This window comes from Phalacrocorax aristotelis, chromosome 18 (assembly GCF_949628215.1).
Source record: "Phalacrocorax aristotelis chromosome 18, bGulAri2.1, whole genome shotgun sequence".
Classification (NCBI taxonomy): domain Eukaryota; kingdom Metazoa; phylum Chordata; class Aves; order Suliformes; family Phalacrocoracidae; genus Phalacrocorax; species Phalacrocorax aristotelis.
Genome location: NC_134293.1, coordinates 9,397,983 through 9,972,048, shown reverse-complemented (window position 1 = coordinate 9,972,048; position 574,066 = coordinate 9,397,983). Strand labels below are relative to the sequence as shown.

At 46.6% G+C, this 574,066-nt stretch overlaps 10 protein-coding genes and 2 long non-coding RNA genes across 49 annotated transcripts; 3 read left to right on the top strand and 9 right to left on the bottom strand.

Moving 5' to 3' along the window:
* Positions 1-9,390: 9,390 nt before the first annotated feature.
* On the bottom strand, positions 9,391-26,451 carry RCC1L (RCC1 like). Of its 2 annotated transcripts, none has more exons than XM_075112923.1 (11): positions 26,106-26,451; positions 24,315-24,444; positions 21,604-21,732; positions 20,650-20,716; positions 19,472-19,523; positions 17,894-17,978; positions 16,094-16,275; positions 14,560-14,644; positions 13,323-13,496; positions 11,980-12,065; positions 9,391-10,337 (listed from the first exon to the last, which is right to left on the bottom strand). In XM_075112923.1, exons 1-11 carry the CDS (start codon positions 26,415-26,417, stop codon positions 10,260-10,262), a joined length of 1,380 nt encoding a protein of 459 aa, XP_074969024.1. In that variant the 5' UTR covers positions 26,418-26,451; the 3' UTR covers positions 9,391-10,259. The 2 variants fall into 2 exon arrangements, with proteins under 2 accessions (XP_074969024.1, XP_074969025.1); XM_075112924.1 differs by having other exon boundaries at positions 25,957-26,259.
* Positions 26,452-27,991: 1,540 nt separating this feature from the next.
* On the bottom strand, positions 27,992-36,651 carry NCF1 (neutrophil cytosolic factor 1). Its single transcript, XM_075113279.1, has 11 exons — positions 36,489-36,651; positions 35,928-36,008; positions 35,642-35,717; positions 34,010-34,175; positions 33,817-33,872; positions 33,406-33,528; positions 32,757-32,864; positions 31,826-31,943; positions 30,870-30,977; positions 29,123-29,265; positions 27,992-28,459 (listed from the first exon to the last, which is right to left on the bottom strand). Exons 1-11 carry the CDS (start codon positions 36,558-36,560, stop codon positions 28,341-28,343), a joined length of 1,170 nt encoding a protein of 389 aa, XP_074969380.1. The 5' UTR covers positions 36,561-36,651; the 3' UTR covers positions 27,992-28,340.
* Positions 36,652-40,754: 4,103 nt separating this feature from the next.
* On the bottom strand, positions 40,755-118,824 carry GTF2I (general transcription factor IIi). Of its 23 annotated transcripts, none has more exons than XM_075113259.1 (34): positions 118,507-118,824; positions 108,475-108,580; positions 106,976-107,114; positions 94,385-94,519; positions 93,783-93,966; positions 93,555-93,583; positions 92,336-92,384; positions 91,566-91,609; positions 90,051-90,128; positions 81,889-81,948; positions 78,211-78,273; positions 76,424-76,525; positions 71,374-71,439; positions 68,160-68,343; positions 66,303-66,361; positions 62,441-62,512; positions 61,562-61,745; positions 61,190-61,248; positions 59,055-59,126; positions 58,415-58,598; positions 57,859-57,917; positions 57,079-57,162; positions 56,519-56,614; positions 54,843-54,908; positions 53,804-53,987; positions 53,151-53,203; positions 52,128-52,238; positions 51,264-51,347; positions 50,298-50,481; positions 49,218-49,246; positions 47,640-47,741; positions 46,240-46,278; positions 43,591-43,665; positions 40,755-41,802 (listed from the first exon to the last, which is right to left on the bottom strand). In XM_075113259.1, the coding sequence occupies exons 2-33, from the start codon at positions 108,571-108,573 to the stop codon at positions 43,607-43,609; spliced, it is 3,012 nt and encodes a 1,003-aa protein (XP_074969360.1). In that variant the 5' UTR covers positions 108,574-108,580; positions 118,507-118,824; the 3' UTR covers positions 40,755-41,802; positions 43,591-43,606. The 23 variants fall into 23 exon arrangements, with proteins under 23 accessions (XP_074969360.1, XP_074969366.1, XP_074969362.1 ...); XM_075113265.1 differs by having other exon boundaries at positions 47,676-47,741; XM_075113261.1 differs by having other exon boundaries at positions 81,889-81,945.
* A 10,725-nt stretch (positions 118,825-129,549) lies between these two features.
* On the bottom strand, positions 129,550-197,717 carry GTF2IRD1 (GTF2I repeat domain containing 1). 6 transcript variants are annotated; one of them, XM_075113248.1, is made up of 28 exons: positions 197,479-197,717; positions 174,697-174,825; positions 172,511-172,652; positions 169,421-169,567; positions 165,416-165,599; positions 164,029-164,339; positions 163,487-163,576; positions 162,478-162,561; positions 161,361-161,544; positions 160,038-160,063; positions 157,355-157,475; positions 152,965-153,002; positions 151,806-151,886; positions 149,989-150,078; positions 149,369-149,431; positions 148,845-148,910; positions 147,486-147,669; positions 146,241-146,299; positions 145,992-146,057; positions 145,062-145,145; positions 143,873-144,056; positions 143,054-143,082; positions 137,495-137,542; positions 134,036-134,113; positions 132,277-132,469; positions 131,760-131,797; positions 130,705-130,841; positions 129,550-129,926 (listed from the first exon to the last, which is right to left on the bottom strand). In XM_075113248.1, the coding sequence occupies exons 2-28, from the start codon at positions 174,817-174,819 to the stop codon at positions 129,852-129,854; spliced, it is 2,925 nt and encodes a 974-aa protein (XP_074969349.1). In that variant the 5' UTR covers positions 174,820-174,825; positions 197,479-197,717; the 3' UTR covers positions 129,550-129,851. The 6 variants fall into 6 exon arrangements, with proteins under 6 accessions (XP_074969349.1, XP_074969354.1, XP_074969350.1 ...); XM_075113253.1 differs by having other exon boundaries at positions 130,786-130,841; XM_075113249.1 differs by having other exon boundaries at positions 149,369-149,428.
* Positions 197,718-210,845: 13,128 nt separating this feature from the next.
* Positions 210,846-292,518, bottom strand: CLIP2 (CAP-Gly domain containing linker protein 2). Of its 4 annotated transcripts, XM_075113403.1 has the most exons (17): positions 292,304-292,518; positions 275,989-276,203; positions 253,941-254,479; positions 243,362-243,486; positions 237,641-237,854; positions 236,447-236,644; positions 235,207-235,310; positions 232,800-232,860; positions 228,263-228,367; positions 225,716-226,660; positions 223,037-223,094; positions 221,174-221,257; positions 220,585-220,741; positions 219,917-220,076; positions 219,140-219,325; positions 215,694-215,756; positions 210,846-215,058 (listed from the first exon to the last, which is right to left on the bottom strand). In XM_075113403.1, exons 2-17 carry the CDS (start codon positions 276,098-276,100, stop codon positions 215,047-215,049), a joined length of 3,123 nt encoding a protein of 1,040 aa, XP_074969504.1. In that variant the 5' UTR covers positions 276,101-276,203; positions 292,304-292,518; the 3' UTR covers positions 210,846-215,046. The 4 variants fall into 4 exon arrangements, with proteins under 4 accessions (XP_074969504.1, XP_074969506.1, XP_074969503.1 ...); XM_075113405.1 differs by lacking the exon at positions 228,263-228,367 and having other exon boundaries at positions 292,304-292,444; XM_075113402.1 differs by lacking the exons at positions 275,989-276,203; positions 292,304-292,518 and adding an exon at positions 258,714-258,879.
* Positions 292,519-296,051: 3,533 nt separating this feature from the next.
* LOC142066214 (uncharacterized) lies at positions 296,052-313,820 on the bottom strand. 2 transcript variants are annotated; one of them, XR_012663640.1, is made up of 6 exons: positions 313,610-313,820; positions 309,646-309,804; positions 300,613-300,808; positions 300,307-300,372; positions 299,368-299,524; positions 296,052-298,130 (listed from the first exon to the last, which is right to left on the bottom strand). It is a non-coding gene; the product is annotated as an uncharacterized LOC142066214 (long non-coding RNA). The 2 variants fall into 2 exon arrangements; XR_012663639.1 differs by lacking the exons at positions 296,052-298,130; positions 309,646-309,804; positions 313,610-313,820 and adding an exon at positions 307,902-307,985 and having other exon boundaries at positions 299,442-299,524.
* RFC2 (replication factor C subunit 2) lies at positions 313,805-321,304 on the top strand. The gene is made up of 11 exons (XM_075113407.1): positions 313,805-313,966; positions 314,708-314,777; positions 315,427-315,468; positions 315,882-315,988; positions 317,156-317,257; positions 317,866-317,966; positions 318,692-318,849; positions 319,217-319,282; positions 319,773-319,853; positions 320,199-320,312; positions 320,996-321,304. Exons 1-11 carry the CDS (start codon positions 313,872-313,874, stop codon positions 321,104-321,106), a joined length of 1,047 nt encoding a protein of 348 aa, XP_074969508.1. The 5' UTR covers positions 313,805-313,871; the 3' UTR covers positions 321,107-321,304.
* Positions 321,305-324,727: 3,423 nt separating this feature from the next.
* On the bottom strand, positions 324,728-345,089 carry LAT2 (linker for activation of T cells family member 2). 3 transcript variants are annotated; one of them, XM_075113401.1, is made up of 13 exons: positions 345,011-345,089; positions 336,944-337,049; positions 336,138-336,177; positions 334,575-334,618; positions 333,662-333,716; positions 333,091-333,131; positions 332,456-332,494; positions 331,844-331,874; positions 331,648-331,703; positions 329,751-329,816; positions 328,875-328,943; positions 327,936-328,026; positions 324,728-325,566 (listed from the first exon to the last, which is right to left on the bottom strand). In XM_075113401.1, exons 2-13 carry the CDS (start codon positions 337,029-337,031, stop codon positions 325,548-325,550), a joined length of 639 nt encoding a protein of 212 aa, XP_074969502.1. In that variant the 5' UTR covers positions 337,032-337,049; positions 345,011-345,089; the 3' UTR covers positions 324,728-325,547. The 3 variants fall into 3 exon arrangements, with proteins under 3 accessions (XP_074969502.1, XP_074969501.1, XP_074969500.1); XM_075113400.1 differs by lacking the exon at positions 345,011-345,089 and adding an exon at positions 344,820-344,900; XM_075113399.1 differs by lacking the exon at positions 345,011-345,089 and adding an exon at positions 342,321-342,409.
* A 4,540-nt stretch (positions 345,090-349,629) lies between these two features.
* On the bottom strand, positions 349,630-361,575 carry EIF4H (eukaryotic translation initiation factor 4H). 2 transcript variants are annotated; one of them, XM_075113142.1, is made up of 7 exons: positions 361,439-361,575; positions 355,692-355,873; positions 354,632-354,696; positions 354,423-354,522; positions 353,681-353,746; positions 351,637-351,795; positions 349,630-351,516 (listed from the first exon to the last, which is right to left on the bottom strand). In XM_075113142.1, exons 1-7 carry the CDS (start codon positions 361,495-361,497, stop codon positions 351,380-351,382), a joined length of 768 nt encoding a protein of 255 aa, XP_074969243.1. In that variant the 5' UTR covers positions 361,498-361,575; the 3' UTR covers positions 349,630-351,379. The 2 variants fall into 2 exon arrangements, with proteins under 2 accessions (XP_074969243.1, XP_074969244.1); XM_075113143.1 differs by lacking the exon at positions 353,681-353,746.
* A 905-nt stretch (positions 361,576-362,480) lies between these two features.
* Positions 362,481-422,954, top strand: MYBBP1A (MYB binding protein 1a). Its single transcript, XM_075113139.1, has 27 exons — positions 362,481-362,750; positions 362,963-363,058; positions 363,739-363,822; positions 364,218-364,292; positions 364,718-364,825; positions 365,877-366,067; positions 366,358-366,525; positions 367,878-367,995; positions 370,330-370,619; positions 371,554-371,661; positions 372,274-372,399; positions 373,167-373,370; positions 373,969-374,077; positions 374,476-374,563; positions 375,666-375,817; positions 376,529-376,618; positions 377,295-377,435; positions 378,156-378,323; positions 379,376-379,533; positions 380,352-380,486; positions 381,732-381,843; positions 384,169-384,300; positions 386,177-386,245; positions 407,345-407,458; positions 418,922-419,023; positions 420,189-420,313; positions 422,294-422,954. The coding sequence occupies exons 1-27, from the start codon at positions 362,583-362,585 to the stop codon at positions 422,832-422,834; spliced, it is 3,972 nt and encodes a 1,323-aa protein (XP_074969240.1). The 5' UTR covers positions 362,481-362,582; the 3' UTR covers positions 422,835-422,954.
* Positions 422,955-428,338: 5,384 nt separating this feature from the next.
* Positions 428,339-433,777, top strand: LOC142066114 (uncharacterized). Its single transcript, XR_012663610.1, has 3 exons — positions 428,339-429,098; positions 430,408-431,145; positions 432,539-433,777. It is a non-coding gene; the product is annotated as an uncharacterized LOC142066114 (long non-coding RNA).
* On the bottom strand, positions 431,147-571,483 carry LOC142066112 (sphingosine-1-phosphate transporter SPNS2-like). Of its 3 annotated transcripts, XR_012663608.1 has the most exons (14): positions 571,032-571,483; positions 534,534-534,599; positions 507,208-507,344; positions 486,587-486,738; positions 484,318-484,384; positions 481,569-481,711; positions 480,221-480,373; positions 478,410-478,599; positions 471,031-471,096; positions 463,495-463,593; positions 452,266-452,429; positions 451,604-451,686; positions 437,775-437,821; positions 431,147-435,865 (listed from the first exon to the last, which is right to left on the bottom strand). XR_012663608.1 is itself a non-coding variant. In XM_075113141.1 (13 exons), exons 1-12 carry the CDS (start codon positions 571,324-571,326, stop codon positions 437,779-437,781), a joined length of 1,575 nt encoding a protein of 524 aa, XP_074969242.1. In that variant the 5' UTR covers positions 571,327-571,483; the 3' UTR covers positions 431,147-435,865; positions 437,775-437,778. The 3 variants fall into 3 exon arrangements, 1 of the variants encoding a protein (XP_074969242.1); XR_012663609.1 differs by lacking the exon at positions 471,031-471,096; XM_075113141.1 differs by lacking the exon at positions 451,604-451,686.
* Between the last annotated feature and the right edge of the window lie 2,583 nt (positions 571,484-574,066).

Below are 574,066 nucleotides of genomic sequence, written 5' to 3'. Positions count from 1 at the left end.
ACGTTGCGCCCCGGGGCCGTTACATGCCGGTGGTGGCAGCAGCTGAGGATCGTGCTCTGGGCACAAAGTGTGGAGCTGAGAAGTGGACGCTTTGCTTTCCCAGCGAGTGCACACGCTTCTTTTTTTTGCTGGTCTTATGCTGAAAAGCTGAGATTTATGTACTGTATGGGAAAAAAAAAATAAAAACACACAGAAAAAAAGAAGAAAACCCTAATGTTCCAAAATAAATGACAGTATATTTTGTACTTTGTAAAGTGTTAATTAAAATGAAAAAGAATAAAAAGTGAAACATATGCTGTCTGCTTTTGTACTGATCAAACTGATGAAAATAAAGCAGAGCTTGGCATTGTCTATAAGATGTAGCTCTGGTTTTTTGACCTACGGCCACGCTGGTGGGCCTTGCTCCCGCCAGTGCCCTTCGCCTACGTACATCCAGTTAGGAAGGTCAGCAGATGTCCCTGAGGTGCTCCGGGGTCCTGAACCTGTCACCAGGTGTATATTACCCCCTAGGGATGGTAGCTGCCACCATCTTCTCCATCCTGTTGCTGTTCTCTGGGAGCCACCAAACCTGCCCCAGCCTATTCCCTTAAGATATCAGTGAGATAGATACTGCGTAGGTGCAAGACACGACTTTTACCTGCTCACAGAAGGGTGTGAGATGCCCGGGTGCCCAGAGAGCCCCAGCAGAGACTGTGATGGGGCATGACCCAAGCCCTGCACCCCGAGGGGACGGGGAGAACTGCCATCCCCTCGCAGAACAGGGCAGTCGCAGCTGGGTGCTGGCGGAGCCTCGGTGCAGCTGCAGTGTCATTGCCACACCCTTCTTGGGACAGAGGAGCTGAAGAGCCTGGCTGAAGTGTGCAAGCGAAAACCAGTGAAATCAGATGTGTCATCACCCCATCACAGTTATAACAACGGTCAGCCTCACCTCTGTGCCTGGGAAGATCATGGAACGGCTCCTCCTAGAAGGTCTGCTAAGGCACATGGAGGACCGGGAGGTGATCCGAGGCCATCTGCATGGCTTCACCAAGGGCAAGTCCTGCCTGGCCAACCTAGTGACCTCCTATGATGGAGTGACTGCATCAGTGGGCAAGGGCAGAGCTATGGACATCACCTGGCTGGACATCTGTAAGGCCATCAGCACAGTTCCCAACAGCATCCTTCTCACTAAGCTGGGGAGATATGGAATTGATGGGTGGCCTGGTCAGTGAATGAGGAGCTGGCTGGCTGGGTAGTGGTCAATGGCTCGAGGTCCAGCTGGAGACCAGTGACCAGCGGTGTCCCTCATGGGTCCATACTGAGACTAGTACTAAGAGCTTTATCACTGACATAAACAGTGGGCTCAAGTGCACCCTCAGCAAATTTGTCGATGCGGTTGATACACCGGAAGGACGGGATGTCATCCAAGGAGACCTAGACAAGGTCTGTGAGACCCTCATGAGGTTCAGCAAGGCCAAGTGCAAGGTCCTGCCCCGGGTCGGGGCAACCCCAGTATCAGTACAGGCTGCAGGATGGAAAGCAGTGCTGTGGAGAAGGACTTGGGGTGCTGGTGAACAAAAAGCTGGAATGAGCCAACAATGTGGCCTGGCAGCCCAAAAGGCCAACTCTATCCTGGGCTGCATCCCCAGCAGCGCGGGCAGCAGGGCAAGGGAGGGGGTTCTGCCCTCTGCGCCGCTCTGGTGAGACCCCACCTGCAGCGCTGCCTCCAGCTCTGGGGCCCTCAGCTCAGGAAGGACATGGAGACGTTGGAGTGGGTCCAGAGGAGGCCACGAAAATGCTCCGAGGGCTGGAGCGCCTCTCCTACAAGGACAGGCTGCGAGAGCTGGGGTTGCTCAGCCTGGAGAAGAGAAGGCTGCGGGGAGACGTTATTGTGGCCTTTCAGTACTTCAAGGGGGCCTACAGGAAGGATGCCGGGGGGGGGGCAATCTCTTTAGCAAGACCTGTTGTGACAGGACAAGGGGTAATAGTTTAAACTAAAGGAGGGGAGATTTAGACTGGATATAAGGAAAAAGATTTTTGCAGTGAGGGTGGTGAAACACTGGCCCAGGTTGCCCAGAGAGGCTGTGGTGGCCCCGTCCGTAAAGACACCCAAGGTGAGGCTGGACGGGGCTCTGAGCAGCCTGATCGCGTTGAAGCTGTCCCTGCTCACTGGGGGGTGGGGTTGGGGGGCGTTGGACTAGATGACCTCTAAAGGTCCCTTCCAACCCAAAGCATGCTATGATTCTATGATAATGTCCATTTAAAGGGAAGCAGCTCACCTAGATAAACTGTGGTTAAGATAAGTATCTTCTGGCATAGTGTAACTCATTCTGGCTCATCTGGTCAAGTGTAAGAGCATTCACGTAAGAATTTAGCGTGGTAGTGCTAATGTGGAATGCAGCCTTAATGCAGAGCATTGCCCTGAGGGTTTACGCCAATTACCAAAAAAACCCCCAACGAAACCAAAAAACCCCAACACCCAGACTGTCACACAGGCTCAGCGCTACCTGTGGCAGCGAGTGGGGGCTTAGGGTAAATACACAGGACTTAGGCGGTTACACTGGAGCCCAGATGCCCCTAAGACACTGCACACACTGAGACGATGTCAGCATTAGTAATTTATTTTTTTAATATATTTTTTTAAAACTTTCCCTGACCAGTTTCATGCCCTCAGGCAGAGGGGGCTGGGGGCACCCCAGCCCCTTGCAGAAAACCCTGCAAAAATAGATCCTGATGAATCATGATGGAGTAACATTTTTCGGGGGGAGTATTTTGAATGCTTCAGGCTAATTATTAGTTCTTTGAGTCATTTGTTTTTGAAGGATCCTGTAGAGAAAAGAGTTTGCTGTAATGTAGCAGGTGCCTAAAATAGTCTTTGTTTTTGTGGGCTTTTGTGTTTTATTCCCAGCTCGGCAGCGCGCCGGCAGACGAGCCCAGCCTCGCTGTGCGGGAGGCTCACGGAGGGGCCATGGGAGCCCTGGCCGGCAGGGCATTGCCAGCAGCGCCTCGGCACGGCGGGCTGCGGCCAGGGACTGCGGGCATGGCACTCTCACCCCTTCCCTCCAGCAGCCCCCCAGCCCTGGGCCGCTAGTGTGTGTCGCAGCCCTGCGCCGACCTGCTCGGAACTGTACGTGTACAGGGCTCTGCACAGATGGCTCGTCCTGAAGCACTTTCAGGTTATTTTAAGCCAAACCAGAGAACACGGTGGTGTTTGGAGGGCAAATTACTCTCGCTAATCAATGTGAAATCAAGTAGGTTATTTTAGTTCTAATTTCAGCTGCTCCCCTTGTGCTTCTCTGGCCTCTACCTCCACCTCACTGCAGGTATATTTAGGGATGCAAATATATTTTGGGCTAGCTCATTTGCTACTTCAAAGGACAAAAGTGGTGCAAAGTAGCGGCCCTAACCCCGCCTGCTGTCAGCATTTTCCCTGCCGGCCGACTCTATTTCTCCCACCTGCCCCTGCCCAACGCCAGCGTTTCCCCACCGTTACACCACAGCCAGGCTCCTGCGCAGCCCTGGCCCAGCCGTCACGGGGGGAGCAGCACAAACCTCTCAGGCTTGACAAGTAAGTGGGCAGGGGGAAAGAGTGTATTTATTTTTTCTGTTTGCTGAGCCTTTCCTTCTTAAATACAACATTTGTCTTAGTTATTTCCTAGATACAAAGCAGTAAAAGGAAGAGCGCTGCCACAGGAATGTTGTGAATTAGGGCCCACACAGCTCTTTTTTCTTCTGCTTGCTCCAGTTTTCTTGTAGCCAACACCCCCACCCCCCATCTCCAAATAGATTTGGCCTCAGCTCTTCCACTGTTTCTGTGTTCCCCAGTTTGCAACCTGCTGTTGGAGACCATCCGGGCCTGGGATGGACCCACAGGGAGCAGCAGGTGCTGCCTGGTGGGGAGAGAAGGGTCTGCAGTGGTGGGGGTGGGGGGCGCACGTGACTCCATCACACGAGAATAATGCTGCTCTCAGCATCATACGAACCAGAGCAGCGCAGCCCCCAAGGAGAGGTCACATGGCCAAGGGATCTAGGATGAAAAGAGCTATTAAAAATAAACTCTGATCTTTTTTCAGTGTAGTGGGTTTTTCTTTTTTCCCTGGTGATCATCATGCAGACCAGCGCCTTTGGTTGAAGGCACATCTGGCTCCTCTTCAAGTTTGAGGGTGATGAACCTATTCTGTAGTTCAAAGACTTTAGATGAGGCAGGAACCATCCTCTTGGTGCCAGAACTCACCAGTGTCCATCCCTCACCTTCTCCAGAGGTTGCGCTCACCTGGTGGATGCTGGCCATGCCCTATTGCAGCTGGCAGCAATTCAACCTGCTGCATCCCAGAGACACTCTTGTCTATCTCCTGTTCATTGTCTCTGAAGCTCTGCAGCCTGCACCAACCTCGTGATCACGGCAATTGGCAGAAGCGCCCAAACACTGAACAAGTTTACCCATGACGGTCCCCTCCTTTAGCAAGAGACAAATCATAGAATCATTAAGGTTGGAAAAGATCTCCAAGATCATCAAGGACAACCGTCAACCCAACGCCTTCAGGCCTCATAAACCATATCCCCAAGTGCCACATCTACACCTTTTTTGAACACCTCCAGGGTTGGTGACTCCACCACCTCTTCCAATGCCTGACCACTCTTGCAGTGAAGACATTTCTCCTAATATCCAGCCTAAACCTCCCCGATGCGCCTTGAGGCCGTTTCCTCTCATCCTATCACTTGTTATTTGGGAGCAGAGACCAGCCCCCCCCTCACTCCAGCCCCTCTCAGGCAGCTGCAGAGAGCGAGAAGGGCTCCCCTCAGCCTCCCCTTCTCCAGGCCAAACCCCCCCAGCCCCCTCAGCCGCCCCCCAGCACACTTGTGCTCCAGACCCTGCCCCAGCCCCGCTGCCCTTCTCTGGACACGCTCCAGCCCCTCCAGGGCCTTCTTGTCCCGAGGGGCCCAAACCTGAGCCCAGCATTCGAGGTGGGGCCTCCTCAGGGCCGAGAACAGGGGCCCCATCCCTGCCCGGCTCCTGCTGGCCACCCCAGTGCTGACACAAGGCCGGGGGCTGGTGGCCTCCTTGGCCCCCTGGGCACTGCTGGCTCATGCCCAGCTGGCAAAAGCATTATATGAAAGACAAGCAAGTGGTGTTCAGCAGCCCAGCACCAGAGCAGCTCCCAGGGCCCCGGGAAGGAAGGCTCTGTCCTGCGGCCGCTCAGGCTCCTGCCCAGCCAGGCTCATGCCCCTCACAAGCTGTAACAAAAGGTTTCTTGGGGAAGCACCATTCCCAGAGCAGCACGGTGCTGGTGGGCACCAGAGCCAGCGGCTCCAGCAGCCTCACAGCCAGCGGGGTCGGGCAGGCTGGCAGCAGCCGTCTGCCAGCGCTTGCTTTGAAACTGGACCCACAGCCGAACGGGGAGGAGGGCAGCAGGTCAGCCGAGCAGGACGTTTGTCACCCAGGCTCACAAGAAAGACGTGAAAAATTGGGCAGGGCAAGTCTCCCATCTCTTGTTTGGCTGCTTGTCAAAGCAACGCATCGCTGGAAGGGCTCCCTTTAGTGGGGGTGCACTCCTTCTCTCCCCCCAACCCCCCCCAAAGGGAAACCTGTTTGTAAGATCAAGTTTTGTGGGCGCTCCTTCGCGCCGTCTGTCCTGGCAGCCGGAGCCGAGGAAGGTGCCGGCTGCCCCCGGCCTCAGCGTCCCCTCTGCAGCAGGGGCTGCCGTTCCCAGGCTTCCCGCGGGCTGAGCCGTGCACGCAGCGATGCCACACCAGTACCGGCTCCTTGCGGGTCCTGGCCGCCAGCGGAGCTCCGATGCCAAAACCGTGCCCTGGCCAGGCTGGTGCTGGGCTGAGGGGTGGCACAGCAGGGGCTGCTCTGCCCGCGGGGGGGTGCCCAACGCCTAAATCTTTATTTAACAAAAAACCCACAAATCTAAATTTGCTGTAATTAAATAGTGAACAACTTGAATATATTAAACATGATAACAATAAATGTAAGAATAATAATGCAAAAAAAGCCCTAAAAAAAACCCCCACAAACCGAAATCCCAGGAGACAACTGTGAATTCAGCTCACCTGTGCCGATACTTGGGAGACTGCTGCCAGCGCAGCAGCTCCCGGCACCGCTCTCCCTGGCAAAGGCACTTGTCGCCCAACTCTCATTTAGCAAACCTGCGGCTGCTGAGGGAAAGGCCTCCAAGGACGCCCCGTCCCTGACCGGCTGGGCAAGCTGAGGCAGGACGGTGCCACAGGGCCAGTGCGCCATGAAACGCCACGGCTTAAAGCTGGGCGCGCTCGTGCACCTTCCGCTTCTCCTCCACAGCCTCTCCCCGGCCGCGGGGCTGAGCAGCGTGGGCTGCGGAGCGTTGCACGGCCAGTCCCGCCAGCTGCAGCGGGAAGGGGTCACCCCACAACGCCCTGCCACGGCCCTCCTGCCCTCCCCGGGTCGCAGCCCTGGCTGCAGCTCCCCAGCTGCCCGCCGGCGCACAGGCAGGCGGCTCAGAGGAGCCCTTTCAGATGGCATGCCGGGCAGCCACGCCACACAGGGCTGGACGCATGGTTTCCATTCAGGCAAATATCAGTTTCTACAGGCAAATGCCAGGCTGGCAGCACCGTGAGGCTTCACAGCTCAGTGAGGTACAAAGACAGTGGCCAAACACCCTCCTCCTGCAGCCACCATTTGCAAGGGCTGCAATGGCTTTAGGTTTAATTAGTGTTTCACGGGGAAGGCTTGCAGGGAGCAGAGGATTTCTTTAGATGCATTTGTATTGTAGGGCTAAAGGGCAGGAGGACAGCCTAGCCCACCCAGCACCAAAGCCAGCATTCCCCCTATCCCTGCCGTTCGCCGCAGAGGGCAGCTGGGCTACCAGCTCTTCCCAACTGCATTTCAACATTCACAGCATGATGCTGGCAATTAGAAAACATGGCGTTGCAGACCATGTTCTCTGTTATCAGTCCAAGTAACGTTCTGCCACTTAAGACCTCTCCCCAGCAGCCAGAGGAAAGGGGGCCCAGCTTTAGCCCAGCACAGCTGCCCCTGCACTTCCAGAATCCTGCCGGTACAAGAGCAGAGTGTGATGAGCAACCTGGGAACAGCAGCTCCAGCCCAGGCAACCACAAACTCAGCACATCCCACCAGCACTTCAGCTGCACCAGAAGACTTGCTGGAGGCAGGGGAGCAATGAACCCCACCGCAGTTCAGATCGCTACTTCGGCCACAGACGATGGCTGCATGGAGCGCAGATAGGCCCCGCTCGCGGCCCAGGAGGATGACATGGTTGGTTTGGGATACAGTCCTGGTTTTGGCTGGGAGAGAGTTAATTTTCTTCCTAGTAGCTGGTATGCTGCTGTGTTTTGGATTTAGCATGAGAATAATGTTGATAACACACTGATGTTTTAGTTGTTGCTAAGCAGTGCTTACAATGATTCAAGGACTTTGCAGCTTCTCCTGTTCTACCAACCAGGAAGGCTGGAGATGCACGAGGAGCTGGGAGGGGGCACAGCCGGGACAGCTGACCCCAACTGGCCAGAGGGATATTCCATACCCTATAGCATCGTGCCCAGCATGTGAACTGGGGGGGAGCTGGCTGGGGGCAGCAATCGCTGCTTGGGGACAGGCTGGGCACTGTACTGCGACACTTGCCACCATCCTGGCAGCTCTTGCCATCCACTTGGCACGGTGACACCCCCCGGACAAAGCCGTTGAGAAACGCCAATACACTGGGCGTTAGTGTGGGCCTGGGGCTCTCGGGCATATCTAACTTACCAAGTAGTGCAAGACGCTCCGAATAATGAAACGACTTCTGCCAGGGCCTCTCTAACGGCTCTGGACAAGCTCTGGTCTGATCTTGCGGATCAAATCGCTTCAACAACACCCGCCTCTATTGGGCAGCAAGGTTTTGGTAACAGGACTGCAGGGGCGGCTTCTGTGAGAAGGCATCAGGAGCTGCCCCCACGCCGGGCAGAGACAGCTCCACCCAGCTCTGAGACGACCCACCACTGGCCAAGGCTGAGCCCATCAGTGACGGCAGTCATGCTTCTGTGATAACATTATTTAGGAAGGGGTAAAAACTGCTGCGCTGCGAGAGAGGAGCGAGAGTTGAGAGAAACAACCACGCAGTCACCAAGATGATCAGTGAACAAGGAAAGGGAGGATGTACAAAAGTCAGGAGTAAGCTTAAGCCTGAGAAGAAGCAAGGGGTAGGGAAAAGGTGGTTTTAGATTAGTTCTTATTCATTATCCTGCTCTGTTTCATTGGCAATAAATTAATTTCCCCATGTTGTCTGCTTTGCCCATCATGGTAACTGGTAAGTCATCTCCCTGTCCTCATCTCAACCCACAAGCTTTCTACCATATTTTCTCCCCCAGTCCTGTTGCTGGAGGGGGAGTGACAAAGCAGCTTGGTGAGCACCTGGCCAGGGTGAACCCCCGACACCACAATTAACCCAAACGAGGTTCAGCACTGGCACTCACCAGACCACAGGCTCTCTGCCACTAACCTTGGTCCCATCAAGCAGTGTGTTGGAGAATGCCCACAGCCACTGTAATGAAAGCGCAAACATTCCTGCTGCATTAAGCCGTATAACACTTCTATTTAGGGCTAAAGACCTCGCTGGCATCTAATTCACACACAGATTTTGCAATTTATTGCACAGCAAGACTGCAACACAGCCAGGTATGACAGCATTAATTCTCATCCCAGCTCTCCAAAAGGCCTGGCCCCACATGGCATCAGGGAACGCGAATCGGCAGCTAAAAGCCTGCAGCTCCCCGGCACTAAACAGCCATCCTGCACAGCCCTCCTCCAACAGCAACATCCACCACGAGGGAGTTAGAAACACCCTTCTTACCATTGTTTTTTACATTTGCTTCAATGCTTTAATAAGCTTCCTCGTGTTAAACGGGCATAGCTGCTCCCACGAGGCCAACAAGACATGTTTGGGCAGCTCGAGTTGCCAAAGTCGGATGGAGGGTATAAATTAAAGCTTAATGGGAATTCACAGCAGTGAAGGTCTGCCACAATTTAACAGCAGCTTTCTGCTTGTTCTGCCTCAACCCACCACAGCAACACCAGTTACACTGCAATGTTAACAACTCACATACCTCTCTCTACTTCTGTGTACTTTGTTTCACTTCTATATTTTATGCAAAGTCCTTCAAGACTTACTTCATCAAGGTAGAGTTTAGCCCCTAAGTTTTGGTAATTATGCAACATAGATTCAATATAGAATTACAGATAATGGAACCAAAATGGGAGTATGTGGTGTCCCCTGGGACACAGTGCCTGCCTACAGTAGATCAGTCCTGCAGGTGCAGAGGCGTTGCAGCTGACAAAAGAGGCCTCCCGTCACATCGCTGTGAACCGAAATGCTTAAGTTTAAAAGCCGAGTGCAAGACGGAGCAGCCCGCATATGAAGTCAAGCTCAAGAGTATTTCCATTACCACTTTATTAAAAACATATCAGCTTGGATTTTTGCCAAAATCATTTACACAGTAGAAGTATCCCCCACACAAAAAAAAATGATACAACTCTGCCTGATGTTTGGAGTATTTCACAGGAGACAGTTTCCCATACTTCAGTATAAGATTTGGGAAGTGCCTGCTACAGGTACACACAGCTGTTGCACCCCACCTCCAGCAGCCTACTGTGTCCTAAACGCACTCACCGCAACTTCTCTGCTAAGAAAGTACCAAGAAACAAGGCTCTGCCTCTTGCCCACTAACACTCCTTCCCCTGCTAGCGCACCACTACCTCCAAACCACTGGCCACCTCCAGCTTCCGCATGGAAGAGCAGCCCAAGCAGAGCGCAGCCGGTGGCGGACACTGCCAACAGCCAGCATGACTTCTCTTCCACATAAGAAATAGTTATTAAAAAACCCTTTCCCTTGAGAGGTAGTTTGGCTGACCCCAGAGCTGGTGCCCAGGAAAGCATCCAATGAATGTCCCTTGCTACAGCTTTCACCTTGTGCCAGTTTTCCCTGAGGAAGATGCTTTTCATCCTTACACACACGAGGGCCTCACCAGCTGTGGGCTGGGCCTCAGGCTACGTGGGAGCTCATCATGAACCAGCCAGCGCACTCCCTGCATGTCCACTCTCCTCAGGGAATGTACATCGCTCCTGCAGCCAGGCCAGAGTGTTTCAGTGGTGCAGAGATGGCAACACACCCAGGCACAGCTATGGATGTCTCTGCTCACGGTCGTTTCTTGCTTGGCTTCACGGAATAAGTCTTCCTTTCCAAGAAGCTTGTCGCCAAGTCCCCTCATCATCTTCACACAGTGCTGAGGCCCAGCAATATCACTAGGTGAAAGACTTAACCATGCTTACCATATGATCAACTCCACAGGCAACATCCACCACCTCACCGGGTACAGTCACCTGGGTCAGACACACAAGAGCGGATTATTTCTCAGGCTGGTACTTTGCACCTGGTATTTCCTATTTCTCATCCTCCTTCTGCTTAACTTGCCAGTTGGTTTCATCGGGACTTGTATGTATGGAAGTGCCATCTTGAAAACCCAGAGAAAGCAAGATTCAGCACCAGACATGCTTGTGCACTGAGCTGTGAAATATTCCCTCTCTCCCTTCACAGAAGCACGTAAGCCTTTGGAAGGACAGAAAGAGAGGTCTGACTAGCAGACAGTGAGGAGACTGACTGTAGCCTCAGCCCATCTGTTCAGCAGCAGAAACAGCACGACCGAACAGAGTAATCCCAGCAGCAGAAAGACGATCTGCCCAAGCACCACAAGGATTTGCCTCTTCTCTCATCAGCAAGGACTGGAACGAGGCAAAAGCTCAGCTCAGCCTAAGGCAGTTTTTGCTTTGATGCTAAGCAGATGCAGCTCACTCACTACTGTATTTATAGCTCTTTCACTTAAAGTTGACTTCAAATTCAAGGAAAGCAGAGGCTACAAGTAGAAGCTCTTCCTTAGAGCTAAGGGAGAGGAGAGATGGCCAGGTCTAGGGCAGCAGGTCACAGACAAGTACCCTGGTAACTGCCCTTGTTTTGGTGCACTGCTGTAGCAATGCCAGACAGGAGCTGGCTGTTCGAGAGAGAATAATCCTGTGTCCACACTTAGGGAAATGTGGACATGCCACGCTTGGTGAATTCAGAGACTCTGCTCAGCCACAGCAGTGTGATTTCAGGCAAATGCTCCAGAGTTGGTCTTTTTTGTTCATTTTTTTAAAAGGAGGAGAAAGCATGCCAAAGAAACACATCTACTGCAAGTTCAGACACATGGAAAAGGACTCCAGGGTGGTCCAACTGATTGCCTCCCTCCTCTCCTACTTGGCCTTCATGGAGACTGGGAACATCTGTTAGGCTGAGGGCTGAACTCCAGAGCCAAAGACTCTTCTACACCCAGAGTCTGGCTCTCAGAGCCATCTGAGAGAAGGGAGTGGAACTGGAAGCGTTGCAGAACAGCTATGAAAACAGTTTGGTGGCTAAGGATATTCTACTGTAACTACACAGACAGTCCAGTGACCCACCACCAGAGCTGCTTGACTTGGAAGAGGCGCAGGGGAAGGTAGCCCACTGCTGTGTGGACCTGCTGCCACTACAGTCTGACCACTGCAACAAAAATGTTCACCCAATTTAGACATGTAATGCAAGTCCTTTGGGTCACAGATGACCAATACTGGTGGTTTTCTTTGCAGCACATACAAAAGTGAAGTGTGGGTTAGAAGGGAAGAGGCAGTAAGGGGTAGCAGGTAGAAGACTGAACAGGAGGAAGGTAAGAACTGTTCAGAAGCGATGGCACAGCATCAGGGTTTACTTTGGGATCTGAAATCTCTACTGAAATAGCAGAACCAGAAGACTCAAAAGGTTTACTGAATACCTCCTTCCCTAAGCAGGCTAGGCAAGGATCTCTGGAAAACAAAGCAGTTCTACAGACATCTTAGGCTTCCGCTTCTTACAAAATTACTCAACAAAACTACGCAGCATATGATGTTTCCTGCCCTCGGAATAACAAAGACTAGCTAAAGAATATACTCTTGGCCTTAATACTACCATCCTTACCCTCCATGGGAAATACTGGTCTTCCATTCTTCCAATTCCCAGACACCCTCTTAGATTCTTGCCCCATACAAACAGTTCTCCTCTGTCTATACAGGAAAAAGAAAAAGAATTAAAAAATACGGCTTAGTTATTGAAAAGGAAGAATTCTATTTGTGATGCTGGCAAGTGTGGCTACAGTGCTTCTGGAAGTATAAAGGGTTATACATGCAGTATGAAAGCCATAGACTTTAGTTCCAAGTGTAATAAATGTACTTGTGCTTGGGGAAAATGATGCCCAACGAGCAGGACAAGCAGCAAGTTCTGGGCACAAGCCTTTGCGTCCCCCTCTTACACCTCTTGCTTTGGAATTTTATCTGAAGAAAGAGTGCAGCAGAAGAGATTCCAGGGAATCATTTGTGGTGGAAGTCAGACAATTACAGCTGACCCACATCAGCTATCAGCACTGCAAATGCCATCACCTGGGGACTGGTCATTCAGCCCCCTGACAGAAGTGACCTTCTAATCACAACTGGGGAAAAAGAAAAAAACTTTGTCCAACAGAGCTGAACAGTTTTAAGCCCCTCAGCAAAATATGTAGATTTTAGAAGTGTTTAGATCAGCCCCACAGCAGAGGCGACCAAAACATGATCTATAATGTAAGTACAATTTAATTGGAACACAGTTTCTAACGCTTCCTGAACACCAGGGGAGAAACCTGACTGATAGCATCACGCATACCACCGCCCCAGGAAGGATGGAGCACATTGGCACCTGACACTTTTCTTAGTAAGCTCTTAATTTTGCTACCAAGTATGTGGGTTTTCTGTGCTGCTGCCCTCTGCTGCCCATGTTTAAGTGACTTTCAAATTCAAAACTTCCTTTTAAAGGCTTGGTATCAAGTACAGGGTGTACATACCAGAGTATCATACCCTTTGCATGTTAAATGTGTAGGTCTTCCTACCTCAGATTGCTAACTGAATTCATTAGAAAGGCCAAGAAACCCTGACATCTAGCTCCAATTTAGACTCAGTTTGAGTTTATTCATTTATCACAAATTCCTGCTGCTTCTAAAGTGCAACTGACTGACTTATTCTGTACAAGGACATGAAAAAAAACCTTTCCCAGGTTTCCTGTTTGAGAGGATTTTTGTTTGCTTTAGGAGAATAACACTTTCTTAATTAAAGCCTAAGTTAGTGCAGTACTTATGTTAGAAACCGTGCTGATGCCTATAAATACGCTGTCCGCCCCTCCTGTTGCATTCCAGCATGCTTTAAGTTTAAAGAAAGATGGGCACTTTTTTGGTTTGGTTTTTTTTTCCTGACTGCCCACATGACTTCTCTGTGACAGTAGGACTAGAAACTTACTTGTAAGTGCCGCAAACTGGCTGAGTCCACAGCGAACATGAGCAACACGGACATCCGGATTGAAGACTGACCAGCCAAAAAGGCTGGGTGGGATCATCTCTGGCACTGCTGTCTCTATTATGCTTGGGCCTTTCCCAAGAATTCCATATCCCCAGACAAAAACATTTCCTTCTTCTGTAATACAATAAGAACACATTCTGTAAGAAAGCCTGTGCTTGTGAAATTCATGCCATGATCCCAAGTTAATCAGATCCCAAAGGATATTTGCCGTTCTCCCAGAGCAGTCTAGCACCTTTTGATTATTGAAAAGTAGCAAACAATGCATCCCCATTCAAATGCCTTGATTTTTTCCTAAGGTGTGCAAGCAGATCAATCTTCACAGGCAAAACCTTCACGGGGAAAACATGCCAGTGTGGGCTGGATAAACTACTTCAGCTTACATTCATCCTCTGCCCCAGTCAGTCAGTTTTATTACCACCGCTTTTTGCTTTGAGGCATGGCCAAACCAGTGGTAGGCTAGTTGCTCTGCCTGGCATTCTGCCTTAAGTTGGGTGCCTGGGAAAGGCAGCAGTTGGACAGCATAAGACAGAGTAAGTTGCTATGCCTGCTACCGCTGCTCCCTTCACGCTACAATCTCAAATGTCTCGTCATCACAGCAACTACAACCAGGTACACGAATGCCTTCCTTGAGACGATCCCTCATAAAACTAGCACAATCCTTCCCCTCACTCCTTTATTCCGTGACTTTCAAGCTGTGCTTCCCTGGCTGCTGGCAGTCCAAAGCAGCATTCGCTAAGAAGCCTGTTGCAGAGTTTCGCTGTTCTCAGAACTCTCTAATTTCCAGCCTAGTTTATCAAGATTTATTTGCATTGTCAGATTTATAATGAGTCTGAAGGGCTGCTCTTTCTCTCAAGTGTTCCTCCCTATATCCATCTTCATCATAGGCCACACATGGCCTGTGTCATCAACAAACAAGGGATCGGAACAGCAAGCAGAGGCCATGCCCTTGTTACAGTTAGCATAAGTGCTCTCAACAGCACACACTGGCAGCAATGCTCTGCAGCTAGTGCAAAGAACTCCCGTAGTACATTCTGAAATCACAGGCTTCTCAGTTTCCCAGCTCTCCTCCTAACAAACAGTACTTCCCTCTTTCCAGTGAACAAGATGCTCCATCATGTTACAAACCACCTACTGCACAGCCTTGCACTAAAGAGGATGATTGGAAAAGCAATCTCACCTGTTAGCACAACATTGCCAGTCCCTCCACATGCAGCCTCCTTTATCTTCCCAATCTTGAACGGCAAATGTCTGGGAACATTGACCTGTATGAGGTTGCAAGAGAGTCATTAGAGACAAAGTAATAAACTGGACACACATTTTTAACTTGTCCTCTATTTCTGGTTAGAGCTTACATACACTGAATTTCTGATACAGACAGCCTTTATTGCCTGAATAACGGAACGAATGCCAGTCCCAAGATTAAAAAAAGCTACATGAAATTCATTGAGGCTGAACGCGGAGACAAAGTGGGAAAAGTTACCCACTGAAAAGCTTACATGCATGGCAATAAAGCTGGGAATGCTTAATGTCTGCTTATATCCCTGGCTCTGTAAGTTAGACACAATGGGAAGGCCAGTAGGTGAGCACAACGGCAAGTTTTCACAATGGACAAGATCATTAAAATTTGGTCTGGGGTGGCTTTTTTGTACATACTAGGGAAAAAATCACTCAAAGAAAATCACTCTTATTTGGTACAGTTCAATACACCAGAAACCTACAGGGCTTGACACATGTAACCAGTGACCTCAGATTTCCAGATAATATCCAGCTCTGCCGTTCCACAGTTTGGACTTTATCTATCCTGTACCTAAAACTCCCGCTTTGGCAAACATGCCACTCGTCCATTTCAGACCCCTCCAGCCTCCATCGAGCACCCAGCCAGGAAACTACTACGCTACTTAACCTGGTCACTGTCTTCAGGCCTTACGGGTCTCTGTAATTAGCCCTACATTAAAAGGATACATCAGGAGAGGCATGGGAAACAAAAGGTACAGATTTCACTAAAGCCACACTAATGCAACTGTCTGCTCTTAGCCTCCTGCCAAGAATAGCCTGAGTATTAATTCCCTGACTCCATTTCCTACACTAACTGTAAGAGGAGGCCATCTGCCTAATTACCTCAGTACTACAGTGCTTAGTGGCAAGTCAGCACTGTATTTTTACCCCACATAAATTTGCTTCAAAAAACTTTTATCTGTGAGACACTGGGATTTGTTCAGGACTCAGCTATAAACCTACTAAGGTTGTTCATGAAAAATTCACCAACACAGGGGTCTTCCGAGGGTCATCTGGACCAGCACCATGCTCAAGGCAGGACCACTCGGAATACTAAATTAGCCAGCAAAGAGACTAATTCCTGTCCTGGAACCAGCACAGGCACTGAAGCTGGATCTCAGTTTAATGCAAAGTCCATGGGATGGGGAAAAGAGAGCATGGGGTGCACTCTTCCTTTACAACAGACTAACAAACTGGGGTGAGGTGACCAAAGCCTTTGCCTATCAATAGCTGGGAAATGTACTGCCCTAAAGCTATACAGCCATTTCAGACAGGCTGGTTTTGTAAGCATAGGTAAAACCAGCCTGCTAGTAGTGTTAGTTTATATTGACTTATACTGCTGTCAAAAGAACCCAGAGCAGACAGAAGTGTGTAATTTTTAATGCTATGTGCAGGTCAACAGAAACATGTGAAAACACGCCCCCAGGCCAACTGACCTGTGTTGTTTCTGTGACAGAGGCCAACTGCAAGTATTCTGAATTTCCCCAACCAAAGACGTCTCCTTCATCTGAAACAGCCAGACAACAGTCTCCATAGGAAGAGACCTGGATAATGTTTACTCCAGCAATGTCACCATGTAGCTTGGTAGGAACGCTGGTGATGTTGTAGTGTCCAAGACCTGAAAGGAAAAAAGTAGAGCGATGAGGAATTTTTTTCCAGACACACTTCTCATGCCTACATAGGACCATTTTGTCATGTTATAACTCAATCGCCCTCCTTCCAAAAGAAATCCTTCTGTCTATCTCTCAACTACCAGCTTCAATGGACATGCAGCCACAAATACCAGTTCTACTAGCCAAAGCTACCCCTCTAGAGCACCAAACAACTTTATACAATCACATCTGGAAAACAGTCTAGGTCCTCATCTCTCTTGTCTACATGGACTAAAGTGTTTGAGAGAGCAGTAACTCCAGGCAGCCATCCCAGAGGTGAAGTTTCACAAACCAGCTGCACCCTGCCTTCTGCAAGGAGAGCCAGGAGTGACAACACACTGCAATCAGTTTAGACAACAGCAAGTGAAGAGGCAAAAGAGGCTAGGAAGCACGCACGTTACATGAGAAAGAGCTGTCTGGACAAGAGGCCAGGATGTAGATGACAAACAAGAAGAGCTACAGTTCATCCACTCAGGAGAACCACAGGCAGAACCCAGCTTCAGGAATGGAAGAACTGAACAGTAGGAAGGACTGAAAGTCCTCTGACAGCAAAAGTCACCAGGACAAGGGCCTGGCCAAAGATCCCATGCTAAGACAGCAGTAGCTGCCAAAGGTCTCTGGCAGTTCAAAATGAGCAAGAAGCAAAACAGACCCTGAACTGAGAATCGGGAAGCAAAACCCGCACAGAACCTTCCCATGACACTTCCACATACCCTCACAAACTTCAAGCTGCAGACGTGTTCTCCTCAGACTGCATGCTTGGATTGCCCAGCATGGCACCTAAAGCACCTCTAAAAATGAACTGGTTTATCTTAGTTTGGTTGCACACAGAGAACATGATGACAACATCTGCACACAGCCAGAAATACACCGGCCCCTTTCTGTCCACACATGCAAGACAAACATACATCACAAGCTCTGAATTAGGACAGCTTGCTATAGTCATGCTGTGGTTTAGCCCCAGTCAGCAACTAAATACCACACAGCTGCTCACTCACTCCCTCCACCCATGGGATGGGGGAGAGAATCAGAAGGGCCAAAGTAAGAAAACTTGCAGTTGAGGTAAGAACAGTTTAATAACTAAAATAAAACAGTAATAATAATAATAATACAATGAAAAAGAAAATAATGAGAGAGAGGAAGAGAGAGATGAACACTTGGGAGGAAGAAAAAACAAAAATCCACACAAGTGATACAACCACTCACCACCCGCCAACTGACACTGTTGGTCTCCAAGCTGCAATTGCTCCCGCCACAGCCGGCTCCCCCCAGTTAATACACTGGGCATGACGTCACATGATATGGAATATCCCTTTGGCCAGTTTGAATCTGCTCTCTTAGCTGTGCCCTCTCCCCTCCCGGCCTCTTGTGCCCCCAGCAAAGCATGGGAAGCTAAAAATGTCCTTGACTAGTACAAGCGCTACCCAGCAACAACGAAAGCATCAGTGTGTTATCAACATTGGTTTCATACTAAGTCCAAAGCATAGCACTAGGCCAGCTGCAGTGAAGAAAATTAACTCTATCCCAGCTAATACCATGACAAGTCATCAATTCACTGAAGTGCAAGCTTAGCTGAGCTCCTACCTGTTTGCCCATCAGCTCCCCATCCGCACGCGTAGAGCGTACCCTTCTTGGTTCTAAACAGACTGTGGTCCTGCCCACACACAACCTGCAAGCAAACAGAAAGTCAGAGCCGGTCAGGAAAGGTCAAGTGTTCAGAACTGATTTAATGAAGCATTACTGGCAGACAAATTGAGCAATCAAACCCTACAATGCCCATCAGCTCAGATTTTGACCTTTCTCTCCAGATCAAATGGCTCTACAGACAGGAAAAAGCTAAGAACAGTGTGATACAGCACAGAAAACAGCAGAATTTTCTTTGTGGAAAGTGACGCTGCAGTGGATTTCTTCCGAGATCCAAACCAAGGCCTAGTTAACAGAGAGCTCAATTCAGCAGTGCAACACAATAAAACAGCAAACAGTAAATATGAGATCTCCCTTCCCAGAGTGCTACCACATGGCTCCACAAACTGCTATTGATTCCTTGCCATGTAAGTGCTCTAGGAACACATCTGTTCTCAAATTGACATTTATGTTGAACTAGCAATCATGTCTGCCACAGGCTTGGCATGAATTAAAGCCAAGATCTTCAAAAGCAGGCACTGAAGATTAGCCGAAGACTAAAGGGATTTGATCCACAAGTGAAGAGGTTGACTACCAAGAATATTAAGCACATAACTGCTGTCATCAAAGTACAAACAGATACCAATTATTCAACCCACTTGAAAAGCAAAATAACGAAAAATCCAAATAGAAGTTCACAAGCCTAATTCAAAACATCGTTCGGATGTACCACAGCGCATTCATCACATGGACCTAAGTAAGTGACCCTTGCTTTCTAGGATGCTGCATGGAACAAGAGCAATGTTTGGCCACACAGTACCACTACAGTGGCACAGACGTACTAGGGACTGCTCCTGTGCCTGGAAATACTGCAGCCATGTGCACACTCCGTGGCATTTATGCTGCCCTGTGATCCCTTGCTCTCCTAGAAACCTGCCCTAGGGAAATGCTGGCTAGTCTAAGAGGACAGTCTCACAGCTCACTATTGAAATGAGGAAGACAAAATTCAAAATAAAACAGTTCAATTGATATAAAAGTGCCAAAGGGAAACAAGAGCAAGAAATCCGAACAGGAAGAAATGAGGCATCAAAACAACTTCCCTGCCATGCAGGTGTTACCTAGAAGTGAACCAAGCAAACACTGCATTGTCGTTCCAATCAAATACTTCAGTAAGTTCAGACCCTGCACTGCCAGTTGCAACTGCTCTGCACAGGCATGGAGCAAAATGCCACCTTGTGCTTTTTATAAGCAACCATATAGTAGATCACCTCATCATTTTAAAGAGCTTCAACTGAATGATTTGCATAATGATTTTTTTATTTCATTACAGAATCACAGACTGGTTGAGGTTGGAAGGAACCTCAGAAAAACATCTGGTCGAACCCCTCCACTCACGCAGGGACACCTACAGGCAGTTGTCCAGGACGACATCCAGATGGCTTTTGAATATCTCCAAGGAGGGAGACGCCACCCTCTGAGCTCAGCTCTTCACCCAGTTTTCAATTCACCTTCAGAATTCGGTTCAGAAGATCCTCTTACCTGGACAACTCTGCTGTCAAACTCATTCAGCTGATGTATTAGATGACTGTCACTGGATACCACCAAAAAACAACCGAGAAGAGAAAAGGCAACACAAAAGATTTCAGAGGACTGCAACTGGAAAACGTGAAGGTAGACCTGCCTTTACTGAAAGCCACTTTGTTATTCCAAGAAAAGAGATTCTTTCACATGTTCTCTTATATATTCAAAGAGCATAGTTCCATCATAAAATTACTGCACAAAGAAGGAAGGTAATTTTGCTTCTTTTATTTGAGAAGTTAAGAACTATCACTTTTTAAATATAACCTCTCATGGGAATTGGGTGTGGGAGCAATCCTCAAATACGTTCCCTAGTCTGGAATGAGCACAGGCACTAGATAATACTGCAGCACCTACATAAACGCTACACTTCACTAGAGATTAACCAGATTGGAATCCCAGAGCAGTGTAGCATTCACACCCATTTCATTCTTTCACAAAAACAGAAATTCTGAACAATCAAATGACGAACTTCCAGTATCAAGGCCAAAAAAAGCTAGCTAAATTACCGCTATCATCTTAAACTCTACAGGCCAAGTGTTGTGGATCACAGAGAGCAATCAGCAAGATCTCTTCAAGGCCCTGCCAGGAAATTAGTAACTTTCAGCATATTCCCACTATCCACTTCCATTGCTACCATCTTAGAGAGCATTTTGAGAATATGCTTTGGTGTGGCCCACAAAAACCCCATAAAGGAAAAGCACTACAGATTCAATGGCAGTTACAGCAAATAGATTCAACAAAAGGACGCCTCTTTCATTATTAAATGGCATTTCTAACACCCTCAGAAATAGCACTTGCACTCTGAGAAGCTAAGGGGAGAAAGACCAACTACTAATGCCAATTACCTCAAGCACTTTACAAATGTTGGGTTTTCACACTATGCCCTGCAAACACCGTCACACGCTGACATCCTTCTGTCTTTTGTGAATGTGGTCAGAAGAGTGCTCGTGCCCAGCCTGGGTTTAAAGCCAGGCCATCTATATCATATCTGCAGCAAAAAAGCCTGTTCCCAGACTCCTTAGTCTTAAATGGCATCCTTGTACTACCAGATTTTGCCCACCTCCAGGCTTTTCTGTAGGGTTTTCATGAAATTATGTTTTTAACCTTAACGAAGTTCAGGATCTTTGGATTCTCACCTGTAGGTTTCATCTTCAACAACCTTCCGGCCACACTGTCCATAAGAATTGTTCCCCATGGTAAAAACTGAAAAGCAATGATAAAATGCACTAGTTTTATTATTGTCCATTCCCCTGAAAGCTTCTTTTCCGGTACAAAATATTTTCACGCGGTCCTCAGTACGAAAGGTGGAACACAGTACCATAAAAATTGACATAAGCTTTCTTCAAACCGAAGTTCACTTAAATTCAAGTGACTGAATCCATTTTAGTCAACAATATCCTGGCAATATTGTTGTAGGCACAGTAGCAGTACCTGGAGCCTGTTGGCTGTTTTTCAGTAATTGCCTAGTTCATCCTGCCGTTGCCAAGGAGACTCAAAGAGACCAGTGCTCCCACAGGAGCATTAAATCAACCGACCAGCCAACCAGCTCACCCACTGATAAGCAGCACTGGATCGCCCAGCGCAGCACTGAAGCCACTGCACCAGAGAATTCCCAGAGACGTGGAGAGCCAATTCACACTGAGGATCTTCTGTATAAAGGCCTATTAATTAATCACTTTTATGAATGTAGCACTCTAGGGCTTCAAGAGGAAAATAACAGAGGAGTATTGGCATAGCCATCTCAAACTGAATTCAAAAACACAGCTGACTGAACAAGACAAATAGGCTACACTTACGTGAGGCCTGGGGCTAGATTTAAAAAAAAAAAAATTGTATTTTGCAATATTTGTAGTGAAAAAGCTTCCAACTCATGTACAGCTTGAGCCAAGCAGAGCTCAACACATGATTATCAGCTCAGGGCTCTCCCTCCCAGTAGCAACCCCACACAGGCCAACCACCACCTGCATCACCTTTATAGTAAGAACAGCCTATTTGGGGGTCTAGTTCTAAAGGACAGAAGACAATCTTTTCTAGAGCTTTTAATGAAAGCATAGTCAGGCGTCCCATCACCAGCACAAGCGATACTATACCTCCCTCGTTGTCTGTCAGGATCAGGGAATGTGCTCTCCCACAGGACACCTGCAAGACTCGAGTTTGCTGCGGCTTCTCCAATGGTAATGGAATTGGAGATGGTTCCAAGACGTATTCATAGCCCTTAGCTTAAGGCAGAGAGAGAAATTTAAAAAGTCAGTAGCTTCCACAAAGCAAATTCATCACATATTTGCCAATCCTGTTGTACATACACACTCACTTCCATTTTGTTACAAAAGCAGATATATTTTAGAAAGCCATGACACTAACCCAAGTAAAAGGTTGACTGGGATTCATTGGAGGGGAAGTTAAAAAGCCATAGGAATGGTTGAGGCCAACAACCACTGCCTAATCAAAAACCCACCATACCTAGAAGCTGAACGTCATTAAGGCTTTAGGTGGCCAGAACTGCAAAATGGAGCCTTTCAGCCTTTTACTGAGCCACATGTTCAACCACTTTGGTGAATAAGGTTGGATTACCAGTGAGCTTAACGCTAAGCACAAACTAAGTACTCTGTGCAACCGGGTATACTGCAAACAAGGTACAATAGCAGCAATCACAAAAAGACAGCACAAAAGGTGAACAAAAATGTCTTTGGGCTTCATATTTAAAGAACAGTAGATTAAAGGTCTTTTCAGAAAAAAAGGAAGGCAAGAAACACTAGCTAGCATGGCTCCATAGGGGATATATGATCTAAGGTTTATGAAAAAAAATCACAAGCTTTACTAGAAAAAGAAGATTTAGTAACTTGAAAAATATGTGATCAGTTACAGTCAACTGGGAAAGACGGGGGAAAAAAAAAGAACAGAAAAACATAAATCAGTACTAGGGAAAAGGTTAAGGGAAGATAAAAAGCTTTGATATCAAAGAAAGCCACTGTAACAAGTGAAATCAAATCCCAAGGGACCCAAAGCAGTACTCTGCTCACGTGGAGCAGTGCTTTAACTAGTTCTCACTGCCTTCAATTGGAAAAAAAAAAAAACAACCCCAAAACCAAACAAACCCCAGAAAATCTACGCAGACCCTTTTAGACTAAGACACTACTTCATGGAACTTGAGGACAGGCATCACATTCCCGCTTGCAAATGGCTGGAGCCTGCCTTGCAATATAACAGGGACAGAAAGGCAGTGAGGTTGTATCCATCTAGGAGAGACATAGAAGTCACAAAGCATAAAACCTTTTCCTCTCTCCCTCTCCTTCCCTCCCCTCCGCCTCTTCCTTCCAGCAGAGTCACAAGCTCCTGGGATCTGTGGTAATGAACTCAATATCACCACTGATATCTGAGGGATTTTAGAGAAAAGACAAGATGGCTGAGGCAGGGGAGGGCAAGAGTGAGTTATTAGGAGTTTAGCTTAGAAACAGCTCAAGTTAGAGTATGAAAAACAACCATCTCAAAGTCAGAAGGTTGTAAATTCCCCTGGAAACAAACCATCTACAGGGACACAGTGTTAGAAGTAGCATGTACCAAAGTAAGTTTGTAAAACTGAGTAACAAGCAGCATGTCCAACAGGAAGCTTCTCTGTGGGAAGTTAGATGTGGAGCAGCAACAGACCCACTGATCTGCACACCACTTTCAACAGATCCTATTGAACACTGAATGCTCCCTTGCTTAGAAGGGCCTGAACTGCATAACCTACTTATGGATTCTCTGGCAAAAATAATCTGTGGGTCAGATGAAAAACAAGAAAATGACAGGACACTCCTGAGACATCAACAGTTACGGAACAGAGAGTAAGAGCTGAAACTTTTAAAAGCAGAAGCGAGTGGAAGCTTCCACGGTCCCTTGATTTTGTAGCTGCTGTTTAAGCACACATACTCACTGCGTACGCACACTCTTGGAAATCTACACAGTATGCTAGGAACTGTGCCCAACAGCAGCACCACTGTAAACTCCAGCATTCTGCGCAGTAGCAGCAATTTTCTTTTGCTTCTCCACAAAGTTTAATCTTTTGCCCACATCAGATGCACCATACCTTAATGGATTATGCTCTTATACACTATAAAGAGGAAAAGCTGCTTTTAACACGGAACAATGTTTCCAAACAGTTAAGAGACAGCCAGGGAAGTAAGTCTGTGTTTTTCATATCTGTTTTAGGTGGAAGGTGGCAATGTTCTGCACAGAAATCATAAATGCATTTGAGAGCCTGGTATAAAATAGAATGACCAAATACCATGTTTTTCTTTCAAATTGTAATTTGGTATTAAAATAAAACACTCTTACAGCCTCACACAAAATTCCACTGACTGTATAAAAAGATCTCTTGTGGGAAAGGAAATTAGTTTATAGATGCAAAGGCAACAGATGTGAGCAAATCACCTTGCCAAAATAATTTCATTAACTAGCCCACTACATCGTCTACTATCAAACCACAGAGATTGAAAGCAACACCTTAACCAACACACACACATTTATTAAGAATGAAGTTACTCAGTTTTTAATTACATCCAGGCAAGAACGTAAGCGCACTGCACAGAACAAATGCATACCTTGATCAGTTACAAACCATGCAAAAACATAGCCAAGTGCAAAAACATAGCCAAGTTCTTAAAAAAACCTATTTTTAAAAAGAAAGAAAAATTTTTAAAAAGGCATAGCCTCTGCATCAAAGCCTTCTGGACATTTTTTATGCCTTCTAACCTGAAGTTTCCCACATCACATGTATCCTGTAGTGCTGCCCTGTAAGCCCTTACACCACCTCAATCCTTACTTCGATCTCTTATGCTTCTCTGAAATCCAAGCTGGGAATCCTTGTTCAGCCCCATGCCCCACACTTTGGTGATGTCCGTGGTCTTAGAGGACAGCAGCGTGAATCCATAACCACAGGCAGCAGAGGATATCTTTGAAGAGAAACAAAGTTACAAACTATGGCACAGAAAAACAAGTTTTACCCCATGCTATTTGTTGATCAACATTCCTCCTTCATTATCCATATCCAAATTCACAGTACATGCAGTCTTCACAAAACTGCAGAAACGCTCTACAGTGATAAGCACAAGGGTATAAACGCAAGCCTAACATTACCACTCTAGAGTTTTGTTTTTGTTTGCATGCTACTACTTTTTTGTATTATTTTGGACTGATTCAAAGACAACCGGAAGACCTATATGCTGACCTGCATCAGGAGTACATGAAGAAAAAAAAAAACCACAAAGAAATATTAAGAGACTAACATTCTCCTGCTTTACTTCTTTTGCCAAAAAAAAAAAAAGCCCAGTAAAACAGCTCTGACCTTCTTTGAGCTGGACAGCAGAGCATGATGTTTGAAACACATAGAAAAGTAACATGACTTTCAATACAAGCTTCCAATTTAGCAGACTCACAAAATCATAGGGGTTGGAAGGGCCCTCTGGAGCTCATCCCATCCCACCTCCGCTTGAGCAGGCACACCCAGAGCAGGGGCACAGGGCCGCGTCCAGGCGGGGTGTGAATGTCTCCAGGGAAGGGACCCCACAGCCTCCCTGGGCAGCCTGTGCCCCTGCTCTGGCACCCGCACAGTAGAAAAGTTTTTGTCTCATGTTTAGGCGGAACTTCCTGTTTCATTTTTTCTTGATGAAGCTGAAAGTAGCCAGGAAAGGAACTGAAAACAAGGCCCTACCTCTCTGATAAATGTTTTTCACTCTCTTGGTCCCTTATGGCTCTGACAAAAGATTATAGATATACATTTTATGTAGAATATATACGCATTCTATATATACATACATATATACAGTATGCTACTGTAGTTATGCCAAAATTCATCCTGATGAATAACGCTATCAATTACAAAAACGGATCATAGAACTATTAAGGTTGGAAAAGACCTCCAAGGTCAAGTACAACCATCAAACCAACACCCCCCCAGCCTCCTAAACCATGCCCTGAAGTGCCATGTCTACACCTTTTTTGAACACCTCCAGGGTTGGTGACTCCACCACCTCTCTGGGCAGCCTCTTCCAATGCCTGACCACTCTTGCAGTAAAGACGTTTCTCCTAATATCCAGCCTAAACCTCCCGACACAGCTTGAGTCCGTTTCCTCTCATCCTATGCTTGTTATCTGGGAGCACAGACCGACCCCCCCCTCACTCCAGCCCCTCTCAGGCAGCTGCAGAGAGCGAGAAGGGCTCCCCTCAGCCCCCTCTTCTCCAGGCTAAACCCCCCCAGCCCCCTCAGCCGCCCCCCAGCACACTTGTGCTCCAGACCCTGCCCCAGCCCCGCTGCCCTTCTCTGGACACGCTCCAGCCCCTCCAGGGCCTTCTTGTCCCGAGGGGCCCAAACCTGAGCCCAGCATTCGAGGTGGGGCCTCCCCAGGGCCGAGCACAGGGGCCCCATCCCTGCCCGGCTCCTGCTGGCCACACTATTCCTCAATCACCTCAAAGTCTCTGAATCAGGTTAGTTAGCCTTTCAGAGCCGCTTTCAGAGGTGCGTGAGCAGGCGGAGGCGTGTGTGGGTAGGCGGAGGCGTTGGGGAAGGCAGGCTACCGCTGCCCCCAGCACGCACCGGCCGCCGACCCCGGCCCACCTTCTCCGCCGTCTCCAGCCGGTAGGGCGTGGGTTGGATCCGCCGCGGCTTCTTCCAGCCCGCGTCCGGCCTCACGAAGCTGGGGACGCCCAGGGCGCCCGAGTAGCAGAAGCCCCAGACGAAGACGCGGTCCTTCCGCCTGGCCGACTTCCCCGCGTACTGGAAGATGGGGGCGGCCTCCTCGGCCTCCCTCAGCTGGCGGACGCTCCGCGGGCCCGTCGGCGTGGCCAGGCCCCTGCGGAGGACGGGCGGCGGCGTCCCCAGCGGCCCCCTCAGCGCTCCCCGCCCGGCCCCGGCTGCTGCCGCCGCCATCTTGGCGGCCTCCCGCCTGCCGACCCCGTGCGCGTGCGCCAGGCCGCGGCACCGCCGTCACGTGCTGCGCGAAAGGCCGGCCGGTCGGCTGGAGCGCGTGACGGGATCGTCTTAAAGGGGTTACGCCGCCCAACGGCGGGAGTGGGTCCCACCTCTCGCGGACTCGGACCTAGGTCTAAATATAAACCAACACCGAGACCACGACACAAACCTACATTCAGGCCCAGACCCAAACCCAGGCCCAAGCCTAGTCCTTCACCCAAAAATAGACCCAGACCCTAACCCAAACCCATACTCAAAACTAGTCCCAGACCCAGAACTAGACCCAACCCAGACCTAGACCAAAACCTAGTCCCCTACCCAGAACTAGATCCAGAACTAGACACAAATGTAGACCCAAATCCAAACCCAGGCCCAAACCTAGACCCAGACCTACTTCCCAAACCTGAACCTGAACCCACGCAGCATGGTGGTGGTGGAGCTGCCTCACGGCTCCCACCCCACCCAGCAGACACCATATCACAAAATCACAGAATCCCAGAATGGCAGGGGTTGGAAGGGCCCTCTGGAGCTCATCCCGTCCCACCCCCTGCTTGAGCAGGCACACCCAGAGCAGGGGCACAGGGCCGCGTCCAGGCGGGGGGTGAATGTCTCCAGGGAAGGGACCCCACAGCCCTCTCTGGGCAGCCTGTGCCCCTGCTCTGGCACCCGCACAGGGAAGGGGTTTGTCCTCATGTTCAGGTGGAACTTCCCGTGTCCCAGCTTGTGCCCGTGGCCCCTTGGCCTGGCGTTGGGCACCACTGAGAAGAGTCCAGCCCCATCCTCCTGACACCCACCCTTTCAATATTTATAGGTTTGATGAGATTCCCCCCTCAGCCTTCTCTTCTCCAGACTGAACAAACCCAGGTCTCTCAGCCTTTCTCATAAGGGAGATGCTCCAGCCCACTGATCATCTTGGTAGCTCTCTGCTGGACTTGCTCGAGCAGTTCCCTGTCCTTTCTCCAGATTTTTTCTCTCTCCTCTGGGTCTGGGATGCCTGAGGGCCAGCCTTAGCAGTAAAGACATAAGCACGGGCATTCAGTAACTCCGCCTTCTCTGCACCCTGGTCGCCAGGGCACACACCTTGTTCAGCAGTGGGCCTGCTGTACCCCCAGTATTCCTTTTACTGCTGATGTATTTAAAGAAGCCCTTCTTGTTATCCTTGACATTCCTCGCCAGATTTCATCCCAAGTGGGCCTTCCTCGTCGCATCTTTGCATATGCTGTCAACATTCCTATATTCCTCCCAAGTGGCCGGTCCCTTTTTCCACACATTGTGAACCTCCCTCTTCTATTTGACTTTGACTATCCCCACAACCCAGCCCTTGCTTTCCACCAGAGGGAGCAAAGCAGCCACCTTCCAGGAGGAAGCTGCCATCATTTGTCCACCCAAGCGAATTTCCTCCCCACCAGTGTCTTTTGCAAGACCCTTGCCCAATCCCCCACCAGACATTGCAGGGAGAAACGCCTTTCCTGCCACCACACCACTGGCCACCACACTGACCAGCTGCCCAGGAAAACACTGAAATACATCTATAAAGTGTCTCTCCTTTAATGGTGAAAAACACAAAATCATTCAAAATACAAATAGGGCATAAAAGGGGGTCTAGTGGCAAGGGGCCTCCAGCGGCTGTGGAGGCCTCAGCCCCCCAGGAGCTAGGGAAGCAGGACTGGGTCCCTCCTCATGGTGGCATTAGGACACCTTGGGCTCACCGTGCGCGTGGATGAAGGCAGGCGCCAGGCTGCCCCGATCTGGCCAGCAGTCCCCCGGGGCCTGCAGTGGCTGCCAGAACCACCTGGATACCCCAAGTCTGGCTCTGAGCCCCCGCTGTGTGGGAGCTGGTGGAGATAAAGCATCAGCTGGCTGGCGTGGGGGGCTGAGGCTTCATAGGATCTTCCTCCGGGTGCTCTCGGTACAGCGGTTCAGGATGAGGTCTTTGCTGGGACGGGGAGGAACAGCAGGTTGAGCCTTGGACTTATTCTCTTCTTGCTCATTTTTCTCAGCTGCAGGTAAAGCAGATGTACAGATCTGTCAGAGCTCTCCACTGCCCACCACCTTCATGTGAACATTCAAAAGCTTCCTATATAATGGCCACCAAAGCTCCTGCCTCTCCTCCTGCCTCAGCCACATGTAATGGTCTTCTGTAATGGTCAAGGTGGTGGGGTGAGCTCACCAGTGCCCAGCTGGGAGCTCTGCTCAGGTGGAAGCCCAGCTCTAGGTCTGTGCGAGGAGCTGCTCTCCCTTGGCAAGGTCATGGGTCCCTGCGCTGGGATTACCAGATCTAAAGCATCTACCTCAATAGCAGCCTCCTTTGTCCTGCAACAATTCCCTCCAGGTGCTTTGCTGACAGCTCATGTACATGATAATGGTAATGGTAACAGCAGCATGGGTGAGGTTAGGTGCACAGAGGAAAGCACGGGTCCCAAATACGAGCTGATCTCCCATCAGGACCGTATTCTGCTCCTCTCTCAGACCTATCACCTGAGGTAAGAAACCTCATTGAAAACAAACCCCTCCCTGCACACACTTTCCCCACAGGAGAAGGGTGGACAGGCAAGGTGTGGGCTCCATGTGCCGTCCTACCCCAGCAACCAGCGTTGGAGGACACGGGCCATGCCTGTAGGACTTCAGCCCACATCCAGGGCAAAGGCCCCACTGAAACTTACTGATGACATTGGCCTTGTTCTGCAAGTTTTCCTTCATGTTCCTCTGGCTCTGGATGTACTTCTTGCTGTTCCTCCTGTAAGTCTCCTGGCTGATCTGCTTCCGGCTCTGCTTGTGGATGCTCTTCGCGTTTCGGATGGTGGATCTGCCGTGAGTTAGAAACAAAACTTTCAGTTTCTGTGTCGGCAGCTCTTACACCAGACACTTTTTTTGCTGAGGATTTCCACCCCACGCTTCCTCCTCTGCCTCGCCCAAACCCCAATATCAGCTTTCTGGTTTTGCCCAGTGGAAGGCAGCAGGTGGATGCCAGCCCTCGAAGGCAGCTGTAGGTGAGACGTGATGTATAGCGCATTAGGAGGCAGCCGGAGTGGTTCTTTGGAAGCGAATACTGAAGGGAGAAGCCTGAGCACAAGCCTGGAAAGTAATGATGGCAATGGCGAGGTAGATTGGGCGTAAGGCTGGAAGGATGAGATGGGCATGAGGTTTATCCCACAGAGTTCAAGAAAGCTCTGGAAGTGATCTATAGATCTTGGATGGATAGACATACAGCATCTATACTGACTGCAACACTGAGATCCCTGATGATGTGTTTGGCATGGCTCCCCAGCGCCCAAGGATCAGTCCCTGGGCCTGGGGACCAGAATGTGGGGTACATGTCAGCATGCACCTGGATGTGTGGTGTTGAACCCACAGCAGAGAAGCTGCTGAGAGAAGTGAAAGGCTGAGCAGCCTGGGCTGTGCGGCAGCATGCTGCCACAGGGGAATCCCCAGCATTGGGGACCGTCCCCAGGCAGGCAGAACGGAGGCCACCGCTTTGTCTTCACTACCAGGGCATGAGTGACGTGACTCCCGACATCCGTCCCGTGGCATTGTCTTCCTGCTCTGCTCAAGGCAATGCCCCTTGCTGCACCCATCTGCCTTCAGCCTCTCCCTGGTTTGAGCACACATCCATCTCAAAGCTAAGCTCTTGCCCACAACGGCAGGTGACCACCTTTGCAACAGGGCTCAGCCTAGGGGCAGCACTAACCATGGTAGGGCACGTCACTGTCCTTGAGACAGGCCATCTCACCTCCACCAAAGGTATCCAGTAGGCATCACTGCACTCAAATAGGTGGATTTGGGCCATTTTACACTGTCTCACACTCAATCCGTGCACCAGCAGAGCTGGATTTTGAGAGATTTTATAGAAAAGCTGCTGGTTTCCTTGTAGGGAAGAAAAGATAGCAGCAAGCTCTGCCCTTCCCAGCAGTTTTCTTTGCATCGGAATTAATGAGTTATTATTGCTTTTTATCTTTTTAATCAAAATGAAATCCCTTCCATTAGCTCAAATCCTCCCATCAGATTAGGCCGTTTGGCAGCTCTGATTAGTCAAATCTCTCCTCGCTTCTCAAAGATTCAGTGGATGCGCTTAGGAAATAAGAAAAAGGCCAATTCGAAAATTAAAGGAGATAAGCCCAGAAAAGAAACTTTCCAGAAGGACAAGGAGAAATACGCCTGGCTGGAGGACAGCCCTGCATCGGAAATGCTGGGGGGCCTCTCCACCTGTGGAAGCTGGGGAGCACAGAGCTATTTTTGCTGCAGCCTTGAAGGATCTGCCTCCTGGTCTGTCTTTGCCCTGCTCACATCTGTCCTGTGCAGCTCCTCATTGACAGGGTGAGTGAGGAACACCACACACCACTGTCTGGTTTCATTTCACTCCTCGTGAATAAAAGCTTTAGTTGTCCTCCCCCGACCCAGGGCTTCTCCTACCTTCGTGGAGGAGCACTCCGGTTCCTCAGCTCGCTCTTCACAGACGTGTCTGCCTCCCCAGCTTTCTTCAGGTACATGGAGGGGTAATATCCTGTGGTTTCATCCTTCCTGCAGTGCAACACAAAGCAACCTTGCTTGCATTCTTGGCTCTGCCACCACCACCTCCTCGCCCCTGTCCCCAGCAGGATTGCTGGCGCTAGGTGGGCTATTTCTTCTCATGTTGCTTGCAGGGATGGGGGCTTCCACTGTCCCCCCACCTCGTGTGCCTGTGGTTCTCCCTGAAAGTGTAGCTTGAGTCCCCAAAGCAAGCAGGTAGTGGACAGAGCAATGTCTCAGGGCTTTCAGGGTCTGACCAGCTCATATAATCTCCCTTGGGGGTTTCACTGGGCTCCTGAAGCATTGCTCAGGGCCTCCTGCCAGACACCCTGCCATGTGCTCAAGAAACACTCCCTGGTCCCCAGCCCATCTCCCCCTTCAGCCCAGCACACCTGCAAACACCAGGAGACCCTCCTGGACCACTTGCCTGGGCACATGCTGGCACAGGAGGATCCCCAGGGTTTGCAGCCATGTCGTGTCCTGCTGCAAATGTGCAATCTGCGACTCTCCAGACCACAAATGCATCTGGGGTTCCCCTTGGGAAAGCCTGAGTTTACAGGGCGGGCCAGGGCTGGGATGAAAGCTGAGGTTTTGCAAAGCAAAATGTGCCAGAGTACTTGGAGGCAAAACAGCGGATTTTTTTTTTTCCATCTGCCTCCTTCTTGGGTATTTCTGAAGCCCTCAGCAGAGGAAGTCCATCTGCAATGTTTAACATTTGGCAAAACCGCAGGCTACTAGGAGCAGCCCTGCAAAAGGAAGTGCTGGGCAGTGGCTCCAAACAGTCCGTGCGGAGAACTGCTTGTTCATCCCTTCCCTCTACCAGAGTCCCGCTTGCCTGCTTTGTTTGTGGCATCTCTCACCTGATGACCCACCAGCCATCGAGCAGCTTGTGGATAACTTCGATGGTATCACCTTCCTTGAGGGTCAGCTCATCCTCCTCCACAGCTGTGTAGCTTTTCTGGACGATGTACTGCTCACCTGCACACAAAATTGGGACGGCAGGTTGCATGCTACCATGCCAGGGATGGGGCTTGTCTTCTCCAGCTGCTGAGGAGAGGGGGCACCAGAGCATCTACCCTATGTTTTTTGAAAGACCCAGGGTGCTTCAGGTCTCCAGGTTTGGACTCAGATTTCCCCCAGCCTTGTCGGTGCCTGTGGCTCATCCCACATCTCCAGCAGCTTTCCAGGAGAAAGCTGGTGAATGCAAGCAGCAGAAGTAGACCTGTCGCTGCTGAAAAGCATGTTTATAATTTGGGTGATTGAATGAGGAAGAAGGAGGTGTTGTTCTAATAGACTCTGTTGCAGTGTTTTGAAAACCACAAAGCTGAAGCCTGGAGAGCAATCAGCATGAGTCTGCAGGGTCCTTCCTCTGCTCTGTGTGACGAGGCCCTGCTGCCATGGTGGGGCAATGCGGAGGGCTGATAAGGGCAGCGCAGAAGCCAAGTGCTAGGGAAAGCCTGCGCCTCAGTTCGGATGCTGCACTGTGCTCTTTTCCTAACCCAGCAACTCAGCATGGACCCAGCTAGCTCAGGATAGGCACTGGATGAAAATGTGCATCCGTGATCAGCCAAAACAAGCATCTAATGCTGAGTGGCAGGTCATGGGAAGCCCCTGATGTTGAGGGTAGGGCACCGAACAATTTCTTTTGGCAGCGTCTACAGCAAAAGCTCTGTGGCCAGCTGTCCTGCTGCAGTGTGGACTGCCCAGCGGGGGCCTTGCAATGAACCATCCCAGCAGGGAGCGGCGGCAGGCTGTGTTCTGGTGCATGCCCTGTTTACCCCAACATTTTACCTGCGTAGTTGGGCTCCTGCTCTTCAGACTCATCAGGACCATCTATCGGCTCCAGGTAGGCAGCTGGCACCCAGCCCCGTTTATTCTTCAACTGGCAAAACCACCAACCTGCAACAAAAGCAGCCATAGGCAAGAGCAGACGGTGCTGTGGGCAAGCGAAGAGGGTGTTGTGGGGGCACCAGCATCGGTTCTGGCCCCAGCTGGAATACACACAGGCATCCATGTGGCCTGGACGGAACGGACAGGGCTGGGGCCCGTCTCTGTTTACATGACACAACCAGGGAGCTTGGTCAGTTCATCCTGTTTCCTCCTGGGCAGGAAACCTCACAGGCTGAGGCATGCGAGATGATTTCAGGGTTTTCTAGGATTGCTCCACACCCTCCCCAGCCAAAACTGACTGTCATGTGGCGCCATGTGAATGTGAAACGTCCCAAGGGGGCAGGAAGTACCAAGAGGTTCAGTGCTGCTGGCTGCATTTGCTCCAAGCCTCTCTGCATCAGGAGACCCTGATACAACTGCCTACCCTTTAACACATGCACTGGCAAAACTAGCTTGCGTACTCCATTTGAACTTGAGATGCAAGGGCAGTCCCCATGCTGAAATGGAGGGAGCTGGCCCTTGGCAGCTCTCTGGGGGAATGGGCACATACCGCTTTCACCCTTCTCCACGACATCCACCATATCCCCAGCTTTTAGAGCCATCTCAGATGTGGAGCTCTTCTCGTAGTCAGCAACAGCCCGGTAGGTTTGCAGGACAATGGGGCCGGTGATGTCTGTGGGGGAGAAGCAAGAGATGTTCCCTCTCCTGGCACCCAGCACAGAAATCCCGTTTCAGGCAGGCCAAAAGCAGCCCCAGGACAGCCCAAAGTGCTCTCCCAGCCTCTTCTGGTCCCAAACCAGCTGGATCCCAGGATAGAGACTCATTCCCCTGATGCTGTGATTTCCTCCCAGCTGCAGCTCTAGCACAGAGACCATGATTTCCCTCAGGGCATCTGCCATGGGAAGGCTGCCCCTCTCCCAGCCACTGCAGCAGCTGCTTGCACCCTTCCGAGGCCTCTTACCAGTGGGGTTTTTCTTGGCATCTTTTGGCAGGAGGAAGACCTCAGGCTTCTTGATCCTAGATGGGTCGGAGCAAAGGCAGCTCAATGCTGACCACCCCTCACCGCCGGCAGCGATGCCCTCCCTGCGGGCTGCTGCCAGCGCCCGGGGCCGGGGACGCCGGTTTCCCCCAAAGCAGCAGGCGGCTGGACTCACTGGCTGTCCGTGACGGGGTTCGTGTCGTCGGGACGGACCTTGAAGAAGTTGACCACATGCAGGCACCGGGAGATCTTGTGGGGCAGGTTGATCAGGGCGTAGCAGTACTCGGCCAGTGTGCTCTGCCTGTTCTGCGTCGAGCGCTGCCCATCAAACCACTTTGGGGCTGGGGGAGAGGGGAAAAAGCAGGCAGAGTACCCTGTTTTTATGAATTTCCCAATGGGCTACTCTGAATCATTGATTTTGCCCTGAAAATGAGTGGATTTGGCCCCAGGGTGCTGCGTGGCTGCATGGTGCCCGTAAGGCAAAGCTCTGCGGGAAGGTGGCAAGGTCTCCTCCCTTGCCACTCTGTCCCCGGCTTGGCAGGTGCGTGGGGGCCACCCACAGTCCTGAAAAAGCTGGGAGAAGCTGACACAGGGCCACGGCTGTTCTACAGGGGTGCTGCAGCCACGGGTTCCTCATTTCAGCAGTGTGGCTGGGGAGGCGAGCACAGCACAGCACCCAACTGGGGTGCTGTGGGCAGTATGGAGGAGAGCTCTCTGCAGCCGGACTCGTCCCCTGCAGGCTGTGGACTCTTGCAGAGCCCAGAAAAGATGCTATCTGACCTCATTTCAGTTACGGGATAACTCCCACATCCATGCTCAGACTAAGCCCAGCTGCCGGGCCACAAATGCAGAGACTGCACCGGGGCACAAGGAGGGACTCGGGATCAGCCTGTGGCCGGCGGAGACATGCACATCCCTCTGTCCCACTGGTCACGGCGCAGATCCTGCAGCCGCCACTTGACCCCAGGGCTCCAAAATGCTGCTTGGCAGCCCAACCCACAGCAGTATTGAACCCAGCCTCGGGGCGCGTGTGTGCAGCTGGTGGCACCCCTGCGCTCCTCGCAGCAGTCTGATGTTTGCCTTGTCCCCAGCGCTTTCAGTTCCCCAAATGGGATGAGGACGCGCTGCACATGGTGGCAGCATGCATGTAGGAAGGGTCCCGGCACAGTGGTGTTACTCTGGCTCCGAGGGAGCCCCCCCCCAGACCTGACACCCACACTGCTGCATGATGCAGGTTTATTCCTACTCAAAAGGTGTCGACCACAACCCACAGCTATTTCTCATGCTCCTTCCTGTCTCCTTTAAAGCAGGAAATTAAATAACGGGGAATTTTGCTGACCTGCCCTGTGCTTGGGCACAAACAGCTCTTTGGATCAGAAGTTCACACCCTGCCATTGAAGACATACCGCATTTCTTCCTCTTACAAAATATCTGTGTTGCCATAACGGCTGTAAAAACTGATACCAGTGACGGTGTCACTGAAGGAGGGCTCAGCTCAGGCTCAGCTCAGGCTCAGCTCAGCTCCCCAAAGCCAGACCCTTTGCACCAGCCAGGGGTCACAGCCAATGCTCCAGGAACCACCCCGGGGAGCAAGGATAGGGTCTGCGGGGCTGGTGAGGCTGGGACAAACCACAGCTGCTGCTCAGACAGACCTTTCTCGTGTTTGGATTTCAAGCCCAATGTGCAGGAACAGAAATCACACCAAGCACCTGTGCGGGAGGCAGCCGGCAGAGCTCGGCCTGCTGGGGGATTTCCCAACCAGCTGCAATTTCTATTTCAGCCCCCAGCCCCGGTGCCTGCCCCTCACCTGGCAAGTGTGGGATGATCCGCTTCTCCACGTTGATGTCCCCGGATTCAATGGGGAACATCTCCTTCAGCGCTTTCTGTGGAGCAGAAGCAGGCATGGCTGTGAGGATGGCACTGGGGGACCCCCCCCACGGCACCTGCACCCCTGCCTGCATTTTGCCCCCCCTCCCAGCATTTGCCCCGCTGCCCACCGGCATGTGCTGGCTGGACCCTGCGCCTTGACACCAGGAGAAACCTGCCAGGGGAGCACAAAGCCGGTGGCCAGGGCCCACCCTGGGACAACTCACGTGGAACTCGTATATCTCAGTAAACCGGCGGTAGACGAGCTTTTCAGAGAGGTCATTCCACTTCACCAGGAACATATAGACCTGAGGGGGAAAGCAGAGGCGCTGCAGCTCTGCGGCCGAGCCGGACCCCCACACCACACTGCGGCCAAAGCCCCCGGGGAGCCTCATGGATGTTTCCATTTCAGATAAACGGTGTGTTTTTCTTCCACCACCCCAAAGTGAGTAGCTCTGCCCAGGCAGCGAGCGAGCTGAGCGTGAGGGAAGCTCCGCAGGGACAGAGGGGGGACAGGAACATGCAGACAGGTGGGAATCGGGGAAAAGCCCTTTCCAAGCCTGTGAAGTAACCAAAAGCTTGCAAAGGAGGTGCCCAGATCTTGCGTGCTCAGGATATTTTATCCTATAGCTGCCCCCAGCTCGTGCCAGCTGCCATGACACCCCCACCCCCCCGAGAAGGATGCTCTTAGGCCCTCAGTCACATTTATCTAAAGAAATATGCTGGCCATGCTTTTACCCTCGCCAGTCCTTGCTGCCTAGCTTGTCAGAAGGTTGCTGCGTACTCACATAGTGCTGACTGGGAAAAAACCTTTTCTCGTAGCCCAGCAGCTCGATGTGCCGGATGAACTCATCCCCCATAGCTGCTCCCAGCCGTGGCGTCCCACTCCGGCCCCTGCTCCTGCCTCCTCGGGTGTCTCAGCGTCCCCTCCTCCCCTCTGCCTCTGCCCAGCTCCGCTTCGTAGTTAAAGCCCCCGGGGAAGCGGAAGTCCCGCTGCAATTGCATCCGTTATTGTTTACCCGCTGTGGTTTGTATTGAGTCGGTGTTTCCCGTGGGGAGCCTCCAGCCCAGCCCCTCCAGCGGCTCCAGGACTGGGGAGGAGGCAGGCAGCTGGGAGACCTTGGGGATGACCTGGAGCCACCTCTGAAAGCAGAGGACAGTGAAGGTTCAGGGCCAGGTCAGCTGCCCCAATAGCCAAGCGGCCCCCCTGACTGCTGACGCTGCCCTGTGCTGGCACCGGGTGCTGTAAAGCCCGTTCAGCAGAGTGCCTTGGCAATAGCAACCAGAAGAGTCTTTACAATCTTGAGCAGAGCTGGATGGGCCGAATGAAGCACGTAACGTGCTCCCTGAGCCCAGGGACAGCAGCACCCTCCTCTGTATGGCTGGGAGACCATCCTGCACTCGCAGGGCTCCTCCCATTGCATCACTGTTTTCTTTCAGTCACCTGCAGCTTCCCCAAAATCTGCCAACAAAAGGCCCTCGAGGACCTGAGCCAGCTTCAGCGCCATGGCTCCATTCACTGCCATGCCTGGGCACACGGCTGCATGGGAGCACCAGCCACGGGGGAGCCCAGGCATGGGGAAACCCCAGGGTAGGCTGGACATGGACCCCTGCCTCCCACTGGGGGAGCACGAGGGTTCCCAGTAAAGCCCCTCTGAAATGGCAGTGCACCAGCATCCTCCCCCTCCAGCCTTGAGCAGGAAGGCACAAAGGGAAGCGAGGGCTGCACGCAGGCAAAGGGGCACCTGGGAGCACCTCTTTTGTCCCCAGCAAGGGCACCCTCAGTTACGACGAGTACCAGCACTGGGCTGTCCCGAGAGCGTACAGAGCCAGCACGGGATGCTCAGGAGCCCGGCTCCAGCTGGCTGCCTGGTCACAAGCCCTTAGCCCCATCCCTGAGCCCCTCTGCTGCATCCCCTCTGGGAGCCCGCGCTTGGCTGCAGCTGGTGTCCCCGGCAGGCCAACACCTTACCGTGAGCGCGGCCGTCAGAGCAAGCCCAGAGCCACGCTCAGCCGGGAGCGGAGATGTCTTGGTCAGTGAGGCAACGCCTGTGCCCCCATTCCTGGCAGGCAGCAGCCCCAGACCACCAGCAGGGCTAACACTGGCTCTCCCAGCTGCCCATCAACAGCAAGCTCTGGTGCAGGGACGGCCCCTCCATGGGCAAATACCCTTAGTAGCTGTAAAGACAAAAGTTTGCTCTGACCGCATTAAAAAAATCAAATACTAACCATAGTTTTCCCCTGAATCTCAAGTATGGTGCTTTGCACCTGTCAAGACCACAAACATGGTCATTTAAATTTGGTTTAGTATTTTAACACGGGGACTTCCCTGTATGCGAGGCAGAATTACACAACCAGTAATATTAAAAAAAAGGTATCTCCAGGGCTGTTTGGATTCTGCTCAGTTAACAGCCAGATCACTGCTTCTTAGGCAGAACCACCACAAACTTTGTCGTGAAAGCTCATTTAATAATTACAACTGTTTGTACTAAATTTAAAACTGCTTTACAGGCAGTGCATTACTGGAAACCACTTAATTCAGGTTTCTTCCTGTTTCCTTATTCCTCATTTTGTGATGTGAGAAATGAAACGGAGCTTATAGATCTCACTGCTGACAATGGGTTAGTGCAGTGAGTCGCAGCACGTAGCTTGGTATAATACATCGCTTAGTGTTTCCAACTGTCCCATAGTTACTAGGTATCAAGAAGCATAATTTTAGAAGAAAATTCTTGGAGGAATAATGACTCCTTCTGATGACCCTTCTGATAAACAAGCTGATTTTATGGAGTTCATGAGCTGATTCACGTTCTGGGAAACAAGGCTGGCATCTGAATGCAGGACCTGATTTTTGGGAGAGACGGAGAACTTCCACTGGCCTTTGCTGCAATGCACCACTGCTTTGGAGTGAGAACAGCAGATACGGGACTTAAACTGACAGATTAAAATCGAGATTATTGAAGACGAAGCGCTGGAGGTTTACTTTCTTAGGAGAATGGACTACCCTCTTTTCTGTAGAGCTCCACCCAAAACTAGTACCAAAACCTCCTAGAAATTAAAGGCTGAAGAAAGGAATGCCACCCTCATTTTGTTCAAAACATGATTTTTTGTTTTTTGGTAGTTTAAATTTAAGCTTAATTCAATCCAGAGCCAAGGGAGGCCTTGCTCGTGTCATTGACGGCAAATTGCTGTGTGTGAAGAGTACTACTACGTGCCCTAACAGCTGTTGCAAAATCACAAAAATAAAAGTCTGTCCTCTCTCTGCCCTATCAGCGGCAGACTACTAAGATACGAAAAGAAATGAAGGAGAAAGGGTTCAAGTTTTTTGTGGAACACTTCAAATCCCAAGGGAAAAACAGTGGCCAGCAGCTGCATGACAGAGGTGCCGGACCTCCTGTGACGCCTAGTGGTTACCGCTGTGAGAAAAGCCGGGGTGCCGTACCTGAGGAACACCAGGCTCCACCACGGACACCCTGATCCTGCGCTGCTTGGATCCAAACCTCATATTTAAGAGAAAGGAGCCAGCCTAAGGCACAGCACGGGCTTTTAAAGTTCAGTAGAACATGGGGAATAAATACTTGTCTGCTACTTCATCACCACAAAGCTGCTCTGCCGGAGAAAAAGAAATATTCAGAACTCAGAGTTGTTGCAATTTTATTTATTTACTTGTTTATTGGTACAGCCAAGGCTTTCAGGGCATTATCACTCAATACCCAAAGAGTGACACACCTCACGTATTACTAGTTTGGAAATGAGTGAGATTTTCATACATGGTCAACATCTTAAAAGTCTGCTACCTGTTAGGACTATATATAGAGACAGATAATTTTTTAATATAAAATTGGTATTTTGAAAGTATAAATATTGGTGCAATTATTTTGTCAGTCTAATTTCTCTCTACTGGATATAACTCAAAATGTCTGAGACCACAAAGAGACTTCAGTGTTGAACGCTTACGCACCTGTCAGCATTACTGCAAGCCTAACTCCCAGCACACATAAAGACTCCAGTCCTTCCACCAAAACCAAAACCACTGCATCAGTTTTCACTTCATTTTTTTTTCCCAGCTCCTGCATGTGCAGTTGCAGGCTGCCCACACTCTGCTGGTATGTGCAAGGCAGTAGCCTGGAATTACTTATTTTCACAGTTCTTTTGCTACGATGCTTTGCCCCCATTTTGAGCGAGCATTAACGCCTCCATCAGCAATGTACAGCCTTGCTGGGCAGGCAGCTGTGCAAAAAGTGCCTCCTGAAATAGCTGCGAGTGAAGAAGGGATGGACCATCCTTCCGCTTTTTCAAAAGGGGAAGTCGAGAACCAGCTGAAAACCCGGGGAAAGCTGCATTAACTCATTTCCCCATTCTAAACATTCCTAGCAGCAATCACGAAACTGGCCATCACCCTGATAACAACCTATCTATGGAGGTACGTTACTGAGCATGTCTATTAATCAGCAGTGAAATACATCAGTGGTTATACTTTGGGACAGTACCCAAACAGCTGAGAGTTACCAGGTTAAGTCAACGGGCTCGTTCCCATGGGACTGAGATAGGGGCTGTTTGCCGAGGCAGGAAGGCAGCTCTGAATCAGTCACCACCGGTTCCCATCTGGAGAGCTGCAAGGTACAACCGGGATGAGCGTTTTCAAATTGACTCAGCACAGAGCTAACCCTGCTCCTACTGACATCAACAGCACAATATTTAAGCACCTAGATCTGCATGGTGCGACTGTGAAAATGCAAGCATGTGTCCTACGGCTCTCCTGCGCCTTCAGAACGACAGAGCGCGTGCTGCTCTGAATTCGGCTGCTGACTTTCAGGGTGCTGCCGGGGAACGGACACTGTACCCAACTGAATTTAAGGCTTCAAAATTTTTTCTTGAAGATACAACCACGTCACCCACCTGGAGCAGGATTTCTGTCTGAAAGGCATGACTGGAACTTACTTCCTTCACTGGAATGAATAAATATGCTACATCATGTTCTACCTGCCTACAGAATTACTGCTAGAACTTGATTTGCTGTAAAATATGTAAACGTATACTGCACGGACAGTCATAAAAACCATCAGAAAGGTCTTTATTTCTTATTCAGGGAATCAGGTTTACCACTTGTGCATAATGCAATCATCCCAAACTCATGCCAATAAAAGAGTATCCTTTACAATAATCTGCATCTTCTCTATCGAGATTATCATATAGCCAGAACTTTACATCTCTTACGGTTTGTGAAACTTAAAAAAAATGCATACATGACGTGGGGCGTAACTGGGACTATAAGGGACTTAACTTTTGACATAGTAGGACTTACAGCAGCTTGTAGCATATGCTTCCATAACTAGATGAACAGAAGGGCATCTCCCACAGCCTTCAGGAGAAAAGCTCTCACACAGGTCCATGCGAGTTTTGCCTACATTAGGACTGCAAGACCAGACCCATCATATATAAACCATGTGATATTCTGATACAACATGCACTTACTACTTTGAGTTAATGGAACAAACCATAACAGGTTTAATTTAAATTGGTTCCTAATCCACACAACGAAATACTGTCCCTTTTCACAGTCCATCTCATTAATGCGTACTAACGGTCAAGTGAACCAGTTTATCTTTTATTTATGAAAAACATACGAATTGTGATAGATGTAATAGGAAAAATTAGTTCAAATATACAGACACTATTGTCCAATCAGCCATTAAAGGAGTAAGAATTAATGATTTTTTTTTCCAAAGTAAAACTAACAAACTGAACTACCTGCAGGAATTTTTCTGCATTACAAAAGCTGAGATGCATTCAGGCACAGTGAAATTCAGCTTTATTGGGAAATGTAGACAGCCTCTGTTAAGTCCCTGTTGATTTTAATCCCTGTCATCTCCCCAGCACTTCTGCATCAAATTTAGTCCTTATAATATATTCCAAAGTAAAACCAGCCATTCCAAATCTACAGTCATTCTTTGCTTTAAGTCAATTCACAGAACTGCTGAAAAAGTAGACATTTCTATCTAAAAGTACAAAAAGGGTTTGTATAGAAGGTACTTCTCTTATACAATTATATTACACAGCTCAAGATAGTCCCGGCAGGCTCTTCTCAGAACTGGATTCTTCTGACTAGGTAAGAAAAATTACAGAAGTGAGTTAGTTTCATTGCAGCTCTGTACCTTATTATAAATAAGAGTGGCTTGTACTGCCTTTTTGAGTTCTTTAGGTGTAGATTCAGAAAGCACGCAGAAGCGGAATATTGCTCGCAATAGACACAGAATCATAGAATCATTAAGGTCGGAAAAGACCTCTAAGATCATCAGTGTCATATGAGATTAAATGTGTGCTTGCGTGGTCTCTGTAAGAGTTTAGATCAAGTATTTGCTTTAGTATATTCAGTGGATGGCCTAAAGCATCCAAAAACCCGAACCGTTGCAGCACCAAGTTGTGCAGCCATTGCTCAGACAAAATTTCCACGACTTTTAATGGACAGGTGAAATGGCTTTTTATACCTCCACTGGGTGAAGTGTTTCCCAGGATTAATCAAAAGCTTTTCTTTAGTATATTTTCTCCTGCCATGTTCAGTTTTATGACAAACGCTTCCAAAGCAGACTTCTCCAATTCATTAGGAAGACTACTGCTGTCGTTACAATTCTCAGGGCACAGACAGTTGGTATGCTGGTACGGCGGCTCTGCCAGCTTCTACCAAATCATTTCTGGATCTGTCCCTTCAGTCCCTCATCCCGGTGCCGTCAGCAGCCCCCCATGTGCCAACGCTGTGTTTATGCTGCACAGGCAGAGGGCCGTGGCCAACCCTGTCCTTGTCTCCAAAAACCCAGGTGGTGCCAGGAGTGAAAACCACGGGCTCCAGGCTCCCTCAGCCACTGCTTCATGTGGGGGACAGACCGCACTATCACTCTCGGCTGCTCAGAGATGAAGAACCAGAGCTTGGTTTTGCTGATTGCCCGTCTGTGCCCTCAGAACTGGAATAGTATGCGGACGTTTTCTTCTCTGGGATGAATAAAATGTCTTTCTTACTAAAGCGAGACCGGTTACAGCTCGGGTACACCAAATAAATGCATCCAACTTTACACCAATCAAATCAGATCTCTAAAGTACCACACGCTACACAATGAGGAATATATTTGGTTTGGAGTATTATCAAAAAACTGAAATGGGAAAAAGAGCTGTGATAGCTCAAAATTGCCATTTTCTCTGAATGAAGCATAGAGACTCACAACCGTGCGGGTCAGCCTTTTACATTTGGTGACGCGATAACATCGCTAGCACTGTTCACCTCCACCCAAATGTCATTTTTAGGAAGGACTGAAGTTAAAAATAGTATAAGAGAAAGATTCAGACTTCTTTTCATTGTAAATTAAACTAAGCTTTTCATAAAAAGAAAAGAAAAGAAAAAAGAAAACTTTTAAAGGCAGTTAGTTTCTCATCACAGCTAAGCTTTACCAAGTGTCCCAAGCTTAGACAACATTGCAATCGTAGTGAAGAGCCTTCCTGCTCAATTACAGTTTGGAAATATGTAGGCTTTACCAAGAATAACAATGATCTCTCACACAACCACGTTAGAGCTCTTTGTTGTGAACTCTAATTCCCTAAGCTTTCATTTACCCTGCCTCTGAGGTAATTGCCATCACCCATTTTTGTTTATAGGCCACATTTTCCTAGGACTGACTGCGTCACAAGTTTGCAGAGAGCGTGCTTTACATTGTGTTTGGATAAGGGTCTGAAAACGTCCTGCATTTGACAGGTGAGAACCAAGACAAATAAAATAATTCGCAAGTGAAGGACTGGCACCTTCTGGCATTCAGTCCTGTGTATCAGCCCTTTTCTCCCCACCCCAAAACATGAAAATGTTACTCCTCGACAGGCAATGACTTCAAGAAACTCTAAATTTTTTACCCAGTGTTGATGAGGTCTACCACGTCGGGTCTGGTTCTTGCTTTATTTGAGAATTTTCTTCTGTTTCTGTAGTATCTGTTGAAAAAGAGTAATGAATGAAGAAAAAAGGAAACTTCTCGACCAATTTATTGTTATTGTTGTGCTTATTAAGTAAAAAAGTTATGAAAATATGAAAAGCATTCATTTATCATTTTAAACTATTAACAATAAATAAAAGCGTGTTCACAACGATCTGATTCTGCATAAATGAGCACATTCACTCCAATGCAAAGCAGCCCGGGATATGAGAGAACTCTAGTTTTTTAAAGAACAGAAATAAAATTGGTCTTAGAAGCATATGAAACTTTAAAATGCTTTTTATGTAGCTGAAATACTCACTGGGCAGGAAAGGAACTTAATCCAAAAAGGAAACAATATATAACCGGTGAAAAAATGCCAGATGTATCACTGTTTTGGTCTGCACCCTGCTCTTCAGTCCTTCTCCCTCCTCTTTGCCAGCCCCCAGCACCATTCCTTCCTCCACCCACCTCAACAGAGAGGCAACGTGAGGCGAAGCTTTTCCAACACTCACAGGTAAGTCTGTAGCCCATGACTTCAAATATTCCATGCATGGCCACTGCTTCACATTTTTTAAGATGCTGTCTTCCAAAGCTAGCTAACAACATCTGAACCTACGTGTGATCAAGTCATGCCTTCCGGGTTAGTTATTAAATTAACATTCATTGCACAAACTCTTGCTTTCACAGCACTATTTTTCAGGTATTTTTTCCATCTGTAGGACTGCTTCTCTCGTCAACCTGATACCGGCTTTTGCATTATTATATTTCAATCTGTCCAAAACAAATTTTGACCCTAGGTAATTTTTCTTCTTCAATGCACATTATCACATAGAAAGGCGTTATGAGATGCTTAAAAAAAAAAAGAGATCAAGAAATTTTATCTTCTTGGCTAAAGCATTCATTATCTTTTGATATGATTTTTTTTTTTTTCATTTCCAGGAGACTTCATTACAAAATCTTTGCTTTTTCTTGTTCGCAGGGACGCCTGGAGGTAAACCAAAGAAATCTCGTGCCTATATAGCACTGCCTATATGACCCGGAGCCTGATTCTGTTCTTTTCATAAACAGAGAATGATGTTGGAAGGAAATTGTTTTTTTCACTGAGGTTGTTTGGCAGGTTTGGGGCTAGGGTAATTCATCACTACAAAGCCAAGCCATTTCATTGCACGATCATTTGATACCTTCCGGTCTAGTTCTGAAGCGACTTTGAGTTCTCTAGCAATTGCATGCCTTTTCTCAAGATCATTCCTCTGGTAACTGGGTCTGAATCCGGTTTTGGATGACAAATTCAAAACCACGTTTGTCTGTTTCTTCAAAACAATCACTTTGCAGGCCCAGAGCTAGATCTCCTCTGCATGAGGCTATTCAGGAACAACTCATGCACTCCATCACCTAACAATTTCAGTGATCCCACATAGTTTTGGTATCATAAAGGCATTTGATGCTCCAGCTTTCAATAACTGTGAGCTTAAAACCTGCAGCTCAGCTCTTCTGTGACTCTAACGCTTTCTTTTCATCTTGAATGTTGCAACAGGATTGATCTATGTTCCGAAAAAGACCGACTCAACACTGAACCTGGAACTGAGTTTGTAACAGTAGTTCTGGTTGAGCATGTCGCCTTGTCTCTGAGTTCAGTGACATGCCAAGGAAACTGAAGCAATGGAGACTGGAAAGGGCATTCCATGGAAAAGGGTATAGAAGAACGGGAGTGCTGTGATTCACTGGCTCCTCTTTTGGGGAAATCTAAGCAGGGTTGAGGAATGAACTCAAGTGGAGAGTTTTAAGATGACAAGTACTGATGCACAGCAGCCTCAATCCCAGCTACTGACCCATCAGAGAGCCCCCTCTCAGGGCTACCTGGCACCTCATCAAACGGTCACAGCACCTCGGATCCCCTATGCCAGCCAGGCCAGAAGCAGCCACAGCGCTCCAGGGCCGGGCTGACAAGGTGGGGCTACAGCCGAGGCAGTATTTACAAGACCAGAGCACACAGCTGACACCAGCATCCCAGTTCTCAGGTCAATTCGGTGTTCCTAATGCTCCAAGACCACATGCAGAAGTACAGGGGGCGTAGAAGAGCTACAGCCTCCTTGGTCTCACACACATCAACATCTGAAAAAGATACAACTCAAGTAGATTCTTGGGCAATAGGAAAGTTGGATGTTTTTCAGAGCTTAAGTTCTGGAAGACCAGCATTACTCCCCCCTCCTCAGCACCATATATTCAGGCCGATATGGCATCCAAATTTCCTGATGATGGCAATCATTTGCTTGCATAAATTGTGGAAACTACTGCGCTGAATAACTAGATGCATCACTCAGGATACGAGCAATCACTCAAAGCCTATATGTAGTCATGACTCACCAACCAACAATTCATAAAACTCCTTTATAAAATTATTTGAATAATAACTTTTGCTGCAGAGTATTTTTCACATGAGCAGCATGATATTAATACAGATGAAAAAATGTCCTGGGGACCAATAAAAGCCCTTGTTTTGATTGACCTGTGTCCTTTAAAAAACAAGATGCAACTTTGTTCAAAATTACTTAAAAATATTTGTTGATAGTAACTGAAGACAAACACTTACCTCCTACAGATACTTGTATTTGGCTTGGTTCAGCTGGCTCTTAAATGAAAAAATATAGTCAAATGAATACAAATATAGTTTCAGCAATAGAAATCAGATAAGTATCTTAGAAAAATTAGGGAAATTAAGTTTTCCCTGAAAAAAAGCACCTGATTTCTTCCCTTATGATCAGACTCAAATATCTTTGTCTGAGATAACTATGTGTAACTTTCTATAGAGAGTCTGCAGCAAAGTATAAAAGATACCCAAACATTTATTGCACTACACTACCCTACACTTGCTCTTCCAAGTATGGTTCACTGCGGCAGACGTATCACCAAGGCCTAGCAGCACACAACGTGCACTTGCACAGAACATACCCCGTTTGGAACAGCTTTACTCAAATGGCTTAAATATAAAACCGTATTTAAAAAAATAAAAAAATCATCACTTCCAGTCAGTATTGTCCTCAATGGCAAATACGTGGTTTCTTGGGGAGAGTGGGAAGGTGCAGACTAGAGGGCAAAAAGTGTGTTTGAATTCCATAATGACTTTTCTATTACCTATGCTGATGGATTATAGATGGGCAGGTGTTAGAAAAGCCATTTAAACTTTTTAATGCTGCGGGTGAGTTAAAGACAGACGAGAGCAAGTTCGCTGACCATCAGCAGCTGCTTTCCTCCATTCCACCACCTCAAAATGTAAACAGAGGAGCCAGCAGTTGCCTTTAAAATGATTTCCACCATACAAGTGTCCCTCACTCTTAAAATGTTTATCGAACATTTTCTCTTAGCTCCCCAATGTATTTGAGTAACAGTTTATTCAGACAATTGCAAGTGTCTTCCCTGCGCTACACCAACGCATTTTAAAAAGGTCTGGGGACATTTAGAAACTATACTGGGTCAAAAGGAAGTTGCTTAATTACATTTACTTTACCTATTCATAGCATAACGCTAAATTCTCCACTAAGACTAAGACAGGGGATGAGTGTGCAGTCTAGACTCAGTCTAGCAGGGGTTACAGAGCCGTGCAGTAGGCAGAAGTTCTATCGAGACCCCGTTCTAGGTTCTTACATGTTACACAAACTTCACTTGGCTGAACATCTATCTGGCACAGACACACACATACTTTGAGTTAAGTAGACATCAATTAATGGATACTGAATTGGCTTTATATATTGCCCGTACTACTACTCCTTTTCAGCTCACTCATCATCTGCAAAAATCAAATCAAGGAACATGCCAATGACACAGCCTGAAGGAAGCAATGGCTCTTTCTATTAATTTATGAATATTTAATAGCTATAAAAGTCACCATCGCACACCATCTGTCACAATAAAATGGCTCATCACGAGCAATGCGCACCCAGGACATGACTACTATCATCGTCTGGCAATAAGATCGAGAACTCCATACCCTACCCCTTCTGCAGGGACACGTGTCACACTCTGCATCACCTGGCAGTACTGGTGCTGCTGCTGGTGCTGTTGGCGGTGCCTCTGCTTCAGCTTTTTCCATCAGCTCTAAGATTAGACATGATCACTGTTTAACTTCACAATGAAAATGGTCCCACATGTAACACAAGGGCAATCTTACTTCTTGAATCTGCAAATCCTGAAACTTGTCGCATGAACAGGTTACTAACGCTTGTGATTGAGCTGCAGTTCAGTATTTTTTATCACAGAAAAAACATTCCCTAACTTGTCTGCAAGCACCAAAAATTTCCTTGTAAGTTATCACACATCCTTCAGAACAAGAATAAAGCATCATACCTACATAAGCAGTAGACTCAGAGCCTTTCAATCATTCACCTCGGTATCTATCAATATCAGATAATTTTTATCTTCATTAGTGGACACAGATACTGCATTAAAATCACATGTTCAATGACCAATCTGCTCCTCCAGTGACAGAAGATGACTGGGTATCTATGTTGGTTTTATTCAGCGTATTAGCTAGCCTCAGCCCCACCACATGCTGGAAGTTATGCTGGCTGAACAACAGTTTAATACATTCTTTCATTTCTAATTCAAGTCTCTGGAAATGCTATTACACACTTATCTGCCTGGAAGGTTCCCTCTTACAAAGGGATCTCTCTCCCACCTAAGAAGGTGTGCCTAGGACTGGCGAGCAGGTCAACTAGAATACCTTCTTGAGAACACTTCGTACTTGCAATTCATAAACCTCAGCATGTTAGCTGGAATATAGAATCATTCACGTTGGAAAAGATCTTTAAGATCACTGAGTATACTGGTGATGGGATGCAGATGAATGCATGCTGGGTCGCCAAGGCTCAGGCTGGGTAAGGCCAAAGAAACAACAGGAGGTTATTTGTCCTCTGAATTTCTAATCTGACATTGGCTTAGAAAGAACATGACACAAGGGACGCTGTAATGACAGTGTTTTGCAGCTTGTTTTTTCTCTTAAATAAGATCTAAAAAAACAGGTCACAAATATTTTAGGCAATTGAAAATACAACAACTTTTTTTTCCCCTCTCAAATGATTTCATTAGTGTGTCCAACTTGGCCGTGGCACTTCGGGTAATTACACTCTGCCTCTCTAAACCGTTACGGTTTCAGGAGAAGGCAGAATTTTTCACTGCAACATGGTTGCACAGCTACTAGGAAGTCCTTGCTTACTAACTGCTACTGTGATGGATCCAAACCTAAACTGTAGACACTCCCATATAAGTCTGTGGCTCAGTCAGGGTCCTAAATCTCTTTGAGACTCTGCAGCTGAAAAATACAAAATCAGTATCTTGCATTTTCATATCAAAGTTAATGCTAATCTTATACTGTTCTGTAAATTTATCACACTGCTCTCAAGTTAATTGCACATGCATGTTTAGTCAGGAAATCTTAATGACACAGCCACGGACAAGAGGGTTATGCACAGAACTGAACCACTGTAGAGTCTCTGCCACTAAGCCAAAACATAGAAAATGAATCTTGGTAAGTTACAAAAACACATTTGCCATCAGTGTTTCATAAATACTTACGATTGTTAATCACAAGCCCTGGAAATGGTCTGTAAAAAAAAAAATAAAATTCAGAGGTCATGCTAAAAAATGAATAAAAAGTCCAACAAAACAGAAGGAACCATCATAGCAGCTCTCGGGCGCCATGGTTTGTTCCTAGCACTTTGAAAAGTCACATACACAGAAAGATCTAAATCCTTCCCTCAGTCACAGCTAATTAACAATGGAGTCGCCTCTTCTTCAGACCTCAATTAAATAAAACATAGCAAAAGTCCTTTCAGTCAGAACTCTTCATGATTAAGGGTTGAGAATTCAGACACCTCAGCAAAATATATTTAAGAAATTTATCCCTATCTAAAGACAGACTGAAGCTTTTAGACTCCTGTGAAGCAGCCTATGATTTGAGAAGTTGCATAAACTGATAAATTTATTTTCAATTCCTGAACTCCTCCTGAGTATGATTCCAAAGTTTCATCTGTTCTGCTTCATGCATAGCTATACTCTGTATATATGTAGGTGCGTGTACGTGTCCGTGCAAACATTCACGTACAAATAAAATTAACTTATATTGTAATTGGACAATATAGTATTTCTATATATTGTAGATAAAACTAGTTTTGTAGGAAAAAAATGTTTTTTCAAAGAGCTTAACTCAGGAATTTTAACACAACTGAAACACTTAAAAATAATAATATTAATTTAATACTACTACAAACATACTATCTACTGTCAAGAGCCAACAAGCTCTGGACCTGTCTCAGAGCTCGATCTGATATATGGGAGAGCTAGGCCCACAACACTTTACAACTGTGTTATAGAATATGAATAGATTTCAACTCAAACGCAGCTTGCTATAATATGCAGTATTAATAATACGCTCTTTGTCATACTAAATTGGACACGTCCTCCAGAGAGTTACCATCTTCATTCATGCTGTGAACATTTGGGCTTCATTTGACTTGACATATTGTTTCCAAAAAGCCAACATCCTCCACTATTTAAAGATGCACTGCAACTTCTAGTCTTTCGAATCTCAATTTATTCAAGCTACAGGGCTGTTCTCACAACATCTCTACGATCTGATCAATGGCAACCACATACCGAATGACAGTAAATTTGATAAACTCTGCTGATTCCAAAATCTTCCTCATCGAGCTGATTTCCAGATAACTGGGAGCTTTAAATGCCACACCAGGAGGCATCCCATCCACCACCACACAGCCAGGGTTGATAGTGATTTTTCTGTATGGGACTTTCACGGGAAAATTCATACCAATGGCTTCACCTAAGTGAGAGAGGTCACGTTTATTTCCAAGTCTACATATTTATGGTTAGACATTGAAGAAAATGTCCTCAGACGATTAAGAAACTAAATGCAAACTATGAAAATCCACTTGACAAACCATTACAGTGTTACATTTCGGATTACACTCATGAATGTTACTACGAAGATCGTTAGTTACAACTGCAACTCTAACAGCTCACCATGTAAAGGACCCAGACTCTGGTTTTACTAAAAAACTTATAGAACAGGGTATCTAGGGAAATAGCGACGCGAAGGAAGACAAAGCATTTCCTGCAACGTGCACAGAAAAACAATTCAACACGGCACTAGTGAAGGAATTTCAGGTAAAGCAGCTGAGGTCATTATTGCTGTATGATGCAATTACAAAATAGCAATAAAGAAAAACCTTACAAAGCAAAAAGGTTATGTGGCATTTTAAAAATTAGTCTAGTCTCAAGTAGTAAGAAGCCTCTGAAGCCCTAAGAATAATCATGGTTTGCCAGCAAAGTAAGTATTTCATCTGTGTTTACACAGAAATAAACCTGAAGGAGGGGAACATAAAGCAACCTACGCTCTTGGGACTTTTTGTTTAGAAAACCAAACAACCTACATCACTTATAAAAGACTTTTTGAAGTCAAATCACAACATTCATATACAATTCTTAAATTTGTTCATTTTAATGATCATATATATCATCCGCTGTGATGATTCAGTCACTTCAATATGAACATCGTTAACTGCATTCACACCCATGTAAAAATGGGGAGTAAGAAGCAATTACCAAATTTCCGGCTAAAAAGATCATTTACTTGCTCTCTCAATTGTCTGGCCTTCTCTACTTTTGACAGTCGCTCACTTTCATCATCTGGAAGAAATTGTTAGAATAGCATCAGAATTAAGCAGATTTTTTTCCCCTGAAGCTTGTTTATTGCTGCATGATTACTCAAAGCAGGTACGTCCAAATGCTTCTGAAACACCCCGTCTTTGTTCCTAGTTTTAGCAGTAACGCAGAATTGTAGAAATATGCAAAAATAGACGGTTGTTAAGAGATCTGTAAGAAGCTTCAAAGTATTTACATAACCAACATTAGATTTACTGTCTAGAGATGATTTTGTAAATTTAATCTAAAACCACAAATTGTATTTTATTTTCTTACAGTACATGTAACACTGGGGAAAGGTAAAAGTGAAGTGACATTCAGTACACTGCCATAGCATGCAACGTTCCTCATGGTTTCTGATAAATGCAATATATGCCTGAGAAAGTAGCAATCAGTGTAAAGAGAAAGCAGTTCAGACTGCATGGTTACTCCATTCAGTCTGAGCCCTGATCTCTTGAAGTTGCCAAGAAAATTGCAAGTCAGTTCTTAATTTATTGCATGAGAAGAAAAGGGAAAAAAGTGGATACTTCTTAACTAGGGGCTGGACCAAGAATATTCTAGAGATGTCACTGAATAGATATTCATGAGCGTTAGAAAATATTTAACATTTCAGCATACACAGAACGGTAAATTACGCTCTTTGTTGACTGTACTCATATGTCAGTGAACTAACTTGACTGTAGGAAAAAAATTCATCAGACTAAACAGATGTCATGGAGAATATAAGCACAAAAAGTATGACATGAAACCTGACAGTATACACACCTGGTATAGTTACTTGAATGATGTTAAGATCTTCAACACCTGCAGCTGTGTTCACCACTGTGTTTGTTGTGGTGCTTGCTGTGTTGGCCACATTAGATGAATTATTTTTTCCTAAAAGAATTAATTTTAAAAACAGTTATAAAAAGCCCAAAATCTTGACTGTCATGTATAAAGACAATATTGCAAAATAACAGGTATTTGCAAACTTTTCAAAGCAGACCCAGTCCCATTTGCGAAATGGGTTCAGCTTCCAGTGAGACATACTTATTGAAGGTGCACACTACTCTGACTTCCCCATCCAAGAGGAGAAAGGGCTAGACTGAAGACAATGTTAATCTTTACCTACCTGGCTTTCTAAAAGACTATTAAGAAAAGGGGGAAAAAAAAAAAGAGTATGTGGAACATCTATTTTCATATTTTTATTAACAGAAGAATCATAGTACTTGCCGTTAATTCAGTAACACCTACCGATCCACGCGTTCACTGCATGCATTCACAAAAGAAACCCCTTAGTTAGATTCGTAAGCCACGCTGTCCAGCGGCACAAACTAGCGTAGTTCAACTAACTCAGTGGAGTTTTGCCGACCCATAGTAACAGATAATAATATGACTCAAAGCATTTAATCCACGACCTGCCTGACAGAGTTTTCTACTGGCTACCTGCGCTGCTATCTGCGCAGCATTTCTCATTTAGATGACCTACGTATCAGCAGCAAATAATTTATCTCTAGACCTGAATTACTTCTGTGAATCACACATTGCTACTTACATTTTGATAAAAGGTAGTAAAGACTACATTAGAGGCATGATTGTTGTGAATAACTTAAATTTAATACTCCTTTGCTAAAGCTGTATTAAAACCGTAACGGGAAAGTGCTTTTGCCATCTTAGGAACAAACAAGCAAACCAACCACAGTGTAGAATAGATCTTTCAGGAACTCATTAACACCGTGCAGCACTCCTGATTTGTATTTAAACCTTGAAAGAGACTTATCTAGAACGTTAAGCAGTTGCAAAACTCACTTTGGGGGCTTCTAGCAGAACTTTCCTTAACAGCCGCCTCAAACATCTCAGGCCTGCAAACAGATTGAACATCTCATGTACAGCAATAAAATGGCATTCATCAACGTTAAAGGAAACAAGATTTTCTAATATTAATTTACTAAAGACAGGAACTAAATTCCATAAATGCTATATTACTCTCAGAAAAGCAGACAGCCAAGAATGCGATGGCTGAGAGGCTCCGCAGCTTCTCTTGCCACTGTTTCTACACTGGCACATGGGTACCTAAACCTATTCTAGACAAGAAAAATAAATTCTTGCAACACCCAATATATGAATCTCCACTTCTCGGCTCTTAGTACACTGCTGCCAAGTTTTATGAGTAACCCATGAGTGCTCCATGCAGTAGGAACTAAACCAGTGATGTAATAACTGAAATGGACTGAGAAATCTGAATTAGAATGAATAAGAGACTTGCTCTTCCTCCAAAAACAGGTAGTGAGTGTCTTTCAGAACAACCTCTACAAGAGCTTTCTGGCCATTTCCTCGTTTACTAAAAATATTCCATTGTGTATTTTATCGAGTAATCTAGCAACTTGGCAACACAATTTCACTTTTTGGTCTACATTTGAATTCTTATAGAATGGATTATCAAAGATGTATGGAAGTCTTACTTTTTAATAATGAATTTTATCTTCGATTTGTTTCTCAGGATCTTCTCTAGTCTTGGAATTCCAAAAGTGGAAGGTCGGCGGAATGGCACCCCCTCAGGTAGTCCTTCCACATAGAAAACCTCCGGGAAGGATTCAAACAGTGCAAATGGCACCTTCACTGGTTCAGTCAGCCCCAGTGCTTCCCCTGAAACGCAACAGAGCAAACAGGCTACCAGCTAGGCAACTGATGTGTCTATAAAAAGGAAAATCTCAGGTATAAATGGTCTATAATAGTTGGCACATACATACTAGATTAGCTGGAATCAGCAGGCTTTGGCGTTTTTTGGTAACAGCTATGAGTAGGCAGGAGGAAAGTAAACAGTCTCAGACAGAACTAACTCATCCTGTTGCAGTAAATCTGATCATAATTTGCAGTTGAAAATATTGGTATTTATAGACAGCTCAGGCCACTGGCTTGGTCTGCATATGGGACTATCCTGTTTGTACTCCACTTCATTACAGGCAGTGTGTTCTGTCTTTGTCTCTGTCAGAGAATAGCATCAAGGGCAGGTGACATTAGTGTTCTTGTTCCAAGAACTGCACTCAGAAGCGTAATGAGAAGTCATTACTTCCAAAGGTCGTTAGCTTCCAAACATCCTGCACTAGAATAAGCGCTGGGATACGATGGAGCACGTCTCTCCAGATACGATCCATAACGTATCAAGTCATGCAGAGGCTGAAGTCATACAAAGTCCCATTCATAAGCAGAGCGAAGGAAACTTAAAAGATGTGCCAGGATGTGGAGTCACTATGCCTCTGGGTGATTAAAGAAGCAGTAATCCAACCACAACTCCTCCATTTCCAAACCCAAATAAAGTAACTAGTGGAAATGGGGCAAAGAATTGCAAGCAACGTATATGAGAATGAACTCAAATGAGACACTGCCTAGAGCACACAAGGGTTGCAGGACCTTTGGAATAAACATGTGAACATATCTATCATGCATCAACTGCATGTCCTTAAGAAAGATACCTTGGTAAAAACGAATCAATAAACTTACCACATTTTTCATTAAAAAGATTTTCAACTTTCTGCTTTAAGTCAGTAATTTTGGCATTCCACGCCTCTGCCAGGAGGAAATCGGAAGAATTAAATCAACATGCGCACAATAAATGAGTCCTTGAAGAATATTTTAATAAATGTAGAATAAATTATTATGCTTGATAGCCTATTTACTATGACAGTAAAATGCACAAATAGCTCTCATTCTGCAAATGGCACTGAAACATTCTGCTGCCGTCTAAACCTACATCCACATGAATCCTCATTTTCCTAAAGCTTTGAAAAATACCAATAACTAAAACAAGGATGATTAAAATTGAAATTAATGCAAGAGTGATCCAAATTTACAATATCAGGCAACTTTAAAATTACTCATCCAAACCAGCACCCAAAATAGCGGCAGCAAGTTCTTCATATGTTCAGTGACACAGCCCTTAAATGCCCCTCTGAAGTTCTGTAAGCTCTATCATAATTTCAGCTACAGCGGGTAAGATTAAATGTCCACCTCGCTAGGCATTTTGTTTCTGACAGTGACCAGCAGCAACTCCTAAAGCGGTTCACTTGTGGCTGCAGCAAGTGGTCCATAGCTGGTCTACAAAACTAAAAACTCCATTGAAAGTTTAAAAAATTTGCAAACTAAAGCTTAAAAAAAGCCTAGGCCTAACCGTAACAAGCAAGTCAAAGAAAACTGTACACAACTGTGACTACAAATACTGCCCAGGCCAAAAGGAGCAGTCATACAGTCAGTATCTTATATTCAGTCTAAACTGGCTCAGTGGGAGGAAAGAATTCCTTTGTTTCACGTTTTATGACCATATGGTGAAAAAGGAAGCATGGGGGAAAACAAAGAAAACCAAAACCAAACTCCGATATAAATATAAGCAAATAATCTCAGAACAGAAGGATGCTGGGAAAAAAAGTTTCGTGAGACTTCGAAAACTGCTCACAGTTACTCTGAATACAGTCATTCATCTCTGTTGACCACAGAGGATTTATTCTGTGGCGCAGATTTGACCCTGCTTTCATCGCAAAGATTTCTGTGCTGTAGCACTGCACAGGCAGGCCTGGTCCTCCGCGGTTAAAAAGCTCCGGCCCAATGCTCATGAACACAACTGCATGTCTTCCAGTCCTGTCTGGCTTTTCCTTTACTGATCTTCCAGAACAGGAGAGGTCTATAATGGCGATCTTGCAAAATGGGCTGCAATAGATCATGCCTTACTGACATTAGGTCATTGCTCCCTAGTTCCTACGTACCACTTGGGTAGCTCTGCACAGTGAGGCTCAGTATTTCGTTTGTGCAGCGCTTATTAAGCTTATGCACAATATCAGATCTCAGCTGGGTTTATGCACTCTGGTGGTACTGCACACCTTCAAGGGTCTGCAGCACTGTGAAATAAGAGCAAAAGTCTAAAGGGACTGGTTCTGAAACCAAGTTAATAAGATCTAATGGACCCGTACTGCATTTGTACAGCATTCTCAATAGATCATCCGGGACTTCTCCGATGCAGGTTATTCTACAGGATGAAGAACTGAATGTACGTGAAAGGAGGAACTTCAGTCATTCACTAACTGGGAAATAAAACACGAATTCAAAATCTCTCTCATACATAATCACCAGAATTTTCAATACCAATCATAACAGAATCCACGTGTGCTAATTCCCAAGACATTTACCAAAAGAAAATTCTCTTCCTCGTGGCTTGAAACTCATATTGGACCCATTGGTTTGAGAATTAGTTCGAACATCTGTTGTTTGTGGTTTATTAGGACCTGTAAAAAGACATTACATATATACATGCAGAGAGCAGAAGCAAGCCATCAATCGAAAAAAACAACATATCAAACTCGATTACTAGAGAAAACTTAACTTCTGAATCAAGAGTAGAATAAAAAAACCCTTAAGAAGTCCTTCTAGGGTTGTATCCAGGCATTTGATACTACTGATCACATCTGTCATCCCTCTGCTCAGGTCTACATCAGTTCCCACATCTCTGCTTAGAATAAAAGGCCCAAGCAAGCTGTCAAACTCCAACATTTTACAAAATCATCATCTGCACCGAATCCAGCGTTATTCAGAAACAAAAAAAATAAAACCATTTCTATATTAAAGTGTATCTGGAACCCTGAAATGAAACTGAGTTTGCTACATGAGGTGCATGTATAAGTTAATTATGGGCGATGAAATCTGAGAACAGAAAACATTAGAAGAATATTTAACGATACTTTGCCCATACCTTCTTCAACAGTAACTTCAAGCTCTGGGACCTTTGAATTGCCTGCAGGACTTCGTGACCTTTTTGAACTCTTTGGACTCATTGCTGGAAGTCAATATAATACAAGGTGTAATGCACAAACCCTCTGTGATGCATATCCTGCACAGCTAATAAAAAACCAGCTGTATTCTGAAAATTCTGCAGACTGAAGAATGACTTGTGTCTGTATCAAGTGCAGTCTGCATTGTAAAATCTGAACAATACAGTGATGCTCACAGCCTTAAAAAGTAGGTTTAGTACTCTTGAAAAAGGCAGGTATCACATCTAAATTTCCATTCCACTAACTCAGAACGTAAGACTTTGTTGTTTCTAAGTGTGAGGGACAGCTTTGGTACTTCTTATTTTATCTAAATAAAACTACTAACTTTTGAATTTTTTGTACACAAACTTAAAAGATTTTCTTTTTTATTCTTTTCTTACAAAACTTAATTGTTATTTACTCCAGTTCACAACTGTAAGTTAAATAAGTCTTAGGCCATGAACAGCAAAATAAAAGTTGTCAAAATTGGGTAAATTCCATTTTCTGTATTGGAATAGTGTTAAGTTAAAAAAAGTAGATAAAGTTATGATTTGACTAACTTTTTCAAATAAAAGCAGGTTTAGAGGCTACTCTGCTAGATCTTCTTAATGCCTTTTGTCTGCAACACCCATGTTTTTCAACCACAAGGACCTCTGTCTTTTACAGAAGCAGAAAGTAAGTATTTATGAAATGATGGCAGCAAATAACATTTAATTGTTTACCTTTAGTGTTTATTTTACTCGCCAGTCCTGGAGGCAAATAGGAAGTGACAAGCTCAGGCCTAAAAGTTGAACAGAACAGAACCCAATCAATTACTTGTTCAAGAAAAATAATATAGCAAAATGTTCCAAATTTCTTGGAATTCAGTTAAGTTCCAATTTACATAACATCAGCTCTCTATAATAAAATTCTACTAGAAGCACCGGTGACTTTCCATCTACTATAACCACAAAAAGTTAGAAAACAAAGCTACATTTTCTACTCTGTGATTTTCTTATGGGTTTATTTAAAGCAAAAAATAAAGAAAAAGAAGGAAAAAAGCTTCCAGGTACGAGGTCGTTTCTCCCCTAGATCCTTGATGCACGAAACGTGCAATTTACACATCTATATAAATTCAGTAAGGAAGGTATATCCTTTTATAAGGTAAAACATACATGCAAAATGTTCTTTTTGTTTCAAGGAAAGAGAATTTAGGTAGCATTTAAAGTTTAAAGTTGCTGTGAAGAAAATCAACTAACTTCAAAATCAGGAGTAAAAATAACTGAATTAGAAACATACTTTTTAACAACAAATTTGATTTTGCCACTCCCACGGACAATTCTTTCAAGGCGTGGAATTCCAAACCATGTGGGACTCCGGAAGGGGATTCCTTCTGGCAAGCCTTCGACGTACAAGTACTCAGGGTTTGATTCAAATACAGGATAGGGAACTTTCACTGCCTCTGAAAGCCCCAGAGCTTGGGCTGAAAATAAAGATTTAATGATAGTTTACACACTCAAATGGGTGGTATATTATCTCAAGTGATTTTAAGAAGCTTGGCTTACAGAAGCTCTGCTACTCAAGAGATTATAAAAAACCCAAAAGAAATACTTAAATAGATCTTTCTATTATTTTCGGCAAAATAATTGCAGATGGCAACTTCATCCATCTTGTTACAGATAACATCCAAGTCTGCAGAACCTAGTATCTTCTTCTGAGAACTTTTTTCACCCAAAAGCTTGTTTTGCACATATCTCTGTCACACAACTGGAAAAACTATGGCCTAGGACATTGTTATAAAGTCATTTAGGTCAGTTATAGGGAAGAGCCAGTAAAAAGTAGGTGAGACATCTGACCTAGCACATCTCTGAGGTTTAAGCACAGACAAGTTTTAAAACACAGCAGCAATATAAAACAGTTCATTTAACATGTAACTTACCAAACTTCATATTAAATATCTCTTCTACTTGCTTTCTTAGCTTTGTGATCCTGACGTTCCAGTCTTCTTTGACTGAAAACCAGAAATGGATATGTCAGAGTGTTACCCAGTTCTAGATAAAAAGGTACATTCAAACACATTCTTTTCAAGAGAAGAACCTGTGAACAATCACATCTGGACAAGGACGTACAATGAGCAACGATTGTTAATGGCACCTTAAAGGATAAACGTAACTCCCTCTACATAATGGAAGATCTGTTTAAATGTAGTTAGAAATTTCAAACATTGCCCCAAGTGGGAGAACTTGCTCTTCAGAGCCTTTAAATGCAGGAAGGAATTATGCTAGTGGCTCTTGCGAACTTGGAATTAATTAATCGTAGTGCAACACTCTTCAGAACAGAGATGACGATATAAAGTGTGCTTTGCTAAACATCTTGATTAGCATAAAAAAAATCATCTTCAATCTTGTTCTCTGTTATAAATGAAAGTCAATTATAGGAGTGCTAACCAGAACGGACAATTTGTAGCTTAGGTGGAGAAGAAAGCAAATGACACTAGCAGCAATAAAAAGCTCTACTTTTCTGACAAACAGCATAATTGATTATTTTTCATCATAACCCACAACTAACAATTAACTGCCACTGAGCTAATACCATTCAGAGTTACGGAAAGCATGAAGGAAGGAAACTAGACGAAGTTTTTTGTTTCCAAGTAATATTTCTGACTAACAAATTACCTGACCTTCTTTATATCTAGCTTCTTATACTGTCAAGGCAAGACGCATTAATATTTTTTGCAATCTGGCTTACTTATTTGTTAGATTTCACAGGTATTTAACACCTGCACGTGTTTATACTTATGCACAGGTTGTAATCTCACTGGCAAAGGAATTAGACTAACTTGCTTAAAAAAATTAAAATGTTGTTTGCAGGCTATCTGTTGAGGGCACCAGATCGTTACTTTGCAACAGAATGATATTTTGCCTAAAGAAAGGTCTAATATAGCAACACAAAGTACTACATCTGCAGTAACAAGATCTTCAGCCTTTGCCTGGGAAAATGGTTTTCACTGGACTCCACGTCCAAGAGAACATTTGCTGTGTCCTACCTGTCTGACATTAAACCCTGGACCCTGCTAAGCATTGTGGGCAGTGGTTAGTGAAAAAAAATATAGCTAAGACAAAAAAAGAAATGTAATTCTGAAGATTCACACAGTCTGAGTTTTAGGAATCACGGCCACGGCATGTCAGTTTTGTCAGAAAGAGAATTTCATTAGCTGTTTTTTTACTGTTATCATTGGCACCTGCTGTTATTACTTTATGGTCAAATTGTCTGTTATATTGTCAAATTTGACAACAAACAGGATTTTGGCAACAAAACAAATGAATTAGTGCTGCCTCTTCCTCCTGTTCCACATTGAACGTAGTCTTTTCTACTGAGCTACCCTCTTGCTGAATATGAGCCTTTCCCTAAAATCCAAACAAAATCCATAATACATTGTGATGACATAAGACTATTGATTATATGATTAAATCTTCTTTTTTTTTTTTTTCCAGAAAGCTCAACACAATCATTTCCTGAAGCTGCAGTTTGTTTATTCAGTGAAATGTGTGGGGCAACAACCTAGCAAGCCCTGGGTCTTGGTCTGTGTTATTACTGCTAGCAGATTCATACTCTGGATTGCACACTTCTGTAGCAAGAAAGTATCAATACGCCAATTCAGAGTATTTGATTGCCTCAGGAAATAGAAAGCAATCTGGATTCTCTTCCTCTATTAAAGGCATTTCATGTTTACAAGAAGTCATTACAATTCCTTACCAACAGAGGCCTGAAAAAAGCCCAACAAAGTCAGCTGCGAAATGCTAAGGGGCTCCAAAGCTTCGATTCAGGCCAGGAGAGTAACCCCAGTTCTCCCGGGCTGTGAAGGTGATCCATTCTGTTACTCAGAGACAGCTGGACTGCACCGCAATCCACAAATCCATCCATGGTCATAACCGTCAACTTATTGTTTTCAAAACTCATGAAGAGCACGTCAGCGCACCCATCACAGAGGGTTACATCTCGAAAAATGTTGCATCGATGCAAATTTGTGTCCCCACAGATCCCTTCCATTCCCACTTGGAGCACCCGTCTTACCTGGGGTGTTCGACCTGGGCTGAATAACTTCGGTTGAAGTGAGAGTTAGCAGCTCCGGCCTGCAACCAGAAAGCAAATAATCTGCCCATGCATGACACAAATTAAATCCTAATACTTATTACAACATAATTGAAAAGTTTGGATTTTTCTATTATGTATTTCACACTAGTGAAAATGCTACAAAGATATTTTGGAAGACTTGTCTGGATTGCAAATACCCACTTTAAAATGCAGAATATTTAATAGGCCTATTTGGTAACTAGACACTAAATGCTTCATGACTGAATGAAACCAAGCGCTTGATTACACAAAGGGTGTTTGTCTGGCCTCTTTCTTAAAAAAAAATGTTTAGGCGTTAAAACAAACACTTACCTTTTGATCACAAATTTTATTCTGTTGCTCACTTGAATTATTTTTTCAAGGCGAGGGATTCCATACCACGAGGGACTCCTAAAGGGGATGTTCTCTGGCAGCCCTTCAACACAGAGGTCAGTAGGATGCGCCTCAAATTTCTGGTACGGAACAGCTTTAGGCTCAGTGCTCCCCAAGGCCTCGGCTGTTAGAGCAAAATACACCTAGTAACTGGACAGTCCAGCCATCAACCTTTATTAAAAGCTAGCTAACCTACCAAATCTTCAGGCTGTTGCAGTTGTGACCTTAGAACCTGGGAAAACACAGGATATCTAAACCCAACAGAGTCCAAGTCTCAGCACACCAAGAATATAAACATTTACCATATTATATCACATTGATATTGGCAGTCACAATGCTAGACTGAAGATTACTGGGTTCTTCGCTGCGGCATAATACAGTGGTTTTGTCCAAAGCTTTTCATCTATTATAGAGCATCATGCAACATTTTATTCTAGTCCCTATGAAGCTATTTTTATATACTAGAGAGAACATAAGAATTCACCCAGAACTGTTCTAATACTAATTTTAATGGCACAGCAATGGATATAAGTAAGTAAATGGTTGTTTTAGTCAACATGAAAGGAAAAGAAATCCAAGTAGGAAGGAACTGAGAGCAATTAGAAGAGCTGTACATATAAGATTTATTATTTTTTTTAAACTGTGAATTTACCTTGTTGTATAAGCTGAATAATACATTCTTTTTCACTCAACTGCCAGGATTTTAAATATTTGAAAAAAGTGATCAAAGGTCTCGTTCATGTAGATGTTCAAAGGAAATAATGAAAGCAATCGTCATAACAAAGCCATAAAAGAAAAAAATAATAATTCTGTACTCACCAAACTTTTTACAGAAGAGTTGATCTACCATCTTTCTCAGTTTGGTAATTCTAGCATACCACTCCTCTTTCACTGTATTTGAGAGTAAAACAGAACAAAGACAACATTCCCTAATTAATTTGGTTATATTTTCAGTCATTCAGTTTATAGCAGGCATAACCATCCGGCATTTTCAGGTAACCCAGGAAACACTACGCAGAAAAAGTATGGATTCAACTTGGAACTAGGAAAATTAATTATAAAAAAAGAGATATTAAACTGTACAAAAATCCATTGAACCAGTGACATCAATTTTCCTACAAAACACACACAGCGTATTGGCACGAATAACTGCAACGCTTTCATCATCTGCCTCCAATCTGTAGATGTCATTTGGAGATAGGATTAGGTTTTTGCTAGTTTGATTTTCTAAAAGATTATCTTGATATGCAGTGGAGAATTTGGTATGCATGTGGGATGAAAACTAGCTTTCAAGGAATTTTCAGCTAAGCACCGACAACCCCAAAGGAACCTTTTACAGCAGGCGCACGTATAAGTTTGCTCTTCACTGTATATTCACGTTGAACTTGCAGCATCCAGTTCTCCCTGCTGTTTGTCATCAATACTTTTTGAATGGTTGTTAATAGCTACATCAGATGACTCTAGGGATTTTGTCATTCTTCTTGAGATGACAAGCAGCTTAGTTCCAACTCTCCAAAATGTTTCCTTGACACTAAGACACAAGTTAAGTCATAATTTAGACACAGAACCCAACATGGGGCAGCTACATAGGTTAGCATATTCTGGTGAAGAAATCAAGTTTAAATACTGTTCTTCCATCATTTTATCACTTAGTATCTTTGCTTATTGGCTGGTACATGCGCATCTCTGGTAGTGTTCATGAGACACAGTTTTGCACCTGGAGACAGTCATAAGTGAGTTCTGCTCCTCCAGCAGAACAGCAGAGCACAACACTGACGTTAGCGCGCTCGTATTTGGTAGCAGGAATGGTAACAGCTTTTTCTTCTGTTTTGTCATGTGTGCTCATCATCTGGGACTGTGACCAGGACCCCCTGCTCCCAACCCCTGGTAATGTGGTTAGCATAACAAATGCAATTTTGTAAGGCAAGCAGCCATTCTCTGTGACCCAGTGGGCCACATGTTCCTTCCCTTTCCCTTCATTCTCAGGCCTTGAAAGTCCTGTGAACCTGAGAAGCAGACAAACCAAACAAATTTCCTCTTCCCCTCCCTCCCAGCCTCAAGGTTCCCGAGCACCAGGCTGATTACTGTCTTCCTTAATGGCCTTGAAGGTCTCAGACAGGCAGCCAGCCCTGTGGCGGCGATGTCCCCACCGGACAGGGAAGTGTAACAGCACACGGAGCACTGTCCATAAAATCAAGCAGTGACAAGTCCTAAGGGGGGAACTTGGACCAGAGCTGCTGCTGGACAGCGAGACCTGTGACCCACCATGGCCAGGGACGCCTCCACCATCTGCTTCCTCCGAAGATCGAGTGGCTTTTCTTTTATATCATTCTTGAGTCTAGATTATGACTTTTATATTGATATAGCAAGCCACGTATTAAGATCTGCAGAGGGTGTAGGTGATTAGAACCATAGGTTAAGCTGTACTATAAATTCTGTATTTACGCTACTTATAAATTGTGCTACATTGATCCTGCTCGTAGAAATCCCGTGCCATTCTAATAATAAAATCTATGCTATACTAATTATAATAACCTGTTAATAAAAATAAAGCTTTAATTGTAACTACGATTTAGTGCTGTCATCCTTCCGCCAAGTATCCCTAAAAGAACCTGCCTGTCCCCTCAGTATCAGGTGACAGGGATCAAAAGCCCGCATCATTCAGATCATGTTTTCCTTCTGAATATGTCTTTGTGACCAACAAGTAGAAGCTCATCAGCCTTGAACAAGACACGCTGTGGGTTTGGTCAGCAGGCGCTAGCAACAACTTGGGCTCCGTAACTGCACTGCACCAGGCTGGGCTACCTTCACAGGCACGTGCTCACACTCCTCCAGCCACTTCCTGAGCCAAACCATCACTGCCCGACTGCTTTGTCTTGGAGCCAGTACCAGTCTTCTCAGGGCTTCAGGGCTGAGGCCGTTTCATAAAACCTTCCTGACCAGCCTATTTCCCACAGGAATGCAAATGCAAATCACTTTTCTTCTGCCAGTCAGAATACAACTTCTGTACTCATCCAATTCCTCTCCTGCCGGGCATGCAAGCTAGCAGGGGCTATGGACAGAGCAGGATGTTGGACATAGGGGCTGGCACTACATAGCGCTCTCCCCTGAGACGGCAGCAGACTCATGGAGCAGCAGAGGAGATAATGAGCTTCTGGGAAAGAGGGAATGCAAACAGGGAGAAAAGAACTGGGGGAAAGGAGGCTCAGACAGCTGCTGTCTTCTGAGCTGTGTTCCCTGAGGTGTTATCAACAGCTTGCACAGATGTTCTCTTCTCTCAGAAATGATGCAGAGGTCACACGTGAATAGTGAAGACAAGTAACACAGAGTGACTGTTCATAACACTGTGCCATAAAAATGGTTACAGCTAGTCATCTTAGCTACAGGGCTTTTACGGGATCTGTAACGTACCTGCTTTGTCCTCATAATCAGTATAACCATATTAAATACAGCAAAAGCAACAGAGAAAAGGGCTAATTTAAAAGCCCACATAAGAGTACAGTTAAGTTTAAGACTCAGTCATTAGCCTACCTACTATTTTCATAGTCTAATTTGCTGCTCAAAGGAACAGTACGTTATTAAGACTCAAGACGCTAGGTTAACCTATACTGCAGGAAAAGTTTAATTCCTACATACATGCTAAAGTGACATCCTTATGACATAATTTCTTCGCTTAATTTAGATCTGTAATGTTCACTTTAAGTAGTCTTTGATATACTTTTTTACAACAGAATACTACGAGTATATAAAACAACGTAATGGTACTGCAGTAGTGCAAATACTACCAATTTAGATGCTTGCGTCCCTGTCTGAACTAAGAATTCCTCTGGTATTACTAAAATTTCACAGTTCAACCAGGCTGAGGTTGCCAGTTAGCATTTTGGGGTTGGGAGCAATTTGTTTGCTACCATTGGTTCAGGCATACAATCTTTCAACACTTGGCTTAATTGGACAGTTAAAAAAGTGCCCTGAGGCCCAAGAGACAATAGAATACAACTGAAGAGAAAAACAAGTTCAGGAAAGTAATTTACTGACTAGTGCCCATGCAAACGCACAATTAATTTTTTTCCATATTAAACATTTTCTCCCAACTTCAGTGAGTTCATGGGTGCAATTGTAACAAAAGTCTATTCTTGTAGTCTTGTTTTGACATGGTCATTTTTGTTACCTTTGGATGGGAGCATGCATCTGCTGAAAAGTATTCCTGATGGCAAAAGTGGTTAGAATGCATTGTCTTTGCACTACTGTGTCCCGTCATCCGAGCAAGTCACATTCTATAATAATAAATGTCACTAGAACCAGGATGTTTATTACTGCATTTCAGTTAATCTAATTTTGACAAATATCACATATCAGCAATTATTCCATGATACAGACAGTTCCTTACCCAGTAAATTATGAACTATGGAAATGACTGCCTTTTCTCTACATCTCAACAGACTAACACTGAGCTCATTGTTTTACCTTCTGGTCAGCTGCATCTCAGAATCAGTTGATAAGAGTGTTAGTAACACTGGCCTGGACAGCCAGTAGAAAATTGCTGTCACTTTGTAGCTAAAGAAAATTCAAAATGAGGAATTATTTGCAGTTGTTATTAGTAAAAGCAAACAGTAGCCACCACTAAGACTGACAAATACAAAATCACACTGTACTTGTACCACTCACACATTTGAAGACCTACCTCCTGCAACTGGTTTGTCCAATGGTACATCTTCTCGTGTCGAATTCAAAAGCTCATGCCTAAAAGATTTAATATACGTGCTTCAACGGTGACATACACTTTGATAAACTAAAAGTTACAGTCTACAGTTACAGCCTCAAGTTACCACTGAAGGATCAGGAAAAAAAAAAACCAACAGTGGACATCACAAACCCCAACACGAAATTCCAGTTAACACCAAAGTATTTTAAGGGCTGGCTGGAGCCCTACTGACAAAAACATTCTTCGTGCCTGACACCCATATCCACCTGAGCCATAACGTATCATGGTAACATACAGATTACGTTAAAATTATATCTGAGGTCTTAGATGTGCTTCATTGGAAACAATGATCCAAATTAAAAAGTTAACCTTTAAAAATGAAAAATCTCAAAGCAGGCATTTCTGTTTCCCAAATACATCTAGTTTTATCCATATTAGAACAACAAAATATTTAAAAATTCTGATATTTCTCACAGAGCAGAACTGGTTTTTGGGCTGCTGTGGTTACCACATATTACAAAACCAATCAACAGCATAAATTAATAACTGTTAACAACTAAGACAAATTTGACAGAAGCAGGTGCCAGCACTGCATAAATATTAAAATCTATTGAAAGTCAGTGTCTGATTTTAAGTGAGAGAAAAGGTAGATCTACACTTCTTCCTCTTTTCTGGTTATCTGCAAGCATCAGGATGACAGAGGCTGAACATACCTCTCAAACTTGAGAAACTAGCATCGGTGCTAAAGGCAGTACGCGCAGAGGCATGGGCTGCCACCACCACCAGCTCTGAGCCTGACCCCTGCAACTGGCAGGCTCCTATCCACTTTGAAACCTCTTCCATTAGGCCTTACACCACTGAACAACAGTAAAATGTCAGCTGTTACTCACAGAAGCTTCACTTAAACTGTAAATGCCCGTCTGTGGTGTGAAACCACACCTGGCTGAAGTGAAACACCAAACTGTAAAAGGTAAATATCCACCCACTACCAAAGCTGTGCATCGGCCTGCCACAGTTGTACCTGCAGCGCTGGACCTCAAGCGCTCTGTAGCTCTGAGATCCAGCACTCGGCATCCACAGATGCTGGCATATCTCCCTGCATATCCTGCATTCAGGCTTGGTCCAGGCTCCCTTCCAATCCCACCTGCCTTTGCAGAAAGTAATATCAGGGTTCTTTTAATAAAGACACCAAGGCAAGACAAGAGAAAGAAAGAAAGGAGCCCAGAACATCTCATGAGTCTCATGTCCTCACTTTAAAAGGAGACGATACCCTGCCAGGCTAGCTATGGCAGGCAACTGAGCCCTCAAGCACTTTCTATGTACATGTAAGGCCTCCCTTCATGTATACTACCTGAACTACCTCCAGACACACATCCAACTAAGTCACAGGAACCAATAGCTATTTTGGCCTCAGGCCTGCCCTGGGAGATGCTATATACAGATACAGCCATAGATACCTTGATATAGCATTCCAGCAAGAAAAAAATAAAAGCACAAGCTGAAATTCAGGCCAGGATCCTCAGCTAGCACAAAATATCCCCAACTCAATGGCTTTCAACATGTATTATAGATGCAGAGATTAAAATAGTACAAAAAGATCTGCCCATGACAAGAAGTCTGTAATATTGAAGAGATCTGTCCAGACGTCAGGCACCACTGTGGTGCTCTAGTAAGCTGAATTTATCAGAGTGAACATCAGTTAAAAATTATTCATCGGTACCGGAAAAGAATATGTCAGTAGAAATCAGATTGGAAATTCTTGAAGATAAAATGAAGCAGACAGGAGCCAGCAGAAAACAATGAGTAATATAGGGACATAAATGCAAAATTCCTTACTTTTTAATCACAAACCGGATCCGCTCCTTTGCTAGAAGTATCCTCTCAAGGCGGGGAATGCCGTACGTGGATGGCCGCCTGAAGGGAATTCCTTCTGGCAGCCCTTCCACATATAAGTCTTCCACGTGTGATTGGAAGAGCGGGTATGGGATGGACACTGGACCTTTTGCTTTTATAGCTTGAGCTTTAAGAAAAAAAAAGAATAAAAACATTAGACCAGCTTGTGGCTCTATTCACACGATCTGTTTGATATCATTAGGAAAAACATTAAAATCAGCAGACAGGCAATAACCCCCTCAGCACATTTAAACCTGCGAGCATTTGTATTTGGGGGGGGAGGGTTTGCTTTTCTTTTATAGCAAAATTACTCCAATTCACAGTAAACAAGCTGAAGACGTGCATACATATGCAGATTCTCCTCTTCCCTTTACTCTGTAAACATTTAATAACAGAGACTACAACCTGTTACAGTAAAGTTTCACAGTATTTTGGTTTTGTTTAATAGCACATTTTGAAAGATGAAATTATCTAGACTTAATTATAAACCAAGAATGTTTCGGTTCATAAGCTCTGATTACTATTATTTGTTACTACTGGGTTACAAGAGTCAACGCTTTGGAGGAGGGGAACACATCCCTTCTTTTGCGTGAATTCCTAAAGCTTCAGTGTATTTTAGAAATCCAAGGAGTGAATAATGAAATAAACAATACATTTCTAACACTACTGAAAAAAACACGGCCCTACTAATGAAATCTTTCCAGCAAATGAAAAGCAAATAACAGATTCACCCACAGCTGCAAAATGACCTCAGTGTATTCCTTTAAGTTATGAGGACCATAACCATATCAATACACCTATCAGGCTGGCAAACACTGGAGAATGGCATGACGGTTTGCAAATACCAAGAGGGCTAATTGCTGTATACACACAAGGGTACGTTAATTTTGTAGGCCATGCAACAAGAATTCTCTATTACCATCCGACTGGTCTGCAAATAGTTTGGTACATTCTCTTGTTTTGCTATGGAAATTAGATGCAAAAAATTATTTGAGGAGAGAAAGGCCAAGCTAAGGCCAAATTAGAGTACAGTGATGCTGCGGCAGGGTTTCCGAAAGCAAAACTTCTCAGGGCATCTTTTCAAGCAACTTAATGTAATGTGAACATGGCCAGTGGTTCAGACATCAGGGCATACAAAACGCTCACATTAACTCTTAAAAGCAATAAAACAATTTAGGTTTTAAAGGCAATTGGGTAACAGACTCTTTCAACCACTTGGAAGCAGAACAGTTCCAGGGAAGCTCTGAAAATACTGTCTGTATCTTAGTCTCATGTTCTGAGGAGAACCGAGTATCAAAATTTTAGAAAACTGAGAACTGCGTTTCAACCAGACTTGGTTTCAACTGCCAAATATAAGATGGCCAGAACTGGAGACAGAGAATAAGTATGTACAGAGAGGGACACAAACCTGAAGATGACTCTTGGCAAAGAGACTAAAGAAACCCTATTCAAACCTGTGTCAAAGGAGCTGCAAAGCAACCACAACAGAGCTGTTGTGTATCACATCAGTCCTTCATTAAAGTAGGTTTTTATTGCAGTCATATACCTCTTCCAAGAAATTAAAAAAAATTATTCTCAGCCCTGGAGGCTGTTGTGGCAAGTGGTGAAATGCATAACAAATCCAGCAGATGAGAGTTGGATGGAAATGAGCGTTTGTGAATCACAGTTCGCCGCAGGAAAAAAGATTTAAGACCTTCACTAAAATCTACATCACTACACAGCGTCAAGTAAGAACAGCTTCAGAATAACAAAAGTCCTATTTGTTTAAATAAGTAACTAACAACAGGTAAGTTTTTACAAGTGAGAGTATTTATTTCTCCTAAATCAGCAAATGTTTTAGCAAAGACTCTTCAGACAGCCAACGAACAGGATCAGCATCGCAGTCGGTAGTGAGGCTTCTTAGATTTGGAACCTTACACGTTTTTCCATAGAAATCCTACTGAATATAGGTTTCATTTCTATAAATGAGTCTGTATTTGTGAGCCACTGTCTTACATTTACACTATAAAAAGCAAATCCATTTAGTTTACATTTAAATACAAAAATTAGTCTCTTTTCAGACATGGCAGTTATAATGGATGACAATGACTGACACTGCTAAAGCACTTTGGAGTTCCAGAAGCCAACAAATCTAAGGAGTATTCTGGAAATTCTGACATCCATAACTCATTTCAGTAAGTGGGAAATTGCACGCCCATGCAGACAGAAAGAATTGGAATTTGATATGGAATTGGTTTGTGAATCAATGAAATGTCATCCAGAGGGAAAAAGAGGATAATTTAATACCATCTGCCCTGCTACGGTAAGTCAGGAATAGCTCTCTATTCAACAGACTCCACAGGAGATTTTTAGGCTGGCTATGTGCAAACACCAAAACCAAAATTAAAGCAATTCACCAAGAATGATGCTCCTTTCTAGAACAATTAAAATACTGTTAATCAGATTGTGAACTGTTTTTCCCCGGTGTCAGTTGCTTTCGGTGGGCTGTTTAAATGTCAGATGATAGTCAAACCCAAAACATGTAGTAAGTCCAACATCACAAGGCCCGTTCTGAAAGCACTTCCACTTTTCACAGCAGAGCAGCACCACCATTTATTTTGAAATTTCTGCTGATACTGTTTTAGTCTGTAATATGTAGACACAAAATATATCTGGGTACAACATCTGGAGACAAACTCCAAAGTCTAACATGTGTGCTGCTTTTTCTCTCCAGGAACAATTAACATACAATTGTTGCTTCACTGCAAGCCAGTCATAGTCAGAAAGAAACAATCAATCAGCGGTAAGCGCTCCCCAGAGCCATTTTAAAAGATCATTTCACTTAAGGACTCAGTATAATTACAGAAAAAAGGCCAGCTCTGTCAAATGTGGGTGGCCCCAGACATGAGCACACTGGAGCTCCAGGAAACTGAGCACAACTGAAAAATAAAATCAAGTTTCACACTTAGGTGCCAAATACAGGCAGCCAATTTTGAAATTACTCTGCTCATCAAAAAAGCTACTTTCTCCAGTTTTATGGCTTCTAACAATATTTAGCCCTTTGATGCTATCAGTATTGGTATGCTCCTGAGACAACAAGAAGACACATACCAAAGAGCTGTAATTTACGGCATCAAAGGACTAGAGGCGATTGTTTGGAAAGGAGTGTAACACATACCATATTTTTTTTCAAACAGCTCTTCAACTTGCTTTCTCAAGTCTGTAATTCGCGCATTCCATTTCTCTGCAAAGAAAAGAGGAGGATATGTCAGCTTACAAATGAAACGAAGAAGCTCTTGTAAAATCTATGTTACCACTAACTGAAATATGCAGTGTGCTTTTATTGCGCACTTGCATACAGGTGCCTGTGGAGTACAGTATAGGCTAGACCGTAAAACATATGGATACATTCAGAAAGAAAAAGGATAAAATCAAATGTTTAAGATCACCTCCAAAACTTGTGCAGATGTTAAATCAAGTTTAAAAAAAAAAATTAAAAGGACACAAACCAGGCTGAAGTAACTCCGAAAATGGTTTCTCTTTGACAGCTCGGTCAGCAGCTCTCACTGCCATCAGAGGCAACGTCAGTTTGCAGCGCTGTTGATAGTTACCTAAATCCAGGCGCTGAAAAGCTTAATTACTAAAGCTTCCAGCGAGTACATGAAGCTGTTTTGGCGCAAATCTGTACAGCGCTCTGGATCAGAAGGCATCGTGCCACTCTCTACCTTAATCCAGTATTTCTCCAAGTCCTGATGCTGCAAAACATCCCCATGAATCCTACTTCTGAAAGAATATGCAGGCTGCAAGAGAGAAGTTATCCAAATCCAATTGTGCTCCATGGAAAGCTGGATTAAACAGCAGATTTTTAACATCTAATTTTCTGCCTGTGACAGAATGCACATGTTTTCAGAGCTTTTTGTAACATCTCAACACCTTTAGGAAAATGCCACAACTCTTACGTAAATGGTACCAGATGCTCGCTGGCCTCTACGAATGAGTTAGGAAGCAAGTGCACCTACAGCTTCCTACACTAAAGACTTGAATCTAGTAACTGCAGAGGTCAAAAAAATCACAGAATCATAGAATGGTTTGGGTGGAAGCGACCTTAAAGATCATCTAGTTCCAACCCCGCTGCCATGGGCAGGGACACCTTCCACCAGAGCAGGTGGCTCAAAGCCCCATCCAACCTGGCCTTGGACACTGCCAGGGATGGGGCATCCACAACTTCTCTGGGCAGCCTGGGCCAGTGCGTCACCACCTCCATAATGAAGAATTTCTTCCTTATATCTCATCTCAATCTTCCCTCTTTCAGTTTAAAGCCATCACCCCTTGTCCTATCACTACATGCCCTTGTAAACAGTCCCTTCTCCAGCTTTCCTGTAGGCCCCCTTCAGGTACTGGAAGGCCGCAATAACGTGTCCCTGGAGCCTTCTTTTCTCCAGGCTGAACAACCCCAGCTCTCTCAGCCTGTCTTCATAGGAGACGTGCTCCAGCCCTCGGATCATCTTCATGGCCCTCCTCTGGACTTGCTCCAACATGTCCGTGTCCTTCTTATGTTGGGGACCCCAGAGCTGGATGCAGCACTCCAGGTGGGGTTTCACCAGAGCAGAGTAGAGGGGGAGAACCACCTCCCTTGATCTGCTGGCCACGCTTCTTTTGATGCAGCCCAGGGATAAGGATGGCTTTCAGGTCTGCAAGCACACACTGCTGGGTCACCTTGAGCTTCTCATCAGCCAACACCCCCAAGTGCCTCTCCTCAGGGCTGCTCTCAATCCATTCTCTGTCCAGCCTGTACTTGTGCCTGGGATTGCCCCGACCCACGTGCAGGACCTTGTGCTTGGCATTGTTGAACTTCATGAAGTTCACGTGGGCCCACCTCTCAAGGCTGTCAAGACCCCTCTGGGATGGCACCCCTTCCCTCCGGCACATCAACAGCACCACACAGCTTGGTGTTGTCAGCAAACTTGCCATGAGGCCGCTCAAGCTACTATGCTGCCAGTTGTCAAAAATTTCGTATATCAGACAAGATAGAGGATTGACTTTGAGTCCGTAACAAGCTCTGAGGCAGACTCAGCAAACAACCTCCTCTAAAATTCAGGCTGGTCTTCATCAGAGAGAGAACAGCCAGCAAGAATGTCACACCATATGACAAAGCGGCCATATAAAAGTATACAAAGAATACTGGTTTGAATAGGTTGTTGCTGCAATCTTAGAAGCTGCTCCCACCCAGCCTGGTCTCCCTCTGCTTGTCAGCATGCTCACAAGGGTGTTCCTACAGGGGCCAGTCATTTGTCAAGGGTTCATTTTTCCCAGTCACCAAACCCCACAATCACTGGCCAAATGTTCCCTGTGGGTATTTTCAAGGAACTATCTCCATGTCACTCTCCCTCCAAAGGAAACACTACGGGGACTAATAATGAAATACACCACAAAACAGGCATGTTTATTTGGAATGGCGGATACACAGAGAACAGGCAACTTAAAAAAAATCATGAACCGGCTCACATTTTGATCAGCACACTGCTTTTTTAGCTACTTTTGTATTTTATGAGTAAATTGTCAAGTTTGGCTACGGAGACAAAATTCAGAGGGTTTATCAAGTAACTGGCATTATTTTTAATCAGACTGCCAGCACTATTAACCCCTTGGGTTCAGACCAATTACTTTAAAAACACTCTTTTGCCACACACGCACTTTGTGCTTCTGTAGCAGAGCTGAAGATGTACCACAAAGCTAAGCTGATATTCTGATTTGGTAACCATTCTGCAAAGCAGTTTAGCCTTCCCATAGGCACCCAGATAGCGTTGGTTTCCTTCTATTCCTATATATACACCTTCTGATACATAAGAAACACCATCCCAATTAAATAACAATCTGGCAAAATTCCCCAGCCCGTCCAGAGTCTCTTCAACCGACCCCAGTCTCTGCTCCAGATAACAGCCACTGCAGTAGGGGCAACCTGCACCGTGAACACAAAATGATGCTCAGATACTAAGCACTCTCCTGTTCCCATCACCGTGCCAAGCAGTACTCCATGGGGAAATAAAATGGAAAACCCACAGCAAGTCTAAGCATGCTGCACGCTGGCAAAACCTGTGTTCGACAGCGCGTAAAAACGGAGAAAAACTATACACACTTTCCATCACCGTCCCAGTGAGACAACAGCTATGGGGACTTTTTTTTTCCACTAAAATGGTACGACACAACTGCAAGACACAACTTGAAGCTTTTCAGTTTTTGGTAGAATCTCTAAGAAAGCAAAACGTTGCAGGAAGAGATTTTTACTGACAATGTCAGTTTCTTTCACCAAAGATATTTTTAACCTTAAATAGTTGGTTCAGAAATATTTTTGAAATCCAACCTCCCTACCCAAGGACGATCAATTTCTATCAAATATTTTACCAGACACTTTTCACTCCCCCCCCCGGACGCAATTATTTTGTTCTTCCTGTTTCCATGAAACTGAGAGCACAGCACATTATTCACCCTGTTTCTCAGGCCACTTGGGGTACCTGATCTCTGACTCAGTCGAGATGTACAGGAAGTGTCTCCAACTCACAGCTATGAAACATCTGGATCTTATGTAAAATACTGAAAATCCTTATCAGATGAGACAGATTTCTCTCTCAGGCATCTACACCTCCTTTCTAGTCTTGAGTGCATGTGCCTTTGTCATTCTGCAGCTATTCAGCATAGAATTGAACACCTCCTTTCTCCTGTCCAATTATCTAATATTAGACTTCATTCAGCAAAGGTGCAAAGTCCTCTGAAATATCCAAACAGCAGCGCTGTAACTACCAACAGTTGCTGCTTTCATTACAGCAGGTAAACTCTATTTCTCCAAAGCTTCTCACACTCATTTTGTGTTTTAACCAGACCTTGCAACACTGCAGAGAAATACCACTTTCTATAGGTGAACCCAAAAAGTGAATACGAGGGGCAATAACCTCAGTACAATTTAGGAAGCCCGGGAATAAAGGCTTCTGAATAAGCTGTGAGCTGCAAAACACTGTAATCTAACTGCATGGCGGGTGGTTAAGAGCAAAGTTTTCTTTGAGAGATAATCTACCAAGTCACCTCAGAAGCAACAGCGAGCAGGTTAGCTCTGAGATGTTCTTTAACTGGTGTTTCAACATTGCAAGTTCAGCTCAAAATATTAGGATGATAAAAGTTTATTACCTTTGCTCTCCATGTCTGATCAACCTCACTGTTTATTTCTTTCAAACCCTGCTGGCCTATCAAGCTTAGATGCTGCTTTCTACCAAGGGAATATATTTTAGCAAAAGCTTCTGCAGTATTAACTGCTCAATCTTCTCCTCTACTAATATTGCCACTATGTGGTCCTGACCCAACCAAAACTAACTAATGCTACATGTGGAACTGCCTATTAGTATTAATGACCTTTTGAGAGTAGAGCTCTCAACAATGTTTTATGCATTTTCACTGAAATTAGCATGAAATAACATGTTTCACACAAAACAGATGTCAGAAGAGGTCCCATGGGGATTTCTCAATTGACCTCAAGCCCCAGCATTCCTAATAAACATCTCAAATACTGTGCCAAGCACAGAACCTTATAGAAGTACACAGATTCATGGGATATCTGCCCAGAAATCAAACCAGAACAAGAAATAAATAACAGGTATGGGGCTGCAACAAATCACACGGGAAATATCTGTAACCAGAATGACTACAGTGTGTGGACGCATTTCTGCAGTGAGAATTCTACATAACGTATCATGAAAGAACACTACCAAAAAGACCCCAACTTTTTGTGTGTCTACAGGGATTAAGGCAGGCTACTTGGCGTAACAGAGGCATTTGGTTACCTTCCCAAACATGGCTCCCCTCAGCAAATCTTCACTGTCCACAGCATGTTTCAAGAAAGACCAGCTGGACAGGCTCCTAACCTCCAGTTTGTCATAATTCAGTACATCAGTAAACTCAGTCTTATCTTCTCGTCCAAGAAATCCGCTGATAAAAATCTAGACTTATTTTTATGTAATTAAATTATGTGCAGTGCCTGTTTAGATGGTCACTTTCACTAATGAGAAATAACAGAGGTAGCCTATGATGATGACTCTATTGCTGCAATACATCTACAAAGAGCCCTGGGCTCTTAAATGATTGCTCGCACTGGTGCGGCTCATTCCTGCAGTGTGAAATCGTCTAATACCATTTTATAAAACAAAACAGAGACACAAAATAATCTTTAATTTTTATCTTACCAAAATTGAACTCTCGCACTTTTCTTCTCCCTGTATTGGCAGCTTCATTAGCTGACTCGGTGTTCTTTGGTCTCTTGTTAGGGGGCAAGTAGTCGTCATCATCTTAAAGAAACATAAAAATACCACTGCTTTAATGTCCAGAGAGCTCATGTGCAACATTGGAAATGCTTTCAATTTCAAACCTCTAATGCAAGCATTGAACTGTGCTTTATCAGGGCATCAAATTTTGCAACACAGTACTTATCTGAGTAACTTTAGAAAGCTACTGGCCTGTGTAGGAACAATTTGCGTAAGAGAACCAGCACAAGGCATAAGATAGCAAAAAGTAAAGCAACTACTGTACATCCGAAGGAAACAATCTCATGATCATAACACATCTCAGGATCATAAAATGGCCATGCAACAGCCAAAGAAATCAGGAAATAAATTATGCAGACATAGACTACATTTTTTATCTAATTGGAAGTATCCTTCCACCAATAAGTCTTGAAACACAGTACCTAACTTTTATCTCGAAGAGCTCAAAGGTGCTAAAACCAGTTTCAAACCAATGTAAAACTGATGGACATAACTGAAAGTCAGTTAGCAGGTCAGCCCTGCCTCAAACCCACGCAAACACACAGATGGGGAATATTGCAAACCCCAGGTATTTTTCAGTGAGCTGCTACTTAGCCAGGCACTTCTCAATCCAAAACACTATCTTCCCTACCAGTTAATGAGTTCTTAAAACTGTCCAATTACCAGTTCCCTACAACCTTAGAGAAAAGAAATTGTTAAAGCAGACAAAGAAAATTAATTTCACATACAGAACAGCATCCGCCCAGGTCACCAAGGGTATAGCCTACTTAGGAAGAATATTATTACCTATTGACATCTCTTGCACCTATGCAGTTGCATTATATTGTTAGAGAAAACCTTTCCAGAGCATTTTTAGTTTCAGTGGTAAAGGCCTTTACATATACACAGAATTTAATGACTAGTCTCTTATTACCTTTTATGTTGAGGTAATGTAAGAATTATTTTATTGCTGGATTATAAAAAGGTGAAAGTCATGCCAGAAATGCCAGCTTTGTCCTAAAATGCATTGCCTAATTTCTAAATTGTTAATTTGGTAGTCTTAATCTTACCCATTCCAGAAGCAAGGATTGCAAAAGCCAACCTCAGAAGTGTCTTAAAGTAGTTACAGGGCATGTAATTCATAAATACAATAAACACAGCTGACTTCCAACCAAAGTCTTAGCATGAAAACAACATGGAGACTAAAGCACTAAAGTGGCTTTAGCGCTGTTTCGATGAGAAAGGGCAGTGGTAAGTATAAAGGTTTTTATCCCATATTTATCGATATTCGACAAATAAATTGAAGCTTCACTTACACCACCTGTATCATTATTTCTGTTATGGTACAATTCTTCCCAGAAGCTAGTGTTAACTAGAAATTTTATATAACTACTCTGTGCTTATAAAACAACGAATGTTGTAAAATCTTTTAAAAATCTTTTTTAAATCTTAATTAAGGGCTGTTGAATAATGAGCATTCTTCGCGAAAGATGCAAATCTCTGTCACGCATCATTTCAAACCAGCCCAGAGAGTCCAATATGCTTCAGTGTATTGTGGTTTTATAAATCTTCTGGACTAGATATGTTTGTCAAGCAGTGCATGATCCAAACTGCAGTCAACACTCACACATAATCCTATTTATTCAGTGTCAAGTAATGCAGGCATTGCAAAGCATTTTTTGGCCATAAAAAATGCCCAACGGACTGAAATCAATGACTGGAGAACTAACCTTCGATGGTGACCTCGACCTCAGGATCCTCACTTGTTTCTGAAGGGGCATGCTGGGAGGAATCTGAAGGGGGAAGAAGAATACTGCTGAATGATGGACACCAAAAAGGTTTTTAACCAAACACTCCGTGATTTTGTATTTAAACTAACGCTTGCCAAAGAAGCCCCCGGCTCACTGAAACATTTTGCATTCACAGTGTGCAACAAAAACAGAAGCAAAGATATTTTACTATAAGCCTTTAAGCAATTCTAGAGAAGGGTAAGGAGGTGGGGATTATACTTGCTAAATTGTGTGTGCAGCAGTGCAGAGTTGGTGTTAATGACAGTAGGAAATTCCTTATTCTTGGCTTAATAGGATTAATACAATCATAAATATTTTTCCCTTTGTTATCAAGGATTACTGAAAATATAAACAAAGGCTGTGTGCCCCTACAGATGATTTATTTCTTTACCATTTATACAGACCCATAGTTGCTGCACAATAAAGACTTCTGTACCAGGCTGCCAGGCCAACAGCGAAAAATGATAGGGAACTGCATAATCACAACGCTTTCATTGGGGCAGTCTGCACCAACATAATAAAAAGGATCAGGCCTATCAATACTCAGTGGGAGAAAGAGCAACGTACATTTAACTGCAGAAAAGTTTAAAAAGTGAAGCTACTTATATTGGAAACTATTTCAAAACTAAGCAGCAGTGTATGAAGGCATATATTTTAATTACTCTGGCAGAGTAATGCTGCACTTAGGCATTTTGAAGAGTGTCTTCTTTCAGATCTCTGTAAGCTGGAAGTATAATGTCACTTTGGGAGCAAGTCTGACGGAATCTCAGTTTCAAAGGCTCTTCACATGATGTCGCATGTACTAGAGATTCAGCCGTATCTATGGCGACACCTTAACTGCAGTATATTCAAACTATGTCAAAAATCTCATCCAGTTCATGGAAAACGTAGTATGATGTTCTGATCTAATCCAGAGTGAGTGTTGGGTAGATAACTAGCAAATGCAAAGCACAACAAAATGAAGGAATTCGGAGATAATGGCCTTTCAGGAGATGTGATCGTAACTATCCCATCAACTGATCACTTAGAACCTTGTTCGAGAGCATCAGAAAAGTTTTTAAAAAAATACAAGTTTTGGCCATTTAAGAACAGCCACAAAGGCTGGCAAATGGTCCATCTAGCCCATTAGCAAGTCCCTGAGAAACAGTCATAATTAAGAAAAACATGCAAAAATGTCAAAGCAGAGGGTAACAAAGTTCTGGAAGAAAACTCCCAGATCGGACATTTCTTCTTAAGTCATATTAAACCGACTGGTTTAAACACTACCAAAGTATTACCATCACTAGGTATTTTTTTGATCTTGGGTAAATGCACAGCTCCTAAGCAGCACCATCTCCGGTTAGTCAAATGCAATTTCATTCAGTTGAAAACAATTTCTTTTGATGCCCAGAAGCACAAGTTTCTGACCGCTGAACTTCAGTCACACCACGCCGCCCGCTCAGCCGGTCTCACTAAAGACCCCAGACACCTTTATCAGCTACAGCTAATCTGGGGGATTCCAGGCACATGCTAATTTTGCCACTTCCTTTTCCACCACCTTGTCAACGTTACTGGAGGGGAAAAACAGCAAAACTCCCCAGCGATATACACCAAAAGGTACATTCGTACATCCCTCTGATGTTTTTCTTTGCAGAAAACAATCGTTTCTGCAAGTTTTCTGCATCGCGGGCTGTATTTCAGTCAAACTTTCAGAAGAACTTTAAATGCCTATTATATGTATTTCTTTGATAATATTTAGAAGGATATACACCAAAGACTTCATAACATCCGAACATTCTCATCAATTTTTCTTTTTTACTCTCCTTTGTGACGATCAGCAATAAGTAACTCTATTTTACAGAATCCAGACAAGGCTGCCTACGCTGTATGCTTATTTAAACAATAAATGAAATTTAAGTTAGACTGTTACCTGCAATTTTAATCACTGCCTATAGACCTTTTCATAAATACCAACCTTCACAAACAGGTTTATTCTATTCAGCAAAACCGAGGTGCAACTTTCAGCATATCTTTTACAGAAACTTGTAAAGGAGAACAGATTTGAGAAAAGGGTGTGCGACAAAACCATATTCTGACACAAAGGACCATGCTCGTCATCTGTAGCTATAAAATTCTACCTAGTCAAAAACAAAGCAAAGTCAGTCTCGATCATTTTGTATCCCACTTCCCTTTCCTCGGGCTCTCTCTTCACAGTCAGGCAAAAATCTCATGGCGTTATGCTTAGGAAAACAAAGTACCTAGATTGTTTCTTCTCAAGTAAGTAGAGTTATCTGTGCAGTCAGCGAGAGCAAAGAACTTTCTTCTCCTTTACCAAGAGAAATGCTTTTACATTTCATGTAATGGTACCCTTAACTATGGTGATATTTACCTTCAAAGCAGAACTAATGGGATTTGCAAGAATAAGTATTGCTGCAAGCATAACTTGGCCTTAACATCCAAAAAAGCCTCACAACTCCCATTTGACAGTCAGCTGCTTAGAATGAAACTAGCTGCAGAATATGTACTTTTAACATCATGTCAAAGCATTAAACGTCGGGTGACAAGCACCTTACAAATGCAATTTATGATTTAAAAGAATGACGACTCCCATCACAACTCGCTTATAGCAGAGTGGCAGGATTTGGGAGATTAAAAGCAAAGCAAAACAAAAAACCCAAAAGCCAACCTTGTGAAAATGTGGAAAGAGAATGGTTGGAGAAGATGTACAACTTTAATTAAGGTGCCATCTTTTCAAATATTTCTGTAAAAAAATATCCAATGATGTTAAAATATTCTCATGAAAAACATTTCATATCTCTAACCTTCTACCGGTATTTCCACATCTGTTCCTTCACTGCAATCGGAACCCTGGTGGCTTCCTTTAGACAGATATAAAGTGAAAAACATACCATAATAAAAATACAAAAGGAACGTTTAACATTGACTATTCAAAGTAAGGATTTTCGTAAGCGAAAAATCCAGAACTATAACGTTCACGCGAACAACATAGAAAAGGCTCGATTTCTGAATCTTTAATTCACGACAGCAGCAGCACTCTGACGTTACAGAGAGAGTCACAGGTTGAAATGCAGATTGGTATTTTCTAGTGTTTGCAAATGGGCAAACCAGTATTTTTAATACAGACTGGAAGAAGCCAAAAGAAATGTACAATTTTGGAATAAATTTATTTTAGACATTGTTCACATACAGTAAGGAACTCCTTCCCCTAAACACAGCCTTTCCACGTACTTTGTATATGCCCATTCACCTTACACACAGCTGAAAGGAATGATCACGTTGTACTCCTTATACATAAGCTGAAGTTTATTACACTTTATAACCAATAATGAAACAGACTAAGTTTCATGAGAAACATGTCGACTTGCACAAATTACTAGTGCTTTAGTGATCAACATGATGTTCCTTTTCAAATTTAGAAGAGAAAGAAAGGAGACTCCCTTCTATATGACCTTGGACACCTGAAAATTAAGGCAACTGAAATTTTTATTTCTGTTGAAGTTTAAGTTCCAACACCCTAAAACTCTTACTTTAAATCAAGGATGCAGAGCCTTGAAAAGTAAAACTCACACATTCAATTTCCAAAAACAGGTGTGAGAAAAATACAACTAAAAGATCTACCTGTATAACTTTTTGCAAGAGCAATTTTTTCATCCATCTCTGATGTTTCGGAAGGGCCTGCTTGGGAACAAAGAGAACAGCTTTTAAATTGTGTCTCACAACAAACATTTTCCCAGTCCACAGAGGAATTTGCCACGTAACTCTTAACTTCATATATCATACGCTCATTTCATACTTCCTGTAATGTCGAACTTCGGAAAGACCATATGAAATATTAAGAATGTATAAATCCATACTCATCCAGTTCAACAGAATAAAAATGGTGAGGGGCAAAAGGCAGGGGTGTGTATTTCTCGGACTACTGAACAGTCAGAGACTCATGCAGAACAGCAGCTTTTCCACTCTTTTGGTCTTAATAAACTAATTTTAAAACATGAAATGTTGATGGTTCTGCCTTTCTTCAATGAATATTTAATCAGCTAATTTTTTTTCCTGTTCGTTAAAATTTGTATTCCTAGGGAGTCCTTTTTGACTTGAAAATTTCTACCTACATTAAATAGACAAATTCAGAGAGATTAAAATCATTTACGACACTTCAAGGTTGTTTGCTTTTCATCACAACAGCTCTTTTGATGGCTATATACGGACTGCTTTAAAAAGGCTGTTGCAGAAAGCAGCACACAAATGACACTTAAAAGATTAAATTAACACCCCTAAAAACCTACTGCTTAGTGCTTTGGCACTCCTGCAGTTACACTCAAAAAGAGTGAATCGCTTGCAGCACAAACAGCTTCGCACTGATCATTCTATACCACAGAAATAGCACAGGTATATAAAACTAGCCACTATACGTGGCATATGGGGATGTATAGGACTAACTGGAACTGAAGAGTTTGGACTAACTGTTCTGTGTTAATCAAATCATTGCTGTGTTCATTTGCAAAAGCAACCTGCAGAAGATCATATACCTTCCCAGAAATTACGGCCCTTTAGAGGTAGGTTTAAAAGGGTATCAACAACGATTATTAATAGCTTCACAACAGAAAAAGCTACTGTTAACTAATAAGGCAAGTGAAATGTTTTCAACTATTCTTTCATACGCACAGAAAGCAAGAAAAGATAGAAAAGACTTGTCATAATCAGACTTAATGAGTATTTTAGTCAACTGAAAGTACATATACAGTATCAAATACTATGAGTTATTCAAGAAAATTAAGATTTATGGATTAAATTTTCCAAAGAAAAACATGATTGTTAGGTGGTTACAATAAGTTTGGGTGAGACAGTTCTACCTAATTTGTTTGCTCAGATTTTCAAAGGAATTTTAAATTAACAGGATTTCACGTCAGGATTCTACACAAGGCTCTTAGTTTTACATGCATTTCTTTCAGTAAGTGCTGCTTTACCCTGGTCCTGCCACTTTTCCTTTGCTGGGGGGGCCAGTTTTTTTCCTGTTTGTCTGTTTAACTCAAAGGAGCTCCCTGATTCACTTCAAAACACGGCTCCAGAAAGAATGGTACTGGCACAGCTGAGACCAAAGACAGAAAACAGCGGTAGGGAAGAAAAGGAGCAAAGCAGAAGGCAGAGACACTGGTGGTGCTCTGGGCCACAGAAGCAGAAATTCTCATCAAAACAGTGTGATTTGCAACTGTTACGGGCAAGTGGGAGTAGAACACAACCTCCCTGCGTATGCTGGAAAATGTCTCCATGGACTAAATTTGATTTTATTTAAATAAGCATATTCCACGTATGCAGGCAGACAGGAGAATTATTATAATTCATAACACACTGACTCACAGAAGCATCATAAGCAAATATCCTATTATAAGCACATTTTGATGTTCATTCCTTCACTCAGAAATCCTGACAAGATGGCTTTACCTACACGCTCTGCAATAGTCTCTAATATTGCATTATCTTCATGCCAAACGTATTCTGTCACACACACACACACACACACACACAAAAAAAAAAGAAAAATAAGAGTCTTTGACATGTTCCAACTTGAAGATAGATTTTTCCAGTTAAAAAGATACACTTACTAGGCTTTCAGCCCCTGGGATTAAGCACAGAGAATTCAATCCTCTCATCTCTAATGTCAATAAAACCTACAGTACGTGTAATAAATCTAGCATATCTTTTGAGTGACCTAAACAGATTATTTTATGAAACATGAAGCTTTTTTTTTCATATTATGAAGCTTTGACAGAGGAAAAAACAGTATGAAAAATGTTTCAGAAATTAAGAAGTGTGAAACAATATAGTCTTCTAGCATAATTCAGTAAAAACTAGAAAAAGAAATTTAAAAGAATTCTGAAAGGTCTAACACCCAGATATATTAAAAAAACCCAACCAGATATGTTTCCACTTTACTGCATTCGTAAAATCATAGAATCATTAAGGTTGGAAAAGACCTCAAAGATCATCAAGCGCAACTGTCAACCCAACACCCCCCAGCCTCCTAAACCGTGCCCTGATGTGCCGCATCTACACCTTTTTTGAACACCTCCAGGGTTGGTGACTCTACCACCTCTCTGGGCAGCCTCTTCTAATGCCTGACCACTCTTGCAGTAAAGACATTTCTCCTAATATCCAATCTAAACCAGTCTATTCGTGCACATTACAAGCAGACACATACACATCACATGACTAGCAAAAGCAAAAACCAAGCATTGTGGTAAAACCATTTACTTGAACTGAGTTCAAACCCCTCAGCCTCAGTTTCTAACAGATTATGTCCTAACACTACACAGCCAAACCTGTGCTACTTGGCAGAAGCAACGGATTTAGCATCTCATGGATTAGCATCGTCAGTGATGCTCATTTTTTTTTGTCTTTTTTTTTTTCCACTACACAGATGGCAGCAATGTGAACAAAATGTAATTACCAGGGTTTCCTGGTTTCAGCTGGGAGAGAGTTAATTTTCTTCCTAGTAGCTGGTACAATGCTGCGTCTTGGATTTAGCATGAGAATGATGTTGGTAACACACTGATGTTTTAGTTGTTGCTAAGAAGTGCTTACACTAAATCAAGGACTTTTCAGCTTCCCATGCTCTTCCGACAGGGAAGGCTGGAGATGCACGAGGAGCTGGGAGGGGGCACAGCCGGGACAGCTGACCCCAACTGGCCGAAGGGATGTTCCACACCATATGGCACCATGCCCAGCGTGTGAACTGGGGGGAGCCGGCCGGGAGCAGTGATCACTGCTCAGGGACTGGCTGGATATTGGTCAGTGAGCAATGGCATCATGCATCACTTGCTTTGTATATTCTTGTATTATTACTACTCTTAATTTTATTTCAATTATTAAAGTGTCATTTATCTCAACCCATGAGTTTTCTCACTTTTACTCTTTCCAGTTCTCTCCCCCATCCCGCTGCAGCGGGGAGTGAGCGAGCGGCCCTGTGGGGCTGAGTTGGGGGCTGGGGCTAAACCACAACACAGGGTAATATCCAAATGCCTTTAGGAAGCACAACATCATGCTTTCTTGTTTTCTTGATATATTGTCTGGAATTTCTTGGTTTAAGATAGTTTCTATATTCCAAGTGTTACGTTATGGGGGTTAGAGTACTGCCAGACTAGCTTTAGTTTTAGCCGCATTAAAATGGACATTTCTTCCAGTATTCTGGGAGATCTCCAAAGGACAAATATTTTGTTGTTAGAGACATACTAAAAGATGTTCATGACTTTCAACATTCCAGCGTGAGAATACAAGCACAGCTTGGTCTTTTTCCCCAGCAGAAGATAGTTTCAATCTCATTTGGTTTTGGATTGATGTCCTATATTTTAACTGCCTCACTCTAACATTTCCAGAAATTCCAAAACTGATAGCACTGTTCAACCACACAGTGCTTTAGAGGGAAAAGATGTTTGTTCAGCAGTTGTTTACACACTCTTAAGTTGTTTAGAAGCTAAACCAGACAGTTCATTAGACAGCGGTTTATAAGCTGAACCAGCCAATGCACAGGACACATTGTTTACAGCCTTCTGCTTCCAGTTCTTTGTTTTAACTTTGAAGCATCAGTGGTAACTGAAGACTTGCATCCACAAAATTCATGGAATAACATGCCTCTTTCAGGAAATGTTTGGTCCTTAGTCAGCAAGTTGCTCAGTTCTGCATGGGCTATGTCTCAAAAAACACTACTTCTACTCTGCTGATAAAGAGGATGGAAGATGGCACATATCCCTGAGGAGTTTTCTTAATGTATTCCTGCTTCTCTGTAAACTAGGGGGGGACGACGGGGACGACAAAGCATATCTCTTAATTCTATTCTCTTAATTGATTCAGAGTTGCTCTCATTCTGGCACTGATGGTATTTTGACCTCATTTTCTCCATGAAAAGTCTTCAAGACAGCCTGGGTCTTATAGACAGCCTTCTAGTAAGAAGCTAAGATTCGTGCCTGTTACTTTACAGTACATTTATATACCAGCTGAACAGTCCCCTGAATGCAAGGAAGCTGGTGTAGAAGCTAGGAGGATCTACAGGCACAGAGATGTACGTGCACAAACCCAGTACAGAGCACACTCCCTCCTACTTGGCTTTAGGGTCAGGCCTTGCACATACCCAGCTGATCGGGAGCTCAGGCAGAAATAGATACTGGTCCTACCGCAACAGCCATGGAAACAGACCTATTCCCACAGCACAGTAATATGCTTCATCTAAGAGTGCAAACCAACTTTCAAGGACTAAACCATATTTCAACCACTAAACTAAGGAACAGCATTTTAACTATCATTTCTTTTCATAAGAGCCATGATAACTGGTATTTATAAATAAGGTATATGCAGGAATATTGTCTTCGATAGGTAGAATGCTCCAGCACGTGCTATTTAGTCCTGCAGAGCTCTGCTCAGTCCTTTTCCTCACCTAGTCAACAGTCAAGATCTGGACCTTTCTTCCAGAACAGGTTGCCTTTAGTGTCACCCAAAGCATTTAACTCTCCAATGACCTTCACATTTGTCCTGGATACCGGGAAAAAACCACCCACTGCCATACGGCTTTTGCCCACTGATGGAAAATTGACACTAATACTGTGCCAGAACACCCACATGAAGTTTTTGATGGCTAAAGTCCCTGTTTCTCAGTCTGCTTACTGCGACTGCTAAAACTTAATTAATTTAATAATTCAGTATTAATTCATAGCGACATCCAAATGCTGCAACCTACTATTCGATAATAAGAGAGTAAAAGAACTTCCGCTACAGGTAGAATTTCCCCGTTTGATTAACGGGAGGATTTTGTGTGCCACTGAGGCAGACAGCGCTTCGTTCAGCATTACAGATTTGTGAGAGGAAACAAACACTCAGAAAAACAGTAACTGTGAAATTTCATGAGGAAATCATTTTGTCCAGGAAGCCCCAAGCAGATTGCTGTTCTCTAACAGTTAAGTCGTTTGTCCCCATACATCAATAGGCCCAGCTCTTGCTGTCGGGTATTTTCCGTAAGAACTACGACCCTAGCTATTTTCTTTATTTTGCAGCACAAAGGCAGCGCTTGGGCAGACTTGCGGCATCCCTCAGGAGCACACCTCGGGATAACTGTACTTTTCGAAGGTTCACTTCTCTGCACAGCACCATCATGCACACACAAACCCCTACAGGCCTCTTGAATTTATAGCGCTCTGCGCTTTGTACAACCCTTGGCTTGAATCTGAGCATCAGCAACACAAAGAAACGCAGGGGAAGCTGCTTTACTCTGGGGAAGGTGGTGCGACATGACACGGTAACACCTCTGTTCGCTCACAGCACCCCATCCCTTTGACCAGTATATTCAGTTTTGCCTTGTTTCAAATGCAAGTTTGGAGGACTAGACTGGAAGGGGGAAAGGGGGAGCTATTCATCAAGCACCATTTTATCTGAAAAAGATACAGAATCACACAGAATGGTAGGAATTTTCTGAAATATTTTTAATTCAATATTTAATTTTTTTTAAGATTTCCAGAAAACTGGAATTTTTAAAATAAATTTTTAATATTTCTAAATATTTTTTAACATTTCCAGAGAAGGAGACTCCACAACCTCTCTGGGCAGCCTGTTCCACTGCTCTGTCACCCCCAAAGTAAAGAAGTTTTTCCTCATGTTCAGGTGGAACTTCCCATGCTCCAACTTGTGCCCGTTGCCCCTTGGCCTGGCGTTGGGCACCACTGAAGAGAGTCTGGCCCATCCTCCTGACACCCGCCCTTCAGATACATATTGCTATTCACCACTCAGAAGACTGGAATTTTAGAGAAACCCCCCTTCCAAATCCACATTGCTCAGACTTTACTATGGAAGCATACTGTATAAACAGGATTTTTTAGCTCAAACACGCTGCAGCACAATGGGTTACTATTTTTTAAGGAAGCGATTTCAGTACAGACTCTCTTCAAACAGCACTGGATTACACTTTGGGCTCTTGGCCAAATTCTGACATTGTTTTTATGCATGAAATGGAAAGCCACGAGAGGCCAAGAAGCAAAAAGATGACAGGACTTGGCTTTGGAAGGAACAATGATTAGGTTGTCTCCAAAAAAGTATCTATTTTTACTACACTTTATCGTGCCTGTAACCCCCCCCCCATCCCCTGAGGCTCGGCAATGTGCAAATATGAAAAGATAATCCTAACACCAGAGAATTAATCTTTCAAATTCTGAACTTGAGTGGCGACATTTTGCTGTGTGTATGGTTAAGGTCTCTCTGAACAGTGCTTGTACATTGCTTGAGACGTGCCTGTAGGAGAATATTGATTCTACGGTCCTGTAGTTAGTTATTGAAGCACATTAGAAAACAATCTCAAGAATCTTTGTGTCTAAACACACACACAAAAGTTCTCAAAAATATAAAGTATTACAAAATGAAAGTGTTGTGGCCTAACCCCAGCCCCCAACTCAGCCCCACAGGGCCGCTCGCTCACTCCCCGCTGCAGCGGGATGGGGGAGAGAACTGGAAAGAGTAAAAGTGAGAAAACTCATGGGTTGAGATAAATGACACTTTAATAATTGAAATAAAATTAAGAGTAGTAATAATACAAGAATATACAAAGCAAGTGATGCATGATGCCATTGCTCACTGACCAATATCCAGCCAGTCCCTGAGCAGTGATCACTGCTCCCGGCCGGCTCCCCCCAGTTCACACGCTGGGCATGGTGCCATATGGTGTGGAACATCCCTTCGGCCAGTTGGGGTCAGCTGTCCCGGCTGTGCCCCCTCCCAGCTCCTCGTGCATCTCCAGCCTTCCCTGTCGGAGGAGCATGGGAAGCTGAAAAGTCCTTGATGTGTAGTAGTATAGTGTAATAATGTGTAGTAGATGTGTAAGCACTACTTAGCAACAACTAAAGCATCAGTGTGTTACCAACATCATTCTCATGCTAGATCCAAGACACAGCGCTGTACCAGCTACTAGGGAGAAAATTAACTCTCTCCCAGCTGAAACTAGGACAGAAAGGATGTGCTGTTTCACACTTCATTGTTGAAAATGCAGCTATTTTTCCCGAGATGCGTAGCAGCTTCCCTGAGCTCCTTTGTAATGCTCAATTAACCTAATGACAAATGCAAACAGGCTGAAATAATAAATTTAGGGTTCTAGTTATTTTATATTGCCGTTTATAAACAAGGCTTCTTTATTATTGTTCATTTCAACCTAAAGTAGTAATGATTTCTTTTTTTCACTCCTAGTTGATGTTAACCAGATACATATTGATGAGGAAAAGCAACCGAGAGATACCTTAAAACATACACGGAGCCCGAATCATGGACCCCACAACTGTTGTTATGCTTTGTCTGTATAAACCTTTCAACACAATTTTGACACATACTGGCCGTGCCATGCTAGAGAAGTGATGGATGCGCTATAAAAGTTACTGAAACTTTAAATGAAAGATCCAAGCTATGCTCTAGGCAGTATCGTTTTTATGGTTTATTTCCTGTTTAAAGAGATCACTGGAATTAAGTGTCTGTGTACTGGACCCTCAGAAATAAAACCCAAGCAATTCAAAAGACTCCTGAAATCTCTCCTTCAGCCCAAACACACACATATGGGTATGTTCAAGTTGTACTTTAGCTCTTTTGGCATTCTTCAGAATAATTTAACTGACAGTCAGCATGGAAATGTGGTATCTTAACAGAGGTAAGTAATTGCATGTTTAACAACCAAGAATAAGAAGAAAGAAAGGCACAGAGAGAGCAAACACTTACGCTATCAACCCTGTTATGAGATAAACACATGCAAAAGCTAGTATCGTTACCTGGAATATTATATTGATAGTAGTCAGGATCATCTGATTCCTCCTTCACTGCTACTGTTGCCATTTCCAAAGAAATTCCTGTAGAAGCAACAGAAAAATCAAATATGGAAACTAATAATAACCCAACCCCACCACCACCACCACCCCCCACCCCCCTCCAAAAAAAAAAATTGGGTTTAAAAAAAACCCAAACAAAACACTGACCAAGATCCTATTCAAAAAAAAGAAAAAAAAATATTTTCAGGTGCTGAGACACTAAACAATTGCTGAGCTAAAACAAGGGTAACGAAGTGACCTGCTGGTTTCTTCTGTTTCAGTTTGGTCACTGTCAGAAGGGATTCAGGATTAAATGCTTCCCTACAGACTAGGCGTCCTTGCAAATGCCATCTTGGATCTGAAGAATTAAAAAGAACGGTCTCCTTCCATTTTGCCCACTACCATAGCCAAAATAAAAATTTTAAAAATATTTAACACTCATTGTACTGCAAGTACTTGTAGACCTACTCCTGGTCACTCCTCTGTAGAGCCAAGCTCAGAGACAGTCCGCATCAAACTGTGCTGCTGACCGAGCAGCACCAAAGGTCCCCAACTGCTCCTGGCTTCCTTCAGGTGAACTATCCCCTCCACAAGCCTTCACAGCATTCCCTAAAATGTTTTCAAAATGTTCCAATGAAAGGAGAATTACTTAAAATGCCTCTAAAGCAGCCCTGGAAAGAGTCTGGGGCTGACTTGATGAAAAGCTCAACTCTTTGTGTATGTTAAGCTAAACGTTAACCACGAAGGGTTCCCAAACCACAAGTTTATAAAGTTGTGAAACACAAAGAAATAGAGCAAAAAACTGGACTAAATATAAAAACTTAATTCTTATACAAAATGCCGAGCAGTGTAGCCCAACTCAACAAAAGGGAAAGTCACAAGCTTATCTCTAGGCCCACCTGTTGTCTCGCTGGCTTTACCGGGATTACTTGTGCCTTTATCTCAAAGCATACATTTCAGTGCTCCGCCGCAGATCACTGTGCCTTGCAGGATCATGCCCTACCGGCAGGCGACTTTCAGAATGCTTGGTCATTTTTTTCCACAGTCTAACATATTTTGCTATTTATTTCCATTTGAGCTAGAAAATGGACATTCTATCATTTTCAGTATTTTAGGAATATTAACAAATAAACCAAGTTTTTCTCTCCCCATTAAGGATAAAGTCATCTTAAATTAGAACAAAATAAAAAAGTGGACGATTTTCTTCTTCTCCACTGAAAACCAAACTATTTACAAAGACAAATTATTTTAGTCTACAAAACTTTACAAATCTCCTCCTCCTAGAAGTAGCTAAAGTTAAATACTTGTTAAAAAAGCCAACTGAAAAGTGGGCGTTTTTAAGGAAACGAAAGTTTTTATTTCTCACAACGGATGTCTTTTTGCTGCTTCTTGGAGCTTCCTATCTTTGCTTAAAGCCAGCCTTCTGAACAGAACCGGATTTTTATAATTTTGTAAATAAGGGTAAAATTTTGTACATACCAGAATCCTCGTTTGGTTCAGTTTTCACTTGAACAGGAGGACAGCTACAAAAATAAACAAATCAAGCACATTGACGTGACAAAAAACAAATATCACATTTCTGAAAATTTCCTCAAGCTTTACAGGTTGTCAAGTAAAATCAATCTCCCAGTATATATTTTTTTCCAACTAGGAACATAAAAGCAAAAAACCTCGCACCTCAGCTTATCTCATTTAGCTCAAGGGAATTGCCAGGAATCCCCCATCCCTACATTTCTGGGACATACACAATATTCAAAGCATGTTTACCATTTAATGAGAAGCAACTCAGAAGCACAGAAATACTTGCTATTTTGCTCCCTGTTTTCACATTAACCAATTTTTTTTATTTATTCCAGATATAATCTCTTCATTTACTGACAAAAAACGTATTTTAATTTTTCAAATTTTTTTTTTTTTTTTGGGGGGGGGGGGGGAAGGAAGCAACATTACATCTGTTCCCCATCACTACCATATCATAAAACATGACAAACTTATCCCTGACTGACAGACTGTGAATTAAAACGCTCATTGGGCTAATTAAACCAAGGGGAAACTTTGCCATCTGTTTAATTTGTAACAGTTTCCCCACAAATAATGGTCAAAAAAGAGAGAAAATTCAACTTGATGCTTTTTATAATCCCAGGCAAGCAACAGTTATCCAAAGTCAGGGGGACAGAAAAAGCACATTAAGAGAAAGCTGAACTATAAGAAAATACATAGTTAATAAAAAACCATTATTTTAAATTCACCTTCCACCTGGAGGTATAACTGAATGTGAAGGATCCGTCATATGAACTCCTGAAAATTAAAAGACAGTCTTTGAATTTCCTGTACTCCATTTACCTTAAATACAAATTAAAAACGTAACACTGATTGCATTAAGCGAAAATCTGTTCCCATTTTACAAGCATATGTGCATATTTCCTGTATTCACAGATATGAAGCCAGGATCTCTCGTTAAATAGCTCTATTAATCTATAAAGCAACAAGAATATAAAATTGCTTCAAACGTGCATATCACCATGCTTTTCACTGCTGTCTCTCATGATGCTAAGCTAAAATCTTGGGAAACAAAGTTAAACAGATTTTCCAGCCTAAACTCTGCTAAAACAAAATGGATTGTTTTATAGATATTCCAGCTCAGTCCTAAATTACAGCTAGATACAAATAGATTATCTTTATAGAAAGTCATTTACCACACTGAAAACATGCCTTGCTTTTTCAACAGATATATATTATTACCAGAATCACTGGAATTTCCCAGCCCCTAGTCTTACTGGGTACATGCAACACACTTCTGTTTACTCATCCAGCATCAACTTCTGGCTGTTTCACCTCAGAAAGCAGAACTTTTCTTTTTTGATTACATTCCTATAAAAATTGCTTCATCCTCTTCATAAAAGAAATCCTCACTTATATGAATTTTGCAGGTAAAGCAACATGATCCCAGAAAGGAACAGGAGAAGGGATTTCTAGGCTAAAAGTGAACCTTTGTGGGGTTTTTAAAAAATCACTTTAGCACAGATTTTTTCATATATAAAGGCTTTCACAGGGACTGCAACACCTAACCCCTTCAGATGATTAGATCATGTTTTAAAATGAGATATAAATGCCAAAATCAGCTACGTACTAGCACATGGAGCACTGCAAAGTCTTGGCATCTTCCAAAAATGTAATGCACAGTCCTCCATCAGTTCACTTCTCCTTTCCCTAGGATACTATCCAATTCACATTAAATTTAAATTCAGTAAAAGGATGAAGACTGGAATAGAACAAGTTTTATCTCTAATTAGTTGCTCTCGGCAGAACACATAAAGGCAAAAGTTACAGTTCCATGAGCACGGCAACTCACAGGCCAGGAATTTCTGCACAGTTTACCACTTTATCCACATGACCAAATCTTCTACCTACATTGCTATCTGAAGTGGAATTCTGAACCGTTTCTGTTTAGTCTAAGTAGTAACTTACCTAGGTGTTTCTTTGGCTCTAGGAATGGCCTGTGTGGAAATAGGGAAAGAAAAACCCATAGCTTTAGTAAAGACATTACTACTTGCTTGGCAGCATAACATTAGAGAGAGCGCACTCCTGTTTAAGTGAAACAGGCTGCAATGTATTTGATTAAAAATTAAAATGAATTGGACTTAATTTAAGTACAAAACCAAAGCAGACAGACCAGTACTAGAGAGCGCAAATAACCTTTTGATAATAAATGAGATCCCTGACTTGTTTTCCAAAATCCATTTCAGGGTTGAAACATCGTAATTTGCTGGATGTTTAAATGCAAGTCCTTCGGGCAGGCCCTGCACTACCACAGCAGAGTGGTCCCTCTGAATCTTCTCATATGGCACAGGTACCACTGTTGACTTTCCTAAAGCTTTACCTAGATGGGGAGGGGGGGAAGAAAAAAAAAAAGAGATGGTTTTGAGCTCAAGAGCACTCGAGTTAGCAAAAGGATGAGTCCATCGTAAAACTTTTTACTTTGAAGAGGACTAGAGCAAAAGCAAGGTGCAGATGCGAATCTCTACAGGAAACCACATACTGCTCACATTAACATGCGCTGGAACCCACTGAGATACAGAGGCCTTCCTGAAAGACAACTGAACGGGCTGTGCTGCGCGATAATCTCACATCACATCGAAAACTACATGTGTATGTCTTAGAATCGGCTACTAGAAGTGAAACTTATCACCTTAACAACAGCATAGTTGGAAGGCTAAGAGCATGCAGTACCTTCCTCCCAATTGGAATAAAAGTCTAGAAATTTAGAACAGCTATTTAGAAGACTTTAAAGCACCCACCATAGCAAAAGCAGAAAAAGTCCTCCACAGATTTTCTGAGAGCTTCCTGTTCCACAATATCCACCGTCAGTCTGTTTACAGGTGGCACAGTCTTTGTTTTCTGCAGTTCTGCAGCCTTCTCGTCTTCTGTAACACCTGGCGTTTATTTATGAAAATAAGAATAAAATAATAAGTTATTAAAACTCCCGGTACCTAGTCCCTGCAGTTTAGACTATAGACACTTGGGAAGAATTCCTGCCAGAAAACTGTAAGAACTTATTTGCTTTAGAAGCAAAGGCCTTTATCTATGTACCTGAGCAATGAGTAAATTTAAATTTACACCAAAATTATTATATTCTCCTTAAAACCTTTGTGAATATCACCCTCTGAGGCGTAAGAATGATGAATTAAAGGACACATCCAAGCAGGCTTTTTTTTTTTTTTTTGGCATGAAGAGGTAGAAAACACTATTAATCTCAGGAGAGGATAATACTGTAGAAATAAAATGCAAAACTGCCAAGAAAAGAAGAACCAAGACAGTCACCAGGGAAACAGTAAAATGCCTGTGTGGAAGGTCCCACAGGTCTCTAGTGCTATGCAAGATGTCTTATGCAGCAGTTATGTTATATCCTGTTTTATTTACGCTCTATGTGCTTGGCTGAACTTTTTATAGACTTTTGCCGCAACAGCTCCTATATCTTTCAAAAGACATTTTAAGTTCATCTCTTATTGCTGAATAGCAGGAGTTGCAAACAAGCCACCATCACGCAGGACAGAGAATACTTCAGCCTTACACCTTGTCCTAGTCTCTGAGCAAAGTCGTTGCAAAAGGAGTGATGGAACAACAACTCTTTCAATATTAAAAAGCAAATGGAAGTGATCATTTCAGGTGGCAGACTTCCTTCCTTATTCAGTTCTTGCAAAGATTTACTGAGAATCACCCAGCAAAAATCGGGGAGAACAGCAAAGATATTCTGCACATGGAAGAAAAAGATCTATGTTCCTACGTGCAGGAGAACAATCAGTGCTGAAGCTGTATCATGACTTCACTGTGAGCAAGCACAGCGGTAAGTCTGAAACGCTGTGATTTGCATTACCAGTACTGCTGGCATCGTAATTCTAGGCCAATATGAGAAAACAAACATCAGTTTGAACAGACGATTACAAATCAGTTGTGAAATGAGCTGAAGCAGCAACGCTTTTAGTACAAATGCATTTATTTTAAAAACGTGCATCTTCATTTAAAAGAGAACCTGCTCCTTCCTCTATAGATCACACATCTGCTTTGTGCCCTGGAAACCCACCCCCATGCGACATTTAGCTCTCCAGCTCTTCAGGCCTGAAACTTTTGCCTTCTCTGCAATATCACAGTGCCTACCATAACACAGAAGTAATGCAAAAATGGATTATTATTTGCCCATAACACAGGGGTTTAGTTAATGACAGTTGATAAGGTTTCCTGGAGACTCAGGGATAAGAGACAGCAGTTCCCATTTATAGCTACGCACAACGTTGCTTTTTGGGTGGTTTTTTTTCCACATAAGAGACTGATTCACTGAAAACGGCTTTACTGCCAGTAGCTGCTCAAAAGTGTACCCACACTTTCTAAAAATAATAAGCAAAACAAAAATGACAACACTGCTTGCTTCTCATTAAAATGAAAAGCAGACAAGAAAATAGAAATTTTCCTTCTTAGCTAGAAGAAACCCCTTATCCTTGTTTTTCATTACATAATTTTCATCCATTTTCTCGAGCTCATATTACACATCTGCCTCCCTAATCTCTCCCTGGTTTGTTGGCCAACTTCTGACAAACAAAATCAAGCCTCAAAGACAGTAAGATTTAGAAGAGCTCTGCACAACTGATCAAAACTAGCAGCCATTCGTCTCCTCCGGGCAGCACTGACAGACACATCTCGGAGGCTACACAACTCTCAGGCTCTGCCGAAGCACTCGTCACATTTACCGGAGCACCCAGCAGGATTCAGGCTATGTCTGGGTGGGGAGACCTGGGACATGTGCAACAAGAGCTGGCAGGGAAGAGGGGCGAGGGGATGCGTTTACATGGTAAATGGCTGAGGAAGGGTGAGGAACGGTTGCATTCTACACAGCAGGATTGTCCTCGTCACTCTGCAGAAGTTACTCCAGATTCAGCAGGACTAAAATGAACCAACTCCTAACAATCCTCCTTTTGCACTGAGAGGCCATATATGGCTGAGTGTCTCTTAACTCCTTGCACTATCCAGCTGTTTTGGTTATTCTGAACCTTTCCTCTTACCTGTCCTGATCATCAGCAGACTGGGTTTGACAGTCCGGCCTACCGCTTGGCTAGAAAAGGGATCTCTCAGCTGCCATCATCCTTATAAAATAAGTAGACTATAAAATTAATAGACTGCTTTAAATTTAAAAAAAAAAGCTTACAAAATTTTTTGTGATGGAACAAAAAATGGAATACTTGGAACAATCAAATTTTAATTCAGCAATTTTCTTCTTGTTGCAGGGCAGCAATTAGATAGCTACACCCCGACCGCTGTATGGGCAGACTCTCCAGCTTCCTGCCTTAAATAGATGCTGTTATGCTTATGAATTGATGAAGAGAGTTACAGCTCAGCAGTGTTATACAACACCTATTCCGAAGATCCGCTAAAGCATGGCCTGAGCGCAGCAGACTAAATCAGGCCATAAAGAGTGCCTGTCTTCAAAGCACTTGACTCAGAAGTAAGGGGAAAGCTGCCTTTTGGAGGAGGCAGGCTGCATTTCTCCCGCGGAGCGCAGCCCGTCCCGCTGGGTCATGCTGCAGACAAGTGACAAAACCAGCACCGACCACATCTCGGCAAAGACACAAAAATCAAGCTTTAGCAGATAAACAGTTTACTTAATTGAGATTTCCTCAGAAATGTGACCTGAAGATGAGATGCTACAAAAACAACAGAGAAAAGATGATGAATTCACTATCTGAAGCTGATGGAGCTCAACACTCCTCTAGCAAAAGAGCTGTCAGTCCCATGGTACATAAGGCATCTTACAACAATAGAAGGTTTTTTAATCAGGTGGTTTTAATTCCCCCAGGTACAGAAAGCCAAGGAGTGGTTCTAAGAGTATGAACATCACCCCTGCACAGACACTCCGAGAAGCAACCTAAAGGCAACAATTATTTGGTGACAACACCCATGTACATACATTTTATCATTTGTGCTTAAGGAAAATTACTCTCTGAAAATAACTATGAGCAAGGAAAGAGGGAAAGGATGTGTGTGTGGCTAAGTGTTTTGCTTTGCTTTACAATGCATCACCCAGTTCACCTGTGAGCTTTTTAAGGCCATCCAGTTTTATAGTTCAGGAAATTGGACAATAACCTCAAATTAAAGAAAAATCATTTTATGATTATCAAAGGATCACTTAAACCACAAGAAAAGCAAATCACCTGAGGCAGCATTTAGGAGCTAATGAGTTTCAAAAAGATGGGCTATCTACAGTAATTTTCTGTTTGTTTGCGACTCTGAGGGAGCAGAGGGGCGGTCTCCACTGAAATGTGACTGAACTTGCTAAGAAAGTGTTTTAGCTGTTAGATTCCCCTTACCTGGCTAGGCAGAGACAGAACATGAAAAGTTTCTGACAATCACACCAAGCAACCCAGCTCTAGTAAGGCTGTAAAAGAGGCCAGTTACCCAAATCTGAAATACACCCAGAAAAACAGCATGGAGCTCGGAGGTAGGCAGGGCACGGATGAAGATCCGAATGGCACTCAACCTGCAAGAGCCTGTTCCTGGAGCCAGAGAGGCAGACGATGAAAGCAAAGGAAGCACCCCTGAGGAAGGGAGGTAGAAAGTGATCTTATAAAACTCTTTACAAGTAACTTGCGTCTAACTATGTAACGGAAGCTTTGAAAATGCATTTCTTCTTCATTTTGAGAACTTGTAAAAGAAGGGAAACTGCCAGTAACATAAAACTTAAGAAAAACAGATAATTCACCCTTAATACCATGAAAAGGGGCTGCAAAGGAGACCATAAAAAAAATGCATGGCTAGCCAGGGCCGGCCACCACCCACTTCCTGTAAAGCCCTTTTCCCAGCCTAGGAAGTTGGGGAAAAAAAAGAAGGAAATGAGAACAGTAGTAGAAGAGAAAAGGAAGAGTATAGCAGGCCACAAATATCACTAAAAGATAGGAGAATTAAATCCATGTCTTTCACAGTGATCTAGGCTATTAATGCAGGGTTCAGCTAATGAACACATATTAATGTGAGAAATATGCAGCATGGGACAGCTCAAAAATTACATTATTAGCATTTCAAAAGGGGAAAGCATAGCAGAAGGGGACTGTAAGCTGAGCCATTTACGTGAGCTCAGATGGCAACAGCTATGACAAAAAAAGCAGTTCTCAGTAAGACAGGGCTGATTGCTTTGGATTTTATTGTTATTACATGTAACTGCAACTGTTTGGCGAGTGCTAGGAATGTTATCTTTAAACTAATTCCTAAGCACATGATTTATTAGGAAGAAACTCACCAAGTCTTTAAGGGTAGATGCTTTAACTCGTAGCTACATTTTGCAAATAAAAAACAAAGTGATTGAAAGGAAATTAAAAAAAGCTATCGGGGACTCCCAGAATGAACACCAGGCAGTTAATTTATCAGGCAGTTACAACCGCAACAGAAAAACTCCCTCAAAACCTACGGGCGGGGCAGGAAAAAATGCAAAATATTAACTAGTGCTTCCGGTAAGAGCACAGAGGGCAATGTAAATACTTTAGAGACTGGGAAAGGAGAAGCCCCGAGTGCTGGAGGTAGTCACAATGTATGTAGCAAAGGGTCCTAGCTCTCCAGCCGGAACATCTGAAGCTTCATGCTTTTTGTGAAATAAATGAAGATACCCCATAAGCTTTAGCAATCAGGGCACTCCAGCCACCTTCGTAGCATCCTAGGGAGATGGGGACGCCCAGAACTAAATCACAGTGCTAAGGTTTCACAGTCACACAGAGGCCTGGGCACAAATGCAGAAGACCCGTCTTACGCAGAGAGCTGCAGAAGAACGGGAAAGGCGATAACACAAGAAGGCAGCAGTTACCGTGCCCACAACTCTCCCGAGCAAAAAGGATTATGAAACTGTTCCTCGCCAACCCCAGGCAGAGCGGCCAGGTTAGCATTACCACATCACTGAAGAGGCCCGACGCAACCTGGCTCGTGTAACATACAATGGGCAAGGGAACACTCACGCCATCCCTTCCACCAGCGGAGATGCAAGGTCTTAACTCCCAAGTGACAGACACGGGGGGAGTAAATACATCACGTTTGCCAGCGTGATTAGTGTGAGCAACAGTGACGGGCTGCAGCCAGCGTGGCCAGGCGCAGCCATCCACCGCTTCTGGTCTTACAAGGTGCAGAAGTACACATTAGTCCAAGTCACCTGCTGCAAAAACGCAAGTGAAAAACTCAGGAAGGCAGAGAGCCACAGCTGAGTAAGTTCCCATTAGAAGTGACAGGGAAGAGCCTGTTCCAACAGATACTCAAACAGAAAAAGCATTTACCAGAGGTTGCTTTAAAGAGGCCACACCCAAATAGCTGGAAGGAAATCTGGCATGAAAAAAAAGAGGTTGAGAGCTACAGACATGTAAAACAGCTCTGGCTTGGCAACAGGAAAGCATCCTGACAGTCACAGCTTTACAAAGCAACTATTCCTACATCCTTTTTTCCTGCTACACATTCTGTAAAGTGTACCCATTTTGAAGTGCACTGGAAGACCAAAGCTAAAGCAAGAATCAGATATAGCCCCCTATATTTGCATTTAAAATAGGTAACAGATTAGCAATGGCATGCATGCAACTCCAGGAGTGTTTTGTCAGGACTAATCCTCTCCTTGGCTCTGATTGTTTTTCTTTCATTTACTATTTATGTCTACGATTTAATGGCTCCTTTCTCATCCAAAATATTCTGTAGCTTCAGGAGCAGCAAAAGCCACAGAAGTCTCAGCTGGCCACAGAATCGTTTAGGGCCAAAGAAAATGACTGTAGGAAACCAGTTTCCACACTACCACATCGCCATCAAAAAGAACTGGTTTTTTTTCAACTAGCTGCATTAGTGCCAAGGGATTAGCCTCTGAGCAACATAAAAAGATGTCGGCTAGTTACAGAATGGTATTTTCACTATAATACCATAGCACATAACCAGAGACGAAGATGATGATGAAGATTGTCCTTTTGATATTATAACAAGGACTAATACACCCTATCAATAGCAGTTAGACCCGCTAATAACCTGTGTTGTTAGAGTAATACTGAAGAAGTATTAGGCTGCTTCCATCGAGGTCAGAGGATTCAGCCTGTACTGAATTTCAAGTCCAAGACCTTCCACCTTAGAGCCGAAAAGTTAAACACCCCATTTAGATACTGCTTCTGAATTACTACAGGCATGACAAGAAAGATATACAGAATATAATCAGAGGTAATCACAATAGTAAGGAAGAAGTCAGCCAACTGTATTAATGCTTTATTTACAGCACTACCAGAGCATCGAAATCAGGTACCATGAAAGGACTACCTCCAGACGGGTAGAACAGTACACGCACTAACTAGTAAGCTGCAGCATCAGGATCTATCTCAGCAGATTTAATCAAAGATATTTTTAAGCGCAAGTCTAAAATTAACACAGAGCTACTGAATTAATAAAATATTCACATCACTGTAGCTTGGCTTCCACCTATCTTCTAAACACAGGATCTGCGCACGATGCTCTCAGGCCTGCAATATCACACCCAGTTCTGCACTGCTGATAGTGAAAGTACAGAGACAATAGACAGACAGGATCGAACACGTGAATAGCTTCATCCCTTAGAAAAATGAAAGAAAGCAGGAAGACATGCCAATCAGAGCTTCAGCGTGTTACAATTTATATTTATACCAATATGCTATACACTTTACTGAGCTCTGGTTAAAAAATACTGAAGATAGGGATTCCTACACCATGCTTTTTTGATATCGTCACCTACAAAGAGAACACAGTTTAAGACAAAAATACTGATTTATGAGCTATTTAGATGCCTACAAGTAGATGTCATGGAGACTTTCAGAAGCTTTCCTCTAGATTTTCAGGTACCTAAGTTGCTTTGGAGATCTGGCCCTGTTGGTAGCATCGATTTTATTATTGCCAATATTGGAACTAATTGCACCTGTGGTGATGCAATGGAGAATATTAACATTTTTTTATACCTCAATTGCAAGTGAAGTATTGACTATTTTAATTCACAAAATACTTCTAGTTTGAAAAAAAACACTTTTAGTCGGGCAACTTGGAGTGCACGTACCTCTTGTCAGTAAGAAACAGCGTTAAGACAGGTTATGACAGGCAAACAAAGGAAGCTACTGCCTTCAAACAGCTGGACTGTAAGGCTCTAGTGTCCATATGCACTTTTCCATGGGGGACGAGTCCAACAAGTGCCACAGATTCCTCTGAAGGGAAGTCCTGGTGTAGACAGCAGCCACAGAGCTCGTGTTCACTGCTAGCGAGATCTCTTGAACTGAGCAAAGCCATCGCTTCTGATGAAAGCGTATCCGGAGCATTCAGACTGCCTTCCAGCTGCCCAGGATCCCAGCGCTGCGTACGTGATACCACTGAACAGCCCGAAGCTACATTCACTGACAGCCCTTTTGCTGTGCCGCTTGGAACATCTGAGTAGCTCTGTCCTGTGCAGTCATAGTCTAAACATTAACCTTTAATGTAAGAACAAACTAGTTCTGTCACCCAGAGAACAGCAAAAGTAAGATTCCCTGAGAAGAATCCCTAGAAACAGATCAGGAAAGCAAGCAAAGAGGGGAAAGCTGCGTCATGACAGTTTCCACCTCTGGCATCCAGCACAGACAGCACCCAGCCTAGCAGAACTCTGCCACTGAAAGCAAAGACAGGAGTGAGCTGTACTGCTTTGGCATAGCTGGGAAGACGCTGCCTGGGAAAGAAGGTCTAGGCAGTCAACAGGTTTGCTTTAATCCCACACAGGCACCCTCTAGCCTACGGGGATGAAATAGCTAGGGGTGAAGTAGACTGACGCTCCCCAGCGTAGGTGTGATCTACAGACTGACTACTCAGAATCCCATTTGCACATCCTTAAAGACCAAACCACTGCTCTACAGTCGTTTTGCGCATTTGAACCCTTCTTTGCTATTAAGCTAAAAAGCTCATTTTCTACAGAGAAAAGGAGGTGCACAGTGAACAGCTTCCGTGGAAGCCAAAACCTGAAGTGAGGACAGTCACTGCATAGTCGTAATTACAGCTATGGAGTAGGAAGCCAGCATCTACCATAGCAAGACCCTAGATATGGTATAACTTCAGCCAGAGATACTCTCTCTAGACTACAGGAACAAGTTACTACAAGCCCGTAAATGCCAATTTCAGCTATTCAGATGGAAACTAGAGCAGGCCAAAATAGTCCAACAGTTGCCAATCCAGTCAGAGACTTGCCAGTTTCAAGTTTGGTTTGTTTTGTTTTTTTAAAACAGTAAAGTCTAGCCTTCCAGGTTTCTGGTTTTGTTTCCTTTTTCCACCCCCCTCTAAACTGCCGAAGCATTACATTAGTTACAGAGTCAAAGAGATAAAGGAGCACAATGTCAGAAGAATAATTCCCCAGAAAACCTGATAATTCTATTTGCTCAGAGGCCAGAAGGATTCGATGAGACAGAAGCCTAGCCTCAGATCTTCAGGCAGATCCACAGTAGCCTAGTTTATGGGAAGCATCATTTTACTCGCCTGCAGTTGATGGAGGATATCCAAAAGGGAAGAATAACCCACATACCGAAGATATTGAGGACCAAACCTAAGCAATCTTTCCCATAAGGCCTTTGGAGTATCATGTGCCATTCATTCATCACAAGCAGGCGGAACAGCCGTGACCCTCAAAAACACTCGGATTCTGAGCATTCTTGAAGGTACAAGCAGTTCTTGCAACCTGTAGCTGGATGGACATGGAGGTACAGGTAAGAAGACTGAAAGATGCCGGGCCAAAGCCTCTAGCAGGACCTGAAGCCAAACTCTGGCCCTTACGAGAAGCATTGTTAAGATCAGCATGGATACCTGAGGCCACCAGAAGGAAAACGAAGGGTCCTAAAAATAAAGGACCTATCATCCAAGATGAACCATCCACAGGTGCAAGGCAGCCCCACCTCCGGCAAGTGAGCCCAGAGCCCTGGCACCAAAGAAGGAAAAAGCAGTGTGACTAGGAGAGCTGACAGAAAGTTGCACAACTAGCAGGATTACACTTCTGTGCAACCTACATACCGGTGGTGCAACAGCCAGTACCAGTGGAAATGCTAGCAGAGGCAACCAGGATTCTCGGAGAACAATCAGCTCCTTGGCAGATGGGATGGACCACACAGTGCTGGGTAAATCTCTTTCAAAGCCCAGATCAGACATCCGAAAAGGTGCTTCTGAGTCAGGAAGTTCTTCTGAAAGTTCACTTCTGACAGGCAAATACAACCGGGGAATGGCGATGCCTCTTCTGGGTTTTTTTTGTTTGTTGGTTTATAAACCACCTCCAGCTCCATTCAAATGGGAACGAATTCCACAGAGCTGATACCAAACCTTGACCAAACCTCAAGGGAAACTGCCAAGATGACAAAGATGAATACATCAAGGGAAGAGCATTCCTGAGACACCCCAGGAATAAATCTCCCGTTGAGGAGGGCTGATAACCCACAACTCCACAGCAATCCAGGACGCAAGGAGGCACATCATCTTGCCGAGGCCATCCAAGAGGAACTGAGGACCGCACCAGACACTTCTACAGGGAACAGCAACTAAAACAAAGAGGTACTGGTAGGGCAAGACCTGTATGATCTTGATTGCTTACAGTGCACAAGTATCCATGCTTGTCCATATTCTGAATGTGAGCAGGCACCTGAAGAATATATTCTTTTTATGTACAATGAAAACTTACACGGACTTAGTGTAACTGACACTGCAGGTTACCTAAGTTACATGTTATGCGTACAAACACACACGGTTCTACATTGATTAAAACATACCATTTCACTGTAACATTGGGCTTACAGTCATATTAATTAAGCACAGTTCCGAATAATATATTATCTGACCCAATTTTAAATAATTAATGCCTGCTGACTGGTTCTTCAACACTCGCTACACAACCCATACTAACATTAAAAAAAAGCATTGCTATAATTTGTTTCTAACGCATTTTCTTAAGGCACACGACATAGGCGCAGGGCTCCTCCTTCCCCTGCAGCTAGGCATTAGGGAACCCATGTGGGTGAAAGTCATGAATGAAAGTCACAAGAAACCAAACGCCAGTGCCGCTTACACTGAACCGCTGTTATTTTTAGCAGTCCTATACTGCTAGAAAGTGTACATGCTACTTCCTTCATAAACCTCTTATATACAAGCGGAGAGCTAGTTCTCAATACTGTCAGCACCACACGTTGCAGAGACCGACATTACAGCTGAATTTTTAACGGTTTAATTCTAACAGCAATGTAAGAATCTCCCAGAAGCCATTATTAATCATTAAGGAACAAAAAAAGCCCAACTGTAACTTATTAAAAACACACAGAACTGTGGCCTTCCTGGATTTTTTCAAAACATCTACTAAAATTGCAGGTAACACTGCCTATTGCTAGCTTTCATATTTAACTGAAGAAACAAGGTGTGAGGGGAAAGGAGCCGTTGCCTCCACCATTCTAAGTTTTAGATCAAAAGATATTACACTATAAACTTCATCAAGACTTCAACGTTGTCAAAGGCAGTGATGGAATCACCATCGTCAGGAATATGTAATGCTATTATTCCTAAAAATTAGAGTTTTGAAGTCAAGTTTTCTGGAACCTTCGTCAGTAACAGGAGAAAACTACCTCCAGTATCCGAACTCCCTAGAAAGTACGGGGGATACGCACTTAGTGAAACCATGAAAGCGATGACTGAGGTTAGTTGGCTTTATTCACACAGATCTACACCATGAAGTGCTGCAAGAAGCATAATGAAAACATTGTTTTCAAAGTGGGTATTGTTTAATGTCATTGGCCTGACAGTACAAAAACCCTGCCCAAGAACAAGCATCTTGTAACTGGAATAAAGCAAAGAATGAGGATTATCAGAACTAAAGTAACATTTAACCACGTGGAACCACATCTGATACAGTTAAACACAAGCATGGATGAGAACGCAGTACTTCCCACAGTACAGAACCAGAAATACAGATCTAGCCAGGGAGATTAAACATCAGATCCCAGTTATCTCAGACTCCCTGCCAATAGGTATGCCCAGTATACAAATTCTCCAGTATATCAGGGCACAGGATACTACCACATGGCAATAAAGCTAAGTAGCTAGGACCTCAGGGAAGCCCTTCAACGAACAGCAACAAAAAAAAAGAAATCAGGTGAAGAACTGAACTCCCCCCCATTATTCAGCTAAAAGTTTTCATAAATACCAGTATCAGAAGACTTCCCCTGTAAGAAATAAATTGATCCATCTTGCACTTGATTCTTCAGTGAGGTCGTAATTCTGCATTTTGGTATCAGTAACCTGTTACAACGCAACATGGTTTGTGGTGACTTTCCTTAGAGTAAATATACTTACACACATAGAAAGTCACCGTCCAAGCAAGGACAGAGACAAAAATCCAGAGCCCCACCATGGACAAATGCCCGTGAGACGAAACCCCCAGGAGAATTTTAGCTAGCAGCACAAGCATGTTTCTGTTACAGACTAAACATAGTTGCTTTCCAAGCAGTATTTAATTAGTCAAGCCAGAACATTTTACAGCTGTTGCTCTGAAACTCCCCCAGACTGATTCTTCTGTCATACTCTGCTTTTGACCTGCATCTTCTCCCCTTTCCTAGGTAGGTAAACATACATTCCGTTATTGATTAAAAGCGTCCATCAACAACACTTTCCTAAATGAGCACATCAATTCCCCCAAGAGTCACTGAATCTTTGAAACTTAACTTCTAAAAATACTGTCCTGTACCTGATAGACCATGTTTTATGAACATAGAAGTCTCACTGGTTTACTATAAAAACAAAACTAAACAGAAAACACACCCTAGATGTACTTAAAGGGGTACAAGAGTAATGCAGATGTAATTTTAAATCATTATCATGTAGACATATTTCTGTCTACTAAATAACAGTCATAAAAACAACACAAAAAAATATCTTGTCAACAATGTGCACCTGCTTTAATAACGCATGGAGTGATCTGAAGAACCAGGACCACCTGAGCTGGCAGAAGTAGTCCGCTACCTGTTCAATGTCCTGCCCAGCCTTCACAAGTAGAAAAAAAGACTTGATGGAGGGGATGCAAAGGAAAATTAACATGCACTAGGAAACGCAGGATGTGTTGTGAGGGTGGACAGTCTAATACTTCTTATTGTACTAGTCTGTCACATTATCTAAGAGAAAATGAACATTTCCTGCCACAGTTGAAATAACACTCCAAACAAGACGACTGTTACTGATCATTTTCATGTTCTTAAAGAGCTGGTTTTGTCATAGCCAATGTAATTATAGCATGTAGCCACGATATACAGAACTTTGCACCCCAAAGTTATTAGTATTATACAATACATATTGAGCAGCTTGTGAAATACAAGAATAAAAACCTTGAAACTTACAGTATTTAACAAAATCCTTCTGAAAATCTTTCCTGGAATTGACAAAGGCTCTTCCTCTCTCAGTTCCAACTACAAACACATCTGTTTCATATACAGCAATACAGGCAACTTCTGCCTTGGACTTGGCAAGTTCTTTACACTATAAAGAAAAAACAGCTTTTATTACCATAGTTAAGAGTACAGTTAATAGAAATTTATGTGGTATCATGTAAAAACAGTTATTACTTCTGCTGCCAGCATCCATCCTTCAGAAGGTACTGCGAGTAACGTAACATCGGCCATTAGCAAAGGATAATTTATACATCAGGAGTGCTTTTCATCAGGAATCTTAAAAGCACTGTGGATGCATTAGCGAAATTAAGGCCTTGTCTAGACTCAGAGATTGCACTGTTTTTAATTAAAATGATTTATGACATCAATCCATGTGTAATTATCACTTCCTTATTAGATAATCATATTGAATGCCTTACTCCAACTTTCAACAAAGCACTCGCAGCACACTTATCACACAACACGTCCTATTCAGAAGGTGTGGCTGCGAGCAGGAAGGCTGCCTGCAGCCTGCCTTGTCCTGCCTGCTGTGCGCAGGTGAATTCCTCCTGAGCAGGACTGCACCTCCCCTGCGAACACCTGCGCGTGCTCTGCTGGGAGAAGTTTCTGGCAAAGTAAGGCAGGAAGCCTTCGGCACAAGGAGAGAGCAAAGGTCCTAGGAAAATTAGTGAGATCGTCAAAAAGCGATCACAGAAAGTCTGTTTCTCCTAGGAACTCAGATCAGGGTTTGCTGCAGCCTATAAAGACACCAACAACTGCAGCACGAGAGGAAAAAGCGACACAAAGCTTTTAGGAACCAAATATACCCTTGTTAGGAAAAAAGGCTTGCAAGCAATTATCTTATAACCATCCCATTCAAAGTTTCACTGTTGAAAAGAATTTATGTTCTTTGTTATCATTTAAGAAAACAATTTTAAAGAACCAAATATTTGGCAGTGCCTCAACTTTAAGGAAACAGGACAGGCATTTCTACTCACAGCCCTGGCCAACCTTAAACCCCACCACACAATCAAATAACTTCTACAAAGCAGGTGATATGCCAACTTAAAGAAAATAATTTTCTGAACAAGTTTTGTGGAATTGCTACAGCAGCTGAGGACAAGGCATTAGCCTCGAGGCCACTTATTCACTCTATATTACAGATGACAAAGACTAGAACATACTCTTGCCTTTCAACCACACTCCACCCGAGCCATCAAGAAATACTTCCCATTTGTTTATTTGACAAAATAATTTTTAAAACAACAACACCACAACAAGAAACAAGATGCTGTTAGCACAATTTTCCACAAGCAAAGAGACAGAGTTACAGCTGGTTGGACAGCACACGATCAGGTAAAAATATAACATTAAACCTTTCCTTCTGCCCAGCAGGAGGCAATGTATTGGTGTAATCCTGCGCTTGCCAAGACAGAGCTATGACACAGCTGCTCAACTTCTCTACTAACCATTGACTCAAGTGCTGACATGAGGAATGTAACCACCATTCTGCTTTCAGAAGAGTCCTCATCATGGATGGACGCTGCTGGTGTGGTAGCTTGGGCCATTTTCCCCCTATAAAATGAAATAAAAAAACCCCTGTTCAGACCCACACAACAGTGCAAGAAAATGAAAACCTCTCTTATGCAAGCAAAGAAAAAAAAAATTCAAAAACCCAGAACGCGACCCATCAAACACACACAAGCAAGCAAATGTACGGGTAAATTAACAGGAGGAAGTGCTTACTTTTCTGTTCTTTCATGCATCCTGCTGTTTCATCCAAAGCTGGAGCTAAACATTCAGAAGTTCAAATGTTGTGCCATGACTAAACCACAAACCCTTTGCGCCTATAGATGCACAGTAACTGATTAGCTGAATTTACATCTATTTTTCTTTCTAAGCATATTTGCAACTCCAGCAGTCCAGAAAACATAGCAAAACACACTGGCATTAACATACAGAAAAGAAATGGCAAACTGTAGTTAAGATACAGGTATTAAAACAATCCTTCCGGTAATTATCATGGCCTAGCTCAAAAGCAACCACCACCACCCTGCCCCAGAATAACGGCCTCAGAGACTACAGTATCAGTAACCAGAATGTGACATTTTTATTTGCATATTCTTCAGCTGTAGGATTAACTCCAAAGCTAAGTAGTCCCAATTAAGGTGCTAAAATTAAAACCTGATTTTCAGCAGTGACACAAAAGAGATTTAAACCTACTTTCTGTATGTCATTCAGGAGACTTTCAACCTATTTAAGACATAGGTAATAGTCAGGACTTTTTTATGCTTCACCTGGCAGAATTGTCTATACAAGACTGAATATATTGAAAATGAAGTTTCAGCAGCTGCTAAGAGCACATTTTTCCTATTGGAGTGTTGCAACTTGTTATGCTTAAATGTACCTAAAGCAATAACCTGACATGCCTGGAGGAGGAGAGAACTGGTAAAGATTTAGCTGTTACAACGCCATCTGCAAGTCTTGAGAAAAATCACTTCAAAAGCCAAGATAGCTCAGATAAATGAGACATTTTGCAACAGCTCCAACGAGACAGCTTGCTGCTCCTGCAGAACCTGGACACACGATGTGGCTCAAGTTTTCAAAGGTGACGTGTATTAGATGTGCAGACAAGTCAAGGCAGCACAAATAACCACCACGTGTGATAATACAAGCTTACATTGGGGAAAAAAAAAAATGGGACTGTGTTGTTCGATAGGACTTTGAGCACTTCACACTACAAACTGGAGGGGGGGGAAGCTAGCAACACTGCAAGCTGACAACAGACATCCAGCAGCCTTCTGGCTCTTCAGACACAGGCACACAAGGTTTAAACAGCTTTAACACTGTGTTATGGATAAACTAGCAGTGGTATAGCCAGCAGCTGTTTGAGCACGCAGGTAACGAGAGGTTTGAACACCGGCCCCTGCTACATTGAAGAGTAGACAAATAGGTCCTCGTCGGGTCTGGAAAAGGAGCTAAACTTCAAGAGTGAAGATAAAGGAATAACAACTGTTGAATGATGTTGATTGCTTCAGTGACCTAAGAGAGGGGCAGCTGGGGACGGGGAGGCAGAGGCAGATGGGGTTATCTTATCCTCCAGAGGAAGAGGGGCATCTTACTTATTGCTTGTGGAGTTTCAGAGGGAAAAGGGAGATTATGATGCGACATGAATAAATCAATCTTCATTGAGCCATGATTTTTTTTTATACCTAATGGAGTTCTCAAGATCATCTCTGGAACTCCTTTAGGGTTGGGATGCTGACAGTGATTTTAAACATGATAGCTTTTAGACTTTTTGAAACGATATCTTAACAATCCGATATTAAACATGAAACAGAACATAACTGCATATTTCCCCTTTCTCCCACGTCTCTAGTCACTGTCTGATGCAGCTGTTCTGCATCAGTTCAACAACTCCCAAGCTAGCAGTGGCTCAAACATATGTACCTACCCCATTCTAGGTGAAAAATCAGGCTGCATAAAAACAAGAGTAACTGATTTACTATTTTGTAGAGGCATCTTGTTCAGAAAACAGGCCAAGGAAATTCTAGCAATCATTGGAAGGCTGTGGATGCACAAGCACATCCAAGAAGTGCCAGCTCAGGCTGCCTCCCCCATGCAGAATTGTTCCCATCCCTGGAGGGTGGTTTCTGATTCACAAGCGCACAGTGAATCAAGTCAGAGAGCTTGTCCAGGGAACAGAGAGATGCGCTGTGCTGGACCAGGTCCCAGACTGATCCGCTGCACAGCCCCACAAACAGCCATCCTGGCTCAACAGAGAGGACAGCACATCCTAAGCTACCTTGCTGCTGCACGTGAGGCCACAGCCTCAGTATCCCAGAATTGCATTTGGGAGTTGGATTAGGTTATCATTGGACTACTCTTCTAATAACATTTGGAAGAATCTTTCCAAAGTATATAGTCATAGCGCCTTGTACTTTTAGGGTACCCGTTCTTTAACCAGTCTGTGTGGTGCTGGATCAGTGTTTAATGTAGATTCAAGAGACATCCTGTTGCAGCATGGCAGCACAAGAATATTTTTCCTACCCACCTGACACCAAATCACACGTGAAAGACTCCACACACACACACCCCCACACCCACACCCCCCATCTCTCCAGTTTCTCCCTTTCAAACACGTTTTCTCCACTACCCTTACCTATACCACTGGGGCAGTGTTTATTATTAGAAAGAGTAGGCTATGCTTCAGTACATCTAATGAACCTGGCTGCCTTTCCAAGATCCAGCCCTTAGAAAGTGCGCGACAAACGCCATTGCTCAACATAAATCCTTAGTGCAAAGCCTTGAAAAAAGTGTAACACCCCCATTCCCAACATTCTGCACAAAATGGCCAATTTAAAAACCATCCTTTGAACAATTAGCAGCTGGCTGCCAGAGTAGCACTTATGATATATCTACTAATCTTAATCACGTACTGCTAAAAAAGAACTTCCAGATCAGTTATTATTAGTTATAATCACCTATAAATCCTTCAGTTTAACTGTGCCAAGACGAACCTTTGCCCAAGTAAAGGTTTGTAACAATGACCAAAGCCTTGCAATATATACCCGTAGAGTACCAAGGATGTGGCATTTAGCCATTCCTGCCTGGGGTTTAACCCCAGCCGGCAACTCAGCCCCACGCAGCCCCTCGCCCACTCCCTGCTGCGGTGGCACGGGGAGAGAATCGGAAGGGTAAAAGGGAGAAAACTCGTGGGTTGAGATAAAGACAGTTTGATAGGTAAAGCAAACACTGTGGACACAAGCAAAGCAAAACCAGGAATTCATGCACTCCTTCCCACGGGCAGGAGGTGCTCAGCCATCCCCAGGAGAAAAGGGCTCCATCACGCGTAACGGTGACTTGGGAAGACAAACGCCACCACTCCGAACGTCCCCCCTTCCTCCTCCTTCCCCCAGCTCTATGTTCTAAGCATGACGCCATATGGTGTGGGACATCCCTGGGGTCAGCTGGGGTCACTGTCCCAGCCACGTCCCCTCCCAACCCCTTGTGCCCCCCCAGCCCACTTGCTGGTCGGGTGGGGCGAGAGGCAGAGAAGGCCTTGACTCTGTGTAAGCCCTGCCCGCAGTAATTAAAACACCCCTGCGTTATCAACACTGTTTCCAGCACAAATCCAAAACAGAGCCTCATACAAGCTACTGTGAAGAAAGTTAACTCTATCCCAGCTGAAACCAGAACACTGCCTGATGAGAAGTTCACTACCAGAGCTAAAAGCCTCTGGGTTTTCCTTTACAAGGACAAGAATACTCTTAATCAGCAATACCAACATGTTTTTATTCTTTACCAGATGTAATACAAGAGGGTATTCCCAAAATGATACATCTATCCATTTTCTGATACTTTCCAGGAAAGCAGCTGTGGATGCCAAAGCATGCTCTTCTCCACTAACCCCTCACCAGGCATTACAGACAATAGGACAAATCCCGCTGCACTGATGGGGAAGAACGTAACTCCAGAGAACCCCAAAATACAGCTGGATGTGAGTTTGTGGGAGCTCATCCTTATACACCACTGAAGATTTGCTGTTCCCTAGGGCAAAGAGTCCAGCTCCCGCTAGATCTCCATGGGCTACTTTTGATATCTGGGGATAAAAAGTTATTCTAGCAGAGTACAAAAAGCACGCTGTTGTGATTTAACCCCAGCTGGGAACTCAGCTGCTCGCTCACCCACACCCCCCCAGCGGGATGGGGGAGAGAATCAGAAGAGTAAAAGTGAGAAAACTCATGGGTTGAGATAAATGACACTTTAATAAATGAAATATAATAATAATAATAAATTGTAATGAGAAAGAAAGCAAAAAGAGAGAGGAACAAAACCCAGGAAAAACAAGTGATACAGCCACTCACCAACTGCCGACCGATAGCCAGCCAGCCCCCGAGCAGTGATCACTGCTCCCGGCCGGCCCCCCCCCCCCCCCAGTTCACACGCTGGGCATGGGGCCATATGGTGTGGAACATCCCTTCGGCCAGTTGGGGTCAGCTGTCCCGGCTGTGCCCCCTCCCAGCCTCCTGTGCACCTCCTTGCTGGCAGAGCATGGGAAGCTGCAAAGTCCTTGACTTAGTATAAACACTGCTTAGCAACAACTAAAACACCAGTGTGTTATCAACATTATTCTCATGCTAAATCCAAAACACAGCACCATACCAGCTACGAGGAAGAAAATTAACTCTCTCCCAGACAAAACCAGGACACATACATTTCGTTACAAAGCTGGAACAAGAAGGAACATAAAATATACCATTAAAAAAAAAAAATCTAACGAAGCTAGACTGCTTCTTGGCTGTTGCAGCTTTCACCCCTTGGCTTCTTAGCCTTCTGGGCCAAGACACAATTTCAGCATATTTAACTCTGCCCAAATACTGGCCTTCTGACAAAGGGCAGAACTTGGTTCTTTCCAAACTGTACAGATTAATACTCGCGAGCTGTTAAGCGCAAATGAATCTTTTTAAACAGATCTTGGCTAAAAATCTGTGTTATTTTTCCTACAATTTGGTTCAGTGATCCCATGTTTCAGAGGTTCTCAGCTAACTTAGCACAGAAACTCTGTTGGGATGCAAACGTACCACCACCGTTTTTTCCTGATTTTCTATAACACGCCCACCCTAGCCCCAGTGCACACAGGTTTAGTAGATTCTCACCTTCACCCTCCAGCATCTGTTCACAGCTGACCTACGCAATCCTGTTAGGATGATCTATTTTCCTTGTTATGACATATCATTGATCATCTTAAAACAATACTCTATAAGCAGCAATTTTCAGCTCCTTCCAACCACTAGACTGCACACGCGTAACAGAAACACAACAGGCTTAACAGCAAGGGTGCTCAGACTGTGACACCCCCTCCTTCAGACGCAGGCTACTATTTTTTGACAGGAAATACCTTCACCAGCCATAGCCCTAGAGAAATAGAAGCAAAGGATCTGGGAGTTCACTCACAAAAACATTGCCAGTTCTTTATCATCTGCATCTGGTGTATGTGGGTTAGGAAATAATTCAGATGAGCAACGTCCATGTTACCTCTGTGGAGGACCAGCCTATTCTGAAACACAAACGCTGCTGAACCACACCATGCAAAAGCAGCTCCAGATGTTCAGAGCCAGCTCAATCCAAAGCAGAGGCAGAGGCAGGTCTGGCAGAGCTTAACTCTGCTTACAGCCTACACCCAAAGCAAGAGGGTGAAGCTTCCCAACACCACGAACAGGAAGGAGAGACAATATGGAGATACCAGAGGGCATTTAGTCACCTCAAACCCACCTGGGTTTCTCTTCTGGCTTACTGTCAGCTCGTCCAGACAGAAGTTGGGTCCCTCGGAGGTACAAACCTGCCACATCAGCTAGACAGCAGTGTCTCGTACATACGCACGGTCAGCTCTTCGCTAAGGCTGAATGCAGGCTATTAACCCCCCCTAAAAATGAATAAAAATAACTCAAGGCCAGCGGGTAGCCCTCAAGACTTAATGTACCAGGAAGGCTCTGCACCTCTCCCCTCCACACGTACTCCCTCGAGTATCTCTGTTGCCTTTTTTCCCAGCCTCTTATCTGGAGCAGCAGAGTGGCTGATTCAGGAAACACGCACATCATGGTTAAAGTCAACCTTCTTGCTCCTTTGCTCACTAAAAATCAAGCGTGTTTATCTACCCAACCTGAAGCTGTATCGCCTTCTAGTCCGAGACACCGGGAACAGAGGCACAGCACTCACCGGCTACGCCCGAGGAGCAGGTTCCGTGGTAAGCACGCTCTGGTCATTCACACCCGACACCGTTACAAGCGCAGCAACAGTGACCCGTTACACAGCAGCTGGGACATTTGCTGTCGCCATTTCAATCCGACTCCCACCACAGGGATTTAACTCGCAGCAGAATCAACAAGAGGCCGCGCCAAGTGTTTTACATTAGGGCTTACCCCAACGAAACACACCAGCAACGCTGCTCACAGCACCACGTCCCACTCCAATTAATGAAACGATTCGCAGAATCACGTCACTCAGAAATATGATCTCACTGTAAACCAACACACTGCCCCAAATCCCTACTGTAGTTAAGCTTTCTTTTTCTTTCCTCCAAGGGCAGCCGAGCAGAAGGTCAGCAACCAAAGGCAGCCGGGAAAGAGAACAAGGGCCCCTAACAAACAAAGCTCTGAGGGGAAACACCTGGTGCTCAGCACACCCGATAGCACCGAGACAGCACACAGCCCCACGAAACCAGCAGCACTTCGCTGGGGGTGGCGGGGGCACGGTTCATTACGCAGCTGCAATACCCCCCACTAAAACCAGTAATAATTCCCATTTTTCTAGGAACTTTTATGATACTCAGCAACATGCGATGACTTTTTAGCCAGCCTGGGTGGCAACGACCTCTGCTACTCTTAAGAAGCGTTAAAAAGTAAAACCTGATTCCAGCAACTGTTACTTGAAAAGCACCTCTGATTCCTCTCATTCGTAAGTCTGCATGTGTTTGCAAAGAGATACTTAAACCTGACCTGCCCTATTTCTAAAGATCCCAACATAGACCAACATATAATTATGACATGTTAGATAAAATGAAAATGCAGTATCTAACCACATACCTCGCCGGCAATTACACAGAAGCGCACATATTACCTGGTTCGGAGTAGTTCAGAAACTGCTACCATAAAACTCCATTTCTGTATTAAAGCCAGACTCGGGGGATAATTCACTTAGTTTTTAAGTACTACACTGTCCTGCTGCAGCACCTTGGCATTTGTGAATTACAGTGAAATCGTGTAAACAAAATGAGACGTTAATCACAGCAGTCCTGACCATGTGATAATTATATTTACTTAGTCAACATGACAATCATGTCAAATAAAAATTACTTTAGTTCTGTGTGTCCATCAACACTTACACACAATATTTGAGAAGTTAATTAGTCTAAACTCTATTGGTATTTACTTAATTGTAACAAAATTGGTGCTGGTACTTTTCCCAAAGCAAGATATTGTCCTCACTAGCGAGAACTAGTATTTTGGAACTGTCCTTGTTTCAGCTGGGATGGAGTTAATTTTCCTCCTAGTAGCTGGTATGGTGCTGTGTTTTGGATTTAGTAGGAGAATAATGTTGATAGCAACAATTAAAACACCAGTACGTTAAGTAGTGCTTACACTATGTCAAGGACTTTTCAGCTTCCCATGCTCTGCCGACAGGGAAGGCTGGAGATGCACAAGTGGCTGGGAGGGGGCACAGCCGGGACAGCTGACCCCAACTGGCCGAAGGGATGTTCCACACCATATGGCCCCATGCCCAGCGTGTGAACTGGGGGGAGCCGGCCGGGGGGCTGCCTTCTGGGACTAACTGGGCATCAGTCAGTGGGCGGTGAGAAATTACATCGTGCATCACCTGCTTTGTGTATTCTTTTATTACTATTTTATGTCAATTATTAAAATTGTCATTTATCTCAACCTATGAGTTTTCTCACTTTTACTCTTCAGTTCTCTCCCCCGTCACACCGGGGCAGGGAGTGAGCAAGCGGCTGCGTGGGGTCGGTCACCAGGCTGGGGTTAAACCAGGATTTGTATGTCATACTGCAATGGTCACAGGAAACAAAAGGCTCAAATCGATTTAAGGGCAAACAAAATCCCTTTAATTCCCTCCGGAGTTCCCACAAAAAGCTAAACTGACACTAAACATCCAGTAGCGTTTTAACGCCTTGAAAAAGATCATCCAATTTGTATCTGGCCAGCATCCGAAGGGCACAGCTTCGCAGAGTAGCTTCATGCAGTGAAGCACCCCGTCCCCGCACCGGCATGCTGCTGCTCACCGCCGGGTGCATCTGGGCACTCCGCGAAACTAATCGCCCCGTCGCTCTTCGGCAGTAATCAGTTCCCTCTATTTGGTCACTTAATTCCCTCTGCATCTCTCTCCCTCGTTCCTATTATTGCATTTAACAAAACGAACCAGAACACCGATTTCCATGAAATCAATTACACATGTTCTTCCTTGAATTAAAGCATTTATGTCAATCCTATTAGAAGCCTCTCTCTCCAGCCAGGATCCGAGACCAGAAATAGAAGTCAATTCCTTCCATAAGAAAGAGTTTGGGAATGGGTCAGTAACTTTGTCAGAAAAAAAAAAAATCACAACATTCAGAGTCTTTCCACAGAACTCAAGTTTCAACCAAACTTCTATGAAAAGGTTCTCATGTCCTGCTGGGTAAGACAGAGGGCTGCCAGTAGCCACTTACGAGGCCGCGGAGGGCAAACTTTTATGCCATCTAATTTACCCAAGAGATTTACAAGCCTTTCTTTTTGTTCTTTTTCCAAAATGTTTTACAGGGCTTTGTTATTTTAATTGCAGAGTTAAAGTTAGACAAGCTGAAACAAATATTGGGTGTATTAAAAAAAAAAAAGTCTAAAAGTTGCTCCTTATTGTGAGCCACGACCGCTGACAGCAACTCAGCCACGCGACCAGCTTACGTGGGGGCCGTTACTCAAACGGTCACGACGGGGATGTTTCTCTCGAGCAACTTAGGCACCAAACCTCTGGCAAAAGCAGCCTGCCGATACAGAACTGGGAACGCAACAGGTGATGCCCAAAACATCGTGATGATGAAAAACACCGTCCTGAATCCGACAGAGGCGGGTAACGCTACGCCCCCAGCCCGCCCCCCGCAACCCCCCGCGCTGCGGCGCGCGAACCCACCTCGGCCGAGCCCCCCCTCGAGCAGCCGCCCGTCTCTGCCCAGCTCTCCAGCCGCAGGGCTCGTCCCCGGGCAATCTGCTCCCCCCGCGGCTGCCTGGAGCGCGGATTTCCCACCGGAGGGTGACACTGAGGCGCCAGACCGAGGTCACAGCTAAGGTGCTTGGCACAGGGAGCGGAAGGAGAACCCAAACGCTTCTAGGCTTTAAGGGAAAATATAGCAATACAGATCATTCTGCTGACTGTATGTAAGTGTACGTCCTCCTCACCTGGGCTGCGCACGTCCCCGCCGGTGCCCGGGCACTGCCCGCACGGTGCGTGGGCTCCCGGGGGCGCCGAGCCTCCCCCCGACCCAGGGCCGCGCAGACCCCGCTCACGCCCTCGCCCTCGCCCTCCCGGGGGTGCCTGGCCCCGCCCCCGCCTCCTTTGCATACCACGCCCCTCCCCGCCCGCGCCCAATCGCCGCCGCCATCCGCAGCCCTCCGGCACGTGCGCACCGCCCCACCAGCCAATGGGAGGCGGCGGCAGGGTGGCGGCGGCGGCGCCCCCTCCTCCCCGCGGCCGGGGTCCCGCGGGAGGGGGCGGTGAAGGGCGCGGAGCCCCGCCCACCCTCGTAATCTGGGGGCGCTCCCCCCACCCCCCCAAGCGGCGCCGGGACCCCCCGGGGCGCGGCCCCCGCCGGGCCCGCTCCCAGGACCCCCCCGCCCCCGCGCTCCAGGCCGCCGGAGGGCTCGGGCTCTCCTCAGGGCGCCGCGGGATAGCGGTCCCGGCCCCGCCCCACCCCGCAGCGGCGAGGCCCGCTCCCGCCCGCCCGCCCGCTCACTCACCCGCCGCCGGGCGCGGACAGCCCGCTCCCGCTGGCCGGAGGCGAGGAGGCGCCGCGGGGTAAGGCAGGCCGGGCGCGACGCAGCCCCGCTGGCGGGGTGCGGTTTCCCCGCGGCCCCTCAGCGGCGGGCGGGGCGATGGGCCCAACCACCAGACGGCCCCGTCTTTGCCCCCTGACGGTGCGGGGCTGAGCCCAGCGCCGCTCCGGGGAGCGGAGCCGAGCCGAGCCGAGCCGAGCGGCGCGGGGAGGGTTTTTGTTCGCGGAGGCCCGGCCGCGCAGGCGCGGGCTGGCGGGGGCCGCCGGGAGCCGCAGTCCGCCGGCGGCCGGGCGGGGCGAGGGGAGGGGGCGGGTGGCGGCTCCCGCCGTGCCCCGCGCCGGGAGGGGCGGCCGGGGCCGGGACCGGGACCGGGACCGAGCGGCGGAGCCGGGGCGCGGGGCGGGGGTGGGGTGTCTTCCCTCTGCCCCGCTGCCTCGGGCGCCCCTGCCCCGGGAGGGCGCTGCCGCCAGGCCGCTCCCCCCCGCTGCCGCTCGCCCTGCGGCCTGGCCCGGCGGAGCGAGGGGAGCTCCCGGCTCCGAGAGTGCCCCCCGCCGCTGCCGCCCCGCGGTGCCGCCCGGCCGGCCCCGGCACAGGCCTTGGCTCGGCGGTCCCGGCGCCCCCGCTCCCGCTCTGTAAAACAACCAGCCGGGTTTAACAGCCGGAGCTGCTCCCGGGTTCCCCAGAACCGGCACCGGCGGCAGCAGCCTCCTGCAAGCAAAAGCCTGCTTTTGGGTTAATGAAGAACGTCACGGCAAAATAATTCCCCTGTTGCTGCAAGTCGGGTTATTACTTTTCCCTACAGGCACCCAGTGTAGTGGATACCATCTATGAGATCCCTTTGCCTGGGCGTAACCAAGCAAATGCTTCAGTCGGCATGACTGGTGTTTTCCTCTGAATTTTGGTTCAATAGAGTAAATGGGGTTTAAAAAAAGAAAAAAAATCCATTCAAAGGGAAAAGTCACATATCAAAATTTGTTCCAAATCAAAAAGCTGAGTACTGTTAAAAATAGCTAGTTTTTAAGTCAAACTACTGTTTTTATGAATATCAATATTTTGTTTATAGTGCATGTGGGACTATTGCACAGAATCACAGAATCCCAGGTTGGAAGGGTCGTCAGGGATCATCTAGTCCAACCTTTCTGGGAAGGGCACAGCCTAGACAAGACAGCCCAGCACCCTGTCCAGGCGACTCTTACAGGTGTCCCAGCATGGACGAGCCAACCCCTTCCCTGGGGAGATTATTCCAATGGTGACTGTCCTCACTGTGAAAAACTTCCCTCACGTGTCCAATCGGAATCTCCCCAAGAGCAACTTGTGTCCATCCCCCCTTGTCCTCTCCATGGGACTCCGTGTAAAAAGGGAGTCTCCATCTTCTTTGTAGCTGCCCCTTAAGTACTGGTACACCGTGATGAGATCCCCTCTGAGCCTCCTTTTCTCAAGGCTGACTATTACGATGTATATAAAACTCTTAAGGTATTTTTGAAATGTTAATTGAGTGTTGAGAGTTGGTCAAGAGGAAACACCAAACACCACAGCTGCAAGTAAATCTTATTCGTAAAGAAAACGGAAGTGTATGTTGTTGAAAGCATTCAGCTTCCTCCTAGGTGCAATAAATAGAGATAAATCAAACGAGGGAATGAAGCTGAAAAGCTGTCTGCTGGGAGAGGGCCCCCCAGGAGGCACTTTGGCTGTTCCTGTACCGTTGCTGTTGATGCTGTAGACTGTGCAAAACAAACGCCCATCTGCAGACGCTGACCAGCGTCCCCTGAGCAACCGGTCTGAGTGATTCAAGATGTTGCGGCTCTCGGCTCTCAGTGGTTCCTAGCCAGTGTTCAGCGGGACGTAACTGTTCTCATGATGTACGTTGTTGGAAAGGAGACCTAAGCGTTCTGCAGCAGCCTAGCGAAAACAACAACAACAAAAAGCCCACCAAAACACTCCAAAGAACCCAAAAGACAAAAAAAAAAAAAAAGCCATCACCAGCTTTGACGACCACCTTAACCTAAACCAGAAGATTTCACCCTGCAGCACTTGAGTGGTTCCTCTGCAGATCCTGTGCAGGGAAAGGCAAAACCTCTGGTGAAGGACTTCACCACAAGGGACACCCAATCTTTCTGAGCAGCCACAATTGTTTTCTATTTCCCTTTGCCATTTAGATGGCATTTTTAGTGGAAGGCATCACTCCACGATAACTCCATGCTGTCGTCTTCCAGCTGCACCTTACTGTACACCCAGCCCATACTGACCATTCCATACAGGTGTAGATGTCCTAAGTACACCCTGTCCAGAAGTTATTCAAGCAAATCCTCCTGGAAGACAGGAGGAGTTTTTCCTGCCTAAGAAATGGAAGTAATTGCCAGGACATCATTCAGGGGCTGCATCTGGACCCTTGTCCTGCAGGTATGGACTGCTCCAGGTCACAGAGAAGATGCCTTATGGTTACACAGCATCACGTCACTATTTATTTTGAGACCTGTGCATGGCAGCTGCTTCCCACTGGTAAGACCATCGTTACCATGGCTCATTTGCTACCATGCGGGTCCTTGGAAGAGTGGAAATCTGGTATTCATCCACTATAAGATTCTTCCCACTCTTCTGTATCCCTCTCTACCATCTGATCCAGCCACATGAGCTATGGAGCTGAACAAAGTTTAGGAGTTAACTGAAGGCAGAGAGTTAACTTAAGTCATGCTTTATGTGGAATAATGTTTACCCATTGTGGTTACAAGATGACTAACTGAAAAATTAGTTCCTTAAGGCTTCTAAATCCATCAGAGACATTCACTGGGTGTTGTAAATCAATGCTCAGACTAGAAATGACTTGTATGTTTTTAGTAGCTAGAGTAATTAACAACTGTAACATATTACCAGGGACCGCAAGAATTTCTCCATCAGTTCAGAGCCTGGAAGTTCAAGCGGCTTCCTTCTAGAAAAGACATCCAGCTTAATACACAGCCTCCATGGATTTTTACCAGCAGATTCCTGAACTGACTGTTATATATAACATCTGATCAGTTAATCTTGGTATTCTTTCTAGGTTTAAAATTCAAGGTCAAGTCTTCTGGCAGAAAATACTTTGATCTAAATTCCTTGGTTTAAAGTATTTTGTATCGCTTTTCTTTCCCCTCTGCTAGTTAACCAGCTGGGCTTCAAGTACAGTTTGAAAAAGATTTTCACACAACTACAAGGCAAGCAAAACATTTCTCTCCAACAAGGGAGCCAGACTGTGAAACCAAAAACATTGGAAGAGAGGAGTTGAATTCAGAGTTATTTTTATCATAATTAAAACAAAACCCACGGAATTCCTTTTCAAGCTCATAGTCTTCTGAAAAGAAATTGAGACCAATACGTACAATTTTTTTTTCACTTACTCATTAGTTTTGGGGAATTATCCTGTTTCATCCCCAGAAACTTGTATTATTCTCTTTAGCACTCTCAAGAGCTAGGATGTCTTTATCAGAAGGCTTTGTTTCGCTACATGCAAGAAGTTACAAATTTAACCTCAAGCTAAGTGTAGCATAGGGGATTTCAGTGAACTCACCCTTGAAGCTTCCATGGGTAAATCTAAATATCTTTGACAACTTCCATCTAACATCTGAGAGCCTGAAAACCTTAGGGTACGGCTTTTGAAACTACTGGAGCCCTTAAAAATTTGTGAAGGGGTGAGTAGAAACCAACTAGTCTTACACTGATCACCACAGACCTGCTTTTCCAGGCAGAAAAACTTCAAAACCCCTGCAAAACCTCACACATGGAGGATTCGGATCCAGTCTCAATTCCTCCACCCAGGACTGCCTTGTCCTTGTCCAGCGCAGGATATGTGCCGTAGTCTGCCAGCCTTTACCTGGTGTCTTGCCATCTCTCTGTGCTTTGGTTCCAGGATTCATGTACATGACCTTTGAATTGACGGGAAGTGCAGAGGGAAAGGAAGGAGGAAGACCCAACCTCTCAGAAAAAAAAAAACAAAACACAGAATTATATTGTCTTTCATGTTTTGCGCAGAAGTCAGACTGCAGCGTCTGGAAGCTATGTGCCCATCTGACAGACCCTCAGAGCACGGGGTCCATAGTTCCTCGCTGTGCACTGTTTCTCTTATATATAAATAGAATCTCTTTCCTTCTCCCAGTTTATTTTTTTAATTGCAATTCCGAAACCAGCAGAGCTCCACTACAGCCCAGGAGCAGCAACATGCTCTTTGTATCAGAGAACAGTAGTGATGACGGACCGGAACAAGACTATAGTGATCCACATTTTTCCAGCACACGGCTCCAGATAAGCTTATTTCATGCTCCTTTACCAATTCTCCTTTGCTCCAGTTGTCTAGATTCTGCGGCAGTTTTCTTTCGCTAGGCTTTTTCTCCATTAAATAGTAAATAAGGACATGCTGTATTTTTCCTTTGAACATGGTGGACCTGATAAGGCTGGTGAATACAGAGGTGGTACAAATATTTGTAAATATTTGTACCAGTAAATATTTGTAAATATTTACTGTGCTAGTAAAAGCACAGGCACTGTTTTCTCTTATCATTTACTCCTCTGCCCTCAGTTAAGGCTGTTCTGGGAAGTTCAGCAAGGAAGGATGTACTAAAACGTCTTGGCTCTCCCCTCCATGTCCTCCCAGAGCGATGTTCTTAAATCAAGATCCTTCTATTACCATCATTTTTAAAGACAATATGAAGTCTATAAAGCAGGCAGGAATTCTGCACCCATTTGCTTACTGTAATTCTTGAAAAGAAGAAGGAAGCATTTACAAGTAGTTCACCTTTTCTAACAGATTATTACAGGGACAGTAAATGTACATTGTTCCAAAGGTCAGGAATAAAAAACCCCAACTTGATGCACTACCCAAAATTGCAGGCGCCAGAATAGGTCATGGGAACCCCTAAACACATCTACTTGTAGCACAAAATAAGTTGCCACTTTGAAAATACCTGGCAGGTCGGTGCAGTGAGGTGCTTCGATGAGCACAGTGGTTAATGGGGACATTAATAGTATCTGCGGCTGCTGAGTAATTATTCACACTGCAAAATGGTCACTGCACTCGCAGGCTCATACAGACATTGCTGCATCAGTTTGTGCTTCCCAAATTTTCCTCCCAGCCATACCAGCCAGGGACCGAGCGTCTCTGAAATGAAAGCCGTGACGGTTGCGCACAAGATGGCAGAGTGGGAGACATGCCAGCATCCCGCCGGGCGCTCCCGGGGCCGCTCCAGCCCAGCGCCAGGCTTGGGCCGGCACTGCAAGGCGTCCCAGGCAGCAGGAAGGACAAAGTGAACAAACACGAACCGCGATAGCTCAGATCTAGTGTAGGCGCACTGAGAATTAATTCAGCTCTATTACAAAGCTCTCCAAGTAATGCAGAAGCCAGCGCTGCTTGTGCCTCAAATAAACCTAAATTGTTTTTTTGCTATCCAGAGGAAATTAGATTGGGAGTTTGCCAGCAATGCTATATCATCCAAGAGAGGGGTTTTGGGTTTTTTTTTTTGTTTTGGTTGGGGTTTTTCTTCCCCACCCCCCCCGCTCCTCACCAAGAAATCTGTGCCAGCGTCATGGAGCCTAGATCAAGCCGTTGACAAACAGACCAGCAATTTGGGCAGCTACATATTTGATGTGAACACCCACCACACTGAAGGCTCAAAAGGGATTCTTGTTTGCAATTAAAGAACACAGACCTTCCTACTCAGCCTACATTTTCTAGAAGAAAGGAGTTTGGGACCGTTTTCACTTTACCTTACAGAAGGATTTCATTGGCAGCTAAACTGTAAAAAATGTGTTTATAGAAAAGCCAAAAAAATTCCCAATAAAACCAACAATTTGGGGACTTGCCTGTGTTCAGTTTATGGTTCCAGTCTGATCTTCTAGACACTGTCCATCCCTTCCCCTTACATACTCCTCCTGTACAAGCTGTGCAGGGGGTGGCAGGGGACCGTGGCAGCGAGGAGGCAGCAGCAGGCTGGCTGTGATGGGGATCATCTTCCAGGGTTATGAGCTCTTCAAACCTGCTGCTCCAAACCCGCCTGTCACCTGGCTCTCCTTGCTTCCTTGGGGCACAGCACAACCTCTCCCAAGAGGCTGGAGGCCACCTGAAAGTGGTGGCGAAGGAGTTTAAAACTGAGCAGCAAGGAGCAGCCCAGCATTCCTAGCAGGGAGCCCGGGACATGGGAGCGCTCTGCCCTGATCATCTCAGTCTCAATAAGTCAAAACCAGATGCAGTTTTCCTCAGCTGCAGAGCTGGGTAATTTTTGTGCAAACTAACCGTTCAGCATTACTCACCGAGGGAGAGGGTGTTTGTCCCCATCCATCACCGTCCTTCCCAGAGAGGTGATGTGCCTCGGGAGGTGCCTGGCAGCGCCGGCGTGAGCAGCATGTCAGTGCTCCACACGGGAGCTTTCTCACACATCAGTGCCATCCTCCGCAGAAGCTTCCTGAGGCAAACACCGGGCCATCTTATTTATTTTTGGCAAACACAGTCAGCTGTCACTATCACTTACACGCCTGCAGCTCTATTAGCGCTTCTAAACATAATCAGCCTATTGCATCCTTATCTCCAATTGTTCTGCACTCAGGTCTATCGACATCTGGGCATGAAGAAGGTGGTCTTTTTTTGTCCCAGCTGCAACAGAAGACAGATTTACTGATGCAGACATCAGCAACATGAACAGTAGCTTAAAATGAGCCATTAGTATCAGCAGAGCAACTGCAAGGAAGCGCGTTCCTGTAGACAAGTCCCAAGGATTTTATAATCCTTTATAAGACCTTGGCCCTGCAGTCAGCTCTCCACAGCATAACCCAAGGAGCCCTCATTGCTTTCCCCAACCCAGGTCACCTGTGACCCTCCCAGCTCTCCCAAACCCTAGGAACAGAATTGCTGGGCAGATCTGTTTGTCCAGAGGACGAAGAAGAGCAGGAAGCCCCCATAGAACATGCCTCCCTACCCGGAGCGAGCCCCGGATTACGCAGGCACAGCCGTGCTTGCTCAGGCTGCGGGGCTGGGTTGCAGCGCAGGTGGACACTACAGTTGTTGGGCCTCGTTACCCTCCTGTGTCCACACAGCTGCTCCCAGAGATGTCCGTCAGTCTCCTCTGCCACCATCTGCCATTAGCAGAAGAGGGCGAAGCAGCAGAGCCGCCTCCTCCCTGAGGCTGCCGACAGTAGTGGACGTGCCGCAGCCCTGCACCGCCAAATCCTACAGGCAGCGATGAAATTCCAGCCCCTGCCATGAGGACTGTAAAGCCATTTTAGTAAGATGAATGAGCCTGCTGGGGATTTGGCCTGTCCCTTCTAGGAATGCCCATTTCATAATCTTATCAGGGAAAAAATTAATAAGTAACTTTAACGACAGCTCACAGAGATTCATTCCACTTAACCATCACCCCCCCAAAAAACCCCGCTCATGAAAAGACATTAAATCTTCACATGAGAATGGCCAGTTCAGTTCAGCTACATCAATTTGCCCTTATACCCCATGGACCTGTTAATCTGAGTCTGAGGCAGCTGTTTAACATTTAAACATTAGCATTTAAGTAGGCACTCCACTGGCAGTGTCCTCATGAATTACAGCACTGCAGCTCCATCCCCCCAGTTGACCCTGGTGCCTCCAGCATCACCCGCTGCCCACCAGCTCTCCCGTCCAGCGGCACAGGCCCATCAGCGGGGTTTCTTTCTCTGGATTAGGTAATCCTAATCAATAGGATTACCAGTTAAGATGACGGCCAGGCGTGCACATGGGGTTTGACCTGCAGGAAAGTGCTGAGCCCTGGCCAGAGCCACGCAGGAGCTCCTGAGGAGTCAAGCCTTGGCACCGCTGGGGCAGAGCCTCTCAAGACACCTCAGCCTCCATTTCATGAGCTTTAGCCTTTGATTAGCTACATGCTATATGCTGTATAGGCTTCAAAGGACTACATGTCATGTATATGCTAGCCATACTGCTCCATCCACTGCTGGAAGGGGCGAGTTACTGCGAGGAGAGGTAGGGTGTAACGACTGCCAGGGAACAGCCCGAAATTTGGGTGTATTTCAAATTGAGTCTTTCTTTGGCATCAGCTGAATGCTTCAAAAATTTTTTAAAAATTAAAATTGCCCAAAGAAGGAAGCAAGACCTTGCGCTTGGCTGCATTTTTAGTTTCCTAGCCTTGCCATAGAACGAGGGGAAGAAGATTTCTCATGCACCAGGCAGCCACGCTGGCCCATCGAGCTGCAGCCGACAACCCGTGATTGCTCTGAAAGGGTTTGCAGAGTGTTTCCTTACAAATGCATTTGGGCTTCTGAATAAAAGCCCAGATGCTGTTTATGCTGTTCTCTAGCATCTCGGTGCACTATATTTTTTAAAAATTATTTGAATCAAAGCTCTCATTCTTTAATTAAACTTCATTTAGCTGCCATCTGCCTGGGATCAAAATGCCTTCATGTTTTGCAACTCTTAATGAGGATTGTTATTGGATTTGTAAACACATAAACAACAAAAAAAACCCCACCAAAGTCTTTGAAAAGTAATAAATGAGGAACGTGGCTCAAGTGTTAAGATCTGCATCTTCACTTGTCTAATTGTAATGGAGCGGATCCCATTCAGCAGATAATCATGTTATACACAAAGACTGGATATAAAAATACCCTGCAACTGCAGGATCAAGATTAGGGAAGCTGCGAGAATTACAGCTCCAGGAAAACAGTAATAAAACGATATCTGTCATTTTTTCCAAAGTGGGAAAGGGTCACACGCAAATGCAGGGCAGGAGTTTCCCATCCCAGCCGCAGAAAATGAAAAGTGGATATCCTGGCCCTGAAACTCCCCAAATTACAGCGGGAATTATTGCTATTCACTCCCAAAAATATATCTGTTACCAGAACCCAGCAGCCTCAAAACCCAGCCTGGGGATACTGGAGGTGCCAGGCAGCCACGGAGCTTCCTGACCGAGCAGATGTGGCAGGGCCCTTTGGCGAGTGGGCTTGGGGGCACCTGGGGCTCCAATTAATGGATCAAGAAACTCAGGGGAAAACCTGAGCCCAGAGCCTTGGCTCGGCCCGTGCTGCAGCAGCACAGCCAGCCTTCCCCTGCCCCTCTTGCTAACCAGGCTCTGAGCCGGGGATGCCGGCTGGGGGAGAGGGAAGAGGCAGAGCGGGGAAACAGCCCTACGCTGCCTCCTTGCTCAGCTTCCATCCCCCCGCACATTTACAGGCTTTACGATTGCATTCAGCTTTCTGAACTAAATCATTAGTCCCCAGCATAGCTCTCATGCCCTAATTTAACTCCACTGCCTGCACTCACCCCTGCCTTTCGGCAGCAGCAATTAGGGCCCCGTGCAGGGTGCAGCGCTCCAGACCTGCACCCCGCGAGCGGCCTCCCCTCCGCTGCCGGTGCGCTCGTGGGATGCCGGGACCGGCAGCAGACCCGGGGCAGCCTCAAACATCTCCACTCATTACTGAACCGCGCCGCTGCCTTTGGTGCTGTGGCAGCAGACCTTTTTATTTTAACGGCAAAAAAAAGTCAAAATATAATGAGTGTGCCCTCTTAGGAGACACCTACTCAGTGGGGTTTGATCTGTGAATAAGCCCCTTTCAGACATTTTGGAAGAGAAAATTGTATTTTTACCTCTGAATCACATTTCTTTATTTCCTAATTGGAGATTCCACAGGTTTCAGCATCAGGCAGAAACATGAAAGACTTCAGATTTTGATGCAAACTGCTCAGATGTCAAATTGTCTTTCTAATTGGGGTCACTGATACAGATCTTTGCTCTTCTTTCGGCTACTGCCTTTGTGCCGTCTCCTACATTTGTTTGGGCTTTTATTATCTCGTGATCATTTGCATCTAACTGCACAGCAAATGCAAGTCCAGAGCCAGGAAATGAAAGCACAGCTGCCTTGAAACGCTTCTACCCACCATCAAAACCCTCCAGTGGCCTGAAAAGACCAGGATTCGAGCAGACCGAAATCCCATAAAACAAACAACGCAGCGCATTACAGTGGAAAAGCTGTCACGAGCAGCTTTGATCCTGCACCTACTGCCATCCACCTTTCAGCAGAGCCCGGCCGCTGCTTTCGGGGCCGGTTTGCTCTGTGACAGGGCTGTGACCTGTCCTGCAGCCTGGAGGGACGCCCAGCAGTGGTCGCCCCACAGTGACACCGCGCATCGCTGCGTGGGACAGCACCAAAGCCACAAGCCCCGGGGCATCTCGCTTCACTGGGGGTTCACGCTGGGCTGCATTTACCTACGCAGAATCTGGGATGTTTCTTCTCGTTGGCTTCTTACGCTGCTCTCATGCTGGCATTAGCTCCCGCCGCGTCGCGCCTGCGCACAGCTCTCGGCGGACAGAAAGCACAAGTTAAATACGTGTGCCGGTCGGCACCATTAGCTTCTGCTGCCAAACTCTACATGTGGAATGGAAGTAAAATTGCAGGAATTTCAAATATCGCCCCTCAATTTACTGGGTTTGCTTCTTATATGGGACAAAGGGGCCCAAGGGCACGAGGAGGAGCCCAGGGGCTCCCCTGGATCCTCTCAGCAATGACACTCGCAGCTCTTGGTCCAGCGTTATGGAACCAGTGGAGCATCGGCAGGATCAGCCCCTATTTAATGTGGGAGCTTCCCCCCAAATATGGCACCAAAGCCTCTCAGAAAATCATGAATAGTGAACAACTTAATTGGATGAAAATAATTTCCTGGTTCAGAAGCTGGTTAAACACACACAACTGAAAACGCTTCTGTGCCTTTCCAAGTCTGGGGCGGTGGGAGGTCAGACATGAGAGGGCTTGGGGGGATCTCGCTCCTTGAGGGGCCTGAAGCCTCCTTCCTGCTTAATCCAAACCTGCTTCTGCTCCAGCGCCAACAGGGCTCGCAGGCGCAGGTCTCTGACGCTTGTAAGGGCTGGTTCCCTCGTCCGTCACCGCTGCAGTTTGGTACTGCTCCTCCTGCAGCTCTGTAAGTAAATTTGTATGCCTTTGATCTAAATTGAAGACATCAGTGGCAAATGAAGCATTAAAACGTGTCAAACCTCTTGGTTTCAAGCATTGGTGACACTAAGGATTTTATTGAGCAGCGAAAGCACAACAAGGTCTGTCCGGGGGTGCCCTCCTGCGCTTTAGTCTTACCTAAATGCTATTTATCAATAATATACATAATAAAATAAGTACTTTTAAGAGCAAGGCAACACTTTTTATTTTTATTTAAAAAGGCCTTGATGGCAGGAATATAGTGTAAAAATCATTGGAAAAACTAAAAGGCATTGATACATATTGGAATATACACTTTTTACATAAATTACATTTATTTATTTATTCTTTCATTTGAGGTTCTTATTCGGTATTGAGGTCTAATAGTTAATAGGTCCTGGGATCTGGACGTTTAGACCACCATAGTCTAACATGTACATGTTCATGGGCCATTGCTGAAAGAGAGGGAGAGAAAAAGAAGGCAAAAGTCTCTGTTAGGACACAACAGAAAACCATGAATACATCAAATCTCTGACATGTTCCGACATGGGCTGTTGCTCCCATTTCCAAATACGATAAAAGAACCAACCCCAAACCAAAACACCACCAGCAAACCTGACAAAAAAGACCCTTCCATTTCTCTTGCTTTTTTTCTTTTATTATTTTTCAAAAAGCATTTGCTATCATCCACAACCAAAGCCAAGCCCTGAGGGAGAGCAGTTGGATGCAGCTCCCTGATTTTGTTTCCTGCTTTCACAGTGTGGATGTGCGCCGGAGCTCTGCATTGCTCCCAGGATGGAGCCGAAGCAGCACACCCGGTGCAGGCCAGACCACGGGGGAACCGCTGGGTCCTGCCAAGGGGTGCCACGAGGCCAAGGCGCTGCCACCAGCACCCATGTTTTAACCCAGTGGGGTCAGGGCATTTGCTCAGGCTGGTCCCTCATGTGGCTCCCGCTAACAGCACGTGCTGAGCATCCCCCCAGGGACTGATGTGGGAGAGCCCCAAGGGGCAGCGGGCGCTTTGCTCCGCTGCCCTAGACAAACCCGGCGGGAAAAGGCAGCCCCAAAGCTGCGTCCCCTCCTTCGCCAAACCTGCTTGTGCCATTTTACATCACACTTTATAGTGTTTGTCAGGCAGAGGGAGATGGTGACCATTCGAGGAGAGCAGAGAGCAGCATCCTGAAGCAGAAACATAGGTAGGCAGTAACCCCCCTAATATTTGGAAGGCTTTACCACAAGTGAGATCTGATTTGTTGATGATGTAGACTCCATATTGGAAGAGGAGGAAGAGGAAGATGAGGAAGAGGAAGATACCGAGTTCCCTTCGGAAATCCTCTTCCGCTTCCGTTTGGGAACGCTGGTATCTTTCTCTGCAGGGAGAGAGGGAAGGCATGAGGTGTCCGAGCTCTGTGAGCAGCCCCTAAATGGGGGGGACCCATCCCGCCACTCTGACCTTGCCTCCCACTGAGCGTCCCCCTGATCCACTGTGCTACCGTTGGTGACACAGGCTTGGCCTCCACGGCCTGGCACGGAGCTGCCAGCTTTCCTCAGGCACCAGTGAAGAAAATCCCCAAAATAAGCAAATGTCAAATTCCAGCACTTACAAAGCCCGATATCACACAGACTTGTGTCCGCGCTGGATGCTTCGGGGCTGTGAAAGTGCCAGCTCTGATGCCAATACGCCCAATTACACCTGCATATATAGTTTCTTGTGCATCTCTCTTTACACCACGTTGCAGCATGCTCTTGCTTGCCAGATTGCTTGCTTCTCTACCTAGCCACCTACTTCCATAAAACTAGTATAATCCTAATTATCTCTGGGGCTGCTAATTCTGACACATTTGATTAAAACTGGCTGAGAGTTATTGGGGAGGATGGGATGGGGAGAGAAATGCATTCCCAGCAATCACAGAAACCTTGTTTCCTTAGAAGCTCGACTGCTAAAGAATGGCTCAAATTAAGGGCTTTAGCCAGTGAATAAATTGCTCATGGTGAGTAAATTGCTAATGGAAAAGGGATAATCAAATCCTCCAGAATACACTGAAAGTTTCAGTCTAACAGCCCAGTCTCTCCCCAGCTCACAGGAGTGCCATTGCCTAAGTTGATGGTTTGCTCCTGAGCAGAAGCTGAGCCTGACTTTTCTTTTTCCAGCTAGGCTCTTCTCCCCAGCCTCTCCTGGGGATATGGGAGGTTCAAACGCCTCCCCAAAACCCCCATCCGTTTTGCCCATATATTCTCTCTGCCACAGGGCAGGGAAACCCGTGGTTGTTCCTTAGCCTTCCACTTACCTGTCTGTTTGGCCTCAGTGCAGATTTCGGCAAATGGCCTGCGTAAGAGACAAGCAGGGTCAGAGCAGGTGGACCCCGCTGTTTCTCCCTTACACGCCTGCCCGTGCTGGGACACAGCCCAGACCCCAACCCTGAGCTGCTTTCTCCGATACCCCCCTGCGCGGGTATGGGACACGGAGCCTCCCCACCGCTCCCCAGAAGGAAGCAACCCAAAATAACTCAGCTTGGTCTCTGAGCTGTCCTGCTACCTGCCCCCGTGCCGTGCCCCTTCCCAGCATCATCATCTCAAACTGCACAAGGAGGAGGGGATAAACCGGCCCAGCTGACGCTTTGCCGTGCCCACCCGTGGCTGAGCACCTCCCTACGGTGCAGGACAGTGGATGCTGGGGATGGAGCGGGTCCTCCATGGCCCTGCGCCGGTGGCCCCGTGGTGACTTACCCCACTCGCGGCTGGAGAAGCAAGGGCAACACTTAATGAACAGAAACCTTCCCTGGTCACAGAGCTGGGGAAACTTACTGGAGCTGGTTTATAATCACCATCCGGATGCTCTCCCGTGCCTTCAGGATCTTCTCCAGCCGATGGATGTCGTAGGTATTGGGGTTTCTGAAAGGGATATCATCTGGCAGCCCGGTAACCTCCACGGCATCAGGACTGTCCCTGATGAGTTTATAGGGCACCATGACGGGCCGGTTCAAGCCCAGAGCCTCTCCTGTAATGGCAGAGCAGAGGACAATGCACTGGCTTTACCCCACAGAGCTCCAGACCCAACCAACCGAGGGACCAAGAGCCCTGGGAGGACTTTGGGAAGCCACGGCTGCCACGATGCCCGACCTTTGCTGCCGCCACGTCCCACCCAGCTGTTTCATGTCTGCCTGCCCGGTTTGTTGCCTGCTCCATTAGTTTCCGTTTAGGATCCTGCCAGATCCTAAATCTGCTGCCCACCTTTCTGGGTACCCCTTTAGTTCCTGCATGGTGGAGAGCAGTGAACAATCCTCTCCTGTACTGGTCCTGATTATAAGAGGCTGCTCTGGCCTTGCGTGTCTGCATCCCCCAAACCCGGAGGTGTGAGCTGCCCCTCAGCCACATTCCTGGCTTTCCTTGCAGGGAGTTCATCCCTGGAGCCCACCTGGCATCTTGTGCTCCATAATCCATGCCTGGACCATGGGAACGCAGGGATCTGCTGTGGGCTCAGCCCCCACATGGGCCAAGTGCTGCTGAGCTGGGGAGGATGGGGATGCTCAAGAGCATGGGCACCAGCCTCCCCTGGGGCTGCGCCCACATGCTGGCACCTCCAAGGGGGCAAATCGGTCCCCGAAGTGGGACACAGCCCGTGCTGCGAGCAGCACCCCAAAACAAACAGGGTTTGTGGGAAGAGTGAGCTGCCTTGACAAGAGGAGACTTGAGAAAGGAGGGGAATGATGTTTCCCACTGCTTTGCTATAATTTTGGCTATTTTCCTTCTCCTTCAGGCAATTATTTTGAGCAGAGAGGTGAGGCACCGCACCAGAGGTGCATGGCCCAGCTGCGCAGCCCTGGGGTCTCATGGGTTGAGAAATAACTGCACAGCACTGACACAAGTCATGCCCAAACGGGGACAGCCATGGGCAGTGGCAGCCCGTGCCCGCAGGGCTGAGAGGGCGAAGCCGCTTGGGCCATGCGTCCTGCGGCTGGCTCCTGCGCTCCCCCCACCCGGCTGCCGTTCCTGCTGCGCCTTTTCCCAGCGTTGGGTGGAAGGAGGGGTTTGCTAGGCAGCACAAGGAGCATGCAAACAGTGTTTTCAAATCTTCTTCGATCTCCTGACCTCCTTTTCCACCGCAGCTCCAGTGAGCTTTTCCGCAGCCGTGCCTCATGTTGGGCTGCGGCTCCAGCCTTGCTCCCAGCCCGGCAGGCTGCTTGCCAGCAGGTTGGCGCAGGGCAGGCACGCTCAGCGCACACACCACGGCACATGCCGGCTCGGGACACGTTAAAAACACATCAAAGGCTGATGCCAGACTGAACAAATCCTGCTCCTCGGCTGTGGTTTTTTTCCCATCCTCCCTCCCCCCGCCAAGGAGGAGCTGTCAACAAGAAGGTCACAGTCCCACCTGCTGGGAGTGAGACACGGGAACATCCCCGGGGACGGGCTGTAACGTGAAGCAGTGGGACGAAACCTGTGCTGCAGCAGGCTGCCGTGCACTCGGCCTATAAATAGAGGCCTTCAATCAAATTAATTTTAACTATGGCTGCTGTCAGCAAAACCAAACCCTCTTGGCGATGCGTGCTGACGGGAGACTCACCGTATTTTTCATTGAAAAGCTCTTTCACTTGCTCTCGGAGAATCACCTTCTCTCCAAGCCTGTTGGCATCATCCTCATCTGCAAAGCAAAAAAGGACAGGGAATAAAATACCTTGTTTATTTCTGAGCCCCTGGAAACCCATCACACTGTTACCACACACGACCGTGTCTCTGTCCCTCTGCCCCAGTGCGGCGTGGGGACACCTCAGAGGCGGCTGCTCTGTGCTTGCACCTTGCATTGCCTTTCAGAGCCGTGCAAAGTAGCTATAAAATGCTGCCAAATTTGCATTTGCCATGCGCTGCCACAGCTGAGAGCATTTTACATCCACTTTGCGGTGCTGTAAATGACTGCAAAATACGCAAAGCAACGGGTACTCAGGCCCCCAGTGCCACGAATATTCCCACAAGTGATATCAAGGAATGAGATAGCACTTTTATAGCTGGGGTCCTAAGTACAGTATTGTTTTATAATATGCCATATAATCAGCTTGGCTTTACTAGCTTTTTTAATTATCCTCATCGTGCCAAACAGTTTCTCCTCCATTCTCTCATTTCAAACAATGTGCCTATGTCAGTAGATTTTTTCCCCCAGCTATTCTGCATCCTCAGGGGGGCTCCAGGAAAAACAACTGGGGTCAGTACTGGCCCCGTTTGATGCTTTTCACGCCGCAAGTATAAAGCACCAACTGAATGAACCCTCTCTGCCTCTCACCGGGGTCATTCCTCCAGCCCTGAGCCAGCCGGGGAGCGCAGTGCAGGGCCAGCTTGGTGGGGTCTCCTCCTGGAGGGGAGGCATTACCACCGTGAGCCTTGCTGCACTGCAGGCAGGCATTTTCACCCAGGCTGGCCCGCCGCGGGGTGGAAATCCAGGATGGTTATTTAAAACATCAAGATGAGTGCTGCAAACCTCAGCATGAGGGACCCGAGTACGCTCTGCCCTGGTCTGTAGCTATTTAATTTGAGTTTGAGCAATCACATGATTTTGATTCTGATTTTGTGCAATCACATGATTTTAGTTTTGTTTTTTAAGCAATCACGTGGCTTGCAATTTTGTTTTAAATGCAAACTGAAAACCTGATGCAAGTCCCTTCCTCCCTGCATGGGGCCCCAGAGCCCGGCACTCAGCACCCCCGGCAGAAATCACAAGCCTCGCCACCCTGCTGCTGAGGGTCCTGGAGAGAAGCTGGCACCCGTGAATCTCCACACCCTGCTGCTGCAGGGTACGGCCTCAAAAAAAGCCTCTTCTCCACCTAGAAAACAACAGTTGTGCCTGGATATAACTAGGGGGGAAAAAAAAAGAGGGAGAAGTTTCTGCGAAGGAACATTAGGGCCAACTTGTCCTTCACATCCAGAAATGGCAACAAAGCAGCTTGGAAGGGATGGAGCAAAAAATAAATAAAACCGAAGAAAATCAAACAAATGCTGCCAAGGAGCTCTGATTTCAAGAACCAAGACCTCGCCTTGTGGTGCTGTTCCCAAGGCCATGGCAGGCCAGTGGGGGCAAACCCCGCGGGCTCCCTCTGTGACTTCCTTGTCATTGATGCTCAGTTTCTGGGCTGTAAATACACACCCGTGTGGATGTGTAGATGGTAGCAGACAAAGAAACACCAAAATAAGTGTTTTCACTTGTTTAATTCTCTTGGACTGAAAAATGCAGCAGCTCTTTCCCTTCCACTTATGCCCCGAGCGACCCGAGTGCAAGAAACAAGATTCTAAGCAGGTTTTTTTGCATCTTGCGGTGGGCAGGACTCCCAAATTCCCATCCAAGGACACAAACAAACACCACTAAAAACCTGGAACTGAGCATGCATAACAGAGAAGCCAGAGAGGAGGCTCCGGCTGGCGGCACCGCTTCCTGGGGACCTGCGCCTCCATCCCCAGGTGGCTCCCGGGCAAGAGGGATCTCCAACTGCCTTTGGCTTTATCCATTTGGGTTTGGGAAATAATTGACCCAAGGAAGCCACTGGGATGTACTGAGTCCTTCCCATAAAGCAGGTTTATGCATGCTGCTGGCTTCACCTCTGTGTTATCAATATTTTCTTTTTTAATTTAAAAAAGTAGCCAGTTGATTGACTTATTTTTTCCCAACCCTGTTTGCCTAAGGCAAGGAGCCCTGCGCTCCATAGGCACTCATGTACAAGAGATCACATTTTTAAAGCGCCATTTGCTCTTTTCCAATAGGACTTGTCAGAGCTCGACATTTCTTTTAGAAACACGGAGTCATATTTACTAGTTATTTAAAACAGGGTTTAGGTGTCTGCTGTTGGACAACAGGATCCAAAACACCGCCTGTTCCTCTAGTGACTTTAAAAAATAAACCCAACAAAACCAAATCCAAGGTATCCCTCAGGTAAATAATGGCTTTGTCTGGGTTCGCCATGCCACGAGCAGAGCCCTGATCTCAGCGGTGAAGCCACGGCACAGCCGGGCAGGGTACCCAGCAGAGCCTCCCCCTCCCCTGTGCTGCCGCCAGCATCCCGGGGCGCAGCTCCAGGCGAAGCACGTCCTCCACCTGGCCACCGCGCGCGGAGTAACAGCCTCCCGTTATCCGAACCCCCGGTGTGAAGCCTGTTTCATCAGGGAAACAGCCACTGCCCAACACATCCCACCGGGAAAGCGACTCGGGTCCCTTCTTCAGGCAATCCCGGCCATGTCAAAGAAACACCCAGCTGGGTTAGGCTGCTCACAGCGGTCAGGATCGGGCCCTGAATCTCAAGAGGATAAATACATGCCTCTTCCCCCTCCTTCCAGCTTCAAGACCCCTGTGTAAATCTGGAATAAACCCACTGACTTTGCTGAGGCTATTCCTCAGTAAGTCAGGTTTAAGTACAGTTCAAATTAGCTCAACATGTGTGTGTTTTCAAAGCGGAGCTATAAACTTGCAGGAGCAGGCACTTAACATCTAGACATGCGGCCAAAATCCCAGCTGATGGGACTAAGGCTGGATCAGCCAGAGATACGCCATGCCCTGCTGCAGATGCAGGCAGGCAAGCTCTTCTTTACTCCTGTAAATCAGTATATATGTTAAATCCCTGGAGCTTACACGACTGCACAGCGGCTCTGGCCCAGAGTATGTGTTAAAGCAAAGAAAGAAACCCCAACCCAAATCTGTGCAAGAACTCCCTGTGAATGGCAAATGGATGTTTTCACAAATTAATTGCTCAGACACATGGATGAACCGAGGAAAACATAGCAGGTTGGTTTGTCTGGAGCAGAACAGGCACCGATGCCCGGGGACTGCAGCAACGGTGCTTAGAAATGCAGAGAGGATTAATGACAACGATAAAATACTGTTAAACACATCCTGCATCATTCAGTTCTTGGTATCACAGAGAAACAGAGCAGAGAGGAAAAAAAAATACCTGAAATTTGGGGTTTTAAGACATTTTCATTCTTAAATTAAAATGCAAGTGCATTTCTTGTCTGCTACCATCTACGATGCATCAACTGAGCTACGTACCATTCAAGGCAGCGTAGGCTTTTTCCAATGACGTTATCCGTCTAGGGGCTAGAGCGCAAGTTAAAAGAAGACAAAAAAAAAAAAAAAAAAAAAAGAGAGAGAGAAAGAAAAAGAGAGCCATGAGTGCTGCAGCTTGGTTTCTTGGTCACAAACAAAAGCAAAACCCAGGATGACACTATCCCTAGCAGCTTAAAGTTCTTCTGGTCCCAGGGCCCCTTGCACAGAGATGCTTTTGGTAGCTAAATAACTGCCCCGTGAGATGGGCGGGCGGGCTGGGCTCTCCACCACACACCAGGGACCTGTTTTGGGCTGTGCTTGAGCCCACGCGCATCCCCTGAGCTACTCCGTACTCCCGAGCAGCTGGAGGTCCACACATGCCCAGAGGCATGCGGCTGAATTGCAGCATTTATGGCACGTGCCGAAGCAGCAGCGGTCGTGCCGCGTGGCTGTGCCGAGGAGAAAAAAAATATCTGAGGTTAAAGCAGATGGAACCAAACAGGGAAACTGTGTCAGTTCTGCAGCAACGGCGGGGGGGAGAACAGGAGGAAAAGGGATCCCTAAGGAGAGGCTGGCGCTCGCCACTGACTCCAAAGTGACGAGCAATATCAAAAAGAAATTAATTTCCTGGGGAAAAGCAGCAGCGACAGGGATAGGTCCAGGATTTGCATGATGGGCAAAAGGAGGAATGGAGCAGCTCGTCATGCCAAAGCCGGCAGCTGTGGGAGACCCAGCAGGGGGGACAGGAGCTGCAGGTTGCAGCACCACAGAGGGCCTTGCTGCCAAACTGCAGCACGCGGGCGCCGGCAAACTGGAGGGGATGTGGGGAGAGAGCAGGGATGTGGGGAGAGAGCAGGGATGTGCGTCCGAATTTGCCGAGCAGAGGTCTGAGCAAGCTGAAGTAGCTCAAAATATGCACCACACATTTATTTCAAGCAGGCTCAGAAAGGCAGCCATTGCAGCACACAGGAGACAAGAGCTCTGCCGATGGGTCTGGCCCGACGGTCTGCGCAGGGAGAGCGCTTCGGTTCAGCGGCACAAAAGGAACAGAAATCGCAGGTTTTGCACAGGGCGACGGCAGGCACCAACATTTCAGTGCAGACCACGGTGACCTGGGGCGCTGAGACAGACCCTGCACTGCCTGGGCTGCAGGTGGATAAATCTGGCTGCAGCACTGCTGCTCGCTGCCACGCGGCAGGACCCAGCTGGAAAATAAGTGACGCTGCCCATAACCTGGTCCCCCGAATTGCTGGGTGACACCCTGCCTGCGTGGACAGCCTGTGGGCAGCACCCACCACAAAAAACATTTAGGCAAATACACAGTGCAAAGGGGGAGAGATGCAGATGGGTCATGCTGGCACTGGGAAAGCCAAGCGAGAGACCAAGCCAAGAAGGAACAAGCTCCTGGCATAGCTCCTGCCAGGGAGAAACGCAGGCAGGAGCATGGGCAGGGGCGCAGGCAGGCAGCAAGGAAGAGAAGCGTAGAGCAGCATCTTTCCAATATGAATCAGAAATGGTTTCGGAAGGGCAGCCTGGCGATTCATTTGGTTTGTGGCAACTCAAAGGCATTTTCAGTGTTTCAGGTGATGATTTCAAGGTGCCGTTATGAAATTACACTGATTAAGAAAGATAATTAAAATTTCTTGTCCTGGTAACCCACATGTGCTGCTCAGCCTTAACCACAGGAGGCATCCCACCAGGCCCACGGCTGCTGTGCCGCGTGGCGTGAAGCGCATCCCTAAGTGCCAGACCACAGCTGGGATGGAGCGGCACCCATCTCGATGAGCACCCTGAAAAAAGGGGGTTTTGGGGTCTCAGAAGAACACGTCAGGATATGAGGCTAGAGTGGGAGGGAGGCAAGTGCAAAGCCAACATGAGGGCCGGGACGAGCTGGGAAATGGCGCTGCCTTCCCGTTGGCATGAGGATGCTACACAAGCAGGCAAAAGGGAAAAGGAGACAAAAAACAGGCAAAGAAAAATGTGATTGGAATCATGGAGGTGCTTAAAAACAGGCTTTGAAGCTCCACAGCTACTCAAGACTACCTGCTTGATTTTCCACCTTCAGACTAAAGACACTAACCAGCTGAACACTAAAAACCGATTCACCCCGGATAACAGGAAGGTGGATCAGAAGGAAAAATAACCCGGCTGCTCCCGCAGGGACTAAATGTCAGGGCTGGGGGTGAAGGGAGAGGGGCATGGACCTCGAAAAGCAACCTGGTGATGGAGCAAGATGCGCTCCGCTCTCATCACTGCCCCATCAAGTGTTTTCCTCTTTTCTTTTTTTTCTTGCTAGGAGTTTCCAACGCGAGGCACATCTCATCAAAGTCTTGCGGAGGATTGTGCTCTTGTAATTAAAAAAAAATATATATAAAAAGGATGCCTGGATGTATGGTTTTTTTAATTAAAGAACACTGCCTGCCCTACTTTATTAATTGGAGTATGGGAAATAATGTATCAGGGTGGTAGAGAGTTTGGGGAATAGGACAGATGGAGCTGGTGTACATTTTCAATCAAAGCACATAAAAATTAACATACAGAAAGATTTTTGTGTGTGTGTGCTAGATTACTTATGCTTGATTTTTTTTTTTTTCAAAGGCTCAAATTAAGCCTGTTTTGTATCTCTGTGCCTCAGGAAAAGACAAAAAGAAAGGGTAAGTGCTGTGTTTACAGCGCTGGAGCTTCACCCCTGCTCTCCCAGTTCTGTTTTAATGCCAAGAGATGATTCTGCTTTGAAAAAGGGGTTTTGAAGGTCTTTTTTTGCAGAGCAGAAACTATCGGTGGGGAGAAAAAAATTTGGAAATCAAAAGGAAAATCTAAGACACCAGGAGGGTTGTGCGGTCGGGGAGCCAGGCAGGTAGAGCGCTGGCAGAGGCACCTGTGTCCTCAGGGCCATCGTCCCACCTTCAAAAGGCTGCAAATCCACACTGCAGAAGAGGGTTGCAGCCACTGACCTCCTCCAGGCACTGGGGAGCACGACCGGCTCCCCGGTTTTTTTTCCAAAAAATCAGCCTCATTCCCCTCCAAAAAACCTCCTTCTGCAAACAGCATCCCTGCAAGCATGCACCCCCCAGCCACCTCTGTGCCGGAAGCCTCACCCCCCCCACTGCGACCCATTAGGGGGGAGATAGCATCTCGACCGAGAAATTACAGATAATCTTGAGAAGAAGCATGCTTGGCACTCTGACTGTACTGAACTCCTTTTATCTGTTTCTGCTGCACTTAAAAAATGGGTGTCCCCAGAAGAAAGAGATAACTGCAGGACCGTGGACGACTGGCCTTCTTATCTGGGATGTTCTTTGCAATGCAGGAGGTGCACAACTTGTTTAGAGCAAATTAAACCCTGTAATTTAACCTAAAGGCAACTAAAATCACCCCAAAATAATTTAAAAATATGCTTATGTTAAATTTCGATTTTCCCTTCAAATGTCTATTTTTCATGTAATTTTTGGCCAAAAAGGTCCACAAAAAACATTACCTCCCTTACATTTATACAGTCATCTCGTGGGCTTTCCAGCTTTTAGATGCCTTTGCAATGCCATCCTGCTTGGGAGTGACTATTGCTTTCATTTTAACGCTCCTCTGCGAAATAAAAGTGATTTTCATTGATTTTGTTTTAACGCCAGGCATGAACTTCTGCTCCTGCTCTTCATTTTACATGGCAGAACTTTACCACACAAGATTGAGGTAAAAAGAACACTCTTAAATTTAAATTTTTAATGATCTAGGACTAGTTGGAAATCATTAATTTTGTTAAGGCAGATGAAAAGCGATCAAAGCCAAAGCAGTGAATGTACCGCTGTGTTGCCACCATCCGCTTCGGTGTAATGGGGTGGAAAAGCAGACGAGAGGTTAATTGCTGTCAGTGGGGACTTTTTGGGGGCAAAATAGAAATAGCCTTTTTCTCAAGGAGACATGTCGGTGGTAGTCTGACTACAAGAAAATAATTATAAGTCCTGGAATTGTCTCTGAAGATTTAGCAAATATATGAAATAGTCTGTAACAAATTGAGATGTCAAGTAAGAAAAAACCCTCACCTGCGACTGCTGTTATTTAAAACCCCCGTGGGAGGAGAGGGCGTGAAGCCCTGAGCCTGGCAGGGATGCTGCAACCTCCTCCCGAGCCCGCACGGCTACCACAATACACAGAATAAAACATGCCTTTGGGTTCGTGCTAGCATGTGCTAGCCCGTGGTGGGAGCATTCAGCTGGAGGAGGAGGAAAAAAAATGTTGTGCATTGAAAAGAAAATCAATTTCCTCTACATCTCTATCTATCAGGCTGCGTTTCCAAGCCAGCTGGCAGGTTGAAGTATTTGCCTTCTGATGTGCTCCTTTGTTAATGGTGTGATTTGTGTCAGATCAGCGTCTCTTAATGTAATTATACCGATTACGGCAGAGGAACGGGAAGATAAGATGTGGCTGGAAGAGCGGTTACATCCTCAGCTCACTCCAGCGTTATAGCCATGTAATTCTGGGGAAAACCAGAGTTCTGCAAAACTGGCATTTAACTGAGGGCTCGTTAAAGGTCCAGCCGATGTGAGCCGGCACCTTGCTGTTTAGGACCAAAAGATAGGAAGTCTAAACCCAAAGTCCGCAGAGGTCTCGGGGACCTGCCCATCGACTTGGTGGGGCCATACACAGGGATGCAGAAGGTCAACGCTCGGACCATGCCCTGGATTGAATTTCTCCGACAGCTCGCCTTTTGTTAGAGTCCCCCCGGGTGTCTAACGCCTCTTTGCTGTTCCCAATAAGGGCATATAAATGTTTTCCTCTCTGTCATATTTGTCTTCCCTAAATTGCGCCATCCCATGGAGGCTGGCCAAGGAAGCGGGAAGCCATCAATCAAGACAACATTTTTTGCACCCATCTGTGCTCTTCCAACAATTGTAAATACAGACATTGAAAACCGAGACAGGTTTTTACCCGCGTTTCTGACCGCGGCTCTCTTTTCTGGGCAGCCTAGAAGTGAGAGACAGAGCTACCGCAGCGATGCACGGGGAGGGGTGCGGCTCTGGGACAGCGATTTCTGCAGCTGGGTACGGAGCACGCCTGGGACACCCCATCCTCCCCTCTCACGTCTCCCCCCGTGTTTCCACACGTGGGATGCCCACAAGCCAGCAAGAACTTTCACTCCCGTGCTGCTGCAGCCCAGTGCGGACCCTGTGGTTCCTCACCCCCTCCCCAGGGCCCTCCCTCACCAGTGAACCTGCCAGCTCATCGCAACTCTTAGTTATTTTAAGAAAACGCTTAAGAAAGCGGGCGCTTTCCTAAATACAGGATGCAGATCCCTGCCCTAGATTAGCTCTTGAAAAATGCTGTCATTTCAAGGCAACAGCGGCAGTACCAATGGGTGCCGCTGACACCAGCTGCCTCGGTCAGGGGAGTGTCAGCAAATGCACCAAACAACAACAAAACCATAGCGGGAAGCCGGAAAGGGAAGTCAAGGGCAACCTTCCTCCAGCTGATAAAATTATTGCACACCATCCACATCTTACAGCTCCCTAAGCACCACTAAATGCTTCACCAATGCATTGCTTACGTAAAAAGGCATAATTCTCTTACCGGGTTTGGGGATGAGTCCTTGAAAAGGCCTGTAAAAAATAAGGAAAAAAGGAGATTTAAAATGAAATGCCACCGGGAAGCCATCACGCCTGGCCTGAGCACCCTCCTGCAGCCCAGGGAAGGTTGGGGGTCAGCCTGTCCTTCGTAGGCGGTGCCATGACCCAGGCAGGACCCGGAGGAGCTCTGCGGGGACGGGGTGCTTGCAGTCCCCGGGGACACGCGCCCTGCTTGGGGCGGCGCGCACCGTGCCAGGAAGCAGACGGGCAGCGTGGCCCAGCAAGAGGGTGACGGAGCCACACTTCAAGCCTCTGTTTTTCCCAGTCTCACCTTACAGTGATGCAGCGATAAGTGCCTTTGCCCTCCCCCTTGTGTCCCACCCCCTTTGGCTGCAAATCCCGCAGGACCCCCTCACAAACGGCCAGTGCCCGGCACCTCTCCAAGTGCTGTGGGAGCCTGAGCACTGCCTTTCACCAGCAATGAACCGAGCAACATTCCTCCTATCTCAAGACTCCTAGAAAAGGCGCTGGGATGTCTCTGCCCACATAACCATCGCACCGAGCACCGTTTTCTCCCGCCGGCACCTTTCCCACCACCTCTCCAGGCAGCAGACAGGAGGAAAGAGCAGGACACTATTTTACAGTGTCCCCGTTTCTGTTGAACCATTAGCTGTCAACTTAATAGCTGTCTCGGGGGCTGGAGACATTTCTAGTATTTACAGCCCTGGCCCAATGGGGCTGGCAGAGCTGGGGGTGTGTTTAGGTCGGCCTCCTCCTCTCCCCCTCCTGCTCGGCAGGGTGGCGGACACCTCTCGCCACGTACCTCGTCACGGTGAACTTGATTTTATCGGCGACGGCCAATATCCTCTCCAGATTCTGCGAGCCGAAGGTGCACGGCTTCCTGAAGGGGATCCCGGGGGGCAGCCCCTCTATAATCACTGACCCTGGATTGCTCTTGATCCGCTTGTATGGCACTTGCACAGGGTATTTAATCCCCAAGGCCTCACCTGGGAGAGAAGCGAGCGGTAAGTGAGCAGAACACCAGGGATGTGATTTCTACGGTGACTCTGGCTCCATCCCTGGCCCTGCCAAAGCACGGCACGGTGTGAGCAGGCTGCTCGAGGCACCACATCAAGCATTACATCAAGGACTAACATTTTCAGGCCAACTCCATGATGGGAGTGGCGGGGTCCCAAGGCAGCTGCGAGCATGCAGCAGCGCTGGTGGGGCTGAGGAGAAGCACCAGCCTGTACAACGATGCCCATGCAGTGCAGCAGGAGGGTTGGAAATCAGCAGCTTTGCTTCAAGACATTATTTGGAGATAACTCCATAGGCATGTTCCCTCTCTGAGGCCTGGCTGCAGGACTGAGGCTACACATTTCCTTGCAAATAATTGCTGTTGTGGGTACTTGGGAACTTGCACAAGTCTTACTGCTGCCTAGAAAATGGGGATAACGTCATTCCCCTGCCTTGCTTGATAAAGAACAGACGCGGGGGCAGGCAGGCCGTGGGAGTGCCCTGCAGAGCCCATGTAGGTGCCCTAGGGACAGGAGGAGCGGCATCTACTTGTCCCCCAGCGCGCCTGTGAGTGCTCGCTACGGCCCCTCCTTATTCCCTTCCCAACCTCCCACCACCCCCCACACTACCACAGCTCCACAGTTCTCCACTGATGAATTTACCACCATTGTTCTTCACACAGGCGAGGTTCAAAGGAAAAACCCACCGAAACGTGGCTGGAAAGGGCAGGCGGTGGGAAGGGCTGCGGCGCGCTCCCCACCGCGGGTTCCCCCCTGCTGTGTGGGAGCCGCTAGGCAGCAAGCGCCTGCGGCAAAGAGCACCGATTCCCAGACCCACCGTCCCCTCCCCAGCCCTCTGAGGTGCCGGCCACTCAAGGGCGAGGTGAGAGAAAGCACCTGGCAAGGAGGAATCAGGAGGAGAGGGGAGGGGTAGGGAGACAAAAATTAGGAGGGGATAAGGAGGCGATAAAACCAACTCCCACCCTGGTTTCTCACCATATTTCTTATTGAACAGGTCCTGGACTTGTTCCCGCAGCGTGTTAGCGATGTCTATTCTGGAGAGCCTGGCATCATAATTTTCTGTAAAATAAAGAAACAATTATGGACTTCTGCTGGTAAATTAAAAGGCACTCTGTGACTTTTAAGTAATGCCATTTTCTAATTATAGGAAAGTCCTTATCTTGCAATTAGCTAATCTCTGGAGTGGGCCATTCAAAGTCCTTAAAAATAATCTAAACAGAAATATGTTTCTTTTTCCCCCCGCCTGTTTGCTAAGAATAAAAGCCACATGAAATCGAAGATTCAGTTGCGATAACTACCAGCATTAAAATAAAACACACTCTCAAGCCTCTCTGAAAAGCCAAAGCCTTTGAAAAGCCTCCGTCCCTCTCTGGCCCCGGTGGCCTGAGGAAAGGGATGCTCAAGCAGGGCAGCATTTGCACCCCCCAGCCCACGGGCTTCTCACCACTGCTCCTTTCCCTGGTGGAGCTGCCCTGCCGGCTGCTGGTGCGCACCGGACGGGAGCAGCACTTACACAAACATCATCTGGGTTGAAAAAGCCCCAGAAAAGCCAAACTCCGACGCTTGCAAGACTTAATTATGCATCCTGCAAGGTCAGATGGTGAGATAAGCAAAGCCAGTTAATTAGGGCACCATGCAGAGCGCTTCAAGCCTCTTCCTTGGACCTACGGGACTGCCCGCCCCCGTTGCGTGTCTTGTCTTCTGGTAGTCTGTCCTTCCCATCCCCTCACCCCACCTCCTCCTCTCCTCCCCTCCCTCCCATCCTTGCCTTGCCTTGCTCCTCCGCCATCCCACCGAGCCCTGCCCCACAGCCGCTCCCTTCCCACATCTGTTTGCTCCACACAGCCCCCGCCACGGGCCAGGGACTCTGCCTCCAACCTCCCGCAGGCGCCTCCAGGCCCTCACCTTGAAAGCCCTGTCTCTTCACAGCATCCTCCAGCAGCACCTCGCTCGATTCCCTCTCGCTGGTGGCTGAGACAGGGGACATAAGAGGAATTAGGATTCGTGGTGCTGCTGGGGGAGACACACAGGAGGGGGTTTCCAGCCAAAAAACGAGGTGGGGAGGGAAGGCAAGAGATGCGCTGTACGAAAACGCTCTCACTCCTCTCCTACCTAGTCCTTAACGGCCCGGCTGCCGGGCGTCTCGCAGCCTACCTTTGGCTGCCGGGCTCTCCGACGACGGCTCCTTTATGCCCTCCGCCAGCAGCTCTGGTCTGGAAAACAGCAAGAAGCAGAGGGCACGTGAGTGAGCATCCCGGCCAGCAACACCCCGCTGCTCCAGCATCCCCTAGGACAACACTCCTCCAGCCACAAACCACTAACCGTGTCTGGCTAACACAATTTTAAAGCTCTTGCGATGCAGCGGGAGAACTTTGGAAGTCATTTTCATGCCAACAGACTCTTTAGTGAGCCAATGTGATGCTCCTCAGAATGAGATTAAGCTGGCGAAGGCTGAGCAGCTTAAATCGGCTGTTACAGACTTTTAGAAGGCACGGTCCTGCGTGCTTCTCGGGGATGGGAGAAGCCATGCACAGCTCCTTTCAACACACCGTTGGCCCCAAAAATTGTCACTTGGTATCTAATGCTAAAACCGCATGCTAAGGCGATAGCAGGGCTTGTTACAAGCTGCGTTGAAGCTGTGCTAGAGAGAGGGGTCTGGCATGGGGACAGGAGAACCCCCAAAACGCGGTCAGGCTGGCCTGGCAGCTGCTGGTCTGGTACCACAAAAATCTCTGCGCTTTCAACGTTTATTTTCTGTTTCAGCCAGCAGCACGTTGGTTGCATCAGCTCTCTCCCCTGCAAGGGAGGCCGAGTTAGCATTTGGGTGACAAACCCCTCAAAATACCTAAAGACATTTTTAAATCCATCTCTGCTGGATTCGTTCCCTCCTTCAGGGCAATGTCACTGTGTGACATCAGTCATGGCTTCTCACAGCCCCTCCAGCTCCCGTGACACCCCCTGCTCCCCACTGCAATGCAGCATCTTCCCTGATGCCCGCAGCATCCCGCTGAGGCACAGATTTACACATCTGGACCTCGGCCAGTGCCGCTTCACATAAGAAAGCCCTCCAGGGCTCCCAGCCCCATTCCTTGCTCCACACCTGAGCACCCTGAAGGTTAAAGGCTCTGGCTCCTCTCACCCACCCTTGGGAGCTCCCTGCTGCTGTGGCCAGACCTTTGCAAAAGTGGATTAAAACCCCAAAGGACATCAAGGGAGAGATGGCAACACCACCGCTGCCTCTTGGGGATGGCTCCAACAAGGCAACCACCCATGGCTGCTTCTAATCAAGCAAATTTATTGAAGGTGACCAAGTGATGGCTGTTTCCCAGCACACTGTACAGCAGCAGGAGCTCCAAGCAGGAACATCCTCCCAGGGCATGGCCGCTCCACCTGCCTTACCTTTTAATGACAAACTGGATGTTGTTGCTCGCTTGCAGGATCTTCTTCAGCTTTGCAATCCCGAAGCAGTTGGGGCGCCGCAGCAGGATGCCCTCCGGCAAGCCCACAACGAACAGGTCCTCAGGATACATCAGGAACTTGGAGTAGGGAACTTTGACCGGCTCAGATATTCCTATGGCTTTTGCTGCGTGGGGACCAAATCTCATTAGTTTGCTGGGCCTCCATGTCAGGTCAAAGCAGCAGTGACACAATATGTTGGTGGGGGGCTGGAAAGGTTTTTGGAGAGCTTATATTGTCACTCTGTGCCTGGTGGGGATGTCCCTGATGCTAGCAGACACAGCTGAGGAGTAGAGCCAGGCAGCCGCCGGGAGGTGGCTTTTGCATTTGCTGCATTAACGCAGCCTGCCTTTTGGTGGCACACATTGAAGGGGCTTCCTATAAAGGTTGCAAATATCTCTCCACGAGACAACGGGACCCCACGTCCAGACCTCCATAATGTCCCTCTGCCAGGTGAGGGGACAGAGAACGTGCCTGGGGCTGCCCTGCCAGCCGGTGCAACCCAGCATGGTGAAGGCTCCCTTTCCTCCGCTAAATATTGCCAATAAGCAACTGAACAGCTAGCATCAAGCAGCGCTGTTTGGCCAGAGGTGAAAAACCAGGCCAGAATTCCACAAGTGTGGGCGAGGACTCCCACTCCGTTACTAAAGCATGGAGCGCATCCAGGGCCATCGCCCACCAGCCGTTCCAGCTGCATCCCCAGCACCTAACCCTGCCCAAGAGCATCCCAGCCCTTCCCCTCTCCCCCAGTCACAATGGGCTCTGCCCCCGCCTTTTGGGGACCGCCAGGCGGAGCCACGTCTCCTGGTCCCGCCAGTGGCAAAAACTTACTGCCAGCTCTCAAAATGCACGCGTGGCCCCATTTGTGGGTTAAATTTCTGGGTTAAATAACCTTTCTAAAAAGGGGTGAGCAGAGCATGCCGAGTGCCAGCCTTCCTGGGCCACGCCATGACCACCTCAGGTGGAAAACTCCCTCTGATATTTCAAACAAGTGATGGCGGGGGGGGGAAACATTTTGGTCCTTCCCTCCACAGGAGGAAGGCTGAAGGTCACAGCAGCAATTCCTGGGCTGCAGCCAGCAAAATGGCATCGAGGAAACAAAGGGGAAGAGCTGCAATAACAAGGCCCTGGGAGATTTCAAATGCATTTGTAAGCCCAGCAGACAGCAAATGAACAAATTAGATTGCACCTTTACTCAGCCGCTGGTTTGGAAATGGTAGGTGACATTTCAGAGCAATTAGTAGCTCCCCACGGCAGAGGCCGGCACTTGGCATGATGAACATGTGTTAATGACCATCTTACCGTATCTTGTGTTGAACAAAATTTCAACTTGTTTCCTCAAATGACTTAAAACGTCCCCTATACCATCTGCAAAAAAAAAAAAGAAAAAAAAAAAGGAAAAGAAAGAAATGCTCTGAGAAATCAGCTGCCTCTGGGGCAAGCAGTGCACAGCGCAGGCAAGCAGCCCCTGACCTCCGGCAGAGCCGGCTGCGCACTCTTCACACCTCCCAGACTGGTGTTGGTCCTCCAGGAGCTGCCTCTGAGCTCGCCCCTAAGTGAGGAAGGGCAGGAACGCGCCTGCCACAGAGCTGTGCCAGCAGCAAGGAGGGAAAAAGGTAGGGAAAACAGTAAATCCAGCAAGAGAGGGGAGGACAGAGCCTGAGAACACAGGAGTGTCCTTTCCACGCAGAACTTTTTGGAAGCTGAATGCTTTGCTGATTAGGTAGGAAGCCCAGGAAACCCAACCCAAAAATACATCTGTGTTCATCCATTCTTCCAAAAACTTGCAGTGATCAGGCAGTGCCTGGGGCTCATCGCACGCTCACCTGATCCCTCCATCTGCTTTTCCTCGTGTCGCGACTCCTCGCTGGACCCCTTCTCTGTCCCTGCTGAGGAAGAGGAGGATTAGTGGTAGCCAAGTGTTAGCAAAACCAGTCCAGATATGAGCAGGAGGTCTCCAAGACCCCTGCGGTCACCCAACCGCTCCCTCCCGTCACTAAGCTCTGAGCACACAACCCCAGCGCAGGCTCAGGCTGACAGCATCGTGCCAGGAGCTGCATAAGCAGAATAAACCCATCACTTACATCCAAGGGGTCTGCCCGCCTTTTGGCATGGGCTTCCCGGAAGAGGTGAGACCCAGCACTTGGCAGGAGCGAGGGTAGCTGCATAAATTCCCCAGGGTAAACCCCAGTCATGAGCTGGGCAGAGGAGCCAGGGTTTGCAGTGAGCTGGGGCTGGAGAGAGACTGGGAAGGAGCACCAGTGCTGAAAAAGCCACCAGTTTGTCTATCAGAGCTCCTCGCTAGCCTGACTGAGGCCACAACTCAGGAAGCAGGTCCCAACTCCATCACCTTGGCTCATAAATGGTATTTACTCATTTCTCACACACACACACACACGAACTCCCGTGCTCCCGCACAGTCTCCTGGATGCTTCATTTCTGGTACCTGCTACCGTTTCTAGGATGTAGTTCGACTCCTCCGAGGCCATGTGCGTGGGCACCGGGTCGTGCACCTCATCCGAACCAGGTGATCGGTCTGCGGACAAAACCCTATGGGCAGCTTTTGTTTCAATGCTCGGGGGCACCATCCCCAAAACAGGGTTCAGAGGGTCCTGGCCCATCAGCAAGGGCTGAGCAAAGGGCCCCCCAGTCCCGAGACCCCATGCACCACAGCCCATCACCAGGAGCTGCTCTGGGGGTGCATCTGCCTTATTGCTCCCCAGGACCACCTGGAGCTCATCCCTGAAACACACCCAACCTCTCAGCCCAAGGGAAAAGAGCAAAAGTTTCTTCCTAACCTCCATGGAAGGTGAAGAGCAAAAATAGTTCAAAATTATTTACTTGGCTTAATTCCATCTAGACACTCAATTCTGGCTTAAAAAGTTAATGCTGCTTGACTTAGCTACTCCACTGCGGGAAAACCATTCCACTAATTCTTCCGTCCTCCACAAAATCACACCTCCTTGGGTTTCCCTTACATAATCTGTATGCCCTCTTCATTTAAACCTGTCTCCTGTAATGCTGGGCTCTCCAACACCCTCAAAGAGCTACCCAAATTTAGCTTTAAATAAACCTTCAGCTACTTTAAATACTTCAATCAGGTCACTTCTTAACATCACCTTGCAGGATAAAGAATCCACATTTCATCAATTTCTCCCTGTAGGTGAGGACCTCTTTCCTATTAATCCTCCTCCCTGCCTTCAGCTGTACTCCCTCTGACTGAACTCGATCTTCAAATAAGGTAAGAAAAGGTGGACTCTGGACTTGAAGTGTGATCTACCCAGCACTGGAGAAGTGGTAACACCTCCTCCTCCTCCTCGCACGCGCTGCCAGCTCGCCACGTATTAGCTTTCTTCTCTTCCATTAGCGGCCTAGTTGAAAATTAAAATGTTTGATCTACGACTATACCTTGTTCCTTCTGATTCCCATATATTAACCATGCCTTAAGTCCACCCTAAGGTAATCCTGGAGCGACTCCCGGGATATGACTATATTAAGGTGACTGCCGGGTGCAACAGAGATCACACCAGCATGGTGGGGCTGGGCATCACTGCTGTCCCCGGCATCGCTCGCCCTCGGGCACTGTTGCTGCCCGCCTTCTGGTGAAATTATTAATTGATGTTTGTAAAGCACACTGAAAATGCAAAGTGCTAACCATCCACTCACTAAACCCAGACGATCATCCTACCACTTGCTGCACTGTCCATGTCAGGAAACTGGAAAACAACTCTCCCAGCTGCCCCTCAAGCACCCAACTGCTCATCTCCATCGCCACCGAGCTCTCCGGGCAGAAATGTGGGGAAATGCATCAGTGCCACTGATTCCAACACATTTTCAGCACATGCTTAATATTAAACCTGTTCTTACGAACTCTTCATAACCAGGCTGTTCTTCTAAATTAAGGACCACATCAAAAGCATCCATGTTCAATACCTGGGATCCCCCAAGCCCACACATGAAGGAAAGCAGCAAAGCAGGCTCACTTTCTCCAGGGGATAGGCAACATGGAGAAGTGATGAAGGAGACAGAGAAACAAGAACAAGCCCTAGAACACCCTGCGCTACTCCCAGGAAACCCACTCATTCCCAATATGACCCTTAAAACGACCTTCAGTGAAGAAAGACCAGTGCACGGGCACATGGGACCTTCCGTGCTGGGAGATACCCCATGAACATCTCTTCTCAAAGGAACATGCCAAGACACCACAGGGCAGCCCTTGCCTGTGCAGAGGCCGCTGCATGCAGCCGGTACCCCAGCGCCTACCTGGCACGGTGATCTGGATGATGTCCAGCTCATCTGGCTCAATTTTGATCTGCCTGATCCCACCCAGCTCTCCTGAGGTACCTACCGGGGAAAGGCAACAAAAGGCAAATCACCAACAGGAACCAGCAATGCTGCATCTGCCCACCAACGTGGGCAGGGCAGCCACGGCCAGCCACTTCAGTGCCAGCCGAGCATCCTGCAGCAATGAGGCTTTGGCCAATGGGCCCAGCAGCATCAAGCCCGTGGCATGGAAGTACCCAAGGGACGTCTGCAGGCATGGCCTCTGCAGACAGCTCAGCTGGCAGGAGCTGCCGGTGCCACTGAACCAGCCACCCACCCTCATTACATGTTTGTTTCCTGGCTTTCTTCACTTGAAATGACGTGCGTCACCAACAGCGTTGGTGGGGATACTGGAGGAGCCATCTCCAGTGGGCACCCCTGGCATCTTTAGTGCTCCCAAACTCAAGTTTGGGACAGGCCCCTCTGCAGACCCGTGCTCTGGGAGGGCCAACCACAGCCGCATCACGCCAGGGCACAAACGGCTGAACCCTGGCAAAATTCAGCATGGTTTGAACCCCTGCCTGCGGGGAACCTGCGCCAGCCTGGCCATCCTGCAGAGGCTGCCCCAGGGGGATGCTGCATGCGGTGCTCAGCCCAGCTGCCCCTTATCTCCAGATAAATTTCCTCTTTTAGGGTGGGGCTGATTAACTGCAAGGGGTTGAGTCACAGCTTGCACTGGGCAGGCAGCTCAGGGGCCCTCAGCGTGGCTTCACCTGTTGGGTGGTGATTCAATGAGTCGAAGCACCTAAACATGGGGAAAAGCACCTCCTTCTCACTTGCGGTGCTCAGAGTACCGATGCCATTGACTGCCTGGTGACCCAGTCGTGGTGGCTTTTAGGGAAAAGGGAACTCTGAGATTGAAGACTTCCCTCAGCATTGCATTTAAGCATGTTCTCAAGTCCTGTTATTTCAATTTATGCACTTTTGGGACCCAGCTGGAGGGTCACAGGATAAGACCCTTCATCTCTGCGTCTATCAAATGGGGATGAAATCCTGAGAGAACTGCCCCATGGGGCAACCAGGTAACTCCCCAAGCAGCTTTCTCTAGTGTCAGCCCCCAATATCACTATTTTGCAAGAGAAAATGAATTATTCCTCACCTGGTTCACAGCTTTCAGAAACACTACACTTCTCAGACCTGGAAGGGAAAGGCAGACGAGAGAGGTGGTCATGGAGCAACCAGTGGTGTGTGTAGGACTGATCCTGGCAGGAGGGAGAAACACCACAGCCCCCCGCGATGCCAGGCAAGGGCTGCGGAGGTGTCCCCAGGGACAGTGCACCATGGTCCCAGCACCAGCACAACATCCGTGGCTGCAAGGGAAAGCCACGTTTCTGCGGGTTTCTCTGCAACCAAGCTCGGCTCCCAGACTCTCCCCTGGTATCAGCCCTGCCGCTACACACCGATGGATGTTGAAGCAGCTGAGAGCTCCTGAAAGCAAGAGGGGTTTTAAGCCTGAAACCTGGTCAACTCCATCCCTTTGTGGCAGAGCGCAGTGCATAAGGCATCATTACAATCTGGTTACTCATGGAGGTAATGCAAATAGGGAGAAAGGAAAAAAGTCAATTGATTTTGTAAATATTTATTCTGCCCAAAGCTTTTCTCCCCTGAAAACTGGGCGCTATCCCAAACTTGTGTCTACAGTTAACTTTGCATGCTCAGGAATTTACACAAGGTGTACAGCATCCAAATGAGATTACTTTGCATTCTTAGAACACATTTGCTTTCTGTCTCTCTCTTTCTTAAAAAAAGAACAACCACTGCACTTTGGCAGTAAATGACCTAAAGAACAGCACCAGAAAACACAATCCTCTACAACACTGGTCCTTCAGGAGGAAGGAAAACCCTTCTGAGCCAGCACCACATCCCTGTTGGCTCAGGGGGAATGTTCAAAAGCAATTCTCGCTCGCCTAAATCCACTCAGCAGCATCAGCAGAACAAACTACGAGCAATGTGAAGAAAGCCAGGAGTGCTCTTGAAACGTTCTTCCTAAATGTGGTATGGGTGAAAAGGATCTCTGGTCTAAAAAGTACTGTATATATTACCTAGGAGCCTTGGGAAGGGTTTTCAACTCTCCCACTTCAAGTCAAAGTCAACCTTTCCCTAGGGAAATCTGGGCGGGGGGAGCTTCCCTGGGGAGTGCGTTATCCCCCAGGTATGTGGCCCTTCTCCCTGGAGCATCCGGCACTGCCCTTTCCCTGGAACTGGACTCTGACCTGGAAGAATCACTGCTATGGAAATGCCCTGCTCCTACCAGGGAACAGAGGTTCCTCATTTGCCGGAAGAACAAAGTGGGATTTGAATATCCACCTATTTTTTCCTGCAGGTGGGTGTTACCAATGCATTGGGAGATTCCGGGAGATTTAAGTTTCCCCCTGCACAGGCAAGCTGTGCATCACCACTGCAGTGCATGATTCCTTTTGTAACCAGAGGTGCACATGAACCTCAGGGTCCGTGGCCCGAATCAATATGCACGCACACAGCGTAAATTAGGAACAAGGCATTTATATACACACAGCTAGGACAAATTTGAAAGGGACCCCAGGATGATCTTCAGGTTGTGCCAGATTCACACCACTGGAAGGCAGTCAGTCCAGCCCAGCATAGCCCAGCGTGGTCCACATGACAGCACCACCACGGGGAGGGTGATCCAAATCTGGCTGGGTACAAGGCACCCCTAAAAACCTCTTTTTTTTCCCCTGGCCCACAGCTGGAGCGCAGCAGGTGACGTGGGGATGGTGCAGCATCAGCGAGGGCTGTATGGGGACCACGAGCTTCCAGCTGCCTGCAGAGGTCTGCAGCAGCAAACCTCAGCTGCCACCCTGCTGGCATGCTCCTGCAGACATGCGGGGGCTGGTTTTTTACCTATTGCTTTGCAGAAACCAGCTCAACATCCGTAATATCCCAGCCTTCCACCTCCTTGTTTCCAGTCACACCAATTTAACTGCACAGTGGGATCTTCTGCAGCAAAAATTAAGTGTCCTAATTGCAAATGTTAATGAATGGGAAAACAAGAAGCCTCGGGCCAGGTTTCAGCCCCGCAGCATGCTTAGAGGCCAGTGGTATTTGAAGCATCACCGTTTGCCCTGGCATCCAACACGCAACGGATGCTCTGCCACTCCCCAAGTCTAAACGCCTCCAGACACAGAGCTGTTCAGCAAGGTGTGGAGAGCAATCGAGAGCTGGCTGAGAAATGGTTTTGTGGCTAAGCCCTAGCTGGGGATCCTGGAGATTCAGTTTAATTCCCCATAACACCAGTGAAGAACCTTAAGCCTGGACCCAGCCCAACCAAGTTCCCACCACAGACATCTCTGGCCAAGGCTCTCATCCAGAGTCCCTTCATCATTCAGGGGGAGAAAAAGGCACTCGTGGGGTGTGATTCCTCCAACCCGTTTTAAATGGTTGGAAAGGGCTGACTCAGTGGCGCACTGAGCTCACTGCTGATGAAAGGTGCTGGAGTGACTCACTCAGTCCTGCTCCAGCACAGATGCCCGAAGGCAGCCGCCGCCACCCTCCCTCCATCAGAGTGGCGAGCAGCCATGCTGCCATGGCCCAGCTTCACCAGCGCAGCATTCGGGGTTGCTGTCCTTTGGGGGTGACACCTGCGCGCTGAGCACTGACCATTTCAACCCATGTACAATACCAATGCCCAGAGCCAACCAACATCACCTGGTCCAGGAAAGCCAACCCAACCACCCACTCATCTTAACGCCCTTCCCATGCCCATGGTTGACTCTGCCTTGCATCACAGCTCCAGCGTGGCATGACTTGTATTGCACTCGCAGCCAACGGGACGAGGAGCGGGGCAAGCCTCTGCAAAGTACAGAAAACGTCACTGTGGCATAGCATGGGCCACAAGTGACACCCATCGGTGCTCCCAGCACCCTGCCCCTGGTGAAGGAGAGGATGAGAAGAATTTGGCATGTTCTATTTAGCAAAATGAAGCCTGGGAGGGGACGTGGGGGTGTCCCGCAGCAGTGGGGCAGCAAGGTTGTGCACGAGCCATCCCAACCCGTGGGGTAAAAACCACCCTCAAACCCTCCTTTGAAGCTGGAGAAGCCCAGAGGGCTGGGTGATGAATGCCAGCCCCATGGACTGGGCAGCTTGAGAGGTCTCTGCCCTCCAAAGCTGCGAGATTTCAGTGCTTGGTGCACTGCCGGGCTTGCTCGCTGCCTGCTCCAACGCTGCCAGCGTGGCAGGTTCCCCACCCAGGGCAAGCATGGCTTTAGAGGCACACAGTGGCCACATCCAAGGGGGCAAACCTGAAACAGCACTCAGGAGAACCAGAAGGAGACTCCAACCTGTCACAGGTTCATGTCAGCAAAGAGCCAAGGAGGGAGGGGAGCCCAACACATGCCATGGAGAAGATGGGGACAAGCCACCCCATCTCCCCATCCCAGCCTGCAGAAGTTGCTGACCCCACAGCACCGCCCGCAGCCCCAGCAGCCCGGAGAGACTTTGAGCCGGAGAGGCTGAGGAGCGCTCGCTCTTACACCCCTGCTCCTGAGCCTCCCTGCAGCCGGCAGCCTCCAGCATGGGTGTGCGGACAGACATGCCAGCAAAACTCATTTTGCTGCTTGCAAACCCACCCGTGACCGAGCCGGCTGTGCAGGGGCAAGGCTGGGAAAAGGCTCCTTTCCCTGAGGCACAGCCTTGCCTGCAAGCGTCAGTTATACTGCTATAAACTACTGCCCCACTTCTCTTTATTTAAAGCGATTTTAAAGGTAAATGTTGGGGCTAAATATTACCTTGCTTCTGACCAGCTGAAGCAAAAATGAAGGAAGCTGGAGCTACACAGAGAAAAATACCTTCTGGATCTCCCAGCATTTGTTGGAGAGCAATGCTATATGCTCCATAGGCGCTGCCAGCACATTACAGACCCACCTAGCTTGTGGCATGGCTGTACCAGAAACAGGTACTCTCATAAAAAGCCTCCTGCCCTGCTGAACTGTATAACCCCACCTTTATTAAAACATCCGCTAATCCGGTATTAGTCTCCCTTTGAGCTTTATAAACACGTAACGCTTAATTATCAGGATGTTGTGTTACAGTGCTGGCTTAGGGTGCATCTTTAGGCCATGCTTTAACACTGGAGATCGCTCCTGCAGATAATCCCAGCCTGCCTGGGTACGACCCCTATTTAATCAGTTTTGTATGAAATCAATGATTCCAAACTTTGCTATTTTGGCTCACAAAAGGATGGGGGTGCTCGGTCTCCTCCTATGCCAGCTAGCTGTACCATCGCAGTGGTGTTAGGGAGGCAGGAAAGCAATGCCCTTACAGCCACTTGCCTTCCCACCACGTTACCCACAACATCTCCCCAACGCTGCAGCTTACTGAATCACACCCGTTGTACCATCCCATGCCCATCCTTCCCAGCCAGCATGTGAGCCGGCAGCACAGCAATAACCTGCTGTGCACATTAACGTCCCCAAAATAATTCTCCGAAGGATGTCACTTGGCAGCGGCTGCGGGATGGGAGTGCCACTTACCTGCTGTTGGCCTGAGAGGTCCCCGCCAGGTCCAGCACGGCCCCGCGGTGCGGCTCGGGGGAGATCTCCCCGGGGGGGCTGGAGGGTTCCAGCTTGGTTGGATCTTTGGTAAATTTGCTTCCTGGTGCCAGGTGCACAGGGCAGGTTTGGAAGGAAAAGCAAAACCAGAATTAGCAACCAGAGAGGCCAAAAAATGATGCAGCTTTTCCACCTCCATTTCTTCTCCCTCTAGCCCCAGAGCTGAGGTCAGGGTCGGGGGCAGGTGTTCAAGAGTCACCAGATTGCAAAGAGAAGGGTGTAGATTTAATTGGGTTTACACATTAAAATACTAGCAAGAAGCTTGCTTAAACCTCTGCATAACTAAGTGGGTGCTGGGAAGCCCTGCCCGGGATGGAGCATCTCTGGAAAGGGCTGGCTGCTGGGACAGGGTGGGGACCAGGAGAGGTGGGGACCAGGCTCAGCAAATCCAGGTATAGCCAGGGCCATGGACCAGTGCTGCAGGAGCAAGCCCCAAAGCAAGAAGAACCCTGTCCCAAGGGAGGGGATGTGCTGCACTGGACAGGAGCTCAGCGAAGCCCAGAGCAGTGGTACCATGGGGAGCCCCGTCCCACAGCTCTGAGCCCTGCACACAACAGGGTAAATCTCTGCTAAAGCAATACGGAGGGGGACAAAAGCATCCTGTCACCATGAAAAACCTCCTCTCTTCCTTCCCTGTTCCTCAGCAACGTGAAAGGAGCTGAAACAAAGCCTCAGCAATGACCTTGGAGATGAAAAGAGTGATCTGAAGGGAGGGTAGGAAATGAAAATCAGGCAGGGAAGGTGAGCAAAGAGCTGAAGGATTAGTGCTGGGGGGAAGGAGGGAATGAAATTACACCGCGAGGCTGCAGAAACCACGTAGGTGTCTTCCTAAATAGCTGCTGCCAAAGGCCCTTCGCTGGTCCTGAAGTGCCATCGTGACATCCCCACCCTTCTAAAACACATCCCGTCCATGGGAACATGAAGCCTTTCTCCTTTCAGCTCCAGCCTGCAAGGAAGGGCAGGTCTCTGGCAGTGGGACCATCAGCAACATAGAGCCTTAAAGACACTATTTATGTATGGACAGTCCAAAAGGCTCCTTTTAATTTGTGCCTTCTATGGACCAAATCTTGTTCTTGCAGCAGTGAAGCCTGCCTGAAGCTGCTACCCAGGGGAGTAGCAAAAATAGGTTTCCTAGCAGTGGTGGGTATTTTAATTAAAGGGTGAGCAAAACTGCATGGGGAAGCTTTGGGATACTTTGCAGTCGGCAATTTAAAATACAGCTCCGCTCAGAAAATAGTGTCTTTGCAAAAATGGCACCTCCTGACTCAGCAGATGGTTTTTTTTTTTGCACAGTCAGATGTGCTGACGCAAATCACAAAAAGCCAGGTTTAATGTGTTTTGCTTCTGGTAGCCCTGCAGGGACCAGGCAGGGGAGGGGGAGCTGCCATCCACCCCAGTCCTGCTGGGTTTGCTTCCTCATCTCCTAATTTCCACTTGTACCTCCCTCCCATGTAACCCCTGAGCTTGTAGCACGGTGCTGATGTACATAAATATGTGACACCTCCCCCCAGATACTCCACAGCCACGATGGATTTGCAAGGAAAATCCAAGCATCCCAAGTCACAGTTCAGTGCTCCATCCTTTGGGGGTGGGTTAGATCTTAAAAAAAATCCTTTTCTTGAGAAAAAAAGTCGTTAATGGGGCTGGAGACAAAGAAACTCCCCCATTGAGGTGGGACCCCCTCAGGCTCTGCTGGAGGTCCCCTTTGGGTGGCTCTGGTGTTGTTGTCCCCAGAGAGCACCCTTGGGGCCAGGGCTGTCGCAGGGCCACAGGGGTTAATTTGGCTGGTGGAGGTGTCAGAGAAGAAGGTGGTGTCAGGAAAGCTGCCAGCATGCAGGGTTGGCAGCTTGGGAAAGAAAAAAAAAAAACAAACCCAAAAAAAACCAACCCCAGAAAACACGTCTTTACTTGCAAGCCAAGCCCAGGCAAACCAGGAGCAGGGCTAGGCGGTGATAAATTGGGGTGCAGTGCCAATACCAGGGCGGTGGGACGGGGGCAGCTGCTGGAGCGAGGGTCAAGGGTCAGGCTGGACTGCACCAGTGCCTATCTCCCTTTATTTGCCAAGAAGCACTTAGCCTGGCTTCGCCAGCTCAAATCAAAAGGAGTAGAAACACAAGACAAAAGAAAGCCGAAGAACCCCCTCTCAGGGTTTTGTCACTGAAAAGATGGATTTTTGTTGTTTTTCTTTTAAAAACAGTCAGGGGCTGGATGATGTTAGCACTTCCCAGCCAAAACCAGGAGAATAATTTACCAGTGAGGACCCCAGCAGTGATTTTTCTTCCTCCTGAAAGCACAGAAACATGCCGTGTGCTGCCTGTAGCTGCAGCTCAGCCCGGCGCAGGGAGCCAGCCCAGCCTCACGCACCAGGGATTTCTCGCTTAAACCTTCAAAACACTATTTAAGGGGCACACGGTGCTTGCACCGATCCCAGGCAAAGGCAATCTCAGCATGCCCGCACCTAGGGCACAGGCAAGGCTTCTCCTCACTAGCATGACTGCAAGTGTCCTGCACTTTTCCTGCTTACAGGTGACATTATTTCAACTCTGCCTCTCTGGATAATCTTTCTATTTTGTGGGCAATAAATCAAAGGACATGAAGAACATACCTGTAAAAATTCTCTCATCAAACATCCTAGGAGGAAAGGAAAAAAAGGGATTAGAAATAGGTGCTTCTAATGACTGAATTTTAGGTTTTATTAATGAACAGTATTAAACCAAGTCAAAATAGTAGTTTTAGTCATTCCCTAAAAAAGGGGGAATGAATTTTTCAGCTAAAAAAAAAAAAAGCCTTTTAGCCTGTTGTGCAACCAAGCAATCTTACAGCATATGCTTTTTAACTAAAGCACCTTTAAATCTGCTTATAAGTCATTATCTTCATTTAATTAACTTATTAAATGAGGCTGCTACAGGCTGGCTTTACCAAAAAAGATGATGGGCTCGAAGTATCTGCTGCTGGACATTCACTTCATGACACAGACCATCAACTAGATGCCACCAGCACAGAGCTGCAGTGTTTACTCTCTCCCGCTTTGGCGGCATATGTCACCTTTCTCCCAAATACTGTATTTTGGAGCCACCCACAACTTCTATGCAAAGGTACTCATGGGAGCAAAGCGTGTTCGGGGGCACGTCCCAGGGCCTGATCCAGCCCAGCACAGCCTGACCGTTGTGGAATAAAGCGGCTCCTCCACCAGCCAACATCTGGAAAGCTAATTCTGTCTAGGATGCCTAAGTCCTGTTGATGTCAGTGATTTTAGCCCCCTTGGGAGCCTTAGCTGGGTGGTTTCTGGGCCACAGATTCACACCTCTGGCAGGGGAACAACACAAGTGCTGCACAGGAAGGACCGAATAAATAAATATATTATAAAGCAGATTTTCCTGATGGAGAAGCAAAGAGGGGCTGCATGCCGGAGAGATAACCGGGAAAGCATCCACTCCTCCTACTCCAGTGCAAATGCAGACACCAAGGCGCAACGCCCTGCCCGTAGGCAATACATCCTCATCATAGCATATGCAGGACATCCATAAGTGATCACCACAAAACAAGGTGGAGGGGAATCCCCGTGCATCGTGAATATGGATGTTCCTCCCCCAAACCTGGGGCACCGCTCCCATCCACCAAACGCCATTGGAGAGAGTCAGAGAGTCGTGGCGAAGTGCTTCGGGTGGCACTGGCAATGCCTGCACAGACCTACAACGGGGTGACGGGCCTCGGGCGTGACCGTGGTATGGCCCTGCCGCATCCTCGCAAAAAGGGAAACAGAGATGGAAAATGGAGGTTTGGGGGAAAAAAGACTTGTTTGACTCTTTTCCATAAAAAAGGGTAAAATAAGTTTTGGGTGTCAAACCAACCCTCTCAGCATGGAGGGAACAGTTTAAATCCCCGAGCCCCCTCGAGACCATGCAGTCCCCCTTGCCCGCCTCGCCACCTTTTGATGACAAAATGGATGTTGTGCCTCTCCTCCAGTATCCGCTTGAGTTTGGGGACGCCGTAGGTGCAAGGTCTTTTGAAGGGTATTTTGTCTGGGATGCCGATGATTTCCACTGCCTCGGGGTCGCAGGCAATTTTCCGGTACGGGACAGGGACCATGTGGTCTAACCCCAAGGCTTCGGCTGAAAGGTGAATGCATGGTTTTGCACTTAAACACATGCTTTTCCTTTTACAGATGATAAAATGAAGGTGTAAAGGCTTGAACTCAAGCAGAGCGAGCGCCTCCTACCCTCTTCTCTTTTGCTTGTCCCAGAATGTGAGCCCTGGGAGCAGCTCACCCTTGGGGGATCGGACAACGGGGAGACAACGCAGCAGCAAACACAGCTAACGGCGTCCTCCAAAACCCCCAAATGTGCCCGGCATTGCTCAAACCAGGAGCGAGCTGGCCCATGTGCTGTCCCCAACCTCCCTTCAACCGCAGCAGGTCGCTGAGCTATGTAATTCACGAGTTGCATAGCACGTATACAGGCGTTAAGTTACAGAGCTCATCTATAGCCCATCTATAACTCATGAATTACACAGCCTGATGAGGATGGTACAGGTGACAACCTCCAGCCCATCAGCCCATTCCTGAGAGATTTTCTGAGCTGCCCAGAATGCCCAGGAATTAACCCAAAAGCACTGATCATGGCAAGGGAAGCACCAATGACACCCGTAAGCTATGCAGGTGGAAAAAAGCCATTGCAATAAGGACAACCTTCTTTTTATCCCTGCCACATTAATAAAAAACGGCCACACGCCACCACTCCCCATCACCCACAAGCGCCAGCAGTGCCTGGGCGCTCTGACCCGGCGTGCCACACGTCAAACCAGGGCTGTTTTACAGCCCAGTTGTAAATTCCTCGACGGTGGGGGGTGCTCCAAATGGAAATATTGACATAACCTTCAGCAGACACCCAGTGACTGGGAGCTGCTGGGCTAAATGTGTTAGGAAGAGAAGGGAACTCTAGCATATGGCTTCTGCTGCTGTGTTAGGGAACAAAAATGATTGCTATATAATGATATGCAAACCACAAGCGCTGCAGATGCATAATGGGATATTAACTCCTACTCACCATATCTGCTGTTAAACAGAATTTGCACGCACTCCCTAAGGGTGTTGATATCTTCAGTTTCTTTTATAAAACTGTCCCACTTATCTATCAAAACAAAAGATAAGAAATAAGGAACTTCCATATGGTTTGTACACAGCAGATGCACTTTTCTTGCACAAAGCATTGGGAAGCAGGAACGAGTTTATTGCTTTAAAAATAATTATTTCCCTCTTCCTGAGCAGATTCTGCCAGGCTGGCAGATAAGGTCTGGGCTTCCCCAGCCCCAAGCAACCTCCTCTGCAGCCGTGCATGTGCAAAGCAGATTCCTAAGAAATGACCCCATAAAACTTCTCAACCCTGAAATTAAAGACCCTCTGGGACAGAGCAAACTCAACCTGAAACAAACCTTCGAAAGGCACGGCCGTTTCACAGAGAAGCTCTTTCGTCTCTTTCTCTTTCCCAACTTTCCCACCCTTTTTTCTTTTTCTTCTTTTTTTTTTTTTAAACACAGGCAGGTGAGGGTTTTGATGTAAACAGGTCAGCAATTTTAGGCTGCATTTCCCTTGGGTGGGGTGGAGGTGGGGAAATGGCAAAGTCTCCTCCCCATCGCTGATCCCCCCGGGGCACTGCTGCAGAATCACACTGGGTTTAGTGGGTTTCAGTTATTTTGAAATAACGCCAAGCTTTCAGCAGGTATTTGCTGTTTGCAGCTTGGGAAAACGGCCTCACCCAAAGCCGTGCCTTGGTTCCCCGTGCACAAAGCAGGGATGGGATTTCCCAGCTGGCTGGCACTGCTCGAGGACCGAGTGTCATGGAGGTGGCAGGGACAGACCCGAGCAGAGATGAAGGTCTCAGCTGCAATGCTAAGATGTTGAAGCAAGTAATAGCGAAAAAATTTCCCACTGCAGCACCTCCCATGCCGCAGAGCATGGGGATGGCTGGGAGACCACTGAGGAGAGATGGGGTTGGAGGAAACCTTTTCCTAAGAGGTGGCTGCTGGCCACCTCCAATGCTGGAACGGGGCACGGACCTGTCTTGTCATGGACAATGGAGAAGAGGATGCGCTTGGACGAGTGCACGTTCTGGATGAGGGGACCTCCAGAGACTGACGATTTCTGTCCTGGACAAGAGGGGAGACAAGGAGAAAGGGCTGATGAGAGCCTGACTGATGCTCGGGGCACCCAAACAAGCCTCCGGGTGCTGTTCCCCACTGGCGATGCCGACCTGACCCCACTGGCTCTCTTTCATGCACCCTGGCCTGTGACAACCCTACAAGGGTCCTGGCCAGACCGAGTCCCCCCATCCCTGCCGGCTGCCCCTCCAGCCTCGTGGTGCAGCACCCAGCGTCTCAAGGCAAAAATGGAAGTGTGTCCCATCGACACCTCGGAGGCACCCGGGGAAGGGCCGGGGCGGCGTGGCGTGGCAGGGAGGTTTGCTTATCTCCGTACAGGCCAAGCTTTGCACTGATTTTCATCTGAGGACCGCCAAAACACCTGGGCCTGTCCCCTGTCAGCGCCGGGGGGGTGGGCTTCACAGCAGGCCCTCGTCTGAGAGCAAACTCCAGGCTATTACCACAGCAGTCGCTGTACTCCTGTGAGGAAGGCACCTTCAGCTCTCCCGCGGGCCTGGGCAGCAGCGCCTCGCCGGCCGCGTTCGGCCCGGGCAGGCCGGAGGACACCTCTTGCTTTAGGTCGACGGCGATCTGGGTCGGCAGTGAGACGCCGTATAAGAAATTGGTGACGGCGACGGTGGAGGGGGTGTCCTGGCCAGCGGGTTTGGCCATGGGGCCGTTGGCACCGGAGTCTCGGCTCCCCTTGGAGGCGAGAGATGTACAAGTCAACTCCACGCTGGGGTTCAGCTCTCGGCTGGGCTCGTCTGCTGGCCTGAAGGGAAGGAAGGGAGAAGAGGAGCTCAAAAACAGGTTCCTTTGGGTCCATGGCACTGCTAAGCTGGGACAAGCAAGGATGTGGAGGGGGAAGGAGAGCTGTGCCCGGGAGGGTGGGACACGCTGCACTGCCAGCTGCCGGGCTCTTTGTTTCAGAAATTACAGCCGTTGCCCAACCTCTTCCAGCTTCTTTGGGCACCTGCATCGTTTTGTCTTCTTTAAGCAGGTTGGTCTTACAGAAGTTCAAAGCATTTATATTAGCTAGGGCAAAGCCGCCTAGCTCAACAGCCCAGTGTGTTTAAGGACTAAAACAATTTGTGTGACTGTAACCGCTAGACTCCATCGCCTCTCCCAGCCCCCACGGCACATTCAAGGGGGACCTCAGTCAGCCCAAGGAGGAGCTTCAGACTGAGGAAGCCCGCGTGCTTCACATGAGATAGGCAGCCACAAGCTCACAGACGGCTTGAATTCTGTGTCCTACTTTTAGCTGTCTCAGCCTGATTTTCCAGAAGTGCCAAGCCTTCAGAGGAGGTATTCGGTAGTGCTCAGCATTTCTCTCAACGGATCTGAGGTGCCACCAGCCAGGCAAATGCAGAGGAAACGCACCCAAAACCACCGAACCCCTTGCGAAAACGTGGTCAAAATGGGCAGTGCATCCCACTGTGGTCCCCTGCCTCCCTTCTCATCTGGCATTAAAAACCCCATTTCAGCCTGGGAAGAAGCTTGCATCATTTACACTGGAAACCCCTCTGGAGACATAAAAGCACTTAGCTTACCACAGCGGAAATTTTGGTGGAGACACATAAAGCGATGCGGTTAATGCACACGTTTACATGCGCTTATTATAGGAATAAGTCCGAAACGGTCTTGAGCCACCGGACACTGATGAACCTCCATGCAAGGCTGGGTTTGGCATGGCTGGACCCAGGTTTCTGAGTCTGGGGGAGAAGCCGGGACGTGGGAGAGACCCGCCTGCCTGCTCTGCCCAAAATCTCTGCCATTCACTGGCATTAGAAGAGCCACCATCCTGAGGCCTCGCTGCCCTCCCACCCCTTCAGGGATCTCCAAAATTACCTTTTTAGCCGGAAGCGGATGCTGTGGCTGTGCTCTAAGATGGCCATCAGGGACTTCACATCATACTCCATGGGTTTCTTAAAGCTGATCCCCTCGGGCAAGCCAGCCACCGCCAGTAAGCCCGGCTCTTTCAGAAACCTCTCGTATGGCAAAGGGACCACGCTGCTCTTCCCCACGGCTTCACCTGAGGAGGGGGCAGAGTTACACACTGACGGACACCCCGCACTCCCAACTGTGGCCGAGCTGGGCTGGAGGAGCAAATGCAAGAGGCGAGAGATCCCGATGGAAAAATTATGAGAAGAAAACCTCCTCCTACCTCTGCACTTAGCATGCAAGGCCCTCTCAGCACTTTCTAAAAGCGCTAATTAATAAAAAGCTCATAAAAGCCAATAAGCAGATGTCTCACAGAATCCTAGAATCATTTAGGTTGGAAAAGACCTTTAAGATCATCAAGTCCAACCCAATAATCTTTCAGGTTGCACAGTAAAATCCTCAGTTGGGGTCACTTGGCACAAGCCCGCCCCCCGGGAGTGCCCAGACGTGTGCCAGCGAGGGATGTGGCTGCCAGCAAGCCGCGAGGGAGCCGAGAGCTGACAAAGGAGGCTGAAGGGCTTGCGCTGATTTTCATCTCATGTTTACTGAGATATTCTGGGAACCTAATTTTCAGTCGGTTGTCTTATTTTACCTCCTGGAAGAAAGGAAAGTACTTTGATTGCTGGTGCTGTCAGGCAGCCTCGACGCACTTTGAGAGACAAGAAAAAAAACCTCAACAGCCTCCCTCCATCCCACCATTCATTTGCAGGTAGCATGAATATCAATACATTTGACTGCATGATGGCCTCCAGCAGCCCAGAAACCTCACCCACTCCACTTGATGATGGGTACAGAGTCCTCCCGTGTCCCCAGCGTGTGGGGCTGGCTCTGCTGGACCTCTGACACCAGCAGCAAACTGCTTTCCCTTCCCTGGCAGCAGAAGACAACCAGCAAGCATCGCAGCTACGCAGAGATTTTATAAACTGGCTGAAAAGCCCACATGCCCAAACTGGGGATGCTTGAGGTGCCCTCCAGGCAAGACATCATTGGAAAGTCAGCCCCTTCTGAAGGCTTTCAAGGAATGACCAAACCCTTGAGCCGCTCTCTGATGAAAAATTACTTTGGAAATAAACCCAAGTTGCTGCGACCAATAAACCTGGTGCTGAAAGCACAAAGCAGAAGAAACAGTCACACAGGAATTCGACCTGTCTGGCAAAGCAGTGTCCAGATGCAGAACATCTGGTCGTATGGCAAGGTGTCTGCGCCTTTGTCTCCAGGCTGAGGGGCAGGCAGGGGAGATTATGGGACCTTTAAATAGCTGTGGGGTTTTATATTGTTGCTTTTCTTCAAAAATCTTTTCTTTTTTCTCTCTTCTTTATTGTGGCACTGTCAGCAAGTCCCTATTAAAAGTGATTTCTTCAACATGTTCTTTGAAGCAACACGTGACAACAAATGACGTGCAACTTGCACAAGCCATCAAGGTTCCTTATAGGCGGGATGGATGTTTTAATTAAGCCAATAACAGAGGTTTCAAAACAAACCTTTGAACCACAACACCACGAATACGTTTTCTGCAAGCCCGGAGGGTACCGATGGTTTCCCTGCCCCAACGCACCCGCTGTAGCAGCTTTCCACCTCCCTCCATCACCTCTCTTCATGATGGGGAGAAGCTCCCAATGCCCACGGCGGCTCCTTATCAACCCGACACTCAACAACTCCCAGAACATATTTTTATGGGGAATGCGTTACTGTCAAAGTGACCTTCACCAAGCCTCACGCTGCCGTGCAGAGACTCATGGTTTAGCTAAAGAGAGACAATAATCATCATTAATGCCTGTTTAATAGAAGCCGGCGGTAATCAGTCATCCTGTTGGTGCAGAGATTACCCGGCTCTGGAGGGAATACATGATCTTTTTGACTGAGCATTTTCTAAGAGTTTTTGTTTCCAATCCCTGTTGATGGGAAGATGTCCATGACTGAATAGACCATGTCCTGATGACTGAAAGAACTAAAAAAAACCCCCTAAAACCATCAGAAAGATAACTGTGAATTTCTGACAGTCCTTTCAGTGTCGGACACAGAACCACCCTGGGGCACCTACTATCTCCTGCGGTATTTCTCCCCACTCAACCAGGAGAGGCTCTTCCTGGTGGGCACACTGGGAGGGGAGCATCTGCCCAGCAGGTTTCCCCATCCAGCAGCTCAGGGATGGAAACAGCTGATTCTACTGAATCAGCAGCAAAAACAGAGTTACACTTAATGCCAGAATTACACCCAATTCCAGAACTACACACAAAGCCAGGCCAAAATCACCATCTCAGGGATGCCAAACTCCCTCCTGCCACTACCACTAGCCATGGTGACACCGGCCACCCTGGGTTGGGGACCTGGCCAGCTTGTCTACACACACACACGGTGAAGAGCATCACCAAACTCATCCCAGATGGGCCACATGGTCCATACACCCCCATGCAGATGCACCCTGGTCAAGTGTTTTTATGCAGTTATGTATTTATGGTATGTCATACATGAATAATTCCCATATTCCCCAGGGGCCTGTAAAGCCCAGTGCTCGCCCGGCAGCAGGACAAGGAGACCTGCAGCTCAGAGTGGGTATCCAACCACTGCCAAAACGCCCTCCCCACCCCATTCCCTTGGCTCTTCTGTGTTGCCCCTTCCTTCCCGCTTGGGCCCAGCCTTTTGGAGCCAGTGAGAGGATTTTATTACCCCTGCTAACGGGAACATTGTCTCCAAGTCCTTTAAGTGGTTTTGGAAAAATCTCAGCGATTCCCAGAGGATGTCCCTGGGGGAAGGGATGCCATCTCCCCCTTCTGTCTATGAAGCCAGAAAGGTGCTGGCAAGGCAAGTGCCAAACAACAGCCAGCAGCAGCACATCTTGCGCACAAGCCCAGGGGGGTTGGTGGGAGCACCCGTTATCCCCCTCCCGTCATGTGGGAGTGCCCATTCCCAAACCCAGCACACAAACAGGGGCAATGCCTGCGCTTCAGGCTCAGGGAGACCTGCGCAGTCCTGGCAGGGCTCAGTAGCTCACCCCAAATCCGAAACGGTGATGCTGAGCTGTACCCAAGGAAACCGAAACACCCAGTGCTGCAGCTGGTCCAGCCACATGGCCTGAACTCCCCAAAGCATCATGCTGGGCTAATGCAACCCACTCAGCAGCACAGGGGGATATTGGGGCTCACTGCCCCATTTTCCCAACCCAACCTTGCTTTTCCTACCTGGGCCAGCACGACCCTGTAGGCGCTGCTGGGGGATGAGCCAGGAGCATGGCCGCCACCTCCAGCCACTCCAGGGGGGCTCCAGCAGGGACTTCCCGAGTGAGAAGCAGGCATTGCTGCTGCTTGAGCCTCCACAGATTGGGCCCGGAGGGAGCTCTGCAACCCACTGGGTTACATATCAACAGCCATATGGTCATCTACATTTTAATTGCAGAAGCTTTATTGCTGGGGATGATGCATGTGCTGGAACAGCACCAGCTCGTCTCTTGGAGCTGGGGCTGTGGGGCCGCCTGCTAGAAAAATCATCTTTTTTCCTTTTAAATAGACTTGCCAGGGAAAGGGGTGAGAGAGTCTCTGCAGAGCCCTGACACAGTGCTTGTGAAAGAGGTGCTGTAGACACAGTGTCAGGGACAAAGGTGTGCTTGGAAATCACTCTCAGGGCATGGCAGAGGCTTCCCCTGGCTGAGGGGACAGAGGATGCTTCCCCCCGCGCTGGGATTTTTTTTGCCCAGGTTGGGGCACTGGAAAGTGAAGAGGCAGTGGCCGGATCCCATCTCAGCGCAACACTAACCCTACGCAGGAGCATGTCCCACCACGCTGCCCCTGCCAGGTGCCTGCTCCCTCACCGGGGAGCCGGGCTGGGGCCGAAAGCTGCATCCAGCGGCAGCGCCAGTCAGTTCTGCGAGCCCTGGGGGCAATCCAAATCCCCAAATGGAAGTGTGAAGGTTCTTACTATAAAGCACATCAAACACTTCCTCTACCATCTTCCTGAGGAGGTACACGTCTGATCCCTGGTCCGGGGAGACCCTGAGCACGCTTCGCCCGCACTCCTTTGCCTTCTTCTGCGCCTCCACGTCCTGCTCCTTCCTCTGCTGGACTCCTGTGGGGGGAAGAGGAGAAAACAGAAGGCGCTCTGGTGAGAAGAGGGCTCATGAGCAATGCTGCGCATGCTTTTGAGCGGCTGCAAAATGATTGAACCTGCTAGCCAGGTTACACCAACTCTAGCCAGGACCGAACACATCCCTGCCAAACCCCATCCCATCCCAAACCCAACCCAAACCCCACACAAGATGGGGGTCCCACGGGCTCTGGGCCCCTCACCACCTCCATGGCGTCAGCAAAGTCCTCTGGCCAGGCAGTTGGGTGGCCCAGGTCTCCCATCTACCCCAGCCCCCCGGCTCGGATGGGGCCACGGCCCCCAGCAGCCCGCAGCATGCGGGGGAAGGTGCTGGCCCTGGCAGTGGTACCAGCAGCGTCGCCGCGAGCAGGGTCGGTCATCCTGTGTGTGTCCCCCCTTCCCTGGTTTTACCCACTCAGCTGCACCAAAACTGTTGTGATTAATTGGGCAGCGCATTTCTTTTCCTTGGTTTCAATCTGCTTAGCCTTCAATCTCTCAGGAAAAGAAAATCCGCCTTTCTTGAAGGCTTTTTTACCCTTCAGTGTCACGTAGCTCTGTAATACCAGCTATTTCCTGCTAATTTCCCCCATTAAACCTCAAATAAAGCATATCTTCAGCAACGACTTCCTTGCATCTCTAAATGCACAGAAAATTAAACACTACAAGTGCATTATTGCCTTTCTATCCAAAGCGATTCACAAGGGATTTTCGGTGGCGAAGGACTAATTCCTTCATCATCCTCGACAGGCTCCTGCCAGTGATCAGCCCTGGATGCTGCCTGGGCACTCAAGGAGGAGCTCGTGGATCCCTCCCACGGAAACTGCCCGTGGCTGGGACATCACTGGGATGGGGTGAGAGCCACCTGGGGTACCTGCACAACCAGCCACCGGAAAGGGGACAGCCACCCAACACCACCCAGCCCCTGGCAAGCTCCACATCCCTCCCACTGCACAGGCAAACGGGCCCTGGAAAACTTTTTGGGGGTGTTTTACCAAGGTGGTGAAATACATCCTCATCCACAGCCTCCTACGACTGACTCTTCCTCCTGGCTGGGCGCAAACTCTCCTCCGTTGACATTAATCCTGATCACTGTCAAGTTCCCCCCGTGTGCCAGGAAAGGCTGAGCCAGAGGTTCAGATAAAGGAGCGCGTTCAAGCGAGGTCTGCGCACCCAGAGAGATAAGAGGCTTCTTACATCTCCCAGTGATGTCTGCTTTAGATTATTTCAGATCCTTTCTAAGGGGGCAGCTACACCATAAATCAGAGGCACTTCCAGGGATGCTTTCCACTGCATGCCAGTTGTAAGAGCTTTATGGAGCGGAGTTGAGCCTCGGCCATTTATAATTCAAGACAGAGTTATCACGTTTCATTCTGTCTCCAGCATCAGCTGCTTCACCCAAACCCCATTGTCAGGATTTTGTGCTTTCAACCAGACACGACCGTTTCATTTTTATAAAGGTGTAAATGAAACCAAAGGAGAGGGGAATCAGGATCTGATGCTGGGTGCCTTGCCCCAGCACAGTGGTAGGTCACCAGCTGGGATATATGTATATATGTTTCTAGGAATGAAATTTGCAGAAGGTCATCAGGTATTGTGAGCTCTAGGGAGACACAGTTGGCACTCAGCACACAAGATGGAGCTCCCTCCTGTTGGCCACCCTGCTGCCGTTCACTGCCCGGGTACCTCCCTGCCTCTCGTGGGTGGTGGGAAGGGGAGGCAGAGCCGCCTGCGAATGCAGGAAACATCCCCAAAATGCCTCCCATCCTGCAAAACACAACTCACCAAAGTGGAAGATAACAAATGGCGGATCTCCCGAGTGCCTGTGGCGTGGCGGAGGTGGCAGGCAGCTGCCCACAGCAGGCAGGACGGGGGGGCAGAGCGGAGCCTCACCGGGGAGCCACTCCTGCAAAGCCAAGCCAGTTCCTCCCGCACACGTGCAGCGAATAACCCGAGCAGGCAGCGACCCTGGCAGCTTTACAGCGCTAATGTTTTCACTAGAGCGAACCCTTCCTGAGCAATCTCTCCAATGGATTAAGCACCAATATGGTTTCCGTCAACACCATGTGCGTGCACACACAGCCGGTTCATTTCTCTCCACTGACATCCCACCGTGGGCAGCATGTGCAAGCAGATCTGGAGTCGAGCCCCCCTGGCTCTGGCATCCCCAGCACCACCAAAGCCAGATCCTGTCCTGGCTCCTGCATGGAGTGGGGAAAGCAGCAGTTGGCATGCCAGGGACGATGCCACCCAAGAAATGCAGATTCCCGTGCACAGCGTGGCTCCCACTTTCCTCTCAGCTCCCAGGCTGTTTTTGGAGAGCTGGCAGAGGGCTGGGTGCCAGCCTCACCACACACAGGGCTGCCACCACTCACACACATCCCTGTGATTCCTGGTGACCCCAGTCTGAGTCTGGGGGGACCACTTCTCTTGCTCAAGTCATCCTTTCACCACTGTTAGCCCCTCAAAATAATAAGCAGCTCCACAACCAACACTCCCAGCTCCCAAACCCATCCTTGTCTTTACAAAACTAGGAAAAAAACCTTGGCCCAAGAAAACCTCTGCTCCTGGGGTATCACTAGGACAAACTATTCCTGCAGAGTTGTCAGAAGTCACTCCAGCACACCAGCAGCGCGGCGGCAGGCCGACAGCGCCGGGGGAGCAGAGCAGCCATCCAGCCCTGTGCCACCCCAGGGACGCTTTCAGGCAGGAGAGCCGGGGTGCGCAATGCCCTGCCTGGGAGGGGAGAGGCTCCAGCCACGGTTCCCACCCACTTTCTCCATCACTTTAAACCCTACTCAGCCCTACAGACACACAGTGCCGCTGTGCCCCCCAGACCACAACCCCTCCGTGCGCAGCAGGGGTCCTGGCTGGCACAGCCGGAGCACCAACCTCAGCTGAGGAGACCATGCTGGCAGGGATACTCACTGCAAAACTTCTGGAAGTCGGCTTGCAGCTCCTTGCGGGCGCTGAGGAAGACCCGTCCCTTCTCGGTGCCCACCACGAAGGCGCTCTCCTCGTGGACGGCGATGCAGGCCACCTCCGCGTTCAGCTTGGAGAGCGCGGAGCACTGCGGGGAGGCACCGGCTCAGAGCGGCCGCAGGAGCATCCCCGCATAGCACCCCCTGCCATTTTCCAGTGGCGTTTTTTTTCTTCCCATCAAAAGATCCCCCCATCAAAAGCAATGTTCTGGTTTGGGTCAGAACTTCATGGGGTTTAGGACATCCCTTAAATACTTCAGCAACTTTACAGCTCCAGAAAGGTAGCCGGCTGAGCCACACTTTGCTGGAAAAACAGAACTATTTACCCATCATTTTACTTCACTTTTTCTTATCCTAAAAGTAAATATTTTATAGTATTTCTTTAGAACAAAATATTCCTGTAAAACAAACAAACAAACAAAAAACCCACAACAACAACTTGTATTTTTCCACCAGCTCTAATGAAATAAGGAGCACGGGAATCTTATTTCAGCTGCAGAACACTAATATGGTCAAAGTCTGGATTAGTCAAACGATTCTTCTTGTACACTTATGCAAAACATTAGAGATGGAAAAGACTTCCTCCATTAATCCATTTTATGTAACGTGTGCTTCCTGCTCTACATAATACACATGTATATGCATTTTTATTATTATTTTTTGTATTATAATAGTTACACAGTGCCGGCAGCCTGAGTCATATTCCCATAGCTACAGCACCAACGCTAGGAAGACATTATCCACAGGTCACGATTTAATGGGTAAAATGGGAGATTTTCCCATCGTCAGCCCTGGTTAGACACGTCGCCCACCTCCGGCACCGCAGAGGGGCCGGAGGATCTGGCAGCAGGGAGGGAGCAGGAAAGCAGCTGCCCATGGACCAAACCCCCCAGAGCTACCTTCAGCTCCCCACATTACAGCCAGTTTGATTTGCATGGGCTTAAATCAGTCTCTGTACTGGGTCATTTTACCTCCTGCTCATCTTCTTCGAGAAGAGGGTATTGAATCACACCCCCAAAAATAGATATTTTTAAGAAACCTCCTTTCAAGAACCCAGTAGCAAATGAAGGTATTTTGCTCAAAAAGCCCAACATTCAAAAAATAAACATAAAATCTAGGGGACGTGAGATGTGGAGACAGACCAAATCCAAAGCCTAAGCCCGCCTGGCAATGTGCATGTCGCCCCGTGGTTTATTTATCGCACACGCAGGCAGCCAGCCTTCAGTGGGTGCAGAGCCCAGACATGGCGAAGCGGTGGGATAAAGGCTGAATTTCAGGAGCAGCCTGGCCTCCTGGCCCTGGGGTCAGCTTGTAACAAGGACTGCGGAATAATGTATATTCATTAAGAAACCAAACTATGATAATATGATTTGCTGTACGGGACGGCACGTATATAAATCATCAAAGCTGCTTGGGGTACGTCAGCTCCGGGGAACCTGCTCCTTAGTGGGGCGGTGATGGTCAAAGAGAAGGAAATCGGAATTAGTGGGAAAAAAACCCCACACACTACCTGCATAAAGAAGAGGATGCATCCAACCTAAATACATTAAATACGACTTGGTTTTAAAAAGGGAGGGCTATTTAGCACGTCACATTGCATTAGACATTTGTTACTACACACACGCTTTCCATTCTTGATCACATTCACAGTTAAAAATAAGATTAGCTCTGGTCCACGAGACTTAATCCAGACAGTTATCTTGTTTATGTAAGCACGGCTGACTTAGGCAAGGTTTCCACCGGGAATTCTACGTCAAAAGATATGAAAGTTATTTTCTTTGTTCTCAGAGATAAAAGCCATTGTTCTCCTGTTGTGTAAAAGCTCATGGTAACATTGGTAAAACATCAAGAAAAAAACCAGCCAAGCACCCTACATTCAGTTGATACCAACATAAATATTAATGGGAAAACAATACACATTTGAGATTAACTTGGGCCGACTTTATGATGCTTACGGCTGTCAGGGCAGGAGAGGATTTTTATTTCCCAGCTCCAGCAGCTCCCTGGACTTTCCGGCAGCAGAGGGGAGAGGGACAAGCTCGACAGCCCTTCTGCTTCAGCCCTGCTCCCAGCCAGCCCCACTAACGGGAGGTGAAACGACGGAGGGGGACGGGGACGCCACCGGCCTCTTACCATGGAGTCTAAGGCAGACACTAAGCTGGTGATGATTTCGTCTTTCTGGGGAAAAACCATATTCCACTGGTTAGCTCTGGAGGTGCTGAGAGTCACGTCTAAAGGCTTCCCTGCCAGGGCCATATTCACCTGAAAATAGAAACAAAAAAATGGTATATGCATTGCTGTTACTAATGGGAGCTGGCACTGAGTAGCGCAGCACAGCCAAACATCAGCGTGTGCCACGGGCTACGGACACCGCTGGCATGGATACGCAGGGAAACTGAGGCACAGAGAGGGGCCGGGGCCAGCCTGAGCCACATGTTCCCCACGTCTCCTCTGCTAAAGGCAGATTAATTGTGGACGCTGCGAGCCATAACCAACCCCCAGGGCCAATGCTGCGTGTCCCAGCAGCGGCCAGGTCACCTCTGCCCTCGGCACTCATCCCCGGGGAGATGCCACCGCGGCGCAGGGCGCGCCGGAGCATGCAGGACACCCTGGATGAGCAGGCTGCGGCTGTGCCGAGCCAGAGGATGTAGCGCTGAAGCGGACGCAGAGCGCTCCAGTGCTCGCGCTCTGCGGGCAGCAGTGAGCAGGAGGTGACACACGTGTCCCTGCGAGGACACCATGCTGGCCATCCCCACGCCCCACTCCCTATACCCTGGGCAAGAGGAGAGCCGGGCACCCAAAGGTGCCTGAAGACAGAGGGACGCAGCAAGGACACCCTTCCTCTGCCTTCACCCTGAGGAAGAAAGGCAGCTCTGTCATCAAATCATCCCACCCTGCAGCTCCTGGAAGACCATGCTGGCAGGAGCAGGACTGGGTGGCATACCAGGACCCCATGGCCAAGAAGAGGCTCAGCCCCCGGAGCTCCATCCCACACTGCAAAACAGGCAAAAAAAGGGGTAAAAATGCAGGGGCCTGACCACACGTGCAGCAACTGCGCCAGGTCTCTGCACCCCAATGCACACACACCTCTCACGATGACCCGTGGCAATGCTGATGCTGCAGGGGAAGCTGAGGCAGGGGCTCCCCCTGCATAAATTGCCCCACTTGCACGCCAGAGCACTCGCACCCGGTACAGCATCCCCCTGCCCCAGCACCCAGCACGGTCCCTCCCAGCTATCGCCCCTCCATCCCCAGGGCAGCGTCGCGCTGCCCGGCTTTAATCCTGCAAATAAAGGGTGGCAAATTAGCCAGTAACGCTTAGGAGCCACTCAAACCAGATCGTAAATCATGTGCTCAAAGCCGCAAGCGGATAAAAGAGGCCAGAGAATTTCTAACAAGGCGAGACGGGCAGGAGCCGGGGAATATGAATGAAGCTGCCTGCGTGTTACTCAATTTGTGGCTCAGCTGATAACCGTGGCCGCTCAGCTCTGTGAAAAACAAGGGTTAAAAGTGAACAGCAAAACCCCAAATTTACCTTCCTGCCCTGGTTCACACCCGTGTCCAAGCAGAAGGAATCTGCACGCAAAGCAAGGCAGTGCTGCCCCGTGCAACTGGGGAAATACTGGATTTTGGCCCAAAATAACAAGTGCCCCCATGCAGGCATCTCTGCAGGTGCCTGAGCATGCACAGGGTAGGGGGCTGATGAACGTGCCCTCAGCCCTGCAAAACCTCGCTGTTATGTGGGTGTGCAACAAGCCAGCGAGGGTGGAGACAAATCCCTGTTAAACAGTAATAACTGAATTTCAGAAATTGCTCTTGATGAGACCTCCAGGCCGGCTTCCCTTGCATCGCTGGCCGGCGTGAGCAGGCAAGCAGTGCTGAGGCCTCACCGGCACTTCTGGATGGCCGAGCCACAGCCGTGCCAGCACTTCTGCTGCGCCACGCTGACAGCCGCCCGCCAAAATCCTCTTACACCCCGCTGGCACTTCCTAACAAAGCTGACAGGTGACTCTCCTCCGCCAGGACAATTTTGGGGTGGGGGGCGAACCCAAAACTAGGCATCATCTCGGAAAATAAAGCAGGAAACTGAACACACGGTCCTGCAGCCTGGGCGCTGCCGCCCTCCGGCACAGCCCCACGCTGGGGACAGGGCTCTGCCTGCACCTCCAGCTTTACCCTCACGAAGGGTTGCAGTAATGGGGGCAACGGTCCGTCTTGCTCCAGCCCTGCGGTTTGTGCATGGATGGATGGATGGACAGATGAGGGACCATTTCATGTACACGCTCCCGAGCAGCTCCCTGCACACAGCCCTGCGGGTGCAGGGAGCTCAAGATTTCTGCTTTTAATCAATGCTGTGTTAGTAAGAGGTGCCTCCTTGCAGCTGGCAGAGAGCGGCAAGGCGATGGCGGTGCTGATGCTGGCCCTGAGCCGCCCTCCTGGCCCGCAGGACACCGGGCAGCTGCAGTGCTGCACTGGGGACCAGCCATCGCCTGGGGCTGCCGTCGGGAAAGGAACCAGTCCAGGGAGCATCACATCCTTCTTAACTGCCCCCCAAGCACTCGCTTGGAAAACAGCCTTATTTTGATGGCCATACGTATTTCTGAGTGCCCTAATTATTATTAAATATCACTGCCATAACATGGATGTTCTTGCTGCCTTCTGGCAGCATTTTGGAGAGCCGGTGCCTGCCTTGGTGAGGCTGGTAGCAGCCCCTCACAGAGCTCAAGCCGCACCAACCTGCTCGGCCGCAGTTTCCCATGGGAAGTGGTGCTTACGGGGAAGATATACTCCTCCCTCGGCTGCAGAAGGCAAAGCCACCAGCTGGATCTGGCCCCAGAGAGGGAACTGAAGAGAAACCCCGGGATAACGCCAGAGGGAATCGGGCAGGGTCCCTGCACCCTCTCCCTACCCACTCCCTGCTCTGCAGAAGACTGGGACAAAAATAATCCCTTTCACCTGGCTGACCATTTAATAAGGAAAATGGAGAATCACTCAACAAGGAAAAAAAAATCATAACAAAAATATGACCCAAGTAATACAACAGGACATTAAGGGATGTGGGGGACAATATTCCTGTAAAGCTTTTAATCACTTACGGTCACGCAGAGCAGTGACAGCAGATTTATAAAAGGGGGGAATAAAAGGCAGGAAAAAACTTCACAGCAAGCACTAGGCTTATTCAAATCAAATTAATACGTACAGCTTGAAGTTGTTTGTCTAATCAAAGGGAAAGTAATCTTTAGGAAAACTGGGGTAAACCATTCTTATAGCAGTTAGGGCCAGTGGCAGGGAGCAAGGTGGATAAGATGGGTGCAGAGCATCCTACCCCCCTGCCTGGGGCACCACACACCCATCCTGCTGAAACCCCACTGGGGCACCCACCGAGGGGCTGATTTCCCCCTCCTTGCCCGCAGCAGGGGCTCAGCTCCAGCCTCAGCCCCATCCCACCTCTGTGCCCTGAGCCCCATCCCTGGGGGTGCAGGATGACGCAGGGACCGCCACGTCGCTGTCACGGGGCCAAAGCAAACATTTGCAGAATGGCTGTATTTTTCAATATTAAAAAAAAAAAAGTTATTATTTAATGTATTATTTTTTCAAATTCTTTTTCCTCCCCAAATTATTCTTGTGGGGATGGAACGAGCAGTTTGGGGACGGGGGTGCCATGCCACAGCCAGCATGGGGACACAGGCAGGGAGCCCGCACAGGCCATCACCCGCTCAGCTCTTACGACACCTCTTTCCTCACCTCTCTTTATAATCCTGGGAAAGATTATAAATTTGGTCCCAGCAGAGTTTTGCTTGTGAATCACCTGGGCTGCAGCAAAGGAAACCCAGGTGCGTGGGGTGGCAGAAATGGGGTCTGCCCCAGACGCTGCACCCACAGCAGGAGCATCCCTTCCCCATCCCCCCGACCGCTGCTGCGGGGCAGCATCTCTCCCCAGAATAAACATCCTCCAGTCCTGCGCGCTGCAGCACCATCTCTAAAGCATTCGGAGCAAACAAAACAGTAAAACAAAACAAAACAAACAACAACAACAAGCAAGCCAACGACAACCCCCTCAGAGGAAATTTCCAAGCAGAAAACTGTGTGGTTGTATCCCTCAAATTATAAACAGGTTCAATTAGGAGAAACCGAGGGGAGTTTCTAGGAGCTGGCAGCTGACACGGCATGGCCGTGGCGCCGCCTGCCAGGCTGCGGCTTGGTTCGTGGCAAAGATGGGTGCTGTAAGCTCCTACTGCTGACTGTTGTTCCCCTTCTTGCTCATCTTTTCAAGCCTTACAGCAATTTCCAGCTCTGTGCCACAACCAGAAGCAACAGTATCCTCTTTATTAAGCCAAGCTGGTGTTTCAACACTCCCATGGTGAGGCTGGAAGAAGGAGCTCCACCGCCGTCCTCCCCACCGCTTTCACCTTGCTGTGTGCGAAAGCCTTATGTAGCATAAACCCCCAAATCCAGTTTCCCAAAGGGAGCCACGCACTCGCCCGGGACTCACAAAACTGGGCTGAACTTGTCACCAGCTCCCCTCATGCCCACCACTCCTTTGGGCCACCCCTGCCATCAGAAAAAAAAAGGCAATAACCCCTTTTTTGGGAATTACCCAAGGCCAAACCCAATGCAGAGTGGAAGACGCTGTGAGATGGGAACAGTCAAATGCCCAGAATGGACGAAGGACTAAATCTGCTGCTTCTTACACTGCTTTCTACCACTATTGGTTTCAAACTAAATTGAGTAATTTATTTATTTTTTCCCCGCAGCTCTACCATATCTTAAAAATGTAACCCTGGTGATTTTCACCGCATGAAGCATATCCTGTAATGAGGACACGAGACCACTCAAAACCATTGCAAGGCAAAGCATCCGACAGCCAGTGCCCCAACCCAAACTCACGAGTGCTGGGTGGGTGCAACGCCTTCCAGCTCAGCCCTTAAACCACCTTAAACCACCAACTGCATCCAAGGGCACCCAGCTGGAGGACACCGGCTCAGCCACCGCACCAAGGAAATGCCACCGGCGCAGAGCATGCCGGGGTCCGACGGCAGCAAGGGAGAAGCGAAAAGCAGGGGAGCAGCATGGAGAGCCCCAAACAGACGCTACCACTGCTGATTTCTTGCCCTACGGACATCACAGCATCACCACGGAAATTCCCCCACGCACCCAGCTGGGATGTTTATAAAGCCTCCAACCGCACGGGCTGGCTCCCAATTCAGGGAGCCAAACAGGAATTTAAATTAATGAGAGCTTCGACCATTCAGCATGTTGGGGGAAAAAAAGAAAAAAAAAAAAAAAAAAAAGACCATCGTGCCGGTCCTGCTTGCAGCTCCACATGAGAGTGGCTGGAAATTATCTGCTTATTCATTTTTCCAGGAAAATTCTGCCTGTTGCTTCAGCACTGCCAGTGAGACTGCGGGAAGCCCAAGTGAGCCAGCCCCAATTCCAGCAAAACAGTAAAAAATAAATTATGTGTATCTATATATGGAATATAGATTATATATATATATAAAAATATATATACATATGTAAGTGGTTGGTCTTGAGATGGATTATGGGCCATTTACCCTCCCAGGGAGAGGAGGGACAGCTTGGGGGTACATTAGAGCAGGGGAAAGCACTGCTAGAGGTGGGGACTTCTGAAGGTGGTATTTGGCCTCCTTGGCCACCTGAAACGCTCAACGAGCCCCCCGGGCCCAAGGGAGCAGGACCGGCACCCCCAGCCCGTCTGGTGCGAGGGCACCCCCAGCACGTGAGCGTAGCGATGACCTGCACATAACAACAAGACGACAGTGATTTTATCTGTAATGGTCTTTTACTCTGGAAGGGCATATTTAAAGGGGATTTTTAAAAATTACACCGGCCCTGGAGGATGTTTAAGCAATTAGCCCTGGCTATCATTAAACACGCTTTAAAATCCATCAGGAGCCATCCTGATAGGAGCCAGAGGGACAAATAATATCCTTTGCTAGCGCTGGGACAGCATCCCCCCTCCAAGCGAGGGGACCGTTCCCCATGTCCCTGCCACGGACATCGCTCTGGGGCAGGACCCACACTAAGAGTTATCTCACCAATGAGGAAGGGGCCCTGACTCAGAAGGTATTTCTCTGCCCCGCTCCGTCTCAGGGACTTCTGAGGTCCTTTTTCGGCAGGCGCCCGTTAGCAGCGAGGTGCCCAGCGAGCTGGAGTCGCTTGAGCAAAAAGCCCTGGAAACCACATAAACCACAGAGGGGCGAAAGCCAGGGGTAGGGACCAAGCTTGAATTTCAATTTGTGGTTTTTTTTCCCAATTGCTTAAGCAAACGCCGGTATCAGCGGAGCCGGCAGATGCGACTGAAGCTATCTCGGGTGCAGGAGCACCACAGCATGGCCCCACACTCACCAAATAACGAGCCCGGGGGTTTTTGCCACAGCAATCTCTGCTCCGCACGGGCGACTTGCCCACAGCACAATGACTTTAACCCGCCCGTGCTGCCCAGCTAAACCCTAATCCCTTTATGCCTAATTCAGTGACAGCCTCTGGCCCCCGCGGCCGCATCCTCACCATCCCAAGCCGGCACGGGAAAAGCCACACAGCTCATGCCGGGGCGGTTTATCGCTCCACTAATGATGCTTCGTTAGCCGGCGGATCGGTGACTGCACAGTCGGCACAGATGCCAGCAGTACAGCAGATAACCGTGGCTCAGGGCATTTGCAAAATGCCCAGAAATACCTTCAAATGTCTAAACATCCCCAAGCCCCCCCCACATTCAGAATCTCTGCCCCATGTGTGGGGGCCCCTGCAGCGCAGCCCTCTGGGGTGGGCAGGGGACTCTGTGTTTTGGGGTACCCCGGGTGCCGCCCTGCCGATATACCTGCTGTGAAAAAGCACCCACTAACGCCGCATCTGCATCCCCCAAAGGTGGGTGCTGGTGCACCCCCAGCCTCATATCCTGGCCCGACTGCTGCCCTATAACCACTGCCACATCTCTCCCCGCATACCACAAATTCCCTTTATTTTGCTGCTTTTCAAGCAAATACCTTTTTGCAGAAGTCTGAAGCAGCAGAGCTGGGGGCAAACAGCCCCCAGTACGGTCCGGGGTACCCAACCACTTGTGCCTGCATCCCTGCCGTGCCAGCAGCCCTCACCCCACCGGGTCTGCCGGTTCTCCCAATCCCTATGTTTTTTCCCCTCCTTCCAGCCAGGTAGTACCAAGCAGAACAAGCCCCCACCACCAGACACCTCCTCCCCTGTTTTATTTTACCGACAAAACCCAGGGCACCTGCTGCAAAAGCTCCTCACGGACACACCAGCACCACAGCGACAACATGCACCGGCATCAGCGCCTCAGCTCCGCTTTCCTGGATAATCCGGTGCCTGCCGCAGTTTAGTCCCGCTTATAAAAGAAGCAAAGAGCAAACCAGGGGCTCCTGCGGGGGGATGTATCCACAGCAGGAATTTAGCTTTCCCCCTGCAACCAGGGCGTTGTATTCCGCCGCCGCCTTGATTTTCTTAAGCCTGGCCTAGGCATGCACACAAATGCAATACAGTAAAATCATAGTAAGCTTCTGTCTAGTGTGAAGAGAGACGGATCAGGATCAAGTGCCCTTCAGAAGCTGCGTCTCATCTCCCCCAGGATAAACACTTTCATGTCACGGCGGCTGCTGGGGGGGATCGCTCTGCCTGCGGAGCTCGAGCAGCACGGCTTTCAGCTCTAGACAAGTTTCCACACCGCAATCTCACGGCAGGCAGGCGCAGAAGCTCTTGCTTCGAGCAACTGCCTCTTCATTTATTAAAGAAAAGAGAAAAAAAGGGAAAAAAAATAAAAAATAAGTGTTAATCACAGCATTCCCACCATTGCAGGGGAGGGATGCTGTGAGCATTGTGCATGGAAAGCGGCTGCAGCTGAGCCAGATCCTGCCCCGGCGGCCCCGCATGGTGGCTGGGGGCGTCGAAGCTGGAGATGGGCTTCATGGTGCCTGGTGGGTGAGCAAAGGCACCCAGCCATGGGGACTCAGGTGCTTGATGGCTCCCAGGATTGAGCCTCCCTCCCCAAGGGGATACCCAGCCCCAAAACCCAGCCCACGGCAGGGAGCTCAGCACCCCTTCCTGTACAGCCTGGCGAAAAAACGGTGCTTTGCACTTCCTAGAAGGAGAGGCGGGCAGCAAGGGCACGGATCCGGTGTCCCACGTGCCAGGGCTCAGGTTGCACTTCCCAGAAGCGGGCAACTGGGGGAAGCCAAAATTAGCAGGTGACTAATTCTGCCCCTCAGTACATCCCCTGCCCCTGTACTGCGGTGACTGCCAGTTGTTGCAGGAAGATGTCGGCAACCTCTTGCCTAGAGAAAACGCGAGATGAAACGAGCCCAGAAGCCACAGGATGACCTGCAGGGAAGGTCTTGGGGTTGTACTGACCCCAGTCCCCAGCCCTGTATGCCCTCGCACCCCTCTATCGATACCCAGGTCCAACTCTGCACACCCAAACTGGTGCTGAGGCGGGGGGAAGGAGGGGAGATACAGTTTCCAGCCTCCGGTTCGGCGGCGCATAAGCTAATGCTGGGGTTATTTAAAGCCCGAGTTTTAGCAACGTTCAGCTACTGGTTGCGTGATCAGGATAAAAAATCGCAATCCTAATTCCTGGCCCCCCGGTGCCTATGGCAACTGGTATCCGTCTCCTTGGAAACTAATCTCGTGGTATTTGAACAATGTACCAAGGGCCTTTAATCTCCCAAACACTGTAAATCTTTATTCTAGCCTGCTCTCCTACTACTCCAAGAGCCAACATAAAAAGCCTGTTGTTTTCCGTGCAGTCACCGAGAGCCGAACTCAAATTTTATATTACACAGGCACAGGGGGTTCCCCCCACTCTTATTTTTTTCCCCTCTAATTTAAAGTCCCACGTGCATGATGCCCGCAGGTGCTGCAGCACTGACCCCACATCCCACTACACGGTTTGCTTTCTCCAAATGGTGCCTGATGCCCTGTCCCAGCTGTTGCCCCAGTTTGCGTGCCCACCTTGTGTCCATCAAACTGGGCGCTGCTCCAAATAATAACAATAATAACAACTATTATTATTAATTATCTAGCAAAAAAAATCCCCAAACTGCAAACATACAAAGACACAGTGCTCAGGCTGGCCACAATGAGTTTGCAAGGGCTCAGCAGAGGATGGTCCACCCCAGTCTTCGCCATGGGAGCGGATGCTGCTGGGCACATCATCTTGCTCCTCCACACTCAACCCCGATGCTTTTTTCTTTTGCAAAGCCGCTGTTGATGGCACTGAACCCCCCGCCAGCTCCCAGGCAGGGCTGGGGTGACCCTGACCCCCCAGCACCAACCCCAGCCCGCAGCCACCACTGCTCATCACCCGCTTTCTGCTCTGCCCAGGTAATTACCTCTGCGTAAGGAGGTCTCTGATAAGAGCTGCTGCCTAATCTCATTATGTTAAATTTTATCTCTAATACTTCTCTCTGGTTGCTGGTGTCTCAATATCAAGTATTCCCTGTGTTACAGGACAGGCTATTTGCTAATCCAAGGCCTGACTCTGCGCCACATAAATAAACTCAATAAAAAAATAAAATGTTTATCTAAGGGGAGGAGGGAAAGGCGGCAGCAGCAGGTCCCGGCTTGCCCCAGCGCTTGCCCTCTGCTCCAGCCCAGCGGTAGGGAGCACACGTGCCGAGAGCCGGTGCTGGCTGCACCTCATCACCTGCTGTCTCGTTGTCTGCCCAAAATCGGGCGTCCTGGGCAGGCGGGTGGATGTGGCACTGCCTAGGACTTGCCACCGGCAATGGAGGGGTCTTCGGCAAAGCCAAGCCTGCACCCGCCCTGGTGTGACCCGTCAAGGGAGCTGGGCAGCACGGCAGTGCCGCCGGGGAGGAGGGATGCTGCCGGCAGCTGGCCGCCCCAGCCGGCCGGGATCCCCATTTCCTTCCCGGGCGGCCTCTGGCCACGGCACCGGCCCTGAAACCTGCTGTTTCTCATGCAAACCCCGCCATTACCGCAGCGCTATCAGGGCTTGGCATCACCGCCGGCTGCCAGACACAAACAGCCGCAGGTGCTGCGTGGCCCCCACCCACCCCCGGCAGACATCACCCTCCGCGGTGAGCTGACATGCCAGGAGCCGACGGGTCCGGCCAAGGACAGCTCTGGCTTCCCTGGGCCCCGGCATTGCGACCGGGTCCACAGCGCCGGGTCCTGCCGTGCTGCTCGTGCATCCCCAGGAGCAGCAGCTCCATGGCTGGAGGGTCCCCAGGGGGCCCCAGCCCGTGGCTGTGCTCTCCAGTGGCTGGTAGAGCCATGCAACTCCAACCAAGGTGTCCCTGCTGGCGTGACTGTCCCTGCAACTCTCATGGGGAGATTCGCCAGCGTCTAATATAGCTTGGGTGCACATCACAAAATTTCCTCCCATTGTATTCCCAGGGGCCCACCTTTTTTTAACACTGTGTCCTAAGCACCACGAGCCCGGCCACGCTGGGTGGCAGCCAGTCAGCAGGCCAGGGACAGGCAGACAGATGGACAGGGACAAACCCACGCCCCAAAATGGTGATTACACACCAGTGGGTCCCAAAATGCTGACTCCCCAGCAATGCCTCTGCTCCTCAGGGCTGCAGGGAACAACCCACACGCGCTTCACCCAAGAAGTGCAGCGCAGCACCCCAGGGGTGTCCCCGATAGTACCAGGGTCCCACCTCGCCCCCGCAGCGGGGTCTGGGGTGCAGCAGGGCGGGGACGGTGGCAGGCGCAGGGTGGAGGCGGCAGGAGTGCCTCTGATAGCCGGCGATTTGAGCCATGACTCAAAGGCCACCCCAGCTGGCGTCAGAGCTGGCCCCAGGGAGCCCTGCGAGGGCTGCTCCAGGCTGGCCAGGATCCGGCCCTAAAATACAGCCGGGGCCTCTCCCGCATGCTTCTGCTTGGAGTCACTCCAGGACAAGGTGACCTGGCCACTGCCACCTCCTCCCTCCCAGGACGCACCGGTGCTCGGGCTCCAACGCGGCGGCCTGGGCCAGCAGTTCCCTTCCCCTGACGCCTTGACCCCCTTCTTTCCCAGAGGAAAACTGGCCCCGGATCAGCCCCAGTCCCTACAGCCTCGAGGGGACATCAGCCCCCGCTCCCAGCCTCATCGGTGAGCCAGTTCATCGCACCGATCCTGCAGCTGACCAGCCCTGCCCTCTTGTCTTGCTCGCCCCATTTCAGGGTGGTTTAGCACAGAAAAACAGGCAGCAGTGGTGTCCCCCAACACGAGTGAGGAGGAACCCCCCAAGGACACCGAGCCTCAGCCACTGCGGTGCCGGCACCACCATGACCACGACATGGCACACGGGCACGGGGATGGCGGAGCCTGAGGTCTCGCAGAAACACATGTTCCCCTCTGCTAAATTCCAGCTTAATTCTCATTTCCATTGTGTTATGAAACACATTATCTGTTGAAACTAAGTCAACAGTTGTTTGCATTTACGTGTAAACACAGTGAATATTAGGAACCGGGCCAGCATTATATTTGCATACGAAATGCTGCCTGCACTGCCCTCTCTCCCTGGCTCTTCTCCATCCCTGCAGTTAAAGATGCGGGGAGATGGCGAAACCCAAGACCAGAGCAGCCCGGGAAGCAAAAAAACCTTGTTTTTCCCCTTTCTATTTTCATTTTTGTGCAGCAGGAGAAAAAGCATCCCCTTAAATCCACATAACGCACCGACACACGCACCCCTTCATCTTGGGCCCAAACCGAAACCGCTTCAAATTCCCAATGATAAGCATATTTTATCAGGCCTGCTTTGCATAGCACATAAATATTTATTTGCTTCTAATCCTGCAAAGCAAACCTGCCTTGTGGCACATTTCCCTTAATCGGCAGCTCCTGAGCCTGACGAAGCGCCAAGAGAAGCGGCGTCCCAAATTCAGAGCCTGCTTTAGGTGCGAGGGCAGGGAAACAGGCACCCAATGTCCAGCACCCGATGCCTTTTGGGGTGCCTGGGGTGGGTTCGGGGGGTGCAGAGGCAGCTGTAAGGCACGCCGGTTCTTTGCCACTGGAGAAAGCAAGAGCCCAGCTCAGTGCCCCATAAAGAGCAGAAAATAAATACACGTGCATCATGGTTTGAGTGCTGGGAGGTGGCTCGATACTGATTTAGCTCTGGGATGGTGATGCTTCCAGGAGAGGTGATACCAGGGGTGGGGACCAGCCCCTCAAAAAAGGAGATTTTTGGGGCTGTGCAAAGGGAGAGCACCTTGTCATGGGAAAGGCAGAGGGCATGCAGTGTATTTTTTGGGCTCGCAGCTCATTTTTCGCACATGTGCTTGTCAGGTTGAAAAATGGAAACTCTCTGATGTCTTTCTCCACGAGATGGGAAACAAGGGGCTGCACCACCGGGGACTAGCTCGGGCTCTCCATCACCCCAATTCAGGATGCTGCCGAGCATGGATCTGTACCCCAAACCCCACCAAGACCCACACAACCTCATACGCTAGGAAATTTATAGAAACCCATTAAAAAACCGAGAATTTTCAAATACCAAATCTCACCCCAACACCAAAAGTCCTTAATTACCTCTTGCTTCAGCCAGAAGGATGGGAAACAGCGCAATCACCCGCATCCATCCTCGTCCTGCTGCGATCAAAGCATTCAGATCGGGACCCACAGAGCCTAAGTTTGTGAATTAATTTCTTAATCAGTTCCCCATAAATGGGTGGCACGCAATTAGGCAATGGGCGCCTGCCGCCGGGCAGCGCGGGTGCTGAGCCTGGGGGAGCCGGCGAGCTCTCGGCACTGCTCTTCGCACCACACGCAGCCACAGGGTGGGTAAACATGGAGCTGCTTTATAATGGGCAAGTAAATATTGAAATATGCGGGTTTATTTCAGCTGCTCTGCCACCGTGCCTTGTCCTCTGTGAAGTCACTGACCTGGGTGAAGCCCAAAAACCTGATTAAAAGCAAAATACTGTTTTTTTCCCAAGGTAGGAGGAAGCGCCTTAACCTCTCCCCAAGGCCAGGGATCTGGGACCAGGAGGAGAAACTGCTCCAGCCACCCTGCAAGAGGCTTTCCCTGGGTGCCAAGCATGATCCCGCATCTCTCGGCACCTTCAAGGCACACCCCGCGCAGTCTGAAACCGCAACCCCTGGGATATCAGCACCTCCAAGGAGAGGTATTGCTCCATCCCCATGAACGCCTCCCCCAGCCCCCCTGCCCATTGCCTCACTGCTGGGGACACAAAGCCCCCCAAAGAGGCAGCCCAGCTCTCCCCAGCATCCTTCTAGCTATTCAAAATACCAAGGGCAATAAAGAGAGACTCTAGCAGAAAGCAAAATCAATACCAAGAAGGAAGGTTCTGGGCTTAAATGCCTTTTGTAGCATCGCTGGTGAAAAGCAGGTTAGTGAAGGGGGGGGGGGAAGGACAGAAAAACCCTCGGTGTACCCACAGCGCATGGGTTTAAGAGGGACAGCGCTTGCTCTAAGGTTTTCCATACGCATCACTGATGGTTTCTAGGCAGGGAGCACGCAGCAGGGGTTCAGACCCAGCCTGGCACCCCACGAGCCCCATCCGACCACAAGTGAAGAATTATGGGGAGGAGGAAGAGCAGGGACACCCCAGCATCACGTCCTGGCTCCCACCCGGGTGATGCTTGCGTGCACCCCAGCTGCTGCCATTTTGCTTTTGGGGGGTGCAGAGCTGTGTGGAGGGGACACACGAGGGCAGCCGGCGGTCTGTCAGCCAGCGCCGGGGGGAGAACCAACCCACACTGCTCTCCTTGCCCGCGGCCCCGACAGGAGCCATCTCCCTTCCTGCTCTTCTGGTCATGCATCTCCCAAGTGCTGTCTCCAGCCGCTGACAGGCACCGGCTTCCCTGCCCCAACGGGGACAGCCATTGGGCGCACAAAGCCCACCCGCCCGTCCGGGTGCGGATGGGACCCCCTCGCCATGGGAAAGCCGGCATCTCGGAGCATCCTCAGCAGCAGCTACCCACAGCACAGACAACCTCCGCATTATTTTTAATTATCAGGTTTAAAATAATAAAGGATGCCTACGTGCTCCGGTGCATCGATGGCAACCCAGCACGAGCCCAGCTGTTAAAAATAACTCTTTCCAGGAGCACGGCTGCCAGCCACCCACAGGCACCCTTGGCCCCGCGGGACGGGTGCTCTCCGCTCCATCCATCGGCATCACCGCACCAGGTCCACGGTGTACCAGAAGGTCAGTGAGCGTGGAAATATGCATCTTACTTGCAGAAAAAAAAAAAGAAAATAAATCAACCAGGAGCCAAAAAAAATGTTCAACCATAACTACGCTGCTAGGGGAGAAAGAAAGAAATCAGGAAGAAGAAAATTTATCAGCAATGAAGCCACAACCCAAGCAGCCTGCTTTCAGAGAGCATTCAAAGATGAGGGGATTTGTGTGCTCCAAGGTACAGAGGGGAGGCAAGCATTGCCCTCGCCAGCAGCTGAAGTAGAGGAAACTTTTGCTTTGCTGTGGTGGCTCGGGAGCCGGCTTTTATCACGGAGAGCCTCGCAAGCAGGCAGCGATAGGGCTGGATTTGTGCAGGTGTAATTCCCACGGAGATAAAGACCTTGTTTTTCAACAAGCAGTGGCACCGTACATAAATTACAACAGCAAACACGGGGAAACAAAGAGGTTTTCAAGAGAGTGGGTAATCCTCAGAGGGGTGGCTCGGGGAAAGCTGGCAGGCGGCTGCGGGAAGACGATGTGGGAGAGACGTGGGGCTAATCTCGTGCTCTCCCACCACCCCATAAAGGAATAAACATTTGGCAGGTGGAGAAAAAAATTAACCCACCTGAACAACAAGTATTTGAGGGGCCCAGGATGGAGGTGAGGTTTTTCACGACAGATGCTGGGTGCCTGCTCTTCGCTGCGGCAGGATCCAGCAAGGAGCCATGGTAAGGGCCTGGGCAGATGCTGGATCCATCCTGGAGCCAGGTCTTTGCTCCAGGAGCTTGCACAGAGAGGGCTGGGGATGCACCGCACCAGATCAGTCATCTCATGGGACTCTCAGGTCACGCTTGCCTCTCCCGTGTCTTTTTTTTTCCCCCTCTCTCTTTTCAAATAAAATTTAAAAAATACAACCTGACACTAATTCTAACGGTTTAAATAAATGTTTAATGTCCTGTTAAAGGTCGCCCGCTGCCTGCTCCTGCCACAGATCTGTATTAAAAGCACACGGGCCGCTCGGTTTGAACCACGCTGTTTCACCCGGGTTCAAACGCCCGGCACGCTCCTCTCCCCAGCCGGGCGCCCCCCAGGAGGCTGTCGGGCGGCGGCGGCTGGGGGCCGCCGTGTGCCAGAAACCTGCAGCGAACCCCAACTAACCCCCCTGCTTTTGATGCAAGCCCCCAGCCAAGCTTCATCTCGGGACACGGAGGGCGGGTTTGCATTTCTGAGGGCAAAACCACCAAGCTCTAACGCAAGGTAAAATGCTGTAATTTCACTTAGGGGTTTCTAGGCATTCATTCCCAGAAAGATGAGATGAAATTACAGCCCGACGATGCCCCTGAAGGGTGCAGAGCGATTTATTTTCAGTGATCCTCCTCTAATGAAGCTAATTTATAACCTTGTCAGAAGGCATACGCAGACTTGGGGCACCGGCACGGCTCCCTTCCCCCCGCCTGCCTTTCCCAGGGTGAAAACCTCCAACCCAAACCCCAACCAGGATGTTTATTTAAGGCCCAAAACCCCAAAGGCACTTTAAACAAGCAGAGTTCCTCACATATTTCGCCGACCAAGCGCGATCTTTTCTGATGGCGACTGCAAAAGGGTTTCCAGCACCCAGGGGCGCAGGGGGGTCCCTGCTGCCACTGGGGCAGGGTTGTCCCACCGCCTGGATGGGAGCAGGATGATGCTATGGGACCCAGGGACCTGGTGGCATCTCAGGGCATCCCTCCAGACCAGAGCATCCCCACACATCAGGGTCTCCACAGCTCGGTAATGTGGTGACCCAGTTTTTGGGGAACTTGCTGATGACCCTACCACCATCCCAGCAGACCCACTGCGCTCCGACGGGCATCGGTCCTCACCAGCTGGAAGGGTTCAACAGCTCATCCCCCGGCTGGTTAAAAGGGAGGAAGCCATAAGAAAAAGCCCTTTCTCCATCCGTACCACCACTTCTGTTTCTCCTAGGACATGCAGGAGCCACGGCAGACACTGGCAAGAAGGAGCAGGGGAGAAGCGGCACGGCAGGCAGCTCCCACCGCTCCGCCAGTGCCGCGCAGCAGCACTTTAGCAGATGGTGGATTGTAACGTCGTTATATTTACCTAACGAGATTGCTTTATTGTAGCCCTCCAACAATAAAGCAAGAGCATCTAAAGGCGGCGGCCAGCTCCTGGGCTTTGACAACCCAGGTGCCAAGTATATATATATTTTAAATCTATACATAAATCACGATTTCTCAGGTTACGTTAATACACCAATTTTTTTCCCCGTATTAAAACACATGTGACTCGTACGCAACAAAAAAGACGCACAATTCAATGCTTTAAATCCTTCTGAGTGCCAGGGAGCAGAGCTGCGGTAGCAATTTAGCCAATACCACAGGCATGCAGGGCTCAAAACCCAACCTACCCGACCCAGGACACGCGACGGGTGTGCCAGAGACAGCATTCCTCCAGGCAAGGACTATCCTTCACTGCACAGCAAATGGGGTCCTAGCCTCCTAAATACTAATACAATACAAATAATAAAGATAATTCCCACATATTTAATCATTACCAGAGCTCTCAGTAGAAATGAAAATCAGGCCCGCGCTAATTAGGGAGATATAATCCTGCCTTTCCTACAGGTTTTTCCATTCCTGTCTCCTACCCTGCAATGAAACAAGCAGAAAACCAACCGGATGGGGAGGAGCGTGACTGCGATGGGAGACTCAAATAGGTCCCAAAGCTTGATCACTGTGGGCACAGCCCCATCCTACCAGCGCTGGGGAGATATGCCAAAATACCCATCCCGGGGGGCCCAGCGCCAGTCCAGCTCTAAATGCAAACCATCCTTCAGGGTCCCTTTGGGGAAGGTCTGAGCAGCAGCATCCATCCAGGGAAAACCCTACCACTGCAATGGGGTCTCTGCCCTGCATCAGGGTATGGACCAGCAGCCCAGCAGCTCATCTCAAGACTTGTCCTAAACCTGGCATCCCGGAGGCTCTCCCCGATGGCTGGCAGCAGGCGGGCAGGGGAGGGCAGCGCCTGCCTTACCGGCACTGCTCCCAGGTGCCGTCATCGATGTGATGTGCCACGCGTGCTCCCCGGTGCCGAGCCCTTATAAAGTGGCCGGGCTTAATTTCAGGCGCAAGGATTGCTGCTAATTAGAAGCAGGGCTGGGTTTGCCTCTTTCATCTGTGCGTGTCGGTGCAGGGGGCTCTGCCCACCTCCAGGGAGCCACCTCCATCCCCAGCGTGATGGCCAGAGCCGTCCCCACCGCCCAGGGCCAACCCGTCAGTGCCACCAGGCTGGAGCTCCAGCAGCAGATGAGCAAGCCGGTGGCCAGCGTCCCAAGGCAAGGTCACGTCATGCCAGCACTAAGGAGTGGGTGGTTTCCCAGGCAGGAGACAGGTCCACACAGACGCAGCCGGAGGTAAAGGCAAGACGGGAGCTTTGCTGAAACCAGGGCACGGAGACGCACTCATCCCTGCATGCCACCCTTTAAAAGTGGGCAAAGCATTTTCTCGCACAGCATCTGGATAAAACTGAGGAGGTCTCCTTCACCCACTGCAATCGTTTCATTTCCCCAGTGTTACCTTGTTCCAGAGGACTCCCTCTCCACTCACCACACGTTTTCCCTAAGCCAGACTGACCACCTCTATGTTCTTCTAACCAGCAGCTACCACAGGGAAAGCTTTGAGGGTTTTTCTGCTTTTTCTTTTTAGCATGAGAGAAAGAAGCCAAGGGCTCCTCGGTGGCCTTGCCACCAGCACAACCTGTGGCTGGGATCCCACGCATCCATCCCCTGCCTCAGCCAGGGACAGGGCTCAGCTCCAACCTGGCTACCAAACCTCTTTTCTCATGTAAACGGATTTCTCAGCTTCAAACTGCCCCACAAAGGTTATGAGGGCCCAGGCACCATACATTTCTCTCAGAAGCGTACAAATCCCTCCAACCTTCACCCACCCAAGACAAGGGGAGGTTTCTCCTCCAGGTACATCAAACCCCCCCAGCTAAGCAGGACACACAACCCCTGGCAGCAACCAGTACCTGCGTGCATCATCAAAAAGTGCAAGAAAGGCTCAAGAAGTTACAAACATCCTGCCCACCAGCTTCCCCGCTGCCACCTCCAGGGGCATCTGTGCCCCAAAGCACCCTCTGAGCTCCCAGGTTTCCCAGGAGTGGATCAGCAGCAGGACCATAGTGCCCACCAGGGCATTTGCACCCATCCACTTGCACCCACTGCTTGGATGGCTCAGGGGCGCAGCCGGATCCTGCAGACCCCAGAGGGGAGGTCACCTGTGGGCAGAGGACTTTCCGGTTTGTCCCCTTCATGCTGCTGGGCCAGGGGTCCCAGGCATGCAGGTGGGTGCTGCATGGCACGTTTCCAGGACCTCTCCTGGGTCCACACCAACATCCCCATCATCATTCGCTCCTTTTGATGCTGCATGTTTAAAGAAATGAAGACAGACACCTCATCTCTCATGTGAGCTGGAGCTCAGCGCCAAGGGGGGAAGCCCTGGTAAAGGACGGTGACATCGGTGCGGACGCGCAGCAGCAGAGCGATGCTCCTCGCTGGTCCCCTGCTCATCCCACTGAGGTTAATTCTCTTCTTAAACCAGCCAGACCAGCATGGAGCAGAGACAAGGCAACATCAAGCCAGAAAACTCAGAGAGAAGCTTTTTGCGTGCAGGAATGTAAACCCCACCTCGGTACAGCCTGCTCTCAAGGAGGGGATTCGTGTACAGAGTGCTTTTCTTCAGAGTGTCCTACCTACGGGAAAGCCTTGCTGTCGCTGTAGGCAAGACCCTCGGAAACCACCGCCAAAGTGTTTGTAAAGCTGCATTTGGCAGCGGCTCCCGAAGCGGGACGAGACACGGGGATATTCACACAGCAGCTGCTTTGGGGGATTTCTCCAGCAGCAATCCCCCTTCTCACTCCATCCCTCCACCGCCACACGGGCACCACGCAGCGGGGATGAGCTCCTGCCCAGACTCACTTGACATTTTTCTCTTGGGCTCAAAGCAAATTCAACCAACGGGGCCGCACTAAGAAAGCAAGCATCGAACCAGTGAGCAAAAAAAACCCCAAATCCCCAATCCATAAAGCTCACCTGAACCCCAGCCACAGCACAGCCCCGAGCCTCCCGCAGCTTCGGACAAGATCAAGGGCTCATGACCTGTTTTTAAAGATGATGCTTCAAGAGACTTAAATAAAACATGTCCCGTGAAGGGACAGGCTGCAACACGGCAGAGCAGGGTCCCAGGAAACCTTGCTCCAGTCTGCAAAGCCCTGCTGCCTCCCCAGCAAACCTCCAGCCAGGGCTGCTCGCTGCCCTCAGCCCCACTGCTCCGGCCAGCATCCAGATGGACACCAGGAGCCTTCCCTACGGCTCCCAGCTGGGCTCTTCCCAATAAATGAATCAATAGATACATTTTTAGCTCTTGGATGGATATCTCCAACCTCAGAGGGGCCTCCCAGTAGGTCCTTTCCTCTACTCCTCCCTGCCCTCGAGGAGAAGGCTTCTAGTGGCAGCAAACCCACGCCACGTGCCTTCAGCATCTGCCTCTGCTCCCCCCAGAAGCCCCAGAAGAGGTCTGTCCCTGCCAATGAGGCGCAACACACGCAGATGTGGCCGGAGGGCCGGGAGCAGAGCACAGGTACTGACGCAGCCCCTCGTCCATGCATCCCCTTCCCCAAACCATCACCCACCACCTACACCCAAGCCCAGCCACCCTGGGAGCAGCAGTCCCCATCCACACCTCTTCTTCCATGATGAGCCACCACCACGTCTACCCGCCGCAGGCATCTGCAAACGGATGCCGGTGGCACAAGGAGGAACCGCGCCCATCAGCTGACAGGCAGGGCAGGGTGCCGTTGCCCAAGCTGCGGACGGCCGGCGCCCAGCCCTGCGCCCACCCCAGGGGTGAGCCCCACAGCGGGCAACCGGCCGGGGACCAGCCTGGCCAGCGGCTGGAGTCCCTCCACATCCCTCCAGCCTGGCTGCCGGGGTGCAGCCGCCGAAATTCCCAAAGGAAGTACAGGGCATTGATAATTGCCGAAAAAAATCTGAGCTATTTCCTGCGGGAGCAGCAGATGGGAATCCCCCATTAGCTCCAACAGTGAGAGGTCACTCCTTTTGGTCTAGGATTTCTGGGTTTGGGGTTTTTTTCTCCTTCCTTTAAGCAGAGGATCGCTCAAGTCATATGTCATGCACATCATGTGGGAGAGCCAGACCTGTTCCCCTCCATGCTGGCCCCGAAGTCCACCCTCCTTGTGACCTCCTGCCCACACAAGGTCCCACTGGACGCCTGCCGACGCTGTGCCGGGCTCTCAGGACAGCGCCGAGCTGTGAGCAATGGCACCATGTCTCTCACCTGGGCTGGTAGGGCAGGTTGCTAAACACATCCCTGAGCAGGTTCCTTCCCTCCTCTCCTTGCTTCTCATTAGCAAACCTAAACGAGCAGCGACCTGCGGCAGCACGAGCAGCTTCTCCACCAAGACGCGAAAGCCCTCGTGGGAGGGAGAGAAGAGGGAGGCGGCAGTGGCCACCAGCACGTGTCCCCTTCGTCACCCCCTGGCTCCTGCAGGCACCCCACAAGGGCAGCTGCCCGACCCCTTCCCCTGCCCGCACCCGGCGGCGCTGCATCCCAGGCACGGTTCACCCCAAAAACATGGCCTGGCGAGGCAATGCCAGCTCGGGTAGCAGCGGTGCATGGGAAAACCAGCTGCACAGCCCCGAACCGGGGCACCCCGTCCCCCGGGCAGTTACCGCGACCCCAGCTCTGCGGGGCTGAACGGAGAGGAACAGGGTCCCACAGGAAGCTACAGAGCCATGCCGTGCTGCCACGGCTCAAAGGCGACCCTGACACCCAGCTGGCTGCTCGACATCGTCCCGACGGTGGCACACAGTGCTGTGCCAGGGCTCGCTGCTCCGGCGCTGGGGGCCAGTGGGATGCAGCAGAGGCACCGAGCCGCGGCCTTTAACATCCCAGCCCTTGGCTGCCGGCAGGGTCGGGTCTGATGCCAGCAGCTGCCACAACGCTTTCTCATTTCAGAGCAAGCGCTGCAGCGGTTTCCACAGGAGTAGGAAATTCCATGGGCTCGGACAGGTGATGGACAACGTAGCACATCTGGCCGCACTGGTGCGGACCAGAGACCTGGGATCCTGCAGACTTAAAGGTGCTCGTGTCCGCAGGATTACTCCCCAGTTGCAGCGCTTCCAGCGGCTCCTCTGGCAGGAGCAGCATGGGGAGCAGACACCCCGAAGCCAGGGGCTCCCTCCCGTCATGCGAGGCTCCATGCCAACACCCCAGGCAGTCCCTCTGTCCGGAGCTTGCACACCGGCAGGCGATGGATGTGGCAGGAGGCCAAGCGACCGACCTCGAAGCGCCCGCGACACCCGGCCCCGTAGCTCTGCAGCGATGCTCGGCGGCACCAACGCCTCCCAAAGCGCTCTCGCCCAGGCGCCCGCCACGAACAGCCGGGGATTACCCGTGCAGCGCCACCGGATCCGAGGCTCGCTCCGGCACAAGATGCATTAATAGGTTCGCTCCAATTTACATCTTATCCCAGATAAACCCACCACCAGCCCCGCATACTGGAACGACAAGGGCACCGGCTCCCTGGGGAACAACTTTCTCCCCATCACGGTCGTCCCCCAGCACCGAGAAACGTACGCATGTCCCCACCAGCACCGGGGAGCCGCAGAGGACGTCTGTCCCTCCGCCCCGCCAGCCGCGGTGCCGAGGCCAGGTTACCAGCCTAGCTGAAGCCCCGAGCGCTTCGTCAGCTCAACCCTGCGTTTCTATTTCCAGCCGTGCTGCCGCCTTTCCCCGCGCCGGCGGGGAGGGAGGCGAGCCCCAGCAAAGCCCTGCTCACAGCTTCCCTTCCTGCCCGGCACCGCCAGACGCAGCCGGGGCAGGTGGCAGCCCTGGAGCTGCCTTAGGGACGTGGGACACTGTTGCGGTGGTGGGCACCGAGGGCCAGCCCCACATCTCCTACCCAACTGCCCCAGCACTGCCACCCCCCACCCAGCCCTACTGCTCCCTGCATCTCCCTGCCTTACCACCCCAAGCACCCCTGCAGCACTATCACCCCCAACCCCTAATGCTCCCCCTCAGCCTCACTGCTTCCTTGCATCCCCCCGCAGCCCAGACAGACCCCACCACCCCAATCCCCATCATCACCCCCACGCGTTTCCCCCTGCCAGCCCTAACATCCCCGGCATCTCCCCCAAGCCCTGTAGCCCCAACATCCCTCCAAAGCCTAATCGCCCCCAGCGCCCCCCCAGCCCTACTGCCCTGCAGCATCTCCCAGCCCTATTGCCCCCTGCATCCCCAGCACCATCCTCTCCCAGTATCCCTATTGCGCCCCTGCGCTCTCCCAGCCGCGATGAGCCTAGCATTCCCGCCGGCATCCCCCAGCCCTATCACCCCCTCAGCGCCCCTCAAGCCCTAATGCACCCCCCGCACACCCCCTGCCCTAAAGAGCCCAGCATCCCCCCAGCCGTATTGCTCCCCAACATCCCCCGCGCCTCGATGCCCCCCTGCACCCCCGCAGCCCTTGCACCCGCCGGCAGCCCTATCGCCCCTCCTCCATCCCCCAGCCCTGCTGCCCCCCAGCATCCCCCCCAGCCCTGTCGCCCTCCTGCACTCCCCCCAAGCCCGAATACCCCCCTGTCCCCCCCCAGCCCCATCGCACCCAGCATCCCCCATCGCCCCCCCCCCCCCCAGGACTGGGACCGGGGTTGGGGGGGGTGGGTGTAAGGAGCCGGAGGGGGGGTGGGGGGGCAAAACTTTTCCTTACCGCGGGCGTCTCGGGCGCGGCGCTCCTGCCTCCCCCGGCGAGGCTGCGCGGGAGCGGCGGGGGCGGGCGCGGGGGCCGGGACGGAGCCGCCTCCCGCCGCTGCCCTCCTCCCCGGGCGGGGCCGCCCCTGCCCGCCGGGGCCGCACGGCAAAGGGGGGGCCGGGGGGGGGAGGAAAAACCCACCCCAAGCTGGGAAGGGAGAGCAGCTCTTTGTTCTGTAATCCCAGTAAAAGTGCCAGCCATTCGCCCCGCCGCTAATCCCAACCCCGCTCAACGGCACCATCCATTGGCTGCCGTTTACATACGGGATTAACCAGCCCGATAACCGGACGGGGGGGTCTGGGGGGGGGACGGGCCGCGCGAAGTCCCTTCGTGCCGCGGCGGGGCCCGGCTGGGCGCTGGGGGGGCGCTGGGGGGGCGCGGCGGGGACCTGCCGCCACCTGTTGGCGTTGGCGCGGCTGGGCTGGGCACGGGGGGGCGCGGGGGGGCGCGGGGGGGCGCGGGACAGGGTGGCCCTGGGACGGGTTAGCGCCGGTCGGTGTGGTTTGGCTCGGTATGGCTCGGCTTGGCTCGGCAGGGCTTGGCTCAGCACGGCACAGCTTGGCATGGCCTGCCCTTGGGTGGCTTGGCTTGGCACGGCACGGCACAGCTTGGCGTTGCCTGGCCTTGCATGGCTTGGCATGGCATGGCATGACATGACTTGGCACGGCACAGCTTGGCGTTGCCTGGCCTTGCATGGCTTGGCATGGCATGGCATGGCTCGGCATGTCTCAGCTTGGCGTTGCCTGGCCTTGCATGGCTTGGCATGGCATGGCATGACATGACTTGGCACGGCACAGCTTGGCGTTGCCTGGCCTTGCATGGCATGGCATGGCTTGGCAAGGCACGGCACAGCAGGGCTCGGCACGGCACAGCTCAGCGTTGCCTGGCCTTGCATGGCATGGCACAGCATGGCATGGCATGGCTCGGCATGGCACAGCTTGGCGTTGCCTGGCCTTGCATGGCATGGCATGGCTTGGCATGGCACAGCTTGGCATTGCCTGCCCTTGGGTGGCTTGGCTTGGCACGGCATGGCTTGGCACAGCACAGCTCAGTCTTGCCTGGCCTTGCATGGCATGGCATGGCTTGGCATGGCTTGGCACGGCACAGCTTGGTGTTGCCTGGCCTTGTATGGCTTGGCATAGCATGGCATGGCTCAGCATGTCTCAGCTTGGCATGACCTGGCCTTGCATGGCACAGCATGGCTTGGCACGGCTTGGCACGGCACAGCTTGGCATGGCCTGACATTGCGTGGCTTTGCTTGGTATGGCATGGCTCATCACAGCTTGGCTTGGCATGACACATCATGGCTCAGCACAGCACACACAGCTTGGCGTGGCCTGGCTTGGCAAGGCACAGCACGGCTTGGCTCGGCACAGCACAGTTTAGCATGACCTGGCCCTGCATAGCTCGGCACGGCACGGCACAGCTTGACACAGCCCTGCTCAGCGTGGCTTGACTCAGCATTGCACAGCAATGCACAGCTTGGCCTTGCACGGCACAGCTCACCAGCACACGTCCTGGCTCAGCCTGGCACCATAAAGCCTTGCTCACATGGCACAGCATGGCCTGGTTTGGCATGGCCTGCTGGGGCATGGCCCACCACGGCACAGCCCTCCGTGGCATTGCCCAGCTCGGCACGGCACAGCCCTCCGCGGCATTGCCCAGCTCGGCACGGCACAGCCCTCCATGGCATTGCCCAGCTCGGCATGGCACAGCCCTCCGTGGCATTGCCCAGCTCGGCACGGCACAGCCCTCCATGGCATTGCCCAGCTCGGCACGGCACAGCCCACCGTGGCATTGCCCAGCTCGGCACGGCACAGCCCTCCGTGGCATTGCCCAGCTCGGCACGGCACAGCCCACCGTGGCATTGCCCAGCTCAGCACGGCACAGCACACCGCGGCATTGCCCAGCTCGGCACGGCACAGCCCACCGTGGCATTGCCCAGCTCGGCACGGCACAGCCCACCGTGGCATTGCCCAGCTCAGCACGGCACAGCACACCGCGGCATTGCCAAGCTCGGCACGGCACAGCCCTCCATGGCATTGCCCAGCTCGGCACGGCACAGCCCACCGTGGCATTGCCCAGCTCGGCACGGCACAGCCCACCGTGGCATTGCCCAGCTCAGCACGGCACAGCACACCGCGGCATTGCCAAGCTCGGCACGGCACAGCCCTCCATGGCATTGCCCAGCTCAGCACGGCACAGCACACCGCGGCATTGCCCAGCTCGGCACGGCACAGCCCTCCGTGGCATTGCCCAGCTCGGCACGGCACAGCCCACCGCGGCATTGCCCAGCTCGGCACGGCACAGCCCTCCGTGGCATTGCCCAGCTCGGCACGGCACAGCACACCGCGGCATTGCCCAGCTCGGCACGGCACAGCACACCGCGGCATTGCCCAGCTCGGCACGGCACAGCACACCGCGGCATTGCCCAGCTCGGCACGGCACAGCCCTCCGTGGCATTGCCCAGCTCGGCACGGCACAGCCCACCGCGGCATTGCCCAGCTCGGCACGGCACGGCCCTCCGTGGCATTGCCCAGCTCGGCACGGCACAGCACACCGCGGCATTGCCCAGCTCGGCACGGCACAGCACACCGCGGCATTGCCCAGCTCAGCACGGCACAGCACACCGCGGCATTGCCCAGCTCGGCACGGCACAGCCCTCCGCGGCATTGCCCAGCTCGGCACGGCACAGCCCACCGCGGCATTGCCCAGCTCGGCACGGCACAGCCCACCGCGGCATTGCCCAGCTCGGCACGGCACAGCCCTCCGTGGCATTGCCCAGCTCGGCACGGCACAGCACACCGCGGCATTGCCCAGCTCGGCACGGCACAGCCCACCGCGGCATTGCCCAGCTCGGCACGGCACAGCCCTCCGTGGCATTGCCCAGCTCGGCACGGCACAGCACACCGCGGCATTGCCCAGCTCGGCACGGCACAGCCCACCGCGGCATTGCCCAGCTCGGTACAGCACAGCCCTCCATGGCATTGCCCAGCTCGGCACGGCACAGCAGTCCATGGCATTGCCCAGCTCGGCACGGCACATCCCTCCATGGCATTGCCCAGCTCGGCACGGCACAGCACACCGCGGCATTGCCCAGCTCGGCACGGCACAGCCCTCCGTGGCATTGCCCAGCTCGGCACGGCACAGCCCTCCGTGGCATTGCCCAGCTCGGCACGGCACAGCCCACCGTGGCATTGCCCAGCTCAGCACGGCACAGCACACCGCGGCATTGCCCAGCTCGGCACGGCACAGCCCACCGTGGCATTGCCCAGCTCGGCACGGCACAGCCCTCCATGGCATTGCCCAGCTCGGCACGGCACAGCCCTCCATGGCATTGCCCAGCTCGGCACGGCACAGCCCACCGTGGCATTGCCCAGCTCAGCTCGGCACAGCACACCGCGGCATTGCCCAGCTCGGCACGGCACAGCCCTCCATGGCATTGCCCAGCTCAGCACGGCACAGCACACCGCGGCATTGCCCAGCTCGGCACGGCACAGCCCTCCATGGCATTGCCCAGCTCGGCAAGGCACAGCCCTCCGCGGCATTGCCCAGCTCGGCACGGCACAGCCCTCCATGGCATTGCCCAGCTCGGCACGGCACAGCACACCGCGGCATTGCCCAGCTCGGCACGGCACAGCCCTCCGCGGCATTGCCCAGCTCGGCACGGCACAGCCCTCCATGGCATTGCCCAGCTCGGCACGGCACAGCCCTCCGCGGCATTGCCCAGCTCGGCACGGCACAGCACACCGCGGCATTGCCAAGCTCGGCACGGCACAGCCCTCCATGGCATTGCCCAGCTCGGCACGGCACAGCACACCGCGGCATTGCCCAGCTCGGCACGGCACAGCCCTCCGCGGCATTGCCCAGCTCGGCACGGCACAGCCCTCCGCGGCATTGCCCAGCTCGGCACGGCACAGCCCTCCATGGCATTGCCCAGCTCGGCACAGCACAGCACACCGCGGCATTGCCCAGCTCGGCACGGCACAGCCCTCCATGGCATTGCCCAGCTCAGCACGGCACAGCCCTCCATGGCATTGCCCAGCTCGGCACGGCACAGCCCTCCATGGCATTGCCCAGCTCGGCACGGCACAGCACACCGCGGCATTGCCAAGCTCGGCACGGCACAGCCCTCCATGGCATTGCCCAGCTCGGCACGGCACAGCCCACCGTGGCATTGCCCAGCTCGGCACGGCACAGCCCTCCGCGGCATTGCCCAGCTCGGCACGGCACAGCACACCGCGGCATTGCCCAGCTCGGCACGGCACAGCACACCGCGGCATTGCCCAGCTCGGCACGGCACAGTACACCGCGGCATTGCCCAGCTCGGCACAGCAGGGCTCAGCTCGGCCCAGCAAAGCTCAGCCTGGCATGCCCCTTCGGAGTACTCTGTTCACCAGAGCCAGGCGCAGCAGTGCCGGGACGTCCCGGCCACCCTGCCGGTGCTGCCGCCACCGTCCCCGGCCACCCCTGCCCAGCGGCACAGAGGCCAAGGCTGCGTTTGCCAGCCGGGAAGACGATCCGTGGGGAGGAAATTATTATTTTCCGAGTTCCTCGCTGAATATTAAGGAATGGCAAATTAAAACAAATGAAAAACTATTAAAAATAACTTGACAGCATTTTAACCTCGAAAGTTTGGAAACTGCTGACAGTTTTTTTCCCTTTGAAGCATACACATTATGCAGCTGCTCCATTAGCTGGATTTTGTTTTAAATAAGTGATGATTTATTACCGCTCCGGGGCCAGGGGAGAAGAAAACATTTTAAGAGAAAACACTTTCCCAGTTTCTAGAGGAGCAGGGAAGGGGGGTTTCAGCTCTGCCGAGCTCTGCGCGGGCACCCAGCACCCCTCACCTCCCTCCCTGTGGCATCAGGCCTGGCAAACTCATTGCAGAGGTAGCAGCAGGCTGGGGCTGCGCCGGGTCCAGCAAAATCCCAAGAGGGGTGAAGGGTTTGGTGGGCCGGGGCTCCTCGGGGTGGGATGCGTCACACTGGGGTGGCTGGAGCTGGTCCCTGATTTGCACCCAGCATCGGCTGTCCCTGGGAGAGTAAATGGTGAGTGAAAACATACTTGCTGAATAATTAGATGGATGATCTTACTCCGAAGAAAAGAAATCAGGGCATCGTTTGGCTAATTGTCTTTAAGCCAGACTTCCTCCCCCCCCAAAAAAAAACCACCCAAGCCACCAAAATTAATTTAATTAGGTCATCCGAGCACAGGAGCTGCCTGCGAAGCACGGGCAGGTTTCTGCGCAGGGCTCCGCTGCCCCATTCTTGCCGTGGGTCTTCAGCCCCTCTGCAGCACGCTGCCGGCCAAAACCCATGGCCCTTTGCTGGGGAAACCTGTGCAATAATAAAAATGGGGAATTTTTTTTTTTTTAATGTTTTGATGCAATATCCAGCTGCCACAGCTGTGCGCGCCCCCCTGCTCTGTGCCCCGGGAGGGCCGTGGCCCCACAGGGCCCATCGCAGCAGGCGGAGGTTTTGGGCAGCGCCGGGGTCCTGCCTTCGGCCGTGCTCGGGTCAGGCTTGTGCTCGTCTTGCTCCCAAAACCTGCCCTCCCCGGGGCCAGCCCCGCATCCCCCGGCCCCAGGGGCATCTGGGCAGTTGCAGCAGCCCCAAGGGACTGTCAACAGCCAAAGAGGCTTATGTTGGTATTTGGGGAGTTAGGCAACCCCCCACATGCACTCAGCTCCTCGCCGCTGCAAGTACTCTGCAGGGCAACACAACTCAGAGCCCTCTGAAGGGCGCGGGCCCTCGGAGGAGACCTTGGCCAAGAGGGTTTCCAAGGTCCTTTGGCCAAAGACCAACATCTGGCTGGCTCCAAACACGCAGGGAACCGTCCTGCCCTTTTGCCTTGCTCCAGGGGAGACCCCAAGAGCTGCTCACAAGGCTGGGACCCCAGCACTGAGCCCCAGGGCTGGCTCTGTGGTGGCTGGCTTTGGGGACTGGTTTTGCTCCTCACCATTGGGGACCATGAACTGAGATAAGGTTGGAGGCCCGTGGGTGCCACCTTCGGTCACTGGTGTGTGAAGGGAGAGCTCAGCCCCCGTGGCCAGCAGCAGCTCCCAATGGAGCCTCTGACTCGATCACCATCTCCAAGCAGGGCTGTAAGTGCTTGCGGGGGGGGAGAGGGCAAAACAATCCTGAAATTCGGAGGAGCCTGGGAAGATGGTGTGGAGGAGGGCAGGCTGCGGGCTGAACCGCATGAGTGCCTGGAGGGACGGGCTGAGTCCCAGCTCGGCCCCTTGGGGAGGGCTCCCGGGCCTGCTGCCACCTGGGGGCTGGGGACTTCAGGGGGAGGTGGAGCACCTGGAGAAACCCCAGATGTTCTCAAGATGTTCCGCTGGAGCCCCCATCCTCTAGGGATGCTCACAGTCATTGGAAGGACGCCTGGTCCAGCCGGGGGACAGATGCCATGGCTTAAACACTCTCTTGCAATTGTCACATCTGTGCATGTCTCTGAAGGAACCCACGACAATAGGATAAAAGTGGGGTCAAGGCGTTTTATTTGGGGGCCAAAACAATGAGCTGCACAAACCCATCCACCTAGGCAAATGGCGTGCGAGGGATGGTTTAATCTGCTCTATCTGGAGCAATAAAGAAGTTCCTTGTCACAGCGCCAGCAAAAGAAAAGGCAACATTGCCAGAAAACAATCCTATCTGCAGAAAGATTTTTCTTTTTCTTTTTCTTTTTTTTTTTAATTTGTTAATTAGTGACTGCTGGGCATCACAAGAATCGTTGTTTTCTCTGATATGCTGATTTCTCCTGTCTCTCGGTGGAATTGGAGATCACAAAAATAAAAAAAGAAAAGCTGCTTCTTTAGAAGAGGGAACAGGGAAAAAGTTTTAGTAAGGTCAGGAGAAATTTAATTGAAAGAATTAGTTTATTTCTTCTTTCCTAAAGGGGTATTGTGTTCCTTTGCTAGAGCAAATTGCTGGTAAAAACGACCGAGGCAAAACAAAATGGTTTTTAAATTATAGATCAAGAGCGGGACATTTCTGGAAGCCTCCCACAACTCGTTGCTGCCGGGCACATCTTGGGTGAGCCCTGCGGATGCGGGGAGCTGGAATCACCTGGAGCAGGGCTGGGAGATGCAAAAACCATGCAAGGAAAAACCTTGAGGAGAACGAAAGTACTGGGGTCTGTGGGTCTGGGTGGGAAGGTCTGAGGGTTGGGGTGAGGGGAAGAGCTTTTCCAGCCATCACTCACAACTGGAGCAACAAGGCTTTGCATGCAGCAGATTAACCGCTGGTTTTGGGGCTGTATTGGCAGCGAGTCCGTCCCGCATTGAAAACAGCTACTATGGGGAGAGCTGTGCACCAAAAGTATTATTCTTTTGCAAGATACATGCTATTGGGTAAAACCAGCAAGGATTCCCTGCAAAACTGAGCTGATATCTGTTGGTCTCAAACATATTTGCAGAAAGACCAAAAAAAACCTCACCCTCTCTCTCCATTCCCTGCCTGCTGGGGCATAGTGATGGCTTATAGTGCCTATTTACTCTGCCTATCTGCATTTAACATAGCTGGCTGCGGTGCCGGGTGCCTGCAGTTGTGCTGTCCTTTGAACGCTGTGCTGCAAAAGGAGTTTGCTCCGACACAACAGATAAAATGCTTTTCCAGCTCTCTTGTGTGCGTCCCTTGAATTATTTCCACGATAATGAGAGCCTGGCGAGGCGCTCCCGAACTGGAGCCTCTGGACAGCGTCCTGGGGAGCAGAGCAGGGAGATTTCTGTCTTCTGACCCCCCAGTCCTTTCCAGCTCCACGACACCTGGCAGGAGGAAAGGCCCTTTCCTAAGCTGATGTTGTCACCAGGGTTGGTTTTGGCTCATCAGGGACAGGGGATCCTTCACACACCCAGATGAGCAGGAGGGCTGCCACGGGTACTGGCAGCATCCCTGGGGGGGGTGTCCAATAGCCCAGTTCTTGGTCCCAGGGTCCCCTCTGCAGACTTCAAGCATCCAAATGGGACCAGGGAGGCCCCATCCATAGAAATCCCACTCCCTGGTGCAGAAGGCAAGCACTGGGGTTATCCCCGCACCACATTTTGGCCAAGAGCATCAGCTCCTCCAGCCAGCGGGGGTCAAGGGGCTGCTGGGCAGCGCCAGCCCTGAGCCCTGCCCAAGGTCAGGCTGGTACTCATATATTTTCAATCAAGCCTGCAGCTAAGTTTATAGCCCCAGCCTTTGAAATTGCCATGTAATTTCACAGTGAGGCTCCAGCTTTGCCCATCGGCACCTTCCCCATGGGGCTGCAGCCCCAGCAAATCTCCTCGCCCCTCCATCCCCTGCCCAGGCTGCTTTCAGCCCCCGACTGCAACCCCCGACTCACTGCCCAGCAAAGCCATCCCCACCGGAGCACCCACGCCCTCGCAGCCCACCTCTCCCACGCTGGAAGGAAGCGAAAGCATCGGTTCTTGGCAGGCGTGGAGCCTCGGTGCCGGTGCTCCCTCGGCACTGCCGGCCCGGCACAGCCCACCCAGCACCAGTCGGGCGGCCACTCGCTCGCGCCCTTGCAGCACCGACACCAAGGGCAGGAGGCATTGACATTCCTGTTGGGTCCGCACAATGCAAAAGTAAACTTAACGACGTTATCCACTGATCTGGTAATTAATACCCTGGATGCTTTTTATTGGAATGAGCAAGGGCCAGGACATGCTGGGGGTTTTAATGAAGGGCCATACCAGAGAGGCGCATCCTCCTGGTTTCCCCCGGAAGGAGCATTGCCAGGGCTTGAGGGCGGTTTGGGGTCCGGGGGAGCTGTGGTCTCCATGGGGTGGCTTGTGCTCCACATCAGGTGCCCCGGGCTGCTCCCAGCCCTGCACCCACCTCACCAGCCTGTGCGCCCCGCTCTCCCTCCCTATGCACCACAGCTAAGCACCACGCTGGCCCCCACTGGGTCTTTTTTTAAATGAGATACTTTCAAGATCTTTAAATATTAGGCAAGAAGTGTTTTCCCAAGCTCTCGCTGTGCCATGCTCCACAGCGCCCATTCGGGGCAGGGAGCAGGCAGAAACCCACGGCCCGACGGCAGCGGGGACATGGGGACCGTTTTGCTCCAAAACTGCTGTATCTTTCGTTGATCCCGCTGCTATTTTTAATACAGATGCCTTATTGAGATTCAAATGAATGTTTCAAATCCTCGCTCCTTTGCATAATTCTTTTTAATTAACACTTCAAAGGTTTGAACACAAGATCCGTGCTATTTCCCTAACGAAGTTGACTGAACCTCCTTTCCCCCAAAGCTTCCCCGCCACGTTTCCAAGGGCTAAAGCCGGGGACAGGCCTGTCCCCTGTGTCCCCCTGCACAGGGGGATGATGGTGTTTGGGCTCGGGCTCTGCAGAAATGGGAGCTAAGGGAAGGGATAGAGGCAATGGCTGCAGCGCTGGGCAGGGGCTGCTGTGCTGTCACCCACCGCCCTCGGCCAGCTCGGCACGTGCCATGTGGCAAAACAGCCTGAGCTTGGCACAGAATCGTGGTGTTTGAAGCGAATAGGGACAAGGCCACTGCTCTGCCAGCCCCTGCCCCAGCACCAGCTGCTGCTATAACACAGCCATGGCCCCCCAGGTCGAACAAAACCTCTCCAAAAAGGAGCACCCCATCTCCAGGGTGCATTTTGGTCATATTTTCAATCTTCTGGGCACCCAAAAGGCCTAGAGCTGCCTTTCTTCCTTTTGAAATTGTACGTTAAAAATAAAACCTGAAATTGTTGCACAATCCCATTCGCTAGTAAGAGCTGCAGCTTCTCCTCAGCTATCCCGAGAGCTGGGAAGGATGCAAAGCCCTGAGGCTATAACACAGACACAGGAGAGAAAGAGCAAACCCAGGTTCCCATCCCACCTTCCCTGTCTCTGTGCCCCCAGGCCCCCCTGTCTTGAGCGGGGGCAGCCTCACTTGCAGGATCCGTTCTCTGAAGAACAGCATGGTACAACATATGAGGAAATGAGCTTCAGTTTTAATTCCTGCAAGTGCAGAAATGATTAGACACAACAAAATTGTATAATTAGGATTTAATAAGAGACTGTCCCAGACATGCAAAAGAAGTAGGTTAGACAGTGGCCTTTGTTCATCTACAAAAGACATTAATTTGCAAATACTCTTAATATTCATTTTTTGTTATTTAGACTGATATTTTGAAAGTCTCCGATAAAATGAGAAATCTGGACTAAGCATTCCAGTTGCATTTCCAAGCGCAGGAATCCAGCTTTGATGTTCCCCTCGATAACATCTTTTTAGAGCCTTGACTGCATCAAATTAAATTCTGATTACCCTGATAGTGCAATACAGCTTCCAAATGTATTCAGGTGACTTTTTGTTCTGGAAGGAAATTAGCTATTTTGACAAGGATGCTTGTTAGGCAGCACAGAGATGAGGAGGAAACACCCTTACCAGGGAAGCAGCAGTCCTGGCCCCGATGCTGGCACTGGGGCTGCGGTGCCCCTTTGAGCTGGGCTTGCTGGTGGTGGGGTTGCAGTGGGGAGGGGACATGGGCAGCCCCTGCAAAAGCAGAATTGCACTTTTGGTGGCCCACAGGTCCCCCAGCACCAAGCAGAGACCCGGTACATCCACCCCCGCCAGAGGGGACAGCGCAAAGGGACGTGCCCTTGGGTGGCAGGTCCTGGGGGAGCACGGACCACGGGTGGCCGCAGGATGTGCTGTTAGAGCAGGGCGGCCACATCCGTACAGAGATGTCCTCTCTGCCTGTATCCCCATGCAGAGAGACCGCGTCATGTCTCACCCCTACCTCACCCCTGGCTTAAACCAATCCCTGAAGCACCCATCCAGCTGTGGGCAAGAGCACAGCATCCCAGGGGGCGGAGGTCCCTAACGTGGATGAGGAAGGGTGTCCCACCCATCACCTCTCCTGAGCCACCCACAGTGCCCAAGGAGAAGGTTGGCAACTCCATGCCATCCTCACCCCATCTGTTTTCATGCAGCAGTACCACTCCCTGGCCCAGGCTCCGCTCTTTGGCTGGATGTTAGGATGAAAATAAAGTGCAAATATTATTGTTGGCAGAGATTACCAGCTCCCCCACTGTGATTTAGGCATCTTTAAACTTCATGTTTTATTAATCCTCACCGTACGATTAGCAGCACCGGAATGTGATGTCTGCAAACAAAGGCATGCGCTACAGTGTTATCTCTATGAGATACCGGGGCTTGGGCACTTGATTGTAAATATGCACGTTAATGAATTATGTAGTGGAACTACATAAAAGGTGGAGCTGGAGTCACCTGTCCTGAGGAAGGACATGGTGCTCATGGCCTTTGCCTCCTGCCCCAGGCAGCCCAGGCCCTGCCCGGAGCCCAGGGAGGGGCTGGCTTGATGGAAAACTTGCTGTTTTCTGCCGGCTGTACCAGATAAGGGCTCCTGTTCCCAAAACCTGTCTTTTCCCAGGTACAACTCCCTCCAGGAGCGTCAGCTGTAAAAGGGGACTTGCTCGGTGACCGCGCAGCCAGCATGGGGACAGTTTGAGAGCCACCGCCGGAGCAGCCCTCCCCCTTGCTGGCAGCCTCGGCAGCGAAGATGGGACCGATGGAGCAGAGGGTCGCAAATCCTGAAGCAGCTATTGGGGGCCAGGGCCGAGCCGTGCCGGTGGGATCACACACGGGAGCCACCGCGCAGCTCCCCACGCCAGAGCTGCGTGGCTGGGAGAGGAGCCCACCCCTAGCGCTGCCCGGCTGCAGCACCTGAGGACCTGCTGTGAGCGAGCAGCGGCAGCCTTTGAAAGCAAAGGGCAGGGAAAATGACGACTTCATCAGCTCCCTGCCCAGCATGGATGCTGGGCTGAGCCCCGATGGACCTTCCTGAGTCCAGAGATTTCTCCCAGGCAAAGTTCAAATAAATTATTCTCCTTCCAGCCGCTGGAGGACAGTGAAGCACACGGCAGCGGCAGATGCCATCAGCACCTGCTCTAGAAATAAGCAACGCGGTGACCCAAGGACCTGCTGTTCTTGCCCAGCTCTTCCAGGAGATCCTGAGACCCTGCAATGCACAGGGAGCTGGTGAAGAAACAAAGTCTCAAGTTAATTGTTTGTGACGGCAACTCTTAACACACCTTGAAAAAATAAAATAGCAGGCTATCACGGACCACGCTGTGCAGACCATGTTACAGCTCTGTACTGGCCGCACCCCCAGTTTTCATGGTGTTACTGTCAGTCGCCTGTAATTTTCTTGGGGCCTCACTCTGGAGTCAACCCATCACCTGCAAACCTCACCAGCTATTTGGAAAGAGTTTGAAACCTTCAGGTAATCTGGTAGTGGAGAATTTTAAGTCCAGGAAAAGAAGCAGCCAGGAAGCAAGGGAAAAAGCATTCCAGTTTTTTCCTATATATTAAAACAGCTGGCAATACTGGGAAACCCCTCCCTTTCTGTAAAGGACCTTCAGCCCACAGGTGCAGGAAAACACAGCAGGAGATGGCTGTGCCGTTGCTGTATGGGGTGCTGCGGAGCTGGGGCACAGGCCGTGGGCAGTCAAGGAAATTCCCACCTAAGAGATGCTGTACCATGAAAAAAGCAGCAAGCCCTAAATTCCCCCAGTCCTGCCCCGTGGGAGGCAGCATAACCCCACGCTACTCAGAGCATCCACATGGCCATGTGGTGGGAACACGGGGGAAAAGGGGTGGGATGCTGGGCTGGGGAGCAGCGTGGCTTCCCCAGGACCTGCACTGACCCTGGCAGCAACCACAGCACCCTCGTGGGACCGATCCACAGCCCCTCTGTCTCCCCGTGCTCTAAAGGTCTGCAGGTAGTGAGCTGGAAGGGATGAGGGTGACCCAACTGCCATCTCTACCCCTGCAAAACCAAGGTGGCTCTGCTCAAATGGGTGGGTGCCAGATCGAGGTGAGGGGAGGTGGGTCTAGCACAGCACACTGACACCCCTTGCCTCGGGGTGTTGTGGATGCAGCAGGGAGGGACTGGAGGGAGAGGGAAAATTATCAATAATAGCACCAATAATTAAATAGCACCATCACCCCGTGGATCAGGAGATACCCGGCAGCAGCGGGCGAGGAGCCACCCGGGGCAGGAGCTGGTTGCCCTTGCCTCCAGCACAGGCGGCAGCAGCGCAACCGCCCCGTGCCAGCCCCCGGCGCATCTCATCCCTCGGGTCAGGGCTGCGGCCTCCTGGCTGTTTGCTACCCTGCTCTTGGCAGAGCCCACATGCTGATGGCTCCAGGTCACCGCTTGGGCTCAGGGCAAGAGGGACTTGCCAAAGCCCCACATTGGAGCTGCAATGGGAAAGCCCCCCCTTGCCCCCCAGCCTGGCTCATGCACTGCAAAACATCCTTAACACACCCCCAGCAGCCCAGGGGTGCCTGACTTCAGCCACAGATTTTATTGTTTAGTAATGAGCTCACCACACCAGCAAGCCAGGACAGGGGTGGATGGTACATGAATACAGATCTGTAGTAGTTACACAGACTGAGATTTGTACAGCTTTTGTACAGAGGAAGAAATAAAATGAATCAAATAACAAAATAGACATTAGCAGTCAAACTTTTTTTTGTCTTTTTTTTTTTTTATATCATACTAACAAAATCCAATAGCCAAAAAATGACTAAGCTACAAAATTGTAATACATACTGTACGGGTAAAAGGTTATCATCCATTTATACATCTAGTATCATCTTTATTCTGGTAACTTACATGAGGCCTATAGGAACTTAGTGTATTAATATCTCCCTACAAGATAGCGTTGAGCTGCGAAAGCTGCCGAACAACGGAGTACTGGAATTTTTGTTAAGACTTTTACCGTGTCATTTGCATTGTTTTGTTTTAACGAAACCCTCATGCATCTCTACTGCAAGCCAGAGGAACGGCTGGTGGCTGGGGGTAGGCAAGAGCTGTAAAGCCTCGGCTGGCAACTCGGCACCCATCGTGGTGCTGCCCCTCGCTCCAGCTCTCCGGCTGCTGTAGGAGGGATAAAGCTGAAATCACCAACCAAGACAGATTTGTTTTCCCTTTGGTCTAGAGGGTTAGAGAGGAAAAAAACCCACTAAATATGGAACAGTCTCCATTTCAAAGACACTTTTTGCTGGGTAACATCTCAGCCTTAGCAGAAAAGCATCACTAACTGTTGGGGTAACGCAGCTGGCTGTGAGGGATGGTCTCACAATCAGGGTGCTGGTCCTTCCCCTCGTGCTGAAGGCTTCGGCAGGGTGCTGAGCATGTGCATGGCTACCTCCTGCCCCCCACCCTGCAGCAGTGCTCTGAGGCATGCTCCGGACCCAGCTCCGGGTGCGGACCCAGCACGGCACGCGCGAGGCAGGAGAGCAGCTGGGGAGAACCGAGCCCCCTGTACCGGCTCTCAGAGATCAAAACAAGAGCAAGGCTGATGCCAAAGAGTGAAGGCACAAACAGGAACCAGTCCCTGACCGACAACAGGAGATGGGTGCATCACTGCTCCAACGCCCTTAAAAATCTCCCCCAAAGAACCAAGCCAGTAAGACCAAATATTGTGAAGTACTTTATACACCACCACATAGGCAAAAACAGCAATTAAACTTACAAATAAATAGAGGGGCTGGGGAATCTCTGCCTTCTCCTTTCCAAGTTTGTCCCTAGTTTAGTCTCTTACAACCGCAGAGGGGCAGCCAGAGGCAGGTGCCCTTGGGAAGCCTATGCCAATTTTGGAGAGGGAAGACACAGCTGATGTCTGAACCCGCTCCTGGCCACCTCACAGGGTTGAGCTGAAACTCAGGTGACATGTGTGATACCATTCCCTGCTGATGCTGCAGTCAGTCCTGCCTGGGAGCAGCTCCCATGGACCCGCACCCCAAGGGTGGTGGGGACACAGGGGACCTGGCATCGCTCCGCTGCCTGTCCTGGTACAGCCCTGTGACACAAAGCCTGCGCAGCCTCCACAGAAAGCCAAGAGGTGCCATCAGTTCCTGGCTGATCCTTAAGGACCAGCACAGCTATTAACAGCCAGAGACCATCAGCACTAACTTTAAACCTGCTCGGACCCATCTGCTGCTGTTCTGCATTCTCACCCAAGCTGACCAGGAAGAGCCACAGGTCTGAGCCTCTCACAGGGGATGGTCCTGGGAGGAGCCAGAGACTGCTCCAGCCTGAACCACTGCCACCCTGACAACTCTGGATCTGTTTAACAGAGCCAAATATGTGGCCCTCATAACCGCTCCTGGGGGATCCCGCCCTGTGCAGAGCCAGAGGTTCAGCAAGGGAGGTGGAAAATGCATGTGCCTTTCCTCTGTAGATGAACGCAGCTGCTCACAAGTCACTAGAAGACCTTCTGGGGAAAAGAAGCTACAAACCAGAATGGACTGTCCCACCTGCAGGTGCCCAGGAGGCCCTGGGCTTAGAGACAGGCAGCACTGCAAGAAGCACCTGTGTTAGCTCCACTCAAGCCAGCAGGAGCTGCAGCAGTGTCTTCAGAGACCATCCAGCCAACTGGAGCACTTTGGGAAAACACCAGCCCTAAATTCCTAGAACAGCAGCTCCCAGCAAGGTATTCACTGTTACAGGCTATAACAATGAACACTCTCTGGAGGACTTTCCTAAATCGCTTAGGAGATGAATGCACCAGCCAGGGGGATTTTTGGAGACCACCCCTATGATCCCTTGGAAAACTCCCAGAGCTAGGCCGATACGTGGCAATCTTCCTGGTCATTACTAAGAGCTAATGAAACACTTCTACTAGGCAGGATAGGATCCCATTCGAATTATTTCCAGCCAATTAAATCCCAAGCTCTGCCTCCCCCTGCCGTGCACCAGGTTTAAGCTGTGTTTTCTGACTTGCTTTACTCCCCCGAAGCCACCTTCCTCTCTCATCATCCCTTTGAATGGAGGGAGATCACCAGTTCTGCATCAGGTGAGCAGAGTCCAGTATTGTATCATAGCCCAGATTCAGCAACCTCCTCCTCATGGCAGAATCGCGGCCATGAAGCCCAAGTCTTTCCCAGGTTGCTTCTGGCTGCCCATCCTTCAAGGAAGGAGGAGTCCAGCAACCCACTAAGAAAAAGTAACACAACTTTGTAGGAAATTAGGGCAAAAAGCAATGAAGCTGACATGCCGTGATGTTCATCTGCCTGTGGTCTGGCTCAGGTCTTGTCCTCTTTCACTGATGCCCCATCATAACACAAGAGTTTCTGAAGACCAGAGCAGTCGGGCACTAACTAGGTAAGCCTGGTAAAAATATTGCTGTGACTCTTCCCTGTGGTATTGAGCAGTGAATCTGAACTGGAGTCTCTCATACTTTTAAGAGCATATTGCCCCCTTCCTCCACCCTAATGTCCCTTGGGAGCTGTGGTGCAAAATTAAAGAGGAGAGTAAAGCCTTCTGACGAAGGAACAAGACCCTTGCCTGGCCTGCACTGCTGCATATGGACACAAGAGCTGTGTGGGCTCCAGTCTTGGATTCCTTCCGCTCCAAATGCTCATACTCAGGTCATGCACAGAGGATTGCTGTACCCGTCAAATACAGACGGCCACTACTGCGTGAATGCTCACAGAGCACCGTAGCCTCCTCCATTCCCGGTAGTAGGGGATGGGCATCATACTGAAGAGCCAAGGACAGCACTGGAGAAAGCCCAGGCAATCCCTGATTAGCCATTAAACAGGCAAGGAGGGAACCATTTCCTCAAGGTATCTGTCCCACACTGACTGCAGCCAGCATGGAGCTCTCAGGCCGGTGATACTGAGATCCAGCCACCTGTGGAGTCCTGTGCTCAAAGAGGAACCACCCTGGCTGTGGCCCAGGGCATCGGCAGGCCTGCTCAGCAATCTCTCTGCAGGAAGAAAGGCCAACCACACCTGAGCAAGGTGTGCCTGTCCCCAAACTCAGAGCCACCACAGCTCCTTCCCCAAACTGCAACAACTGAGAAACAAAATAAATATCCCTTGGAAATCAGATTATTTCCCATGACATGCTATGATACAAGTACTAAGTGCAGCCTCCATGCTCCAGACCAGCAACATCATCTACAAGGCGAGGAGGGAAACACGTCCCCACACCCCATCTTCCTCAGCCTACGTGTGCCAGCGTGAACAGTCAGCCCAGCAGGTTCCACTCGCTTGTGCAGGTCTTCAAGACACTGGGGTGGGTGGAAGGGAAGGGACAGACCATGTGGGAAGTGCACAGCCTCTGGGCACACGCTTTGGAGTTGAACACCACAAGCAAATCCCTCTGCAGTTCCCGTGGGGTTACTGGGACTCGCTGACACTTCAGCCACCAGTCAGGGCAGCTGTCATCCAGACCACGTCAGCTGGTGGGAGAAGGACAGCTCAAGCAATACAAATTCCACAGTCGAAACCAATACAGGTAAGAAACCAAACCCAGAGAGATCTTTCTGCTCCCTCCTGGAACAATGTCTGTCTTGGAAAACTGGACTCTAGGATTGTCCTGATTACATCAGTTAGTATATTATAAACATTGTCCTGCTTTAAGGTGAAAATACTGTGTCTAGTCTTTTGGAGGTGCTAAAGCCAGATGGGGTATCGTTTTTCCTGACACTGCACAGGAGCTGATACTGGTGTGAAACGATCCTCTTCACCTCTTCTCTATCAGAGCTTCTCCTGGAAGGAAAGAGACCTTGTTAGGCAAAATGAGGGCAAGCACAGAGGTGTTTTTACAGAAGAGGAAACTGAGGCACGGAGCATGATGCCACCAGGCCTGACGTGTCCTGACCCGCTGCTCTGCTCAGTAAGTCACATTGCCTCTTCCTCAGGCTGACCATCCTGCCTGTGAGGAAATAACATCTGAGGCTGCAGGTCTTGCCCTACATCATGAAAGTCAGGGGACACCAGGACAGCAGGCCCCACAGGCACCACCCATGTAAAGGGGATGGCAGAGATCCGAGACCGAGCGGGTTCTCACTGGGGCTGCCAGGAGAAGCCACACAGGAACTGACCCAGGAGACTGAGGTAAAACTCCCTTCCCACTGCTTCTCCCAGAGCAAGCACCCATTGCACCTCAGTGTGCATCTCACTAGCACCTTCCTGATGGCTTCAAGTGGTTTTAATGGTAAGGTGAGGTTCCCACCATGCTTGGCAACTGGAGTTGTGCAAAGCCCCTTGCTTTTGCTGTGGGAATAGCACAGTCAAGCTTTGCTGGCAGAACTGCCTCTATCCAAGAGCTGTCCCCAGCACATCAGGCAAGAAATCACACGAAGCAGTCACCGTTTTTTAACAACGTTCTGCTTATAACTTACCTCTTGCTTGTGGGATTTATCCTGCTGGTGAATCCCGTTAGCAGACCCAGAATTTCCAACAGTCTGCAATGGAGAACGGACAGCACTTACTGAAGAGGGACACAGAGCCTAGTGGGTTTGCCCACAAGCACTGAGATCTGGCAAGACTGCCATCTCCTTCCTTAGCAGCTCACTCCACACAAGGAAAGGAGAATGCAAAAATCCCACCTCAATTTTAGCGAGAAGCTTCCTGCCCTCTGCACCCTGGCCCAATCCCCACATGCCAGATTGCATCCTTCCCATCTACAAAACATCCCCAGAGTTCCTCACAGACACAGACCCACTCTACTTCTGCCTCTTAAATTCTGATAAACAAACGCTCCGCCAAGGGCAGCGTTGACTGCAAAACACGGCACAGTGAACATCCCAGCAGTGAAAAGGACGTTTGCTGTTCCCCATTTCCCGTCTCTGGGGACAAGTCTGGCAGCCAGGACAGGCTGTTCTCTCTTTATAAAGCACAAGAACTTTTAAACATTTATAATGTTCCTTTAAGCAGGGATGATACGGAGCCCTTCAGCTTCAAAATGACAGTACAACCAGCACAAACAAGAGCAGAAAGCTGCAGCCTGAAGTCACAGCATGCCAGATGTCAGTTGCTTGGGTCTGGGTAATCAGATTCACAGTTGTTGGTGAATTGCTGATGGCAGCAAAACCAGACATTATAGGGAGACAAGACTGCAAGGTTGAAAACCCATCATTAGAGGAGTCCCAGCTACCCAGCTTCCATTCTTACCATGATGGTGAATAATCAACCCTAGAGGACAGAGGTTTAGTTTGGGCAGGAAAAACAGGCAGGAATTCAAACAGCTCTGCTTTGAGAGCCGGAGCTGTTTGCCAGGCAGTGAACCCACCTGGGTGGGTGGCCAGAATAGTGCCGCTGTAGTGGCTTGACTTTGGGTCTGCACCCACGACTCACAGGTGATTCAGACCTTACACAAGGCAATATATCCTACCTGCAGCACACCCAATCTGTGCACTAAGCAGCTATCAGATACCAGGAATTAGGTTTGAAATTTGGTCTCAGTACACAGTCACGATAATGAACAAAGTGGTGCAATTCGCTTTAAATTAAATAAAAAAGCTCCCAGAGCAGTCACTGCAAATTCTCCAAGAAAAGGCCCGAGTGCCAAACCCTTGTAATTTCCTGCAAAGCTGCGAGATCAGGGTCTCCCAAGACAAGGAGAAGACAAAGATCCTCTTCCTCTCTTACAGGACAAATACTTTGCAGCTGTAGGCAGGGAAACAGCAAGGCAGCGATTACTCGAGGGTGAGATGAAGGCATGCTGCCATTATGCTTCCCCAGCTCCTGCACCTCCTCATCTAACAGCAAGGCCAGCCATGCACAGCAAGGACTGCAGAGCGTGGTGGCTGACTAAGCCTGCGAAGGGAGAGCAGCAGCAGCCGCCTCTGGTAATTAAGAGATTTCCTTCTCGAGCATGCTGCAAAGTGAAGGCTTTGCAGACAAAGGGAGAGCGATGCCAAGGCAGATCCCTGGGCAATAGCTGCTGCTGTCAGAGAGGACATGGGAGGTCAGAAGGTAGCACAGAATGGGTTACAGTGGAAATGTGGAAGAACCATCAATTCCTTAACTATTGCACCAGGATCTCCCTAGGCCAGCAGTGTCCTCAGGCTCAGCATGAAAGCCCCTGGTTAACAACTCCCCTTCATAAGGGGAATGATGAACAGATATCATACTGAAACCAAGGAGCTTTGATCCAGATTTCCTTGTAACTAGACACTTTAAAAATCTGACATCAATAGAAGTTTGAAGCCTAGCTCCCCACAGTAATCCTCTGTCTGTCTCTTAGTACCGTGGTTTGTCGTTGAAGGCATAATACTATCTTGTCATATCTCTAAGATTTCTTAAGCATGAAAGTACCAGAGTAATACCAGGGATAGATTAGCTGACCTCCTAAGGTCTGTTCCAACTCACTTTATGTAAGATTCGTTATTTTCTCCAGTTGGGGAAGAAATAATTACCACCTGCATCACCTCTGGAGACAGGAATGCGAAAAGGAAGGTTCCCTTTTCTCAAGGGACTTAGCGTTAAAGCAAACAGAAAATAACTTTCCCCACCCCTCCCATAGCTTCCAACATATGAGGTTGTCATGATGCATCTTCATTTGACACATAGCAATTACAGCAGAAGCTAAAGTCACTCTGGAGGTACTGACAGGATTATAGTATGCCTTGGACTGCCACAAACTTGTCATCATGACTACAGCTGTCCTGTCTGGTGCTGGCAGACGGTTGCTGCCGCTGCACTGTGGGATATAAAGAGACTTGTCTGCAACACACAGATGCTCAGCTGAGCTGGCAGAGCTTTCAGGGCTACAATTTTTACTGTGCACCCTCCTCCTGACTGCCTCCCTACAAGTAGCACTGCAATGCAAACAGCCATTTGGTCTATCTGCAAACTGTGCAGAAAGCTGTCACGGGAGGAGGAGAAGACTTCATACCCCCTGGATTACCTACCACAACCTATCTGCACCTGCATCAGGGAAAACATGCTCTCTGCCCATTTTCCATGTCTAGTGGCTTGTTCTGTACTATCCTAAAACATTTTTCTGCTAAGAATTCAAGTTAGCAAGTTCAAGAGCAGCACTTGTGCATCTGAGCTCTGAAAGCCATGACCTGAATGCAGACACAAGAGAAAATACAGCTAGAAGAGTAAAAAAGGACATGAAAGACAAAGCTCGGCACTAGGGGCAGGTCACTTCACAGGAAGAATCAGTCAGGGCTTAGACACCATAGGTATGAGATGGAAAAAGTCAAATGTGGAGTCAAGTTATTTGCAGCCCTCAATTTCACAAAGAAGGATGCAAGACAAACAGGTGAAGCTGTTTTGCTTTTGTCACAAGAAACAAAGGGAGGCCAGAGGAAGTTGGGAAGAGAAGATAGCAATTGGAATGTGAACATTTATCGTCCGTCAGCAAACCCAGATCAGATAGACAGATGCCTCCAGGAACTAGTTAGTGAAATAGAAAACATTTTCCCAGTCACCTCCAAAGTTTGTTCTTATGGACTGCATGGAAATAACCCTCTCCAAGAACAGAGACGGCAGAAGTCTTCAACTCTCCCATTATAAAGTGCCTGTACTGCAAGGATATGCGGCCACACGTCACTGTACACAAAGAACAGTTACTCACACTGCAGCCTTCCCCAAAACACCACTTTTGGCAACCGTTCTTGCAGAGCACAAAAGGATCCATAATTACTAGCAAGGCTTTTCTTAGTTTTAAGCCACGCCTGACAAAACAAAGTCTTGCCAGACTGTTTCCAGCGGAGGGAAAGGGACCCAGCTGACTGCATCACCCCCACAGCACAGGGCAAGGTCCCAGGAGATTGCTTAAGAGAAATGACTGCTGAGGGCTGAGTGACGTGGGAAATGACTGCCAATGTTCTACCTGTGTTTTCTCAGAGGAGAGCCTCATCGCTTCCATGAGCTTCTCCACCTGGTGGCCCTGCTCCAGGGCATTGCGCAGCACGTCCTCTGTGCTGACGAGCCGGTGCTGCAGCCGGATCACTTCTGACTCTGATGAGGGGTCGATCAGGGAGTATCGCCGCTGATCTGTTACCGATCTTTCCTTGTCCTTATACAACAAAGAAAATAGAAGCATGTTCAATTAAACCAATAACTACAGAAACTAAGCAAAATAGAAATCCACAGTAACTCATAGAACCATGTTTTGATTTCAACAGTAGATGGGGTCAGAGCACAGCTCTGAAGGCAATTGTATCGAATCCAACCAGCAGCAGCTCCAATTTGTTCCCAGCAGAGTTCAAATAAATTATTCACATTTCAACCACTGGAGGACACTGAAGTACACAGGAATTAGAGGACGTTGCTTATTCTTAGATCAGAGAATGTGTAAAAATGTGAAGTAGCTGACCAACCTTCAGTTTCTCCCACAAATTTTAGCCCTATTTAGCAATAGATCTAAAACCAGTGGGAACAGGAAAACACTGGAGAAGGACAGATGGACATTTTTGCTGCTTAATGAGGTGCTGCTACGCCAGGCCACAGCTCACAGGCACTGTCAAGGAAGTTCCCATCAAATACTCAGTAGCACAAAAGAAAGCAGGAAGGCTTGGAGTAAAGGTGAAGGGCTAGAACCCCACACAAGCCACACAGAGCCCTTCAGCCCCCAAGTCAAGGCCAGGAAGGGGTTTGGTGCCCTTACCAGCACCACCAGTTTCTCTCGCAGCCCCTTGATGTCATCTTTGAGCTTCTGCTCCTTCAGCCGCCACTCGGCTTTGTGCACCTCCCGGCTCAGGTCTCGCTCTGGCCCAGGCGAATGCCGGTTCGCCTCCAGTAACAACACCCTCAGCTCGTTCAGGCTCCTGGAAGCAGCAGCACGAAAAAGGTGAAGACATCTCCCGAGCGTGCACACCACTGGAGTCCTGCCACGCTCCCTCCCACCTTTGTTACAGAGGCAAAGAAAGGCCAGCAAGCAAACCTGACCCAACTCCCACCCTTTTGGGGGCTTCAGACCTCCTGTCCTCCCCACCACACCAGCTGTAAAGATACTGGGACCTGCACAGGGCACTGTGTTTCAGAGCAGGGCAGCAGCCGGCTTAGCTGCTTTGTACACGAATTCATTCAGCATCTACATGGGCACTGAGCTGCCTTGCAGCTCCTGGTGAGCAGTGGAAGGGCTTTGATAATTCATAGCCCCTAATTTTAACCAAATCCCTACATGAGCATCTCTAAAGAACAGGAGAGCTGAGGGCTGGACTTCAACGACTCAGCCTTTAGATTTCTTTTAGTGGTAAATTACAGCACCCTGAATGAACAGGAGCACACACACAGCCCCGTCTCCAGCTCCGTCCTTCAGACCTGCAGACTGACCTTTCCTTCTTGAGTAGCTCCTGGCTAATCATGACCAGTTGCCCTGAAGCATCGTGTGTTTTCTTGGTCAAGGCTTCCAGTTCACCTTCCAGCCTCTTCTTTTCTTTTAAGACCAAATCGGCCTTCTTTTCTGCCGTTTTGCATTTATTTTCCAAAGCTATGAGAAGCAGAGGATACAGGGGGAAGAAAGGTCACTTAGTCCTTTACTTACATTCCTGTTTTTTGCCTTTTCCAATTCCCACTCCTAACAGCACAGTCTAATCAGCTCTGGATCTAGCCCTGTTTAAGGGGAGATCTTGGAAGCAACACACCCAACTCCATTTATTTCTGCCTCTTTCAGCTTTTGACATGCAATGAGTCCAAAAACCCCTTCTCACAGGATACAAATAACTTCTGCAGTGTTTGTGTTCACCTCCTGAAACGAGACCAGAACTCCTGAACATTTCTTACCAATAATATCCACTAACAGACAGGCAGTGTCATGTTTTATACCTGCCCCTTTCAGCACCTGGGCCCTAGTTTAACACCAGTAGAGAGGACGAGCAGGGGAACACCTAGTTCCCACCAGCACTGGATTAGGGAAACTTACCACTTACTTGGGCCCTTAGAGTTTCAGTCTGAGACACCAGTGATGACACCTCTTTGTCTCTTTTACTCAGCTTGTCTTGGAGGTCTGTGGGATAATGAAAAGACAAAGATTAGAAGCTTGGAAAATGCTCTGTGCAAATCAGGAACGTATTGAGTGTACGGCATGGGTTGGGGTGTGACAGGGCCATGGTGGCACTCTCCATCAGCAGAGAAGCAGCAGGAGACAGATAACGGGTGTTTCTCACTGCATCTCACCACCCCCCAGGTATTAGGAGGCAGGATACACAGCTGGGAAACCATATCAGACAGGTTTAAGAAAGCAACTGGGGGCAGGGGGGATAAAACCTTAATAAAAACCCCAGAAAGGCACTTTGAGCACATTTCTTTGTGTTACCTCTTACACTGGAAGGCAGAGACATTTTTAAAATACATGTTGTTGGGAACTGATGCACTTCCGCACTCGGAGTCATAGATTTGAAGTATGGTGCTTTTGTGGCTCAAGTCTGAACTAGTTGGTTTTAGCACCTTCTATATATGGCTTATTCAGTGTGGAAACAACACGCACATGGAATGAGTGGCCATTTTAAGAGCAGTGGCTGCTGGACCTAGTTAGGTTCTGCCCTCACTAGGCAGGAATTACCTGTCAATCAGCATACAATTTGGTATTGCATATACGTAATCCTGTACCTGCAAAGACGACTGACAGTGCCTAGCTAGCATTGAGGGCAGATGGAAATAGGACAAAACATCTCTGTCTGAATCCACAAACAGCTAGAGGGACACTCAAACTAAACAAAGTTTTATTAAGTGAAGTTTGATCCTGCAGAAGTCCCCAGTAACTTCTGCTTAGATTGCTACATCCTCAGCAAGGTTTTAACATGGGCTTTGCAGAGAATAGACTCCTTGGAGGTGAATAACTGAGAAAACGCTATGCTACCCTAAGCCAAATGCCATTTGAAAAGAGAATTGACAAGTTAGTTCTTTAGAGATCACCTTTGTGACCTACATTGATAACGTTTTCTGCTAAAAAAACCCCAAAATACCAAAAACAAACAAAAAACCCACAACCAACCAACCAAAACAACAACAAAAACACCCCACCCACCCAAACAAAACAACCCAACCCTAAGGAAGAATCAAGAAATATGAGTCTCTGGGGAACAAGCAAGGGATGATGTGATCTGGGAGCACCTTCCACGTCTTGGAACAGCCCAGAATCCTTCACAGACACCCAAAAACGTATGTCATGCACAGCAGTGTGGTAGGACATCGCTCCCAACAGAGACCATCTGGGCCATCCAGCTCTGATCTTGCCAGCCCTGCTGTTGCCCAGACTAGGGGTTACAGCTTACCCTCTTTGTGAGGGAGGCCAGGTGTAATTCAGTTTCAAAGCTACTTTATACAAATTGTCTGAGTGCATAAATTCTGCCTTTCATTAAAAGAATGGATTTGATTTATAGTAAGCTTAATAAAAAAGTAACCCCCATTATTTCAAGCCGGTCACATTAATATCTACCATCAGCAGTCCTCTCCAATGAACAAATTACATTTAATGGCTGGATTTTACCTGCTGTAAAGATCAATGATGGGATGGAAGCATGCCCATTTCCCCAGATCTGTCTCTAACCTGCACCATCCGCATGGTGTGTAACACAAGTAAAATCATCCACCCCTGCATATGCTCAGCCACATTAGAGGGGGGAAAAAAAAAGCCAAACAACAAATGACACCCAGCAAAATCTGAGAGATGAAATGGCTTCCTAAGGCCCTTTCACACAGCCATCCCTACAAGGGCAGAAAGTTAGAGGAAGGGAAGGCAAGTGAGTTACAAGAACAGGGTGTTTCATGAAAAAAAATTTCATACCTTCCATAGTCTGCTTCATCTTTATCTTTTCTTCTGAAATATCGTTAGTTTCAATCATCTGAAATAAATGTATAATATGAGATGTAAAACAGAACTTTTCCCAAAGATTCAAAGCAAAGTTAACAACCACAAACCCCCATCCAAAGCAGAAGTGTATCTGGTACCCAAGTTACCATGTTTTACATCCTTACTGAGAGGGAAACAAAGGCTTTTGAGGGGTCACTTCTACAGCTGGGCACTGTGAAGGTGAACTGGTGTCACCTGAGAGTGCCCCCACACAACAGGCAGCTGAGCACAACACTGAGATTCACCCAGGAGGGAAGAGACATCAGGCTTTCCCCATAAGCTCTGGTTCCAGCTTTCACACCCCAAGTTTGTGCAGGGCAATGGAAGAGCTGCTCTCCTTTGGCCCAGTCTCCTGTGGTTAATCATAGCAAATAGTCAGGTGCAAATACTCGTCAGCATTTAGCTTGGGACCTATCAGACAAGTTCCTCAAGTTCTGAAAAATTTAACTGTGCCCAAAGTTGTAAAAATACTAATAAAATCTTGATAGAATAATAATTATCAGAGAATGAATACATTAATAAAAATAATAAAAAGCAAATGCTGGCCCATACAAGGGATTCTGCCTTTTCCCCATCCTCTTTTGCCTATCCTGCAATGAAAAGCCAGAGACCAGGGAGCTCACGGCCAAGCTTTCTTGTGGCAGAGGCTACAATTCAGCCCTTCAAACCTCTTTGTGTCCAGCAGCCTTTGATGGGACCTCAGCACATGCCCCAGATCAAGCAGTTGCTCTGGCCATCACTGCTGAAAGCCCCGAGGTCAGTCCCCGAGAGCCCCAGTGAGGCTGCAGGATGTGTCTTGAGCAGACGCAGGAGCACACCCAAAGGGGGAATACGCAACCTGATGTACTTTTGGTACGGAAAAACTATTTAACTGCTCTTTGGAAGCACATTTGTGGTTCTCACTCGAAGGTCCAGGAAAGACGGTCACAAGACACATTTGTTCATTTAAAATATTTGGATAGTTAATACTACAGTCATATTAAATTAGCTAAGACGTTTAGACATTTAAAAATAGAATTTGCTCTGTGATACTCAAAAGGCTTTCACCCATGCATTTCTTTCCACATTTTCCTGATTTTGATAAATAGTTAAAGTAATTATTTAAAGACTCCCTGATGCTAATCCAATATCAGTATCCCCCAGAGCCTTCTCATTTATTTAAAAGGCTCTGGAACAAGCCTCCAGCTTCTTTCACACTCATCCCTGTTTGAATATTGGCTATAATACGTGACCTGTTGCAATAACAACCCACTTTTCCCAGGGCCCTGGCTGTACTTGTTGTTCACAACCGTCTTTACTTGGTGAAACATGTTGAGCAACCCTGGAATCACCATCAATCCTGTAGATTCCGCCTTGGGCTTTTGCCTCTCCTGTCCAGTTCAGTGTGTCCTTTTGCAGGCACGAAGCTCTAACTTGGCCAACAGTAATTCATGGGCTTGACTTTGCTGCCTAGAGATGCAACCAATTTCAGTAGGGCTGTTCATGCTGGCAAATAAAATGTAGGTATTGTATTCACGTCTTTGGCACCTCAGTCTGGAATAGCGACTACACTGCCAGTGATAGATTTCAAATGAGTATTCTTAAAACATGCACATTTCATGTTTTATTGGCTTATTTTCATTTTCTGCATCCCCACAGGGGCAAGTTGTAAGTCGAGTTTTTCTCATTTCTCATGCAAAATCCAAACACAAACAGTGATCCAGCCTAGAGCCACAAGTAGCAATCTCCTCCCTTCACTCTCGTGCAAAGCCAGCCATGTGTCCCTGTGCCATGCCACAAAAGCAGGATGGCATCCTATAGCAGTCAAAAACATGAGGATGACTTAAAAAGACAAGGGCCACAGAAAATTGACCACTTCATATTGTTCCTGCTCTTATTCTAGCCTTCCCTGGGAGGCTCAGGACCCTTATTCAACCAGGCATCTTATTTCCCCAGCCTGGTGCCATCCTGACCCTTGCCAGCAGCTCTTCCACTACAATCCTCAAAGTCAGCATTTCCCTGTGCCTCCTGTATCCGCTGTGAAGCCTCCCCACTGCCTCTGCCACATCGCTGGCATGCACGTCCCGCCCAATCCCATCAGCTCAGCCCCCTAGCTGGGGCTCTCAAACCATGCCCCGTGTGCTGAGTGAGCTACATGCTCTATCTCAGCATGGGCAATGGCTCTTCTTCCACCCTGTCCTCCATCCACCCCTAACGGTCCTTGCTCAATCATACACTAAGGCTGATGCAGCTCCTTGGAGGACAACCATATTGTAATTATACTTTTTCAGCTAGAAGTGCTGCTTGCTCAGGATGAGAGCCCACCCCTGACAAACCACGATAGCCCTATTCTGCCACCACAGCCCTCACATGCCTTCAGGCCCAGATGTGGCCCACTTGCTTCTCTTGACTCTTATTTCTAAAAGTGCCGCTGTACTGGCTTTCAAGAGCACAAAGACACCTTCATCATGGAGATGCAGTGCAGAAAAAGCACTATCAATGGAAGGTAAAAGCATCCAGATACTTTGAGGCACAGAAGCTTCAGAAAATTGCACAAGGCAGCAGTGGAGGGCTACTCCTAGGAAGGGTTACTAACAGTGATAACAAACAAGCAGAATGACCCAGGAGTCATACATTTGCATGCTGAGAAGGATGCAGGGCCTCCATGGACTGCAGCTTGTTCTCTAAGACAAGCACTTTTTCCTGCAATCTGTGGATCTCCTGTTTGCTCTGGGCTTCTGTTTTCTGCAGCGTCTCATAGTCCAACATCTTCTTCTCAGCCAAAGATATCTGCTCTTTTAAGAAAGCTATTGCTTGTGCCTGATCTTTATATTCACTGTGAAGTTTCTCCAGTTCATGCACCCTCAGCTCAGCATCTCGACACTTGTCCTTCACATCTTGGAGCTCAAGAAGGTGCTGATTGCTTTTGGTTTCCAGTTGCATTTTCCAGTTGCTGTTGCTTTTTTCTGCTTCATCCACAGCCTCCTGCAACTTCAGTTTGAGGCTCTCTTTTTCCTTTATATGAACAGCTGTCTCAATGTCATGCTTTGCTTTCAGGTTCTCCAACTCAAGCTGGTGCTCCATCTTTATACTCTCCACCACTGCCTTCAGTTCCACAATCTCCTTGTGCTGGGTGTCGGGGCCTGTGCTCAATGTGGCTTTGAGGTCCTCCAGAGACTTCTGGTGGTCAGAAGCTAACGTGTCCAACTTGGACTTCCAGTTGTCCATAAGCCCCATGTTCTCATTAGTGGCTTGCTGAACTTTATGCTTTAGGTCAACGATTTCCTGAGAATACTTCTCATTGACAGCTTTCAGCTTCTCCAGCTCCTGCTGGTACTTCTTTAATGTCTTCTCGTACTTCTCCTTTAGCTGGCTGCTCTCCTTCTGATGCTCCTTGTTGGCAGACAGCAATTGATCTCGTAGACGAAGAGCCTCTGACTGCAAGCCAAGGTTATGCTCAGGCATCTCTGCTTGGTGAGAGCTCCTGAGGCACTGCCGAAGCTCATCCACCTCGCTGCGTCTGAGGCTCAGCTCCTCCTCCAGCTGCAGGATTCTGGACTTCTCCGCTACTGTGGTTAACTGCAACACAATAGAGAAGACAAAAATCAGTCCTCACCTCTCATCGCTGCATCCTTCCTTTTAGTAAGTGTGCTCCAGTGGAAGTAAATCCAAAGTACATTAGTCAAAGTTCAAATAAACAGGAAAAGAACACCCAGCACCCTCCGGTCTGAGTACAGTTTTGCACCAGGGTAACTACCACCAATAACTAACAGTTACGTCTATGTGCCAATTGCAATTTGTTTTTTTCTAATATGAACCTCTCATTTACCACAGAGAAACACACATCTTTGAGGTAACCCTTGGAATTCGCTAGAGAGCAACCGTGGTTTATGAAAAATAATGTCCTGAAAGGGCATTATATTTCCAGACTAGGCATCTTGCCAGAGGATGCACAGAGGAAATGTAACTGTACATGCAGGAAGATCACAAGCATTGAAACCGGCAGTAAGCATATCAAGTTTCCTTTACTGCTCAGCAATCCTCAGCCTACAAACCTCTCTTCTGCATCTTAATTTGTTTACCCTGGTGTAAAAAGGAAAAGGGATTTTTACAGAAGTACTTGTTAGAGTTCATTAGCAAAGTAAAAATAACGTAGAAGGCTAGAGGATGCAAGACAATAAATCTGGCCATGGTTAACATTGAGCATAAGGGCTATGGATCAATGTCTTACTATCTGAATGCAACCTAACAGGGCAGAACCACCTGCTAGTCACAGGGAGTTCAGGGGGCTGCAGCTACGGGTGGATGAAGAGATTTGACTATATGAAATATTAGAAAAAGGCAGAAGAAACAAGGAAACCAAGCGGATCTTCCAGTGCCAAAACACAAGCAATCAATTCAATTTCATTTCAATTGCCATTTTCCCCACTAACCATCAGCCCAGGAGGCTGGGTATTTTTTAGTTTACACGGGGACAGGGACATTCAAACCATTTAGCCCTTTTGGACAACCTCACATTTGTGTTTTCAACAGCTCTAACAAATCCATTGGTGAGGAGCAAGCTCACTGTAGGCAAGTTCGCTGCTTCCACACCACACCAGCACGAAAAAGCCCTTTCCACATCTGGCTGCTTTTAGGATCAGGTGTGTTGTTCATCTGGGCAGCCTGTCCTGTTGCAGGCGTGGCCAAGGATCAGAGACTGTCCACCTGCACTCACCAGTATCTTCCATTTCAGGTGGCAGCTCCCACAGCTGGAGAGAGGACAAAGGGAATGCTGATCGCAATGTTATTTTCTGTTACAGCCTGGGGGAGCCTCGAGGCAGAATGAATTGTGCAGAGTGCAGATATTATTTGGGCATGTTAATTGAAAGATGAATTGTGAAGAGCTCATGTGTCAAATGGTGGCATGGGGCAGAGAAGCAAACTCAATCTGAGAAACGAGTCCCCACACAAGAAAGCAAAGCTAGAAATTATATCGTACTACCAGTTCCAGGAGAGAGAGCAATGAAAAAAAACCAAACAAAAAAATCAGGGAAGCCTAAATTCAAGCCAAAACCAATCAACCCACAAACCAAACAAAAAAAGAATAAAAAAAGAAGAAACCCAAAGCATGGCATCATGAGCATCAACGCAGGGGGCAAGCACGCTGTTCTGCAGGCAGGGCAAGTGGGGGTCGATTACCCTGGTGTCCTCTAATTCTCTGAGGAGTTTTTCAGCCTGTGCCTTCTCAAACAGCAGGCTCTGCTCGAGCTCCCGTATTCGGGCATGCTCCAACTGCGTCTGAGTCTGGTCACACATAAGGAAAAAAGAACAGTGGAGATGGGAAAAGGGGAAAGGGGGAGAGAGAGAAAGAGAGGGAAAGAGAAGGCTGCAACATCATCTTCAGTGTACAAGACAAGGAAAGGCAGTTCACAACAGGGGGAGAATAAAGATCCAAACAAGCAGGAAAAAACCCAACCAAACAGAAAACGGTCACTACAGGTTTTTGCATGGTACTCGTAGTGGCTATTCACGAGAAAATGGAATCTGTGATGGGAAAACAACCCTCTGCATTAGAAAGCTGCTTCCATGTTTTCCTGCGTCAAGACTATACTGAAGACACTTCCTGAAAGCAAAGCTCCCGCCGCTGCAGACCACCAGTACAAGACCCTTGCATCACATAAGAGAATGCAAAGACCTTGCAATGATTCTCTGCATCTCTCCTCAAGAAGAATCACAAGGCAGTCTGAAAAGAGTTGGAAGTTTCCATCCTCTTTTTGCTCTGGAGACAGCTTGAACCCTACACTAGGTGGGGGAAAAAGCCAGCAGTTCATACGGTACACGGCATATTGCTAAAACCAAAACCACACTGCACTGAAAGCAAATCAAAGCCATTTAGATACCAAACTTACATAAACCAGTGCTTTAGCTCTGAACAGGGCTGCTATGAATTTCAAAGTGATCTTTGCACACTAAGGCTTTAACAGCCTTGTACACAAAACTATTTTTGGGTTTTTACTTCGATTTTTTTGTGTGTTTTTCTTTTTTGTTTGTTTGTTGTTTTTTTTTTTTTAAACAGGTGAGTAAACTAAGCACAAGAAGTTTATGTAACCTGCCAAATCCAGGAGCATTGACTCCGGGCATTGCTTCAGTTCCCTTCACTTTTAAAGCAGAAGTACCATATAACTGCACTTGGTGGCAAACCTCATGACTCTGCAATGGCCACTGTAATATCATGTAAAATTTCCCATAAATAAAAGAGAGGAGAGGAGACATTGGAAAATGCATGCAGACTCTGGCCTTCACAATTTTTTAGCTTACAAAACCAACATTTTTCCTTGTATTAAACTGGACCTACTAAAACCCAAACCTGACCAGAACCATTTTTTTTAACCCCCATTTTCTGCCCTTTGTTTTCCATAAAATTACTTGCTTCCCCCTCTTTCTATTGGAAACAGTTTTAGGGGTTTTCTGCCCTTTCCTACAATAAAGCAAGTTTTGGTTAGTTTTGTACAAATGACGGCAACTGAAGTTTGTGAAAATCCATGTTTTCTCTTATGGCTTGTAATGTATCATTATACATGTATTCATAGATGGTCAAGATATGAAGTGCCAGATATATTCAGACTAGTCCATATTTTATGTGGTCTATCTGACCCCTGAAAGAGGGAAAAAAGATGTGGTCTCAAAACCCCAAACATTATCAAAACCCACAAATGATATCACTGAAGTGTAAAAGTTGGCTGAATGCATCCTCATAAAAGAAACTTAATTTTGTACTGAGTGGCTTCCCCAGCTCTCTGCAAAGCTCAAAGATCTACATCTCAGGATGGAGCTCCAGGCTTGATTTTATTTACAGGGAAAATTATTCCATTGATACTAATGATTTTTCCTTAATTTACACTAGCTCAAAATCCCCAAGTGGAATTTCAGCAACACAAACTTTTGAAATTACCTTAACTGGTGGCAGCACGTCAGATATTGGCTACCTGAAGATGCTGACCTATTACAAAACTAATCTCTGAATCTCCCACAGAAAACCTCTCAAGACTCCTGAGGTTGACACTCAAGGTCCCAGCCAAGCTTGTTCAGTATCTACCAATCCTGCTATTTTCAAAGTCTGGAAAAACACATGAAAGTAGAGGAGAAAAATAATCAGGGAAGAAAGTTAGATCAACTGTTTACAGTCCTTAAATATAGCTTCACTTAAGATTCACATCAAGTCCTGTGTTGTTTCTTATTTTTTGCAAATTGTTTTGCCTAGCCGGTATGACTCAAAGTTCTCAAATCCCAAGTTTTCCCGCACTTTGAGGAAGTTCAGATCTGAATTTTAGACTTACTTCTTGCTATTAGCCTTAAATTACTATTCACAGGTTACAAACTGACTTCCCACTGGTGTTCAAGGTATGAGGTAGGTTCCAGATCAGCATGAGGCAGTTCCTTGAAGAGGCTAATATTTCCTATAACAACACAGTCTTCCACCATAAAAAGCCCTTCTTAAAAGGTTTTGTTTTCCTGCAATTGCTTTTCACCTTCCAAAGCACTATAGCATCAGGATCCTGCCAAGCACGATCAAAAACGGGTTGAATTCACAACTACATTTCAAGGCTAAATCCACAGCTCCTCCTTCTTTATCAGAGGTCCAAAAACTGGACTCATATCTCCAAGCTGCAGACACATTGATTTCTTTGGTCAAAGAGCTTCTAGGAATGCTGCCTGCCACACTCAACACCCAGTTTTTGTTCAAAAACTAGATGATATTATGAGAAATACTGCGGGATTTAGCCTAGCCTTCAGCAGAAACCCTAGATCTAGGGACCACAGAGGAGATGATGTTTTCTTAGCGTCATGCCTGTTACTGGCTGTTAAGCACAAGATAAACATTCTCCTCTGAATTCTCAGAAGAGGGCTGCTGGTGTAAGAGGGCTACAAGACCAGAGAAGGGGAGACAACTGTCACTGGGTTTTGCTTTTGGTATTTGGCTGTCTAGTTGAGCTCTACCTAGGAATGCAAAGGGCTGTGCTAGCAGCCGCTGGTTGACTTCGTTGTAGTTTTACATGAAGAATATCAGGGTCAATCGTTTCCCAGCAAACTTACTGCAACATGAAGGAGCACTTATCCCCCTATTTCCAATCAGGGATTTTTTCTTTAAGTCAATTACTTGCTTCTGGAAATCCTGTCTGCACAGCAAAGCAGGAAGGTGAGAATTAACTCCAGGGGGTCAATCATTCAGCCTGAGCATCCAAATTAGAGAGGACAGGACGTAAAAACTGACTACAGCAAAGCCCTCTGACAGTGTCTGTGCTGTCACTGTGTTGGACCCACGGGGGAACATCCCAGTTCTCTGGATTGCAGGAAACCAAGCTGCTCTGTGAGTCTTCCATAAGAAGTTATATTTGTTCTTCTGTAGAGGACATGAAGGTGGGGACAGGACACTGGCAGCCTGCAAGAAGCTTGGCCACATCCTTATTGCAAAGCAACTCCTTCCCAGCCCAAATGAAAATCAGATCTATCCTCAGTTTGGGACATGCGGTTATAGCAGCATTTGTGTCACAGCAGCTCACCATCCTGCTAAAACACAGTGGCTTTTTTTTTTAAAAAAAATATATCTAAATATACCTGCTAGCTAACCCTGGTCCCGTTGCCATTACTCCACAGCCAGGCTTAAACACTTAAAGCTTACATAGGGACAAGTCACTGCTCTCAAAGGGAGTGCTGGATCAATCACACTTCTCTAAAGCGCTGGGGGAAACCTATCATCCAAGCTCAGGAATCAACAGAGACCCAATTTTGCACCCACACGCTAGGTGGAATATGCACTTGCTGTCCTTTAGCAAAGGTCTGCTAACAGCGCATTGCTGACTGACACCCTGTCAAACACATGACGCTGCTTCAGTTTCTGGATAAAGGGGAGAGGTTTACGCCAAGAGCATCAAAGCCATAGCAATGCACTCCATTGCCTAGCTTTCCCATGTTCCTGTTCTTTTATCAATACGACCAACAGTGAAGCACAGGAGCAGGTCCCTTGACATTTCTGGCTGTTACTAACGTAGCCCTCTAGCTGAAGGTCAGGGAAAGTCCTGATTTACACATGTAGAGCAGAGCCTTGCTTTCACAGAAATATTTGCTTTTCCTTTCCCCCCACACCCCCACAAAGGGCCTCCCACTCAAGGGCAAGCCCCCAACACCACTTCCAGTTTACACAATATTCACTGCAACAGCCCTTCCAAATGAAAGGGTATCCTAGTGTCAAACCCCACTCCCGTGGGCAGAGGACTCCACACAGAGCTACTGCAGGTCAAAAAATACGTGGCATTTCAGCTGGAATAGAACAGCATCTGACCAGGACACTGTGCGTGTCAGTGAGCTGCTACTAACAGGACACTGCAGGGACAGTGACTGAGCAGTCAAGTAATTTCTACAGTGAAAAAACATGTTGTAATGCATTCAGATACAGTCAGATTTTAACATGGGTTGGCAACTCATGTCAACATTTAAAGCCAGGCTGGCTGCACATGATTAATTCCAGGCAGCTCCTAGCGTTATTAGTCATGGGGCAACATACCAAAGAACAATATTCACAGTTTATACCATGGCGTTCACAGCAGGTCCAAAGCCATCAGTAAACATAATGTATTGTTCAGGAGTTGAGCAAAAGGTGGCAGAAATTATTCAGGTGAGGCCCCACATGCATTTTCAGGTTTTAAACCTACAGTTTGGTAAGGGTGTTAGGAATTACCTCCAGATCCCCCTTTGTGATGGATTCTTCCTCCACACGGAACTGCAAGTCCTCCACTTTCCTGGGGAGGGGAAAAGACACAAGTAGCAATCAGTAACATCCAGAATAGCTTCCCATTTCTCAGCAGCCATTGCACGTGGGCCTCCCCTGCACAACCAAAGTCTAAGAGGAGAGGTGTACAGGCAAACTTTGTATACAAACAGCTCAGCAAAAGCTATACAGCAAGACACACGGAGCAAGACATTTAATAAGCAAGGCTTCCACACAGCAAACATTTGCCTTCTTGCAAGGTGCACGCTCACAGACATGCTGTTTCTGCTGCACCACCTCTCAGCAAGCACAACTGCTGTTTGCTGACACTGGGATCCTGAAAACATGAAAGCCACAACCAGGTTTCACTTGTTTTCTTAGACCCTGTTATCCTGCCATCAAGCACTGGACAATTCCTATGCCAAATGCACAGGGTCCTTACAAAATATTTCAGGGGAATCAGAGCCACTGCCTTCTTGGCAGAGGGTGGGCCATGCTTAATGTTTCCACAATGTGGAAATGGTGAGCTGCCAGAGATTGTACAGGCCAGTCACACATAAATGCACATAAAAATCAGATGAGCAAATGCAGAAGTGCATAGGACTCTTTTGCAAAGTCTGAAGAGAAAAATCCAGTAACAATACAAAAGAATTCAACCTTCTGCTAAATTCAGTCCTCTTTGTTCTCTTTACCGATTTAAAAAAAGGCAATAATGAGGATGTTGAGCTGGTAGCCAGATGTAAGGACTCTGATTCCGCTACAGACAAAAATAGCTGTGAGTATACATATCTAACTTCATAAACAAGCTTCCTTGTCTAAATCGCCTCTAATTAGAAGAGTAATCTGTTAATATTTAGGAAAGAACTCAGCTGTCTTGTGTTAAAGGGCCTCCTGGAGCTGGGAAAGTGAGCTGCCTCCTAGGAGAACGGGGAGACTTGTGCACGAAAGAACAATTGGTCCTCAGGAGGGGCATCATTCAATTGAAATCAATGCTGGTTTCAATTACTTAATACACAGAAATGTCTTTCTATTCCCACTGAAGAGCTTAATTATATATATGGAGCAACTGGACTCCAAGAACGACAAACAGATTTTTCCTCGCTTTCCAGAGGAAATGTATGCATCATCATATATACATGGATGGTACCTCTGGGATGTGGGGAGGTGATGAATCGCACTACAGTAAGGCTGTACTCCAATTTGACTTCCCTTCCTCAGAAGGAATGTCCTTAAGGTCATCACACCACAAGTAGAGGGGAGAGAAATGGTCTTTAGCAAAGCCAGGTTGTACAGAAAGGTCAGGGCCCTGGGATGGCCCAACCTGCATGTTCTGTTTATTATCCAATATTGTTTTTATACCTTATCCTTAGCCAAGAATATCTGAAGGCAAGGCTCTGTCACACATAGCAACAGGGCTGAGTTGGGTCAGGGTATCAAATCCCAGAGCTACTGATACTACTGAAGCCCTTTGTTCCTTCAGGCTAATAATGCTGCTTCTCCCTGCTTTGTGTTGGGAACCAAACAACAGGGAAGATGGCTGGAAACCTTCAATAACTTCACTGCCAAGCAGGAGACTGAGACTATTTGGCCTTCTACAGGCAGTGGCAGATCAACTGTTGTCCACCATCGTACTGTTAGTGCAACACGTGCCAGGGTCAAATACTCTTGGACATGCAAGCAGCCTGTCAAATATTTATCAGGGTCAGCACAGAAGTGCCAGCACTTAGAGTCCTAATCAGGAATGGAAACTGATGGTCTCTTTTTTTCTTAACTGCTACATGTGTTTAGCAGGAAAGTGCATCCAACCATGAAACTCCTTTTCATGGCAAAACAGAGCTGCCCCTATCCCGAGTATGAGCTATCCTGGCTGGCTGTTTGTGCTCTGCCTTTCAGTTGCATTGCAATAAAGGGGCAGGTTCACCTGGGCATAGCCAAAAAACTGGAGATTGATTATGTCACAGAAATCAGCTCACTGCAACCCCACCAGATGATATAGCATTGAGTCTCCTCTGAAAGCCGTAAGACATAGGAATGTACAGGACTAACTGGAAATGACTGTTCAGTTGTGATTAGCAGCAGCACATGGGGGCAGTCACTGTACTGGATACCCAACCCTAGACAAGAGTCACATTAGCTGTGCAACTGCAGCAAAATTGTTCTAAACTTCCCGTTACCTCAAGCAGCACACCCCTCCCCTACATGGGGCAGACAATGGCCAGGAGAGGGGAACCCAGCCCATCTGAAGCACTGGAAGACATCGAAAGATGGCTTTCCCAGTCACTTTCTTCTCCTTACATCCCATGAACAACATTGTTGGGTAAGAGCCTCTTCTCCCCCATCACTTCACCTCCCCCACACCTATCCACTCCTGCTTCACCTCTTCTCCTCTTCCAGCTGGTTCAACAGTTCAATCTTCTCCTTCTGCATCCCATCCACCAGGGCTCGTGCTCGCTGGAGGTTTCCTTCTGCCTCTGTGACGTACTGCAGAGAGAGAAAAAAAAGAAAAAGAGCCCAAGCCACAGAGGTTAACTATGTCTGAAGTATGGAGTTGTTTAAAAAAAAGGATCAGAACAAGGGAACAGAAGGTTTTGATGATCTATTTCAGAGGCTGCTATAGTAAGAAGGCAGATTTTCCTAAAAGGCCAGGATGTAGGTATCAGAAAGAAAAAACCTGTTCAATCTCCAGCAGCTTATAAATTTGATCCATGTTTCAGTGCCTCTCTGACTTGAACTCTCTGGAGAATCCTAAGACTTAGGCACCTGAAGCCTGAACAGTTTTGAAAATCTGGTCTGAGGTTACCAGATGCAATTCAGCCCTGGTCATGAAGCAAGGAGTCATCGCAGACTTGCGTTAACCCATTTGTTATGGGTAATCACTGGAAAATATTATACATAAGGAAGATGTCAGCTTGCAGTTGACTTGCCAATTTCTCCTGCATTTCTGACAGGCAGGTGTGGCCCACCACATGAAGATACCCGGTGCGGTCAATGCTCCCTAGCAGCTGATTGGAGTTTATAAATGCAAGCAAGGAATTAAGGGCAATAGCAGTCGTTGCACAAACACAACCCCTTTCTTTTAGGATTCAAGTCCATAAAATATCGTTTGTACAAACGATTGTGCAAAAAACTATATATGATCAGTCTTTTTTTTTTTTTAACAGATCTCTTTATTAATGTGATAAAAACATCATCCCCTCTGGCAGGAAGTCAGTGAGCTGATGTTCTCAGCAGAGTCCGATAGTATCAAAAAACCACTGCAATGCAGTCACAGCCAAGGCCAGCTTCGGTGGCTAAGGGGAACAAGTTTGCCCTCCACTTGCATGTCAGCATTTGAATGCATTGATCCACCAGACACAAACTATCTACTGTCCTTTTTCTGGCACAGCTTTTTTTTTTCTGCTCCTGGCTTGGGGCAGAGAGAGCACATGTTCCACTGGCAGGAGTGGAGAAGGAACCTCAGCTTAACCACCGTGCAGTAAGCTGTCTCCACTTGAAAGGCAGAAATTCAGAGCCCAGGTTTCACATCAGAAAGCTACACACGGGTAACGTTATGATCTGAAACTTTCAGAAGATGCCAGATATTTGCGTGCTAGCGATAAAGCCACGTCACCGCCTACCTGCTCGTGCTGGGCCTTCATGATGGCAATCTCTTTCTCTACCTCACAGATGTGGCTGGTGGCTTTGGCAACCTCAGCCCGCTCCAGGTCACGCTCTGCCAGTAGTTGTTCGATGTGCTGCTGCTTCTCCTTCAGTGCCTCTTGGAGAGCTGTGGTGCCAGAGATTTTTCGGGCATATCGAGAAGAAGTCTCTGTCAGCTGTGGAAGAGAGTTCAAAAGAGACAGGGGTAAAGCTGTGTCCTTCCCACTCTGGAATAGCTTGAAGTCCCCTGTTAAATCTGGAATGCAGCTCACCTACTGATTATTTATTAAGCTGCACAGAGCTGCAGTTCCAGCTCTGGACCCTCCGGGCCCTACAGGCAGGGTTAACAAGTCTGCAAAACATCTGGATGCTGCTTACAAGCTCAATAGCTCTGCTACGCTGCAATGAAAGGACCATTTCCCAAAGGACAGGATGTGGGGTGGGAATTGGGTCAGGAAAGATTATAATGTAGTTTATCATTTGCCTTCTTAAATATATTGTATTGGTGACCTGCCCTGGTGCTGTCCCAAACAGTGAGCTCAGCTGGGAGGACTGATCTCAACCGGAGACTTGTACGGGCTAGTTGGATCCACTCCCAATAACGGGTACTGCACCCTCATCCCCAGCCAAGATGACTGCAGGTACTATGCAGCACACACTATGGCAGAGTTCAAGCTTTTAATAATATTGCTGCCTGCTCTGGTATCTGCCTTCTTGAGTACCTGCCAAATCACAAGGCATGTGATGCACGGCAGTGTACCCCTCTACAGTAAAACACAATCATTGCAGGAGCTTTCACAAAGCTGTTCAACACAGCAGCACACTGCTACACAACCATGAGGGACAAGAAGCACGGCATTTTTTGCCGGGATCCTGTACAAAACCTGCTTTTGACAGCGGAGCTGAGATTCATCCCACTGCAAAGAGCCCAAAGTGCTATCTAATGGTCACAATTGCTCAACATCTGTTACGCCTCTCACGTCCACGGAGGGAGTCCTATTTGTAAGGTGGGTAACAATATCACACTCTCCACTCCCCTCGTCTCATTGATGGCAAAAGGAGCAGCTGCCCCAGTGCAGCAACTGACACAAACTCCAAACCTCTGGCTTTGTAGAGCCAGGTCACAGAGGAAGCGAATCGAGGCTGCACAATCTCTGAAAAGAGCCACTTACCAGCCCACTGCGGCTGGGCCTGCCCCCAACAGACGATGCCACCGAGCTGACGGAGCTGATGGAGGAGCTGCTGGGGCTGTGGGTTAAGGCAGACACTCCCATGGCCATTCGTTTGCTCTTCTTTGCCTTGGCGGGGCTGGTTGAGGGGAACCCAATCCGGATCACCTTGTGGATGGGAGCAAAGAGGCCAAACTTGGGAGGGCACTGAAAATACCTGTAATACAGGAGATGCACCAAGTCAGAAGTGGGAGAGCATCCACCTCGCCCAAGCCTCACAGCATGGCATTGCTAAGCAATGTGCAACCCCGAACCTCAGCTCATCTCTCAGTGCTTTGCTGTGACGTTGCTTCCTGCGTGCAAGCAGCTGGATTATTCTCCTTTCCTGCCACTTAAGAGTAGTGGCAATCTCCATGTTTTCACCTGTGGTGCTTAAGCAGGGAAGCCCGAGATAATTGCCATGCACTAGTTGCTGCACACTTTGATAAGATGCCAGGAAAGACCCGTGTGGTAGCCTGGATAGTACAAAGGTCCCAGTACATAAACACAGCAGGAGCACACACACTCCTTCCTTACCACAACAAGCAAGCCTTCCCAAAACTTGCGTGTCTTCTCTTCCCTGCTTTGCAAGAAAGTCACATAGTAAAGTGCGTCGAATAAAAAGATCTGAATCACACAGCTCTGCATAAATGTTGTTTCCGAAACAGAAGGGGAAAATGGCAGCTCCTAACTCTGACGCTAAAAATACCATTACAGCAAACTCCAGTGTGTGCCATCTCCTCTGGGTGGCAGAGAAAGAGAAACTGGTTCCCATGCAAACAAACTTAGAAAGAAGCAATCATAAAAAAGAGAAGATCAGATAATTACAGTGCACGCTGTCTTCCACAATTGCAGTGAGCCTGATGATTATGCGTCTCTGGAGCCCTCTTTCAGAATACTAATGAGCCAAAACCCACAGCATCAGACCCTGGAAACCCCTTCAGAGCTTAGGCTAACTGGCTTAAGCCAGGGTTTATCTGTTGCCAGCCAGCTGCGCTGCAGCAAGTAAAACCAGATCATCTCCAGGCATCACATCCACTTGTTTCGAGGGAGTAGTCACCATAGAAAACTGTCTCCATTAAGAGTTCTTTCCCAAAGGCTTCATAGCAAGGCTAGGGAAACATGCTGGGCTATATAATAGCCTACCTCATGTTAACATAAAAAACAGGTCCTAATGAATAAATGACACAAATCCAACTTTGCTAGCACAAACCCTCTCTCCCCAGATGTGAGCAGCTGCTTCCCCCATTCCCTTTTATTTTTAAGTGCTTGGAGCCACGCAGCTGTATCACGGGCAGAATTCTGTGTGCTTGGGAGGCCAGAGAAAAGCCTGATCTTCAGCCAGATGAGAAAGTGATTAATTTTGAAACATCTGCTCAAGCCCAATTTTTTCCTATAACAATCTTTAAAAAAAACCAACCAAAGAACAAAAACACAAAACAAAACCAAAAAACACCCCATCCCACAAAAACAAACAAAACACCGAACAACCTCCCCCTCGGGGAGGGTGGGGTGGTGGGGGAACAAACAAAAAAAAGACCACCACCAAACTCCACAACCCTCTGCAACCCAAAATCACTTAGCCCCCTCTGCTTGTTGCCAATACAGGCTCTTGGGTTTGGAAAACCAGCCACACTGCAGGCTGACCTTGCTGCGGAACAGAGACCCAAGGAAGAAAATCAGTCTGGCCTCTTGCAAACCACCCAAAACCCAGCTCAGCATCATATTCTCAAATTGAACTAAGTAAGCACAGGTGGACCAGCAGCACGGCACATCTCCTTCCACCGGTCGAAGCACAGACTGGTACTTGTGGCTGTACAACAACGCCAAAGACTAAGTCACTCTAAAGCCCTTAGCAAGTCCAAACTTGCATCACTCTATGTCTGTTCATTTTCTTTTAGTTCAGACTGGAAGTGGTTGCAATTAACTTTTGTAGTTCAGAAGCAGGAACTGGGTCCAGAACACTTAGCAGAAAAAAAAAAATCTGCTTGAAAACCAAGAGCTGCTCTCACTGAGCGCTAAGGAGTTCTATACTCACATTACAGAAGATAAACAGGGAAGAGAAGTGCATTGTGATGGCAATGCAAACTGCAGGTGGGAAACAGCCCAGGAAATTTTGAAAAAGATAAAAAAAATCTTCAATGTCTAAGGCCTGTAGCTGACATGTTTCAATCTATGTGAAAGCAAAGGCATGAGCAGTTTAGTGGGCAAAGACAGGCAGAGAAGGAAGAACACTAAAATAAGCAAGTAAAAGTTAATATACTAGGGGTGAGTAAGTGGAACTTGCTTGGCTTTGTGGATAAGAAACCAAAAACCCCACACCAGCACCTCTCTAGTCCCCTACACAGACAGGAAAGCAGGTGCAGCAAAGCCCACAGTGTGTCCCAGCAGCATCCCTCTGATGTACGGAGAGGGGCTCACCACAGTGATATCCTTCTCCTCTTGGGCACTGCTACTGAACCACAGCCTGCAGGCAGCAGAGAAACAGAAGCTGCTCAGGAAACCCTGGCCCATCATCCTTCCCTTGATGCACACCCAGACCTGGATGCCCTTCCTGAACCTGCAGAAGAATCAGAGTGCCCCTCCTCAAGTTTCAGGTGATTCACCACTGACTCAACTGGAGAACCCACAGCAGCAAAGATGGTGCCAGAGTCCTTTGCTTGCTCATTTGCCCACGTGTCTGCTCTCCTGCTTCCACCAGCCTCCACTGTCTCGAGTCACTTCTTTGGACTGGCCTCTCCTGCTGCAGCAGACAGCTACTGCAGCAGCGAGCGCTGGTCTCGGGCAGCCAGGCCAAGGATGCTCACTAGATGGCATCAACCACCAAAACAGACTCCTAAGCCCTGGGCTGTCTCTGCCCAGACTGATTCTGGCAGGACAAGCTCAGGGTGGTATCAGGAACCCCATATGGCAGTGGTAGACACGGGGAAGACTGTGTGAGGGGTGCCTCCATGCACCAAGGGAGTCAGTTTTACTATACTGGCTTCTCCTCCAAAACCCGGCTGTTGAAATCGGCACATGCTATAAGAAAATCAAAAGGTTGGGTGAAGGATCAAAGGACAAACAGGGACAATGCTGCAAACCTGCAGCCAGATCCTTGGTGGACAGGGAGCCTGTCAGCTGGAGAGTCTGTGTGTACCACTGCTGTATTGGCTACTATCCATCATTGCTAGAATATCTGCAAAATCAGCCAGGATGCAAGGGGCAGGGATGCCTTACAGACTTCCCTCAGTCTTCCCTGTTTAATCCAAACCTCTTAATTCACTCCTGCTCCCCGTTCCCTGCTATGGAGCTCAATTTTTCCTGCTCTCGATAAAGTGTGAAACAAAAGAGAAGCCTTGCATCAGGGCACGTACCATAACAACCTCAGCCAAGGCGTAGCAGTTGCAGAAGACAGATGACTTCCAAAAGTTGGATTTTCAAAACACGGCAACAGAGGTGTGAGGACAAGAGGCAGGGAGAGCACCTTTACGCTCACATCTGCCTTCCACATCTTCCAGATGCACAGAGACAATAAACAATTTCTGAGCACCCTGAAGATTAAGCTTAGAGATAATTTGTGGTGTTTGATAAAGAAAGCAGGGACCTGGATTTACTCCATGACTCATTCTCTACCATCCCGGTTCTTTTCTTTTGAGAAAAGGCTGGAGCTCAGCTACCTGCTGCCAATCATTTTATGCTTTCTTGTCCTCACAGTGAACAAGGCAGTGTTACTCTATTTTAAATGAAAACACATGGCTGCTGGACAAAACAAGGCTGACCCAACACAAGAAACCTTTATTACAGAACCTGAGATCAAACAAGGGACGAACTCTCAGCTCCTCAGTTTCAAACCTAAATCTCACCTTTAATGCAAGATTACTGTAAGAAGCTCCAAAAGACCAACAGTATTTCCCACTAAAGGAATGTCTGAAGGACAAGGAATCAGTTCCACCTTTCTGTGAAGCAGGGTCAAAGTGCTGCTATATAACTCGGATTTGAACATACCCAAGATCAAGATCTGAGGCCATCCCCCTACCTAACTCCCACGTGAAAAGAAACAGCTTCCCAGCAAGCCTGTGAGATGTCCCTGCCTAGTTTTATAGATAGTAACAAGGGCTTTTTCTGAAGGGGGGGTGGGGGGGGGAAGAGAAGGAAAGAGTAGACGTGCCTATGGAGTCAGAGGTGGCAAGATCACATCAGCAGACAGCTTTCACACTACAGAATTAGTACAAGGACAGACAATGACCACTAATTGTTCTTTCAGATCTCTGGAAATTTGTCCCCAGAAAGAACAGAACAAATAACATTAAGCTGAAGAAAAAGATAGAGTAAAATCTTTATCTTCTATAGTTCTGACAGGGTGAGTTATAGATATAGCACAAGAAAGTTTATGAGGGGAAAGTAGAGCTAATACAATCACAGAATCAATTTCTAGCAAAAACTAAATCCCACCTTAAGTTGTCTTCTCTCCCTACTCCCTCCTGTTTCCTGAAGCCCCTCAGGTTACTTCTTCACAGGCGTTATCATAGAATCATTAAGGTTGGAAAAGATCATCAAGCACAACTGTCAACCCAACACCCCCAGGCCTCCTAAACCATGCCCTGAAGTGCCACGTCTACAGTTTTTGAACACCTGCAGGGTTGGTGACTCCCCCACCTCTCTGGGCAGCCTGTGCCAGTGCCTGGGCACTCTTGCAGTAACACATTTCCCCTAATCTCCAACCTAAACCTCCCCTGACGCAGCTTGAGGCCGTTCCCTCTCGTCCTGTCACTGGTGACCTGGGAGCAGAGACCAGCCGCCCCCTCACTCCAGCCCCTCTCAGGCAGCTGCAGAGAGCGAGAAGGGCTCCCCTCAGCCCCCTCTTCTCCAGGCTAAACCCCCCCAGCCCCCTCAGCCACCCCCCAGCACACTTGTGCTCCAGACCCTGCCCCAGCCCCGCTGCCCTTCTCTGGACACGCTCCAGCCCCTCCAGGGCCTTCTTGTCCCGAGGGGCCCAAACCTGAGCCCAGCATTCGAGGTGGGGCCTCCCCAGTGCCGAGCACAGGGGCCCCATCCCTGCCCGGCTCCTGCTGGCCACCCCAGTGCTGACACAAGCCCGGGGGCTGGTGGCCTCCTTGGCCAGCTGGGCACTGCTGGCTCATGCCCAGCCGGCTGTCAGCCAGCACCCCCAGGGCCTTCTCCGCCGGGCACTTCCCAGCCCCTCTGCCCCAGGCCTGGGGCGCTGCCTGGGGTTGGTGTGACCCAAGGGCAGGACCTGGCACTGGGCCTTGTTAAACCTCACACACCTGGCCTTGGCCCATGGATCCAGCCTGTCCAGGTCCCTCTGCAGAGCCTTCCTACCCTCGGGCAGATCAAACCTCCCACCCAATTTGGTGTCATCTGCAAACGTACTGAGTGTGCACTCGATCCCCTCATCCAGATCATTGATAAAGATATTAAACAAGACTGGCCCCAAAACTGAGCCCTGGGGAACACCACTTGTAACCGGCCGTTCCAGTGATGAGGTTTCTTGATCCCCCTGCAAAGCTATCCCAAAGCCCAGAAAGGTTCAAAACTGGACTTCTCCTGCCAACCCACAACATCCAACCAAACACAACTACCGAGATCCCTGAGTCCTCCCCGCAGGTCCATTTGGCCCCCAGCCACCCCAGGAGGTGCGTAGGACCCTACGTGCCTCAGGGTGGGTTTGAGAGTTCAGAGTACCTTGTACCAGCAACCGCCCCGTCGTTCTTCCCCAGGGGTTCATCCAGCTCCACACCACACCACTCTCCTTTGGCAAAATCCGTCTCTCCCACGTAGCGCACAACTCCTGTCTTTGTCCCACCAACCTGTTGGAGATAAGGTGCCAAGGGTTAGCGATGGCAGCACTGGCACTGCCACAAGGGGACTGAAGCTGGGACAGCTATGGTGGGGGGAGACATCAGTATTTTCTGTTTCAGATCTAATGAAACCAGAACAGATAGTTTTCATATCAAGTTCTCCTAGTACTAAAGATGTGTCTCCAATAATTACAAGCAAACTGACCAACTCCCACTTTTGGATCTGCCTGCCTGCCAGAACAAATATAATGAAAACATATTTCAAGGCATCAACTAATTACACAAAGTTACTTGTGAGGCCACAAAGGAGTTTAAGCCCTCTAAGTGCAGCTTATACCTGCCTTCTGTAACGAACCAAAACCTGCACTAAGGGGTTTTAATCCTGTACTCTTTCAGCTGGCAGTTCTGAGCAAAACTGGGACAGGACATCAAAGCGACAAGCTGAGCCAGGAAGGCACTCATCACTCTTCAGCTTGCCCCCATGGTTTGCTAGGACGTAGTGAACAGCCCTCCCAGCAAACCTCTCAAAATACAGGTGTTTTGTACGGGAAAAAACCCTCTGCTTTTACCTACACATCTCACTGCTAGGCTTCCACTAGCACAGATTTTTTTCTGTCCATGGAGAAATAAGAATAAATCACACCTTTTGCTCCCATATGTACACTTAAAGCTTTCAACGTGCTGAGTAGACTCTAGGAGAGCATAAGACAGGAATGTACGAAGCTGAGTTTTGGTCACTGCTATGTGAGCACATTTCACTGAGCAGCAGCTGCCTCTTCCTTTGCACTAGAAGCTCCTACGTAGATACTTGTGCTGAGAAAAGAAAGATGGAAAAGTAGGAGGGTGGTTCTAAAGGTTCATTCTTCAAGTAAATCAGCATATGATTAAAACTTTTTTAGCCTATCTCTGCCAAAGCCTACGTTCAAGGAAGAAAGCTTAAAAAATAAGACTAAAATTAAATTTGCGGCTTTATCTTGAATGACTTGCAGTTATAGATTTTCTTAATATTAAGTTTTACATAAACAGGTATCAACAGAGTAATATTCTCCTACAGAAGACAGTGAGAGTTGAATGCAGAAATCTCCTGTTTTGTGTGTTCTGGGGTGGGGATGTTACAGATGTACCGATTCTGAATCCCCCAAAATTCTGAAAATTGCTTATCCAAAAGGAGAGTTTTCCCAGCCTAAAAATAACTTCACGTGAATGGAGCAGAGAGCACAGCTCTGAAGTCTGGGTCCTACTGCAAGTCCTGGGAGGCTGCGCTGCAGCACGCAGCTTCAGTTAGTCTTCTGTAACTTCTCTCACTAAGGATTCAAAGTGCTGCTTATGGAAAAACCTTTGCTGATGTTATTCTCTTCGCTATAAGAAGGAGGAAAATCTTTCCCAGCAGGAAAAGTATTACAAGAAAGCTTTCTGGTCCCACACTGCGTCCAGGAGAAAAAAGATGATTCAATTTCAGTATTAGGTTCTTGGCAAGCTACAGATTTGAACAGTTGCAGTAAAATTCTTTAGCTATCATTCACAGTCAAATAGCAGTCCCCTTTTTGATTTATTTGAGTTTATACAGATCAGCCTCTTAATATTAATGCAATGACTTAATGCCATTCTAGTAAATTTCTTTAGCTGCAAGTTGAACTCAATATAGGTGTAATTCATCTTAACGTCATTTATAGGAACTTACCATTGCTGGTAAGCTCTCTCAATTTTATTTTTATTGAGTTTTAATTACAGATATTGAGCCACATTTCCTTTACCAAGCCACATGATCCTGACCCCACAGAGCCTCATGTAAACACCTTAAAAACCTGATGAGCTCCCTCCATCAGCGCGACTCTTACCACGCTGTTCTGGGGCATCTACTGGAAGGCCACACTCCTCCATCCACACAAACAATAGGACCACTCAGTTACGTCCCCACAGGTATTATTTATTTTGAGAAAGCTGTTTCCAAACAGGGGAGAAAACAACTACCCCCACTGACTTAATACACACATTATCTAATTATGCCAACACCAGAACTGTGCAGTAAGAGAGCCTGTCACGTTCCTACCCGAAAGCCGTGCATCAGCGAAGATGCTAAGTGTGGATCAGGTCTAACACTCCCCCAAACGACAATGCGATTCTCTGCTTCCAAAGCAACATATTTTATTTTCTCTTTCAAGCATTAATTATTCTGCCATCTTTTCTATAAAATACACCCTCGCCATACAGCATTATCTTCTCCCCCAAGCCAAAACAGACACATCTGCTCCCCAACGGCCTGCGCTCCCGGATCCCGGCAGGGCTGGCAGTACAGCCAGAAGCCAATATTGGGCTGTCACACTCACATGCCAGCACCCAACCCTCTCGTTGAGCTTCCCATCTTTTGGCAGGCACGCAAAAACTCTTATGGATGGAAAGCCTAGAAAATTCATCCGACTCAGACATGCAGATTTATACAGCCCTGATAATCTGCTAATGCTGCTAAAATAAATAATGCGTTTTGGAAAAAGCCAGCTGGCAGGTCGTATTGGCGCACAAAACAGCCTCATCAAAACAGAAGCTTTTGTTTCTATCAGACCCTTCAATAAATCGGAGGTATCACCTTGGAAGGAGGATAAACAGCAGCTTGTAAAAGCCAGGGAGGTTAGCAATTGCACAGCATAACTCCCGGTAACTCACAGCCCCTCCTTCTGCCCATGCCTAGCTTTGATACCGTGCTCCGTGACCCGGGTGTGAAAGACAGCCGAGCGTGGACGGCTCCTACTGCGCTAACACGGCTGCCACAACCACGCTAGAGACCAGAGGGTTTCCGTCCCACGGGCATCTCAGCCCGCCAGTAGCACCAGTGCCACACTGAGTCACAAGTTTCTTTATGGAAAAACTTGTCTGCATCTCAGCCTGGCGCGTTAATCGGAGCCACAACCACACCTTCAACCTGCCGAGTGTCTGGAGTTAAGCAAAGACAAACTGGACAGGGCAACCCATCTCTTGGCTCAAGCACGAGACAGCACAGAGTAAACAAGGCTGCCAGTGGGCTCAGCTACACCCCAGCAGTTCAGACATGCCACGGCTTGCAGAGTTGAGAATTTTTGTTCAAAAACTAACAAAACTCCCAAAGCTTTTCTGAGCAGCTTTTAGTAGTTACCTTACCAAAACTATGACTGAAATTATTCATTTCCAAGAGAATGAGATTTTACCAAATGTAAAGTATTCTTGAGTTTAGTTATAGTTGAGGGTTTTTTTTGGAAAAAAAATCCCAAACAAACAAAAAGGCCATCAAAAACCACAAAACAAAATAAAAAGCAGCTAAGAATAGCTCTTTCTTAAAGCTCCAAAAAACAGAAACAACACTGATACAGTGATATAGGATTTTTTGGTTTGGAGGGTATTTTGACCAGTATCAACATTCCAAATTTCTCTGCTTCAGGTGAAAACACTTATGACCAACTTTAAAGCAGCTCATGGTGGCCCACCCTCTCCAGCTGGATTCAAGCTGCCTCAGAGACACACACCTCTGACCTCTTGGAAAGTTCCAGCTCGATGCCTTTTTCATGCCTTTGACTAAAGACTATCTTCCTGGCCTGGCCTTTCCTCAACGAAAGATCTCCCAAGAGGCAGTCTTGGGTTTGACCTTCACAACAAAATGAAGGCAGGAATATTTAACAGGTCCGTGTCCTAACTGGTGAGTCAGGAAAGCAACGTGCACTCATAGTAAAACGACATCCACACGCCTTCCCTGCTAACTGTAGTATCACTGACATCATGTTGTACTACGGTTTTCTCAACAAAATGACAAAATTGGATCCAGACCAGTATCCCAGGGCTGAAAAGACAATGATGCTAATCCTTCCAGACACTGTCTTCAGCAGAGCTGCTAATATGTCATTTAAACAATTTACGAAATTAGCACCAGGCCAGATCTCAATCTGGCTGCTGCAAGTCAGACTCCCTCCAGCCTGCATTTGCTCTTTTCCCCTTACATCCTTCCTGCTCGCCCCAAAGCCGTTTCTTGCTCTCAGCAAAAAACTCAACAGCTGTCCTCAACCCAGGGCCTGCGGGCAATGCACTGCTTGCAATACACTCCAATACTGCTAAGGAAGAAAAATAAAATTTTAAGTGTCGTTCAGGCCAACAGGGACTGTTCCCCACCATTTCACGCATGGTTCAGGGGTCAGCAATTGCTGCAGATGCTTGCTTGAGCATATCCCCAGGCAGAAACCACGGAAAGGATGCAGTGCTGTCTGCTTAAAATTCTAATTTACCCATCTAAATTTATTTTCTCAGCTGCTATCCAAAGCATTTCCACAAGACAGTGCTGCTGACCAGAGGGTTGAGGTGGGAACAGAAAGTGCTCAAGTACAGCACACTGACACGCCTCCTCCTCCGCAGGGTTCCCATGTTTCATGCTGGGTCCTGGTGGAACCGCGGAACTCTCCCACTGCTCGCCTGTGGGAAGGGAAAGGAAGGGGACAGTGGGGAAAGGGCAGACATGGGGCACTCTCTTTACTCTGAGGACCTTCAACTACTCCTGATGTGCAGCACGTAAGCTTACTCTACATTGTCATTGGATGATACCAACAAGAAATTGGAGCTCGCCTTTATCGGACAGGTGTTGCTTGCTCCAGGTTGGAGCTGTAGCCGCAGGCTGTATCCAGCGTCCTTCCCCTCAGCGAAAAAGGGTTTCTCCCCCTACACTCATCCACCCAGACAAGCAGCCTATTTCCACCCAAGATGAGAGAGGTAGAAGCTGTGTTTTCCCACCACACATAATTTAGCTCTTCCAAGCATTGATGGTGGAAGATTATTGTACAAGACTTGATTTCAGAGGGCGCTTTTTGCAGCAGCATGGGGGTGTGGGTCCAGCCATCACAGATCACAGGAAATAATGATCTGTAAGTACAAGGGGGCAAAAGCACATACCTATGGGAAATGTGTGCCATCACTTACTGGGGCTGCGTCCCAGCTGACAGCTAGGGACAACGTTCAGCAAGCTAGTGGTAAGGTGGAGATCTGGCTTGTGGTCAGGTTTGTCTGTAAATACAACTTAATTCAGGTAGACCCGATCATCAGCAGTTTCATCTGACCAGATACTCTCTATATCATCTGTGACTGCCAGAACTGGGTTTTAGCCTGAGGGGAGAAAGAGACAGCCAGGAATTACAGGACACTCCTCCCTACGTGAAGGTACAGGAATTTTTATAGTTTCTTTTAATCCAGCCACTTATCTTTGTGCCTTCCGATCCCCACAGCACAAATCAGCATTGCACAGGAACGAGTCTGACAGCACTGCTGATGCAAGACATTTGTGCATGTTTATTTTTCAGGCACCAGTGAGAAAATAATGTCCTACGGATGTGGTGGTGTAAGAGGAAAGCCTTGAATTACAGCATCCCCTCCTGAGGTTGTGTCTGATACAAGTCCACCCACATTAATAATACAGTCTGCTCCACCACAGGCCACTTACAAACTCCTATTTAGTGACAGATATTGCACACAGAAGACAAGGACTGGCCAATGCGTCGGCCCAAATGAACTGTTAGGAGAGTGTGTGCGTCCACAAAAAGCCTCAAAGGGTTAATGTGGCAGCAAGGCAGGGCGGTTTCTTTGGGCTATTTATTTCCTCTTAGTTTCACCGCAGTGACAGGGAACACTTGCTCCTGTCACAACAGTAGAAACACTGTATTTCACACCACACCAGGGCAACAATCTTGGACCAGGAGAACTAGATGTTTTCCTGCCTCTTGAATCCTGCAAACAACCAGAAGACTGCACTTCCCGCTGCCCATCACAAACCTCCGTAGGGACGGAGATCCATCATTCCCACGCTCCCAGTGCAAGGTCTTGGGTTCTGCCGTACCGCTACGCTCTCCAGACATGACACAGCAATTGCTGGTCTCCTTATGGACCAAGCTGAAAGCAAGCTATGAAATACTAAAAACACCTTTCCCTGAAAATGCTGCCTTGGTAGAACTACAGACGGGTTGCTTCTTTCTTTCCTGCCTGGTTTGTAATAAGGAAATAAGTCTTGTGTTTGTCTGTAAAGCCCATACAGGAGCACTCCTGCACCTCTAAGACTCCAGCAAGCTGGGAGAGCTCTGACGGTTAACCAGGAAAATGAAGAGCATGAATCCTTCCTTTGTAACACCTCACGTGCCTTCGCAGCAGCGAGGCTTCAGTCTCAGGCACTGAAATAGCTCAAAGCAAACTAGCAGCAGCAAGCAAGTAGCTGTCTCTGCCCAAGGAGAAAAGCTTAGACTGCAATTCTCCTTGCCAGGGAACTTCTAATGGAAATGATTTTTCACTCAGATGGTTAAAGGCTTTCTACAACGTCAGGCTTGCAGAGCAGGGCTGGGGCGGGGGCGTACAGGGGGGATGCTAAAGAAAAGGACGCAATTAGTTTATTCATGAGACTTTTCTGTCATTTGCCAGTAGCCAGAGGTTACAACACACTGCAGGCAAAAACACTTTGCAGCATACAGAGGAGAAAATTACTAAAATCACATGCTCAGGGGTAAGTCCGGAGTCTGTTTCCACCAGCCTCACCAGCCCATGGCGGCAGCCCTGCCTGTCCGTCAGCCGAGGCATTGCTCCATCATCATGTCCCTGCTAGTTCTGCTTCCGCTATTCCAGCGTCTATTCTGGTCGAGGCCACCTACGAGTTCTAGCAAAATCACAAACCTAGAATCCATCCACAGGGTATCTGGGGCAGCACCCCACAGCAATAGTCAATCATCCACTGGGATAGAGCCTGGCCCTTAAATAGTCGTGTTTATTACTACATTTCAGTACCAAAGAGTACAATCCCAGTTAGCAGACAGAAGGACGGCTAAAGGGCCAAATACCTCCATGAAGAGGACTATAGATTTTTTAAAATTATTTTTTATTTAGACTGACATAGAGAACAGCCACCTCCTTCCCACCCTTAAGAAAGCAACTACATCTAGGGTGGAATGTGTTCAGGTGCTGAGAAAGCCCCCCTCCCCCAATCATATAAAATATATTTTCTTAGGCCAAAAACACAGCAGGGATTCCTCCCAAGCAGAAAATGCTCAACTGCTCCGTTTCTCTATTTCCATTCCTTCTTTCCCTGGAGGAAGGCAACAAGCCAGCCACACAGTAACAGCAGCACTCCAGCGATTACCGTACTTTGGGAAGCTCCACTGCTAAAGCAAAGGTTAATTGTTCCATATTTGTTTGCCAGACTTCAATAGATGAGTTCTACAACATTAGGGTAGGTTTTTTATCTCTTTAATGCAATTTTTGCATCTCTGGGAAAAACTCTGAGTTAGAAAGTGCCAAAGGCAAATATTATCCAATTCTTCTAACGGAGAGCTTCTAATGGAAAGCTAAAAGTCACTTTTCGCAACTGCTACAGAGTCAGAAAGGGTCTCAGAATGAAGTCATTGAAAAGCAAAAATGTCTTCAAGCTACAGTGGACTTTAATGAAGTTAAAGAAAACCACTACCAAGAAGCAAGCCGAATGCAGAGCAGCCAGGTGTCAGTCTTACAGACCTGGAAGGGACCCCTGCAACCTTGTGCTCCATCCACTAAGCAATTACAGAAAACACATGTCCTCCCTCACTTGAAAAGCCTTTGGTGGATCCCATCTGCCTAAAAGCCATTCTCAAATAAAAAGATAATCTTTCAGAAAAGCACAGACTAAGAGTAATAAAGAACTAAAACTGTACCAATCCGTAGAGGACAAGAGCAAAGATTTACTCAGGGAATTTGAGGCAACTCAGGTTAACCCAGAATTATTGTTTATGTATTCAAACACCAAACATGATTAGCTGACATCTCCATTACAAAAAAAAAAAGCCATCTGCCAAGGCAAGCACATGTTACTGAACCATAACAGCAAAATTATTTCTTCTTGTTGCCATTATCTGTTCTTTTCCCAGACCTCTACTACTACATGCAAACAATTCCTGGTGTTTCTGTAAGCTGAGCATTCCTGCTAGAGCCAGCGAGATGCTGAGCTCATTGCAGATTTGCTCTTTTGAAGCTATATATTACACTAACAAATCATAGCACAAACTTTATCTATACTAGCTGGGGTGGATAAATTAGCAGGCAGGGAGGGAGGACTTCTAAGGACGCACCTTCATTAAAAACAAACACAAAAACCCAAACAAAATCACCCTCAAAACCCCAAAAAGAACTCAACAGAAGCCAAGGAGAGGGATGCTAACAGTTTGCATTGCACGGGTATGCTGAAATCTCAGCCTGCGTGGGCCCCGCTGAGGTAAGTGGGGTATTAAGTGGACAGACCCTGCCTCAGTGAGTTTACGGTCAGGAGAAGACAGGAGTTAAACAATTCAGTCTGGAGAAGGCTATTCCACTGCCTAGCTGGTTTAGAGAGAACAGAACGCAGTTTAGCACAGATCTTATATTTTGCGGTTTACCTTCTATGACCGCTGCTCTTAAAATGGGACATTCTCACCTGAGCACCCTCCTCACTCCCTGCAATAGGTAAAGGAGAAAATGGGAGCAAATAAACTGATCAAAGGAGAACAGATTCCCCAGGTTCATTTTTCCCCATGTGTGGCTGCTTTAACATACCAACACGAAGCATCACCGCGTGTGTGTCTCTGCCACCTTTCCCTGCCCATCCCAGCCCCTGGGACCCGCAGGGACAGCAGCCGCTTTGCTAACAGCAGGGATGGGGAGGAAAGAAAGGCAGAGTCCGGTGAAGGCAGGAAGAAGACAGACAAGCCACAAACCCTTCATCAGCTGTCAGCTCGTGCTGTGCAATGCAATGCATATTTGGGGGAAAATCTGAGACTATAAAACTTCCTCACCTCTACAACTAGGTCTACAAGCCTACTTGTTCACACTAGATTTACTTAGTGTCATACCCAGTGGGCACAAGGAGAACCCATCTTTACTTTTCCTCCTCCAAAAAATGAACCAACTTTAAATTGTTTATATTTTATTCAAATAAAATGAAAACTACCGGACAACCCAACAGTGCTTTGGCGTGCAAGTGCGTTGCTAGCTTTGCAATTGTATTTGTAATGCCAGAGATGCCTGATGTTCAGCCACAACAGATCCTGAAACCCTCAGAGCAGACTGTGCCACGTGAAGTTTTGACTCAGAAGACGTGTGGCCTGCCACAGCCGTGCAGCGCTCCCCAGCCACCTAGAGCGGCCCAGGGCCTCCTTGGGGCTGCAGAGAGCAAAGGAATCAACTCCATCGGCTTGAGCTGCAGCCTGCCCAGGGTTGCTGCTATCGCCAGCAGACAAACCCACCTTCTGAGACCACAAATGACACCTGAGACTGCCTCTGCCACCCCCCTGCACCCTGATTCATATTGGCTGCAGAGCCAAGTACTACCACAGCCCTGCTATTAACCAGCTGGCAAGTCTGTCTACACTTCCCTACTACTATTGGTGTTGGAACCAGGTGCCCCAAAATGGAAACATTTCATAGCTAACTTTAAATGGGAGCCAGATTGCCCAGGATGTGCAAAGACTAACCCTCTGCAACCTGTCATTGCTATCGGTCAGAGTCGCCTTTATCTTTTAGATCCAGAGATATTACTGGGGATAAAGTCGCAACAGATCTGTGCTCAAATGCTTGGCTCTTCCAGTATTTGATATCACAGTATGTATCATACCCACTAAATGAAACTATACTCTCTACAGGGCTGCAGAACAAAACTCAGTCTTTTGGTGCTTTGATATCTTTCTTTTCCTTCTCCACCTCCAGTGAAAGCACTACGCATTTGCCAGGACACAAATGGTGACAAGCTTGACAGCAAACTTCGCGTAAGCCATTCTTAGCGCGAGTGTGGCATTTGGGCTTAAAGTCATCAGGTACTCTATTCTAGATAATAAAAACAACAACAGAAATCAGATGTGAAGAACCCATCCATGAGTACAGTGACCTCTGCCAAAGTCCTGCCCTTTTATAAAAATAACTGCAAGTTCCTTTCTGTACAGGAAAAGTTAGTCTCATATCCAATATATAACAACTAAAGCACCAAAAGGGGAGTGGCCAGCTAGGACAGATTCTTGCAAATACTTGCAGAGTACACACCACCACATGCAACAAGACAGCCTTCTGCAAATTCCTCAAAAGCCCCAAACACACCATTATGGAGAGTAGCATTGGATTAGAAAATAATAATCAGTGATTTTTCTTCTATCATGTTCCCTCTCATGTTTGAGTTGCTTTCTCTCTGACTTCATTCTACTGCTCAGGACTGGTCCAATACAAGAAATGCTCTGGAATATGTTGTCTTGCATCTGTGTGAGAGAGAGAGATGTCCAGAAGACACAGCATCCCACGTAACAGGGAATGCAGTAGTTCGATGCCTGCTTGGTCCAGGCATCCCCCTTCCAAGACCGTGCTCTGTCCCACACCTCACCACCAACTCTGTCCTCCTTTTGCCTCATCCTGAACCTGACCAGGAACACTTAGGGAGGGGACAAATTCTTGTCCTTTGCCTTTCAAGGGGTACCCCGCAATCAACTCACCAGCACACGATCTCCAAGCCGTAAGTCCTTCTCCCCTTTTTTCACAGACCCACTGTCCGAGAGGTTAGATCCAGACTCGTTGCCCGTCTTCATGGCGCTGTTCAGGACGCTCTCCCTCAGGGGGATGACACGAGTGGAAAGAGGTGGCGTGGCCGTCCCCGAGTGCAGTGACAAGTTCTGAGCTGTCAGGGAGTCCACGGAGGGGGCGTCGCTCCCCGAGCCCTCAGCCACCGGCTGCCGCGTCAGCTTGGATGGTCGTGTAAAAATCCCCTGCAGCGGCTGGCATTCAAAGTAACGTACTCCACCGACAGAGCCGTCATTCTTACCCACCGGGTCATCCAGAACGACCCCTGCCCACTGGCCTGGAGCAAACTGCGTCTCCCCAAGATACTGGATCACACCTGGCTTCACTCCATTTACCCAGACACGTTCGCCCACCACAAAGTCTCCCAGGAAATCATCGCCCACCTCGGCAACCTTTGAACCCGACTTCTCGGCGCTGGCGGTGGAGGTGGTACCCTGCTTGTGTAAAGGTGAGCCTGTGAATCAAGGGAAAAGAGGTTTTGGTATGAGGAGAAATCCTAAAAGGCAGCCAAAACACCAGGAAAGGGCATTTACAGAAAGGAAACATCTGGGACCACGACTTCAGCCGCAGGTTTATGCTAGGTGAAGGTTAAAACCTGAGCGACCCCCTTACTTACACATCTTCCTTGGCAGGAGAGCAATCTGCACAGAAATCCCCGGACGCTGCCCAGTTTCTGCAGGTCTTGCACACAACAAAGAACCAACCCCACGTCTTCATCCCCCTTTAAAACGCCCACTTAGCCCCAGTCCCATCACAGCACTGAGGGATATTTTGCATGGCAGCACTAATGTGAATAAGCTCAAAAAGACAGGAGTGGTGGTAAGTGCTTAAGGATCAAAAGGAGACCAGCGAACTGCTGCTTTGAAGAAAGATGCCAAAGTCACCCTTTCATCCAAAAATTAAAAAAAAAAAAAACAAAAACAACATGAAGTAATAAATGAATGAGGTACTGATGTTTTAGTACCTGAACTATCAGAACGCCATGTGTCTGTATGCAGGCAAACAGTTATTGCAAGCATTGAGAGTCCCACTAAGGGCATTAATAGCTCCTGTGGGACCACGCAGCTGCCTTTGCAAATTACTCATTTTTCCCAGCTTCTGCCATGCCCTTTGCTGGAGCAGAACCCAGCAGTGAGCAGCCACCTGGGGTATGTTCAATATAAACAGCATATCTATAAACAGGAAGCATCTACAAACCCCTGCATGCACAGCCTTCCCAGGGCCGACACACTGTGCGCCGAATTCAATAAAAACCGCAAAAAGCAATGCTCTTATTCCGGCATCAGCCCATCAAGCTGAAGCCAGACCTCCAGCAATACTTCGCTGCGCTGGGAGAAGGAAAACTGCAGGTGATGCTAGAAATTCACTGTCCTGCTTCTCACTCTCTCCAGCGTACCCGGGACTGGCCAGATGTGACTGGTGTCCGAAGGGGAACAGAGACAACCCAAGCATTTGAGTTAGCAGGGGCCCTACTCTTGCTGACCGCAGCATCAAATTCTCCTATCGCAAACTTCGGGCTTTCAGCCTAGGGCCCAGGGGAATGAAAGAAAAGGACATACGGACTTCATTAAAACACTCTGAAGGCTAAAGGGGGTGGTTAAGTAAAGTTCTAAAAGAAACCACACAAGAGAATGAGGAAAAAAGCTTGCAAAATAAGACGCAGCAACTCATATACTGTGGATTTTCAGTCACCCTCAGCTCTTGGTAGCACGGAGGTCCCAAGTGTGCTTCTCCCCTACCGCTGGTGTGTGCAGGGGGTGTGTGCATGACACTTGGTCCCACACACCCTGCGCTCAGTGAAAGCTACCTGGACTCTTCAGCCAAACTTTAAGCTGAAATTTCTGGGCGTCACCAACTAGAAAAAACTAAAGACTTCTTCCTGGGTGTGCTTTATTTGCTACCAGACAAGGCTGACAGAGAAAGTCCAAGCAGCTGCAAAGACAAGTCAAACGAGCGCTTATCTGAAATGAACTGTGGAACTTGTTCAGCCTCAGCCATCACTACTGCTCAGCCTGCGCCATTTCTACAGCTCTTTCACAAGTAATGGGCCTGACAGATCAGGCTCAGCTCCTAGAAAGCGTGAAGAATAAAAACTCTCAAACCAAGATACTTCAAAGCTTTGCTAAAGGTCTAATGTCAGGGGAAAGAAAAGAGCACCAGTGCTTCAGTGATAGTATAAAGAACCTACAGTTTCTGCTAAACCAGCTACATGAAGAGGGATTAATTTGACACTTCAGTTCTCATTAGACACCAGAGTCAACACTCCTGACAAATCTCTACGGCACAAACAGTTTGCTTGTGGCTCCTGGAAGACAGCAGTACTTCTGCCTGGTCTGAACTAGGACAGAGAGCAGCTAAGGCACAATCACACAAAGACCACGATCATACAAACTCCTCTCATGAACAGAACCACCTCCAACCTGCTTGTTAGGCTTGGTGGGCTGGAGCTGGAACAACTCTTGAGAAAGTTAGCTAAATGGGGCACGCACATGCCCCATGTGATGTGCTGTTCGAGAGGCCCATCCTGTGATGGGCATGGAAAGGGCGGTAACATAAATACTGTTCCTGACTGAAAAGGTCAGCAGCAAGTGAGTCCTCAGTGCTCCCAGCAAAACTCAGCCAGCTCTCTGGGAGAAAGGGACGTGCCATACTCCCTGAGCTGCCCTCTCCTGGCATTTGGGGCCTGCTCTGAAAGCTTCCTCAACCTCATGTCCTCTTCATTAACTAATTCCCGCCCCCCTCCAATGCCTGACTTTCAAGCTTGTGTTACTCTCAATCTTGTAAAAGATAGTCCTTCAAAAGGAGCTCTGTTAGGGGTAGTGCATTACATCCAAGAACCAATTTCACCTTAAAAACTGAAAAACGAAAGACTGTAAGGATGCTTAGAGCTTTTGATCTTTACAAAAGACTTTAAATAAAAGAGGGGGGGAGAAAGAGGGCTCCATCCATGTGAACTGTAAAGACAACCATAAGCAGAAAATAAGGTCACCATTTTCATTTCAGTGCTTAGTAGCACAAGAGAGTAAAGCAGTTAGATTAGGAACCAACAAGTTACATTTAAAAAAGAGTATTTTAGTTTAATAAGTAGAGATGGCTACAGGGGGTTATCACCAACATCTGTGATATATATGTCCCCTTTCATGGGTATGAGAAAAAATTAAATTAGAAACACAACTTACATTCTGGTTTCATGCTTGGCAGAGTGCTGTAACACACACATCTCGTGCCACTGACATGTTTGCAACAGACACATGCAATGTGCCAAGCAGAAGAGCCGAGTTCAACTCTAATGTACAGGGAACTACAAGCACAGAAATTTGGGGGGGGGGGCCCTGCATCTGTATTCACAAAAGATCAAAGCTGTTTTTCTAGTCCTACTGGAGCCTGAGTTTCAGCACACTGGCACTCTTTATTATGGCTGTTACTTAATGATCAAGATACAGGTTACATTAGCTCTCACAAACACCTCTGCAACGTGGCTGGGATAAGTAAACCCTACAGCAGCGAAACTCAAGCAAAGAAAGGCAGAAAGGCTCCCCAGGGCTGAACAAACAATGCAGCAGGATTTAAAACCATGTCTAGACTCACCGTATTTCCCTGCAAGAGTGAACACCTTCAAAAACAGACTTGGACTGGGGGAAAAATAAGAACAGTTCATTGGACTTTTGGTGTAACATTGTGCTCCCTGTAAAGCCAAAAATTAATGGAGTGTATGAAGTCCCACTAAAATTTAAGTGCCTGTCTGACAGGCAGGGCTGCTAAACTGCAGTAATTATACCATCTCAGGGAAACAGCCTAATTACAGGCTCCCGAGCAGAGCAGTCAGCAGCACCTTTATTCTTTAGCATGAGGTGAATGATTCAGAAAGATAGGATTTAAGTGAGGAACTGCCAGAAGGTTCACTTTCTTCATTATGGCCACACTGTAGAAACTTGGTATTTTACACAACCTTCATTACCCACATATAAAACAATAACTAAGCCAGAAGTTTTCCTACAGTGTAGCTAACAGGCTTTTTTGCACTAGCTTTTTCAGAGAAGCCATGAGTCACTATGATCAAGCTAAACCCATTCTTCTTGGCTTCAGGTCTGATGGACCCATTAACTAGATGGCCAGACAACATCTGGAGTAGTTTGAATAGACTAAGCTCTGATCCTGCCTGGTACGTATCTAGTCACCAGCCCTTCAGAAGGCAAGAGGTAGTTAGTGATAAGCAACTTGTCTTCGATCCCATGAGTATTTTAGGATAGCCCAAACCAGACATTAGCTGACAGCCCTACGCTCCAAGACCTGACATCTGGAGTTACCTGCTCTCCAAGCAGCTCTTGCAGCTTAGGGGAAAGGCCCGAGTCCCCAGAATTCCTGAGCTTTCTCCAGCCTACAGGCACCTAAAGAATCAGTCTATTCCTGGGTCATTTGGATTTGTTTTTTCTCGAGATGAAAAATCTTTTTGTTTAGTCAGACTCCCAAGTTAAACACCAGTAAGTTCCAAGAAACTCACTAACAGCAAAGCGAGGGTACAGATCTCAGGTACAAAGTTGAGAACAGAGTTACACAAGAGAAACAAATCCAACAAAATGTAAACTCAGTATTTCCTACTCCAATCGTGCCATTATCTGGTGATGCCGATCAACAAGCCACAGGAACTCTCTGAATGTCACTATTATGCATCTAACTCAGAGGCTCACCTGGAAGCCAGCGATGGGGAAAGCTCTTTCCTCCTTGGTCCAGGAGAATCTCCCTCTGCTGCTCTGTCCAACACAAACCTCGCTTGCTAGACAGGACTGCGACAGCAGCTCCTCCCTCCCTCGCTCTTGCTGGGACCAGGCTCCAAGACATAACAAGCAGTAACGCAGGATCTCTTCCACTTGGGCTTTCCAACTGTACAACCCTATTGTGTTCATTACCCGGCTCATTCTTTTCAGTTTAAATGGTCTTCCTGTAGGTCACAGCTTTCAGGGCTGAACAACAACTTATAAATCAAAGTCATACACAGCATCCACTAAATGCACGTCATATCCAACTCTAAGTCTCTATTTTCCCTTTAGCTTTTGTAAAGCCCATGCATGACGCACTAATAATAACCACGGCAGACCCGGTGCTTAGGGCTCCTCTTGCAAACCCACCCCATCGGTTTTAGGGCCCCACAGTGACAGGGCACCCACACTGACAGGGCACCAGTATTTCAGGAGCCAAACAAATCCCTACCAGCCAAGAACTGGAGAGGTTAAAGGTTTTAACTGAAGCTTCAGCCTGTTCACATGGTTCTCTTTACCATGTCAATGAAAGCCATGTGTCCAAAATCCTTGGAAGCACATGGACTTCTGCAAACAGGGGACAGTCTTCTAGCTCTTGGAAACATCTGCTGTAGGAAGGGGTGAAGAGACAGCTTTGTACGTTACAGGAGCGAGAAACCCCCCTTCAAGTGAGCTCTGAAAGTTGAAGCAGGAGGAACAGAGCACGCACTCTGCAGCATCAGCAGGAATAACCACCTTTGCAGGATCCCCGATGAGATGCTCAGCCTCATGCTATGTTTAAGTGCCATCCACATGCAGCAGAAACTTGCATCCCCTCACTCCCTCCACATCTTTCGACCTCCCACAGCACTTCAGTTGCTCATTTCTTATCACTAGGCAATTAGAAACAAGTTTCCTTTTCCCTTTGTTTCAAAGGGGTGGAGGGAGAGGAAGAGAATAATAGTTTAGCATGAGAAGCAGTGCATAGTGAGTGTTGCCCATGTATTTCCTACCCCCTGCAGAACCCTTTTGTAATCTTACTGCTCCTGAGACACATGCCAGGCACCCCAACTGCCAAAGGCATCAGAAATGCAACAGCCTGTTGTGTTGCCATGGGAATCAGGAGACAGGCAGTTAATTGATAAAATGGAGGCACGTTAGATTTAAAAGAAAGGAGAGAGAAAAAAAAAAAAAGAGAAGAAAGATATATCAGAGTAGCATCTAACTCCAGGAAGGGAGGGAGAAATGAGAAAAGACATGATATTTACAAAAGAGCTTTATGGTGCTCCTGGGAGGGGTCTTTTTCCTTCTTCATTTTAATTTTCAGAGGTTTTTTCCCTCAAATCCCACATCATGAGACAGCCTGACATACAGCACAAAATTATCTGTCCACTCCAAGGCCACATTCCCTCTCGACAGCAATCAATAAGCTTCTCATCCACTAGCCAGCAAGAAAAGCTGTACCAGAAGTGCCACTGTCACACACGCCGAAGACACTCCATGCTCATCTCACTGGCCCATGCTACAGACGTCACTAACCTGTGACAGGGCAGCGCGCCTTGTAGCTCGTGAGCATCTCTCAACATGCAGCCCTGTGACCAAACTAGCTAGTCAAAAACCTTTGGTACCAGCTCTGCTCACTCCCAGCCTGGGCAGGGCTTCAAGGACAGTCCCATGACCAGGGGACTGTAATGACCGTTTGAAGACAAGGCAGTTTTTGTCAACTGGAAAACTCCACAGCTGGCCGAAGGTGTGCCAGCTAAAAGGAATAATGTATGTTTTTATTGCCACAAAGATTAGATAAGAGCCTAAGAGGCATTAGAGCAGCCTGGCTCTCTGCGTGGTTGAACACTCAGGTGATGACGTGGGGATGTGGTCTCAGCTGGGACGTCAGACACTGCCCCTGTTCAAGCTGCAGCCTGTACTCAGGGCACCAGGCATTTGTGGTGAATGGTACTTTCCCATTCAACCGACCAGCACCCTCCACTATGAGCTGGAGGTGTAGAATAGCAGTACACTGTCTGTACAACCAAGTTTTTACCCACTGCTTTTACATGGCAATTACTGTAGGCCTCTCTGGGTCTACAATACCACTTCATCTCCAGGCATAACACCATAGAAATTCACTAGCCGACAGAGGGAAGAGCTGATTAGAGCTTCCCCTACAGAGAAGGGAATGAAGAATGACAGTCCAGAGCATCTGTTGTCAAAGACTCAAGCCTCAGTCCCTATCAGCTACAGTAGCTGGTCTAGCAGGCAAGAGACAAGGAGGTACAACCTGCTGCACCTCCACGAGCTGCCACCTGCGCGGGCAGGGAGACTTGGCAGCAGAGGAAGCCGCCACGCAGGCTCACAGGGTCTCCCACGGGAGACGGGCTGGCTGCCTGCTGCCTTCCCAGCACTTGGTGATGGAGAGGCCTCGCCACATGTAATTTCTAGGTTCCCACACAGGGATTGGACTTTCTCAAAGCAGCTTGAATTAAATAAACGTGACGTTGTTAGCCATCAGGTGAAAGCCAGCTCACTCTGCCATACCCAAATTCAAATTATCAAGCACAGTAACGAAGCAGCTGTTTTCTGCAAGATTTAACACGGCCCTTTCAAGCTGCAAGATAAGGCAGAAATAGAGAGGGAAGGGGTGACTGCGAGAGAAAGCAATGCTTTGCAGGCGATAGCTGAATGCCTGGCAGCACGCTGTGGGAGGAAGAAGCCCGCGAGATTTATGGCTGACTTGGAAACAACAACTGAAAGCTCCGCAAGTTCAAAGCTGAAAAGTTGGGGCTGTAATCTGGCATGGAGACAAGCTCTGCATCTGGCACCCTGGAAATCTGTTGCCCCTGCTATTCCCTGGAATAACCCCCATGGCGTGGATATTAATATCCGATAAAACTTCAGCGCCGCTGGCTCCAGCTCCTCTGAAGAGAGGAGACACACCTAGAAAGAAACCTGTGACGAGGAAGACGGAAAAGAGGACAATAAGAAAGTGAAGGAGGACTATGAATGAGCAAGCAAAATTGAACAAGAACCACTGCAAAGTTGCTTTGCACTGCATGCAAGGAGATGCCCATTGAGGCAGATATTTGTCTTCACAAGGGCAGCTGGGAAGGGCAATGAACCTCAAACAGACGTACTGAACAAAGGCTTTCTTATAAAGGTCTCATTCAAGAGGCTGACTGGTACGAAATCTGCTCTGCCACAGGCGAGACGCGCATTCTTGGTGCCTGCTGGAGACGGGAGGGATGGAGGACCCTGGGGTTTACCAGCTATGCTAGATCAGGTCCAGTATAATTCTTAAAAGAAACAAACAGCAAAGGTATATATTTGTCGTGCGTGAGGATTTTAAGTTTTTCAAATAAACAATGGTATTCAACAAAATATGCAAAGCAGATGGGTTTTGGCAGCACAGGGCACTAGGGAGGCAAGGACTAGTAGAAAATGCACAAGGTTTCTTTCACTGAGGGATAATTAACTTGCAGCATATGGATGGATCTATTCATCTCAAGATTACAGGCTTAATTTCTACATAATTATTATTTTTAATCATAAGTATATTCTTTCAACACTCGTATTTCAATACGCTATTCAACGTTTTCCAGTCTGAAAATAGGGCCCCATCTATCACACCTCGGAAGCAGCACCCTGTTTTCCCAGAAAAGAATGAAAACAAAAATCCCACAATTTTAAGGGTGTTTCAGGTTTGACAAAAAGAACGGAGCACCCATGCCTTCCTCCCCAGCTTGTGCCACCCCTACCTCTAGAAATAAGTCACAGACATATTTGAAAAACTAGGACTATGCTAAAGTAACTCCTGGTGTATTACGGAATAATAGAGGCATCATTTTTCTGTAAATAAATAAGAAAATTACTTCAGCTAGAGAATATTCCACCTGGAAGTATTATTCACCATCGCTTATTAGCGTATTCTAACTAGAGGATATAGCTTTCCATTTAAACAAGCCCTCAGCTGTAAAGATTCACTAAGTCCTGTCCCCCCAGCTCCACATCCAAACTGGGTTACCTTGCCCAGACCATTGCAACTACTGAAAGACAGCAAGGAGCGTTAGAAAGCAGCCCGGGGGAGCCCGGCACAGTGGTAACCCATGAGACAGCCCCGAGAGCATGAATGCCAACTGGGGGAGATACACTTACAGGGATGGCTCCTACCCGGCACGGTGAGCTTCCTTCCAGCAGCCCAAGCGATGCACTGTGTAACACAACGTCCCCTTGAATCACCAGCATGCACTCACACGCGTCTCTGGCTCTCCCGTTGCATAGCTGTAGTCACACCATATGTTCAGTTTCTTTATAAATCTAGCACAAAGCTAACTTCTCAGAGTGTGGAAAAGCTTGGGAACGAGCTCGGTCTAAACCCACCATGTCTGCAAACCCCGGCACGTACATACGTGCACAGTTGTCCGTGGTTTCTTAGGCTGTGGGAATTTGTAAGGCACAAGCGTGGTTTCGGGGCTGCTATTACGGAAGTGAAGACAGCTGCTCTCAGTGAGCTGATCCGATGACAAAAAGAAAGAAAAGGAGGCAGACAGAGGTCTTTAATGAGACATTTATAAACGATTTCCCAGGCAGAGCACTGGCACTAGCACAGAGAGAGGAGCAGTCTCAGGACACCTTCTGAACTGGTGAAATTTATCTTGAGTACCAAACACTGTAAAGAGCAGCCAAGCAAAGCATAGTGCTTTCTCTCCACTAGAAAAGCAATCAAGCAGCAGGGTTTTGAAATTTCACAGCCTTTTTAAGTGCAGGATTTTTGCTCAGGCATCATTCCCACATAAAACCCACTCGGATGGATGCTGGTGCCATTCCTAACCAGCTATGGCACTAACTGAAAGAGCTGAGCAGCCAAGCAGTACATTGCTCAGGCAGGTGCACACTGGAAGGCCATTTAATTATTCACTCAGAAATGATGGAATTAGCTCACTACCAATAAAATCTAGAAGAGAAGGTACCAAAAAATAGCCTGGCTCGGTCCGTCAAGAGAGTAATTATTACTTGACCAGAGCCAGAGCAGGGGATCAGCAGCTCCAAGAACAACAGCCTGTGCAGGGAACGTGATGCAGGAGAAGTTGCCGTGCACGTGTAACTCAGGATATTTACTCACAGGACACAAGCTGAGCGGCCATGCATAACCAGAGTAGCCGAACCTCTAACAATCCGGGGAAAAGAAGATTAAATGACAAGGAGAGCACCTAGTTCAACTCTGACTTTGCAACAGCCTGCCTTTGGGCATAGTACTTCAGCTACACAACAAGCACTACAGCCCTCTCGTACATCCTCACAGCACTCAGATGATCTGGTTACCCCATTCAAGTCAGATCAGTACTGTAGGACAGCATTTTGCCTGGCCGATGAGCCATACCGCTCATACCTATGTTCCTGCTGCACTACTGGAGGCCCATGTGCCCCCAGCTCAAGCTTAAATTCAATTCAAGCCAGAGGTGCATTTGGGCAGCTGGAAGTTGCAAGCTCAGGCAGCAAGTGCTCTGCTGGCACCTGGGAGGTCTTCCCATGTGAAGGGCTAGACATGCAGCAATAGACCACATCGGTAAGATCTTCCCTGCTCCTTCTCTCTTGACTGATAACAACTTCTCATTTCTACCTGCTGAACGTCAGAAACGTTTCCTAGGTACAAGCACAAGCTTTTCTCTGAGTTTCTGATATTACTTTGCCCTGCTTCCCCTGGCAGGAGTTGGGCTAATCCTCGCAGTGATCGCTCTTTGCAAGATCTCGCAGCCTGCAGCCGTGCAAGGTACTTCCTCATGACCTGCCTGCAGCTAGTCTTGAGGGAAAAGTACAAAACTATAACACCTGACATGTAATATTGAAGGAGGATATGTAGTTAGCTCATCATCAGCATGCTGAGAGGCTTTTTTTTCAGCATCACCAGCTATCCTGGAAGACAGCAGAGAGTTAAGCCACTGTTAATTGAACCACAGGCATGGTACCAGCAGAAAGGCAAGCACCAGCCTTTCTGTCTTTCATGTAGTTTTTTTTCCCCTTCTTAATAGAAACATGAAAGCAATACAATTTTACCATCCCTCTGAATCATCCATCTGACTTGCCTGAAAGAGGGACACTTTAGGGGCCATCTGCAGCACCCCCAGGATCCCAGGGGAACTGTAGGAGAGGTAAAGACCAGCATCTCTTAATTGCCAAACAAACTTGCACACAACCCTAGGGCTGCACTGTGCTGAAACACAGCTTTGATTCATTACTTCATCAGCCATTTATTTTTGCAGCCATACATCCATGTGCAGATTGCACAGACTATACATCTCCTGCGAAGGTCACACAATACACTGATTGTACACAGATCCACGCTCAGCAGAATGCAGAGTTTGTTGGGCTGTTTTTGTTTTGCCCAATCTAATAAAAAAAAGATATTTGAGAGCAGATTAACACCGAGTCATCTACTTTATTCCAAATATCTGGCTTAAACATTTAAGTATCCAATTCAAAAGGCAACGAGCTGTACATGAACAGGCACTATGTGCAGAAAATCCAAATCACCTACTTGCAGCAGATATTTTTTGAGAAAAAACACGACCATGATCCAGATCTGATCCTAAAAACTCTGAGCTATGATATGAACTTACTTGCTGTGGGTTTGTATCTCAAACCCAACAGCTATACATCTCAGCAATCACCAGAAATGATACATTATACCCTTCCAGGGGTGATGGTGAGTAAAGTGAGAAGCGGGGAGGGGGGGCAAATGCATAATGTGAAGTGAGAGATCATGGGCAAAGCTGTGGGAGCCGTACACAATCTCAGTACACGGCCCCACCAGGCATACTGACTAGTCTTGAGCACACAGCATGCTCCCAATCCCCGTACATCCCACTGGTTAGAGATATTCATACGTGAACTGACCTCTCTTATGCCACTTTTTCAGAACTTCATCAGCTGATCAGTTTTATGCTTTTATTCACTGAACACACCTGGCCAGGGCAGCAGTCAGTCAGTGAGGATGAAGTATCCAAGCCCTTTTTTGGGGTCAGGATTTTCTCAACATACCATCCTTAACTGAAATTTTGTGTTCAAGGTCTGCATCGAGCCCTTCTAATTTCTTGCAGGTTTTTTCTGAGCAAATAACTCCAAATATAGTATGAGCAATATAAATGAGCGATTCTGTGAAATAAATTATACAGCAATACATAAGGCTCCTGTCATCTTCAAGGATGTGAATCCTAAACAACTGTACAGGTTTAAGCGTGAAATAAGACAAGCACACCCCAGTGCGGGACTGAGACACTTGCCCTATATGCTCAATGACTGCGCCAAATTACACATGCACTAATGTTTACAGACACAGCACTTTTGTCAATGAAAAGGACTATGGGAAGCAGTGTCGGAGGGGGAAGCTGCTGCTCCTGGTGCCAGGACCAGGAGGGCAAAAGGCCAGAAAAACCTGCTGGCGAGGATAACTGCTCCCCTTTCACCTCTGAATCACAGGATGACATGGGGCAAGACCTAGTTCCGTAAGTTGTTGTGTGTGTAAAGCACAGATAATACCGACCTACCCCACAGCCCCAGGATTCACAGGTGGTGAAGCAGTCCGAGTGCCTACGCAGAGAGGGTTCATATGTGCATAGCAGGCTTATAATTACAGAAAGTGAGAATGACTTACAGCTCGCGCTTGGGAGGAATGCGTAAAGCAGCTTGGGAATACTCCCGCAGCAGCAGCGGCAAACTCCTGTGTAATGCTGCCCTGCAAATTAGAGCACTGGCAGCGCGCTAGATCACATAACCCCGTTTCTGAATTCTTGGTGTAGGTTTGGTTTTTAAGAGGCACTCGTGGCAAAGTTCATCACTGCCTTCCTCTGCAATTATTTAAAATCCCTATTTCCTTTCTCACAAAGAATTCTGCAAACAAGACCATGCAAATAAAGCACTCTGCTGCATCCTCCAGGCCACTCACAACCCAGACGTAGCACAAGAGGACACACGTTTACTGTGTTGGAAAACAGCATTGCTGAAACAGTCACATTTTGTAGCGGAGAGACCATCACCTGTGTTCAGAATGGAGTTGCTTAAGCCACAGACAGGCCAGCTTTGACAGGTCTTATTATTTTATAGCTAGTATTGTGACACATGGGAGTTTTCCTACAGACCTCACTATTGCATAAAAGAGAATGGCATAAAAAATAAATTAAGGGGATATTACTTTCTAGCACCTTTATAAAAAGTAAACATCCTATCAGACCCAAAATAAAAAGAGCAAAATCTCTGTATTCTAAATATTTTAAGGCTTTTGTGGAGACCAATTCGCCCATTTAACTACCTGAAGGAGGATGCTTACAGCAAGGTCAGTGTGTGATGGTTAAATCAGACCAATAGCCAATACCATGTAGCAGCAATCTGATGCCACTGTAATCCTACGGATTCTCATCCCAAATCCATCTATGCCAAAGGGAATCTTTCTTTTGATTTCAATGAATATTGGCTCAGGCCTCTAATGATTAATCTGCTCTTGCAGGATTAGTTCAATTGTTTGAGGCAGAACAAGCAGGAGCAGATTCTGCCCTGAAGCTGCACCGTTACTCCAATGGGCATAACTGCAAGCGTACTGATGTTACTACAGACTTACACCAGCATGGCTGAATAGGATTTGGTTCATTATATTTGAACCACCATAAGCTGAACATCTGTGGGAAGCAGATTTTCTTTCCCTGCTGTTCTGCGAGGAGCTACAGACAGAGAGAGCAGGAGGGCGTCTGACCTCCATATGCCTTCGGTGTGTGCTTGCATCTCATTCTACATTGAGTGCACTGAATATTAAGGATTAACTATATCAAATCCTTCTAAGAGCATCTAATGATTAAGACAATTAAAATCAGACTCTCAGTTGTCTCTAGATGTCACCTGTAAAGCTGATTAAATCAAGATTGATTCAATGCCCTTTTACATTGCTTGGAATGCATCAAACCACTTCTCTGTGGGAGAGGAATGCTGCCAAGGGTCCTTCCCTCTTCAAGACAGGAATCAGAATGGGTGGGAGAACCACCACCTCCAAACACCCCACAGGAACCCCAGCACAAAACACATTTCAGACTGCAGGACGGCAGACAGTGGCTCATGAAAGGGACGTGTGAGCTGAATACAAGCCCTATGCAAATAGTCAAACGGTTGATCCACAACCATGCCAGAAAACATTCGGCTTCTGGATACACAGTAGGGATTAGAAGCAAATATGCAGGGTCTCACGAGAGCATCAGTGTCCACGAGCGAGTGGACTTCTAGCGAGTGATGTGATCTACACGCAAGGCACTCTGGTCACCCCACAGTAACAATGAATGAACGTGCTCAAGCTCTAATGATCACTCAGCAAAGCTTCTCTGGTGGTTGTCGCAGTCCCTACACCTCTGCCGCACTGACCATCAGCCACCACAGTTCCCCTCCCAGCCTCACTTCTCTGTTTGAGCTGTACATCAATCCTAAATCAGCAAACCAGCAACAATTTTCCCTGTGTAGCCCTTGAAAACACACTCTTGTTTTCTTTCAGGTATCTGATAACCTCTTCAACAGATGACTGCCTGTGTGTACACGGGTATTGTAGCTCTTACTACTAATTGATAATCTGCTGATACTGTAGTAGTCAGAGGCATTTGATCTCAAAACATGCTCTTTGGCACCTCATCTTCCCAATTCCCCTAGGAACTGAAGACGCTGTGTACACAGACCCATTAAGATAAAGCAAGACCTAATCAAACTTCAGACACCAATGATGCATTTCCAGCAAGGATCACTAATCTGACTCAGGGAACATCCATTCACGCTTGCAGCATGGATTTCATTGAGGACAGCACTCAGATGAGAGCTGACAATGCCGATCACTCCATGAGGCCTGAAGCAAAACAGCAAAAACAAAGGTTTGCTAAAAGTAATAGCAGCCTCTGGCCCCACGATGTGGGGTCTTTTCTCTCACTTTGCCAGTGCCCAACACCCTGAATTAATATTAATCAAGAGCCACAAAACCTTTGAATAGCCAAGAAGTAGCTCCCTACATCTGTGCCAGTCAATCAGCTGCTCCAGACACTAAAATTCCATTTCTTTTGTTTCAGACAAAACAGTAGTTTAGTGTCTTTAATATTTATTTGGAAATGAGAATTAATAGATTGATACAAAACCAGACAGCCTCAGCACTCTTTATTGCAGCTTTATAGAAAAGCCTGTGTTAAGACACTGCCAAACCATCAATGATTACCTGAGAATAACTTGCCCAAGCCTTCCCTTATTACCGAGGCATGAATTCCTCACTAAGGACCACCTTTCCTCACTCTGTTTTACTGCAACATAATCCTAGCGGCAACAGGGTTGTCTCAAGTCAGGTACTTTTTGCACATGGCAAAATTACTCAAAGTACTTCTGACAAGGTATGTCAAAAAAGATGCATTATTGATATGCATTCAGCCAATTTACTCCAACAAAATCCTGAGAAACTTAAGGGGCAACAACTGACTTTCAGGTTAATTTACCAAGATGCTGCTGTTCTGTTGCAGATAAATAAAAAGGAATGAAGATTTCCCACCGAGGAAGGTAAGAGCAAGGCACTAATCCTAGAGTGGAGGTAAGGCAGTGGTGAGATTTAGGCTCCTCCAGCAGAATTCATGCAGGTATAGCTCATTAATGACGGGGCCTGGGTGTATGCAAAGAGACTGATCCATATAGAATTGCTGAGTCTCTGAAACTAGAAGCAGCCCTCAGAAGGTAACTGTATTTCTAAAAAACAAACCAGAAAACAAAGTTAAAGTTAACCCACCCCACCAACCCCACCACGAGACTCAAAACCAAATTCAACCCTGATAAAAAGATTATGCCACACAATTTTCAAAGGAAACCACCTTTAATTGCGAAGAGGGACTTGGGATGTAACCCATGGAGTCCAGTCTGTCCAACCCTCTGTTGGCCTCCTCCTCTTACTCTCCGATGCTAGGAGTGATTGGTCACATGCAGGTTGGAGTGGCAGCTCTGATCACACACCCCACCTAATGCAAACTCAGCACTGCACCCAGCAAACCCGTCCCAGCTGCTGCTGAAGAACGAGAAGCTCATCCCCTCAGCGCAGCAGTAGCTATCTCCCCCAGGATGCAACCAGCCGATTAGCAACCAGAAACCAAGTACAACTAACTACCCCAATAACTAGCACGGCTCAGGCTTATAAAACCCTCATTACTGCATATTTAGTTTAATTACCCTACGGAGCCAGTCATCTAGTGCTCTTTAATGGCCCTGTGAGCGCTCCAGTCAGCTTCCCTTTTATTTTTAGTGAACAAAAGCATCATACAGTGTTTGCAAAGGCAGACATTATGCCAGCAAATATTAATAGTTCTGTGCATTTATTTTTCATCAAAAATAACGTATGTACACTTATATGGAAATGAGAGGGCGTTCCCAGGCTAGTTTAGCTATCAAAGTATAGTTTTTGGAAATGAAACTGGGCACCCACTGAAACACAGTTTTGATACTCACAGCCATGCCTAAATATGATATTCAGGTCACAGATACTTGCACCTGCCCATTCAGAAAGACAGGATCCATCTGTAAAATTCAAGATCTAGGCTGGATGCAGACTGGATGCGTTTAAGTCTCATGGGAAATCTAACAGGTTTGGGCGTTTTTGCCTCCAGCGCGGACATCCCAGTGTTGCCCAGCTCCATCTGCAAGTACTAATTTTCTGTTTTTTCCTCCCCCTTTTGCCAGAATTCTTTAATTGAAGAGATTTAAGAACCATAAAAAGCACTATAAATGAATGCCAGAGCCAGCTGACAGCAAAATGCAGTAGGAAAGGCAAGACTTTCCTGTCTAACCAAGTTACTCTAATGCTGCTCTGAGCAGACAAAAAACACTCTGAAATGTGAACGCTTCCCTTCCCAGCAGCTTTCACCTGTTCCACCAGCTGGAAGGGCTGTGTGGACCCATTCATCACAGCTTCCATTCTCTCTCCATCTTGCAACTCCAGGCAAAAGCAGGCTCTTCCAGGAGGAGGGTGGGAAAGAAACCAAGACATATGAGCTTTGTAAGTAACAACAAATCTAAGCACTATATTGAGCCCTTTACCAGTGACCCATGCCCTTTGCACAGAAACCTCTCTTGCACATGGGGCCGAGAGCAGTAACTTTCTTTACTTGAAGCATGGGAAATAAGCCAATGCATTTGTGGGAAATCCTCTCCTGAGACAGCTAGAGATGAATTTTCAGTCTGGTTTTAAGGAAAATAGTTACCACAAAGCAGCAGAACTTACTTTTTCCATTGTTCCAGCTTTATGGGAGAAAAGGGAGGGAGAATGTTAGCATTGACACCACTCATTGAGGCTCACGTTTTTCCAAGAATCCACGTCAGGTACCAGTCCCCACTGACTTTCAGTGAAAATGACTTCTTCACAAAAAAAAGTGCTCCCACCCACAACAAGCCTATGCACCTGACCCAGAATACCACTGCAAAAAGCCCTTATACCTCATGGATCTTTGAAAGGGCCAGCTCACACAGGAGAGGGTAATTCTCCACTCTAGGAAAGTTCAAAGAGGACACTCCACCATCTAGTAGGAAACAGGGGCTTCGAATAAGTTTTCAGGAAAAATAGCTCTGACATACTGAGCCAGCTTGTCACACACTACGACTACATGATATTTGGTCTCCACAGAAACCTACAGCCATGAATTGTGAAGTTATATATACATGCACACAGAGCATCTTACATCTGCATCAATCCTCTGTTCTGTTACAGAAGATGTGAGTTGTCAAGGGTACATGGAAATGTTTAACAGGGTACATCTCCACTGCCTGCAAAAGGAAAAGAGACAAGAGATGGATGAGAGACACTTTTTACAAAAGAACGTGAAGAGTGTGCTGGGGAAAAGAGGAAGAAGAAACCGAAGCAGCTTTGTGTATTCCAGACTAAGAATAAAAGAAAGTACCTCTCCTCACACTTTTGCAGACAAGACTGATCAGCTTATGGGAAGATAGGAGGAAGAAAGTGTGAAGCTTTTCAAAATTCGTTTGCATCTAATGGCTCTCTGACAACTCTCAGGTACAACTGGAGAATGAGTACCTTCTTTTGACACCCAGTATGGAAGATATAACCTCGATGTGGGATCTTTCTGGGCCAGCCCAGGCTACCAGAGCCAAGAGACAGCTCGGAGCCAACAGACTGTACATCGGTGCGGTTTAATTCTGCACTTTACTAGATTTATGGTTTTATTTTGCAACTATATTTCAAGCTCTTTAGATTTCTGTCTTCCCTCAAGGTAGCAAATTCATAAAGATCAATGTTGCAGCTCTGTATTTTGTAATCCAAACCACCCTGGTTTTCTTCCATCAAGCTGCAGGGCTCAGGTGGTTCACCAAATGCCTAAGAAAATGGAGAGGTCTCTTTTGGCATTTCTGGCAAGAGGCAGGTAAGCATGGAGGCAACACAGGAGTTCAGAAAAATCCAGTGCACTCAGATCCCCCTGGAGCCAGGCAAACCCTGACAGTCTCCCAGGAAGCACTCTCAGTGCACAGACAGTTCACAGAGCTCGTGCAAATGCTCAAAGGCAGCACAGAGCAGAGCTCACTGTTTCTGCAGGGCTTCTCAAACGCCTCTCATACAGCCTCCTTCATGGAACTTTTTAAGACCTGATGTAAAGCCTGGTATCTTTAGAGAATCCTTCCATCCCAGCAGACACCCAATATACCACATGAAGGCACTTTCCTGGACAGTGACAGAAAAGGGAAGAAAACTAGAAAAGCCCTTTGCTGTATTCACATTAAACACACAAAAGACAACTGTTTTCAGCCCCTCCATCTCTGCCGTTGTCCCCCTGTGCATTAGAAAGGCTGCGATGCCGCGACACTGGGGAAAGCACTTAGTGCTGACTGCACATTACTAGACCTAACGTGACCGCCCTTGGGCTGGCATATAGTTACCTCCTCTTGACAAAGTTGGGTTATCAGTACTGCTGTGAATGTGAATTAACAGCAGCGATGTGCTTACAGGCCAGAGGTCAAGTGACGCAGGTTAGCAAGACAGAAAAGTGAGGATGGGGCAAAGCTCCATTACCCTCCTGTGGCCCAGACCTGATTAATCTCAGGAAAGGTAATGAAATCTAGTCTCCATGGCCATCTACCACCAGATCCTTTGGCTGCAGGCATCCTCAAAGTTTACGTCAGTGCCTGCTGTGGTTAGGCTTTTAGTGATGTGGACACTTGGCTCTGAAATAGAATTAAACCACTTTGACAGAAAAAAGAATATTTTCTTTTGGAGTTCTTCCCTGCCAAAGGCTGAATCTCATGATTGTGCTGCGGCTGGGCCCCAGAGCCAGCACAGATGCTGCTGCTCTCAGAGAAGGGCACGCAGGCAAGTCAACAGGATTTTGGGATGAGCATTTTGCTCACTGCTTCAAATTATCATTGGAAAAGAGAGGCGCAGAAGGCAGCGAGGGGCCAGAGATCTGCAGGAGGAAGAGCAGGTACCGGCCATGCATAGATACATCAGTAGTTCTTGTGCAGAACACAGAGCAAGATGACAATGCTAGGGGTGACATCAAAGATGATGCTACAAGCCCTACTGCAGCTACCCACCTAGCACCCGCTGGGTGAACAGCCCCATGTGCTCTGTTCTCACCTTCCAGGTAGGAACAGCTCAGTGCTGTGATTGCTCCGGCAGCTCTGCGACTCCTGAAAGCCCCCTGCACCACCCCGAGAGGCAGAGGAGCAGCAGCACAGCTCACAGCACAGTGGTTGCGCAGTACCAACCCACCCTCCCGAGACTTCTCCCCTTCTCCATACACATATTTTTCCAGGAATAAAACTCATTCTAGAACTTCCCAGGCGAAGGTCAAACTCAGCTTGGTGCAGATTCTGCCCACACTCGGGCGGCTTTGCTGCACATCTATCACAGTGACAGATGGCTGCGATAGCTGAACAAGGCACAAAGAAGCTCCAGCAAACAAGCGCTGCATTCAACTGAAAGGCTGCATCGGACCCCGGTGCTGACTATCCATGCTGACTAACTCTTTCATACCGCAACACACGCGCCGACTGCGTTTGCCGAGAAGCCTTTGTGCAAAGCCTCTGAGGAGAAGACAGGACTCGGATCTTGTGTCCCGTCCCCCGCCCCTATTTTTTCTGTAAGCAACAAAAATCAGCTGAAAGTAACTCCACGCCACACTGCAATTATAAATCCAGCATGAAGCACCTTGAGAGATTCACAACTGGTAGCTAAACAGTCACTTCACTGGGGTCCTTCAAGTTCATTTCGCTATCCAGGCTAGGTGCTAGGAGAAACAAGGGAGAAATACAGACATGGGTCTGGGGAATAAGTTAAAAATAAATAGCCAAACCTATAAACCTTATCCCAAGAATTTCCTTTGTCGATTTGCACTCCCCTCTAGCAAACAAATATAAGACGACTTCGGTATCTTCAATTTAGATACTAAATTAAGAAATTAGCCTTTCCGATATCAAAACCCAGTCAAACACAAAAAAGTGCAATTCACATGTTTACCTCTACATTTAGGGCCAAGTCCTCAGCCAAGGAAGAGCAGTGCCGCCCACTCCCTACAAGGCTGTCTTACACCAAAGAATCTGGAACTACGCCCATGATCTCACGCAGTGACTGGCCCCTCAAACAAGATGTTGCACATGTGCAAAAAACTATGGCTTTTACAATACTGTTCAAGGAAAGAATTTACTGAGTGGGAGAGGTGATATATACACTATTAATCACTGGAAGAAGAGAACACTCAGCTGAAGAAATCCATGAGCAAAGCAGAGGCCCTGACATGTACCAACAGAGCAGAGCCAGGGTCGCTCAGCAGCAAGCAGGGTCTTTGCTTGGAAGTCCTGTGCAGAGGTCGTGCCTGAACCACCCTCTCAATGGAGGGTACTCATGGGACAAGGACACGTGCCCCAGCACAACAGAAACAGGGTTTTTTTTGTTTTGTTTAAATACCTAACACTTCAGCATTACTGTGACAGAAGATAGCACTTCCTGGTGACCCTCATTTTTGCACTATCATTATCACAGACTAAGTTGTCATAGCGTGCTAAAGCAAATTGTGACCAGTATTAGCCCCTATACTAAAAATGTTCCGTGACAGGTACAACGCTTTCCTGCTTCTGCCAAACACTGTATACTTTCAGGACTGAAACATACAGCAAAGTAACTAAGCATGTGGGCAGTGGCCTAAATTATTATGGGACAAGAGGTTGACAGATCTCAGGGAGCAACCAGCGACTTTCTCAAATGAAAGTGTAATATATTGAATGTATAAGTGATTAATAGGATATACATCACCCTGGAGCTTTTCCCCAAAACCAAGAGGAAAGCCTTTTTTAACAATGTGAAACAAAAAAAAACCCAAAACAAAACAACCATTACATACAAAACTTGAATATTTGCTATATTTTCCTCAGGGAAGGGGTTGACTCAGCCACATTGGACGCTTTAAAGAGTCGTCTGGACAGGGTGCTGGGCCATCTTGTCTAGGCTGTGCTCTTCCTAGAAAGGTTGGACTAGATGATCCCTGAGGTCCCTTCCAACCTGGGATTCTGTGTAAATTATATTTAATAAAAAAAACAACCCTGCAGTCAAAGCAGCCAGAAAAATTACTCCTAGGCAAAACGCTTTTGAAGCGTTAATTATACTGCATAATGGCAGTCTGTATAGCTTATGTATACACTGGATATAGATCAACGGTCAATAAAGCGTGTATATGTATGTCTAGGTAAGTCATTATTCAAATCCCCATGCTTCAAATTATTCTGTTCAAACAAAGGCACTAATCTGAGGTAATCAGCAGAGGACAAATCACCTTAAGTGCCTGGTTCTTACTCTTGCATTATCTCAGGCCAGAAGCAATGGCTACAGGACAGTGTTTAAGAAGGCCACGGGTGACGTTCCCATCTGCCCAATTACTACCAGCTCTTTAAATGTTAGTGTCTGTACAGGTATACACACACACACACACACGAGACAGGAGGCAGCACCTAAATACCAGAGGATCCATCTGCCTCCCACCCACTCCACAACCTGCCTGGTTTCTGCATTAGTTGGGAGAGGGAAAACATTTACTCACCCCATTACACTTGTTTTGATCCATGCTTACGATCAATCTACGCACAGATGGGGAATTTCACGCCCTACTGAACGCTGGCACCACTAGGCCTTTGCCTTTAATCCAGGTAATCACCTGGGCCAGCTCATGCCCCTACCAAATCAAGTCCTTACCTTCTTTTGAACCAGTGGTGACGGCAGCTGCAGTGGTCCCTGATGCCCGTCCCACTGGGCTGGAGTGCTTCCCAGCCCTGCCGGGGATTTTAAGTCCACTTGGCTTCAGCATGTTTGCTGTCTCCTGTCAGACTCGTATTGCCAGTGTCTCAAAGACCTGTCGTGGTATCACCATTCAGGCTTCTCGATGATGGACCTCTTCCATTATCACAGACCTGGGAGAGAAGAGCACAAAGAAATCAGACGGAGAATGGGTGGGAGAGCACCAAACAGGCTCCCAGAAAGCAGGGCCCAGCTCCCTCCTCAGATCCCTTGGAGAGCCAGGATCTTTCTTCTCTTACAAAACAAGGGTGATTATTTCCTTCATCTCCCACCTTGAATGTAACATTCTTTTCCTCAATCTCACAGTCTCACTTTAACCCTGGAGTCCTGGACCAAAGCTGAAACCTCCTAGAACCACCAAACAAGAATTTAAATTCAGTTTGGGAATTGAGTGACTGAAATTGTTGACTGGTTTTAAGTTCTAAAATCTCAGTTCACGCACCGGCCCAGACTCAGTTCTGATGTCGGAGCCCTTACCAAGAGCACACTAATGACCCTCAGCACTAGACCTTTGGTGCACGGCCCCCATTTTCACTAGACTTCAGGGCAGCCTCTCCAAATTGAGAGGAAAAGGAAGAAAGAGGCCAGTGTCCGAGGTGGGGCTTTCAGCTCCTTTCCTTAAGAACAAATCCAAAACCTTGTTACAGAAAAAGGGCATCTGACCCCATGGGTGAGCAGTAAGACTGGGGGGGTGGGGGGGGGGAACCGAGGAACCGAAACCTTTCTGAAACATAAGCATGACTCTAACGACGACTCATTAGTGAAGTCACATAACCCTCCCCTATGCCATTCCCTTCCCGGTAGACAAATGGAATAAAACCGCCAAACCCCTTGAAAGGATGTTGCACTAACAAGCACATAACTCCTCCAGCAAAAAGTTTTATGACAAGAAAAGAAACAGAAAGAAAATTGCTAAGTTGCTTTAAAAAATGCAAAAACATTCCTAATGGATAAAGAAAAACAATGAAAAAATTGAGACTATCAGCCAAAAGGAAGCTAAGGCTGGCTGCACGAGCAGGCTAGGACGTGGAGGGAAGAAGGTGGCAGCAGAGCGAGGCAGGGACGACACCAACATAATGGCAAAGGGAATTGCAAGAAGAGCAAACCAAGGACTGGCCAGAAGCCGGGGGACACCCAGACCTGCTTCCTGGGCCAAGGAAGGAGGCAGCCTGCTGCAGGCAGCACTCCAGAGAATTAACGTAGCAAAGATTTACAGATGCTGCGAGGGGGGGGTTGCAATAGCAGGGACAGGAACTGATTAAAGCATGAGTAAGGATTTCAACACAGGCTGGGTCAGAGAGAGGAGCCGGCAGGGCTCCAGGGAAAGCTGCAAGCAGACACAGAGGAGGAAAAACCACAAGGAGAATTCCAAAACTGTATTCCTGAGGGCTCACAAATATCTGACACACCAGAGTGTTTCAGCCGTAAGAGTCAGTTGTCCCACACTGGCTTAGAGAGACAAAGAAAGGAGGGATCAGCAGAGACAGCCCAGGGAGGGACTCTGAGTGAAAACCCAAGGGATCAAGCCCCATCTCTTCCCCGAGTCCCACAAAATGGGTGTTCAACACCTGGGGTGGCTTCAGACACCTGCAGGCTGCACCTACTGGGCAGTATTTGGCTCGTACAGAAGTCAGGGCTGTTTATGAGAAGCAGGATGCTCAGGTCACATCACCAGCAGCAGGAACAACAGACAAGAGCAAGCAGTTCTTGTTAAAGAAGAGAGAAAACAGCCTTCCTGCAACAGAGCCAGCGAGGACCAAATGCTGTCACAGAGCTGGACAGGAGAGGCTGCAGTTTTCAGCTCTATTTAGCATAAAACAGGAGACGAGTAACAGACTCTGGAGGTGAGAAACATTGATCAGCCCGGTCCCTCCTATCTGTCAAGCCATCAACATCTCCCTCCCACCCACTCCCCATCTCATATGACACATTTTGCCCAGGGCTAGCTTTGATTTTACAGAGCAAGTTAATATCTTGCACTTCTGCTGGCAGGTGATGTGCTCTACCAAGATATCTCACCTCATCTCCATCACCTTCAACCTGAAGGTTTGCTCTCTTCACAATACGCCCTTATTCCTAGATTTACACATCTCATCACTCTGTTCTACCTTTTGGTTACAAGTTTTGATGTTGTACTTGTGATTAAGCAAGCTGGGGATGCTGGTCCTTCCAGATAAAACTTGATGGCCAGCTGAATCCACAACCAGGAACGTGGACAGGGGAAGGATAAAAGGACACAGGGGAAGGCTAAAACAGTAGCAGAGAAGAATTTAAGCAGGAAAGGGTGCCTGAATAATAACAAAAATATTTTTCAGGCCTCTGTTAAAGTCAGTCTCTGGATCCCTAACTTTTCAGCCAGAACCACATAAACTTTAGGGAGACAGTAAATTTAGTCTGTTCCTCTATTTTGCTGCTCATCTGTGAAGAAACAGGGAACTTTGGTTCATTTTCCCTCCACTACTCATTATCCCTGAAGATCATCTGGCCACACAAGTCACAGGATATTGTGATATTCTGCTCCTTCTCAGGATGACTGGATTTTATTTTTATGCAGGGGGAGAGAAATAAGAGGAAGTGCATTCCCACTGCATAAAGATTTCTGCCAGAAGCCTTTACGCAGACATATTTGCTTTCAACACACTAATGCTGAAAAACAAATGAACTCCACAGGCTGCTAATTAAGCTACCCTCCGAACAGATAGCTTCTTTTATCCTGAAATACAATCACCACAGCTAGTTCACAGCCACACTCACCAGGGTCTCCACGCCACACACCAGATTCAAAAAACTTCTGGCCTCACTGCCAGATACCCCCTGCCCAGCCACACTCACTGCGTGTCAGTCCACAGGGGAGTCTGATGGGGGCTAACTCACGTATCTTAAGTGTCCTTCTCACCTCCTCGAGCTGCAGGCTGACCAAAGCCAGGAAACAGGGACAACTGCCTTAGTGTATACCTGCACACTCGTTATCGCATGGGAAATGGGAATGAACTTCACTAAATTTTACTATAAATGCAGCCTGAAAGAAATACATTGATAAAAATAAATGTCTGGGACATTTTTAAAGAAGTCTATGCCTGCTGCTAGGGGCAGATAGTCCTTCTCTGTCACTAGTTTCTCCCCCATTTCAACACAAAAATATATGAGCAGATTTTTAGGAAGCCCCGAAGGCTGAGCATGGAGCTCTTCTGAATGACACCATTAGGTCATCTTCACCACCCAGAGCAACGCTGCCCTGAGCCATCCAAGTCCCATGTTAGCTCCCAACCGAGCGATGCAGCTTTTGTGCTGCAGAAATATCCTCAGCCTGGGACATCGGCCAGTATCTCCACAGGGCACTACCCTGCTCCATTAGAGAGAACAACTTGCCCTGAGCTCCTGTATTGCACCCTCAGCACCCCAACAGGCCCTATTAACAGAGCCCTTCTGAAAAATCTGTTTCCAGCAGTACATGCTGAACACGGGCAAATATGATGCTGCGTGTGATATAAGAAACACACGAACCATTTTCTCTTTCCCACTCCCTATATTACCTGCACAAGCTGTAAGCTTTGCCTTCCTGTGTAACTTCATGGAAATGTTACTTTCTCCAGACACACTGTAGAAAAACCTATCTGTCCCCGTGGATACTCTAGGGCCACCAGCTCTGCTTATTTTGTTTTTCTTCCTTTTCCAAGATGACACAAATTACACAGATTTTCTAGATCTCCGCTAGAGTCTTCCTGCAATCTTTTCATACTGGGATGAATGGTTCTGTCTGTTCCCACAACCAAGAAAAGCATCCCAGGAATGCACAATATGAAAGCCTGCTTCAAATGACCAAAACATTCTGTCCTCCATCTTTCCATCAGAAGAAGGGACAGCTGGATCTGAGTCACCTAGGCTCAGATTCAAAAAGAACAGTTCTCAACTAAGTACAGATGTACATCCAAAAAATACCTTTCACCAGAAGCAACATATCTGGATACGCAACTATCTACAATGCTGGCCAGGCATCAGAACAGAGCGCATTAAAAACAGAAGAACAACTGGAGGTGTTTAGACTTCAATTATTTCTCAAATGTGGTAGAAGAAAAAACAAGGGTTGGAAGCAAAAGCCTTTGTCAGTCTTGGCAACACAGCTTATCTGCAAGTTTCTCTGCTTCAACCATCCCTCCTACCCTCAACAAGGCACATGAGTACTTGCTTGCCATGCAGAATACCATCCCATTCAAGATGGACATAAGCAACAAAGCACGCTCCCAGATTCAGCACATTCCCCAGAAGAAAGCCCTCACGGGTGCCAATCCAAGGATCTGTTCACCTCAACATAGAGTGAAACAACTGCAAGACACAAGAACAGGTTTCCAGACACCAGATTGAGTTGGCCTGAATCCCATCCTGTGCCTGGTGCTTCCTTCTGGATGGATCTAGATGTGAGAAGTGTTTACCCAACATGAAACCCTAGGCAAGGCACAGGGATTTTGTTCTGAATGCAGACCCAAGTGGAATTTAGACCAGCTGTATCTGAACACTGCTGTAACAGTTGGGTAAATACAATATTTTGTGGGGAAATAACTCCTTATTTCTTAAAATTAAATATATAGCCAAAAAAAGGGAGTACCAGATTTTACTTTTCTAATTTTCTAAATTTGGAAATCCACAGGTAAGACATTAAATTTGAAGTTTGCAGTCAGTCATGTGTACACCTTTTCAGTCCAAGGGCCCACAAAAAAAGGTACAGAACAGTATCTAGTTATCAGACTGAAGGAAGACAAGGTCATGTTGTATGGAAGGTTAATGATAAACAAAGACAATGCAGAGAAGCAGTAAACCACTTTTTTTTCCCTAAATAATCTTGACTCATGCAAATAATCAGTGACTTCAAAGACAACTGTTTGGATAGGAAAAGGTTTGCACAATAAAGTCTTTCTGTTTTTACCTACTCCCATCTAAGATAATCATTTGAGAAGCAATTTTTTGTGCCACTATGCCAGCTTTGCTCATGTTTGCACTAAGGATGAGGAACACTAGGGCTTGGGATGCAGCCCTATGGCAGCACGGCTGCAAGCGGAGTTTCAGCCATTTTCAGGGTTATCATAGGATGGGGTGGTGTGGCTGAATCTGCACAGAGACTTGCATTAGTAATAAAGACAGAGCTTGGAAAGACCACGAATTCTGTCTGCAGCTGCTCTGACAATGTAATAACAGCAACTCCATATGGAGTAATGGAAAGTGCATTTTACACCTGCAAGGTGAAACCCCATCCTCTACAGGAAAGGGAAAGAATCCCGCATGCTGCCACACAATGTGTAGGTGGGGAAGGTCCAACAGCCTTTCGGTTTCAACACATCCTTTGCATGCATGTTCAGGAGAGTTAAACATAAAAGCAGGAACTTTATTTTCTACCCATGTTTCAGCATTGTATTTCAGAAAGAGTACAGAGCTTTCAAGAGGTTTCTGGGTTTGGTCCCCTGGCCTCTGCCATTCAAGAACCTCTGGGACTCTGGAAAAAGGGTGAAGCTACCTTAGCACAGCCTGAGAACAACCCCTGCTCCCCGCAAGACCCACAACTGCCAGTTTCAGCAATTTATTCTCACACATGCTGTGCTCCCCATGCAGAACATCCCACTGAAAACAGCATTACTGCTTGCAGAAACCTTCAATATCGGGCACTGTAAATGTTGAAAACGATACCTGAAGCCCAGCAGCTCCCTGAAAACAAATAGTTCGAGAAAAATTTGGTCCACTGATTGCTGGAGGAACTCTTCACTCACTTCAACAATAGGCATACACAATAAAGGCAAAAAGCTTTCAGTGCCAACTCTATTATTCCTTTATTAGGCCTTATACAAAACCTTTACTGGCCTAAAAATATTATTTTTAAAAAAAAAAAAGTTATGTAAAGTTATTTCTTTTCTTGCTTCTGAGCATTTAGTTGCACCCACTTCATCATTCTAAGCTTTTCTGCACCTTCCCCACTGCCAGGAACATGGGATTTTTTCAGGCAATAAAGCTCCATCTCCTAGAATCATTACTCTAGGATACGTTACTGCCCAACCGACCACATGCCACAGGCAAGGACAGGGAAAGATTTGGTGCCCCAGGCTCACAACCCCATAACACCAGCCATGCTTCAAAGATGGGCTAGGGAATTTAAGAACAGGATTTTGCCTTGAAATCAAAATCCGATGGGCAGACTCAAACTGCTCAGTCTTCTGCAAAAGGGACAGGAAATGAATCTGATCAACACAGAGACAGGATCTGATAAAGCCAAACTGCAGTTTTGCTAACAGAGACAGAGATTATGCTGAGAAGAAAGGGTAATTTTATCTTTTAATTCCTTTAGATGCTCCATCTAATCCAAGGTAACCATACCATTGCCTTCTCACCTCTTTGATTAGTTACTCCTTCCAACAAGCAATCACAAACCCATTTCTGAAGCACATGGCAGATTAGGATTAAATAATTTCCTCTATACCTCAATTAAGTGAAAGAAGAGACGCTCATTCTTAATTAAGGTCAGACTCCTCTCCCAAGAAAACCTTTCCTCCTCCCATAGAGGGAATGGAGGTAGAGTACTATAGGAATGAAAGGAAGGAGCATATTGCCTTCAGTTACACACAGGCAAAACCAGGGAATCCCAGTATCCTCTGGCAGCCGCGAGGGTTTTTTCTCCCTTGCAGCTGAAGAATTCACATAGGTTCTTCAGCCATAAAGCTCCGTTGTTACTACGTAGTCTGCCTTACAAGTCTGAAAGGTTGTTAACCTCTAAAAAAGCCTGTGTTTAGTTTCTTCCTCACTCAAGTTTTGTAATAATTAGCCGAGAATGCGAACAGAAAGCCTAGAGGCCTTTTATTTACAAACTTTTTTACACTAGTTCTAAACTAGTCACCCTGTGATTTAGTTATAAAACAGTGATTATTGAAGGAAGAATGTGCAAAAACATCCCATTGCACTCTAAAAACCACAATGCAAAACCTGAGGCAAAGTCGGGGAAAAAAAGACAAAGGACATTCAAGGAAGTCATCATATACAAACTGGGGAGTAATTATGGGCTTGCTGATGAGCTCACACTCCCCATGCTGGCAAAACGCCTACTGAAGACTGACACAGTATGATAGCGACAATTCTGCACTAACTGCAGAGCAAAACAGTCTCTAATTTGTGGGAAAAATCCTAGGGGTGGTCTTGGACCTACATGAGTTTCTGCTCCCTGGAGTTAAGCCCTGGGGGCAGGGGACAGTGTCCCCACAGAAATACTTAGGGGCATGACACCAAAATCGCACGGCTCACACAGGAAGGGAACAGAACATACACAGAGATTTCGGGACTGCTGTCCTCCAGGTCATTTCAGACTTGACCCAACGGCTACTCAATTCCATGAAAGGTTTTGCTACAATTTAATGCATTCTAAGTTTCCTGTTCACAGAAAGCATTGTCTTAAGGAGTATCTGGAAAAGAAACATGAGGAGAGCAGGCAGAGCGCAGGAAAGACAATGATATGCAATGAACATATTCCATTATAACGGCTTGGTATTTTACTATTAGAGAAACAATTTCTTTAATTAAATATGAGCTATACAATAACTCAGCCATGCTACGCACCCCGTGCAGAGCTGCAGAAGGATCTGAACTTTTGGAATTTCCTGGCTTTTGACTGTTTGATTTAGTATAGCATTAAAGCTCACCCTGGCACTTAACCTGTTATTCACTGGAGCTCAGGTTAACATATAGATTTTGATTTATGTACTTCTGTAATCTAACCTCTGCCCTGGACTTTGATTATGAAACAGAAACAGCACCCAGGTCCCTCTCACCCTTCCTCCCCCTCCCCCCTTTTTACAACCTGCACCTGCAACAAAGACTTCTTTGCAGACCAGCCTTGGTTTGTAGACTAACTGAAAAGCTGGAGCAACAAAGAGCTGAAAATAGGAAACAACTGGTCTTGCAAGTTTTTCTTTCTCTTTGCACATGTAAGTTTCTTGAAATGAGGAATTTTGTTTTCATTTTCAGGGTAGTGTTATGACAGCCTGTCTGATGGTAGTGCACTTGTACCAGTTTAAACATGCAGACAATCTAGTTAAAAGCAAGGAAAACAGGAGCGGAATGCAACATGTTTCTGGTGTAATAGAAAATACCCTGGGACACATCGGGCTTGCCACTGAAGCCCCCAGTGTGCTCCACTAATCCTGCCCAATATCTACACACCCCCTCAAGTGCACTCGGAAAAGACACCAAGTTAAAGCAATCACACGTTTAATGCGATTCGGTATGCAGTGGAGACCCGGACGCTACAGCAGGAACAAGAGCAAAGCCTTGCCCTGAGCCATCGGTGCTGGAGCTGTGATGGCCAGTACAGAAGCCCCCTCAGAAGAAGGTCACATTAAGGGACCCGGCCTCTCCACAAGCTACTGAACTTCAGACAGGGATGCAGGATGGGTAAGGCCTACCCTGCACCTGATGGAACCCCTTTCGTTGAGTTATAAAAAACACCTTACAAGACTCTTCATTCCTGCAGTTCAGCAGTGTTAGTTTCTCCACTGGCTGGGAACCCCCTCCATGAGTTGCCAGCACAGACTTATTCAAGCCAACCTTCTGCCCACGTAACTACTCTGCCCTTTGCACAACTCTGACGCTCTCCCATCATTCCCAACCCCCATGAGACAGCTTTGCCCATCCTCTGCCTTCACTGTGTCATTTTGAACAAGCAATGCTCTCCTCTGAGAGGTCCTCAGATGCGAAACTCGCAATTTCCTGGCTCATCTTAGGAGACCCTCTCTAAACCTCCATCACTTCAATTCAGTCTTTTTAGACACGGGCAACCCAAAACGCATGCTGCATCCCAGGCGACATCTCCACAGGCCTTGGACAAACTCTGTGCCAATTGTTACAAGCTAACATCATCTCATTCCTTCAAACACAGCAACTGTTCCCAAAAGCTGAAAGAATAGATAACCCACCCTCACACCCTGACTCAGCTTAAGAGTAAGCTCAGATACAACAGGAGGTGAGCTGAAAAGGAAAAGGAGGTAAGCTGAAAAGACGAAAAGGACCATCATCTCACAGCTGAAATGCAGCACTGACAGCCAGGACTGCTTTCTTCTTCCACAGTGGTCAGTAATCTCCTTGCCACATAAAGAGGGATGATGATGGTACCAAGGTCGCAAACAGAAGGGTGGTAGAGCAGGAGGGTTACGCCACTGGCACCTATTGAAAGACCTGAGATCATCAGACCGACAACGCTAGGGAGGAGCCAACTGACTCTCTCTCCAGAGCATCAATGCACTGTGTTAAGCCCCATCCCCGCTATCCACCCTCAGCATCCTCCTCCCCATCACCATGCTGGCAGCAGCAGAGCAATGCTGGACACAGTTGCCCCCTGGAGCACCCTCCTCCTCCTCCCGGCTGATTCACCAGCCTGCACTCAGCCTCCCGCTTAAGAAGCTGACCTCTGGGCTATATGCATTAATTGCTGCTTTCTCCTGAGCCTCTCTACAAATACGGCGATTTCCCCAGACCTCAGCTGACACCAACCTATCTACACAGCTCCCACCATAATCAGCAGTGGAGACAGCGAGTACAGTAATCTAGAAAGTTTGCTTTTGGCCAGTATGTGTTAATCATGGAGTTTCCTATTTACCACCTGCAACCCCAGTACAAAGGTGCTTAGAGAAGCCAGTTTAGATAGCTCATAAGCCTTATAGTACAAGAAGGAACACGCCTCTTACCCAAATTACATTGCTATCAATGAGCAAAACAATAATAATTTTGGCAAGTTTTATCAAATTGGATGTTATCTGTCAACACTGTTACGTTATCCCCTCCTGCCTTGTGGTTCCTTTCACCCACACCTCACAATGTGCCTCGCAGAGGCTGTCATTTACTTTGGGTTGCACCACATGTAGAGAAACAGAGCTCCTAGCTCAAAGCCTCTAGGCACTAAGCCACACACTAAGCCACAAAAGCTTACATAGGATGCCAACCTAGTGTGTTACACCAGAAGAGGTGAGAGATTAGTTTCTAAGGGGTGAAGAAAGAAAATACTGTCCTACACCGTCAGATTGCAAAGCAGGTGTGGAGACTGAACATGCTCAGTGTGCTGCCCCTGCTCCAGCAGGACTTGTTGGGCTGGCAAGGACAAGACAGGCTGTCACAGCACGGGCTGCACACATCTGGGAAAGGCTGTCAGTCCCAGCCTCCTCCAGCAGGAACAGAGACCTTGCAAGAGCTGTACTGCTCCACAGCCTGGTTTTAATCAGCAGTTCTATCTGCATGCCACCATGCCATTGGGAAGCACACATACAGCAGTGCTTGATGTATAGATGCTGGTAGCCAAAAGGAGCAGGTCTGGCTAGTGCTAAAGATGGGATTTAGCATTTCATATCTCTGGAGATAAGCGATGCTGGCAGGGTGGACCCAGCCTGCATGCAGGTAGGCAGGACAGATGGATCAACCCACCATGCTCCTGCAGTACCGCAGCACTACATGCCCTAGCCAAAGCTTTACAGAGCCACCATGTGTCCCTAGCTGCTCCTTCACTTCTTACAGAAACGGGTTGTTTCTATACTGCAAGTGTCATTAATTCTCCTCTAATTTAGGCAAGACCACAATCATGATTTTCTACAATCATGATTTTCTACAGAGATCAAGATATAATCTCATCTAGCCAAGCAAGTATAAGCGCGGTTACAGGCAGCAGCCTGAGCACATCACAATGCCAAGTGCTGGCACGTCGTCTCTAACACAGACGGATCCTGTTTCAACCAAAAAGGAAGAGCAAAAAGGAATTGTCACTTCTTTTAACACGGACAATCAGTGTTTCTGGTACCCTAAGGCAGAATACATCACAGCGTTCCATGAACGTGAACCATATGATCACCCAAAAGCACCCATTTGACTTTGACGTTTCCACATCAGCGTGTCAGGTGCTCCCCCACCTTCCTACTGTCTACACAAAGTGCTAGGAGGGGGGTTCAGAGATAAAACGGGAAAAAGTTCTTGCAGATGCTTTGGAGACAAAGATCAAGCTCACAGGGGGCATTGCTATTGCCAGTATCATTTACTAGAGATATGTATGTATGAATATGCACACACATATAAACATAAATTTTTCCTATGGAAGCCATTTAGCAAGTCCAAAAAGCTACTGCACAGACCTCAGTAAGTGTCTACGTAAATGGACACACAAAAGATGACCTGGATAAGGCAAAACATCATCTTCCTCTGCCTCAGCTGCGTATTCCACACAAACTTGCCTTTCTGTGCCATAGTGTCCCTCATTAAACCGCCATTAGGAATGGCTGGCAGGTTGGTCATCAGCTAGAACCACCAAACTTACCAGCTGGGAAACAGAAGTCCAGAGAAAAAAAAAAAAAGCACATATTCAAGGATGCAGACTGACCTACTCCAGTTTGCATAGTAAGGATCTCAGTTATAAAACAAATAGCTATACGCTAAGTATAGCTAAGGAGCAGACTTTAATCACCAGGAGCCACTGAGGTAGTATAGCACACAGTATATGACAGCCAAATATGAGGGTAAAAAAGCCCATTACACACAGCTCTTTAGTGCTTCTCCTCCTTCCAGGAGAGGCCTCTTTTTCTAGGTAGGTTTGTCCCCCAGCCTGGACAGCCTCTGCACCCAGGGGATGCGCTTGCAGGTCGTGAATGGGAGAATTTGCGAGGGATGAGAAAGTGCTGCTTGTTTCAACAGGCAGCTGCTTTTAGCGCCTGTCAGGATTACTGAAAAGTTTCCAGCACTAATTGGCAGACACAGAATTTTTCAGAGCATGATGCAACAGATAAATGGGGGAGGAATATGTCAAATGCAGAAAAAGAACAGACCAGCCAGAAAAAGCCTTTGTTAGTGACTATGCCAGAGGTTGGTGCCTCCGTTTGGAAGCCTTCCTCTGCCCCTCCAGAAGATGTGCTGCAAAAGAAACTGTGCTGGTTTTGTCAGTGAAACACCTTTGTACTTGTCCTTTGTACAGTAACAGGCAGCATCACAAAGTGACAATGACAACAAACAAAACAAAGGGGAAGACACACACAACACAGTTCTAACTACAACACTAGTTCAAACCGAGCTAGACTGTCCAGCCAGGCTGTAGAAACTTCACTGCCCACATTATTCTTAAAGAAAAAAAATAATCTTCAAACCTCTGTCTTGAACGACAGAGATGAAGATGGACCTAACTTGGGACAGAGGGATCAGATGATCTCTTGAAGTTTCTGCCACTCAATTTTTGTGATGCCCTTCCAGTGTAACCAATATCCAGAGTCTTTACTACACTATGCTAGTTTTTTGCTAAAATAAAATAGGATTCATTTTGACCAAAAGCTCTACCACAAGCAATACCTTTGCGTTACCTTTTTAAAGGAACCATGTCAGGGTGCACATGAGAGGGATTAAAAAGCACCAAAAAGTGATTAAAAAGCTCCAAGGTCCACATATCCAACATCCACAGAGCATTTAATTCACAGACCTCAAAGGAGGTCAGAACTGCAACACTCATTTTGTACCTGGGAGAAATAGGTACAGAGAAGAAAAATCTTCTTCCCAAGATTACCCAAAAACCAGTGGCAGAGATGAACAGTTGCCTGACTCCATTAGGCACCACTACCTCTCTGAATATCCAGCCCATCAAGGGGCTTGGGAAGTCTTTCGGAAGTGTTTACTTTACAGACACAGAGTATAAATACTTTTCAAAAATAATCACTTGGCTTTCCCAGGCACAAATGCAGTCACCAAGGGAGTCAGCATCAGAGTTCAGAATATTAACTCTCAAAAAACCCTAACAAAATTCAGATTCCCTTTGTGTTTCAGCACAGACGGGGATGGGGAGATGGGGATCCCCCCGGCTGGCTCAGAATCCGCAGCAGGGCATTCCACTAGTCTGGGCCATGTTTTTCTACAACTATCCAGGTGGATAAGCACTAGCATAATAAAAATAAATCACTGAAAGGGAAGTCTCACCTAATTTCAGTGCCAAGTCAAGTCAGCATCATATTTTATTCCATCATACCGAAATTAAAAAAAAAAATTAAACTGTGACAAAAAAAATATGACCATGCTTGCTTTTATTTCTTTACACACCTTTTTTTGCATATGCTACATCTGAAACAGCCACAGCTATTTTACAGACACAGTTTCACTCCGTTAGAAGGAGGTAACGGACATGGTGCTGCCACATGGGAATGATTTCCAAAAACTCTGATGCAGAAATATTGTGGGTTTGGTGGGGTTTTTTAATGGGGTTTCTTTGGGGTTTTTTCCAGGAATAGCAGTAAGTATCAGTTTAAGGTGCCAGGCTCAGAGTCACACGCAATGAAGTCATTCTTCCAACGGGTAGCTACAGCAAGAGTTACTGCACGATCGTATAAGAGCAAGGAATTAAATCCAACTACAAGGAAAGTGAATTTCCTTTGTCCTGTTTAGCCTTGCAATTCAACAAAGTACAACAGACAAACACAGCACACAGGGTCCTCTCAGCAGAGCAGGGGAAATGCTCTGAGAGCACGGTGGTACTGCAGAAGGAGACTTTGTACATCGACGAATTGACAGACTTCTGCACTTCTCTGTAGTATCAGCCACAGAGACGAGGGCTTTCACGCAGGACGGGAAGAATGGCTGCACAGAGAAGGCAGGATTAGAGCAGGACTGAGGAAGACCAAGTCCAATTCCTTTCTCTAACCTGGGCTCCTGGAGTGACCTTGGACAGTTTGTCTTCTTTGTTCAGCAACTTACCTAATCTGATGGTGTTAGAAAAACTGACCAGTAAAACAAAGCCCTGGTCTTGCTGGAGCCCGACATTACGAGCGCTATCAGCCAAGGTACTCTCCCAGGCAAACGAGACCTGAAATTCTACTGTAAATATCACAAGAACAACAATAAAAGAACAGCCAGAGATTGTTGGCTGTCTTTAACTCGGCAATAGAGAGGCAGAAAACATGCTTTCTCACCCCATGACAGCAACTTCCTTGGTCATTCTTGTGCTCAGACCCCTTAAGAGATGGAGGTGGAAATGGGTCACGAGGTACTTATGAAAGATATTTATGAAAAAAATAGATCTCTCTAAATAAGTGCATACCAGTGTCTCACACAGGTTAGCAACAAGTTGCGTTCAGTTCTAGCTACCTGTACCTGGGCTTTCCCAGAGCTTTAGAAGTATATAAACCTTGCCATGCACTGTATAGACTCTGCAAAGTGGTACCAACATCACGTATCTGGGGGATGGAATTTGCTTTATATATTTTCTCTTGTCTTCACCAGAATTATGACACCCCACCCTCCCCCAAAAAAATATTAATTTTCCTGAGTTTCCTGGAGAGAGGAGACATTTTGATAAATAAAGCCAGCAACCTCAATCAGGAGGTGGAATCCGTACACTTACATAGCCGCATCCCTTGACACTGGAAAATGCCCTTTTGGGTTCTTCTTTGCCAGAGCAAAAGCACAAGTGGGGAGAAAGAGGAAATGCACCAGGAACTGCTACTTGCTGGAGTAAATTATGGCAGCCTCCAAGGCTAGAGGTGGCAGGAAGCCAAGCAGAAGAGGAGCACATACCAGCCCTTGGCCTCAGTAGATAATCCAGTCCATCCTTTCCTAAGAGCATCTCCTGAAACACACAGGTTTTCCCTTAATTGAAGGCAGGCCCCACACGAGTGCTCCTGAGATGATAAGATTAGTTCCAGCACAGCTTTTCTCTGACATGCCTGTAATGGCTGTAATGCTAGCGTTTTAACTTGTGGCTTGTCTCAGAGCTGAGTCTTTGAAGTCCTACCCTCTCAGTGATTTCTGGCAGGCACAGTGACACCTTTTTGTGAGAACACGGCTGTTTGATGCAGACTCTCGCCTTCCCAGCCCTAGCAGGCTATAATAGCGGGTAGGTAATTTCTTAAAATGCCAAATCCCAGACCCAAGTTTAAGAACAGGCAGCTGCACCGTGTCTAAAGCATCACCTCCCCAGAAACACTGGGGCAGGGCTGACCCGTGCTGATTAAAGGGGCTCTCTTGGAGCAGGTAAAGGAAAGCTGCCTAGCAGGTGGCAGGGTAGAGGTTAAGGCCAACAAGGCTGGCTAGGCACCCGAATATATCTCTGTCCACACACAGAACAGTTCTTCTCAAATTGCAATTCACGCTAAAGGAAATGCTTCTAGCCAACAGTAACGGGTGGGCTGGTGAAACTCGACATCCATTCCAGCAGGATGAGTTTCAGAGACAAGGTTTGCAGGCCTGCAAGACTGACACTCAACAGAGCAGCAACTAACAGTGCTGACACAGTGCTTTGTCTCCCGGTACTTCCCAAACACCGTTGCAGCCTGCCCAGATACCCCTGGAGATAACAACGCGCGCCTCTGCCTCCATCCCTGGATGCTTCCCCAAACAGACCATTTGCTGCGTTGTATCAGGAGGTGGAAGGGGCAGAGACCTGCTCGATCTGCCGTGCCATTCACAACCCGAGCAGCACATGAACGCCAGCAGCCCAACCCAGCCGGGCCTTCCTCAGAAGCACATCTCCTTGCCACAGACCCAAAAAAACCCTCATCAAATCCTGCAGTATGTGGTTAATGTCAATATCTGGATCATCAGGGAACAAAAATCCAGAGAGCAGACTGAGCCCAGCAAGCAGTCCAGCTTCCCAGAGACAAAAGAAAAATTTCCTCCTGTGTCAAACCCAAAACCCGCCCGGCACGGAGCGATCGCTACTGACGCCCGCTCTTACCTCCATCCTCCCAGCATCAGCCCCTGCCTCCCCAGCCAGAGCCATTCGCTGTGACCCAGCGGGGGCGTTCGCCCCCGGGCCACCCCCGCGCTGCGGAGGTGTGCGGGTCCGGGCCGCAGCCCGCGGGGAGCGGGTGCGCCAGGCGGCCGTGCAGCAGGCCGGGCTGCAGCGCAGCGGAACCCCCCCGAGCTCCCTCCCCAGCCGCCCGCGGGTGCCGCGCTCCTGCCCAGCCTTGCGGGCTGCAAAGGCAGCGGCGGGAGCACCAGCCCTCCTCGCACGGACCGCAGCCCGCGGTAAGGACGGTGCCTTTCCTCCCCGACCAAGGACAAAGCTTCCCCGTGGCCGAGCCTCCTGCAAGGAGACCGAGCGGCGGATCGCGGCGCTGACAGCGCCACAGACCCGCCGGCTCCGGGCTCTCCCCCCCGCACCAGCTTCATTCATCCCCTCCTTTGTTGCCGGCGCGGCGTGGGCTGGCCGAGGCGCTGCCCCTCCCGCGGCCCCCCTTACCCTCTGCAGCCCGCCGGGGCGCGGAGCGGGAGCTGCCGCAGGCTGCGCGCGGGCGGGCGGCCGCCGAGCCACTCCCTGCGCGGCCGCGGCGGAGCCGAGCTGAGCCGGGAAGGGAAGGAGGGAGCTGGGCGGGCGGCCCGATTGGCGCAGGCGGAGGAGGAGGAGGAGGAGGAGGATGATGCCGGGGCCGGCGGCACGGCCGCCTCCCTCCCTCCTCCCGGGCGCCGCCGCCTGCGGGCGCACGGCCGGGCCCCGCAGCCCGCGCGAACAAAGGGGCCGGCCCGGGGCCGCCCCGCGCCGAAATCCTCCTGGTTGCCGGACCCCGGTGCCGCCGGAAGGCGGGTGGGAGGGCGGAAAGGCGGCGGGGAGGCTCGTTCTGGCTGCCTGCAGCCCTGAGCACTCATTCCTTGGGAGAAAGGGAAAAAAAAAAAAAAAAAAAAAGAGAAATAATCATAACGTTCACCTTTTGCTCGGCAGAGATGCGGCCTCCCTTCCTCGCGGCTGTGGGTCTGGCCTCTGGAAAAGACGAGGTCTCTAAGCACACCTGAATTTACATGGTAGCAAATTCGATTCATTCAAGAAGGGCAGGAGGAGTTGGAGGTGCTTCCTGGAAAAAAGGAGGAAGCCCTAATTGCTAGGGATTTTCTGGGGAATGCAGCAAAGAGAAAGCACCTTGATTCAAAGCCAGGAAGGGTAGGCTGAGCTGATCATCATCACCGGTCCTCACCACCTCTCTGCTGGTAACTCCAGAGCTGTACCTGGGCTGACATTAGCTAGAGACACAATGATGCAGGGTCATATCTAGCGCCTATCCCCTGAGATGGCATCTTTAATTCAGGCAGGAGTGGAACCGCTTTGTACAAGGGCCACGCCTCTATCCAGCATACTTTACGAGCCCCACAGACACCCCAGATCACGCAGCAGGCAGCGATTTCCCACATCAGACGCTATGGTGGGATAACGGAGGAGGGTCCCAACTGGCAGCAGTCCTGAAATCTGGTGCTGTGACTCTGCGTGGGCCCAGGAAAGCACAAGGGAGACGCAAGTCGCAAAGCAGAGAAGAACAAGGCTGACGTCAACTGAGCATCATCCAGAATATAAGATTTGACAGCCCTGGCCTCGGGCAAGACAATCCAGCCCCACGAGGCAGCTGCAGGTATCCTCATTTTCCATCTCGCAGAGGGGAAGCCAAAGTGAAGATAAGTGAAATGGCTGGTCCAAGTCAAAAATAGAATTCGAAGCACCTGACCCTGACGCCTTTGCTTCAACTGTTCACTGTCTTTCCCTGATGTTTTCCCTACATCCAAGCTCAAGTCGTTGCTCTGCGGTCCCAGATACAAGATTTTTGGTCTCCTCTCCAATCTGTAGTTGCCTAGGGAGACTGTGTGTCACCAGGAGAAGGGCTAGACGAGAAGGTGCCTATTGAATCAGGCTCTGGACTCCAACAGGAGGTCTCACTTCTTCGTTCAGCTTCGCCCCTGCTTTGCCAGCTCTGCCAGTTCATATCCTTAGGGCTGAGTTTCTTTCCTTATTAAAATGGTGATGGAGCGATGATAGTGACTTCCCCTTGCGAGTTCCAGTGAGACTAATGAGAAGTGTTACGTGCAGGCATGCATTTTGTAAGAAGGAGGAGTGTAAATTTAAAGCTGTTTTGAAAAAAACTTCCTCTTTACTGTTTCCAGGTGCCTCAGGGTAGGATTAAAATCTGTTATTGCTCAGAAGTTAAACCTTCTCTTTTTCGATCAATTGCACAATTTTATGCTGTATCTTATATATGTTCATTTGTTCTCATTACAAAAACTTCCATATACATGTTTAACTTACAGCCCTATGTCTACATTACGACAAAGAAGGTCAGCAAGTCTGGGGCTGTATTTTGCCTGCCAATAGCCTGTGGTACACACAGCAGCTCAACGCTGTTTCTCCTCTTCGGTCTCGAACTGTTGCAGGACGGGGGGCCCAAGATGGACACACTACGTTGCAAGCTGGCACGTATCTCATTGCTTCTCCATTTCAGCAGCAGAAGTCTCGAATTTTACAAGCGCTTTTGATTTCTTCTTTAGAACTCCGTCGTCCCAAGGGTTCAGTGTGCAAGCAGTCGTATATTGCAGTGACTACCGTGTTTTCTATAGTAGCGACTCGGGGTGCCCTGCGATGCGAGGCCGTTGTGCCAGGCACCGTGCGCTCCCTGAAGAAGGGGCAGATCCGCACACCACAGTCGGGTTTCCTGCGCGCTCTGCAACGCTGATGCAAAACCGAGAGGGGAATTGAGCCCACTGGCTTCAATAAGATGAAGCTGGAAAGATTTCACAGCCCTTAAGTAATTTCCTTGAATCATTCTGACAAATCTGCCTCTCTGACTAAACTTGCTCAGGGCAATTTCCAGGGACAGAAGGAAAGATCACCCGGGGCCAGAGCACTCACGGTGATGCAGCTGAAGTACCTGTAGACTTGAATTTGTGTCTTTGGCATCAAGTGCTCTCCCACAAAGCTATCCCTCAGCTTTTGTTGTACCTGCTTTTCACAAACAGAGCTTCAGGATGAAAATAAATGTTGAAATCCTGTCATTCTGCAGAATGGCACTACTACTTCCCAGTAACCACTTATTTATTCACGGGGGCTGCACGCAGGCAAACAACCCTGCACTGGTGATGCCAGACATGGAGAAGCACAGGAGACACTTAAGCTTCAGCCTACGAATATATGAGGACTTGTTAATTTTACACAGGTGAGCAGAGCCATGATTTTCAATTAAACCATTACTTGGAGAAAGCTAGTATGAAATCTCTGACACTTCTGGGCTATCACGGTTGCCTGATAAACCTCTTGCTATATACTACCCTCCTATTCTATGGATTTGATACATATTTTGTTTTGAAAAGTGGCTTCTCACAAATAGTCAAAACTGTCTCCACTTGACTGATCCATTATTCTGATTTGGTAAGTATTTGCATTAGCTGTTGGGATCACTGAAAAGCTTCACAGCTGTTTTCTTTTAAATTATCCTGACAAACTGAAGCGTTACACAAACAAAGTAATGTAAAAACCAAGGGAATACTCACGCATGCATCTAGGGAAATAAGAAGAGCGAACATTTTGTGTTTTGCTGTTATTTATGTTGTTTGAATAAGGACAGCAGATAAGGAATGGCCAAAGTGCTCAAGTATCTTCCTATTTATTAGCCAGCAGCAGGAGATGAAGCACCTCTCCACAAGGAGCTGATGAGACACTTGATTTGTCACATACCAATAGGTTACACTTCCTAAAGCCCTGATCCTGCAGTTGTTCCCCAAAGGCAGCTGCATTGGAAGGCTACAGAGAGCATATATATGCCATATGAAGTGGTGACATCAGGACCCCAGAAGTCAACAAAAGCCTCAGAGTTGAATCCTTTCAGTCTTTCCATACCACATGCCTAGAAACCCCTGCCACATATATCCCTTTGCCCTGCCAATGTACTGTGCTGAGTGGTGTCAGAAACAACTGCGTTTGAAAATATTGTGCAACTTCATTACTGTCAACTTCCAGTTGTGTGATCTCCATCATCTCAAAGATGCAGCCGCAACAAGAGTGTAAGTTCTTACCATTCATTCAAGCTGACGCTATAAATAGCCTGTTGTGTTTGGTGGCAGAGCACAGAATTCCAGCATTGGTGGAGAAACAAGATTAAAGCAGTGATTTAAAGAAAAGCTGTTTTTTTCCTTTGATTACAGAGCTGCTGAAAGAACTTCTTATCTTGGGGATCAGTGCCTGCTTTAGGCCTTACCCATTCTAGGCCAAAACTACAGTTCAGAAACTTGTTGTAAACACCTTTTAAATTTTAAGATCTTGCACAGTTGCAACAATTCATCCAAGTGGCACCATGTTTTCAGGCATTTGTTATCCAACCAAGAGCCACTGCAAAGCCTCTAACATCCAGCAGATTCTGTCGTACCTCCTTAGGTGAAAGAAACCTCTCATCTATCTTCAGACATCTATATCCGAGCCAACTGTCTAGACTTCCTATATAATGAGTACAGAGGAACAGGCACTGGGGCGCAATTCCCCTCATCATATTGCAGACATCTAAAATGGATTAAGTGCTCTCTAACAATGCCCGCTTCCATCCATGAATTACAGGGGTAGTCGAGAATTAGGCCAAATGAGATGTTTGAAGTTCACTGCTATGAATTCCACTCATCTTCCTTCCAGAAATGCTCAGCACTGCTGACGATGCTTATTTGGGTGCACGTAGATCAGACATGAGTGTTAGGTACATTCTTGTCTGAAGGCTTGACTTTGTTCTGTTTCACTGAAAGAAATTAAACTGTCGGCCAGGATTCAACAGGGGCAGGACCTGGCTCCAGGACCCTTCAGGGGAGCACATGTGGCTTGTACAGTGTGGCGGAAAGTGCTCAGAAAGGTGGCTTTCTACTAGGCTGATTGCCGCATGTTCCTACACACTTGTTAACATAAAAGAAAGTGTGGGTGTAAATACCTTGCAGGATCATGGCAGTTCGCATTACTTATGAAGATCAAGAGGAGCTCTTACTGCTTTTCTAGCATATTTCCTATACTGAAATTAGTGCATGAACTGTTACTTAAACTTCAACCATCAGTATAATTTATTCATTAGCACAGACTGGTTCCTGTTGTTCTACATTTTTAAAGTAAACCTCCTTGCTGCACCAGCAATGACTCTGAGGAACGCGGGACAGCACTCCACACAAATGCAACATATTAAAATGGTCCACACTGCATGATCGAAGAAATAGCGTAATTTTCATCACAAAGACAGTTTCCTATTCATGAACCTGAAGGCAAGTGGATTTTCAGAGAAATTCAGCCTTCTGAAATTCTGTCCTCTAATACCATGTTTGGCCAAATGACCTACACAAAATCACACTGGCAGTGGAGAACTTGCAATAGCTCTTTTTTTAAAGTCAGTAAATTATGGCCAATCTTTCATCTGAAGGTGAAGCTCCTCTTTACAGATTAAGTAAATGAGTCATGGAGAGAAAAAAGAAACATATCTGTGATCATCCAGCTGAAACAGAAATATGTTGGTCAGCATCTACATTTCAGCGTTGAACATCTACAACTAAGCATGACCAAAAGAAAATAATACAGTAGGATAACAGCATGGGGAGACTGAAGGGAGATTTGGCACCAGTGAGTATGACATCTTATTCTTGGCAGGGCGGGGAACAACACAGCAAAGCATCAGACGTTAAGCAGTGGATAAGCCGTTCTAAGCAGCCCTCCCATCCCAGCATAGAACCACGTATTTATTTTCATTTCCTTTGTTATTGCCGTAAAGCTTGTTGCTTGTCTGAATTGAGACTAAAGATCAGGCAGTCCTTTGCTTAGTCCATTTTTTAAAGATTGACAGTTGCGCTTAGCCAGGCTTGCACAAATAAAGGGGACTTTTATGCCTACTGACCTCAAAGGTAAGCAAACATCACCTATATTTTGTAAACTCAGGAATCAATATTTTCCCAAGGCCAACTCTAATGCAGCAGCACAGCTGGGTGCAGAACCTAGGTGGCCAGACTCTGGGCATTATCACGTTATACTTCACTCATAATGGGATATTATGGGACAACTCTGCGTTTTTCCAGTTGTCAAAGCATCCGGTGTACCAGGCCCAGCCATTTGCAAACCATCCAAGCTCTGTCTCTTTGCATTGCCAATCAAAATCACTTCTGACTTGCTTACCATTTTTCATTGTATGTCAAAAAATGACTCCCCTCTTCTGCTGCTGCTCCAAGTGCGTGCCACCAGACTTTCCTCATTGTTGTCAGGGGTGTGAAGATTTATGGGTTTTTCTGTCCTGGTTGAACAGGGTCTGTAATAAATTGAAGCCAGCCTGTACTTTATGTAAAAAAGCAGTCTATTTCCCTGTTCTTTGGGCCCTGACACAAGTACTATTTCAGACCAAACAGAAGCACCAGATGTTTTCTACCAGAGCTACAGAATGCACAGTGCCTGTGAGAAGCAAGAGAGTCCCGTTTCCTTTGCACAAACTGGAGTGTGTTAGAAGATCAAAGATAAGGGATGGGAGCCAGGATGAAAAAGCTTCCTCTCTGTGCCTAGAACTTGAAAAAAGATTTCAGCACCTACAACCAAAGCTGTGTTTATTGGGGAAGAGGGGGGAAACAAACTCCAATTTTGAAAATTTAGAGAGAAGCCAGACTTTTCAAATGTCTCTGGCAGGCAATGCACAGAGCTGGTGTGGTCAGCTGGCCTGACTGTGGGCACTGACCACTGAAACATCCAGTCCTGCCACTTTGGGTTCCTAGCCTTTCATTCTCCAGCAAAGCAGGGCTGTCCCCAAAAAGGCACTGACACTGTAATTTAACATAGGGCACACTTTCCCAAAAGATCCCAAAGCACACATGAAACAATCTTCGTAACAAGCTGCAGATGAGAAAATTGAAGCATAAAGTAATTTACATGACTGAGTCCCGTGCAGGATCACCTTCAGTCCACTAATTTCCAGCCATTAAAGCAGCCAATGAGCTAGTTGTTCCCAGCCAGCTTTGCCTGCTGGGTGAGACATAGGCCTACATTAATGAGATCTGCTAGAGGTCTGCTTCCATACTGAGGTGTGGAATATTAGCAGCTCTCTTGTGTAAGGCCAAAAGAATACACAAAAGGTAGGAGACCATCCACAGTACAACTAGCTGCCCTCTACTTCCCGCAAACTTATGTACATTTTTAATTAAGGAGAAGTTTCAACCAAAGACCCTGGCTGACCTATATTTAAACACCACAGTAATGAGCATAACATAAATACGTCACTCAAAACCCACAGCACATCTTGTTTCAGCATCGATGGACGGGAATGGGCTGCTAACCTGTCTCTGGGAAAGCGCCGGATGATAGTTAAACTGCCTTTTGTTCTCTTTCCACAGAAATGTCCATGCAACAGAAGCATGCTATTCTGGTAGAGGGGAACTATCTACCATATGTTAGAATTTCAGTTTTCCCACAATAGTACGTTTCCACCATCAACCCATTCAACCATCCCAGCTGTCATTTTTCAGTATGACATTAAAAAGTTTAAAGAATCAGTGTGATACCTTTCTATAAAGGAGATTATTTCTTTACGCAGAAATAACATGTCATGTGACAGCAGAGTAGCAAGATGCCCCAGATGTCCTCAGCCACCAAATGGATACTGCTGGAGTGACTGCCAGGCAGAAAGGGCAGTCATGACTCCTGAAGATCCCAGTCTTCCTAAAACACACATAGAAAGGTTGAGAAAGCCTGATCCTTTGCCAGGTGTTCATTTTCATTTTAGAATATTTATTACAGAAAATCCTTTGTAATGTGGATTCTGTCTGCCAAATGTCATGATATAACCCAGATCCAGGAACTTGCATACACTTCTTCAATTTCCTGCCAATTTAGTTTTATTAATTGCACTACCTAAATTATATGATATGTTTCAATAAGGAATAATCACCGTGAGAATGCTGCCAGTGTGGCTTTCTATAGAGCACTGTGCATGGACACATGACAATTGGACTCTAATCTAGTTTCTGGTTTTACTGCTGGTGTAAAACAGAAACTCCCTCCATCTCAACAACTGTTTTTACTAACAGTGAAAGAGGAACAATGATACTGATCTGATCTGTGAAGTGCTTTGAGTTGACCAGACTAAATGTGGAAGGTACACATTAAAATAGCTTATACTGCCTACTCTAATATTTGTCTCAGTCCTAAATACACACAGACAAGCTCAATGAATGATGCAAATGCTTAGTCCTTCTCAGTCCTGTCAAAACTGACAACTAGCCCTGATCTTCAGGGTGCACTACAGCCACTAACCCGACAGTCCACACAGCGCCCGTAAAGAACACGCTCCATTACATAATAAAAGCATGCAGACACACAAGAACCACGTTTAGAAACAGGGGATGCAGTAATTATGCCCAATATTCCTGACAAGACTGCTCTACCTGCCCCTCGCTGCAAATATCGGGGCTCAGTCACACCAGTGTGCATGGCAGTCCTACCTTCAGACAATGCAAATGCACTCTACATGTCTTGTGTTTGGCTGGTGGAAAATGCCAACTTCTCAGCTGTGAAGATACAAAAGAAAAAAAGTAAAGGAGGTAAACTGTGTTTTCTCTTACCCCCTTTAGAAGAAACAGAATCTGAGGAGGGTGGCAACAAAAATAAAGTTAACAAGTAGAAAAATACAATTAACATAAATTAACCTGTGGAACTCAGTGCCAGAATATAGTAAAGGTAATTAAGGTAATTATATTGCAGTGGTAGCTAGGTTAATTCCAATTAGAGTAAAAAACTAGGAGACAAACCTTAACTCTTGATGAAAAATAAACTTCTCTGGACAGATTCTGTAATTGGTTGGTATCATGCTTAAGGTTTGCCTTTCTCTCCTTGGAGCCTGTGATAAGCCAGCTTCTCAGAGGGGATATGCACTTCAACAGGCGTCTGGTCTGCTCCAGTAGATAATTCGCCTGTACCTTTCACTTTATAGTCTCTGCAATATGTCTAAGATTGCATGTGGCAAAAGAACAGAAATAGCAGATTACTATCTATTTATTGAAGAAAGGAAATAAGAAATTAATAGGGGGTTTTTTGTGAAAAACATTTAAAAATATGAATTAAGCCATGTCACACCCATCTAACATGCAAATTGTATGTATAGCTAAAGAAAAGAGATGAAGATATTTGCAGATTGGGCTTAAAATGTCTTGGAAACAGCTGCCCTCCCAACAGACTGAAAATTCATTTCCTTTTGTATACTGGCAAGTATGGCAGAGAAACCCACCCACTCACATCCGTACCTATGTATCGCACCAAAAGCTATGATTTTTAAGCAGACTATAAATACTGACCAAAAAACCTAACAAATGATCAAATCTCATCAGGGTGTTTTTTGTTCGTTTTTTTTTTTTTTTTTTGCAAGTAGGCTTGTTTTAAGAGATTATTAATAATTTGTGACATCAAGGCCATAAAACAAAGCCATGACCATATTGCAGTTCCAGAGAAAATTGCCTTGAGAATGACATACTGCAGTGACCTTCAGGTCCCAACAGCCAAGGAGCTGAAGTTGGACAATTTCCCCACTTGTGGTCCCCAGCTCATGCTGATCCGCCTTCACAGGGCTGACATGACTGATCCGGGGAAGAACAGCTGAGTAGATTTGTAATGCAGATATTTCCACAGAAAATAAAGAGGATATTAGATGTTAACACCTGTAAACGGCACTTCAAACTTGCAGGGCAGTTTCACTCCCCCTATCCCTACATTGCAAAAAACCCATATTGCGATATTTAAGGATCAGTTTGTCTACCTGGTATATCTAGAAGTACATAAGCAGGTCAATCTAGGCAGCAGATGAAAAGAAACTAGAACATTGTTGGATTAATTCCATCATTGCTGCATTGAGACCGTATCGTTCTGAGAGGTGTGGAGCGCATAAAAATTATTGTAAGCCTGTACCACAGAAGCAGACAGAAGGGGGAAATACTTCTTTTGTACCAGCACAGGCCTGAAGGAGACGGGTGTCATCCCCAACACAAAACAAGACCTGCCCCACAATAATTTTGGCATTTGTTTTCACGGGAACTGTGTCTGCAGACTGCCAAAGCCACGGACTTAGCCAGGATGTGCTGCCACCCAGCTCTGCGGGAAGCCAGTCTCTGATCTCTGAAGCAGATGATTATTTGCAATCATTTTCCACCTCCACAACCCCCTGGCCTACAGCAGGCTGTACGATTATATCAGCGAGAAAGATGTTTTTGTCACCCATTGCAATGAAATGGCATCCAAGCACCCGGTGCTGGGAAGCACGTCATGCTCCCAGTCTGCTGATTCCAGTAGGGAACCCAGGCCCCAGTTCAGCAAAAATTGTAAGTGCAGGTTTAACTTCATGTGTAGGAGCAACCCCCATGAAATTAATTAGATTATACACATCCTGAAAGTCAACTCCATACCAAGTGTGCACTGTTGTTTTGTGGCTTGCAGGTGCAGAGCCCCCTATCGGGATCAGGCCTTTCCCTGCGCTATATTGGTTTGAGGCAGCAGAACACAGGTGCGATGGGATGCCATTAGATACAGTACTAAGCTTTTAGTTTGTAAACCCTTTATTTCTTCAAGAAAGATCCACTTTGTTGCAGCATTTGATTTTCCAATTATATTCATGCCTTTTACCCTGTTTTCCAGCTGCATAAGGAAGTCAAATGACTTGCTCAAGGTTACTCTGATGATTGTACTGGGGAAATAAAGACTGTTTCTGGCAGCTGAGATGTCTTTTCAATCATTCGTTTCCATAAAATCCCAGTTCTAATAAAGTGCTTTACAACCTACAGTCCTGCCAGATGAGGTGTGTCTAGTTCATCTGTACAGCTTTCACTCCATGTGTGTCATGGTTTAACGACAGGTTATTTTCAATAAGTAATAATAATATTTCCATTCTGTCGTGTATATTACAATGCGCTAAAACAAGGGGTGTTCATAAAGGGCATTTTGCTGTATTCTGGTTTTATTGTGTCAAACCTTCACATCCACTAACAGCTAAGCCCAGTGAAGCGGCTGACTGATAAACCGTACAGTCAGACCTGTTCATAAGCTGCTCCATTCATATATCCACTTTATAACAAAGATTGTGTGTGCAGCTCTGTCTTTCTCTATCCGGCTCCAAGACACCTCCTAAGCCGAAGTAATTCGGTGCAGGTGGCATTTGTATTACCGTATCATCTATCTACAGGAGATGAACTCCTGACAGGCAGAGAAAGCCAACAGCTCAAGCCCAGCTCACATTCACCCTAATGACAGTATGTAAGATTTTCTGGCCTTTCAGCACCTCTGTCACCTGATGTCAGCATGCATTTCAGAAGGTTGTTAACTAGGAATTCGCTGATCAGACAAAGAATGTTGTCTCTGAAGAACAGTACAGTCACAGAGGACTTAGGCACACTCAGCTTATGTAGCCCTATCTGCTTGGGAAGCAACTTACCCAATTAAGAATCCTCCTATAGTGCAGCAGTAAACAGTATCTTACATTAACAACAACTGAAAGACTGAACAAATCCCTAAAACAACTGCATCTATTTCATTTTAGTACTCAGAGAACTGGATGAAATAACTAAGTAATCACCAAATAACCATTGTAGAGGTGGGGGAATCTATGTTTCATGTTTAGGGGTTAAAAGTAGTATTTTTCAACATCTAAGACCTTTTCCTAAGCTACCGGTCAATTTGTATTTAACCAAGTAAACCTATATAGTGTGATACACAAATGTCCTGCACGTACAAACATGTAAATACTCGTGTTTAGAGTCATAGAATCATATACATGTTTATTAACATGCATAAAACCTGCACAAATGTAATTGTGTAAGTACTTAAAGGAAGAGTCAATTGTACTCAACATAGTGGACAAAGGCCACATTCTAGGCCAAAACTCTCTCTTCTTCGGCAAGACATTTCAAACTTTCCTATTTCAGTTCCCCCACCTGTACATCGGCAGCACCTTTTTTCCAGCAGGTGAGCTGCCCAGATGAATGAAGTTTTTAGCCATTCAGTTAAAGATTCTATCAAAATATTACTAGCAAGATACATGCAGAATTGGAAAGCTAAATCCCAGAGTAGGCTTGGAAACTATTATAAAAATATACTGATATCTAGCAAACTGGCCTGTTCTCAGCTGATAGAAGTACTGAATTCAGGAACTATGTCAAGAGAACTATCAAGAGAGGGAAACAGGAGTGGTGTAGGAATCAGTCTCTGTTCTCAACTCTGGTACCAGTCTAATAGTCAAAAGCAATACCTGCATGAAAAGCTTTGCTTAGCAGTCTGGAAGTCTCCAGGACAAATAATGTTTAGGGAGATAATAGTTCCCAAAGCCCAGGAAGAACATACTAAATACTTCTGTGGGTAAGACGACACATTGCTGTTTACTCATACGGGTAAGAGAGTGGCATTCGACACCCTTTCAACTCATCCATGAAGTTCTGACTTCAAAGTATGGGAGCACAAGTACAGTCACCAAAAGGGTAAATGCTATTATTTAACATTATTATTTGCATATCATGTCTATTAAATCTGAACAAGATGCCAAGACAAGAGGAGCTGCAAGAAAAGCAGAAAAGCAAAGCTAATGAAAAATAATCTTAAAAAACTGGAAAAAGATGGAAAAATCACCATGCAATTCAGCTGGGGCAAGTGATTGTACAACTCTACATTCACCTGGGCAAATATAAAAAAAGGGGTGGGGGGAACACCAGGGAAATATCCACTGGTTACAACAGACTGAAAACTGAACATTAGCCAGTGATGCGCTCTGAGCAAAACATAAATAATGGAAAATTTCAGTTCAAACTGAAACATTTAACTTCCTCAGTTACAAACTGCTTGAAACAAGGTATCACAAAGCGAGCTGCTCCTCAGGATTGGCTCCAGACAGCACAGTTCACACTGGAAACAGTCACTAGACTAAACCCTGGAGCTGTTTCCTCTCTTCTCTGGTCTCCCGGCCTGCAAGGGCGGAGGGATCAGCAACCACAGCAATAAAAAGCAGTGGCCACACCAGCTGGCAGTGGTTTCCTCCCTTCATGGCTCCAGGAGAACAGCTCATATTTTATTCATGAAAAACGAGGCCTCTGGAGGTCTAAGCAAAAAAACAGGAAGTAAATATTTCTTGGGGGTACTCGGTCGCAAGCTGGCAAGCGTCCAGGACATCAAGAAGGAGAGGCGGGGGTGGAGGATGGAAGCTCCCTTCACAGCCTTCCCGCGATGGTAGGAAGGAGATCACAAAGGGCAAACTGCACCCTGAATCTCCTGTGTGGTGACCCGGTGAGGCAGGGAACAAACTGGGCTGGTGTCCTGTAGTGGGGATCCTGCAGGGAGTCACTGCATCGCAGGGGGAACACATGCTGCACGGTCAGTGTGGATACATACCAGGATGGGATCCCTCCAAGCTCTGGTTTGGAGAGGCTGATAGTTACCCCCGCCATATGCATAAGCTGTTGCTTTGAGTTCTCCAGGTAACCTCTCTCCCCACCTTGCCACACTCCTCTCATGTCCTAAAACCACATCACTCTGAAAGCTGTTTTGCATGTGCCTTCAGAATCAGAGCACACCTGAGCTCAGAATAAGCACCTTCCTGAGAAGAGAGATCTTCTCTCCCCACACAGCCAGACAGCCCTCTTCCATTTCCTTGTGCCCCCACATACAAAGACCACCCTTAATATCAGTAAAGAAAGCAATCTTCTGCAGTCCTTCGCTTTCCTGAGAAGACAAGCATGAAGCTGCAGATGTCATTTGTCAGCCACTAACTGGAGGCACAGGAGTGTCCCGTAAGCTCTAATTGCGTGCAGAGGAGCAACCATCGGTCCCCTTGCAGCTCAAACCTAACACACAGCACTGGCTGGTCCTATTTGACAAGCCTTACCAGCAGGGCTGACTGTTTCTGAACTCTAGTTACTTTGCACAGGACACTATAAAAAGACCTTTCTGAGAAGCCTAATTTCTGGAATCTGCAGGGAAGGAAAGAAGCTACCTATTACTTTCTGGCAGATTCCTAAAAGAGGATACATGCAGGGGAAGATTTATTTCTTGAAAATTAAAACAGAAATGTAGCATTTTACATTAACATCCATCCTTCATTGTTTTAATTACCGTCTAATGAATATTAGCCCTCAGAATAACTCCCCTGCAGGGCTGAGCAAATAAGAAAGAAGTCATAGCAGGGCAATCAGAATGAAAGGAAGGGAAAAAATGAGACAATAAAAAACCCCACACATCAGGAAAGGCAGAAAAATGCTCCCTGGGATGCAGCAGCCAACATTCATTTAATAATGTCAACATTTTATATGCAAAGCTTTCCTGGGTGGCAGTAAAACATATGGATTAATAATGGCATGTGGTGGGATTAGATAAAAAAATAAATTAATATTTAAGGTGCTTTTATGGTATGGGGGGTGAGGGGAGGGAGAAATAATTCTCTAACAGTGCAAGCATCACCTAAGATTACTGTTGTAGAAAGAAATTTTAAAAACAACAAAACCCCCTAAAGACCACCCCTAAATTAAATCCTGGTTTTACTCAAGTCTGTGGGAGTTTTCTCCTGCGCTGCCAGAGGACTAAGACTACACTCATTTCTCATTAGTTAGCTTATTTTGAAAATCCCACAAATGCATCCAGCTGCCTCCAGCATGCAAATGCACAAAGGCCACTGGAAACTGAAGTTCAGGCAGGCAAATTCTGAGCTGGTATCAGAAACCTAAGCCTTCAGAGCCAGGACACTGCTCTTCAGTTACTGACAGTTTCTCCCTTACCAATGTGTCACCCCAGTTCCCCCTCAATAAATCTTAGCCACAAATACCTACAACAGAGATTACAAAAATAAAAACCGACCCACTTTAAAAGCTCTCAGAATAAATAGTTGAAGTGCTCTAACCAGAAGCCAATTTAAACAGACATTTTAAAATTCAAAGCTCTTTAAAAGCTTTACTGAAAATCAAGCTATTAAGAAAAACATTTAAATAAAAGGTGAGCAAAATCCTCACATCACAAATGTGTATGCTAGGTGTACTGTATGGTGGCATCTATCTGGCCTCTGTAAGACTGATAGCAATTATCGTTGTCTTACACTTATCCAGAGTGAGCCCAAAACCATCTTATAAAACCTGACACTGAACCTGCAAATGTATAAGCGTATCTTTAAGTATCTGCATATATCCTAAAAACAACCTGTCCATTTACCAAACAAAAATATAATGAACAAACCATAAGTACGAAGTGGTTTCAGGCTTCTCCAAGCCAATTTTGACAGAAACTGTTTATCCTGTGACTTTCAGTGTGAAAGCTATACAAACAACCAAGGAAGCACAGCTTCCACGCAACCGAAGGGCTCTTGGATGCATGAAACAAAGGAGACTGATAGAAGAATTTTCCCTTCCTGCTACAGTTAAAGCTGCTTTGAGGAAATGCAGGTAAAAAGACTACAAAAGAAGGGATATATAAGCTAATGTTTAATTTTAATGGATTAGATTAACTCTGTTACTTCAACACACCATTAAAGCAAGATTTACTGGATACTAGACAAGAGAGGCAAACTGCCTCATTTTGTTTAAAATGCCCTGTTCTTACATAGTGCTTAAATGCAGTATCAATGAAGCGACAAATTACTCTGCTGCTTAAACAGAGCTCTCTCAACATTGGAACTTGCTGCCCATTCCTGTTGCGTTCGCGTTTTGGAGGACCACCACCTTACAACGGGTCAGTAGAAAAAGAGCGGCCTGGCTGCAGGGAAATCAGGTATTTTCAAGGAAGTCACTAGGAGATATTCCAACCTGACTTAGTAAGGCACGCTCCGATAGGATTTGTTCACTTGGAAAGGGCAAAACCCAGGTGACTAATGCAGGAAAGAGAAACTTTTTTTTTCCTCACCCCCGTTTCTCAGACTTCTGTGTTAACTTCAATACTGTAACACTACAATGAACAAAAGATGTCTTTAATTGGAGGATGTACTGAGCATAATTAAGGCAAGAGAAATTTAGGGAGGCAGCCCTACATTTAGGGAGTTAGCCTAGGTGGAATGGGGCCTGGATTGCAGGGTTAATATCCCAAGGTTTACCTCTGCAGAAGTGTCCTGTCACATCTCACTTGAAAGATGCTGCCTGGAGCTCTAGGGCTGACCTGGCACCATGCTGGTCTGTGGCCAACTCTAACTGTACAGTGCCAGCTAGTGCAGTGCCTGGGTTTCACTAGACTTTAACCCCACAAAACAGAATACACCTTCACCCAGTAATGCAGGACTGGTTCCTTTCATGTTCTCCCAGACTAAGGAAAGGTTCACAAGCCATTTTCTCTTGGGACAATTGAAGTCTGAGTGCATATTTTGGCGTTATACTCTAGACTTAATATAATATACCAAATCATAATTTAAATCCAAACTGATATGCAGCCACTAAAACAAATCTTAAGAGTACAAGTCCTAATTGTCCTTGCATATCTAGCCACGACCACAACAAATATTTGGAGTAAAATTCACCCATACACACAAAGGTCTGAAGATAACGACCACATTTTTATTTTTGTCAGATTTTTTTCACTTCCTCTATCATAAGAACTCTACAGCCAAGCCAGACTTAACCCTTACCTTAACTGTTTGCTAAATTCCTCTTTTATGCTTTAGAAACTTCCTGGCTTGGAATACTGGAGCTCTTGCTTCTGATATTTCTAAATCCATGCTCTGCAGCCTTGAAGGAATCCAGAGTGCTACAGCCTGGTAATTCCTGGGCTCCTGATAAACAACATTATTGCATTTTCATCTTTTACATATGGGAAATGAGTGCAAATGAATGTTACTCTAAGATTTATTTTGTTACATTCAATCAAACAAGGCCTCTGATCAAGTTTTGGCCAGCATTTAAGAGACTAGATACAGCTGAAATGGATTGCATAAAGTCATGCAGTCCCAGTTAGGGGCAGTCAGTGGAGAATATTACCACACTGCTGACATATGGAACAAACACCAGAAAGTACACATGCTGATGGCACTAAACAGAAGTATCGTGCTGTATCGTGGCTGCACTGCGTCTGACCAAAAGTCAAGTAATACTGCAACTATCAAAAATATAAAATCCACTTTGCATCAACTTCATTGCAAATTTCTTTTGAAGTTTCTGATGAACATCAATCAAGTCAGTCCACATTCCCATTATCATGGGAAATGGAGGCCACAGAGACCAAGAGTTATGTTTGAAAACACAAACTAAGTGGCACACTGGTAAAAGAATGGATGAACCCCAACTGCCTACCTCCATTTCAAACTATTGGATGGTGCCATTCACCAGAGCTTAGCTGACACAGCCCTCAAATCACTCCTCTGGTTTTGCACCAGCTCAGGGCTGAGTCTTCAAGCAGAAGGCTCACAGAGCCATAAGGCTCTTTCTTCTTCATCAAGATCCTTCCTCTTATACAAGGGAGTCCCAGCAAGGCACTCACTGCTGCAGGATGCTCTTTGCAACATCTACATTTGGCAACAGAATTCACGCACACAACCGCTTTCTCAGCTTCCTTGGGGACAAGGGGGAGGCTGTGCCCTCCCCAGAGGCAGTGGTTTGTGCAGACAGAACCTGGCTACTGTCAGTAATGGTGACACGAGAACCTGACATGGAGGAGAAAAGATACTGCTCCAGCCAGCCCCGAGCTGCAGATGCCAGCGGCCGAGTGCTCATGGGGTGACTGCGCAAGGAGAGAAGCACAGCAAGCACAAAAGCTCATTCCCCTCTCCCACACTTTCAGCTTTGTTAACAGTGTTAGTAGCCAACAGCTGCATTTTGGCATCTAGGAAAATGTATTCTTAAATAATTTACCTTTTTTTTGCAGACAAAAGAGGAATTCTAGGAGAAAGTATTTTCATTTGGCTGTCACAGGTGACCCTTTTAATACAGGTGTCCGTACTCCCTCTACTGACTAAAGCTGTAACCACATGCCTGGTCTTGTACTGGACACTCGTCGTTCTCTATTATTGACTGAAAAAAAAAAAAAGGAAAGGAAATTTCAATTACATTGTTAGTCTTAAGCATCCAAAGAGCAGGAGAGTAGGACTAGCAGGTCCCTGCTCCTGAATCCTTTTCTTGTAACCTAGTGTAAAGCACTGGACATTATAATTTGTTCCTCAACACATGCATAAAAATTATAATAAAGCTTCTATGGCTTAAAATTGCAGTGATCTAAATCCACTCTTCTAAGTGTTTTCAGGTGCTTGTAGAAAAGAATTGTAAATATATACAACATTAGACTCTCTGGGTAGCAATAAGCTGATATTGATTGTTCCCGCTACTCCATATCACCATGGTCTGTGACTTGCCTCACTTCTAGAAGTATGAATTTCCTAACTGCAGCCTAAGACAGCATACTGCTTGTAATTTTGTGTGACAGCATTAAAAAAACCCCAAACATTTAAAAGTACTTAATGAAAATGTAAAAAGCAATGAGGTGCCATAGAGAAAAGCGCTCAGGTAACAGGGTGGGCAGATATCGTGCTGTATTTTCCTGGACTGTTCTGGTGAGCTGCCATTGCTCTGCGGCTACTAGAGATGTTAATGAGAGGGGAAGGATGAGGCGGTGGATGGGGAAATGAACTAGGAGACAGCAGCGTGCTGGTGGAGAGTGAATGTGTGACCTCAGCCATTATATTTAAGAAGAAATTTTAAATGGCAGACATAACGTTAACATGAGCTCAGATCAGCACAATTGTACCTCCCAGGGACAGTCTGTAGATAAAGACAGGAGGAATGGAGGGCGCTGTGATGCTAGAAAAACAAATTAATACACTGCATATACTGACAACATCATCCCTGGTTTTGCTTTCAAAGCTCAAGCACGGCAGCTCTACAGGAATCAGGGCCCCTGTCAGTGTGGGTGCAGACATGTCAAGCCCATGAAACTCTCTAGTACAGTGATGCCCAATTTCATAAAGCACCGTGCAGTCTCCCTTCTAACCACCCCGTCATTACTTTCACTCCTGGTATTTGTACCAGCTTCGCTTTATGCTTTCAGCCTCAGGGAACACAAGATAAAACGGCTGGTAGCATCAGAATTCATTCCACTGTCTCCAACCTAACTGTGTGAAAGGGAGAGCGAGTGAATAGCCTCAAAGGGGACTGCAGACTCCGCACTTCCCTGGCAGCAAGGCCATCTGTGCTACGTGACCTACTTGTGGCTGCTGAACAACAGCACACTGCAATAGGAGGTGACAGTTTAACAGCGACTGCAGGGCTGGTGGGGACGGGGAACGCACAGCCGAAGGAACTCTGCGCTTCTTTTAACACTGTAATTTAAGGTCTCAGCCCCTGGCCTGTCAGACCTGCTGGATGATGTATATTAGTGTTAGCCCTAACAATAACGGTACGGTGAACTCAGATTTAACCCAAAAGCAAAACAACCTTGAACACTAAGCAGTTCTCCCCTCACTCCTGCAACCACCATATATAAGAAATTTTCAATTCCTTATGTGTACTGAATATGCAGTACAGATACATACTTCTCACTAATGAATGCCTAAAGTTATTTTCCTCTCTTATGCTTTATTTCTATTGCCTTCTGGATTTTATACCTCACCTCGCCCATCATAATTTCACCACTGTTGCTCTTTGCTGGCTTCAACTACTGCTTTACTTTTAATGTCTCCACTAATTTCACTTTCTTGGTCAAACTCAAAACAAGCTATCCTTGGTTTCACTAACCATAGCATGCAAAACAGCAATCCTTTCGCCACAACTTCTGCATTTACCCAACCCTCTGATGAAACCCATTGCATTGGGCTTTAGTTTCCCTATAGGGGCTAAGCATAAGCCCTTGACTGGAGCCGGTCTGAGAAGAGCCTCCATATGGTCTTTAAAGGACCTGTTCCCTACATCAACAACCTGCAGCTGGGACATCCTTGCTCCTGGGATGGCCACAAGATTGCTATTGATTTCTCCGATGGTGATCTCCATTACTAGTAGTAGATACCATTTGAATACACCCAAGAGGAGCATTCCCCTTGCTAATTAAATCATTAGCAAAAAGCCTTTATCTGTACTCAATACTAATTACAAATACTGAGTAAGCTTTTTTTAAATATCTTTTGGGGTGGGAGGGAGACAGGTCAGAAAGAATAATCTTAAATTCAGGGTTATTCTCCTTTCAGGATAATACAGTACATCTACTGCATGCATGTGTATTGGGGCACTGTTGATGACACATCAAAAGAGTTCTGTCATTTCAGCACTGAATTTGGAATTTATTTTATCCTGGATGTATCCTGTGATCTCAACAGACAGATGACAATAAAAACAGTTCACATTTTGGGACCATGGGTTTTAAAACTCATTCAGGCTCAGGTCTGCCTATCCACCTGCCACACATCCCTATCAATATTTTTGCACCTTCAACAAATACTTGTTCTGTGCTTGATAAACTACAGAACCACTGTGGATATGCAAGGGGTTACTGCCTATGCAGCGGCTGCAGCACTTTAGAAGACGATGCTCCAGGGAAATATGCATTGCCACTGGTTCGCTGAAATGTAACACAAAATCTGTCATCAGGCTCTCTGCAACAAGTCTTATGAATAGCCTTTCTTACTGTCCTTTGGGTGCTTATCAGCAGCAATCCTACACATACAGTGGGAGAATTAATGCTGGCCAGAAAAATTGTATCTTATCTAGAGGCGGGTACTTCCTAAGAGCGTAACAACTGTTTAATTTGGCAAGAAACCAAAGCATGCCCAGTGTGCTGTAGTGACAGGCTTTTATGACCAGCAGTGCTGCATGCAGCTGCAGTCTTTCACTGGCTCGTGCTGGGCTCTTCTGAGCGCCACAGCAAGTTAAATCCAAAGACAAGAGTAACAGTGAGTCTGAGGTATTACAGGACCAATGTATTAATCTGGTATGTGTGCTACAAACAGCCTGGGTACTGAAAAAAATGCCAACTGTCTACGCCACATAACTGTTTAATTTTCTACTTTACCTCCGATGGAGGCAAAGTTAATCCACGGTTCATTCAGCCAGCTGTGTAAAGGCTGCAGACCACTTACAATTTAATCCTTACATTACACTTATCTTAAAACCACTAGGAACTATGTACAGCTATTAATAAAAAAAAACTATGCAAAACAAGATTACAGCACTGACCACCTTGCCTACATTAAAACTCAGATATGAAACTTTGCATAACGGAAGCTTCACCCTCTGGAGTTTCAGAAGAAACTCGGCAAACTCCATCACCGTCAGGTCACCAGCTAAACCAGTTCCACAGGCTGAAGGCAACGCTCTCACCTGCAAACATTTGTGTGCCAACCTCAAAACACCAAGTGACAGGCACTGACAGTAACACTGGAACGCAAATGTTGTGGCAAGTGATAGGAAGTTACTCCCTTAGAAGAGCATCACTGCTCACACAGGGCTTCAAGTACAATCAGTTCCAAGTTCCTGCCTCACGCCGATCTCAAATTAGAAACGCTTCCCAACGAATCAGAGCCCAAAGTGAAGGGCATATCCTCTGCTCACTGAGCAAGCACAAATGTCACGACGCGGAGCGTAAGCAAAGCTTAAAGATGTATCAAGGCCCAAGGTTTAAAGCTGAGGTTTAAAGCTAGCGCTAACACCCAAATTCTAACGGTAGCACCAGAACCGCACTCCTCTACCGTAACATAACTTACAGTATTTTGCAATATATCTTTTATTGTTTTCATTTTATAGGGGGATAAAGCTAGCTAGAAGAAGAAACAAAGGTTTAGATTCCTGAAGTGAAAACCTATTACTGTTTTTATTAATTATCTTAACACTTAACCTGTCAGTAGGGCAGGAAAAGCCGCCAGGTTCCAGGACAACGCAGCAGAAGCCCAGCCAGCCGGGCTGTGAGCGACCCCCAGGCCCAGCGCCCCCACACGGCCGTGGGAGCCGCCAGGGCCGGCTGCGGAGCGCCCACCCGCGGGGAGGCCGCCCCGGGAGCGTGGGGAAGGTCCGCCCCGCGGGGCGGGCCCGGGATCGCGGCCCTCCCCTCACGGAGGCGGTGGGGCGGCAGGGGCCGGGCCGTGCCAGCCGCCGCCGGGATGGAGATGGAGGTGGAGGCCGTGGAGGACGAGAAGGCCGGTCCCTCGGCGGGCGAGAAGCGCGGACTCGCCGGCGGCCATTACGAGCTGCCCTGGTGAGCGGCGGAGGCGGCGCAGGCGGGGGGGCGCGGGCCGGGAGCGGAGAGGAGCGGGCGCGAGTGACGGCCGGACGGCCGCCGGAGGGAGCCAGGGGCGGGAGACAGGGCCGAGGGCGCGCGGTCATTGGTGCAGAGCGGGGGGGGGGCGGGGCCTGGCGGGGCACAGCCTATGGAGCGGGAGGAGGGCGGGGCGTGCCTGTGGCGGGAAGGCGGGGGCCCGCGCAGCGGCGTTGGGCCTGTATCGGCGCGGAGCCTCCGTTGAGGTGGCGGCAGCGGCGGTGGGGGCCGGCCTCGGGCTCCCGCCTTCCCTCCGCTTCGGGCCCTCTGGGGTGGGGGTGGAGATGGAGAGAGGGCACCGGCAGCCTGGGGTGGAGGGCAAGAAGTCCCCACCGAGTCCAGAGAAAGCCACTCCTGCCGTGTGTTAGCCGTGAGAGAGCGCACAGGGCGGCATCTCCTCTTAGCCCTGATCCCAGTCTGAGGCACCAAAATCGTGTCCGAGCTGAGCACGTTTTTCTCCCTTTTCCTTTTTTGTACTAACCGAAGTGAAACAGCCAGCAAGGAATGGCTGTTGTGGAATGCTGTGCTCGGCGGGCGGGCGGGCCCCTGTAGCATTTGCCCTAGAGACACCTCAAGTCATCTTTGTGCCGCGTTATCTTAACCTAATCCTTTTCTGCCGGTGTAAAGCACTATTAAAGTTTTATTAGATGTGCTGAAGCGTGTGCGGTGTCACTTTTACAGGGTGGAAAAATACAGACCCGTGAAATTATGTGAAATAGTTGGAAATGAAGATACTGTGAGCAGGTTGGAGGTGTGTAGCTGTCCCTTTTATCATTTCACAGGTTAGCGTAAAAACCATAGTTCTGCATAGATCCACTGACCAGTAAAAGTACTTTTGTATTTTTACATCCATACTCGAGTATGTGGAAAAACCTTTCTGATTCACTTAAGAAAGCACATGTTTTAAGACATGCTTGAGTGGTGTTCTCACCTTCTTGAAGTGGGATATTGTTTCAGTTGGCTGTGTTTTGATACAACTTAGAAAATTTGTAGCTGTTATAATAATATTGTTTCAATGAATAAATATAATATCATAGGAAAAACCATAAATATAATGCTTTTCTGGAAGAAAAATATTTTCCTTGACAAATTGGTTTGTAAACACAGTATTTGTTAACAGGAAGCATTTACTAACAAACATGTAACGATGCAAAGGAGAGGCAAGAGTACTAAAGACCTGTGGGATTAAGTGCTTACAAGTTTTTCCATACTACTCTAAGGACTGACTTCTAATGGTTGAATTAAAAAAAAAATGAAAGCAGCAAGGCCCAAAAAAATGAAAGTAGGAGGGAAGAAAAGAATGGGTTAGCTCTATTTCTTAACATGCTTAACATGGAACACAAGTGAAAGCTATTTGTTCCCACTGTTTTCTTATATAATTTTTTATTATTCTTTCTTAGGTCTTTGCAAAAGAGGGGAATGTACCAAATATTATAATTGCTGTAAGTATTGCTGTGTTGTACTGATTTTTACTCTGGTGGTCCTGGCTTCTGAAATCTATCAGCAATAGCTTCCCCGTATAGATTTGCACTGTGCCTGAATGTATTAGTAAGAGGGATGTTGACTGCATGGTCATGGAGCAGTGCTCTTGGCAGAATACACACGTAGTGAACAACCTTCTGTTAAAAACTAACTTGGCCCTCAGGTGCCTATTGAAGCACGTCTTGTGCTTCTCCCTGCAGTGTTCCTCTCCTCTGTTGGAGGCAGGATCCTGACCTCGGGCAGCCTGCAGTCCGATGTTCTCTCTGCAGTTCCTCTGCGCAGCTGTTTTTCGTGACAGAGGAGTTTTGCAGAGAGTACAGCTGAGAAAATGACATTAACTTTACCAGCAACTGCTGCATTTTTGCATTCCTAGGGTCCCCCAGGAACAGGTAAAACCACCAGTATCCTCTGCTTGGCTCGTGCTCTGCTTGGTCCTGCATTAAAGGATGCTGTTTTGGAGCTGAATGCCTCAAATGACAGGTGAGAATGAACAAACCTTATTAAACTTTTAATGAAGAAGCAAGTATCCCGTTTGATTTTTAGTTCAACTCAGGCTGGCTTGATAGACTTAATGCTATATTAAGGCTTCTAGTACTTATTTTAATGCAGTTTTTCCAACTAAAAGGTAGGCAATCTTTAATACCCAACTATCAACATACATATTATTACTGGATGGTTTATAAACTTGATAGATACTTTCATGCACAAAAATAGAAACCGATGGAGTGCAGAATCCGTAATGGTACTGTTTTCTTGAATTTACTTTAAAAAGTTAAGCTTCCAACATTCTTGAAGATCCTCCTAAGAATGAAAAGTGAGCAAGTTGTTTGTAATGAAACTCTCCAGTGCTTAGGAAAAAAAGTGAAGTGGTAGAAATTAGGGCTATAAGGGCAGCTGGGGATTAAAATGTAGGATAAGGATGTTAGGTATGCAGAGGATACTGGCTCTGCCCCAAGGATCAGGCACTAAGGGCTGATTATACTTCCCAAATTCTGTAGCAGACCTGTCGTGATGTGTTCTGAGGACATTTCCTAGAGGGTTGTTTATGAGTACAACATATTTTACCGGCCTTTGTTAATATCAGTTATAGAAGAGCTAGACCACAACATTTGTTTTCTAAACCGAACAAAAAAGTAAAATCCTTTATTCTTAAAAGTAAGTCTTTGTTGGGACTCTGTCTAGGAAAGCACCCATGCTGTGTTAAAATGGTGCAGTCCGTCCAGCTGTTTTTCTTAAACTCTTCTGAGTTATACCTAGTTCTGTGGATGTAGCTGTGTGAAGTACTGGTGAAGTAGCAAAGCAGTATTAAACGCTTCTGCCCGTGTTCATTTACCACCCCTACCTTTTGCCAAACACAAGTAATTTTGTGGCAGTACTGTAAGGTTACTGATATATATATATATACTGACACCATTAAATTATTTTTTCAAGGCCTCCAAAAATGAGGATTATTGGTGTTTAAATCTGAATCAAGGCAGTGTGGCTTATGGCGTGGTTTCACCACAGTTACACTGGCACGGCTGAAGTAGGAACAAACAGCGGGAGAGCAGGGAGCTCGGGAGCGCTTCAGCCGCTGTGGCTCCTGAATAAAATTCTGTTACGTAATTTCACCCAACTGATTATTAATCACTTGAATTACTGTTCCAGAGGCATTGATGTTGTGAGAAACAAAATCAAAATGTTTGCCCAGCAAAAGGTCACACTTCCAAAAGGTCGGCATAAAATAATCATCCTTGATGAAGCAGACAGGTACGTTGTTTTTTTTCTTGACCTCAGCCGCTATGTGAAATGTGTTGCATCTATGCTGTGTGCAGCGTTGCTGTCTTGGGCAGTCGTAGATGTTTCTATCAGGCTATCAAAAATAATTTGTTAGGAAATAAATATGCATTGAACAGTGTTCTCATGAGATTACTCATATCAAGCGGAGGTCATTGCTTTGAAGGAGATACCGAATATTGGGGTGAAACACTTTGTGATTTAGCTGTGTATGAAACAGCATCTTCCAGCTTACTGGCTTTTTGTCTTGGAAAAGAGTCTGGCTTATGTAGACAGTTTCACTGTGTGAAAATGGGACGTTCTCCATCTGCATTTAAATAGTAGTAGTATTAGCAGTATTCTTCAGAGTATTAATTATTTATTTTTGTGTGTTACTTTTATGGAGGTCCCGGGTTCTACCGGCACTGCGGGGTGATTTGTTCACATGGCTAGAAAAAGCTGCTTACTTTACCAAGCCAGAATATCAAGTAATTTACAAAGCATTATTTAATATCTGTAAACTCTGAAGCTTGTATAAAAATAGTTATTAGGCTCACCTATAAGTCAGTGAAGGGCAAAATCTGTCCTCTTTTCTCCCCCAGCATGACAGATGGAGCACAGCAAGCATTGAGAAGAACAATGGAAATTTATTCCAAAACAACACGCTTCGCACTTGCGTGCAATGCCTCTGACAAAATCATAGGTAAAGTGCTGCTGCTCCCTGGGTGGTTTTGCGTCATGGTCTCCATACTGTTGGCTAACTTCCAAGGCAGTTTTCAGAAATACCTTGGACCTGCCTATTGCAAGAAACCACAGTACTTCTGCAAAATCAAACCACCCGTACATCCAGCTAATAAAAGAAGAGTATATTTGTGTAGCTGGAGATCCCTGTGAAGAGCTGTGTTTGATGGATGGCGCTGTGCATGACTGCAGAAGCAGATTTCTCATACTTTGGGCTTAATCTCCATCCAACTCTGCTACAGTTTAATGTGTTTGATGTGTTGTTTACTGGCTATTGAACCTCTTTTGTTGTCCTTTCTGAAACATAATCTTTAAGTTTGCCTATAGGCTAACACACTGTAGATGTTTAGACTTTTCTTGTTTAGCCATTAAAATGGCATGATAAACGTACACGTTCAGAAAACCAGCTGAGCAGAAGCTGAGCTTCATATATATATTCGCAAATATCTGGGGGAACGCAAGCAGCACATTTGGGCTCAAGTAAAGGACCATAACAATTGTATATGCTTAAGGAGATGCTATATTCTGTTTGGAGCTGACATGTTCTTTTTTCTTAAAAGAAGACAAAAGAAGAGTAAGAAGCTGCGATAGCTTCTCCAAGATGAAAACAAATGGGGTTTGGGTTGGGTGGTTTTTTGGTTTTGTTGAGAAAAGAGGGAAATGCTAATTACACATCTCTGTCCTCAGAACCTATTCAATCCCGGTGTGCAGTGCTGCGTTACACCAAGCTGACAGATTCACAAATCCTTGCAAGGTTACTGAAGATTGTTGAGAAAGAGAATGTACCATATACAGATGATGGACTAGAAGCCATTATCTTCACAGCCCAAGGAGATATGAGACAGGTAAAAGAAGAAAGGCAACGAAACAAAGGCTTCTGTTTAAAGCAAAAAAAACTTTGAATTGTGGCTCTCCAGGATTTATATTTGGAGAGGTGAAGCAAAGGGGACGAGACCAGTGGCACAAGAGTAACTGAACTATTTGGTTTTGTGAGGTTTTAAAGTGGATCTGATCCTTAAAAATGAATTGGTGGGAGCAGGGTACAGAATTTGTGGGAGGAAACAAAGTCTGCATACATTTGTGGTTTACTCCGTTGCTTAATTGAGAACTGCTTATTTGGCATCATTTTCTGAAAAGCATCTCATCCTGAGGGGGGGAGTGAGAAGTAGAGCATTTCAGAAAATAAACAAAGTCTTATTTTTTCTTTCACAGGCATTAAACAACTTGCAGTCCACATATTCTGGATTTGGCTTTATAAACAGTGAAAATGTCTTTAAGGTTAGTAATAACATAAAACAGTGATGCTAGAAGTTGAGCGCTACAGCTGTGTGAGAACTTCCCTCAGATATATAAGCCTTGAAAGCACTTTGCTGGTTTGCAGACAGCACTACGTATGTAGCAATTACAGCATTAGGCTGTAAAAAAAGCACACGTGCCTTTTGAAAAAGAGAGTGTTCGCAGTCCCTAATGGCACGTCTGAGACCCTGTGGCTTTCCAGCTCTCTCTAAGCACATGAATCACATAACTGCTGGGAAATTTCACAGTGATAACAATTTAATCTATTACTTGGGGGTTCTCATTTCATGCAGTTGAGCCTGCCATGCAGGATAGCTCTGTTACCAGAAGAGTCATATTACTTAAAATTTAATCTGTATTATAGAATGTGTCTGATTCAGTACTTCAACTATATAGAAGCTTGGTTAAAATACCAGGGATTTAATGCAGAGTCTTCTAATATTTTGAAGTGTAATATTTCCCTTTGATATAGGTATGTGATGAGCCTCATCCTCTGCTTGTGAAAGAAATGATACAACACTGCATAAATGCAAATATTGATGAAGCGTACAAGGTTGGTTTTCATGTGTTGTGTCTGCGTAGACAGACACATTTTCTCTCAGGATTCTTGTTTGTTTTGAAGAATTCACAGTGTGTGTTGTTTTTTAAGATAAAGGCAATACCATGCAGATGAGTTGATGAATTAAATCCTTCTTATGTCGGGGTCTGTTCAGATGAATCAGCCAGAAAGCAAAAAATACCCAAGTTGTACTGAAATTACTTGCTAAACAATTGAGGTTAAATCATATAAATAATACATACAGTTCCAGTAATTACATACAGCTGTTCTAAAAGTGAATATACTCGACTTACCTGGTAAGTTTTGCAGATAAATGAGGGGTTATTCTTGCCTGCACAGATTCTTGCCCACCTGTGGCGACTTGGATACTCTCCAGAAGATGTGATTGGCAACATCTTCCGGGTGTGTAAAACCTTTCAAATGCCAGAATATCTGAAACTGGAATTTATCAAGGTTAGTACTGACCTCGTTCCTGGTGGGGTCTTTTGGGCCTTTTTAAGAAGAAGCTGTGATCCCTAATACAGGAGCAGCCTCAGGGTTTTCTCTTTGAGATTTGCTATATATTAGTGTGCAAAAAGTATTTCTTAACTTCTTATTGCTGCTCCCCTTCCCGCTCTGCATCGTCAGTTTGTCAGTAAGAATGGTCACTTGAAGTTTAAAGCCTAACCTCCAATGGAAGTGCCAAAGGTCACTTTAGTGATCAACGAGAATGAATAACAGACGTAGTGCTGCCTGAATTTATTATTTACACCAAAGCCACAATAACTCCCTGAGAACTTCCTTCAAGTGCATTCTTGACTGTAGTCCAACAGATAGTAAAATATCAAATTATATTAACAGCCCGTTGACAAATGGTAAACTGGTATAATGGAATCAATCTTCGTATTTAAAACCTGTCCTCAAATGTACACACCTTGCTTCTTATAAAGGAAGTGGGGAAATACAGGCTTTGATTTTAAAGGAAAAAAAAAAAAAGGCATTCTCGTTGGTTTGCCTGAGAAGATAGACTTCTCTGAAGTTTGAGTGACTCAAAGTTGGCCTCTTAGCAGTCAGGGATATGTTCTATATAGTCATTAGTCGTACTGTACATAGACTGAGGAACAAAACGGAAGATTTTACAATGTCTTTATCACCAGGAAATCGGGTACACTCATATGAAGATAGCAGAAGGTGTGAACTCGCTTTTACAAATGGCTGGACTGCTGGCCAGGCTGTGTCAGAAGACCGCAGCCCCCGCAGCAAGTTAAGTATTGCAGGGAGCTGAAGCCGGCATTCTGGAAGGTGACAGCCTGGTGCGCCAGGTCAGCAGCTCTGTGTGTGTCCTGAATTCGGCATGCAATGAGCCTCTTCCCTTGGTTTCGCTAAATCGCAGAAGAATAACCAGGTTCTATTCTAAAAATGTTTTGTAATTTTTTTTATTTAGACCAATAAAGATTTAAAATTTACTTTGACCCAAGAACTCTTACCTGTATAACTGAGGTAGAGGAGAGGAATGTGACAGTCCAGAGCAGTAAGGTCTGTCTAGTGCAGTCAACAAAACTGCCTGTGTCAGTGCCACCATGTCCTAACAGCAGGAGAAACAGAAACTGAATCCTGGTGTTAGTGATTGCACTCCAAGACTGGTCGTGAGTGGTGGTTTCACTGAGACCAGGAAGGAAAAACCTTTGCACAAAATAAGGCATTTAATGAAGTTACAGTTGAAGTACGCTGAGCAGGTGCCTCTACTGGGTGCTGTTGATGTCCTACATGTAAGGAAGACATTTTCACCAAACAGGAGAAATATTACACATTTCTTAATGGGGCCAGCTATTTATTTTTTATATTTCTTTAAAAAATTTACCAAATGCTGTGACGCTCTGCATTTGAGTTCCCTTTTCTGTTCTCGCTCTCCAGCTTAGGTAATGTCATTTCAGTGTACCAAAAAGCTACAGCATCATGCTTTCCTGTCTCTTTGGTGTTGGAAAGCACCTTGCCAGTGCAGATGACCGACAAAGTGTGAAATGCAGAGTGAAAGCAAATATAAATTGAATTTTACCACCTCCATATCAGACATGAGATACGTGTCTCCAGGCAGAGCTATCTTAATATAATTAAGTACATTCTGATTATTGCAGTCAAACAGAGCACGGTAGAGGTGCAAGTTACTGGTGCCTGCACTTCACCCTCCCTGTTCTGTTGATGTTTTCCACCCCAAGTATTCAGCTGCCCACGCCACAGCTGTCCCAGTGCCAAACTGATCTTCACTGGCAGCGTAAGTCGGCTTTGGTCTAAAGGCTGGCCCCTGCGCTGGAGCAGTGGCTGGTTACACCCTCTGCTTCTCTGACTCAGGCACAGGGGTAACGAGTTTCAGCAGCAAGACCTGGTAGTGTCTTAAGTTGCCCCGCTGAGACTTTCTGCAGCTGCTCTGCCAGAGCCTGAAAACAACCCTTTGTAATCGGCAGTGCTGGAGAGCAAGTTAATTGACAGCTAAAGCGCAGACATATTTGAGCTTTCGCCCAAATGGAATAAAGCAAACAGCTCTTGGAATAATAGATGCTGTTCTCAAAGTACATTCTTCCTTCACTAGAAATTTCTTGAACTTACCTTTTGATTCCCAGCCACCGAATTGTCACTACTGGCACAAATGCTGTTTAATAATTTATATTAAGGGGCTTAAGATGCTGAGTCCTCTACAGACACAGCGTCACAGCTTTTGTCCCTGAAAGCTTAAATAAGGCACATTTAAAGAGCAGGTTAATTTTGCTTTGGCTGTACATCACAGCCAGCCTACTCTTTCTTTGCTTTCTAGTTAAATATAGTCACTGCTGAACGGGGAAGGAAGAGGTGTTACAGTGGAGATTTCATAAAATAGCACACGCCGTACCAGGAGTCATAGGGCTGGTCCTTACCCCGCTGGATGTACCTACCTGCACGTCGTCTGGTTTGCTGCATGGTGCCAGTCGGAGGCTGAGAAACATGGAGGGTCACAGTGCCTGTTCCTCCCTGCTTTAGGTGGTTTTCTTCCTGACTCTATTCAGTAGCTGCTTTTCAGCTCCAGTTCGGAACTGATTCTTTGCTGGGCTAACCCTCTAGAGCACTGAGGGGACATAATCATACTCACTTTTCCTGAGAAGAGGAACAGTATGGATCCCAGGGGCCACCAGTGCAGCCTGTTCTACCCAAGGTGGTTGCTCACCCTCTCGGTGTGCAGAGCTCTGCTTTCCGGCAGCTAGCTAAGGCTCCCCAGCTCCACTCAAGAGCCACACCAGCAGTGCCAAAACTACTTTTCTAATGCATCTTAAATTGAAAACAGGAAGTGAATTGCTCACTTGGCTGCCTACCTAATGTGAGGAAAGAGATACATGGACCCAGGGGAGCTGTCATTTCTCCTTGCCGTTGTGTTCAGGCAACACAGGATCTGGCGATTTTGGTTGAGCACCAGAAATCCTTGCCCACCTGAAAACGAGTTCTGACAGGACAGTGCGTCAGTGAACACAATCGCACGTACGTACTCACTCGTTGCAAAGAAAAAACGTAAGGTGGTTCAGAACAAGACTGATAACATTGATGAAAGTTCCCGTAACAGTCCCTGGATATCTTCCAGCATAATGAGATCACTGGCTGAAATCACTTCAGGAGCTTCAGAAAGCTGAGAAAGGATTCATGCCTCTCTACAGCTGGCTCTTCTGGAGAGCTGCAAGGGGGCGATTTGCTCAGACTCCCAGTAAGAGGAGGGAAGATGCTCCATATCCAGCTCCCGCCTTGTCTGCTTTGGCTCCACGACTTTCAGACTTGGATTTTGGCAGCAGAGGAGCCTCATCCCAAATGTAATTGGTCTGATCCGCCTCCCTGCTTAGCGAGGAGAACAGCAAATCTTATTTTAATGTTTTGGCCGTGCGCTCACCTAACGGCTAGAACTTTCTGGGAGTTCTCTAGCTGGATCTATTACTGTGTGCCAAGGATCTTTTACTGCTGCTAATCTTCTCCTAATCATTTAATGACTCCCTCCGGTTATGAGATGACTCACCGGTAGGTATAACATCACTGGATGACACTGAGAACGGCGCTCACCCTTTCCCTCCAGCAAAAAATGCATGGTCTGCAGTGCTTCATGGAAAGTGGGAGCTTCTTCAGGTGCTGAGTTAGTCGCCAGGTGACAGCTTCATGGCCCTGCGAGGGCTGGTAACAAAGGCATCTCCTCGTTGCCTTGCCTGTCTGTGAGACTGTCCAGAGCAAGGCCAGGCTGTGGCTGTCACCATGTCTGCTCCGGGCTCACTAGGACACTGACATCCCCTGCCCATGCAAACTTTTTGCAGAGTATTTAAACATCAGGAAACCAGAGGGTGTGAGTAGAAGCTAGGCGGGGGTAAGCAGAAAACCAGGCTGTAGCTGACCGTGTGTGTGTACATCCTTGAAGCACACTAGATTTTCTCCATTGTAAAAGTCCTGTGGAAGCAGGAACAAATGCATTTGTAGGAGCTAAAGCAAATCTTCTCCTAAGCCTCACCCCAAACCACCCACTGTTTCAGCTACACGATCAGTGGCCACCCATGGTCTCAGCGATTCTGCTAAAAATACAGCCGAGTCATTTGCAGGAGGAAGCACCTGACATCCCCCTCTCCCGCTCCAGGGCTCGCTCGCCCTTAGCTCTACTTCTCTGCTCAATGTCAGCAGTCCTGCAGACATGAGTATGGGCTGCATCTCTTCTTGACACAGTCTTCTGAACCGATTTTGAGGAAGAAGGCTTTAGGGAGCTACATTTTCTCCCCATCAGATCCCGCGCACCATTCCCTGTCATCTCACCTGCTCCCATCTCGGTCTGTCTCACCCGACCACGCAAAGACAATGTCTGCATCATAGTAAACCATAATAAAACACCAGTTTTCTTTGGAGGCTTTTCAATTTTAATAAATAACTGGTACAACAGTGCCAAATCTGTGCATCAGGGCCCAAGAGACGAGGGTTACGTTTCAGGGTTGATGTGTCCTATAGCACTACTGACAGACCGATCCGGTTTCTGAGGCTGGCAGCTGTGCCTTGGACCTTCTCAGTTGTGGCAGGGTCTTTGTATCGTTATAAAAGGCACACCGAAACTCAAGGAAAACTGCCACAGACAGATACTGTGAACTACAAGCTCTGGATAAGGTGGGGATTTAATCCTCTTTAGTCTTTACCTTTTGTGAACAGATTGGTATCTCATTTAGTTCCAGAGAACCACTGCTGTTGTAAAAGCAACATCTGCCTTGCCAGTTCCTCTCTTGTAGGAAACCACTTCTGCAGGAGAGCACAGGAACTAAATCGGAATGTAATCCCTATGTCTTAATACCATCATGCATGAGTCACTCTGACAAATTAAGTAGCTGGCTGCATTACTGCTCAGCAATTTAAAGATTCATTTCAGGCTTGACAAGAGAAAGCATTGCACGGACTGGCCATCCTCCCTCAAGTAGACGTGCAGGGGACTGAGACGGGAGAAGGAGCTCTTGGCTTGCTCGTGGTCACTGCTGGGCAGAGTGCTTTCTCCAGTTGCAGGTTTGCAGTTGGACTTCTGTGGGACTTCAAGCAAAGCATTTCTTCCTTTCAGTGGAAGCCCTTCTACGTCATCTTGGGCACAATTTGGAGAAGAGGTTTCACTGAGGGATTGAAATTTCCCCTCTCCCTGTGTGCATGCTCGCTGGGTGCGCTCTCGCAGCTCAGCACAGGACTTCTTCAGACTTTATGTAGAATACTTGAAATAAGAGGAGAAAAAACAGTGAGTCCACTGACTGCTTTCAAGTTCTTAACTCTGCTGCCTGTTACATTTTTTCTCCAGGGACAAGGGGTGAGGTACACTACAAAATGTCCACATCTAAGCAGAAGCCCCAGTTGCGCTCCGGATGATAACCAGAACAGAGGACACAGCAGTGCCAGGAGCCCAAATTCTCTCACCCTCAGTGGAGAGCTTGTGCTGGCATTTGATGGTTAGACATGGGGATTTTATAGCATTACTCTGCTAGCAAAGGCTATAACAGAGGTAGCATTATAATGGCAAAAATTGCATTGGCCATTTTAGTTTACTTACGGAGCTACCAGAAGCTATTCACACATACAGCCATGATAGCGTTTTGCTAGGGCTAACAACTAGCATTTTTCCCAGGACAGCTATTCCTCCCTCTTCTACCTCCCCAGCATCATTTATCACTTTGGGGGGTGGATTTATGGTAGCCCCTGTGCTGCTTTGGTCGTTGCTCTCCACTAAATCAGGTGTGCTCATTACAGCAGCTTTGCTAAACGTTTTGGGCACCTGTTGGCCCTGACTGTTCCTCTCACAGCCCTGAAGGCTGGGGGCACCCTCCCCGTTACAAACAGCAAACAGAGCAGTCCGGTGTGCCCGGGAAAAGCAGGGCCATGCTGTGACCAATGCAGAAATGTAATCCTCCTCCTCCTCCTTAAAACTTTCCTGTGGAAAAGGAATACAGGCAGAATTGCTTGTAAGAGCTATCATTATAGCACTTTTCATTTTTTCATGGATAATCTGACTTCCTTCCTCCAGATGCTTAGCCAACATGATGCCTGGCTACTCCATAAACACCTTCCAAAAAGAAATTCCTCTGTAAGAAAGCACGTTTCTCTGCAACGCATCTGAAATAGTCCATTTTTATGATATTCTCTTGCTTTGCTCCAGCTCAAACAGAGATGCCTGGCAGCGAGGTACTGCTGCGGCAGGTTTTTCGGGCCGGGGTTCCCGTGCTCAGCCGCATTCCGGCAAAGGCTGGTGTTGCCCTGTGGGGAGCAGTGGGTGTCTGCGGGCAGGGGAAGACGTGCTCACCAGGCTGAGCTGTATTTGCTGTCGGTCAGACCACGTGCACGTGCTGTTGGGAAACGATGTGCGTGCTATGAGTGACACATGCTGAATCCTTGACCAAAAAGCACAGCCTGCCTTTGGTGCAGCTTCCCCTCCGGCACAGTCTTTGTGAGTAAGAGCTAACGCTGCTGGGACGGGCTGCTGAAGTTCAAAGCAAATGCTATAACGTGGAGAATAGGGTGACGGTGCTTTGCATGGCAGGGGCAAATCATAAATACTTTGCACGGCTTCAGAAAGATCCGCTTTTGGGGGCTGCCCACTGCTGGTGCCAGCAGTTTGGGGATTGTAAAACCCTGTAACTGGAGCTGCCAGCACGTGGCATAAAGATGATCCTGCTGGGTCTCTGCAGGTGCTCAGAGAGTAAAACCCGACAAGGAGAGCAATACTGGTCCCAGTCCCTCCCCCAGCTGGATTCCTAATCTAGTCTGGAAGCTGGGTGACCAGCACTACATGCTCTAACCAGCATATAAAGACACCACAGATCTATACATTAGCACAGCAGTGGTTTATTTTCCTCCTTCCCTTTCTCAGCAATCCACCTACACTCGTCTGCCAAGAACTCAGCCAGTGCTTGCTGTGAGCTCTCTGCAAAGCCTCCGAGAGCCCATTTTGAGCCGGAACACCTAATGCAGAACCTGTCCCTGTGTTTGGTATATCTGGGGCTACTTTTCCTCCACACATTACCGTGAATTTACTGAGACTCTGTTATATCACCCACTCATTCAGTGCAATGCCATTTTCCTGCAGCTCTCCGCAGACAGTTGTTACTTTAATTGCCTTGAGTAATTCTTTATCATCAGCATCAGGTTGCTGCTGATAATGGGGCAGGATATGCGGTCGTAGCAGAGCAGGCAGGGCTCAGCTGAGCCCAGGGAATCCCTTATGCTGCTCAGCCTCCGAGCTGCACAGACCAGACGGGTTTTGGGGGTTCCTGCCTGCGGCACGTGGCAGCGCTGCATGAAGCTGCTGTGAAACGGTTTTGAGTTCCTGTTGGAGGAGGGCAGTGCTGGGGCTGGGACACAGACCTCGACAAATTTGTCTCCCTGGTCGGAGTTAAGTCAGCTTGGCATCAGCCAGAGACACGGTACGGCACAGAGCAGGCTGCCCCTGCTCCCTGCACTGCCCGCGTGGGCTGCTGGGCACCGGCTGGCCCCACCAGCAAGGGGCAAAGCTCCAGCTGAGTTCTCTTTGGCATAAACACAATAAACCTCCCATCTCTAAATAAATGCCTCAACCATTTGCTCTCTTTTTACCTTTTATTTGACAGAGGGGCAGGGCCTGATGCAGGGGCCGTGTTGACATAGTCTGGCTCATCATCCGGGCTTTCCATCTGCAGAGCCGCAACTGAGGATGGGAAACCCTGATCAGTAAGCGCGTTGATCTAAAACCACATAGACACGCTGTGTGTCCTGTCAGTATTTAGCCTCCGGTACCAACAGGTTTTTGTGCCTGGGCCAAGAAACCTCAGATCACAGTGTCAAGATCTCCTTGAAGGGGGTTCAGAATGGTCACAGGAAATTTGCAAATGCTCTGCAAACAGTGAGCATGGACAGTTTTTCAGAGGCGAAAGAGAATGGCTTAGATTTAATCTAGAGAGTGCACAAACAGGATAACAAGAATCAGTTTGCTTAGGCAGCTTCCACACCAGAGACAGAAAGCTCTTAAATATATATGTATACATGCACCACTATCTCCCAGGCCAGACTACCCCCAACACTGCACAGGAAGCCACACGTTAGGTTAAGCTAACTTTTAAAGAGCAGTTTAAGAAATGTGCACCCCCGACTGCTGCAGGAAAGTCATGGGCCGACCCGCTGGATGCGCGTTTCTTTGTCAGAGGGGATTACAAGGCTGAGCTTGCACCAGGGCAACTTGAAAACAAAAGAGGATAGAAGACACGAAGAGTGACATTCTTCTGCAGCATCCTGTGGTCAGGGTTTAGGGACGGCCACCTGCACCGTGGCCTTTTGTGGACAAGAAACACGTGTCCCATCACAGCAACATGAAATTACAAGCGGGCGTAGCAATTTGGACATTGCCTTAGACATTTATCATGGACGATTGCGGAAAAAATAACTCGAGATGGGGGTGATGGCTGCGTTGCCCTGAGCACGGTCTGCACCGGTTTAGTGCGACAGGCACCCCGCCCATGAGCCCCATCCCTAAATAGTAAACAGTTACAGAGAACATACCTTCTGCTTGCTGGAGGTTCCATATGTGTATCGCCGCGCTGTTCTCATAGTCTACAGCATCATCTGTGACTAAGAAGAGTTTGGACGGGATGACGATGAACAGCAAGTGGACTAAAACTGGATGTTTGTGAAACAGCCCCCCCTTACCATGGCTCCCCGACTGCCCCTTGCATGTGAGTGAGTTTCCAGTCGGGTGGCTGCCATCCTGCCGCAGGTCGGCTGATGCTGCCTCATTGCTTTTCCAGCCCTGACCACGCGCCTGGATAGCTGCGGGCGCAGACGGGGATCAGGCTGGTCCCTGCTGCTCCCGCCTCCTCTAATCGCCCCGTGCAAAGCCAGGAGCAGAGCAGGCTCTAGCAGTGCGGAAAGCATTGTGCTAATTTCCTGAAGGAAACCAGCTTGACTTCCTATTTTGATTGCAACATCCCAGGACAGAAGCTGGAAGCCCTTAAGCAGACTCTGGTGCAGTGCCATCCTCCAGCGGCTCTCTGGCTGCAGCCTTCTTGGGCCGGATGTGGTAAGAAACCTGAGCTGGGGGCTAGAACCATGGTCAGTCTTGGCTGAGACGACACTGAAAGACCTAGAGAAGCATTGAAGAACCCAAGGCTCCTGAATTGCTGCAGAGATCTCCTAAACAAAGGGATCAGCTCGGAGGTGAGCTCTTGGCCGGTAACGTATCACCGTGTGCATTTTCCTGCAGAAAGGGGGAACGTTCCAGGTCTGCTCTGTGCCTCAGCTCTGCCAGCACTGAGCTGATAGGAAGAGCTGAGCCTGCGAACGAGGGGGTTTTCCCTCGGCTGAGTGGGTCGCCCTCCCTCTCTGTGCTTCCAGATACCCTTGTACAGCACACAAAAACCACGACAGCAACACACCTACCTGGATTGGAGCCGTGAGATGTTCCAATGATGACGTTTTGATAGGAATGGGAATCCTCCTCTTTCTCTGGCAGAGAGAAGAGAGAGGGGGGAAAAGGGCTTAAGGAAGCACAGGTGACCTGGGAAGATCCCTCAGCACCTGTAGGAGAGGGCTGTTTCCCACAACAAAATGCACATTAGCTAAAAAATTGTTAGTCTTCCTGACAGCCTGCACCAACCCGGGGCCAGGGCATCCCCAGCACAGCTGCAGCGGGCGATTGCTGCCCCGTGGGAGCACCATCACCACCGAAGCTGTCTACCACATCCCTTCCAAGCCACCCGAGGGCGAGCAGCCAAAGCCAGCCCTGAGGCACTGTGACTTTCCTTAGGATAGCGATAAAACCCAATAAGCATAATCCCCATCAGCAGCCGCTAAGGTGAACAGGGAGAGGGCCAGCTCCAGCGAGGGGTGAATCCCCAGGCACCCTGCCCAGGGTAGCAGTCAGGAGGGGGTATTCCTTCCCAGTGAGCATTAAGCTTGTGACTGCGGTGTCTTCTTGGGCTTATTCTCAGTTTCTGGGAAGGAACTGAGCCCCATTCCAAGCACACCATCTGTCTGAGCCCAGTATGCAAACCTATTAATATCTAGAACCAAAACCTGCTTAAAAGAATTTTTAACCCCCCCCGCAAGCTCTTTGTTCCGTTGCTGGTTATTTCAGCTCTCTGGACAGGCCTGTGAGTGGCTGAAGCATGTGAGTCCCTACGCTGCTAATCTCAAAACCTGCATCCACTGGTACTGAAAGCACCGCTGACACCCAACAGTTGGTGTGGTCACAGCACCTAAGCTGGAAATGTTTGCAGGCAGCGTAAGCACCGCTGCTGCCCACGCCACGACCCTCTGTGCTTCTCCAAAGCTGAAGGGGAGAAGCACCGAGCCCAGCGGGTCGACGGTCTCAGCCAGGACAGGCAGTCCCGGCACCGGCAAGGGCTTTGCTGCCCACACCCACGGCGGGCAGGAGCGGGGAGCGCTAGCCAAGCGAGGTGCTCCGCAACAGCTGCACACTGACACTACCTCTAGGTCATCCTCAGCCGCTGAAAAAGTATTAAAACTAGTAGGGGATACAAAAACATTAATGCTAATACATTCAGGTTTCTCTTTCTCCCTTTTTTTAATAACTTAAAATTTGTTGGTAAACAAGATATTTTTTCTTTTTTTTTTTTATATTTTTTTCTCCCTCCATTCTTTTAAAATAAAAAGTAGGATTCATGTTTTGAAATTAATTTTAGAGAAAAAGAGATTGATGCCTGAGTCAGCGCATAAAAATGCCAAGTACCCAGGGAGGTAAAAACATTTCCTAGATGCAATATTTGCCTTGAAAAGACACATTTGAATGGAGCAGTGCGTTTCATCCCACCTTCATTCATTAGCCTCATAAACCAAGCATACAAAATATTTGATAGCCTCCCTTTGGCAAAAAACTTCTGGATGAGGACATGCCTTTTCCTGCGTGTCTGGGCAGGACCCTGTGGAGCTGCAACCTCTGCTCACCCAAACCAGACCAAGCTACAACCAGGAAAACGGCCTCGTTACCCCAAACGCTCCTGCAGCGATGGATAATTTGCTGCTGCCAAGAGACAAATCAGGGTGAGAAGCGTTTTGTGCAATCGGAGCCACGGATGCATTTGGGCCATCCTGTTTACAACCAACGGATGGGCTGATCGGGTCTTGAGCATCCCTCGTGCCCCATGGCTTGACTACACCCCTTAACGGAAGTGTCTCCTGGACCCACGCTTGCTTCAGGCCTTACTGCAGTAACGCACAGACCTAGGTGAGAAAAGTCTCACGGGCTCCCTGGAGCCACGGGGCAGCGGGCTGGTGGCTGGAGAAGCAACCTATCTTGCTCACGTGGAGACCTTACCGTTGGGTGGTGTGAAGAACCGAGCACAGTTGTAGTAATCCAGAGACATGGGCTCCCTGTAAGGAGAGGCACCGTTAGCTCCTCCTGCCCGGGGCAGCCCACGGCCCCCCCAGCCAGAGCTACAAGAGCCAGGAGTGAGCGACCACGCTGGGACCCGTGCGGCGCCGCTCGGTTGCGCCGGTGGGCAGCTACTTACACGTAGGCAGCGTCCCCTTGCAGGCAGTCCTCTGCAGGCACAAAGGGTTTGCTGTCACCACACCACACCGTTGCATAAACGCAAACCGCCGTCCCAAAGCACAGCTGGACAAATTCCTCAAGCGCAGCTATGGCAGATGTCCCCAGCAGCCAGAAAGCCCCGGCACGGCCCCAAAGCCCATCCACAAGCAGAGCTGGGAGGCTGGAGCAGGGGGAGGCAGCCCCAATCCACCCCAGGCCCTGAGAAAACCAGGGCTCACCACTTCTCATGGGCAGATCCTGCCAGCTGGTAGGGAGATCGGGAATATCCTCCCGCATTTGGGAGAAGAAAGCACAGCTCGATGCGCCAATAATCCTCTCAGGGCAAGCACCAGCTCACACTGCTCTGGGAGGGAGTGGGGGGCTCATGAGCATCCTGTCCCCCTCTGCTCTGACCGTTAATCAGATCAGTGCGTGACTTATAAAGCAATCACTAAATTAACCAAGCCAGAGCTCTGCCAGCTGCCGCGCCGGCTGCCTGCATGCTCCCTGACGGCTCTCATCCCTCATAACCACTCATCGCCTCGGCAGCCTTCCCTCCCCACGCTTCCAGACATGCGGCTGCAGCATTTACCTGTCAGGAAATTTTGATACCTGAAGCTGGTCCTGCTTCCTGGAGAAAAACAGAGGGGCACATTACGTTCGGGCTCAGGTTGAGCGATGGGAACCATTCAATGATGGAGCCACCGAGCGTTGCGGCACCAGCAGCTCTGACGCCGCTCAGCTCCTTGCTCCGGGCTGGGGGACACAGCTGCAAGGTTGGACACCCCAGGGTGGAGGTTTTGGGACAGCCAGGGGTGATATTTTAAATAGTCTGACCCTGGGGCTCTAACCAGGACTGGTCAGCCGTAGCAGGATGAGGACTGGATTTTAAACTCAGACCCAGGCTAGTTCTTATTAAGTGTCACAGTGCAGACCAGCCACAAGCATCACGGGCAGGTGCTAATAACAGCAGTTAATTTTATAATCACCCAGCTTGTTTCCAGGATAAACCGCCCCTCCATGCCCTGCCTGGGGTCCAGCAGTGAGTAACCAGCCTCTTGGAGGCTTTGTCTTCCCAAAACTGGTGGGAGCTCCCAGCCGGTACCTACACAAATGAGCTGATATTTGCAAGACCCCCATTTATGAATTTTGCAGTAGGTGCTTCCCCCGCAGCCGCGCCGATGGGGAGAGCATCGAACCGGTGCCCGTCCTGGGGGAGATGCTCACCGTATCCGCAGTGGGAGGCGCCAAGCTCCTTGGTGGTTTTCCTGAAAGAGAGAAAAGGAAGCTAAAATCCCAGGTCCGAGCAAACCACTCCAGGGGTTACAAACCACAGCAATGACTAAGCCAGAAGGGCCATCTGTGAAACCTCCTTGCGAGGTTTAACAGGGCACACAAGAAGAGTTTGGGGTCAAATCCCACTATGCCTGAATATTGCAGCAGAGATATCGCGGCCATGTAGTTTTTGGGGTTTTGGTGGTGGGGAGAATGGGATTTCTTGTGTCAAACTGCTTATAAGCAGAGAATGGTGGGGTTTTTTTCATGATGTACGTATTATGTACAGCCACAGCTCATTTGCTTGGGTTCAATTTAAGCGGTTGCCAGTAGAATGTAGTCAGACTGAAGAAAAACCAGAAAAGGTCTAAACCCGCTGCTGACCATCAATAGATCAAGTATAGCCCAAGCCACATGTATAGGGTCCAGGACCCAATCCCAAATCCTGAACCTTCACTATGTTGGGTGAAGTTCACCCAGCCTTGGCTCTATAGTTATGTTTAGGTTTGGTTTCTTTACCTACCTTACTCCTGAGAAGTTTTCATGTTCCTTAATTTGTTCCAGCCGTCGGGTTGTAGCTAGCACCAAGAACAAAATGAGATGTTAATTATTATGGCAGCAGCAGATATTTCAATGAGCACAAAGCATCCAACAGAGAGGATTCCCCAGTACTGGCAAGCATTTTTCTAATGCATCCCAAAACAGCTTCCAAATCGTTCCTTGAAAGTACATAGTGGCCAAAATGGAAAACAAACAGAAAAAGCTGGTGTCTGTGCAGACCGCAGAGCTACCAAACACACATCGGAGGAAGCTACAATGACGACCACTGCCTTGTTGCCCATTCACCCCAGACCCTCTTGATTTCGGGGTCTTTTCCACGCTCAGCACCAGTAGGTCATAAGTTTTTGTCAGGCTGGGCTTGTAGCAAAGTCTCGTAGCGGGTTTGTGGGGCTCAGACTCAGCAAGGCCGCAGGGAAAGGAGCAGCCCCACAGAGCCGTCTGCAGGCAGTGACATTTAATACAGACCCTGTCAGCAGCTCGTTTCAGGATAAAAATCAAAAGGTCAGCACCTAACCCAGCTTGCTGCAGGAAGCAGTAAGGGGGTGATGATAAATGAGTCACTCCTATCAATTTGGGTTCACCCACACTGTTGTTTTCACAGGGCAAACAGGGCAGTTTGAAGAGCCCAAGTTAATAAGGGGTTGCATTTCGATGACATTGCTTTGGTGATTTATTTTCAATGTGAAGGGAGATTTTTTCCTAGAGCTCAGAATTTGCATCACTAGAGCCATTTAAGGTGGCTTTGACAATGTCAGTCTAATATAATTTCACCGCCTGGCTTCAAAGTGACCCTTTTCTTTTTACTTTCCTCCTGTTCTGTGCATGCAGGACCCCCACCCCGCAACGCAGCAGCCCTGGGCAACATTCATACTCACTGGAATGGGATCGGATCACCTCAAATGTCTGCTGGCTTTCAAGCCTGGAAAAAACGGAGGTACAGCCTCAGCTGAATTTTGGGGTCTATGACAAGGAAAATAGATGCGAGAGACCTCCCTGTTTGCTGAGCAGAGGGAAGGGCAGGACCCACACGAGCTGGGAGCAGCTTCCCAGAACCCTTTTTGACCTTTTAAAGTCAAGATGTGCTTATGGGCCATTGGCAGAGCAGCCAACATCAGCTAAGGGAAGGACCCGGGGGTGAGGAAAACATCATTTAGGATAATTCCTACTGTGACACTTTTTGCACCAGTTAAGGCCAGAAGAGCATTTTCGCCCACAAAAACTGGGTGTTCACTTGTGAAATGGCTTCAAACCTCACTGCTTCACCTCCACTGCTGTCCCTGCCCCTCCCAACATCCCTTAACATCAACCTGAAAAAAATAGCATACATGACCAATAATAAAAGTAACATACATGCCCAATAACCTCCCTACTTTTTAGTTAACAGAAGATGTGCTCTTCAGAGCACAAGAGGCTTCAGTGGCTCTTCAACCGCGCGTGCATACAGGCACCTATTAACTCTGATTTTGGGACCCTGAAAGTGTCCCTTTCCCCCCCTCCTTTCACTTGCGTCACCCCACCATCCCAAGGTGGCATTCACAGCACAGGGCTGGCGGGCAGACGAGGTGTCAGGCAAAGGGCCTCACTGCAAACCCTGCAAGTATACAGAGTTAAACAACTTTGCTTGCAAAAAGCCCTAACTAACCCAGAAAAAGATCTCTCAAAAGAGCACACGTCTTTAAATAGAGCACACAATACCACGAGTCTGAAGTCAAACCACCTAATCCAAGTATAAATTTCAAGAACTCAGACGATTCAGTACGAGCCCGCAGGGGACAGTGCCTGCACTGGCTTTTCCATCGGCCTCCGATGGACCACACCGAAGCCCTTCCCCTGGTCCTGGGCAAGCGGGGCAGAAGCAAACACCCCAACCCCACGGAGGCCTTCGCAGAGCCCCTTTGCACCACATTTACTCCTATATCAAAGGTTACAAGCCAGCTTTTTTTTTTCTTTATATCATTTAGCTGTGGTTTGTCTGTTGCTGAAGGAAATAAGGGGGTGTGCGTGTGTGTACAATGCATTTCCTTCATTGCTTATGCTGTAGGTCGGTGGTTGCTCTGGCACAGGGTCCCGCCAGCACCAGCCAAGGGCAGGGTCTTGTTTATGAAGTGACCAACCTCTCTGTCTCATCTCAGGGTGCAACGGGACAGGATAAGGACTTGACCTTCCAATTCTCCCAGACCTTTTTCCAACTAGGTAATGACTCACAGGCATCACGGTCAGAGCTTCAGTTTCATTTCGGATTTTTCTTTGTAAAGGCATAACCCCTTCAGCAGCACCCGGGCTGGGGCACACCGCCCTGCACGCCCCATTCTGGGATTATTTTATTTTATATAAATCCAGATTTCAGCTGTGAGGCATGGAGCGGATCTGGCTCCGGCCAGGGTCTCACCCCAGGTGAGCTGTTTGGGGGAGAAGCGCGACTGTGAAAGGCAACTTACTGGCTCCTTCGCTTGTTCGGCTGCTTCTCTCGCTTGGTAGCTGGAAGACAGGGGAAATAAAAAAGCTCTTAGGAAAGGATGATTTGGGAGCTAAAGATCAGAAAAATAATAAAACACATTCACAAAACTTCTTCAGTCGGGAGCACGAGAGAACAGCGGAGGCAACGAGCAGCAGTTGCAATAGGGTTTTGATTTAGTTTTTTAAACCATGTCTAAAGCGTAGTATTTATCTCAGGCGCCACAAAGCAAGCAAGCAAGCAATTCCCATCCCCAAAACCCTACCTTGCGGCCTCTCCCAGTAAAACCCACCCAGCACTGAGAGGTGGGCTCAAACCCCCTGCCCGGGTGGGTGCTCACCTCTGCCTTTGTATTTAATGTATATACGAATACATCCCCCAGCCTGCCCTTTCGTGCCTGCCCTCCTCCTGCCCGTCTGCCCCCGCAGGATTTGTGCACCTGGATACGGTCCTCCCATGTGGGGTGTCCCAAAGCCACCAATGACAGTGCCCGTGGAGAAGGGTCTGCAGCCCACAGTGTTGCACCCACCCACCCAGGGAAGGGGTGCTGCCGGGTCAGGGGGTCCGTCCTTCCCCTCCAGCTGCTCTCTGGCCACCAGCAGAGACCCTTCCCAGCTCAAGCTGCTGGGAGCATCCCTGCGGGGGCAAAGCGCCCTGAGCCAGGACGTGGCTGAGCAGGACCAAACCCACCCAGAGGGGACAACCCAAAAGGAAAGGGTCTGCCCGGCGTGACCCCCAGCCCAACCCGGGGCCACAGGCAGGACCCTGAAGCACATGACAGCGCCTTACCGGAGTGCTGGCACTTGACGCAGAGGCTGATGGCGGCCCCGAGCAGCATCAGCACAGCAGCCGCCCACAGCAGCTCCAGCTGCGCCATGGCCCGGCCACATCCAGCCTGAAACGGCAGTGAGAGGAACCCTGTGAGCACCAGGGGCACGCGAGGCTGCGCGGCCGCCGCTCGGAAAGCTCTCACCCCCTCAGAGCGCCCCAAGGACACCCTCAAAGAGCTGGGTGTTTCTGAGGCTGCAGAAGAGACTTCAGGGTGATATTCCCATGGGGTGACAGAGGCAATGCCCTTCCCCGTGCTGCTCCAGTCCGACCTGAGCTCACCCCAGAGCCATTTCACCACAAGGAAGGAGAAGTTGTTCACGGGGTTTCCCTTGGGACGCTGGCATGAAGAGGAAAAACCCGCTTGGATTTACTCATTCCCAATCCCATAACCCACGTTGGCATCATAAAAGATTGTCAGCAGATACTACTTTTTACTATCTAGAAAAGAGGGCGAAAAGGGAGGCACTTGGAAATATTCAGAGCTGCCAAGACCTTTGTACAAGGCACCCTAGCTATTTCCCTGCAGCACAGAATTACTTTAAATGTGAATTTCCCCACACTTTTTCCTGCATTGAGCTGGCTCAGACACCAGCTCTTCCCCTCCTTTCCATGACAGGCTCTTCCACAAACACCAGCTAACATTTTGTAATAATCAGCATGATTTGGCTTCAATTTCTTCCTTTAAAATACAAAACATCCTATAAATATCACAGAAAACAGCCTGCTGGGACTGGGACAGATCGTTTAGCCCATTCCTATTCCCCGGGGCCAGATTTTCTTTACTTACAGATTATTTTAATTTATTTTTGGTTTTAATAAACAACTTCTTTGGCCCCTAGGGGTGGAGACACTTCAACTTGCCAAAGGCCAGTCCATCATTGCTCTGCCTGGTAGGAAGCTTTCGTACTGCCTAACTTGAATCTCCTTATTACAAATGAAGCCCACATTGTATTGGTATAGACACTGTGGACGAGGGGAGGAAAAGATATATATAGGGGGAAATAACTAAGTATAAAAACAATAAATAATTAAATAAATTTTAAAGTACCAATAACAGACAATAGAAAACAGCAGCTCGATTCTCCCCTGCTCAGCACCTTCTGCTTCTGCTTGTGTAAAGCAGAATAAATAACATTTCTCTGCCCAGACTGCAAGCCGCACCGACAGCCCATGCATGCAGGAGAGAACCCAGAGAGCTCCTTGCAGCAGGCGAGCCGCTCGGTGCTGAGCAATCATCCTCCTGCCCGTGCGGCCGAGGATGCTGGCGGTAGGTTGGTGGTTCGGTTCGGCATTGGAGTCCCAGTCCTGCGCCAGCATCCTAATTACCAGGGCACGATGTAAATGATTGTGGGGCAGGGGAAGGGAAGGAAAGACACAGCCCCCCATTTTTGCTCCAGCAGCCCCTCAGGCACAGCGCTGCCCCGCCAGGACGCAGCGATCGCTGCCGGACGGGATGGGCTCCCTGGGGTTTGGTGCCAGCATCCGCGCAGCGGTGCCCGAGCACGGTCTGACTGCCCAGAGGCCCCTACATCAAGCAGAATGGTGACCTGGCTTTGAGACCATCCTCCCTGCTTGTGAGGAAACTGGGTTTAGTTCCACGCTCTTCAAGGTCGTGTAGACTCGCAAGGCCATGGCAGCTCCCAGCGCTCGCTCCACCGTGGCTTTGCTCTTTATAGACCCCCCAGGGGCCTTTTCGGGCAAAGTTTCTCGCAGCACTTTCTGAAGAAGCTGGAGTGAGTCGTTTTAAACTAATGGTGTGCCCAGCTGCCACCCTGAAGGTGCAGGACCGGCAGCCAGGATGTCAGGGACTGAGCCTGGTCAGGACCGTGTGGTTTCTCACATCATTTTCTCATGGCTCAACATCTCCCCTGGAAACCATGAGCTGTGGGCCATCTCTAAAGCATCTGCAAGGGGCAGCTAAGGGAAGTTGGCCCAGTGCTGGTGACCAAAACTCATCACACAAAGGGCTGTAACATTGCTGATTTGTTTGTGGGGTTTTTTTGGTTATTGGGGTTTTTTCTTTTTCTCTCTCTTTTTTTTTTTTTTAAGCAAAGCCCAGGCAGAGCTGAAGGCGCCCGACAGCACTGACCTAGTTTAAACCATTGCAAAGCCAGCCGCCATCTCCCTTCTTGAGCCAGTTTAATTTCTGCAGTGGGGCAGTAACACCGCAAACCCAGGCTGCTGCCGAGCCCCTCACTCGACAGCAACACAAAAGGTGGTTATTCGCAGGGGCTGCTGAACAGGGCGCTGCGTGTCTGACCCCACCACGGCATCCCCCACGGCTACCAAGTCACAAGCACAACACCGGCCTGGAGGTTATTATTTATGTTCACTGAACACCCAAGTCCCTGGAAATCCTTTCTTTTGGTACAAAACCTCCTCTCGTAAGGAGCTGACGGGAGGAGGTGATGAACAGATTTATGACAAGCAGAAGGCTGGAGGCACTTACTCATGGCTGGCAGGATATAAATAAAATATTTGGAAGGCTGAACGTGCTTCCCTGCTCTGTGCCTTGGGGAGACGGCAAGGAGAATAAATAGGCTCAAGCCACAGAGGGCTGCGATGAGATCCAGATATATCAGAAGGATGCACAGAGTAAATAACTTGCTGATCAGCCTTGCTTTCAAGATGCTGCATTCAAATGTGGGGAGAAAGGTTCCCATCTAGTTTCAGCTCTTCAGGAGTAAAATTCAGAGCAGCAAAATGCCCTGCTCTTTTTATGCACTTCTCTGTTCCTTTATATGTTTTTCCACAGACAGAAGTTTCTGCTCGCACGAGGAAGCCAGCATGGCCACGGCCGCGCCTCCGGCAGCAAGCGCAGCCCGAGCACCACGGCCCGCGAAATCCCCCGGGAGCAGCTGCTCCGAATAAATCAATCCAGGGAGAGTAACCCGCTGGAGCCTGGGTTAAGTCATGGCCTCTGCAGCCGGCACCTCTCCCGCGAAGGGGAAGCACGCCTTCCTGAACAGGGGCTGCTCTTTTCATGGCCTCGGATATTTTTAGCAATCCAAGAGACAAACTTTTTTTTTTTTTTTTTAAAAAAGGGAAGAATTAATGAACTTGCAAAAGATCGTCCAGTCTGTACGTGCCAGGTCTTGTCAGCCTGGTTGCTGGTGTGAAAGGTTTCTAGTCCTAAGTTATAGTGAGTCTCCAGTAACGGGGCTCACTATGAACAGCCAAGGGAAGGGGAGGTTTTTTTATCAGGGAAGCCTGAAACGTCTCTCACTTTTAAGTCTACTAAAGAGGAGAGACAGTCCGCGGACAGTCATTGTCAATCTGTCCGAGGGAGAAACACCAAAGTGAGAAAAGCTGTTTAAATTTAAATAAGACGACACTGGCTTATAAAAGGAGTAGGTATAAGCTGGATACGCACAGGCTGGAAATAAAATTCCTAATGGATGGAAAGTCTGGAAGAACTTTCCAACTGTCGCAGAAGAGGCAAAAATCTAACTTAAAAACCCTTTACGAGTATAAAAACATACTTAAACTTTTTGCTGAAAATCCAGGAGAGTGAGGAATGTGTTGATGTGGCATTGGCAAAAATGGCTGGTTTTCTGTAAGATCATTTCCGACGAAGTAATTTTAGCCCACTGCAGATGTCAAGTCCACCCCCCAAGTTCACACTGCAAGATAAAGACTGAAATTGCAGGTTTCTATCACGTGTTCATCCTATTTGTAAAAAAAATGCCCAAAAGGTAAAATACAAAACAGTTTTCTCCTCTTCCCTCCAGAAAGTTTTGTGGTCTGCTCTAGTTTGCAATAAATTAAAACTAATCCCGACCGATTGGATGAGTCACCGGCATGAAATATAAAGCGGAGAGTTTATTTAAAACCTCGCCATATGAAATTTAGCACACGGACTTGTTACACAGATGCAATATTCAGCTTGACTCAATGTCTCTAACATTTCTAAGAAAAGAAACACTACTTTCTGTTTGTCTACATTGCACAGATTGCCGCAGAAAGTCACGGCAATTTAGAAAATAAAAAGTCTCAGGCCAAGGAAGCTCCTGTGGTTGGAAGCACTTCAATGATCAGCACTGAGTCTCCAGAAAAAGCCCCTTGCCAGAGGTCTGCGCATCCCGTTTCCTACCAGAAACGGGTACATTTTCTTAGGAAAGCTGCTGCAGTATAGATAAAGTCTGGCTTTGCACAGCTATTCAAGTAGACCACGCTTTATATTATGCCAGGGGAGCAGTAGATGCATTTTAGTAGAACATGGGACAAGAGGGAAAATTGGAATTGATAAATCAACTTGAAGTTAGATTATCACTTTGTAAAATGCTTTAAAAAGACCACAGGTGGAAAATACAGTGCAAAATCCTAATCACAAGCAGCATGCCAGTGTAAGGAGCTAATTCACAGAAATATCCTGTATTCGTCCTTAACTTCCCCTGTTTCAGGCAGCGTCAAAGCCATGCAGCACCCTTTGCCACAGCTGCGGAGTCCAGGGGGACGCCACATTAGGAACTGCAGATATAGGCAACCCGTTTGTATCTAAGTACTCCTATTAAGTCCACAGCAATGAAAATGAGCCAATATCACACAAGATTATCCCACAATTATCCTGTTTTGCTAGAGTGCCTACCTCGCGGCCCATATTACACTGAACATTGATCGCAAGAGAAAACTGATGCCAAGACAAAGCTCTTTCCATCTAGGATTAGCAATTTCAAGCACTTATAAGTAGTAAAAGAAATACATTCATATACATGATGCCATTCAGCCTTGAAACCGATGGAAAACCCAGAAAGTGTAGTTCAAGTCAGCTATTCCGTAGGATTGGGCTTTGGAGGGGCAAACCTCGTGGGCTGCAGCGGTCCCAGAAGCTGTAGGCAGGAGCCAGAAGCAGGGCTCAGTAGATACGGGACGAGGGCAGCTCAGCTCAGCCTGAACCTTCCAGAACATTTTAGTAGATGCGAATGCAGAAATAATGTAATTTGTAAAAGCCCTGCTGCCATCAGCAGAGGGAGTGGGGAGATGTAAAGAATAGCATCGTAAAACAGGCTGTCCAGGCTGTATGGGATTCAACTCCCGTCTCGGGTCCAGAGGGGTGTAAGCGCTGCTAGAAGAGATATTTGGTAATTTTCATACCGTGGAGCTTGTCAGGTGATGGCCATGAGCAGCAGCACGGGGTAACATCCAGCACCTTGCTTCTCAGAGGGGTTTTACAGGGATGACCTTGAACCCTCTTTAAAAGGGTCACCGAGGTTGAGCCCAAGATCTCTGATCTCACCGAAATCAGTGGGACACCCCACCTGCCCCAAAGCCTTTGCACAAACCCCACGCAGCCCCAGGCACCCGTCTCTCCCCGTCCCTCCCTCTCCCACCTTACCCGCAGCCTCAGCCGCTCTCTCCCATCTGTCCCATCTCCTCCTGCAACTCACGGCCGCAGCCACCAATGCTGGAGCCGGTTCCGCCAGGGCTCGTTAGCCAGTTTCTGGTTTCCTGTCATCATCTGAATCACTAACCCCAACATCCGCCGCTCGGCCGGTCAGCCCCTCGCCAGCTCGCAAGAGGGACCCGCGGGCGGCGCTTGCACAAACTCACCCGGGGCAGCCTCTCGCAGGAGCGTTTCGGTTTGTCTGCTGCAGGGAGAGGAAGAGACGTGGACAGTGAGGAACCACACGCGCCACCGAGGTCCCTTCCCAAGCAGCCCAAGAGTTTCAGATGGGGCTGGTGTCCCCCCAAAAAGTTCAAGACTCCTTTTAGCAAAGAGCCTTTGCAGGATTTCACAGCGCACCCTGGAAGCGGCAGATGCTGCCTGGAAAACTCGGAGCAGATAAAGCAAATAGCGAGTCCTCTCTTAGTTTTTACAGCAAAGATGACATCAGGTCTCAAAGGCAGCAAACCACCTGAGGTCACCATTGCTAACGGCCAAACCTGGAGCACCTGACCGGAGCTGTAAGAATAAAACTATTTCTTATACTTCAGCGTTGGCAGTTTGCAGACATCAGACACAACTTCACTGTGCTCTTTAAAAAAAAGACTAGTAATTCCTTAAATTTTTTTTGTGCTTGAATAGAATAAGGAGGGTTTATGTGTAATGGGGAATTCACGTACTGGCTTAGAGCCCTGTTACAGTAAATGAAATATGTATCCTGCTCCAGGAATAGGGAAGTCTGCACGTGTACGTAGCAGCCCCGTATAGTTGGAGCTACCAGAGAGTGCAACAGGCAGCCGGGCACATGCTTTACAACTGCAAACAGAACGACATTTCATGCTGCCTCTCATTAAGACTCTATAACATCTCTCTTACATACAGCCATGTACGTTATCCAGTAAAGGGAAATTTTGTTATATTTAAATTAGGGCACTCTCAAGCTACCACAACCAGTCATCTACATCCATCTCTCCCCGAGAGAAGGTGGCTCTTCTACCATAAAAATGACAAAATAGCCAACTGTTTACAACCTTCGCAACCCTGGGATGGGAACTTTGCCATCAGTCTTTCAGAGGAAATGTTGCTTTGATAAGATAGTTAACAACTGTACGTGCAGACACATTTAGAATTTCTCTCTTCCAATTCTAACCTGAGGTGCAAAAGTCATTGCTTGCACGCACCTTTCCGAGCCGTTCCCACACGAAATCCGGGTGCAGAAGCCTATCTAAATCTGTGCGTATAATCTGAACCAAAGACTAGAAGAGAGACCCAGCTTTGAATTGGTTATACAGTTTCTGGCTGGCCCCTGTATAAGGAATACTATATAATGTGAAATGTATGTCTGACTGCTAAAACAGTTGCTACAAAATTGGCATTTCTAGCAGAGGTCTTAGCTATGGAGTAGTTTATTAGGGGTTTTCTGGCAGGTTTTTTTACATATTTAAACCTAAACTGATAACAGAAGTTTTGCAGAGGAGTTCTTTATAACAGAACTGATGTTCTGAATATGCTGGAGACCATTACAGTTTGTCTTTCGTATCAGAAATCTGTTTCATTAGGAACAGCCGCTGCTAAAAAGGTACCTTGCATTTGCTTACAGGTTCTCTGATGGGTCCCACAGCTTCAGAGATGACTCACTGCCACGGTACGGACGTTAGCACAGTTGGCACGGGATGTAGCAAAGGCACCTCGTGTTAGTCCCCCAGCTGCCTCCTGGACTGACAGAGGCGACTGCTCAGCCTCTCTAGAACAGGTAGAAGCTGCTGCCATGCCCGTGGTGCAAAGCAGCCGGGTCAGCCCCAGTGCGTTACAACATGCCCTTTGAAGACATCAGTCCTTCTGAGAGGCCAACCACCTTGGTGTCGAACTTTGATTAGAAGGTAATTACTGCAGTAACACACCCCGTTGTATAGCTATTACCTCCCTTCTGCGTATTTCTCCCGAGAAGGGCTGGATGTAGGGGTTTAGGATGAGAGCCCTCACTCCGAGCCCCTACTAACGCAACCGTGACCAAGCCCCCCGCCCCGACACACACGCAATAACCCCTCAGACACCAAACCCAGCATGGGGTACCAGGCTCTGCCCTGTGCCTGCCCTCTCCCTCCTGCAACTCCCGTGCCTCGTCTAGACCTGCTGCTAGAAACCATTTCTGGTCTGACAAAAAGTCAAAGAGAGAGAAGCATCGTGCTTCTAGCTACCGCAATAAATCATGTAAAAAGTCACATTACAACTCCACCTTCCCATATCCTTTTCAAAGATTACCCATTTCAGCTTGGTTTTGTTTTCCCCGCACAACAAACACGCATCACCTACTCCTTCAGTCAGTTTTAACAGCAAACCAAACCGTCTTTTTTTTTCTTTTCCTTTTAAAACATAGCTAACCAGCTGTAGAAATAGCTTTTTGGGCCCAGAGAGATCATGAGACTCCATCTTCCACCCTCTCCAGCTCACCTGTTGAGGCTGGGAGACTGAATGCCCTGGGGACCGGTTTACATCCTTTCAGGTAAAGGTGGGGTCTGCTCAAAGACCGGCTGGTTTTGCCTGAACCGGGGGCTATGACTAATGCTGATCAGAAACTCTCAGCAGACCAACGATTAGAAATCAATGCATCACGTAAACCCGACCTTTCTGCGGAAACACACCCAATGCTGAAAGTTTTGAGGAAAGGTTTCTGAGCTCCTACAGGCTTTCCCCCAGAGCTCATAAGCTTTGCAAGTCCAGCGTCGCCCGCTTTGCAGGAGACTAGCATTCAGATCCCTTCGCTTTGCGACCACAATAAGCACGTCTCATCCCAACCGTCAAGTATTTGTTCCGCCAAATTTTCACAGCAGCTTTAACGAAAGCCAGACCTTGGAGGAGAGTTTCTGCCACGCCAGCGCGGCGCACCCCCGCTTCCGCCCGGACCGAGAGCGGGCTTCCCCCGCGGCCGGAGCTGCGGGAGCGTTTCCCCAGCTGAAGGGGAAGTGCCGCCCCCTCCCCGGCCCCGGCTGCACGCCCCGCTGCAAATCCGAGCGCACCAGCCTGAAACCGAAAGCAGCTCCGTTACAGCTGAAGGTACGTGCTGCTACCACCCAGTGGAAAGACAGCTCACAGCCAGGATTTCTGGGTGCTTTACGAGAATTCGGCCAAGCAAGGTTTGCCAAGGCTAATCCTACTAAAGCTTCCTCCCATTCTTATCCGCCTCACTTCATCCTTGTAGACACCGTAATTCTTAAATTTGAACACAGAACCCGAGAAGGTTTGAATGCTTTTATTTGGGTTTTTTATACAGCAATACAAATGATACAGATTCATTACAGTACAGGTTTTGCAGGGGTTTATAGAGGTACTTAGTGATTTTTGGTTTATTTAAAAGAAAGAGGCAGATTTGGGAGCACGGTGACACGAACAAAACAATCTCGTAGTAGGAAGTAAATCCCCCCCTGCGCTGAACGCTAACCTGGGTGAAACCTACTGGGCGGAAAGGGGGTGGCAGCATTCCCAGCAATAACATACCCAAAACATCAACCCTGGGATACTCTAGAGCCTTTCACAAGAATTTCTGAGCTTACAGGTAAGCAGGTCGTTCCTGTAACAGCACTGAAGGCCCTTAAAAGCCCTTGGATGCACTTTGCTGCAAAGGGAACAGAAATGAGGGAAGCTGATGTTAAAATTAGCCTGCCGTTGAGCAGGCACTGACACGTAACGCAGTCGCTGCAGCTATGGAAGAGGAAACCATAAAACGCTTTAGATTTAGTCACCCAAACAGCTACAGCACAACGAGGAACATGATCGTAGACCTAATAACAGCGACACCGCACGCGCACCGTGACACCGTGTGAGCACCCAGACCCCCTCTCCCGTTTCTTGTGCCGTTGGGGTTTCAGTGAGCGGACAGGGGCAGGAGCCAGCAAAGCTCCCCTGCCATCCCTAACGCGCAGGATCGGTGCAAGCCGCGCACCTGTAGCTTTGGTAGCACGTTTGTCCAGTTAGTCCAGGACATACAGCGTCATCAGGATATTGCTGTTAGTGGTGAGCATCAGGCTTGAGAGTCAAGTGTCTGGCACTGAAGGGTTAAATCCTTTCAGAAAGCAAGGTCAAATAGTATGATTACACAACTTTAAATACTTCTAATTGGTTGGTTTGATACCGCTATAGTGAGGGGTATCACAAATAACAGAATAAATTGCAGAGTATACAGACACAATGTATGCACGCAATGAAAGATGGCCCTCTGCCCCTTCAAATATACTCGATTCCTTACAATCCTGCAGTGGGGAAGTGGCGTTTGAGAGGAGGGATTCAACTACCAGATTAGAAATTCCAATCTCAGCTGGAAATTGAATTCCTCGTCAGCCACAGAAACTCCCCTTTCTAAAAAATTTAAGACAAGCGTCACTTATAAAATTGCACCCCAAATCCGGTCCAGAGAAGTGCCCTTGAGAACGACAAAGGTAACTGATTCTGCGCTGGAATATGCCAGGATATGTGAACAGCCCCGTTCCTTCAGAGCCTTCGCTCTCATCTGGTAGCGAAACACAGAAACCATCAGAGTGTAAACCACAAACTTAACACAAACGTACAGACGCTCACAGTTAACAGCTTATGGCCCGTGCTCTTGCTGTAAGCCGGTGTGATCAGTCACGAGACACGCTTCCACATGCTGAGGAGTGAGGTGGGTGTAGAAAAGCAGCGATCTGTGCTTGGCTCCGAACTGCTGTGCTTGGAGCAAACTTGGCACGCGTGGCCTTTGGCCAAAACACCCTCTAGGTGACCAGGGGGATTCCTGGAAAACAGCCACTCCAAGCAGCTCTGCTCAGAGCAGTCAGTGGGACAAGGGCTGCTCTGACAGCTGCTACGCGCGAGCGCTCTGATGAAGGGGGTCGCACATGCGTTTCCAAATTTGCTGGCTTTATTATTATTAGATCTTTTCTACAAAAAGGAGGGCTTGCAATATCACAGGATTTGCTCTAAAATTCTCAAGATATTATCTTTTCCGAAGACAAGTCAGCAGCTAGTACTACAGGTAGCAAATGCACCTACTATACTACGTGCTAAAGTCAGGACTGAAACGATAATGGAATTCATTAAGACAAGTTGAAAAGTATCAACATCATCCAAAACCGCCCTGGGGCGGCGAGTCTTGGCCACACTCACTCTCTGTCACAACCGGCTCTGGGACACCTAGCAAAACTTCAGGAAGTCACGGTCACCACTGGAGCCTCTTAGCAGTGCCAACGCATCTCAGTAGTATGTTAAGATCTTGTTGCTACTCTAGGAAGGGAAGTAAGCCACCCTCGAGGGCATAAATTTAACTTGACTCTATCACCGGCCCACCAGGTAAATATATGAACACTCCTCCACCTTTCTTCAGCCATCAGAACAACATTCATGACCACCATGGCCATGTGCTCATGACCATTCATGAGCACAAAGACCCCTCGGACACTGTTGGACTTGCACAGTCCCGTGAGTTGGCGACACACCCGTGCCAGCACGGGGCGGCTGCCCTTAGAGGACTGGGATTAGCTCTCCCAGGACCACTCCTGGGCTTGGAGGGTTTATTTTTTGGTGGTTGATGGAGTCGCAGCAAGTTAGACACCTGCTGCTTACTCCTGCGGTGTCCCACAGCTCTTCCAGAGACACCACACCAGCTTTCCCCACCTGCAACCCAACTGGAGAAACAGGGCAAAGCACCTTCTGCAGTAGCAAAGCAGCGCCGTGCCTGAACTCGATTTTAGCTCCAAACACTGTCTGCTGCATTCCTGACTTGTGAACTTGGTGAAGTTCAAGCTTGAAGAAAGCTCTGCACAGCTACTAGAAACAACTTGGTGAGAATATGAAGAGCCACAAAGTGAATTATCCATTTGCTACCACTGCTGGTAACCTCCTCGGTCCAGGCTTCGCCATGCCAGGCTTAGCTTTAATCTGCTTGTAAAATTAAGCATTACAGATTAAACCTTAACTGCTTTTTGCTGGTGGGAAGGAGAAAGTTCCTCCTATGAAACTTAAATGCCACATCCATAAATTAAATATAGTTTTGTCAACTTGTTGACACAAGCTGGTTTGATATGATTCTATATACGTTAATCAACTAAACTTTTGAAGGGGGAAAAGAAAAAGGACTGGAGGAGTCTGACCCTAAGCCATGTGGGAAGCATAATGCAGAATGCTCCAAAGAAACCAGGCGGTGCATTAATGTTTGCATACAAAGAGCTACTGGACAAAAAAAAAGTATTAAATGATATTGGGGTTAGGCTGTATTCGCTAGCGGGAAACCCTTGAGCAAACAAATATTAGCAGATACAGAAAAATACTTATAGGACTAAGATGAGCCATCTTCCATCTCTACCTTTCCCACCCATCAGCATTACTTCCCTCCATGCAGTGACGACAGAAGGCCTGAGAAACCAGCTGCGAGCAAGCCTTGCGGCAGCCGCTGAAGAACACCCTCTCCACCAGCTGGCCCTACTCTTGCATGTAAACCTCAGGCTACTATTCATGCCGGTCAGTCAGGTGCTAGAACCCACGCTGCTTCAGCAAGTGGCTCCAGAGCAGGGTTTTGATTCTCTGCTTAAGCTGTCCTAAGTGCAGCTCTAGAGAGAGAGTGGACCGAGTAGCCAGCAGGCAGGAATGCTTTCCTTTCTTCCATGCCATGGAAAGCAGTAAAACCAGCAGGAAGGCCAGGGCTCATTTCCTCAATAAAAACACAGCTCTCCCTCTTTTAACTTACCCTGCAGCATGCACATACTTCAAAGACACACAGAGCAACAGTTATGTCTAGAGGGAAACAGGACAGCTGAAAACGTTGGGAGAACCTGGGCAAGACAGCAGCAAGCGGCTCTATTTACCTCGTACCACAAAGACTCCACGTTAAACCACTCCTCACACTGGAAGGACCCACAGGGCAGAGGGTAGCAGAACCCAGCCCGTGGGAAACGGCGCCAAGAGCTATACGACCCGCACGCTCGAGTGCTTCCAAGTCCTGCCCGGCAGCCATAGCGGTACCACTGAGCTTGTACTGAGGCCACAGGACAAAGACCTTGAGACACTTGTACACCATTTTTACTTCGCTGTGTCCTGCACGTTCCAGAACTTGTTTAGATTAGATTCCTCCCCTTTGTCTTTTCCTCTCCCCCCTTATTTGTATAAGAATGGGTCTGGTACTGCTTCCCCATTAATATTAAGGTTGCAAATTCCAAATTAACACATTTGAAAAAATGGGGGGAGGGTGTGTGTGGGGATCATGCTGTAGTGGACTCAAATAAAGACCAATGTTAAATATTACTTAATGTTTTCTTTTATTTAAAAGATCATTCACAAAATACCATATCCATAAATTTATTTTGTTATGAAGCAGAATGTGTTAAGTGTTTGAAATTCTTTTCCTGTTTTTGTTTTTACATTTAAAAGTCAACTGTCTTGACTAGAGGTGAGATTTTATATGGGAATTTGTTCTTAAAATCTTTTCCACATTGAAGATGTAAAGAGGTCAATTATTGGTTTGGAATACAACCACACAAATGCATGTCTGTCTTAAATTAAGTATTAGTGTTAGACAAATGGTTCTTATCTCAGAAGCAGATTAAGTGACAGGCAGAAGGAAGGAAAGAGTAGTTCTGTAAGTTGCTGGGACTCTGACATTACAAAGGTAACTTCAGGGAAGACATTCGCTACTAGCAGCGATGCTGCCGGTAGTGAAGCAGCCACGCTTCCAAACTCCTCTCGCCAGCGCTCTGCTGTGCCGGCTGTTTTATCCGAAAGCTGTCAGCACTAGCATTAGGGGCCCAGGTTTCTGTCATGCATTGGACACATCCACACTTCAGTGTTGTGGATCCAGGCTTTGTTTTGAAACATTAATGACCTCTCTCTCCTTTCGCTCCAGCCTCCCCTCCCTCCTCCCACACAACACCGGCAAGAAACATTTCAAGTGGAGAGAGATGCAGCAATTAGAGATGCTTTTTACCCAAACTTCTACAGGAAGAGAATCTATAGCAGAGCGATTTCTAATCTGCCCATTTTCAAGGTATTCTGAAAGCAGAGATCTTAAAACTGTACAGCACTGGGCAAAGAAATACAGGGGATAATGGTGATTACATACTGCATGGCAAAGTATACACTCAAACAAAAATAAAAAAGTCAATTTTATTTGTAGAAACTTCATTTAAAAATTTACCCAACATGTAAAACCCAAAAAAAAAAAAGAGTAAGCAGAAAGAGCCAGTGAGCAGTTGTGCTCAAAGAGGCACATTTTTTGCAGCGCTAACCTTGAGCTCAGAGGTGTAGTATCATACCATTTTAAAGTCAACAGCCAACCACCAGCAAGAGTCTGCTGGCAGGTGCTTTATCCACACTGATTCCACCACCTATTCACCAGGCTTCTTGTCTTCCAATTTGATTTAAATCTATTAAATTGATACCTCTGGTGTGAAAGGGCAGCTGTCCCCGAGTTTGATACGGGGCTTTGCCATATACAGGAACTCTATCACCAAATGCCATAAATGGTATTGCACTACTTGGTTAGAACTGTAGATTTCTCTGTTCAACTCATCTGGACTCTCCAGTTTTCCTCTTCAGAGCCACAGCAATACAGAACAAGACATGCAGGTCAGAAGAGGAGCACTGAGGAAGTAAAAGGAAACAATACAGGGCAATAACTAAGTCTAACCTGTGCTTCTAAAGTAAAACAAACCCAGAAAGGAAGAAGTTGAAGCAGCACCTTTGTCCAGAGACCTCCACACTCGTGGAAGGAGCAACACTGCCTTATCTACTGGCAACTGTGCTGTTTGGAAGGAAACAGAAGAGGGAAACTCAGCACAAAGCAGGCACTAGATACAGCAAAGCCAAGAACGTACTAAAAACCACTTGTTAACAGCTGACATGCATTCACAAGCTCTGTGTTTTCGGTTTCAAAGAGGACAAATGCCAGATGGCAGGAATGGTAAACTGCAGGGTTGACATTCCAGCAGAGCTAGTCACTCTGTACTGTCTTGTTTTTCCTCCCGCCTCCCCATTCCCTCTCAACCCCAAACTCAGTCGTGCTCTTTTACTACTTCCTCTCGGGGCTTGGCTCCACCGAAGATAGCAGAGTTTGGGTTGGCTACTTGATTGAGGGGAGTAGCAACTGTTCGAGGCTTGAGCTGAAGCCGGGGCCGCTGTGCTCTTTCCTCTGAAAGAAGAAACACTGAGTTTTTAAGATCTGTCTGTCAAGGGTAGTAGCTTTAACCTGACATAAAGCAGGAGTCTCCTCCATGAAGGAAGGCTGACTTACAGAAGGTAAAGCGTTTACCTTCTGTTGGCTCTCTGAAGTCCATGGAAGATCCACGAAGGGGAGGCCCATCTCGGAAGCGACCAGTGCCACCACTTCCCATTGAGGCACCTGGTGGTCGCCGGTCTCCAGGGCGGGTTCCTCTACCCCGGCCTCCCAAGAAGTCATCATCTTTGAATCCTGAAGGCGGAAGACAGTGAATTTAAAGAGCACATTCTGCAATGCTTTTAGTCTACATTTTTATTTGGGTGACTGGAAAACCTTGCAAGTCACTGCTGTCAGTCCAAGATGATGCACTGAGAGCCTTTGTCTGTAGACAGGTCACTTCACAGATCTCTAACACGTTCTAGAAGAGTCACACAGATTCCGTCTGAAACCCAGCATACTGTGCCAAGTTCAGAAACTGCTTTATCCACCTAGAGGCTTACTGGAGTGTTGGAGAGCGGGTCATCAAGTGAGCTTAAAAATATGAGCTTCAGCTGCAACTTCAGATTGTTAACACCATTAGCTGAATTCAGAGACAAAGCTGGAAGTACCCAGAGTACTTCTGTAGCCAGATCACACTGGCTACAGCCTTAGCATGACATCTGCAGGAGCAGAGTAAATGGGAAAATAGCGAGGGCATAGTGAAATACACACTCCTTGGAAAACAGAGCCTTTGAAAAGCAGAGCAAAACCCCAAGGCTTTTTAGTTGTACTATAAACTGACCAGGCATTTACTAGATTAATGAAAGAACTGGAAAAAAAAAGCAGTACAGACTTTAAATGTGAAATTGACTGCATTTCTTCAGCTTATGTATCAAAAAAATTAAGCACTGTCTGTCATTGGCCAGAATTCCAGTCCACGCCAATCCTAGAGCATCTCTCAGCCCCCATCATCATTCAATGGGAGGAGGATACTTCAGACTAACAGCACACCCAAGGGGAATATACTCAGTTTTTCAGAAGCTGCCTAGAAGCGAAAGTTGTTTTGCTCCCATTTCAGATTTTCCTTTCCACTGCACAGTTTTTGGCAGAGTTGCAGAACTGTCGCTTACTTCAGTGCCAAACAACCATCTTTAAAGGCTTGATCTAGAGCAACGCTGTACAACCTGAGAAAAGCTGTAGCAACTAAGACTTAAAAGCTAAATTTTTGGCTCACAAATCACTCATCCAGCACCTAACAAGCTGAAATGCATCTGCATTTGAAGAAGCTGCCAAAAAAGGAATAAAGCTGTAATGCCAGAACGTTTAGCTACGACGGCAGATTAAGTGCAGCGCTGTAGCAAGCATCCTCTCTCCAGCATCCGGCTTCAGTTTCATGCTAGTGCCAAGGGCATGCTTCGATATTGCTCCTTCTACTTTGTCCATTCCACTCACGCAGAGACCAGACATTGCAAAGTTGCACTTGCCAACATCTCCCCATCAGAAAATGGACCAAACCCGTGATTTCAGAGGACAAAAGAAATTGTGTTAATGTCACCCTGTATTCTAGTAGCTTGCAGCTGACTGGAAGTCAAGAGCAAACCCGGTGGCTCCACTGCTACCTTCCACTCAGCAAGCTCAGTCATTTGCTGCAACTTGCATTACTGTAACAGGTCTAAAAGTTTAGGTACATTTTTGCATTTAAGAGTGCTCTGGAACACTAACACATCTTTGGAAAAGTCAGTTGCTTCAGCGGTACACATATAATGATGTCACTTCTCCTTCAGAAGGTGAAAGGCTCTGCTCTGAAAGAATACAATATCAGCTTTTCCACACGATCCGTCTGTTTCTGCTACTATTCAGCAATGTACTTCGCATCATGTTTGAGAAATGCTTAAAATCTAGATACGATAGGCTACATTTGAACAAGTATTCTGCCAATCAGGACTGTTTCATAAAATGTGCAATCAAGACTCCTTCCTCTGTTATAAGGCAACAGAAGTTTCCCCCTGAAGGATCCCACCGCAGCTGTAGGTTGTCCAAAGTTGGCATACACTAGACTCAACCAAAACAGTAATGGGGACAAATGTAGCTGACATGAAAATGAGAACAATTTTGTGCCTTTTAGGCTGCCTATCCGTATAAGTGTTAATACTGATACCAGAATTGAAGTCATCTCTGGAATCCCATCCACCTCCTCTGGATTCTCGGGAACCTCCTCCCATTCCTAGGAAAAAAGCCACAATTCTGTTCAGATCTGAAGCTGTGGGAAAGACTGATCAAGGGGATACCACACCAAAGTTTCAGTCCTTCAATATCCAAAGTCATGCTGCTGGAAAAGCCTTTTGTTTCAGTACTACCAAGTTCCATTGCATAGGAACAAAAGTTCAGTTTAAGTTAACCAAGAATACGTGGTCAGAAAAGTTCCTCTAATACATATTCAATGGAAACCTTTCGCATGCCTAGGTCGATCAAGCTTCAACGACAACAAAGCCTGTTTTTACACTGGAACGGGAGACTAGATAGTCCAAAGTAAGTATTTGTCTACTTGTGCTTGCTTAGCTTACTCACTTTTCTTACATCATGATAAAATAGTAGCAGATCAGACTGTTGGGCTTATGATTGTCCTCTGCAAGACACCGTACATCACTAGGGGTATTGGTCTCACTTCCTGGCCTAGGAGTGACAACATATTTAGCTTTTGGACAAAGCGCATCTATTCCAGACATTTCAAGAGCAGCAGCAGCTAGGTTAGAAACATGTATATATACATATATATAAAATTTCCCCTTCCCACATAATCTTCATGTTTACCTGCATGCCTTGTCTTAGCATTAGTTAGCACCACAAGTCATAACTACAGCCATCATATTTAAGAAGCTACTCAGAAAAATGGAAGTCACCTCTGTCATCAGGCCCGCCACCTTTTCTGAAGCCAAAGCCACCTTTATCCTGTTTTCTGCCTTCTGCTATGTCCACTCGGAGTGATCGATCACCTAAAAGCTGTTAAATAAAGGGGAGAATCTTTTCAGAATGTACCATATGGGCTGCCAAGGAGTTTGAGACTCGTGCTTATCTTTTTACTTCACAAATTAGTTGCAAGTATACTTACTGCACCATCATATGTAAGAGCTTCCTTGAGTGACTCCACCTCATCGAACTCTACGTAACAAAATCCTGTAAGGAGAACCTCACAAGTTAATACCAGCACTTTAAAAGGCCTTCGTAAGAAGCTGCTCTTTCTACATATCTGCTAATAGCCTCCCTTCCCTTTCAAACATAAGCTACAATAAGTGCAAGTTGCACACAACTCAAACCAAATGCGATTAATGAAGAATGCATTTACCTATGCCTATTAGTGACAGGGACAAATCCTGAAACAGAACTCTGAATGGGCACTATGCAAAAGCTAAGAGCCTGATTAATTCCCTTTACCATAGGGTTCTCATTACAGATTAGATTTGGTCTATGCCTTTGGACAGTTATTTAGCTGAATATTGATATTTAATTACCAGTATTTTTCAACAAGAAGCTGAAGTGCCTACTTGGCCAGCAGACTGATTTTGTGTCATCACATCATCTTGTGAATTTATTCCTTTTTCTAAGACCCTCCATTACCTGAGCCAAGCCTTTCCCCCCACCAAGAGTAACTTAAATACACTCCCTTTCCACTGGCCAATTCCAATGCAAACTGGTTCTGTGTCCTCCAAAACAACTATCTGAATGGCTTGTTACTTGCTTTTTCTCCCCATCTACTAAAAAAAGACAGAGCTGAAGCAATGGGAGTCTTATCAACTAAAGAAGGATTGTGTAAGTACTCAATGCTTAAGGTCATGGATCTTAAGTGGGTCAGACACTTCAGCTTTGTACAATTCATACAAGACAAACAAGGTTTGAGAAAGTCCTCTTATGGCAGGGCAAATATTGACTCATCACTCAGGTTAGTCTGTATCTTAAGATGATGGAAGTAACAGTGAATCTCATTCAGATGACATGTTTATTTGTTAGTGAATGAGAAACCTGCATAAGTCAACATAAAGAACAAATGCAGATCAACAAGCTAACTGTGCTTCAGAGTAGGGACTGAAACTCGCCATTAAAGTGACTTCAGAAATGCCTTGTTTTCTCCTGCCAGTTAGCCATCTATAACTAAAACAACTCTGAACACTCACCTTTAAATTTGTCTGTTTCCTTGTCTCTGACTAGTCGTACACTCCTTACACTGAGATCCTTGAAGATGGCATCTATGTCTCCTTGAACAGTGTTGAAGGGTAGATTTCCCACATATGCTGTGAAAGGGGGTTCTGTTGGCAGCTCTTTCTGTTTGCGAGAACCAAGGCCACCGCCACGAGACCTGTTGAAAGAAAGTACAGTGTCTCTGGAATTTGACTCCCAAACACAGCCAGTAATATACTGCATAGCGCTAATCAGGTGCTGTTTGACTTCCTGGCAGTGGATTTTTCCACAACTTTGCTTAGTTTTTCCTACCCCTTTACCTCTACCTGCCACCTCCACTATCAGCCAACTCCTTTCTAGTATTAGCTGATGCAGTACTTGAGTGGGAAAACAAATGAACAATATCTTTAAATACATTACAGGTGAACTCAGTAACAAAGTGATGAATGAACTTCTTTCTCCTCCCACAGTCCATTAAGAAAAGCAATATAAGGTTATTTCTACTGTCCCCTACTCAAAAACAGGGAAGAAATACTTGCATGGCACAGGCTCATCAGCTTACCCTGAAATTAAGCTGAATCCAATGCTTTTAACTAAACAGCGTATTATCAACAACCACTCCACAATCATCTAAATTATTTCAACAGCTTTTTGCTTAACAGAAACATCTTCTCCAAACTCTCAAGTTATGGCCATAACTGTCAGATAACTGGACTGGAATGCTTTGAATTGAACAGATAAAAAACTTGGTTGAGCAAGGTGTTCTAAGGCAGAGGAACCACTTCCAGTGCTATTTGGGTGTTTACTTCTTCATTTGCATCTCATGAATTAGACTGATATAAACTAGGTTGTCTTTTCCCTCATTCTCAGTTAAGGCCATTGGCATTGCTTGCTGAGGAACTAGCCTATACTATATTCTTTAGTGTATTAATGTGACACCTCTGTGTGTTAATTTCCTGCAGAGCCCAATCTTCTAAAGCTAACTTTGATCTCCTTTACAGAAAGCAAGATTTGTAGCATGGGCACAAGGCAACCATAAATTACAGCTCCTGGACTTCTAGGCTAGAGGATGCCACTATCACTGATTCTAATGCCTCTTGCCTCACCTGAGCAATCTTTGACTTTTACCTGAGACGCCTACCTACTACTCTGTCCATGTTCTTAATAAAGCACAGTAAAAGTCAGGCATTGAAAATCTCAGCTCACTTTCCCAGAGGCTCACTGCGCATTTAGAAGCAGAGTGGACTCAAACTGTACCAAACCAGGATTTGCTAGTGTGACATGGAGTAATTAGATTTCTGCAGAGTCCTACCTCAAATACAGAAGGTCAAATCATTTTATTATTTCCCTTTATCCTGGCTGGTTCCATGCAGCTAGAAAATCCACTGGGCAATGTACTTGTCTGCCTTTTTTTTTAATTCCAGAATAAATATTTTATTACTAATGAATCAAATAATGCAGACATCTTGAGTAAGATTCCTTAACTCTTTCTAGGTAAGCCTGTCATTTATGCCTTTTTATGGTAGCAGCTCCACACAGGAGTCATTTGTCACCAACACTATCAGCATGCTGCCAAGTGTACTTAAATCACAACCTACATATCTTTAATTAGTGTCCACCCAGGTTCATATTTTAGCATTTTTTACAATATTCTTCATCTGCCTTTGTCTCATTAACAAGTCAGAGTCAAAAACATACTTCAGAACTAAAGCTGCTATAGTTGGGTGCTGTGTATGTACAGCAGAATTAACTTTAGTTACAAGACTTAAGTTTTAAGGAGGAACTCCAAGAAACTTGAGTTGCTCTTCTTTAGAAGTCCATAATGCTTAGAATCCATTCCATGTCTTTGTTCTTAATTCTCATCTATGGCCTTACAAACCGTCATTAAAATACTATACATCTAACTTGCAGCCAAAAATCTTAATTTTTTGCTTACGTTGAGTTTAAAAGGAGCATAACATCCTTCTACATATTCTCACCATGTTCCTTGGACTGCCAGTCATCTGGTTCAGTGCGCTGATTCACCTGGAAATTCACCCTGAAGCTGAATTCTCAGCCAGATCAACAAGATGCAAAGGGCACTTGTGCCAAGACGGGAAGGAGCACCAGAGCAAGGGCTCAGACTACAGCTTTCAACACCAACCTCCCCTCAGATCATTTTGAGCTGCTTCTGAAACCACACCCACAAGCTAGCAATCCCCAAAAGAATTTGTGCTACAAACCTTGTTTCTACCATAGCATACCAGAACTTCATGGGGTGCGTGTATGGAACACCATGCCCTATTGTGCAATCCCTACTGACACTAAGTCAGAAAATGAAGTCTTCTTTTTGAATTTGATGCATTAAGGCCTCAGTCATCGAATATATATCTATATCTTCGGTATTTTAGTCTCCATTTGAAGAAGAAAAATGGTCAATAACTAGGTTCCAATCTCAGTTTTCTACAGAATCCACGTATAGAAACACAAAAAGAAACTGTTTACTTCCCTACATTTTTTCAACACTGAAACAAAAAAAAAGGCTGACTTCAATAACCAAACAATGAAATTGAAAGATGCTGCTCTCATTTGTTAACAAAATAGGACAAAAGTTAACTATAATTAAAAACATCTCTGAACTAAGTGAACTGGGTCACACTAAAGTTTTAAATGAATATCTGCATTTCCCACTCAGTGTAACTTCTGCTCAGGCATAAATAGGTAATAATGATGTCATCTTAATGTGAGAATCTGAAAGACTACTATTTGATTTCTTTTTCAGAAAACCAAAGCAGAAAGCTGAAGTGGAAAGCTTGCTTCTAGCAAATGCAGAAGCACACATCCTTATAATTAGACTTACTTTTTGGTGGATTGAGTTAAATGACATCATAAGGCCATATTGGCGTGAAACAACCACCAAACTCTCACTTTGAAGCTACTCTTTCAGAAAGTTTAGTTATCCTCTCCAGAAAATAAGATCTGTCAAAAGTTCAAAACAAATAATATTTTGAAAGCTAGTATTTAATAGCCTTTCACTAACAATCAAAACAATAGTTCAGTATGTATCTTTCTGCACAGCGGAGACAACCACCTAACTGGATTCCAGTGTTAGTGCTTTACCAGAGGCAGCATAAGGCTCAGCAGGATGCAGGCTTTGTTGAAAATCTCCAAGACCACAACTCCAAATAGATATCAAATTTATTCAAGCAATCCAGTACATCTTTAGAGCAAGCATTAGATGTCTTCAACAAAAAACTTACCCAAGTCTAAAAATTAGGAGACATTTATTAACACTAAATGGGTAAGACACAGGATCCAAAATACCATAAGGATTAGCTCTCCATTTTCACTTACTTTTACTTACTTCAGCAGATGAATCTTAACGCTTGAGTAAGGTGCCCACCATTATTAATCCCAGCACTTCACGCCTACCAGCAAGTCAGGAGGGTTAAATAGTTTCCTTCAACTTTGAGAAGTTCTACACATGTTCAGAGACTTTCAGCTAGGCCTAGGTATGCTTAAGTACAGATTTGTGTGTCAAATTTTGGGCTCCAAAGCACCAAAAAGCTTTTATAGTAAACCATCTGTTATTAAAATTAGCAGCATGTTCCTCACCTGGAATGAAGTGACTTTTGCATACCATAGTAAGTATTATGCTTTAGCTCTTAATCAGTGCACTACCAGGGCACTAGCAAAATCCCATCTCATCATGCCAGTCATATTCTGTTGCTCTTCCACCATAATTTTAAAGAGTATGAGAAAGAGACAGATAACTTACGGATGTTAGAACTTGTTGGGAATGACTGTTTTCTATCCGTCACGCTTAAATCCTACGCTCACTCTCTATACAGACCAAATGTTACACAAAATACAACTTCCATAAAAGTTACTATATCTCAACTGAGTTTACACTATTCTTTCAATCCTAAAAATGAGTAGGACTCACTTTAAGTTAACATGGGATTCTTTAATCAGAATGCCCAAGAAGAACAATGATGTTTTCATTATGCTACACATATTATGGGACTTTACACAAAGCAGAGACCCATTAAGGTCTGAAATCATGAATTAGCTATTACCTTCCTAGTCTTCCTAGTGATAAATTAGATGCAAGTACAAGTAGAACTCTAATATTAGTAGCATCTGAGGCTTAAAACTACAGCTAATTCAGAGTAAGTACATTTTCTCTTCTGCAAAGGCATCTGCTAATCAGCAGGACACCTTCAGTTCACCAAAACAAGTATCCACATCTTGCCTGAGAGGAAGTTTAAGTACTCTATTAAAGAAATCTGAATATGAAAGTAACATTTAAACTTTAATTTTATTACTTGATAGAACATGCCTATATTGACTAGGGCAAACTGAATAGTAACATCTGAATTTATTATGAGCATCAAGTGCCACTTTAGGCTGCTGTCAAGGTTATTTGTTACAGAAGTTAAGGAATAACAATCCTAAGTGGCTACACCATCTGTTTGCTCTGGGACATCTCTTCTTTAGACACTACGCATAAAAACAAGCTTACAAGGCTTAAGTGTACAAAGTGTCAGAGCGCTTCCAAAGACAAGAAAACTTACTCCTGTTATAACCTCAGCAGCAGCTCCTCCCTGCTGCCTAGAGAGTCTGAAACGAAACCAGTTTATTCCTCTAAGAGCAGGAAAGGACAAGAACATTTTTGACCAGGAAACATACGGAAGATTAGATTATAAAATAGCATACTGGTTAAAATTTGTTTGCAAGGACAGTTTATTTCATAGTTCTATGCCTACTGCTCTATTTTAGTGTGCACAGAAACTTATATGGCACCAACCTTCAAAACAGTAAATTACTAATTGCATCTTCCTAACCTGATATAAGACAAACTTCGTAATTGCTGGTTATTGTTTCTGTAGCTCCTCCCCTACACGCACTCTCCAGCACAGAAACAAGAGATGAGACAAGCCTTATTCCTAAGGGTCAGAGATTTGGGGTCGGCACCCGGAGCCCGGATGAGGCAGGACGGCGGCTCACAGCCCTCCCCGGCCGGAGGCACCACAAAGCCCTCCCATTTCCTCCCCGCCGCAGGCATCGCAATGCTGCCCGCTCCCGGGGGCGCCGCAGCGGCTCCCCCCGCCGCCGGGCACCTCGCCCTACGGAGCACGGCCGGCCACAACAGGGGCCCCTCGCCCCGCCGCAGTCCTTCGCGGGAAGCTCTCTCCTCCCATCTCCCGGTCCGTCCCCGAGCTCCTCACGGTCTGCCCTGGCTCGGGCCCAGCACCTCCCTAAATCCCCCTCTCCACCGGGCCGGCGGGAACACAGCGACACCTTCCTCCTCCTCCTCCTCCCGCCCCTTCCCGGCACTCCCAAGCCGCCAGGCCCTAAACCTTGCGGCACTCGCCCCTCGGAGCGAGGGGGCCGCCACCCGTTCCCAGAACACCACAGCCTCCTCCTCGCCTCACAAAGCGGGCCCGCCACGGCCGGGTGAAACGCGCCCCGCCGGGCTCAGCCCCATCCCCCGGAGAAGGGAAGGCGGCGGGGCGAGACGGGCCCGAAAGGCTCCCCCGGAGGCAGCGCGCCCCCGCCCGTCCCTGTCCGCAGCCGCCCCCCCGCCGCGCCCGCCCGCCATCTCCAGAGGGAAAGGGGCAGGCTCGGCCCGGCCGCGCCCCCTCCTCGCCCGGCCGGGGGGGCCGCGGAGCGCCACTCCCTCCCTCCCTCGCGCTCCGGGGAAGCCCGCGGCGCTCCCCGGCGGGCCGGGCTCCAGCGCCGCCCGCAGCGCCGCGCTCACCCCCGGCCGCCGCCGAAGCTGCTGTAGGCCCGATCGTCGTAAGGATCAAAATCCGCCATCGCCACCTCAGCCTCCTCCCCGTGCGAGCGTGACAGGACCGCGCCCGCAGGACCCCGCGCCGCTTATATACGGCGGGGCCCGGGCCAGGGCTGCCCCTCGCGGTGCCTGTCTCCAGCTCCCCGCCCCGCCGGGACTGTCCGCGCTACTGCCTGTCGGGCCGTCTCCGGGCGGTCTGCCGCCGCCCTCACGTCTCTCACCGGCCGTTGCGGCCCAGCCGAGCCCCGGCTCCACCCGCGCTCCGTCGCCGGGAGCTCGCGGCATAGCCCCGGTACGGGCTGCGGGGTCGGGGCCGGGCGTTCATTGGTGACACAAGCTAGGCCTTTGGCTCCGGAGAGTGCTTTCGCCGCCCCAGTACTAGAGCCGCCGGCCTCCCGTGTGTCCCCAAACCGCGTCGGGGTCATTGCTGATCAGATCCCAGGGGGTGGCTCATGCTCCAGGCGTGACACTTAGTCTCTGCACTCCTGCCATTGGCATGAGATGAGAGAGCCTGGAAGCAGCAAACGTGCACAATTTCTGCAGAATAGAGCTGTATTTTATTGTAAAGATAATGGGCTGCACCCAAAAGTTTCTTGGTGTTTAAAAACATGCCCTGTGCATTGACCGATCCGTTTCCTTTTCCTGGGCCGTTATTTCAGGTGTTATAGTAACACCACAAGACATAGAGGCTCTCGTGCAATGGCCGATACGCCCGGTGTCCTCTGCCCCTGCGACTCTGGACCGCTGTGTTTTGGAAGAGTGGAGAGAGTGATCCGTGCCCCACGGGAGAGGGTTCAAACCTCCCTCAAAAGCTGCTAACCGCGGCACGGGGGAGCGAAGGAAGCCCTTGGGGCAGGGGAGGGACGGGGGAGGCCTGAGGGGGTGATGGGGACGGGAACATAGTGCTGAGGGGCGGCCCTGAGGGGAGCGTGGGGCGCTGTGGGGAACACGAGGCGCGGGGGTGAAGCCCCGGCGCTGAGGTGAGGGGGAAACCGCGGACCGACGGCGCTGAGGCCGCCGACGGCCCCGTCCGCGCTCGGGCCCCGCTGCCCCGGAAGAGGCGGGGCGGGCGGAGGACGGCGGCGGCCCCACGTGCGGCAGCGGCGGCATGGCGGAGCTGGAGGGCCGGGCCGGCGGGGCGGTCGCCGACCCCCGCGGGGTGCTGCGGCAGGGCCGCGCTTTCCTCGACTTCTTCTGGGACATCGCCAAGCCGGAGCAGGAGGTGCGGCTGGCGGCCACCGAGAACCTCCTGCGGCACCTGCGGGAGGGCAGGAAGGTGAGGTGGGGGCCGGGGCCGGGGCCGGGGCCGCGGTCGCGGCGGGCTGGCCGGAGGGGCCATGGGCGCGGGCAGGCGCCGGGTCGGCGCGGCTCTTCGCTCCGCTCCCGCTTGGAAACGCGTGTGCCGGAAGAGAGGCGCGGCGCGGGGCCCGGCAGCCCCGCCGGGTCCGCAGGAGCGTGGGCACCGCCGGAGCTGGCTGTCTCTTGCAGGACGATGAGCTGAAGTACACGCTCCAGCGGCTGGTGGAAGGACTGGGAGCCACTCGGGAGGCCGCCCGCCCAGGCTTCAGCTTGGCCCTGGCGCAGGTCAGTGTTTCCCAGAGCGGAGCCCTGCGCTCTGTGGCCCCTCGCCAACCCCGGCCAATTCCCGGGGTCCCGCTTTGCAGTTTGAAAGGAGGCTTGAGGGCAACCTCAGCATGCAGGTGGCAGAGGAGGCTCTTGCAGCGAGCATAGAAAAACTGTGCAGTTTTAAATGGTGCTAGCCTGTTGTAGGAGCACTTATAACGGTATAAGCTATATCAGTACCACAGTCATGCTACAGAATTCTGTCCTGCTTCAAGAACCACCCTTAATTTGCAAACTTTGAGCCTGTAACATAGCTAAGAGTCCCAGCAACTGGGATCACCAGTGGGATCCGACCGCATCTCAGCTAACAAGTTGATGATGCAGAAGAGCCTTGCCCATGTTGAAAAGTTTTGTTGCTTCTGTTACAGGGTCATGCAGTTGCAGCAAAATGTTCTCATTATTAATCCTGCTAAGTAATGTACAGGGGAGGAAAAAAAGGAATATCAGTAGGTATATTTCTGTCTACATGAGTTCCTATTTGGACACATCATCTACTGATCTAGTTGTCTCTGTGCTGGCCTAATAAGGCAGCGCAACTGCTGCTATGCTGAACAGCTCTTCAGCTCTATTTTGGCTGAACTTGATAAAACTTAATAAAATGAAAGAACTGCAGACTGAGCTGTTCCCATCCATCTCCTCAGGTTTTACAGGCTTTTGAGGAAATACCAATGTGCAGTGTCCTGGAACAGATAAAAGAAAAACACAATCTGGAAAAAGTGAAAAAGGTGAGTTGGCTCATAGCAGCGTTGCCTAACAGCTAGTTTAAATTAACCATTCTCTATTCTTTGAAGGCTTGGTGCCTGGATACTGTAGTTTTGGGGTTCTTGCTAAGGCAAATGACCATAATGAAATAACAGAAATATTTATAAAAACTGGAGGTTGATGACATTGTCGTCTGGCCCTGTTTTAGTTGAGGTTTGCTCGTGTGGCAGAAAGACAATCTAGGACACTTCTTAAACACAGTGCAGGAGGTTGCTTTTCAGCATGTTATCTTCATGTGGCAGGGTGTTCAAGGCTAGATCTTCCAGCCATCTAGTTCCACTGATCAGAGCTGTAGCTGAACATGAAACCTAAGTGAAGTGGGTTAACTCCACCACCCTTTTTTTTTTCCCCTTTCCAGAAACTTGTGAGAAATGCTGCTTTTGGAAACTTTTTTGGTGTTATGGCTCTGTTTCAATCCGGCCGGCTTGTTAAGGTAACGTTACTGTTGTTACTTGTTTGTCAGTACCGATCCTGGGGCTGTCTGAAGTGGAGAGAGGGTCTAGAGAGAAAGGCTGGGTCATTGGCTGGTCGATGAGATGGGACTTGAAGCATCAAGTTCAGTTCATTTATTTTGTTTTATCCATGGACTTTTTGTGCTTTTTAAATGTCTGTTCGTGACTAGAATGTAGGAACCGTGTCAGATAGCGCAGGAGGTTCCTCCCTCTCCTGGAAGGAAGGGATCTGTTATACACCATCAGAAAACACCATGTGGGCAAAAGCTGAGTGGCCTATCAGGAAGCAATTGCGTAGGTTTCTTGTTACAAGCCTTGTAAGGGTCTCAAGAGTGGATTGTTACCTGAGCCTTCAGCTTAATCTCTGATATATGTCCTTTGGTTTTGGCTTATCTTTCCTTTCTAGGACCGGAAAGCTCTGCTGGAGAGCATCCAGCTTCTCCAGCAGCTGGCACATCACCAAGCACACCTCAGAGACCTCCCTCGCAAAGCTCTCATTGACATCGTGTCTGAGGTATAGCCACAGCATCTGGTGGGTGGGAGGAGAGAGGACTTTGCTTCGGGGACTGCTTTTTCCTTAGTTTGTTCATAGTTGAAAGTTAAAGGGAGGGTGCGGAAGAGTGAGTTTAAACTGTAGGAGCTGTTTCCTGTGTTGTCTGTGGGCAGATGCTTTTATTCTGGGAGGGATGCTCTGGTTTAGCTTAGTCTGATTTCATCATGGGCAAACTGTAGTCTGTTTTTTCCCAGTTGGCTTGCTTGGGTGGTACATTAGACCGCCTGCTCTTTTGAATAGAAGTATGTTGAGAACTCTGGACAGCAAACCTTCTTTTTTATGAAGCCAGCCTGAGCCTAAGGCTGAATTTTGGGCTGCTGAGAGTGAAAGGATGTAGGGACATGGAGTAAAGGAACTCTGAGTATGTAAGAAAAGGAGAGAGTTTGTTTATTTCCTTCTTTTATGTGGATATTGTTCGTAGGTGTGAAGACTAACAGTGTTAAATCAAAATTAAATAAGGTTTTGTACAGAAGTGTTCAGGTCCTTTAGTCTTGGTGTGAGGTTTAAATGTAAGTTGAATACAATCTTTAAAAAATACAAATTAAAGGAGTTTTTGTGCATTTTTTATTTTACTGATGAAAACATTGGATCCACTTTTCTCTAAAATCATTGAACACAGTTGTTTACCAGCAAATCTTATTGAAACAAGTAACTTTGGGAAATATAATTAAAAGCTAATACAAGAGCGTTTCCTCCTCCCTGGGCTGCACGGCTGTATGGACAGGAGCAGTCGGACAGCAAGAGGACGGTTGCAGCTGGAGTCAGTTGACCAGAATTGCGATCTGATGACAATATATTGGCCTACTCCACATGGTTAAGCACCTGGGACTGTATGGCAGTACTGAATACATCCATTATTTAGTTTTGGATAAAGACTATTTCTGTAGTTTCCAGAACACTGTATACTTTTAGTAGAATGCCCTACAATGCAGGTATTTTAATATATTATGCAGCAAGTTAGTAAAATGCACTCAGATGTTTCTCATGTGCTCTCACCTTCATTCCTGTCTAGGTTCCTGAAACTGTGTTTGAGGAGGTCCTGTTTGGCATCTTGCAAAGTGACCTCGCTTCAGCCTTCACATCTCCAGAGAACCTGCACCTTTTGCTTGTGGGCATGCAGAAATTCCCTGGTGTTCTGAAACCTAAGAATCTGAAGAAGCTGTTTGGCTCGCCTACTGTTGTAAATGAGGAAAATATTCCCAGGTAAGTAAGTAAGTAAGGAGCATTAAATGCAACATTCTTGGTCTCTTGACTAGCAGTGAGAGAAACGTGGCTTTCGTTCCGATATCTGCCTGCATTTGCCACTGCAGGTGCTGTTAAGGGTCAGGTGCTAACTGTTACGCGGGTTCCTAAATTATAGCTCTGTCATTTCTCCCAAGAGGCACAGCCCGCAGTGCTCAGGAAATGTTCTGTGTCCTTCAGCAGGATGAATTTGGCCTTCAGCAATCCCCTTCCAGGCCAGATGTCTCACATTATTTTCTTTCTTCTTCTAGACTTGTAGAGCTTCTGCAAAGTGCTGCCAAATCTGAGAAGAAGGACAAGAAATTGCCCAGTGTAGTGTTTGATTTGCTACAAGTTTCACTGAAGGAAGATGCCTTTGAACTGTTCTGGAAAGAAGGTGTGGAGAATGGGCTACTGAAGGAGAAATCGGGACCTGTGAGGTTTGTTTTAACATGTTGTTTGCTGTTTTCCATATTATCCTTCTGTTTCTTGCCACAGTCTTTCTGCTGCCCTGTGGTAGGGTAGGTCATATGATTTCTTATGAACAATGTGAGAACACTTGCTTTTGGTTATTTAGGTATTCAGGAGAAAGTTTCTGGGGAGACTAAATCCAGGAGTTAGTAAGGTTTCCCTTAGAATTGTGACATATAACAAATTTGAGGTTAACTTTACCTAGGACAGCACATAAAGGTGATGCACCTCATCGGGCATAAAGGTGTCTTAAATATATAGCTTGCTCCTACAAGACTTGTCAGAGGCGCTGTTTTGTAAGTGCTTGAGAGGGAGAGTCATTTGGCTTTGTTTGCTTGGTTTAAGGAGGACAGCTTCTGTCTAGATAAACCCTAGTTCTGAAATTTGTGTCTAATACTGCTGGACTTGTGCTTTGTGGGATGGACTGAATTAAAGTGCCTGGATACGTTTTGATTCTGACATGGTCCATGTTTTTAAGTAGGCTATGGCTGTGGCTGACATCGTAACAGTAGCAATTTGAGCCTCTTTTCCAAGTCTAATGCTAGATCTTTGTAGGATTATTTAAGTTGTTGGTTGAGACTCACGCTGTATAAAAATAATGCCAAATCGGGAATAGAAATCTGTGAGCATTTTGGGGGAGCATAGTTTCATCTGGACCATAGCAAGGCAGTCTGTGGCCAGGTTTAAATCCCTCTTAACTCAAGAGTTTAAAAGTTGTAGAGGTGCACCTACAAGTTTTTTTTAAACTTATTACATGACTATCACAGTGAAAGAAAGCCATTTTCCAAGCCTGGGCAGTTTAAGTCTTGTTTTACTTCTTGGGTAAGTCTGAAAATACCCTTTGTATGCTCAAAATGTAGCTTTTTTTAGCCTGATCTCCTGCAGAAATAAGGCTAGTGCTGTCTATTCCATAACTCCTGAGCCTACTGGGCAATTTTGAACAAATTTGACAGCAAGTTGCTGTCAAAACTAAGTAAATTTGTGAAGTCAAGAACTAAGTAAGTTTTTATTAGGCCTGTGGAAACAAAATGTCTGGGGAGAAGAGATCCAGAAAGTGGACTGAGGAAGGAACAGCTAGTGAGGACAAATCTATTTCTAGACAGCGGAGGACCTGCTACGCGGAGAGATGTTAGCAGCTATGCTAGTCAGAAGAAAAGCTTTGGGCAGTAGGAGCTTTGAACACAGGATCCATGAATTTTTGACTTCTGCCTTCCCGCATGCTCCATGTAGCCTGCCCCACCACTACTGCTCTGTCTTACCCTTGTGTGTGGCTTTAGTGCTCCACCTCTTACCTGAGGGAATCTTCTTTGTTTCCCCTCAGTTACATGTGCTACCGGTTGCTGGGCAGTGCTCTCCCCTTGTTGTCTCTGGATCAGCTACAGATGGTTCTAAAAGGGAAGGTGATGCAGCACTATGGAGAGCACGTGGTAACGACTCAGGTAGGTCTTCTGAAAGTACTGGTGCTCGGGGCTAAAGGCTCAGTCCTGAGCAGAAGTCCTCTCCGCCCCCCTTTCTAGTTTCATGTTGTATTGTATAAAAAGTTTATGTAATTTTAGAACTTGGACTCTTACTAAAAACTGGTTGCAGTGGGCTGAGTATAGGCTGTGTTTAATTGTCATTGCCTATTTCTGTATTTTTCGTTCAGGCTTATTTTAAGGGTTTTGAAATTGTTCAGCACTGACCCCATCTGCTTTCATTGATGTTGCTGAGAAAGCTCTAACGATACAAGCAGAGGAAGGGCAGCCCTCAGCATATTGACAATGTCATATGTCATCCTTTAACAGTCCTTTTGATTTTGCGTGTCCAGAAGCTCCTTTTTGTCTGTCATTGTGCTGGGTGTTGCATGAACATTTGAAGTCAGAGACAAAAAGGGACAACTCATGCTTTTGTTTATGTTAGTGCTTGTTAAAAAAAGTTAAAATAAAGCACATATGAGGTTTAAGCCCTAATTTTATTTGGGAATCGGATTTTGGAACTCCTCTTCTTCTTTCCCTCCTGGGAAGCCAGCAAACAACACAGCCCTGCAATAAAGGGAGGAAGAATAAAAGGGGAATACTGATAAAAAGAGGCTTTGGTTTGGCTTTTTGTGGTAACGTAATTGTAAGCTTCCTCAAGTGGGCCAAGAATTGTTGCCCTCTCTTGGGAGGGACAGGACTTTGCAGTCTTCCTGTTCTGGTATCAAAGCAGCAACAGATGTGTGGGTTTGCTCTGAAAAGAATGCTTACCATGGTGCCTCCCTGTATGGACCAACTTTCTCCAGGGTTTATCCACTGACTTAGTTGTTTTCCTGTTTCTTGCTTTTTATGCTTGTTGCACGGTGAATTAGGCTGTGTTCTTCCATGTGCGTCAAAAAATGTGTTAATTCCTGCCCAAAATGTACAAATTCACTGAAGACAACTATTGACTAAATGGAAGGATAAACCCCTAATATTGTTGATGACGAGGAAGTAAAAAACATGTTAGTTTGAATTTGTTGTTGTTTTGTTCCTTGAGATGGGTTGTTTGTTTTGGAAAGCAAATACTGTTATCTTGTACTTTCTAATGGGATTCTGGTTGTTGCTGGAGATGGAACTATACAAAGCTTGAGTCTGATATTTACTGACAGTAACATTCCTGAGTCTACTTTGTTTCAACAGGGGAGCAAATGTACTTGATTTGCTTTGGTTGAGAGATGATTGATGAAACCCCTGTTGTGAGTTATTAGCCTGTTTACAGCAGTGCCTCCTGGAGTTTTCCTCCCAGTTTTCGTACTGATGCACAAGTATCGAGTTCTCCAACAGTGGAAGCAGGAGCTTGCTATGTTGTGTGAGATTTCTTGCAGGGGTGTTTGTGATATTGTATGGATTTGTAGATAATTAGGAATTTATAGCTCCTTTATTTAAAAGAACAATGTTCCCTAGACTTTCATTACTGTTTCTGCTCTTGCCAGGTCACTATTGATCGTGACATCATACCAAACAAGTTGTTTTACTAATTTATGAAACTCGCATTGCATTATTGGATGAAGCCACAGCTTGCCCTCTTCAAGGTTTCTCCAATTATGCTTCCCCCCCCCCGAATAAAAGAGTGGGATTGAACACTGTGGGCTATGAAAGAACATAAGGAAATGGGATGTGTGGTGAGATGGGACATGTCCTGGGGGTCTGCATGCTGCTGGAGAGTGTTCCAGGGCCAGCAGCCTGCCAGCTGTGTGCCTTGCAGATCAGTGGCAGGACTGAGGATAGGACTTAGCACAAACCAGCAACACCTCAGGATATGGTTTTTAGGTTAAACATGTCAACTGCCCCTCCAACCAGAATTCCTCAACACTTCTGATATACCATGGAGAGGAGGTGGGGTTTGTTCTACCCACTGTATGTCAGCAGGCTCCAGGGCTGCTAGATGACACCGGAATTGATGTGGGGGAGTTTCCAAATAAAGGGAAAGTCTAAGGTAGATGATGTGAGAAACACCCTGGACTTTTACCCAAAATAAGAGCCGATTGGCCTAGGAGCTTAGCTGCACTGGCCAGCATGTGGTCCAGCCCGCTGAAGCCTGACTTGGAAGGTGCAAATAAAAGGGTCGAAGTTGGTACATGGCAGGATTCTGTGGTTGCTCCTGTGTGAGGAAGACCATGAGGTGAAATTGATGACCTGCTGTATGCCTTATGACAAATGTTCAAGCACGTGACTTCAATTTACTTACTGCAGTCAAATCTGTGAAGTGATTTGTACTTACAGAGACACTCAGACTCAGTGTGAGGTTCCTAACCTGCTTGTTTGACTGTTTTTCAGCTTCCAGACCGATTTAAGTTTGCTCCAGAGATGGAAGGATATATAGATGAATTTCTGAGCAGCTGTGATGACCTGGAGAGGCAGCTGGCGGTGATGATCGGCTTCTCTACTCTCACCAATCAAGGCTATCCAGTGTTGTCCAGTTCTTCCAGGGTAGTCAGACACCTGCAGCCAGTGGCACTGCAAAAATACATTGACTGGCTCAAAGACATGTTCCTCAGGCCAGACCTTGACTCTTGTTCAGACTTCTCAAGTAACCGGCAGAAACAGAACCCGGAAAATGCAAACATGTGAGTGTATAGATGATGCACCTTCCTCTTTCTGTTTTGTGGTTAGAATAGCTACCTGCGTGACGTCTGGTTTGGACAGCCAACGTTTGCTGGTTCCCTTGCCATGAGTTGACAGTTGTCCCCCATTCTATTTCCTCTGTCCCAGAAGGTTTAGCCCCAGCATCTCCCTCTTTTGCTGGGACAACGTTCAGTTCTGCAAGTAGGAGCAGACATGGTGAGAACTAGCCAGCCTGGCCAAAGCAGGCTGGATCACCAAAGGAGCCTTTTCTCTAGCTTTTCTAGCCCTGACGGCTGCTTTAGCAAAAATGTCCAGTGGCTTCCTTTTTTACTACAGACTCTCAGGTCTTTGTAGGAATTGTGCATCCCTTTTATCTGACTATTAAACTGGCCTGAGTGCTCTTGTCTCCTTGGCCCAGAGCAAAGCGCCCACTTCCGTGTCTCAGGAGTAGCCTGTAAATACTGACATCCTTGATAGGCATTTGTAGCGATTTCCAGCTAGGAAAACTTCCCAAGAGAAAGTTCTATCCTCCTTGGCACTGCTGCTCGCTGAACACACGTGACTTGGTGCTGTGGGTACTGGGTTACTTGCAGGGATTTCTTCCAAAGATGTAAGCTGTTAAAACAGCGTGTCTATGTGTCGCTTGTCAGTAGACAAGTCGTTAAATGCACTACTGCAATTCTTGGAAGTGCTTTTTGGTAGGCTGCAGTACCTCAGAGGGGGAAAATAGACTCCTTTGCATAGTAAAAAGCAAACTTGGGAAGATTGTATCTCTTCTTAGGTACCTCTTGCTTTCTTGCTACATAACTTTGCCATCTTTAATGTAAAGGCTCTGAATATCTGAAAGTCACCTCTTGCTGCAGTGGGTCGTGTGGTTTGTGTTCGTTTTGGGGTAGTGTTCAAACTATTGATTTGTGTCCACTTCCTTACTGAAAGAGCACAACATAAGATTGGTCGACTAAGAAAATGGATCATCCACCGACTTGCTAACATTGTTGAAAGCCCAGCGGAAAAGGAAGAGAGCCTCGTGATGGACATTTCCAGGTGAGAATGATTTAAAGACTTAATGTCACATGTGCTTAGAATAATTCTGTTTAGCTCGATAGAAATATTCCACGTAAGCTGTCCCCGTAACACTAGGCAAATTCATTAGTGGAAATATTCCATAACATAAATAGTTTAGGAGACTAGGTTCTGTTTTCAAAATACCTTCTGCAAACTTCGACAAGCTCTTTCCATAAGTAGTTCAGGCACTTAAAATCATGTCAGTCCCATTTGTTTTCAGTAAATTTTAGGTTCCTGGTTACCTAGACTGCTTGAAGATATTCTAATTTTGCATCAGATCTTACTAAGTATTTGTCAATTTAAAAGTCTTGGAGAATATAACCCAAATCTGACAGTCTGAGTATTGTATTGTGTGGCCTCAAGTGTTGGCTCTTCAGTTTTGTGAAGTCCTGAATATCCTTCTCTCTTCTTTACCCCGTATACCTTGAGGAAAGTGTCTTATTTTAAATAGTGATCTTTTTTTCAGTGCTTGGACGTCCTTTAATAAAAATGTTGTGAATATGTGGTGCTATTTGGTTTGCACATGAGCTGGTTTTGCTTTGTTAGGACCAAGCTGGCTGTTAATTTTGGTTTTGCTTCTGTCGATCCTAGATTTTGCTTCTTCCATGCTTTCTTTGAGGCTAAGAAAAAGACTTCCCAAATACGTGAGGCGAATGTCCTTCCATCAGAGCCGCTAGATCAACAGGCTCATTCAGTGACAGAAAACTACTTCTTTGGGTATGGATTTTGCTTGCATGTTTAAAGCTTGGAAGTTTCACATATTCCTGAGGATAAGATCAGCCTGCGAATGGCAGGGCAAGAGGTTTGGGGTTGTGAGTTGCTATTGGAGCATTTGTGTGGCTCCAGGACCAGGGGGTGGCTTTTTTAAGGAGATCCTGGATGGATTTCCCACAGATCCTCATGTTTTATCCCTGATTTGCATGGCAAACCGGCTGAGTATGTGTGTGCTGATCAGGTAGGTGTAGAGTTCAGCTCAGACTGCTTTTTCTCATAAGATTTCTGTTGCCTTTGTTGCAAGCTAGAGGTGGAAGGACCCAAGAGAGAGGTGGTGTGGTTGTGCAGGTTGCTGTTGGCTTTCTGTCCGCTGTGCATGCAAACTGCTGATGGCTCTGCAGTCCTCCCTGTACTAAGGGAGATGGAGCTGGTAATAACAGATGCTTTTAGGTGATTGGCAAAGCTGGTGCTCCAACCTCAGTAAAGGGAAAGCAGAGGACACGGTGGGACACAGAATGGGAAACAACTGAGGATAATAGTGTCCTTGGGGGCACGAGGTATGCTTGGGGACACCGAGACAATAGCTGTACATTACTCTGCTTGGATATGTGCATGGGTTGAAACTTAGGCCCTGTGCGTCCAGGTTGCAACGAGTGAGCACAGCTCTGGGATGAAAGTGCTCTGCTGGTGGCCCTTTTCTTTTTTTTGGAAAGTGTGAGAAGGCCATCTGGTTCCTCTGACAGTAGCATGCTGGCTGTTTTTCTTTGCAGGTTGCTTCAGACTTTAAACTCCTTGCCTGTTTTGGGGGATACAGCAAAGGCTGCAGCCTTGAGGGAGAAGCACATCCATGGTGTGACTGCAGATGGGAAGCTGTGGATCTCTCTCCTTGTTGAGTATGCCAACAAGCTGCTCTCAAGTGAACATGTCAAAGCTGTGAAGCCTTTTACCAAGGGACAGAGGGATGCCTGGGAGAGGTGAGGTTGGGCCAGTAAAAGAGAAACTGTATTCTCTCATCCTTGTCCTGTTGTTCTGGCCACTGTAGCAGAGCCATTTCGTAGCAGTGGCAGTTCTGTTTCTTCCCTTTGAGTATCCTGCACCTGCGCCTGGGTTTCGGGATGCCTCTCTCTCTTATCGCCCCGTTCCTTTCTTCCTGTTCCTTCTGCTTGTTAACTATGTGTAGGTGACCATGCCCTTTTCTATTTTTCCTTCTAATCCCTCTCCCAAACATGATTTTAACTCTGCTGATCTTTTCCCCTAATAATGCCTGAACCAACTTTTCAGTGAGTTTTTTCTGGTGCTCTTTTCTGAGCTTGAACTTCTCGAAAGGTCTATGCCTTGGCTGCTGTAGTATTAGGAATCTAGCCTGTGCCCAGGTGCACAGGTTTTTATGAGCCATGCAAAGTGAGATGCTGTTGCTGGGGTAAGATTGTATACTATATGAATGTCTAAGTTCAATAAATTGAATGTTAAGTATGGAAAATGATACTATAGATTTGGTCATGTTTTAGTCTGATCATAAGAGAGGATTTACTATTGTAATTGTGAAGGACTCAAAAGGGTTTCTTTTTTCAGAGCGCTTCAGTCTGTGAAGAATCTGCAGAAGAAGGAAAATAAATCAGACAGTGCCAAAGTTGTTGCTTTCCAGCAACTTCTGCTTTTAATGGCCATTCACCTTTTCAAGGTAAGACCTCTAAAGCCTGTTTGAGTGGTGTAAAATGAGTTCATAGCTGGGCTTTCTGAACACGGAGCTGGAGAGTTTCTTTGTGATCAGAGATCCAATCTCTCACAGCCTCTGGCTTCTAGAAGTGGGCAATTGGCAGCTAATAAACTGTGATTCTTACGCTGACTGTAGACAACTTAAAGGGGCAAAGCTTGGCCTGAGCATTAGTTTTGCCCTTGATTTGCTGTTGAGTGGAACAATTTTACTTAGATTCGTATTTTTTTCTGCAAAGGGGTTGTAGTGTAGCTGATTTTAATATCTGTACCTATTTAGAGAGGTCCTTAGATTTGGGGTATATTCCTTCTGGTGGTAGTGGGGAATTCAGAGAGTGTGTTTACTGTCTACTTGTGATCAAACAGAATCCATCTGAAACAATGGATGTTCTGAGTGACCTTCTGAACTGCACGGAGAGGGCATTCAGCAAAGAACCTAAGAAGAAAAAGGCTGGTGAGTCCTTCCTACAGAAAGAAATGGAGTGGGATTGTTAATGGTCTGTCAAAAGACAGAAGATGGCCTTTCTGCATTAGTGAAGCGCTCTGACTGCACCAGTTCTAGCCTGATGCACTTATCCCCAGGAGATTCACCTGTCCTTCATCCTCTTTCCTTGTCTTTCTAAGTCTCATGTCTCTTGTTCCCGCTTTCTGTCCACATCTTCAGTCGGTTGTGTTCCTGTGTGCCTCTTAAAGGATAGGTGGGCTTCAGAGCTGGCCGTTGTTCAGATGAGCAGTGTCCAAGGGAGTTCACTCGTTTTGAGTCCTTGTTCTGTGCTGGCCAAGAGCTTGATTGCAGTGGTGGTATCTGCCTGGGCAAAGCCGCGGGCTCTCCTAACAGCCAGCAGGCCTGAAACGTGGTAGATTCAGAGCTCAAGTTCTGAGCAAACTAAATGTGTCCTGTGTGTAGACAAAGCTTGTAGCTTATTTTAGGCTAGTCCTCACTTAGGGCCTGCAGAGCTAGGTTGGGACTTGACCAGGAAAGAACCTGGCTCAGTCTTTTGACTTCCTCTCTAACTCCGGTCTTCTTGTTGTCCTTAAATCTGTGAGTAAATTTGAGCTGCAGTTCTGTGGTGGCTGGGTTGATGCAGATCAGGATTCCCAAATGTTTGGACTAATAGAGCAGTTTCAAGTGTCAGCACTTTTCTTGGGCTGCTGTGACTCCTGATTTCGCAAGAAACACTATAAATATATATACCTTTGCTGACTAGCTGCTGATTGCTTTAATGTGGCCAGGTAGATGTTGCATGATTTGCAGAACTGATAATCTAATGAATAAGTTAATTAATATTAGGTTTTGTGAAGCGGTAAGGCTTTGCAGTGGCCTAAAGACAATTTCGGGCCTGTTTCTCCCTACAGTTAGTAGCCTTCCAATACAGCTACAATCTCTAGCTTCACACTGGATTATTTCTGATCTGTGTTGCTGAATGAGTACTTCTAATGGTCAGCTAGAAGCGCCATCTGTTTTTTTCCTTGGTGAATTTTTCTGCAGTCCGTTATCGATGTGGCAGTGCAGTGATTTTGCCCCTTCCTGTCACTGTTTGTTTCTTCCTGTGCAGACAACGCAGAGCCAGGATGGGTTGAGGTGATGGTGGAAATTCTGCTCTCCCTCCTTGCCCAGCCCAGCCTACTCATACGTCGGATTTCCAAGAGCACGTTTGTACGAATATGTCCTAACCTGACCAAGAGGGGCTTGCAGCTGATCCTGGATGTAAGTGAGGCACTAGTAGGGCATTGTACTGTTTGCCTGTCTTGTCCCCAACAGATACACAAGCATGTCTCTATTTTGGGATTAAATAAAAGCCTTCTTAATTTAGAAAATGTCTGACAATGTGTGCTACTGAATTCTAGATGTAGCTCACAGAGAGTTGGCTTTTGAGTTTGTTTTTTGTTTTTTTTTTTTGTTATGGGAGAGTGAGATCTGCTAACTTTAACCTGTACTCTTTGGTAGTTTTAGGCTGAAGAAATTCCTGGGTCAGTTTATATAGCTGGTAGATTTTATATGTGAGTGTAAATGCTAACAACTTCTTTTTTCTAGAAAGGCTAAGCACAGAGGCGCTCAAAATAAGTGACACTGGAGATCTGAATTGGTTGTAACACTGAATAAGGTGCTGTCTTCTGAGAGAGTAGTATGTGGATTGCAAAGATGTGCCATCAGGAACGTTATATGATGAACCTAATATGTCATTTGTATCAAATGTGTGATGTCACCAACCTCTTCAGTTTTCACCACCTTCTTTGTTACTTATAGAAAGAACTTAGCATATTAGCAAACATGGTATTGCAAACCAGAAAGGTGAATGCCCTTACTTACTGTTTCGTTATCCAGCTGGCTTACTGTGCTGAATTCCTGTACATTCCTGTACACAAGAAATGCGTCAAAACAAAACACTGAAAAAACACAAGTCCCTCTTTCCTACAGGTTCTTGACCCATACCAAGAGCAAAATGAAGAAAGTGCTGTTGTTGTGATGGAAGAATCGGACAAAAAGATCAAATCTGCGCAGGATGCGGTAATTGATGTGCCTTTGCCTGTGACAATTACTCTTCATACCTTCACTGCTCAAAAATAATGTTTCTCCTGATCTGTGATAATATATGTAATTGCATTTCTCTGTCTTGAGTAAAGTGGCTGTTGCTCTAGGAAGATTTATTTTAAAAGTGCAACGCACAAATGTCTTGTTGGAAGTGCATGTTCATTAGTCCCTTGGCCTTGAAGGAAAATGCTGTTGTAGGTTTGGCTGTTTGAATAGAAGACTTCCTGAGAACAAATGACTGCATCCTGAAATTAGCACAGGCCTCTTTTTTGCAGCCACAGACTGAATCGTTGCTGCGATGCACAGCTGTCTGAATTCAAGATCTCCGGGTTTTCAGAACTGCAGAGATTCAAGTCACAAAGTATTACAAGCATTAGCAGAAAGGAGAGTCAGATGGGGGCTGTTACTTCAGATGTTCCTTGGAAGCTTCTTTTTGATACTCATTTAATATGACAGAGACGTCTGTATTGTGTTCTGCTTTTAGCTCTTGCGAATATCTGGTATCTTGTTATCTGAGGTGTCTTTACTTGAATCTGAAGGCTGGAAGCAAGGCAGTGGGGTGAGGGGAGGCTTGAGTTTTTATTTCTGAACATCTGAGTATTGAGTAGGGCTTAAGAACGGTGGGGTCAGGAGATGAACTTTTCTTCCTCAGGACGAGGAAGGAAGTGAGGACTCCTCAGATGAAAGCGACACTGAGGAAGAGAATGAGAGTGGAGATGAGGAAAAGAATGAAGAAGTTGATGATGATTTTCGCAGTCAGCTGATGAACGTTCTCCAAGCAGGGAATGCATTGGTATGTTTTTGCTGCCTCCCTTGATACAGTTACCAGGAGGTTTGGGGTGGTGAAAAATTATCTAATACCCACATCCTATCTGAGCCCATGCAGTGATAACCCTGGCAGTCATCTTTGTATGGCATTTGAAGCAGGAGGTCAGGATCTTCAAAGCAAGCTGTGGCAATAAGTCACTTGTTCTTTTATTTATTGTTAGTGTCTTGAGTGCTTGTCCAGTCTAGCCTGATACAGCGTGTATTTCTGCCTGTAATAAACGAGATTGATGTGAACAAAAGCAGAGATGCTGTTACATGGTGCCTGTGTTGGCTGGCCTGTGTGGAGGAGGTGGAGGAGTGTGATCCCTGTAGGCCACTGTAGAGACTTCTTGTAGCAGCTTTGGAGTGGGATTTAATGATTCCTATAAAGGCTACAGACGTAGCAACATATTAACCTCTTCACTGAAGGAGCAACAGCGCTGGGAGTCAGTGTCAAAACCTCAGTTTCCTCCCTCTCCCGATCCTCTAGCTCTGTGTGTTAGTTCTGTGCAGCCAGGATTACCTGAGAGGAAATATGAGCCAGATTTCTCATGGGTCTGAGCATCTGTTTTCCATCCCCATGTTGTTATTCTGGGTCTAGAGGGAGTTACATCCCTACTGAGAGTCTGGTCTTGGCTGTGGTTCTCTCCCCACTGTCTTTTTGAAGTATGTGAGATGACATGTCGTTTTTGCATCCTAAAAACAGAAGGGAGGAGACGAGAGTGATGAAGAGCTGGATGATGAGGCTATGATGGCTCTCGACAAGAACATCTCAGCCCTTTTTGCGGAGCAGCAGAAACGTATCCAGGCAAAGAAGAATGAGAAAGACAGGATGAGGAAAGAGAAGATCCTACGGAGGGATTTCAAGATTAAGGTGGGAGATGAGCATTTGGTGTGAAGACCTCTGGCGTACTAGCATGTTAGTTGTAGCCTACTGCATGCCATGAGCTACTTAAGGCTGAACAGCTTGGACATTCATGTGTGTCATAAGCTCCTGGAGGTTGGGGCTGGATTGTTCTGGCTTTGTACAGCACCTGGCACAGCAATGTTGTCATCAGTGACTGGGGCTTCACAGGCCTATTTCAAAACAAAAAAACAGGACTGTGTTTTCAAAAAGTAAATTGTGGTTTTCATTTGGTGATCTAAAATGCTTCAATTTATTAGATCCTTCCCCACACCTACCCAAAGGTAGGTGCCTGTCAGTTTTTGTCAGCTGGACAAGCTTGGTGTGCCTTAGTGTGACATGCATAAAGTTCCTCTGGTAATTTTGCAGTGTAAGCTTTTCTGGGGGGTTATTGTGCTAGTAAAATTGGGAGGATTATGATTAACGCTCCCTGGTTATTTGTGACTTGTAATACTGACTTCAGGCCACCTGGTGTCAGCATGGACCGTCCAGGGACAGCTCCAGCTGCTCACATATAGAAATGTCTGGTGTCAGATTAGCCAAGATGAAGGCTGAACAATGTAGTGAGCCATTGGCTTTATTGCATTTTCATTCTGATGCTGTGCCATAAGAGGCTGATTTTATGCTAATGCACTGTCTGGAAGTCAAGGTGGGCTGGCAGGGATGAGAACTATCAGTCAATGGTGCTAACAGAGGTCTGTGCTAAGTTATCGTGACTGCAGGTCTGGCCAGGTGGCAGTGATTCCCATAACTGCTGTTTCTAAATGGTGTCATTGCACAAAATAAAGCTGAAGTCAACAGACAGCCTTTAATCTTCAGTTTCAATTTTTTAATTTTCAGTTTCTCATGCCCTAACAGTACAAATAATAGCAGAAGGTGTACAGATCTCAGCTGCAAATAGTTTCCTTCAGCCCCCTCCAGCTGCTGTGTAGCCTGTTCCAGTCTGAGGGAGCTGCTCTGGCTAGATCCATCATGCTTCCCTGTCTGCATTAGTTCTCACGTCAGTAACGCTGTGTTGGCAGGTGCTGGATCTGGTTGAAGTGTTCCTGACTAAGCAATCAGATAACCCCTTGGTGTTTGACATCATTGAGCCACTGCTTCGGGTGATCGAACAGTGCATGAGCTCAGACTCTGACAAGCAGGAGGTTGACTTCCTCCAGAAAACAGCCAATATCTTCAAGTAAGTGTCCTTAGTCCTCCTGATAGTAGGCAATGGCTTTTGATGGACACCGTGGTGTTTGCTGAACCCCTGAAGTTGGTCTTTCTAAGACTGAAGGTGATTGCTATGTGTAGAATTAGATTACCAGCACCACACATGCCCACAATGCTTAGTCATAACTGGCAGGAAAGAAATTAGGATCTAGGTTTTCTAGTCTAAGGGACTTCAAGTGTCAAACCTGTTTGCAGGTGGAAGCCTTAAGAACAAACATTGGTATTGCAGGCACGGTGCCATGTCACTGAATATCTCCACAGGCCTCTGACCTCCGAGTCAGACCGTACAACAGCTCCCTAGGCTTATGGAGTCGCTGTGGCTGCCAACACGTTATTACTGAGACAGGCAGAGTGCAAATTCTCTCTGTTCATGGCCAGAAGTGAGGCATGGTACAAGCTAGACACAGACATAATGCACGGTGTGTGCCATGATGTGTCATCTGCACACCGCTCCCTGACATCTCCAGCGCTGCTCTAAAGCATTTTCGGTGCTGGCTCTCTACTCCCTGTTGAGAAGCAGTTCTGCAGTAACAGGGTTTGAGGCAGCTAATCCCCTTTGTGGGAGCTCTGGAGGAAAGTTGATTCTGATGCCTAAACAGGTGCTTGAAGGTGAAGAGCAGTAAGTCTCCTGACCTTTTTTGCCACAGCAATGACTGCCTCCTTTGCTGCCTGCAGCTGGCACCATTTCTGTTCATGTGTTGCCCTGAGCCCAGTGGTAGGGTTCATAGCAGTCTGTTTCCCAGGGCTCTTTCTGTAGGTTTGGGTCTGGTTTTAATGCTCTTTCAGGAACTCATTGTGCCGAACTAAGCAGTACTGCAAGAGACTGGATGCCCTCCAAGAAGATTTGCATGCTTTTGTGGAGAGGCTTGTGAAGAAAGCCTGCAAGCACACTGACTCTTCAGTGGCTCTCTATTATTTCAGGTGAGTGTTAAAAAGGAGCATCTCTACTTGGTGCTGTAGGCTGGTCTGTAAGCAGGCATAACGTTGCATGTTAAAATGGTTCAGAGAAGCAAGAGACTTGATGAAGGCTGGGTGCCAGCATCTGTGTCTTACATGAGGACTAGTCAGTCATCCTGGCAGTCTGAAGCATTTTCACAGATGTCCATTTTTTGGTGACCATCTTTTATGGGCTCTGTGTTACAGATATGGTCTGGTACAGCTTTGCTGGTAGTGATGGGAAGCTCTTTCTTGAGGCTTCATTGGGGAATAATGAATTGTGTGTGATTCAGTGCAGGGATGAGTGTAATTTATACAATCTGCAATGTTCGTTCTGTAAATACAGTGGTTTGCTGTCTCCATGATAGCACAGTGAGGATAATAATGATTATGAGTCCTGGTACGTACCAGTATTCACTCCTTTGCTGCTGAATACAGGTGAATTAGAATAAGTCATATGTGTATTTCTCAGGAAACCTGGGCAATCTTGCTGTTTCCTGGTTAAATGTGAGTGCCATTTACCGGTTGGCTCTCTTGTGACTTGCAGGCAGTTTCAGGAGGACTTTTGCACTCCGCCTGGGATTTCTCAACACAACTGTGTATGCAGCGGGTACCGTGTTGCATGGTCAACTCAGTGCCATCGGGCAGCGTTGGCTCTGCGGCACACCTGGCTCGTGGCTGTGCAGGAGCCGTGGTACATCCTGGCAGCACAGGGCTGGCTGTGCGCGCCGCATGGTTCCCTGACAGCTTCCTGGCAGTGGCAGCCCTGAGTGGAGCTGTGCCCAGTTAGTACAACGTTTCACAAAGGCAGCAAGCTGCCTGCATGCTCTCTCAGCTGATGTGCCCGAGGCCTCCGGGCACAGAGCGGCCTGGGCTGAGAGGGCTGCGCTGCAGCGCTGGCTGAGCTGTGCCGGCTCGGAAATCCTGGGCAAATGTGGAGGTCCTCAAGCAGTGCTAGTCAACAGCATGAGCTTGAGGAAACCAGGCTGGTAGTGGGGATGTCTGACTGCAGTGACAGATAATGACCTGATGCAGCCTTCTAAGGTTTATTTGTCTTTAGGTCTGGCAAGAATGGGTTAGACTGAGAGAAGGGGCCTTCTCAGACTCTTTAGCCCTGCCTAGTACAGGATAACCTGCCTGCATCACTTGGCCTCTGCCCTCAGGTGGGTTTGCAGAGGCACTGTGACACTGGTAACTGCTATGTTCTCCCCTTTTCCTTTTCTTTTTTAGTGCCTCATTATACCTGCTCAAAGTGTTGAGAGGAAACACGCCCGATAAGTCATCAACTCCTCCTACCCCACTGCGAGAGAAACAGAACACCACCAAGCTGCAGGCTTGTCAGGTAAGGCAGCGGGCTGCTCTGGAGGCAGTGGGTTTTTGCCAGTAAAGTTGCATTACCCGGTTTCGCTGAGTGGACCTTGCTTATTCAGTCTCACTGTTCCTGCTGCCTGCAGATGCTTGTCTACACGATTTCTTTTCCATAAAGCTGTCAAATTCCTCATCCCCTTCTGGCCCTCACCCTCCTGCCTTTGCAGTGCCTGCTTGCCCATAGCCACCAGGGGCTGCTGATGTACAGTGGATCCCGGGTAACTGCTGAAGAAGCCTGATGTATATTTATGATGCTCTCCTGACTGATTTGCTACGTTTTCCATTAAACTCTTGGCAGTCACTCTGAGTTCTTTCCTGGGAGGGTGCTGAGGAGCAGGGAGGCACAGGACAGTGGTGGATGAGAGCGAACTCTATCTCTGTGGTTTGGGCTGAGTTACCTCAGGGTGAAGAGTATGAAGCAGCCCTGATTTCAGTGGTGGTTGTTTGCAGGGAGACTCCTCATTTGGTTGTGTTATGGATGTCTGTTACTTGGGGAGCCTTACTGTCTTGTTCCCTTTCGCCTGTCTCTGCTGGATTTCACAGGTCTCTGAATTTGGTGGCCCTATGTACTGGGCAGCCCAGTCCAGTCACCTCCATAGGACCTAGCAAGAAGTGTTTCGCCAGCTAGCCTGATACTTGCCTCTGAACCTCTCAAGTTATGTGCAAGAATTAGTGCCATAATCCTGTTGACATTTAGGAGGGGAAGGAAAATAAACAGGGCTACCTCATGACAACAGAGGGCCTGGGAATTACAAACACTGAGATATTATTAGCAGCTGAAAAGATAGCCAATGTTTCTAAGGCTTAGTGAGAGATTGAGAGTGTTAATTCAAGCAGCTCTTGTTCTGTGCTGGGCCTTTTTGGAAAGAAAAACGAAGTGGGAGGTCTGTGGGGAATACAGACAACATACTGGACATTGACCCTGGAGTGAGACATGCTTCACAGCATCCTTGTGCAGCTTCACAGGGAAGGCTATTATTCCTGCAGGAGCAGAGCTGTGGTCTTGACCAGCCAAGGACACAGCCAGCAGCTGGAGTGAGTTGCTGCTTTGAGGGAATTGACACAGTTTAGTTTGTGTGATGCTGCTGGTGCTGACATTGTGTCCAGGCTGGGAACGTTCTGCAGTGGGGAACCAGAGCAAAGGTGTGGTGTGTTTCCAGTGAGCAGTGCTTTGTGAGTATAATCTGGAGCTTTCCAGTAAGCAGCCAAGTGGAACTCGCGCAGGCCCTATGATGCAGTGGTCAAATTTCTGGAAAAGCCTGTTAATAGAGAAGAAATTTTTTACAGCAAACATCTGCATGGGAGGAATCAAAATTTTTAACCTGCAGATGTGTATGTCAAATAAGTGCTAAGAATAGACCCTTGACTAGGAAACTGGAGTCATGTATTTCAACATCCGTCTCCCCTGTTCCACTCTGGCCTGTGTTCAGCTGCAGTAGCGCTGGGAGTTCAACCTGAGAACGGGGCACAACATTAACATGGCTTTAACTTACTATGGGGCCATGTTAAAATTACTTGGGCAATGGTTCATAAAAGGCACTTCACTACTGTGAAGATCACAGCTTTGACCTCCTAGGCCTTAATTTTTCTTTCTTCCCAGAGAGCTGTGCTTCCTTGGCAATATGAGAACAGTCACATATGTTGGGATGTGATGCTCCATGCTTCGCTGTTCATTCACCCCTGTGTTAGTTTAGATCCATATGGTCTGGATAGGTCTCAGCTGGTTGCTGCATGTCTGGGTTTCTTGTTCCCCGCCAGAGGGGGATATTAGAACATTTACACAGTTCTGGGATTGCTGGATCCCTGATCAGAACTAGGGCTTGTTTGCTGGGTACTTAGAAATCCTGGGCATAGCTGCTAAGTGTGTGTAGATCAAGATATCTACATACACTAATATCTACAGATTCAGAAAGCTCTACAGCTGAGGACACCATGTGCACAGCACGGCTGCTGCAGGGTGGTCTTTGAGTGCCCTGTGCGCCGAACGTGTGTTAGACATGCCCACCACAAGCCGAGAAGTACAGCCCCCACAATACTCCACACTAGATGCAGCGTATGTAGTCCTACTAGAAAGCTGTGCTGCTCTTCACTAGCATGATCATATGGCTATCAGTACTTGGGAGGGCGTGTTTGGGGCCCACTTCGTTGTTTTTTCATGGTTCTGTATTGCATAAGCTACCCAAGAATATCTGGTTGTTGGAAAAATCTCTGTGCACTGGTAGAAATTAATTACTTTGTTGCTAGTGATTCGCACTTGCGTTTCACTGGGAACGTTTTTTGTTCTGCTTTTTCCCTGTAGGCTTCAAGCACAGGTTGTTTGGATATGGAGAGGGTGACTGTAATATATCAGCAAGCGCTGACACAATTCTTGACTAAACGGAACAGTGCTCTTACAAGCTCCATGTTCCACGATCTCTTCACACGCTTCCCGGTAAGTCTTGCTGACTGTGTGGTGTGTTGTCTTCTGGTGGCTCCACAGTACCGTTGTAATGCTGGGGAAAGTAGGGAGGGAAGCTTCACTTTATTGTAGGCTTTTAAAACTGCTGTAAGGTCTCCTAGGATCTTCACCTGCTCACACTCTTAATACTGTGTGTTTCGGTAGCAATGCTGCAGAAGGCCAGGATCTCATTTGTGGTTTCGACTGGGATACTGCATGGAGGATACAGATGAACAGAAGGCTTCTTTTTAAAGCATAGTCTAAGAAGTTCTAATTTTTGACCAATATTCAAGACAATGTGGATGAGCAAAGTTTGCACAAAGGCAGAAGGGGCCAGCTTGTTTAAACAGCTAATGTAGCTCCTGACTAGCTTTGCTCTGACTGCGTGCTCAGTTTATCAATTTTCTTCCAAGAAGACTGTAGAGCATAGAGTCTAATTAGAATCTAATCTGCAAGGCAGGTGTTGGGACAGTGTCAGTGTCTGAAATGTTTGAGGTATTTCCTGCAAATTTGACCTAGGCCTGGAGCTGGTCTCCACTCTGAGGACAGCCAGTTTTTAAGAAACAGGCCTTGGGTCTGCATGTCGTACAGTTCTTCAGGGATTTTTAGGTCAGAGTGAAATAAAGACAATTGCCAGAAGCTCCTTCTCAAGGGTTTCAATCTTTTAGAACTGATGTCGGAAAGGAGGGTGGGAGGAGGCACAGACTCCCGTAACTGGGGGGAGATGCTTTCAGACTCTGAGGGAATCTTGCAGGAGAGAGTTCTTTTGCATATGAGGTTTCTTAGGACGCCAGTCCACAATGACACCTATATAAGTTAGTGAAATAAAGGGAAGAGAAGGGTTGTGCGCTGCCCACGTGGACAGCAAGCTTAAGATCCCATCTGCAGGTTTCTAGAGCCTGCAGCTCTTCCTTGCAGCTATTCCTTGCAGAAAAGTCTTTTACAATCTTTAAGCTCATCCCTTGTATAAAAGAAAGGTAATGATATACAAAGATACTGGGTAGTTTAAAGCTGGGCTTTGCCAACTTGCTAGAGCTATCTGTTGTTTTAGTAGTCTTCCTACCCCCAAAAAGAAGCCATTTCAGGTGTTGTGGTTGGAATAACCACCAGCATAATATGTCAGTGAACTGTACAGCAAACTGCTGACAGCTTTGTCAAACATGCTTTGTCAGGGCCAGACCTTCCAGAGCCTGATAGACATTGGGGGTGTGCTAGTAAGGTATCTGCAATCCAGATGCTTTCTCATTTCATGTGTCTGGAGTCCTTATGCCCCTCAGATTGGAAATATTTTGCCTATAAACATAGGAAATGGTGGGTTAGGCCAGAACAGAGTTTCATCGCACTTTGCTGACAAGTATCCCTTCTCTAGAAAAGCTGGTTTGATTGAGACTTGTTACTGGGGACAACTTTAAGTTAACCTGTCTCCAGGGAGGCTTTCCTCCTGACACAGTTGTTTCTGTCCCTTTAGCACGTGGGTTCAGGTCTTTCCCCAAGCTCTGACATTCTCAGCAAGTTCTCCTTTGCCTCTTGGACTCTTCCTCTGCGCAAACTGAACTGCCTACGTAAAGTATTGGGCAGAGGCAGATTTAAATCAAGAACCAGGCAGAACACAGGAGATGAAACCTTTGCCTGGTTTTTTCCAGTTTGAGTTTTGCTGCTGATTTGCTTGTGGTCAAGATTTCGCTCAGGGCTAGGGTGACCAAAGCTGTTAATTTTCAAGTAAACTGTTGCTGGTCTCTAGGCACTTTTCTTTCTTGTGGCACTTTCCTCTCACTCAAGAAGCTGAGTAAAATATAGACTGCTTTGCCTGAAAAACAAACCTGTCTGTCAGCAAGCCACTAATAAGAGACTGGGTCTTTCTTTCTTACAGATCATGTGTAAGCCATTAGTAGATATTCTTGTCAAGTCTATCACAGCAGGAGCCAGGCAACACCAGCAGGTAAGAAGGAAAACAAAGAAACAAAGATATATTAAGTAGTCAATCGGAGAAGTCACTTATTAAGCATCGTTTGAGCTGCTGTGAATATGTCTATCAGTGCCTTTAGGGCTGCCCAGTTTTGAGAATTGGGCTTCCTGCGGGGAGAGCTTTTGCAAATACGGCCTTGCTGCTTCAGGTATGTGACTGAAGTTGTGGAAGTAGCTTATATATTCACAGTCACAGGGTTTCTTTGGTAGCATCTCGTTTAAAAACTACCTGCAGCTTTCAGGATTGAGCCCTGATTGTAGTAGGGGTTGCCTTCAGTCACTTATTCCTTGATTACTTTCTTATTGGTAAGATGTTCCTGTGTATTAATGCAGCATGTTGTAACCCTTGCCTCCTAATGCTAACTCAAGGTTAGTCTCTTGAGTCTGTTCCATGCCTTGCCAGCTGTCCTGCATTTTCTAGGCCCTGTGCTTCTGTGTCTAGTTTAAAACCACCTGTATTATAGATCTGATTTTTGATGGTTGATTGCATGTGCCTGATGAACACAAAATTAGTTGAGCCTTATCAATAAAACATTGCAGGGTGACTGCACAGCTCGCTGTTGCATGAGCAGGGAATGAGGCCTGTCTGGATTCTCACTGCAGCATGCACTGCAGTGGGGGTGCTTCCACGCAGTTAATAACCAAAACCCCTTTAGGCCAGCAGCACCGTCTCTCACACTTTCCCACCCCCTAGCTGTAACACGCATCTGTCCCCTGCAGAATTTCATCCTGGATTGACCTTTCTGTTTTATAAATAGTTGTTTTATTGTTTCTGATCGTTGTAGGGAATGTGGAGGGCTAGGTAGGTGTTTGTTGTAAGGCTGCTTTACATTGTCTGTGTAAATTGCATTTCACGCTCTTTCACCCAACAGGAATGGCTCTGATTTAAAAAACAACAAAAAAAAAAGAATTAAGCTGTTAGTAATTTCAGTGGATAGAAATAAGGATGTTATACAAATAACAAACAAATTAATTATAAGGCACATACTTGACCCTGTCCTCAAGAGACCAAGAACTGCATCCCAAGCAGACAGCTTCATTTACATGGTATCTTTGCTTCCCCACAGGGAATAGCATTGTCCTTCTTTCAGGGCTTCCACAGTTATCTGCTCAAGCTTTGTTTCTAGAGCCTGCTTATTGTGGGTGGGAGGAGATGCAGTGCGCTGTTTGTGGGAGACTGGATAGAGAACGTGGATATGCTACTGTTAAAGGCAACATGGAGAGTAAGCTTTGTAAAGCCTGTGGAATTCAGTGTTGCAGCTTTGTTTTTTGCATACTGCGTCCTTTTCAGGAATTCTGGCTTCGCCTTATCAAATATCTAATTTGCCAGGTTTTCAATTAATTTTTCCCACTGATTCTCAATGCAAATGTGCTTTGGTGGTGTCCTAGGGGGTAGGGTAGTGGGACAAGCTAGGTGGGTCTATGTGACGAAGTGATGTCATGGGTGACTTCTCTGGAGTCTCTGCAGCTTGTGGCAGCCCCTGGGGAGCGAGGTGGAGGGGCTCAGCTGCCAGAAGGGCTGTCCTACCTTAGAGACCCAAAGACACCAAAGGTCTCCTGCTACCGTGGCTTTGGCCGGCCCTGATGGTTGAGAGGCAAGTGGGGAGAGTCTTCTATTTTCAGCCCCCAAATGTTGGCCTTTAATCATTAAACTAGCTTAGTCCCAGAGACATGAGGCTTAATTCCCCTTCTAACACTCCTGTTATTAATGCTGATCCTTCTGGCTATGCCTGCTGCTTCTGTATGAACAGCTGATCCCACTGTGATTTTGACTTCTTGGCTCTGCAGATCCCTTTGGAGAGAGTCCTCAGGGCTGTGCTGGGTAGGGAGAGCGGTGCTCTGCGTGGGAAGGTGGAGGCTCACAGCTCTGGCCAGGTGTCTTGTGTTGGCCCGGTGATGATCCCTGGGGCTCTGGCCCAGCAGGGCTGCTGGCCACTGTCGCAGCTGGCCTGGGGGAGGCCCTTCCCGACGGGGTAGGAGAAGCGGATGCGCCTTCAGGTTGGGCTTTTAGGTAGTTCTGAACAAAAGGAAAAGTGTTTCATGAGGAAGATGTAAGGGCGAGGGTGTTTCTTCCTCCTCACCCTGGGTACCTGGGCGTTTGTGAGAGCGGCACGGAGGCGGGGGGGGGTCTGTTCCATCTCTTCTCTCAGCCAGACTGGTCCCTGAGGTTTTTTTAAGGACTTTAAGGCAAGATTTTGTGGCCACCAGCATACATGTCCAGCTCTTACTTCAGGGGTCTCTGCTCTTGCTGGGGCCTCTAGTGTAGTCAAACTTGATTGTGAAGTGATCGTGGTGGACTAGCCTGGTTGAGGTGATTTGCAGCACGTTTCCCTGTGTGATCAGTAAGCCACACAACGTACAGGGAGTCCTGGACTGGCCTGGGCTCTTGGCAAGAAACAGCAAACCGAACTGTATGTGAAATGTTGTTCCTGTGCCTTCTGTTGCAGGCTGCTGCAGGTCTGTCAGACTCAATTTCTGGGCAGGTGTGACTGAGAGAGGATCCTCTAGGAAATGCAGGAGCTGTTCTAATGCTGCTCAGCTGGCGTTGGCTTGGAGAGGAGCAGTCTGTCCTCTTCCACCCCAGCCATTTGTCCTGACCCTGGGGACCTCACTATCTGTCTGGTGCCCAAGTGTTCATGCAGTTATGGCTCAAAACAGCCATGATGATGATTTGGCTTAAAACTTACCTTCCCCTTGCACACATACTCCCCACCCCTTTTGCTGTGTTAAAATGTGATCAATTCACTGGTCTTGTTCAGGGCACAAGGATAGTCGGTTCAGGAGTGGCTGGTTGAAAGCTGTCATCTATTTCATCAAGCATCAGTGTTTGTTAACATGAAATTATGGCTTCTGTGAAGTGAGTACAAGAATATTCGAAAGCAGAGTTTGTCTGTGTGGACTGTTTGCTGCAGCTGATGACTCGGGCAGCTGGGTCTTGCATTGCTGCAGCCTTTCTGTGCATCCTGTCTCCCTCAGTTGCTCACCTCAAACCCAGAGAACACTGAACCCTCAGCAGCAGTGTTGTGACTGTGAAGAGAGGGATGTTTGTAGCTATCGGATGGGTGTTATATGCCTTTCTGGGAGGTGCGTTTCTTTGGCCTGTGTGATTGCTGTATAGAAGGGTCTTTTGGAGATATGCAAAGGCAGGTGGTGCAAAGCTTAGCAGAAAAAAAAGAAGCTTTAGAACAAAAAATGTAGATAGTGTGACATCAAGTCCGCTTTTTTTCTCTGACACTGTTTCTACATGCTTAAAGCACCAGTAAGGTTGTTCACCTCCATATTGAAGTAATTTATGAGATAAAATGAACAACACTTTGGGGGGTGAGAGCTCTTAAGGCAGTTTTAAACCTGGCTCACAGTGGTTGGGTTGGTACGTTTCCTAGCAGTAAGTTCAACCTGTATAGCAAGTGTTAAACTGGAAAGGTGAATTTGCAATGGTCTTACTGAGAGTGGACTTGAAACTGAAGTATGTACATGTGGCCAAGTTCTGTTCCTCTAATGCTACTCCTGGAGTGCGGATCCCTGCAGGAGACAGTAATACAGCAGCTTCCTTGGAAAAGGGAAGAGCTGGCGAGACTGGTGTCATTATGAGTGGGGGAACAAAGGGCAAGGGATGCATGACCAGGGAAGGGGGGTTGTCATCCCACCCTGAATTCACTTAGTACCTGTTTAAACCTATACATCAGAAAGATACAAGACACTGTCACACTGTGTGACAGTGGATCTGCAAAATCACATTGTTTCAGGGAGTTCATGCATCTGAACGGGGCTTCCCACCTCTTGTGAGACCACACTGGCTGCAGGAGACTATGAATCATATTCTGCCAGTTCAAATGCACTGTGACTCTGGCAGCTGGTGCTTTGAATGCTTGGTGTTACCTGTTGGCTGGCCTATTTTTCAAACTCTGCATTTCTTGAAGAGTGGAGCTAAAGAAGAAAGACTGCTGTCCCAAAGGTACCTGTGTGCAAGTTAAAATGCTTCAGGCTTTTAAAAAATGAACACACTAACGTTTGTACATATAGGCAGCTCTGATAGCTTTCTCTTGCCAAGGAGTGCCACCTGAGCGAAGTGCAGCTAACGTTTCTAGAATTGCATACCTGCATGCATATGTATCTGCATACTTACACGTGCCCCAAGCAGCTTAGGTACACATGGCAGCTAGGAGTGTAGTCTTCAATGATAAGTCTGGTATGGGAAAATGACAGGTCATCAGAAATGGAGCTTGTGTTATACTTTTGAGTTGACCTAGTGCTAATGAACTGTATTAAGCTTCTGGCACAGACGATCCCATTGGCAGTGCAAAGCCTTGCAATTAGCTGAGCAGAGTGTGTGTGGTGCTAACAGGTGGGGGAGGCTTGCGCGGTTTTGTTGACAAAGGATGTTGCTGTCAGTCTGATGTCTTCCACAAGCACTAAACACGTTCTCTCAAATTCTGTTCAGAAAAAAATTGTGTGTGAGCTTGTCCTCGCTTCCTCCTTTCTAAATGCAATTTGATCTTACTGCTGCAATTGTTTTCTAGGAGACCCTGACCTTCAGATTACTTCCTTGTGCCCTTTTTCAGTGGGTGCAGTGTTGCTTTCTCAATATGCACAAAAGGCTTGGGTTTATTTTTTTGACTTGTGCCGATGGAGTGTAAACCTGGGATCAAGATGTGTTTAAATTAATGATTATTGCATGACTCAGCGACATACCAGAACCCTCCTGAGCCTTAGGTGAGGAATGTCTTCCTGGTTTATTTTTAGCAGCATCGGTATGATGAGCATAGCTACAGTAATGTCTCGTTCTGTAGCTGTGTGTGGTCTTGGGTGACCCTCTGATGCTTTGATGCCTTTACAGCCAAACCCCTCTGTGGTGCATTGTTAACTGTGGTGAGCTTCTTACTGTGGTGCCCACCATCCTCACAGCTGCTGGGGCTGCCAGAGGCCTGGATGGGTCCGTGAACTAATGCTTCTACCCTAATAACTCAATTCTGTTAGTCTGAGGATCAGGTGAAGAAGGAAGATGTGTGGCTGGTTGCACTGCGGTACCCAGGCTTACTACTGATGCAGGGTTGTGCGGGCAAGTGCATACTCCAAGTGCCAGCTCTGAACTGGAAACAGGCTGAAGCACAGCCTCTCTGGAGCCCTGGACTGGAACAACCATGCTTTTTCCTGGGAAATCCAGCTTGTTGACCAGCGGTATTGGAACCAATTTGGAAAGGAAGACTAGTAAATGAAACATCCACTGCTACCAGGAATAAGCTGTTGTCCCCATCTTGCTTGTATTGGCAGCCACTTAGACCACTTCTAGTCTGTAACTTTTTTTTAGGGTTTAGGCAAATGATTTGATACCTGTCCCTTGTTCTTTTCCTTTGGGAAAGGCACTGGGAGTGTACATTTCAACACTGTAATGAAGAGCCTTTGCAATTATTTCTGCACTGTGATAACACATCAGTTTGGATACATCCCTGTCTTCTTGTTTACATTTAAAGCAATATTGATTGAGGATGTTGCAGTAGCTGGGAGCATAATGGTGCTATATTTGTCCGTCAAGTGAGTTTATTTTCTATGATTTGGCTAGAACTCTGCAAAGCTGATGTAAGTGCAGAGCCGTCATGAAGCTAATAAAAGTCACTTTACTTACTGTGGAGATGAGAATGGGCACCGAGACAGAGTTCAGAATGTCATCTTATGTCATATAGATTCATTAATTTTCAAAATGTGTTTTTATAAAGCAGTCTGTGACAAGGAACCCTTTAAGATCTATCTAATAGGGAGTGTATTTTAGGTAAGTTGCTAATTAATCTTGGTGCTTTGGCAGTCTCCCCAAAGGGATCAAACATATATAGACATAATTTTACAAAACTGAAGCAATTCTGTGCCAGAGCTACCATCACCAAAAGAGTAAAATATGATCCCAAAGTCCTGCCAAAGAGGTCTTGGCTGGCTCACAGTTATCCTTCTGAACGGTTTATGTTCTATGTAAATATCTAAGTTAAAAAGTAATTAAACTTTAATACAGCAAGCACAGTAAAAGCACTGCAAAGCATCAGAAGCCAGCACCCCTCTGTGTGTATATGTGGGAATATTCCTCTTCGTGCTGTGATGGATGAATGGATCACTACATGAATGCACCTGTGCCTTGCCTGCATTCTTATAGAGAGGTTCCAGCAGGTGGTATAGCAAGGACTTGTTATGGAATATTTTGCATAAGCTGTTACTAATAATGAAGCAAAATAAACCTCCCCAGACAAGTACCAGCACCAGTTCAGCTCTACCTATTCTGTATCAGAAATGAAAACTGGGCTGCTGGTTCCAGCTAAGCAATAGGCCATGACTGAAAGGTACCATTTCTTCAAAGCGCCCTCCATCCCCTCGGCAGAGGTGGGACTCGGTGCGCCTGCGTCCTCTGTAGGGGTGTCACTGGGGGAGGGCTCATCCCAGGGTCTGGCTGAGGTGAGCAGACCTCCAGAGGGTGTTACCCACAGGCGGTGGTACCTTCTTGTGCAACACAGCGTCACAGCGGCCGTTGCCTGCAGACTTCTTTTTTGTCTCCCTCTGTTCAGCGTGCACCTTCTCTTCAATGAAGATAAATCATTTGCAGCTGGAAAATGTATGTCACACTGACATGCTTTGGCTCCAGTCAGTGTCCTGTTCCTGTTTTTGTTTTGTGTAAGGTGATGGTCAAGGAGACCCTGTGTTTTGCAAGGTAAAGCTGAACTATGGGTGGGCTCTTGCACATTTTTGAGCTATCTGATCATAAGCCAGCAAAGCCCTGTGACATGTACTAGCTCTAGGTATGTAAATTGTCCCTCTGAAGTTGAAGGGGGAACAGCTGAATGCTTAAGTGCTTTGCTGGGTCAGGGCCAGAGTGCTCTACATTTTTGTGTAGAGATTTTTAATTCCTAGACCTTTAGGGTGGCTGCGGATGTGGATTATTGCATCCCATCCTTTCATTTTTTGAGCACGTCTCTTGCAATGGGAGAGCTCAAGGAAACTGTCTTCCCTGGGGGAGTTGGAGGATGTTGACAGCATCTATAAATAGGCTCTGATGTCCTTCGGAAAGGTAGCGCGCTCTGTTTTATAAGCCATGTTTCTCTCTCCCTTTCTTCTCACTTGTGTGAGGTGGTTGAAAATTTAAAAAGATCTGTTTACATTTTTCAGATGCTCCTGCCTGCATTTAAGCCGAGTGCTTGAAATCCCGTGGCATGAGTTTTTACTTGTATTTGCATTGAGAACTTTGTGTGCTCGTGGTGTATTTCAGCTGAACAAGGGAACCCTGTCACCGAGTCTGCAGGGTCTCTTTGGAACATCGTGCATGTCGTTAGCTGTTTACATTGCTTTTTTTTTTTCTGTCATATCGGTGGTTTTTGGTTGTATTTCTTGGCGCCTTTTAATGGCCCCTGTGTCTTTTGCAAAAAGTGTCTAGCGGCAAGATGCCTGCCTTGCCCACCTACAAATCTGTAACGATACCAGGCATTACCTGACTGGCACAGAGAAACTGCCCTGTTAGCAGTCCCAGCCTTCATATGCCACTATGCAGTGCAGCACAAACAGAACGTGAGAAAGCCCCTCCTTGCCTCTTTATTTTTATTCTGGAGGTACAGACTGTGTTTATTCTGCTCACTACTGTTCATCTGATGATGTTGTTGATCATCTAGCAAATCCTCAGTAATGGAGGAACATTCTAGTCTGTTGCTGGGAAGAAATAAGAAAATTAAAAGGTCACATACGCTTTAGTTGTTACTGCAGACACTGCTGCTGGCAGGAGCTATCCAAGGATGGGATGATCAGTAGCATTAATGGCCCTGCAGATTGGATGGACTTGCTGAGTTAGATATATACCATATTGCAGTGATTTTCCAAGACTAATTTCCTACCCTACTAAATTAAACTTGCCATTTGACATTTGGGGAGTTGATAGTTTTCAAAAAGAGAGTGAACCACCCAAGTGTGTTTTGCTCAGCCTGACAAACATAGCCCCTTCGACAATTTGATGAGTAGATATTTGGGTAGAGCAAATGGGAAAGGTTTGCTTGGAGGCGAGGTCATTGCCATGTATTTAATAACAGCATAACAAAAACAGGAGGGGAAGAAGCGTCTGTGTTTGTGATGAAATTGGTGACTATCTCAGTCATATGGGCTCGAGTTATATTTGTGCTATAAAATATAAAAACATCAAGATAGAATCCTGTTTTGTTGAAGCTCTGGGTAATGAGTTTGGTTGTGTTCACAGCGGGCTATTGGATCTTGGTTTGGAAATACTAGCGAGTGTGTTGGAAGGGTGTTTTGTTGGCAGGTGAAGAAAGATTAGGGCTTCTCTAACATAAAATGAAATGCCAACCTGGGCTGTATTCACTGACAAGGATGTTCTTAAGAGTTCGTGTAGAAAGGGGTAGGTCCCTTTTTGTTGTCGTTTGGGGATGGGGGAAAAAAGGACTTTGGCTGCTTCTGTTTCTGCTTTCCCTTGGCATGTATTAAAATGCCACTCTGCAAAAGTTAAAGCACAAGAAAGGAGTTGGGATTTCTCAGCAACCTCCTAGAACAGGGTCTCAAGACACGTCCCTCTCCCCGAGGGCAATGTGCAGTCTGTCACCTCACGGTGCTTCTCTCAGTGGATTCTGCAAAATGAAAAGATCTGCTGGCAAGTGTCCGAATCGATGAACCTACAAAGTTCAACCCAGTACAATTTCCAACTTCTTGTTTTTCTGCTTAGCGATGCTGTTTATTTCAGTGTTCCAAGCTAACAATTTTACTGACGTGCGAGTACTTTATTTTTTGTTTTTTCTGCTGCTTGAAAGCTAAACTTCAATAGTTGATGTCTGAGTGAATTGGAATTCTAACTTCTCATTATCTGCTGATAAACGTTCTCAAAAGATGAAAACATTTGTCCTTGCAACTTCAAGACTGGTCTAGTGAATCAGGGACAGTAGCTAAAAGGCTCACAGCGCCTATGCAACATGGGGGTTTTTTTGAATGCGTACTGCTCTTAAATCTTCTAAATTATTAAATTTGACTTTAGCAAAGTCTCTTTAAATAAGCTGCGTTATGTAGTAGCTGCCTTCTGAACAGCCTAAGGAAAATCCTATTGCATGTCTCTCCTGAATTGAGGAAAATTGGCTTCGTTGTGCAGAGGAGGTATCTGGCTTCGAAAGTGTCGGGAGGAGCAGCCAGGAGAGGGAACTGAAAGGGGTGGGTTTGGTTTTGGTTTTACCAATGTGTTTGAGTACCTTGAGGTGTCAGTGGAGCTTCTTGATGTTTGATAATACAGTGTGTATGTGTGTAAAATAAAAATTTAAAGCTTTGGGGATAGGTTGGTTTGGGTTTTTTTCTGTTTGGTTTTTGGTTTGTTTTTTTTTTTTTTGTTTGGGGGTTTTGTGTGGTTTTTTTTTTTTTGTTCCCTCAAGAGGAAAGCCAGGGTCGAGAGAAAGGATAGTGTCACAGGTGATTTCACAAGAAGTTTCTTGATGTTTGGTAACGTTTCTTTGAGCCTCAGCTACTGGGACGTTCTGTGAGAATCTTCGCTCTTATTTCTTAACAAAAGGGCATTTCTTGCTCTGGTGTTTAGAGTGAGGAACTTGTAAAAGAAAACAGAAGTACTCCAAAATAAACAGTGCCATAATAAGAAACTTAATTTTCTGAGATTTTTATTTTTTTAATGTGACCTTGTTCTTAACTTGCTGTTCTTTTCTGCGCTGGTCTCAGTATGCCCTATGGTACCAATATTCCCCACCAATGTTTCAGTCCTGTAAGTGGGCATTACGGAAAGAGCAGAAAACATCAGTGCTCATGGCCGCTAATCTGTTCTGCTACTGATTTATCTTGTGTTCTCATGGTTCACCTAATTGTGGCATCTTTTTATTCTTCAAGAGTTTAGGATAATAAGGTATTGACTTTTATTTTTTTGAGGGAAACATTAAGACTGATTGGCCTTTCTGATATGGTAAGTGGTTACCCTTGGGAGAAATGAATCTCCGTGTTCACCAGTGCAGCAGACCGATATATAGATTGTTCTGTATGAATTGCTGTGTCCTGAGGGTCTGCCTGTTGGCCTCTGGTTGAAAGAAGAGCACAAAGCGAATAAGGTCTTCCCTGAATGGTCACTAGGTGTATCCTTGTTGTATGCAAATGAAATATTCAAAGCTAGTACCTAATACCATCAGCCAGGCCTGGCCCGGGAGTCCAGTATGTTATTTTATATATTGATTGTTTTGACTGCCCAAATGTTCTGCAGACCCTTCATCTCAGGCAAAAAGCCTGCCAGTGAAGCCCAGTATTTAATGTGCAGATATCCTCTGAAAAATTGAGGTGTCAAATCTCCTCCCTGTGTGTATTGACTCATATCTACTGCCTTTAAAATCTAGCAACATCTTATTTCAGTCACTAGTTCTTGTTAGATTGTGGTGACCGTAGGAGGGAGCCTTGATTTGTCATTATTATTATTAATTTTTTTCTCCTCCTCATTTCCCAGCTGCCAACAGAACAGGGCTGAAGGAAGCAGCTGTAGGTGTACCCACTTGTATTGGGCACGAATGTCCTGCTGCAGCGAGCAGGCTCTCACAAATGGGCTCCTCTGGTTAGGTAAGGGCAAGATGAGGCTGCTGCTGTGACAAGAACATCCTCCAGCGCACTGTTTGTAGAGGAACCAGGCATGGAGCAAATCCACTCCTCAGTAGCAGTGGAGAGACCATGATTTGCAGAGTCCCTGATTAAACAAATTAAGTAATGATGTTTTAAGGCATGAAGAAACCTGCACGTAAGTGAGGACTGTGTATGTGCCCTGGTCTGCAGACAGGCTGCTCCAGTGTCTTGACTGCTAGTGCTCGGTTTTCTGCTGGCTCAGGTATATTTAAAAAAACACACTGGTGTGACTTTGCCAGGGAAGGCAATGACTATTTTTACCTGTAGAGCTAATGCTGACGTAACTAGTGTAGGTGCAGCTGCACTATATAAAGGTGATTCTGTGGGGTGTAGCTCGTTCCACATTTTCAGCCAGATTGAGCGGTGGTGGTTTAAGTGCTTGTGTCTTGCAATAGCTGTTGTCATGTTGTGGAGGAGGAGATGTGCCAGCATGGCTAATGTGATAAAACTTTCTGTAGTGTAGACAAGTACTGAGTAGCAGGCGAATGAAGTTAACAGCCCATCTGATCGATGCAACAGCTGCTGTTGAGAGCCTTGGGAATAGTAGAATTGTATAGATTTCTTAACTTCTCATTGCTCCTTCTTAAAGCAGGACATCTGAGCCATGGGAGAAGAGGTTTATGAAGGATAATAAAAATAAAGAGGAGAGGGAAGTCAGCAGGAAGGGTAGAAAGATGGAGATATCTCCGCAGTCAGTTTTGTCTCAATTGCTATCTTCCAGGGAGCTTTGTTCTTTTTCAGTAAGCAAGGCAGTAAAACCTCAAACGCAAAAGCAGAGCTTCCAAAGTGGGGACCAAGATGTGAGTGTAGCACCATGTCCTGTGCAAGTTTTCCCCTATTTGATGGCACTTTAGCAAGAAATTTCCACCATCCCTGAGTCACTGGTGCTGAGCCTCTCTCATGCAGGTGAGACCCAATTCGCCTGCTACTGAAGGGACGTAGCACTCTGCCTAGCAGGTGATGAGCAGGTGATTGCTTTTCCATTTTTTCCATCCCTGAGATAGTGACTGGGAAGTTGGCCGGCGCTCGGAATTACTGGGGTCATATGTTCCAGCAGCTTAAGGGGACACACAAACCCTTTGTCTGCAAACTCTTGTTTAGAAACTAACTAGAGCGAGGGATGTTGGCTGTTTCAGAGGTTTAGAAATAAAAGTTAACATTAAAAAAAAAACAACACAGGCCCAACAGAGTTTACTGATAATTTTTTGCATTCGAGAAGGACTAAACAGATCATCTACATGATGATGATCAAATGAGTGAAATGTGTCTTGTGTGACAATTATTTTCACTGTGCTAATATGCAAGCTGTCGCGAGTTGTTTAAGGGCTCCTGGATGGAAAGTATCCTGCTGTACCTGTGAAATCTGCTTTTTTACTAGGAAGGAGGAACGGGTACGATCTACTTTGCGTGAAACTGGGTTGCAGTGCAGGTTGGCTTATTCTGAAATGTTGAAAATTGCAAGAGCTTGATGACCTAGGATGTTTGGTGGGAGTACACTGAGTAAAATTGCCTTTCTCGTCCAAGGTTGTAAAAAGTGATTTAGGTGTCACTTGAATGCTTTACATGTTGTAATTAACTAGCCTTGCAAAATTTTTCAAATCCATTTGTCCCAGGAATTTAATTTAAGCTCTAAAATATCTTTTGCTTTGATCACTTTTTGGCAAGGAGAATTTTGTTCCTGGGCTCATAAATCTCCTATTTGGTGTTTTTTTGGCAAGGCCAGACTGAGGGAGGGCTGGGAGGAAACTGCCTCCTGGCCCAGAGCTTGGCGAGCAGGCACAGGGAAGGTGTGGGAGCATGGGGTAGTGGTTGGTGGGTGGAGGTTTCTGGTCAGCGTTCCTGCATTGCTGAGCCTTGTCTGTTCCTGGAGGCAGGAGGGCAAGTTTGCAGACTTGGAAACTGGCATCTGGTAGGACAACTTCTGTGTTGGCCGAATTGGATCCTGCTCACGTTCTGCCGCCCTCAGACAGTAATATTGGACCTTGTCAAGGCTGGCTGAGGGAACGTCTTGAAAGAGCCGATTGATTAGTCTGAAGACACTGGATTGTAGCAGGAAGTATTGAATTTGGCTCCCGAGCCAGATGATCAGGCAGAAGAGATTTTCATGGTCTTCCTAGGCCAGCATGAGCACTCCCTGACTCTGCTTGCACCAGGAATCTGTGTAGTGATGGATAATGCAGCTTTCGGGCTGAGAGCCGGCCACGCAGCCGAGGCACCGCACTGTGTCGGTGCCGTCACGCAGGCCTGTTTTGCCCGTGTCCCCGTGCGCAACAGGCCCCGCAGACAGGAGCTCCGTGCAGGAGGCTTTCCCGTACGGGCGGCTGCAGCGCGGCGTACAGCAGGGCTTGAGGCTCCGCTTGAGCCTGGCAGTGCCCCTGAGCCAGGCGCAACAGAGGAGGCAGCCAGGAAGAGGGTGCGGGAAAAGCACTCCCTGGGTCCCTTAATCAGAGCGGACAACAGGGTAAATTTGGGGTAAAAGTAGATGTCCCATTTATGAAGCTGCCTTGGAGCATCAGCAGCACATTTTAAAACCTAGAAATAGTTATGGAGATGCTCAGGTATCCGGGCACGGGCAGTGCTGCATAACCAAACAGCCATGTTGTCTCAGCAGTCCCACTTATCCCAGAAGGCGCTAGCACTTGCCACTCTGAAGCCTTTAGATAGAGGCTAAATGAGAATCCGGGCTTCACTGCTTGTGTGCGCCTTGTTCCAGCAGTGCTGAGGAGGTTAAAAATTAATTTTTGTTCTCAAAAGTAGCTTGTGGGTTGTTTTTTTTTTTAAGCCACAGCCAGGGCTTTGCCTTATCCTCCCTTCCCCTTGAATTTGAAACACATATGGAATGTGTGCGTGTGCGTCATGTGTGAAATACCGCAGTTGCAGCTTGTGGATTGAGGAAAATTGATTTGGCAAGTGTTTCTTAATCACCTCTGGTTTTCACTTTTTACCTCTAAAGCCTTCAAATAAGTTTTGTATGTTTTAAGTAAATAATGGGCATTTGATGCTTGTTCGGTGAGGAAACTTGTTAAGGATCTTGAAGGATAATTTTTTGTTTGTTCTTAACTTAGGAAGGAGTCCTTTTTTCCCCTCTTCGCGCATCCCCCAGAGAATTTGCAGCTCAGCTCGGTCCTGTTAAGGTCAACAGGCTGTGTGAAACTGCAGACTTTTAAGTTAGTCACAAGTTTAAGTTCTCTGTTAAGTAGTGTCATGTCAGTTCCTAGCCAAGAAGACTGTCTTGCCCAGCGTTTTGTAATTCTGATTATCATGTGTCAAGGAATGGCCACATTGAACGGCCATTGCTTCTGTACTACCCGCTGTGAATTCGCTGTACAGGAACAGGGAGCACCATTGTTGTGGGCCTTGTTCTTCTTTCCCTGTTGTAATTTGCTCTTTTAAATAAGCTTCTAGGCTGTCCTAGCCTAACAAACTTCTAGTTTATAAGCTCAGAAATGCTCAAATTGCACGAAATAAATGTGGTAGAGAAATGAAAAGCAAGCCTTGAAACCTAACTGTTCTGTGGAGCCTTCCTTTCCATCCCACAGCCAGTGTAAATGTAAAAATAGAGTAGTTAAGCTGTGGGAGAAGAAATGGGGATGGATCAGCACTTGCTTCATGGCTTTGCATGCTGTTTGTTTTCTTTTTACAAAAGCTTTGACAATAATTGGAAGAGACTTTTGCTGTGGTTGCTCTAGATATCCTGCCCTGTGTGACAGGTTATAAGTGACAGGTTATTCTCCTATACCAAGAGTCCTGGTAGCTGGAGCTTGCTGTGGGTTTGGCTTTTGTGGGTGGGTTATTTGTTTTGGTTTTTTGGGGTTTTTTTGGTTTGTTTTAAACATGTAACAAATTGCAGATAGCCGAGGAATTTATTTCGTAGTTTGACTATTAAAATTAAAAGAAAGCTTATTTAGAATTTCCCATATTTTTGGCATGTGTTCTTTTACCCCAGCTTTCTGGTAGCATTTGTCACGAATGCAGCGTGTGATTCATGTGATTGCAGTCTCAAAGGGCTTGGTAGGTGAAAATTTCTGGAAGTGCAATTATTTTTTCCATATCCCTATGGCTGTAGAATAGTCTTAATGCTGAGGATTACATACTGCTGTTTTATAACATGTGCTGGCACTGAATCAGATGTGCTGGCAGGTCAGGTTATGCTGTAGCATCACTGCTGTAGCGTGTATGCCAGAAGGGAGGCTTCAGTGCTCTGAAATACCAGTAGCCTGTGTGGTGTGATACCACCTGTATATTTTTTTGTCTCCTGGGCTTCCAAGAGCAGTGAAATGATGATAGCACTAATGCTCCTGACGCTTCTTCAGTTCTAAAAATCTATTCAAGTTGCACAAACTTGTAATTTTCCAGGTAACATTTTCTTTTTATGTGTATATTATATATACATAAAGGCAATAAGAAGCTCTTGCCATGCTGGTGACGTGCTTCATGTTGATAAAACCATGCCCACAATGCAAAAATGATAGTCATAAGGTGGGGAAAATCCATCTTGATGTTTTTGATAAGCATTTAAACTCCCCACTGCTCCTGTTAAAATGTGCAGGGAGGTCTGCTGTAGCTCAGATACTGTCCTGGGTCAGACCTAATGAGGCGTTTCTGTCCTGCCATGTGCTTCAGGCAAGGCAGTTAAAATTACCGCTTCTCTCCTGTAAGCTGGAAGTGCCGTAAGGGAATTTGGAAGGGTTAATCAGCTGTAACCTGCAAGCTGCTTTGAGATCATCCGACAAAATGGCATTGTGAAAACTCAGGCTCGGTGTTTGGCGTGTTGCAGTGTGGGCACGTCTCTGGTTTCGTGCTCCTCCGATGGTGGCAGAGGGTGACTGCTGATTTCAGTGCCTTTTCTCATGGGAGCGTGTCTGTGTGGTATCTTTTCTCACTTGCAAAGCCACCTCCAGCCAGCCTCCTGAAACACTTGGGACTGAGAAAAGAATTGCTTTTCGCATCAGAAATAAGTGTCTTCTTATTAACAGTGTGCCTTTCTTCGAAAAACAACCCTGAATTTAGACCGTGCCTTCACCTCTTCCAAATTGCAAACAAAATCTGTACATCACTGCAAAGGCTTGTTTATTTTCTCCTTCACAACCGCAGTGACTGAAAGACATCTTGATCTATTCCCCTCCATCCAGCTCACCTGGAGGGTGAGCCACCTGGATGGTGACCAGGGAGAGCTGCTGTTCTGACCTACGCAGCTACTCTGCCTGCGCTAGATAAGAAAGCCTGTGCTTTCAATAAGAAACAGTGGCTGAATTGGTAGGGGTTAATCTGTTGCTTGCCATTTTAAATAGTCAGCCTGCACGTCTTGTCCTTTACTGTGAAGGGTAAAGGCAGGTTGGACAACCCAGCAACCCCACCGGCTTGCACTCCTTTTTAGCATCTAAATAAGGTAGGTGAGCACATCTGGGAATTACCAGCACATCTCGGTTACCGCAGTGAGCACGTTTAGTATTTCAGAAAGAAATCTTAACCGTTTATACTGAACAGCATTTGTGTAAGCATTGTAGATGAGAGAAATAAACAAAGCTGGCAGAAAATCAGAGGGTCAGCACTGCAGTTAGTTATTGTTTGTTTTCTTCTCCCACATGGACTGACAATGAGGGTTTCTGCCTCATTTAGTCGTATCGTTGATAGACATATGTGGGAGTGTATGTATGTATTACCCTTGCTTGAATAGACGTCACTTTTATTTGTTTTTGTACTATTTTATGGTCTTTCTTCTTAAAAACTGACATTAAGGAGAAAATGTTTTGATTAGGCAACTGGATGGCTCCTAGAGCAGAGGATGGGCTGCAACATTCTCCTCTGCCCTTAATGAAAAGCTCTAATGTGGCTGTCAACTGCTTGTAACTATCGTCACACATGCTCATTTTAGAGACTGTGCATATAGGGGGACGACAGCTTTGTCTTCTGAACTGGACTGGAGTTTGGTAGCTGGGGCTCTTGGGTATTCTGCTATTTTTGTCCATTTGTGAAGTGTTGATAATACTTGGCTCTCTCATAGTGCTGTGAGCAGCACAGCAGGCTTGATTTGGCACTGAGAAAATGCAGAGAATCCTCTATGATATTCTGGGGAATAGTATTCTTCTGGCAGCCTCCAAAATTGCCAAATGCTTATAAGACATGAAAAAAAATCAGTGGTGCTGGGGAGGGCAGGAGGGACAGGGACAGAACTGGGTAGTTGTTGAGCTCCAGGTCTGTGCTGAATTTTGTGGGAGTACTTTCCAGACGTTTAATTGTGTGATGATAAAATGTGCAGCTATATAAAAGACATGCCGCGAAGATATTAAGGGTAAATGATGGACTGTGAGGAATTATGGGGGTTGATAGTGTTCTGATGCAAAAGATTTGAACTAGCTGGGGTGGCTTGGCTCCTCCTAACGCGTTCTGCGCGTGGCCTTGCACTTCAAAAGCCCTGCTGAGGGGGTAGGAGTTGGTTGCGTAAGGTCGGCGCCTCCTCTAGTGAACAGATCCCAACTGCTTCTGGGGAAGCTGTAAGAAAGTGGACAGGAATCAGATATGTGATTGGGAAAGTTTCTTTTTACTACTGTTTCTTTTTTCTACTGCTCAACAAGGAGAGAGCTTGTGTCTTCAAGCACAAGCTTGTAAAATGCTGCTTTTTTTAAAAATATGTGTGGATGAAAACGTTGCAGGCTTACGTTCATGTAATTTTCTTGCACACATGTATTTTCTTGCATGCACGTGCACACACACTAGAACCTTTTTCACAGAACAGAAAATAGGTAGATTTTGTGACTATTTTTTATTTCTAAAGGGTCTTTTTGGATTACTGGTATTGTCACAGCAGCACCACCAAATGGTAGTGGCGTGTGTTTTCAGAAGCGCCTAGCAATGGAAAGACCCTCATTCCAGGAGGTGGATTGAAATATCCTCTGAGCAGCCTCTTTTTTTTTTTTTTGAGGCTGTTTTCATAAAAAACATTGAGTGTCTGGGCTCCCAAAAATCAGGCTAGTGTGATGTGTCAAGGTGGGCAAGTAAGATGGCTTGTGGTATCTGGAAACTCCGACTAGCCCTCTAGAGCAGGTGTGAGGGGGAGATGAACATTCACTTCCAAAGGCATAGACGTTCACGCCTCCAGCGTGTCTACTTTCAGCTGCGTTGTGTCCGTTTATCTGAGAAGATAAAACAAAGAAAGTGAACTGCAAAGAGAGAGCGGCTTCTTTGTGTTGTCAAGGAAGTGGCTCCTAGAGATCTGCCTCACTTCGGATCTTTCCTTATTTTTGCAAAGCACTCATACTCTTAGACCCTCTTAAATTAGGTGGTAAAGTATATGTTACCTGGTGAAGCTCCTGGAGGTCATGAAAGTGATTCCTCTTTGAGTGTTTGAAATCCTTTTTGCAAATCCTGCCAGGGACTATTCTACAGGGACCTGTTTCATGCCTTTCCAGCTGGTGGTTTGACATTTCTGAGCCCTGACAGCAACTTGCTGCTGAAAAGCCATTGCTGAGGACTGTTCCTTTGCAAAGTGATGTGGCAGCTTTGTGGTCCTGGTTGCTAGATTGTTTTCTCCGCGTACATTTACTTGCTAAGCAATCTTCTGATGACATCCAGGATCCTTTTTCACATGCTGGTAGATGGTGTGATGGTTGCACCTCTTTCTAAAGAAAAGACTTGCCGCCCCTCCTGTTTTGGCTTGAACTTGCTGAGATGGGATGGCATCAGCTGGAGGAGTGGGAAGTGCTGTTTCTTACTGGGTTTACCCTTGGACTGGGATTGAAGAACTGGGTTTCGGTTTTTGTTCTGCCCCTGATTTTTCTGCCTGACTCCGCTGATGCCAGTTCTTCTCCCTGTGGTTTAACTTTAGCTGTTTAACTGTGCAGTTTGCTCTGGAAAAATAGGCTATACGAGAGCTACATGTTAATAACTACCTTTAGGACTAGAAGAGTCACCGACTCTGTGATGAATATGATAACCTTAAACTACAGCATAGCATGGTACTGGGCACTGAGCACCTTGTAACTATTAGTGTCACGTTTGCTCTCTGAGATGTTCTTAAGCCAAATTTTATTTCAACCAGCAAGTAAATATTTTATTTTCTTTTTATTCTTTCACATGAGAAAAGTCATTCATGCTTAGTACTAAATTATCATTGGGTTAAAAAACAATGAGGAAACACAGGATTGTGGTGAGTACAGCAATAGCAATGTTTTAATTATGTGAAGATCGGAACATATTTTCTCTTTGCTCAAATCTAATACATGGACTGGAAGCGTGAAAACTGAGTGTGGCAAAATTACTAAAGAGCGATAGCACCAGCCAGAATTCTCAGATGACCGGGTGTTTTGACTTCTTCATTTATGATACGCAGAGGGAATGTTTAGTGGGTTTTTTCCTCTCTTTTAAAATTATTTTCAAGCTTAGTGCTTACTGAGGACTAGATCCCGTTCAGAGTCTGTTCTGTCAGTCCGGTGTTTGAGTCTCAGGTCACCAGAGCTCCTTGTTCTTTCGGATGGCTTTGATTTCTTTCCAGTTCTTTTCCTCATTGACTTGCAGCGCTCCCACTCACTGCTGACTGGTATGACTCCTGAGCGGGCCCTGATCACTGTTGCCTCTGGTCCTCTGTTCGCCTCCTGAGGTACTATCAGGATGGCGTAACAGGACCCTTCTCTGTGCTTTGCACCCACTTGCAGTATGAGCGCTTTTGTAATTGTCAAAGAAGAGACGGTGCCTTGAGGTTTATGACCCTGCCTGAGCCTTTCAGAATGAATTATGGTCTTTCATCTACTCCGAGGGTCATGTTCTCTGTGTAATTGCACTGAAGTGACTTTCCACTACATTTGGTACATGCATGCAGACATGCCATAATTTGTTCTGTAAGACACAGCCTCCTCATAATTACAAGGAATATGTAAGCTTGCCTGCCTCAAATGTGGCATTAGGGTGCGCTCTCTCATTAAATCAACATAAATCTTTTAATGGAGTCGTGTTGGTTCCCTGCCACATTCTCTCCCTCAAGTAAAGAACAGGATTTCTGTTTGTGAGTGAAAGCTTGCTGTTTGGATAATTCTCTTCATTGGCCATACTGGTGCAAACTGGAGGTAAGCTTACACAGATGTGTGACATTACTCTGGTCTAACACAAATACGAGTGCTGGAATTATCCTGTGGTGGACCTGTGTTCAGTGTCCTGTCCCCCCTAGAAGCCTGGAGTATGTTGTATAGGAAACACAGACCTCCTTGAGCTTGTTAGGTGTTCTGTTCAACTGCCTACAGCTTTGGATGGTCTTATTGCTCTCAGGAGACCCAGCGATTTCTTCTCTTCCCTCACTTTGAATTCTTCAGTAAATAGTTCCCTAAAAATGCCCCAGTAGAAATGTGGGTACCATACGACCAGTTTTTTTTAGCCTCCTGCTTCCTTTGGATGCAATGGGTATCTGGAAGCCAGGCTGGGTATCACCAGGCTGCATTTTTTTCTTGAGGCCTCTTAGAATTTTGATCTCCATGGTGTCTTTGATAGAGTTTTACAAACTCTGCTCAGTTGTTTTCTGTAGGGTGGGTTCAGCTGCGACGTGTGGTTAACAAATAGCAGCCCTTGCTTTCTCTGGATGAGATTAACTCTTGATGTAATTCCCAATGATTTTTGGTATTTACACCTGCATTCAGTTTTGGTCTGTGTGATGGCAGCTAGAGGCAAGATTTTTTTCTTTATATGTGGGTAGAATATGCTTGCTAATTCCATGCTGCTACAAAAATTTTCCCTTTAAATCCTCTAAACTATTTGCACTAATCCTCATTAGTATATTCTGTGCATTTCTGTAATTTGCTTTTGTCTATTGCTGTGGTTTTCTTGTACCTAAGAAAGCCTTAAAGTAGGAGTTCTGGAATAGAAAAGGACTTGTAAGAAGATTGCAGATTACTGTTGGTTTTCTAGTGGCCACTCTTTTCATTGCTGTGTTAACATAGAGACTTAATGAGCAAGTTTGACTCCAGGGCAAGGCTGAGTGCTGCTCTGAACAGCAGTTTCCATCAAGGGTTCCTTTGAAATGAGGCATTTGCTAACCTGCCAGCTTTTATTTTTGTTTGTGCCTACTGCATTCATCAGGGCATGGTAAAGCGTACAGTCACACAAAGGGCTGCCTGAAGACTATTGGAGACTGGAAGTGATGTACTCAGAGCAGCTACTAAAGCATATTTTGGATATTAATGCATCAATCTAGAAGGGGCATGATCTCCCCCTCTCCTTTGACCTTCTCTTTTAAGTATGTGCATTCAACCAAAACCCACCACCCTGTTTCCTGAGGAGTGACTCTCTTAGGGTTTAGAGAATGTTTTTTAATGGAGCAATGTACATGTTGGTAAGGATATGCAGCATCTGTAACATGGCACTCATTGGATGCCGTGCTTAGCTGTTCACTTCAGCGAGGTGTTTGCATTGCTAACACCTTCCCTAGAGAGTGTGGAGTTTCACGTCTCCTCTCCCCTTTCTCTTTCAGGCCCAGGCCTGTTTGCTTCTCCAGAAGGTTCTGCTACTTCGTGAACTGAAGCCCTTCATGACAGAGGAGGAGTGGGAGGAATTGATCAGAGAAAGCATCAGCCAAGTGACAGAGGTAACAAGCTTCAACATGTTAAACGTGTAGATAGCGCCTAATGGGTGCTGCTTTTACTGGCATGGCGCTTGTTCTCAGAGCTGGAGACTGTGGCTGTGCTCAGCTTAACTGATCTTAGAGGGGTTGTGCCTGCTTGCACCAGGTCTGAGTAGTGTCCACCAGGATTACAGCATTCTTGTAACGCCGCTATTTAGATGTGTTTTCAGAGTGCAGAAGACGTGCCTGGTACAGCTCAGCGGTGCCTGTGTATGGATCCAGGAGGCAGAGCTTGAATTTTAGGGAATACAGGTCAATTTAAGGTGCTTTTAAAATACAAGTTTTGAATTGAAAGGTATTGTGAATGTTTACTTAATTTCAGAAAATGTCATGATAGTTCTGTATTTGAATGAACTTCAGGGCCAGAGAGACAGAGCTGAGGTGCACTAGTCTTCTGACCCCTGGTGCGTTGCAGGCCTCTGGACCAGACTCCCTTGCTAATATTATGGGTCAGGGAAACCTTAAAATACATTGGGAAATAATTTGTACAGGAATTGTTGTGCAGAAATTTGTACGGTGACAGAAGCTGCAGGGCTCCTGATTCGGTGGCAGTGCAGATTGTACCTGAAGATGGTTTTTGGGTGCAGCTATTATGTAGGAGGTGGTCTGTGGGACAGGAGACTGAAGAAGCAACTGCCATTCAATTATAGTCTTGTGGATTGACGTGGGGGGAACCAGCCAAATTAATGTTATGATGTGGTGATGAAACTTGATGACAAGGGAGATGCCAACCTTGGTGTTCCTACGTAACTGTAGTATTGACCTCTTTCTAAGTGTAGCTTTCATTCTTTACTTACTTCTTTAAATGCTGGTTACATGGTAATTTAGGCCGTTCTATAATTTACTGTAATTGAACAGAATGATTAGCTCTGTTTTCTTTTGTCAAGGAGGGACAAAATCTAAGCAAGTTTACATCAAGGAATTCAGAGGTGCTGTTTATAATTCTTGAGGAAGCAGGTAATCCTGGGTTTCATTAAATAGCTTTTATTTAATGGTTACATGAGGAATCCGAGGGGTGGAGTTAGGTATGATTTTATTTTGCAGCTACATAAAACGTGCCACTCCTTCCAACCCGGTCGACTCCGTGTTTCTCTCTAGCAGCTGAATACCTGCAGGACTCAGTGATTCACTGGGAAACCACAAACATTTAAAATGCCTTTATGTTGTTCTTGTCAGGGAAAGTTTAGCAACTTGCAACCCATCCAGTATTTTAATGGGCTTTGCTACCAAAGCTTCCTCGGTGCCTCTCATTTCGGTGGTCGTCTGTGTTTAAAGAAAAATTCCTGGGAAATACTGTCAGTTTGTTTGGGCTGGCCAAAGTATACCCTCCAGGCAGGAGGCCTCCCATACTATTAGCTGGCAGCGCCATATAGGTGCTAGCTGGTTTTTTGGCCTGGAAAAGCCCTGACGTAACATTTTTACAGAGTGCTCTGTTGGTGGACACACACGTATTGGGTTTAGTTCCCTTCTTCCTGCTCCTGCCTTGCACTAGCACAGTGCTGGTATGGCTCCTTGGAGCTGGGGCAGCTGCATGGCTTTAAATGTTGCTGTAATTAGGAGGGATCAAGGACTTTATAACAGATCTAATTCATAGCCAAAGGCTGACACTTGCGCTGTGAAACTTTCTAAAGCTGCAAAAGGTATTCTGTGTATTTCTGGTGGCACAGAAATGCTCACTTGTCTGAGTAATAGCTGTAAAAATATGCAGTGGATTTATGGTGTAGTAGAACAATACTCATATCATGACTGATCTCTTTTGGAGAGAGTAAAAAATGCCTTGTAGCAGAAATCAGAGGCTGGAAACTGAGCAAATTTAGAATCTGTAGAAAGTATGTGTTTGTCAAAGAGATTAAGACACCACTAAAATAACTTGCTGAAGAGTTTACGAGCTCTGAATTGCCAGGTGGAGATTGTTTGCTTGACTGAAAGAGAAGCTGCAGGTTGGGTGGAAGTTATGGGCTTGATGTTGAAATTATGGGGTGAGTTTGCTTGGACTCTGTTAGGCAAAAGCTTGGGCTAAACAATAGCCCTTTCTGTCCTTGATCTCCACACATGCCTCTGCTTAGCTAGAGGGTAGGGAAGGCATTTGCAGAACAGAGAGTTTCTCCTGCAGCTCAGTCTTGTCCCTTTTCATCTGAGACCTCTTTTGGTGGGCCATTACAGGTCAGCCATGATTTTGGAAGTGAGTATGTAAGTAGGTAGATGTTGGCATGTGAGTGCTTGCCCATGAGGGACCTTGACTCTCACCTCGACAGAAAGCAGTAGTTCATGATGCTTTGAAAAATGATTAGGTCTTGTTGCCCTACCTCTAGTTGAAAGGTCTGCGTTTGCTCTCATTGGCCATTCCTGCCACCATCCCTCACAAATAGCTGTTTTAAGAGGAAAAAATGATAATGCAGAATTTTATACCTTTCTTTGACCAAGGGAGAAGTCTGGTATAATGTGGGAGGGCCAACTCTTTAACTGACTATGCTGATATGCACTTGTAATTCCAGCAGTGGTACTGTTCACAAGGAAGCTGTCATCTGAAGGCTTTGCTATGCTCTCTGTGTCCTTGGTCAGATTTGCAGCTATGGGGCTGGTAGCTCCTGAAGCGCAGGATTGCTGTTGCAGGTGTAAGGCCGTAAGAGAGGATAGGATGCTATCCCCTGGTGTCTGCTTTCTCATCCTGTCTTGCCTCAGTGGTTGCGCTGTGTACCTGCAGATCACTTGGTGAGGAGCAGGGAGCCTGGGATGGTTTTAGGCAGTGATATGTCCTGGAACTGGGGAAGAAGCAATGTGAGAAAACTGCAGTCTTGGATATCATTGAATTATGCTTGTAAAACTAAGAGGCAGATGAGGGAGAATCAATGGCCAGGAACTTTAAATGAAGAGACAGCTTCCTGAAATAGCAGCTCCAGCTGCTGCGAGGCAATGGCTCTTGTGCTTACATAAGCTAACTTGACCTTATTTGTTCTTAAAATTTTTAAGCATGCTTATAAAACATATATCACAGTCATGAAGGATTCATATTTGCCATCTCCTCAGTGTCAGCGAGGGAAGTCTCGATATCCTAGTGGGTACTTTGGAGTTGACTTGTTCTTGTGAGAGCTCTGCTTGCTGTTGGTGCTCTTGGCTTGTTCTGCTGGGTCACCTGGGCAGAAAGCCTTGTTCACAAGCTATGGGGCTGCCCTGTGAGCTGTATTTTATTGGACAGCAAGCAAAGCTAGGGAAGTGGAGAATTAGTTTTAGCCTCCTTGGTCCTAGATACTTTAAACAAAGCAGAACCTTGCTATGGTTGTTCAAGTTTATTCTAATGTTGCCAGTCTAGACAACTCAGTTGTGTTTACAATATAAAGCAATAGAGTTGCTTCATGTTGTAAATGACAGAGCTCACCTGAGATGCTAGAGCATCTGACGAAGAGTTCTTCCTCTTCCAGAGCTTTGTTCTTTTATCAGTAGGTCTCAAGTCACTTTACAAAGGAAATTCAAACCAGTGAGTTGTTGATATAATGAAGAAGGTATTTTGCAGAAACCAAAGAGCTAATGTATTTAGTTTACTAAAGTCATTCACCCTGTTTTACAGATGACCTGCTTGGCTGGGAGCTGAGCCAAGAATCAAAGCTGGGTCTTCTGAGACATCCTAGGCACCTTCCTTCTGCATGGGCAATCTGTTTCTTAACTTGACCTGAGAACATCCCATTGTGTTGGACAGCAACCTCTGTCCCGATGTTATCTAAGGAGGATACTGGCGGTTGTGAGTCCAGACTGCCCGGAGTCACGCAGCAAGGCTCATGGCAGAACCTGAGAGGCTCAGCTTCCCCATCTCATGCAGGGAACCGGGGCGTTGCTGCGTTCTGGCTCTATCAAGCACCTCTCAGTTTGGTCTTCGGTTACAAAATTGTGGTCTTGGCTTTAGAGTGATCTTGAAGCTGTGCCAGTTTTTTTAGGAAATCACTGACAGATTTGGGGTAGGAAGGCCAGGATCGGAATACATAGTTTCATTACCTTTTTATGTCATCCCTTTCCCAGGGGCTGGCTTGCCCTCCTGAACTGAGGTGCTTTGTGTATCTCCCAACTCATGCTGAAACTCCCAGTTACAATGTGAAAATCGGAGGGAAGTGAGAAAGGATTTTGAGGAATATTCCGGCAAATGTATATTTTTATGTCTGAGCAACCTCAAAACAAAGCAGCCCTCAGAAAACTGTTGTTAAAACTGCTTTCTCTGGCTTATACACTGCAGTTTCCTGAGGGTTTCCTTTGTCTGTCTTCTGCAGTAAGTACCTCATAGGAAGGGCCCAACTTTACCACTATTTTTTTCCCTTTGCTTGGTTTGTCAATGTCATGAGGGGCGGGCAGAGCAGAGAGTGTTCAGGTTGGCTGTTTGAAATCAAAATGGGATCAAGGCAGCCTGGAATGTACAAATGCTCACAGAATCTGATACCGAAGTTCAGTGTAAGACCAAAGCACTCCAGGTCACCAGTATTGGAGACTTCCAGATAAATACACAGATCATCCAAATGAGACGCATGTGATGCCTCCTTCCACGTAGGTGGTGGGCTTGGACCAGGCAGGCAACCGTGTTTCCCTAGAAAGGCGTGAATGTAGACAGACGGGATGACGTGGCCTGTGCAGGGGATGGGATAGATAACCAACACCTCTTTTCCAAGCTCATATCGCTTGAAAGTTACTGTATGCTCTCTGAAGGCTTCTATTATATGGCATTAGAGGGTTTTGTTGCTATTGTGTTGTTCAGCTAGGGATTTAAAATAACTAGCTGGAGCTGCTCAGAATGTATGTGGGAGAGAGGGATATAGCCTTCCAGTGCCCTTCATTTCTGAAGGGCGTCACATCTGATTATCAGTGTCTTAATTTGTAGGGAGATAAATTATTAACAGTGACTTCATCAAATCTCAAAAAAAGCCATTCTTCAATTTTTTTCTTGAAGATTGCCTGAACTTTTATCTGTCCGTCTTTATAAAATCTTAATTCATTGCCCTTTCTCAGCCTCTTAGCTTGTAAAATGAGGCCACTAGTGATTGAACTGATATCTTTGACGTGCTTTCAGAGTACTGGATGTCTCTGTGGAGAATTCATTCTCCTCTGTTCCCTCAGCTGTCCTGTATGGTTTTTCCCTGCTGCATTTTCATATGGTCTATGGAAAAAAAAATCAGATTTTGAAACTTGGGAAAGCATTGACATTTTCTGTGAGAATGGCTTCTGGATTTTGGGCTCCTCCCTCTAATAACAGCCAAAATAAACATTGAAACTAATGCCCTTTAGTTAAAGCCTCCAGCATGTGGGTCTGCTTAGTCCCCTACCTTCCCTCTCTCTCTTGGTCAGAGACAAGCAGAGACTCGGTGGTTCCCTTCCCTTTGTGAGCACTTCTTGATGACTTTTTTTTCTGCTAGAGATGCAAGGAAAGTTTTGAACGTTTATACTTTCAGTCTTCAGAAATTTAGTGAGAGAGAGCGGAGGGAGGAGGGACAGTCAGTGCTTTTTTCCCCTCCTTTCAGTGGTCTCGGCAGCAGCTGCCGTGCTTTTCAGGTGGGTGGTGTGAGAACCTCTCCTTGTGTACCTTGTGTACCTTGTGTACCTTGTGTACATGGAGCTGGAAATGGATCTGGCTTCTTTGTCTTCCGTTGATTTAGCCTGAAGTTCTAGCTTGGTTTCTTCTATTGTGTAGTGAGTATTGTCATGAAAGGAAGTATTTGGGGTTGGCTTGTCTGGGTTTTGGGAAGCTCAGAGTTGATTCCTGGCACTGTCTTGGTCTGTGTGACTCAGTCATGTTACTTGGCCTCTCGGAGCCTCTTCAAAATGGAGGGAATGACGCTGGCTTACCTCTTACCTCTCAGGAGAAGTGTGAGAGTAATTACAGGTGAGGTGAGGGTGCTTACATCAGATAATAACAGGAGCTATGAGCATACAGAATACTAAAATACTTCATTTGGTTGTCAGTTTGTTATTAGCCTCTAAATAGCAGAGGAAAGCTGTGCCCCTCCCAGACCTCTCGGCTTACCTGTATGTGGACATGGGAAAACTGCATTGGCTCAGGGAATGGGCAGGCTCTCACAGGGTCCCAAACCCACTTGCTGGGGCCCCTCTGGGTGTGACTCCACCACAGGGACCTGAGCCACAACAGCAGCGAAATGCCAGGTTGTGTCTTTGCCCTGGGATCCTGCATGCAGCATGGAGCTAGGGCAAAGCTTTAGCTTTCGCAGGCAGTATGAAAGCGGTCAGCACACTGAGTTCAGACCTCTTAAGCACTTTCTCGTCGTGCCTGTGGACGTTCAGTAGAGTGGAAATTTTGCTGAACTATTTACTGCCGGAGAAGAGAGTTTACCTTAGCAACCTTGGGCTGTGCCAGGGGGTGTAAGGTGGTGCAGGGTGGGTGGAGGTATGTGTTTTGCAGAAGGCACTTGGCACTGTATTCAGCCGTGAATCTGCACATTTATCCATCAGCATCAGGTCTGTTACGGGGGAGGAGGGGGAATGATGGAGATAGCGCAGCTTGCGGAAAGAATGCAGGTTGGCCGGGCTTCTCCAGCTCATGGAGCAGTGATGGATCTGTCAGGCTGATCCCACGGAGGGGAAGGGCTGTTTGTTTTGAACAATGAAGTAGGCTGAAGGACGTGCTGGGAATGCATAAATATGAAATGGTGTTTAAACTTCCAGCTAGGAAATGTGCTCGTCTCTTGGTAGCAGAACACTTGTCTGCACTCTTGAGATACTGCTGGGTCTTGTAAATCTGGGCTAAGTCTGTCCCCCACTGTGGTACCTGTGAAAGGGGAAGAAGTGCAGACAGGCTGAGATTGCAGGCAGGTGTGAATGTGGAGGCTTCCAGAAACATCGCCTGGCTCCATCTAACAGCATACTGCCATCTGCCTTGCAGGAAGAGCTGGGCAGTGGCTGGGATGCTGACTTTGGCTCTAGATGCACATGCACCACTTTTTGCTGTATTGCAGGTTTCAGGGGAGTCTTGGGCTTAGGCTAAAATCCTACCAGGGAAACCGAGGCATGGAGCTGTGTGGTTAACACCTCTTTCTAGCTGCCAGCCCTCTGTCCTACTTGTATGCCTGAGTGACCGCAGGTATTTACCTCCTGTGCTCTAACAAACTGGTTTTATACTTTGTGAAGATGAAGGAATGCTGCGAAGTGCAATGAGAGATGGAATGAGGGTTGGATCCTGCAGTAGTTGGGATACCTTCATGTGTGATGCAGGAATTAGGAATATAAGAAAAAACCCTGACTGATAAGGTGCCGGGGGTGTGCTGTTCTCTTTGTAGAAGTCTAGAAGCAGAGAACTTGGGATCCAGGAGAGTCATCCACCAGAAACAGCCAGAGGCTTTTGGAAGCAGTACGTTTGACATAACAAGACAAAACCATCTCTGCCAGCTGAATCCATGTAGGGTGAGGCAGGGACTGTATTGCTGTATTGGCTAGAGATGAGATGGGAGTTCCAGCTGTGAAAACTGCCTCCATATTTTTTCCTTTTGGAAAATGACCTGCCCAATTCTGCTGACAGCTGGGATGTACAGGCATGATTAACTGTTACAGGTATTACTGAGCTGCAGTAACTGGAACTGAGATTCCCTGTGAAGTGGGACTGGCTGTTACTGGAGGAGTAGAGTAAGAAAAGCAGAAAGTGGGAGAAAAACAACATAATCAGCAAGCGATGCAAGTGTGGCTGTTGAATATAAGCCACGTGGTCTCTCTGCTTTTAGTATTGAGTGGTTGGGTTATGTGACTCTCAGGTTGGTAATGCTTTCAGAGGGCAGGGGAAGGGAGAGTTGGTGCAAACAGCACATGGCACAGAATCACAGAACAGGTGGTTAGACAGGTTCTTCTGGGATTTTGCATAACCCTCCACCACTGACCTGTAGCGTTACTGGAAACAGAGCCCCTGCTTTGTGCCTCAGTCTTGCTATGTAGAATGGAGGTACTTGCCAACCTTTTGTGATCGAATTGGTGTTGGAGGCTCTCTTAAGGGTGCTGCAGATGACTGAGATACTACTTTTCTTTTTAAAACATGTTTGCCATGTGTTACATAATAGCTTTTGCTTTAATTTTATGATTGTGTTTTATACATTTCCTAAATGAAATCACAGTAGGCCCGTAAAAGGGTTGACCTGCGCAACTGGGGTGGCAGTGCTCATTTCTTCTTTCAGACAGCTGCGCGAGGGAGCAGGCAATGGTCGGTACCTTATGTAGCAAGAAGTTACGACAAATACTTCAGAAAGCTGCTTTTGAGGTTTGGGCCCAGTTCCCATTGAAGAGATTTGGGATTTCATTCCTTGCAACCAGTTCCCCGAGGCTTGCCAGTACCCCCAGTCTAAAGTCAGCTTCTTTTTACATAACCAGAGTGCAGCATGTTTGTACTGATGTCGCACGCTAACACAAATCCCACGGAAGCAAAGACTCCGCTGAGTACACTCCCTGCCATGGGAGGACGAGAGTGAAGCGGTGCATGCGTGACAGAAGATGCCATGTAATGCGTAATGGGGAGGCACTCTGAGGCAGCAGCGATGAGATCAGGATACGTGACACTGAGCGGAGCAGGAATGGGATTTAAGTCTTTAAGGAGGCTTGACTGTCTCAACCATACCACATACAGAGGTGCTGGTGTTTTTGTGCTCTTTGGAGTAAATTTCTTTTACATCCTTTGTAGCAGAAGGGAAAGGGAAACGATGTATTGAGAAATAGTAAGACTTTATCTGAATCCCGCTTCCTGGCTGGATTGGCTTTAGCCAATCCATTCTGCTTCTGGACTAAAGAAAATTGTGCATTCTGTAGGAATTCATTAGCTGCTGCTGCTTTGCTGCTCCTTTGGCCTCTCCACCCACTCCCACCCTCTTCCTTGTTCCTTCCCCATCTTTGAGAGCTGTTTAAAAGTTATCCGTTTCAGCAGGGACCTGTTTGTTTGCAGAGCACCTAAATTGTACGGGATTGCTTCTGGCTATTTAGGCTGGTGGAACTGTGCTTGTGTTTCCAGACTTATGCAAAACACTGCTTTTAATAAAGATGCTTAGTCTTACAGCACTGATGTCGCTAGACCTGTGATATCTTCCATCTCCAGCTGGGCAAGCCACCCTTTTTGTTCTACAGGTCTGCATGACTTTGGTTGGGCATCCCAAACTAAATGTGTGTTCCAATTTCCCAAGCACCCGAAAACTGCTTGCAGACTTCTGAAAATCAGCCCCTCAGGTGTTGTTCAGAGCTGTATGACTTTTCTGTTGACTTAGTAGGATTTGTTTCAAACCCTTCAAAGCATCAGGGCAATTCTGGGAAGTAGGAACGGCAGCAAGAACAGACAGAGTCAAGCCAGTGTGATTTAACTGCAGTCATCTACATCACCCATCTACAGTGAAGAGAAAATGCAATTTATTTTTAACACCTTCTTAATTCCAAAATGTTTGTATATTAAAAAGATGAAATGACAGTTGTCTTCACTGTAGCTCCTTCTCACAGTACTGCCCTGATTCCTCTTGCCCTGAAGAGCTGACGATCCATATTGGTTTTCTCTCACTGTGAACCTGTACACAACTTAGCAAAATAGGGATCTGAATTTAATAGCCTCTCTGAAGGCTACTTTAACCACAAGTAATGACTGTTGGCCTGACAATATCTTGTTCTGCAAATTGCAAGGAAAATTTTTATGCAAACCAGTCTGGTTTGTTTGCATTATTGATTTGATGATGATTATTATTATTACTACTACTAATAATAATTGTGGTAAGCCTAATAAATGGAGTGTGCATGGCCCATGGGGTGTTATATCCTACATGTGAAGATTTTTATTTTTTTTTTAAATCACACACCCTATATTTGTTTCTTGTTTTACCTGAGAGACTAGAGAGCTGCTGAAGTGTATGACCTTGTAGGTTAATGACAGCTCTGGAATAGAGTTGCAGTGCATCTATATCAGGAGAGAGTAATTAGCAAGTTATTGATAGTCAGATGAAGTTGCGACATGAATTCCAGCCAGCAGAAAGCGGTGGCTTTCTAATACAGAGCTCGAGTGGACCATCCTGGTCAGGAAACAACTGTGTCTTTGTTATTTAAAAAAGATACTGGCAGGGTGTGGAGCCTGTACAGATGGTAAATAATCCTACTTGAAGGCAGCTGTTCCTGCAGATATGTTATCTGTCTCCCCACTTTTTCTGCTAAAAGTGATCCTTACGCTCTTGCTGGCCATCACTATTTTTCTGTTGTGGGCATCATTACTGAAAGAGCTTGCTTTGGGGAATAAATTTCTACTGTCAGTGTCTGCAAGGATTTTTACTTTATTTGCCAGTTTTATGCTGATATAGATGGAGAATAGTTTGCTCAGAGTCCTTAAAATTACTTCCAGACTGAATGGAGCAAAAGCAATAGATGGTATAATGGGAGAGATTGCATCTCCTGGTGAACCTTCCACTGCTGGGTACCGGTTTGGTGCAGGGGTGTATCAGCCATGCATGTTGCCTGAGGCACCGAGGGTGCTGAGCCGGGACGGACCTTGCCCGTTGGCTGGGTTGGCATGTTCGAACTCCAAGCGAAGGCGGGCTTGGCCACAAGTGCAGCCCCCTCTAGAGAAGCAGGCTGTGATGGGGCATGCCACTGTCTACAGTAAGCTTGTCCCTGCAAATCCTATCTCATGTTAGTGTGATCCGTGCAAGCTGCAGGGCTTGCTGTGGTGTGTGCATCCACACACAGCTATGGCAGGGAAGAAAACTGCCATGTACGTGGGGCTGTGAAGACCAGCTGCAGGCAGAGGATCAGTACCCCTGAGCCCCTGGGCCACCTCTTTGATCCAGCTGCTTTTTTATGGCTATTTTCTGCCCTTCTCCACTTGTAAATAACTCTGGCTTTTGTTTGACCTATCTTTGGAGTGATTTTCCTCTAAGCCAGACCTTTCACTGTTTCAGAAACCCTGGAGCACATAAAGGGAACACAAAGAGATGAGATTTTTCTCTCAGTCATTTCAGTGAATTTAAGCTTGATTGACAAGCTCTGTTCCAGTGCTGGCAACTGGGATTTCCTAGGCGTAAGTGTTAATGGATTTTTGCATTAGCGCTTTATGTGTAAATCCCAGCTTCTGCAGCTGAGGAGCTGTTGTCCCTCAGGTGAGTCTGTTGTCTGGCAGCCGCCTGGCCTTTCCAGGGCGGGGGCGGATATTGTCTTTCCTGTTTTTCTCCACGAGGCAGCAACATGTCTCCAGTTGCGCGTTAGCTTAGAAACTGGGGAGAGCGGCAGGGTTGTGCCTTTGTGGTAGGCTTGCTCTTATTTTGTCCAGTTGTTTCTTAATTAACCTGGACATCAGCAGCTTCCACCGTGTACCCTCCTGAGCACTTCCAGAGTTTGGTGGGTTGTGTTCCAGAGTTATTTCGGTGACAGGTTAATCCTGCCAGTCCTTACTTTTCTGCTTTATCCTGAGAAGAGTCATTTGTTTCTCCATTTAATTTGCAGAGTTTGAAAATGGTCGGCAAGTGTATCCTGAAGGCTGAGAAAGAGAAAGCTGCAAAGAGCTTGGAGCTGCTGAACGTTCTCCTCAAAACTGTGACAGAGGAGGTGAGCGTGTGACCTGATGTGTGGCAAATGGCTGCTCTTCCGAACACCACCGGGGCCTCTTTTCAATGTCGTGCTTGGATTTTTACCTTGTGACTGCTCCATCGACACACCCCACCTCATTTCTTACCGAAGGTGCCCCTGGAGGGAATGCCTAGCTGGGTTAGACGACAGAAGAGCCCTCATGTCTGAAGGAGTGATCCGTAGCTCTTGTGAGCTGATCTCCAAGAGCTTGTTGAGCGTTTGGGCAGTGTTCCACAAATGCATGTGGCATCTTCTTTCTTATCAGCAGAAATACAGCCTGGGGTACGGGGAGGGTGAGCTGCGTTTTGTCCCAGATGATTGCTCTGTCCTCTCCACTGAACTCCAGACATTTTAGTTTCCAGAACCTGAGACTTACTCAGAAGCTTTGTGAATGGGAGTGAAGCTTTGTGCTGGGGCTTTGTTTTCCTTACTGAAAAATGTCTTTTTTTTGAACATGAGAAGATTTTCTGTAGGTGACAAAATAAGTCTCCAATATAGTCTTATTTACTGGGGCAAAATAACACAAGCAGCAGAATTGCTGAAGCCCAGTTTCCTACTGATAAGCACTGAGCTCACACCACAGCCTGTTTCTTTGTGAAGACCTAATAGGAAAGTGGGTGGAGGAGAGAGTTTATTTCCAAGGCTCTTGTAGGAACTGAATAGCCTTTGAGACACTCCATTCTGTCTGGTTTTACTGAAATTATCCAGTGGGTTACGGAAGTTGTAGAGGCAGCCAGACAAGGCACGATTGTGTCCTTTAGAAACCAGACTGAAAATGCCGCTGCGTTTGTTTTAGATAGGTACATAGTCACGTGTCTTCTTCCCCCTGCTCCCAGCCGTGGACTGAAAGGGAAAGAGGACCAAAGGACCTTTCAGTCCCTTTTATGCCAGTACAGTTCTAGCTGTTAGACTCACGCCACCATACTAGAGACCCAGTTTTCAAGCAAACCCTCTACCCGTGGCTCACCAATGCCCCCGAATTGAAGTGGTCTTCAAAGGGGCTTACGGCAGCAGCTTGGAAAACCTGAACAGGGTTGGTTATTCCTGCCATGGTCTTATCCCAAGGGTGGCCTGTGCCCTGCTGCTGTGAGTGCCTCTTCTGCGTTCGCTTTGCAGATTGTCTGTTTGTACTTGCCTCTTGCAGAAGCTGCGTGTGAATTTGACGGAGTTGGATAAAGTGCTGGTAGCTCTGAACCAGCCAGAAGGCATTGGGAATTCTGCACGTCTCGACTCTCTCTACTGGAACGTCATGCGCTGGCTGAATTATACGTACGTATGCTTGGCACTCTGGCTTCTTGCCTTGCCTGGGGGACTGACTGCCTGTCCTACTTGTCTTCGTTCATGTGGGGAAGTAGGAAGAGGAAGGAAATCAAGGCACTAAGCTCAGGCTGGAGTTGGAGTTAAATGGACCTCCTGGGTTGGTGAGGTTGAAATGCTTGTTGTTTTGCTCGTTCGGAATAATGCTAGGCTCATTGTTCCAGGTGCTTTTATGCTTAGGATTGGTCCTTGATGGGAAAGAATTGTCATGCATGTCTGATATCTGCTTGTGTCTTGCCAGTAGAGGTAAGGCAGCCGGTCACCCAAGGACAGAGTGTCTGCTTTCAGCAGTCCCAAGTGGTGGCCTTGTTTAAGAGCCATCGCCAAAGTTGCAGAGAAATTTCTAGGCTAGCATGAGTCGCTAAGCTCCTTCCACATCACTGTGGATTGATTCTGCAAATGTGAGACTGGAGGGAATGAGTAGCTGTTCTGGGAAGTGACTGGATACCAGAGAGTATATGCCAGGACCTTCAATCCTCTCCAGTGATTTTGGGGCTCCTTAGTGTCTGGATCCCCAGCCTGACGCTTGGAGTGGTTGCCTTGCAGCTCTGAAAGCTGGGGAGCATTCAGTGTTTGTGCTTTAGTGCTCCTGTGTTAAATGGCAGCTGGATTTGACTTTCTCTCCGGGGGGGGGGGGGGAAGGCATAGGGTCTTTTTCTCCTTTCTATCAATAGCTTGCAATCATAACTTTTGTTTCCCTTCCTGCTGGCAGTATTTAGTGAGACGCACAGCACGCTGGATGCTCTGCTCATGACTGGGAGCTGTGGTCCCAGCGTGTGGGTGGCCTGGACTGTGGTATCTCAGCCCAGAAGAGGCTCTGAGGGAAATGCTTCCATGTGGCTCACTTTGAGAGGGCTCAGAGGCAGGGAGGAATCATACAAGGCGGCGGAAGCTGTTGTGGCCCCTTCTGATGCTTTGAACAGGCTTGCAGACCACAGTGGCCTCGCCCAGCCCTATGACACAGCCCCAGGCCCTTTCCCAGTCTCACACAGGTCCCCTGGCATCGTACTGCCAGGGCTGGCACAAGGATAAGGCTTGGTTTAGGAGCTAGTGCAGACCGCAGCTAGGAGTGGGGTTGCTAAGGTAGGAAATGCTGAGCTTGTGCGTGCTGTCTGAGGAAGGGATTGGGTCTCAGGGGTGCAGCCTGCTGTCACTGTTGGTGCCATCTTGCTGTGACACGCAGAGATCTTTGTGCAGGTGAGATGGGACAAGCCTACAGCCAGAGTGGTTTGTGCACAGGATCCTGGAGGAGCTGCTGAGAGGCAAGTGCTAACATCAGGTTGTCAGGATTGTGTTTTTCCACCCTGAAGAGATACAGCTTGAAAAACTCTCCAAAAAGCTTCACAGTGAAAGCCAGGCCGTGGAATTAGACTGGTTCCTTTTCAGGACTCCTCCGCGGGGACTGAGCTGGTGCAGAGCCACATAGATTGGGTGGTGGTGACGTTGCTGACAGACCCTGTCAGAGAACAGCAGCAGCAGTGGCTGGCTTGATGCATACAAAGGCTCTCCAGATGAGACTGGAATGGTCTCTTGGGGGTTCTTGCTGGAAGACCTCTCAGGATTGTTAGCACAGCGAAGGCCTTGCTGGGGCTGTCACCTTGGACAGACAGTCTCAATAGCCTTTCATGGGGCCGCAGGCAGGTGTGCTCAGGAAAGTGGTAAGTACAGCATTATCTGGTCTGTGGAATGGGGATTCTTCCTCAAGTCTCTGTGTACCTTCTTGAGTCCTGGTCTGGCTCCTGCTGTTCATTTAACCAGTCTCTTGTGCAGACTGAGGACCACCTCCAGGGATAACGCTCATCCCTGCGACATGCCTGTGCTTCCTGCGCCTTTCTTGCACTTCTGCCTGTTCATGGACTGCCTCTAGCATGAATCATGCTGCTCCCTGGCTGTAAACTAAGTTGCTCTTGATTTTTGGTGTTCCCTCTGCAGGAAGCCCAAGAAAGAGAAGACAGCCAATAAGCCTGCACAGGAAGCAGAGACACTTAAGCGGAAGAAGAAAGGCTTCCTGCCAGAGACCAAGAAACGCAAGAATCGCAAGAAAGGCATCCAGGAGAATGGGGTAGCACCAGTAGCTAGTGAAGATGGAGAACCAGTAGCCCCAGAGGAGCGGCCCCTGGCAACAGAAACCCCCAAGCAGAAGAAAGGCCTCATGCCCAGTAGTGGCAAACACAAGAATCAGAACAGAGGGGTCAGGGAGAATGGAGTGGCAGTGGCGGGCAGCGGGGAGGAAGCCGTTAATGGAGGAGATGCTGTGGCGGACAAGAAGAAGAAGAAGAAGAAGAAGAATATGAACAGAAAAAGAAAAGGTGATGTAGGCAATGAAGCTGAGCAGGTTCCAGCTGCAAAGAAGACCAAGGGGAGTGTCAGCCAGGAGACCCAGCAGAAGCAAACCAGCAAAGTTGACCAGCAGATGCAGAGAAAAGCCAAGAAAAAAAGAAAAGAGAAAAAAACTCTAGTGCAGCAGGAGTAAACTCCATGGACTCACCCAGGCCTGGCATGGCTAGCATGGCTCAGAGGACTGTTTTAATATCTTTTATAACTGTAGGTTTTGTGTCCTTCCTGACTCTAAATAAACCTTCCATGATGCTGAGCTCTAAAGCTGCAGGTCTGACTTGTGTGGAGGGTTCAGGACAGGGAGCTTCAGGAGGTCACGTACCCTCCAGGCTCTGGTAGGTGCGCACTCTCTCTTTTCTGTCAGTAGTGCCAAACAGCCTGTGCTTCAGAGGACGGGTTCCTGTCTCCACGATTTCCCAAGGCAGAAGTGAGAGGCTTGTTTGGATTTCTTGGGGAGTTGTGGTAGGTGTGCTGGCACTGCTGTGCTGTGCAGTCAAGCCCTGTCGGAGGTTCAGAAGTAACTCCTAAAGGCACATTTCTGTCCTGCCCAGGCCCAGCAGTACTTACAGCTTCTCCAGTCTGGGAGGTGCTGCATCTTAAATGCCTGGGGTTTAATGGGCTTGCACATGCATATTCTGGGGTCAAATATATCCAGTTTTGCCACTCAGGTGTCATCAGTAGCTACCATGATCTGCCTTTCTTGCTTTTTTGCTGCTGGGTGCAGGAGGGGCGATGGCCCCTGTGATAGCACAGGGACATCAATAAAGCAGTGAAACAATTGAAATGGTTGATTGATTTGCTGGTCTGCCAGGCCAGCAGGCTCTGTGCAGCCATGCAAGGCACCTGTTACCAGCAGGCTTACAACACCTTGCTATGAAGGTGACTGCTTGGAGTTGCATCTGCTTGTTTATCCCCAGGCTCCTGAATGCCAGAATGCCATCACCCCTTCGGAGAGGCCAGGACCAGGTTCTCCGGTGTTTGAAACCCTGCTTGTATTGTAGTTGCCTCTAAAAGCCTCCTCCCTCCTTTCCTCACCCCCACCTGCTGACCACCTTGCTCCTGGAGGCTGGAAGGTGTGGGCTGGCCCTGACGCCTCTCCCAGCATTGGAGGGAGCAGTCCCCATGAAGGCCCAGGTGCTCTCCTTCCTCCTGCTGGGAAGTTCGGTGCCGGCTGCTGTCGGAGCAGGCGGCTGCTGGCAGAGCAAAGGGCCCTCGAGCTGGGCTGTTCCTGCTGTGCCTTTGCCTCTCGTCCCGCAGGTGGGTCTGTACCACCAGACCTAGATAAGGGCACAGGAAATGTCGCGTTGGTTTTGGAGGGAGTGAGAGAAGAGCTGCAAAGGGCTGTGTTTGCCCATGGCTATTTATCTACCTTAGCAATGATTCCTTTCTCAAAAGGCATAAAACTCCCTGGGAGACGGCTGCTGGCAGCAGCGCGAACACGTTCAATTGCAGACCCCTGGGTAGGTGCAGCCCTCTTCTCATTTCCATGGCACAGCAGTGATCCTGCAAGGTCTGCTGCGCATCCTAAGGATGTGCTGGCTCCTGGTAGCAGCAGGTGAGGGCTGGAGTTACTATGCCTGTCTGCGGGCATTATTAGCAGAGAATGTCCTTCCTTTCCCTGTCTTCTGCTTTCTGCCTTCACAGCTGGCTTCCTCTGACACTCAAGGGAGGCAGAACCGATGAGCACTTTTTGGCATTGCCTTGGAGGACGCAGCCCTTGTCCATCCTGAATGAGGAGGGTACATGAACCGGAGCTGCACGCTGCAAGTCAAGTGCCCTTCAGGTAGTGGCACAGACTGGGGGACGAGGTGAAGGGGAGCTCTGCAAGGTTGCCGAGGTCCCTTATCATGGGAAGCGAAGCTCTCCTTTTGCCCACACACACTAACTGTTGGCCTGCAGCCTCAGCAGGGGTTGCAGGAAGCCACTGGTCCCCAAGCAGGGTGGAGGCTTAGGCTGCAGGTAGGTAACTGGGACAATGCAGATCAGACCTGCGAAGGGCCTGGTGCCTGCGTCTCTGTGCAGGGACCACACTTGGAGCTTCCCCACCTCAAACATCAACCAGTTCTGAGCGATTTAGGGCCGGGCTCGTCCTGCTGGATCTTTTCTCCCAAGCCACTTATTAATATGAATGTTGTTGTAGGGTCTTGGCTGGAATAGCTGCTGTTGCAGCCTGCAGAAGAGCTGCGAGTCTTTGTTCCCAGTCAGGAGGTACTGGCAATTATTATTGCCAATCTTGCTCCAAGAAAAAGGGTGTCTGTGCTTCAAAAGGGACTGTTGGCACTGGGGATGCTGCCCTGCCTCTGCCATTTAAAATGCTGCAAGCTGGCTCATTGCCTTGTTAAAACCTCAATCCCAGCTAAGCCCCTCCAGATGTCTCTTGAGTGATGACTTTTCATATATTATGCAAATGCAGCATAAAGAGGCCGGCAGGTCAGGGCCGTCCGTGTTTAATGATCCAGAGATGCTCTGAAGGGGAGCAGGGGTTTCAAATCTGAACACTGTCTTGACTAAAGATTTCTTCCCTTCTTTCTGTGCCTGTAAGCAGGACATCCTGGGACTTGGTACCTCTGCCCCTGCAGAATTAGAGGAGAAGGAGCATGCAGATGTGGTGGGTGGGAAGCAGGCAAGTGCACAGGTACGTGGGTGTGTTGGGAGTGGGAAGACGGCATTAGAGCCCACTGGGCTGTCTCTTCAGATGCGCAGCAGGGCAGCAGCTTCATTGTGTTGTGGGAGCTGAGCCTGGTGCTCAAGGCAACGGCCTTGAGCAGCCTGGAGCAGCGCCAGGGCCGTGCCGCACCAGGCTCTCCAGTTTGGAGGATGCCACCTCACTCTTCTGTGGGAACGTGAGCCTGCTCCTGGGCCTGGCAGGTGACGGGCAGAGCAGGTACTGTGGCCTCGCAGACAGGGGCTTCTGACCCTGTGAAACTTTTGGGGTGAAGCTTTGTCTACGAGTGCTCAGCTGGTGCGGTTTTGGCCCCATAGAGCATGCTGAGTTGTTTTAAGGCCCAGCTGAGCTCTCCATCACTTGCGAGCTCAGAGATACAATTGCAGCCAAGCTGTGGGACAGCAGAAGGTCCTGGTGAAAGTAAGAGCTATAGAAAGAGCCTTTCACAGTGCTCCCAGCAGAGCTGCCACAGCAGGCTGAAGCCTACTTGCCCTGCATATGGCAGGGCCAGTGCTTTTTTTGCTGGGGATAGGCATAATTTTCTGCGTCTGCTCTTTCTAGCTTGCTACTGCCAATATATGACTGGTTTAAAGAGCAGGTTTTGATTTAACAGATCACTCGAGTGGGCTGGATGAGGGAGCTCTCTCCAGGCAGCAAAGGGGGGAACCTTCTCCTGTCTGCAGGGAGTGTGTCTGCCCGGCACCCCAGAGCTGCTGCAGCCCTGCTGTGGCCACTGCTGCTGGGTGAGTCCTTGCCCACAGGAGCGGGAGCTGGGGCCACAGAGGCTGGCTGAGCCGCTCTGGGATATCTGCCAGGGTCACAGAGGTTAAGAGTTCATGCGGATCAGTCTGTCACCGTCATTTTGGGGAGATACCAGGGAAGGGCAAAGCACGAGGATGAAGCCATGCCAGCTGTTGTTTCTGACAGAGGGATGGCAGCTGGGTAGTGCCAGATGGCAGCTGCCAAGCTGGAGAGGGTGACTTTGACCTCCGCCTCGCCAGCATGGAGCTGCCATGCTCATGTGTGCTTTTAGTCTTCAGCACTTGCAGGGGAGTCAAGGGGAAAAGGGAGAGGAAAGCTGCAAGGCATTGTGCGAGCTGTGCTTCAGTAACAACTCTTTTGCCAACTAAATTACCTGACTTTAGACTGGCTTTGATGCACAGTTTATAGAAAGCAGTCACTAATCCACCAAGTCAAATCGTGTTTCACCGGCACTTATTTGTGTCTTTTAAGAATTGCAAAGGTTTCATTTTCCTTGATTTCATGTCCTGTCTGTCGCTGGACCTTTAGGGCTTTAGGGGATAGAGCATGCTTTGATTTTAATGAAGCCTTTTCTTTTCTGATGTCCTGGGCTCAGACGCTCTTTGGCAGTGATAAGAGCTCAAGGGTTCTTCTGAATGCAAGAAAATAGCCGCAGACCCTGGGGCACTGAGCTCAAGGGAGTGCTCCTCCGCAGGTGCACTGCTGGAGACTGGCCTTCGTCCCAGGCCGGGGGAGGCCTGGGAGGAGCAGGGCTACGGGCCACCTTTCCCAGTCTGGTGCCTGCTTCTTGCGTGAGGGCTGTAGACTGTTTCAATCGAAGTCATGACTGTTTGGTCCCAAGGTGCATTAGGACTCTCCCCACTGCCTGTGACTGACAGAAGGATCAGTGCTGGATTGCTAGGGGAGGGTTTGGACAGGGCGTAAAGGCTGAGACAAGGCTGGCTTGTCTGTGCAGGGGAGTAAGGCTGCATGTGGCAGCCAGGCGAAGCAAAATAAGCTTCCCTGCAAAGGAGATTAAAAATCTACCTGTCCCTCGCTGAGCTTGTGCTGGAACAGCTGTGTGCCAGTCTCCGTCCTCCCTCTGGATCTCATCCTTGCCGATGAGATCAGTGCATGGCTTTCAGACCATGGCAGGAGGCCCTGCCTGCTGTCTGTCAAGGCAAACGGTGGCTCGGCCACCTTGCTAACAAGGCCAGTGGGGAATTAGCTGCCCTTTAGTGGTGGGATCTTGGTGATGCAGGAGAAGCCCTGGGTTTTAGTGGCAGCGGTGTGTTTCTGCGGGGGGGAAGTGTCCTACAGCAGTGCAATGCACTGGCGCTGACGCGTCACTTGAGGACAACGTGCTTCATAGCATCAGTGCTAAGTGGCAACTGTAGTAGCTGTGATCAACTCAGCAGCAGCTAGTCCTCTTCCAGAGAAAAACAGCTGCAATAGCTTTTACTTTGAAGTGTGGGACAATAACAACAAAAAAGATTTTTCTGAGTTGCTCTTGTTGCCAAGACATGCATCCCAAGCTTATTTCCAGCTGTTCCAGACTTACTGACATAAAATAGGGCCTGGGACAGGCTCAGGACATACCTGGGAGACACCTAACAGACAGGGAAGCCACATGCCTGGTCTTGCCATCTTCAGAAATACTTCACTGCAAGCCCACTGTGTAGAATGGTGAGTTGTATTTTTACTTTTCTCCCTTTCTAAAGCAAAGGCAAACCTGTCCTCAGATCTTAGTGGAAGCAGGGCTTAATGGTGACACTTCCTTGCTGGCTCTTAAAGGATTAATTCCTTACATTCAGAAGCCCTAAGGTTACAGGAATTGCCTCAAACTGGAGCGTTAACATGGTTCGTGGTGTTCTGCTTTGTGCTGTGAGAGTAGAGAAACCAGCCGGCTCACCGTTCAGCAGGAGGCCAGCAGCATGTGCAGGACCAAACAACCGGGAGCATGCTGCCAACCCCAGCACATGCTCCCAACAGACGGCTGTGCTGTGAGGGGTGTCCCGGGCTGGCCAGCCATGTGGAAGCTCTGCCCCAGCACCCAGCCGGCAAACAGGTTCACATTATGGCTCTTCTTGGCAGGGGAAAGCCTGGCCAGAGGGATTTCCTCCTGACGTGCCTTGCATCTATTGGTCATCGCATATAGCCACAGAGAAGGGTGAATCGACTGTTAGCAAGGTAAATGTTGCGCCTGTCTAAGCATGTTTTCAAATGCTAAAACTTTGGTTTTATTTTGAATTCATGTACTATATGTCATATGAAGATTTTTGCCAGGGACACTGGGAGATGGTTGCGGGGTGGTGGAGTTGATTAGGAGTGAAAATGAGGTTGCCAGGCAGTCAGGGCCTCCTTGTACAAGCGTGATAAATGCGCCGGTAGCCAGACCAGGGCACCTACAGCATAAATGGCATCAGCTTGTACAAGCCAGCTCGGGCTTCACAAGGTGATGTGCAGCTCTGGTGTCAGTATGTGGTGGAGCTGGTCAGCGTATTCACCCTGCGCAAGCCCAGCCGCGAGGCTGTCGTCTGTTTGTCAGACTGCAGCTGGTCTTGGTATGAGCTCTACAGAAAGAGCGTGGGGGGGATTTATGAAAAGGGAAGCCAAGTGGGGCTGGAAGAGTGAGAGTGTGCGTGCCCGTGTATGTCCATGATAAAAAAAAAAAAACCACCAAAATGTGACCAGTACACTCATGTTAGCAGTTGTAGTTGTTTGCTGATGGAAGCTAAAGCTGCTGAGCTGCAAAGCTTAGCTGCTGGAACATCAGCATTTATAAAATTATGCTTAATCACATCATTTATACAGTATGATTAAGCTGAAAGCCCTGAGATGCACTGCCAAAAGGCGATCAGGGTTGATTGTTTAAGTGACAAATCCGTTGCTTGCAGGGGTGTCCTGGCCTGGACACTTGGCACTGCGCTGAAGGAAAAGCGTGCTGAAGGGAGGTGCTGCAAGGCAGTGTAGGCGAGGTCTCGTCCACGGCTGGTAAGGGGAGACTCAAATGCACCTTGTCTGTGCTGCCACTGCCGACCAAGGCAGAACAGGTGGGCCTGAAGCACCTGAAGCAGCAGAACCAGCCCTTTTGCTCCTTCTTTTGCCCACAAGTAAGATGCCACCACCCAGTGAAGCTGGCAGGCATGGCTAGTGCAGAACCCCTGGCGAAGGGCAGCCTTGGTGCCTGCCATGGCTGCTACCTGGGGATTAATTTCCTGGCCTGATTCCTGCCTGTCTTCGTGAGCACCCAGCCCATAGCTACCACCACGTTAGCCATTTCCATCAGTTGGAGCAGCCAGGTCTTTCAACTTGTGCTGTGCAGTGAGGAGCCTAGGAAGAGATGGAGCAGGACCCTGCCTCTGAGCCCACCACTGATGCCTCCCCCGCCTGCTCTGGTCCTCACAGAATGGTGGGGGTTGGCAGGGCCCTCTGGAGCTCACCCCGTCCAACCCCCTGCTGGAGCAGGCACCCCCAGAGCAGGGGCACAGGACCCCATCCAGGCGGGGGGGGTGAATGTCTCCAGGGAAGGGACCCCCACAGCCTCTCTGGGCAGCCTGTGCCCCTGCTCGGGCACCCGCACAGGGAAGGGGTTTTACCTCATATTCAGCTGGAACTTCCCGTGTTCCAGCTTGTGCCCGTTGCCCCTTGTCCTTTTGAAAAGAGTCCAGCCCCATCCTGACACCCACCCTTTAGATATTTATAGGTTTGATGAGCTCCCCCCTCAATCTTGTTATCTCCAGGCTGAACAAACCCAGGTCTCTCAGCCTTTCCTCATAAAGGAGATGCTCCAGCCCCCGATCATCTTGGCAGCTCTGCGCTGGGCTTGCTTGAGCAGTTCCACATCTTTCTTAAACTGGGGGGGGGTGGGTAGGTGGGTTGGGGATGCAGCACTCCAGATGTGGCCTCACCGGGGCAGAGCAGAGGGGGAGGAGAACCTCCCTCGCCCTGCTGGCCACAATCCTTTCCATGCACCCCAGGGCACCGCTGGCCCCCTTGGCCCCAAGGGCCCGGTGCCGGCTCAGGGTCACCTCGCTGCCCCCCAGCACCCCCAGGCCCTTCTCAGCAGAGCAGCTTTCTAGCAGGTCAACCCCTAGTCTGTACTGGTGCGGGGGGTTGTTCCTCCCCAGGGGCAGGACCTGGCACTTGCTCCTGTTGAATTCCCTGAGGTTCCCCTGGGCCCAGCTCTCCACCTTGCCCAGGTCTCGCTGGATGCCAGCACAGCCCTCTGCTGTATCAGCCGCTCCTCCCAGCTGGTGTCATCTGCAAACTTGCTGAGGGTGCGCTCTGTATCTTCATCCAGGTCACTGATGACTATCTTGAACAGGACTGGACCCAGCACAGACCCCTGGGGAACACCACTAGTGACAGGCCTCCAGCCAGACTCTGCTCGGTTGATCACGACCCTCGGAGTGCTGATCTTGAGCGAGTTCTGTGTCCACCTCACTGTCCCCTCCTCCAACCCACACTTCCTTAGCTTGCCTGTGAGGATGCTGTGGGAGACAGTGTCAAACGCCTTACTGAAGTCAAGATAGACAACGTCCACTGCTCTCCCTTCGTCGACCCAGCCAGTCACGCCAGCACAGAAGGCTGTCAGTCAGGTTGGTTAAGCATGGTCTTCCCTTGGTGAATCCACGTTGACTGTTTCTGATAACCTTCTTTTCCTCTACATGCCTGGAGATACCCTCCAGCATGACCTGCTCCATCACCTTCCCGGGGACGGAGGTGAGGCTGACTGGCCTAGAGTTTCCCAGGTCCTTGGCAGGATCCTGGCAGCCAACTCAGAGGGCAGAGGAGGCTGTCACCCACCACCCTCCACTCCCTCTGACCTTCCCTGCTTGTGGTGTTACTTTTTAAATGCGCTCCAGGCAGGCTGGTGTCCAGGTCCGGGTCCGCGTGACATCCACGCCAACGTGTTCCTGGCAGGAGCCGTGTGGCTGGTGGCGCTCAGGGCAGCCTTGTCCCAGGGACCAGCCCTGCCGACAGCAACCATAGGAATGCACGCCAGGGCAAGAGCTGACACAAGAAATGGAGCCAGGAGGTATGTTTTAAATACTTTTATTTCTTAATTTACATAAAGGTATATATTTGGCTTATTTATCTTTTTTTATACTCTGAGATTCACAATCAATTGCCCTTAAAAAATAAAATAGTAATTTGCTTCTGAAAGAAATCAGAAAACTATTTTATACTGCTCCCTTGTATAACAAGAAAATACACTGTATACTCCCGTACATCACGTAGCAAAAGTGATTGTAAGTGCTGGTTTACCAAACAATAAAGCAAACAGAGAAGAAAACAAATCATTAGGACGGGGATGCAGAAAGGAACTCCACTTTCCAGAGTACAGGCATTCATTTATAGGGCGTAGTCACCCTGAGGTTCTCTCTTAGGTAGTCTATAAAAGGGGAGAGGCTCTAGGAGGCATTATAGTTACTTGGGCGGGCAGCTTGCTGCTTTTTGGGGTAATTTTCTTGCCTCTCTGTGCAATTCCCATTACCTCTGTTCCTCCTGCTGTGTACAAGCTGCCTAATTTCTTCTGTAGTGGGTGCATTGGTGCAAATGCAGTATTAGCTGTGGAGGGAGTTCATGCTTGCTTAAAAAAAAACAAAAGGGGGTTTATGAAGTGGAGTAGAAGAAAGCCCTCATGATTAACTGAGGGGCACCCTGGACCTTCCCCAGGGCACTCTGGACACCCCGCACCCTGCCCAGACCCTGGTGAATGCAGTAAGGCTGCAGCTAACGTCGTGGGTCCCACAGACTGCGGGGAGATTGGAAGGAGCCTGTGTCCCGCAGCAAACCATCAGTGTGGGCGACCCTCAGGCAGAGGTGGAGAACGGGGGCAGAGCACTGGGGAAGGACCAGTTGCAGCCCTGAGGAACGGAGTGAGGCAGCAGGTACCAGGGAGTGGGGGCAAGACACAGCAGCACCAGCCACTAACCTGAACACCTTTCCCCTCACTTGGCCCCCTGTCCTGAGGAGACGTGGATGTGGTGGGATGGGAGGGTGTGAGTAGTGCTCACTGCCTTTTGGTAGTATTTTCCCATATGTTTTCAGATGCATTCAGGGGCTCCTGTTTGCATAGTCTAATTGTCAGACGTTCCCATGAAGTGATTTTGTGTGCAAGAAATCGGTGGCTTTAAAGTTATTTCTGTCCTTTTTGAGACTATTTAATTCTGTGTTGAAGGTTAAAACCACAAACGTAAACCTTAATAATCTGCACAACACCTTATTTAAGTGGCAGGCTGGAATCTTACTTCACTAAGTGTGATGGGTGCTAAAATATGTGGGTACTTTATTAAAAACATAATTAAAAAATTTCCTATTAACAGCCTTTCTTTATAAAACCAGAAATACTAATTTTAATGAGGGTTGTTACTCAGCTTTGGATATAAGTAATGTGTGTTCAGTCTAGACTTCTATTCTCATTCCAGAAACACTTCCTATGCATGTACCAAAAATTGCGCCACTGCTCTCTCACTGCTCCACAAGGTCAACAACCAAACGGCCCTAACAGCTTCCAAGCCTGGTTACATCTACACCTAAAATGCAGTCACAGGGGAAGCCAGCCCACTGTTGCTTGCTAAGTCCAGGGTTCAGCACCAGTATAACACAATACTGTAAGTCTTTTCTTTAACGCTGGGGAACAACTGATCTCTGCTAGAGTTCAGGAACACAGCATCGCTTGTTCATACAGCATCTCAGCCGCGAGTATCTCAGCCTTGCATATAAAGAAACTGAGGCCGGGCAGTGACCCTCCCCAAGTCATACACTAGCAGAAATGGGCTGATGTCCTGGAACAGTATGTTAGAATCCGGGGAAGGGGCTTATATGGCAGCACAGGTCCAGTTTTTGTTCAGTAATACATACATTTCCCATCCAGACTTGACGTACCTGGTTCTGCCATAATCTATGGACCCTTGATGTGAGTGAGCTGGTTTCCTTCTAATAGACCAAGTACATTTATAGAAGCACCAACTGAACAAGTCTTCACAGCTAAAACAAGAAACAGTCAACAAGAAATGCAGCCTTTCAGCTTCTGGCCATTCGAACAGGGGCCATCAGCGTGTAAAGGAGCAGCAGCATCTGCAGGAGGTGGAAAGCCTGAGTTTCCTCTCCCTTCTGTTCATCTCCTCTGAGCTGTCATAGCTGCTGCTTTGGCTTCCCTCTCTGAGCCTGGAACGTGTGGGAGCAGGGATTCAGGGATCCCTTTGTCTGGAACTGATGCAGATAGGCCTCACTTTTCATGCCCTGGCTTGCTCCCTTCCCTCTTTCCATGTTAAAAAAAGCCACAGCGATTGCCTTCGTATGCACAGAAGATAAAGCTGGCCCCTGTAACAGCGCTGCGCTTCTCTAACAAGGACTGGGGCTTGTCACTAACGAGGAGAACTACTGAAATTACGAATAACGAGGAGAACTACTGAAATTACAGAACACTTAAGTTCCCTTTTCATTGTTGACTCCTGAGAGTTAAGTTAAGGACAATTCCTAATCTCTGAACTTTAGCAGGAATGCTTATTTTGCTGACAGTAACTGCTACAATAGAAGAGCCTATCAGAAAAGCAGATCAGGAAATGTGGCTAATCATCTTTGGTCTCCGAGATGAAATGACTGATTGTTGAGTTGCTTTTTGTTTCTTTTTAAACTGCTTAACAAGGAATTTCTTACTTGGACTCAGAAATTGATGTGCCTTTAAAGCCAAGTGTTTTGGCTCCCAGACTACAGAGGCAGTATTTCCCCTCCAAATGTAAATACTGGCACGAGGTGGGAAATGAAGCATTGTTCTGGCTTTGCTTTGCTTTATTATTTCTAGCACCCACTTGCTGCTCTCCAGAGGATGCCCAGGCACTCGAGGAAAATTTCTGGCTCTAATTGTTTACCCAAATCCTAAAGCTATTGTTAAGGTGTTTTAGGTGACAGAACAACCTTTGCAGAAGAGTCCTGTGGAGTTTGATGAGGAGGAAAGGCTGGCATTGTTCTAGGAGTCACCCTCAGAACCCACCTGCCTGGGCAGAGACTGGCTACGCAGTGAGTATTAACCAGTTTGCGCATAACTGGAATTACGGACCATCTCGACTACAATGCTGTACTGTAAGTCCTAACGCATCCTGGAAGTGAAAGGGAGATAAAACTCAGATTTACTAACAGTACCTTCCTGCGTCTCTGAACAAACTTACACCACAATCAGACAGCCAGCTTCCAGGCTTAACTCGCATCCAGTCCTGGCTTGGCATTTCCTTTGCTGATTTAGCCCTGCTTGTAGCCCAACCACAGCCACTTGTTAAACCTGAGCACAAGAGTGCGGTGCATTCACCTGCTCAAGATGTGTGCTTAACTGGAGGGGAGTAGCTAAACTGTGGGAGACATCTAAAGAGAAAAAAAGGAGTGGGAGTTCGCTGAACCAATGACCTTTCTCTGGAAGCCTGACTCTTTCTCCAGAGCCTGTGCTCACCTTCCTTCCTCACGCTGTTGCTGCACCAAGCTGACATAACATAAATTTGGCTTGTGGAGGCCAAGTGCAGGAAGCAAGACTCTAGTGAAATGTCACTCTGCTTTACAGACACGTGCTTGTGCGTTGGAGCCTAACACAGTTCAGACACTGGCCTTGTATATTAAAGATCTCAAATGCATCATCATAAAGATAAAAGTGACGAACTGACACCCCCCCGTAGGAATAGTCCGGGGCTGGGCACACATTAAACCTAAGCATTGTTCCAAAGGAAACAGCTACGGTAGAGTATCAGCCACCTGCTTTGGAAATACTGACAGAGGGAGAATTAGCACTGACGATGTATGATACGCGTGTAAACGAAGCATGATGTCACTGGCACAGCAGTATTGCACTACCGGGCCCTAGGTAAAGCAATTCAGCCAGATGGAGTTCGGTGTTTTAAAACTCTGTGAGCCTCCCAGGGAAGGCTGAATTTAGCGCATGGAGCAAACTCTAGAGCCCCTAAGTATTTCTGTCCAAAGTTCTTCTGGGCCTTTCTGTAACAACCACCAGCATACCCAGTGCAGTGAAACTCTCTCCTCTGTCCCATTGCCCAGCCTCAGGTGACAGGTCGTCATCCACTGGAAGTCTTCCTATGGTGCCCTTGCAGGGCCCGATACCAGGGCACTGAGATGAGGAGAGTTGTGGACGTTATTCATGTCTGGTACGGTTGCACAGGCAGCTCCAGATTTTAAATGTTTAAATAAAAACTGTTTATCTAAATATATATATATAGATATATCTGTCATCTAATGTCTTCAGCAGAGATAAAGCATCTTATGACATATTTAAATAAAAAATAATAATCTGAATCGAGCCTTCAGTGTGAAACAAAAGGTGATGTACAGAATAGGTCCCCAACTAGTGCAGTCTCTGGGTGTGGGAGTGCTGCCAGAACAGCAGCATTCAATAGGACGTAAGGTGCCCTACAAACGATGCAGACTTCATTGGCTACAACTAAAACCATATACACAATTGACAGTCACTCACTTGGGTAGCACGTTGTGGGTCCAGTGGACAGTTGCTTTTGATGCACAGAGGAACCTGTGAACGTCCTTATGGTCAAGAAGTACTTGTGTTCCAGGCTGCCCGGCTCATCTGGTGTGTGACCCTGCAGGCTGGAGTGGTGTGATTGACTTGGTGCAGGATAACCCTTCCAGGGTGGTGTGGAGCTGAAGGATCCACCGGTTTCCAGTACGGAAGGGCTTTGGGCTTGAGATTGGGGCAGCGGTGGGAGCAGCAGTCCATATGTCATTTCCTTCACTGGCAACTGCAAACGAGGGAAGAGAAGAAGGTGGTTAATGGGGTAGTCACAGGAGTGGCTTGGTAATGGTGACCGCATGCACCCCCAGCGTTGTGGCAGAGGCCAGCTAGGAGACCCCTTGCCTCTATGCAAGTTGGAGGCTAGCAAAGCTTGACCAGTGCAGAGGCAGCCCTTTGGGATGTACCGTAGGCTTTTGGAATGGGATACACCACTACGCTGTGACCCAGGCACACGCTGCTTAAGAAGGGGAACCAGTAACAGGTTTAGACTCCTGTCCATAGTATTTAAGGTCATCGACCACATCTTGTTTATCGGTTGTGTAGGTACAACTGTTGGTGATGTGGGTTAAAACAGCTCAGGGATAATAGAGTTAATTTTTGCTAGACTGTTTTTAACCGCATCAGTTTACTGAAGAAGCCAGGGACCGCCTCTTGCCTTAAATTGTCATTTTCAAAACTTGTCCTCGCAGAGCCGGGGGCGGGGGGCAGTCCAGCATGCACATCCCCAGCAGTAGAGCTCAGCTGTCAGTCTTGCTGCTAACAAAGCAGAGCAGACACTGGCTTTCTCCCAGCATGCTGGTGGTATACATTTGATTTAAAGAGCAACATCAGCACATTTATTGACTGGTGAGATAGCACTTGTGTGTGCTGTGGCATATCTAAGCATCCAGCAGCTTTCCTAGATTGTGTGGGAAGGATAACCCGTTCTCTCACTGCAGGATTTCCTGTGAGAGGTTCTGTGCTCCATGGTATGCAGGAAATTGCCCCTGATCTTAAAAATCAGTGACTGCTGGATTATAGAAAAATTCCCTGTAGCAATGGCCTGGTTCTTCTCAACCTGTATAAAACTGGACCAAAAGAGAAGAAATTACAGTGGCAAACCTAAGTGTGCGCAGGACCCAAGCGTTCAGTGTTTTACAAGGCAAGTCTCAGCAACACCACTGTTGCTGCCAGATCTTTTTGATGCTTTTTTTTTTTAAAAAAAACCATTTTGCCTAAAAACTACTGATAAATAATAATGTGTGAGTATGAGTACACATCCAGCCCAGACACTGCAAGGTACAGGCAGGCCTATTATATCCTTAGCCTGTACCAGAATATACCCCCCTCTGTGGAAATAACACATCTGCTGTACTAAAGATTGTATTAAAAATCTTTTCCCCCGAAAGGCCATTCTTCAGTGTGTTACTGAGGTCCGATTTTTATGATTACACTTTCAATGCATTTAATTTATGGGAAAGCAATCTCTTCAAAAACTTAATTAATTTTGGCTACAGTAAAATGCTGGGAAGTGTTTATCAATCGTTGCAGCTCTGAGCTGCAATGCTGTGAGTGTTGGTCAGTGATAAGAATAGCACGAGCACAAGGGAGGGGAGAAGAAAGGGCAGCGGGAGTGGGACGCTCCCTCTGGCTCGCTGCCGAGGCCTCAGCCTTGCCACCCTGGCTTGAGGGCTGCAATGGGGACAGGCCTAGCAACAACATGCAAGGCCATGCGCTTCCAGAAAGCATTTTTCTGCAGAAAATTTGGAACGTGCTAGGAATGCTCATGTGATGGCGCGTAGATGTCAGACCAAGAGCGATGCAGCGGCAGGTTTTATGCCTGCAGGTCAGTTCAGGCAAAACCTAAGTTCTGGCCTCAGACAATCACCCCTACTCGTGGTCAGGTCGATAGGGGCTGCGTGGCCTTGTCTGCCCAAAGACAGGAGCACCAGGCTTCTGTAAGGAACTCAGTGCTATGAAGGATGCTTGAGTTGACCCCTGGTTGCCTTGTTTTGCTTTGCTCTGATTTGGGTTGAGGGTGCAGACCGCGGCTCGCTAAGGTTAACTTCTTTCCAATTTATAAGGAAAGAAATGGGTTGATGGGGTTTTAGAGCGGATGGGTAGCTTGAAACCAATTGCTGGTTTGGGTCACTCACCGTCTCAGACTTTCACAGAGGCTGGTGGCATCACAAGTTGATTCACCCTGGTGAAGGGAAAACAAAAGTGACATGTGAGAGCTGCAATTAGCCTAGAAACAGGCTCCTAAAAACACACCAGCCTATTAAATCCAGGTTGCTGTTGCTTAACAGTTTCTAAAGAGATAGAACATTAATAACTGTCCTGCACAGTGGTATAAAGCCGAAACCCTTTCACAGTGGTGTCTGATAGCAATTCTGACAGTTGCTGGAACATGACAAGTAACATTGCTGACGCTAATTGACAAGGATTTAGGAAGGTCCCAAAGGCATTCAGACGTAGCAATTGTTTCCCTAAGCCAGTAACAAGACTGTTTATACAGTGGCTGTTGAATGGTGTCCTTCAGAGCGACAGCATACATGTAAACAGTCACCACTGATAAAAACTAAATTAAGAAAAGAGTAGCTGTCGCTCAGGTTTCAGCTCCTGAAGGCCTGCTGCGGTTCCAGACAGCTGCTCCCAAGCCACGGATGGAGACCAGTGGGGACTGCAGTGCCACCGGGCAGAACCTGGTCTGGGCCACGTGCCCTCCTGCACCTCCCGCTGCTGGGGGTGGCGCGGGGGAGGGCTCCTGCGTGCTCTGTGAGGTACAGAGTTCATCGCTTCTGCGGTGTTCCTAGCTTTACAGAGCTCCTCCCTGCAGCATGTGCCCTGCGCAACTCAGCCTCCCCCGGCAACAGCCCCCCTGCTGCAGCAGCGCGCCCGCTGCCCCCCACGCTGGTCCTGCCTTCCCAGAGCGTGGCTACTTAGCGACAGGAGCAATCGCCTTTGCACAGCGGGGCCTGTGTGGACTGTAAAAACGACAAGTCACTCTTGGACCCTTAAGACCTTTGAGACTTGCTTTCTATCTTGGATGCTCGCTGCTGTCAGTGGGAACTCACGGCTTCTCAGTAACACTGGGAACCACCCACCTCACCTAAGGACTTGGCCTGATGTTGCCATGTTTGAGTGTTTTCACTCAAATTAGGTATATTTACAGGGAGGATCCCAGACACCGTCACCAGCTGAGGTCCTACCAGGTAAGAACTTCTCAATGAAACACCATTTTCCAAAGGAAAATGATGATTCATTAAAATTCATCTGTGGCTTTTCACCAGACTTCATATGTGACCCAGGACACTATTCTTTGCTGAAAAGGGGTGATGCTGGCTTCAGACATGAGTTCCAAGATAAAAATTAACCAGTGGTTAGGGGACACCTTTCAAGAAATCTCTGCGCCAGAAATCGGCCCAGTTCAGCCTACGGCTCCCAGCTTCACACCAACCCCACAGAAAGCTTGTCTCCAAGCCGCATAGAAGCGTCTGTGCCTTTTCTGCTTTTCAAGGCTATAACCCGAAGTATTTTTGATGCAGGAGCTGACCCTAGTTTCTTTGTAGGCTTACCATTCTTGGTAACCCTTCTGCATTGGACATTACATTGTAGTGAGCATCATAACTCTGCTTTACCTCTTGGAATACATCAGAGACCTAAAACAGATTACCTTGTACCGCTACAGACAACTTCAGCAGTAGAAAGTGAACTATGATATGTTATGAAGCTATCATAGAATACTAAAACTCCAGATGTTTGAATGAGCTGTAACGTTTGAAAGTCATATCCCTTAACAGGTAATTCATTCCACATTTTTACAGGATACAGAATATATACAGAAAAAGTTAGGTTTGCCATTACTTTCTCTTTAGCACAGGGAACCCACCTGTATTACTGACAGCTGAATCTTAAACACACACGAGACTTTCTTCCTTATATTATTTATAATTCAGCCTCCTAGGGGACAAAATGTACCACCCACAGAAGTACTTATGTTGTCCCCAAGTCATGAGGGTTGCGCGTTCTTTGCATCTTAACATGTTTCTCTCAACTTCTGTTTTATCTCTCTTTTACAGATGGGAACACAGGCCTACAGGGGCTAGTCCTGAAATGCAATTAGAAAATTTCATGGGAAATTAGACCCCACATGACTTGAGAAGCTGCTGGGGAGGGAAGACTTCCAGGGATCACGTAGGACGCTAGCGGGCAGGGGAGAGAGCTGAAATAGCCGCCCAGATTTCAGACAGTGCAGTCTTCTGTCTGAAGCACTGTGTTGTAGACGGTGGCGCACCGGTGTCTGCACAGCCTGATTTCAACAAGGCTCAGCTTAGAGGTGGCAGCAGGTTAGCTGTCTATTTATTTATTTTTAATCAAAAACACTAATAATAGATTTTAGATTCTCTTAAGTGGTAAAATGTAGTATAAGGACTTAAGCTAACAAGGCTTAAGAGCATCTAAATCCCTGCTTAAGTCCCACTTGCCTTTCTAATAACGATAATCCTGAATAGATTGTCGCTTCCGATTTGGGGATATCTGCTGACTAAACATTGGCTCCTAAATTGGTCTATTTTCTCTGCAGTGTTTTCTCAAGATTGTGAATGTTTTCGTTCCTTGAAAAGAGTAGGGTGGGAACCACTCTGTTATTTCCTGAGGGAGAGGAAACTTACCCAAATTGCCTTTCAAGAACAGAAGCTGTACAACTTTTTTAGTTGTTTTTACGGGCTCCTCCAGCAGTTAAAAATGTGGCTGAATCCTCCTAACCCCATCGTTTCCTCCCCTGTCAAACCTAAATATTTCGCCTAGATCCCATCAACCCATTTCGATGTAGTGTGACAGCATCTATAATTCTGAAGTATTTATAAAACTAACTGTTTAATATTAAACTACATGCTGTAGAGCTGTTAAATATTTATGCTATGTAAAATGGATCTAATTTCGTAGCACCTCAGCTGCTTACAGAACTGCATAGGAAAAAGAAGATGAATTTAATATAAGAGATGAGTGGCCAGGATCTTTTACAGGTCAATTATAGTTTCAGGAATTGTGCAGAGGTGCTTCTCCAAATGCTCTGTCCCTTTCAGTCTAGCAGGTCACCAAGCCAACAGATACTGGAGATCACAGTTTGTAGCACCGCCAGCACTGCTGTACAGTTCCCGGCACGACTGGGGCCTTTGAAAGAGATTTTACTGCCCACATCCACGCCAAGACTGCTCTGCGCCACCCTGCGCCAGCAAGAATAAAATCCAGATCTCCCTTCTCACCTGCAGCTGCATCTGCTCCGGCAATTTAGGGTGAAGTGAGCAGCAGTGGCAGGATCTATGGCCCATAAGCAATGAGCAGCTGAATGTTTGACCTCCATGACTTTACATCTCTGCTCACAAGCTCAAACTCAAGCAAGCAACAGGACGTCAAGGAGAACACACTTGCAGGCTAGCGTGCGAGGCACCCTCATGCCCAAGACGCTGAGAGAAAGGCTCTGCATAAATGAAGCTTTTGTGAAACCTGCCAACACCGTTTAATGTGAAGTTTCATGCCTAACTTAACCAACACACGTATTTCGGTACCCTACAGCTTTCCAAAAGCCCTGTTTTCGTGCTACCGAAACAGGTCAGGCTCTGGCTTTTGTAACAGAGAAGCCTAGTAGGCAATAATGTCCTGATTTTGACAGCCTGCTGTACTTAACATCACTTAACTTTTACAACCAACAATAAAATACTTTGACGGGGTCCTTCTAGCCTGCAAATTTTTTGACTAGCAGGAGCTCGTTCGGCAGACAAGAGTACCAGGGCTACGGGGGAAGCTAGGTCTCTGTACTTAGCAGCAACTGCTGCCTGTGATTAAGGATCCTTCTCCTTCCTTCATTTCACCGGAGTCAATTCTGTGTTTCTGAAGTACTGTGCAATATGCCATAAAGCGCCTGTCTGGAGCAGTGCTCTAGGAAGGGATACCAACATAACAGCCCCTAATGGCACCCTTCAGCAGATTCCTCCCTGTCTGACCGCTCTCAGACGTTGCTGGGGTGGGGGGATAAACCTCTCCAAACGGCCTCATGAACATACTGAAATCAGAAATTTTAGGTGATGAAATGTTTACATGGACCGACATCCTTGAAAGGTAATGAGCCTTTATGGCCTTAAATCTATGAAAAACAAATCGCTTTTTCAAATACAGCTAGCTAAAGGGGTTTTTTTGGCATCAACGCGTTAGAGCCAATGACACACCCCACCTGTGTATGAGCGACGATTAGCAGCCCAGCCAGGTGCAGCGGTCCGCAAATCCCACTACTGAGCCTCATCAGTAGCATTCAAATCTAATGTTGCTGTCTGAAACCGTGCAAGAAAAACAGAGGCTAAGGATTATCATCTGTAGCTCCACACCTGTATGATTTTCTGATGTAACAGTGAATTTTTGCAACTGATAAATGAACGCAGGCAGTTACTTGCTATTGTTAGCACTGTAGTCCTGCAGATAACCCACAAAACACTTATGGAGTAGGAGAGCCGGGGCAGCTTTCCACACTGGGTTTCTTCATCTTCAGCTCTACACAAACTCAGGTCCATCACATAAGTTAAAAGCCTAGGGCAGAAGTAATACTGTCACTGTGGTCTCCCTGACACGTACCAGAGGACAAGCGTAGCTGCAGCTGGAAGGAGGAAAGCGATCGCTAAGGCAGAGGAGCATAAAGCGGGCTTAGCCACAAGCCAAATCCTCTCTCTGCACAATAACCACCGCTTAATTTACCAGCTGTGGTTCAGAAGGGGAGAAATGTCAGGAAAGTGTGTTCCACATACTCGCTTCATCCACCACCTTGTTACTGCAGGGATCACCTGCCTTAAGTAAATCCTTGCTGAAGCCAATTGCCAAAGCACATCAACATTTTAGTAAACAAAGGTGGGAAACAGACCGTCCCACTCATATTTTCCACCACTGTCTGCTCACTGTCATCACCCTCATCAGCAGAGTCAGCTGCAAGAGGATACAAAGGTTACTGCCGGTGGCCTGCCAGCAATACCAACAGCTAACACATGACCAGGAAACACCTTAAAAACACAGCCAGCCACCCCTCATAGCTTATCACACCTCAGTCATACTCTATACAGTCCCTACTGCTTTGTCTCACCAATATTTCACCACATGGGGACTTATAGCTGCATTTCACTGGGATTTTGTCACATTTCCCTTGAGGCCTTTGCATCAAACTCCATTAAATGCACCAAGTTTCATTTGGTAATGCACAACGCTAACAGGGCCGCGCAGGTGGGCCCTGAGTTCACGCAAAGCTTTCTGCCCCTGAAACACATCAAAGAGTTTGTGGCTGTTTGGCTTTCTCTCATTATTTTGCTCACTGCAGAGGCCAAACCCAGCTTGCCTGCTCTACTGCAGAGTTCGCTTTCAGCTTGGCTCTCTACCACACTTGTGAGCGTAACATGCTGGTCCCAACAACGCACCGTCTTTTTGCCAGACACTTTACGAAGAGCAAAACCAGCAGGCTGGAGCCGCCAGCTGAAGCGTGTACCTTTTACGCCCTTCACTATACAGAGATTTTAACCAAGCGGTGCAGTATGTAAATACGTTAGCCATTACTGTCCTCCAGTAACTAAGTACAAGTGCCATTTTCACCTGCAGCTGGAAGGCGCGGGCTTTGGTTCCCCACTCTACAGCAGAGCTCTCCCGGGATGCTGAACAAACTGCTAGGTGCGCTTGTGCCTCCATCTCCTCCCTAAAAAATGGGCGCAGGGCATTAAACCTTAGTACACCCTGTCACCTCCTGAGCAGGGTGTAAGCACAGCCAAATCAAGGATCGTTTCCAGAGAGCATGTCCTGTTTTAACAGAACTCAAGCTATTTCAATAGTTAAGTCAGTAACTTTGGGACAAGACACCCATGATTAAGACCATTTATTACTGCAGAAACTCAGTGCTTTGATTTAAAAGGCTCCTAGTATGCTGCAGCTGAAAACAATGACTGAGAGTGCGCACAAAAGGTCAGCAATAATACTACATCAACCTAGAAAGATCCCAGTGAGCAGTACAGGGACAGGACTGGCACAGCTAAAAATAGTCCATGCACTGAGCTTCCTGATGCGTCATGACAGGGTCGTCCAGCCTCCCAGGAACAGGGTCCGGCTGACGAAGCTGAGGTCAGTTTGCTAAAGGAAAAGGATGCTAAGCAGCACACTAACAAAATTTAACAAAGAATCAGGCAGAGGAGTAGCTTGCATCGGAGTAGGAAACCGTTGCTTTATTTAGCTCTGCTGGCTGCTTGTGCTCACTCATTTCGACGCAGAGAGGAAGCCTGGGGCTTGTGTAAATCCAAAGCACTCCAAACCAAGGCGCAAGCAGGCCCTGGTTGTGCGCAGGCACCGGCAGAGAGCTGCCCTTCCCTCTGGAGACAGAACTGGTGGCTCAGGCTGCACCGAGCAGCGGCTCTCACGGAGACGGCCCGACGGCAGCTCCGTGCTGGTAGTGACAGCTGCTCCGCCAGCTGCGCTAAAGAAACAAATTGGCTTAAGTCCCCTTTTCTTCCTGCACGTCAGTGGATTTAGCGCACGGAGTATGATAATCATGGACAGCAAATACATTTTTTTCTCTCTATTTGGTGCAGCCCCTTAAAGCTGCGCAGACTCTGTTAGTACTTTCCATCTGTTAATTTAATCTAGGTGCTGAGCCTATTTGCCTCCAGAGGAAGGTCAGCTTCTATTTTTCACCTTTCGCAGGTCTTGACAGAGGAGAAAACTGGCATAAAGAAAAAATCAATAACCTTTCCTTCTGTTTTTCCAGGCAGTTGCAACAGATGTGAAGACAAGCAGTTAACAGCTCTCATTAGGTACCAAGGACTTGGATGGAAATGAACTCCAGCGACAAGTCTGCCTTCCTGCTCTGAGGTGGTACGCCAGTGTGGACTCCTGAGGCTAGGGAAGATGTGGGTCCCTGAAGCCCTCGAAACTTTATGCCTGAGTCTGTCTTGTATGTCTAGTTCTGCCAGATATTGATGGACTCGGAATTAAGGTGTTGAGATTTTTAGTGCCATGGAAGATGTGGGTAACATCGTGCTCTCATGTCCTCTGAAATAATGGAGGAAAGAGGAAGTGGAGGGTCTTGCATTTTTCTTGGCATGATTGAATGGGAAATGGGATAAAGCATGACATAAAAAGCCGGTATGATCTAATTAAATCTTTAAACAGAGAATCCTGTAGAGCCTCCTAATGCCACTTGATTAGAGACATACTTCTCACCCTCCAAAGTAACCGCCTTGTGATACAGCTCTTTTCACCAACCAGGTATGGGAAACACCCTTCTGTTTTGCCCCGCTGTAAGTCTGGGCAAATTTAAATAATGAATTTTTCATTACTTGTTCTGTTTCCTTGTGTCAGAAAGGGTTTCTGGCTTGGAAGGCTACCTTCTGTTCAGTGCTCCAGTTACCTGCGTGGGATCTGATCACATTTCGTATCTGTGCCAGGGCAGCCTTAGCAAAGAAACTGTCTTAGCGTGAGTTCAAAATATCTTCCTGCATAATGAAGTCCCCGCATGCCAAGAACTGTCCTTTGCAATGACAATGCAAATTGACACATTGAATCCACTGGAAACATATGGTTAAGGGCCCCTTGTACCTTGTGGACAAGTGCTTTTTAATCCTGTTTTACCGCTGATGAGCGCTTTAGGGACAGCATCTGGCTTCTTGAAGGTCGCAGCAGCAAGTCAGTAGCCAAGACAGCAGTAGGACTCCGAGTAGTTCTTGATCTGGTGCTTTTCTTGGACAAGTAAGCTTTGCCTTCCTATAACTTTAGACACATGGAGGAATTCCATACTTGCCGTTGAGCAGCACTTAGGTAGCTAGGAATAGTCTAGGAATATTGTTTTCCTTTCTCCATGGCACAGGAGATTAACCTCGAAAGGGCAGTACGTGTGGGGAATTGATGGGCTTGGAGAACCATGAAGTTCTGCCTGCAGCCTCTTCCACAGCTTGCGGTTGGCGAGAGTGTGCCAACACCAGCTGGCTCAATCCTTCTGCCTGTACTTAAGCAAAGCTCCTGCTGCCAGCAATTAACTTGAACAGCATATTTCAAGTGCCACAAACATTTTGTGTAAGAACCGCAACTGAGCTCAAAACGTCTGTGAACAACCAAACTGACCTTTGACATCTTCCTACCTAACCTGCTTGAAATCCACAGGTTGACTAAAACAACAGAACGAGTCAGTATTTCTTCTATACGAGACCATATTTTCCATCTGCATGAAACCAGCAGCTCTCAGCTGAAGAAGGAAGCCAGCAGTTAAAATTCAGCCAGTCCCAAGCCATTACATTCTTCTATTTTCTATTTCCATTTATGGAGTACGAACATGGTAGTAAACAGGGGAGAAAAACCCCAACTCTACAAGCAGGCCTTTTCCAGCCATAATAAAACTACTTACATTTTCACCACCTCTTCCCTTCGTATTCCCAACCCTTTGATTCCATCTAAACCATCTCATAGTCTAATCTTATTCCACCTGCAGTCTGTGCATCTTTATCATGCCACTCTCACATATCCAGAACACACTCCTTGCCTCTCATCTTCCATCTTTACAGATCCTCTGCATCCTAATCTGGAATTTTTGCTGTAAATTCACACGCCTTCAAAGGCCAAGGACATCTTATGTGGGCTAAAAAAAGCATTGTGAGTTTTTATCACTGTAGGAAATGTTTAAATATCGGTGTTCTTTTGTAAAGTAAAAACCAAAGCACTCATATTATTCCCCCTAAATAGCTGAATATCAGCAGAGTGAACTGTTCCTCAAATACCCCTTTATGGGGGCTGTTCGATTAAATCCACTTGCTGGCCCTGAAATCCTCAAATTCAAACTCTGCTTCAATGCAGCACTGAGACGTCTCTCTACAGTAAGTGACCAGCCTTTTTAAAAGAAACCCTCGCAATACATCTTAAAATATTTCATGGAAGAAACGCTCTTTTTAGTAATGCAAACTACCAGACTGGAACACGCTGTGTACCCTTCTAGCCTGCCAGTTTGATACCCGTGACACTATCAACGGAGGGGACTCGATCCTTTGCTGGCGACAACATGGGGTCATTTGATGGGTCCTTTCTGTCTCTAACTGCTGCCACAGAAAAGTCAGAGAAAAAAGAGGGTTGACAGCTCTGCGAGTCCTTCCCCTGCCCCACATAATCGAATCTGCAAAGCAAAAATAAGGTCAGACACTTTCAAATTTCTGCAATAGGAGAACTGGGAGATCATTTTATATGTAGTTCTAGAAGAGGCTAAAAATAAGCCTGATGTGAGGCAGCAGACAGAGTCTGAAAATGGATTATTCTCATTTTTCCTGTAATGTAATTTGCAGATGCGCCGCGTTTAAGACAGCAGAAAAGGTGTGCGGCCCAGGGATTGTTCTTTTTGTGGCTTGCACTATATAGTCTGGAATGAGTATTTTTCCAGTGCTTGTACCCACCACTTTTAAAATGAAATGCTAATCAGCACTGCTATTTAGCAAGAGTTTTCACACCCAAAGGTGTTAAGAGCAAATTTTTTTTTTCTTATTAAGTGTTTAACTTTAATTTTAGGAGAGATGAAAAAACCTGCTAGAGCTGTTTAACTAACCTGATCCTTGTCATGTAAACAAATGGGTGAACTTTATGCTTGAAGGTCTCTGTGAAGTGCCGAGCGGTAGCTAGTTAAATACTTAAATTCTTTTGTTCTGACCAGCTGCATCAGTACAGCTATTTATTCCTGTTCGTGTCTGCACCAGGGATACACACTGCAGTTGCATCCTGCTGCCTGATCTGCATTGCTGTATCTTTGGCAAAAATATCCAGCATATATCATGCAGGATGCAGAGAGGGACTGAACAATTAAAAAACAGATATCTTTCTAGAGCATCTTTCTGTACCTCTGAGAGGATGTGGGGAAAAAACAGAAAATCTCATGCTTCCAGGTATAAAATCAGAGACCAAATTAAAAAATTATTAAAAAAAAAAAAGTCCTTTGAGGGGTAGCGTATTCTACACCTGCACAGGGTGGTGTTCTGCAGGAAAAATCTAGGTGAGTTTGGGTTTTCCCACAGCAACAACTGGAAGTGGCCGTTGTTGGAGCAGGACTGCAGAATCATCCTGCGCCTGCTGCAGAGCATCAGTGGTCCTACGGGTCTGTGTCCGTGCAGAGACGGAGACTCATTGCTCAGCAACGCTCCAGATGCTTAACGCTCACGCTGACTGCCCAGAAAAGAGTCATGTTACACGCTAATTACATTACAGTGATTTATATACCCTGGCACCCAAAAGTTGTCACAGCTTGGGGAAAGGAATTTTTTTTCTTCTTCTTTTCATAATAAAACCAGTACATTCTTCCCAATTACTGGTGAGGCCATTGCTTCTACTAAGTACCAATGTAGGCGTTTCTTCTGCGGCGCTCTAGGGTGAAGCTTTGGTTTATTTCAAGTTTTCTGCATTACGAGTGAGGAAGAGGACACAGACGGTCCGCAGATGCAATTCTCAGCAATGCTGGGTTTTTACATCCGCCAAGGGAAGTACCTGAAGTACTCCTGACCTCTGAAAGTTGCCTTCTGGCTGGTGTCTGCCAAGGCCACACAGGTATGCGTGACGGAGCTAGGGAATAAAAGTAAGGTCATCAGGTTTCTGATCCATTTCGGTAGGGCTCTGCCATGGCAAGATCCTGTACTTGTACGTATCGTCTTCCAGAGGACGTCAAAGTATAGCTTGGGTCTCACAAATTTTCATCAAGCAGGTAGGAGAAATACAGTCTAGAGTGCAGTAATGTTTGGAAATAAAATACAACTGCTTTAACCCTCTGCTGCAGTACTACAGAGCAGGAAAGGAACAACAATATAGTCAAGTGAAACCACAGCAGGAATTGTAGTTGAGTGGTTTAAAAAAGAGCTATTTCTTATTACTAGTGCATAAGAGCTCTTACAGAAACCATTAACAACTATTAATCTGAACTATTTTCTTTCTCTTAACACTTTGGAAAGGTAGGATTAAATTCACGTTATAAAAATGGCACCAAAAATGATTGGGTTATATTACAGAGAGATGTACTGTATCATGTTCTCTGCTAGTCCTAAATTTACTAAAAGCCTTTTTAAGCTGTCAGACTCCTGAAGCAGTATGAAAATAGTTATAAAAGAATGGTGATTTAAAAAAAAAAAGAATTGCTGTACAAAGTCATTTTTCTCATGAGTGTTTTTGTGAGGGGGCAGCCTTTTTGACTGGAATTTCTGTGCTAAAAACGTAATCTACAAAGTATGCCAGGAATTGTGGCAATGACAAAAGTAGTGTAAAAAAGTCACAAGGCACTGAAAGCCTGGAAATTCTGTTTTTGAAAGGAAGTGTGGTGGAAAAGGGAGGAAGCTTTACAGGAAAGAGAGGTTGCTATCCTGATACTCCGTCCTGCCTGGAAGAAGAAATTATCTCTAATCAAACGCCCAGAGACCAGTACACAAAGGAACAAACAAACGAAAAAATCCCAGCAATAAAACCCTGAACTACTTTTCACAGAAACACGGAAATTAAAGCAGGGAAAGCTTTATTTCCATAGGCAGGGCTGCAGAGAGCAGCGTTACACTTCTTTGCTTCCATATTAGTTCATTAGAGACGTCTGTGACATCTGGCCTGCGTGCCCTGACCCTACTGGTGATGAATGGGTTTAATCTCTGGCGTGTGACACCAGCGTTTGCGATTCCTGCAGGTTAATTGATTTCTTTTGGCAAAGCACGTTTCCAAGTCCTGTTGTCTGAGCAGCATGACTGACTGCAGAGGGAAAACAAGGCATCTCGAAAAAGAAATCCTCCCATACCCAGCAGGTAATAGGTAGGATACGCGGGAGGACTGGCCAGGCAGAAAGCCATCCTTGCCAAAGGTGCGCAGTGCCAAGTGCAGACGGCCTCTCGCATAGGTGGGAGCTGGACATCGGGTCTGGAGTCCAGCACGGAGTTTTAAACCGCTGATAGCAAAATGCTCTGTTGTCTTTTCTCTTACAAGCAAGCACGCAGTTAGTACCAAACAAATCCTCCCCTCGGAGCTCTTCTGAGATCACGGAACCCGTCGGCAATGGCAGGCGGGACCCAGCCCACAGCACAGACACCACCGCATGTGGCAGGGAGAGGGTCCTTACTCCGCCGTTGCCAACCCTATTGAAGACACTATCTTACTCTTCCGTAATGTCTCAAACCTGAAATAAGCTGTGCTCTCCAGGAATCTGACTGTAGGATGCCAGGCTATTTTTAACATGGGAGCGGGCACATCCCAGAAACAGTGCAGTAGGAGACATTTGAGAGAAATTATTTTGTTAACTATTGTTTATGACAACAGCTCTCCCTCCGAACCTGAGCCAGTTTGCAATGTGACGGATCTGTGGCTGAATAAGATAAAATTCATAAACAAATATAACTCAGACAGACCGGGAAAGGGAAGGATGCTGAAAGAGAGAGCGTAAAAACCCCAGGTCTGGATCCTGACTGGCTGGGAAGCCGGTACGCTTTGGACGCGAACAGAGTACAACCAAATCCGCTCAGACCAGACAGCAACAGACAGAAATAAACACTTTTGAGCAGGAGAAAGCAGAGCTGTGGGATTTGATCTCCCTCCCACAGTAACACTGCTGCAAAGCTGGTGGTTTGGTGCGCTGTAAAACCATCCTATAAAACATGCCAGAGCTGGCACCCAAGCAGAGTCAACCAGTTAGCGACCAGCCTGTGACCTGCAGTGCCTCCTGAGAGAGCCCTTTTCCTTGCGAACCCGGCTGGACCTGTGATTCCGGCTGGATACCACAGTGCATTGCCCAGTATAAAGGTCCAGGTGGGGTTAGACATGCTGATAAAGGCTTGAGTGACCCGGAATTCATCAGTACCTGAATACTGAAATCCTCCTTCACCACCTGAATGCTGTCATGCCGTGCTGGCAACACACGTGGTGCAAAGGGACATATCTCCACTGTAATTCTAAGGAAGCGGAACAAGCGAAGGCTACCGCTATGGCTACACGAGGGGGATTTCATCTGCTGCGTTGTATCACTACCCTGTCACCAAACAGAACTTTTGGCTCCTTGCAGCAAAAAAAGCCACCCTGAGCACCTAGAAACGTACGTGCATCTTGCCACATCCCCAGGTGATCACTACTTAGACTTGCATGTACAGCTTATGTGCACAAATACAGAAATAGGACTGGAGGTCAGCCAGGAGCAGTTCCCATCCTCCTCCCTCCAACCGAGCCAGGGAGGCCTTCAGAAACACAGGACAGCTTTCGTGTCTTCCCCAAATAATCTGCTGTAGAAATTACCCTTTTTTCCCCTCTTAGGAAGTTCTTCCTAACATCTAATCTCCAATTTCACTTCTTGCAGTTTAAAGCCCTTATATGCAGATAACAAACCAGGTACACATCAGTCACATCACAGCTCCAGAGCCATACTGAAGTTCAGCTGTGCAGGACTGAACCTCCTTACGAGAGATGTGATGAGGTCTTGTTTTTTCCACAGTGCTTGAACATCTCATTATAGGGGGAAAGTATACATCTAAAGGCACCAGGAGGCAGAAAACCTTTCCTTTCTCTGCAATTTGTGCGTGTTAGTAAAAAGAAGGTAGAACTGCTCTTACAGGGCCACAGCACCATCTGTGGTCCTGCTTCCAAGTCTCTTGCATCCATCTGATATGACAGTGTGAGCCAGAAAGCATCACCCAAACTGTCCACGCACTTATGTCAACCTCCAAACACCTTATTTTCCTCCTAGTTGTACTACGACTAGTGACAGTGATATGCCAGGGCCCCTCTCCTTAAGGTTCAGCAAGGTATACTCTGCTTGCTTTGTCTGCAGCATCGTGACAGGCTGTTAAGGTCCACACGTCTCCCATTCTCCCAGTGGGAGAAGGGCAAAGGCAACTTATAGTCAACACCAGACTCGTCACCTACCCACATGTTCAGCATGCCATTATACATAGATACTCTATTTTTTGACAATTATGAGAAAGAGACTAACCCCAGAAGTTTGTATGTCATGTGGAAGCGTCTTCTGAATTACTGTAGTTGCCAACCGTGAGGTGGTCCGAATCGGTTTCTTTACTGAAAAACAGTAGCTTTTTTTTTACAGGCTGCAATAAGGGACTGGGAAAGACTATCTTTAGCACAGTGACCCTTGAGCACGTACGTCCCCACATACACAGCTTGCTTCCTTCTTGCCTGCTGTTCCTGTGTATTGGAGGCAGTGAGCAGGGCACAGGGGCTGCAATGGGGCTGTGGGCTCACAGCTGACACCAAGCCCTGTAAAGTATCTCTTGCTCTTCACCTGGTGGTCTACCGCTTCCAGCACACGGCAACCCCTCACCACAGGCGGCCTGGGCTGTGTCATGCTCACGCACGGGTAAAAGGGGCCTGTGATCTCAAGTACTGTGCTCCCCTCCGGGTCCTATGGCCAACAACTGAGATCCACCAGAGCAGAAGCGTGTAAAGGATGCCCAGCCAGCACGACCCACACCCCTGTGCTTCGTGCAGCCTCATGCACTCTGCTGAGCCCAGGTTGTTAACACACAACCTGACATCCTTTACCTGGAAGGACCAAGGCCAGGGAAAGAGAACAAGCATAACGTTCAAGACAGAAAACAGGCTTCGGTACCTCCCCATTGCTATTGCCAGGTTACTCACTGTTGTTCAGCTTTGGCTCGGTCACTTAGGAAGAAGAGGGCTGTGGCCAGGAAAAACATCCCTCCTAGGACAACGACAAACGGGCAGAGCATGAGTGCGTACCCCAAGCTGAGGAACTCCCAGACTGGGGACTCCTTTGTGCTTTGTCGTATCAGGTCTGAGATCTAGGAAAGAAGGGCAAAAAAATAAGTCACTTAGATGGAAAAGAGACACGATAATGGTGAAGAGAACACGATTCCCTAAACAACCACCCACTGAACATGTGCATGAGGTTTAAAATGGAACAGTGCGTTCAGTAAAGGCTGAATGTCCTTTGCACGCTTCAGCCTTCCGCATACCGCTCTGGAGCCTGGGCACCTTGTGCTGTGAGCAGCTTGGCAGGGCTCCTCCTCTCCCTGTCGCTCTCCTGGCCGGATCTATTATTCTTCCCACAGCCTGCTTCATCTTCTCCCTGGCTGCTTCACTGACTGAATGCGTGGGGGTCCAACCTCGCTGTACTGCCCAAGCCTCCTGGGGTGCCAGCAGGGCCACACCGACATTGCGTCGTGGGCGACGGAGAGATCAATCTTCTCAAATTTCTAATAAGTCCTGATCACCCCTACACCTTACCTACCTTTCAGCAAAAGGTGGTACTAAATTCCATTTCTGTGTATTGAGCGGGAAGGAAGAAATGCTTTCACAGAACAAAAAACCAGAGGTCCCATCTGATTTTCAGAAACAGAACCCTAACGTGGTTTTACGCCTGTGTCAGGTGCAGGCCTCATTCCCTCCTCTCACCTCCTAAGCCTGCTGCCCTTTGAAGTCTAATTACGTGCAAGATGTGACTCTGCCCCCCAGGCTCAGACAAGGCCTGTTGCACAGGGGCTGCACACACACCGAAGAACCGTGCACCACCACGTTTATGGGCTAAGGCACCCTGCATCTTCCAGCACCCAGAAAGTGTCATTACACGAAACTGAACGCCAGTTTGCGCTTGCGCGAAGGAGCAGTGACACGCAATTGCAGTATTAAGTTAATTATGAAAAGCTTTTGCTAAAACTCAGTAATATTTAATGACTGTCTGTAGCTAAGACAATCACATTTTAGTATTTACTGTCCAGCAAACAACTTTACTCTCCATAAATCCAACCCAGTGGTAGCAGCAGTCGCGACGAGTCTCAAGGCATTGGGTATTTAAATGTCCAGCTCTGTTTTTATCTGTGACCTCTTGTTGAGGCAGAAATACTAGTTTATACCAAAATGCTGCAGGAAAATTGCGGCATAAAATCCTACCGCTGTGCACACACACAAATTGGTTCCAGAAATAGTCAAAGCTTGTGCAGCAACTTCTGAACTGCTACGTTACTGCTAGTGGAAAAGGTGGCGTCAGATGCAAACTACAAGCAACACCCAACATTCAAGGCTTAAATCGAAAGAGACTTGAAAATCAAGTGAGGAAATGTCACGTGCAGGAGAAAACACCAACTCAGCCCTGCAGCCAACCGTAGCCACCTGGAAGGTAAATGCATGTGGTGAGATGCCCCAGCAGAGGCCAAGCGCAAGAGAAGGTGCCGCAGAGGTGACGCTCGTGGGGACTCAAATGAACAGGTCGCAGGGTGTGCTGCAGCAGGGAGGCTCTGGAGCGTTGGTGGTCTCAGTGCCCTAATATCTGTCTTACAGCTCAGCCCGGCTCCTGCTGCAGGGAAGGAACGGGGCAGCGGGCAGCCTGATGCTGGAGGCGAAACCCCTGCACACAAAGCAACAGAGGACTGTCTTTCAGGACGGAGCATTCCCAAGTAGAGAGGAGTGGATGAACACTGGAAGAGTGGATCTACAGAAAGAATATAAGGTTTTTAGTCAGACTTCTATGTTTCGTCCCCTGCCATAGAAAGGAGGAGAAGAAAATTTCAGTGCTTGGGCTATAGCTAAGGAAGCGTTCCTGTCCTCTCAAAGAGAACTTTATTCACAGTGTATAACACGCCCAACAAAAACCAGGATTGTTATGAACAAGTCTCATGAGAACCGATGATTTAAAAAGTCCTTAGACTGAAGGCAAATGACAGTGGCTATTAGTCTGAGAGACTTATTAAAAAATAGCAACAAGGCTTGCATGTGTAAAGAATGCACTCACAGGCAATCAGCAGAACATGCACTGCACCCAGGAGGCAGGGACATCAGTTGTTAATTTACTCCCTCTTGTATCCAGACACCTTAATTCCCAACATTTCCCTCACTCTTCATTATGAACCAAAATCTGGCACTGAATCAGCCCCTCTCTGTGCAATAGCCAGAACTGAGGCTATTCCAAAATAGAAATTTAGAAATTCTAAACCACTTCTCATTTTTGGGAATGGATACAATTATCCTCCAAAAGGACTAGACAATAAATCACTTGACAAATTGATGTGATAAATCAGCAGTAGAGGATGAAAAGCCAGGCATGTGCTCCCAGTTGCTTTCTCTTACGGATGACATGACATTCTAAGCTAAAAACAGCTTTGAAAACTTAAAGTCTCCAACAAATAAAGCTCCCAATGCAGCTTGCCCCACACCTTCCCTTCTAAGGCATCATGTTTATTTTACACCAACAAATCCTGTTAATATCGAACCTTCTACCTTTTTCATTTTTAACCCAACACATCGTTTAAGTGCACATTTTAGAAAAAGCAGTGTTTCCTCCCATCCCAGGTGTAATTCTTCCCACCAAGCCAGCTGGGCTTTCTCATCTAGGTTTCGTATAATCCCCTTGCCCACATCTGCATCTCTTAACTCTAGAACTTTATCAGGGCCCACATATATGTGCTTTTGCTGTTAACTTAGAGTCACTGTTCTTTGTTGGGTTTTTCCACTCAGTGACAAGCCACCTGCTAAGACTGCAACTTTGGCATCTCCTCTCAAGGGGACACAGGACATAATTACAGACTTGGGCTCCAAGAATGACAAACTGTCTGCCAAATGGTCCGCTCCGTACTGCCAGTTTGGGGCTTTCCAGACTCCTTGCAACGATAGCATCCCGAGCCTGTCTAACTGTGACTTGGCAAGACCCAATCTAGCATCATATTCCGTGTCTTCTCTCTATCATGAGTAACAAAAAGTGGGGGTTGCAAGCGCAGCCAGTGCCAGTTCTTCGGCATGGAGTCGCGTGGGATTCCCTTCTTTGTTCTGCCACTCGGTAGGTGGCAAAAAACTTCAAAACATTTACCCAAAACTTGGGGACGGAAAATCAATAAGGAAGTCCTTCTGCCCTGCAGTCTAATAAAAACTCTTTGATAACATCCAAACTATGGAAGTTCACATCTTTTCCCTCACTGTGTAACACAGATCTCAGACCAAGAGGAATGACTTTCTTAAATAAACTTCAGCTCATGGCATTTTTACAACAGAATACAAATGGCACGTATTCAGCCGGCGGCAGCCAACTGGATGGCGTCCAGCTAGGGAAAACGCCCGCTTGCTGGAGAGCAGGCAGTACAGCTGCAGCGGGCATGAGCCGAAACCCCCACATCTCTGAGTGTGTCTCAATCTGAGTGCACAAGACTATGAAGGGAAAACGGGGAACTTCATCAGACTTCTTGGGAAGCACGTGCTGTGTTTTTTAGAACACTGGCCAGGCTCCTGAGGTAAAAAAATCTCAGGTGGGCTGAAGCCCCAGGAAGACGGCTTGCTTCTGTGTTACTGTCCCTCCTGAACAGCATGAGTGGTTAAATTAAACTGATTTACTAATTAGGCAGTGGAACGGTAACATCATCTTTCAAATCACAATTTCATCTACCCTGTCTCGTTGCTGAGTCATGCATCTCAATTCCTCTGCGCTTGCTTGATTTTCCTAAATTCCTGACATTGCCTCTTGGGCACAAATCCTGCTACAAAAAGGATATTTCCGCTGCAGTATCTGGCACAAATACCCGATTTTCATGGTTACCAATTTGATACACGCCAGGTTCTCCCTGGCTGCTCTCTTCAGCGCAGTTCCCTAACACAGCACTCCCTGTAAGCCCACAGTGTCACCACAAAGGTTTGAGGTTCACCCACTCTGAATTCAGAGATATTTGTGAAAGGTTGCCTTGATTTTTTAAAAAAAAATCTAATATGAATGCAAATGAAGACTAGAAACAAAAAGAAGGCATTTTATAACGTAAAAGTACACAATTTGCTGGACCTGTGGGGGAGCACAAACATTTATACTGTGCTAAATGGCATGAGACACACATTATAAAAAGAGGAAGTGAAGACAACTATTTTATGAAACTCATTCTGAAAGCCACAGAAAGGCAAAAGCTATTTTATATTTGAAAAGTTATTTCAATTTTAACATTGGCATGTTTGGGTGTTGGAGGGGAAAAAAGCGAAACATCCTGTTCATCTTAATTGTGTCCTTCTGAGATCGCAACCAGATTTAATACTTGGCTGGTGACAATATCGATACCTGCGTGGGTGCGTGGTACCCGAGCCTGCCCCTGCAGTACCTGCAGCAAGGATCCCCGCGCTGCTTCCCCTGTTCATGCCCTTGTACCCCCTCCCGGGATTACCAGCCTGCATTAAATAAGTGGTGCTTCCTTGAAAAGGCTGCAGTAAATGAAGAGACTCAATCAAGGGTTCTGCTTGCAACGCTAGCAAATGGGTTTTGTACGTCTCTTGGTGTTGGAGCAACATTTGCCTCCAGAAAACATGTGCCCTGGGGAGGGCTGAAAGTCTATTTCCTTCATGTCATTAACTGCCTTTCTCTCCAGGTCTGGTCTGCCCAGGGGTTTTCTAAGTTAACACTGGGCTTTCTCCTGTCCCAGCAGGAGATGCCTTGTACCACGGGGAACATGGAACTGAGGAACGTGGTTCACGCAGACGTACTTCAATGAGTAGCGATGGGGGGTGCCCGCTTACGTGCAGAAATAAGGTCTATGGCAGAGGAGCATGGGTTGGGAGCACACCCTTTAGGGGACATCCCTGTCCCCCCCCTCCCCTTGCAGCGCAGGCCCCTTCCCTGGCGGTACGTCCCAGGACAAGGAAGTCATCCCCCATGTTGCAAAAGTTGGACACCTCGTTCTGAAAGGTGTTCAGCAACACAGGAAAACTCTGTGCCTGTATTGGGAGCGTACAGGGTCCCTGGCAGCTCAGAGAAAGAAGCCACTTATTTAAAGAGATTTTTAGTGCACAGAAGGAGTGACAGAACAGATGGGACAGAGCTTGAAATACGTGAGTGAAAATTATCAACTCTGGATTTCGGGGCTTTCTTTAATGAGATATTTTTACATACTTTAAACATCCGTTTATCAAAAATACTGAGAACCTGCAGCTCTAATCAAAGTCACGGGAAATGACAGGTGCACAGCAGCTCTGGAAAAAACCCAGAACAGGCTGTGAACCCTTGGCAAAGAGCGTTTTATATATGGGAAGTCTTTTGGTTTTTTAGGGCAGATTTAAATCTTGTCCTTTGCTGAGTCATTAGAAGTAGGAAGCTTGTTAGCTCGTTGCAATGAGGAGATAAATCCTACGTGGACTGGTCTCTAGGTGCTTAATTCTCCCCCTTTTTTGCAGCTGACAGCCATGTCAAAGATTTGGCCTTTCTACCCGGTATGAAAAAGGCTTTATTAAAAGCCAGGACCAGAGAAATCCTCAACTTAAAGTTCCTGCTTGAAGAAACAGATAACAAGGATGAGGGGCTGGGGGCTCTCTTCCTCAGCACGCTTCCCTGCCACAGGTACCTCCGATGCTGGACTGCGAGGGCAAGCCCCACTGCCCCCACCACAACCTGGGTCATACGCAAGCATGAAGGTGGGGCAAGACCCCTGCAGGAGGAGCGGTACCGTTAGGGCTACAGGACACCAGTCATGCAGCTGGCGCTTGGTAAAGAAAGAACAATGAAAACATAAATGTGTATCACATTTCATCTACTATCTCCATCAGGTGATGGAAGATGCTGCCCGTACACACTCATTTATACTGTAAATACTGGAACATGTAACATGCTGCAAAAGGCAACAAGACGGAGACCTCTTGTTCCATCCTTAATCCCACAACAGCAGCGGAATAGCTTCTGATAGTCCATAAAACAGAGAGCGGTGCTAGGAGAATAATTTGCACGTTTTTGTTACAGGCTACGCTTGCCTTTTTGACCCCAGGCTCACCTCGCACCCTGCTCTGGCGGAAGAGACGGCACTGGGGAACCACCAGCGAGCACATAATGGGCCGTATTTAAGGAACGGCCACACAGGTCAGACAGGGACAAAAAAACCCAGGCTACAGCATCACATCGCAACAGTCCATTTTATTCCACTGCTCTGCTTTTAAGTCTGGCAGCAGTGGATTTGAGCCCCAACAGGCTGTGGCCTGTTTTAATCTAGCAAACTACATTGGGGAAAAATGATACTTTACAGTAAGCATATCCACAGACCTGCTCTGAAGTAGCCATAGCATTTAAAACCATAAAATACGAATTTTAAACCGTAATACATGAATTCCGCTTTCTCAGGTGGGCAAGCCTTCACACAGAGAACTACCTTCTCCACATATTTATTTACTGGGATGGGTAAACACCTTTGAAACCAAATCAACAAAAAGGCTGTCTCAAACCAGGACGAGAAGGCTGTGAAATCTACACCTCCAATTATAACCTTCATTAAAAAAGTATCTTAATTGCTGCATTTACTACAATTTTCCTTTAGCTGCCCCTAATCAAATGCTGATCTGCCTTCCCTGATACTCTGCACCAGTGATAATTAACACTGTTCTGCTAACTTGCTAAAGGAAGGTCATTAGCATTCGTGCTATTTAAGTAGCTCATTAGATCTAGTTTATCAACCCACTCACATAAGAAAGTTGGGGAAGGGTGAAAAGTGACAAGCAAGCAGCTTATTAATAAAATTTTTCCAGGTAATACTAGGAGTTACACAAAACCCCTTCAAAACAAAACAGAACAGCTCAGCTTTGTTTACAACTAATGACAAGGCCGCTCACGCTCAGACCCCTTTTTCAAGAGGAGACCGTTCAAAGAGGAGAAGCCTGCCCGGACACTCGTGGTCTCCGCTGCCAGGCGAACCAGCGTGCCTGGGCACCGCAAACCGACACGGCATTCGGTGGCGGGGCCTCCAAGAGGAGGCCGTTAGAGACCCAGCAATTCAGGTAACGCTGCCATTTTCGTAACAGAGAGGGGCAGACAGGGAGGGCTTTCGCAGGGCCCTCAGCACGCAGATGAGTGATGGGGGTCTCCCCTCTCGCAAAGCCCAGCTGCCAGACCGTGGAATACCGTCCTGCCGCTGCTTGGCTGGAGGCCGTGCCCCTCAGTAAACTGGAGATGCAGCAGCCAAGGAGGTCAGGACAGGTGGGTACCGCCACCAGGCGAGGACAGGGAGGAGCTCCTAGCCCATCAAAAGGTGCTGGTGGAGGAGGGCTGATCTCCGGCACTTTAAAACACCATCCTCACACACTGATGTTGCCAGGGGAGATAAGAAAGAATTTAATAAAGCAGGAAGCTAACAGGAGTGCCAACAGCACCACGGCAGCAAGGACAGTGTGTGCCCACAACGCAATTTCCCTGGCACGCGTAGAGAGAGCAAAGCCTGCAGCAGGCGCCCGTTTCTCATCACAGCCAGGGCTAGGGCAAGGCAAGGATGGAAGAGGAAAGCACTGCTGTGCTCAGATAGGAAGCAAATGACAGACTTGGAGGAAGCAAAGAAAAAGTACCAAGGCACAGCCTCAGAAGAGAAAAATCACTGCCTGTGCTCGGTTTTCCTGAAGCAAAAGAGTACGTCGGTAAGTGGAGGGAGACCCGTTTGTGTGAAGCAATAATGTAAACCCTGAGTAGGCAAGACAGGTTCATGCGCGCATGTGCACAGAAGTGCAGACTCACTGGCGCTTCTTACAATTGTTTAATTTTAAAGGGCAACAAAGATAGAACCAGAATTAATAATACAAAGAGCTGGAGCTACGATTCAGCCTGAGAAGAGTTAACTGGTTTCACATTCTGCTGCTAGCTACCTCTACTCAGGCCCTCTGAGCCTGAAACGCTGCCTAGGTATTAGGGCACGGGAAGAGCAGTTAGAAGACCTTTATCTGATACTCAACACGAGTGGTGAGATTTGGGGCATTTCTCTTAACTGTTCTGTGCTTCAGCAACCATGTGTGCATAGTGGGACCATTCAAAGACGGAGAAGTACTAGAGATATTGGGGTGTAATGCACTGAACAGGTGAAATTTCTCACTGACTACCTCAAGAATAAAGCATGGAGTTATACCTCAAGTTATTAAAGAGGAATTATTTAGACTCTGCAGGTTATCACAAAGGTCCTGAAAAAGTTACAGGAATAAAACCTGTCTCGTCTAATGAAATACTGCAGCAATGCCTATCCTGATTTGTGAATGAATAGGCAGCACTGATTTATAGTAATTGATCTCAGCGCTTGGCAGGTAGTAAAACCTTACGCAAATTACAGCTGCCACCCCAAGACTGCATTTGCATAACTTCTTTGTAAGTCAATCTTAAGCCTTTTTACCATAATAAAAGTTATCAATATTTAAAGAGGCATGAAAAATAACCATACATACATGCTTCCTTCCGCCTGGCTTTTAAACACTAATAAGTATTTAGTGCTTTGGGTGATTGCAAGGAACTGCACTGCAAGATTTGGAACTGTGGGAGATTACAGAAAAAGCTGAGTCTGACCTTCAGCTCTTAGGACACACCACAGAGCAAGGGAGCAATCACACACATGAGGCTGCAGCTGTTAAGCACCTTCTACGTTCCACATGAGGATTATAAGATCAATACAACATTTATTGGTACCCAGCAAACAGAGACAACTGCCTGCGACAGCTTATTCCTACAAGGACACGGGTATCTGATTCTTTATTTGGAGCACTGCTAGAGGGAATCTCACTATGAACTCACTAAAACTGCGTAAGAGTCCAGCCGTATTTGATCAAAACACTGCTAATTTACTGAGGGAGCTGCAGTCGAATTTTGTAAGCAGTCGGAATGGCAGACCTTCAGGATCTCAGGTCAACCCCGAGTGATCCAGAAGCTGGGTTTCACCAGTTCTGAGCATGCCTCTTACTGCAGCTCATTTGATTTATCCTGCCTTCTGCCTCTTGGTCTGCTTCATGGCAACTCTGGAATAAGAGCAGTGTGAGTTGATGTCCTCAGGCTGGGGATTTGCAGAGGGACTATGGGAATTGTGTTCCCAAATTTCCCTTAAAGCCAACACGAGTAGGTTGCTTAGCTCCCATAGACTGCCTTGAAAATCCTAGTCATAATCCAAGCCACTTCTGTAACCCGCCCAAGTGAGATTTCAGACCTGCATGAAGGTCTCCATCCTACAACTCAGCTGGACAATTCCAATGACAAGCACCTGCAGCCTTTAACAATCAAGTTGAGTGCTTGTCTTAGCTCTGGTGGAGAAGCTGGCTGTTTGTCCCTTTGCTCTAAATAGCATTTGTTTTTCTGTGGGATGTGAAAGCTGCAGCTGACCTTTCCATCACTGTAGCACAGGGAGCATGAGTCAGCCAAGCTACAGGCTACAGAAATGGATGCTGGTGCCTTCCATGACATGAGTGCTTCTCTCCTGCCACAGAGCCTTGTACTTGAGTAGTCTCCTCCCAGATGAGAACTGCCCAACAAGTACAGCATTAAAAAAGAGTAATTCAAAATCATAATTAATATTTCCCAGTCTAAAGAAAGCCTAAGGCAGCTATTAGATTGGGGTTAAGCATATTTCAGGCAGGCATCCTTAAGTAACTCACAACTTGCTTGATCTCTGAATCCTAGAAGGGCAAGGCACATTATTTCCTACAAGCAAAGTCCTTTTCTTTCAATCTGTGACACTAAAGAGCCCTAGGCAACTTTCAAGATTTATTGCAATCATTCAGGGTCCTTGCTATTCCTCCCTCTTACGTAAGAAAAAGAATGAACACGCAGCAGAGTCACCTGAGACAGCCTCGCCTGCATCTCGGACCCTGCCTCTCATCACTGGCGCCTGCCTTCAAAGCACGCTGGCTTATTTCATTCTCCTACTTGACATTCCCCATGTCGCCTGCCCTGCACAAAGCAGTCTCTTCCAGTGATTCCTTTGTTCTTGCCACTTTCAAATAATTTCTAAAATAATTTCTCCCTGGGTGCCCAGAACATTGAAGCAAATAAAGAGTAAACCAAATCGTACATAGTTAATCTCTTGAGACATTTCTCATTTCTTTGGTCTGTTCAGCCTTATCTGTATCTGTCTCTTCATGTACGCTTCAGAGGGCTACAGAGCAACAATATAATTTTTGGGAGCTGGCATTCAAGAGTAAATATTTATGTATATTTAAACATATATACACAGAATTAAATATATATAAATAAATATATACAGATACACACACCAGTGCCTATGGGATGAATAGATGAGAAATGACATTTTTTAAACAGCACTGGAAAGCTGTAGCACCTTCAACACAACGTGAGCAGTGCCACTTAGGACCTTTCTTTAAATGGAAGCTACTATGTTGTATAAATGATGGTCAGTGTTCTCTAAAACTCAACGCATCGAGCTCCACAGAAGGCTGCAAGGGAAAGAAATTACCCCAGTATATCTAGATTTCTTTTCCTCATTAAATTTCCCAGGCCTTATATTTTCAACTGTGAATGTTCTGATTGCCAGCTTTTGGAGCAGGGTCTTCTGTTTTGCTCTGCACGAGGATAATGGTGGCATATAAGGGAGATCTCCAGTCAGGCCAAGGCCAACAACTGCAGCAGTAATAGAAAGCAATACTAATAAAAACCCCCAAAACATACACACCCATCCTGCCGTGGATTTCACACCATCATTTATCATCACACAAAACAGGTTCAAAATACCAGCAGGTCAGAACAGCTGCATGTTCCTACCCATAAATAGATATTTGGTTTATGAGACCAGATTAACAGTTAAACACACACGCGCGGCCCTGTTCCAATCTAATTTCTAATGGACCTCTGTCCACACCACAGAGGCAACCGCTCTCCCTTTACAGAGCTGTCTAGAAGCTTTACAAATGCCCTAGGCTAAAAAGATTTAGAAGCTCACTTCTCATGCCCAAGTGGTCCTTCCAGGTTTGAACTGTAGCCCGCCAATAACGTAAGCATGCACAAAAGTTGCATTGCGCTGCACCGCTTCCCATTCTGCTGATAAATACAGCCCATCCTTCCCTAGCGTGGTTTAGCTTGGCATTTTTGATAAGCAGTTAGTAAACAAAACCGAACATGGGCAAGCAACCCTGCCAAAACCTGCTGTGAGGACTTACAAATCCAATCAGATAAGGACTGCCAGCATCTCCCAGGAGGTGTGAAGTGAAGCTCTGCAAGGCCACTGCGGTTGCACGGCGGGTCGGAATGACCACATACTGCAAAGGAAAAGGGAAAAGGGAAAAAAATAGATGAGGAAACTGAAGTAAGAACCTGTCCAGCTGTCTCGTATTGCTCAGTTTATATCCCGGTCAGGGCAAAATAAACAAGGTCCCCCAGGGGTTGGTGGCAGGCACAGCCACTGTCCAGTCCACGGGTGGCTCAGGCAACTGGGGAGCCCAGCTACCCTTCCTGGCTTTCTAGTACTCCTGACGGCAGGTGCTGAGGGCAGGAAGCTCTCTCCGGTGTGCACCCCTCTCAGCAGCACTGAATGCATGAGTTTGGCTCACAGCCTTGCCCACAAGACACTTTGCTTTTGCTCCTCAGCCTGTACTTGCTCGGCCGATGGGGAGAGCAAAGTGCGAGGCTGCCTGCAGCATGTAACTTGCCCAGCACCACCAGCCTTCCAAACGGGGACTTTGCTGGAACCTGGCATATTGTATTTTTTCCATATTAAAGATATAGTTTTGTTTCCTAAACCATAAGCAATTCACATCAGCATGAAAGGTCACACATCCTCCCCCTCTCACTCCATCTCTAGCCATTTTATATTTTTCTCAGAAATTTGCAATTCCACTTGTGCAAAGTGACAAAGACACACTAGGAAAATTTTCCATAGCCAAGCTGCTGTAGTTTGGTCTCCACTCCTCTAACAGGACATGACACCCTCAGCTGGGTCGTGCAGAGTCAGTCTGACTACACAGGATCAGCAAAAACCACAAATTACTTCCCTGCTAAGGGACCAAAGCTCACAGAAAATAGAGCCCTAACCATGGAAAGGGATGAAAGAATAAAAAGGATAAAAAACCCCAACAAACTCTCATCCTGGAGAATAACCTTAATTTTATAACACATTTAGGAGCAGAAAAAAGTAGTCGTCTCCTGCATAAAACTTGTGAAAGAAGCTGGCTGAGAACATCTGCATCAAGTTCACATATCCCGGTTTATAAATTGTTCTTGTCTTGATTTAAAGGCTGTAAGTAATCAAGAATTCAACAGGTCTCTAAATCCAAGTGAGCTTTGTTTCTACTTCTAAGCACTGACTCTTGTTCTGCCTTTTTCTGTTGCGCTGAAGAGCCACCTACCCTGCCAGAAATGGCTCTTTTTCAGCTGTTTGTAGACCACGATCCCTTTTACTCATCCACTTTCTCTCTGCTGGGCTGCCTTTAGTCTTTCTTCAGAAGGCATGCCTTCCCAGACTTCAGTGCTTCTTGCAATCCTTTCCTGAAGTCACTTATTAATTAAAGGTGACATTTCAGGACTGGCATATCCCCCCCGGCCAGAGACACACCGAGATCAGTTTACCTTAGCTGGGGTAGGGAGGACTCACTGCTCAACAGCGACATATCTCAGGGCACAGGATCTGAGGCACTGTTTCAGTGCTGTAACACTTCCTCTCAGGGAGGTGAGTTGCCCCGTCCGCAGTGAAAAGAGTCAGCCATAAAAAAAGGAAAGAAAAACGTGGAGAAAATCCACACTAGAAGAGACCTGATGCCTATTTAGAATGATCTTCTTGTTCCAAGCAGAGACAATTACGAACAACGGGTAAAATTAGATTAAATGCTTTTCCTTAGGGTTTTACCATGTGCTTTCCGAATGACCTGCCAGTTCTTTCATTACTGGTTTGACAAAGCTGCAAATGCACCCACTGCTAATGCACTTTGATGCCACGTATTAAATGGGTACCCTGTTAAACTCCTGTTGTGCCACAGAAGAGCAAAACATGATCAGATCCGCCGCAGCCACCTGGCTGCGGATGTTAGACGCTGTCCTCCTTTTGCATCCAGGAGCTCAAAACAAAAGCTCACAGAAATCCCAAGAGGAAAATAAAGTCTAGACTTTATTAGAGACACAGAAACACACTGAAGGTCACGCTGTGAAACAGTGGGAGAGCCACACACTTCATTACCATTCCCCAAAGATGCAGAGTAATGGGTGCAACCTGGATAGATTAAACAGAAGAAAAGAAAACATAAAAAGAGTGAGTTGCTGTTCTTCCCACCTGACCCCAGTTCACACAGGTGGAAGCATTCTGCAAGAGCTGCCTGAGAAAGGGCATCTGAGAAGATAAAGTGAAATTCTACCTAATTCAAGAGTCCAGAATTGTGTATATCTGTGAAACGGAATTTTAGACTTACAATATTTTCCTTTCTGTAAAGCTTATGTTAACAAATCTGGAGAATAAAGCTTGCCTGGATAGTCTATCCATTTTCTTAGCAAGATGCCAAATGAAATGGCAAATTTATTAAAAGCTTACCATTTTCAGGGAGTGGCAGTGAATTGGTGCCAACTGGATAAAGAAATTTGAATGATACCTGCATCATACGTGTGTGTGTGTGTGTATATTTATACACTTGAAAACACACTAACATGTATATCACACATAATTTTGCATGTATATCTGTATTATGCATATACATAATTTTACAAGTAGCAATACAATTTCCAGCAATTTTTCAATTTGCCTAACTAAAGAAGTTACGGATGGTCGAAACCATTGATATGGTTTGGCACTTTAAAGTGCCAAAACTTAGTAAACTTAGTCTGGGATTCAAGTGACAAACACCTCCCCCTCCAAACCAAAAACCCAACATGGGGTAAGCAAATGAAAATGAGGTTTTTTTCCTCCTCCTCTAAAAAGAGAGCGGAAAGAAAAAAAGGCTTAAACAAGCATCCCCAAAACACCAAAAAATACTCCACACTGTCCCTACTTAAAAAGCTTTTTATTGTATGGAGAGGAAGTAGTTGGTAGCAAACATTATCTACTGTTCTAGGAAGACAGCAGTAAATTACAGCTCTAAATGGGCATTTTGATACTAAAATAGGCCTAAATTCAAACCATACGTGGCCTGGTTTGAACATCCCACAGAAAGTGGAGGTGGGAGAGCCACAGCAGCCGAGGCAGAAGTCCGTGGGTTTGCCCCGGCTCGTCTCTGAGTCCAGGGTCAGAGGCAGGCAGCACAGAGGATGGGCAGGGAGGCTGACCAAGCCGCTTTGGCAAACTCTGCTCTTTAAATAGAGGTGCAGAAAGGCCATGGTTTACTGCTGACACCCCCTTCCTGGAGCGAAACCAGCAGGATGAGTTGGTCTGAAGTAAGTTAACCGGGAAAGCTAAGGAGAGATCACCCTTCTGCAAGTAAAAGGCCATGTGCCAGAGTTGAGTTCTGACGTTTATGTCTCATCTCTGATAGAAAACTCTACTCTCTGAAACACTTTGCTACCCCTTCTGGGTCAGACAGTAATCTTCAGGACAATGCATACTGGCCACTTTCAGCACCAAAGGCAAAGGAAACACATGCTAACCCTGTTGTAGCCACCGGCAGAGCCTGGAAATAGTCCAGGTCTCCCTGACGCAACTACTGTTCAGAGAAGGCAAAGGCTCTGATGCGGAGGAACCAGCCTGAGAGAGACCCTTCGCTCAAGCTAGGCAGACACTGACTAAAAAAATACTTTTAAATGAAGTAAAAAGAGGCTGACCTGCCCTCAGATCGCGGCACAAGATGGAGCAGCACACACCCAGCTGCAACCCCTGGCCCACAGAACTGCAGGGACGCCCCGTGGCACGTCCTTCCCGGTCGGAGCTGGGCTCGAGTGTTTCCAGTGGGCTGTGTACCTCCATTCAAAGCACTCCTCACCCTGCCTTAAAGTCTAAACCACAGCACTCGGATTACTGATGTGTGGAGGCACACCAAGAGAAGCAACAACGAGAACAACGGAAATGCTATTTATCTTCAGCTGCCAAAAGGGCAGTATTATATTCTACATAAATAATTGGCTTTTATTTATAGGGAAGGTAATCAGAACAAAAGCGACATTCCTCCATGCTTATAGCATGGCTAAGCACCAGTCTATGCCTGTTTCAAGCCTAAAGGAGGACTTTGACCCAACAGCAAAACACCAGAGCAGCTCCTCCATGGCAGCTCATGATCATGTAAAAAGAACTAATGTTTTAAAAGAAAAAAGAAATATGCAGAGCATTTTTTTGCATGAGTGTCAGGACTTTGCATAAACTAGAGGATGGCTTTTCTTAGCAAAGAACTAAAGAGACTGTGATCGCAATAGCTGAGGCCCTTTAAATTGCCTACTGGCTCTCACACAGAAATGCCAGCAAGCCTCTGCTCATCATCTTTATTTTTGAGATGTGCTATGGAGGAAAAACCCCACTATTAGGGCCAGATTCCACGACACCACAAGCACTCAGCGTGTCTCAGAATATTATACACTTTGCTGCTGCACTGAAGCTCATTCATTATTGCTGTTACAAGGCAGTTTTAATGCTACTTTGGGGTTCTGGTAATTTTGAGGCCAATTTGCAAAGATGGCTGATAAAATCTGTTTCATAATTAGCACGCTCCATAAGCGCCATCCCCCCTTCCCTAAGCACCATCTGAGCATGTGCTTGGGAGGAGATTTGGAGAGTTGTGCTCAGGAGAATAAGGCCTGTTTTGTACAAATTTGCATTTGGAACAAATATCAGCCTTTTAAAACCTCAGGCAGTGCAGTACATTCGGCAGTGCTGACAGTTTATCAAACCTAGCACTCAGCACCTTTTACTGCAGACAATTGGAGAAGCTGCACGCCCACCGTTACACTGGCAAGAAGAGGAGATGCAACGGCAGCACGACGCTATGAAGAGCCAACAATTAAATTTGCAGATCATAAGCAAACATCCTTGTTTTGCCAAGGAAATTAAACTTGCAAAACCTCTGAAGATGCTTACTGGCTTGCTCGATAGGGTTCTTAAGCAGTCATGAGATCTGTACATCTTGGGAGAGCTATGATCAGTCATTTGGGATGTAGCTTCCAAAAAGCCCCACTTCTGGCATAATGAAATCAGTGGGAACAGTGTTCAGCCAGTATTGAGAGCTTTTTATCCATGAAAACAGGATAATATTTATGTATATAATGAAAGTGTTGTTAAGCTTACACTAATAATGCTTTTAAACTCCTTACCAGCCTCAGGCAAGAACAGACACACTTCTGATTACACTAAATAAACAGCAATCAGTAGAAATTAATTTGCCAGACATTTAAAGTGCATCTCACTAAAGCATATCCACACCTTTCTCTGCCTAGGAATTCTTATAAAGCTGTCTGTCCAACATGGTTATAGCCCTGGCTCTCACCTATTGTCTGACTAAACATCCCCTCAAAGCCCTTGTGTACATGAATGCACTTCAGACCATCTGTTTAGAGGCTTGCATTGACCTAACTGGATGTTTACATGTATTTGTATAGCACTTTTACAGGTCTACTCGTGCTGACAATGCATTAAGCTGGGCATTCTATATGACACTCAGTTCGTTTGTGTAAACAGACAAGAGAACAGCTAGTATAAGAGTTGCAATCAATTACCGAAGTCTAATTTTCAACATCGTTTTAGTTGCTTTCCCATGTTTCGGAAATTTGAACAAAGAAATTATTTCCAATCATTTCCAATCATTTCTTATGGAGTTCTTTTGCACTAAAGCAACATAAATAACTGCATATGCATCCCTACAAAATGCAACTGACTATAGGATGCTGCTAAGACAGATGGCAAACTCTATAAAAGCTATTAAAAAGCTACAGGATACTGAAGTCACATTGAAATCAACACAAAAAAATCTCACTAATTAAAAGGGGACAATGACGGCACCCTTAGTACACTCGATATAAAAAAGTAGTTGGTTGAAAACTGTCTTTTGGAGTTAGCTTGAGACAACGTTGGTCAAGTTTCAGCTCTCTCTGGCACAGATATTCTGGAGGGCCTTGAACATGTCCGACAGGTACCCTCCCTGCAGCTGCGCTACGTTGGCAGCAGAGGTGACTACCTCAGCTGCTCTTTGAGAGTCACTGCTGAGGACTGCAGATGTGCTCCACGGCCAAACCCCTACCTGTTTCAGCCAATGCTAGTAAGGATATAAAGGATCTGCTACTTAATCCCGTGAGCTAATTCTGACCAGAAAGAGCTGGGAGCGCTCCTGGGAACATCACAGCCAAGGGCAGGATGTGTCAGGAAGCTCTGGCAGGAGGCAGTAATGAGCAGCTACAAATATTGTACTATAATTTCTTCCTCAACACAGCTGTCTGTAGACTGCACATCTGTCTAAGTGTTGAGATACCACTTAATGAACAGCCACAGCAGCCCTGAACTCAGCACAAGCTGCAAAACCCATGTAAGCACAGAGTAAACACCCGTTCAGTCCATGCAGAGCTCTATCACGCTACAGCCAAACCGGTAGGAGGAACAGACCTCGGTAATTAAGAGCTATCTACACTGATAACCACCCCACCCCACCTCCCAAAGTGTTCTCTGCACAAATGAGTTCAAGATTGAAAGTCCATCAGGCAACGCAATTATGGCAGCTACAGAGCTGCCTTCAAACATAAACACAACCTTGAACTTAAACCATGAACAGAACTGAAGCGGAAGCTTCAAGTTCTTTGCTGAATCAATATACCAACGCCATTATCTTTACGTCTAGGAATACTGAGCCAGATTGTTTTCTTGTTGATGTTTGCATAAGCAACAAATACAAGTCAAGGGAGTTTTCTATTGATGCCAGACTGATTATATTTTTAGTTCTGTAAACAACCTGCCAAAAGGCCTCGGGCAAGTCCTGTGCCCTAGTTTCTTTCTTTTTCATACAATAAGCAACAAGTAACCTCCCTCACAACGGGATTTCAACATATGTTGGATAGGCTCCATACCTCTCTGATGGAAGCATCTACAAAACATGCAAGGCTCTCTAACAAACATCCAGGCTATTTCATATGAAAATCTAGCTGCTGAGGTCCGCTTGCTGATTTGAAAGACTTAAAAAGCTCTACGGTGGAGAAAGAATGGAAAATGAAGGACATGAGGTGAAAAGTTCCTGACAGTTTCCTCCTGGACAAGGTGGACATAGTCCAAAAATTCTTTATACTTTCTTTTCCTTTCTCCTCTCCCAGAGGTGGTTTTCTATTGTGTATGTGTTGAATGGTAGGTTTGCTGGAGTTAAGCCAAAGAGAGAGGTAGATGGCTGCCTTTGTGGTCAGAGGAGGGAGGGAGGGAAGGATTTCCTATTACAGAACAAAGCTGAGTTATTGATAACAAAATCCACTAATATGCTGACTATGAGGAAATGCTGGCTGATTTCTTTGCGTATGGGGGTTTGTGCAAATAGTTAAAACTTGGGGAAACTATTTGAGTTCAGTAACGGTGTCCCTTGTGGACATTTCCTCTCCCTGGTGCTCAGAACAAAGGACAAGAATAACCCTTTTTTCTTTCTCTCTCTCTATCTTGCTTTCCTTTTCATTAAGTTTTTTTTAAAAAAAAAAAGAAGGAAAAAAGAGAATAGGCTGAAGTAGGGGCTAGGCATTTGGAAGAAATGGTGAACTTCAGGTTGTTCTTGCAAGCTGACAGACTGCTCTGGCCACCAGAAGAGAAAGATGCTGTTCCAAAGTACACTCACCATTAGTATGTCTGCTGTGATAGCCCAGTTTGAAAACAGAAGAGTTTCTCCGATAAAAATGCAAATCTGTTGTAACAAAACACACAAAAAGGAGAAGATTTATTCACTTGACATTCAAGGGAAAAATAACCTGTCACAAACTTTCCTTTGTTGCTTACTTGTCTCAAACCTACTCAAAGGATTCTTCTGCACACAATACACTCCTGGTTACTGTTGTGGTTTATCCTGAATATTAGAGAACTATAGATTTTTATCAGAGCTCTAGAGGGTTGGCCTGCAACTTCATTAGTGTAAACTGTTTATGACCTACAGAGCAGCTAAATAAAAGGCTGACACACTTGGTAACAGAAGAATATGAGACGCCAGCAAGAAGAGACAGCCCTGAGCTTCCATACTTAAATCATTCTGCTCCAAAAAGCCAGTTAGAAAAGGCAAGGCGGCCACAGCTCCCCAAAGCACAGTCATTTTCATCGCAAGGAATCAAGTTATGTGTTAACCTCTGTTGCAAACCAAATGAGGTTCTCCGCCCCCTATGAGCAAGATCCCTTCCCTCCCCTGCTGGCATATGGCTGTCCTTTTTGTGGGGCACACAGGTCCAGGCACTACAACTCCTCAAGCATTACAACGGTAATATCTATGTACGGTCAGAACAGGACTTAAGTATGGGTTTTGCAACGTTGGTGTCTTACGGTGAAATGTAACTCTTGAGTCTGTGGAGATGGTCAACAAGATATATTAAAAGCCCTGTGTATGTATTGGGATGAGAGCTTCTTTTTGTGTTGGTGTGGTATAAACAGCCACCACATCCTTTCCTCCCCTGGCACTCCCTCCTCACTTACTCCCATCCCATACTGCCTTCTCAGTTGTGCTGGTACAACAGAGCCAAGCAGGGATTCAGATCAAGAAACTGAAATGGAGCAAAGAATCTTTTTGTTGGTATGGAGGTAGGGGAAGAGGGGCTTGTTTTGCTTATTTGCTTATTTTAAACCCAAATCAGGTCCCTGGTGCAGTTCACTAAATGGTTCTACAAACACTTACAGCAGCTGAAGAACTGGAAATGATCAAGAGAAAAACTAATTTAACCTGGCCTCATCATTAAAGGAAACATTCATCAAACTGAGTCCAATGAAGCAAGGGTGACACAGCTTCAGGAGGAACACAGCCTTCAAAAAGCTTTTTACCCATATTTCAGTCATGAAACTATTGCTTTTATGCTGTAGGTTAACAATTTAACAAAGAAATGTAGGTTCAACAGGATGAAAAAACAAGGGTGGAAAATCTTCCATGCATACATTTCCCTCTTCCTTTGTGTATTATGAAGAGCGGAACACATAGACGAAGGGCTACGTAAATAACCAGCTCCCCTGTTGCCCACCAGCAAGAAGGCAAGCAAAACTCCTTTACTAGATATCCCCCCAAGAGTTGCTTTTAGCTTAGCTAACCCGTTTCTTTTTCTGGCATCTAGAGAGGAAACATTACTCCTGGAATTCCTATGAGTAGTTGGAGATAACAGCTACGGAGATTTGGATTTAGGTAATTGAAGATTCTCCCTTTAATTGCCTTATGCTCGGTTTTTGTTATGTTGAATAGGCTACAATTCATTGATGAAACAAAGCGGGCAAGAAATACATGGTACACTTTGCTCTGAGGAAACATTCCGATGGATGTCGGTTTGTGGTGTTCTTGCAAGCTTTGATGGGCTGACAGTCCCAGTCCCTGTCCCAGTCCCCGTTGCTTGCGCAGGCGCAGTTTGGGCTGGGAGGAGGACCTCCAAGATTGGCAGCTATGGCTCTGATGTGACCACCGCAGTTGTCTTTCCCACACACTTGCTGAGTTTGCCTAAACCCCTCAGACCATCATGTCACTGCCATGAATAGTTTGCTTTATTTAGCAAGTCTTACGCATTGACCTACAGAAAGCTTCCTCTATTTGTTTCTAAAATTGTCTTTGTTTCCCACATATTCTCCCTCCCTATCCCCTCTTTTTGTGACTGGATCTGCTTCCTCTGTGATGGTGTCTGAGACAGTCATTACGGCCCAGCTGGCCAGCTAGGAAATCTCCTTTTTCCATTTTCCCACTGTGCACTGGTCTGCCTTGAACTTGGCTCTCACTGGAAATGACAACTGCCAAGCTAAGAAACACAGATCTGATGAATGAAGGTGCTCACGGGTGTTGAAGCCATGTGTCATGTAGCAAGGGCATCCCAGAGCCCCAGGTGGGCTCTCAGGACTCTCAGGACCTGCTCTGAAATCTGTCCTACTACAGTTTGCAGCCGCTGTTGCTGGGGTTCTGTGGCCGGACAGATTAAACTGAGCTTGGGAAAGATGTAATCGCACCTCTGAATGCGGCATTGATATGCCCTGCCTGTTCATACAATATTATAAACAGGCAACTGCTTGCCTTAAGGTTATATAAATTACACACATAACACACGTTGAATTGTTACACGCAGCAAGTAAGACTTGCCCGTTTCTGCAGGAATTCAGCACAAGTCCTGTAAATAAATCCCTGAAATGCTACAAACTTCAGAGCACACCAGTTTTGAATTGTTGGATGTGTATTTCACCCAACGCGTTTCCATGAAACGTGCTTAATATGTGGATAATGCTGAAAGGAAAAGAGGAACAAGAAGAAGATCAAAAAGTAGGACAAAAGATACCAACATTAAAAAAAGGCTGTCCTTCAGGTGCTAATGGGGATTTATAAAAATGAGTTCATCCACTGCAAAGGGCGTATGAGGGTATGTGATATTTCTGCTGGAGCGAGACTCTAGGGATGCTTACTGCAAATAGGGCAGCCTCCAGAAGAGATCAACAGCTCCTGAAATGGTCATGGTTTTGACTCCTCACACACTTTTCGAAGCCTCATTTTACACTGAGATTTCAGCTCTAGAGATCTATCCTCTTCTGAATCCAGCTGTGTTGCATAATATCTCGCCATCTCCATTTGGTGCCCAGTTGCTCCTCTGTGATGAGCCGATAGAAGTTATGTTCCCCTCAAGCCTTCTGTTCATGTGATCAGTTAGCAAATTCTGATTCCCAAAAATGATAAGTAGTTTCAGAGTGGTCACACCAGCAGCTCTCACAGCAAGATCTAAGCAGGTTATAAACTCCTTCCATGGCTATTTACAAAGTGCGTATCTGCCTACATCTTCATTACCTGTATTTCTCTTTGAAATGGCGGGTAGGGCTCCCACAAGTACTCTTGAATTTGAAGCAAGTCTAACTCCATCTCAGTGTTGGGCAATATCGATGCCACAGAAGTAGGTAAGTCACCCACCCCATGTCAACAGAAAGTTCCTGGAGTTGACCCCGAGATGCTGTAAAAACTCTATGGCAAGGCTTTACCCTGGGAGTTGCTGTTTCTGCAAGATCATAAAATGTCTTTGAGGAGTTGAAATAGATGTTGAAATTGAGGTACAACAGGAACTTAGAACAGTGTCAAAAGGAAGGCAAAGCAAAGCCTCTCTCTCCAGTCATTTGGAATTTTAAACTAGTCTAAAATCTGCTATTGAAATGTCTGAATAGCGTGATACAAGGATGCCATACAGATAATGGGTTTCAAGAGACAGGCTTGAAAACCAACATTTCAAATAATACATATTTCAGAAAAAGTGGGACCTAAAGATATGCAAATTACTGTTTTAAGGAGCCAGACTACAACACACAAACCCACACGCTGCAAGGAACACAGAATAAGAACTGACTGGACTATATGGCCAAGCAAGATAGTAAAAGACAGAAATACAAGTGTCTGGGCAGCTAAGTGATATAGACAGCTGTTTTATTCTACCTTTCCAGCCGCTTCTACCACTGGTAATAATTTACTGGGTTAGTATAAAAAGATTGGATGGAAACAATAAGTCTGCCTACCTGCTCCAGGTAGGAGTGGCTGCTGCAGAACTGGCATAGCCGCTGCCCGCAGGGACCAAAACCACCCGCAAGACAGGACTGAGCAGGGGAGAAAAAGTACGCATGTTCACGGGAGGAAGAGTGCAGACAGTTGACAGACTGTAAGGGACAAGGTGCTCATGCCAAAGGATCTGCAGGTCCTTTCCAAAAAAAAACCAAAACCCAAAAAGCCCAGAAATTAAAAAGCAAGGGCTCTGCTGATTCTTGCTGGAGTTCTGAACACTTCATTTATGTTGATGCCAGTACCAGTTGGAATTAAAAACTGTTGACTGCTGCCTAGAGCAGGGGGGGAGACGGTGATCTGGTCGCCATCACAGCTCCACGTGAGAGAACACCATCTCATGGGGACCCATCCAAATGGTTGGAAGTGATAATTTTAAGGCTCTGAGCCAACGAGGGGTCCAAACCCAGTAACCCTTCAATTTTAGCATGGTGTGATCAATGACAGAAGTCTAAGGACAGTGACAGTAGAGAAGGTCTGGAAACAGCACCATGTTGGGGAACAGACCAGAACATTGCTCTTGCCTTTAGAGTCATACAGAACTCAAGGATGCCGTTTCAGGATGAGAATCAGGATACAGCTGTCAAGAAAGCTATCAGAGATGAGAAAAACCACCCATAAATTTTACTGTATTCTTTCCAGAACAAGCTATTATCGTGGATTTTGAGATAAGGAAGGTAACTTAGTCCATCGTGCTGTCCACCATACCTAGGTGTTCCAATCCAGAGTCAGAGAACAGTGCTTCATTTTGGACCAATGAGACTTAAAACAGACAGTAATGAGAAAGTGCTACACCATGCAACCTTGCAAGCCAGGTCTCCTAGGGAAGTACAAGGGAATTAAACGCTCTGGAAATCTGTGAGATTGCAATAGCATTGAACGGCATGGAAAAACAAGGGCTCGTGTTTGAAACTTGCCTTGAAAAGTCAATTCATCTGATACATAGCACCACCGTGATAATACCTTGTGTTATGAGACATTGGTAGCTCCGACACAAAGCTGTTCTCTCAGTGGGGTTAGCACCTGTAACACTAAACAGCAACCGCAGCAGGTGCTCTGTCATTGATTTCTGTTTATATTAATTTATAGTGGATGGCTTGGCCACAGATTTCTAACTCCAGGTGATTTACAAACATTAATGATCTAAGCTACCCTAACCCTTTGTAAGTTAAGAATCCTCATTTTTGCAGAGACAAAACAAATACCTTGCCCACTATCACATGTAAAATCTGTTAAAGAGAGTTCAGATCTCTGATTCCCCAGCTGGCAGAATAACTAGACGCTTATCTGCTTTCTATGCACCAGGTTTCCAGCAGCAGAGAAAGCATATTTAGGGCTATAGAGAGGCAGTGCTACCTGCAACAAATGTATGCATCTGCCTAACAGCATCAAAAAATCAGCTTATATTCCTCATAGCCCCTCCATATGCAGATATAACTTCCTTTGCAAATCATTGACTCTAACAGATTTACCGCTTATGCATAAAAAGCTTTTTCTAAGATTGGTTAAATAATATAATCTATATTTATATATTTACACATTGCAGAATACTCACACAGCTATTAAAAACCAAACACCTAATAAAGAAAGATGAAAATGAGACCAATAACCACCATTTGCTGCAAAATTTTTGAAAACAGCATTTCCAGCTTAGAAAGGGAGGACCTTCTGCACAGAGACTACACACCACAGAGAACACGTCAGCCATCGGGTCTGAGAAAGGAGAAGAATCACAGGGCTGGCTGCACAAAGAGGGGGAGGGGAGGGGCAGCCGGAGGGATGTGGCAGGTCTCTTCGCTCGGAGATGGCTGGGGATGACAGGAGGGTTAATGCTTGGCCAACCAGTAATGTCCTCTTACAGGTTGTCTGAGGTGATAATTTTTCTGGTGATCACTGAATCAAAGGTTAGTTCTAGACCATGCCACAAACCAGAGGACTGAACCTCCTCCTGACACTTTCGAAACAGCCAGAGCAGGCATTCTTCATTCTGTCTTAAGGTTTTTAATCTTTCTTCTTGTGCTTCCCCATATCAATGGCAGTTATTGAAATACTCAGAAAATAACCATGGCTGGGCTAATGCTAGAAATATAGAGAAACAAGGAACCACAGTAGATTGGTTGACTGGTTAATTGTAAATGAATTCTCCTCATGGTGGAGTGTGCACTGCAGCGTGGAAACTAAGGGTGGGCTTTCACTCAAACCATCTCATGCTTCCCCTTCAAAAACAAATTGAAGAGTGTCCAGAGGAGGCCACAGAGCTGGGGAAGGGTTTAGAGGAGAAACTGTACAAGGAGCAGCTAAAGCCCCTTGGGTTGTTCAGCTGGAGCAGAGGAGGCCGAGGGCAGCCTCATGGCGCTCTGCAGCTCCCTCCCGAGGGCAGGAGGAGGGGCAGGGCTGGTCTCTTCCCTCTGGTGACCAACGCCAGGCCCCGAGGGAATGGCAGGGAGATGTGCCAGGGGAGGGTTAGGTTGGGCGTTAGGGAAAGGTTCTTCCCCCAGAGGGTGGTGGAGCCCTGGAACAGCTCCCCAGGGAGGCATCACAGCACCAGCCTGGCAATATTCAAGAGGCACTTGGACAAGGCCCTCAGAGACATGGTGTGAATTTGGGGTGTCCTGTGCAGGGACAGGAGCTGGGCTCGATGGTCCTTGTGGGTCCCTTCCAGCTCAGGGCATTCTGTGATTCTATTACATTGAAAGAGAACCCGGGACCTGTGCGGTGTGCTGGATTTCCACTCTCCGCTGAAAGCATGATTCTAGCCTGAGGCTGGATTATTATACTTGAGTCTGAAATTTTCCCTTCAGTCTATTTACCTGGATCTGTCTGATGTGTTTTTATATCCTTTGACTACAAACACTCTGGGAGGGGCCATATTTTCATCTGCATTTGTGCAGCATCAAGCATTGTGGGTTCCTGGGCTATAACTAGGACTTTCAGGTGCTACGGTAATACAGATAACGACAAACTGAAATTACATAGTAATTAATATTGGTCTGCAGCAAGCTACCTAGTTATGGAAATTAATGGTACTTATAGGTAGCCAAAAGCACGCCCACAGACAAATTATACCATAATTATAATTTAGTACCACTGCAGCTACAATACCTTTATTGTAAGGGAAGTAGCCAATTTTCCTGTACCAAAACATTAGGCAAGAGCGATAGAGGTATGGATAGAGGTTTAGATAGAACAACCCGAAGGCGGGGAACTGTGAGTTTCCATGCATGCGCTACATCCCCAGCTCTGAGTTCTGACGACAGCAAAAGGGGATAAGCAGCTGAAATACCATTTTCCCTTCAGGCACGTCTAGATAGTGCCAAAATTCCAAAGGGCAAAATGAAGGACATTCAGAAGGGGAAAAGCAAGACCAACATCTCAGGCTTCCTCCAGGGGACAATGCACACAGTCTTCTAAGGAGTTTGGTAGAGGGAGTAAGAGGGAGAATGGCATATGCCAAGGATTATACTTACATAGGCTCCCACAATACTGTTCTTGGCAGCAACGAAGATCAGACAGATGAAGATGGCTGATCCTAGCATGCCGACAGCACAGACAAGAGGATCAGCTCGCTGGGTTTTTAACCGGCACCATTTGGTTGCCCCAGCCCCTGTGATTACACCCAGGAAACCAGTGAAGCATGTGATTGCTCCAAAGATCAAGCTATTAAAAAGAAAAAAAAGAAAAAAACAGTTGTTTTTTTGGGTTGGTTTTTTTTCTAGTTTTTTCCCAAAAATGGTCATGGTCTTTGAACAAATGATTTGGGTAAACTGACTAATGGAAATTGCACATTGGCTTTGCAAATTTCGAATAAAACAAATGAGCTCCCCCGCCAAGTGCCTGGAGTTTTAGCACTCTTCCCCTGCAATTAAGGAAAACACAGCATATGAAATTCAGCCTTGTATGCAGGCATTGATCAACACGCAAAGAGGTGCAAAGGACTCATACTGCTTCTTTGTGTGGAACCGAGCTTCCGATCAAGTGCATTGTACAGCTAATTACACATGCACAAACCTAAGTATTAACCTGGATATTGATCGTGTAAGGGGAAATCATGGACAGAATAGGCACTGGGAAGCTTAAGGGAAAGGAAAGCTAACAAGACTCTAAATACTGGTGACTTTCAACACACTTTGACTTTCTAACTCCTTTCAGACCACTTCAAAGAATCCTGATTAGACTCTCTTGCTGTTATGTTACACATCTGAAATGGGTTAATTTAAATCTAAAGAGCCAGGAGCCGTTAAGGATTCTTCTTATTGTATGTGCAGGACTTGGATTACAGAGTCTTTGGCAACTACATTACAGTAGCTCCAGGGCAGCTCAAAATATAGGTGTCATCAAGGAGTGGAAAACTTCTCTTCGTAAACAACGATGGGCAGTCTGACTGCAGCTGTGTTTTCTGCTCACTGCATTTTTGCAGAATAGACTGAGACTGCCCGCTGGGTGCTCTAGTTGATGGTACTCCAAACCTCTAAGTAGTTTACTTGAGATGGGATGGTGTCGGCTAGAGCAAGAAGGTTTTCCTATTGTTATTTTTCCCTCACAAGCTAAAAAGCAAAAGAGCTGACAAAAGGCAGTTTTTCGTATCTTTTATTCACCTGGAGAAATGCTTTTTTTTAGAATTTTATGGTTTGTGCCATCATGGTAAAGCAGAAAACAATGAATTACTTTTCACAGCCTATGGGCTGTGAGTGATATTATATAACTGGGACCAAAAAACCAAACCACCGTATAACATCAAGCAATCCAGACCAAAGTGTCCCAGATCTCTGCGCTATTTTTCAGCGAAACTCAGCATACGCAGTGCTGTACAGAGCAATGAAACACGGGGAAGTCTTCCCTCACACAGAAACAAAAGTCTTCAGGGTCAGGCCCTGCAGCCTTTAGGGAACCCTGAATTATAGCCACCACTGTGGTACCCAACCTGCCAGCGGATTCTGCTGCTACCACAGAAAACAGTGTGGGTCTTAAGAAACCGAACTGCCGGCTCTCCAAACACCTTCTAAGGCAAAGTCAGCAGTACCTTTTCTACTTCTGCACTATAGGCTGGGAACTAAGACAGAGCTGAGGTCATTGCTTCTCCCATGGTTTGACTTCACGCGATGAAGAAGAGAAATGAAACCTAGTTTACAACCCCAGCATTTCCTATCATTGTTGCAAAGACCTAGAGGAAATTACAGACATTCTAGTAACTTGACTCCATGGAACTTGCTGTTTCCTCTGGTAAATAAGCCCCCACCCCCTTTTCCCCCTCTTTAAAGCAGCACAGTATGAATCTCACCTATCTTTGGTGCTGCAGGACTGTTTGTCGCAGGTCTCTGCTGTCTTCTGCACGACCTGTGCTCTGTGAAGGTAGAGAGGGATCCACATGCCAAGCGCCCCTGTGGCAAAGGAGACAGCTGACGTGGCCAACGATGAGAACACGTAGCTGCGGCTGTGGAGATGCGAGAGGCAAAACCAAGAAAAAGTTTAGTGGGAAAAGTGAGAGAGCAGGAGCCCCAGGACGGGAGCCAGTGCTTCAGTGGCAAAACACAGCATTCCCTCAGAACAGCGACCCCGTTGCCAAGGGGCAGAGATATGCACGGTACAAAGCAATGGAGAATGAGAGGCATGGAATATTTCTTCATACATGATGCTCCATTGATAATAGTGTACTTAACTCTTCAGAGGTGTTTCAAAGAGACTGTTTTTCAAGGGACTGTTTCAGAAGACAATCAGTATTTAGTCACTGAGACATGATGTGTGAATTACAGGGCCTTCACTGTAATATCACCTGTTTACTTGGAGTCCCAGTTTCACTTCTCCCTCCCCATCCATGCCACCATATGATTACTACTTGGATAAACTAACAAAAAAAAAAAAGTAACACAGAAATATTGATAAATTAGCCATCACCACTTTTCATGGGCCGTTGATACTGGCTAACAATACCAGGAAGGCATTCTAGCCAGCAGTTCTAAAAACGAAGGACACCACAAGTTTCCCATCAAAATTCTCATGTAACACTGAATTCATGAGTGCAAGTATCTGCACATTCACAGGCAAGCTTTCTGGAAGCAAGGGCAGCGCTTAAATGCTCATGAGCATGTGATTTTTTTATGCACATATACAGGCACCCAAGCACATTCAGTGCTCGTGCATTCAGTCACATGTGGTTGTATAAACGAGTATTTTTAAACTTGCCAAGTAGTGCAAGCTTTTGTGTATTTTCTCCTCTTAAATTGCTCTGGTATTTAACTATCTTTTACCCCTCAGCAGAGTACCTCTTTCAAGGAAGAAAAAGGATATAAGCATCTGAACAACAGTGGCACAACAATTAATACAGGAGCACAGCAATTTCTACACTTCAAAAGCCTTGATTTGTCTGAAGTATGAGCCAAACAAAGCACACTCTCTCTTAGATCTCCATCTTGGAAAGGCTAGAGCAAAAGTTGGAATCCATCATTATCACTGCAGTCGATATCTTGTGAATATAACTGTGATGTTCTTTCCCAGGTCAACAGACTAAGCTTCCTGCAACTCCCTGCATGTTGCCACTTTCCAGTCTCACAGAGGTAAGCAGCACAGGTCATTGGATGTTCCAATTAAGGATTAGAGGCAAAACATGCTTTTTCCTAGAGTGCTCTTACTTTCTAATCAGTGCTTTCATGTCTCTTAGCCACGAGGTCCGAGCCTTCAGCTGTCCCCCAAGTTGTTCAACATTTCCTCTTTTAGCAGTAGGTACAAATATCAAGATGAGTGTCCCTGTTATCATTCCCAGAAGTGGAGACACCTGCAAGAAAGGAACAGGGAATTAGCACAGGAGTCAGCAGGGTTTGCTTTAGCAAATCAGTAAGAAGCAGATTACATTAGTTTCAGCAACTCAGTTCTTTACAGCTAGCCAGAATCTGTAAGCACGCTGAGGCATCTGCTCCTTTCCTTCCTCCCTGTCATTCCCTGGATTCTCTTATCTCACTCTGGAAGTATGCAGCTTGAGAATACTCTGATTAAGGCAGTCCATTTCTTTGTGTTATGAAAGTACCAGCATTCATCTAAATACGGTTCTTCAGTGATGTTTAAATCTTTGGAAACTTACTCCCAGCTGGGCTAAAAGACCAACTAGTTCCTGGGAGAGTGCAGCGGCCTTTTAAAGGCAACGAGGCCATGTGAAAGATTTCTGGATGTAGGAAGCATGCTGGCTTTGAAAATCCTTGCTTGACATGCATCCCTCTTCCAGCTAACCTACGATGGCTTCCTATTTTCAGGCAGCTTCCTCAGGTTACCTCAGCATACAGCAGACCAAGAAACACTGAAAATTCAGGCTGGAAGATAGGAAAAGGACACATTCAAGGCTTAGATTTCCCAGTTTCCAACCCTTTCTCCCAGTCACTAGGTAAAAATACAAAGATCCCATGGTGTTTTGCAAGCTACAAACATGATTCTTGTTTTGATGCTGAAATTCCGTCATTGTCAGAATGGAAAATAGCTCTGTTAGGAAAACAGGAACACAGATTTTCACCAAACTATCATCTCTTCTATACATGACAATTTAAGAATAAATTCCTGTTTTAAAAAAAAAAAAAAGCTTCCAATAATAACCTGAGAATGGCCTTTACACATAGAGAGTGTTTCACATCCAAATATGACAAACCCAGAATTCTGCTAGGGAAGGGAAGACAAAAATATTTCAGAATTGGAGAGGCAGGAAAATCCCTCATCCAGGGCTAAATGAAGCCTGATACCGTATCCTTATTACAGTTGAACTCAAGACACAGCACTGGTAAAAAAAATTGAAATGCTGGGATTTTCAAGGCCCATATAATTTAAAGTCTCTTTGATTTTCATCTTGATTTTAAAGGCTTAACCCCCGACAGGATACTCAGCAATGCTCCAGTGAAACACGGACATTACTGCTAGATCCAGAGACAAAGCTGCCACTTGCCAAAGTGTCATTCTGTCTTCTTCAGCCCATTGGAGTACAGATTATTCCTGACCTCCTCCGGATTTGGAGACCAGAGGAGATCACAGAAGGAAGCATCACCTAGGGGAATCTTGTACATCTTGTAAGAGAACAATAATTGCCACAGGGATGGAGGCTGCTTTATGCTGATGTCTGGAAGCTTTCAACCTGTGCTGACTGACTACAAAAACCAAGCAATGCTGCCCAAAGCAACCATCATAGACGTGTGCAGCTTGTCATATTCCATACGATGTTGCACGGTCAGGGAATCATGCATCAATGTGTCATTTATAGTGGAAATCATGGCCTCACGAGGGGTAGTCTTGCAGATAGCCTGGATTTCTCAGGATAACTATGGACAATTCATCTCAAGAGAAAGATGCTAGTGAGGATTTCTTTGCACAAATTAATCATTTGGGTTTTCCAGATAGAAACACAAGAACGCTCCAATGTATCAACCTCGTTAAAGCCCACTGACGAGGAGGTTTGGGTTTCTTATTCCTTGTGCTGGCCTCTGCTCAAAAGTTAATTTTACCCTTAAAGAATTTCTGCTACTCAGTGAGGTAGCCATCTTCTTGGTGTGAAGCTGTAGGCTATTAAACTTTTCATTTCAGGTTCACAGCTGGAAATTACTCCCCACTCTTCTAGCTACGGATGAACTCTTCACGGAGATTTTCCTGGCTTTGCTTACCCTTGCTGGACAGGGAGGGAATGGCCTGTGTCACAGAAGGGCACGTTTGCTTGAGATGGGAACCCATGTGTTTCATCACCTGCTGTTATAAACGGTGTTGGCCTGAGCTTCATGAGCTTCATTGTCTTCATGAAGCGCCAGAGCCAGAGAATGCACCTCACGGGGGCTCGTGCCACCCAGACTGCCAAAGGTCAGAAAACAGTTCTGCTGGGCCACTTCCTCCCAGCTCTTTCAAGACATCTTTGGGTGCAGGATCTGTTTGTGCGTATGTGATTGGAGTGTATTATCTTTTCAGCACATTTATCAAGGTCCCAAGAGGTTAAAATAGAAGGAAACTGACTGTCTCAGGGCAGAAAAACAAGCGGAAACTGGAACAAAGTGTTTTTTCCTCAAAGCAGGAAGCCATTCTCGGAGTTTCTTGACAGCACAGGACTGAAAGACTGTGGAGTTGATTTAAGGCCAATGCCTCGTCTCCCCATCCCCATCAAGAAATCATGGTTAACTGATAATAAAGTGATTGGAACATTCTTGCTCCCAGGCAGGTAAAAAAACAAGTGCGACAAGCCAAAACCACATAACTTTCCCATTTGCTTAGAGAATGCATCTGCTATGCGCTTAATAGCCATAGATGCCATTTCCAATCCTTTACCTTCTATGTATAACAGGGTGAGGAACTGCATGATGGTACTTTCCCTAACACTGATCAACTGATGCAACTGTTAGTATGACGTTACTAAGAGTCGCTTACCCGCAGCGCCCAGTGCCAGTCTCCAGCAACCTGCTTCACACTTGAGCCGGTGATGTATCCCAAGCCACTGCAAGAAGCACAAAGGTGAGAGTCAGAGTACCGCAGCCGTTGGTGTTCTTAAAAAAATATTTAAAAATTGTGTGTCCTAGGCTTTCTACTCATGCGGGAAGGAACATGGGGGATGAAGCTGGTGGTGGCTAATATGTAACTCTTCTCAGCACTGTTTATCTAAAAATGCTCAAATCCGATGGAAATTTGGACACTGATCTCAAAGTTTATAGCTGACCTTTCAACCTACAGTGGATGGAAACAAAACCACAAAAAGAATTTACTTCCCAATTCGATTTCTACATCAGGCCGTTCTGTGCAGTAATACAAACACCTAACAATTTTACATTCAAGCTCTCAGCAAGAAGTGCCCTTCAAGGACACACCATATTATATAATGAATTTTTTTCTTGCCATTTAATAGTACTTGGTTCTAATTACTCATGAAGAGACCACTTCCCATAAGCTTATAAAAAAACCCAGGAAGAATATGCAAGACAGCCTCATAGGAGAACATCAGACTTGAACCTTGGAAATCCCCTCTGAAGATAAAGCAGCAGCATGACCTTCAGCTACATGCTAAGAATTTCACTGTGGTAACAAAAGGTGGCTCACGAGAGACTAGATGAAGGTGAACGTAGCCACGCTTCTCTCAGAGTAAACTGAATGGATGTGAATTTCCTTTGCCTGCTGCATTCGTTGCTGAGATTGCCTTGGCTCAAAGTTGCCAGAACTGCTGCAGGGCAGCTGTCAGACATCCCATGCCTTTATTGAACAGCCTGCTGAGCTTGGAGGTTGCCATCTATAACCACCCCCAAACTGGGCTTTTTACACAGATGGGCTCCAAAATCAAGCCATGGATCCAAACCTCCATTGGATATTGAGAGAATTATTCCCAGAATCAGGCTCGACAGGATGAATACTTCTCACTTCTTCCTAGTCATAGTTCACTGAATTCTCTTTGTAAATATTTGGCATCCTTAGCCCTCTTGGGAAAATATTCTTTTCTCCAGTTGAGGATTTGACTAGTGCTTTTTCTTCAAGAGCAAAGTGATATTTGTAAGTTTTATCTCAGGGATAAGTGCTTTAAATTGTAAAATGCACCACGCTAAACCAGAAGTTTTCCCCTGAGCTGGGGAGGAGGGGTAAACTGCTGCCCACGATCTCTCTGCTGGAAATGAAGCTGTGATGCCACTTTTGCACAGGATGTCCAGCTCTGGGAACTGGAATGCAAACTATGTGAACCCACCCTGCCTACAACCTCACCACGGAGGGTCAGCCGTTATTTTAAAAAAAATAAATCAGAGATTCCCTCCTGTCCCAACAATCAGATACTGCGTTGGGCAGATAAGGGAACTCAACTGAAAGAAAGTGCCAGAGGAAATAACTACTCTAAATCTGACTCTCTGTTGCTTTCATCAAGTATCTATGGGCTTGACTGTCCTCCACTGCTCTGCGTTAAGACTGGTTGTGAATGATGATTACAGTTTCTCTCTTCAGCCTTGCCTGCACTAGACTTCACAATTTCTCCTAACTGCTGTTTCAGTGGCACTAGCACCAAAATGGACTGGCCACTGCTATTGCAACTACCAACCCATCTAAGATTGGCTTAGCTCTATTTTCCAAACTTAGCCAGATTGGCCAAATTCAAGGTTGGGCAGAATTTGAGCTTAAAGTAAATATATTTTTAAAAGTCAAAATTTCAAACTTATATATAGCATACTCCTCTTGACACCTCTGATATTAAGACTGTCACACAGAAGCAGGTATCCATTCGCTCACTGTTGAAAACTCAGCCCAGTGTCTTAAGATATCTTGATTTCACAGTAACCTGAAAGACACTGGCTAAAGAAGGCCTAGACCTCAAATGAATCAAAGCAATGATTCAGAGAGCCAGTATAACATCATTCAAAATGACAATTTAATTTCATAATGCTAACAAAAAAAAAAGTCAGCTAAAATATTTTTATTCCATTTACACCTCATTGCTGTAAAAAAACCCCAACAAACCTTCCCACTTTTTCCCGAAAGTCACACATGAACAGTGGCAGGGCTAGAAAAAGAATCTAATTCCTGCAACTAATTAGTCACTGCTCACAATATTTTCCTGTCTAAACCATTCCAACCAAAGACAGAAGAACTCGTTGGCAACCTAGGATCTGTGTGAGCTTACTTCAAGAGAAAAGCCAAAACCAGATGAAAGAAGCATTATGTCACTTACCTGCCAAGAGGAATTGCAAAGTAGAAAACAGACAGCATAAGGGTCCTTGTGTTTTTGGTGAAAAGGTCTCCTATGATGGTTGGTGCAATAGTGGAGTAACTCGCTTCACCGATGCCAACCAAACCTCGCGAGAGCACAAGCAGCCAGAAATACTGAGGAAAGAAATGAAACGCTTCAGCAGGTCTCCCCTTGCCTTTCTGAATCCAGGATGGACAACAGTGAAAGCTATGCAAACAGGGAAATATAAACGCAACGGGACTGGAAAGTGACCTCCTTATATGCATTTATTTTTTAAAACCTCAGGCTCTTTTCATTTGTTTCTTGCTGGGGAGGAAAGAGACTGTCCTTTTTGTGAAGGTTTACAGGCATGAAAGAAAAGTAGTAACAACACATGTTTACCCAGTGACACTCAAGAAGGTATTCTAAGGCAGGCAGAAGACCCTCAGTTTATTCTCGGGATGCGGCGCTCGCTGTTGTTAAGCCCACGTGCCAGCAGCGCTGCTCTGACAGAGGAAGGTTTGGGCAGGCGGGTGAGTGTAACAGACCCCACTCCAGGATCCAGAAAACGCAATACCTGCCAAGCACAATCCCAACCTCCCCAGCACATCAAGGGACCAGCTAAGACCGGTGAAATCCTAAAAGCTCTTCAAAGCTCTGGGAGCTGAACTGCAATCCCCCAAACGCTCGCTTTTTTCCTTGATGAGAAGCTACTGAATAAGGGAAGTTTTTCAAAGGTGCTAAGCACCTATCTCACTCCACTTGCCTTGGAAAAAAGCATAAACCTCCCCCTCACAGCAGGAAGGCAGGGTGGGCCAACACTGAAAGCTTCTGAAAGACCACAGGAACATCAGTGTGCTCGGTAAGTAGTACCACCGGGTGAAAAATTCAGAGCCACACAAGGCAACGACACAGGCTGAAAAGGCATTAAGCTGCCCAGAGAATTACATGCCCTTCTGAGTAAAGGGCAATCCAACAGAATGAGGAGACGGACTTCACATTCAGCACAACGCAGCCTAAAATTGACAGAAAAGAATTGTTCATCTAATAGAATTTCCTCCATGGCCCATTTCCCTGTTTCAGCCAACGCTTTCATACACTGCAAGGACCTGATTTTCAAGCTGACCTCTTTCACTACGCTTGCAGTTTGCTGGGTGCTGCTGTGTGAAGGCCTAAGGTACAATACTTTGATGCCTAAATACCTGATACATGAGCACAATCAAGTTCTCAGACATCTAAGTAGCTTGATCTACACCCAGAAGTAATTGCAGGTGCAGAAATTAAACAGTCAACTGCAGAAAACTGTAAGCACAGGGAAATCTATTTCTACAAATATAACCTCTAGAAATCCTCATTTTACTGTTATTAGTCTATGGATCATTTATGAGAAGAACAGCAGGGGTTATGATACGTCCTTAAACACAAAAGTGCTTTGAGAACCATGAGCGATTACTGATTCCCCTTCTTCAGATGGGAAAAAGTTGAGTTACAGTGAAGTGACTGTCTTTGCGCCTTACAGCAAAGCTAAGCCAGAATACAGGGCTCATTCACAAATATGGAAAATGCCGTGCAGACACCAAGCCATGCGCCTCAGTCATAAATATATCCATCAGCAGACAAAAATCTACCACTGACACGTTTTCATTGTTTTTAATGCTCTGGCTGAAAAGAATGTCTTGAGGATTCCTATAGTCACACAAAACAAATACTTCTGCGCGCTCTTCACTTCCTCTTATTTTGACGTAAATTCTGCATCAATACCTATTTTCTGAGTGCATACAAGTTCCTTGTTTGCCGGCAGGGTGTCTGCAGTGCTGCTGTCATTCATATATCTCCCATAAGCTGCACATACGTAACAGACACATGTGGGTGTAGGCAGAAAGAGCAATGCTGTGACTCAAGCAATTTAATTTATGCCAATTACCCAATGCCAAACTACTCCACTGCAGAAATATGCTGACAATGATTGGTGCACAGGTAACCAATGCATGTGGAATGAGCAACAGTATTTATAACATGCTGAACGACTTAGTCATGCAGAATTAGAAAGTGAGGGAACTGGAGGCTGATTTTGGTTTCTTCTCAAATATAAAATACCTACATAAAAGTGACACAAGTTGTGCTCACCAGCCAGTATCACTCCCAGTGAATGCACTGGACAGGAATTTCCTCCACATAATGCTGTTATAAGGTCCCTCTTAAAATCCTTGCGTAAAGCAGGAAAACCGTACAAAGTTTTCCTACTGTGGTAAAGAGTAACTCGGGTCCATCAGTGCCATTGACTCAGAGTCCCAGTACAATGAAATCAGCTGCAACAAGTAACATGTTCACTCTCCTCCTCCAGTTCCTCCTCAAATCGTCCTCCCTGGCTTATCCCATGCTTTCAACACTCCAAATATCTGTTTAAAATTTAAACCATATTCTCTGAAGCAGCAGTATCCAAACTTAAGTCATGAGATTCTGACTTCAGTTGGCAATAAAAGCAGTCTTATAAAAGCATAATCAACATAAAGACATGAATGGTATTGCCCTTCTGAGATCATATATTCAAAGACTACAGAAAATGCAGCTATTTAGGTGTAACAACTAGGCAAAACAAAAAACATAAAACAACATTAGGAAATTATTTATAGTCAGTTCTATGTAGTGCCTGGTTTTGGAGCCCTGTATCTATGATCAAAGAGCTAATGCCTCCTCTTATCCCGCTGAAAGATCTCTTCCAGATCTCTGGCTAGCATGCGTCCTATTGGAACCTATACAACAAAATTATGCATTAATTTGTTACAGGAAGCTAGAACCCCCCATCTTCCATCTCTGATCAGTCAGTCAAAACTTATGTTTTTGTCATCTCTGAAGAGGGACGGCTGGGTAGCTCCCCAAGACAAAAAGTGGTCTTTTCTGAGAGAGGCCTAATCTCTTCATTTTTTATGTAGGAAGGAAAAAATACAAACAACAAAAACGACTCCAAAACTCTCATGCTGCTACTCATCTGGGTCACAGACATACCATGAACCACTTAGAAACTGGCCCCCAAACCACTATGTATGCAATATAGACAACTGCTATTTTGTGTGTGTGCGTTTTGTACACGTACACCCATACACACCTCTCTCCCTCTCTGAGTGCATGTGAACACGACAACCAACACAAACAAACGGGGAAGTCAGATATTACCCACGCAGAGGAAGCACTGTTCTCCTCCACAGCTGTAGCAGGACACTTCTTCCATTTCCTCCACCCTAGGTTTTCCCCATGTGCTTTTTCCTCTCTGTCCTACCCCAGGATTCTCAGCAGTTTACTGAGACAAAAAGGGCTGACACCAGCCAAATTCTTCTCTACATTATCTGTGCTTAAAGGCAGTACAGGCAGCTAAGACTTTTAACTGAATTTCACTGTTCCCCAAGCAGAAATTGATATATATTAAAGAAGCTTATTCCTTTCAACATTACTTTGGAACTCTTCCGTAATTCGTTCATGTGTGCAAATAGTTCTCACTCTGGCAGGAAAATTGAAAATATCTGAGTCAGCTTTCAGCACGTGAGCTTCTTCCTCTTCCATAAGTTAAGCCCAGCAACCTCAATACTTCAATGTCTTTTTTTCTGTGTAAGTGCTTGCAACTAAAGTTTTTTGAAACAAAGAGCTATTACAGCAAACAGTTTATTTATGTCTTTAATTTTGGTTAGCAGTCATTTCAGAGGTGTCTGTGCCTCCATGAGAGCTGCCAACATCTCCTGGTTTGTAGAGTCGCTATGGTCTTCTTCAGATGACCGTATGGCAGAAACCTCCCTCCCTGCCCGTGCTTCAGCCCGACGTGCTACGCGGTATCGCAGTCACAGTCACGCTGCAGCAGGGCTCCTAGCACCAGCCCAGATGTGGACAGCTGCAGAGGGTTATCATAGGAAGACTGGAACCGTACAGTGCGCCTGCTTGAGCTCTGGGGGCAATTTAGGATGCCAAGGTGCTCCGAGTCCTCTTCTCCAACTTGCATGTGCCACAAAGGGGCTGATGAGACACAAGCCACGGAGGATTCCCGTATACACAAACCATCAACACAGGGAAGGAATGGTGGCTGACGGAGACCCAGAACTGCCACAGTCTTCCTGGGAATTTCCCTTCAAGAGGTGCCATCACCAGAAAGTCATGCACAGAGAAAGCACTCACACACACCTACGTGGGGTAGAAAGGTCAATGGACCTGCTCCCTTCTTCCCATCTCTTAACTCTATGGAAGGAAAAATATGCCCTAATTCTAAAGCTGAAGACCTTACTACTTTGTATTTGACAACCGACAAACCCAAACAAAAAAGAAACTCAATCCCCCAAAACAGATGTGAGTTTTGAAAGGGATACAAATCCTTATGCCGCAGGGAACGCACCGATCACTAGCAGGAATGCGCAACCTACTGATTTCTAAGTTTCTTAAACTATCAGCAAACTGTAGGCAACAGCAGCGATAGATTGTGGGGACAGACGGACCCGGTCTGGTTACTGCTGCCAATGGCACTATCCCGCTAGAAGCTATGGGCCCGACAGAATCTGTTCAGAATTTTCACCTGAAAAAAACTTCCGTGATTTGAGTTAAATATTTATAATATGCCAAAAGATAGTTCATGTATTTTCTTCACAAAGTATGACATAGTTTATATTCACGTTTTCATACTGATTTCGCTCTCAATCTCACGCACACATAAATGTTTGATGGCCTAAGACACGTGACTAGCTTTAATCATGTTTGGACAAACCTCCTAATTATGCATTTATCCCAGTTGTATAGGCCATTGAGTGAGTAATACATGTTTTAATAGGTCTAATTACAGCTTCCACTACTTTCTCTTTTTTTAATTAGTTAACAAAAGGAATTAAGCCACAGTTCTCTAAAAGATTAGCTGTCAGTTATAAACCTATAATCTGCCAAATATGTGTACAACTCCGAAACACCAGATTTACTGTCTAAAGAATCATATGATCCTTAAGCTTTGGTTATTAAGTATTTGCATTTGAATGTAAGGGTCTGCACAAAACAAGCTGAATACATGCTTCTTTCAGACTAGGGACACGCGGATGAGATCACGCAGATACAACTAGTACGAATTCCTAGTACGGATGCACAGCACCTAAAGGAAGGATCTTTTATACAGCAACTGTACCTGCACCCTTTCTTATATGAGGATATTGAGTTAACCTCCTATGGTTTCTACGTTTAGGTTCTGTAAAAGAGGGCTCAGCACCAAGGAATTCCATAGTTGAACTACTGAGGTTTGCCATATTTTCCTTCTTTTGTTATATAAACATTATGCAGCAAACAAGGATATAGAATCAGGGCTCGTATCCTCGGAAAGAAGACGTGCGTAAGGAAAACCGTCCATGCCACCAGGCAGCTAGGATTGCCACACAAAGCCTAAAATACATGTGTGTGGAATGACAATGAACTAAGGAGAAAGCATTGGGATTGATTTAATTTCCCTGAGTTTCTAGAGCAAACTCAGTTGAATTGTACTGCAGTCATACTCTTTCGTTTCAACAGCTGGCAGGGTCTTGCACTGACAACGTCCAGGGTACTACAGCAGGCACAAGTGATCAGTTAGACGAACTGAAGACAGATAAATCTGAAATACTGCAGGAGTCAGCTGACCAAAGTAAACCCCACAGGGCTCAAATGTATATTCAAGGGCTGCACAACAGTGGTCCCTTTTGACAGCTAGACTCATGTGCAAGCATTTGCCTTTCCCGAGCAGAACCTGTATTTTCTGGCCAGGCAAACACCATTTCCTCTTGCACTCCATTAAGTTTCCCCAACCGTATCAGTACTTTGTAGGGATCTAAGTGGTTAGAGGTGACACACCTCACCCTTCACCTCAGGTACAGTAACGATGTACCATTAATCATGGTGCAAACCAAACCAGGAACATGCTTCTGAGTTTTGGCATTGTGACTAAGAGCACCGGCTCCTGTAAACTCACAGTTCAAATTCCAGCTCATTAGGTGAGAGTAACTAGAAGAGCTGAGCAATGGAATGACATTACAAATGCAGGTGACACATTTGGTCCATTTCCCTTAGCCCTCCCAGGGATGACGGGGTCACCTTTAAGAACCTGAAAGTTTCCAAGGACATTGATGCATCACGAAAGACAAGATGACATTAAATGATGATGTTCATCTTTTAAATTCCGTTCTGTGTCTGGCTGGATGACAAAGGCTAAAGCGGAATAGATAAGCCTAAATACATCTTCCATGTCTGTGCACCCCTACCCCTAAGGGTTTCCAAATTTTGAATACATACAACCAAGGCACGTGGCTTCCATCGGTGGATACATGTCCTGGGTCCACACATTTGTTAGGAATGGTGTGTCAAATCTAGATACGGACCACACAGTCACACGCCCTACCTTTTCAAATGTGAATGGTTCTAACTCTCCTTTAATAAAAGGAGAATAAATATTGTAAAGAGCTAGAGAGCGATTACATATTTAGTACTGGTGATTTGTTCCATGCCAACCCCGAAGAACATTTCTTCCTGTCAAGTCCGGCCCAGACTTTTAAGTACCTGAATATTCAAGCCAAATTTTGGTCTTTTGGTATATTACCATTTGGAAGATCTTTGCACAGAAACAAAGGAAGATTAGCATCTACCTTCATCTACAAGTAATCTTAACTAATCCTTCAGGGGGGTTGCCAGCAGAGAGGCCAAAATACAAAACAACATGGGGGCAGAACTGTTTACTGTGATGTTTTGTTGGTTGGTACTTTTCTCCCTTGTTAGTAGGTTGGGCAAGCATTGTTTTCAGGATTTCCTACAACCAAAAGGAGTTGATTATGTTTAATCTCTGGGTGGCACAGAGAGTGACTAGCCAGGCTACATGCTTGTGTGGCGTCTGGTTGGTGAGTGGTTGATGAGTTATCAGCTCTGATGCAATGCTGTGAGCTATCAGTATTTTATCTGTTTTCTGTAGAGACACAAGTGCCCTTAGAGGTTCATGCTACAGTTACCTGTCTGATAAATGTAACTGTAAACTACCCTTCTCACCTCCAACAAGATGTTTTTCCCTTATCAGACGTGAGTCATGCTGGCAGGGTAGCCTGGAGGAGATTCACTGCAGATGCTGGTTCTTTTGCCATTTGGCCCACTGCAGAGACACCACTGGGTTTAGACTCATTTCTTCCCTTGTTGTGCATGTCATCATTTACCCGTAACTACCTTTCACTTCCCATCTCTTTACAATCACAAGTGCCTTTTAAGTCACTACTGCACACATTTCCCATAACTCCTATCACCACTGGATTTAAGTTCTACCGTTTCCTCCCTTCAAATCAAACTCTTGATGCCAAGCCCATCTTTCATCACCATTTTGAAACTGCTCTTCTCCTTTGCACGCACGTCACAAAATCAGAAGAGTTGAGATTGGAAAGGATCTCTGGAGATAGCCTAGTCCAAGCCTCCTGTTCAAAGTGGGGTCAGCTACAACAGGTTGCTCAAGACAACATCCAACTGAGTTTTGAATATCTCCAACGATGGAGAAGCCACAGCCTCGCTGGACAACCTGTTCCAGAGTTTGACCATCCCACAGTAAAAATGTTTCTTCTGAAGTTTAAATGGAATTTCCCGTATTTTAGTTTGAGCCCATTGCCTCACCATTCGCACCACTGCGAAGAGTCTGGCTCCTTCTTTACTGCCTCCTGCCAGGTATTGATACACATTGAAGCAGCACTACAGGCTGTCTAGGGATAGAAGCACAGTTCTAGAGTGAGGATGCTACTTCAGCAAGGGTAAGCTATTCAAAGTCTCAGTTAAATCCATATGGCAGATACCATCTCATGTACTGTGCCTCTGTTGCATTCACTTTAAATAGGTTTTCCTTCACTTTGTTTCCCCGAAGCCGGCTAGGGCACGGGAAGTATACAAGTTTAAATATTTGTGTCCAACAAAGGACGCTTCTCTTACCCAAAGGTCTTCCCCTGAACTCTGAAGGGCAGGTCACTAACTCTGATGTGAAAATGCCCTGGGCCTCCCTTCAAGTATTCACACGCTTTATTCACACATACTTTCTGTATGCTTGGTAGGGGTTATAAGCGTGTTACAGATGAGATCAGTACACATGTCAAGACTTAAGAGCAAGCAACTGAGTTACTGAAATATTAGTATACTTGACGAATCATTTGCTCAAGGGTCAATATTTAAACCCTTTGCAATTAGGATGAACTTATAGTATAACTTCTAAAGCAGTTCTGATTCTTCTACAGCATCCATCTATGCTATGTCAAACACTTCAAAACTTCAGCTCATTTTGGATGCATGAAGTGTCCTACCAATTCTCAGGTCTAAGCACCTCACCTTTGAAAAATTCCCTTTTGGGAAAATTCAGCTGATATTCAGAGACCTGCAAGGAGAAGACAGACTACAGCAAGTAAAAAGAGAACAAAATACATATTTAAATACGGAAATCATCAAGGGAGGTGAAGCAAAGTCCACTCACCTTTCCTTTGATTGTCTCGAGTATTTACTAATGGCTTTAGTTCTCCCAGGTGACCTATTCAGGCACACTTAATTGAATGTGGAAAGTTTTATTTGGAAATGTACCTGAGATTATGGCTGATTAAAGCGTCCTCATTTTATGAAATTTATACTATTATTTAGTATGGAAAAATAACCAATAAAGATTGTAAGATATTCCTTTTTCACTCATCACACCCTTCAATCAGCAACTGAAGTGTTTAACAACTGGATACCTACAGATAGGCTCTGAAGTGAAGCACCTAATTAAGCACTCTGGAGGAAAAACAAAAACACCCTGGAAGTAGCAAGACTCCCACACCGCTTCCCAGAGTCTGCAGGGACCTGCTGTGTGCTTTGCAGGCACAAAAATCAGGGCCAAGATTTTCTTAGCTACTTGTAAATTTTGAATGTGAAATTCCCTTTCAATATTAAAATTGCAGTGCCCGAAAACCAGGTTCCCATCACTGCCCTCCCTTCAAACCTGTGGCAGTCCTGATGGACTCTTCTACTACTTTTCAGTAATTTTGGGGTAACAAACAAAAAAAAAAGGGGGCGGGGGGGGAGAGTAAGCCCAGTTCCTATTCTCCATCCAATCAGATAATGTAATTACAAGACACTGGGTGATGAAGCAGCACCACCAGGTCCTGACAATAGCCTCAGTTAAGACAAAGCAGCATTTCAGCTTACTAATTGAAGGGCTTTTCATCTGATTGACCCGCCTGTGGTAAAAATATTACATGACACTCAAATGGTGGGATTTATGTTCTTCTCAATTTAGTCTGGAATGTAATTGGAAGGAACGTAACAGATTAGCTTGGCTACTCACCAGAACGCCACCCAGCAGAGTGCTATGTGCACAGCTACTGATAAAATAGACCTTAAAGAAAAAGGTTGATGTTTTCAAATAAATCATAGGGATCATAAGGAGCCCCATGCTACCAGTGCCTGCTAGAACACTGAGTTAAAGCACTTCTTTTCACCCTTGTGGCTCTGCTGTAAGACACAGAGGAGTCCGTAGCATTTCACATGGCTGAAACAGTGGTCACTTATCCGTGTTACAAAACCATTACATGCAGCTCGGCCAACATGTATCTTCCAAAACTGTTCCCCTGAGAACCTTAATAGTTCTGGGTCGGAAGCAAACTGTTGCTTTTTGTTCCAGATCTGTCAGGTGGAACACACTTATCAGCACTTGCAACAAATATCTCTGGCGCTAGGCGGTATCACCATTCCCTTCCTGAGGCAAAGACAATCATAACATAATCACAAAAATAGGGATTGGGATTTTTGCAACTGTGGAAACAATGCAAGGCTCTTGACACAAAAAAAATAAATCAAATAATAATAGCTGGAATATGACCTGGCATACATGAAACTAAAGAATACTCACAGGTAGTAACAGGCTGCTGTGTTCCAGCCACAAATGAGTCACAAGGAAACACTGAATCTAAGCAACCCAGCTATAAACAGATAGCAGATTTTGCAGAACCAGTAGTTACAGGCACTGATCTATAACACTAGCAACATCTCCACCTTCAATGTTGTCTACAGAAACGTGTGAGGTCTAACCACATCAACCTGATGGGCTCAAACACTCTTTGGTTTGGACCCATTCTTAACCCAAAATGTAGTCAAATCCAACAGACAGGTTGCATCCTTGGAGAGCACAACCCCATGTTCCTATCCCCGAGACAACTGGACAAACTGATTTCACAGCACCTCTTAAAAAAAGCATCAGCCAACTGACAGCGACACCCAGGTGTGTGAATGTTTTGCCCTAACTATATGCATTTTCAAGGGTAGAACAAGTTTTGAGAGTCTGTGAAGGACACGTTTTAATGGAATACCTCGAGGTTTAAATGAAATTACCACACACAAAGTTATAGTCCCAGCAACTTTACCTATACTGTTGGTTCCACTGATTCTTGGCATATTTTACTTTGCATATGCTACAAATTTAAGTACACCAGCAGGTTAGACCTTTCAGGCGACTTTGCTGAAAAACTGCCCAAAACATTCCAAACTCTGAAATTTTTTTCTTCCTGCTTTCTGTTTGCACACTTCTCTGGCTTGCTGACTCAGTCAGGATCCAGAAGCGCCCCAGTACTGTGAGAGAGGCTGACCTTGCAGTATGTTTGACCTACATCTGAGAGATGTCTCATTTTTAGCATCAGATTTCTAGAGAGAAACTGAGGCATCTACCAGCTCCTCCTACCTAGCAGCTTCTTCTTATTCATGATCTTCTTTGAACGGTTGTTATATTGCTAGCTGAAGCGTTATTAATTGGCAAGGTTTTGTCTTGTTGTAGCTTCATTTCATTCTCTACAGCCAGCCTATTTGACAAAATGACAATCCTATTTAACTATATTAAATGCATTTGCATGTTTTGTCACTATCTTCTCATGAGACTTTGTCAATCATGTTTTCAGACATGATGATCAGCACCATTCCCAGGGATTTCCAGCTCAAAATCTATTACGTGGCTTTGAGATTAGTACTCTAATTCAATGTTATCTGAATTGCAAATGCAGTGTTTTGTGTAGCATGTGAACTTTATGCATTTAAAAGAAATGTCAACACTTCAAAAGACTAATTTAGCACCTGGTACTAGAAGAAATTTCCCATCTTCACACTATTTGCACTTTACTCAGAACACAATGGTCCTTTTTTCAGCCTTTATGCATGACCCAGGGGGCCACAGATTGCGTGTGCTATTGAAGAAGCACTTACACTTCCTATAGTATGACTGATGCTTTTGTATCAGCAGGCAACCAAGAGCTCAACCAAAGAAAGGCCCAAATCCATACTTTTGCATCTGAACACAAGCCAAAGAGGCTGAACAACACTTTCCCTCTCTCCTGCATCCTGTTTTTCAGGACAATATGCACAACCTTCAAGAACCACCAAGGCCCTGCTAATACAAAGTTTATTTCCAGGCCTCTTGACGAGCCTAAAACTGGGTTGAATGAATTGTTTTCTTTTGTCTGTGGGGCACATTAACCAAACTCTCCTGAAGCATCGTGCTTCTTTCCAAGTCATAAGCCTCAAGACCACAAGCCGTAAGCCGCCTCATTTACATCCATGCTAAGTACATGTCAGCTTACACCCTTAAACGAACGGTAGCATTTCTCCAGACCCGTATTTGAACACCCCAGTGAAACATGAAGGGACGCGTTCTACCCCACCAACTTGGCATCCTCTCAATACCCTCAATACACAATTGTCTGGGAAGCTTATTTCCAAAGGAATGGGATCACACAGCACCATCCAGACACTGCAGTAGTGACTTGTTCGCCTTCTGAACTCGTCTGACCGAGCCAGACTTCCCCAGTACTGACGCACCGCATGCGACGCTGGAGCACCGCATTGGCAATGACTTGCGTTCCTCAGGTCACAACCACTACTACTGCAAGGATCACGTTAAGCTCATCGGAAATTTTATAATTCCTTACTCTGTATTTTAACATTTGCTTGGAAACTTACATGCCTTTTTTTAAAAAAATTCTTATTTTTCCTCCCCAGTGGTTCAGTCCATCTATTTAAGGACAACTTTCCCTTTCTTCCACTCCTGGGATGCTTTGAATGAAGCTGAGCTTAAGATGCTGTAATAATTATTTATAAAGCATAATGCTAAAGCATTATAGAGATTTCCAATGAGGCTGGGTTGAAGCAATAAGACATCCTTTTTGTGTTCCATCAGCACGCTCCGGGGTTAGGCCTCTGCTGTAGTACGACAAGCAGAATATACATTTTAATAGGCAACACAAGAAGGAGGAGTGCTTCCAAGACACACAGAGCCTGGAATGAAATAAATATGCCTTCTTCCCTCTGCCTTCTCAGCAAATAACCAACCCAGGTGAGATCTCCTGCTCAGGCACAATAAAAGCAGGACAGGCAGGATGGCAGCTACCGGCAGCCATTGCTTCCAAACCATCCACTAACTGACATAGTGGCTGAACTCTCCTACTCTTCAACCTAGAGACTGTAAATTCAGGTTTCTGCATAAAAATGGGACAAAGCTGGAAAGGTCTTTGGCCTGTGAAGATCTTTCATGCCGGCACCACAGTCCCCAGCTGTTGCCTCCAGGCATTTTCATGTTCCAATGAAAAAGCATCAAATATAAGCATACTGATTTAAAAAGATATAGGGTCTGACTCAATTCCCACAAAGACACACAAAAGGTTCCCACAGGCTTCCAAAGGAGGAGCTGAATCGGAACCACAGTCACAGACCCTATGATAATGATTTCAACATCTTCCAGTAACATAGATAACCGATGGCTCTCTACAAAAGAGGACAGGCAATTACAGGGACCCCGCACTGAGACCCACTGCAAATCAGCATTAAGCCTCAAGCCTATTTCATGAGAGTCTTCCAGCACAAACCTCTGTCCACCTGCTCCAGAAAATGCCTGAGCTCTGAGGAGCAGCTCTGACATTTCAGTGCCAATCGCTACCTTGATTTTAATGAGCTGGCGACAGAAGCCTGCGCAGCAGCATGCGTCAGTTCAGGTGAGCTACGACACTCAGCGATAGAAACATTTCTTCTTTCAGCATCCACAGCGTTTGATTCAGATATTGCATGATTTCAGACCAATTAATAACCTAAAAGTAGGTAGCAGAGGGCAGGAGGCACACTTAGGAACAGAACAGCACACAACTGGGGTAATTTGAGAAGTTTGATGGGATGTGGTGCCAAACTGTCCCTACCTGGGGAAGGTGGGACTTGGGGGGTGCAATCTTGATTGCTCGTGGGTCCCGGAGGGGAGGGCAGAACTGATCCCGTTCCAGACACACTGCAGACAGGAAATTCTGTGTACAGTAAAGATATTCCTTATGATAGTTTCCTTAAATTCATTTTTCTCATCACACAAATAAGCTTTCTGAATAAGCTTTGGAGCTATACCCTGTCTCTCTGCTGGCAGCCATCACCAGCTGTGTTTTCAGTAACTCTTTCCAAATGCTTTATAGATAAATAGACGCAGGTACTGGAGGGAAGAAAACCAACACTCAGAGCAGAAAGTCCAACACTTCAATTCCTTATAAAACCTATGAAAAGCCTCCTCCCCTCATAGATTGGCTTTTTAGGGCTGATGCTCTGAGAACACCCTAACCTGTTTTTTATTTATAGTTTCCTTTGGAAGAGGGACAGGTAGAACAGAACAAGGTAGGAATATAAAGCAGCTAGGAGACAAACACACGACAGTAATTCTGCACCCTATTTCAGCAAGCTGCAACTATTTAATCTATATAAATCTTCTCCCATCTCTTCTGTCCCAGGTCAGCAAAATCCGAGGGAACAATGAGGACCCAGGATTCAAGAGTTCAAATCATTACACTTAGCTGTGCAAGAGAAGACGTTGGTCTTACACGAAAGCAGTTTCCCATACAGTATTTGGTATCAGCTGTGCTGAAGACGCTAGCAAGACTTGACAGATGCCCAGAATACCTTAAGATCAGCTCAGCCAATATTTCATTATTGAGAGGAATAAGCAATAGAATATTCTTTTCCTACAGTATACCTCACATAATCCATATTTAAAAAATGCAAGATAGTAAAACTTGTAAGACTGCTGTGAATAGCAATGGGAAGGAGCAGCAGGTGCCTTCTTGCCGGAGAGGAGTCAAAGAAATTGTGCCTTTCAATTCCCATAGAAACTCTCATATTTCTTCTCCAGGGAGCACGGATTTCGTTATATCTTGATCTAGATGTAGCTAGAGCTGGAGAGTCAAGTAGCCACGAAAACACAAAGGAAGTTTCTCACAGCAGAACTGCTGCAAGAACCCGACAATTTCTACATCCCAAGAGCTGCAGCTCTTGAATGTTACCCTTGGTGGGGTAACTCTATCTCCAGCAGCCATATGTGCAGGTACGTATAGGTGGCCGTACATATAACCAGACTTGATGTCAGTCCATCTCTTCTCCTGGTGGGCAAAGCCATCACCAGCACACTGCAGCACAAGTAAGCCTTTTGCAGAGGAGGCTGCTGAGAGGGGAAGCAGGTCTAAAGGGGGCCGTGGGAATTATCTTTCTTCAAACCATCTGCTTTCAGGCATACAGGAGAGGGAAAGTGAGGCAAAATCAGTCCATGAAGAATTTCACTCTGCAGTCTAAAGCCTGCCTCTCATCTGGGGCTTCGCAGCCACCTAACTCCAGCACAGCATCCTTCCTCCCCTGGCACCCACTGCTCCCCGGCCCCCCAGCACAGCAGCTCTCCTCTGGGGAGGAGGGAGCCCTGAGAGCTGGGGAGAAGGAGGTACAGATTGTCATGTCTCAACTTCAGAGGCAAAGCAGGAGCCGGTTACAGCTCGAGGCGGTGCTGCGGGGCCCTATACCAGCATTACACAGAGGGATGTAATAGTAGCACTTAGTACTTTGAGTGTTGACACCGCTGGCAGTTCGAAAGCAACACTGTTGTATATTACCCACCCTAATCTCTTCCTCGGTGATAAGAGAGCACACAGTGGACTATATTTTCCCTGAGCAGTCTACCAAAAGGGCAAGCATGCGGGAATCCAAATGTCAAGAGCGTATGCTCATCTGTAGGGCTCCAGGGCTGGCAAAATACACCCGAGCCATCTAAGAGCCCCCATCCATGAACAGCCAGTGTTAATTCCAGCACCGATTCCTGTACCAGCCACACCAACTGTCAGGAACTGCATCTGTGGGAAGGGAAGGGACGGAACGTATGTGCCGCAGACTTCACAAAGTCGCTTGGGAGGATCTAATATGCCTTCTTTCTAAACTAGAGTTCTGCTCAAAAATAATAGGAAGGAACAGTGGGATATAAACATTCCAGTAATTCATGGTGACTTCAGAGATAACACTCAGTACCTCTTAGATACAAAACGATGGCTTGGGGCTTTTAGTTTGTTTGTTTCTGTTTTTCAAACTGTGGATTTATCTTGCACCGTGGAAGCCAAGGAACAGAAGCTGCATGTTTTATTACACAACTTCTGCTAGAGCACGTAAGTCTGAAGGCTTTTTTTTTTTTTCTTGGAGTGAATCATCATGTGTAGGGGGGTAGGGTTGGTTTATACTTATGTTTTTTCAAATTAGCCCAGCTAACCATTTGTTCCGTACTGCACATAATTTGTTGCTTCTCTTTTAGAACTCCTTGAAAGACAAGCTTTGGAAATAAATATATATCTGGTAAGTCTGAAAGACAGGACATTGCAGGCTAACTGGAATCCCACAGTGGACTATTTTCTTCCTCTTTCAGAGATAAATCAAAAGGAGACGAAAATAAAAAAAAAAACACTAGTAGAAATACCTATCCACATTAACTTGCAGTGGGAGCAAACTGCTTTATCATGTTAGCTATATCAACATTTACGCAGAATTATTTACCAAGAACTGGAGGATTCAAAAGCACATTCCTGGTTTATCTTGCTAATTCTTCGCTTTTCCATTTCCAAACTTTCTACCATCTGCAGCTCTGATGTCTCCCAGCAAACCCACATTACCACAGCCTGGTCTGGTTGATTATCGGGTACACTTGGTCTCCCAGCCTAGTGGAGCCAAACTACTTAGCAGAATATTTTGCTCATCTGTAAAACAGCATCCCTTTTACACAGAATACGCTTTATTCAAGATGTTTACATGGGAAATAGCAGTATTTCACAGGACTGGAGAACAGTCTGCAAATTTCCGCCTCCAAGCTCTTTCTTGCTTTAAGAAACTGGCGTCTGCCCATGCGGGAGAGGGGTCCTGGTCCCTCAGAAGTCTGTGCTGAGGGGCAGGAAGGCTAGCACCAAAAGCAAGGTTTCGAGAACTGTAATTATGACTAAGAGATGTAGGTATCCAAGCAGCCAGAAACAAACTCTCAGCACGTGGCCTGATCGTTCCTGATACCAAGCTGCCTCACGTGAAACTGTTCAGAAAGAGAGAAATGGTGCAATCGGGACTATAGACTCTTTCCAGTGATGTCCTGGAATATGAAGCAGCTCGAGGCGATCAGCCACAACACAGGCAAGCAGGCACTATGCTCATCAAACTGCTATCCGGAGAAAAAACTGGCTACGTATTAAATCAGAGTTTATATTGATACAGGGGAGACAGACACATATTTAGCATCTTGTGTGGATGGAAATGCATCTTGGTGAAGAGACTCCGTGAAGTCTGTGTGCTCAGGGCGTTTCTCTGTGATACGACCCTATACTGCACAGCAGCTCACTTATTTTTTGCTGATTTATTTTGGAGCATGAACCAACAGCCAGAAAGTGTTCTCTCCAAATGCTTGCCAAAAGACAAGACAACACAAGAAGTGGTTTTGCAGGTGAAAGTACCAGCATTTGTGTAACTGCAGGTGCAGAACTGATTAAAAGGCACACATAAAGGAAGGTAATTTCTAAGCAGGTGTTTGTACTTACAAAATACAAATTAAGATATATGCATACTTTATTGACGTTTCTATAAATGGAGCTAATCTAGAGATATGTCTAAATATGTACCAACTTCAACTAATTTTAGATTAATGAACAAGTTTGTTAATAATTTTTTTAATGCAACTTTTATTTTAGAAATTGCTAAACGGTATTATAGAGCAGAAATGTGCAAGTACTAGAGCCAAAGTGCCGGAGGGCTCATTTCTTATTTTTCTATAAATTCTGCACTAATACAAATAGCCAAGTCACATTACTTGACAGAATAAAAAAGTGACCTTTTCAATATTATCCCAGTCTTGTTCCTTCTGATTATTTTCTTTAGTTAAATTTATCATTAGCTATTTTTATCCATGAAACCAGGTATATTTATGGAATTAGTCTCTGTCATGAATTTATTTGGGTTCCTTATTTTGATTTGTTTTAAATGTAATTTAAGACCTCATGAACAGCAACCAAACATTTACGTATCTATTTCTCCTATCGCTATTTTGCTATGCATGGAATCCATGCATCGTTGTTTTCTGTAACTGTCACCCCCTCCATATTCTGTAACGATCCTTACATTTTGGTGTGATTTTCTTTGTTTCCTGTGAAAGCCTATTATTTAGTAGCTACCACCAGATAGAGATTCATTCTTCATTTACATGATGGTCATTATTCCATATTAATAGCCCAAAGATATTTGGTAATAAATAAGGATATTTTAATAAGTTGTTACAAACTTTAATGCAGTGCTCTGTAGCAACTGCATGTCCGCATGTCATACACACCCAACTCCCTGTTTTACCTGCCAATTTTCAGTCACTATCTTTTGAACCCAAACAGCATGAAACAGCATTTAGATAGTATCTTAGATGAAATGTTTCATTGTGTTCCAATCCTTTTTTCCAGATAAAAATCCATCTCTTTCAGGTAGATTCTCACTCCATGTCCTTTTCTTGCCAGGTGGGTATTTCTTTATTGAATAATTTGACAGATAAGAATTAACATGGCCTTTTCTGTATGCTTGTTTGCACAATAAATTACAAATAATCTAGATATTCACTCAAATGATAGCATTTTGATTGTTTTCCTTTAAGTGTCCAAATTTTAGCCAGGATATTAACACACTGCCAAAAACCTTTACAAATTGGGTGCTTTCATAGTCCACCAGCTCTGTAGCTGCTTTCTGCCTTTGTTAAGCTGTCTCTTTCCATTTACACTCCAAATCTGAACCCTGCAGATGTGTACTCTATTTAATTACACAGTGATAGCATGCACGAGGCACTAGACACTGTCAAAATTTGAAGAAAGCCAATCCTTGAAGACAGTTTGCTATTTCTACTGAATGGCTATTGTTTCTTGCCTAGTTCAGTATTTTTGCTGTCGCCACATAAAGGAGTTTTCTGTGCAGTATTTCAATGGGCTCAGCCTGTGCCAACTTGCTCCTTCTAGCCCTGTGTTTTCATGTTGGCTTGGATGTGACTCCTTATCTGCTTACAGTAGCCTTACTACTGCTTTTATCTGGGCCGGCAAAGAGTTTTTCATATTTCATTCAGCTCCTAGCCTTCCCCCCTGACAAACACAAATACAGTCTTAAAAGAAAGAAAAAATGCTGAGAGAAGAGCCAGCGTTTTGCTCCTCAAATGAATCCTAGAAGACAAAGATCAGGAAAAATGCCTAGTTAGTCACTGCATGAAGGAAAAAAAAGCTGCATCAGCTCTCCTTTGACCCTTTTTCTCATTAGTACTTTAGGAATTCACCTTGTTCAATGTGGCATGTCTTCCCAATTAGAGATCAGGCCTCCAAAACGGGTACCAAGGTGGTAGGGATGCTATGGGAAGTCGGGACTATTCCTATGACCTTGCTCAGCTGCTGCAGCCACTGGATTGAGCACATCCATACAGCAGCTGTGAAATCTTCCATAATCTCCCAGAGTAGATAACAAGAGCTGGGTATGAGACCTCTGGCTTTATAGATAAAGTCTTCCGTTAGAGCTGAGGATCACAGTAAAATCAGGATGGGGGATTTTTCTCAATATTTAGGAGATTGTGTCCAAGGTTGTAGTTTGGGTTCAGAGTTAGTACTAAGGCAAATCCTGGGGGAATTAACACAGGTCAGGCTATTTTGACCTTGGCTCTCTTGTGACTTCCAAAACATCGGGGTTTGGATTCCAAACATATTCCAGCTTTATAAACATTATTTTCCCTTTCTTTGGCTAAAAATATGCCACTTCCATTCTGAGCTTTTGCACACTGATGACCATATGTATTAACCCACGAACTACTTCAGCTAATAAGCCCCGGATCCTTCAACTCAAAATAAACTCTGAAAACATAGATTACATCAGTCCATTCCACTACTTGCAACTATGGGACTAGGCCTATTGCAGAGGGAGCGATGAGAACCTGAGCATGAATGCCTGTTCATAACATGAGAAGTGTTTATAAGCAGGTAATTGGTTCCTTCATAAAATGCTTCCCTCGTTGCGCTCTGATCACAGCTGCTTTTGCAGAATGTTATGAAGATAAATGGGGGGGGGGAAAAGAAAAAAAAAAAAGAAAACCAAAACACCCTCTTCTCTTTAGATGGGAGATGTTCTCTCTCTGAAAGGACGCTTCCTCACCAATTATACACCAAAACAATTTACTGAGTTAAAGGCTTCTACATTTGGCCATATGCGTTTTTCTTTAGAAATGCAGCAACAATCAATCCAACATGAAAGCCAGACAGACATGTGACTGCCACTGCCCGCTTTAGGTGGAAATTCTCTTTTATTAGAAACTGCAGAGCATGTGTGCGGGCAGGAGGGAGCAGGGCGGAGAGGTTTAGTTCCTGGTTGTCATTCTTTAGGCGTGACCGCAGTGCTGCAATCTCTGGAACGCAGCTGGACAGAAAGGATGAGCAATGTCCCTGCCTCCCTTGGGGAAATCAGTCTGATGATGCCAGGAGCTGTGATTTGTCTCTCCAGGAATGTTGCCACCTGCAGCAATTAAACCTCCTCTATAACATGATTTAAACAAGAGGATATTTTTCCCCAGAAACTGCCAGATCACTGTTTCCTCCAAGTGCCTCTGACAGGCAAGAAAACTAATGCGATGAGGAGTCCTCAAAACGGGGTACTGTACCTGTCCTGAAAGCAGGTGAGGGATGCTGTGCATAGCTTGACAAAATTAAATGAGCCTTACAAGTCCATGATCAGTTCCCCAGACATATCTGTCACCTAGCATTAAAGGAGCTGAAACTATGCCTAATCCCTATGCTGTCATCCACCTTCGCTGCCTTCGTTGGACAGGAAACAAAGTGCACGTGTAAAACTGCTGCTGGACGCATTCTGTCATTCCACGTACCAGAAGCAGACTTCCCAACAAACTCCAATGGCTTCTCTCACATATCAGAAGACAAGAGAACCACTATATAGCCATCGAGGTATCAAGTAATTTTTAAGCCTTTTGAAGTTTGTTTAGGATATCCCTGAAAACAAAACCCTTATGTCAAGAGAAACTCTTGCTTAGATATACTTTACCTGTTATTTTTTTATGAATGTGGACAATCAAAGTATAACAGCTTTCACAGTTAAGAAAACACAGTTACACAGACCACACTTCACCCACAAAAGGTCAGATAATGCAACATGCTCTGTGTCAAACACACACCAGAGGGATATGTAACCCTTGAGCACACTGTCATGGAGAGTGGGGAGTTTTTTAGGAACGTATTGTCCATCTTTTCAGGACATCCTGCAAAGTCCCTTTGCAAAGGTCTTACCTGTTCAGTGATGAAGGAGCTTGAAAAAGTGACAGCTGACCAAAAGAAGATCCCGCAGCTGAGAATGATCTTTCTGTTGAAACGGTCACCAAGGTAACCAAAGATAGGTGCTGCAACCATGAAACTACAGATGAAAACTGCAAAGGAAGGAAAAAGGAAAGAAACATTTAATAAACATCAGGCCAAGAACATGAAAACTCATTTTCTGCAAGCCGAATCCTCTAGGGAGCAGCTCCATTTAATTAGACATTCTGCAGCCCTGACCTACAAAGTTGCGCAGTCTGATAGGCTTTCAGAAGTCAGTGTTTCCTTAATCAAACAGATTTTTCATTCCCAGAGAAACTTCAGACCAGTGAATTCATATTACATTTGAAAGCACCAGCCCCTCAGAGTCCGCTGGGAGCTCAGCATCTGGGAATGGGCAAAACCAGAGCAGAATAAATTAGGAGCTTCTGCCTAAATGTCACTGAGAAGGTGAAGTAGAGGTTGGAAGGAGTTTCAAGCAAACAGAAAGCATGCCAAGGGTTCCTTGGTGGGTCTTGCAGCAGGGACCAATGAGAAATAGGCCACAGAAACTGAAGTTCTTTCCTCCTTCCTAGCAGTAGTTTAAGGCAACCATGAAACAGTGAGGAAAAACAGTTAATGCTACTGTATCCTCCTGGCCTCAGCCCTGTAGTTAAGACAGAAAGCTCCCATCTCCTCATTAGATCCTTCCACCAGCACTGAACTTGTATTTAAACCCATCACTGAGCAACAATTTCACTAAAGGAAAGAGTTTTAACCTACAAAGCCCTAACAGGCAAGGAACGTCCTCATCTGAACAACTGCAAGTTCACCTTTCCCCTTTGCTTGTCCCCCCAAAAAACCCAGGGCATTAACCCAAGACCTGTCATGTAGGAATGAGGCTCTTTATAGAATAACCTCTGCAGAATCCCCTCAACTTCAGAGTTCACTCCTCTAGGGCAGAAATTGCCAGGTTTTAAGCTGATTTATACCTGTCTTTTCTCTGTCCACATTAGAGATTTGGATGAGACCAACCACATCGATTTTACTGCCACGTAGTATGAGCTTTTTGACTTTCACTGACTGTCTTGGGTTCAGCAAGCCCAGGAGGATTTGGGCGGGTCACTAGAGTACCTGGAGATCCCGATTTAGTCACAGAGTTATGACTCTCTCTAATTATTGGGCAGCTCCTGGAAGGCAGGGTAGGCTTTTGGTATTGTCTAACCCCAGCCATCTACTTCTAATTGTAAAAAAGGGTGTGGAGGGGACAGAACAGGGGAAAAAAAGGCAAGAGCAAAGGACACACACCCCTTTGGCTGGAATGCACACATAATATTAAAGTGGGTAAGACCAAAATTATGAATTTTTCATGGATGATGATATATGATAGCTCAAAAATGTGCAGAATGATGAACTATGAAATGATCTGTCTCTTTTTTTTAGTACATTAAGATGTCAAAGCTGCTTTATAAATAATACATATCCATTTGCATCTATATTTTGTGAGCCATATGATTGTGCGTATATCAATTTTGCACTGTGATATTTGATCAGAATTACAGATTTACTCTTTTTACATTTAGAGTAAAATAAATGGAGATAAGACAGAATTGTTAAGACATGAAAAGAAGAACATCAACATTATATCACACATGTTTCAATAGCAGTGCTATGGAAAATGTTGCTGTTAAGCCAGCACATAAACCCTATTGATAGAACACTCAGTCCCCGCATCTATCCCAAAATCCTTGTGCAAACAAGACCTGTTGAATACAACTACAAGAACTTACGCAGTGTTTTCACCTCCTGTGTTTTACAGAGAAACTACACAGCTAGTCTGAAACCCAGCTTAGCACTCTATCCCCAGGGAACCAGTCCCTGGGTGGGTCTGCGGGGATGATACCTTTCAGGATGACCAGGCAGCGCTGCTGCCCCTTCCCTGCAGGGCGCACTCCTGGGGCAGAGCCCAGCTTTGCCAGACAGGGCTGTTGCGTGTCTCCAGCGCGGGTCTCTGCTCCCGCAGGCTCCCGCCACCCGCTCAGTTGGTGCGTGCAACGCTTGGTGTAGCCCAAGAGCAGCACCATTCTGCTCACCCTGGTTCCCTGCTTAGTCGCAGGACAGGCACTGCCTTGCTAAATGCTCTCTCCCCCATGCAGGGGCACTTTGTCATGCTCACCCACCCCTGCAGCACAGTCCAGCCCCCTGAGATGCACACCCCCGAAACCCTTCATTTCCAGTGAATTCGGCTCCAGTAGACCAGAAGTGGCTTACAAATCTCTGCTCTGCAAGGGTACATCTGCGCTGGCCCCAGTCCAACAAGGCACTTAAGCACATGCTTATATTAAGCACTTTAGAGTCATCAATTCCATGATTAAGTGCTTTCCTGAATTAACACCAAAGCGCGCGGCACCTTGCAAAGCTGGTGCAGCAGCCTGGCACAAAGGATATGTGACTGTTTATTGGAAATGAGAGACAGAAAATGACTCTGACTCGGACAGAGCTGTGTGCCCATTGCAATTTGACCTCAACCTTGGAAGGACACTGAAATTCATTCATCTCAGAATCAGATATTCTGCCATTTTTATGATGTAAAAAGACATGAAGCTAAAAAAGCTTCCCAGGGAAAATTAGAACCATCCAAGTCAGCATCCCACCACTTCAAATATCGAATAACCTGATTAATTCAACTTGGAGACACAGAGGTGTGATCCAAAATTCACACTAATCAGTGGGATTATCAGCTTCAATGACCTCTGGATCATAAACGCGAAGACTAATTATGGAATTTGGGCAAAAGCAGGCAAAAAGCACAAACCTCCTCTTTCCATTTTAAAACAAACTGAAAAAAAGATCGTCCAATGCCTTTCCAATAATATACATCCTGCTGTTACTCAAATCCCTTCAGAGAATTTATTTCTGGAAGATTCGGAAGTGAGCTGTGAGCTTTGTCACTGGTAAGCAGCTGACTTGACAGCTCCACAAGGTGCGAAACGGAAGGACAACAGAACCTAATAAATAATAGGTAATGGAACACAGCTGTCATAATAATAAATGCAATTTATATCAGAGTATTTATGACCCAAATATGCATCACAGCATTGATTGACTCAAATAAATGCAGAATATGATGGCTGTGTGGTCTGTCAAAAGGATCTGCCTGGTACAGGCATTTCCCATGAATCAATTTTTGCAATTACTCCTGCGAATGACAGATGAGACTCCTGAACAACAGACTGGGTTAGCAGAGTAGAGGTGAATGAATCTAGGGCACGACACCAGGTGGGATGGAAACCCGAGTTACTCTAGACCAGGAGTTGAGGTTCCGCAACAACTAAACACCATGAAGGAGATACCTTATCCAGAAGACAGAAAACTGCCAGCACGTTCAGTTGGAGAGAGAGGCAGCAGAAACACGATTAATTTGCAGAGAAAGATGGCTGCAGCATAACAGAGAGGGACGCATTCCAGTACAGGAGCCTGGCACTTGTGCCAGCCTCTTCCTATCTGGCTCCTCTCCCCTCTTCCGCAGCAACTTCTGCTCCCTGATCTCACCCACTCCCCAATTAATATCCAAGTGACACCATAGCAGCTGCAGCTTCGTCCCAGCCCACTGCCACAAATCTTTTGTATTAGGATAGCGCTGTGACACAGGCTGGCATTTCATTTGCCTCTTCCAAATCAACAGCTCCTCTTCCCATTCACACTTAAAGCCATCTCAGAATATTACCAACTCCTGAGAAGACGTACAGTGCGAGCCAGGGAGGAGTTAGAAATCCACTGGGATTTGGGATGAGCTACTGAAAGGTGGCGATTGCGTTCGGAGCAGGTGTGGGCAGTATAGCTATGTCAGGCGCTATTATATATGCTGTACAACCAATTTCTCTTGGTCAATGATCTCCAACAGTGCCAGCAGAAGTGGCTCAGTCCCAGCCCTGGGTGGAGTTGAGATACATTTCTGCAGGAGCAAATTATAATGTGAGCAAAGGATGAATAAACAGACACATAATGAATGCCATCACAGGAGGGAGGTTCTTTTAAGTACAGGTATTTTCAAAAGGAGATCCCATTTTTTTTTATACCTCCCTTTGTGGCTTAGCTGCTGAAATGCCGACTGCGGTGAGAATGCAGGAAGAGTATAATTGCCCAAACAGGATGGCTTGGTGTCTATTTCTGCCTCCGAATGCCTGTCCCACCCTGTACAGGTGCACAAGCACCTTCGCAGCCAACACTGCCCAGCTTTCTCCGCGCATGGCTGGAATTACAAAAATGTGCAGCATAAAAAAACCTCATAAAAATCTTACACTTGCCACCCAGATACTCACCAGAGAAGGAAAGCATCCTCCCCAGCCTCTATTGCCTACTTCATGTACTGTAGCTTCAGTCATCTTTTAGGGATTATGGCCAGGGAGCTGCTATTCAGCCCACGCTTCCCCTCTCAAAAGCTGTCTGTGTACCCAGTGGAAAAGTAAACCCCCAGACAGTGGAAGCAAAGGAGATGAGGGGAGAGGGAGAAACCACAGACTTTGTATTTAACAGTCACAAAAAGCTCCTGCCTACTGGAACTAGACTTCATTGCTTTTATTTTTCTCCTTTTTCCCTCCAAACAAAAATTTACCAGCTTGACTCTACAACTGTTCCCTGAAAAGGCTCTGACCCATCAGTTTCCACCCCCCGATTCCGAAGGCACTCCTGTCCCTGTCTCACTTGCTCTTTTCTTACGCGGACTGATCAACCCCTTGTATCTCGGAGAGGGGCTTCTCCTGCCGGCGGGTCGTCCACGCAGTGTAACCAAAAAGGAAGAGAGGCACCGACAGAGGCTGCGTTTCCTCAGTTACTGGAAACGTGAGAGGATCCCAGACCCCTCCAAGAGAAGATCCCTTCTTTCGGTTTTGACGTCAAGCACACAGGGTTTATTTTTTTCCTGTCAGAAATAATGCTAGAAAGGTTCAGGTAAAAATAGCTTGCTCTCTCTATACGGGGATGCTGGACAAGAAAAAAATAGTGGCTATCTTTGAGCTCTGAGTCAGCATGAAACCATATATACACGTCTAATTGAGTGCTGACAATGTGTTTGGCTCTGTAGAAGGCAAACCCAGACAGTCTCTGCCCCAAGGGACCAGCAATCCACACAGACACAGCAAAGAACTATGTGCTGTGAGGTTGTTAATATTTTCCCAACAACAAATTTCCAAACAATGAGAACACCTAAACACCCAGCTCGCTCTGGATGGGATAATTTATGGGTGTGTACAAGCACTATCCTGCTCCTTCTGCGTCAGAGACTGCCCTGCTGGGATTTGTTCAAGCCACTTCTACTCCAGGGACTTTTGGCTGTGAATGCACGTGTTTCTCACAGGACCAGCTGCCATCTCCCTGCCATGGTGAAAAGAGACTCTCCCAATAGCCCACCCAACCAGCCCCTCTGTTTCAAAGACATGCTTTTGCAATGCTTCTTTTTTAGTTTTCATTTTCATTATAGTTTTATGCTATAATACTACTCAGCACATACACACACAGCACATTTAATCACAGCGAAGCCTGGGACAATTTAGAAAGGAAGTTAAACAGCATTAATTTCTACTTAAGGGCTAAGGAAATTAAGACACAGGAAAGTGACCTGCCCAGGATGAACTACAGAAATCTTGAACCCACACAGAGCTTCCAGCTTCAGAAGTGTCCTGTTTACAGGACCATATCTATGCTAACAGTATTTTTGAAGGTCTACAATCACAATTAAAAGCAAATTTTTTTCTTACAGCACCATAGAAGCCAAGCAAGAACAAAGATCCTTTCATGCTACTTAACCATTGAACCTGATATTTCAGACACAATACGGTGATGTGACCAAGGTAAAAGTGATATTTGACTATGGGGCAATCCAAGGCCCTGGGAAATCCCAGCAATGAGATTTAAAACATTCATCCTTTGATGGAGATGAATTCTTACAATACAATTACTGGTACGAAATATCACCCTTCAAATCATCATCATTATCACAAACTCTACCATAGGTATGCTGTTACATCACTCTTCACATGGACTTTGTTTTCTAATTCAGCAGCCAACAGATGGATCACATTACTGCATTTTGCCAAGTGCAAAACACAGGATCACTGGGTTCCAGACTATCATGCAGACTAGAAGTTTCTGACAAGTGTAAGGAGCTTCGAAACATACCATCGGTTCCGTATGTCATGCAAAGCTGTCATATACTGACGGCATTGAACACTGGAGGATTTTAAAAAAAAAAAAAAGGCTTGAGAAGACACTGAACCAACTGGCCTTGAATACACAAACGTTTGGTTTGGATGTGGCCTGAAATGCTCTCCCAGAACAGACCACAGTACAAGGCAAAACAGAGAATTTCAGACTCCTCATCCTTGTGTCCTCAGCAAATTAACAAGGAGAAAAGCAGTGCCTTAAAATGTGTGGACCTAATTATTCACAGTGATTGCATTTCTCTAGTATCTCTCTGCTTGGCAGGACACTCTAGATTGCCTTTCCCTCAATGCAGATGCCACTCATCAGTATTCAAGCTTGATCTTGTCTTCTCTGTAGGGAGCACGTTGCACCATGAGGTGCCAGTTTTCTCCTTAGAGCAAACTGATATAAAATATAAACAACATGTTTAGGATGACTACATACACACACAGCTGACATACACATTTACATTGAGAAGGCGGCTGCTGTACGATACCACTCAATTTCATTTGCTGTGACAGGGTCAGAACCCAGTTACAAAAACACACTTAGGAAGACAGACAAGGCCTGAACACAGCTTTCCTGGCAAGTTCATGACCGATTCAACAATACACAAGATGCAGCCCCAGGAAGAATTCAGTACTGATAATTCCACCCCTTTTCCTCACTGCAGAAACCAGACTCTTCCAAGAGTTAGCCCTTATATTTCCAGCAAAGGATATCCTGAAGGCTTGCTTTGTTCACCTTAGCCAACCAAAATAATGGCTTCAGTGGGAACTGCTGGGAAATCCACTCCTTGGAAACAGAAAGTGAGATAAGAATAGCCAGAAAACCAGTCCAAAAACACACTAATGCCACCTGAGCTTGGAGAGGAACTGTGCTGGGCAAAGAGCAACCACTGTGGTCAAATACCAATAACTGCTGTCAAAACTGCCATAGATAGTACAGTATATCATTGATCCATGCAGTGGCGAGTATGTGATGTTATGGATGTGAGAAGAGGTTGCACTCACTCTGTGCATTGCTGCACAGGGATGAAGAAATACTCCTCTTCAGTCCCAAATGTGACAACAGCTACAAGAAAAAAACTCTAACAAAAATAAAGGCTAAAAAGGGAACCCTTTACAGGTGAGTACTGTTGCCCACAGACTGGCAAAGCCTAGAGGAGTCCAATGGCTGTGGCGGTTCCTTACATGCATAGGCTTACAGACAAAATCATTCAAATACAAATCAAACCATGAAACATTCAACTCAACAAACCCATCTGCAAGTACTGTTGCATCTCCGTAGCGCAAGTAAAACCATAGCTACAAGATGGGAACTACTGTCATTCTGGTCTTCTAAAAAGCCCGTTTTAAGGGCTGTTCAAGAGGATACAGGACACTTCGGTCACCACCAGTGAGAGGTGGCTATAACCACGGAGCTGTCAACGGCTGACGCTGGCAGTGCTGCTGGTGGGCTGAGAGGGGCACATGTCTGCAGCCAGCAGTGTCACTGCTCATAACCAGACGGCAGAGAGAGACCCAGTAATTATTACAACGACCTGCGGAGAACGCAAACTCTCCCACATAAACTCAAAGGAAAGACAAAGTCTCCAGCCTGCTTCCTATCGACCTAAGCCAGCATCTCTCTATGGTCCTCACTTCTATGGTCCACAGCGTACCTGCGCTCCGTATAGGGTAGGAAGCGAGCTCCTCTCACTTAGGCATCACAAATACTGCTGTAACGTTGCAAAGTTTGAAATCAGTCTTGGTTTCCTGATTCAGGCAATCAGTGTTGTAAGGGCAAGGAAAAAATGGCTTGGAATTAAAAGCCAAGATCTAAAATAGCACTCAAAATTTTCACTTTTAAAAATTAATTTCCAATATTATGTCAATTGAAGCTGCATTTAAAGATTCAGCCATTCATATCATGCTTATTGCCAAAGCAATTAAGTAGAAGACTATTCGCAGTTATTATTTCACAACCATTTTCCACATCCACTGAGGTGCAATTCTATCATGCTCTACTCTGTAATTTTTTAATCTAAGGGTGCAGTAGAAAAGCTAGTATTTTACCGTGCTGTTCAGCCTCTCTAGATGTCCAGCAAATTTACTTGGAGCGGGAGCTAACTTGCTACTAGATTAAATTTTGAACAGCTGTACACAGACAATATGATTTAAAAAGAAAAGAGGAAAAACCCAAACCCACCCTCTGCTTTACGCTTTGGGAATGACAGTGATTACATTACCATTGTTTTAAAGGGATTTGGTCAACCTGAACATCAATAAACCAGTTACTGTGTTCCTAGAGATGTGCTTCCTAATACAGTGCTGCAGGCAGCAATCCAAGTGAAGGGCTGCAGCGTACAGCTTACAGTCCACCGCTTCCCTCGCGCCTAAACCGGCGCTTGCCGACCCCGCAGCGAGCTGACTCTGGGCGAGCAGCAGCCAGCCAGCCCTGATGAACACCTTTTGCAATGATCTAGTGCACTTGGTAGGGGAATGCCTTCTGTGGGTACGCAGTGTGTTTGATTAGGGGATTAAAATTTACCCACGAGAAAATGTCAGGAGGAGCAGACACCACCTCTCCCCATCTATTAAAATAAAAAAACAAAAACAACTCCATATCTGGGTCAGTTACACAAGCTGGTTCATTACACGGTGGCCAAAGAGGGAGCAGGAAGCGGAGGCTGCAGCAGCGTTTGCCTTCCATAGCAGGGCCCTGTAACAGACGTACAAGCGATTGCCTAAGACAGCATTAGACTGCTGACGCTTAGGAGCATAACCCAGAAAACGAGCTTGTCTGTCAGTGTTTAAATTCTGCTTTTGCATTACTTACTGCGCAGAAATGAATGATTAAATAAGTCAAGGCCATGTTCCTTTATTGCCACTTCCACTTTGAGTTGTATTTCTGCAGAAGGCTTTTAGTGTGGTTTGATTTAGACTCCTGACCGAAGCCGATGGAAGGACTGCCACTTGATTCAGTGAGCATTAGAGCTGAGTTTTTTGTTTAGATATAACTGGATATGAATCCCCAATGACAGAAGAGATCAGAACCTCTTACCAGTAAACATATTTTAATACTTATAAGTTTACTGCACCCCTGTAACAGAAAAGGTTATAACTGGGAAAGTACAGAGAGCACCAAAAAGCATCACCAAAATGATGAAGCAGGTAATTTTACAGTAAAACATTAAACATACTGGAAAAGAAACAACTGATGTGGGATATAGAAGAGATCTAGCATCATGAGTAGCATGGAAAAGGGGAAAACTGAATCACCTCCTCTCTTAGAAGACTGACCTGGTGGCATAAAATAAGACTGACAGCGGCAAAATTCAAATCAAAGGAGATATTTCATGCACAAAACTTTAATTAAACACTGGGATTTTATTGCAGGAGGCTATGGGAGCTCAGAGTTCATGTTATTTCAAAAAAGGATTGGACAAAGTCCTGGAATTTAAGGACTGTTAAAGATAACTTCTCTGGTTCAGAAAGTCCTCAACTATCCAGTTGACAGGTTATACCAGGGAACTATCACCATAATCTTGTCCTGTTCTTTTATCTTTTCCTTATATATGTGCTACTGATCACAACCAAAGACTGAATAATATACTAAAAGGACCTCTGCTCTGGCCTAGTACAACTATACCCATGTTATTCTGAAAAAAAAAAAAAAAGATAATTAGGAAGACAAAATTGCAGCTGCATCCTTTCCACCAGCTTGGTTAGGTAATGGCTTATTAACATAACATTGAGTTGCACCTAAAATGATTTTTAAAAGCTGGAATGTGGTTCACAGTTACTTTTCTAAAACCAGAAGGAACTTTGTCCCTGCACGTGCACAGTCACAGGGTAAAGTAATGAAGTACCCAGCCAGTTAACAGAAGCTTTGTCCCCTTGCAAATTCTTCTCTGTTTGACTTGACTGGCTCTGACTGAGAACTCTGCAGGTTAACACAGTGGAGCAGAAGAGGACATCAGCCCTTCCTGGCTGCAGCCTTGGTGCTCATATAATGCGTGACAGCGGGTGGTTTGCCATTGTCCAATCAGTTGCAGGGAAAATTCATTAACCTAGCTCGCCAATTAGGATGGATTTGTATTAATTTTGGTCAATCCTGAACTAGACATGAGATCCCAGAGGTACAGAGATTGGTCAATAACTTTGCAGCACTGCAACAGCATGAGTGACACTGCTACAAGATTGGTTTTGACTCAACACAACTAAAAATACACCTAAAACAATCTGCTGTTAGAGAAACAGCCCATAACCACTCCTAGCGCTTATGAAAGTCTGCATTTGGAAGAATAGCAGTTTTGTCTTTCCCTTTCTCTGCAGTTTTCCAGGACATTCTGCACACACACCATCCGAGAGCTTCACTCGCAGATAAAGCTCCAGGAGGGAAGAGGGCTGCTCTCATTTGCCAGTAGGATGAAGCACCTACACCCAGGGCTCAGGGCTACAGAAAGGTGTCTTGAGAAAAGCATTCAAATAACCACAAAATCAAAGGATCTTTACTTTATTCTCTTCCCTTACTGTACTTCATGTTCAAAAAACATGTAGACGTGGCACTTCAGGACATGGCTTAGGAGGCCTGGTAGTGTTGGGTTGACAGTTGGACTTGATGATCGCAGAGGTCTTTTCCAACATTAATGATTCTATGATTCTACTTGAGACCTTTCTTTTTCCATTGCCATTATGACACCAAGCACGCGCTACAACCACATTCACAGGTGAGACCTTTGGAAAGAACTGGTCAGACCTTCCTTTGTGCCAATACCAGAGCGTGTGTGGCCGTCTGGAGAGCAAAATCAGGGGACTGCTGAGGACTGAAAACTAACCTTGTGTCTCTTCTGGCAGGTTCCCTGATCCATGGCACAGCAGTGCAAGTGCCAAGCAGTATAAACCTGTGGCCAGAGCAAGCCGGTTTCCTTAGGGTAGGAACAGTTATGTGCACCTTTGCCCATAAAGCCTTTTCAACCACAGCGTGCACTTAAACCCACCAAGAAATGACAGCCTAAAGCTGATAATGCAGAATAATCTAAATCCCTTGATCCTTAAAATCTGCATTGAGTACCATGAATTAGATTTAACTAGCAATAAAATACGTTAAATCTGTTATTCTCTTAATAGAATGATACATCATTTGTATCTGGTATGAAGAGAAATAATGTTCCTTATTTCCAATTTGAGACAGAGGAGGAAGACTGTTTTCATCCTAAAGTGAGGCTTACCATCCTTCTCTACAACTGCACCACTAATCCTGCATCCCACCTCAACTAACATTTTAATTTCAAATAATTAACTACTGTGCAATAGGAGTTATTCTGTCTCAAAGAGAAATCAATCTCAAAACCTACTTCCTGCAGCAACAGAGAACAGGAGAGAGAGGAGACACTTTGGAAGTACAGTGTATTACTAATAAATTCTTTGCTACATGTAATTTACCAACAGCAGCAGCTTCCTAAGAAAAACAATGCAATAGGAAGTGCTTCCACTGCTCTTTAGAGTGGAATCAAGAGCTTCTCATGCCACAGTACTCACGGAAGCTTGCTAAAAGAAATGTTCCTCTGACATATTTTTATCCCAGAGCTTTTGTCGGACTTCAAGTTTGTTCAGGTTTGTTTTTAAAAGGAAATTCACAAACAAATGACTAATCTGCAATCGGAATGCCTTGCTAACCTCTACACGAGTTTCTAATAGCTGCTTGTTGCATTTACAAAGCTGGAGAAACCCTGCAGTGACCAAACATATACCTCATAAATATGCCATACAAACAGCTAGGGTACGGGGCAGCTAACTCAGTTACAGCTCCATTGCAGGCTGGGGGATTCGGGGAAGGCTGGTGCACAGATGCTGGCTTTGCTAGTAGTCTTGGCCAGAAACAGACTCTCGGCGATCGCCTTCCACCAGGGCTGCAAGCTCGGGGAGGGGTTTGTAGCTCCCAGTTCTGAGGGCTGTGCCGGTGGGAACTGAGGGGACACTGAGAGTGGCAAGGAAAAGCCACATCAAAGCCTTGCAAATCCACATAGGTCTGCTTTGGGAACGGGGAGGGGGACGCGGGACACAGTTCTTTGCTGGCATTCTCCCCAGGCAGCCAGTGGGACTGATTGATTTCTTTTTAATTATTATTTCAGTTCTTTAGGGGGCTGTTGTACCATCTATAGTGGGCTTGGCAAAACACATGCTCCCTCTTTTGAAGGGAAAATGGCCATTCTTTCATTTTAATTATCCAGTTGGCTATCAACTACCACAGCACCGACAGCCTCATTACAAACATTTTCTACTCTGGCCAGGCCAGAAGTATGAAATGAGATTTTGCTCTCAAGTTTTTAATGTTTATCATTGACATCCGCCAACGTTGTCCTACTGAGAGGTAAAACTGAAGACATATGTGCAGGTTACACGTTCCAGAAATTGCTCGGGAAAGCATGTAAACACAGGGCAAATGGACATGAAATGCTTTGGGGTTAACGAGACCTCCAATGCACTCCAGATCCTGCTTCAGTGTAATCGCCCAAGCGCAGGAGCAGAGCACCAACGTCTGGATGGAGAAGGACAAGGAATCGTATTCACTATGTGCATTTGTACATACACAAATAAAAGTGTGTCAGGGTTTGGTAAGCAAACGCCTTGCACACCATTCCTCTGCAAAATTGTTACCTTTCCAATTCAAGCCATACATCTTCAGGAGTGCTTTTAGCAGACCAGGAAAACGGCAGCTTTTAAAAATCAATAAAACCTCAATAACTAACAAAAACATCAATCTGAAGGGAAAACCACTGATTCATCTCTGTGTATTGTACCTAACTTCCTTCACAGAGGTCAGGTCAGATCTTTCTAAATTTCTAAACAGACTAACTTCTCCCTGGGCTTACACTGCCTGCCTCTCGTTATCTGGAGGAAGGTAAACCTTTGTCAGATTAAACTCGAGTTTTAAGGGATGAAAATATTTTACCTCTTGTGACAAGAATTTCAAGAGGACATGTGAAACACCTGATTTTTATTCACTTGCTCTAAGATGCAGGCAGCACCAGCAAGGGGTATTGCTCTTAAAATCCTGCCATCTGCAGCCTTTTGCTAATAAACTGTTTTAGGAATAGAAATCACCGTGGAATGGGAATATGCTAAAATCCACAGAAAATATGGCTGCAAAGGCAACTGTGGGTAACTGCTTTTGTTTGATGCTAATCCAACAGCCTGGGATTGTCTTATTTTCCTCAAAGCTCTTCCTCCAACTTTCTCCCCTCCCAGGGATCTTAGTGCTTGAAATAGACAGCTTCATATTTATTTGTGAAGGAAGCACATAAATTTCTTAACACTGTCCAGCAAAACCTTACTTCTAAAAAAGCTGCTTGCTGGTCACAGAGGGAATTTCAGTATTTTGGCCTGCTCCATTGCCTGCTTTCTTCTGAGTTGCCTGCAAAACACCGTAGTGTTGCATGACAGCTCTTGCTATATAAGCTACCACCCATCAGGGACTGGACCAAAACCACACTAATTTTACAGAGGAAATTTCTATAGTGCTGACTGGGTTTCAATTCAAAGCAGCAACACAGAAGGAGAGAAAAGCATCTGTCAATGGAATCTCACAGTTTCTCCTTAACAGCAGTGTCCATCTTTCTGCCTACGGTGTTGTCAGTGTGTAAATAATAGCAAGTCCCCCAAAAAAAGATCTTTCATGTAACCTCAGGAGACCACTTCAGAAGAACACAAGAACAATGGCAACTGATCAGAAAAGCATGTAGCCTTGCATCCTGTCTGTGACAGTGACAGCAATCAGATCCTTCCGAGGAAAGTACACAAAATTCTTACGCAGGCAGCTGAATTACTCAGCGCCTGGCTTAAGCCCTCCCAAGAATTACAATGTGTTATCCACATAAAGATCAGGTCTTTTAAGCTCTGTCCCTGACAACGCTCCTTATGGCATTCGTTTCCACAAGCTAACTGCTTGTGGATCAGGTTTTGGAGTGCTCTCCTGCAAACTGACCTGTACTGATTGTTTCTGCAGCATGAGGAAAATATAAGAAAAACACACCCCCTACCTTTTCAAGACATTAATTACTTTAGGTGCTTTAACATTAGCCCCCCCTCAACCCCCACTTATTTTCAAGAATGAGCAAATTAAAGATTGTCTTTAAATACTGTCTTTAAAGCTACTCCCCTAAGAAGGAAGCGAAGGGCACGCATGTGAAGACAAAATGTGAGCACATGCAGGGCTGGGGCTGGCTGGTCTGGACTAGACATGTCGGCCAAAAGTGTCGTGTGTGTAAATGTCTAGTTTCATTATGGGTCATGAATTCTCTAAAAAGCACAGAAGGAACCATTTGTGCTCTCACTTACCCTGTACCCTGAACTAATTCTTATTTATTACCCCAGTCATCACACTTGCACAGTCACAGACGCTGCGTGTTTAGACAAAAACAGTTCACCAGTAGCTGCAAAGGCCAGGAAATAAAACGCTGAACCACTAACCTGGGCCAATTAACAGTACAGTGCGGGTCACAGAGGCGTCCGGATCTACCAGACGGCAAGATCTACCTTTGGCTGAAAGCGTGGCTCTAGCCCCTCAGCAGTTACCATGCTGCTTTCTCTTACTGTTACAGTACATCAGGTAACTCCACCTCTGCTTCTCTTGGGGACTAAACTACAAGAGACAGGCTTTCCAGACAACCACCAGCCCCCGCCATCCTAACAAGACCTATGAGTGAGCCAGAGGCACGAGGAACATGATCTTATGACATCCAGAACACCCTCACCTCCCACAGCTTTGAGTGCCCAGCACACTTCAGAGGGATTCTCGTCAGCACTCAAGAAGCAGCGGTCTGAGCACACGGTAGGGGTCATAAATACTTCCTTATCCAATTCCCCACGATGCCCATCAGCACTGAAACAACACTCTGCCAGGGTACAGAGCCACAGGCTTATCCATCTACTTTTTCAAATGACAGCAACATTTCAACAGGTTTTTGTACCACAAAGTAAACACAAAGAAACACTGCTATTGACTGCAATTTGCAATTACATATTGACTAGTAGGACAAGAGAGCTGAACAAACAGCAGGCCACAAATAAACACCTACGATGACTAGCAGTCTTCGTCCTACAATGGAGGGGGATCACGGAATATGTAGGGAAGCCACTTGCACAATTTCAAGTGGCTGGTCCTTTGCAACAGAAATTATTCGCTGATTCAATTTTGCTGGCAGTATTTAGAAATGCTCTTGCCTCTTGCTGTTATAGATGGCAATTTATACAAAGAGCAAGTGTTTCAGAGCGGCTGGGTGGTCGTCAAAAAGGCATAAATTCATTTAAGGAAATTGTTGTAATATTGATGTATCCCAATGTTTAATTTGCCATGGTTTGAAAAAGGATCATAACTACACTGGAGAATGAATCGGGTCTCTGTCTGTCTTACAGTTGTTATTTCTAAGATTATCATCCACATGAACTTCCAAAGTGTCATCTGTGACTTGCAAAAACACTTTAATATCAAGTTGAACTGCAGCTCCAGAGTGAGCTTTGCAGCTAAACTTGCATCTGTGGATAAGAGAACGTGACCTCTGTAAAAGATCCTGGGGTTAACAGTAGTTTCAATCGCCATGGTGCATGACCAGACCCTGTTTTAAATAATCCCTCGTTTTAAATTTGTTCTGACTAGTATCTTCCTGGCAGAAGGAGTACTACTGGAAAACAACACACTGAAATGACTACTGCAGTGCGCAAGGTTTGCAAATGCAATGCCTTCATGCATCATCAATTACATTAATGGAAAAAAGGAAAGACAATATTTGGGTGAATCCAGGGATTGTTAACGTGCTAAAAAATCCCATTTCATTCAGGCCTAACTATGTAGAGCTGAGCCTGATGACTGACCAGTGGCCCATCTGAAGTCAGTTTGTGTTCAGCGCCTATTCCGTCCCCTTCCCTAGAGACCACACCACCACAAATGTCCCAGGATGCCAGCTGAGCTTCATTATTAGCAGTCCTATAGAGCCAAAAACTGAACCCTGGGGGAAAACTTGTCATGGCATTGCCAGCAGTTTATTTGCTTGGTGATTAGACAAAGGAGTCTAGTGTCTGGACTATGAATCCATAAAGAACAAGCTCAATAAGTACAAACAAGAAAAACTAACATGTCTTTTATACACAATGCAAACATTTTCTCAGCTCAGTGTGTCATATACTATATTGTCCAAGTCATTGGAAGGTATAGCGTTAGCAGCTGGTAGGAATATCTCACTGGGGAGCTTTTAGTGCAAATTCAACATCCATTGTATAATATTCTGTATTATTACCTTTGCTGCCATAAAACATCCTCAGTGAGAACAAGCGTAACTTTGGACAACTTGCTTTTCAGGAAAATCTGGTTCTCTCTCTCTGCATTTTTTTCCAGAAATATTTTCTTTTAATATTTTCTCTTTGTCTTGCCACTCTCCGCCCCAAAATATGACACATTTTGTATCATACTTGTTAATAGTTTGCCGTATTATTAAATCCATGGGTTTCAAAGCAGGTAGCAGGCAGCATGCTGTGTTAGCCAAAAAGCTGAAAGGAGCTGAAGGCTCTGGACGGGTTAAACAGGAATGAAACCACCTGCACCTCTTGGCTGCGATGCCAGCTGATGGAGGCAGGGTACTGTGCAGACCCGCACTGCAATGGAGCATGAAGACCTCACCCATCGGCACGTTACACACACATTTGCGGATTCAGCCGCACTGATCTCGTGAGGAGCTGGAAAGTTGTGTTTCCAAAGCACGCCGAACTCCGTTTCACTTCACATACCCAAACCTGAATGTCCCTTGTGGACAACACACTAATGACCTCTGTGCTCAGGACACCAGACAGCACGAGAGCCACAGCAGAACACGAGTCTACCAGATTCCACTTCTTATTCTACCCACATCTAAAACATCTCTCCCCCCGCCAGTCACTCTGTAGCCAACAAGCCCCAAATACCTTCAGCACAATAGCCAACTCGCAAGGCTGGTGTTTTGATAGGTCGTCACAGATACCCAGGGAAGCTAAACATCTTGAAGGAGTAGATTTCTTTATAAGAAGATTTCATTGCATTTTATAAGAAATGCAAAAAAAAATAAGCCTTAGAGATAGAACCTCTTTCTACACCCACATGACTAAGCAAAAGCAACCACATAGCTGATGACAGTTTCAGCATCGTGAGTTACAGCAACACAATAGTACCTCAGATTTATATATTCCAGCAGTGTTCCTGTGAACCCCTGCTTGATGGACATATGGGCAGCATCTTGACAGAGGAATACGTCAATTTAAATACAAAACAGGGGGAGAGGGGGAACCAAAACAGAAAAAAATTGTGAGACATTTTGACGTTCCTGTCCTGTAATTTTACCTTCAGGAAGATTGACAAAGGAGGTGGATTTAACTAGTCAAACACTAGCATGGTTCTCACCATAATAACTCTCTACATCAGCCTTCTGAACTAATATCTTTTTTTAGTATCAGGTTTCTAAAGGATCTTCAACTCAATCACTAATTTTCAGCTTGCAATTTACCCTGGAAGCATTTTTGCTGGTGCAATTTGTGCCACTTAACTGCTTTGATTTGCAGGCACGATTAGTAAGTTAAGGATTTATATATCCAAAACTACACCTGTAAAATGGAAGGCTGCTTTTAAAAACAGCCCACATGCTTAAATTGAATGCAACTCAGTTCAATGCTACATGGATCTCTAAAGCACCCTGCACATTCCAGAGTAAACAAAAAACCCCTTTACTTTCTTCTTGTGGCAAAGTTATTCTTTAACTCACTCATCTTTCTTACATGACTCATTCTAATCACAGAGGCTCTCATGAAATAGTACCTCTCTTTGTCAGACTGTCAATGATTTCTAGTGCTCAAAAGGTGTGGCCAAGGACACTCAGGCACTTTTATTGTTACTTATATTGCCAGGTAGATTGGACAAAACCACAGGATGCTGACTATGATAGCTAACACCATCTATCGCTGCGGTGACCAGGACCACTCAAATCCCAGGGTGGGCAGAGGCAAGAATAAAACCAGTAACTGTGATGAAAGTGAAAATAAAAACAGAGAATTTGGAACGCATTTAAAACATCCTTCAAGGCAAACAAAACAAACCCAACACCCCAGAAAAGACCAGACAATCCTATCCTGAAGGTTTCACTCAGCCAAAAATCTTAACAAGGTCAGTTTTAACAAGCACTTCATCACACGCTTACAGGGTAGGTGATGGCCTCGCCTCTACAAACTGATGATCTAGAGAGAAGAAAGGGAACAGGGGAAAGACCCAGAGAAGAGAGCGCCTTGGCCAGTGCCATCAGCAGAATCGTAAAAAGAAATCAAAGCTCAAACTGCTCTACCTGTGCTGCCTCTCTAATCTACTTCCAAGTCTACACCAATAGTAATTTATTGCAAACATCCATTTAAAATTAGTGTAGCTCCAAATAAGCAAGTTATAATAACTTTAACTCCTTATTTCTTCAAGGCAACTCTTTGCAGGGAAGGTGTATTACTATTAATGTTCTCAGTTCAAAACTACTGTCCCACAAGAGAGTAAGTCAGAGCTCTAACATGCATATCCACATATCCAGTTCAGCTCATCTACAAAGAGGAGGGAGAATAATGCAGTAGGAGAATATGTAAAATAAATCTTGCCTCTGTAAACATTAGTGGATTAAAAGGTTGGAAGGAGGAAATGGTTAAAGCTGTCAAAATGTTTAATTAGACATAATCTGATGTATAACTGAGTGGGGGAGTAAAAGAGGTCAGAATTGAACTTCCCCTGGAAACATCCTTTCCACTGAAAACCGAAGCACTTCCCTGCTTGCAGCCGCAAAGAACACAAGAATGTGTATGAACCCCTCTTCCTACTATTCATCTCATCTGATGTTGTTTGTTTGCTCGTTTTTCATCTGAGATTTAAAACCCTAAACCATCCTCAGTCATTTGACTAAAATGTGAAAACAGCTCAAGGGAGTTTTAGCAAAAAATGTTTATGTACATTGACATTTTTTGTGAGAACTAACTTCGAATTGGGGTAAGTAATGGACTATGGTCAGTGATATTTTCCCTTCAGAAACAGGCTCCCTGGATAAGATAAGCAGAAAGTTGGTCTTTGCTCTATAACCTTACATCAGCATATAGGAAAAATCCTGGAATATGTGCACATATTGGGGGTCAGGAGAGTGCACTGGGAGATTTCCTCTGAATTGGTGCAATAATACACCATTCATGTAACTCAGACTTACTTGTGCTAGTTGGAATCTAGTTCTGCAGGCTGGTAACGCTACCAAATACCACGAGGAATGCTCACTTTTTACGTAACTGATGCCCTGGAATTCATTTTGAAAGCAAGGTATACGTGCCCACAAATGAGTCACTCCTCCTCAAGTGTGTTTGGGGCTATACATGGGAATCACTGCAGCCTGTACCGAAACATAGTTTCTGCCTGGAAAACACCACCTGTTTCAGCAGCTTGTGACAGTTAAAGGCTACGGTTCCCAAAATCACATTCCACAAGGTAACGGCAAGTTCTTTGCAGCCAGCAACATTACTTTCATAGTGGCCTGATGATAAATTGCTATAAAAATTCAATTGTAAGGGTGCAGGGTGATCTGGTACTCAGCCCAAAAGTGTTGAGAAGCACTGGTTTGGAGGAAAAGCCACGTGGAACTCAAGACAGGGCATTAGAGAAGCAAAATGATCGCATGGACTGGTCTAGGTCCCCAGCATTCCCACTACTACAAAAACACCCTGGTACTTCCAGAGTCTACGAAGTGCCTGCTGTAATACAACAACCAACATCAGTGCTCTCTGCTTCGTTGCAAGACAGTACCTCCAGTGCTCCAGAGCTCCTTCACACTCTGTCAAGACTATTTGGTTTATCCAAATGATATCTCTCTCTCTCTCTCAGACCAAACACCTCCTCCAACTGCAATGCTTCCACCTATACACTACTAACTTGGAAATCTCCCAGCGGGCACAGACCAAGCCTGACCTCTTTATTATCTGATCTCAGATCCCTGTACGAATACAGCTGCTTACATGTTTCACAACACAGTATGTTGCCCTGCAGAACTGTAGGTTTGTGCTCTAAGAAAATAAGAGTTCTTCAGGTGTGGGAGGCAAGACAAAACCAAAACAGTATTAAAATAAATCTTTTAAGAGAGAACACTTACGGCTCCCCTGGGATGAAGCATATTAAATACACAAAATGTACTATAAAAGTTAGTTCTATTTTCTCACTCCCAGTTAGAAGACAACCCTGATCCAACTTCCCTTAAAGTCAAGGCAAAAAAATCTTGCCGTCTGGGCTAATGCTTACCTTTAAATTGGGCCCAGTAAGTATCAGTAGCAACTGTATGCACAGAATCTAGATCAGGGTACAGAGAAGAAATACAGTGCTCCTTTTGACTTAGACCATATATGAACACTCCTCCAGTCACCACACTTGAAAATTAAACTTACAGGCTCAGTGAAAAGAAAGAATTAAAGCTAGGCAGGTTTTCCACTTACTACCAAAAACTTTTAGTGTCACTGCAGAAGGGGAGGGAAAAATGTACGCCACTCGTGAGGTATTGAACCTAAGTACACACCTCTCTTCCAGCAACTGGTAGCCATTACATGTCTAATAGCAGCATTAAAATTACAGTTGATGTAACTCAAATGTTCATCTCCTTCCTTCAAAACTCCAAATATGGTGTTAATGAAAAAAGCAAAGGCGGCAAGACTAGCCCTTCTGAAGTATTTGTGTACGAAACACACAGTACAGTGCAGCTGCCTGCTACGTGAGATTGTATAGCTGCTATTGAGAGGAAGTTGTTGATTAAATGAATTACACGATACCAACAAAACCCCCATCTTCCACGATAAAGAGCTTGAATGACATTCTGAGGTTTGAGGAACACGTGTTGGGGGAGATAGAGAGGCTATGTTAAAAACTGTTAGGACTTTGGGTGGAATGATAACTACCTCTCTAAAATCTGTGGGAAATCTTTCCCCATTATTATAATAAATTACAGAAGTGAACACAACCTTGGCAAGAGGTGCTTGAACTACAGCCTAAGGGAAAATAGGCCAACATCTACTTACAGAACAGACATGCCACAGGCAGCACAAGTGCAAGCTTCACTTGCAACAACCAGCCCAAGTACCTGCCCTGTCTGAAAGGCCAGTAGTTAAGACAAACCTTCCTTCTGCAAAGCAGGGAGACAGGATGGGAAAATGAATTATTATGTTGTGTTAGTGGCCACGCAGTGTCATAAAATTAAGATATTAGTAAGACAGCTAGTCTGGAGAGCTCCCCTGTTCTAGGAGCCTGCACTCGCTGACACATACAACACAGAGGGCAACACTGCCTCAGGCATTTACATCCTATCAGCAGGAGACAAGGACATCTTCCGCTCCCTTCCCTGCCCCTTCTCCCCCACCAAAGATTATTTACTTTGTAATCTAGGGCTGCCCAGTGAGAGTGCACACTGTAAACAGCATCTTTATAGTTTGGTCCTTGGTGTGTAGGGGACTGGGCTAGGGCACAAACGTGTTTTCCTACAGCCTGTTCACTGATTCGAGAAAATACTTCCGTTATTGATTGCAGACAGTTTTCCAAAAAGGCTTAACTGCTTTCATGAATCAGACCCTCAGATTGCCGTGACTTCTTCGCGTATCAGATACCTTTCTAGCACACAGGAAATAAGGAGTAGGAACTTGTAAAGGACTTATGCAGGAAATAACCAGGCTCTGGGCTATCTCAACTCGCTCCACCTTGGTAAGTAAAAGACCTACCGTTGTCACAACATTAATCGAGGCACACTGAATACAGAGCCCTGCTATTTCATCTTTAATGTTTAAACTGGAGCTGTTCTATGCAAACTGTTTAATCCCTAATCAGCAGCATCCTGCAGAAGGCCAGAGAAGTTCAGAAAAAAAGATACACAATCAGGTATGGAGGGGGAAATGGGGAAAAAGGTTCTGCTCATTGTTGATATGACTTAGAGGATCTCCTGGCAGATAGGGAGCTCCACCTTGTCTTGGCATTCAGAGCCCCAGATTGCCAGAGAAGTAACCTGGATTTAAGAATGCTTAGCATGGTCAGGGAAAGGGAAGACAACAGTAGCATGATCTGCTCCGGGCAGGACATGGTGGTCCAAACCATCTGCAGTCATAAACCAAGAAGAGCAACTACGAAGCATTCTGTCTGCCTTCTGAACTGGACACCTGAGATACCAGGGCCTTGGGTGGTGCCCTGGTGTAAGAAGGCATTCATTCAAAAGGAAAGCCCATGAATTTTAAACAGAAAACAGGAAAGTGTCCAGAATATGAGTTCTGTTCTAGGACGAAGAACAGTTAAGCAGGTACAGTAGGAAGTGAAAGATGAAGATTTGATTCAGTTATGTATAGCCCAGATGAGGAGCAAGACAGTATCTACTGAGGTAGAAGCAGATGGCAGAAAAGAAACACACAGCACCTGCAACTCATGTAATATACACATATTCAAGGTTAGCATCCAGAAGAGGTCGTCTTTGTGTGGAATAAATAAAAAAATGTCAGAGCAGTAGAGGCTGTCATCGTAAGCCAATGACAAGAAGATGGGAGTCAAAGGGAGTCGAAAGAAAAACCTTCAATTTAGCAAGTCTGATTTATCCCATCATTGCGTCCCACTGTTTCAAGTGCCCTGTTCACTGGACACGTTTATAGCTCGGTTGGTACAATCACAGCACACCAAAGCTGCTAACATACCTGCAAGGTTGCAGTCTCGTGCAAGGTTCCACTAGGTTGGCTCAAGAGGTAGGGGAACTCAGGTAGGTAAAGGTTTCAGTTTTCAAATTAAAGAGGTTTTAGCTGGAATTGACCCTTACAGGAAAAATGAGCCCACAAGAAGACTTAAGAAAGTACCTGGCATTGCTAGGTTTCCTGAGAAACCAGGGGCTGGAAGGCATTTGGGAGAATGCCCATCTCTCTCCACGTGAGAAGAGGCAAGTTCTTTCAGAGCCCCAGTTACCTATGATTATTCACCTTTAATGAACCCTCTCAGGTCTCTCTCTTCCTTATATTTCCTTGCTTCTGACCTTATGGTATAAACTTTTTGTTACCAGGGTTTCCTCTAATGACACCTCTATGCTCTTTCTGAAGACAGACACTTTTCTCCTCCGCATTTCAATGGAACCCTTGCCATACCCTCCGTTTGATGCCTCACAGTTTCCACTTGCAGAATTCCCCACTGTTTTCTGTGCCTTCCCCTGAGCTTGAGCTGCCTAGGCTAGAAGATTAAGGTGCCCATTAACAAGGACCAAATCTCTGGGTCTAAGCATTAACCTAGCTGAACGCTGTGTGTTCAGGAACTGGACCACAGTTCTCATTCTGGCTCTGCCTCAGTCCTGCTGTGTGACTTTGGGCAGGACGTTTCTCCCATCTGGCCTTCTTGGTTTCCCCATCTGTAGAAAAGGGCAAGCCTCATTATCCCTCCCTATATAAAACATCCTGAGATCTACAGAAGACAAACTGTATTGAGAGCCAGGCGCTATTATTATTACAGTTCTGGCGTGTTAAATAGACACTGGCAAGAGACACAAAGGCACAATAAATCCAAGGGCAAGGAAAGCAGACAGAACAGTAAAGCATTAAAAACTGAAGAAAGAAGGGGGAAAAATGTAGTGAAAACCAGAGTACAGCACTGGGGCACTACTGCTGTGGCCTAAGTATATATGGAAGGATAACACTATTTTGAAGCAGTTGTACAAATCCAGCGGCCCATCCTCTCAGCCTTTGTGTTTTTAGAGGCCTGTAGTTCTGGTGAGTCCAAGTTGCTGCTCCTCCCTAATTCCACACATGGGAAAGACTTTTTGTATGGTTTGGCTTACAAATGAAGTGACTGACTACACCTGTACAGCTCAAGTAGGCGAGGAGATACTCTATCACGTTTTGAAATCAGCCAGGATTATACTTTCTCCAGCTGGGAAAAGCAACCAGTAAGAAATGAAAAGCACAAGAAAGCTCGCATGCAGACCTGTAGGACAGCTAAGTGAAGCTAATATTTATATAACTGCATAAGTAGTGCTTTAAAAAGGAAGATTATCATAGAATTATAGCATCATCTAGAGATAACTGAGGCTCTGGAATCAACATAGTAATGTGCCTGTTACTCTACAATGCTGCTGGGCAAGCAGCAGTTGCGATCCATCCGTCAGCGTGTCCTTTGCTGTCACAGGATCCTTGCTGCAGAGGCTACCAGGTTCTGCTCCTTTCCATTATGGATGAGGCTGGAGTGTCCCTGTGATTTTTCACTATAGGGAGTTACAGTGTCCCTCTAACCAGTTTTCATTATATCTCCTAGGCAAAGAGCAGCTTGTGTCTTGGGGTTAATATAAAAGGTAAGAAAAATTCAAATTCTGTCTTTGCAATTCCTGAGAAACAGTCACTTTTGCTTTCCAGAGAGCAGCAGAAGCTGAGAGTCTATGAACTGGGTTTTGAATGTTTGGAGTGAGAGAACTATGAGATTGGCTGTGCCTGCAAAGAACAGGTTATGGTATGAATGCAGGGTCATACATTGCCTTTGGTGGATTTCTTTTCCCCTTGCTGTTTGAGTTTTCATTACCATGTCTTCCTAAAAATGTGTGCAACCTTGTTTCTCGGTTAAAAGGATTTTCTTTATTATTTTTTAAAGCCTGTTTGATGAGTGATATGAACTGCCAGCAAATACTACATTTCACTCCCCCTCATTAACATTGTAAATTAATTTAGGACTCATTTGGATGCAGAATTAACAACCTGAGGACTAATCCACTCTTTATTCAGAGGACATACTCAGGATGAGCAGTCTTTCGTCTCACATCACTCAATTAGTTAGCAGGACCGTCTCTTGGGAATAAGATGATATTTCTGTCTCTCTGCTTGCAAAGGAACTGTTCAAGGTTAAGGCAGAGGTCTGGGAGACATCAGTTCTGGTTCTAGCTCTACTACAGACTTCCTCTGCAACCTTGGTCAAACGATTTTACACTCTGCATCCATTTTCTCTAATTTACACATCTAGAGCGGTCAGACTTAGAGACCAGACAAAAGATTAAAAGTACTGCTTATGATGGTTTAGGCCAGCATGTTTTATTACATCAGGGCTAAGGATACATGGGCCATGGGCCAGCTGCCAACACAGAAACTTGTTAAGCCAAAGTAATACATTTAGTAAGTTCTCACTTATGTGCCCCTACCCTTACTTATGTGAAATGGTGTTTTATTTTGTGAGCACGCTTCTCCTGTGATGCCACTGTGATTAATACACTATTATCTATATTGCAGGGGTAAAGTCAAGCCCTCAGTTTTCAGAGCAGCAAAATAACCAAGAGAAAATGTTGCTTTTCTTAAAGCAAAAGTTAGCAGCAATCTTGCAATATCTCAGTGACGCTGTTTTCAGATGCCCTGTATGTTTACTAGAGAAATAAATAACATTTCTTGCAATTAACAAATTAAATGCCCTGTTGGAGCTCAGCTCTTACTCGCTGCCAGCAAATAATCTGCAGAAACATTTCATCCACTGAGGGGAATGAAGATTAAATATATGCTTTGGCAAGTGTCGTTTTCCATCAGAGTATTTTCTTGAAGGCACTTCATGTCTAATGATACATTGAGGACCTGTTCCTCTGAGCACAATAAATACGTATAAATAATTGCTGCAGAAAAGAGCCTGACGGACAACCAGTGCACTTTGGGCATAACTGATTGATGCTACTTATAATCAGTAAGACTTGTAAAGCTCAGGCCTTCTGTTCTGGACAGGAGCTGCACACATGAGCTTAGCTGAACTCTGCCATCCCACAAGGAGAGCATTTTTAAAGCCCTAATACAAACTGTTATCAATTGTTTGTGTTGTAGCATTACCAAGAAGCTGTAACCACAGATGAGGACCCTGTGGTGCCATGGGTTGCAGAAAATAAAAAGGAGGAAACACTGCAATGGTTCCTATAGTCTGAAATCAAAGGCCAATTGGGCTCCAGAACATTCTCACCTCTAGTGTGATCATAAAGAATGAATGATTTTACACACTTTATTGTTGGCTACAGTTTCATGGAAAGGCTCTGGACAGGCATTTGATATCCACTATGACAGCATAAGAAAAAAAAAGCATGGAAAAAAATGTCTTTCTGGCACACTATTTCTAATCATAATTGAATTCCAATTTTTTCAGAGATATAATTGTTCCAGTGTGGTTCCTTCAGACAGATGACAGTGACAAGACAACCACAGCACCACAAATCTATGACTGTAACTAATAATTCTGCAGGAAGTTTCCAACCAGACTGTTTCTCTCCTTAAAATATTGCATTTGCTCTCTGGCTAGTCCTTTAAACTCTCCGTAAAGATCAGATGGGCTGTTATAACTACATGAGACTGCTACTCAATGTCATCAAATCCAGCCCATTGACAAAGGCACTCCTCTAAACAACCTCAGGACCAGAGGCCAGAAAAGCTGCGTTTGTCCTGCAGTTGTACAGCTCAGTCTGCAGATGTCTGCAACGTTGAAATGTCTGCTACATTAAAAGGACATCAAGATTGCAATAATCCTTCTTCCTTAAATGCAAGAAGAGAAATGTCTGAAGCTAACAGCACCAAAATCTCATGGATATTGCTAATCCATGAGCTACCATGAGCGCAGTGATTGCTAGCCTTTCCTGCAGTTTTCATCCTCAGGTACTTGTCCTGATGAGTTTTACATTTTCATGCCACACTGTGCTCCCAATTACCGTACAGTCAGCAGATTCTCTCTAGAGCATATGAAGGGCATCATACATCACACTTATTACCGACCTAGAGAGTTAAGAGAAGTGAGAACAACAGGATCCTGCTGTTGGTTTATCATGAGTTTTCTGGTCCAGGAGAAGTAGCCGTCTCCTATTTGAATTTAGTTATCATAAGTGATATCATTAGGTTTTGTTTGCTTTTAGCCCACTCTGCACTCAAGTCATGCTGAGCCCCGATCTCCTGGCCACCAGCAAATCAAAACCAGAAAAACCTCATGTTCACTCATCTTCCTAGTAAGACTGTATTTCAACAACCAATGTGCCCAAGGGCCATAACTGAAGAAACCTGAAAGCACCCTTCTGAGAAGAGAAAGGTTACAAAAGCCAGTGAGAAAACAAACACTCTTACCTGTCTGTAATAAGCCAGCCCCACTGTCCTTGACTCCAAAGTGCTGCTGGATGTCTAGTAACACACCTGCAAGGAAAACAGAGAGAAGAAACTCAGTGCCTTCAGCTTTTGAAAAGCATATAACTCAAACCTTTCGTGAAGCATCAGCAAAGCTTCACGTTCCAGTAGTTTAGACACATAACTTCCGAAGTTTGCACATTGGCTTCTTTTGGGTACATGTACGCTCAAGAATTATGGGCTACTACAGTAAAAGCAGAGGTGGGTAGATACATTATGCAAAGAGTTTGGGAACGACATCCTCGTGCATGAGAAACTGGGTCTTTCCTTTCTACTTAAATAAGCTCAGGGGGTTCTTTTTGTTTGTTTTCTGCAGGATCCAGATCCCTTACTTCTGTTATTTCAGAAATACAGGGAAACTGATTCTGCACCTTAGGTGCTTCAGATGGTTCGACAAGACAGACAGATCGATTCCAAGACAAGTTTTAACAAATCTCTGTTAGGAGGAGATATGACACATCGATGGGAGCAATGAGGGAAGTTTTCACATTTAGCTAGTTCTGGGGGGTTCTCATTTCCAAGACAAATGTAGAAAATAAATTTAAAATAGGTTAGTAAAGGTGGGTAAGTGACCAAATGCTTAGCTTTAAATCAACTACAGGCAGAACCAAAACCAAACTTCTCTCTTCCCTGAACCCCTAATATTTTAATTGGCACAAGCAAAATTAAACGGTTTTGTAACATTTACATATTCAGGTAGATTTAGCACTTGGGTATCAAACATATAAATACATGTAACGTCAGGTACAAATGAACAGGCATGCTTTTGTAACCAGCTAACCAACAGGGAAAACCCCCAAGAGAGGTTTTGTAACTCATTTTGGGGGACATGCATTTGCCAAGCTGTAGATCATCCAGTTGTGTCAGAGGCCTGAACGTTTGTCTGCGGTCTAAACAAACTGCACTGTGATGTGATTCTTGGGTCTGGAACAGACAGTTGCTCTCTTGATATCTAGGACTTCCTTTTTATTCTACTGTCTTCCTCAAAACTGAGAATGTGCAGGTTTCTGTTTTAAAAAACAAGAAATACCACTCTCCAACCATACTGAGCATCTACAAAAGTTCACCTTCATTTCAAAAGTTGATCTGAGGCTTTATGAGCAGTGATTCTGCTCATCACTGCAGGTCACGGGCATCAACTAAGCACCAACCTGAACTCACCATAAATATCTTGGCTTCTGGGACTGCCAGGATCACACTAATGACAAACGCAAACTGATAAAAGACCCAGAGGTAACTATTCCCAGAAAATATCTGGGACAATGCTAAGAATACAGACATAAATTAAAGGTACTCAAGGAAAAAAAGATACAGAGAAAAAGGAAAAAGCAAGAAAGCTTATTTGTCCTATTCCATATTACTTGTACATCACATCTAGTCAGGGCAGCATTCAGGCTGGCTTTTAGACTACCAATATCTGCCCAATAAGATGAGTACAACCTCCTACAACAACCTGCCCTTCCTCACTCTCTCTGTCAGACTGTTTAGCCCTCAGCAGAGAAGGCTCAGGGTGGGGAAGGGTGTGAATCTTATCAATGTGTATCAATACCTGATAGGAGAGGGGGTAACAAAATCAGAACTAGGCTCTTCACACTGGTGCCCACTGAAAAGAGGCAAAGGGCACAAAGTGAAACACAGAAAAACCCATTTAAATGTTTAAACCCCATTTTTAGCAGGGGGCTTGGACTAGATGATCTCCAGAGGTCACTTCCAACCATCAGTTATTCTGTGATGCTGTAATTTTCTGAAGTATTAAGTGCCTGATTATATCCAGTTTTCCTCTGGCCTTTCTTTTCCTTTGGAGCATTGCTGTCTACTATAATTCCAAAAGGAACTTCTTAGCTTCCTCTTGGATGGCAGATTTACCTCCGTTTTCAAAGTGCCCTGGCATTTCTTGGCTGCCCTTCCCTCATTTGCTCCATTAATAACTGGGATATCATTACCCAGGCAATATCTGCTGACAGAAATAAATTTTGTGTTTGCCTAGCAAAACCCTCTGAGGTTTAGATGACTTACATACTCCCCTTGTTGTCCCACCCTTTCAGGAGAAAGTGGTTCTTTTGCAACCCAACCTAGAAACCTTACTTAGCTTAACCAGCTCTGAACACCTTCCATTTGTGCTCCTTTATTGGTTGGTCCTGGACTGCCCACATCAGGTGAAGCTCAGCAAGTCAGAACAACTTGTGGGTACTTCAATCCCAATTTTGTCGAAGATAAACCCATCAACATTCTCCAGAAGAACATGGAATAAGGGAGGAAATACCAAATACAATGTTTTCTTATGCTTTCCTATCATCACTCAGTTGTGCTACACAGAAGTGAAATAACCTACTAACTCCTTGCAGCTGAGCCTGACATTCCAGCTGGAAAAGCCAGGTCAGAGGGATCCAAGCTCTCCTTACTTTTACAGACACGTTCAATACAAGACTTAGTCTGCACACATACATCACTGGGTGGTCCAAGTGATGCCCATTCACCTCCTGGTCCATGGGCAGATGGCTTCCTGGTGGATGCCATGCTCCTGTTCAGCCCATCAACTTGCAGCTTCTTTTATTTCAGTAACAAAGGGCTAAGTTTTGCACCCACCTTTCTTTCAGGATGGGGCTTCAACTCCCAGATAGATTTTCATTTCAATAATTAAACTCTGTGAAACAGGCTACAAGTACATTACCTGAAGTCTGCAAAGAAAAACAAAGTAGTACAGGACACTGCACCTGTGCTGTTGCAAACACTCTGGTTAGGATGGTAACTGATGAAAAAAAATTTACCCTGCAGCTAGCGCAGACAGACTACCTTGATGCTGGTTTCATGGTAGAAATCTGTGCTGAAGTGATCACCAAGCAGGATTCATACCTTCTGAATTAAGTTATCTCCACAGGTCCCTTCCAGTTTCAACACCTCTGCGACTCTGTGCTCCTAATCCCACGATGGAATTCACACACATGTCCACAGCTTCCTCCACCACCCTGAAAGGTGCCTGCCCTGCCTGCAGCAACGTATCCCCAGCCATGCCAGAGAGGGACATTAAACCACCAAAAGTCACCAGGAGCAGGAGCCTGGGATGTGATCGAAAACGTTGCCTCAGAAAGAAGAATTCTTTTTTTTTTTTGGATTTGCATCAGAAACCAGAACAGCAAGTGCAAGGGATTATAATGGTGCCTACACAGCGAAGCAGAGGAGGTCTTCCAGTTCATTACAAAGAAATTATCTGTCCGATGACAATGGCTTTACAGTTCTACAGTGCTTTTTTCCACAAGAGAGCACAGTTTTTACAAGCTTGAACTACTGTAGCCACAAATGAAATGCATTTAGGACACTGAAGTGCAGCCACCTTGGATTAAGCCTACAACTTTATCATGGTGGCAGAGAGGGAAGTGGGTTCTGTGGATAGTCAATGCAACAAGACAACACAGAACCACAATTATAAGTCCTGTGTGAGCTTGGAAGAAGGTCTCAGATGATTAAGAGAAATCTGCATGTCTAATTGGCATGAATTTCCAACTCCATGTCTATTTTATATTCTCTTTGGACTGCAGGTGTTTTGATACGGGATTTAGAGCATTAAATTAGAGGCAGCAGCAAGCAGATGATGCAACACATCTATGAAGTGATACGAGTTTCTCTCTGCTGTGGGAGTTTTCCTGCTCAGCACGCTCACATGGGAAGACACTCCTACTCTCTTAAATTTGCTCAGCTCTGTTTCCACCTCACCATGGCAATGACTCACCTCAAACTTTAATAAGATTTAGGGATACAATTAAGCAATGATAGACCAGAGGAAAAGACAGGAAAATGATAGAGCTTTTGACTTTCCCTTCTGGTTCGAGACGATGGGAAGGCAGAGATAGCTGGAGCCAGGCTTCAGACAATGATCATGTTGCTTGTAGAGGTGCAGTCCCAGGTGTCGCACACCACCTGATGTAATCAAAGCAAGGGAAGCTGCCACATGTGGCTGACAAGGCCTTTCTTGGATTAAAGTCCATACCTATGTTCCAGGAGGACCTCAAAATAGCCATGAGCAGCTAACAGGCACCTCTCTTCCTGAGACAGCCCCTCAGCAGGGCTGATGGCCATTTGGGATGTCTTTATGATTACATGGCACACATTAGTGCTACCACCTATTATTTCTTAAGCCCATTTGGCATTTCCAGGACTGAACAAACACACAGAGAAAACATGGTACCAACGCTCCAAAGTATCTTACCGGCTGAACCAGACACGGTTAATGCTGATGTAAGAGCTTGGAACTCAATGAGATGTAATACGGGCAGCACCGAGCCAGCAGTGGGATCAAGATGGGCACAGAGACAGGACTTACTGGGAAACCCAGGCTAGAGGAATGACTAGTTACTTCAGCCCTATCTAGGTTACTTTACTAGGCCTGCCACGTTAATGCCTAAGTACCTGACAAAGACACCAAGGCAGTTACTGGATTTTTGTGGGCACTGGGCATTAAGAGCATTAATGCAATTAATTAGAGCAAATAATTAGAGCAAAAGACTTTTAAGAGCAATTTGGAGGATAAAAGGTCTTGGGTGTGGAGTGTTAGATAGGGAGGGAATGTCAATTAAATGAGGAAGAGGAACGTGGCTGACCTCATCCATCCACAGTGTCAGAGGGTTTCTAGAATCCAGTGCAGGATCCAGAGTACTGCTGCCATTTTTAATGGCCATTTCATAAACAGTGAATATAAAAGACCTGATTCTGAGACTTTTGGGAAAGGTGAATTTTCCTGGAAGTGCGCGGTTTAGGCTTCAAACAGGGCGGGTGGTGGCACAGATCACGCACGAGGCAAGCTGCTTGCCTAGATAGGCTTTGTGTTCCTGACCATAGCTCCAACAAAACAAAAGCTGCACAACTGGGAAGGTCATCTGAGATGGGGTAAAAAAAAGTGCTCTGAACAGAAGGTCATCTTGGTACAGCTGTTTCTTGTGTTAACCATAATTTACAGAACTATTCCATAGCAGATTTAGTGTGCAGAGTGCTTTGGTTATCCTTTATATTTAAAAGAAATGTAGGCTCTTCATCTAGTTACTGCTACCTGTATATATGAATGAAGATTCACCATGGTAAGAAACAGTGTTCATAAGCTAAGCCACAATGAAATCACAATTTCAAAGCAAAAACACATTAGAGCTTCCCTGGGAGAGCCCCATTTTCCACTCACCAAAACAAAACATCATGATTTGATTTCAAACTGCTTCCAAGGCAGGTGCAAAATAGAGTCAGCCTGTGCACCAAGCACAAAGCTACAGAAACAAAGCCACGGGTTTTCAGCTCACACAATCTTTAAACGCTGCGTGTCTGCCGCAATACCACTGGCCAACACAACTACTTACTTAAAAAGCACATGCATCTTTAAAGGTACCTTTTGATGGGGAAAAATGATGGTGCTTGAAAGTTGGGTGCTGGTTCCTTTCCACACGATGCCGGCTGGGCACTGACAGCCCACGTGTGCCCCCAGCGCCTTCTCCCCCGCCCCACTGCAGCCCTGGACTTGCACTGATCTTTGGGGAGGCCTCAAAGGAGGTGGAGCAGAACCCACACTCACACGCTCTCTTGGCTCCCAAAGAGAACTCTTTTCCCTCCATTACCTGTTGCTGCCTACCTCTCCTCCTGTATTAAGGCATTTTCCTTCCCAGGCTATGTTCCCTGCTTCTTCCAGGACCAGCTCCCTCAGGTGTAGGCAATAAGCAGGGATAGCCAAGCCCTGGCCTCCTAGCCATTAAAGGCACAAGCCACCTTCCTACCATCAGGCTCTTCCTCATGCCTGCAGCCATATTCAGCCTGCTTCAAATAATGCATTGAGGAGACACAGGAGTGCTGTGCACACCTGCCTGTTCAGAGACATGTGAAAAGATTAGGTGGAGAGAAGTTTACTCTGAGGTCTCTGTGATTATATCTTGACTGCAACGCCGAGGTGTGACTGCAGTTCACACACAGATCCCTAAGCTTCAAACGAGCTGGCTTCAGCTCAGCCACCCACTAGCTATTAAACACCAGCTTCACAATTTGGACCCTATTTAAATACTCAGCTGCAGAAAACTATCACGGTAGCCTTGCTGATATTTGTACCTCAAGATAAAATCCCACTGCTACCAGAACTAGCAAAACTAGAACTAAAATGCAGCACCACCTTCTTTGGATTGCCATGGAAGCACTCTCTGTCTTACATGCAAAAAGAAGCAGGCCTGGTCTTTAAGTATTGCTAAATGAACAGCAATGTCTTGCTTGAAAACATCGACAGGAGCTTCCTTGGGACATAGGCACAGACTTCCCTGCCGCAAAACTAATTTCCACTGTTGCACGGTGTGGCAATACGCATTGGTGAAATAGTCTTTGGTTTCAAATAGTGTTGCAGGATTAAAAAGAATCAAAACAAAACCAGCAACTAGACAAATGAAAACAAGGGTTTCCTAAGATCTGCTCACGCTGGCATGCAAGAAACTTGTGACCGAGAAAGCACTGAAAGGAAACTGCCAACACCCACAGTGGCACGTTTAGAAAGGGGTTTCCCTGAGTACTCGAGCGGAGCACTGTGAAGGTCGAAATCCAGCACAGCAGTTCAAGCCGAAGATCAGTGAGCCAGGGTCTCGGCGCCCAGCACTGCAGTCGTTCACAGACCGTGAAACAGCTGCTTAAAAATCTGCAACAAAACCCCAGGGTAGGCAAGCGCGAGGGTTCAAAGCCTTCAGATGCTGATAGCGTCCCACTACCTGCACAGACAGAAAGGTGACAGGGTGAAGGCTCGTCTCAGAAGACTGTGTTTGAAATGGAGAGCAAACCCGTAAGGGCTCTGACACACAGAGGACTTGCTGTTTACCCCGAGTAGCATTTTCAGTGGGCTTTCGTTAGGATATTCAGTGGGCATTCATTGGCGTTGTCCGCTCTGCCAAGCACACTACTGCTTGGGAAACAAAATAAAATTTTCTGTCTACTTTGTAGTGACATTCCTATTCTGAATCAAAAACCAGTATTATCCTCAGAGACTTGCACCACCTGTCACACCCACTTTTTCCATTCAATGTTTTTATCGTTATTATAATATCGGTGGGGAAGTATCTGAGCTATTCATTCATTCCCAAAGGCTATTGGCTTACCTGCACGGCATGTAACAAGTAATTAAACATTAGGAAAAAAAAATAAGGAATGCAATTAACCAAGGGCTTGGAGAAGAAAATATATTAAAAAACCAAATTCTCGCTCCGTCTCTGGCAGGGGCTAGGCAGTAATAAATGATGGCTCCTCTAACATAGCTAGAACTCCACTGTAATGTTGCATGCAAAGCACAAAATTGTCTGCAGGAGTGGGAGGGGATAAAAAATGTTCATCAGGTGTAGAATCAATTAGCACAAGGCATCATTAACACAGGGTCAGGCCATCTGGGGAAGGCAGCACAGGACAACTAGTCCTGCTCGGATTAAAAAAAAAAATCAAAACAAAACAAATAGGAATTTGCATGCAACCGTGGCTGCCAAAATGCTGGGTGCCTCACTGGCAAAACCACACCCTCATCAAATCCCTCATCTCCCTAATTACAGTGTAGGCCTGTTCCCAGGCCTATGGCTGGGAAGGAAGCCCTTGTCAAACGGGGAACATGGGACACTTGGGCCAGTACAAGCCCAAGAGCTTAAATAAATTCCAAAACATGAAAGATTTTCCATTTATGATCCAATGCAACAACAGCTCTCACCAGTAAAACTGCAAAATGACGTGGGTCAAACCTGAGACCAAGCTCACAGCGTCCCTTTGCTCTCCCTTCCACCCCTGCCACACAGCTCCCTAGAAAGAGATCCTTAGTTTCACCCCCGCCTCATCTCACTTTGAGGCTCCTGCCTTAGCCTATCTTAATTAGCCTTGCAATTCTCACAAGCCAAGGAAAGCCTTCAGTTAGAGATAAATTCTGTGATTTGGCCAAAAGGACAGGCTAACATGAATTGGCACCTAGACCTGGACTTAAAAGCAATCTTATTCATTGAGACTTGGAGAGATTCCCTTATGTGGAATGGTAAAAATCAGAAGTTGTTACAAATTTAAACAACCAACAGAAATAGAAGTAGTAGCTAAGGTTTATGTTAGTCATCCGAAATGACAGGAACCATTAAGGGCTTTCAGATGAAGCTGGCCAGACCTTTCTCCCATACCCAGCATCTCTCTCTCAGGACTCAGTTCAGACCCTCTTTCTAGTTTTTTAACTCACACAAACCAAGCAAGGCACACTTTGCACTGCAACACCTCTGCTCTCACACAGAACCAAACACAATCTTTACTGAGGGAAAAGGCTACTCTTAGGTCACTTTAGATCTAATCAACAGCCTTAACAGATTTTCAGACCAAAGAGCAGAGCCTGAAAAAATAAGACAATTCTTATTTCACTTATTCAAATCTTAGAGAATTCAGACTCCCCTCATACTCTCCTTACAGATGCTATGGCAGAAAAAAGTGGGCCTGCCACCAAAAACTCTAGCTGTCTTCTAGCTTTCTAATCTTTACAGAAGACTAACAAGTCTAGCTAATTCATGCAATGAAATATATCTCAGAGACTTTGTGTATGAACTAATTAAAATAAATAAAAACAGTATAGATAATGATAGAGCAAATCAAGTGCATATGAATTCAGCCAGTGACTCACCACTCCCTTGTTTTCCTTATTGGAAAACTTGGCGTATCACCGTACCAGAGTGACAATGAGTCAGGAAACTGGAATGAGCCGCAAATTGCAAGGAAATTAAAATAAGTATCTACAAAATCTCTTTTTGGAGAGATTTTGGAGATTTTTGCTGCCTTTGTACATAATGATTAGGCTCTTGTTCTCAGAATCAAATTGATGTCTTTACTCATGCATCTTCTTGCTTATATGTTAACCAAATACATTTGAAGCAAGCTACCATATCCTACTGAATGCTCAATAACACCTAATTTAGTAAATAGGCAAATATTACTCGCTTAGACCCAGCCAAAGTACATGCAAATATTTTAACAGTACTAAACTGAGAACTAATGGCGTGCATGACGTGAGGATAACAGTTCTCCACTTAATTCTGTGCAAGCATAGCCTCCAGCTGGTCACTGTGTTGCCTGCCTCATTCACGCAGGCCTTCACAACTTGCACTGTTACCTTCTGACACAGCCCCGTCGGAGTCAAGATTTTCGGGCAGGTTGGGAAGAGGAAGCCCACCAAAGAGCCGTGCTATCAGGTGCACCTTCTATGCACAAGCAGCTGCGTCTCTGGGGCTGTCAATGCATCACGTTTCACTACAATAAAATTCAATTCAAAATGTCAAACTAAAAATATTATTTAGAGAGAAATAAAAAATGCAGATTCAAAGTTGGGAAGGCTAACAGAAGAAAGCCTCTCTGTTCTCTAATGTCACAGATTAGTGAGTGAGGGTTTTTTACCCACTCCCTCCCCCCTTTCATAGCCACACACCCTTTTGTGACACAGAAGACTGAGGTATGAGTGAACAACTGGGGCAATTCGTGACTGATGATATACAGCAGATGACAGCTAATTTCTCCAGTTAAGAAGATTTCTATCAAATTTGTAGAAATATGCACTCAGATTGGACACACTTCCAAGTGACTGCACCTCATTTCTCATGTGCATTTTGCTTCTGCTTAGCAATGCCTCAAAGCTATTTTGGAACATCACAAGCTGTCCAGGGCTTGCTGGTATATTTGTATGTAATTGTAAGGAGCTTTCTGTTCTTTTTTACTACAAAGAACGTTTTACAAAATGCAGGGGAGACTCCCGACGCAGAGGTACCCTGCACAGAGCGGCCTGCAGAACAGCAGCCAGGTGGTAAAGCAGCCTGGCAGGGAACGACGTCGGGCACGTTCCAGGCAGGTTTCTGCTGCACCGAACCACCGGCTTCTCTCAAAGCGCGACACAGCTGATGTCGTGGTCTTAGGCCAATATAGACTTCTGGTCATCAAATTCATGGCAGGATGGGGCTGTGTGAGCACATCTCCAGCGCTCCCGCCAAGCTGCATACTGATTTTAAAATGTGGCTCTGCAACGTCAGTTAATGTCCACTGCGCAAATCTGCTGGGACCTAGATCTGGAGAGGAGCGTGAGGGTTTCAGTGCAAAAGCAGGAAAAGCTAGAATTACCTATAGCATATCCTCCACAGATGAAAACCTGGATAAAACTGTGATGCCAACTCAGTGCCCACTTCTAAGATGACAAAAAATCTGGGGGAAAAAAAAAACAAAACCACCAAACAAAAAAAAAGAAATAACCCCCCCCAAGCCCTACTATTTCAAGTAGCTACCTAAATATCCTTGTTTTAACTTCCAGATGAAAAAAGCTTTTGGCTGCAGATAAAAATACCTACCCTAATGTTAGTTATCCCAGAATGGCCCTTACTATTAAATACACACTTTAAACATCTCTGAGACACTGCTGCTGAACGCAGCAAATAGGTTTATGAGTCTGTCATTCTGCATAAAGAAAGGAGGATAAAGCTACTCCAAGTCCACGCTTGCACGCTGCTCCCTTTCATCCACCTATTTTCCCTGTTCTCTCTAGAGCACCATAACCAGGACTTTCTGGGTGTCCTCACCCACCCCCTGACCTGGAGGGCACTATGCTCCGTACAGCAGCTTCTCATACCCAATGCATATTCCCTTCCTCCTTCCCTCTCCCCGTTCTTGCATCACTTGGGAAAGTCTCCAATCACAAGCACGTTGATCTACACAAGAACCCTACTACATGGTGCGTTAATATATAACGCGTGATGTACATATATCAAAAGGTCCTGTTTAGAGGAGCTTTTTTCATATCCTCGTATGACCCGAGGAAGACATTCTTCCCACAGACAAGGCTTGAGGGTGTGTTACTACAGACTGCCAACACAGGATCCTAGGACCCTCGTGTGTTTTCTTCCACAGCTATTTAAAACAGCCATTGCAATCCTCTAATCGTGGGCATTTTTCATGCTGTGTATGGGTGGAAATGCCCTTCTGTCCCTGCCCGCTCCAGTATCTCCCACTGACCCAAGTATCTTCCCCTGAACACAAAGCAAGGTGACGCTCCTCTTCTGCACACGGGCGTGCACACACGCGGGCGTGCGCAGGCACCTCCCGCAGAAACGCGTTAAGCATTTGCGTTTCATTCCGGGTCCTGGTCAAGCTGTGCTAGGAAATGATCAAGCATGGTGCTCAGCTGTCGATGGCCGCATAAGTTACTGTAAGCAACATGTCCTTAAATTCATCTGGCTGATAAGGCAAGCGGCTTTGCACAGTGAATTAGTAAGGCACACAGGCATTCAGAGATCGTCTGCGTGGGGCGCAAAAGCTTGTTAAGGAACCCAGAGCTTACTCACAGCACCATCAGGGAAAAGAGGAAAGGAAAAGCTTTGGACTTAGCACATTATTTAAACACATCAGCCTAGCTTCTTAAATATGCCCTGTTAAAGAATTTACTATGTTCTACACTAGCTCCATAGCTGATATAGCAGCCAGAGCCATGTATAAGCCCTTACACCTGCATGGGGGTGTGTACTTAGATGAGAATAGAGCGCACTAAAATAAGCATGACACCTAGGGCTTCTCTATAATTGGAAGTGGTTATCAGTGTAGCCACATGACCACAGCGACACCAGGAAATCCTCACAGCACAAACATGGCTTGCCCTGTTTTATTTATAGAGTGTTTTATTCGGTGTGAGTTGTAGCAATTTCTGAAGCTAAACACCCTCCACAGCAACACTGTTGGTTTTTTGCCTGGCTGCACTGCCACAGGACCTCTATGAGAAGGGCTATGGTAACAGGACAGTGATGCACACTCCTGAACGACACACCCACGTTAGCAAAACCTGGATTCAACCCAGGCTTAAGAGACAGGACTGCTCTGTTCCCAATCCTGACACCGCATCGCTGTTTAACCTTGGGTAAGTTATCTGATCATGCAGAAATTCAGAGTCTGCATTAGCCTAATGAAGATAATAACAATAATCATGTGTGTCACAGATACAGTAGGGCTTGGTTGTTATGTTCTTGTGAAGTGCTTAGAAGAGCCCCAGACGAAAGGGAAATTAGGAGAAGAAATTAATTAAAAGACATATGCATCCCAAACAAAAAACAGACAGGAACGTTTTTGTGATGCGGTTGTTAGGAGAGAGAGTCCCTCTGATTTAGGGCAGCTTTTATTTCTATGTTGGTAAAGTAGACCCATTTTAACCACCTTCCATGTTCAAACTTTATTTGTAGACTGTGGGTAGGTGATAAAGGCTGCTGAGCCTCTGATATTGCAAACATAAAGGCCTTTGATCAGAGGTCTGATCTCACAGTAACTGGCGTCTGTGATATGACAGAGCTGACAGGCCTGCCTCTGTTTTAACTGTTGCAAGCCAAAACAAGGAATCAACACTGTACTGCCACTCGGAAGGAAAGACTTGGATTGAAGAAAAGGAAACATTTCCTGTGGATAAACACACCGTAGTGAGCATAGTCACTAGTGAGAAATGTTGCAATAAAATTATGTTAAATTCCCAAGATAACAACACACTTGTGCAAATGGAAACATCTTTTCTGCAGTGCTCTTCATCTAGGAAGCACTCAGCACTGCTCATTTCAGTCAGTATCACGACCTGTTTTAAAGGTGGGGAAAGGGACAGAGCACGAGATGTGGCGATACATCTGAGCTCACGTATAATTGAGCAGCACAGCCCAGAAAGAGACTCAAGCTCCCTACCTTTTCCCCGAGCCTCAGCCTGGAGAGCTAACCGCTGGAGTAGGCTTCCTCCCTTGCCAAAGATGAACCCAAGTTCTTCCTGCAGCACGCTAGGCGTGTTAGATGCCGTACTTCAATTCAGCATCATCCAGTGACAAACACACTAACTCTAACTTCTCTGCATGAATTTCAAAGCGATACCAAATTCCATGAACTCTCCCTTGGGGCATTCAGTAATGAACTACTTTAAAAATAGGTGAGTACAGGAACCTGGGAAAAAAATAGCAATTGCACATTCTTTCCAGGACATCGAAAAACCTTTCCTTCGCCTTGCAGGGGAAGCTTTCTGTTTTTTAAAAAACAGGGTGGTATTGAACCCTCACTTCTCAAGAGTCAGGTTTTTTTTAAATTGCTGTCAGCAAGTCACCTACACTTTAATTTGAGATAATTAACAACACAGTAGGAGAAAAAAAAAAGGACATAGCTTCCACTCATTTCAGGAAAGACTGCAATACAGCTAGCTAAAGAGGGTGTTTGGGTTTCCCCCCCTTAACTATAAACAGTAAAAGGCTCTAATTTGTTAAGCTTCTGCCCATGAGATGTGCATTAATTCCTTAATGACAGGTGTACCTCAGAGTCAGGACAGCTAATCGCAAGATCAAGAGTTAACCACAGCACATAACTCATAGAAGCCCACATCTTTTTCAAAGAACAGCTTGGCAAGGTCCCACAAACTAGTTCACAGCAAGTTTATAGCAAAAAATTACTTCCTAAAACCAGAACTAATAATCCCTGTTTTCCTACAGCTTTATGTCTTGAGAGAGAATTCTCCAATGGTGTCAGTGGTGGATATTCAAAATCTTTTGCCTTCGTGGTTTCTTTCACATCTAATAAATGTTAAGCTCATGTTACAGGGATTCCCACATTTCCCTGGCTCCAAATTTCTATGAAACCTCCAGCAGCATTGTATCTTTCAGAGGCCTGCCTTCTTCAAGTGTGGCCAAAATAGGCCAACGGATTAAAACAGTAAGGGGTGAGGGAAATAAAGAATAACCTAGAGAGAGTTACTTATATAATACCCTCCATTTAAAAGAAACTGCTTCCATTTAAATTCACATCTTCATTTACCAGAATTGCTGAAGTTCTTTATTTTGAACATAGGTGCCATATTTTATTCCAGTGTGACTTTCCTGGTTCAGAACAGCTATATGCATTATAAATCTGATGCCAGCTGTAGTGCCTTTTGCTTTCTATACAGAAGCAGATCAGCAGTATTACTTCACTATATCTATAAACTCAGAAATGCATGCATTATCCCATGCCAGTTACAACTCCCATTTCTGTTACTCAACACTGTCAGTCTTCTAGTAAGATAAAACACCACTCAACTCTGGTAAAAAACAGGACCTAGCAAAATTTCTTGAAATAATGTTTAATAAAATTAAGTTTCATAGCTGGTCAATCAAACATCACTTTTGGGATAGACAGTCCCTAACTCGTTCCTTATTTCAGGATGTTTTTACGTGTGAAGTGGAAAACTGTTAAATCTTCAGAGACAATCAAGACTGGACAAAGGTGCTGCACATAAGGGACTATCACTGAAATAAAGCAAAGAGTATTTGTCGTTCCCTCCCCACCCACACCCTGCTTTTGCACAGTAATATCTAAATAGCTGAAGAGATGGGGTCAGGAACAAAATGCTTAGCCATTGAACTTGTACAGAACATAAGAGGCAGAGCTCCCTTTGAAGAAACAGCCTGGTGGGGTCCTGCAAATGGGCCTCCTCACTGAATAGAGAAGAAAAAGAAAAGATCCGTTTTAAAATTAAAAGGCAACCCAGTCCTCAATCTGAACAGTAATCCACACTCTTTGGTCCTGCACTTCTGTCTGTTATTAAAGGTACTTCTTTTAGGACGCATATCAATCCTTTTGATCATTTACTCTTTACTTAGATGTTGAGGAGAAAACAAAGGATCTTAGCTGTATGCCCATTGGAATGCTGCATCATATAGGGGAGATGAAATAAAAAAACCAATGCCAGTCTGAGGCAAAGGGGGAAAAAACCACCTCAGTGCTGTCCGATTATTGAAACTAATTCATGAAAGTATTGCAAAGTACCTGTGTGGTCAGTAATAAGGATTCAGGAAATACTGCAAATTCCAAGCACCAAAATCAGTGCTATCACATTAAGCGATTCTTGGATAAAAGAAACTCCTTAAGCATTGTGCTGCGGGGGTATATATTTTGCAGGTGGAGAGCAGGCTTGCATAAGCCTGCCATGCCCAAAAGCCTTGATTCCTTCCACTTGTGACATCGGCTGGAATCCTGCTAGGCTGAGCACCCACATGGTCTGCAAGATACCTGCTGGGAAGCTGGGCCGCAGAGCACCTGCTGACCTCTGCTTATGTCAGTCCCTCAGTGCTGAACCAAGGACAGTTTAGTCTGTATAGAAGTGCAGAACATGCCTTAGTATGGACATAGGTCACTGCTGAACACGTTATAGCATGTAGAGATGGTAGGTAAATCCACAAGGACCTGACAAGATAGATACACAAGCTACCATAGCACAAAGAACTTTATTTCCAAACAGGCAAATGCCAAGCTAGCGAAGGCGCTTTCAAGTCAGTCCAACAGCCAGACACGAATGCCACCCAGACACCAGCAGATAGCTCTGTGCAGGTCTGAACAGGCACGCCAGGTGTTCCCAGGAGCAACGCACTTTACCAAGGGAGCTGCAGCATTCCTCACCAACCTCCGCATCGGAATGGTTTTCAGACAGGGTCCCAGAAGTCATTTACTCTGTGAGGTATTCCCCGCAAGGTACAGGGGTTGATGGAAATGAAAACAAGAGAAAATTAATCTTTCCATTAATTTAGAAAGACGCAATTCATGACTCATAGCAAGCTTGTGTAAATAAATGGCATTGTTTAAATCGTATTTGTAATTATACTTCAAGCCAGAGACTTTCAAAGCTCCACTGAGAATATGGCATCCAATTGTTTAATTTATTGTTATTTTAAGCAGGTACTGTATGCCCAAATTCCCTTGGCAGATTATATCTCAGCCTAAGTGTTTTGCTAGAGGTAATTTTCACATGTTCATGACAGCAGCAATGAAAGGAAGGAAATCAAACAAAAGAGAATTCCATCTGTGTTGCCCAATTTCTTCCTCTCTCTGTGGCAAGTTGAAAGAGATCTGTGCACAACTGCAAAGCTGCACACTTGCTGTGCTCTGCCTGGTTTGGCACATTAAGAGAAAGTGGAAGTGAAAAAGGACCAAATGCAAGTGGTTTGGGAAAGGAAACAAACCAGTAGGCTTTCTTTACCAGCCATGCATTTCTTTGAAATATGAAAACCTGCTCTTTGTGCTGCTGCTCACTATACTAGCCACCTGTTCATTACAACAATGGTAATTAACAAGGAACAAAAACCCATAAGTAGATCACCTTGAAAGTCTTGTTCATAACTTCATCAGCCTCCTGCAGTCCCCAGCCACAGACTTAAATTTCATAAGGATCAAAAATGTATAGAAAGTAGAAGTTACTGAGGGGAAAATCATTTGTGCTAATGCACATATAAATTTGGAACACCAATCTGCCTAGGAAATTAGTTTTATTAACACCTTGCTTGAAATACCCCAGGCATGCTTAGAAGACACCTGGTGAGCCCCAAGAAAATTGACGCAATTTTGAGGAACTGTCACATAGCTGGTTGTTCTTGAAAAGTTGGACAGGGAACAAAAATGGTTGGAGAAGTGCCTATCACGTATCTACTGCTTTTTAATACCTATCGCAGTGTTGCATGAAATGTGAGACATGTATCAAACACATGGAAAATCACAAGCCTCCTAACATATCACAGCTAATAGCCAGAAGGACCACGGTCACCCATTTATTCACTACAGAACTTGAGTTCAGAGTTACCACCTGTCCTTTTCTTGAGACACTGTTTTAACCAAGAGAGATTTCTGCATTAAAGTATAACCAAATCTTCAAATGCTGTATTTACTAGGACTAAGGGGGGTGTGTGTGTGTGTATATATATATATATATTCAGAAAAAAATTGTTCCGTAAATCAGGTTACCCTTTTTCTACTGCTAGAATATCTGGACTGCTCCTCTCTCAATTAAGAAACTTGCCTTTGACGTCAACTCAAATTCCCATGCAATGGATTTGATTTTGGTTTTGTCTCCTGCTCATTTTGCCCCCACTTCATGATGAAGCTGACTGAGGACTCAGAACTGCTCCACGCACACTAAAACTGAACCCAAATAGAGCGGGCTTTCCCTCTCTGTTGAGAAACACCATCAGCAGTTTGATTTTTATATGATCGGCGTTTAAAAATACACACACAACCCTACCCAATCTTGAACTGACTTCAAACTTCTTTCTTCACCTAGCTACATTCCTACCAAGTGCCTGCTAAAGGTAAGAAAATACAACTTGATATCTGAAATGGCAAAGACAGGGAAATCTCTTGCAATTCCTTTTAAATTACCTGGAATTTCAGAGAATGCTGTATATTCATGTCCTTGTAGGTGGGGTCACCCGCTGCTGTTCCCTATCTTCTCATGCTCTAAGGGCCCAGAGAAGGACTGCAGATACTCAGGGACAACCGACGATGTTAGATGTTAGAAGGTGCAGGCGTTAGACACAATGAAGACATTTCTCAAATGCAGACATACTCCATTCTACTCCTACCTTTTTTGCTTAATTTCCTAGTTTTATATTATTAATACCAGTTCTTGGGGGCGAGGAGAAAGAAAATATTCACCTCAGGAACACCACCCAAGGATATTGCGAAAAGACAAGACTGCATAAAACATCTATAGACATAAGGATCCTGCTGTGTGCTGGAGGCATAATACATCACCATTCAGCTAAATTGTGCAATAGAAAAGTGGAGAAAAACTGCAGAAATTGCTTTGAAAACAAAAACAAAAAAGTGTTTTCATAGAGCCATCATCAGGTTTTGCTTGTCAGATCAGATGCCTTTTTTGTGCTCCATTCAAATGCAAAAAAAAATGCTTGAAGAAAATTGCTAGTTCTGATATTTACACCCTTCACATACACAGCTGGAGCGAGATTTCTGCCGTGGTGGAGCAACAGCATCAACAAAATAGTCTAAACCTAATGGCAGTCATACTGCAAGAACTATTTAAACATATATGCAAAAGATTTCCTCGTTCCCTACTACATACTCTCTAATAAACTCTACACTTGTACAGTTTTTAAGTACTTATTTTTACAGCAATTTTTAGGGAAATGGACCATTTCAGGGTTAAGATTATGCTTTTGGAAGTAGGACTTCAGGAAGGAGGCTAATAAAGGTAGATGGAGTCACAAGAAACCTCCTCCCCACTTCAGCGAGGAAAGCAGAAGCTTCACAGAAGCTCTACAGAAGGCAAATCTTTTTGGAGTCACCAGCAGACATTTGTCTTGTTTTATCTTCCCATCCGACAACAGCACACACTCTGCCTCATGCTGTGGCTTTTTAAAGAAACACAAGAATTACTTCTAACTTTTTAAGAAGTAGGATTTAAGAACCGCCATCTCCTGTGCGTTTGTTTACCCTTGTGATATTTGGCACTCTCCTTAAAACAGCTGTTACTGCAGTTACTGAATTCTTTTAAGACTAAGCTCTTCAAAAATCGCATAGTTTTGCAGAAAACCCCCCAAACAGAATAAAACAGGCTCCAAACCCATAACACAACTCAATCGTGCCCAAAAAGTACTTATTTCTAAGTTTCATGGCAAATTGGAAAGGCCTGCTCATTATTGTGTCCATAGTTGTGGCAATGATTATCTGTAAGTTTCCATCAGCCACCCCTTTTATTTATTTTTTTTGCAAACAGAACAATGATTACTAATATGAAAAGCTTGCTAGACATAAAACAACAAGGCCACAGGTTAACACACAAAGGAAAGGAGAATGCAAGAAAACACCACATCATTTCTGTCCCTCTGACAGGTATCTGGATAGGATGAGAGGAAATGGCCTCAAGTTGTGCCAGGGGAGGTTTACATTGGATATTTGGAAAAAATTCTTCACCAAAAGAGTTGTCCAGCACTGGAAGAGGCTGCCCCAGGAAGGGGTTGTCACCATCCCTGGAGGTATTTAGAAGACCTGTAGATGTGGTGCTGAGGGACATGGTTTAGCGGTGGCCTCGGCAGTGTTAGGTTAATGGTTGGACTCAATCTTTTCCAACCTAAACGATTTAAATTTCTATCCTGACCAACTCAGCACCCTCTTTTTCATGTAACTGCTGCAAAACAAACCCTGCACCCGTAAAGCTGGAAGTAAATAAAATCCTCTGCCTTTTGCTTCGCAACCAGAATACTGCTACGGCCATCTGGCCTGATCAAGGACAAATGATTTGCCTGCCTTTTTACCCCCACAACAATGTGATTGCTACAGTGTCCCAGTACCTTGCTTATCAGCAGCTGATTCCCACCTCCCTGCTCTGCCCTGAGCCACTTGCTGCTGCTCCTTAAGTCACCTGCCAAAGCAGCTGCTTGTGTGACCACGGCCACAGTTACAGGGGGAGCAAGAGCACCTGGAAGGGAGAGGGGGATGCGTGGTTCTGCTTTACTTTCTCTTTCCCGCAGAAAACCGTAACTAATTTGCTTTAGAAGACAAATTTAACCATGTTACTGCCTACAAATTTCAAGTAAGCCTTCAGAAATGACCAAGCAGATCTTATTTCAGCAGAAACATGCCCTAACGTACACCTCCGTTGCTCCAGCTAGATACAGGCTAGTTCCAGAGCCTCCTAAAGTGCTCTGAGTTGCATCAATTTCCTCTCCAAGTCCTTCATATTAATTGATGTGTTCTGAATTACATCATCAATTTCTGTCAAAGTACAAGTATTTAAATGCCATCCATCATCATATTTTTACTTAAAAGCCCTTACCCTCCTCCCCCCTTTTGCACAAACGCTCGCTCTCAGCATAATGCAGGGAAAGCTTCATGTTTTAATACACACTAATATCGGCTGCAAACAGGAGGTGTGAAAGGAAATTCGGTATGCAGGTCAGCTCATTCACAGATTAACTGCCCATGTATTTGCAGGAGCATGGTGCTTTGCCACACTGCAAAGCGCTTGCCAAACAAGAGGCAGCTAGGGGAACATCAGCGTTCTTCTAGCAGCTTGAAAACAGCTGGAGCAGATAGATAAAAAGATACCTTTGCTGTTCTCAGTTCTCAAACGCAAGGCAGACACCAGCATCACCAACAACGTTAGGATATTAATAATAATTAACTAACAGGACCACTGTGAGTATTAATTATTTCTGAGGAGTTCTTACATGCTAGACAGCCTTGCTATACTAGGTAGGAAAGCTGTGCCCAGTTACCCAAGAGCACACAGCAGGTCTGCAGGATGGTCACTCTGGAACACGGGCCATCTGCGTTTGTCATGTGTTCGTGCTGAAGTCCCCCGACATGATGGAGCCTCCCCCCCATCCTCTTCCTCTTCGCTGCCCTGTTCCCAGCACCACTTCCAGGGATGCAGCGGGGTGGAAGAGCACAGTCGCTTCTGCAGTAGGGCCCACTCCGGGGGACTCTGCAGTAATATAGACAGCAACGCTTCATGGCAGTGCCCAAAACCTAGCTTGAGCTCTTTGTTCCTTCTTCCATTTATCCCTTCTAACACAGGAAAATGAAGTAGTAAAATCTTGATCTCAGTTGTACAGTATAAACACTCTGCAACCGCCCTGCATTCACACTAACATGAAGAGACTTCAGCCCAACTATTTTCCTTAAAAACGTCACATTACTCAACTTTGATCGAGATATGAATATCATTTCCTTTCTGAAACTTTTCCACCCAAAATAAACATTCCTCCTTCACAATCATTTTTACACAAACCCACTACTAACATTTCACAGCATGTTTGAAAAATAAATGGTTGCAGCCTATCAAGTAAAGCATTTCACTTAAATTACACACTCTCATAAAATTACAGAACACGGTTTTCCCTCTCACCGTATCAGGACTCCACAGAAGTGCGCTGCAGCACTGCTGCTCCTGCACCACATATGCACCCTGCAAACTGCTTAGGCTTCTGCTTCATATCAAACAACATAGAACCCCATTAATGTGTTCAGAAGCAGAGGTAACAATGGTCAGCCTTACTGGTTGAGGGCTGCCAACAGCCAAGATCCCTATGATACATAAGGGAAGGCCAGTGAAGGACTTAGCGCATATAGGTATGGCACAGGTGATCCACGTGCTAAACAGAGAGCTCTGTTCTCCCGACAGCCATCGTTGTTACTCATCTGCACAGAACACGACAGTGTCCTTAATTGCAATTCCCAACTGTATATGGAAATAATACATAAGTGTATAACCAAAAAGCCTCCTGCAGGCATTTCAGATTTGTTTAAGAAGCATCCATGACCGCTTCAGAAAGCGCCAAAACTTCGCTAAATTTTAGAGCTAAGCAGAAAAGTAAAAATATCTGGAGCTTAAAGTATCTTTGTATTTCAAGTCCAACCTCCATCCACAGGTTAGGGGTTACCTCATAAGCCCTTGAAGATCTGAGTAGTTCAGTTAATTGCATTTACTTGTCACGTCCTCCTACTTGAGAAGTCCATACTAAGGCTATAAGTATAGTAACGGTTAGAATAACAACAGGGGATGCCCAGAGGATAAAACTGATGTAGAAGGCAAACAAAAGATTAAAGTTTAATTTATTAGGGCTCCTAAAAAAAAAAAAAAAACCAACAAAAAAAAAACCCACCAGGTTGAAACCCAACTGAAATTACAAAAACCAGATGAAAGTCAACTCAGATCTGTCTCTCCTTTCAGTATTTCAAGTTTTCAGACTTCAATAAATGATATATTCTTTCAGTTTATAACATAACAATTAAATGTATGGCCTAAAATGAGAGCCTGGGTGCTAGCTGAAACTCAAAGTATGTAGCTAGTGATTTCAAACCCGCCAAAGGCTCATAGCAGTATTTGACCCTTCCACTAGCTGATAGGAATTAAAGAACTGAGCACATTTGGGGGGGGGATTTTTGGATTTTGCAGAACAAACACCTCAGAATTTTTCCTGTGGTACCTCTTGATCTCACATTTTTAAGTGTCCTAGAAGAGAACAGCCCAGTTTTCCAGCACATCCTCCTGCTGGATGGTTACACTGCTGCCGAAAACCACAAACCTCTCTACAGCCAACATGCAATCCAAGTGCCGCCGTTACACATAGAGCGGATGCCTTCCACACCCCAGCACCCTGCTCATCACCACTGCCTTCTCAGGGCCTTCCACCACAGCACAGACAGCTGCTCAGTCCTCCCTGAGAGGCAAGCATCTCCACCTAGATTAAACAGAAAAGGAACGGGCTGAGGAGTTTAAAACATTCAGAATTCCAGCTCAGAGAGAGCTGCCAGTGGCCAACGTTTCCAAGGGCAAAATTACAGTATGTGGGAATTATAGATCTGCAGACAAACCAGCAATCTGTGAGGAATGCAAGTCACCAGAAGCAACAAATTAGGGCCACAACGCTAACAAAATTAGACACAGTCTCCTTTTAACCTCATCTCTATTTTTAAGTTGGTTGGGTTTTTGGGGTGGTTTTATTTTTTAAAGGTTTTGTATTTGTTGTCTTGTTAAAAGTTTCCGTGAAATTGGGCTCAAAGCAACTGTTTAGGAATGAAGTTTCCCTATAATTTACTCTCATTACCTTAGGATGTGTGAAAATACACCCGTGCCTGTACAAGGAGGTTTCTCTCAGCAATTTAACAGACTGACAGAGTCACCCAGCAAAAACAGAACTCAGTATCAACATGACAATTTCCATAGTCTTTGCAAATATGCTGCTTGACAGGAGGTTGTCAGCTGTAGGATTGTTTTTTTTGAGGTTCCCTTATATTCTTCAGTCTTCCCTCGGTTGGGGACACCCGTAGAATTAAAAGGCAGCTCTTTCCCAATGTGACTCTTGCTCATCTACATGTCAATACACTGAACTATGGAAAAACAGAACAAGAACCAAGCCAGTTTCCATCCCCCTCCACTCAACAACAATAAAATCACAGAACAGCATCTTTAAAACCATGCCTGTTCATTTTGATAATTACTCTAACAGTCCATCTAAGCACGGTCTCCAAAGGAGAAACCAAAACCTGAAGGAGAAGGAGGAAACAGCTCATCTGCTGACTACAATGTTCGGAAATGTGTAGTGAACATTCCTCACCAAAGCAAGATGAATGTTACCACCCCAGCACAAAGAAAGGGTTCATATTTCATATATTTTCCATTGTTTGAGCTTGCTTGTACATAAGTAACTACATTTAGCAATCACCGACGGGGGATATTTAGCAGCTAAAAAGATTAATGTTTTTAACAGTGCAATAACAGAAGTAACAAGGCAGGCTGTGCCCTGTTCCATTCCACCAACGTTCCCCAGTTCTGACACAGAGGTCCACCCTTCCATGGGTACAGTTACCTCTAACACCCACCAGAGAGATGTGCAACATCCACTGCCCAAATGAAAACATCACATGAAAATTATCCACGACGAGGGGGCTGCAGCAACGAAAGGAAAGGAAACCAAAGGAAGCCAAACGCCACAGTTTGCTGCTTAGTCTAAGCGGGGCTCTTAAAGCTCCACTGCACAATGCTGTCTCAAAGATTTTCAGCGATGGAAAGCGAGTAGATTCAAAGTCTGTGTTGAACCAAAGAATTCTGGATTGAAATAAATGAATACTTTGAAGTGTAGAATGTTCAAATGAGAAGGCTTCGTAACACAAGGAAGCATCCTGTAGATAGGGACAGAGGCAGTGGTTTCAAGTTTCTACGTTGAAAAAGCGTTGGTTTGACCCTAAGGGGCTCATCAGACAGTGGAAAGCATGGCGGAAGGCCTTGCGCAGAGCGGGCAGGCCTGGCAAGCCTCACAGGCCGGCGGCCATGTCACACGCGCGTGCTGCTACACCTCAGCGCGACTCAGCAAAGCGCAGCTGCTCCGGCAGGTGTGTCCGGCACACGGGGTCCCGCACGGGGAAAGGAGCGGCCTTCTACCCCAGAGAAGGCACAATGCCCAGAAGATCTGAATAGAAACAGCAAGAGGCTTTACCAACCTACAATGGGTTTCAAATAGAAGTCTGCAGTGTTCCATAAGTGACTGCTACTGTCTTGAATGACCCAGCATCCTTGCACAGTTATCACTTGACACCAGTTGCTGGTGATTTGGGTTGCTGCCTTTATTTATTTAACAGAAACCTCATAACATGGCCCTTTCTAGCTTTCATTACACATGCTGAAAGCACTCTTCAACTGGACCCTGTAAAAATATAATGCAGAGTGTTTATGGACAAAGACAAGCTTTAGAAGACTGGCAAGGAATTGAGTGTCCTTAAAACTATTAATTGAGATAGAAGGAACAGGGAACACTTACCAGCACAGGCTGCTGGCACACAAGGTCATAGCAGCAGCCAGCAATGGCAGGTGCAAATGATGAAATCTGTGTGCAAATTCTAGAAAGACAGCTTTCTAACAGAGGAGCTCTTCTCCACTGGGGCTGGTGCCACTGTTTAATTTGATTACACACAAGTGAAAGCCTGGGGGAGGGAGGGAAGGAAAGAAACAGAGTGAGGACCCTCTGCGCACCCATGCTGAACGTAAAGGGCGCACGCAGCTGCGGGCTCGGCAGCAGGGGCACTGAACAGTGGTCCACAGCAAAATTACAGGGGGGTAAGACAGCTGACATGGCATGATCCTTTGGTAGACAAAAAATTACTTGCTTTCCCCTCAGCAAACCACATGCCGCATAGCAATTTTGACTGGAAAGATGCTATCCCAGATTTAAAGGGAAACTAATCTGTTAGAAGAAATTCATCTCAGAGCAAGGGAGTCTGGAATCTCTGTGCGAACACACCACTCACACGCAGACTGACACGCTGTCCGTAACACTTGCAGGTGCTCTGCTTTTTCAGCCTACCACCAAGTCTTTCACTACCTGGCTTTTTAGGAGCTGCTAAGAGACTATTTTCTAACCGTAACTTGTAAGCTGAAAGGACCCAGAGTGTGCTCTTGCTTCCCTCTAGCCCTGAAATCTCACAGAAGGCCCTGGGACTGTTTCTTTAAAAGACAGGACAATTCAGACTCTATTGCATTCTGGGTTAAAAGGGAAAAAAATCCCAAAACAAAAAAGCCACCAGAGTCTAGGATCAGGTCCTCCAGACTAAGCACAAGAATATCACTAAATAAGAAAATTGCTCTTGTTGAGATATTTTGGTACAATTTTTTTTTAAACCTACCTTAAAATTGTTGTGACACTACCTACCGAAGTCTAAATTATACTTTCAAAATTATATGTATTAATATCTAAAGTGTGTAATTATAAAGGAGCAGAATTATTTTAGAAACATCATACTTACAAACCTATTTTTTAAAATAGAAACTTTCTGTATGACTGTAAGATCTGTATTTTAGGTCTCCTGTCTTTACGACTCTGTATTAGCAGAGGCAACTGGAGTCCACATGTTCAAATGGAAGCTGCAAACAGTGATCTTCTGTATTATTGCAATGGCATTAATAAAAAAAGCAAACCTTACTCCTGCAGAACAAAAGAGACCCCTGAAAACAGTGAAAGAACTGTACTGCTAATAGATTTTCTTCTTACCAGCTTCCTTCACTAAAGCCAAACTCATGCAAGCAAAAAGCTTTATGTATTTGTTTTTATCTACCAAGAAAACTGAAGCGCTGGAAAATATTGGTTTGCCAACCAAAAGTTCGATTAATGACATTCACGAACTGCTTAATTATCAGATCAGTGATTTAAATCTACTAACTAGTGGTTGTCCACATCATGACTGACCCTACCTGTTGTTTTCTGTCAGTCTCTGCACAGAGACCGGAGGCTGAATGTCTCATCTAGATTGTCGTAACTGAACTCTCCCACTGCTGGGCTGCTTCTGGATACACAAACCTCTTCCTACAGATACCAGTTGGGTAGGAAACCTGTCCCACTCGGTATTGAAGCCGTTAGTACTTCAGTTGCACAAGTCTTTGAGTGAACAAACCCTAACATGGTCAGTTAGAAAGTCCAGTAATTCCTAAATGGTGATGAATGTATTTCCTATTCACATAGAAAATGTGAAGGGATGGTACAATAGAGCTTGACTAAATAGTTAAGAAGGTTAAATCTGATTACAGATCATATTGCATGCGCTTACAGACAGAAACCTCTACCCAGCCACTCACAGAAGTTGTGTTTTTATTCAAACATTAGCTCTACTGCTAATTTATTCTTGTTAAGTAAAGTGGCTTTCAGCAATGCAAGTGATTGGAACGTACACTTCTGAGGCAAATGTAAGTTTACAATGATATACAGAGTTTGACATTTATACCAATATATATTTTTGAACATAATATGACTACAGAAGCATTACTAATTTTGAGTCACTTCCAAATGAGGAAAAAGTTTAACAAGAACAATGAAATGCAGACCAAAAGTGATTTACCTCTCGCTCTTCAGCTACTGTTGCAGTCCCTCTCAATCCACAGTCCCAACTTCATAATTTTGGTAGCTTTGTAATAACTTGACATACACCCACTGCACATTGAATAGCTGCCAAAAATGTGCCTTAGTATCACATCCATCCTGGAACACCTTTAAGGGCAAAGGTAGGTTTAACCCTACTTGGAAAAGTGTTTTAGCATGGCATGAGAGACAAAGAACCTCTGGAAGGGCACTATGCAGCGATGCAACAAATGTGTTGCACAGAAATAAGCTCCAAGAAGCAAGAGCTGCTCTCCTTCCACGGCAACTCTAACTGCTGAGACACATAAGTTTAGAAAGATGCCTCACTTCTCCAGCAACTTGAAGAGTATGACCCAAAATTTATTTAATTAGTGAAAGGTCTACCCAATTTCATGGGTGTTAAAGCACATATAAAACAGTGCACTAGCTTCCAAAACTGGTCACACATCTAGGCTTACAAAATAACTGTGATACCCATTTATGCCGAGCAGGAATTTGCCACCCTAAAAATACACGTTTTATGAAGGAAATAGCAAGTGACCCTAAATTTTAGCAGTTCTACCAAGACCCTGCTATAATGAAATAGGCAAGAGAAGCAGAGTCATTAATTTTGTTGCTTTTTCGGCACTTCTGTACAGTTCAAGGTATGTCACAGAGCCGGCAAGCACAGAGCAGTACGTGCTAGGGAAGCGTTGCAAACTGCTCGTGAGCATCCAGCACCTGCATACATATAAAGAGTAGATTAACCAAATACAGAGGTAAATGAAATAAGTTGGTTATTCCCTTGACAGCTAAGAAATGCTGTTGGGAGGAAAGGGCAGAAAATACCACTCGCTGCGTGGAGTGCTAGTGGGTGAGTACCCAACCTTCAGCCAGGATTAGCACCCAACCACCTCACGTTCTGACCAGCGACTCAAGGTCTTTCATTAGGGATTGTGTAATTGTTTATGCAGTCTGTATGCAAGCACAGATGAACAAAACCACCAGAATTCCTCTCATTTAGGAAAAATAAAAAGTTATCTCCCTTCCCTTAATACCAGTTGGGAATAAGGTGCACACACACACTTTTTAGGGCCCCAAACACCATAGCTTAATTGATCATCAGAAGCTCAGGAATCTCAGCACATTGGTTTTATAGTCAAAAATCAATTACCTTAGTATTTTCCGTATCTTGTTATAGGAAAATCATAAAGGAGAAATCAATGTTTGCCTTTCCATGCACCTTGTTTGGTACTTCTGAGTTACAAATTCCTCAAAAATTGCAAAGGGAAAAAAGCTCCTAATACTATCACATTACAGGGTTCTTTGTCCTCCCCCTTCTCTTCCCGATCAGAGAAGAAATAACACATCCAAGACTGATCTGATCAGGAACTGTCAGTTTTAATCAGAGCATTGTAGCTGTCAGTCACAGGTGGCCCTTGGGTATTTTGTTTCCTGAATATATAAAAGATTGTTATCCTGAAAGTTAGGCAGCATTTCTGGCTGCTAGAGGGAAATAACAAGACTGTTATAAATGTTTTAGCATTAGTATTGCTGCAGCAGTATTTGAGTTCTAATAGCTTAACTCACCAATACAGGCAGTGACCACTCTTTGAGGCACACTGGTGCATTAGAAATCATTTTCCCTTATTGCATAGTTTGTTTCATAACTTAGTCAGCATTTATTAATAGTGTTGCAATTCTATATTAATTATTATTTAGCACTGACAGTATGCCTGGAACGGCACAAAATTAGCCCCTGCCCCAAAGTGCTTAAGAAGCCCCAACTCAGTGTCCCATAACCAACGTTTCACACGCTAACCTGCTCAGTTACTGAAGCCTGGATAGCTGCCTGGATAGCTGATCAAATTATTTAACTCGTGCTGCTCAGGACAGCCAAGCCACACTGGGTCTCGCTGGGATAAAGTTTACAAGCACAAGCCTGTTGGAGAAAACCACCCAACGCTAAAGGCAATGGAAAAATGAGAATCCAGTATCTTACGGGAGAAAAGAAAAATCCTGTCAGTCTCACATTTTCAAATGAAAAGTCTCACTGAAGAGGCATACAGCAAGAGCACACAGTGGTTTGTAAGCTTCCCGAACTGCACACCTGGCAGCAAAGCTGTGCTGAAGCCACTACGTATGCCAGCATAAACGCAAAATGTCCACGGCCATCAATACAACACAGACACAAATCATGAAGTACAGAAGTGAGAGGCAGAAAGAAGTGAAAACTGCAAACCAACAACAGGGCAAGACCCCCCTCTCAGATCTGTACTGCTTTGCTGGCACACTCTCCCAAAGGATCACTCCTCTGAAATGAGAGCATGCAGAGAGAACAGAACATCAAAGCACGGGACAGCCACATGAATCAAAGTTCACCTTCGGGTAGGTTTAATTCAAGCCCTGCAGGCTTCACACAGACAGAAGTCCTGTTGACTCTGTCAGTTCACCCACTCTTGTTGTTTTCCATGTTGCCAGGAACACAGGGCTCACGTTCTAAGACAATAATGATATGTTTCTGATATGAATAAAGCAAATGGGAAGCTATGAAACAAATAATTAACTGTGTTCTGTTATTTACATAATTATTGGCAGAAGCCTGAAGGAGTAAAATGGATTACTGCAGTTTTGGTTCAATGCAGCCTTAAAATAAAAAAACATCATCACATGCCAAAGCTGAAAAGGATTTTCATTCCAGCATGTGGTTCTTTCATTCTGCCAGCAAGCTCCAAGCTGCTACTGCAGCGATTCTCCATATAACCCTGATCTTTTCCCTCTGCTGTTCTGTTTAGCCACTGCAGTTGCTGGCCGCCAGCAGAAGCATAGAACAGGTACTAAAGATAATAAAATAAAAGCCTGTAGGAGATAGAATTGTTCACCAACTACATAACCCTCGAATGTTCACATTGTTGAAGCCTAAATTTAGGTCTGGCAAGGCATAAAGCCGAGTTTTTCTTTTGTATTGCTCTCCCTTCAGCTAAAATTGCGCTATGCATTTCAGTTGTGGTAGAAGATCAACAGTTCTGGAGAAGAATGATTTATATATATTCCCTCAAAAAACAGAAGTACAGAATAGGTGGGAGCAGCTACATCGGTCTCATGACATGCTTCATTGCTGTCTAGAAGGATCAGCCTGACAGAACTCCTCTATGCCCTTCCCAGCCACATCTTGTGTGGAGGCTTTCCTGAAACACACAGCATCATGAAGAGTATAAAAGAGACCACCATGGGGTCCTGAACAGCTCATCCAAGAGCCTTCCAAAAGACAACTTCAGCCACTCCTGACTGGCAATAGGCCCAAAGCAATGACCTCAAAAGTGAAAGATTCTATATCCCTTTAGTCATCCAGGATCCCTCACATTCTCACTTTCCTCATTATTTATACTGCTGTGAAACCAGAAGCATGGAAATTAGCGTTCCCTCCCTTTCACTTCCTTTCCCTGCAACCCTACAGAAATAGCTGGGTTACATAAGGCAGAAACACCTACAAAATAACAATGAAAACAGATGTGTCAAAAAAAGAAAAAAATGTGATGAGATGCCTACTGTGCATGCCAATTCTAAGTAAAGTACTTGTCCAGTCTATGAATAGTGCAGTGCACTATTTTAATATTGCCAAACTCAAAGGCAGGTTCTAGCAGAGCTCAGAACTAAGGGCTTGGAAGGAGGTGGGGGGTGTTGGGGTGTTGCTTGGGGGTTTTTTGGCTGGTTGGTTGGTTTGGTTTTTTTGCCTGTACCTGCCTCAGATTTGCTTCTTGACTTTCAGACCCGTTCACCAAAAATGCAATTTTCAGAAAAGGTCCATGCCATGTTCTGTACCCAAACTTCTCTGGAAACCACCAGGAGTTGCTCACCTCACTTATACCTCTCTGGGCTCTGCGCCCAAGCCCATTTTGCTCAACTCCCATTAACTTCCATGGCCCCTTAGGCACTTCACAGGTCCTTCTGAGAACTCATTTTGAACATACATTATCTTTTTCCTAGAACACTCATCACCCTACATCCACAGCGCCAATTTCCAGAAAATGCTCTCAACCAGCAAAGGGTGTCATCCTCCACCATCCGTTTCCAATGGACACCTTCATGCTTTCTTTCTCCTGTGATGCTCGTCATGTTTGGTAGATGCTGTCTGTAACCACTTGCTGAAAGCTACCACTGTCTTCCCTCAAATTCCTCCTTTGCCTATGCAGCCTATGAAATAAGTCATATCTGCTAATGTCCTGGGGCTCCTTACACTAACCAATACTGTCTCTTGTCTCCTTCAGACCCCCTCCCACCCACGGCATACAGCTCTCTGATGCCTCCTGATATACATGGATGGTAAGTACCTTGGGTGCACCATCTGACTCAGTAGAAGCTGTACAATGATGTCCTGGTCTATAATACACAAAAAGCAATGATGAAGCAAACAAGCAACTCGGCAAGAGTTCTGATCTCTGAATTTCCTAATTTATATCTGTAAAATAAAATTATGGCTTCCCATTGAATCTCCTGAGTAGGCACCATGAGCCTTTACTAACAGTTGTAAGGAAACTCAAGACCTTTACAAACCTTGTTTGATTCAGGTGAGACATTATAACATCACCTTTTGATCGCAAGTTCCTCAGCACTTGAAAGCCCAAGCGAGAGCTATGGGATTTCATATCAGGGGAAAGTCACCAGCTTTTAACAACATCTATTGAACTTAGTAGCCCACCATGCTACTAATGGGGAGCTTATTTGCTTCTGGTGTGGTCTACCAGAAGCAATAAAGAATAAACGTGTAATAAACAGGAGCAACTGAAAACAAGTTGACTGATGGAATTCAACCCTACTACAGCTTGGCACGGTATCTGAAAAGTCATGAAGGAATGACTATAGAATTCCCACACTTCTGACCAGAGAAGCTTTTCTGCACAGCCCCTGATATTGACAGGCTCCAAGATCTAGGGACTAGTTATGATCATCACATTATTCTTAATAACACACTCAATATTTATGAGGATCTTAACTCCATGTAATAAAGCCCCCATTCACTAACTGTGGTGACTTGGATGCTTTGGGGATAAAAATTAATCAACATGCATGAAAGAGGATCTCAGAGTCAAACAGGAAAATCTGCACATAATAACACAGATAGTAACTATCTGGCAAACCTATATCACAAGGAAGAAAAATACTATGATTAAAGACTTCGCTCAAAATGTAAAATACTCTGAAACAAATCCTGCCAACTCACGTAAGAACCGGCAAACAGGAAGCAGCTGACTGTGCAATAAAGCCCATCACACAGAGAAAACACGATGTTAGAGAACTAGATGGTACTACACAGTCCTTGTCATCGTGCTGCAGAGTGCTTTCTTTCGCCTGCTTTTGAAGTTCATGAGGCTCAGTCCTTCTAGCTCCTGCTCCCAGTGCAGCACTTCTTGCGCCTTGAGCCAGCAACAGGTATCTATGGTCCAAGGAAAACGTTGCTGTCCTTTTGCAAATTCTCACATGGGTGAGCTTGGGGCACCCCTGGCTCAAGTAGGCTCTGTCAATATTCTTTTTTAATATTTTGCAGCATTACACTTCTTCCACAGCTGAGTCCTAGGTTGAGCTTAGCTCTGCCACTTAATGGTTTCTTCCCTGAAATAAGCACTGAGCATAGTCTTGTTACAAGCGGGATAAGGGGCGCTCTCTATCCCATCACATATACGAGATCTCAGACTGCATAAAGATCGTTCAGTATGAAACATGCTATGAGGTAACATATTACTATCAGAAATGTGAACTCACAAGTGAAAAAAAGAAAAAAGAAGCAGTTTTGGCTTATAAACTCTTGAACATCTTTGCATTTGAGAGTTAGTGTTGAACCTTTCCTAACCCTTCAGTTATAGCTTGTACTACATAGTTTCAAACTTGACTTTCAACTTTCAATAATCATTTGCATGTACGTATCTTCAAAGAATGGTATTTGATTTGCAACTATGTTTTGTAATGAGAGGCTAATTAACACAAATATGGTTATTAGCAAGTTCCAGACATTTACAGGACAAAAACAGCAGACCAAAGCCTATGGCACACTGTCACAGGGACAGAGAACCTCAAGGATGAGCAAATACCAGCCAAGGCTCTGCCACTAACTACATTACCACAGGCAAATCGACAACACTAACTCTGTTTCCCCTTCTGTAATGGGATAGTAAGACTCATTTACTTTGCTGTGTAGTTCTCCAGCTTAATTAAATTGTTACCTTTAAATTAAAGGCACTACAGAAATGCCAGGAAGTAGTGTCTGAACTAGAAGGTGGAGGTAACACCCTAATGAAGCAAGACTATTTCCATCGACAACAGCAGCCATAGTGAAAGGTCATCCATGGCATAATTGTGAAGCCACATTCCAAGCTTCTGAAGGCAAGATGACTTTCCCCAAAACTTCATTAAGGAAGAAGGTATGTCCCAGCAGCACCAGATGGCTGAAATGCTGTAGTTTCACAGGTACTCTATGATAGTTTTCGTTACTGCTAAGTTTCTCTTTGCTTTCCCAATAGCAGCAAAATATCACGGTTCTTGAAAGAATGCTTTTTCCACAGGCAACTGCTTTCAGTATGATCAAAGATCTATTAAGAAAATTGCAGAGGATCACTTCCCTTCAAGTCAGTAATGTTCAGCACAGAGTTTTCAGTCTTTTCTTTAGACGAGCCACAGTAGAGGCACTCCCGCTTTTTGTCTGGGACAGCTTCTCCCAATATCATTGTATTTTAACCTTCCCACACACACTGGAAATTTCCAACTCTTGTAAACATAAGGACGTTATTGAAAGATTACTGTGCCAGCTTTTTATTTTTAAAGTATTGGAAGAAACTTAAACAGTAAGAAGCAGGCCAGTCCTCAGCAGAGGGCCAGTTCACCATGCATTCCTAAAAGAGCTGCAACTTAGCGTCAGGGGTGAAGCCGTACACGTCCTGTGTCTCAGAAACTGCGCTCAAGTCCTGCCGTGGAACATCCCAGATACCAAAAGGCATATACCATCCTAAATTCATTCAGTCTATACTGGGACATCATTAAACCAAAACTAGGGAAACAGGCAGCTACTTCCTTGTTTCTTGGACCTGAAAAAAAGACCACCTAAGAACAACTCATCATACACAATGTCTTTGTATCCAGAGTGTAAATGCCAAGAAATACCGTGTTTGCTGTTTATTTTTTAATAATGCAAAAGCATTTGCTTTTTACTTTCAGGAGCAAGATGTACCATAGGTCAGCCTAGAGTTTTCCTGCTATTACCTAAGATCTCCTTGTGTTGACTGGTTGCATGTTATCTAACTTCCACGTGGTTACGTTAGAAAACAGCGGGAGATACCCAGGGAACTACAGATGCAACACAGCACTCCACATATGATCTTTTTTTTCCTGCCAACTAAAAATATAATATATACTTCTATATACTTATTTTATATATATATACACACACTATATATATATAATTGCTTTTTTTTTATCCTTGCATTTGTGACCAGGAAGACCAAAATTGTTGCAACCAAGTTTCCAAGTAAGATAGAAGATGCACTTGTAGTATCGTGCCCACAAACTGGATTTTCTGTTTGCTTATGTCCGTCTGCCAGCTGCCTACTAATCGCTTTTGAGTCCACTGACCTGGCTTTCAAATAAATTTGACAGCAGGAGGAAGTCCCAAAGCTCTCAAGACTTTCATTTAAAAAAATAGTTGGGTAGAGGAGAGACTCATATAAGACAAGAAGAGAAAGGTTAATGACAAAGGTCAGCTCTTATTTGACGTCAGAGAACCCACAGGAGGGATCACCCTAGAGACACAAATCCTCAGGAACCAGTTTCCATTGGTACTGCTGCTCTTCTAACACTTGTTTCACACAGAGCTGGAACCAGAAATTAATTCCAGTTCTCACAACAGTTCGCTGGCCTTAGGTAAATCATAACTTCTGATGCTACTTCCCCTGCCATATTGTGGCTAGTGTTAAACTCCCTTATTACGATGCTGCAACAATTCATATTTGAAATGTCCTTTGAAGGTCTGAAGAGTTGTATTCACTAATTATTACCTGTCTTGAGATGTGAGCTAAATATTCAAAGTGCTAGCTTGATTCATATGCAAGTGCACATCGCATAAGCATGTGGTATGCACTAAGACTCAAAATATTAAAGCAAAGTTTTCTTGTAAAGAAGACTTTATAATAAAGTCAGCTTTCAGCTCAAAACACATCATTTTTATTACCACAACTCTTCTATTAGACTGGATTTAAATTATTCATTTTTTTTGGATTAGCACGTTATAGAGCACCAGTTTGAAAAATAAATATCCATTGAGAGAAGACAAAAGGATCATGCAAAATTTTATTCTGTCCCCAAAGGAAAGTCTGATGTCTGAGATCTTAAACCTTTGATATCAAGCTGAAAGCCAGCAGGTAAGTTCCACAGGGCAGTTACTGGGCACTGCAAAACCAGAGCTTATCCTAGGAACACTGGCAATCATAGCACCAGGACTGGCAATGCTACCTCACAGTAGGCAGGCATTTTTATTCTTTGGTCAGGCACTTTCCAGCCTTCCCAGAAATGAAAATGCTTTTGCCCTCCCTTGCCAGAGCATCCCATGCGTTCTGTTCTTGCAGACAGAAAAATAAGATGTCTTGCTGAAAGTACTATAATAAATAGATGAACAAGATAGTGCTTGTTAAACAAAAAAAATAAATAGGCTGAGTGCGCGGGGCTGGGGCAGGGAGCAGGGGGGTTGCCTCCTGAAGAAGAAACTTTCCATGCGTGAAAGGAGAATGGTGCTTTGTGGTAAATCTCTTTACTAGAGAGATTCCTATTTGAGGGTGAGGGAGCGAACTACCATTTCCTTCAGTAATAACAGATCAAGCTTTTATCTTCAGTCTTCCTCCTGTAACATACTGACTACCAACCGAGTACTCGATACTTCCCAAGACTGGCCTTTACATTTCCTGAAGGAGCAAGCCCTGCCTAAAAATAACAACCAAAAAGCCACAACAGCATCAGTTAAGTTTTCCTTCTAATCCTCCCCATCTCCCTACCCCAGACAAGACAAAGCCAACCTGGCCAACTTATTCTGACAACAGTGACTAGATTTATGTCCCTTGTACCCTACCACTGCCCTACAAACGTATATTATTTTAATGTAGCATGAACAAATGCACTCATTTGTATAACATCACATTGAGTCCTAGTGATTAAAATATGTATATGCATAAAGCAAAATTTATACACGCACAAACCCCTTTATAAGCTGCGAAGATAAAATTATCAGTATTGCCAAACACAGAATATGTATTATGTTTTAATTACATGAGGCAGTCGAATAACAACAAGCCTACTTCATTTCTAATCAGAAAAAGTTCAGCAGTCATCTTCTTCCCTCCTACTACTGCCTGACAAGAATAAATGAGGAGTCCCCTCCAGGGACTACACAGCAAACGTCCCACCACAGGTTTGTTTCGGGGCTGAGCTCCGCAGCAGCCGCCGCCGCCGAGGCGCAGGGCGCCGCTCACGCAGCACGGCGGGGAGAGCGCATCCGTCGGGGAAGGCACGATTTCGAAGCGTTCACCTCAGGGAAAGCGCCGCTTTGCAAAGTGCAATGCGGCTGCCTCGCTGCCCCTCCCGCGCCCCGCTCCGCCGCCGGCCGGCAGCGGCTCCCGCCGCCTGCGAGCTGCGCGCCGCGGGGACCCGCCTTGGGCAGCGGCGCAAGGGCAGCCCGGCTCCTCGGGCTGCGGGGCCGACCTGCTCGGCGGCTGCTTTCACCCGCGGAAACAAAAGTGACGGCATTCCTCGATTCCCCCCGTTTCACAGCAGGCTGTATTTCTCTGGCAGCAGCTGCACCTGTCACCCACAGCATTTACACCGGTCCTAAGATCAAGAACGCTTCTCCCATCAGCCCACAAAATCGCGTAAAGTGTCCTCGGCGTCCGGCAGCCCTCCCCGGCACCAGGCCCTTCCGAAAAAAAGCTTAAAAAAACCCCACCGAACACTCACTCCGCCACCGAGGCAAACAAAGGACACCTCCTTTTATTTGCGATGAAATTCAGCCAAAGTAAAGAACAATACCGGAGGGGCTGCGCGACGGGCACCAGCCGCAGCCGGCCACCCCGCATCCCGCGCCGCTCGCTCCAGCCCGGCCACGGCGAACCGGAGCCCCCCCACCCCACCCCGGGGCGGCCCGGCGGCGGGCCCCGCTGTCCCCCGTCCCACACACACCCCCCGCCCCCGGGGCGGCCCCACCGGGCGGGCGGCGGCGGCCGCACCCCGCCCGGGCACCCCGGGGAGGGCCGCCGACGGGTGCCCTCACCTGCCACCGTGTACCGGTCCAGGTAGTTGAGCACGTTGCCCACGCTGAGGATACCGGCGGCGGCCACGCGGGCCCGGCCGAGGCTCGGCGCCTTGTGGCGGCCGGGCGGGCGCTCGGGGTGCTTGCCGGCCGCCGGCGGGTTCATCCTGCCCGACAGGGTCTGCACCTCGCCCTCGGCTCCCCGGCCGCAGCAGCCCCGCTCGCCCTCTTCCTCCTCCTCCTCGTCGCCGGCTCGGAGCCGCCCGCCGCAGCCCGGGCTGCTACCGGAGGAACCGTCGCTTTCCAGGCACATCATGAGCTGCGGGGGAGACAACCGCGGCGCAGCAGGAGCCCGCGCCGAGTGACCGGCGGTGCGCGTTCAGCGCCGCATCCCGCGGGACCGCCTGCTTGCGGGACCGCCCGCCCGCGGGACCGGCCGCCGCCGCCGCCGCCTCTGACAGCTGCCCGGGAGGGGCGGGGCCCGGCGCAGGCTCCGCCCCGCGCGCCCCGCCCCGCCCTCACGGCGGCGCGCAGCCGCGCCCCAACGGCCGCCGCGCGCCCCGGCGGGAAGGGCTCCCTCGCTGAGTCCGGGCGCCGCCCGCCCCTCAGGGCCGGCACCGAGGAGCCCCTCGCTCCGCGGCGCTGCCGGCGCGGGGGCACCAAGCACTCGGTTCCCTCGATCTCGCTTTAGTATTCTACAGCAGTGCGCGGCGGCTCGGAGCACGCCGACCGGCAGAATCTGGCAGTAAACTGCACGTGGGCCCAACCCTCAGGTCTGGTTTTAAGAACAAATCCGTACGGAAAAAAAAAAAAAACCTCCTTGCCTGCTTCCAACTCCCAGAACCATCTACAGGCACAAAAAGACCGCTGTCGGGGCAGGGGCGGCGTGAGGTAGGGTCAGGGCATGCTGGAATGCGCTGCCCACCTCACCGCTTCCTGCTCGGCCACAGATGGTTTTCCTGTTGCACAGAAGTTGCTCAGGAACAACGTGCATCTTCAAAGGAAGTAGAATTGCTGCAAAGTTCCCACACACACACGCTGAAAACAGTTTCATCCCGCTCCCTATAAAGTTCCACCTTTGAGCTAAGAAGGGCCAAGAGAAATTTCATTTCAAAAGAAGTCTTCAAAGAGATAAAAGTGTTCACAAACAGTGGCTCCAGCCTGTCGTACCTGTAGTAAAACTACAAAAGCTAACTAAAGCCAGAGAAATAAAACGAGCGCTAGAGAGCTAACGTGTGCTTGTCCAGAAACAGTAGGTTACGATTTCAGATTTCTCTGTTGATCTTACCTCTGAAACTGCATCATGATTAAAGCCTTTGTCTCTGGGATACGCATTTAAACAAAACCCCCGTCACCTACCTCTGCGGAAACCTGAGTTGCTCACAGTACAATGTCCTCTGTGTGTGCTCAACATACCTGGCTTTGTCACGCCCTTCCCACAGAGCTTGCGCCAGTGACACCAGGGCCGGGCTATGCCAGTAATCTGGTGAGATACTGCAAAAGGAACCCCCGGGATGCTGGTGGCGAAGAGGGCACTCTCGGGTGAGTCAGCCTGCAATTCAGCGCTGTTTGAGCAACGCGTCATTGAGGAAAGGAGCAAGCACCGTTTCTGATGACACACAACACTCCTAAAGAGTGGTGATGTTTTTACGTTGAGAACAGCTCTGCACAGACAGTCCAGAGCTAGTTTTGGTAACAGAAACATAATAGCTGGATTAACGTAGCATAATGTTCTGGCTGACTTGTTCAAATCTAGGGAATCATTTTCTACTCCATAGCAGCATCTGCAATTCAGATGTGACTGACGTGGTAAAGGTTGTACTAACAAAACTGCTTCTTCACATTCCTACTAATTTCAGAATTTCCAGAATTACTGATGTACACTAATGTGGTCAAGTGACAGTGCTCACTCAGAATATTCTATAGCCCAAAAGGAGAAAAAAATAGTGTAGAACTGAAGGAAAGAAGGAAAAAAGAAAGAAGGAAAAAGGGGAAGGAAAAAGGTATTAAATAGCTTCACGAAGGCCACACAGCTTGGCCAGCAGCGGAGGCAAAACTCGTGCATTCTTTAAGTCAGACATATTGGGCACTAAAACCGCTGAGCTACAGGCTGAAGGAGTTCCACAGAGGCCAAAGTGTACAGGAGCCCTCAGATGTTTATGTTCTGCTCCAAAGTCTATTCCACTCTTTTTTTTTAACCACTTGGGCTACCCCGTGGCTTTTCACACAGGAAAGAGTGTTCAGAAGATGTTAATGAGATTAAAAGGTAAGGCAAAATTAAAGACCTTCATCTTATGGATCAAATGGCTCCCCTGAAAGCAACTAAGAACGCAGTTCTCTTAAGAAATCGAAGTTTAATTTAATTTCTGTCTTTCCACTTGTAACCAATACCAAGCACACCAACACAGCTGACACTGAAACCAAGGTGGCTTACTGCACATCAAAATAACTGCCTAAAAAGGCTGGGGAGTGACTTCTCCAAACCCCCTCGATCCAGCAAATCGCCAAGAAAATAGAAACCAGTCCAAATACCAACTTACTCTTAAAAGGCAACATATATGCTCCGAAGTTTGGGCAGGCATCTGATGGCCATCGAACATGGAGCAATGCAGGTCTGAGCTGAAGGGGCTTGCAGGAGCATTCTTTTATTTCTGACACAGGAGTTTCAGCTCAGACACATCACCAGATATAGCACAAGGAGGCGTTGGTGAGGCGGGTAGTTCCATGGACGTGCAGGGTCTTACAGCCAACCCTAACACCTTCAACTGTACGTGGAAACTCGGAGCAGATGCCAGTGCATCCATGTCATGAGATTTGTGTAAAGGAAAAGCAGAGGGAACTGGAAGAAATGTGATGGAATTGGCTTTACTGGCAGGATGATTCATATGACTGAACTGCTAAAATCACTGGTTACTACCTCTTAAGAGGAACAGAGTAGATTCTAGCTTAGAGACATTGCTGGGTTTTGCTGTTACAGGTTGTCGAGAGGCAGTTTGATTACAGTGTGCAAGTTCTATCATGGGGAGAAAAATGCCAGTCCTAAGAGCTCTAATCAA

What these genes read in the sequence shown, in the direction of transcription:
- EIF4H (XM_075113142.1), bottom strand. Translation starts at nt 361,497, where the DNA reads ATGGCGGATTTTGATCCTTACGACGATCGGGCCTACAGCAGCTTCGGC. An exon ending in GGAAACAGACAAATTTAAAG is followed by an intron (nt 354,697 to 355,691) that starts GTGAGTGTTCAG and finishes TTCTCCTTACAG; the next exon opens with GATTTTGTTACGTAGAGTTC. An exon ending in CTTCAGAGAGCCAACAGAAG is followed by an intron (nt 351,517 to 351,636) that starts GTAAACGCTTTA and finishes TTCTTCTTTCAG; the next exon opens with AGGAAAGAGCACAGCGGCCC.
- LOC142066112 (XM_075113141.1), bottom strand. Translation starts at nt 571,326, where the DNA reads ATGATGTGCCTGGAAAGCGACGGTTCCTCCGGTAGCAGCCCGGGCTGC. An exon ending in ACTGGCACTGGGCGCTGCGG is followed by an intron (nt 481,712 to 484,317) that starts GTAAGCGACTCT and finishes CCTTTCTTGCAG; the next exon opens with GTGTCTCCACTTCTGGGAAT. An exon ending in TCACAGCAGACATACTAATG is followed by an intron (nt 463,594 to 471,030) that starts GTGAGTGTACTT and finishes TTTCCTTTGCAG; the next exon opens with TATGTGGTCATTCCGACCCG.
- CLIP2 (XM_075113402.1), bottom strand. Translation starts at nt 258,864, where the DNA reads ATGTCTTGGAGCCTGGTCCCAGCAAGAGCGAGGGAGGGAGGAGCTGCT. An exon ending in GGCTTGGAGATCGTGTGCTG is followed by an intron (nt 243,487 to 253,940) that starts GTGAGTTGATTG and finishes TATCTCCAACAG; the next exon opens with GTTGGTGGGACAAAGACAGG. An exon ending in GAGAGAAACTGGTGGTGCTG is followed by an intron (nt 219,326 to 219,916) that starts GTAAGGGCACCA and finishes TTGTTGTATAAG; the next exon opens with GACAAGGAAAGATCGGTAAC.
- RFC2 (XM_075113407.1), top strand. Translation starts at nt 313,872, where the DNA reads ATGGAGATGGAGGTGGAGGCCGTGGAGGACGAGAAGGCCGGTCCCTCG. An exon ending in CCCAAGGAGATATGAGACAG is followed by an intron (nt 318,850 to 319,216) that starts GTAAAAGAAGAA and finishes TTTCTTTCACAG; the next exon opens with GCATTAAACAACTTGCAGTC. An exon ending in ATATTGATGAAGCGTACAAG is followed by an intron (nt 319,854 to 320,198) that starts GTTGGTTTTCAT and finishes TTGCCTGCACAG; the next exon opens with ATTCTTGCCCACCTGTGGCG.
- GTF2IRD1 (XM_075113248.1), bottom strand. Translation starts at nt 174,819, where the DNA reads ATGGCCCTGGCAGGGAAGCCTTTAGACGTGACTCTCAGCACCTCCAGA. An exon ending in AAAGCAGATGGAGGGATCAG is followed by an intron (nt 148,911 to 149,368) that starts GTGAGCGTGCGA and finishes TTTTTTTTGCAG; the next exon opens with ATGGTATAGGGGACGTTTTA. An exon ending in ATCCAGTTTGTCATTAAAAG is followed by an intron (nt 146,300 to 147,485) that starts GTAAGGCAGGTG and finishes GCTGTTTTCCAG; the next exon opens with ACCAGAGCTGCTGGCGGAGG.
- LAT2 (XM_075113401.1), bottom strand. Translation starts at nt 337,031, where the DNA reads ATGGCGCAGCTGGAGCTGCTGTGGGCGGCTGCTGTGCTGATGCTGCTC. An exon ending in CGCCTCCCACTGCGGATACG is followed by an intron (nt 332,495 to 333,090) that starts GTGAGCATCTCC and finishes GTTTTTCTCCAG; the next exon opens with GAAGCAGGACCAGCTTCAGG. An exon ending in ATCTCACGGCTCCAATCCAG is followed by an intron (nt 328,944 to 329,750) that starts GTAGGTGTGTTG and finishes AACTCTTCTTAG; the next exon opens with TCACAGATGATGCTGTAGAC.
- GTF2I (XM_075113255.1), bottom strand. Translation starts at nt 114,771, where the DNA reads ATGACCAGAGCGTGCTTACCACGGAACCTGCTCCTCGGGCGTAGCCG. An exon ending in ATAAAATTTGTGATCAAAAG is followed by an intron (nt 61,249 to 61,561) that starts GTAAGTGTTTGT and finishes TTCTGGTTGCAG; the next exon opens with GCCGGAGCTGCTAACTCTCA. An exon ending in TCTTTTTAGCCGGAAATTTG is followed by an intron (nt 50,482 to 51,263) that starts GTAATTGCTTCT and finishes TCTCTCACTTAG; the next exon opens with GTGAAGCCATTGGTATGAAT.
- NCF1 (XM_075113279.1), bottom strand. Translation starts at nt 36,560, where the DNA reads ATGGGGGATGAGTTCATCCGGCACATCGAGCTGCTGGGCTACGAGAAA. An exon ending in AACCCCGTCACGGACAGCCA is followed by an intron (nt 33,873 to 34,009) that starts GTGAGTCCAGCC and finishes CGACCCATCTAG; the next exon opens with GATCAAGAAGCCTGAGGTCT. An exon ending in GCAGGAGCCCAACTACGCAG is followed by an intron (nt 31,944 to 32,756) that starts GTAAAATGTTGG and finishes TTTTGTGTGCAG; the next exon opens with GTGAGCAGTACATCGTCCAG.
- RCC1L (XM_075112923.1), bottom strand. Translation starts at nt 26,417, where the DNA reads ATGGCGGCGGCAGCAGCCGGGGCCGGGCGGGGAGCGCTGAGGGGGCCG. An exon ending in GGGAGCTGATGGGCAAACAG is followed by an intron (nt 16,276 to 17,893) that starts GTAGGAGCTCAG and finishes TTTTCCTTTCAG; the next exon opens with GTCTTGGACACTACAACATC. An exon ending in ACCAGTATTTCCCATGGAGG is followed by an intron (nt 10,338 to 11,979) that starts GTAAGGATGGTA and finishes TGTCTGACCCAG; the next exon opens with GTGACTGTACCCGGTGAGGT.
- MYBBP1A (XM_075113139.1), top strand. Translation starts at nt 362,583, where the DNA reads ATGGCGGAGCTGGAGGGCCGGGCCGGCGGGGCGGTCGCCGACCCCCGC. An exon ending in ATCTGGAAAAAGTGAAAAAG is followed by an intron (nt 363,823 to 364,217) that starts GTGAGTTGGCTC and finishes TCCCCTTTCCAG; the next exon opens with AAACTTGTGAGAAATGCTGC. An exon ending in ATCTCTTCACACGCTTCCCG is followed by an intron (nt 384,301 to 386,176) that starts GTAAGTCTTGCT and finishes TCTTTCTTACAG; the next exon opens with ATCATGTGTAAGCCATTAGT.